The 576,716-nt window shown below is 45.0% G+C and overlaps 4 protein-coding genes and 1 pseudogene across 21 annotated transcripts; 2 read left to right on the forward strand and 3 right to left on the reverse strand.

Annotated features, from left to right (window-relative positions):
- Positions 1–29,113: 29,113 nt before the first annotated feature.
- trappc2 (trafficking protein particle complex subunit 2) lies at positions 29,114–44,016 on the reverse strand. Its single transcript, XM_070893912.1, has 5 exons — positions 43,855–44,016; positions 39,303–39,409; positions 32,584–32,732; positions 30,093–30,174; positions 29,114–29,515 (listed from the first exon to the last, which is right to left on the reverse strand). The coding sequence occupies exons 2-5, from the start codon at positions 39,393–39,395 to the stop codon at positions 29,417–29,419; spliced, it is 423 nt and encodes a 140-aa protein (XP_070750013.1). The 5' UTR covers positions 39,396–39,409; positions 43,855–44,016; the 3' UTR covers positions 29,114–29,416.
- On the forward strand, positions 43,968–177,113 carry ofd1 (OFD1 centriole and centriolar satellite protein). 12 transcript variants are annotated; one of them, XM_070893896.1, is made up of 24 exons: positions 43,968–44,102; positions 47,785–47,899; positions 49,203–49,418; positions 53,833–53,901; positions 54,009–54,039; positions 54,163–54,270; positions 57,078–57,214; positions 61,387–61,560; positions 66,329–66,435; positions 81,324–81,443; positions 86,792–86,865; positions 92,337–92,428; positions 98,618–98,807; positions 109,204–109,334; positions 116,531–116,642; positions 118,758–119,375; positions 120,980–121,093; positions 128,251–128,395; positions 130,707–130,819; positions 143,999–144,115; positions 151,847–152,001; positions 153,177–153,323; positions 155,313–155,380; positions 157,505–157,943. In XM_070893896.1, exons 2-24 carry the CDS (start codon positions 47,804–47,806, stop codon positions 157,572–157,574), a joined length of 3,204 nt encoding a protein of 1,067 aa, XP_070749997.1. In that variant the 5' UTR covers positions 43,968–44,102; positions 47,785–47,803; the 3' UTR covers positions 157,575–157,943. The 12 variants fall into 12 exon arrangements, with proteins under 12 accessions (XP_070749997.1, XP_070750001.1, XP_070750004.1 ...); XM_070893900.1 differs by lacking the exons at positions 43,968–44,102; positions 157,505–157,943 and adding exons at positions 44,119–44,255; positions 176,944–177,113; XM_070893903.1 differs by lacking the exon at positions 43,968–44,102 and adding an exon at positions 44,119–44,255 and having other exon boundaries at positions 118,914–119,375.
- Positions 157,744–380,163, reverse strand: gpm6bb (glycoprotein M6Bb). Of its 5 annotated transcripts, none has more exons than XM_070893910.1 (7): positions 379,976–380,163; positions 190,133–190,319; positions 183,664–183,820; positions 178,502–178,673; positions 169,151–169,224; positions 168,887–168,952; positions 157,744–159,530 (listed from the first exon to the last, which is right to left on the reverse strand). In XM_070893910.1, the coding sequence occupies exons 1-7, from the start codon at positions 379,977–379,979 to the stop codon at positions 159,378–159,380; spliced, it is 813 nt and encodes a 270-aa protein (XP_070750011.1). In that variant the 5' UTR covers positions 379,980–380,163; the 3' UTR covers positions 157,744–159,377. The 5 variants fall into 5 exon arrangements, with proteins under 5 accessions (XP_070750011.1, XP_070750009.1, XP_070750008.1 ...); XM_070893908.1 differs by lacking the exon at positions 379,976–380,163 and adding an exon at positions 236,800–236,979; XM_070893907.1 differs by lacking the exon at positions 379,976–380,163 and adding an exon at positions 201,113–201,197.
- Positions 380,164–427,778: 47,615 nt separating this feature from the next.
- On the reverse strand, positions 427,779–456,259 carry gemin8 (gem (nuclear organelle) associated protein 8). Of its 3 annotated transcripts, none has more exons than XM_070893044.1 (3): positions 456,202–456,259; positions 446,591–447,020; positions 427,779–428,114 (listed from the first exon to the last, which is right to left on the reverse strand). In XM_070893044.1, exons 1-3 carry the CDS (start codon positions 456,223–456,225, stop codon positions 427,858–427,860), a joined length of 711 nt encoding a protein of 236 aa, XP_070749145.1. In that variant the 5' UTR covers positions 456,226–456,259; the 3' UTR covers positions 427,779–427,857. The 3 variants fall into 3 exon arrangements, with proteins under 3 accessions (XP_070749145.1, XP_070749146.1, XP_070749147.1); XM_070893045.1 differs by lacking the exon at positions 456,202–456,259 and adding an exon at positions 452,200–452,419; XM_070893046.1 differs by lacking the exon at positions 456,202–456,259 and adding an exon at positions 451,361–451,476.
- LOC139275833 (ubiquitin-like FUBI-ribosomal protein eS30 fusion protein) lies at positions 454,469–455,004 on the forward strand (annotated as a pseudogene).
- Positions 456,260–576,716: the final 120,457 nt, after the last annotated feature.

The raw sequence follows: 576,716 nt of genomic DNA on the forward strand, positions 1-576,716 counted from the left end.
AAAAAGGGGAGGTGCAACGATACCTGCGTGTCATGGTTCATCAGTCACTGAAAGTGAGCATGCAGGTACAGCAGGCGGTAAAGAAGGCAAATGGTATGTTGGCCTTCATAGCTAGGGTATTTGAATATAGGAGCAGGGAGGTCTTACTGCAGTTGTACAGGTCCTTGGTGAGGCCTCACCTGGACTATTGTGTTCAGTTTTGGTCTCCTAGTCTGAGAAAGGACATTCTTGTTGAGAATGCAGCGAAGGTTCACCAGACTGATTCCAGGGATGGCTGGGCTGTCATATGAGGAGAGACTGGATCAACTGGGCCTTTATTCACTGGTGTTTAGAAGGATGAAAGGGGATCTCATAGAAACATATAAGATTCTGACGCGACTGGACAGGTTAGATGCGGGAAGAATGTTCTCGGTGTTGGGGAAGTCCCGAACCAGGCGACATAGTCTTAGGATAAGGGGTAGGCCATTTAGGACTGAGACGAGGAGAAACTTCTTCACTCAGAGTTGTTGACCTGTGGAATTCCCTGCTGTAGAGAGTTGTTGATGCCAGTTCATTGGATATATTCAAGAGGGAGTTAGATATAGCCCTTACCATCAAGGGGTATAGAGAGAAAGCAGGAAAGAGGTACTGAAGGAATGATCAGCCATGATCTTATTGAATGGCAGTGCAGGCTCGAAGGGCCGAATGGCCTACTCCTGCACCTATTTTATATGTTTCTAAACCCATGAACAATAAACAGTGGCGGATAGGTAAAGAGCACCCGGTCCAACCAATCCGCCCCACACAACTGCAATACCCCATGTATCGCAACACTTTACAATCCACCCTACCCGGAGTCATGCGATCTCCTCGGAGAGGCAACAAAAACAGATGATAACGCGGGCCAATAGGGGGAGAAATCTGGGAAAATTTCTCTGACCTAATACAAAATACATAACCAACATCGCTGTGGGGCTGGAGGAGGAAGAGGAGAGCTGGATGCACAGGTGTTGCTTGGCAGATTGGATTTGAGCTACAATTAGGGTTAGGGCTTTTAAAGGATCAGAACACTATATTGGATCACTAACCCCTCAGCGGGCATGGTCTAGGGTATGAATATAAGAAATAGGAACAGGAGTAGGCCTTATGGCCCCTCGAGCTTGCTCCGCCATTTAATATGATCATGGCTGATCCGATCATGGACTCAGGTCCACTTCCCTGCCCGCTCCCCTTAATCTTGTATCTGTTAAGAAACTGAATAAATTTAAGACAGAGATAGACAATGTCCTGGCTTCTGAGACAGCGAATTCCACAGATTTACAATCCACAGAGAAGAAATTCCTCCTCATCTCAGTTTTAAATGGGCGGCCCCTTATTCTAAGATTATGTCCCCTAGTTCTAGTCTCCCCCATCAGTGGAAACATCCTCTCTGTATTCACCTTGTCAAGCCCTCTCATAATCTTGTACGTTTCAATAAGATCACCTCTCATTCTTCTGAATTCCAATGAGTAGAGGTCCAAACTCCTCAACCTTTCCTCGTAAGTCAACCCTCCTCATCTCGAATCTTCTCTGAACTGGCTCCAAAGAAAGTGTATCCTTTCATAAATATGGAAACCAAAACTGCATGCAGTATTCCAGGTGTGACCTCACCAATACCCTGTATAACTGTAGCAAGACTTCACTGCTTTTATACTCCATCCCCTTTGCAATAAAAGCCAAGATTCCATTGGCCTTCCTGATCACTTGCTGTATCTCCATACTAACCTTTTGTGTTTCATGCACAAGTACCCCCAGGGCCTGCTGTACTGCAGCACTTTGCAATTATTATTATTTAAATAACTTGCTTTTTTAATTTATTTTCTGCCAAAGTGCATGATCTCACACTTTCCAACATTATACTCCATCTGCCAAATTTTTGCCCACTCACTTAGCCTGTCTATGTCCTTTTGCAGATTTTCTGTGTCCTCACACATTGCTTTTCCTCCCATCTTTGTATCGTCAGCAAATTTGGCTACGTTACACTCAGTCCCTTCTTCCAAGTTGTTATTATAGATTGTAAATACTTGTGGAGGAGAGAGTGCATGCATAATTGAGGGAAAGGCATAAGGACTCAAGAATTTTAGCCCAGTTTGCCATAATTTCCAAGACCTAACTTGCATTTATAAAGTAACTTTTTTATAATGTCAGCATAATGTCAACCAATTTATTCATGCAAACAGTAAGAGATAAATAATCAGAGTGGTGTGGGTTGAGGGACGAATATAGGCCAGGACCCACAAATTAACTACATAAGTGTCAATTGAGGAAACCATTTCTTCAAGTTGACTATTAAAATGTCACATTGATGACCAGTGTCTCATCGCCTAGGTTTTAGTCACACAAGAGGAAAACTCAATGCAGATTTTACTCAAGAAAATTCTAAGATGAAAAATAGATGATCCAGCAGCACAGTAACAGCCAGTAATTTCCCAATCTCAGAAATGCCACTGGAGGAAAGGTTTAGGTGCTTACCTAGTTTGAGAAATGATGGGCAGCAGATTATCTGTGGCAGTACATATAGGTAGTCAAAACCAAACTTAGGCTTCAAGTGAAGCAGGGTTAGAAGACACGGGAGAATTAGACTAGGGAGCAAAGATGTAATTAAGTCTTCATTTGGAAGGCATACATTCTGTTTTTATAATATAGGCATGTAGTGCAGGAGTCCCCTGTGTGCATCTCGCTCTCTAACCAGTATTCAGTTCTAAATACTGGTGAGGGTGATGGTTCCTCTGGGGGGTACGGCCAAAGCCAAGTCCATGGTTCCACTGGTGGCTCAGGTGTACAGGGTGTGGGAGGAGGAAGGTTGGGAAAGCAATAGTGATAGGGGATTCAATAGTTAGAAGAACTGATAGGTGTTTCTGCAGCCGCAGACATAATTCCAGGATGGTATTTTGCCTCCCTGGTGCCAGGGTCAAGGATGTCGCCAAGCGGCTGCAGGACATTGAGGGAAGAGGGTTTACATAGGGTTGGCACAGAAACAGGCCATTTGGCCCAACCAGTCAATGCCGGCGTTTATGCTCCACTCGAGACTGCTCCCGTCTTTCCTCATCTAAATCTATCAAGATAACCCTCTATTCCCTTCTCCCTCATATGCTTGTTTAGCCTCCCCTTAAATGCATCTATATTATTCGCTTCAACCACTCCCTGTGGTAGCAAGTTCCACATTCTTACCACTCTGCGTAAAGAGGATTCTTCTGAATTCCCTATTGGATTTCTTGGTGACTTTCTTATATTGTTATACTCTTCCCTACAAGTGGAAACATTCTCTCTCTAAAATTATGAAAAGTTTTAATAGAGTGGATAAAGACCTCTATTAGGTTACCCATCAGTCCTTTTTCAGGAGAGAAGAGACCCAGCGTGTTCATCCTTTCCTGATAGCTATACCCCCGCATTTCTGGTATCATCCTTGTAAATCTTCTGTGCACCTTCTCCAGTGCCTCTATATCCTTTTTATAATATGGCGACCAGAACTGTACGCAGCACTATAAGTGTGATACAGGTTTAGCATTACTTCCCTACTTTTCAATTCTACATCTCTAGAACAGGTAGGGTGAACAACCAGAAGTCTAGAAGTGAACATTCAGAAGTCATGGTCCATAGTGGTATCAACAACAAGTAGAAAGAGGGATGCTGCAAGCAGACTTTAAAGAGCTAGGAAAAAGATTAATAAGCAGGACCTCAAAGGTAGCAATCTCTGGATTGTCCCTGGTGCCACAAGCTAGTGAGTATAGAAATAGGAGGATAGAGCAGATGAATGCATAGCCAGGAAAGTTGCTGTAGGAGGAAGTGCTTTAGATTCCTAGTACATTAGGACCGGTTCTAGGGGAGGTGGAACCTGTACAGGCCGGAGGGGTTGCATCTCAACAGAGCCGGGACCAATATCCTTGGGAGTGGGGGAGCGGGGGTTAAAAGTAATTTGGCAGGGAGATAGGCACAAGGATGTAGCATTAGAAAGGAGAATCATGGTGCACAAAGGATTGGGAGAGACAGAAAGCACTAGATTAAGAAATGGTATGGTATTAGATGAGGTCGGACTAAGAATATAAAAAGGTCCGGATAGGTTTACAGTGCATGTGTGAAAACACACAAAATATGGCAAAATAAGGTTGGTGGAAACAGTGATCATAGTATCATAAGGTTTAGATTAGCTATGGAAAAATACAGGGAGCAATCTGGAGTAAAAATACTTAATTGGAGGAAGGCCAATTTCAATGGGTTGGAATGGATCTGGCGCGAGTAAATTGGAATCAAAGATTGGCGAGCAAAACTTTAAAAGGCAGACCATTGTTTGATTAAAGAAGAAATCGTTTCGGTAGTCATGGTACATGGTTGGTGGAATGGATGGACACGTGACAGATGAAATTTAACACAGAAAAGTGCAAAGTGATATATTTTGGTAGGAAGAATGAGGAGAGGCAATATAAACTAAAGGGTAGAATTCTAAAGGGGGTGCATGTATAGAGGGACCTGGGGTATATGTGCACATATTGTTGAAGGTGGCAGGGCAGGTTGAGAAAGCGATTTAAAGAAAAAGCATACAGGATAGAATCATAGACATTTATAGCATGGAAGGAGGCCATTTCGGCCCATCGTGTCCACACCGGCCGACAAAGAGCTATCCAGCCTAAATCCACTTTCGAGCTCTTGCTCCGTAGCCCTTTAGGTTATGGCACTTCAAGTGCACATCCAAGTACCCTTTAAATGTGGTGAGGGTTTCTGCCTCGAACACGCTTTCAGGCAGTGAGTTCCAGACCCCCACCACCCTCTGGGTGAACAAATTTCCACCCAAATTCCCTGTAAACCTCCTACCAATTACCTTAAATTTATGCCACCTGGTTGTTGACTCCTCTGCTAACGGAAATAGATCCTTTGTATCCACTCTATCTAGGTCCCTCATAATTTTATGCACCTCAATAAAGTCCACACTCAGCTTTCTCTGTTCCACCCAGCCTATCCCGTTTTTCCTCATAGCTAAAAATTCTCCAGTCCTCCAGCAACATCCTCATAAATCTCCTCTGTACCCTCTCTAATGTAATCACATCTTTCCTGTAACGTGGCGACCAGAACTGCACTCGGTACTCTAGCAGTGGCCTAACTAATGTTTTATATAGTTCAAGCATAACCTCACTGCTCTTGTATTCGATGCCTCAGCTAATAAAGGCTACCTTCAGGGATCTGTGGACATGATCCCTTTGATCCTCTATACTTCTCAGTGCCCTACCATTTAATGTGCATTCCCTTGCCTTGTTAGCCCTCCTCAAATGCATTACATCACACTTCTCCGTATTGAATTCCATTTGCCACTTCTGCCCACCTGACCAGTTCATTGATATCTTCCTGCAGTTTACAGTTTTCTTCTTCATTATCAAACACACAGCCGATTTTAGTATCATCTGCAAACTTTTTATCATACTCCCTACATTAAAGTCCAAATTATTGATATATACCACAAAAAGCAAGGGACCTAGTACTGAGCCCTATAGAACCCCACTGGAAACAGCCTTCCAGTCACAAAAACACTGATCACCCATCATCCTTTGCTTCTTGCTTCTGAGCCAATTTTGGATTCAACTTGCTATTTTGCCCTGGATTCCATGGGCTTTTACTTTTGTGACCTGTCTGCTATGTGGGACCTTATCAAAAGCTTTGCTAAAATCCATATACACTACATCATACGCACCACCCTCGTCAACCTTCCTTGTTACCTCCTCAAAAAATTCAATCAAGTTAGTTAGACATGACCTTCCCTTAACAAATTCATGTTGACCATCCTTGATTAATCCATATCTTTCTAAATGAAGATTTATCCTGTCCCTCAGAATCTTTTCCAAAAATTTTCCCACCACCGGGGTTAGGCTGACTGGTCTGTAATTACTCGGTCTATCCCTTTTTAAACAAAGGTACAATGTTAGCAGTCCTCCAGTCCTCCGGCACCACACTTGTAGCCAGACAGGATTGGAAAATGATGGTCAGAGCCTCTGCTATTTCCTCTTTTGCTTCTCTTAACAGCCTGGGATACATTTCATCTGGGCCTGGGGATGTATCCACTTTTAAAGCAGCTAAGCCCCTTAATACTTCCCTTCTCACTATATTTATTTCATCTAATATTTCACACTCCTTCCCGATTGCAAAGTCTGCATCACCCCTCTCTTTTGTGAAAACAGGCGCAAAGTATTCACTAAGAACCATGCCCACATCTTCTGCATCCACACACACATTACCTTTATGGTCTCTAATATGCCCTACTCTTTCTTTAGTTATCCTCTTGCTCTTAATGTATTAATAAAACATCTTTGGGTTTTCCTTGATTTTACTTGCCAAAATTCTTTCATGCTCTCTCTTTGCTTTCCTAATTCTTCTTCGGTAGTCCCTCAGAGTTGAGGATGACTTGCTTCCACAGTAATGAGTTCTCAGGTGACTGAGTCCAATATGGGACCTACAGTCTCAGTCACAGCTGGGGCAGACGGTTGTTGAAGGAATGGGTGGTTGGGGTGCTTGGGTTGTCGTGCGCTCCTTCCATTGTTTGCGCTTGGCTTCTGCATGCTCCCGCGAAGAGACTCGAGATGTTCGGCGCCTTCCCCAATGCTTTTCCATTGTTGAACGGTCTTGGGCCAGGGATTCCCAAGTGTTGGTGGGGATGTTCCATTTTTTTTAAGGAGGCTTTGAGGGTGTCCTTGAAGCGTTTCCTCTGCCCACCTGCGGCTCGCTTGCCATGTCGGAGTTCTGAGTAGAGCGCATGTTTTGGGAGTCTAGTATCGGGCATGCGAATGATGTGACACGTCCATCGGAGCTGATCGAGTGTGGTCAATGCTTTGATGCTGTGGATGTTGGCCTGAGCGAGACCACTGACGTTGGTGCGCCTATCCTGCCAATGGATTTGCAGGAACTTGCGGAGGCAGCGTTGGTGGTATTTCACCAGTACTTTGAGGTGCCTGCTGGAAATACTTGTAAGAGAAGGGCAAAATTCGTGGGAAACCCCCCCCCCCCCCTCAATGTTTGGACTCATTGGAAAGGAAATTTAATTTGGAACTATCTACTAGAAAGTTTGAAATCCTAAAATGCTCATGGAAGAAACTACGAATTTTAATCGAATTTAGGATTCTACAAGACAAATTAAGTCTGTGGGCAGGTCTAGAGAACTAAAGAAGCCAACTTGATTATTGAAACTGTCTGGGGCATTAAGACTAAAGTAAATTGTCTGGAAAATGGATACTCGAAAACCCTTCTCCACAAGAGACATTAACATTGCAACAATTAACTCAGAGATGGCCAGCCATCAACCTGAACCTGGAAAGCCATTTTCAGCCTATGCATAAAAACAAAAGGCCCACTCCAGCCTGCATGCAAAACCCAAGCACAAAGAACATTGCAATTACCAAGCTAATAATTCCATCAAGAAACAGATTTAGAAGATCAACCCACCCGAGACGTATTAACTTTTAATGAGCCCGCCAAAATATTACAAAGAATTCTCGGCCCCGCCAAAATTAAACAAAGAATTCTTGACTGATTGGGTGCAAAGATTAGGACAGCCCAAACCGTATAACTGGGCCCTGCTTTGACAAAGGGCATGCTGCTGCCTCAAGAGACACTGCTTGTGCTAGTGCTAGTGCCATACTACGCCTATGCCAGCAAGAAGGGAGAGAAACCAACACGACAGTTGTAAACTAACTTCTCCAGCCTCGACATCCTGAAATTGAAAAGGAAGGAAGAACATAACCATCGCAGCAGCAACCGACCACAGCCAACGTGGTACCACTAAAACCACCGCGATCGACCAACCTCAAAACAAAACTTCACAAGGAAAAAACCGAACAATTAAGACTTTCCACTCTACAATCTAGGCCTGACTACCAACAGGTGAAAACATTATCTAAAAGGACTTTGAAACCTATTTCTAACGAAAGAAAACGGGTACTTACCCCACAAATCCAAAACGCACCCTACCGCATCAGCGGACTCAACCCAACTGAAGATTGCGCAGTAAGAAGTCCTCTCCAACGTTCGGGGTATGGCAAGCAGAACCTACAGAATCCAACGAACCCCAAAATCGCAAACTATCGCTAATTGACCAGAAATGATTGGTAAGCATAGTCCCTGTCAGTCCTGGAGTCTAACCTAGCCAGTATTAGGTATTTGGGAGGTGTAATTTTCACTACAACCCCTTTGAATGTGTGATGTACTGTTCTTTATTCGTGTAATTATAAGTGTGACATTGTATTTTCTTATCCTTAATAAAATCAAAGTTCTTTTGCACCAAACCAGTGGTCTTTTGCACTTTATCACATCCCCCAAATAAATCCAGAGTCTAGAACCCAAGGGAGTGGAAGTGATTCGAACCGCTCAAGTAGTTCAGAGGTGAACCTGACCCCCGGACCACCCCTTACAAAATGGCAACCGCGGCAGGACTCTGGTATAAGGGGTGTGATGCAGAGAGTGCTGGTTTGGGAGAAAGAACCAAGATGGAAGAGAGGATTTCTTCCTACGTGTATAAGAAAGTCAATGTCACGAAAGAATGGGAGCTTGGTCTATTGCGCGCTGAGCGTCCGGGAAACGCTGCAGCCCAGTAGACAGCAAGCAAGGACCATAAAGAATCAGTAGAGAAGGCAATTTGGTTGGCAGAATTATGTGAATGCGCAGAGACCCACCAGGAAAGGGCTATGGCAGAAGAAAGGTTATGGGGAGAACTTTATAAGCTAAAACAGGGAAATACCCAACTAATGGAAAGGTTTAAAAACAGTCAGGGCTATTTTCAATGTCAGGGTACCAAGGCTAAAAATAATGAAAAGATACTGCGGGAGGAAAGCACTCGCCTCACCCTACAAGTAAAAGAGCTGGAGGAAAAATTAAGAGACGTGCAGGCAGCATATAAAGTAGCTAGCTCTAACGGGTTTGAGTCAGGAGACCACGGTCCCTGCCAGCAACAAATCAAAAGTTTAAACCTTGCTCTGTCCAAGGCAAAAGGCATGGTATGCCTAATAAACCCAGGTACGCCCCAGGTAAACCTGGAAGAGAAGGAAGAAACTGTCCAGCCACCACTTGTGGCACTGGTGACTACACCGGTGCAGCAGCAGGAGAGGCGAACGAGTTGCGCGGCAGACAGGGATAGCGAACCACCACCACCTGTGGCGCCGAGTTTCAGCTCGGCTTGGCAGCAGGGGGGACGGGTAGGCAGCCAGAACAGGGAGAGCAGAACCAGGGTCAATGTGCCCCATCCGGCAACAAATGTTTGGCCCGCCCACCGGCGCTGGAGGTCTGGGGCCCCTGAAAAGTCAATTTGTGGTTCCCTACACTGCCCAACAGCTTGGGGCTATGATAAGTCACCTGGGAAAGCTCACTCCAAAGGGAGACCCCCTCGGTTCACTTTATGGAAGTGGAACAGGCAGGGGATATTAATGGGTGCGATGATGCCGAGATAGCAAAGATGCTCCTCCTATCCCTGGACGGCAAGCTGTACCAGTCCCTCTCTACCGAGAGCAAAAGCGGACAGAGAACATTTGCCGCTGTCCAGGAAGACATTCTAGAAGCCATGGGCTGTAATGACAAGAGTCCATTCTCCAGACTAGAGAAAACAGTGCAGCTCACAGGGGAAACCCCACAGGCCTTCGCAGACAGATTGTGGCCTGTGTACCAGAGCACCTGTGCAAGGGACCTCGACCGAAATCACTTAAGCCGGGACGAGAGAACCCACTGGCTCCGAAGCCTGGTAGCAAACAGCTTACCCCAAATAAGAATCAAGGCTGAGGCCTGGTTTGACCCAAGAGACCCCCAGGCCACCGAACAGGGAGTGGTCAGGCAACTGACCCTAGCCTACCAGAACGGCCGGGGGACAGAAGAGCACCTACCTATGGGATGGATCCACGTCAGGCCTAGTCAGGATAAGAGGGAATGGTGCCATGAGGGGGGCAACCCCTCCGATACAAAACGTACCTGCTTTGGGTGTGGAAAGAGTGGGCACTGGAGAAAGGATTGTAGAAATCCATGGAAGAGTAGCGCAGGGAAGAGTTCTCCAGCCCCTGCCAAAAGACCGAGACCGAGAAGCCAGTCCCTCCCCAATCGTTTGATACCTTCCTAACTGCGCTCCGTACAATGCTAGATGGCCCTGGAAGGGTAGCCACCGCCACCGGTACCGAAACCCCATCTGCATCCTCCCAACCAAAACCATGACTAGGACAGGCACAGCCTGTCCACCTGTGTGCCCTCGAGTATGATGTGTGGGGGAGACCGACCGTTCAGATGGAAGTGGAAAAGGTGAAAGGGACTTAATCTGCTGGATACCGGTTCCTCAAGCACCCTTGTCTATGCAGCTAACCCCGCTGCCTCACCTCTGTCTAGCGGGGTCCCCAACAGCTTGGTGGGTTTCACAGGCACGGAGCAGACTGGCTCATTCTCCGTTCCGCTCTCCATTCATTTAGGTGCACTCCACACTAAGTGGACTTGTGTCCTGATGAAGTGGGAACAGGAAGGGAGAGGGATCCTGGGGGCTGACTTCATCCTAGGCCACGGGATCCTCGTGGATTTAAGAAGCCACTGTCTTTGGAGGTCAGTCTGCACGGGACAGGAGAGTGAGGTGATGGTTATCCCAAAAAAACGGGGTAAAGGGACTGTGTTCACCATGAAACCAAAGGAGGGTTACGCCCTTGAATCACTGGTCAGTAACACTCCGATAGAGTACCAAGAGAATGTGAGGGCAAATCTTGCAGCTTTTGCCACTCACAAACACGACTGTGGAAGATTAAACAGGGTCGAGGTTAGCATAGATAGAATCCCATTACCCGACCACAGAAACAGCATAACTTCCCCAGGGAGGCGGAGGCAGATATGGAAACAGTCTTGGGTTCTTTGGTTAAACAGGGGGTATTGAGACCAATAGCTATCCATGTGAACTCTCCATTGTGGCCGGTTAAGAAACCGGACAACTCCTGGAGAGCCACGGTGGACTATCGAGTACTCAACCGTAACATCCCCGCCTGTGCACCCACTGTTGCTGCTGTCGCCGACCTCATTGTAAGTATCCCAGCCTCCGCGACCACCTTCACGGTGTTGGATATTTCCAACGGGTTCTAGTCCATACCTTTAAGAAGGGAAGATCAGTACAAGTTTGCTTTTACCTTTAAAGGACAGCAATACACTTGGAACTGTCTCCCTCAGGGTTTCCACAACAGCCCCAGTATTTTCCACCAGTGTATGGCTAAAGAGTTTCAGCAGACCCCAGCAGCTAGTACAGTCTGTGGATGACCTGCTCCTGTTCACCGCTGAGTGGGAGGAGCATGGCCCACTGCAGGCTGAGCTGCTGGAGCTGCTGAAAGAAGAAGTGTTTAAAGTAAACCCCAAGAAGGCACAGATCGGCCTGAAGGAAGTAAAATTCCTGGGACTGGCTGTGCGCACTGGGGAACGGGCCATTGACAAAGCTAGAAGGGAAGCAGTGCAGAAGTTACCCACCCCCAACACAGTAACAGGAGTAAGATATTTTCTAGGGCTAGCCGGGTACTGCAGAGATTTCATTGAGGATTATGCAGCCACCGCAGCCCCTCTGCTCTGACTCCTACACAAGGAAGTGGAGTGGGAATGGGACAAAGGTTGCGAGACAGCATTTATCCAACTCAAGAAAGTCCTGCAGACCGCGCCAGCTCTAGGGGCCATCGATGGGGGTAAAGAGTTTTTCCTGGAGGTGGCAGCCAGTGGGGACAGCCTGAGTGCAGTACTGCTCCAAGAGTGGCACGGCCGGCTGAGACCAGTGGTCTACTCCTCCAGAATAGTCACGCACGTGGAGAAGGGATACTCCAAACGTGAGCGGCACCTCCTAGCCACTCACTGGGCTGTGAAAAGATCACTGATCTTCATAGGGGAGTCCCCTATCACACTCCTTACCCACCATACGCCGACCCAAATGCTCCTGGATGGAAGAATCAAGGATGGGACAGTGAGCAGTGCCTGCATTGCTCGCTAGATCCTGCTCCTCTCTCAAATGGACCCAAGGGTAAAGGGTCTCTGCAAGTCGAGGCTCACAGCCAACATGATTTCTCCAGGTACAGCCCACCGGTGTTCTGTAGAAGGGGTATGGGAAATTAACATAGGTTTTCGGGCTGGGTTACACCCCACAGGCTGAGAGATCTATGTGGACGGTTCAAGCACGGTATCTGCGGGTGAACAACTCACAGGCTGCGGAGTTTATGACCCCGAGGCAGGCATTGTCCTGGCGATTAAACATCCCAGTACTATGAGCGCCCAGCACGCTGAACTGTGCGGTGGTGTAGGTAGTCACATACCCCGAAGAATTCCCTACCCCATGCACGATTTGCTCGGACAGTGTGTTCACATGCAATTCATGTACAGAGTACCTGGCTATCTGGTCCAGTCGCGGATACACATCCACAGATGGAGACCCCTGGCAATTAAGCCCTTAATGGAAAAGATCATGAAAGCCATAGGGGAGGAAGGGAATATTCACATACATAAAGTGAAGGCACATTCCACCACTGAATCCCATAGTGAGGGAAACCAGCAGGCTGACATGTTGGCCAAGCAGGAGGCCCGCATGGGCAAGCTCTGGGATCCATACAACCCAGGACCTATTGCAGTGGTTAGGGGCAGGATTGGGACAACAGGTAGGGCAGGGGTAGCATTGCCCCCGGACCTGAAAACGGTTCAGACCCAAGACCCCATCTTCAAAACTGTCCTGAACGCGCTAGCAAAAGGGGAAAGGGTAGACGGTCCGTACGGCACCGCAGCGATTGCCATTAAAGAAGGCATGCTGTTCAGGGGGGGGAGCAATGAGTCGTGCAGCAACAACACCGGAGAGAATTCCTCCAGCTGGTCCACGAGGGTCCATGAGCAGGACACTCCCATAAGAACATAAGAATTAGGAACAGGACTAGGCCAGCTAGCCCCTCGAGCCTGCTCCGCCATTCAACAAGATCATGGCTGATCTGGCCGTGGACTCAGCTCCACTTACCCGCCCGCTCCCCATAACCCTTAATTCCCTTATTGGTTAAAAATCTATCTATCTGTGACTTGAATACATTCAATGAGCTAGTCTCAACTGCTTCCTTGGGCAGAGAATTCCACAGATTCACAACCCTCTGGGAGAAGAAATTCCTTCTCAACTCGGTTTTAAATTGGCTCCCCCGTATTTTGAGGCTGTGCCCCCTGGTTCTAGTCTCCTGGAGACCACCTGGCAAGGGGTGGAACAGGCAGCGTGGTGGCCGGGACTCAGGGAAGACATCCGCGAGTTCTGCGCCAGCTGTCTGGTGTGCGCTGCCAACAACCCTGACTCTCAGAAAAGGAAGGTGTCGATGGGACATATCAGGAGGGTAGAGGGACCCTGGCAGTCAATCCAGATCGACTACATCGGGCCCCTACCCACTGCCCAGGGAGGCTACAAATACTGCCTAGTATTGGTGGACGTATTCACCAAATGGGTGGAAGCCTTCCCTTGCCGAACAGCCACTGCCCTGGGAACAGCTAGGATCCTGGTCAGGGAGGTGTTCTCCCGATGGGGGCGACCACAGTACCTGGAGTCCGACCAAGGGAGTCACTTCACCGGGCAGGTGATGCAGGAGACCCTTAAGGTGCTCGGCATCAAAGGGAAATGGCATGTCGCCCACAACCCGCAGTCATCCGGGCCTGTGGAGCGTTTAAACCGTACGATCAAAGAAAGGCTTCGCAAAGAGACAGGGGACTCATCCCAGGGGTGGGTAGAGGTCCTACCACTGGTCCTCATGCGGATCCGGGTCAGCCAGTCAAAGAGCACCGGGTACTCCCCGTACGAGCTCATGACCGGCAGAGCCATGCGAATCCCCACCCATGTGTTAGCCCTGGTACTCACGGAAGGTCAGCTTAGGGAAGCGAGTCAGGACAGCTTTGTCAGGAATCTGTTTGAACACCTTAAACAGATTCACTGGCAGGTCGCTAACAACATGGAAAAACAGCATTCGAGCAACCGACTGCTGCTCGAACCCTACAAGCATCACGAATGGGAGATAGGGGACCAAGTCATGGTGAGGAAGAGTAGGGGTCTTTGAGGCACTGTACATGGGACCTTATCACATTTTCGACAAGGCAAGCCCCATGGTCTATGCCATTAAAATGCCCCGCCGTACAAAGTGGTTCCACATAAACCAATGCAAACTTTTCAATCCAGGGGCAGTAGCTAAATGTAAGGGACAGCCAAAAACAGTAAACTGTACTAAAGACAGGGACCCCCAGCCAGCAGCCCTCGACTGTGGAAATCCCACAGGGGATGTGGCACACCCACAGACTGTACCTAGAGGGGTGGTGGACTGTGTTACTGGAGGAGCTATCCCCCCAATCATTTGGGACTCGGACGCACCCCCAGCAGCCAGAGCCTTAAGGAGGACTCCCTGCACACCACGGCCAAAGATACCGCAGTCACCAGTGCCCCAATTTAAATGGTTCAGCCCCGAGAAAGGGACCAGTCGTGAAAGGTTACCTAAGATCGGGGACCAGCCTGCAAGCAGGGTCCCCCAGTCGGTAGCTTCGGGCAACGAGGGAACCCCAGAAAAGATGGTGGTGGACCAGTCACCAATTGGGAGTCCCCAGCCCGCAGCCCTCGACCAGGCAGAACCCCCAGGGGAAGAAACGAACCATGCAGCCACCCCCAAAGGAGCGGTGTGCTGCAGCACCAGAGGGAGCATTCCCCCGATAGTGTGGGACTCAGACCCATGTCCGGTCAGGACACTCCGGGTCCTGCAGTGCAGGCCGACTTACTACCGGCCCCGCTGGAAACCCAGAGGCCAGAGGAGAAAGGAGAAGGACAGGAATTAACATGGCCACCCGGAGACGGGTGGCAGATGTACAAATAGATGTGCTTTTATGTGTTTGGTAAGAATCTAGCGTAGTGTAGGATTATCTGTGTAATGATAGGAACATATGTAATAGTTATTGGGGAAAATGTGTAAAAGCCCATCCAAGGTTAAGAGAAAGAATCCACCTGTGCAGCTATTAAAAAAAAAGGCACAGGCCGGGTAACACCCGGGAGTAGGAAGAATCTACCGGTATAGCTATTAAGGAAGCACCAGTAAGATAAGAGTAAAACGGCTGTGAGACAAAAGTTAAAGGCAGACACCAGTTCCATAGGGAATAAATAGGACAGCCAGTCAATTAAAGACTGTATTGTATGTCTGAGAAGAAATGAGCCTAAATTGGAACTCGGTCATCTTTGTGAGCCAGAGAGCTTTTCTCAGGGCTGGACAATCTGCTTTTGTGTCCCGACAGGAAAGAGAACAACATGAGAAGGGCCCTGTTCCTGCTCGCCCTGATAAGGATGAGCAGCGGCGGCTGAGGAGACGTGGAAGAATCCCTCATTTATGGGTGCTCAGGAGAGGGAGCACCGATCGTGACTGTAGGGGGCGGCACACCGGGTGTGGAAGAGCTCGCCGTTTACGCCCACGAGGAAAGGTGGCCAGGGTGGCTGGGATCTAATTCTACTCGCTACTCCAGTCAGGAAGGGTTTACCTACGGGGAGGCCTCAGTTCCATGCACCCGGATACGGATCGTCGCTGCTCGAGTCAGTGTTACGCAGGGAAAACGTGTGTGTTTGACTTGCAAAGGAAAGATTCCCCTGGGAAGATGGTGGTGGCTCAGAAAGCTCAGCAAGGACACGTGGGACCAGGAATCGGACTAGGAAAGACTCGGTAATGATACGTACTGTACCATCACGGGGACACGGGGAGGAGTAAAAGTGTGTTGGGACAAGTGGTGGGAATCTGAACAGGGAATTTACATTTGCATGTGGGGATCAGAGAACATTTGCCCTGCAGGTATATCAATCGCCTTCGCTAGGCAATGGCAAGATGAGGGGGAAGGGATGGAGTGAGATTCTAGCCTACACGGGTGTGCGGTCCCACACTCCCCACTCGCAATTAACGCCACTGAACTAAGAGCACACATTAAGAAACCCCTGCCCACGACCCCACCAATACGCATAATAATAGAAAGGTGTCCTACCACCACCAAGGGATCAGGGAACGGATTAGTATTGGTACCGACTAAAAAGATATTATACCAGGGGGTACACTGTGTAGTTGCTTCAGTAATTTTAAACCTTACCGAGGTACACTTACCTGCATGGTGCCCGAAGGAAACAGCTGCTATACCAGGCCCTACTTAGAGAAATGTTCAAGAAATTTTATGAGTTAGACTTTGGGAATGCAGCCAAAGCAGATTTATACACCCTAAACGCTAGGGACACACCATGGGCACGGGGAGACCTAGAAGGGGCATCATAAATGACGTTTTTACTGCCTAGAATACAAGATCCTCTGCAATAAATAGCCTAGATGATATAGAACTGCAAACACAGATACACAGTCTAAAGAACCAATTGAGGAAAATCCTGAAACAAGGAAACACAGTTGTAGGCTCAGAGCTACAAGAGGACCAGGCTATCCTCTTTTAAATGACTGTCCATTTAAAAGAAATTGTGGCTGAGCTGGAGAAACATGTACAGACAGTGAATGCACTCATACGGGAGGATAGAAACGCTTCTGACCAGGCTGCACAGAACGAGGTGTGCGTATTGTATGGGGCATGGTTGTTGAGCGAGGGCCGCAACAACCCAAAGGATTTAAAACAAGGTTCAGTCCCCTCCTGGATCAGTAACAAGCACCTCGCAGCCCTCCACCTGTACAGTAATTCACTAAGCCCATGCCAACTCCGCCTAGCCTCTGAAGCCTACTATGTCCCAGTAGACTGTGGGAAATCAAACCACACCATTATGGGAATAGTACTAAGGATGGCGGACATGGGTGGGACAGCCCGACCCGCACCGGTATACCGGGTGGAAAACATTGGAGTTATTCAGGGAGGTGCACACATTCGTTTTGCAGCGGTCCCACCCTATTTCATAAAGTGGGAGCACGCTGTGACGGGTACTGACCTCTCCGGGTGCCGGAGCCAGGGTGCACACGTAATACTGTGTCCCCAGTACTTGAGTGCCCATTCTAAGTCACAGTGTGGGTTTAAAGCTGCTGGCACACAGCCTATTAACTGTACCATGGAGGTAATGGCACAAGACTATGTCCCTCCACAGGTAGCATACATAGGGGGTGGGACATATTGTGTCACCACCAGTGCGCCCCACTACCAACATGGACACTTCTGGTGTCCGGTGAGTGACAGCAGTTTTTGCTTCAAACCTGAGGCATCAGTTCAAGTGGCCCAGGAACAGATTGTCCCCATTCCTGAACCCTCCACTGTCCACCTCACTGTGAAGGAAAACATTACAAACCAGCAGGATTATGTTACACATTTTGGCTATGCAATTCCCCCTCTACCTGAACATCTTACCGCTCTGCTAACACCTGTAATAATCTCGCAAAAACATTTCTACACTCTAGAACAGAAAACAGTTGAGATAGGGAGAAAGATTCTCGAGATTACAATTCCGCCTTGGTGGGACATTTTCAGAAATATAGAAGTCCCAGTCTGAATCAGAATCACTTCCCACACATTCGTTATCTGTCAACTTGTGATTATTCTTTACTTATGGTGTCTCACTTGCCGAGTGAAATGCAGAGGCCGTCAGGTCAGGCACCAAAGGGTGCTGCACGCTCCCTGGCCAAACTTGGGAATCGCGCAGGGAGGGGTGACACCACACTACCATGTTTAATTTGTGTTTAATTTTACCTGCTGTGGAACGCAAATATCGAGTGTTATAAGAACATTACTTAAGATCGTGTTTGACTATGTACCTTTTATTTTTACTGTACTAAAAGTTGTGTTTGACTATATATCGTTATTTTACTGTGAAAACAGAGTAAAGGAGGGGCGTCGGACCCCTCTACGCTGTGAACGAATTGTAATGACTGTATTCGCCTGTAAACTGCATTGCATTTCAAAGGGGGATGCACGTTAAAATTTAGCTAGGTAAAATACAGGGGAAGTTGGTTCTCGGGGTCAGGAATTTTGCTTATCTTGCATGACACTCAAGTGTGTAGAGTGTCACAGGGGGGACTGTAAGAGAAGGGCAGAATACATGCAAAACCCCTCCCAGTGTTTGGACTCATTGGAAAGGAAATTTAATTTGGAACTATCTACCAGAAAGTTTGAAGTCCTAAAATGCTCATGGAAGAAACTACGAACTTTAATTGAATTTAGGATTCTACAAGACAAATTAAGTCTGTGGGCAGGTCAGAGAACTAAAGAAGCCAGTTTGATTATTGAAACTGTCTGGGGTATTGAGACTAAAGTAAATTGTCTGGAAAATGGATACCCTTCTCCACAAGAGACATTAAATTGCAACAATTAACTCAGAGATGGCCAGCCATCAACTTGAACCTGGAAAGTCATTTTCAGCCTATGCATAAAAACAAAAGGCCCACTCCAGCCTGCATGCAAAACCCAAGCACAAAGAACATTGCGATTACCAAACTAATATTTCCATCAAGAAACAGATTTAGAAGTTCAACCCACCCGAGACATATTAACTTTTAATGAGCCAGCCAAAATATTACAAAGAATTCTTGGGCCCGCCAAAATTAAACAAAGAATTCTGGACTGATTGGGCACAAAGATTAGGATAGCTCAAACAGTATAACTGGGCTCTGCTTTGACAAAGGGCATGCTGCTGCCTCAAGAGACACTGCTTGTGCTAGTGCTAGTGCCATACTATGCCTATGCCATCAAGAAGGGAGAGAAACCAACACGACAGTTGTAAACTAACTTCTCCAGCAACCGACCACAGCCAACGTGGTACCACTAAAACCACCGCGATCGACCAACCTCAAAACAAAACTTCACAAGGAAGAAACCGAACAATTAACAAGCAGTAACCATGTAGGATACATGACATCACTCTCCCCCAAACCTTTAGTGCAAATCGCCTTCATGCATTGACTGTGCTCTGGGCTTAACTCTATCTGGTTGACCCTTGGAGGGTCATTTCCATCTTGGGTGAGTAGTTGGTGTTGGTGGTTTCTGTTTGTGCGTCCATGACCACTCTATTCTCTTCCCCCCCCCCCCCCCACACATATAGATTATGCCAGTGGCTCATTACATTCAAGTCCAGAAAAAAAAATTGCATTTACATCATTACATTTTGGGTACAGTTGTGAGGCAAGTACATTTGAGTGGTGAGGTACATACTTGATATGTACTTGGAATCAATACTGGTGACATCACCGGTGCATGAGGATAAACTAGTACCAGAACTGTTGAATGGTGTCCAGGTAGTCTGGTGGCAGCGCGATGCCCAGTGCTGGCAGTGGGAACCCGGTTGGCTCAAGTTGCCTGCTCTCAGGGCCTTGGCCGTTGCTCCTAGCGTCGAGCAGGTTCACAGATGCTTGTGACCTCACTGTCATTTTCTTGCACCCCGGGTCGCTGCTGCTCCCTGAGGAGCAGTCATCTGGCAATGCACAGGGAACTGCTGACTCACTTGCCTGGGCGTTATTTGGTTTGCGATCCTGGCTGGTCCTGGTCCCATTTTGGAGAACCGTTGCGGGTGACCCTTCGTTCCCGGGTGTAGCCTTGGTGGCGATAGGGTCTGGGGGCTGCGTCTTAGCGCGGTTTGCTCTTTCAGGCTTGTGGCAGTTGGTGCCATCAGGTGCCTGAGAGGTGGAGCCAATCAGCGGCAGGGTATCAATACCAGTGCCGTTGCCCTCCTGAGATTGCTTGCTCTGCAGCTTGTATATATTGGCTGCTTGTGACCACATTCCGTGGTGCATAACTCTGGTCTCAGTGATGCAGGCTACTACATTGGGTAGCTCGCTGGACCTGTGTGCTTCCGATGGGTGTTTTCCCACTGCATTGACTGTATGCAGTTGAAATCCTACATCACACAACGTTTCATTACTCATGGTAAATAACCTGTAGCTCCGATCGCGATCGCGCGACTTTTCTTTGCTTATTGCATGTACACAACTCTGATCATCAATTACACATTTTACATCTAACTCACAGTTGCTATTACATTGAGACTTTTTGCATATTGCATGTACACAACTCTGATCATCGATTGCACATTTTACATCTAACTCACAGTTGCTCTTACATTGATTGAGAATGTGGAACTGTCCCTTTAAGTGTGGTGGGTTGGAGACCTCCTTTAAGAGAGCCTTGCTATCTTTACCCCAATCCTCTTCTCCGTTTGGTGCAAACGTGTTGCTCCATCAGCGCTGCACCTCATGGTCTGGCCGCCGCCATCTTTTTCTTCAGCGCATCACCTTGTGGTTCGGGCGCCATCTTTCCTCCATCCACGATGTTGACTGCAGTGATCCTCTTCTCCCCCAGGTTCTGCAGCTGAGGCTGGGAAGTCACCTTTGGCTCTGATTTTCTTTCCCCAGAGTCCTGCCACTGGAGCCTGGAAGGTGCGTTCGGGTCGTCTCAGCTGGATCATCGCCACACAGTCGTGCTGGGCGGTCTGTGCCTCGGGTGCTGTGCTGGTCTGCTCTCTGGTGCCGGGTCCACCCTCAGGTGAGAGATTGTTTTGCCTCTGAGCGCGGAGGACGTCGATCGCTGGAGGGATGAAATCTTCCCAACTCCAATGGATCTTCTCCATCCACCTTCTTCCGAGAAGCATTGGTCCATCACCTGCAACAATCCACAGAGGTAACTTGTGCACTGCGCCATCATGGAGTAACTTTACATCCGCACTACCAACGACTGGAATAAGTTTATCGGTGTCGGTGCACAGGTTTGCCTGAACCGGGACCAACTTGGGTCGTTCAGCTTGATTGTCCCATAGCCACTCAAAGGCTTCTTGATTCATTACTGACTGGCTCGCCCCCATGTCCACTTCCATGAAGATTGGAACGCCATTTATCTCGACTTCCATCCCCAACGGGGAACACTTGGTGGTGCAGGTAAACATGCCATATACCTCATCGTGGGGCTGAGCTGCCTCTCTGATTATCGTTTCATAATCCGCGCTGGATTCATGGCCATCTGCAGACTCTTCATCAACACAGTGAGTCATATTTCTTTTACACATTCGCTGGAGGTGCTCCTTTGTGCTGCAGCCTTTACACACATAGTCTTTAAAGCGGCACTGGTGAGCCCTGTGATTCCCTCTGCAACACCAGCATGGAGCTACTCGACTAGCCCCCCCCACTTGGCGGACTCTGAGTTAAGGGACTTGGGGGCCTGTTCTCTCTTCCCTGAGAAGGTTCACGTTCTACAGTCCAGCCTCTAGAAGGCACCATTCTGTGCACAGTACTTGCCAGGTTTGAGTCCTGAGGATGAGTCATCCGCCTAGAGCCGCAGGTCGAGGTCATGAATGCCTGGCTCACGGAGATGGCCTTCTGCAGGGTGATTGTGGTATCCGCAGACAGTAGCTTATGAAGAAGGCCATCATGGCCAATTCCAATGTCAAAGACGTCCCATAGCGCTTCGGTGAGGTGGTTGCCAAAATCACACGGTGCCGCCAGTCTCCTGAGGTCTGCAGCATATTTCGCAATTTCCTGGCCTTCGGGCCATCGGTGGGTGTAAACCGGTGTCTGGCTGTGAGGATGCTCTCTTTGGGCTTGAGTTGTTCTTGGATCAGCGTTACAAGCTCCTCGTCTTCGCTGGTGCCAGCATGTCCCTGATGAGGCCATAGACAGTGGGCCGACAACTCGTTAGCAAGATAGCTCTGCGCTTATCAGCTAGTGTGACCGGATTGTCGCCTGCCAGGTCGTTTGCTGTGAAGAAATGGTTGAGCCTCTCCACAAAGGCATCCCAATCATCACCATCGGTGAACTGCTGCAATGTACCAAGGGTAGCCATTTTGGCGTGAAGGTCCATAATTTCATCACCAATTGTTATTTCTTTAGATGCTCTGATAATGAATCCATGAGGTAATGTGTTGTACTTGAACTGTAGTGACCTTAGTCCTTTATTGATAACTCCAGAGTGAGGATCACACCTGGTGACCTGCCTTTTATACTAGGCCAGGCACATCTGTACAGGTAACCTACAAGTCTGCCACTGCGGTGCCCTCTGGTGGCACACCTTGTAATAGTACAAGCAGTAACCATGCAGGATACATGACAGAATCCACGCACATCGTGGTTGTTGGCTAATTGCTGGATCTCCTGCGCTTTTTCCACCCATCATCTGTTCTTTAGGTCGCGAGTTTCATGTTGAACCTCGGCCTCCAGATGTCTATATAGCTGCTTTCTTGCTCGAGTTTGTTGCTGTTTCCAGTTCCAGAATGCCTTGCGCTTGCAGCTTATCAGCTCCTGAATCTACTGGTCGTTCTCATCAAACCAGACTTGATGTTTCATTGTGGAATGACCAAATGTCTCTTCACGGGTGCTAATTATGGAGGCCTTGAAGGCAGATCAGGCACTGTGGACACTCTGCGTCTCCAGTTCACTGGAAGTTGTCAGGTTGGTTGTGAGGCATTGGCTGAATATGGCTTTCCTAGCAGGGTCTTTCAGTGCTCCAGCATTGATTTTCTTGCGGCAAGGGTTTTGGGGCTACATTGATGGAAATGACAGAGCGGATTAGGCGGTGGTGAGTCTAGCAGTCATCAGCTCCTGTCATGGCGCGTGTGATGTGGACGTCCTTGTGGTCGCTCGATTGGACGATGATGTAGTCTAGCAGATGCTTGGAGCAAGGGTGTTGCCATGAGTACTTGTACTTGTCTCTCTGACGGAACAAGGTGTTGGTTATGACAAGACCATGTTCTAAGCATTTCGTCAGGAGGATGGTACTGTTGGTGTAGGTTTTCCCTACCCCCTCTCTGCTGATCACAGCTCCCCAGAGGTCTGTGTCTTTACCAACTCTGGCGTTAAAGTCGCCGAGGAAGATCAGCTTGTCGGCGCTGGGACTCAGGACAGAGATTGTTCAAAGTTGGAGTAGAATTCCTCTTTGGTCTCGTCTGTAGCTTCCAGTGTTTGGGCGTACGTACTAATGACCGTAGCGCACTAGGTTGAGCCAAAGAATCATGAGGCATTCATTTATCCTGCAAGGGGGGTCTCTGAGATGCCCAAATAGCTCATTTTTTTATGGCGGTCTACCCCATGAAGAAGGTGTAACCACCACCTAATAATGGAGAACAGAGAAATGGCAGAGATGTTGAACAAATATTTTGTATTGGCCTTCACGATAGAAGACACTAAACACATCTCAATGGTGGATAATCAAGCGGCTATAGGTAGGGAGGAACTTGATACAATCACTAATGAAGTAGTACTAGGTAAAATAATGGGACTAAAGATGGACATGTCCCCTGGACCTGATGGCTTACATCCTAGGATCTTAAGAGATAGTTAATGCATTGGTTGTAATTTACCAAAATTCCCTGGATTCTGGGGCAGTTCCAGCACATTGGAAAACCGCAAATGTAACGCCCCTTTTTTAAAAAAAAAGGAGGTAGACATAAATCAGGAAAATCGTTGGGAAATTGCTGGAGTCCATTATTAAGGAAGCAGTAGCAGAACATTTGGAAAAGCATAATTCAATCAAGCAAAGTTAGCATGGTTTTATGAACAGGAAATCATTGAGAATTTTTTTTCCTGGTCTAAATTTGTCCATTTCCATATCTACCCTAAATCTAATTCAATTATGATCACTAGCACCAAAATGCTCTCCCACTGATAACCCTTCCACCTACCCACCTTCAGTCCCTAAAACTAAGTACAGAACTGTCCCCTCCCTTGTTGGGCTTGTTACATACTGGCTAAAAATGTTCTCCTGAATGCATTTTAGGAATTCCGCATTCTCTATACTTTAATTTTATACCAGCTATTATTAGGGTAGTTGAAATCCTTATTACTGCCCTATACTTCTTGCATCTCAGAAATTTGCCCACATCTTTACTCTTCTATCTCCCTGTGACTGTTTGGGGGTTTATAGTACACTCCCAGCAATGTGATCGCCCCTTTTTTGTTCTTCAATTCAACCCACATGGCCTCATTTGATGATCCTTCAAGCACATCATCCCTCCTCACAGCTGTAATTGTTTCTTTAATCAATACTGCAATCCCCCTCCTTTTTTACCCCACTCCATCCCATCTGAAAACACTGTAACCAGGAATGTTGAGCTGCCATACCTGCCCTTCTTTCAGTCCTGTCTCAGTAATAGCTATATCATATTCTGTGCTCTCAGCTCATCTGCCTTATTCGCCTATACTTCTTGCATTGAAATATATACCATTAAGCACTGCCAAACACCCTTGTTGTCTATTTTCTAGCCCTGAGAAACATAGAAAATAGGTGCAGGAGTAGGCCATTCGGTCCTTCGAGCCTGCACCACCATTCAATAAGATCATGGCTGATCATTCACCTCAGTACCCCTTTCCTGCTTTCTCTCCATACCGCTTGATCCCTTTAGCCATAAGGGCCATATCTAACTCCCTCTTGAATGCATCCAATGAACTGGCATCAACAACTCTCTGCGGCAGGGAATTCCGCAGGTTAACAATTCTCAGTGAATAAGTTTCTCATCATCTCAATCCTAAATGGCTTACCCCTTATCCTTAGACTATGTCCCCTGGTTCTGGATTTACCCAACATCAGGAACATTCTTACTGCATCTAACCTGTCCAGTCCCGTCAGAATTTTATATGTTTCTATGAGATCCACTCTCATCCTTCTAAACTCCAGTGAACAGGCCCAGTCGATCCAGTCTTTCTTCATGTCAGTCCTGCCATCGCGGGAATCAGTCTGGTGAACCTTCGCTGCACTCCCTCAATACAAGAACGTCCTTCCTCAGATTAGGAGACCAAAACTGAACACAATATTCCAGGTGAGGCCTCACTAAGGCCCTCTACAACTGTAGTAAGATCTCCCTGCTCTTATACTCAAATCCCCTAGCTATGAAGGCCAACATATCATTTGCTTTCTTCACCACCTGTTTTACCTGCATGCCAACTTTGAATGACTGATGTACCATGACACCCAGGTCTCGTTGCACCTCCCCCCTTTTCCTAATCTGCCACCATTCAGATAATATTCTGCCTTCGTGTTTTTGCCACCAAAACGGATAACATCACATTTATCCACATTATATGCATCTGCCATGCGTTTGCCCACTCACCTAACCTGTCCAAGTCACCCTGCAGCCTCTTAACGTCCTCCTCACAGCTCACACTGCCACCCAGCTTAGTGTCATCTGCAAACTTGGAGATATTACACTTAATTCCTTCATCTAAATTATTAATGTATATTGTAAATAGCTGGGGTCCCAGCACTGAGCCCTGCGGCACCCCCACTAGTCACTGCCTGCCATTCTGAAAAGGACCCGTTTATCCCGACTCCCTGCTTCCTGTCTGCCAACCAGTTCTCTATCCACGTCAGTACATTACCCCCAATACCATGTGCTTTAATTTTGCACACCATCTTGTGGTGGACCTTGTCAAAAGCCTTTTGAAAGTCCAAATACACCACATCCACTGGTTCTCCCCTGTCCACTCTACTGGTTACAAAAAATTCCAGAAGATTTGTCAAGCATGATTTCCCTTTCATAAATCCATGCTGACTTGGACCGATCCTGTCACTGCTTTCCAAATATGCTATTTCATCCTTAATAATTGATTCCAACATTTTCCCCATTACTGATGTCAGGCTAACCCGTCTATAATTACCCGTTTTCTCTCTCCCTCCTTTCTTAAAAAGTGGTGTTACATTAACTACCCTCCAGTCCATAGGAACTGATCCAGAATCGATAGACTGTTGGAAAATGATCACCACGCATCCGCTATTTCTTGGGCCACTTCCTTAAGTACTCTGGAATGCAGACTATCAGGCTCCGGGGATTTATTAGCCTTCAATCCCATCAATTTCCCTAGCACAATTTCTCGCCGAATAAGGATTTCCTTCAGTTCCTCCTTCTCACTAGACACTCGGACCCCTAGTATTTCCAGAAGGTTATTTGTGTCTTCCTTCGTGAAGACAGAACCAAAGTATTTGTTCAACTGGTCCGCCATTTCTTTATTCCCCATTATAAATTCACCTGAATCTGACTGCAAGGGACCTACGTTTGTCTTGATTAATCTTTTCTCTTCACATATCTATAGAAGCTTTTGCAGTCAGTTTTTATGTTCCCAGCAAGTTTCCTCTCATACTCTATTTTCCCCCTCCTAATTAAATCCTTTGTCCTCCTCTGAATTATAAATTTCTCCCAGTCCTCAGGTTTGCTGCTTTTTCTGGCCAATTTATATGCCTCTTCCTTGGATTTAACACTATTCTTATTCCCTGGTTAGCCACAGTTGAGCCACCTTCCGTGTTTTATTTTTACTCCAGACAGGGATGTACAATTGTTGAAGTTCATCCATGTGATCTTTAAATTTTTGCCATTGCCTATCCACCATCAACCCTTTAAGTATCACTCGCCAGTCTATTCTAGCCAATTCACGACTCAACCATTGAAGATACCTTTCCTTAAGTTCAGGACCCTAGTCTCTGAATTAAGTGTGTCACCCTCCATTTTAATAAAGAATTATACCATCTAATGGTCACTCTTCCCCAAGGGGCCTCGCCAACAAGATTGCTAATTAGTCCTTTCTCATTAAACATCACCTAGTCTAGGATGGCCAGCCCTCTAGTTGGTTCCTCGACATATTGGTCAAGAAAACCATCCTTAATACACTCCAGGAAATCCTCCTCCACCGCATTACTACCAGTTTGGTTAGCTCAATCAATATGTAGATTAAAGTCACCCATGATAACTGCTGTACCTTTATCGCACACATCCCTAATTTCTTGTTTGATGCTGTCCCCAACCTCACTACTACTGTTTGGTGGTCTGTACACAACTCCCACTAGCGCTTTCTGCCCTTTGGTATTCTGCAGCTCTAGCAATACAGATTCCACATCATCCAAGCTAATTTCTTTCCTTGCTATTGTGTTAATTTCCTCTTTAACCAGCAACGCCACCCCACCTCCTTTTCCTTTCTGTCTATCCTTCCTGAATGTTGAATACCCTTGGATGTTGAGTTCCTAGCCTTGGTCACCCTAGAGCTATGTCTCAGTGATGCCAATTATATCATATCCGTTAACTGTTATCTGCGCAGTTAATTCATCCACCTTATTACGAATACTCCTCGCATAGAGGCACAGAGCCTTCAGGCTTGTCTTTAACACTTTGCCCCTTTAGAATTTTGCTGTAATGTGGCCCTTTTTGTTTTTTGCCTTGGGTTTCTCTGCTCTCCACATTTACTTTTCTTCTTTCTATCTTTTGCTTCTGCCCCCATTCTACTTCCCTCTGTCTCCCTGCATAGGTTCCCATCCCCCTGCCATATTAGTTTAACCGCTCCCCAACAGCACTAGCCCCTAGAACATTATAGTTCCGGTCCTGCCTAGGTGCAGACCGTTCGGTTTGTACTGGTCCCACCTTCCCCAGAACCGGTTCCAATGTCCCAGGAATTTGAATCCCTCCCTTCTGCACCGCTCAAGCCACGTGTTCTTCTGAGCTATCCTGCGATTCCTACTGTGACTAGCACATGGCACTGATAGCAATCCTGAGATTACTACCTTTGAGGTCCTACTTTTTAAATTTAGCTCCTAGCTCCCTAAATTCATCTTGTAGGACCTCATCCCATTTTTTTACCTATATAGTTGGTACCTATATGCACCACGACAACTGGCTGTTCACCCTCCCCCTTCAAAATGTCCTGCAGCCGCTCCGAGACATTCTTGACCCTTGCACCAGGGAGGCAACATACCATCCTGGAGTCTCGACTGCAGCCGCTGAAACATCTATCTATTCCCCTTACAATAGAATCCCTTACTACTATAGATCTCCCACTCTTTTTTCCTGCCCTGTGCAGCAGAGCCACCCATGGTGCCATGAACTTGGCTGCTGCTGCTCCCCCTGATGAGTCATCCGCCTCAACAGTACCCAAAATGGTGTATCTGTTTTGTAGGGGGATGGCGGCAGAGGACCCCTGCACTACCTTCCTTACACTGCTCTTCCTGTTGGTCACCCATCCCCTATCTGGCTGTGTAACCTTTACCTGCGGTGTGACCAACTCACTAAATGTACTATCCACAACATTCTCAGCATCGCGGATGCTCGAAAGTAAATCCACCCGCAGCTCCAGTGCCGCAATGCGGTGTCAGGTGCTGCAGCCGGACACACTTCCTGCACATGCAGTCGTCAGGGACACTGGGAGCATCCCTGACTTCCCACATAGCACAGGAGAAGCATGACATGTCCGAGCTCTCCTGTCATGACTTAACCCTTAGATTAACTTAATTTGGCAACAATGCCAAAGGTTACCTATTGATAAAAGAAAAACTACTCACCAATCACTTACCCCCTTGGCTGTGACATAACCCTTCGATTTCTTTCTACTTTTTTGCACCAGCTGGTCTCTCCTCTGAACTCCCGACGCTGCTCTGCCAACGCTGGGTCTTTATAGGCCTCCACCGGACTCCCGCACCACCTCTCCTCCGAACTCCTGACGCTGCTCTGCGACACTGGGCCTTTATAGGCCTCCACTGGACTCCCGCACCACCTCTCCTCCAAACTCCTGATGCTGCTCTGCGACACTGGGCCTTTATAGGCCTCCCCCGGACTCCCGCACCACCTCTCCTCCGAACTCCTGACGCTGCTCTGCAACACTGGGCCTTTATAGGCCTCCACCGGACTCCCGCACCGCCTGTCCTCCGAACTCCTGACCCTGCTCTGCCAGACTCCCAATCCTGGGCTTCATAAATAGAGGCAGAATACAAAAGCAAGGAAGTTATGAACCACCTTTTTAAAACACTGGTTCAGGCTCAACTGGAGTATTGTGTCCAATTCTGGGCACCGCTTTTTAGGAAGGATGTGAAGGCCTTAGAAAGGATACAGAAAAGATTTACAAGAATGGTTCCAGGGATGAGGGACTTCAATTTTGTGGATAGACTCGAAAAGCTGGGGTTGTTCTTCAAGCAGAGAAGTTTGAGAGATTTGATAGAGGGTGTTCAAAATCATGAGGGGTCTAGACAGAGTAGAGAGAAAAACTGTTCCCATTGGTAAAAGGGTCAAGAACCAGAGGTCACAAAATATCTATCTATAACAATCTGGGAAGCAGAGGAAATGGTTGGAATATGAACATTTCTTTGCTGTAGAGGCTGAGGCATTCCACATCACTAACACACTCCAGAGACTACAACTACAGTGTGACAAGTTTATTAAGCAGTTTGATGTAAAATAGACACAAGAATATAATAGGAGTGCAAGATTTTTAATATAGATGTATACATAATTTTTCTTAAAGCTGATTAAAACGTGTGACTAATTACAAAGAAAATTGTGTTCAACAGGCACACATTTGCTGTAAAGTAATAGGACCGCAACAACTGTGATGATAAAGCCCAACATATGTATGCACAAGCTTAAAGCGATAGTAGAATTGTCAGAGTAAAATCACCAACCTCTGTGACAGACATTTTATAAACGGAATAAAGGTATTTCTGACATTCTGTAATCTTTAGTATATACACATGCAGTACAATTTATTATAAATGTTCAACTCAGTAGATGTTTCTTTCCCAAGAACTGAACTTTTCTGTCAAACGCTGTTGATCGAACGAGGGTGTTAGGTTCATAAAATGGATTCATGGCAAACTGGAGGGAAGAAATTTACATTAGTGTGGAAATGTTTAAACATTAAAAGCAAATATGTACAGCAATTATAAAGATTAACAGATCCAGGATCAGCACTGTTTGGCTATAGTCATTTAAGATAAATGTATTTTAGATCAAAAATGCGGACAGTTAGAGTCATGCAGAACTAAAATGTTGTCCATTTAGATTTCATGATACTTCATTAGCTATTACAAATATCATAAAATCTAGTTATCATACCAATTTGTTTGCTTTTTTGCCCAAGACCTGACAGGAGGTCCTCCCTGCCCACCCTCAAACATGAAGGGAGTCTTTTAGATCACTGCCTACATTCAATTAACACTAACTTTCCACACTGCATTCAGGATAGTCTCATTACAAGCACATTAAAATCAGATCTCAGTATTTATTGGTTAATCTAAAGCTATTTTTTATGAACATATGGTATAGGAAGAATATTAATTGTCAAGCTACGTAATCAGACACAAGTTAAAGTTCAACAGTATGACATCCTAATTTTCATCTGTCCCAGTGAGAAAACAAGATTGAACAGAATTAAATTGTAAAATTTGCTTACTTTAATGTACAAATCATAGACATCATTAAAGAAATTTTTTATTCCATCTTCTTGCCGAACATCATGCAACATAATGAATCTCATATGTGAAACGGAATTAAGGAACCATAACCATTAATTGAGGTGGAATAAATGTTTCCATCACATTCACTTTTACAGCACATGTACTTGTGTTTTTATTTCTTATGACTACATGAAATAGCTACAACTACAATGACAATTTTTAAGAACTATTGGTAAATTGTTACAAGTGACTCAAACCTCTAAGCAGGGTCTGCACAATTAGATGGAATCCAATGAGCTGACCCCATGTGTGTTTCATTTCACAGTTGCATATATTACGAAGATCCTTAAACACAAAGCGCTCAAAGAAAACACCTTGCGACCGGGTTTTCGCCGCAATATGACCCTCCGAGGCGAAAATCTGGCCGGCGGGATCGTCGGGCACCTTTTTGCGGCGGCGGTTCCACGTATCGCTAGGGAGAGGTGTGCCAATGTAAAACGACGTGCAACGCCACGGATTGCGTTACCGGCGTAATTTCAGCACTTTCCGCTACCCCCAGAATGCCAACAGGGTCAAACCTGCAGTGCAGCCCTGCCAGCAGTGGTAAGTGTGAAGTCCTGCAAAAAAGGTAAGTTAAAGTTTTTATTTTTAAATTACTTTTCAGCGATTTAGTAGGTAAGGGTTTTGTGAATGTTTCTTGCAATTTTTTTTTGCTGAAAAGGCTGAAATTTAAGCCTAAAAACGGTAGTGCAGCGAAAACGGTAATTTTGGCTTAAAACTAGCATTTTCGCCACCGAAATTCTAGCCCAATGTAAGGAACAACTGATAATATTTCCTCGTGCTTTGGAAGTTATGCCGACTATAGGGCTCAAACTTTACTTTCACAGTTATGGTTCTGCAGTATCCATTCCAGGCAGGCAACATGTTTAACATTTAAATATTTAGACAATGTAGGCAGGAGAATCTACAATGAACATTTAAACCAATTCTATGTTGGTTTAAGTGCCCAGGGGCTCCAAGGGACTCCCTATGGCACTTTTTACAAACCAGGTTTGACACTCCATATTCTGTGATGCCGAATCCACTTGTTAAGCCCAGTTCTTGTGGGGTTTAAGTTCACATACAAACTCAAACCATCTCAAATGGAGAACACTAGAAATATAAAAATAAAGGTTTTCAAATATTAGTCAAAATTACACGGATATGTTTTACTAGAGGAATATAGAGGAATGTACAGAATAGATATTAAAGAATAGGAGTTAGAAGAACAGACAAGAATGCTCAAGGAAGAGTTGAAACTTTTGTGTCACTACCAATTTGTATCTACAGTTGCAGTGCAAGAATATGAAAATCTTCCTTTGTGTACCTCTAATGTCCTCCATTGAGATAATTTTATTTGTATGTGAAATCATTGGGTCACACACCAACTTTTAATCTTTGTATTGTGTGTGCATTATTGTATTTCCAATTACCTAACACAAGAACAGATTAAAAAGAAAGTAAACCCACTGTGCTCAATATTATGCCTTTATCACAGAGAAACTGTGGCAACCCAACTTCCTAATTACTTAGACTGAAAGGAGAGGAGATTGGCTGCCATGTTTAAATTGAGACTAAACAGACAGATTGAACAGCTCATTTTTCTAATTGAGGGTTATGTGAAACAGGTTTTGGCAGACCCTACCTAGAAACTTACACCACAATAATATTGAATAGAGGAGTTTTATTATTCTCAATAGCCTTCTCAAGACCACCAGAACAATTTCTTCATGAAACTGTGCTTTTCAAAGCACTATTAAAGTCACATTAAATAGATATGACAATGTACTCTAGATATAGGGGGAAACAATACAGGTTGTGGTTTCTAAAATTGAAAACAGACACCGTGACTCACTCCTGGATTTTAAGCCATATAATTAAAATCCCAACTTAAATTTGATATAAACCTTCCAAATTCAAGGTGAATCTGTAATACTGCACTTCCTGGCATCCACTTTTCTGCAATTCTATAAGAGCCTCAATGGTAGAGTGTAACTAGTCTTGCGGCATATTGATAAAGTACTTGTGAGATACATGACAATCCAAGTGGATGGTGAACAGCTTCTACGTGGAACAGGAGAAATACTGGGTCCCCTACCTGGAGAATTAAGTCAAATTAACTGCCCAAGCCAGAGTAGGGAAAAACAGCAGCACTGCAGAACCTTATCACTGGAGTAGGGTAGGGTTAAAAAAAAAGCAACCCAGCTCAGGTTGTCTGTCCCTTTCTTCTCTCTCACCTCCAGTCAAAAATGTATTACTCTTTCATGCACAATTCTGTCCAACATCATGCAATATTTCAATTACATTCAATACATCTGTGCAAAGCATTAGTGCACAAAGTGCTATGTGAGCACAACGTAGAAAACTAGACACATAAAAAATGTTTTGTGTGTGAATTCTCTTCTACCTGGGGACCAAAGAGTTGGAGAAAGTTCACTTATAAAAAGGATATGTCCAGCTGTGACAAATGCAGAGACAAACCATTCATTGAACTTGTCAACAGTCTTCAGGTACATATTGTTGGATAACCACATGTTCTCATCTACCAGGTCAAGAGCAGCATGAGCTATGAATTGGTTGAGGTGCCTGTGATCATCCTGTTTTGTAGAAGAACATGTAATAATGTGCAATTAACCAAGAAACCATTTGGAAGAAGAATGCAGCTTTACTTTCTAATTACCACCCTGTAAAAGGGTTATTCCCTCATTTAACATTAAAGTAACCAAATCACAACTGCTAGTGCACTACTAAACAAAAGGGTTGAATGCAGGGGAGAAAGAGAAGATAGACAGAGCCTGAAGACATGGCCAAAGAAAAATGTCAGGAAACTTTTGAAGGAAATGTGGTGGTGGTGGGAGAGAATTGCAAATGACAGGTATAGTGATTGAAGGACTGACCAAGGGCTGGGGGAAAAAAATAGTTGCCAGGTGTCACAGAAGCAGGTGTGTAGATACATATGTTGGAGAAGATTACTCAGGGTCAAGCAAGAACACAGAGGAATTTGAGGACAAAGATCTTGATCTTGAATGTTGATTTTCTAGGACACGGGAAGCTAGTGCAGCATGGCAAGGACTTCGAGGAGAGGACATGGATTGCAAAGGTCTCAATAATTTGAAGTTTGCGAAGGGTAGAGACGGAATGACGGTATTGGAGAAACGTTACTTCTCGAGATAATGAAAGTGTGGATTAGAGCTTTAAGCAAGCAATGTTGGGAGAGGTATGGGCAGAGATGAAAACTCAATCTATTTGCCTACACCACATGTAGGGTAGAAATGTGACTCAGAGTCAAACAGGACATCACAGGTGCACACCTCCAGAGGCTTCATAGCAATACTGACATCACTGTGAAAATAATGTTGACACTCTGTCAATATAAAGATTACATTAGAATATTTCACTGCACCCTTTTCTCTGGGTTCCCCCGCCACCCCCCCCCACCCTTTCCCCTTAACTGGTGATGGGAAAGCTCTCTTTCTCTCTTCCCCCCACCCCCCTGACACACTCGTTCACTTCACTTCACTTCACTTCCCTTCCCCCCCCCCCCTCCCCCACACACCCACACCCACACATTCTCTCTGCGGAAGCAAATTGGAGCCTATAACCAGGGTAGGGATTATCATTAATTTCTTCATCTTTCCTTGCAATAAGTTGTTTACACAGGTCAGGAAAAAACAAACAACCTAAACAAAATCACTAGTGCAGTTTGAAAATTTATCCAGCCAACAAAGTTTGCATGGTGCACAGAATAAGAAGCTGATGCAGAGCTACAACATTTATTTTTTTATAGGACTATCTGTGCATCCAAGACACCTGAACTGTGGCTGGGAAAATCTAATCTCACACGTGTACAAACAGTTGATTAGTTGCCGTCCGTACCTCTCAGGCAGTGTCGCTGAAGAACAACATATCTGAAGGGCAGCGCTGCCACGCAGGTAAGAATGTGCTGTGACTACTACCTCCGGAGAGTTTTCCTGAGCATGCATCTCATCCCCTCCCCCACCTAATGATATCCAATGGACACACATTTCTCAGTGCCGAGCAGTAGACACGCTGATGTGATCTTGACTATAAAAGTGCACCATGATCTCTCCTGAGTTGCGAGTTTGAGATAGTCAGAAAAGAGATTAGAGATTGAGATTATGCGAGCAGAAACAACAACTTGCATGTAAATAACGCCTTTTACGTAATAAAACGTCCCAAAACGCTTCACAGGAGCGTTATCAAACAAAATTTGACACCGAGCAGAAGGGGATATTAGGGCAGGTGACCAGAAACTTAGTCAAAGAGGTAAGTTTTAAGGAGCCTGTTAAAAAGAGAGGTAGAAGGCGGAGAGGTTTAGGGAGGGAATTCCAGAGCTTAAGGCCTTGGCAGCTGAAGGCACAGCCACCAATGGTGGAGCGATTAAAATTGGGGATGCGCAAGAGGCCAAAATAGGAGGAGTGCAGAAATCTCGGAGGGTTGTAGGAGGCTACAGAGATAGGAGGGGTGAGGCCATGGAGGGATTTGAAAACAAGGATAAAAATTTTAAAAATTGAGGCATTGCTTAACCGGGAACCAATGTAGGTCAGCGAGCACAGGTATGATGGGTGAACGGGACTTAATACAAGTTAGGATAGGGGCAGCAGTGTTTTAGATGACCTTAAGTTTATGAAGGGTTTAAGATGGGAGGTAGGCCAGGAATGGAATAGTCAAGTCTAGAGGTAACAAAGACATGGATGAGGGTCTCAGCAGCAGATGAATTGAGGTGGGGGCGGATTCGGGTGATTACAGAGGTGGAATTAGGCGGTCTTAGTGATGGCGCAGATATTTGTTTGGAGCACATCTCAGGGTTAAATATGACACCAAGGTTGCGAACAGTCTGGTTCAGTCTCAGACAGTTGTCATGAAGTTGGTGGCTAGGAAAGGGAGTTTGTGGCGGGGATCAAAAACAATGATCTTCCCAATATTTAATTGGAGGAAATTTCTGCTCATTCAGTACTGGATATCAGACAAGCAGTCTAACAATTTAGAGACAGTGGCGGGGTCAAGAGAGGTGAAGAAGAAGTAGAGCTGGGTGTCATCAGCATATATGCAGAACCGGATATTATGTTTTTGGATGATACCACTAAGGGATATAGAAACATAGAAAGTAGGTGCAGAAATAGGCCATTAGACTCTTTGAGCTTGCACCGCCATTCAATAAGATCATGGCTGATCATTCACCTCAGTACCCCGTTCTGGCTTTCTCTCCATACCCCTTGATCCCTTTAGCCACAAGGGCCATATCTAACTCCCTCTTGAATATATCTAACGAACTGGCCTCAACAACTCTCTGCGGTAGAGAATTACACAGGTTAACAACTCTCTGAGTGAAGAGGTTTCTCCTCATCTCGGTCATAAATGGCTTACCCCTTATCCTTAGACTGTGACCCCTGGTTCTGGACTTCCCCAACATCGGGAACATTCTTCCTGCATCTAACCTGTCCAGTCCTGTCAGAATCTTATATGTTTCTATGAGATCCCCTCTCATTCTTCTAAACTCCAGTGAATACAGGCCCAGTCGATCCAGTCTCTCCTCATATGTCAGTCCTGCCATCCCGGGAATCAGTCTGGTGAACCTTCACTGCACTCTCTCAATAGCAAGAACGTCCTTCCTCAGATAGGAGACCAAAACTGAACACAATATTCCAGGTGAGACCTCACCAAGGCCTTGTACAACTGCGGTAAGATCTTCCTGCTCCTATACTCAAATCCCCTATGAAGGCCAACATGCTATTTGCCTTCTTCACCGCCTGCTGTACCTGCATGCCAACTTTCAATGACTGATGTACGATGACACCCAGGTCTCATTGCACCTCCCCTTTTCCTAATCTGCCGCCATTCAGATAATATTCTGCCTTCATGTTTTGCCACCAAAGTGGATAACCTCACATTTATCAACATTATACTGCATCTGCCATGCATTTGCCCACTCACCTAAACTGTCCAAGTCACCCTGCAGCCTCTTAGCATCCTCCTCACAGCTTACACTGCCACCTAGCTTGGAGGTCTGCAAACCTGGAGATATTACATTCAATTCCTTCATCTAAATCATTGATTATATTGTAAATAGCTGGGGTCCCAGCGAGCCCTGTGGCACCCCACTGGTCACTGCCTGCCATTCTGATAAGGACCCGTTTATCCCGACTCTCTGCTTCCTGTCTGCCAACCAATTCTCTATCCACGTCAATACATTACCCACAATACCATGTGCTTTAATTTTGCACACCAATCTCTTGTGTGGGACCTTGTCAAAAGCCTTTTGAAAGTCCAAATACACCACATCCACTGGTTCTCCCTTGTCCACTCTACTAGTTACATCCTCAAAAAATTCTAGAAGTCAAGCATGATTTCCCTTTCATAAATCCATGCCAACTTGGTCCGATCCTGTGACTGCTTTCCAAATGTGCTGCTATTTCATCTTTAATAATTGATTCCAACATTTTCCCCACTACTGATGTCAGGATAACCAGTCTATAATTCTCTGTTTTCTCTCTCCCTCCTTTTTTTAAAAAGTGGTGTTACATTAGCTACCCTCCAGTCCATAGGAATTGATCCAGAGTCGATAAAACTGTTGGAAAATGATCACCAATGCATCCACTATTTCTAGGGCCACTTCCTTAAGTACTCTGGGATGCAGACTATCAGGCCCTGGGGATTTATTGGTCGTTAATCCCATCAATTTCCCGACTAATAAGGATTTCCTACAGTTCCTCCTTGTGGCTAGACCCTTGGTCCCCTCATATTTCCGGCAGGTTATTTGTGTCTTTCTTCGTGAAGACAGAACCAAAGTATTTGTTCAATTGGCCTGCCATTTCTTTGTTTTCCATTATAAATTCACCTGATTCTGACTGCAAGGGACCTACATTTGTCTTCACTAATCTTTTTCTCTTCACATATCTATAGAAGCTTTTGCAGTCAGTTTTTATGTTCCCAGCAAGCTTCCTCTCATACTCTATTTCCCCCCGCCTAATTAAACCCTTTGTCCTCCTCTGCTGAATTCTAAATTTCTCCCAGTCCTCAGGTTTGCTGCTTTTTCTGGCCAATTTGTATGCCTCTTCCTTGGATTTAACACTACCCTTAATTTCCCTTGTTAGCCACGGTTGAGCCACCTTCCCAGTTTTACTTTTACTGCAGACAGGGATGTACAATTGTTGAAGTTCGCTCATGTGATCTTTAAATGTTTGCCTTTAAGTATCATTCGCCAGTCTATTCTAGCCAATTCACGTCTCATACCATCAAAGTTACCTTTCCTTAAGTTCAGGACCCTAGTCCCTGAATTAACCAGATCACTCTCCATCTTAATAAAGAATTCTACCATATTATGGTCACTCTTCCCCAAGGGCCCTCACACAAGATTGCTAATTAGTCCTTTCTCATTACACATCACCCAGTCTAGGATGGCCAGCCCTCTAGTTGGTTCCTCGACATACTGGTCTAGAAAACCATCCCTAATACACTCCAGGAAATCCTCCTTCACCGCATTACTACCAGTTTGGTTAGCCCAATCTATATGTAGATTAAAGTCGCCCATGATAACTGCTGTACCTTTATTGCACGCATGCCTAATTTCTTGTTTGATGCTGTCCCCAACCTCACTACTACTGTTTGGTGGTCTGTACACAACTCACTGCATTTTCTGCCCTTTGGTATTCCGCAGCTCGACCCAACAGATTCCACATCATCCAAACAGATGTCCTTCCTTACCATTGCGTTAATTTCCTCTTCAACCAGCAACGCTACCCCACCTCCTTTTCCTTTCTGCCTATCCTTCCTGAATGTTGAATATCCCTGGATGTTGAGTTCCCAGCCTTGGTTATCCTGGAGCCATGTCTCCGTAATCCCAATTATATCATATTCGTTAATAGCTGCCTGCGCAGTTAATTCGTCGACCTTATTACTAATACTCCTCGCATAGAGGCACAGCCTTCAGGCTTGTCTTTTTAAACACACTTTGTCCCTTTAGAATTTTGCTGTAATGTGGCCCTTTTTGATTTTTGCCTTAGGTTTTTCTGCCCTCCACTTTTACTTTTCTTCTTTATCTTTTGCTTCTGCCCCCATTTTACTTCCCTCTGTCTCCTGCATAGGTTCCCATCCCCCTGCCATATTGGTTTAACCTCTCCCCAGCAGCACTAGCAAACACTCCCCCTCGGATATTGGTTCTAGTCCCGCCCAGGTGCAGACCGTCTGGTTTGTACTGGTCCCACCTCCCCCAGAACCGGTTCCAATGTCCCAGGAATTTGAATCCCTTCCTCCTGCACCATTCATTCATCTTAACTATCCTGGTATTTCTACTCTGACTAGCACGTGGCACTGGTAGCAATCCTGAGATTACTACCTTTGAGGTCCTGCTTTTTAATTTAACTCTTAGCTGCCTAAATTCAGCTTGTAGGACCTCATCCCGTTTTATAACCTATATCGTTGGTACCGATGTGCACCACGACAACTGGCTGTTCACCCTCCCCCTCCAAAATGTCCTGCAGCCGCTCCGAGACATCCTTGACCTTTGCACCAGGGAGGCAACATACCCATCCTGGAGTATCGATTGCGCCGCTGAAACATCTTATCTATTCCCCTTACAATAGAATCCCCTACCACTATAGCATATTGATGAGAAATAGGAGGGGACCAAGGATAGATCCTCAGGGAACACCAGAGGTAGGAGTGGGAAGAGAAACAATTGCAGTTGATTCTGCTGCAGAATTCAGCAGAGTTGGTCGGCTTACATTATCATATGATGTAATGAAAGTCTCCTCTATCTGCTGGCTGCAAGGGTCCAATGTGAAATGAATTTGGGTAATCTCAATCCAGTTCTTGATGGAACAGATCTATAGTTCAGCACCTTTTGAAAATCTCGAGGAAGACACAGGATGACTAGTGTAGAAAATGGAAAAGTCACAATGGTGCATTAGGTGCTCTTCAGAGATTGGCAGCTGAGAGATTGTTGGGCAGAGTGGGAGGAATTTACTTTGCAACAGCCTGCGAGAACTCCTTAATTCGGATACTGGGTCTGTAATGGGAAGAGTTCCATCCCTCAACAAAAATTAAGAAAAAAATGTAAATGAAAATTTGTCAATTGTGAAGTTTGGGTGTGCCATGGCACTTAATGCACTGTTATTAAAATACTGTAATAAGTACTATATACTCACTTTGGGCTCCATTTTGCCTGCTGGAAGAAACTCCATTTCAAAAACAGGGTTGTCATGGTGACCAACTATAACAAAATAAAAACTACCAGACATATTTCTGATCTAACCTGTAAAAGTAGAGAAAATAATGTTCACATTAAAATTCATGAATCCACAAGAACTATCAAAACAGACTAAACTTTTTTTATTTTTATTCTGCAGCTCAAGTACACAAGGTGTGAAGCAAGCATTTCTAACATTTTATTAATTTCATGCCTTTCTTCTGTGAGAAGTGACTTTTTTTAAGTTACATTTTCTCTTCTCTTATTAGATTCCCCTCCACCATGCATGATTAATTCCTAGCTAAAAGTGAGCAATCTTTTTCAGGGCTCTGCAAATATTGCTCTAAAATAGTGGCTCGGATGAATTAAAGAGAATAATGATACAGATGCAATACATGGTATTGTACTGAAGTAACAGGCAAGAAAGGTCTAGGTTTGATTTTTGGCCTGCGACGGGCTAGCTGACCTCAGCTAGGGACCATTAAAATGAGCCAAGATTCCTCGTTCCTGACCACTGAGCAGATTTATACATGAAAAATGGTCATTTGAGCAAGGTATAAACAGATGTACAATAATGACCTATTTATTGACCAGCAGTCAAGTTGGATTCAGAAAGGGAAGGTCCTACCTGACCAACATCTTCAAGACTACCCTCGGCAAGCCTCAAGGCATGGGACACTTCGACTTTCAAAAGGCATTCAACAAAGTTCCACACAAAAGGCTATTAGTTAATTCAGTGATACGGATTCATGGTAAAGTCCAGGAATATACAAGAAACTGGGTAAAACAATTATTATTTATTAAAGAGGTTATGTCTGGATTGGGGCAATGTGAAAGCAGTACTGAACGGGGTACCCTGTGGCTTAATGTTGGGACCATTACTGCTTCTAATTTATGTAAGTGATGGTCAGAAACTCAATGTAAAGTGGTCAAATTTGCAGATTATACAAACTAGATGGGGCAGTGAAATCAGAAGAGGTCAATTAAAATTACAGAGCAAGCTGGATAAAATATGTAAGAAAAGTAACCATGAAGAAATTTAATGTAGATAAATACATAGGAAGAAGAAATAAATGACACAAACACAGTAAAACTCGAGATGTCCAACCAATGCACGGCAACAATCAACAAAGTTAATGGGATGTTGAATGACGTAGCCAAAGTAGTAGAATACAATTCAGGGGAAGTGATGACCATACTTCTGCGTCATCGCGCCAACCCTCTTCTCGATCTTCCCCGCTGCAATGCTCCACCTCAGACTCAACAAGCTCCCAGCTGGAGTAGAACTAAACTACAAAACCAGTGGGAGCCTGTTCAACCTTCGCCGTCTCCAGGCCAGATACAAAACCTTCCTAACCTCTGTCGTCGAACTACAGTACGCGACAATGCTTGCGTATGCGCACATTCAGAGACTGAACTCCAAGTCATAGTCAACATCTTCATTGAGGCGTACGAAAGCATAGGCCTTACACTAAACATCCGCACGACAAAGGTCCTCCACCAACCTGACCGCGCCCTCCTCCCAGTCATCAACATCCACGGCGCGGCCCTGGACAATGTGGACCATACCTTCGGAGCCTATTATCAGCAAGGGTAGACATCGACGACAAGGTTCAACACTACCTCCAGTACACCAATGCAGCCTTCGGCCGCCTGAGGAAAAGTGTTCGAAGATCAGGCCCTCAAATTTGCCACCAGGCTCATGGTCTTCAGGGCTGTAGTGATACCTGCTCTCCTGTATGGCTCAGAGACATGGACCATATACAGTAGACACCTCAAATCGCTGGAGAAAAACCACCAACGCTGTCTCCACAAATCCCCTGGGAGGACAGACACACCAACGTTAGCGTCCTCGATCAGGCCAACATCCTCAGCATCAAAGCACTGATGACACTCGACCAGTTCCGTTGGGCGGGCCACATTGTTCACATACCTGACACAAGACTCCCAAAGCAAGCGCTCTACTCGGAACTCCTACATGGCAAGCAAGCCCAAGGTGGGCAGAGGAAACGTTTCAAATACACCCTCAAAACCTCCTTGATAAAGTGCAACATCCTCAGCGACACTTGGGAGTCCCTGGCCAAAGACCGCCCTAAGTGGAGGAAGTGCATCCGGGAGGGCGCTGAGCACCTCGAGTCTCGTCGCCGAGAGCATGCAGAAACCAAACTCAGGCAGCGGAAGGAGCGTGCGGCAAACCAGTCTCACCCACCCTTTCCTTCAACGACTGTCTGTCCCACCTGTGACAGAGACTGTAATTCCCGTGTTAGACTGTTCAGTCACCCAAGAACTCACTTTTAGAGTGGAAGCAAATCTTCCTCGCTTTCAAGGGACTGCCTATGATGATGACCAAACTGCACAGTTCTCTGGTCAAACTTCCCCTTGAATACTGTGCTCAGCTCTTGTTGCTGAGACACAAGAAAGATGTTCAAGTGCAGAAAGGAACTATAAGGCTGATACTTAATATCAAAGGTCTGGAGGAACTTGGGTGTTCAGTTTGAAAAAAGCAGCATCCAAGAGGTGATCTAAGAGGTATGTAAAATATTTAAAGGGTAAGGAAAGAGTAAATCTAGATGATTATTTAAATTAAATTGCAACAGTAGGAAAAGGGGAGAGGCATTCAAAGTAATTAAAAAAAAATGTAAGACTGTTCAGGAAATTCTTCTTCGCACTAAAAGTGAACAATGTATGGAACAGACTTGAGGATCTTTCTGGATGAGCTGATCCGCCTTTCTCATCTCTAACCATCTTGTGGTGACTGCTGCCTTTAGGAGATGAGTAGTATGGGGGTGGGGGCAGTGGGGAATGAAAAGTAGAAAGAATAGAAAAGATAATGAAAGAGCACCAAAAATACCAGAAACAATTTTGAATGATGCACTCAACAAAACATTAACGCTTGTATTTCTGCAATTTTCTGTTTTTATTTCAGATTTACAAGATGTGTTTTAAAGTTGTGCAGCAGTAGCTACTTTTGCAGGAGTCTTTAAAAGGTTCGCAGCCAGTGCCACGGGGCTTTAGCAAAAGAATATATATTGGGATGTATATAATTAGGGCAACCGAGTTAGATAGATTAGAGATAGACAAACAGGTTAGAATGTCAGGGACTCTTTTAGTTACCATCATCATCATAGGCAGTCCTTCGTATCGAGGATGACTTGCTTCCACGCCAAAAAGGGATGAGTTCACAGGTGTTTCAATGAAGGACCCAATATTCCAGGTCCCGAACTACATGTTGAAGAGTGGAAGATGCCTGTGCGTGGATTTTTTTTTTCACACTTGTGTTGGTCGTTGCACACCGGCCACCACACGGGCTTGACAGAGCTAGGTCTTGGTCCAGTGGCAAGGATTAACCAAGATGACTGGAGATCAGCTCTGCTGCACGGACCTAGTGTGCACACATATCGCAGTGTGGGCTGGCCCGTCCTGCCCCAGGGCCCTCGCCTCTCCTGGGCCCCGATCACGTCGCTCCACGATCACTTGCCACTCCTTTGCCCCGATCTCGCAGCACCTGTCCACGCTCCAATAATCGACCTGGGTTATGGTGACGTCCACGCACAGGCATCTTCCACCCTTCAACATGTAGTTCGGGACCTGGAATATTAGGTCCTTCACTGAAACACCTGTGAACTCATCCTTTTGGCGTGGGAGCAAGTCATTCTCGATACGAAGGACTGCCTATGATGCTGATGGTAACTAAAAGAGTCCCTGACATTCTAACCTATTTATCTCTAACTCGGTTGGCCCTAATTATATACATCCCATTAAAAGGCGAGCAGTGTGGAGCTGGCATTCAGCGCGGCGGCCCCGACCTGTGAGGACCATCAGGGGGAGCTTTACTCTATATGTAACCCATGCTGTACTGGTTCTGGGTGTGCTTAATGGGGAAGTGTGTCCAGGGCAGATACAGCACGGGGTTAGATACAGAGTAAAACTCCATAAGTTACCAGCCTGTGCAGCAAATGTCGAAGATTCACTGCACACCTTCAAGAGGAGCTGGATCAAGAGTTCATGGAGGAGGCTGATATCACTGTGGACACAGTTAGGTGATGTACCTCTGGAGCTTGTTTTTGATCGTCTGCGGTCGTGGGTGTGTTCCGGGAGGAATTTCGCTGATATCTTTTTGCATTTGAATTGACACTTGTTTTTTTTTAAATGTTTTTTGCCTCCCATGAGATGACATGGCTGCTGGTGGATGGACATTGCTGGTCGGGGTATTAAGTTGCAACATTGGCCTATTTATTATGTGTCAATGAGAGGCGAAGGCCTCCCGAACTTTAGTTTGCCTGAAGTTTACAAATACGAATGATAGGAAGTAAAGCCACCCGGACGGTGAAGGCTGGTGCAGCGCCTGTCTCCAAACCCGAGTGCTTCCGATTAAAAAGCCGACCTCGGCCCGGTGAACGCGGTGAATCCGTGAGCCGGCTCCCCGCGCCTGTGTTGCTGAACCTGGCTCCCTTCCCCCGGGGAAGAGCCGGTGGCAGACAATGCGCGGCCTCCGCCCCGCAAACACTTACCGCGTCCCTCTCACTGCGGCGAGACCCGGGGCGGCGCACGGCTTGACAACCAGTCCGGAATGAGTCGACCGACTAACCGTCCGAATCGCAGCTCCCCACCCCCAAAAAAAAACAAACGGCCTGGAGACTGAGAGGAGGGAATCCGTCCCGTAAAGCAATTAACCAATCGCTAGCTAGCGTCTTTAGAAACGCGTCACCTGCTCGACCAATCCAGTGGGCGCTTCTGAGGGGTGCGGGCGGCCTTAACGGTTGGTTTGCGCGTGAGGTGATGCTGTCGCCAGCGCGCGCGTTGCGGCGTCGGGCGGTTGCTGTAGTGACGCTCGCGGGTTGTCGGGGGTGACGGTTGGCAGCGCCAGGGGCTGCGAGAGCCGGTGAGAGGCCGCCCGGTGTCTCGGGCTCAGGTGGGGACCCGCACTGGCGGCCGAGAGCAGCGCCAACAGCACCGCCTTCAAGGGGCTTCTGCAGCGAGGCCTTTAACTTTAGGATGCGCCCAACGTCAGGGGGAAAAAGGGGAGTGGGAGTGGTTTAAAGGAAAACATCTGCAGGGAAAGAGTGCGCGGGGGGAGGGTGGCTCACTGGACCGCTCGTTCACAGGACCGGCACAGGCAGGATGGGCCGAATGGCTACATCATTCCATCAGTTGCAGAGCCTGCTGTTCTCTTGTTTACAAGTTGTTACTGTCGAGGGAATGCTCCGAGGGAGACGGAGTGTAAACAAACCTATTTAAAGGCGCATGCTGAGTGAGATGTATCGAAACGGGCACAACCTTTAAATGAAATCAATGAACGGTTCACAGAGCTGCAGTTGTAGCGCCTGCTTTAATCTAGATCTGCATGTAGTGTGCAATGGCTGTAACTTCACTGTACCTGGGAGTAGGGAACCTGGTATGGATTCACTAAGGCTGTTTTAGTATTTACTGGAGCGCTATTAATGGTCATACAAGTGTCTTTATCTCTTGTATGACTATAAATTTACGATAGGCTCTGCCACTGATGAGGGTGCAGGGGTGCACAGTCGAGCAGAGGGTGCTGGCAGGGGTGTGTAGAGCTGGAGATGGTTGTAAAGGTAAGAAGGGTCGAGGTCATGGATGGATTTATTTATATTCATTCATGGCGTTCTGGCAAGGCCAGAATGTATTGGTCCATCCCTAATCATCATCATAGGCAGTCCTTTGAAATTGAGGAAGACTTGCTTCCACTCTAAAAGTGAGTTCTCAGATGACTACAGTCCAATACAGGAATTACAGTCACTGTCACAGGTAGGACAGACAGTCGTTGGAGGAAAGGGTGGGTGGGGAGTCTGGTCTGCCTGCGCTTGTTTTTTGCATTCTCTCGGTGACGAGACTCGAGGTGCTCAACACCCTCCCGGTTGCTCTTCCTCCACTTGGGGCAGTCTTTGGCCAAGGATTCCCAGGTGTCGGTGGGGATGTTACACTTTATCAAGGAGGCTTTGAGGGTGTCCTTGAAACGTTTCCTCTGCCCACCTGGGGCTCGCTTGCCATGTAGGAGTTCCGAGTAGAGCGCTTGTTTTGGGAGTCTTGTGTCGGGCATGCGGACAATGTGGCCCGCCCAACGCAACTGGTTGAGTGTGGTCAGTGCTTCGATGCTGGGGATGTTGGCCTGGTCGAGAACACTGACGTTGGTGCATCTATCCTCCCAGGGGATTTGCAGGATCTTGCGGAGACATCATTGGTGGTATTTCTCCAGCGGTTTGAGGTATCTGCTGTATATGGTCCAAGTCTCTGAGCCATACAGGAGGGCAGGTATCACTACAGTCCTGTAGACCATAAGCTTGGTGCCAGATTTGAGGGCCTGATCTTTGAACGCTCTCCTCTTCAGGCAGCCGAAGGCTGCGTGGCGCACTGGAGGTGGTGTTGAATCTCGTTGTCGATATCTGTCCTTGCTGATAATAGGCTCCCGAGGTATGGAAAGTGGTTCACATTGTCCAAGGCCACACTGTGGATTTTGATGACTGGGGGGCAGTGCTGTGTGGCGGGGTCAGGTTGGTGAAGGACCTTTGTCTTATGGGTGTTTAGTGTAAGGCCCATGCTTTGGTGTGCCTGGGTGAAGATGTTGACGATGGCTTGAAGTTCAGCCTCTGAATGTGTGCAGAAGCAAGCGTCATCCGCATTCTGTAGTTCGACGACAGAGGATGGGATGTTTTGGATCTAGCCTGGAGGTGACGAAGGTTCAATAGGTTCCTAGTGGTTCTATAGTTTATTTCCACTCCAGCTTGGAGCTTGTTGCGCGTGAGATGGAGCATTGCAGTGAGGAAGATCAAGAAGAGGGTTGGCACGATGACTCAGCCCTGCTTGACCCCGGTCCAGATGTGGATTGGGTCTATGGCAGATCCATTGGTCAGGATCACGGCTTGCATGTCGTCATGGAACAGGCGGAGGATGACAACAAACTTTTGTGGGCAGCCGAAACGGAGGAGGACGTTCCATAGTCTCTCGCTGTTAACAGTGTCAAAGGTCTTTGTGAGGTCAAAGAAGGCCATGTACAAGGGTCTGTGCTGTTCCCTGCATTTCTCCTTCAATTGTCGCGCTGTGAAGATCATGTCCGTTGTACCCCGTAGTGGACAGAATCCGCACTGTGACTCCGGGAGGAACTCCTCAGTCGAGGAGGTTTCTAGCAATGACTTTCCCAGTGGCCAACGGCACGGAGATTCCTCTGTAGTTGTCCCCTTTTTTTAAAGGTGGTCACGATTACGGCATCTCTGACATGTCCAGGCATGCACTCCTCCTTCCAGATGAGAGCGATGAGTTCATGCATTCGAGCCAATAGGGCCTCTCCGCCATACTTTAGTGCCTCAGCAGGAATTGCATCTGCTCCTGATTCATGGGATGTTGGCATCGCAGTCAAGGCCAGAATGTATTGCCCATCCCTAATTGCCCTTAACTGAGTGGCTTGTTAGGCCATTTCAGAGGGCAGTTAAGAGTCAACCACATTGCTGTAGGCCTGGTCTAGGCCAGACCAGGATGGCATATTCCCTTCCCTAAAGGACATTAGTGAACCAGATGGGTTTTTATGACAATCCAGTAGTTTCATGATTACCATTACTGATGCTAGCTTTTTTTAAATCACAGAATTACTAATTAACTGAATTTAAATTCCCCAGCTGCTGTACAGGGATTTGAACTCGTGTCTCTGGATCATTAGTCCACACCTGGGTTGCTAGTCCAGTAACATAACCACTTTGATACCATACTGAAGACAGGATAAGTGTTTTGAAATTGAATAGTGGACCACAAATGGAGATTGGCAAACATCAGATTGATGGATGAGCATGATCTTGAGTGGGTGATGATGGGGATAGCTGGGTCTGGATGATTAGGAGTTTATGTAAGGTGGGGCTTGATATGACTGAGGTGTTGATGAGGGTTTCAATGGCAGTTGGGGTGAGGAAGGAACAGAGAGAGAGACTGTTTCAGAGCTGGAAGTAGGAAATCTTGGCAATTAACTGGATGTGAGGTTTAAAGCTCGGCTCAGGATTGACTAGCATGCACAGATTGTATACTGTAGGATTCAACTTGAGCAAAAATCTGTCATAGGTGAGAGACCACATGGAGTCTGTGGTGGGGTCAAAGAAGATAGCTTCATTCTTGTCAATGTTGAGCTTCTGACCCACCCATAGTTTGATACTGGATCGGCAATCTGACAAAATCAAGTTGGGGGAAGTTTTGGGCTGGATTTTAACCAGGTGATAGGACACTTGTCAAATCTATAGTTTCATCCAGTTACTAAAACATATTTTTAACATTGTTTATTTACTTATGGTGTAAGTTTATTTGTAACTATTTTATCTTTGCAAAGTAATTGTAAAAAATATTTCAGACTTTCCTATCATACTACTTGATCTTGATGCCTACATTTTGTAAAACATTTGTATTATATATACAGTAAGTATCTTTGTTTTAATATGCTGCAGTGTATAAACGGAATCTAAAATGGCTTCTGGTACGAGTGAAGCTATTTCTTCAGAAGAGCTTCGGAGGAGACTTTACCAGACATTCAAAAATCGGGGTGTCTTAGATTCTTTAAAGGTATTTATTTATCTTGAACAAAAGGGTATCATTTATCTCAGCATCTGTCTGCAATAATAGTCCTATTTTTTTTTTTACAGCTAATTAAAAATCTTTAACATTTATGGCTAGACCATTTTGATATTCCGAGCCCATACTCTGTCATGTATGAATACTTCAATATTTAAGTGTTTGGTATAAAGTAAGAAATGTAGTACCTGGATATGAAGCAAAATAAAGTTTCCATATTTCTATAATTTTGTGGTCCTGTATAGATCACTTAACAAATGTCAAGTCAATTGAGTTGATAATTGGGTGTTAAACAGCTAATTCCTCACATTTGATTGCCTATTGCATTGCATTCATCGACAGAGTAAGGGCTAGAATTTCCTAACAACCCGCCAGCGCCCTATTGCCACCCAAAAGACTGCTAAGGTTCCCAAGATTATCGCCGGCGAAAACTTCCTCCTCAAAAAATAAAAAAATCCGCCCAGTGAAAAAAATGGGCATTGCATCCCGATTCTCGGCGAAAAAGTGGAATTTAGGGTCGATTGGCCAGTTCCTAAAGAAAATGGGCGACTAACTTAAAAAATTCACTAAAAATTTACCCTGAGGCTTAGGAGGAGAAAAACACTAAAAATATTTTTTCAAAAAACAGAACATAAAAAAAATCATAAAAACATTCTCGAGACCCTTTTAACCTAAATCACCACAACAGAATTTTAAAATAATGAGTAAAAAAAAAAATTACTAAACCTTTTTCTTGCAGAGCTTACTCACCTACTGCCCAGCTCTGCTGATTCTCATGGGTGTTTTTTCCATACTTGCCTACAGGTCACCGCTGAGCCAAATATTGCACCAGGGTGATCTGAGGACGGTGCAAGATGGCTGTCCGCTTCCCAGCGGTACCTCGAAACAGCTGGCATAACTCACCAACCCGGTTATCGCCACAATGGCCAATACCGCCCAGAAACCGGGCGGTAAGCCAATGCAATTTCTAGCCCTAAGTCTTAAATCCTGGTAGTTGACTTCTATAAGACATATATTTCTTTGAAACCCACTTTTATTCCACACATTTTCAACAGCAAAGCCAATTAATAATTATGCAGTATACATATTATACATTGGTTGTGTATATACTTTTTATAGTACATATTTGACAAGTTCCCATGAATGTTAATTTGTACATCATCCAGCATCAAATAACAATCTCAGATGAAACAAGTGAAAATTTTAGGGCTCTTACTAGATGAGCAAGTTTCTGCAAAAGTTTGTGTAATACTTTGTAGACATTTGCCTCACTTATAAATTTTATGTTGGCCAGTCTCAGCTTCGAAATCAGCTTGTTCATGAATTAACACATCCTGGTTTAAATGGACAATTACCTGCATATGGTCATCGTCATCAGTATGCTTCCACAGATGAGGATTCTCTGTTGATTATGGCTGCAAATAGCATTGTAGCAGACCACTTGCGTAGGATTGGATACGAGTACTCACTGTCTGTCTTCTATCCAGAATGTGGCTTGGAAAAGGAGAAGGTAAAGTAAAACTGTATTTTTGTCTTTTAAAAAATGTAAGATAACTACTGCAATGGGAAATAAACCTGGAGTTAAAGGAGCAAATTACCACACAGACTATAGTATAATTTGAAGTCCGAGCTAAACCATTAAACATTCAAATGTTTTTCGCAAAATGATTAGTCACAAGAAATGTGTTGTCATGTTGTACAAATGCTTTAACTAGAGTTTAAATCTGATCTTGGGCAAACTACTAACATGGTTTGAGTGAACCCAGATGTTTAAAAAAAAAATTAGGAGTCTATTTTTGAGCTAGATCCATCAATTAAATAACAGTCTAATAATAATCTTGTCTATTATTAAGTATGTAAAGAAAACTTTTCCTTCTTTCTACCGAAGAAGCCAGTGACTCATGCTAGGGTACAGTTCCAGCACCCTTAAGTGTTCCGAGTATCTGTTCTCCATGCGAGTCCAGACAGTTAGTGGTGGTAGGCTATTTGAACATGTGGGGAATCACAATGAAATTTCATTCTGCCTTGCTTGAAGTGTATATTACATGCATGTTTTCAGGAGGTGCTGCTGATGGCGATCACAAATAGGAACTCCAACTGTTTAATTTCCCCTCTTTTATCCAGAAATAGTCAGACCAATTGCTTTGACTGAGATATACTAACTCCGCACAATCCAAGGATCCAACCTATGACATTCTGCACAGCACTACACTATTCTGGTGCATTCATCTGCAGGGGTCTGCCCACACTGCGATATGTGTGCGCACGAGGTCCATGCAGCAGGGCAGGTCTCCAGTCGTCCTGGTTCAACCCTTGCCACTGGATAAAGGCCTAGCTTTGTCGAGCCTGTGTGGTGGCTGATGTGCGACGGTCACCACACGTTAAAAAAATCCACACACCAGCATCTTCCACCCCCTCAATTGGAGTTCAGGACTGGAACGTTGGGTCCTTCATTGAAACATCTGAATATGGTTACTACCTTTTATAAAGTAGAACTCAAACTGGTTTGTTGTTTGCCCCTCAGTTGGCCTCCATAAAATGGATCTCTTGTGGAAGCAAGTTATCCTCGTTTGAGGGACCGCCTATGATGATGATAATAGAGGAAATGACTAAGGAAAATGTTTTAAATCCATTTTATGGATTTTTTTTGCAACAAGCCATAAGTTGTGTGACTCATGCCTGGGCCATGAATTTAATTTATCTCCAATAACAATATTTTAAATATGGTGGTAAAAGAACTGTTGCAGAAAATAAGTTTGTTGAGGCCATTCTTGAGATTCTGAATTGCGTGGACACCAGGCTAAAACAAAGGACAAGGCAAATTGATGAATTATATGAACGATTGGTCCCAACTTTCAATTAACTAATCAATCAGTAAGTTATCCAGTAACCATAGAATAATAACTTATTGTTCCACTGTTGCAAATACCACACAATGGGCCCAAGTTTCCACATGATTTGCGCCTGATTTTTAGGAGCAACTGGTGGAGAACGGACTATCTTAGAAATCGCAATTCTCCACATTTTTTTTTTTCTGCAGTTCTAGTCAGTTAGAACAGTTCCACTTTGGAACAGAATTTTTTTCTTCAAAAGGGGGCGTGTCCGGCCACTGACGCCTGATTTCAAAGTTTCCACAGTGAAAACTTACTCCAAACTAACTTAGAATGGAGCAAGTGAAGATTTTTGTAGAACTGAAAAAACCTTTTGTCTACACATTAAGAAATCAGGCGCAGGTTACAAATTAGGCGTCCAGAACGAGGTGGGGGTGGAGGAAGGGAAGTCATTAAATTCTATAATAAATCCTTATTTATACTTCTACCAATATTATACAAATAAATCCAACCTGAATAAACATTTATAAGAAAAGAAAAGATTTAATAAACCATCCCTACCTGTGTGAAAGTGCTTCAGCCAGGGAGAATGCTGCAGGCGTTCATTCCCGCGGGGGGGGGGGGGGGGGAGGGGAGGGGAGGGAGGGAGAAAAGAGGAGAAAGCCGTTCGTTCCCGCGGTGGGGGGGGGGAGAAAGCCGTTCGTTCCCGCGTGGGGGGGGGGGGGGGGGGCGAGGAGAAAGCCGTTCGTTCCCGCGGGGGGGGGGGGGGGGAGAGGGGGAGAAAGGAGGCAGCCGTTCATTCCCGCGAGGGGGGAGGGGAAGGAGAAAGCTGTTCGTTCCCGCGGGGGGGGAAAGGGGAGGAGGCAGCCGTTTGTTGCGGGCGGGGAGGGGGAGGGAAACGGCTGCCTCAACTTTCTGAGGCTTCCTGCAGCCTTCTCACTGCTGCAAGAAGCCTCAGTGCTGATATGCTGATGGTAATGTGCTTTTATTAAAAAATTTTCAAAAATTAAACAACGACAAAGAACTACAAAAATGGCCGAGTGCCAATGTTTCCTTCACACTGCGCGTGCGCGAACGCTCCAACGCGCACGCGCAGCGTTGCCGGCAGGAAAAAAACTAATTTAAATGGTACCGCCCCCTCCCACTTACAAAAAATTGGCGCGATGGTAGGCTCCGACCCCCTGGGCACCGCACCAAACAGACAAGGAGCTTCACGGCGCTCCAGAATCGCGTGTTTTTATTCCGGTGCCGTTTTAGGCGTGAAAAACGGGCGCCCAGCTCGGAGGGGCGCCCGTTTTTTATCGTGTGGAAACTTGGGCCCAATGAGTAATTATTTTCTATTGAATCTTGAACTGTAATAAAATTTACAATGTTACACTCCAGTTATCTTGTAATCATGATGATTCTTTAGGTCTAACTGTATCGTATCATTAGTCTTTCCAAAACTCCCGATAAAAGAAAAAATTGGTTCTTTTCTTTCTTTCTAATTGCTTCAGGCTTTGTAAAGTAAATTGAATTTATCTGTAATTCCTCTATAAACGATCGTATCTCTCTCACCCTAATATTACCAAAAGGTCATCGACCTGAAACGTTAACTCTGTTTCTCTCTCCACAGATGCTGCCTGATCTGCTGAGTATTCCAGCATTTTCCATTTTTATTACTCTGATTAGTTTTGCTGCTGTTTGCTCAGTCATTTTTATTCAGTAACTAAAGGCTTCCATGCTCAACATTCTATATTAAATGAAATAACTGAGGATCATCATAATTCTCTCTTCAGGAAGAGGGTCCTGTTCATTTTATAAACTACATATTGTTTTTTTACAAAAGGCCTGAATTCTTACCTCCATGTAAGAATGAAAAACCAAATTATTTTCCAGGTTCTCCAGTCATTCCTTATTGACAGTACTGTGTGGCACTGGAATGCACAGGGAAGTGTTGCTCAGATGTTGTAACGGCTGTGGTTCGGCAATGCATGTGTATTTGTGCTTGTGATTAGGGGCTCAAAATTCACCACTATTTAGCTCCATTTTTTTTGGAGCTAACTTAATTTTGCTAGTTTTGCCAATGGTTTAATGCTGTCCTTAATAGTTAACAGCCATTTTTTTTAAAGTACTGTTTTTCTGACGTCACTTGGGGTCAAACCAACCCGTACCGCCATTTTTGCCCGGTTTTGCGAGTTTCGCCAATAAGAATTTTTTTAAGGATGGCGCTAGGGACCACTTTGTAAAACCTTGCCTTACCAAGACGGAGTCCGATCGAAATCGGTGTTACCGCGCCATCTTGATTTGTTGTATTGATCCGTATTTATTATGTTTTGATTGAATGTAGTGATGCAATATTATTTTTGGATTATTGCATTATAAAAGAAAGTTATTTTATTTTTTTAGGACTTAGTATTTATTGTGATAAAACACTCATGGTGCCATTTGGCGAGGTGTAGGGGCGGCCGGGGCAGGCCATTTGGCGAGGGCTAGGGGTGGCTGCGGCGGGCCATTTGTGAGCCATCGGCAGAGTCCGGCGGCTCAGACGGTGAGTTGACCATCAAACACTCCCAGGGCAGGTACAGCACGGGTTAGCTACAGAGTAAAACTCCCTCTACACAATTATATAAAAGCAGCCCTCAGCCCACATTTCTTTCCTCTGGGAACTGGAGAGAGACAGCTCGTTCCCTCCCATTGTGCCTCGCGTTACCCTGGAAACCCAAATGCTTGGGCATGCGCAGAGAACTGGCCTTAGTTTTTCAGCATTAACAGTTAGCTCCATCCTCAAATAAAGGTCTTTCTGCGCTCCGCCAAAATGAAAACTAATTATGGCGAAACGTAGGACTTTTTTTGACGTTATATTGGACTAAAAAAATGGCCGTTAATCTGAAATAACGGCAAAAAACGACAATGTGGAATTTTGGGCCCTAGATTTTTTATTTTGGCAAGGAGCAAAATGGTGCTGAAGGATGTGACTGAAACTACTTGTGCTTGGAAATAGGTGGAAAACTGTAATCATATGGAATTGCATAGAGTAAGATTTTGTTCATGAATTCTCCGAGAAGGAGCTCATCATCAATTTCACTTTTTAAAAAAAGCATTTTTTCGTAGGTATTTGCAGCAAGAGATCTCCTACAGATTATGAAGATCAACCCCAGATCAGACCTTTACAAATCTATTGTGAGTTTGTGTTTGATTATATTATAAATGAGTTTAATAGTTTGGCATTTTTCTCTTTCATATATTGGATGACATTCATGGTTCTTGTTTTATTTTTTCAACTGCAGATCTCAAATCTTCAAAAGGACCATCAAAAAGGTAATAGTGCAGTTTCAAATTCTGTAACAGTACATACATAATGAAATTGCAGTTCTTTCAAAAATGTTTCAAGAATACTTTTTTAATATGTATTTTTTTTTTAAATCATTTTTTTGTTGATAGGATTTCTTATTCAATTTCTGATGGAACTGACTGACTATCACTTAACTAGGGAGTTTCGGGATGCAGAAGCTCAGACCAGCTGTGTTCCACAGTACAAGGAATCTATTGGTAATGAGCAGGGGTGGGGATTCTATTTGAATAAGTAATTACCTTTGTAGTTTAAAACAAATCTTCCAACAGTGTATGCAACTTAATTGTACAGTTTGGGACCTAGAGCCTGTTCTGTAATTAGGCAATTTTTGTTGATATGAATGGAATTGAATCCTACAAGTTCTCACACGAAGTTTCACAGTTCTGTACTTGGATTGCTAATTCTAAAGAATGTCATGGAAAATGCAGTTATATCGAAACAAGAAAGCATTTTATTTCTAATTTTTATTGCTGCATTTTTACCTTCGATTAGGGCATTCAACTGGCCTGTTTGATCATAAGAACATAAGAAATAGGAGCAGGAGTGGGCCATCTGGCCCCTCGAGTCTACTCCGCCATTTAATAAGATCATGGCGGATCTGATCTTGGGCTCAGCTCCACTTCCTTGCCGGGTCCCTATAACCCTTCACTCTCTCAATATGTCTATCTCCACCTTAAATATGTTCAATGACACAGCCGCCACAGCTCTCTGAGAAGAAATTCCTCCTTATCTCAGTTCTAAATGGATGACCCCTTATTCTTAAACTGTGCCCCCTAGTTCTGGATTCCCCCACGTGTGGAAACATCCTCTCTGCATCTACCTTGTCAAGCCCCCTCAGTATCTTGTATGTTTCAATAAGATCACCTCTCATTTTTCTAAACTCCAATGAGTATAGATTCAACCTGCTCAACCTTTCTTCATAAGTCAACCCCCTCATCTCCAGAATCAACCTAGTGAACTTTTTATGAATTGCCTTCAATGCAAGTATATCCTTCCTTAAACAAGGAGACCAAAACTGTATGCAGTATTCAGGTGTGGCCTCACCAATACCCTCTACAGTTGTAGAAGGACTTCCCTGCTTTTATACTCCACTCCCCTTGCAATAAAGGCCAACATTCCATTTGCCTTCCTGATTACTTGCTGTACCTGCATACTAACTTTTTGTGTTTCATGCACAAAATCCCCCCAGGTTCCTCTGTACTGCAGCATTTTGTAGTTTCTCTCTCTTTAAATAATAGTTTGCTTTTTTATTTTTCCTGCCAAAATGGATAACCTCACACTTTCCCACATTATACTCCACCTGCCAAATGTTTGCCCACTCACTTAGCCTGTCTATATCCCTTTGCAGATTTTTCGTGTCCTCCTCACAACTTGCTTTCCCACCCATCTTTATATCATCAGCAAACTTGGCTACATTACACTCATCCAAGTCATTAAAATAGATCAGTGCAAAGCAAGGAAATCTGTCAGCGTGCTTCAGAGTTTCCAAATTAAGCTACTGAAAAATCCACTTAAATAAGCATTTCTGTTTGCCAGGACAGCAAAGTTCAACACTTCCTGACAGCTGGAGGTTGATGGACTCGAGGACAGATTCTCGGAGATTCTAACAGGAGCTGAAGAGGATGCTTGAGTTTTGCTAACATTCAGCCAGAGAAAGTTTTGAATCATCTTGGTCTTGTTATCAGGAAGGCAATTTGAAGTGTGGCAGCAACGTTTAGGTCAATGGAGGTGGCAGTGAAGCCATGCTGGATTTGCCATCTAAACACATGTAGAAACTGATCCCATGCATCCCTATAATGTCTCCAAGGGGTAGCATGTAGATGTGAATAAGAGGAGAGGGCCAAGGATGTGTCCTTGTGGTACAGATCATAGGAGAAAAGGATGGGAAGCCATTGGCAGCATTGTTCTCCCTACATTGAGCCATTGAAAATAAGAGCAAGGTGGTTATGCTTGAACTGTATAAAACAGTAGTTTAGGCCACAGCTAAAGTACCGTGTACAGTTCTGGTCATCACTTTACAGGAAAGATGTTACTACACCAGAGAGAGTACAGAGGTGATTTATGAGGATGTTGCCAGGATTGGAGCATTTTAGAAGTGAGGAAAGATTGGATAGGCTGGTATTGTTTTCTTTGGATGAGAGGAGGCTGAGTGGAGATTTAATTGAGGTGTATAAAATTATGACGGACCTAGATAGAGTGGATAGGAAGGATCTATTTCCTGTAGCAGAGAGGTCAATAACCAGGGGGCATAGATTTAAAGTTTAGTGGTAGAGGATGAGAGGGAAGTTGAGAACTTGCTTCATCCAGAGGGTGGTGGGGATCTGGAACTCACTGCCTGAAAGGGTGGTAGAGGCGGAAACTCTCTGCATTTAAAAAAGTACTTGGATATGCACATGATGTGTGTAACCTACAAGGCTATGGACCAAGAGCTGGAAAGTGGGATTAGGCTGGATAGCTCTTTTTCAATCGACACACACGATGGGCCTCCTTCTGTGCTGTGAACTTCTGATTCAATAATAAGAATGGAACCAGGAGAGAGCAGCAAGATTGGTAGCTATATCGAAGGCAGCTGAGAGGTTGAGAAAAGTTAAGGGGTTAAGGTCACAGCCACACAACATGTTTTTAACTTTTACCAGTGTGGTGTTGGTACTGTGGATGGGGGCAGAAGACAGATTGTAGGGGCCCTGCTTTGCTGGCATGTAAGCAGCTAGTGTGGATATTTCAGCTGCTGATTAATGTAAAGTGGTAAGCCATTTTGTTTCTATGCAGTGATTGGAGGCAGGACTGCTGTCAGAAATGTAAATGTGTCTGGAACCATTTTTGTGTTAGTTGTTGTCTCTGGCAGCACAAACTTACATATGTATTTATAATCTATGTTTCCTGCCAGTTTCAGAGCTGCAGTCAGTAGTAAACCGACAATGTAAATGTGCCATTTCCACTGTTCCCTTCTGATTTGTTCTTTCGCTGCTGTACTAAGTATTTAGCTCCTCATTTCCTTTCTTAGTTGATAAACTTCAAATGGTTGATGAAGAATATGCAGCACTTCATCCAGCAAATGTGCAAGAGGACTTTTGGGAAACAAAATTGCTTGTCTATCGCAAAAAAATAGAAGAACAGCTTCAGGCAGAGATGCTGCAAGAGGTAGTACACCATATTCTTTAGTCATCTTTATCACTAAATTGGTCATTAGATGTTACATAATTTAATAAATCTTTCTAAATTAGCTACAATATTTAATTTCCTGCATTTCTAACCACAAAAAGAACACAATGTGAAATTAAACTGTGCAGACTGAAGTAGTTTGCAAATTTTAAAAAATGTATTCCTTCAAGGGATGTGGGTGTCGCTGTCAAGGCCGGCATTTATTGCCCATCCCTAATTTCCCTTGAGAAGCTGCCTTGTTGAACTGCTGCAGTCCTTCAGTGGTGAAGGTACTCCCACAGTGCTGACTTTGTCGTAGCGATTTGGTACAACTGAGTGGCATGCTAGGCCATTTCAGAGTCAACCACATTGCTGTGGGTCTGGAGTCACATACAGGCCAGACCGGGTATGGACGGCAGATTTCCTTCCCTAGAGGACATTAGTGAACCAGTTGGGTTTTTCTGACAATCCAGTAGTTTCATGGTCACAATTACTGATACTAGCCCTTTTAATTCTAAATTTATTTAATTAACTGAATTTAAATTCCCCAAACTGCCGTGGTGGGATTTGAACTCTCGTATCTGGATTGTTCGTCCAGGTCTATGGATTACTAGCCCAGTAGCATAACCACTATGCTACTGAGATTGGTGCCCTAATTTACTGATGCTGCCCAATATCGCACAGTCCCAAAACCATCAGGCAGTATCCATTGTAAAACTAGATAATGTTGGAGTTACAACCTATTAGGACACTATAGTATACTTGCATTGAGTCTGACCTTGTACCTGTGTCGCCCATGTTGCCAGATTAGACATACGTCTCATGGCTCTCCAACTCACCCTATCCCGGAACCAGTGCGCTACAGTCATCAGTGCGTATGCCCCAACACTCGATACAACAGATGAGACCAAAGAAGGTTTTTACTCCAGCCTCAAAATCCGTGTCCCTATGGACGACAAACTGATCCTCCTCGGCAACTTCAATGCCAGGGTTGGCAAGGACACAGCCCTCTGGGGAGGGGTGATCGGCAGAGAGTGGGTAGGGAAAACCAACTCCAACGGTACCCTGCTCCTGACAAAATGCCTAGAACACAACCTTGTCATCACTAACACCTTGTTCCGCCTGAGGGACAAGTACAAGGCATCGTGGCAACACCCTCGCTCCAAACACTGGCACCTACTTGACTATGTCACCGTTCAAGCCAGGGATCGCAAAGATGTGCGTATCACCCGCGCCATGACAGGAGCTGACGACTGCTGGACGGACCACCGCCTAATCCGTTCCATCATCAACATCAATATAGCCCCAAAGCGGTGACGGCAGCAGAAGCCGTGCCGCAAAGCAATCAATGCCGGAGCACTCAAAGACCCAGCTAAGAGAGCCCTATACAGCTAGCGCCTCACTGCTAATCTGGCGACCCTTGATGACCCCAAGATGCAAAATGCCCACAGCGCTTGGTCTTCCCTTCAGGCCACCATAACCAGTGCCTGCGAAGAGACGCTCGCTCACTCAACCAGGAAACACCAGGACTGGTTTGATGAGAATGACCAGGAGATTCAAGAACTAATAAATCGCAATCGCAGGGCAGTTCTGAACCTAAAACAACAACCCAATTCGAGAGCAGCAAAGTAGCATTACAGACAGCTTAAGGCTGAGGTCCAACAAAAAACCTGCGACATAAAGAATAGATGGTGGGTGGAAAAAGCACAGGAGATTCAGCAGCTGGCCGACAGCCATGATGTGCGAGGATTTTTCACTCAAGGCCACTTACAGCCCAAGCACCCAAGGCCCCACCCCACTGCTGGCCAAGAACGGGGAGATGCTCATCAAGGACACCGAGGGAGTCCGGACCCGCTGGAAGGAGCACTTCGAAGAACTCCTTAACCGAGACTTTGCCTTTGACTCGACTGTCCTCGACTCCATCCCGCAGCATTCTACCCGTCACCATCTCAGCAAAACCCCAGCCGTGCACGAGGTAGAAAAGGCCATCCGCCAGTTCAAGAAGGCAACGGGAGCGGATGGAATCCCTGCTGAGGCACTAAAGTATGGTGGAGAGGCACTATTGGCATGAATGCATGACCTCATCGCTCTCATTTGGAAGGAGGAGAGCATGCCGGGAGATCACAGAGATGCAGTAATTGTGACCATCTTTAAAAAAGGGGACAAGTCCAACTAGGACAACTACAGAGGAATCTCCCTGTTATCAGTCACTAGGAAAGTCGTCGCTGGAATCCTCCTCAACCATCTTCTCCCTGTGGCTGAGGAGCTCCTCCCGGAGTCGCAGTGCGGATTTCATCCACTACAGAGTACAACGGACATGATCTTTACGGCGCGACAGCTGCAAGAAAAGTGCAGGGAACAGCACCAACCCTTGTACGTGGCCTTCTTTGACCTTACAAAGGCCTTTGACACTGTCAATCGCGAGGGACTATGGAGCGTCCTTCTCTGTTTCGGTTGCCCAAAAGTTTGTCACCATCCTCCGCCTGCTTCACGATGACAGGCAAGCCGTGATCCTGACCAATGGATCCATAACAGACCCAATCAACGTTCGGACCGGGGTCAAGCAGGGATACGGCATCACGCCATCCCTCTTCTCAATCTTCCTCTCTGCAATGCTCCACCTCGCACTCAACAAGCTCCCCGCTGGAGTGGAACTAAACTATAGAACCAGTGGGAACCTATTCAACCTTTGTCGTCCCCAGGCCAGATCTAAGACCATCCCAACCTCTGTCATCGAACTATGCTCATTCAGAGACTGAAATCCAAGTGATACACTGAGGCGTACGAAAGCATGGGCCTTATACTAAACATCAGTAAGACAAAGGTCCTCCACCAACCTGACCCCGCCACTTGGCATTGCCCCTCAGTCATCAAGATTCACGGCGCAGCCCTGGACAACGTGGACCACTTTCCATACCTCGGGAGCCTATTATCAGCAAGGTCAGACATCGATGACGAGGTTCAACACCGCCTCCAGTGCGCCAGCACAGCCTTCGGCCGCCTGAGGAAGAGAGTGTTCGAAGATCAGGCCCTCAAATTTGCCACCAAGCTCATGGTCTACAGGGCTATAGTGATACCCGCCCTCCTGTATGGCTCTGAGATGTGGACCATATACAGTAGACACCTCAAATCGCTGGAGAAATACCACCAACGATGTCTCTGCGAAATCCTGCAAATCCCCTGGGGAGACAGATGCACCAGTGTTAGCGTCCTCGATCAGGCCAACATCCCCAGCATTGAAGCACTGACCACACTCGACCAGCTTCGTTGGGCGGGCCACATTGTTCGCATGCCTAACTCGAGACTCCCAAAGCAAGCGCTCTACTCTGAACTCCTACACGGCAAGCGAGCCCCAGGTGGGCAGAGGAAACGTTTCAAGGACACCCTCAAAGCCTCCTTGATAAAATTCAACATCCCCACTGACACCTGGGAGTCCCTGGCCCTAAGTGGAGGAAGTGCATCCGGGAGGCCCCTGAGCTCCTTGAGTCTCATCGCCAAGAGCATGCAGAAAAAAAGCGCAGGCAGCAGAAGGAGTGCGTGGAAAACCAGTCCCATCCACCCTTTCCTTCAACGACTGTCTGTCCCACCTGTGACAGAGACTGTGGTTCCCGTATTGGACTGTGCAGTCACCTAAGAACTCAGTTTTAGAGTGGAAGCAAGTCTACCTCGATTTCAAGGGACTGCCTATGATGATGATGATGACCAGATCTGATACTAGTGGATGTAGTTTTTTGTACTGGTACCAATCTATCATGATCCTATATGCATTGAATTAAAGGTGTGTTGTCGTGAAAAGAATGTAGAGTAAATTTTCTTTGTTTATTTGTGAGTCATGTCTCTATGCATCACTGTGTCACTTGAATGTGACATCATTATACCTGAGGGTGTATAAGGGTGTATGTACAAATTGCGGGAGGAGACTGACTGGCATAAGCATCTAGAGGGCTTAAGCCTGATGGTTTGAGTGCGGTCAATAGAGGTTTGAAACCTATTCTCCTGGGTCCTTTTTATACAATACTGCCAGACTTTGTCTCCCAGTGATCCAAAGTGCCGTCCTCAAATCATAATACAGGTGGTTGTACTGTTTTTTTTAATTGGTTGCAGTGTTTGCTTTTTCTTAAAGATTCATCTTGATGTGTAAGAAACTCATACAGTTCTTTTGATCATGGCAGCTACAGCATTTTAAGGAACAGGAATTAGCCAGGGTTCGGATTCAGGAGAAAGAGCGGTCAAAGAAGGATATAGAAGAGGACAGAAGGAAGCTAGATAAAATACACCAGATGAAGTCTGAAACATTGATCACACGAGAGAAGAACGCTATTGAGAGACTTCGGAAACAGCAGGAGGTAGGTTTAGATACAACTAAAATGATAAATCACAGCTTTCTACAACTAAATATTAGGCATAACCTGAATGTAAATAATTAATAGATTTATTCAGGAAATGCCTCTAGGCAAAATAAGCTGACAGTAAAGGACGGGACAGATTTTGTATACTGTGTGCACATGTGGCAAAGGCCACATGGAGTGCCTCCAATGTCAAGTTGTCACAAAACAACTTGAAGGGAGGTTGAACCTCTTGTGTTTTTCTTTCAGATGCATCTATTTGTACTAACTGAAATGCAGCCATATTGCTGATTGGTCCCCTTGGAGGATAAGCCACACCCTGAAGTTCCTCTAGAATGTGTAACTGGAACCGCCCAGCGCATGTTCTGAGTGAATTTCCATTTTGTAATTCGATCCATTTTGACTTCAGAAGCCACAGAGGATAGATCTCCCCAAAAGTCACTAAGTTCGAGCCGAAGTCCCTTACTCCAGTGTAAGTGCATCCCTCTGCCAGCTGAAGACCCTTACCCCAGCAATCCCTCCGCCAAGCTGAAGACCCTTACCCAAGCGCAAGATCTTACCCCCGCCTCCCCATAGATGGGGCATTGTGTGCGGATTGTTAACCAGTTTATTGGGTATGAAGTGAATAGTGATAGTGTCGTGATTTCTGGATTTCATCCTGCCCAACGATGTCCCTAGAGCGTACCAGGAGGTAGGAAGAACGTGAGCCGTCTTCTCCGAGTTCCCCCTCTCCCCTCCGATCCACGCCATCCCTGCCCCATCACCTGCCACCTGTGTATCTCTCTTCTCTTCCCGCCCCCCCCCCCCCTCACTCCCCAGTCTCTCTCTCTCTCTCTCTCTCTCTTTCTCTCTCTCTCTCTTTCCCCGCCCAGGCTCTCTTGGCTCTCTTTTCCACCCCACCCCCCCTCACACTTTTTTTCTCTCTCACGCTCTCCTATCTATCTATCTATCTATCTATCTATCTATCTATCTATCTATCTATCTATCTATCTATCTATCTATCTATCTATCTATCTATCTATCTATCGCCCCCCCCCCCCCCAGCCGGTCCCTAGGCTCTCTTTCACGCCTGTCCCTAGGCTCTCGCTCCCCCACCCAATTTCTCGCTCCCTCTTTCTCCACCCTCTCACTCTCTCGCTCTCTCGCTCTCTCACTCTCTCGCTCTCTCACTCTCTCGCTCTCTCACTCACGCTCTCTCTCTCTCTCTCTCTCTCTCTCTCTCTCTCTCTCTCTCTCTCACACACACGTCTCTCTCTCTCTCTCTCTCTCGCTCTCTATCTATCTCTTTCGTTCCTCCCCCCCCCCCCCCCTGTGCCTAGGCGCTCTCTTTCACCCCTGTCCCTAGGCTCTCGCTCCCTTTTCCCGCTGCCCCCCCCCCCCCCCCCCGACTTGCGCATGCTCTCTCTTTCCGCCCCACCCCTCCCCCTCTCTCCAGGCCACCTGCTCTCCCCGGCACTGCGGGAGGCTCGGGGCCCTAGAAATAGTGGATGCATTGGTGATAATTTTCCAACGGTCTATTGACTCTGGATCAGTTCCTTTGGACTGGAGGGTTGCTAATGTAACACCACTTTTTAAAAAAAGAGGGAGAGAGAAAACTGGTAATTATAGACTGGTTAGCCTGACATCAGTAGTGGGGAAAATATTGGAATCAATCATTAAGGATGAAATAGCAGCGCATTTGGAAAGTGGTAATAGGATTGGTCCAAGTCTGCATGGATTTATGAAAGGGAAATCTTGCTTGACAAATCTTCTGGAATTTTTTGAGGATGTAACTAGCAGAGTGGACAAGGGAGAACCAGTGGATGTGGTGTATTTGGACTTTCAAAAGGCTTTTGACAAGGTCCCACACAAGAGATTGGTGTGCAAAATCAAAGCACATGGTATTGGGGGTAATGTACTGACGTGGATAGAGAACTGGTTGGCAGACAGGAAGCAGAGAGTCGGGATAAACGGGTCCTTTTCAGAATGGCAGGCAGTGACTAGTGGAGTGCTGCAGGGCTCAGTGCTGGGACCCCAGCTCTTTACAATATATATTAATGATTTGGATGATGGAATTGAGTGTAATATCTCCAAGTTTGCAGATGACACTAAACTGGATGGCGGTGTGAGCTGTGAGGAGGACGCTAAGAGTCTGCAGGGTGATTTGGACAGGTTAGGTGAGTGGACAAATGCATGGCAGATGCAGTATAATGTAGATAAATGTGAGGTTATCCACTTTGGGGGCAAAAACACGAAGGCAGAATATTATCTGAGTGGCAGCTGATTAGGAAAAGGGGAGATGCAGCGAGACCTGGGCGTCATGGTTCATCATCATTGAAAATTGGCATTCAGGTACAACAGGTGGTGAAGGAGGCAAATGGTATGTTGGCCTTCATAGCTAGGGGATTTGAGTATAGGAGCAGGGAAGTCTTACTGCAGTTGTATAGGGCCTTGGTGAGGCCCCACCTGGAATATTGTGTTCAGTTTTGGTCTTCTAATCTGAGGAAGGATGTTCTTGCTATTGAGGGAGTGCAGCGAAGGTTCACCAGACTGATTCCAGGGATGGCTGGACTGACATATGAGGAGAGACTGGATCAACTGGGCCTTTTATACACTGGAGTTGAGAAGGATGAGAGGGGATCTCATAGAAACAAATAAGATTCTGACGGGACTGGACAGGTTAGATGCAGGAAGAATGTTCCCGATGTTGGGAAATCAGGGGACATAGTCTTAGGATAAGAGGCAGGCCATTTAGGACTGAGATGAGGAGAAACTTCTTCACTCAGAGAGTTGTTAACCTGTGGAATTCCCTGCCGCAGAGAGTTGTTGATGCCAATTCATTGGGTACATTCAAGAGGGAGTTGGATATGGCCCTTACGGCTAAAGGGATCAAGGGGTATGGAGAGAAAGCAGGAAAGGGGTACTGAAGGAATGATCAGCCATGATCTTATTGAATGGTAGTGCAGACTTGAAGGGCCGAATGGCCTACTCCTGCACCTATTTTCTATGTGCAAATCCTTCTTCCAACCTTCATGAATATTTCAATTTTATAATTGTGTCATTTTTCTCTGGTAAACCTTCAAAAATGGCATGCATCTTGGTTTCACACTTTTTAAAATATAAAAGGTGTTGTATGCAAAAAAAATTAGTAAAAAACCAAAACACATAGCAATATTTTAAATACAAGCTAACGGTTGCTGGAGAAGCATGTAGTTTGTCTTCTCATTCTTCCACTTGTTGAGTTCTCAATTTCAGTCAGACAGTTTGGGGAGTCATTAAAGAAGAATCATGGGGTGAGATTTTCATCTTCACCACATGGGTGGTAATCTGGCAGAGAAGATCAGGCAGGGTCTATAAAGGGTGGACAAACCTCTCCAAATTACTGCCCTGGAGAGAGAGACAAAAATCTACTCCATGATTTTCCCCAGAGAATGAGGGAGACTATCTGATGAGTCGACTTGCTCAAAAGTATCACCACCAAGCAGCACCGCCGTTCGTTAGATTTTCCCTTGTTCAATTTCCTTGACCATTTTATATGGCAAGTTGTTGCAAGTGGGACATCGAAGCGCCACGGCACCCTCTATAAGGCATCTGGGTCCTGTGTGAACAGGGTAAGCAACTGTGCGACTCTTTAATCAATCAGATTGAAGAATTGTCGATGAAACGTGCAGAGTCTGAACCAGGAAGTGTCAGTTAGAATAGAGAATTCAATGTCAAATCAGGTACAGAAAACAAAATAGAGAGGGAAAGAAGATTAGATTAAAAGAGAGAGAAAAAAAAAGAGACAAAGATAAAATTTAAAAAAAATTTTAATTAAAAAAAAATTTCCAACAGCAATTAAAATCTGAAGAAATGAGACTCCACACTGGTAATAGTTCATTTTCAGTGCCAGAGAGTTTGATCGGCGGTAATTAAGACTTATCACGCCATTAAAAATGCGTACTTCGACTGAACTGGACAAGCCCCAATTTTCCGTGACGAGTTTAGTCCGTATCTTCGACGCAAGTACTGGAACTTCATGCCATTCAATACATTTGAACGGGGAGCCAGATGGCAAGATGTTTTTGCGCAGCTTACAGCGGAGCGACGCAACTTTTGGGTTTTCATGTTTAACTGTGCATCTGCGCTTGCCTGAAGTTGCTGTCTGATTTGTGAATATTCACCATTATTTTTACAGTAAATTCTGGCCCAATGTATATCAGTGGATCTCCTGTGACATTAGTCATGATCAGTCAAAGGATGCACTGCTTTTAAAGGTGCAAACATTATACATGTAACATACAATCTGCTGCTAATATGCAGCTGTGTGTATTGTGTTGATTTCCTTTATGGCGCAAGGTCTAATTGTTGCTTTTCCAGAAGTCATTTAAAGATTAATTGCTCCTAGGTTGGTAATTAAATCCATTAAAGGTCAGAAGGAACCAACAGGAAATGACTGGCATTCTTTTTAAAATAAAACATGAAATGCTACTTCTTGGGTCAATTGGGAGCTATTTTCTATTACTGGGGAACTTTTGCTGCAGATTAGAAATGGTTAGCATTGTTTCTCTTTTTATAAATGTGACCTAGAAATTTGCACATGTTTTGGATACATGTCAATATTTTTATAGCTAGATGTTTTAAATAGACTGGGTACAAAACATTGGGTAAAGTAATGTTATTGAAAACTGGGTAATCCATGAATGTGAAAGTAAGAATTGATCTAGAGTTCTGTATTTATTTTGTTTGTTACACCTAATGAGATTATCCTTTATCAGAGGTTATATTTTGAATATCTATTTTGTTACAGAACGAGGAAAAAGAAATCTATATGCAGAGACAAAGTTTATTGAAAGACATTGAAGCTGTGCGAAATAGAGAGGTTGAACTTAGACAACGAATTGAAGCCTATGAGCTGTAAGTAGAAATGGCAAATTAGCAAAAGAAATAAAGTCTTGAATTGACCTTTTTTAAACTACCCTCAGAATTGTTGATATTTGTGGTTTTCCATGCCAGTAATCCAAAAATTTCAAAATGACAAACTCTTAGATTGAAGCATTGGCTGGAATTTTCCCATTGGAGAGCGTGAGAGTTTTGGGGTGGGTCGGCAGTTAAAAGCGCAGAAATGGACAGTGCATTGGGATTCCGCTGACTTCCGCCTTTAACTTGGGTACATTTCGAGCTGCGCCACGAACCCACTCGGGAGAGGTGGGCGACCTCATTGAGATAGTTAACTGCCCACTTACAGACCCTTAACTGCCTTTTTAACTTCTGGTTTGGGCTTTAACTGTTTGTGCACGGATTCACGCACTTCAGGAACCTTGCCTGTGATGGGGAAGCTCAGTGGCCATTGTGTGAGTTCATTAAGTGACAGCTGGAAAAAGCACCTTGCACCTGCTTCCTTGCCAAAGGGCTGACACTATTTTGTGCAGGGAATTAGTTTTCAGGAGTTTGCAGGTCAGTTCTGCAACCTCGGAAGCCACTCTCATCACATTGCTAGTCACGCTCAATACATAGGAGGGTTGTGTTTCTGATCTCCACTTTACCTGCTATCTATTAGATCAGCATGGGTGCCGCTTATGCTGTCTCTATTTTGACCTCAAAATCAGACCAAGATGAGCCCCAGCAGCAGCAACAACAACAATAGTATCAGCAGCAACCACACCAGCAGCCTTCTCCTCACTGACCTGATGCTCCACAGGAGAGAGGGGATCAGCACAGGGGTGCATCATGCCAGAGGCGAAACCCCTAACACAGGGTATGCAAGCAGAGGATGAGCTTCCTGGACATGACTGAGCAGCAGTGCTTCAGGAGGCTCAGGCTATCGCGCCAGGTTACGGCAAACATTTGTAGCTTACAAGAAGACCTGCTGCCCAGGGGACATGGTGGCCACGCCTTTCCAGTGGCTGTGAAAGTCACCACTGCCCTCAACTTCTTAGCCTTGGGCTCCTTCCAGGGATCTGCAGCAGACATTTGCAGGATCTCGCATTCGGCCGACCACAGATGCATCACCCAGGTGACCGATGCCATGTTTCACAAGTCAGCCAATTAAAGTAACTTCGCCACTGATGAAGCCAGTGTTGCTGAGTGGATGTTTGACTTTGCGGCCCCAGGTTGGCTTCCCACAGGTGCGGGGAGTCATCGACTGCACACGTGTGGCCATCAAGGCACCCGCATATTACCCAGGAGTGTTTGTGAACTACAAGGGCTTCTTCTACCTCAATGTGAAGCTCGTATGCAACCATAAAAAGATCATCATTCATGTGTGTGCCAGATTCCCTGGCAGCTGTCATGACTTTTTCGTACTGCGCCAATTGACCCTTCCTCAGCTCTTGCACCTCCAAACAGACTTAATGGTTGGCTGCTTGGGGACAAGGGCTATCCACTGAAGATGTGGTTGATAACACGGTTGAGGAGTGCTATAATGACAGCCACACGTCCACCAGATAGAGCACATGAAGATGAAAATGCGCTTCAGATGCTATGATGGATCTGCAGGAGCCCTTCAGTACGCACCAGCCAGGGCCTCCAGAATCATCATCGTATGCTGCGTGCAGCAGCGAGAATTGGAGTTGCAGGAGGAGCAAGGCGTAGAGAGCACAACCTCTTCGGAGGAGGAGGAGGAGGAACCGGAGGTGGAGATGGCACCAGCAGCGGCGCACATTGCTGCCTAGTATGGCCTCCTAATTGTCCGATTTAACTTGCACCAGTGCACCATATGGCTCCCAGGTGCTGAACCAACTACCCCCCCACCCCAGGCAACACCACAAAGCAGTCCAATGACCAAGTCATTCCTGTCACCCAAACTTCCATTGCTCGAGATCAAGTAATATCTCACCATTCACTCCAAGTGATAAAGCCATTTCCCAACATCCCAGAAAGCAGGCAATAATGGACAAGATGGGAAAGTAGTGCAAAGATATAAATTGATGTGCTTCAGAAATATAAGTGAAATTTAACAATAACATTTTGTCAAACACACATGTGCATATCCTTGTGCATCTGCAATTGTGTCCTTTTTTGTCTCTGAGGTAAAACTCCTGTGGCTTCAGCAGAGGTAGAAGCAGGCTGCTAACTTCGCTGTTGGTGGATGTCCTCTGGGTTTTGGAGCTTGAGGGCCCCGCTAAAGACTGCTCCTCCTGCATCTGTGCAGGGGCAGACTTGGCCATAGTAATCTGAGACAGCATGTGGGGCTCTGACTGAGCGGAGGCAACGGGGGAGAAGTGTGAGTGCTTTGAGAAGAGCCCCCATTTTCATGTCCCCTATCACCATCACCCCTCCCATGGGCCCCCCGCACTTCCATGCTAGCAAGGTGCTGAAGAGCATCAGTGAGGCAATAAGGATCCAAGTCTATGTTGGTACACTCCTTGAGATGAGGTTAATGAGTGTTTGCAATCTGTTGTTCACAACAAGCATGTTCTCGTTGGACTGCCAGATTCGCTGCTCCATGCAGGTGGCCATCTTATCCGTGGAACAGCACGTCATTGCCATTGTCTGTGACATGTTGGTGATCATGTTGGAGATGAACTCTTTCATTTTCTGCACATTTGTACACATCACAGCTGCAAAAACTGCCAGAGCCTCACTCATTTGTTGCATCTCCTCCAAGATGATCCTCTTTCTCGATGGCCACCCAAGGTTCAGTATCTGCATGCAGCTGAGCAGAGCTTGGAGCATCCTGCACCCTCTGGCAAGGACTCTCCAATGCTGTCCCTGTCTCCACCATCTGCTCTTGCTCACTTGTGATATGAGAGACCAGGTGACAACATTACTCTGTCTCGCTGTACCCATCGAGGTGTGTGTATCTGCGCTGGTGCTGGGTGTGCATGGGTCTGTTGACGCTGCACCCTCAGAGTGGAGCTTCCTCTGGGGAGCCATCTTCCTCCTCTGGCTGGACAGTGTGGAGGGCAGTTGATGTGCCTGTGGGAAAGTAAAGAGATGAATTAGAAGTCTTATGATAATGTATAACGTTACCATTATGCACATGATGATATTTCACTGGCTGCTGATATCAAGTCACCATGAGTGACTGTTGTAGGCCATGTGGTTGTATGGTATTTTATGTCACTGCCAGCAGCTCTAACTTCAAGCACTTCCTGCTGGAATCAAGTTGGTGAATATTGGAGGGCCACCTCCGGTTCACTGCCTCTCCCTGTTCTGGGCTCCCTTCTCCTCCTGCAAGGAGGGAAAGAAGAGAACTTTGAGTGAGAGTGATGGAATGAGTGTCAGGAATGGATGGGCTACATCTCTAGAGGGTGACTGAGGGAGTGGCGTGACATTGTCAAATGGCCTCCTTCTATGGTGTTACTTCCTATGACTGTTAGGCTGAGGGTGAGTGTCAGTGGTGGTTAGTCAGATGGGGATATGCATAGGTGCATAGAGAGTGAGGGATGGGTGCACCTTGCAAGGCAGGTTGGTGTGAGGATTGGCATGCAGAAGTAGGCTTGGAAGGTAGAATGATGGTGTGGGATGACACTCACATCAGGATGTAGTTGAATGTGGCATTGCACTCACCTTTCCTGACCTCATGAGATCATAAAATCTTTTTCGGCACTAGATGCAGGACCGCCTTCCAACATCCCTGCTGCTGACCTCTGCAATCTCCAGCCATGCCCTCTTGGTGTCTCTGGCTGCGCCCATCTGCAGGGAACAAGACCTCCCTGCGTGCTCTTACTCCCTGGACCAGCACTTCCAGGGAGGCATCAGGGAATCTGGATGCAGCCTTCTGTTGGTATGACTCCATGATCCAGATAAATCTCTCTGGTATCCAGCAATTTTTTCCTCTACCAAACACCTTTATCTCTCCTTCAACAACCTTCAACAACCTTCAACTGGGATGTGTGCAAGGCTGCTTTAAATATCTCTGCTGAAAATGAATCATCGGTGCCATCAGCAGACAAGCTCCATTTAATTGGACCAGGAAGCCCGTATGACTTTCGATTGATGTAATTGAGTTAAACGCACAGTGCAGAAGGCACTGTTAAAGTTCGGGATGGTGGTCCGCATGCACCCACCCCGACGCTCGGGTAAAGATTTTGGCCATCAAATCTGATTGACTGAAAATCTGTCCCCCAGAATAGTTTCTGCTATCTGCTAATTGATATGGAGCAGTACTCAGTGGGATACAATAGAGATTATTGCCCACTAGTGTTAGATCTCTTAATTTTCAATGAAATGCGAACTCCGGTTGTAGTTTTAATGTAATTTTATTCTGGCAGCAGCAACAAGCTTCTGGCTTTAAGCCAGGCCTTTGTCCTTCTGAGACCACATGGCCAAAATGGCTGTACTTATACCTGGCTCTGTTTACAGAAAAGAACGCGCCTTCTTTGACCTTGTTGGCTCAATTGATATACTGTTACCCTTTAATTGGCTCGCTACCAAAGGTCCTAAAATGTCAAGTTGATTGATGACTTAAGGCAATGTGGTCTGTGTTTTCTCAAAACTGCAGCCAGGCTGCAGAGCTTGAATTCTCTATCAACTAGCATCACAAAGCGGAGATTAGTACAAAATGAATAAGATGCTCCAGTCCAAGAGTATTAAAACAAATATTGACAGTTTTTCTGGGCTCTTCAGTACTTTACTACTGAACATTGCTGTCATATAGGGCCCAAGTTTCCACATGATTTGCGCCTGATTTTTAGGAGCAACTGGTGGAGAACGGACTATCTTAGAAATCGCAATTCTCCACATTTTTTTTTTTCTGCAGTTCTAGTCAGGTGGAACAGTTCTACTTTGGAACAGAATTTTTTCTTCAAAAGGGGGCGTGTCTGGCCACTGACGCCTGATTTCAAAGTTTCCACAGTGAAACGTACTCCAAACTAAGTTAGAATGGAGGAAGTGAAGATTTTTGTAGAACTGAAAAAACCTGTTCTACACATTAAAAAATTAGGCGTCCAGAACGTCGTGGGGGGAAGGGAAGTCATTAAATTCTACAATAAATCCTTATTTATACTTCTACAAATATTATACAAATAAATCCAACCTGAATAAACATTTATAAGCAAAGAAAAGATTAAATAAACCATCTTCCTACCTGTGTGAAAGTGCTTCAGCCACGGAGAATGCTGCAGTCAGCCTCACAAGTTGAGGCACCCGTTCGTTCCCGCGGGGGGGGAGGAGGAGCCCGTTCGTTCCCACGGGGGGGGGGGGGGGAGAGGACGCGCCCGTTCGTTCCCGCGGGGGGGGAGGAGGAGCCCGTTCATTCCCGCGGGGGGGGGAGGAGGCGCCCGTTCGTTCCCACGGGGGGGGGGGGGGGGGAGGGGGGAGGAGGGAGAGAGAGAGGAGAGGACGCGCCCGTTCGTTCCCGCGGGGGGGGGGAGAGGAGGCGCCCGTTCGTTCCCGCGGGGGGGGGAGGAGGCGCCCGTTCGTTCCCGCGGGGGGGGGGGAGGAGGCGCCCGTTCGTTCCCACGGGGGGGGGGGGGGGGGGGGGGGAGGGGAGAGGAGAGGACGCGCCCGTTCGTTCCCGCGGGGGGGGGAGAGGAGGCGCCCGTTCGTTCCCGCGGGGGGGGGAGGAGGCGCCCGTTCGTTCCCGCGGGGGGGGGGAGGAGGCGCCCGTTCGTTCCCACGGGGGGGGGGGGGGGGGAGGAGGCGCCCGTTCGTTCGCGCGGGGGAGTGGAGGAGGCGCCCGTTCGTTCCCACGGGGGGGGGGAGGAGGCGCCCGTTCGTTCCCACGGGGGGTGGGGGGGGAGAGGACGCGCCCGTTCGTTCCCGCGGGGGGGGGAGGAGGCGCCCGTTCGTTCCCGCGGGGGGGGGAGGAGGCGCCCGTTCGTTCCCGCGGGGGAGTGGAGGAGGCGCCCGTTCGTTCCCACGGGGGGGGGAGGAGGCGCCCGTTCGTCCCCGCGGGGGAGTGGAGGAGGCGCCCGTTCGTTCCCACGGGGGGGGGGAGGAGGCGCCCGTTCGTTCCCACGGGGAGTGGAGGAGGCGCCCATTCGTTCCCACGGGGGGGGGAGGAGGCGCCCGTTCGTCCCCGCGGGGGAGTGGAGGAGGCGCCCGTTCGTTCCCACGGGGGGGGGGAGGAGGCGCCCGTTCGTTCCCGCGGGGGAGTGGAGGAGGCGCCCGTTCGTTCCCACGGGGGGGGGGAGGAGGCGCCCGTTCGTTCCCACGGGGAGTGGAGGAGGCGCCCATTCGTTCCCACGGGGGGGGGGAGGAGGCGCCCGTTCGTTCCCGCGGGGGAGTGGAGGAGGCGCCTGTTCGTTCCCACGGGGGGGGGGAGGAGGCGCCCGTTCGTTCCCGCGGGGGAGTGGAGGAGGCGCCCATTCGTTCCCGCGGGGGGGGGGAGGAGGCGCCCGTTCGTTCCCGCGGGGGAGTGGAGGAGGCGCCCATTCGTTCCCACGGGGGGGGGGAGGAGGCGCCCGTTCGTTCCCGCGGGGGAGTGGAGGAGGCGCCCATTCGTTCCCGCGGGGGGGGGGAGGAGGCGCCCGTTCGTTCCCGCGGGGGAGTGGAGGAGGCGCCTGTTCGTTCCCGCGGGGGAGTGGAGGAGGCGCCCGTTCGTTCCCGCGGGGGGGGAGGAGGCGCCCATTCGTTCCCGCGGGGGGGGGGAGGAGGCGCCCGTTCGTTCCCGCGGGGGAGTGGAGGAGGCGCCTGTTCGTTCCCGCGGGGGGGGGAGGAGGCGCCCGTTCGTTCCCGCGGGGGAGTGGAGGAGGCGCCCGTTCGTTCCCGAGGGGGAGGCGCCCATTCGTTCCCGCGGGGGAGGGGGAGGTGCCCATTCGTTCCCGCGGGGGGGGGGGGGGGGGGAAGGCGCCCGTTCGTTCCCGCGGGGGGGGGGGGGGGGGGAAGAGGAGGCGCCCGTTCGTTCCCGCTGGGGGGGGGAGGAGGCGCCCGTTCGTTCCCGCGGGGGAGGGGAGGAGGCGCCCGTTCGTTCCCACGGGGGGGGGGGGAGGCGCCCATTCGTTCCCGGGGGGGGGGGGGGAAGGGGGAAGGAGACAGTGAGAAGGCTGCAAGAAGCCTCAGTGCTGATGGCAATGTGCTTTTATTAAAAAATGTTCAAAAATTAAACAGCTACAAAGAACTACAAAAATGGCCGAGTGCCAATGTTTCCTTCACACTGCGCGTGCGCGAATGCTCCAACGCGCACGCGCAGTGTTGCCGGCAGGAAAAAAAACTAATTTAAATGGTACCCGCCCCCTCCCACTTACAAAATCGCCGCGAGTGTAGGCTCCACCCCCCTGGGCGCCGCGCCACACAGACAAGGAGCTGCAAAGCGCTCCAGAATCGCGCGTTTTCTTTCCAGCGCCGTTTTAGGCGCGAAAAACTGGGCGCCCGTTTTTTATCGTGTGGAAACTTGGGCCCATAATGTCAGTTTGAAGTATGACACATTTGTTGTCAATTCTGTAAATCTTTGGGCCAGTAATTCACGGATTATATTTCATAGTGTGTATTATTGTATACATTGTGATACATTGAATATTGTGTTAACATATTGCAGACTACAATTGCTTATCTTCATCATTTGATGCAATGTTGTTCCAATGAATGTTTATTTGGCTCTTCTGATTGTATGAATCGGACCTTCTGATTGTAACACACTCAGCTTTTCCATTTGAATTGTCTTTTCCCAGTTGAAATAATTCCACTTTCCTACTTGTTATGATATGAGCTGTGGTCTCGCCTAATGAGGTATGGCTTGAACTGGGTCAGCTGCACTGCATCAATATTTCTTCTCTAGAACTGCAACATTGTACTTTCTGTAGTGGTCCATCACATGGCCAGACAAATATATGACAACTTACCCAACTTGAAATTCATAAGTTTGAGTTGAATTCCCAAATTTTTAGTTGTGAGTTGAGTGCTTAACTGCTTCAGTGTTGCTACTTTTAAATCTTTTGCCAATTTCCAAGCAGGCATGCTGTGTGCATCTCTTTTTAAAAAAAAAAAGTTGTTAGCCGCCTACAGTTTGAATAGAGCTGTCAATGGTGATAAAACTGCTCGTAGGTACTCATTGCAACAAGATAGAATCATAGAATGGTTACAGCATGGAAGAAGGCCATTCAGCCTGTCGAATCCGTGCCAGCTCTCTGCAAGAGCACCTCAGCTAGTCCTGCTCGTCTGCCCTTTCCCCGTAGCCCTGCAGTGCTTTTTTTTTCAGGTACTTATCCAACTCCCTTTTGAAAGCCGTACTTAACTCTGTCTCCACCACCCTTTCGGACAGTCCATTCCAGATCTTAAGCACTTGTTGCATAAAAAAAAGCTATTTTGCCAATCATCTTAAATCTGTGTCATCTAGTTTTCGACCCATCTGCCAATGGGAACAGTTTCTCTCTATTTACTCTGGCCAGACCCCTCATGATTTTGAACACCTCTATCAAATCTTCTCTGCTCTAAGGAGAACAACCCCAGCTACTCCAGTCTATCCACATAACTGAAGTCTCTCATCCTTGGAATCATTCTTGTAAACTTTTTCTGCACCCTCTCTAAGGCCTTTACATTCTCCCTAAAGTGCGGTGCCCAGAAATTGGACACAATACTCCAGTTGAGGCCGAACCAGTGTTTTATAAAGGTTCATCACAATTGCCACGCTTTTGTACTCTACCTCTGTTCATAAGTTCAGGATCCCGTAAGCTTTTTTAACTGCTTTCTCAACCTGCCCTGCCACTTTCAATGATTTGTGCACATATAGAAACATAGAAACATAGAAAATAGGTGCAGGAGTAGGCCATTCGGCCCTTCGAGCCTGCACCGCATTCAATGAGTTCATGGTTGAACATGCAACTTCAGTACCCCATTCCTGCTTTCTCGCCATACCCCTTGATCCCCCTAGTAGTAAGGACTTCATCTAACTCCTTTTTGAATATATTTAGTGAATTGGCCTCAACAACTTTCTGTGGTAGAGAATTCCACAGGTTCACCACTCTCTGGGTGAAGAAGTTTCTCCTCATTTCGGTCCTAAATGGCTTACCCCTTATCCTTCGACTGTGACCCCTGGTTCTGGACTTCCCCAACATTGGGAACATTCTTCCTGCATCTAACCTGTCTAAACCCGTCAGAATGTTAAACGTTTCTATGAGATCCCCTCTCATTCTTCTGAACTCCCTAGATCTCTCTCTGTTCATGCACCCCTTTTAGGATTGTACCCTTTAGTTTATATTTCCTCTCCTCATTCTTTGTTCCAAAATGTATCACTTCACACTTTTCTGCGTTAAATTTCATCTGCCACATGTTCGTCCATTCCACCAGCCTGTCTATGTCCTCTTGAAATCTATCACAATCCTCCTCACTGTTGACTATACTTTCAAGTTTTGTGTCATCTGCAAATTTTGAAATTGTGTGCTGTACACCCACAGGTCATTAATACACATCAAGAAAAGCAGTGATCCTAGAACCCACCCCTACGAACACCATTGTATACCTTCCTTAATTCGAAAAAAAATCTTTCATCACTACTCTGTTTCCTGTCACTTAGCCAATTTCTTATCCATGCTGCCACTGTCCCTTTTATTCCATGGGCTGCAACTTTGCTGGCAAGCCTATTATGTGGCACTTTGTCGAACGTTTGGAAATCCAGTCATCTTGTGTATTGTCATTCTTGCTCTGCACACTGTTCTACTACAACAACAACTTGTATTTATATAGTGCCTTCAATGTAGTAAAACGTCCCACGTTCTAGCAAGATGGCTGTAGCAGCAGCTGACTATCATCGCAGAATAAGAAGTTGATGAACAGGCTTGTTCCTACTGTCTCTGGTCAACGCCATAGTTATACAAGTTTAGAATTTCATTGTTCTTGCGGCTTAGGTATTCAATTTGAGTACAAATTCTAGTGTGAATAATGTCTTTTAGTAGTGCATAAAGAATGCTGAATGACGCTTTATAAGGTCAGTCATTTTAATATTACGAAATTCAGTTTTAGGGTTCTAATAATAGAAATATAGCAATTGTGTACATTTTTCTCCGATAATTAGAAAGTCACATAGTGAGTTAAGATTGCTTCGTGCAATGTCATTTAAAAGTAGATGATAAATTTGCTAGAATTCTTTAAGGTTGTAACAAACAGGGTGGATAAAGGGGAACCGGTGGATGTGGTATATTTGGACTTCCAGAAGGCATATGAAAATAGTTTATTCTCTGGTTGGCAATCAGTAACCAGTGGGGTGCCGCAGGGATCAGTGCTGGGACCTCAATTATTTATAATCTATATTAACGACTTGGAGGAAGGGATCGAGTGTAACGTAGCCAAGTTTGCTGACGATACAAAGATGGGAGGAAAAGCAATGTGTGAGGAGGACCCAACAAATCTGCAAAAGGACATCGACAGGCTGAGTAAGTGGGCAAAAATTTGGCAGATGGAGTATAATGTTGGAAAGGTCATGCACTTTGGCAGAAAAAATCAAAGAGCAAGTTATTATTTAAATGGAGAAAGATTGCAAAGTGCTGCAGTACAGCGGGACCTGGGGGCATGAGACACAAAAGGTTAGTATGCAGGTACAGCAAGTGATCAGGAAGGCCAATGGAATCTTGGCCTTTATTGCAAATGGGATGGAGTATAAAAGCAGGGAAGTCTTGCTACAGTTGTACAGGGTATTGGTGAGGCCACACCTGGAATACTGCATGCAGTTTTGGTTTCCATATTTAAGAAAGGATATACTTGCTTTGGAGGCAGTTCAGAGAAGGTTCACTAGGTTGATTCCGGAGATGAGGGGGTTGACTTATGAGGAAAGGTTGAGTAGGTTGGGCCTCTACTCATTGGAATTCAGAAGAATGAGAGGTGATCTTATCGAAATGTATAAGATTATGAGGGGGCTTGACAAGGTGGATGTAGAGAGGATGTTTCCACTGATAGGGGAGACTAGAACTAGAGGGCATAATCTTAGAATAAGGGGCCACCCAGTTAAAACTGAGATGAGGAGAAATTTCTTCCCTGAGGGTTGTGGATCTGGAATTCGCTGCCTCAGAGAGCTGTGGAAGCTGGGACATTGAATAAATTTAAGACAGAAATAGACATTTTCTTAAACGATAAGAGAATAAGGGGTTATGTAGAGCGGGCAGGGAAGTGAACCTGAGTCAATGATTGGATCATCCATGACCTTATTAAATGGCGGAGCAGGCTCGAGGGGCCGTATGGCCTACTCCTGCTCCTATTTCTTATGTTCTTATAATATGTTTGAAACTTCATCGCAGCTACAATAAACAAATCTTGAGGATGCCAAGAATATTGGCCCAGATTTTGCGGTAGGAATATTAAGCAGTAAATCAGACAGAAACTTGCGCAGTTAAATGTGGAAATCAGGTAGTTGCTGTCCCAGTTGTCCTGCTTCTCCTTAAGCTTTGCTCTAACAGTATCTCGCTGAGAGATTCGGTATTGAAATGCATGAAGTGTGTGAATTTGTGGTATTTGCCCGCTAAACGCGCCATAAAAAGTTAAGGCTTGTCCTTTCAAGTGTAAGTGTTTTTTTAGTGGCGTGATAAGCCTTAATTATTGGCAAAGAAATCTAATTGTCACTGAAAATTTACTTCAGATTTGAATTATTGTTGGAGTTTTAAAAAAAAAGTTTTAAAAAATTTTTCTTTTTGTCTCTTTTATTTCTCTCTCTTAATTCCTTCCTTTCCCCTCTATTTCGCATTCTGCACTTGAGTTGGCATTGAATTAAATATTCTAACCTATGCTTTCTAGCTTAGACTGCATGTTTCAGAAAGGATTTTTCAATCTGATTGGTTAATAGGCTACGCCGTTGCTTGCCCTGTTAAAACATGCCCCAGTGCCTCTGTAGATGGTGCCACACTGTTTTGATTCCAATTACTGCAAGTCACAGTGCAAAAATCCAGTCTCTGGGAAAGTAATTGTAATGAATGGCGAGCGCCATTCATTTGTCACTGACCGCAAAACCATTGTGTTTAGCTGCTTATTTTACAGGAATGGTGTGGAAAGGTCATTTTTAATTTTATCGACATGGAAAAAATAAATTAGTGTGACTATGAAGTATTTCAATGTAAGAGTGCATTATAATTTTTTAAGTAATCAAATAAAATTTAGCGGATGTGCCCCATAATAATGCTTATCCTTGCCTCTTTCGCACAAATGACGGTAATTCTAATTACAGCAGGAAAATCAAAGTTGAAAAGTAAATGAGAATGTACATTGTCAACCAATAGGTGAATAATGTAGATAAATATATGATCTAATTTTTTTAACCAACTATAATTATAAGTTATTGCAATACAAAATGGCAAAGTGCAGATTCTCATGAGTCAATCCTTGCTTCTGCTGTATACCTCCTAGTGAGCAATTCAAGAGGAACCTTGACTGGCAACAGGTCTGCCTGCCTAGTTTTAGATAGAAATTTATATATGATGTTGACCGAACCTAAACCAGTGGGAACAATGTGAGCTAGAATCTGAGTACTCAGTGAGAAATGTCTATCTGCATGCTTTCTGAATAATAAATAAAGGGATAGTTAACGGCATCTGTTTGAATTGACTGCTGAACAAACCTTCTTTATGATTTCCATGTTAAGAGATCAGAAAAAGTCAGTATTATTGATAAAATTGGTTATTAAGAAACTATATTGCTGTTGTAATTTGTTAAACCTCATCTGTTATCTGATCTCTCCTCCTGACATCTTATTTTGTTTTAACATGCTTTTGGGCTAGCAGGGCTTACTGGAATTTTTCTATAATCTGTTGCCTGTAGAACAGTGAGAATGGTTAAAGTTAACTCATAGGGCCCAAGTTTCCACCCTCTGGAAAAACAGCGCATCTTGATAAGGTGCGCTGACTTTCTGGAAGAAAAAGGGCGCCGAAAACTTACCTTGTCTCTTTTCCGGTCTCCTCGGGACGTCTTCGTGCTCGGCGTGGCGCAGCACAAGGGGTCGGTGGCGGAGCCAGGTCCCGGCGCTGAAAACCGTGACAGGACCTCTGCAAATGCGCGCTAGAGTGTGCGCGCATGAGAAGTAGCTCCAGGCCCCCGAGGCTGTGTAGGAGGGGCCCGAAACACGCCGCCCCTAGCCCTAACCGAATGGGCTCCCAGGGCGGCGAAGATCAAACTCGGGCCTCCCTCATCTTCAGCTTCAGCTCCAGCTGCCCCCATCTCCCTCCCTCCCTCCCGTTCAAGTCCCGCTCCGGCTCTTCCGCACCCCTTCAAATCCCGCTCTGGCTTCCCCCCCCCCCCCCCCCACCCACCCATCCCTCTCCTCTCTCCTCTTCCCCCTCCTCTCCTCTACTCTCCTCTTCACCACCCCCCTCCTCTCCTCTCCCTCTCCCCCCCAACTCTCCCTCCCTCCTTCCCCTCCCCCTCCCTCTTCCCTTCCCTCCCTCCCTCCATCCCCTCTCTTCCCTCCCTCCATCCCCTCTCTTCCCTCCCTCCCTCAACCCCCTCTCTTCCCTCCCTCCCTCCCTCCCTCCACCCCCTCTCTTCCCTCCCTCCCTCCACCCCCTCTCTTCCCTCCCTCCTTCCTCCACCCCCTCTCTTCCCTCCCTCCCTCCACCCCCTCTCGTCCCTCCCTCCCTCCACCCCCTCTCGTCCCTCCCTCCCTCCCCCCTCCCCTCCCCCCCTCTCTCTTCCCTCCCCCCCCCCTCTCTCTTCCCTCCCCCCCTCCTCTCTCTTCCCTCCCCCCCCCTCTCTCTTCCCTCCCCCCCCTCTCTCTTCCCTCCCCCCTCTCTCTTCCCTCCCCCCCCCTTTCTCTTCCCTCCGCCCCCTCTCTCTCTTCCCTCCCCCCCCTCTCTCACTTCCCTCCCCCCCCTCTCTCTTCCCTCACCCCCCCTCTCTCTTCCCTCCCCCCCCCTCTCTCTTCCCTCACCCCCCCCCTCTCTCTTCCCTCACCCCCCCCCCCTTTCTCTTCCCTCACCCCCCCCCCTCTCTTCCCTCCCTCCCTCCCTCCCCCCACCCCTTGTTGTCAGAGACAGAGAGACTGGCGGGGGGGGGCCCGTCCCAGCACGCTGTTGGAGGACTCCCGGTGCTGCAGTCGGTGAGTAGAAACTTAATTTTTTATTTATTTATTTGTTTTTATTTTTTATTAATTTTTTTGAATCGATTTATTAATTTATTTATCATTTATTATTAATGATGGCTCTTTATTTGTAAAAGTGAAATGTTTAATGTTTGTAAACTCCCTCCGCCCCATCTCTCGTTCCCTATGCCTGATTTCTAAATGTAGGCAAAGTTTTTCTGAGCGTACAAAAATCTACACTTACTCCAAATTAAATTAGAATGGAGTAAGTTTTCGCTGCCTAAACTTGCAAAATAGGTGTAAGTGGCTGGACACGCCCCCTTTTGGGGAAAAAAATCTGTTCTAAAATGGAACTATTCTAACTCACTAGAACTGGAGCAAACTAAATGCAGAGAATTGCAATTTCTAAGATGCTCCATTCTAAACTAGCTGCTCCAAAAAAATAGGAGCAACTCAGGCCGAAACTTGAGCCCAGTGTTGAGACTGGCATGTGTATTATTTTCTGCCTATCAATGAAACCACCTTGCCTCTGCTTGGTATCTTGCTAGACACTAGATAGCCTATTCTAAATCTCACTTTGTGGAGAATCATGAGCATAGGACTTACTGTTTTACTACAGGAAATGTAATATGAGGCCTTTCACACTTCTGACTCTGACTTATGCAGATAATTTGTGATCAACTGTACAAATGTAACTCTTCTGCCAAGTGAATCATTCATACATAAGTGTGATGGACAGGAAGTGTGCACATATGCAAACAAATTTATAATATAGATAGATACGTGATATACTAAACTGTAATTTTCTTTTTTTTAAGTTAAAGGAATGATTGCACTGCAGAGTGAAAACCGCAGCTTCGCACTCCTGAGAGTGCATATTAATTGTGTTCATGTACAGATTTCATTAATGATTTTTCTGCCATCTCAGGACTCAGAATTTGCATGACCAAAAGAATAAAAGTTCAGAAGAGGATCTCCGGAGACGGGAGCTGACAGTGACAAATATTGAGGAGACTTACGAGCAAAAACTTAAGAATGAAGTGTGCAGGTAAGGCACGTATGATGCAAGAGTAAACAAAAGAACGTATGCTTTCAATGTGTCGCAACTGTGTTAACCAAAATTTCAAACTGTCTTATTATGGTGCTCTAAGCAAAATAGCTACAGTAAAAAAAATTGTACTAATGGCAGCCTTTCAATGCAGTGTACCATAAGGAGGTATTTTAAAAATTGCAGATTTCTAGTTGCCTCATTTTTGTGTGAATGAGGATGTTGTAGATTATTTTCTTTATGGTACAGCAATAAGTTTAAGTATATTAAATATTTTCACTGGCAAGTTTAAGCTTCACTTTCTGAAAATCGAATCTATTAATCAGAATAGTTCTTTAACAAAGGAAACATTTATCATAGGTGTTGCATCACACGTATTATTCTGTATTAGTAAAGAGGAATGCATATTCCATTTGCACTAAACCAGATGTAGCTTCCTCAGCAGCTCAGTCAGTAACGTGTATGGTGTGATACTGAGCAGTAGAGATCAAGAAGATCCCAGGTTCAATCTTTGGTCTTTACAATTGTGTGATTTCAGCTGAGATGGCAGACGATGCTATAATTAGCCTCGGGGTCCCTGATGTAAGGAGGGGAATATTGAGGCAAACTTCCTGTTCCTTATCACTAGTCGGTGGTTGGTACTGGAAAACATGCTGTGTCAACATTAGGAGCGGACAGGATTGGGCTAGGCTGTAGTACCTCTCCACAGTTGAATTGCAACTAGCATTCACTGTCAATGTTTGCACATAATGAGTAATCAATTGACAATATACTGGAAGGCTTGTTGGTACCTGTGGAACCGAATCACAGAAAAGTGAAGGAAGAGTTGCATTTACTGGGCCCAAGTTTCGGGCCGTGCCTAGAACGGCGCAGCCCCGACCTTGACGCCTGTTTTTTCGCGCCACAAAGTGCGCCTAAAAAAAACTTACCTATTCTCCAGCTCCCTGCAGGTCCTCTGGAGCTGGGCGCGGCGCAGCACTAGCTGTGGGGGGGCGGAGCCAGGTCCCTGCACTGAAAACAGTGCCAGGACCTCTGCACAAGCGCGCTACAGTGGGGGCGCATGTGCAGTAGCTCACGGCGCCCAAAACTGTGGGAGGGGCCCAAAGCACGCAGCTCCTAGCCCTGGCCGAATGGGCTCACTGGGGCTGCGTGATCAGGCTGCCTCCCACGCCCAGCTCCTGCTTCCTCCCGACCCGACTCGACCCCCCCCCCCCCCCCCAACCTTCAATTCTCTTCTCCCCCTCCACCGACCTCCGTTCCCGCCTCTTCCCGCCCCCCCCCCCCCCCTCCCCCCCTCCACCTCGACCCCCAGGACCAGATGCCACCTACCTGTCAATCCGGTAAATCCAAGGCCGAAGTCTTCGGCCCGGCCGGGCCCAGCCCGTTAAGCCTCCCTCTCCTTACTCTCTCTCTTTCTTTTTCTCTCTCTCTCTCTCTCTCTCTCTCTCTCTCTCTCTCTCTCTCTCTCTCTCTCTCTCTCTCTCCTCCCCCCCCTCCCCCCTTCTCCCCTTCTCCTTCTCCCCTTCTCCTTCTCCCCTCCCCCTTCTCTTTCTCCCCCTTCTCTTTCTCCCCCTCCCTTCTCTTCCCCTCCCCTCCCTTCTCTTTTCCCTCTCTCCCCTCCCTTCTCTTTTCCCTCTCTCCCCTCCCTTCTCTTTTCCCTCTCTCCCCTCCCTTCTCTTTTCCCTCTCTCCCTCCCTTCTCTTTTCCCTCTCTCCCCTCCCTTCTCTCTTCCCTCTCTCCCCTCCCTTCTCTCTTCCCTCTCTCCCCTCCCTTCTCTCTTCCCTCTCTCCCGTCCCTTCTCTTTTCCCTCTCTCCCCCTCCCTTCTCTTTTTCCCTCTCTCCCCTCCCTTCTCTTTTTCCCTCTCTCCCCTCCCTTCTCTTTTCCCTCTCTCCCCTCCCTTCTCTTTTTCCCTCTCTCCCCTCCCTTCTCTTTTTCCCTCTCTCCCCTCCCTTCTCTTTTTCCCTCTCTCCCCTCCCTTCTCTTTTTCCCTCTCTCCCCTCCCTTCTCTTTTTCCCTCTCTCCCCTCCCTTCTCTTTTTCCCTCTCTCCCCTCCCTTCTCTTTTTCCCTCTCTCCCCTCCCTTCTCTTTTTCCCTCTCTCCCCTCCCTTCTCTTTTCTCTTTTTCCCTCTCTCTCCTCTCCCTTCTCTTCTCTTTTTTCCCTCTCTCCTCTCCCTTCTCTTTTCTCTTTTTCCCTCTCTCCTCTCCCTTCTCTTTTCTCTTTTTCCCTCTCTCCTCTCCCTTCTCTTTTCTTTTCTCTTTTTCCCTCTCTCCCCTCCCTTCTCTCTTCCTCTCTCCCCTCCCTTCTCTCTTCCCTCTCTCCCCTCCCTTCTCTTTTTCCCTCTCTTCTCTTTTTCCCTCTCTCCCCTCCCTTCTCTTTTTCCCTCTCTCCCCTCCCTTCTCTTTTTTCCCTCTCTCCCCTCCCTTCTCTTTTTCCCTCTCTCCCCTCCCTTCTCTTTTTCCCCTCTCTCCCCTCCCTTCTCTTTTTTCCCTTTCTCCCCTCCCTTCTCTTTTCTCTTTTCCCTCTCTCCCCTCCCTTCTCTCTTCTCTTTTTCCCTCTCTCCCCTCCCTTCTCTTTTCTTTTTTCCCTCTCTCCCCTCCCTTCTCTCTTCTCTTTTTGCTCTCTCCCCTCCCTTCTCTTTTCTCTTTTTCCCTCTCTCCCCTCCCTTCTCTTTTCTCTTTTTCCCTCTCTCCCCTCCTTTCTCTCTTCTCTTTTTCCCTCTCTCCCCCCCTTCTCTTTTCTCTTTTTTCCCTCTCTCCCCTCCCTTCTCTCTTCCCTCTCTCCCCTCCCTTCTCTTTTTCCCTCTCTCCCCTCCCTTCTCTTTTTCCCTCTCTCCCTCCCTTCCTTCTCTTTTTCCCTCTCTCCCCTCCCTTCTCTTTTCTCTTTTTCCCTCTCTCCCCTCCCTTCTCTTTTCTCTTTTTCCCTCTCTCCCCTCCTTTCTCTCTTCTCTTTTCCCTCTCTCCCCTCCCTTCTCTTTTCTCTTTTTCCCTCTCTCCTCTCCCTTCTCTTTTCTCTTTTTCCCTCTCTCCCCTCCCTTCTCTCTTCCCTCTCTCCCCTCCTTTCTCTCTTCCCTCTCTCCCGTCCCTTCTCTTTTCCCTCTCTCCCCTCCCTTCTCTTTTTCCCTCTCTCCCCTCCCTTCTCTTTTTCCCTCTCTCCCCTCCCTTCTCTTTTTCCCTCTCTCCCCTCCCTTCTCTTTTTCCCTCTCTCCCCTCCCTTCTCTTTTTCCTTCTCTCCCCTCCCTTCTCTTTTTCCCTCTCTCCCCTCCCTTCTCTTTTTCCCTCTCTCCCCTCCCTTCTCTTTTTCCCTCTCTCCCTCCCTTCTCTTTTTCCCTCTCTCCCCTCCCTTCTCTTTTTCCCTCTCTCCCCTCCCTTCTCTTTTCTCTTTTTCCCTCTCTCCTCTCCCTTCTCTTCTCTTTTTCCCTCTCTCCTCTCCCTTCTCTTTTCTCTTTTTCCCTCTCTCCTCTCCCTTCTCTTTTCTCTTTTTCCCTCTCTCCTCTCCCTTCTCTTTTCTTTTCTCTTTATCCCTCTCTCCCCTCCCTTCTCTCTTCCCTCTCTCCCCTCCCTTCTCTTTTTCCCTCTCTCCCCTCCCTTCTCTTTTTCCCTCTCTCCCCTCCCTTCTCTTTTTCCCTCTCTCCCCTCCCTTCTCTTTTTCCCTCTCTCCCCTCCCTTCTCTTTTTCCCTCTCTCCCCTCCCTTCTCTTTTCTCTTTTTCCCTCTCTCCTCTCCCTTCTCTTCTCTTTTTCCCTCTCTCCTCTCCCTTCTCTTTTCTCTTTTTCCCTCTCTCCTCTCCCTTCTCTTTTCTCTTTTTCCCTCTCTCCTCTCCCTTCTCTTTCTTCCTTTCCTTTATCCCTCTCTCCCCTCCCTTCTCTCTTCCCTCTCTCCCCTCCCTTCTCTTTTTCCCTCTCTCCCCTCCCTTCTCTTTTTCCCTCTCTCCCCTTTCCCTCTCTCCCCTCCCTTCTCTTTTCTCTTATTCCCTCTCTCCCTCCCCTCGCTGTCAGAAATACAGAGAGTGTGAGAGACACACACACACAGACAGACAGAGCGGTAGAGACACATGGGGGGTGGGCCGTCCCAGCACGCTGTTGGAGGACTCCCGGCTGCAGTCGGTAAGTAGAAAATGTTTTATTTATTTATTTTTTTACATTTTATTTTTTATTAATTTTTTTGATTGATTTATTGATGTATTTATCATTTATTATTGTCGATGGCTCTTTATTTGTAAAACTGAAGTGTTTAATGTTTGTAATCTTCCCTTTAACCCCCCCCATTCCCTATGCCTGATCTGTAACCTACGCCTGATTTTCTAAGTGTAGGCAAGGTTTTTCTGAGCGTATAAAAATCTACACTTACTCCATTCTAAGTTAGTTTGGAGTATGATTTCACTGCCTAAACTTTCAAAATGGGTGTAAGTGGCCGGACACGCCCCCTTTTTGAAAAAAAAATCTGTTCCAAACTGAAACTGTTCTAACTGACTAGAACTGGAGAAACTAAATGCCGAGAATTGCAATTTCTAAGATACTCCATTCTAAACCTGTTGCTCCAAAAAAACAAGCAACTCAGGCCGAAACTTGGCCCACTATCACTATCATTGCTGTGAAAAATTGCTGCCAAATATATACATCTGCCTTCTTTACAAAGTCAAACTTGAAGGCAAGTGTGTTAATAGAGAAACATCAGAGCTTGCATCTTGGTTATATGCCTAATAAATCGCTTGTGAATTTTATTTTTGTTTTATTCTTCTTTCATATTTTCTTTTTGTAATTGGATTGAAAAAATGTGTGCTGCTTTTTGTATATTCCTTGTGTTTTCTGCATAGTATTTTGTAGATGCTAATGATTTTCATTTTCAACTTGTGTTTAAAATTCTAACCTAGCTTGTGTTTTAATGAATGTATTTTATTAGAAGAAACATCACAGTATAATTTTGTTCACCCAAAACTGCCACTGGCCAAATTCTACATAAGTGTGTAGGAGAGAGTTCATGGGCCAAATGTCTTTTCTAGTTTGAAGTTTTAAGACAAAGTTCACTCCTCTGCAGCTGTTGAGATAAATGGAAAATGTGCTTCTCAGTTTTTGAAAAAAGTCCCAGTGAGAAATTGTTGTTGCAGTAATGATCTGGCTCCAGCTAATCTGATCTTTGTGATACAGTAATTACAAATGTGCAAGTGACCTGTACTAGGAAATGTCACAACTGTACAAATGTTTATTTGTATTTTTGCATTATATTGATAGACTTGTCTAACTTGGAGGGTTTGATCCCTCCTCCCTAAAGTGAATGCAGGGACTTAAAGATGGATTTAATACTTATTCCTAACTGTTATTTAGTCCTAAGTAACAATGCTTTCTGTATAGGTATCAGCTGGAACTACAGGAAGACTATCGTAAAAGAACTGAGAAAGTGACAGCAAATGAGAAAAGAATTGAAGGTCTGGTTCATTATTTGGCAGCTTATTTATGTTTTACTGGGCAGGTGTTTAATGTAGAGCACTGTAGGAGTGCCCCTCCTGGTATATGATCAAGGGATTATTCTGATATTCATACCGGAAGAGCTGCTTTTATTATTTAAAAAATGTGATTGTGTAAATATGATTGTATATTTTGTGCTCAATGTATGTCCATAGTTCCATTTCATACTTCGCCTTATCTGGCGCTTCAACAAGATACTTTTTTTCTTCCTTTTCAAGTGTCCAGGATCGCAAGCTTCAACAATTCTTGGACACCAGGGCCCCTCCGGAACCTTCTTCCCCCTCACTTTCCTCTGACACATTCCTCCTTCTTCTAATCTCACTCCCTGCCATGTTTTCACTGTCCCCTCTGACCTTCTCCTCTGTGACCCCCAACGATCAGTCCTCAGCACAGGCCTGAGCTTTATCCCCTTGCATCCCTACCTGATGGATTTCAAGCTTGGCCTGATGTCGAGCTCGTTTTCCGTCGCCATCGTCTCTGTGCCCATTTCTTTGGCCAGGAGTCTCCCCCCGCCAGCCCCCCCAACCCTTCTCACACTTTCAGAATTCTCGATCTACCTGGACTCTCAATTTCTCTGCTTCCCTCACTCACTCCAACCTACTTCCCTCTGAACTTGCAGCACTCCGTGCTCACAGATCCAACCCCAACATTGTCATTAAACCTGATGACAAGGTGGTGCTGTTGTTTGGCACACCAACCTCTACCGTCTGGAGGCTGAAAGCCAACTCTCTGACACCTCCACCTCCCCCTCCCCCTGGACCATGACCCCACTACCGAACATCAAGCCATGTTCTCATATTGAACAACTTCTCCTTTGACTCCACTCCTTCCAAATACAAGGTGCAGCAATGGGAACCTGCATGGGCCCTAGCTATGCCTGCCATTTTGTGGGATATGTGGAACATTCTTTGTTCCAGTCCTACTCTGGTCCCCTCCCTCACCTCTTTTCCCGGTACATTGATGACTGTATTGGTGCAGTTTCCTGCTCTTGCCCAGAACTATAACATTTCATTCACTTTGCTTCCAATTTCCACCCTTCCCTCACCTCCACTTCTCTGACTCTTCCCTTCCCTTCGGCGACTTATCTGTCTCCAATTCTGGGAATAGGCTATCGACAAGCATCTACTATAAACCCATTGACTCCCACAGCCACAAGGACTACACTTCCTCCCACCCTGCTTCCTGTAAGGACTCTTCCATTCTCCCAATTTTTCCATCTATGCCGCATCTGTTCTGATGATGCTACCTTCCACACTAGTGCTTCCGATATGTTTTCCTTTATTCTCAACCGAGGATTCCCCTCTACCATGGTTGACATGGTCCTCGACCGTCTCCGTCCAATTTCCTGCACTTCTGCTCTCACCCACTCCCTCCCAGAACCACGATAGGATTCCCCTTGTCCTCACTTTTCGCCCCACCAACCTCCACATTCAATGGATCATCCTCCGCCATTTCCGCCACCTCCAGCGTGATCCCACCACCAAACGTATCTTCCCTTCCCTTCCCCTTTCAGCATTCCGAAGGGACCGCTCCCTCTGCGACACCCTGGTCCACTCCTCAATCACCCCCAACAGCCCCTCCCCTCCCCACGGCACCTTCCCGTGCAAGTGCAGGAGATGCAACACCTGCCCTTTTATCCTCCCTTCCCACCATCCAGGGCCCCAAACATTCCTTCCAGGTGATACAGCGATTTACTTGTACTTCTTGCAATTTAGTATACTGTATTCGCTGCTCACGATGTGATCTCCTTTACAATGGGGAGACCAAAAGCAGATTGGGTGTGACCGCTTTGGGGAACACCTCCGTTCAGTCCATAAGGGTAAACCCCGATCTTCCAGTCGCCTGTCACTTTAATTCACCACTCCACTCACACTCTGCCTCCTTCACTTTTCCAACGAAGCTTGAGGAACCGCACCTCATCTTTCGATTAGGCATTTTACAGCCTTCTGGACTCGACATCGAGTTCAACAATTTCAGACCAGAACTTCTGCCCCCATTTTTTTCAGGCAGCAGCTGTTTATGATTTGGCCATCCACAATTGCAACATTTAATCACTCCTGCGTTCCACCCTATCACAGACCGTCCCTTTTGTTTTTTCCTCCCCTCCCCCTTTCCCTGCCTCTGCACCTGTTTAAAATCTGTTACATCTCTAACTTTTCCAATTCTGATGAAGGTTCTCAGACCTGAACCGCTACCTGTTTCTCTCTCCACGGATGCTGTCTGGCCTGCTGAGTGTTTCCAGCATTTTCTGTGTATGTTGTATCTCTATTTCGTTGGACAATGTACAAAACAAAGCAAAATAAGCTTTTACTTGTACAACTATGACTCGATTTTTGAAAGCATTGACTGAACTGGCATGTTATTAATGCATAACCAAATGGAAATATCCAGCCCTTCCATCTTCTTTGGTCCTTTTTCATACCACATCGCTGAGCTATTATATTTGCATTTGTTTCAACTTCCTTTTAACTGCTTCAACAGAGCCTGCATCAGGAGCTGTAGGTTGTAACCTGTTCCATAAATTGATTGTATTTGCAAAAAAAGTTCTTTAAGTTTTAAATTTTGCTTTATGATCGCGACCGCTAATTCTTTTTTCTAGGTTTGTACAAAAAACTTCAATGCCCACTGTACTAATTTCTTAGTTGTTTTAAAATGTCAACTATTTTGCGAGCAGTCCAATCATTACTAATGAGAGCAAATTTTAGCTTCCTTAATCTCTCTTTGTAGAGTGATCCAAAACCTGGAATTGCCCTTGTTACTCTTCTGAGTAATTTCCACTGCATCTATATCATTTTGAGAGTACAGTGACCACATCGGAACGCAATGGAGGAATTTTAATACACAAGAATGGGTGGATGTGGGACGGGTGGGCAGTTTAAAAAAAATAAAAAATTTCAATCTCTAACCCGATGCCAACCTGCCCACTTCCGGTTTTAACGGAGGCGGTCGGGGGACAGGCGGGCCACCAATCTGCTCTCAGGAGGCGGTCGGTCACTGAAATCTTTTAAGGATGTTCCATGCTTCCATTTTTACAGATTTTTAACATTTTTATCCCATTTTGGCCAGGTTTCCTGGGGCTATAAGGTAAGTGGATTTATAGTACTGTTTGTGGCCTAGGAGGAGCAGAAGTGTTTCCTCCATGCCCAAAAGGGAAACCTCTTTCTCCACCGGCACCTCGCTCCATGATCGCCTACAACACCCCCCCCTTTTAGACATTGTAACATTTCATTTGCTATTGCAACTGCTGCCCTTCACAATGGGAACAGTTGTTTTTTTTCGTCTTATTAGATTCCTGCTCTTACATAGAAACATAGGAAATCGGTGCAGGAGTCGGCCAATCGGCCCTTCGAGCCTGCACCACCATTCAATATGATCATGGCTGATCATGCAACTTCAGTACACCATTCCTGCTTTCTCTCTATACCCCTTGATCCCTTTAGCCATAAAGGCCACATCTAACTCCCTTTTGAATATATCGTAACGAACTGGCCTCAACAACTTTCTGTGGTAGAGAATTCCACAGGTTCACAATTCTCTGAGTGAAGAAGTTTCTCCTCATCTCGGTCCTAAATGGCTTACCCCTTATCCTTAGTCTTCCTTCCCATCAGGAGGTTTCTAGGCTCCATAGGAATCACCTATCTTTTTCAGCCCTGGGTACTGACTTGAGATACATCTGAGGAATACTCAGCTGCTGCTAAATTTTCCTGTCATCCAGAAACAGAAAAGGTGACCATCTGTGCCACTTCTTTTTGAACTTCTTGTTGACATCACATTTGCTAAGCATTCACAGATAGGAGGAAGTACTTATTCACCCTCTGGTCTCACTTTCATAAAGTACATATGGACCATATACCCTTAAAACATTTTACTTTTTTATTTACAGATTTTCCTCTTTGCCAATTTATCTCTTCATTTTCCAATCCTTGTTTTTAAAGTGTTTTATTGAGAAGCTGTTCTATGCATGAACTTAACTTTTAGAAGATCCCTTTGTATCAAGTCTACAAATGCTCAGCAGATTTCAGTTATCCAGCAGGGTTATCCAAATATCCATATTCAATGCTAAGCCCTGATGGACATACTTTCAATAAATTGTCCTTGTGTAACAAGCTGTCTTAATAATGTAAGTAAGCCTTGAATGCTCGAAACACTGCACGGTTTTCAGATTGATAAGTTCTTTCACTTATGTTACTAGTTTAAGTAGATATAATAATACATGATGAACCTTTATAAAACACTGGTTCGGCCTCAACTGGAGTATTGTGTCCAATTCCGGACACCACACTTCAGGAAGGATGTGAAGACCTTGGAGAGGGTGCAGAAAAGATTTACGAGAATGGTTCGAGGGATGAAAGACTTCAGTTAAGTGGATAGACCGGAGAAGCTGTGGTTGTTCTCCTTAGAACAGAGAAGGTTGAGAGGAAATTTGATAGCGTTGCTCAAAATCATGAGGGGTCTAGACAGAGTAGATCGTGAGAAACTTTTGGCGGAAGGGTCGAGAACCAGAGGACGCAGATTTAAGATGATTGGCAAAAGAATCGAAGGTGGCATGAGGAGAAACATTTTTACGCAGCGAGTGGTTAGGATCTGGAATGCACTGTCTGAAAGGGTGATGGAGGCGGACTTGATCGGGGATTTCGAGAGGTAATTGGGTAAGTACCTGAAAGAAAAAAATTTGCAGGGCTATGGGGAAAGGGCAGGGAAGTGGGACCAGCTGAAGTGCTCGTGCAGAGAGCCGGCACGGGCTCGACTGGTCGAATAGTCTCCTTCTGTGCTGTAACCATTCTGTAACTATGATTCTATGTCCAGTATCTCAAGTTAGCAGGTAAACATATTGTACTTTCAATGAGAAATTGTCTGAAGAGTTTTCCTCTATTATTAATAATATAAAATGAATGAGAATGAGAGGGGACCTCATAGAAACATATAAAATTCTGACGGGGTTAGACAGGTTAGATGCAGGAAGAATGTTCCCAATGTTGGGGAAGTCCAGAACCAGGGGTCACAGTCTAAGGATAAGGGGTAAGCCATTTAGGACCGAGATGCGGAGGAACTTCTTCACCCAGAGAGTGGTGAACCTGTGGAATTCTCTACCACAGAAAGTTGTTGAGGCCAATTCACTAAATATATTCAAAAAGGAGTTAGATGAGGTCCTTACTGCTAGGGGGATCAAGGGGTATGGCGAGAAAGCAGGAATGGGGTACTGAAGTTGAATGTTCAGCCATGAACTCATTGAATGGCGGTGCAGGCTAGAAGGGCCGAATGGCCTACTCCTGCACCTATTTTCTATGTTTCTATGTTTCTATAACAAATATTGACTCCTCTATCGAGCTGATTAAGTACATTTTAAGCTGAAAAACTGAAAGTTTATATTATATATTAATGATTCTTGTTACCATTTAAGTTACCAAAGGACAATTTTTCCCTTTTATAGTCGAGGCAGTTCGATTACAAGAAGAGTCTGTTATCATCCATTCCAAAAGGGAGGAACACGAACACTTCCGTGCTCAAACTAAGAAGTTGGAGGTAAATTGTAGAAACAGTTTTAGGCTGTGGTGACCACAGATAACTTGTTCTGTGTTAGCAATTCCTGGTTATGTGGATAACGTATCTATGTCAGTCGTTAGACTACTGCCACTGAGTGGTTGAAAACCCTCCTTCAGCTAATTAAACAGTGTTTCTATAGAGATGCCTCCTCCGAAATGGACATCTAGACCAAGAGGCTGTGGAAGAAAAATTAAAGGAAATATATCTAGCTTTTTTGCAGGGAAATAATGTAAAAGGAATGTTAGAATAGGTAATACTGTGGTGGTAAAGTAAAAGTGAAGATAAATTAATAAAAATAGTACAAATGGGGAAAAGGGAAGGCAGCAAACAGAAGTGCTTATTTTTTTAAATTTCAAATCGTTTTTAAGTGTTTATTTTAATTGTATAAGGTTATTGTTACATTAACTTTTGAGCAAGGTTACTACTTTATTAAGGTTTATTTAGGAAAAATTGTGTATTAACTAAAAACTTAAAGGAGAAGGAAAGTCTCAGGGCTATACGTTTTGTTCAAAGTGCGATGTATTGAAAAATTATATGCTCAACTAAATGTAGGTTCAGTTTTCTGAAATGAATGGAGGTCCACTAGGTTGGATCTACCTTCAGTGTGATTTTACTAAGAGTGTCCTTCTGTCCTGTAGTGGCTCCATGGAGCCAAATAGTCCTGAGTTGACCCAGAGCCACCCAATCCTGAGAACACAGGCTACACCAATTTGGGTTGCAGAGTACTTAAGTGGCAGTATGGTTTCCTGGGATTTGGTGGCTCTGGATTGACTGTTAAGCCAGCCCAAAGTTGTGATCCTGTTGTTTTCAATGGAAGTGCAATGGGATGATAATTAAAGGTGACATCACAAATGACTTAGCAGGCTGGAGAAGCTGCAACACAGAGCTATATGCATGCTAAATAGCGAAAGCAGCATGCTATAAACAGAACTAAGCAATCCCACAACCAACGGATCAGATTAAAGCTCTGCAATCCTGCCATATCCAGTCATGAATGATGGTGGACCATTAAACAACTAACTGGAGGAAGAGGCTCCAAGAACATCTCCATCCTCAGTGATGGTGGAGTCCAGCACGTGAGTGCAAAAGACAAGTCTGAGCCAGAAGTGCCGAGTGGATGATCCATCTTGGCCTCCACCTGAGGTCCCCAGCATCACAGAAGCCAGTCTTCAGCCAATGTGATTCACTCCGCATGATATCAAGAAACTGCTGAGCGCACTGGATATGGCAAAGGCTATGGGCCCTGACAACATCCCGGCTGTTGTGCTGAAGACTTATGCTCCAGATCTAACCATGCCTCTAACCAAGCTGTTCCAGTACAGCTACAACACTGGCGTCTACCTGACAATTTGGAAAACTGACCAGGTATGTCCACAAAAATCAAGACAAATCCAATCTGGCCAATTATCACCCCATCAATCTACTCTAAGTCATCAGCAAAGCAGGAAGATGTTGTCGACAGTGCTATCAAGTGGCACCAATAACCTCAGTTTGAGTTCCACCAGGATCACTCTGCTCCAGACCTCATTACAGCCTTTGTCCAAACATGGACAAAAGAGTTGAATTCCAGAGGTGAGGTGAGAGTGACTGCCTTTGACATCAAGGCAACATTTGATCGAGTGTGGCATCAAGGAGCCCTAGTAAAACTGAAGTCAATGGGAATCGGGAGGAAAACGCTCCACTGGCTGGAGTCATACCTAGCTCAAAGGAAGATGGTTGTGGTGGTTGGAGGTCAATCATCACAGCCCCAGGACATCGCTGCAAGAGTTCCTCAAGGCTGTGCCCTAGGCCCAACCATCTTCAGCTGCTTCAATCATAAGGGTTACCTCTATCATAAGGTCAGAAGTGGAGACGTTCGTTGATGATTGCACAGTGTTCACTTCCATTCGCAACTCCTCAGATAATGAAGCAGTCTATGCCCGCATGCAGCAAGACCTGCACGACATTCAGGCTTGGGCTGATAAATGGCAAGTAACATTCACACCACACAAGTGTCAGGCAATGACGATCTCCAACAAGAGTGTCTAACCACTGTCCCTTGACATTCAGCGGCATCACCATCGCCAAATCCCCCACCATCAACATCCGGGGATTCACCATTGACCAGAAACTTAGCTGAACCAGCCACATAAATACTGTGGCTATAAGAGCATGTTAGAGGCTGGGTATTCTGCAGCAAGTGTCTCACCTCTTGACTCCCCAAAGCCTTTCCACCACCTACAAGGCACAAGTCAGGAGTGTGATTGAATATTCTCCACTTGCCTGGATGAGTGCAGCTCCAACAACACTCAAGAAGACCATCCAGGACAAAGCACTTGATTGGCACCCCATCCACCACCTTAAACATTCACTCCCTCCACCATGGGTGTACTGTGGCTGCAGTGTGTACTATCGACAAGATGCACTGCAATAACTAGCCAAGTTTTCTTTGACAGTACCTCCCAAACCCGCAACCTCTACCACCTAGAAGGTCGAGGGCAGCGGGCGCTTGGGAACACCACCACCTCCAAGCTCCCCTCCAAGTTACACACCATTCTGACTTGGAAATATATCGCCGTTCCTTCACCATTGCTGGGTCAAAAGGCTGGAACTCCCTCCTGAACAGCACTATGGGACTATCTTGACCCACGCAGACTGCAGTGGTTCAAGAAGGTGGCTCACCACCAACTTCTCGAGTGCAATTGCAGTATAAAATAGAGGCATGCTTTGAACAGAAAGTACTTCCCTAGACTTTCCTTCCCGATTTAAAATAATGACTATTCCAGGGCAGCCTAGGGGCTAATACTAGTAAGAACAATGAGAGTGGAGATGGACTTCTTATCAGTGAGATTCTTGGGAAATTTATGGCAGCAAAATTGAATACTTTATTTTGAAAGTCATGGATCATTGTAATCTGAAGATCAGAGTTGTAATGTGAACAGAATATGCATAAATATCATAAATCTAAATAACCTCTCTCATACATATTGGTAACTTAATCTCTGAACTAGATTGGTTTTATTATTGTCCCTCTCCGGGATCTATTATTGCATGCTGCTTTCTACTGCAACTCCTGTTTTTAATTTCTTTTTCCTCTGGTTGGGGAGTCTAGAACCAGGGGGTCACAGTCTTGGAATAAGGGGTCGGCCATTTAGGACTGAGATGTGGAAAGATTTTTTTCACTGAGGGTGGTGAATCTTTGGAATTCTCTACCCCAAAGGGCTGTGGATGCTCAATCACTGAGTATATTCAAGACAGAGATCGCTAAATTTTTGGATACTAAGGGAATCGAGGGATATGGGGATAGTGCGGGGAAGTGGAGTTGAGGTAGAAGATCAGTCATGATCTCATTGAATGGCGGAGCAGGCTTGAGCGGCTGAATGGCCGACTCCTGCTCCTATTTCTTATATTCTTAGTGTTTGAGGCATTGAGGTAGATTTCTATGTTTACTGCCTGGGCGGTAATCTGGTGGGATGGGTTGCCTAGCCTTTATCGAACTCACCTGATTTTCAATTCATTAATTCATTGTGTTCCAAGAACTGAACTTCTCTATAATTCCCAAAGAGCATTTATAGTGCTGGCATATTGACCTGGGGGCAAGATTGCAGCGCAGCAGTGGGAGTTTATTACAATGAAGATTTGGAACATTTCAACTCCATTGAATTGTTAGTGTAATTGCTCTATTGTTTAAAAAGATGGCAAAATAATGATAGATTTGGAGAACTAGGTTAAACTACTAGGATTAGTTAGCTGTGTACGGCATTAATAGGCTGTCCTAATGATCACAGATTTTTTTTGCACATGAGAAAATTTAAGAGCTTGTTAACTTGCTAATTAGTTGACCTAGGATGTTGGTCTTTATTGCAAGGGGGTTGGAGTACAAGAGTAAGAAAGTCTTGCTACGATTGTACAGGGCTTTGAGACCACACCTGGAGTACTTGGCAAGTATATCCTTTATTGAAGGAAGGATATACTTGCTTTAGAGATGGTACAATTACTCGATTCACTCGATTGATTCCTGGGATGAGAGGGTTGTCTTATGAATGAAAGAAAGACTTACTTGCATTTATATAGCACCTTTTATGACCATCGGATGTCTCAAAGTGCTTTACAGCCAATGAAGTACTTTTGGATTGAAATCACTGTTGTAATATGAAGAGAGATTGATTAGATTAGGCCTATACTCTCTGGAGTTCAGAAGAATGAGAGGTGATTTCATTGAAATATATAGGGCTGGATTTTAGGCTTTTCTGTTTTCGCCCCGAAAACAGGAGATGGGGTGGGAAAGTTACCGGCCGGGAATAGTTTGCGCTTTAGTTTGAAAGTTTGGGCATCTGGGCCATGCGTTAAGGGAGGTCATTGTACACCTCACGTGGCGCAAGGATGGGAATCTCCTGAGCTAAAGAGCTGGGCCGTGTGTGCTCTGAGAGAGGCCTGGAGGGGGTGGCCAAAAAAACTTTTAAAAACCCCCAGCAAAACATCCCTAAAACATTACCCATGCAACCACAACAGAAATCACACAAAAATTAAAATAAAAAAAACACTCACACTTTTACAGCATGTTACCTTCCTCACCGGCATGGTTGAACCGCTCTGATTTCCCAGGCAGTCATTGCGGGTGCGGCTGCGGACGGATCGGGCAAGAGTCAAAACTTGTGCCGGTGTCGTAACCAGGGGCGTTGCACACCCGGCGCAGCTCTTCCTGGCGGTCCTTCTCAGTGCCGCCACAAAACCCGACCGGAGGATCACGATGGGGCGCAGGAGACTTCACTGCTGCCTTTCACGCCACTCTGGGGCGAAACCTGGAGCGCAAAGGACTGAAAACTCCAGCCCATGAAATTCTGAGGTGGATTGACAAGGTAGATGCTGAGCAGTTGTTTCCCCTGACTGGACAATCTAGAACTCGGTGCCATTGTCTCAGGATAAGGGGTCAGCCATTCGAGACTGAAATGAGGAGGAACTTTTTTTCCAAGGAGTTGTGGATGTTGGATTGTTGAGTATATTCAAGGCAGTGATGGATAGATTTTTGGACCCTATGGAAATCAAAGGATATGGAGATCGGGCGGGAAAGTTGAGTTGAAGTCGACGATCAGCCATTATCTTATTGAATGGCGGAGCAGGTTCAAGGGGCCTACTCCTGTTCCTAATTCTTATGTTCTTATGACCTGATCCAACATATACAAATTTATTCTACCTGATTATTTTAAATAGAAGAGGTGCTGAATGAATGAGATGTTTATTTAAACAACACCGTTGCAGTTACAGGTAGAGCATCCAAAACCTTGGGACCGAGACCGTTCTGGATTTCGGGTATTTCCGGATTTCAGAACATCATTCCAACGTCCTGAATTCGGAAATGCCCAGGCCAAGGTTCGGTTATTTCCGAATTTCGGAAAGTCTTTCCGACGTCGGGGCTGAGGTAAGGGGGGGGGTTCTGGGCGGCAGACGAGCGGGGGAGAGGTCTGGGCGGCAGACGAGCGGGGCAGAGGTCTGGGCGGCGGGGGAGAGGTCTGGGCGGCAGACAAGCTGGGGAGAGGTCTGGGCGGCGGGGGAGAGGTCTGGGCGGCAGGCGAGCGGGGGAGAGGTGTCCTGGCAGAGGCGGAGAAGTCCGGCGACTGGTCCGGATTTCGCAACATTTTCCAGATTACGGACGACCCCGCCACAGATCAGCCCGGATTCCGGAACATTTCGGAACTCCAGATTTCGGATGCTCAACCTGTAGTGAATGCGAATCAAACATTTGGAGATTTCCTGTATGGAAATTGCTGTTTATAGTAAAATTGTATGCACATATATAAAAATTACATATTTAAATTTCACTAGAAATAGCAAACTACTACCGTGTTCATTTTACTAATTTGAGATGAGTTGCAACTTCGATGTTGCAGGTTTGTAAATGATCATAATGCATGCCAAGGATTTATTTGCTATACATTAATTATTTTGTACTGAAAGACATATTAAGCTTTAAAATTAAACATGTTTTTACTTGTATTTAGTTAGAAATTGTATACTCTTCTATGAGAATGTTTATCTAGTAAAATGGTTAATGAGATAAGTGGCTAAATTTTCTGTCCTTTACCAATGAATTGTTGGGAAATCTAACCCTTCAGTTCCAGTGTAACATGTAAACCTTATGAAAATTGATCCAGATAATATTTATATATCAAACTATTCCATTACTCACAGATGGAACTGAATGCAGCTAAAGCCCAAGTTTGTTTGTTAATGAAGCAGAATGAGTTGCTAAATGAAAAGTTAAAGGACGTAGCAGACTATGCATCTGTAAAGACAGAAAATGTAGAGCTTCGCACTGAGATCAAAGTGCTGAGGAAACAGCTGGATGAAGCTCGTTGTGAAAATCAGAAATTGTGTGAAAGTTAGTATGCTTTTTTTCTATGAAAAATAATACTGAAACATGTACAATAAAATACATTTATTGGCATTTAGGTGGCAAGCGTAATTTAAGCACTGGCTATTCCATTAGCGGTAGGAGGCATTAGAACTAATTTTCTGACTTTGTGCTCATAGTTCAGAGCCTCACCTACCAGAAGTGTATGTTGGAAATATGGGCACATCAAATTAATGATTAGGATATCATTTGTAACATGCCTAAAATTTCAATATACATTCCCAACAGGCAAGGGCTCCCCCAAACAGAGTTGGCATATTATTCCTATTTAGTAGCTTGGAGAAGAATGATCATCCAGTGCTATGATGCTCCAAAATGCTGTGTCATAGTGGACTAAGAGATAGATTTGTACTTGTGAATTTTTGGATCTGTTCTCTGTTTCACTGATGGACAGCAGCACTGAGCAGAGGTTACTGAGAATTGGAGAGAGCCATCATTAGTTATTTTGTCTGTGCAATGTTGCACAGAGCACTGTAGCTCTAAGTTCCAATTCAGACTATTAAGTCGAATTTGTTTGCTACATTGAGGCATGGTTTTAGTCACTAAATGAATTGGCACAGGGACCTGTTTTTTTTTTATCCCGAAGGAAAAGTCAAACTGAGTCTGATTTTGTTTTGCACCTGCGGCTGGCCTGTTTCACAGAGTAGCAGTGGCAGAAGACTGTAACTGCTACTGTCCACATTTGGGCCCCTATTTTCACCATCATTGGGCGCCGTTTTTTTGGCGGCCAGCGACTTTTTTTTGAGTGGGGGGGAGCATAATGGGTCAGTTTAAATTTTCACCAAAGAGTCGGCGTCGGCGCCAAAAATCAGCGGCAGAGTTTTTGGAGCCAGATATTTTGGCGCTGGTCTACGTAGAACAGTGATTCTGCGTCATTTCTGGCCATTCAGGCCATTTTCCCCATCACCAATTTTTTAAAAATCGGTGCACAGAGACCTTGGAGCCCATTTTTTTAAAAAGCCTCCCTTAAGTTAATGAAATCAGCACTGGCCCGCTGCAATCCCTGGCCGAAGGTCCTCCATGCCAGACTGAACAACAAACTCCAGGCGCATTGGAAAGGATCGCAGTTTAGAGAACCTGCCCCTGTTTCATTTAAACTTAATGTTATAATAAAATATGTAGTTTAAAAAAATAACAGCATTCACTAGATTAACTTTTATATATTTTAATGCCTTTTATTAAAATTTTTATATGAAGGCGTAACATTAGTTCTTGTAGTTTCAAGTTAATGAAATCGTTTTCTGACCTTTACCCGGTTTGGTTACAACACAAGGAGGCCATTTGGCCTGTCGAATCCATGACATAATCTAGAAAGATTTTCTAGTGCTGGATTAAAAAAATAATGTACAGGATTCTGGTTAAATGTAAAAAAAAATGTTTATTAAACATTTGTACAGTACAGTTGTACTTAGCTTAACTTAAGTTTTAACTAATAACTAATACATTTCTTATTAAACTTTTCAATGAAGAAACAAACAAGCCATCTCTCCTCCCCCTTAGCGCTGTGCGCCACTCCTGCCCCTGTTGCTGCCTCTACCCCTACCTGTGCCCTACCTGTACCTGTGCTGTGAAGTTGTTGCAGACTTCTGCTTCCTCGCACCGCCACCCCGCCCCCGACTCCAAGGTTTTTTCTGTTTTCTTTCCAACAGCGCATTTGTTGGTGGGTTGCGACAGGGACAGAGCTAGCAGACATCATTGTGGAAGGACCTGGTTCTTCTACGGACTCCTCTTCCGCCTGTGGATCAACCCCTGACTTTGGTCTGGGGGTTAGAATGTTGGTGGCAGCAATGACAGCCTGGGTGTGCCCTCTTATTGCTGCTACTACCTCTGACATCCCCTCCCTCATCTGTCCCAACAGTGTTGCCACCTCTAATGACAATCCCACACTTTCTCCCCTCACCTCACCCATTCCTCCAGCCAGTGTTGCTACTTCAAGTGTCAGTCCCGCAAATTCTACCCTCATCCCACCCAAGGTTACCAGGAGCGATCTCGTTAGCTGGATGCTCTCCCCCACTCATCCCCTCGAGCTGTTCGATGTTCCATGCATTCTGTATTTCAGGTTCAGCTCTCCCTCCCACCCTTCTCTGCCGTCTCGCAGGTGTGGCTTGCTGCAACACACTGGGACCTACAGTCTCAAACGGTACCCTTTGAAATGTCGCGTCGGTTGGTTCGCTCAGGAAAGGGCTTGCAATCCTTCTCCAATTCCAGTGTAACCATCTCAGAATCGGAGTCTTCCTGCAGCCCTTCATTCTCCTGATGTAGATGAACAATATCTGGACTGACGGCTTCTTGATCATGCTCTTCTGCTTCAGGAGCATTTTCTGTCTCTTCCTGATGCGCAACATCTGCAAAACATAATAGGGATGCTTGGTTAGTAACAGGGAAGGAAGCGGAAGCGTAGCCAGCCCTCGCAGTATTTAACATTTAGGGAACCCAGACTGCAATTTGCAGTCTCTCTTTTGGTAAACCGGACCCAGCTTCCACATTGGTGGTTGATGATCTTTTCCTGTGAGATTTAATCATATCAGCTATCCTCTGTCCACGGCTGTTAGTTGCAGCCTGCTTACAGGGAACAGCGCGAACCCTTATACATGGCCACCTTCGATCTTACAAAGACCTTTGACACTCAACCGCGAGAGTCTATAGAGCATCCTCCTCCGCTTCGGATACCCCCAAAAGAACATCGCCATCCTCTGCCTGCTACATGACGACATACAGGCCGTGATCCTTGCCAACGGATCCATCACAGACCCAATCCACGTCCGGACTGGGGTTAAGCATGGCTGCGTCATTGTCCCAACCCTCTTTTCAATCTTCCTCGCTGCCATGCACCACCTCACAGTCGATAAGCTCCCGCTGGAGTGGAACTAAGCTTCAGAACCGGTGGGAACCTGTTCAATCTTCGCCATCTCCAGGCCAGATCCAAGACAACCCAACCTCTGTCGTCGAGCTACAGTATGCGGACCACGCCTGTGTCTGCGCGCACAGAGGTTGAACTCTAGGACGTAGTCGACACATTTACTGAGGCGTACGAAAGCATGAGCCTTACGCTAAAAATCAGTGAGACAAAGGTCCTCCACCAGCGTGTCCTCGCCACACAGCACTGCCCCCCCAGTCACCAAGATCCATGGCGCAGCCCTGGACAACGTGGACCAATTCCCTTATCTCGGGAGCCTCCTAGCAACAAGAGCAGGCATTGACGACGAGATCCAACACCGCCTCCAGTGCGCCAGTGCAGCCTTCGGCCGCTTGAGGAAAAGAGTGTTTGAAGACCAGGCCCTCAAAATTGTCACCAAGCTCATGGTCTATAGGGCTGTAGTAATACCCGGCTTCCTGTATGGCTCAGAAACCTGGACCATGTACAGTAGACACCTCAAGTCGCTGGAGAAATACCACCAACGATGTCTCCAAGATCCTACAAATTCCCTGGGAGGACAGATACACCAATGTTAACGTCCTCGACCAGGCCAACATTCCCAGCATTGAAGCACTGACCACACTTGATCAGCTCCGCTGGGCAGGCCACATAGTTCGCACGCCAGCCACGAGACTCCCAAAGCAAGCGTTCTACGGCAAACGAGCCAAAGGTGGGCAGCGGAAACGTTACAAGGATACCCTCAAAGCCTCCCTGACACCTGGGAGTCCCTAGCCAAAGACCGCCCTAAGTGGAGGAAGTGCATCCGGGAGGGCGCTGAGCTCGTTGCCGAGGGCATGCAGAAATCGAGCGCAGACAGCAGAAAGAGCGGCCCTAAGTTTCCATATGATTTGCTCCTGATTTTTAGGAGCAACTGGTGTAGAACAGAGTATCTTAGAAATTGGAATTCTCGTCATTTAGTTTGCTCCAGTTCTAGTCAGTTAGAACAGTTTCACTTTGGAACAGAATTCTTTTTTCAAAAGGGGGCGTGTCCGGCCACTTACGCCTGTTTTCAAAGTTTCGTCAGTGAAAACTTACTCCAAACTAACTTAGAATTTTTGTACGCTCGAAAAAACCTTGTCGACACTTTAGAAAATCAGGCGTAGGTTACAAATCAGGCGTAGGGAATGGTGGTGGCGGGGGGGGGGCGGTTTAAAGGGAAGTTTACAAACATTAAACACTTCAGTTTTACAAATAAAGAGCCATCATAAATGATAAATACATCAATAAATCAACCAATAAATCAATCAAAAAAAATTAATAAGAAAGAATTTTTTTAAAAAATCAATAAATAAAACATTTTCTACTTAGCGACTGCAGCACTGGGAGCCCTCCAACAGCGTGCTGGGATGTCCCCCCCCCAGTGTGTCTCTGTCAGTGTCTCTATCTCTCTGTCTGTCAGTGTCTCTGTTTCTGACAGCGAGGGGGGGGGGGAGAGGGAGGGATGGGGGAGAAGGGGGAGGGGTGGGGGAGAAGGGGATAAGGGGGAGATTGGAGATGGGGGGGAAAAGGAGATGGGCGGGGAGGAAGGAGATTGAGGGGTGGGGGGGAAAGGGGGAGGGAGGCTGAACGGGCCGGGCTCGAGACTTCGGGCAGGGCCCGTCCCCAGCACCAGATTTACAGGTAGGTGGCATCAGGTCGGGTTGGGGGGAGCGCGGGTCGGGGGGGGTGGTGGGAGGTCGGTTCGGTTCGGTCGGGGAGAGGGAGGGAGAGGGAGGTCAGGTCGGGGGTCGGGAGGTCAGATCGGATCCAGTCCGGGGGGAGGGGCGGGAGTGGGGTCGGTGTCCGGTCCGGGAGCGGGAGTCAGGTCGGGTCCGGTCCGGAGGCGGGAAGCGGGAGTCGAGTTGAGTCGGGAGGAAGCAGGAGCTGGGCGTGGGAGGAGCCTTATGCACGCAGCCCCAGTGAGGCCATTCGGCCAGGGCTAGGGGCTGCGTGCTTCGGCCCCTCCCACACAGTTTGGGCGCCTGGAGCTACTGAACATGCGCGCCCACTGTAGCGCGCATGTGCAGAGGTCCCGGCACTGTTTTCAGCGCAGGGACCTGGCTCCGCCCCCTACAGCTCCTGCTACGCTGCACCGAGGGCCAGAGGATCTGCAGGGAGGTGGAGAATCTGGAGGGTTTTTTTAGGAGCACTTTGTGGCGCAAAAAACGGTGTCCAGGTCGGGACTGCGCCGTTCTAGGCGTGGCTCCAAACTTGGGCCCAGCGTGTGGCAAACCAGTCCCACCCATCCCTTCCCTCAACGACTATCTGTCCCACCTGTGACGGAGACTGTGGTTCTCATATTGGGCTGTACAGCCACCTAAGAACTCATGTTAAGAATGGAAGCAAGTCTTCCTCGGTTCCGATGGACTGCCTATGATGATGCTTGCAGAACCTCCTCCAGTTTTTGATCTTTCTTGGTTGATCTGTGACACCATCTTCCACAAAGATGAAAATAGAACTTTTTAAGAGAGGGTCTTTCTGGTGCATATACACACACACACACACACACACACATTAGTCACATTTACAGATGTTATTGCAGTGCATAAATATAAATATAAATTTAAATAAAAATATTACTTTCAGTCACTGCTTGTCCGAGGTCTTGCCACTTTTTGAGTTGTGCACCGCTTCTCTGGGTAATGGACAATGCATTAAACACTACTGCAACTTGGTCCCAAACTTTTGCAAGTACAGAGGGTTTAAATTTCTTTTGGCCCATTCTCCCTTTGTTTTCAAGCACATTGCATCTCTCAATTATGTCTACCAAGAGCTCAATTTCTACTGCGAGAAATCTCTTCGTCCTTACAGCTTCCCCTTCTCTGTCTCTGCCCCCTTCCCTTGCATCCATCTTTTGTTTGAAGTTAAATTAAAAAGTAGGACCTCAAAAGTAGTAATCTCGGGATTGCTACCAGTGCCACGTGCTAGTCAGAGTCGGAATCGCAGGATAGCGCAGATGAATACATGGCTTGAGCAGTGGTGCAGCAGGGAGGGATTCAAATTCTTGGGGCATTGGAACCGGTTCTGAGGGAGGTGGGATCAGTACAAACCGGACGGTCTGCACCTGGGCAGGTCCGGAACCAATGTCCTAGGGGGAGTGTTTGCTAGTGCTGTTGGGGAGGAGTTAAACTAATATTGCAGGGGGATGGGAACCTATGCAGGGAGACAGAGGGAGACAAAAATGAGGCAAAAGCAAAAGACAGAAAGGAGATGAGGAAAAGTGGAGGGCAGAGAAACCCAAGGCAAAGAACAAAAAGGGCCACTGTACAGCAAAATTCTAGAAGGACAAAGGGTGTTAAAAAAGCAAGCCTGAAGGCTTTGTGTCTTAATGCAAGGAGTATCCGCAATAAGGTGGATGAATTAACTGTGCAAATAGATGTTAACAAATATGATGTGATTGGGATTACGGAGACGTGGCTCCAGGATGATCAGGGCTGGGAACTGAACATCCAGGGGTATTCAACATTCAGGAAGGATAGAATAAAAGGAAAAGGAGGTGGGGTAGCATTGCTGGTTAAAGAGGAGATTAATGCAATAGTTAGGAAAGACATTAGCTTGGATGATGTGGAATCTATATCGGTAGAGCTGCAGAACACTAAAGGGCAAAAAACGTTAGTGGGAGTTGTGTACAGACCTCCAAACAGTAGTAGTGATGTTGGGGAGGGCATCAAACAGGAAATTAGGAGTGCATGCAATAAAGGTGCAGCAGTTATAATGGGTGACTTTAATATGCACATAGATTGGGTTAACCAAACTGGAAGCAATACGGTGGAGGAGGATTTCCTGGAGTGCATAAGGGATGGTTTTCTAGACCAATATGTCGAGGAACCAACTAGTGGGGAGGCCATCTTAGACTGGGTGTTGTGTAATGAGAGAGGATTAATTAGCAATCTCATTGTGCGAGGCCCCTTGGGGAAGAGTGACCATAATATGGTGGAATTCTGCATTAGGATGGAGAATGAAACAGTTAATTCAGAGACCATGGTCCAGAACTTAAAGAAGGGTAACTTTGAAGGTATGAGGCATGAATTGGCTAAGATAGATTGGCTAATGATACTTAAGGGGTTGACTGTGGATGGGCAATGGCAGACATTTAGAGACCGCATGGATGAATTACAACAATTGTACATTCCTGTCTGGCGTAAAAATAAAAAAGGGAAGGTGGCTCAATCGTGGCTATCAAGGGAAATCAGGGATAGTATTAAAGCCAAGGAAATGGCATACAAATTGGCCAGAAATAGCAGCGAACCTGGGGACTGGGAGAAATTTAGAACTCAGCAGAGGAGGACAAAGGGTTTGATTAGGGCAGGGAAAAAGGAGTACGAGAAGAAGCTTGCAGAGAACATTAAGGCGGATTGCAAAAGTTTCTATAGGTATGTAAAGAGAAAAAGGTTAGTAAAGACAAACGTAGGTCCCCTGCAGTCAGAATCAGGGGAAGTCATAACGGGGAACAAAGAAATGGCAGACCAATTGAACAAGTACTTTGGTTCAGTATTCACTAAGGAGGACACAAACAACCTTCCGGATATAAAAGGGGTCAGAGGGTCTATTAAGGAGGAGGAACTGAGGGAAATCTTTATTAGTTGGGAAATTGTGTTGGGGAAATTGATGGGATTGAAGGCCGATAAATCCCCAGGGCCTGATGGACTGCATCCCAGAGTACTTAAGGAGGTGGCCTTGGAAATAGTGGATGCATTGACAGTCATTTTCCAACATTCCATTGACTCTGGATCAGTTCCTATCGAGTGGAGGGTAGCCAATGTAACCCCACTTTTTAAAAAAGGAGGGAGAGAGAAAGCAGGGAATTATAGACCGGTCAGCCTGACCTCAGTAGTGGGTAAAATTATGGAATCAATTATTAAGGATGTCATAGCAGCGCATTTGGAAAATGGTGACATGATAGGTCCAAGTCAGCATGGATTTGTGAAAGGGAGATCATGCTTGACAAATCTTCTGGAATTTTTTGAGGATGTTTCCAATAAAGTGGACAAAGGAGTACCAGTTGATGTGGTATATTTGGACTTTCAGAAGGCTTTCGACAAGGTCCCACACAGGAGATTAATGTGCAAAGTTAAAGCACATGGGATTGGGGGTAGTGTGCTGACGTGGATTGAGAACTGGTTGTCAGACAGGAAGCAAAGAGTAGGAGTAAATGGATACTTTTCGGAATGGCAGGCAGTGACTAGTGGGGTACCGCAGGGTTCTGTGCTGGGGCCCCAGCTGTTTACATTGTACATTAATGATTTAGACGAGGGGATTAAATGTAGTATCTCCAAATTTGCGGATGACACTAAGTTGGGTGGCAGTGTGAGCTGTGAGGAGGATGCTATGAGGCTACAGAGTGACTTGGATAGGTTAGGTGAGTGGGCAAATGCGTGGCAGATGAAGTATAATGTGGATAAATGTGAGGTTATCCACTTTGGTGGTAAAAACAGAGAGACAGACTATTATCTGAATGGTGACAGATTAGGAAAAGGGAAGGTGCAACGAGACCTGGGTGTCATGATACATCAGTCATTGAAGGTTGGCATGCAGGTACAGCAGGCGGTTAAGAAAGCAAATGGCATGTTGGCCTTCATAGCGAGAGGATTTGAGTACAGGGGCAGGGAGGTGTTGCTACAGTTGTACAGGGCCTTGGTGAGGCCACACCTGGAGTATTGTGTACAGTTTTGGTCTCCTAACTTGAGGAAGGACATTCTTGCTATTGAGGGAGTGCAGCGAAGATTCACCAGACTGATTCCCGGGATGGTGGGACTGAAAGAAAGACTGGATCAACTGGGCTTGTATTCACTGGAGTTCAGAAGAGTGAGAGGGGACCTCATAGAAACGTTTAAAATTCTGACGGGTTTGGACAGGTTGGATGCAGGAAGAATGTTCCCAATGTTGGGGAAGTCCAGAACCAGGGGTCACAGTCTAAGGATAAGGGGTAAGCCATTTAGGACCGAGATAAGGAGAAACTTCTTCACCCAGAGAGTGGTGAACCTGTGGAATTCTCTACCACAGGAAGTAGTTGCGGCCAATTCACTAAATATATTCAAAAGGGAGTTAGATGAAGTCCTTACTACTCGGGGGATCAAGGGGTATGGCGTGAAAGCAGGAAGTGGGTACTGAAGTTTCATGTTCAGCCATGAACTCATTGAATGGCGGTGCAGGCTAGAAGGGCTGAATGGCCTGCTCCTGCACCTATTTTCTATGTTTCTATGTTTCTAAATTGTATTTTCTATCTGCAAATCCACCTCTGCCACCAGTGGGTTCTCACTGGTGATCGAGACCAGGCAGACCCGTCATGTGCAGAAAGTGATTTTATTTCCAGCGCACATGCAGTGAGTTTTTTTTCCGGTGCATGCACAGTGAGTGATTTTTTTTTCTTCCAGCGCATGTGCAGTGAGTTTTCAGTGCACACTAAGCTTCGCCCTCCCGAAATAGCCTCAGATAGCGCAACGTTAAAAATAACTTTTAGTTCGTGGAAAGTGATTTTGTTTTGACGCTTATGGCTGGGGGGTGAAACGTACGTTACCATATGTGGGTGCCAGAAATCTTTATTGTGGAAAATAGGGGCCTTGGAATGAGATTCATAGTAAACAGTATCTTGAAGAGAAAAAGACAATAGTGGAAAATGGGAAGAAAAAACTCGTAGTTCTACAGTGCCGTTCACAACTTCAGGAACTCCCAAAGTACTTCATTTTTTTTTTGATGTGTAGTCACTCGTTATGGAGATAAACGCAACAGCTAATTTGTTCGTAGCAAGATCCCACATACAGCAATTGAGATAAATAAACAATTAATCTGTTTTGGTGGTATTTGTTGAGGGATAAATGTTGGCCAGAGGAACTTTGCTGATCTTCTTTGATTACATTTACTGGTACCAACTTCTTCTTTCCAGATTTAAAAAAAAAAATCTGAATTCAAATTCTTAAACTGCCATGGATTTGAACTCGCATTCTCCAAGTTATTAGTCCAAGCCTTTGGATTACTAGTCCAGTAACACAACCACTACTCTTGTTTGTAGGATAAACACCAACATAGACTAGTTGGCCTTTTTCCATGTTGAAATTTTTTTGTAATTCTGTGTTTTGGCCATCTCCTAACCACCAGGTGGAAAGCATTGTGATGAGGGTTGTGAACAGGTCTGTTTTAGTTAGTGAGGGGTATGAACGTTGGATAATTAGAGGGGTAAAACAGTAAATTTTCTTTTTCTGCCTCCCTCTGCCAAAAAGTAATGTGCAAATTCAAAATTTGCTGTCACAAAGGCATTCCTCATGAATGATTCAAGAAGGTGATGTTATATCATCTATCACTTTTATTTTTATTTTCTCTTATGGCGAATGATCCTGTTTAGTACAGTGAGAATTGCGAATGCATAATAAATGTATTTTAAAAAAGCTCCATCCATAAAAATGTCAAAATAGAAGGCATTAATCAAATAGAATATTATGGAGTTAAAATTTCTACCGGTTGTCTTTTCAGTACTTAATCAACCCACCGCTGCTCATTTAGCTCTTCAAGCTGAATTGAAGAAAGCAGAATATTCCAGAAGGCTTGATCAGGATGAATATCAAAGCCATAAACAGATACTGGAACAACAGCTACAAAATGAGGTAAAGTGTTTATTATAACTGATGATTATAATGGTTGTCGCATCATTTCAACTAAAAATATTTTTCAACATTATTCTGGTTTGCGTCCCTTGTGGGCATAGATATGGCTTGCAGGGCCAATGCACGTGACATGATCACAGTCCCTGCTCAGAAATTGCTCTGTGGGAGGAAAGGCTTGGCACATATTGGCCTAGAAATTTGATCGCACTGCACCCTTTTTACAAGAGATAAGTGAGCACATAAGTATCCAATATGGTGGGCAGAAACACACACTCATTATGCGCCGGAAGTGTGCTGCCTGCCATATTGGATCGGGCTGCTCCATAAGTGTCCAGGGCGCATGCCAGAATTATTTAAAACAATTACTAAAATATACAAATTCAGGTCTTGCGCTTGCTGGCAGAACTTTTGTGATAGTGGGCTGGCCAAGTGTCTGACTCGCCACATGCTAAACTCGCCCAGCCACTTGTGCTGCGAACTGGCAGGAAGGACCCTTCATCAACACTATTTAAAGGGATCATCCACTTAGTTGCTGGTTTGTCATTTCAGGCTGCAGGTTAACTTGTGGATATATTTTGGTCTGTTATCCAGCTCTGGGAACTTCTGAAGAGGATTTTACTGGTGTTGCACTGTTTTTGGCTGCAAGGTAGACAGCAAAGAGCAGGAGCAGCTACAATAGAGGGACACTGCACAAGAGACCATACCCACAACGATTATTCAGGGAGCACTTCTCCTACATGAACCTTTTGGTGCCTACGGTTCACAAAGGATGCTGTCACTGAGCTTATGGTACCTGCTGCAGCCACATCTTGACCCTTAAACCAGGTCATGGGCAGACACTTTTGAGTTTTCTTTTTTTCCTCAGCTAACTGGGTACATAAAGCTTTAAATTTGCAGCTGACTTGCCATGTTTTTTGTGCCACTGACTTTTGTTTTGGGCAACATCTTTCCAGAAGTTGTAAAAGTATTTTACATATTTAGATGCTGTCTGCTGGTGTCCTTTGTGTCTGTTAACCTTCCTTTACCTGGTAATATCTTCTTTGTTAGTCACATATCAGCCATCTTAACGTCATATCCTGCCCATCGGAGCTATGATTTCTTGACCATATCTTGAACACTGTTGACTTGTAATTTCTCTTGCTCTTTACAATATTTTTTGTAGATGACCTAAGTTGTGCGGGTATAAGCGAGGGATGTTATGATAACTGTATGCTTATAGCTTTGTTTCAAATCTAGCATTGTTCTGACTGGACAGCCTGAGGCCAATTTTAACTTGGCTAAATCATCTTTAGAGAGGTGGAAATGACCTCAAAATGGGGTTGGCAGTCTTACTGTTATATTAACACCGATATTCTTGTCGCCACGATGTTTATAGGGGCCTACTGGGAGGCTACTGAGACACCCGCCTGTTTCAGGTGATGGCCCTTTTAATATATAAGTCGAGATGCTGTGATATACGTGAGTGTACTGGCAGTGAGTACTGTTTAGCCACAGTCAAGGACAGAATTACAATGTGTGCAAGATCAGCTGGGGAGGACCCTCATCCTACTCCTCCAAGGGACAGCTTTTACTGTGACACTGTACTGCCAGTTCTTTAAATTATATCTAAAATATGTTCTCACTGTTTTAGTTGAATGTCGCAAATCCATTTCAGAGTATTGGACGTTGAGTATAAGATCTTGAGCCTGTTGATCTTAAAGGCCATAAAGCTTAGTATTTCTGTATATTCTAACATCCTTAAAACATCTTGAAGTGTTGGTCATAATGTTTCATCTACATAGTCTAAGAAGATGAAGGATGTTATATATGTCACAACTTGCAGCAAATAAACAAGGGATAATTTGTATTCCACATCTATGCATTGGTGATCATTTTCCAACATTCTATTGACTCTGGATCAGTTCCTATGGACTGGAGGGTAGCTAATGTAACACCACTTTTTAAAAAAGGAGGGAGAGAGAAAACAGGGAATTATAGACCAGTTAGCCTGACATTCAGTGGTGGGAAAAATGTTGGAATCAATTATTAAAGATGAAATAGCAGCGCATTTGAAAAGCAGTGACAGGATCGGTCCAAGTCAGCATGGATTTATGAAAGGGAAATCATGCTTGATGAATCTTCTAGAATGTTTTGAGGATGTAACTAGTAGAGGGAAGAGCGAGGAGGAGGAGCAGCGTCGAGTCGGGAAGCCTATAAAGGCCCATCAGCAGCAATCGGAGAGCGGGAGAGCGAGGAGGAGGAGCAGCGTCGAATTGGGAGGCATATAAAGGCCCATCGGCAGCAGTCGGAGAGTGGGAGAGCGAGAAGGAGAAGCAGCGTTGAGTCGGGAGCCCTATAAAACCCCATTGGCAGCAGTCGGGAGAGCGAGGAGGAGGAGCAGCGTCGAGTCGGGAGGCCTATAAAGGCGTGCTTGTGCAGCTGCAGCAGGGCGAGAAGGCAAAAAAAAAGTAGAAAGAAATCGAAAGGTGACGTCACAGCCAAGGGGGTAAGTGATTGGTAAGTAGTTTTTCGTTCTCTTTATCAGTAAATAACCTTTTAGCCGTGTTGTTGCCAAAATAAGTGTATTTAAGGGTTAAGTCATGGCAGGAGAGCTTGGACACGTGTTATGCTCCTCCTGTACTATGCGGGAACTCGGACGCTTCCGGTGTCCCTGACGACTACGTGTGCGGGAAGTGTATCTGCCTGCAGATCCTGACAGACCGCATTGCGGCACTGGAGCTGCGGGTGGAATCACTCTGGAGCATCCACGATGCTGAGAATGACGTGAATAGCACGTTTTAGTGAGTTGGTCTCACCGCAGGTAAAGGGTACACAGCCAGATAGTAAATGGGTGACCAACAGGAAGAGCATTGCAAGGAAGGTAGTGCAGGGGTCCCCTGCGGTCATCCCCCTGCAAAACAGATGCACCGCTTTGGGTACTGTTGAGGGGGATGACTCATCAGTGGGGAGCAGCAGCAGCCAAGTTCATGGCACTGTGGATGGCTCTGCTGCACAGGAGGGCAGGAAAAAGGGTGAGAGAGCTATAGTGATGGGAGATTCGATTGTAAGGGGAATAGATAGGCGTTTCTGCGGCCGCAACCTAGACTCCAGGATGGTATGTTGCCTCCCTGGTGCAAGGGTCAAGGATGTTTCGGAGCGGGTGCAGGACATTCTGAAAAGGGAGGGTAAACAGCTAATTGTCGAGGTGCACATAGGTACCAACGATATAGGTAAAAAACGGGATGAGGTCCTACGAGACGAATTTAGGGAGCTAGGAGCTAAATTTAAAAAGTAGGACCTCAAAAGTAGTAATCTCAGGATTGCTACCAGTGCTATGTGCTAGTCAGAGTAGGAATCACAGGATAGCTCAGATAAATACGTGGCTTGGGGAGTAGTGCAGAACGGAGGGATTCAAATTCCTGGGGCATTGGAAACGTTCTGGGGGAGGTGGGACCAGTACAAACTGGACGGTCTGCACCTGAGCAGGACTGGAACCAATGTCCTTGGGGGAATGTTTGCTCGTGCTGTTGGGGAGGAGTTAAACTAATATGGCAGGGGGATGGGAACCTATGCAGGGAGGCAGGGGGAAATAAAAGGGAGACAGAGGCAAAAGATAGAAAGGAGAATAGTAAAAGTGGAGGGCAGAGAATCCCAAGGCAAAAAACAAAAAGGGCACATTACAGCAGAATTTTAAAGGGGCAAGGTGTATTAAAAAGACAAGCCTGAAGGCTCTGTGCCTCAATGAGAGGAGTATTCAGAATAAGGTGGACGAATTAACTGCGCAGATAGCAGTTAAAGGATATGATGTAATTGGCATCACGGAGACATGGCTCCAGGGTGACCAAGGCTGGGAACTCAACATCCAAGGGTATTCAACATTTAGGAAGGATAGACAGAGAGGAAAGGAGGCGGGGTGGCGTTGCTGGTTAAAGAGGAAATTAATGCAATAGTAAGGAAGGACATTGGCTTGGATGATGTGGAATTGGTATGGGTGGAGCTGCGGAATACCAAAGGGTAGAAAACGCTGGTGGGAGTTGTGTCCAGGCCACCAAACAGTAGTAGTGAGGTTGGGGACAGCATCAAACAAGAAATAAGGGATGGGTGCAATAAAGGTACAGAAGTTATCATGGGCGACTTTAATTTACATATAGATTGGGCTAACCAAACTGGTAGAGGAGGATTTCCTGAAGTGTATTAGGGATGGTTTTCTTGATCAGTATGTCGAGGAACCAACTAGAGAACTGGCCATCCTAGACTGGGTGATGTATAATGAGAAGGGACTAATTAACGATCTTGTTGTGAGAGGCCCCTTGGGGAAGAGTGACCATACTATGGTAGAATTCTTTATTAAGGTGGAGAGTGACGCAGTTAATTCAGAAACTAGGGTCCTAAACTTAAGGAAAGCTAACTTCGACGGCATGAGGCGTGAATTGGCTAGAATAGACTGGCAGAGGATACTTAAAGGGCTGACGGTGGATAGGCAATGGCAAACATTTATAGATCACATGGATGAACTTCAACAGTTGTACATTCCTGTCTGAAGTAAAAATAAAATGGGGAAGGTGGCTCAATCGTGGCTAACAAGGGAAATTAAGGGTAGTGTTAAATCCAAGGAAGAGGCATATAAATTGGCCAGAAAAAGCAGCAACCGGAGGACTGGGAGAAATTTAGAATTCAGCAGAGGAGGACGAAGGGTTTAATTAGGAGGGGGAAAATAGAGTACGAGAGGAAGCTTGCCGGGAACAGAAAAACTGACTGCAAAAGCTTCTATAGTTATGTGAAGAGAAAAAGATTAGTGAAGACAAATGTAGGTCTCTTGCAGTCGGACTCAGGTGAATTAATAATGGGGAACAAAGAAATGTCAGACCAATTGAACAAATACTTTGGTTCTGTCTTCACGAAGGAAGACACAAATGACCTTCCGGATGTACTAGCGGATCGAGGGTCTAGTGAGAAGGAGGAACTGAAGGATATCCTTATCAGACGGGAAATTGTGTTAGGGAAATTGATGGGATTGAAGGCTAATAAATCCCTGGGGCCTGACTGTCTGCATCCCAGGGTACTTAAGGGGATGGCCCTAGAAATAGTGGATGCATTGGTGATCATTTTCCAACAGTCTATCGACTCTGGATCAGTTCCTATGGACTGGAGGGTTGCTAATGTAACACCACTTTTTAAAAAAGGAGGGAGAGAGAAATCAATTATTAAGGATGAAATAGCAGCGCATTTGGAAAGCAGTGACAGGATCGGTCCAAGTCAGCATGGATTTGTGAACGGGAAATCATGTTGGCAAATCTTCTGGATTTTTTTTGAGGATGTAACTAGTAGTGTGGACAAGGGAGAACCAGTGGATGTGGTGTATTTGGACTTTCAAAAGGTCTTTGACAAGGTCCCACATAAGAGATTGGTGTGCACAATCAAAGCACGTGGTATTGGGGGTAATGTACTGGCATGGATAGAGAATAGGTTGGCAGACAGGAAGCAGAGAGTCGAGATAAACGGGTCCTTTTCAGAATGGCAGGCAGTGACTAGTGCGGTGCCACAGGATTCGGTGCTGGGACCCCAGATTTTTACAATATACATCAATGATTTAGATGAAGGAATTGAATGTAATATCTCCCAAGTTTGCAGATGACACGGAGCTGGATGGCAGTGTGAGCTGTGAGGAAGGTGCTACGAGGCTGCAGGGTAACTTGGACAGGTTAGGTGAGTGGGCAAGTGCATGCAGATGCAGTATAATGTGGATAAATGTGAGGTTATCCACTTTGGTGACAAAAACATGAAGACAGAATATTCTGTGAATAGCGACAGATTAGGAAAAGGGGAGGTGCAACGAGACCTGGTGTTATGGTACATTAGTCATTGAAGTTTGGCATGCAGGTACAGCAGGCGGTGAAGAAGGCAAATGGCATGTTGACCTTTATAGCTAGAGGATTTGAGTATAGGAGCAGGGAGGTCTTACTGCAGTTGTACAGAGCCTTGGTGAGGCCTCACTTGGAATATTGTGTTCAGTTTTGGTCTCCTAATCTGAGGAAGGACGTTCTTGAAGGTTCACCAGATTGATTCCCGGGATGGCAGGACTGACATATGAGGAGAAACTGGGTCAATATGGCTTGTATCCACTGGAGTTTAGAAAAATGAGAGAGGATCTCATAGAAACATATAAAATTCTGACGAGATTGGACAGGTTAGAGGCAGGAAGAATGTTCCCGTTGCTGGGGAGTTCCAGAACCAGGGGTCACAGTCTAAGAATAAGGGGTAAGCCATTTAGGACTGAGATGAGGAGAAACTTCTTCACTCAGAGAGTGATAAACCTGTGGAATTCTCTACTGCAGAAAGTTGTTGAGGCCAGTTTGTTAGATATATTCAAAAGGGAGTTGGATATGGCCCTTACGGCCAAAGGGATCAAGTGGTATGGAGAGAAAGCAGGAAAGTGATACTGAGGTTGAATGATCAGCTATGATCTTATTGAATGGCGGTGCAGGCTTGGAGGGCCGAATGGCCTGCTTCTGCACCTAATTTCTAGGTTTCTATGTTTCTATAAGTGATATTGCATTTAATTTTGGTTGTGGACAAAGTCAAGGTAGTTCTAGGTTATTGGCTAGATAATTCAGTTATCCCAGTTTTTAATTTAAGTACAGGTTGAACCTCCCTTATCCGGCATCCTCGGGACCTGGCCTGTCCCGAACGAGGGATTTTGCTGGATGAGGGGTGGTCACGTGTTTGGGTGGACTGCACCTTTAAGTGCTGTTCCTGGGGTAAGTATGTGTGTGCGTTGATTGGCTGGACCGACAGTCAATCAGTGTGCAGAGGACCCCGAAGAGTCGGTGGGGCCAGAAGTGTCGGCAGGCTCTGGTGGGCCCAGAAGAGTTGGCAAGCCCCAAGGGAGCGCTGTGGGGAGGAGCGGCCGGCTCGAGGACTGTGGCTGCAGGAGTTCCAGCAGGGTGACGAGGAGGAGGCAGCCGATTGAGGAGCAGATTATATTGGTGAGTAGGATTTCTGCGCATGCGCCAGCCGCCGGCCGGGAATGGTCCCGGATGAGGGATGGTGCCGGATAAGGGAGTCCCGGAAAAGAGAGGTTCAACCTGTACTGTAATTGATTTGGTGAAGAAAAGGGGGTAATGAGAACACAGGAAAGATGAGAGAGAGAGTTCACTGTAAGTTGTCGTCTCGTAAGCTTTTGCAATCACATTTTTGTTCAATCTCTCCTGCTACAGGTAGGCCGCTGTGCACAGGTGAGAAGCCAACTCATGGAATATGAGGATCAAAGCAGAAGACTGAACGGGCAAATTGATGACTTGAAACTTCAGCTGCGACAGACACAATTGGGTATGTTGCTTTGCAACAGCACGTGACATCATCTACTTCACAAATTCCACTTTGTACATTGATTAGCATTGGTAAATTGTCACTGGCTTTCCTGATTTTAGTAAAGCTAGTGATAACTGCTTAAATACTTCTAATGTGTTGGAGAGATTAATTAATGAAGCCTTTAAGGGACAAACAGAATATAATGTGGGGCAGAGTTCATGCGCTTCAAAATTTATGCTTTCTAATAAAATAACACAATTTATGAGATAATTATGGTTTTTAATGTAATTACTTTCTGTCTGAAGATTTGCTATGCAAGGATACAAGACGACCGAGTTCTGCATTTCAAATTAGTCAACAGCCTTTTTGTTGTTTTGTCTAGCTCCTATTTGGAATGGATAAGCCCAAACTGGAGAATTCTTGAATCCTTGTGTATCTAAAATTCTGTACTATTTAATCAATTTCTGGCTACTTTACATTTCACTCTGGATGTGAACAGGTTTGTAACAGGAATCAGTTTGCATACGGATCTGTAGGGTATTGGCCTGGATTTTGCTGTGAGCGGCGAAGGAATGGCTTTCGCTGTTCACCTCATGTACAGTTGCCCAGAGACCTATTGCAGGCATATCAGCGGAGATTTCTAGATTTCCAGTGGTGTCTGATCTAGTGCCACATAATCTCCGGGGAATCAGTAGCATCTATGAGCATTACAAGCAGCAGGGAGACTCTCCAACCAATCAGATTGAAGAATCCTCACTGAGGCACACAAACTGCAAAGCAGGAAGTAAGACGCAGGAGACATAAATTATATTTAAATCATTGCACAGGAAGCAAAATAAATGAAGATTCATAAATAAAAACTAAAACTAAAAATAAATAAATTATTTTTTAAAAAAATCTGCCACACTCATTTTTCTTCGGAGGGAATGAGACTTCCCACTTGTAAAATTAATTTTTCAGGGCCAGAGAGCTTGTTCAGCAGTAATTATCAATTATTACTCCGTTAAAAACTCAATTACTCCTGACTCATCTTTCTTTAGTGGGTAACTAGCCTAAGTTCTTGCCATTACAGTGATCTCCATACAGATTCCATCGGCGAAGACTGCAACAGAGCACCCTGTGGAGGAACAGGGATATCGCTGACAGCAACTCCCAGATTTCCGCATTTAACTGCGCATGTGCGGATGGCAGAAGTTGCTGTCTGTTTTATCCTATAATAACAGCGATCGCCGACAGCCTCACCGTTATTAGTACAGCAAAATCCGGCCCAATATTTCAGATGATGTAACAAATCACCATTCTCTAATATTTATGTAAAAAGCAGTGTGAATTTGTCAGTGACAGATATGGGGGATGTGGTATACATGGACTTTCAGAAAGTATTTGACAATGTGTATTACACAGGAGACTATTGAAGACTAGGGGGAAGGATAGCAAATTGGATTAGAAACATTTTAGAAGGGAGGAAACAGAGTAACAGTTATGAGCAGTTTCTCAAAGTGATTGTAAGTGAGTAGCTGTGCCCCACAGGGTTCTTTCTATTCTAGGCCTGCTTCTGTTCAATCTGGTTATTTGGATATAGAGCTAGAGGAAATTATGTCCAAATTTTCAGACAATACTATAATAGAAGGCATAGTAACTAATTCTGAGACCAAAGGAAGCTGCATGGGGATATTGATAAGATGGTGGAATGGGCAAATTCAGTGTCAATAAATGTGACTAGCACATTTTTTGAAAAAAGCAAGTAACAATTATACTTGGGGGAAGACTGAGTGATGTAGAGGAGTAGATAGATTTTAGGGGTTCAAGTTCACAAGACCTTAAAAGTAGCACTTCAAATGGATTTGGACTACTGCTCGTTTGGAGGATAAACACCAACACAGACTGGTTGGGCCAAACAGTCTATTTCTGTGCTGTAATTTCTATATAATTCTATGTTTGCAAAGAGTTGTAAAGCATTAATATTGCACCATGTGTAATATTTTTTAAATGCTTATAAAAGTGTTACCTACTGGTTCACATCCTTACACAGAGTTACCTAATAATTTGGTAGCTTTATGGTTGTACTTTTGTACTTTTGCTTCTCTTTCTTATTGTGCATTCTGCTTCCCTCTGTGTTTTCTGCACTTACAGCTTTAGAGAATGAAGTGTACCGCAATCCCAAACCCTCTCTGGTTGATCGGTCAGCCATTGACCTCACTGCTGACAGAATTGTACCTCCTGATATTTATGTAGATACTGGTTTACTTAGGAGTCGGATAGCATCTGAAGATCGCCTTTTTTATGCAGGCTGTGGTATAGGTGCAAACTACTGCAAGTACACTGGGACAGCAAGTTCTTCACCAGATTCAGACCAGGATTTTGTGGCAGGAGCCAAGGCTCGAATAAGGGAGCTGGAAAAGGAGTCTGAGAGCCTGGAGGAAGCCTACAGGAACTACCAAAACCGAGTTATTCAAACTGCCATTCAAAAGAGTTCAGAGACTCAAGCTTTTCCCCTGTTGCCAGTTAACGGTATTCTCAGTAAAGTTGCATGCAGCCAACAGCACAGAGTAACATTTGCAGACAGCGTCCTTGCTTCTCAGCAGCTAGAGCTCACTACAAAAGGCCAAATATATGAAGAAAGTCATCCACAAATAAATAAAATTGAAGATTACCAAACTCCCGCTGTATGTCAGTTTACATCAAGATACTGCTCTTCAACACATGTCAAACAGAAACTTGAAAATGATGTGTGCAGGATTACTTCAGAAGGTAGGATTTATTGTAAGTTTTAAAATGAAGGATTTGATCTGTAGTGTGTGAGATATACAAGCAGTCAGTGTTACCAAGAAACTTTAGTGGTACAAGTGCAATGTCCCGAATCCGGAATTCCAAAAACCGGACATTTCGGCGAGCAGTGAGGAGCGGAGGATCGGCGGGCGGCGAGGTCCAAAATCCGGCACCGATTCGGACCCGTGGATTCGGATTTCAGACTATTGATTTTCTTGTCTGAAATCCAGCAAAACCCAAAAACCAGCATGGATTCGGTCTGAGGATTCCAGATTTCAGACGCTGTACCTGTATTTGCATAACAAAATTTTCAGTTCATTTTTACAGGAAGTCTTAAGTATTGTGGTACAATTATAAATATTGTACAGAGAATTGAAGTGAGAATAATTAATCCAAGTGCTCTGATCTAATCAATCCACTTGATGAATTACTCTATATTCCACTCTTATTAATATGTTACTTCTCACCGACACATTAATGACTAATTATTTACATCTTTGTTGTACCTATGGTGTTGTATTTACTTCGCCAATAACATTGTAATTTTGTAATGGTAGATGGAAGTACAGCTTTCTGAGGATTTCTTCTCAAGACCTCTTCCTCTATAACTGAAAAATTAGCAGAGCAATTATAGTATATGCTGGAAGGATGATAGAAAAGGCATTTGTAAGGTGAAGAAACTAAATTGACACCAATTAATCTGATTTCACTTGGGACCCATACAGCTGGGGGAAGATAGAAGACTCTTTTTTTGGATTGGATTTGAGCACCAGCCCAAGAGGCACTGAGCCACCCACTCACCCAAATCTAGCAGTCTATCTTGTGCATCAGTCTATTTTGCACACTAATAATACTATTCTAGGAATGATGTTCAAGTTTCTCAGGAGTGGTTTATAAGATCATAACATGAAAAAGTTATGAATGAGGAAAGCCCATTCAGCCCATCAAGATTCATTCCTGTAATACCCTCACTCTCCCATCTTGGGATCTAATTGCATTTTGAATATCCGCAATGTTTATTTCTGGTACCCTGCCGAATAGATTCCTTGAAATATTTCTCAGGTCAAACTTCTTTACTTAAACACTAATGCCTATTTTAAATTTGCTTCTCGCTCCTTTAAATTAACTTTTTCTGGCCTCACTTCCCTGGCTTACTTTAAAATAACATTCTGATAATCTTTCAGAACTTTTACAGCCTGATTGAAATGTTTTGCACTAAGTATGGTGATCTGAAACATTTTTGTTTTGTGCAATAAATCTAAATCTGAAAATGGGTCATAAAGATTTTTAAAAGAATAGTCTATAAACAAGACTTCACTGTTAACAGACCCCATTATTCCAATTTGACCAATTAAGGTCATGTAAACAAAGCCCATGCTGACCAGTAGTAGAGCATGGTATTAATAGTAAAATCCAGCCCACAAGTTGTGCTTTCCTGTAGATGTTTATGACTGGACCACGGGTGTAACATATTAACTGATGTGAGGGATGTGTCATTGTTACCCTACTCTTTTTCAAACCTGTGTCATGGACACGAGCTTTTTATATAACCTAATTATAAGATCCTTTTCCTTTTTTTTTAACAGCACGGAAGAAGGACATTTGGCCCGTCAAGCCTGTGCCGGCTCTCTGCAAGAGCAGTTCAGCTAGTCTCACTCCCCCGCCCTTTCCCTGCAGCCTTCCAAATTTTTTTCTTTCAGGTGCTTATTGAACTCCCTTTTGAAAGCAGTGATTGAGTCAGCCTCCATCACCCTTTCAGGCAGTGCATTCCAGATCCTAACCACTCGCTGTGTAAAAAAGTTTTTTCTTCTGTCGCCTTTGGTTCCTTTGCCAATCACCTTAAATCTGTGTCCTCTGGTTCTCGACCCTTCTGCCAATGAGAACAGTTTCTCTCTATCGACTTGGCCAGACCCTTCATGATTTTGAACACCTCCATCAAATCTCCTCTCAATCTTCTCTGCTATAAGGAGAACCCCAACTTCTCCAGTATATCTGCGTAACTGAAATCCCTCATCCCTGGAATAATTCTTATAAATCTTTTCTGCGACCTCTCTAAGGCCTTCACATCTTCCTAAAGTGCGGTGCCCAGAATTGGACACACTATTCTAGTTGAGGCCAAACCAATGTTTTATACAGGTTCATCATAATTTCCACACTTTTGTACTCTATATCTCTTTCATGAACCCCCTAAGCTTTTTTAACCACTTTCTCTACCTGTCCCACCTTCAACAATTTGTGCACAGATACCCCTAGGTCTCTCTGTTCATGCACCCCATTTAGGATTGTACCCTTTAGTTTATATTTCCTCTCTTCATTCTTTCTGCCAAAATGTATCACTTCACACTTTTCTGCATTAAATTTCATCTACCACGTGTCTGCCCATTTTACCAGCCTGTCTATGTCATCCTGAAGTCTATCACTATCCTCCTCACTGTTGACTATACTTCCAAGCCATCTGCAAATTTTGAAATTGTGCCCTGTATACCCACATCCAAGTCATTAATATATATCAAGAATATATCATGATCTTATTGAAACATATAAGATTCTGAGGGGGCTTGACCGGGTAGATGCAGCGAGGATGTGGGGGAGTCTAGAACTAGGGGGCATAGTTTCAGAATAAGGGGTCACCCATTTTAAAATGGAGATGAGGAGGAATTTCATCTCAAAGGGTCGTGAATCTTTCTGCCCCAGAGAGCTGTGGAGGCTGGGTCATTGAATATATTTAAGGAGAATTATAAACTAATTTTGAACTATAGGGAGTCAAGGATTATGGGGAGCAGGCAGGAAAGTGGAGTTAAGGCCAAGATCAGATCATCCAAATGGCCGCCTCCTGTTCCTATTTCTTATGTTCTTAAGAAAAGCAGTGGTCCTATTACCAACCCTTGGGAAACACCACTGTATACCTTCCGGTCTGAAAAGCAACTATTCACCACTACTCTGTTTACTGTCACTTAGTCAATTTCTTATGCATGCTGCCACGGTCCCTTTTTTTCCATGGGCATCAACTTTGCTGGCAAGCCTATTATGTGTCACTTTGTCGAATGCCTTTTGGAAATCCATATACACCATGTCAACTGCTCTCATCGACCCTCTCTGTTACCTCATCAAAAATCTTCATCAAGTTGGTTAAACACAATATCCATGCTTGCTTTCCTTAATTAATCCAGACCTATCCAAGTGACTCTTAATTTTGTCCCTGATCATTATTTCTAAAAGCTTCCCCACTACTGAGGTAAAACTGACTGGCCTGTAGTTGCTGGGTTTATCTTCACACCCTTTTTTGAACAATAGTGTAATATTTTTAATTCTCCAATCCTCTGGTACCATCCCCGTATCTAAATAGGATGCGCTTATTTAGAAACATAGAAACATAGAAAATAGGTGCAGGAGTAGGCCATTCGGCTCTTCTAGCCTGCACCGCCATTCAATGAGTTCATGGCTGAACATGCAACTTCAGTACCCCATTCCTGCTTTCTCACCATACCCCTTGATTCCCCTAGTAGTAAGGACTTCATCTAACTCCTTTTTGAATATATTTAGTGAATTGGCCTCAACAACTTTCTGTGGTAGAGAATTCCACAGGTTCACCACTCTCTGGGTGAAGAAATTCCTCCTCATCTCGGTCCTAAATGGCTTCCCCCTTATCCTTAGACTGTGTCCCCTGGTTCTGGACTTCCCCAACATTGGGAACATTCTTCCTGCATCTAACCTGTCTAACCCCGTCAGAATTTTAAACGTTTCTATGAGGTCCCCTCTCATTCTTCTGAACTCCAGTGAATACAAGCCCAGTTGATCCAGTCTTTCTTGATAGGTCAGTCCCGCCATCCCGGGAATCAGTCTGGTGAACCTTCGCTGTACTCCCTCAATAGCAAGAATGTCCTTCCTCAGGTTAGGAGACCAAAACTGTACACAATACTCCAGGTGTGGCCTCACCAAGGCCCTGTACAATTGTAGCAACACCTCCCTGCCCTTGTACTCAAATCCCCTCGCTATGAAGGCCAACATGCCATTTGCTTTCTTAACCGCCTGCTGTACCTGCATGCCAACCTTTTGCACTGCCAAATGGCCGCCACTCTCCACCCTTTGTTTATGATTGGTCCCCTTGGAGGATAAGCCGCACCCTGAAGTTTCACTGGAATATGTAACTGGAAATGCCCATCCAAAGGTCTCACTGACTTTGCAAATTGTAGCTCGATCCACTTCGTCTTCATGAAGCGACAGGACAGAGCTCCCCAGAAGACAGCAAGAGCCAGCCAAAGTACCTTACCCCAGTCCAAGTGCATGCCTCCCCCAACCAAAGTGCCTTACCCCAGTGGAAGTGCATCCCTCCCCCAGCCAAAGTCCTTCCTTGGTGAGGCCACACCTGGAATACTGTGTACACTTTTGGTTTCCATATTTAAGAAAGAATATACTTGCTTTGGAGGCAGTTCAGAGAAGGTTCACTAGGTTGATTCTGGAGGTGAGGGGGTTGACTTATGAGGAAAGGTTGAGTAGGTTGGGTCTCTACTCACTGGAATTCAGAAGAATGAGAGGTGATATCAAAATGTATAAGATTATGAGGGAGTTTGACAGGGTGGATGCAGAGAGGATGTTTCCATTGATAGGGGAGACTAGAACGAGGGGGCATAATCTTAGAATAAGAGGCCGCCCATTTAAAACTGAGATGAGGATGAATTTCTTCTGAGGGTTGTAAATCTGTGGAATTCACTGCCTCAGAGAGCTGTGGAAGCTGGGTCATTGAATAAATTTAAGACAGAGACAGACAGTTTCTTAACCGATAAGGGAATAAGCAGTTATGGGGAACGGGCAGGGAAGTGGACCTGAGTCCATGATCGGATCAGCCATGATTGTATTGAATGGCGGAGCAGGCTTGAGGGGCCATATGGCCTACTCCTGCTCCTATTTCTTATGATCTTACACGAGCGCATAGATGGGGCATTGTTAACAGGATTATTGGGTATGGTGAATAGTGTCAGTGTTGTGACTTCTGGATTTCATCCACTTTTACAATGTCTCTTGTAGGGGGTTGGAAGAACGTGATCTGGCTTCCCTGAGTTCCCTCTCTTCCCCCCCGTCTCTTTCCCCCCCGCCCCCCGCTGTCCCCCGCTCCCCCAAGTGTCTCTGTCTCTCTCTCTTTCCCCCCTCCAGTCTCGCTCTCTCTCTCTCTCTCTCTCTCTCTCTCTCTCTCTCTCTCCCCCCACCCTGGCCTCTCGCTCTCCCCACCCCGGCCTCTCGCCCCACCCCAGTGCCTCTCTTCTCTCCTCCTCCCAACACCGCCGCCCCCCCCCCCCCCCAAAGTCTGTCTCTTTCTTCCACTCGGCTCTCGGCCGCCCCTCGCCGCTCGTGGGCCCTCTCGGCCCTCAGGCCGGTAGTCTCAGGCTTCTCAACATCATGTAGGGGGGAGCCGAGCTTGACAGATGCGCAAAAAAAGTGCAGTACAAATAGTTACTTCGATTGGAATATTATGGCCAGTACCGCCACGATTTCCACCTTCAATTCCCTCCGATGCATCCCATCCGCTCCTGGTGATTTATCTACTTTAAGTGCAGCCAGCCTTTCTCATACCTCGTCATCAATTTTTATCCTATTGAGTGTCACCACTACCTCCTGCTTCATTATGTCTATTGCAGCATCTTCTTCCTTGGTGAAGACAGTTGCAAAGTATTCGTTTAGTACCTCAGCCATACCCTCTGCCTCTGTGCATAGGTCTTTTTGGTCCCTAATTGGCCCCACCCCTTCTCTTACTACCCTTTTACTATTTAAATGCCTTTAGAAGACTTTTGGATTACATTTTATGTTGCCTGCCAATCTATTCTCATACCCTCTCTTTGCCCCTCTTATTTTCTTTTTCACTTCTCTAATCTTTCTACATATTGCCTTATTCTCAGATGTATTTCCAATCTGACATCTATCATACGTGCTGTTTTTCTGCTTCATCATATTCTTTATCTGTTTCGTCATCTCTCTTTCCCTCCCCCCCCCCCCCCCCAGCCCCTCTCTTTCCCCCCCCCCCCACAGCCTCTCTCTTTCCCTCCCTCCCCCCCCCATCCTCTCCCTTCCCCCCTCCCCAGCCTCTCCCTCCCTCCCCTCCCTCCCAAGCCTCTCCCTTCTTCCCCCCTCTCCCTTCTTTCCCTCCCTCCCCAGCCTCTCCCTTCTTCCCCTCCCTCCCCAGCCTCTCCCTTTCTCTCTTCCCCTCCCTCCCCAGCCTCTCCCTTTCTCTCTTCCCCTCCCTCCCCAGCCGCTCCCTCCCTCCCCAGCCTCTCCCTTCTTCCCCCCTCTCCCTTCTTCCTCTCCCTCCCCAGCCTCTCCCTTCTTCCCCTCCCTCCCCAGCCTCTCCCTTCTTCCCCTCTCTCCCCAGCCTCTCCCTTCTTCCCCTCCCTCCCCAGCCTCTCCCTTCTTCCCCTCCCTCCCCAGCCTCTCCCTTTCTCTCTTCCCCTCCCTCCCCAGCCTCTCCCTTTCTCTCTTCCCCTCCTTCCCCAGCCCTGCTCTCTCTCTCTCTCTCTTTCCTCCCCCCCCCCCCCCCTCCCCACAGCCTCGCTCTCAAGCCGAGGACCGCCGCTCTTGGGGCCCAGAACCGCCGCTCTCGGGCCCACACCGGCTTCTATTATTGTAACATCCCTTATTGTGACACTTCAGTATTCTGACTTAATATTCTGTTAACAGTTTAAATCTTCTGTTATTACCAGCCTCAAACTGTTAAACTCTAGCTCTATATTTTCCACTTTTAGGCCATTATTTAATTTTTCTTTACCACAGTAATGGTACAACATTCAAATACTACTTATTCAGGGATATTCACATAAAACTATTAATTGATTCGGTGTTATTTTTCATGTTTTGATTTTGTCATTTAATGCAATGATAGAAATTACTTTGCTTGCCACTTAGTCAAGATCATGAGCACATCTATTGCCAAATTTACCAATGTGGCCAACAAACTTTATTGGTTATAAATTGATCAATGCTTCTGTGAGCATGATATTAACAACTGTTAGAAGATAATTGTTAACTAGCAGATATATCTTAAAATTTTCTTTATGGCACATATTTGGCTTTAGGCTGTCTAGGTTCATGTATACATCATATAACAATTTACTTCTCAGTTCCATCCACCCCATAATACTCCACAATGCTAAATACATAGAAGTAAGCTAGTTGATAATTTTTCTTCTAAATAACAAAATTCAGAGTTGTTTACAAAAAGGCTGATGTGACTCACATGTTTATTTCACCAGTAACTTTTGGACAATTCACTTGTTCACTTTGATGCTAAGTTGTGCCCCATCTGGTGGCCTGCCTGAGAAATTACGGGTTTGAATGTTAAATTGAGCCTGAATTTAAAGTAGTAACTCTCTAGATGTAGGGGGGAAAAATAATGAGAAATATTTATTTAAAAGGTGTTATAGCATGAATATGGTATTTGTTCATGTAAAACATGGCATTAAATCGCTCCCCCACTATTGAGAAGGACTTAAGGCTCAAAAAACCCACCATCGCCACTTATTTGGGACTCAAACACCTCCTCTGCCACTGAACACCATCTCCACCCTAACCACACATTCATTAAATCCTGACCCTTGACCTCACTCCTACATTGAATTCACCAGTGATTACTCACATAAAGCAAGATTACGGTATGCAACTCTTTCCCCACCCCTCCCCATAGCGTTTTATTCTGGGTCTCAACCCCACCCGCCCACCATTCAAGCTTTTAAGGCTAATCATCCCACTCCTACTTAACGATTGGATTCCTATACATCCAAAAAAGCAACTTTTCTACCTTTAACCCCTATCCACTTAACCAGCCTTCTGCGCTCAATCCTCTCCTCCCTCCTCCTCCTGAGCAAGTTTTTGTCCCTCTACCACTCATACCCTGAAACTGAGCAAATTTTAGCAAAGCGCCCACCCCAAAGAGCAAGGTTTTGTTCCCCTCCCCTCCCCACCACTGGATTCATTTCCCATTCTAACTCGCCCACTGACCAATCTCATCCTGCCTGCCGTCACTGGCTGCAGCTGCCTCTCACAGGCTACTCCGTGATTCCATTTCCCATCCACAGTAGCCCTCCCTCTCCACTGGGCTATATTTATCCTCTCCCCATGGCTGGTTGTTCCATGACACCAATCACCCTACCCGCACAGATCTGATTTCCCCATTCCACATCACTTCCTCTGCCCTTCCCTCTGCTTCTCCCATCTTTCCTCTACCCCTTCCCTCACCTGCTCCCCTTGTCTCCTCTCCTCCTCTACAGTTTCCTCCACATAATTTCCATTATCCTCCACCCACCAACCCTTCTTGAAAAATTCAAATTGATCAAAACTACCTGTGTGCAATTCCAGAAGAGATCAACGAGAAATATTTTTTTAAAATTGCAGTGTTTTAAAACTTGGCTTTGCATTGAAGTGGAGCTCTGCTGTCCTTGTACAAATTTAAACTGGTGCGAGACGGCTTCCTGATGTGTTTAGCTTGAGAGGGCTCAGAGATCCGATTGAGACCAGACTCCTGAGTTATACTTTTGTGTCATTGGAACCCCAATACTGCTAGTTGACGTGATGGTATTACTGCATTCTTAAGAGCATAGGGCCACCAATAAAACTTAATTAGAATGACAGTAACATCCATACTTTGACTTCATGCTTGCAGGTTGGCTTACAAATCTTGACGGGATATTTTCCTTTTTTGGGAGAGAGGTCCCATTCTGAATTGAAAGGAGAGAAAAGTTTTATTTAGACAAAATTTTGAATATTTTAAGAATAAAATGTTAAATATATCAATAAATCGTGCAATATTTTAAGCTTTTTAGTAATAGTCATAAACTGCAGTATGTATGCTAATAAAAATAACTTTTTTTTTAAGGTGATGATGGCTCATTTCGGGTCTCTGTTCCCAGCGTACCAGAACATCAAACATCAATTACAACCAGTGAAATCCAATCCTGTGTTTGCCAAGTAGTCAATACTGCAAACTCACCTTTATCTGTCAACTGTGGTACCAATGAAAGGTAAAGATCCAGACCATTATGTTGATATCCCTGAGGTCTTTCTGTAAATTATACTATGGTATTAGACAAACAAATTACAATTCTGTTTTTTAAAAAACGATGAAATATTTAGGAAAATCAATTAGTCAGTACTGTACACTAAATCTGGCACTTCCACCAACCAATTCTCTTCAATATCTGTGATGTGCTGTTTATATAAATGTTTCTGTTAATAGTAATGAGGATGTGTTGAAAGCTTCATGCTTTCTAGTTTTGTTTAATTCCTCCTTCCACTCTTTTGGCAGCATTAAGAGGAAGGATGTGTGTAAGTGATCGTCTAATTGGTACTTTTTTTAAAAACTGCATATTCAGTAGAATATATCTTTATTTAAAAATTAAGAAAGGGAACACAATATTCATCTATTATATCAACAAGAGTGCTTTCTGTATTTGTGCCTGGTCCACTTTACTTAATTTGAGATTAGTATTGCATTGACACAAAGGAGAAAATCAAATTTATTGACCTGTGGTAATGAGTCTGATTTTGTCTTAAGCATTTGCGAAACTGTTCTGTGTGGCAGAGATGCATTGCTTGGGTAGAATTGACCTTATTTGGAGCAAATGGTTTGTGCTCGAGTATTTTAGTTTCTATTTTCTGTTCTATAATATTTTTACGGGTAGAAAAATATATATTTTTCCCCCTTCCTTGGGGCAAGCACCACTTGAGACTAAGAAACCAGTTGGGCGTCCTGCTCCTAGGCCTCCACTGATGCATTTCTTGAGCCAGTCAGTTGGAGTTGCAAGACCATGGGCAGGGGCTGATTGTCCCTTTGTTTCTATCCCCTCTTCCTAACTTAATTTTTAACTCCATACTTCTGCATAGAAGAGTGGTGAAGATTGGAACCTTTGCCTTGATGGAAATTAAAATTGTGCTTACTCCAGTTCATCCTTTTGTTTTCAAATGATTATTCTTCTAGTCCAATGTTATAGCCTAATTAGCTTACCAACATTTAAACTTGAAACCATTTATATTTCTATATGTATATCGTTTAGGTCTCCGTACAACTGATTTAATGTCCTCAATTTTTAGAAATCAAAGCACCTCAGTTTTTAACTGATCTGAATGTAAAACATTCAGTTTTCTGCAATTTTTCTTTGCTTGTCACATGCACTCACTTCAATTTGTGTTGCAGAGTTGTTGTGTTGCTTATGTATGATGAAATTGGGCTGATCATGCAATGTAAAGTACTGTATGCTTCGGGCAGCACAGCCCCATATTATTGGAAACAAGGTTCATCAAGGCTCCAGCTTTTATGTATATTGGGGGAGGGGAGGTGGGAGGGAGGCTGGAGTACCTGAAGAAACGTGCTAGGTGCTCACAGAAAGTTTAACTTTTACCACCTGGAAGCCCTCTCTGAAGAGGGGTTATCTGACATAGCAGCACCTTCCTTTGCTTTACCTCCAAAGGCCAGTCTTTGAAAGGGGTCCTTGTTTGCCAGGCCATTTTTGGCCACTAGAAAGTCCTGCAACTTTAAGGGCAGCCAGCAGCCCTTTCTCATTTACTGGTGTCCAATAATGCTGCTCCCCACACCCATGGCACTCCCAGCACCTCATATACTACAAAATTATTTCACTGAACTGACCTCATTTCAGGGCAAAGTGGGGTGCAGGTGCACAGAGCACCTGAGGAGCAGTAGTCCTCACAGCATAGCTCCAGGATTGTGCAGCTGGTGTCCCCTTCTCCCCGCCCCCCTCCACCTTATGTAAAGATAGTGCTCTTTTACATTTATGTATCCTGTGTAGTTGATTTTTAACACCTAGGGTATGAGTGATTGATTGATACTGAGAATAACTATTATTACAATAGAATGCATTGGTATATGAATAACTCTTATTTGCACCAATACACCTGTTCGACAACATTATCACTGTTTATATAGCTGTTCATTTGATTTGAATTTTTTTTTTACAATTCCATGTAATTTACCATATTCACCTAATTTGATATCTGCTTAATAATATGTCTGATACTATTTATATAGTAAATTTGGTCCACTGTGTCCCAGCACTCTGCTTAATGGGGATCTGTAGTTTTACTGACCTGAAATTTTATTCCATTCAAATGTTCTGTTTAAAATCCATAATTTGTAAAGGCAGTTTTTTCTGAATCGAACTAATGCTGCTAAAATGTATAGCTTTGGACATCATTTTATATTGGATAAGACAAAGTTAATTCTTTAATGTATTATATTTTGGTAAATATATTCCTGCTTTAATAGTAGTCAACATCTTATTTCACTTAACTCACTCTTTCTTTCTAATTTTTTTCCAGATCAGAAAATACTCCAATGGATAATCCTGTGTCTCGTCAGTCTTCAACAATTCAAAGGTTTGAAGATCTGATTGCTCAACCAGATGATCAACCAGATGATCATTGTGAAATTGGTAAGCTAAATATATGGCTACAGTAGTATGGACTCGTCCGTATAATTTTATAGATGAAATGAAAACTCCAAAGGCATAACTATAATGCAAAAACTGAAAATGCATATCTGATTAGTCAGCATTTGAAAGAGAAAAGACAGGTTAACATTTCAAGTTGAGACCCTTCAACAGAATTGGAATCGGAAGATAAGCGAGTCATTTAAATTGAACTAATCACAAGAGGGGCGAAAAGAACGACAAGTAAAAGCCAGGAGTACAGGAATTCAAACAACTTTATTGGTTTTTTTTAAAAAGAACTAGCTAATGCACATAATGGATTACATAGGATTACATAGGATATACGACACAGAAACAGGCCATTCGGCCCAACCAGTCCATGCCGGCGTTTATGCTCCACTCAAGCTCCTCCTGTCTTTCCTCATCTAAATCTATCCGCAGAACCCTCTATTCCCTTCTCCCTCATATGCTTGTCTAACCTCCCCTTAAACGCAACTATACTATTCGCTTCAACTCCTTGTGGTAGTGAGTTCCACATTCTCATCACTCTTTGAGTAAAGAAGTTTCTTCCGAATTCCCTATTGGATTTCTTGGTGACTATCTTATATTGATGGCCTCTAGTTATGCTCTTCCCCACAAGTGGAAACATTCTCTCTCTATCCACACTATCAAAACCTTTCATAATTCTAAAGACCTTTATTAGATCACCCCTGAGCCGCCTTTTTTTAAGAGAAACGAGACCCAGCCTGTTCATCTTTTCTTGATATGTATACCCTTGCGTTTCTGGTATCATCCTTGTAAATCTTAAGAACATAAGAAATAGGAGCAGGAGAAGGCTCCACGTCCCATCGAGCCTGCTCCGCCATTTAATAAGATCATGGCTGATCATTGTCCTCAACTCCACTTTCCTCCAATCTCCATATCATTGGATTCCCCTAGACTCCAGAAATCTATCTATCTCAGCCTTGAATATATTCAGAGACTCCGCATTCATAGCCCTCTAGGGCAGAGAATTCCAAAGATTCACAACCCTCTGAGTGAAGAAATTCCTACTCATCTCCGTCTTAAATGGGCTTCCCCTTATCCTGAGACTGTGACCCCTAGTTCTAGACACTTCAGCCAGGGGAAACAACCTCTCAGCATCTACCCTGTCAATCCCCTTCAGAATCTTGTATGTTTCAATGAGATCACTTCTCATTCTTCCAAACTCGAGAGTATAGGCCCATTCTACACAATTTCTCATCACGACAGCCCTCACATCCCAGGAATCAATCTAGCCGATTCCTCAACATATTGGTCTAGAAAACCATCCCTAATACACTCCAGGAAATCCTCCTCCACCGCATTGCTACCAGTTAGGTTAGCCCAATCAGTATGTAGATTAAAGTTGCCCATGATTACTGCTGTACCTCTATTGCACACATCCCTTATTTCTTGTTTGATGCTGTCCCCAACCTCACTACTACTATTTGGTAGCCTGTACACAACTCCCACTAGTGTTTTCTGCCCTTTGGTACTCCATAACTCCATCCATACCGATTCCACATCATCCAGGCTAATGTCTTTCCTTACAATTGCATTAATTTCCTCTTGAACCAGCAATGCCACCCCGCCTCCTTTTCCTTTCTGTCTATCCTTCCTAAATGTTGAATACTCTTGGATGTTGAGTTCCCAGCCTTGGTCACCCTGGAGCCATGTTTCCGTGATGTCAATCACATCGTATCCATTAACTACTATCTGCACAGTTAATACGTCCACCTTATTCCGAATACTCCTCGCATTGAGGCACAGAGCCTTCAGGCTTGCCTTTTTAACAAACTTTGACCCTTTAGAATTTTGCTGTAATGTGGCCCTTTTTGTTTTTTGCCTTGGGTTTCTCTGCCCTCCACTTTTACTCTTCTCTTTTCTATCTTTTGCTTCTGTGTCCATTTTGTTTCCCTCTGTCTCCCTGCACTGGTTCCCATCCCCCTGCCATATTAGTTTAACTCCTCCCAAACAGCACTGGCAAACACTCCCCCTAGGACATTGGTTCCAGTCCTGCCCAGGTGCAGACCGTCCGGTTTGTACTGGTTCCACCCGTTCCAATGCCCCAGGAATTTGAATCCCTCCCTGCTGCACCACTGCTCAAGTCACGTATTCATCTGAGCTATCCTGCGATTCCTACTCTGACTAGCACGTGGCACTGGTAGCAATCCTGAGATTATTGCTTTTGAGGTCCTACTTTTAAATTTAACTCTTAGCTCCCTAAATTCATCTCGTAGGACCTCATCCCATTTTTTACCTATATCGTTGGTACCTATGTGTACCACGACAACTGGTTGTTCACCCTCCCTTTTTAGAATGTCCTGCACCCGGTCCGAGACATCCTTGACCCTTGCACCAGGGAGGCAACATACCATCCTGGAGTCTCGGTTGCGGCCACAGAAATGCCTACCTATTCCCCTTACAATCGAATCCCCGATCACTATAGCTCTCCAACTCTTTTTCCTGCCCTCCTGTGCAGCAGAGGCACCCACGGTGCCATGGACTTGGCTGCTGCTGCTCTCCCCTGATGAGTCATCCCCCTCAACACTACCCAAAGCAGTGTATCTGTTTTGCAGGGGGATGACCGCAGGGGACCCCTGCACTACCTTCCTTGCACTGCTCTTCCTGTTGGTCTTCCATTCCCTGTCTGGCTGTGTACCCTTTTCCTGCGGTAAGACCAACTCACTAAACGTGCTATTCACGTCATTCTCAGCATCGTGCATGCTTCAGAGTGAATCCACCCGCAGCTCCAGTACCGCAATGCGGTCCGTCAGGAGCTGGAGGCAGATACACTTCCCGCACACGTAGGCATCAGGGACACCGGAGGCGTCCCTGATTTCCTACTTAGTACAGGAGGAATATAACGTGTCCAAACTGTCCTGCCATGACTTAACCCTTAGATAAACTTAATTTGACAACAGTCTATATGAAGATTAAAGTCCCCTACAATTATTGCATTACCTTTGTTAAAAGCTCCTACTATTTCTTTATTAGTATTCTGTCCAACGGTATAGCTACTGTTAAGGGGCCTATATACTACTCCCACCAGTGTTTTCTGCCAGTTATTATTCCTTATCTCCACCCATACTGATTCTACTTCCTGATCTTCCGAGCCAAGATCCTTTCTCTCTACTGTCCTTATGGCATCCTTTATTATCAGGGCTACCCTCCACCTCCTTTACCATTCCGCTTGCCTTTTCGAAACATCAAGCATCCTGGAACATTTAGTTCCTAACCTTGGTCACCTTGCAACCACATCTCTGTAATGGCTAGTAGATCAAACCAATTTATCTCTATTTGTGCCACTAGTTCATCTATCTTATTACGTATGCTCCGTGCATTCAGATAAAGAGCCTTTAATTTTTTTTTACCAGTATTCCCTGCTTTGACCTTATTCACTGCTACCATTAAACTCTCTGTGGCCAAAATTGCTGGCCTTACCGTGCGCGGACTGTCGCTGAGATCCGCCGACCTTTTTCGGGTTCCACCCTGTGCCAGTTTGCACTTGGGCTGGAGCAGGCGAGAGGGGAGAACCACCGGGAATCGCCCGTTGACTTCAGCGGACGGCCAAGTGGGGCAAGTGATCTCCCGTCCGCTGAGGTGCCAGATTTAGTGCGGGCGAGAGCCAGTGCCAGGACGGGGGAAGGACCGCTGTGTGGAGGCTGGTCTATCCCCGACAGTAAGTATGAAGACCTGCAAAAAAAGGTTAGTGAATATTTAAAAACTAAAACAAAAAAATTCTTACAGCGACTTACCTGCATAGGGTCCTCTGAAGGTGTTCCGTTTGTTTTTGCATTTATTTTTCTTTTCAGCTCTTAACCCTCTGTGGGCCCAACTCCATCCTCGGCGGCACTTGGGCGGCAAGAGCCTTTGCCGCCGAGATTGGGAGCTCCCGCCCACTGCTGCCTGTATTGACGCAAGTCCCTCTTTTGCTACCAGGCACCCTTTCAAGGACCTTTTTGCCGAAACTCCCACCCAAAGTACCATCCGGTATCTTGGCGGCCCTTGGCCTTCACCAATTTCGGCCTCATTGTCCTTTCCTGTCACACTCTGCTTACTTTTATCCAAATAACTACACTGCTCTATTGCATTGACCTTTCTCTTTAGGTATCTAAATTTCCCCTCACGTGACTCCCTTTCTCTCCCCCCCCCCCCCCCCCCCCGGTATTTTAGCTTAAACCCTTATCTACAGCCCCGGTTTTCGCCAGAATGCTAATCCCAGCCTGGTTTAAGTGGAGCCTGTCCCAAAGGCACAGCTCCCTCTTTCCTCATTATTGGTGCCAGTGCCCCATGAAATGAAATCCCATCCTCCCACACCAGTCTTTGAGCTATGCATTTAATACTCTGATCTGCTAGACCCTATGCCAATTTGCTCAGGTAGTAATCCAGAGATTATTACCCTTGAATTCTGCTTATTAATTTAGACCCTAGCTCCTCAAACTCCCTCAGCAGAACCTCATTCTTCGTTCTACCTATGTCATTGGTTCCTACATGTACCACAATAACTGGATCCTCCCCCTCCCATTCCAAGTTCTTCTCCAGCCACGACAAGATATCCTTAACCCTGGCACTGGGCAGGCAACACAACCTCCAGAACTCCCTGTCGCAGATGTAGAGAACAGTATCTACTCCCTTGACTATACTGTTCCCTACCACTATCACATTCTTTCCTTCTCTCCCCTCTTGGATGGCCCCCTGTACCATGGTGCCATGGTCAGTTTGCCCATCCTCCCTGCAGTTCTTTTCCTCATCCATACATGGAGCAAGTACCTCGTACCTGTTGGACAGGGTCAAGGGCTGAGGCTTCTGCATCCTGGGCCCCCATACCTTACTGACTCGCAGTCACACCCTCCTGTCCCTGACCATTGATTAACTCTCTGTAAAGTACTATTTAACCTTAAAGGTGAGACTTCCTGCTGGAGCAAAGTGTCAGGTAACTCTTTCCCCCCCCCCCCCCCGATGCATCACAATGTCTGCAGCTCGTACTCTAGCTCAACAACTCTGAGCCGATGTTCCTCGACTTGCAGACACTTGCTTCTCTGCACCCTCTCCAGTGCTTCTATATCCCTATATCTTTTTTATAATATGGCGACCAGAACTGTACGCAATACTCTTAAGTGTGGTCTAACCAAGGTTCGATACAAGTTTAGCATAACTTCCCTACTTTTCAATTCTATCCCTCTAGAAATAGCAGGCTCAAGGGGCCATATGGTCTACCCCTGCTCCTGTTTCTTATAAACAATAATGCTTGGTTTGTCTTTTTAATGGCCTTGAAACTTTTAGTGATTTGTGTATTTGTATTCCGAGATCCCTTTGTTCATCTACCCCACCTAGACTCGCACCCTCCAAGTAATAGTGACCTCCCTATTCTTCCTACCAAAATGTAATGCCTCACATTTATCTGCGTTGAACTTCATTTGCCAATTATATGCCCATTCTGCAAGTTTATTCATGTCCTCCTGTAATTTGTTGCAGCCCTCCTCAGTATTGACAACCCCCCAATTTGGTGTCATCCGCAAATTTAGAAATTGTGTTTTGTCCAAGCACTTTCAATTTCTGATTTTTATTCGCTAATGTATCACTGTAAATGTTAAACCTTACAATAATTGAATTAGATTTTTAAAATGGTTGGAATGGGGAGGAAAATACTGGGTGTTATACAAAGGTTATTTGTGATTTCTGTGGGGAAAAAAAGATAAAAGTGGAAGGAATCACAGTGGAATTGTGAGAACATGTTCGGGAAATCATGAGGTAAGTAAGGGCTGAATTTTGTATAATCACTCTTCTACCTGAAGGCTGAAGAGTGCAAGGAGAGGCATACAGTATTATTATTCTAGTTTCAGTCGTGCTCAACAGTGAAGAGGCCAAGGATGCAAAAGTCAAAATGAGAATAGGAAGGGGAATCATGCACTTTTAAAACAAATAAGGAGCCCATAGCCATCTGAAAAGGCAATCCACGTAGCCCCATTCCTCTGCTAGGTCTCCATACCCTTTAAAAATGTTATTTAAAAAATATCTATCCATTTCCTTTTAAAAAGTTTTCTAGATTCTGCTTCCAACAATATCTCTGGTATGCATTCCATTTACTAACAGCCCTGGTCAGTAAGTTATCGACTTACTAACCAATGAAAATAATTTTATTTTCTGGCAGCACAAAATAAAAATATATGAAAGAGAGAAGAGCAATGGTTCCAACGTAGCTCAGTTGGTAGCATACTTGCCTATGAGTCAGAAGGTTGTGGGTTCAAATCTTCACTCCAGAGACCCGGGTACAATATCCAGGTTAATACCCCAGTGCAATACTGAGGGAATGCTGCACTGTCTGAGGTTTCGTCTTTCAGAAGAGACGTTAAACCAAGGTCTGCTTTGCCTTCTCGGGTAAAAGATTCCATAGCACTATTCGAAGAAGAGCAAGGGAGTTCTCCCCGGTACCTGGCCAATATTTAGCCCTCCACCAACATCACTAAAACAAATTATTTAGTCATTATCCCATTGCTGTTTGCGGGAACGTGCATTACCATAGTGACCATACTTTACGGAGCAGGTTCGCAGGGCTGTGTGGTCTACTCCTATTTCTTATGAATATGATTTTTTTGCATCCTCCAGTTTAAAAAAAAAACCTACATAAAACACTACTCTCTGTTTTCCGTTATTTTAAACAACTCCGCATTATCCGCTTCACACACACATACCCAGTGTGAGTTCGGGAGGCTCCGAGAGTTCGGGAGGTTCGGTAGGGCAGGAGTCCGAGGAGCAGGAGGGCCGGAGGTAGGCGAGTAATTCACTTCTGACGAGGATCGGAGAGTCGGAGGAGCGGACAGTTCAAAAAGAACGGGAGTCGGAGGAGCGGAGGAGGTCGGGAGCAGCGAGGCCCATAAAAAGGAGCCCAGCAGTCGGAGGTAGTTGCGGAGGCAGAAGGTAGAAAGAAATCAAAGTGTGATGTCACAGCCAAGAGGGTAAGTGATTGGCTGGTGGATTGGTGAGTATTTAATCTTTTTCTTTTTCTTTTCTGATCAGTAAGAAACCTTTGGCGTTGTTATCAATTAGGTTAATTAAGGGTTAAGCCATGGCAGGAGAGCCCAGACCCATGTCATGCTCCTCCTGTGCTATGTGGGAAATCAGGGACGCTTCCAGTGTCCCTGACAACTACATTTGCAGGAAGTGTATCCAGCTGCAGCTCCTGACCGCATTGAGGCACTGGAACTGCGCATGGACTCACTCTGGAGCATCCGCGATGCTGAGGATGTCGTGAATAGCACGTTTAGTGAGTTGGTCACACCGCAGGTAAAAGTTACACAGCCAGATAGGGAATTGATGCCCATCAGGCAGAGTAGTGGAAGGAAGGTAGTGCAGGGGTCCTCTGCGGTCATCTCTCCCTCCAAAACAGATACACCACCTTGGGTACTGTTGGGGGAGATGGTTCATCAGGGGAAGGCAGCAGCAACCAAGTCCATGGCACCATGGGTGGCTCTGCTGCACAAGAGGGCAGGAAAAAGAGTGGGAGAGCTATAGTGATAGGGGATTCTATTGTAAAGGGAATAGATAGGTGCTTCTACGACCGCAAACGAGACTCCAGGATGGTATGTTACCTCCCCGATGCAAAGGTCAAGGATGTCTCGGAGCGGCTGCAATGCATTCTGGAGGGAGAGGGTGAACAGCCAGCTGTTGTGGTACATATCGGTACCAACGATATAGGTAAAGAACAGGATGAGGTCCTACAAGCTGAATTTAGGGAGCTAGGAGTTAAATTAAAAAAGCAGGACCTCAAAGGTAGTAATCCCAGGATTGCTACCAGTGCCATGTGCTAGTCAGAGTAGGAATTGCAGGATAGCTCAGATGAATACATGGCTTAAGGAATGGTGCAAGGGGGAGGGATTCAAATTCCTGGGACATTGGAACCGGTTCTGGGAGAGGTGGAACTAGTACAAACCGGACGGTCTGCATCTGGGCAGGACAGGAACCGACGTCCTCGGCGGAGTGTTTGCTAGTGCTGTTGGGGAGAATTTAAACTAAAAAGGTAGGGGGATGGGAATCTATGTAGGGAAGCAGAGGGATGTAAAAAGGAGGCAGAAGCAAAAGGTAGGAAGGAGAAAAGCAAGAGTGGAGGGCAGAGAAATCAAGGGCAAAACTCAAAAAGGGCCACATTACAACATAATTCTAAAAGGACAAAGAGTGTTAAAAAAACAAGCCTGAAGGCTCTGAGTCTCAATGCGAGGAGCATTTGTAATAAGGTGGATGAATTGACTGTGCAGATAATTGTTAACGGAGATGATGTAATTGGGATTACGGAGACATGGCTCCAAGGGAACCAAGGCTGGGAACTCAATATCCTGGGGTATTCAATATTCAGGAAGGACAGATAGGAAGGAAAAGGAGGTGGGGTAGCGTTACTGGTTAAAGAGGAGATTAACGCAATAGTAAGGAAGGACATTAGCATGGATGATGTGGAATCTATATGGGTAGAGCTGCGGAACACCAAATGGCAGAAAACGTTAGTGGGAGTTGTGTACAGACCACCAAACAGTAGTAGTGAGGTTGAGGATGGCATCAAACAGGAAATAAGGGTACAGCAGTTATCATGGGTGACTTTAATCTGCATATTGATTGGGCTAACCAAACTTGTAGCAATACTGTGGAGGAGGATTTCCTGGAGTGGAAAAGGGATGGTTTTCTAGACCAATGTGTCGAGGAACCAACTAGAGAGCAGGCCATCCTAGACTGGGTCTTGTGTAACGAGAGAGGATTAATTAGCAATCTGGTCATGCGGGGCCCCTTCGGGAAGAGTGACCATAATATGGTGGAATTCTTCATTAAGATGAAGAGTGACACAGTTAATTCAGGGTCCTGAACTTAAAGAAAGGAAACTTCGATGGTATGAGACGTGAATTGGCTAGGATAGACAAGAGAATGATACTTAAAGGGTTGATGGTGGATAGGCAATGGCAGACATTTAAATATCACATGGATGAACTACAACAATTGTACATCCCTATGTGGCGTATGAATAAAAAAGGGAAGGTGGCTCAACCGTGGCTAATAAGGGAAATTAGGGAAAGTGTTAAATCCAAGGAAGGCATATAAATTGGCCAGAAAAAGCAGCAAACCTGAGGACTGGGAGAAATTTAGAATTCAGCAGAGGAGGATAAAGGATTTAATTAGGAGGGGGAAAATGGAGTATGAGAGTAAGCTTGCAAGGAACATAAAAGCTTCTATAAATATGTGAAGAAAAAAAGATTAGTGAAGACTAATGTAGATCCCTTGCAGTCAGAATCAGGAGAATTCATAATGGGGAACATGGAAATGGCGGACCAATTGAACAAATACTTTGGTTCTGTCTTCACTAAGGAAGACACAAGTAACCTCTCAAATACTAAGGGACCGAGGGTCTAGTGAGAAGGGGGAACTGAGGAAAATCCTTATTCGTCAGGAAATGGTGTTGGGGAAATTGAAGGGACTTGAAGGCCAATAAATCCCAGGGCCTGATAGTCTGCATCCCAGAGTACTTAAGGAAGTGGCCCTAGAAATAGTAGATGCATTGGTGGTCATTCTCCAACATTCCATGGACTCTGGTTCAGTTCCTATGGATTGGAGGGTAGCTAATGTAACACCACTTTTTAAAAAAGGGAGAGAGAAAACAGGGAATTATAGAGACTGACATCGGTGGTGGGGAAAATGCTGGAATCAATTATTAAAGATGTAATAGATATCCTGAAGTTGCGGTCAGTTATTCCCTGCTCTGCCACAGATTGTGCTGTGGAACTCCCCCCATAGCCGGCAATCACTAAAATCACTTGAACTGATGAAAACTTGCCCTTTTCACTTTAATATCTCTGTTTTTAAAAAATCCATAAAAAATTGGCTCTTGTTCAATGAGGTGTTTTTAACAGGGGCCTGAGTAATAACTACTGTTGAACAGCCATTCTAGCTTTGAAAAACTAATTTTATATTTGTGGAATATCATATGATAATTGCTAGATTTTTTTAAATAACAAATATTTTTTAATTAAAAAAAAATGTTTGTTATTTCAGCATCTACCTTAACTCCATGCGTATGTCCCAATCTTTATTTCGCTCTCAAAAAAAACAATTTAAAAATGAATGTTAAAAGCTGCTTTGTATTTCCTGATTTACTGTCTGTGAGAATTCTTCAATGTGATTGGATGCTTAGATAGCTTGATGACATCAATGCTGCTGTACGCTGGAAATCGCCGATGGATAGTGCTACAATCAAATTAATGTCGAAAAAGCTAAAGTTTTCGCCACGGAGATTGCAAGATCTCTGTGGGCAGCTTTCTTCGAGGTCAGCGGAGATTGCCGTCGCTTGGCTGCTGACTGCAAATTCCAGGCTATTAACTTTAATACCATGGCCTAGAAATTGGTTCGTGTCAGCAGCTTGCACAAACTGGGAACAAGGAACAATCGTTGCTCTGGAACGGGCCTACCCAATATTGGGTCTCAGACCTTGTTTACATGAGGGTACTAATACCTGCTGAACATCCCAGGTAGCTCTCCAGCGAAGACTCTTTGAATTCTGGAGGCTGCATCGCTGGGTCAGGTAGTTCTTGGAAGGGGAGGCAGCACCTGGAAGAGGAGGTTAGTCAGCAACGGGGAGGGGGAGGCAGCTACAGGGGTAGGGAGGGAGGCAGGCAATTGGAAGGGGGGCTAGCAGCATCCCGTGGTCTTAATGTGGAGCCTCCTGGCTCCATATTCAGGTGGAGTTTAAGTTTTAAAAAAAAAACATAACCTTTCTGGTGGCCTGGCGCCGGTTGCATTCAGAGCAGCCCAATTTTGTAAAGGTGGCTTCAAACAGGCATTGGATTTCCTATTTTCATATGCAAAGAGCCTAACATCCGTTTTAGGCACAGGCTCTCAATGCCTCTTTTGATGCCTATACCAATATGGCGGGTGGTGCACATTCCTCAGAATGTATGCATGCACGCCGCTTTCCATATTAGATGCTTTTGTGCCCCTTTTATGGCTGTAAATAGGGTGGAGCCTCATCAATTTTCTACGCCCATGTGCTTTAAATTTATCAATAAGCCACTTGTATAGCTCCTTATCGAGCGCCGATTGAAAATCCATTGCATTTTGTTACTTCCTGAAAGAACTTGTAAATTTGCCAGACGTGAATTGTCTTTTACAAACTGGCTGTGCTTAATTTCACTGTCTTTTTAATTAAATACTAATTTTATCCAATGTTTTCAGTATTACTTTAGCTGTAGTTATCCTATCTAATTGCTGTATTCTTCTTGTACCCTCTCATTCCCAATACTACATTCTTCTGTGAAAACTGAGGCAAAATACCCATTTAGAACCTCTGCTATTCCCTTATCCTCTAAGAGGGTTTCCTTATTTATCTCTAGTTGGCCCTCTCCTATCTTTAACTATTCTTTTAGCCTTTGTGTCTTTATAAAATCTTTTATATTGTCTGCCAATTTTTCTTTATGCCCTTATGCTGCCTTAGTCTTTCTAATTTATTTTTTTGTTTCCCCACGGTATTGTTTATATTCGTTTGATTTTTTTTTGTATTATTAGCCCAAGGTTTGTCATATGCCTCTTTTTCTTCAGTCTAATTTTTAATTTTAGTTTCTCTAGTTAGCCAGGAAATTCCAGCTTTTGCTGCGCCACATTTACATCTAATGGGAATATATCAAGTCTGTACCTTAATCTTCTCAGGTTTGAATCAAGCACTCTTCTGGCCAATTTTTCTTTCCAGTTTATCTGGTTAAATTCTCCTCCTATCTAATTGAGATTAGCTTTTGTCCAGTCAAGTACCTTTACCTTTGATTGTTCCCTCTTTTTAATTTTTATATTAAATCTATATTCATATGCTTTCTGTGTCCTAGATGTTCCCCAATTATTATATTACCTACTTCCCTCACTTCATTACCTGCAACTAGATCCAGCACTGTCTCTTTCCTTGTTGGAATAAAAACATACTGAACCTGAAATCAGGAACTTGTGTGCGAGGAATAATGGGGTTAAGAATTCACTATCTTTGCACTATGTATTATAGTGCATTGAGCACCAATGTGCTGCACTGCCTTTGTAATTATCTCCAGTGAAAAGTTAGAAAATCTATGTTTGTCAGTTTGGGAATAGAAAACTAATCATTATCAGGAATTTATCTTAGAAGTTTGAACTCTTGTCCTCTCCCAACTTTCCTGGCGTTTGTCGAGGCCGGGAGTAATTATTCATTAGAATGCAAAATTTATAACAGTAGAGTTTGCTGATTTATCAGTATCTGTTCAGTGAGGAGTTATTTATTATATTGTAATAATTTTTGTAGTTGAATCTGTTTTTTTTAAAAAAAAAGGAGTAAACGGGGGCAGTTGAATCAGATGAGGAATATAAATAAAGCAAATGTTAAAAATATTTTTGTGTTATATTCTGCCCTTTCCCTGCCTCCCCTTTTTAGATCCCCAACTACTGCCTCCTGCTTTTGCACTTCCTGCTTTAACAAAGAGAGGAGCATGGTATGGGTTAGTGACTTATCAATAACTGTCACTGTTACTCAGTACTCATTTGACATAAACTGCTCCTGCTTGTTTTTCCTCCCCCTGAGATGGCAAGCTTTGCAGCTGTTCGTTATCTCAATCCAGCGGCTGACCAAGAATTGGCAATACTTGCTCAGTGAAGGTTGGGGAGACTGAATGTCTGAGAAGGCTGCGATTCAATCTTGCAACCCCCTGAGAATTTCGGCACTCTCTGAGGCTACAGGGGTAACTGCATTGTAGATTTATAATTTTATAGGAACAATAAATGCAAACACAGATGTGCCGCTATTGAAATAAAATTGCAGACATTTGCGAGTAATTAAAAGGGAAATGCATTGCTTCAGAGACTTCGAAGACAAATGTTCAGGGATATCTCTATTGGTTAAAGAGTTAACTAAGATTACAAAGGTTAAAATGCGTTTTCCAGTTTCCCAGACAGTTAATTTTTTTGAGCGAGGTTTTCTGGTCAGAGGCTTATCGAGGATAAAAATGCAAATCTTGTTTGAGAAAGCAATGGGAGATGCAGTTTTTAATGGGTAAGTGAAGAATCTGGCCAGAAAAGATAATGATTTGTTGATATTCTGAGAGTGCTGCTTTTACTATCCAGCTTTCCATTTCATTGTCAGAGTCAAACAAAAGACTCATTGTGTATTTCTTATAGTGCAAGAAGGCATTCCAACACTTAACAAGAATCTGTCCCAGTACTGGGAGGAAAATGTGAATAGAGGATCTGTTTCTTCACTAGACCAAGAAGCAATTTTATCTCCACCAGATACATGTGAGTTTCCGACCATCATGTGGTATGTCACATGAGAGTGTAGGCTGTTGTACTGACCTTTAGGAAAATGTTAGAAAATTACATTTTTTTTTAAATATAAGAATTGAGCTTTGTAGTTTGTGTTTGTAGTATTTTTGTCAATACTCAGAAGTACTTGGGATAGTACTATTATTCTTTTACTGCAAATATGCTATAAAGGGTGATGAATACTTATTTGTTCGACTTCCATGTACAAATCGAATTATTCAACTCCTCTCAAAATGGGAGAAATCATCACGAAAAATCATAGTCAATTCAGTGCTCAGCCTTCAGGGGAAGAATGGATGCAGGAGATCTGAAAAATGGGTGAGCAGGCCTTGGACAAGTTTGACCTCGAAATCCTTCTGCCTGTAATGTTCTAGCCAGCCTCATTTCATGTACTAGCGTGCTTATGCACATGTCATACCATAGTGCCATCAAGGTAAAGAACGCAAGAAAAGGTATTTAAATAAATACTAGGTGCAATTTCCCCAGCATTTGTGTTAGGATTGTCTGTTTTGCTTTTGAAGCCCATTTTGAATGGGCACAAGGGAAGCTCCATCGGCAATTGAGCTCTTAAAGAGGAATATGCTTTGGTTGTTTTTAGTTTCAATGTTTACAGTAACTTTTTAGTAATATTTTTGCAGATTTTTGCCAATGTTATGACTATTTAACTACTTTAATTACTATTTAACTTTTGGGAGATAATTTTTATTTACTCATTATGGTATCCTTGCTTTTAAATATTTCCCAACAAGTTCCCTCAGAGTGGACTGTAAGTGGGGCAATACAGGGTTACAGCTGGACAGGAACAGGTGGAAAATGAGGGCACATGATAAAGAATTCTTCCAATACCAACTTTCAAAGGAATTCAAGGGGCCACTGTCATGTATTCAACTATCATTGTAATCCATGTATGAGCTGACCCAAGTTGTATACCTTGAGAACACTGACCACAGAGGCGAACTTGTGGGAGACACTCCTAACCTGGACTTTCCGGTATAAAAGGGGAAGCTCTACCCACCGTCTGTCTCTTGAGGTCTTGGTAATAAAGGTAACTGGTCACAGAGTGATCTTTTCTCAAGTATGGGCCTCGTGCGCATTTATACTGTATAGTAAGGACATATTATTGGCGACGAGATACTGAGATTCAAACCACGCGAGCATGGCCACTAGCAGCACGGAAGAGAGGTACTGTGTTGGTGGTGATTGGGATGACTTTATTGAGAGACTACAGCAAAGTTTTGTCACTAAGGAATGATTGGGACAGGATTCGGCCGACAAATGCAGGGCTCATCTCCTGACGGTTTGTGGATCCAGAACGTACTCCCTGATGAAGGACCTTCTAGCGCCAGAGAAGCCGGCAGACAAGACGTTCGAAGAGCTCAGTAAGTTGATCGGGGAACACCTTAAACCGGCGAGCAACATGCACATGGCGAGACACTGGTTTTACATGCACCGGCGGCGAGAAGGGCAAAGCGTTCCAAACTTTGTGGCAGATCTCCGGCGACTGGCGAGCCTATGTAAGTTCCCAGATGCATACAGAGCGGAGATGCTGCGAGAATTTTTTATTGAGGGCAACGGGCACTCTGGGGTTTTCAGGAAACTGATTGAGACCAAAGACTTGACCTTGGAAGCAGTGACTATGATAGCCCAGACAATTATCTCTGGGGAGGAAGAGACCAGAATGATTTATGGCAAAAATCTTGGCTCAAATGCGGCAAACGACCAGGGAGTCAACATTGTTAACGCGGCACACAGTTCTCTAGGCAGACAAGGGCAATCGGACATGCCCCAGCATGCGGTCGAACCCAAAGGGGGAATTCAACATAGACAATGGCTAGCTGAACGGTGATTCATGCCATCGCAATGAACAATGCGGCCAGTAATGGGACCATCAACACCTGTTAATGGTGCACTTAAGAATAGTTACAGAGACAGTCAGAGACGATCGACTGGTAATGGACCTTTTGTTTCCAACAATGGGGCCTCTAGCTCATACTGGAGGTGTGGAGGCAAACACCCAGCCAGAGCTTGCAGGTATCGGCAATATACCTGCAGAAACTGCAACGTCAGTGGTCACTTGGCGCGTATGTGCAGGAAGCCTACAGCCAGGTTGATGTATGCGGAGGACGGGCCCGATATAAGCCCTACGAGGCCAAATACTGGGGGTAATCGCTGGAAGCTGAAGTTCAGCGAGTTCATGTGGAGTACTTATACAGTTCATATACCAGGATGCCACTGAAAATGATGAAAGTGCTCCTCAATGGCATCCCAGTATTAATGGAGCTGGACACTGGGGCCAGCCAGTCCCTGAAGAGTATCAAACAGTTCGAAAGGTTGTGGGTGTCCAAGGCCAGGAGGCCAAAATTATTGCCGATTGACGCACTGCTACGGACATATACAAAGGTGATCATTCCGTTGCTAGGCAGCGCCACGGTAGTCGTGACCCACAAAGATTCGGAGAACAGGTTGCCACTCTGGATTGTCCCAGGGGACGGTCCCGCACTACTGGGAGGAGTTGGCTTGCTGTCATGAACTGGAAATGGGGTGCTGTCAATGCAATTTCTTCTGTGGAGCGAGTATCATGCTCACAGGTCCTGGACAAATTTGATTCATTATTTCAAGCTGGCATCGGCACTTTCATGGGGGCCAAGGTAGTGATTCACATAAACCCAGACGCCAGGCCATTACACCACAAGGCCGGAGCGGTGTCGTACATGATGCGGGATGAGATAGAATGCGAATTGGACCGCATGCTGAGGGAAGGCATCATCTCGCCAGTCGAATTCAGTGACTGGGCAAGCCCGATCATGCCAGTGCTCAAGGCGGATGGGTCGGTCACGATATGTGGCGATTACAAGGCCACCATCAATCGGGTGTCACTCCAAGATCAGTACCCACTACCGAGATCGGAGGACCTCTTTGCGACGCTATCCGGTGGCAACCTTTTTTCAAAATTGGACCTGACCTCAGCTTGCATGACCCAGGAGCTGGCGAGTGAGTCAAAGAAGCTGACCACCATCACGACGCACAAGGGGTTGTTTGAGTATAACAGATGTCCGTTCGGGATTCGTTTGGCCGCCGCGATCTTTCAGCGACATATGGAAAGCCTCCTCAAGTTGATTCCAAGGACGGTGGTTTTTCAAGACGACATCCTCATCACGGGTCGCGATACTGAAGAACACCTCCACAACCTGGAGGAGGTACTACGCAGACTGGACCGGGTAGGGCTGCGACTGACAAAGGCGAAGTGCGTCTTCTTAGCTCCAGAGGTAGAATTCCTGGGAAGGAGGGTAGCAGCAGACGGGATCAGACTACTGCATCCAAAACCGAAGCGATCCAGAGAGCACCCAGACCCCTTAACACGATGGAGCTACGTTCGTTCCTGGGGCTCCTGAACTATTTTGGCAACTTTCTTCCCAAATTGAGCACGCTGTTAGAGCCGTTACACATGCTCCTACGCAAAGGTCGCGATTGGGTCTGGGGGGACAGCCAGGAAAGGGCTTTTGATAGAGCATGCAATTTGTTCTGCTCCAACAAACTGTTAACGTTATATGACTTGTTTTAACGTGTGATGCGTCGTCCTATGGGGTCAGGTGTGTGCTGCAGCATGTGAATGCCAATGGTCAGTTACAGCCGGTAGCTTATGCCTCCAGAAGTCTGTTCCGGGTAGAAAGGGGCTACGGGATGGTAGAAAAGGAAGTGCTAGCATGTGTATATGCAGTAAAAAAAAATGCACCAGTACCTGTTTGGCAGGAAATTTGAGCTGGAGACAGATCACAAACCCCTAACGTCCCTTTTGGCCGACAACAAGGCCATAAATGCGAATGCATCGGCCTGCTTACAGAGGTGGGCACTTAAGTTAGCCGCCTATGACTGCACAATTCGGCACAGACTGGGCACTGAAAACTGCCGATGCACTCAGCAGGCTACCACTAGCCACCACTGAGGGGGCAGTTGAGAATGATGCTGAGATGGTCATGGCTGTTGAAACTTTCGAAAGCGAAGGCTCACCTGTGACAGCCCGTTGGATTAAAGTCTGGGCAAATAAAGACCCGCTACTGTCTTTAGTTAAGAAATGTGTCCTGAATAGGGACTGGGTAGCCACGTACGGGGCATGCCCGGAGGAGGTTAAACCGTTTCATAGGCGCAAGGATGAACTCTCGATTCAGGCCAATTGCCTACAGTGGGGAAACCGAGTAGTCATGTCCCAGAAGGGCAGAGAGGTGTTTATCAGAGAACTTCACAATGAGCACCCGGGCATTGTCATGATGAAGGCAATTGCCAGGTCACACGTTTGGTGGCCAGGGATAGATGCAGACCTGGAACTTTGTGTTCGCAGGTGCAACACATATGCTCAGCTGGGCAAAGCACCCAGGGAAGGCCCGCCAAGCCTTGGTCACGCATCCATGTGGACTATGCAGGTCCTTTCATGGGAAAAATGTTTTTGGTTGTAGTAGATGTCTACTCCAAATGGATTGAATGTGCCATTTGAAATTCAAGCACATCCTCTGCCACGGTAGAAAGTCTACGGGCAATGTTCGCCACCCATGGTCTACCGGACGTCTTGGTCAGCGACAATGGCCCGTGCTTCACAAGCACTGAATTCCAGGACTTCATGGCAGGCAATGGAATCAACCATGTCAGAACGGCTCCGTTCAAAGCGGCCTCAAATGGCCAGGCGGAACGAGCAGTGCAGATAATCAAACAGGGGATGCTCAGAATCCAAGAGGGTTCCCTACAAAGCTGCTTATCACACCTCCTGTTGGCCAATAGATCCTGACCACACTTGCTCACAGGGGTTCCACCCGCAGAGCTGCTAATGAAAAGGATGCTCAAAACCAGGTTATCCCTTATATGCCCTACCATGGAAGAAATTTTTGAGAGCAGGTATCAATCACAATGTGACTACAATGACAGGAATGTGAGGGCACGATGTATTGATGTCAATGACCCTGTTTTTGTCCTTAAGTACGCTGCAGGGCCCAAATGGCTTGCAGGCACTGTGATTGCCAAAGAGGGGAATAGGACTTTGGTAGTTAAACTTACCAATGGACAAATCTGCCGCAAACACGTGGATCAAACTGAAAGGAGGTTCAGCAACCCCATAGAAGAAGCAGAGGAAGAACACGATGTAGAGTTCACTCCTCCACAGGTGACCGAACACCAGAACCAAGTGGAGGAGAGCCCAGTCACTGTGGGCAATCCGGACAGGCCTGAGGCACCGCAAACAGCAGACACTCAGGCCAGCGCCCAACAACCGGAGCCTCAACTTAGGCGCTCTACAAGGGAGTGTAAACCACCAGAGAGACTTAACCTGTGATCCCAATAAGACTTTTGGGGGGGAGGTGATGTCATGTATTCAACCAGCATTGTAGCCCATGTATAAGCTGACCTAAGTTGTATACCTTGAGAACACTGACCACAGGGGGCGAACTTGTGGGAGACACTCCTAACCTGGACTTTCTGGTATAAAAGGGAAAGCTCTACCCACCGTCTGTCTCTTGAGGTCTTGGTAGTAAAGATAACTGGTCACAAAGTGATCTTTTCTCAAGTATGGACCTCGTGTGCATTTATACTGTATAGTATGGACATATTAGCCACAAGCTGCAGAATCCCATGACAGATGGCATGTGAAGGTAAAGTTAATGATGGCCATTGGTTTGGATGCATCACAAATACAGTATTTTATGGTTGAGATGGAACAAGATGAAAGAAGGTATGCCAGGAAGATTGGTACGCATGTGAGCTGCACTGTCCACACCTACCATTATGCCACCAATCATTTTTGAAGGCATTCAGTCACCAAATGATAACTGAGCACAGCAGCCTCCATATGCTGTGGATTAACAGGGAGCCAGTTGCAAGGCTGCTGCAAGCCAACCCACAACTCAGCCATGGCATTATCCCCGGTAAGCAAAGTCACCATCATTATGACTTTTCTGCCCCTGGCTATTCTCAAGCTAGCACTGCTTTATCAACTAATGTGCTGGCCATATTTGATGAAACAGATGACTGACGCAGGCCCACCATGGCCAACACTTTCATCGTCTTTCCTACTGAATAACAACAGGAGCATGTCATGGCTGCCCAATTTCACTGCACTACCATAAGGATTTTTAAGAAAATACATGGTCATTGATAAGTATGTGGCCATTCGGCAAGCAGATTCCTGCATCTCTGCTATTACCATTAACTTCTCTTTACGCATGCACTGTGACTCACCCAGTGTATCTTTTCAGGCTCACTAACTGCATCCTTTGAAATATGTGCAACTATGTTAGCGCTTACAAACACTCTGGTTTAGGGTGCTGGAATTAATAATGGGCTGCTTTTCAGGTCTACAATGAATAAAAAAGAATGGTTAGAAAGCTGGCTTCCAGAGACACCCTCAAACAGGGCTTATTTTGCTGTGTATTGTATGTTAAGTTTGTGCAGTTGTATATATGCCTGTGTGGCAATGAGTATAAAGGGCGTCAAGATATAAAACAGGTTGGTACTAACCCATCGGCTTCACTATCCCTTGTTGCCTCCATGTGCATGGATGTTCAGAGTGGCCTCTACCAAAGGGGTCGAGGGTTTGTGATTCATCAACACTTCTCCGGTTCAGTTTTCCCTTGCACTATGTGCCATTTGTTGTGCAAGCAGAGAAGTATTCTTGAAATGTTGTAAATTGAAGGAGCACATACACAGTGACAGGCATGTGACCATCCTGAAGACGATCCTGGATGTTAGTAAGCAACTATGTGCCTTGGAGCTAGGTTGTGTTAAGCCCTCGAAGATTTAAGTATGTCAAGGCTTTCGGTTTGTAGCTTACACCCCACTGAAGCATACATATGCATGAAATTCTATGAAAGCTATAAGGTGATATGCAAGTTTGGCATGGATATGTAGTAAATGAAACAAGTTGACAGGCAACACTTAGTCGTGTAATGTTACACCAGTTCTCTGATGCATGGCACTTTTGGATTGTCTTACCTTGTCAGGTTTCTTCATGTATACCATCTTCTGGGGCATCTGTTACTGGATCCTACAGATACTGCACACAACTGGCCATCTCTGCCAAGGCACCACCACCTGTCAGGCATGGCACGCTGCTGTCATATGAATGATTTTAATAGATCTATCTGCTCAAACATCATGGAAAGATTGATACATAATATAGAGCAACTGCTTTAGTGGAGAGCAAGCCTGGCCACGCAGGTCTATTTGGAAGTAATCTGTCTTGTATTAATAGGTTGGTGCTGTCTAAAGCTGGAGATTGCAGCTACATTCCAGAACAAAAGGTTGCTAAAATTCCACCACAGCTTCTTGCAAAGAAAGCTTATTGATCGCTTGGCAGGGAATGTTCCTGTACTTGGTTTCTCCTCATAGCATGGATCATGCTCAATGTTGCAAAGACACCTGCTGGTCAAGGAAGATTTGGTTCTTGGCTCTATCACCTTTCTGTGTCAAATGATTCATCAAAATCATGTACAGGAAGGATCTTTGATGAATAATCAAAGCTGGCAAAAGGGCCAAACAAATTGTATCCAACGTGGGGTTTCTTTCCTTGACGTCAGCCTCTAATATGTTCACATATTTATTCCTTTGTTCCTTAGACAGAAAATGGTGACACCGCCCCCTCCCCCCCCCCCCCCGCCCAGAAATAAGTTGAGAAAATAAATTGGTCCATTTGAGTTGCTCCTAATAAGTTTTTTAATGACACAGGTAAATTTGGAAATGCAGAAGAGGGAAAAAGCAGAGAAGGAGAAGAAAATGCTTGGGAAGATCAGAGACGAAGGGATGAGGAAAAACGGTGTCTGGAAAGGCAGGAAGCAAGGGAAAGAGAACAGAGAGAACTGGAATGCCTGGAACATTCTTCAGTATGTGATGTTATTTTTGCATTTTACTGCTATCATTTTATCATTTGCCCATTACTGCACTATATATTATTCCTGTATTTTATGGGGGTGACCTATTACTGGAAAGCATTTCAGAGCAGCGCCAGAGAAACCAGTCTGATCTCTCTCTGATTCCGAAACCTGCTCCCACCCAAACCTGACAGATAAATAAAGACATTGAGAGACAACTGCAAGATGAGAACTTTAACATATATAGGACATTGCAGTTCCTATCCTAAGAAATGCTATGGGAGAATTTTCAAAATGCATTGAAAAGGTAGCTCATAATAGACTTATGACAAAGCTAATGGCTCAAAAAATGATGAGGAGAGCAGCCACATGAATAGAGAGGTGGTTGGACAGCAGAAACTGAAAGAAGGGGGTAAAAGGAAGTGGCTTGGTTTGGAAGGATGTGTGTGGTGTTTTACATGGGTCTGTGTTGGAGCCTCTTCTATTTACAATATACATAAATGAGCTGATCTTAGGAATTGGATATTTGTTTGAAAAGTACAAATATTACAGGGTATGTGGCACAAGCAGAAGTGAGATTAGATTAGGTACCCAGGAATTTTCCACCAACCTAATTTTAATGCTAATGTTAGCTCATGGGTTGCACCAACATTAATATAAAGTAGCTAGTAGCTCTTGGAGAAAAGCACCACCTCTGACGTGATGGGCTGAATGGGCTGTTCTGTAACATTCTATGATTCCATGCGATTCTGTAAACAGCCATTAGGAAGCATCCAGGCCTCTGTATCTTCTCTCTCCTCCTGATCCTAGCTTTCCTCCGAAGACTAGCTTAAGGTCTGTAACTTGTGCGGGGAACTGAAAGTGCAAGGCTGCATCCAATTACTTTAGTCGAGTTGTGATTATTACCCTGTTGTCTGGCACTAATAAATTAGTTAAAATCACTGTTGTGGTCTCTTGCCATAAATATTATACTATAAACATCTCTATCGATGGACATTTTAAAATGCTCATTACTTTTATTTATATGTGATTCATCTTTCATCATATTTGATATAACTAACAATATCTAAATGTTCCTAATATCAGAATGAGGCCCTTTCTTCATACGAATTCTGTCTTTTTAAGTATACTTTTCAATCTGGACCAATATGATCTCAGTAATGTTTTAAACTTTACACAAATTGAAGGAGGAAAAGCCAAAGATGAAGCCAAGTGGAGAAATCCTGAAGGAGCAAATTCCAGAAAGTGTAGAATTGCCAGCTTCGAGTACAGATCCACTGGAGAAATATATGAAAATAATTCAACAGCAGAAAGAAGACGAACAGCAGGACAAGGTGATTCTGAATGTTAGATTTATTAAAGAGAAATGAACGGCCAATTTGTGAAGCCAGTGTGGGGTTGAGGGTAGAGAGGCCTCCTTTCTTGAGTGGATAGCTTTTCAATTTCTTGCATGCAAAATTCAATTTTTATTCTTTTGCCTAAACCATTGTGATATTTCAACTTGATACCAGGCTCTTTCAGCTGTTTATGGTATTTTGATGATGGATGTTCATATTTTATTTTTTGTAATGTTTTGGGGTAGAAATCAGTAATTGTTTATAAAGTAACATTGCAAATAACATAACCTCGTGATTCAGACAGTTTTCTGAATTTATCTGCGCAAAATTTGAGTATTTTCTTGAAATGCTGCATTTGATATTTCAAATTGTTTCTGATGTCAGACAACATGCCTTGCCGCTAAATCTGGGTTAATCTGAAGTAGAAAACTTAAAATTGAGTAGATTTTCCAGTAATTTTTTTTTGTAGGAAAGTTCAAAAATTGTCATTCAATTGTCTAGGTAGTTGTATTAGTGATAGTCAGTGTTTGAAAAAGTTGGAGACATACAAACTTAATAGGAGAGAACTTTGGCAGAAACTTAGAGAAACAGCGGCAATGGCTGTTTTTAGCCTATTACTCTGTTTCTGCGGTAGTTTTGCCACTTGTCCGTCTGAGAGTCCCCGCAGAAATTCCAGATGAACGTTTATGTTGTCACATCGATGGTTGATGGTGACGTACATTTTAATAAATCCATATGCCAACTACTTCCTTTCATTTCATAAGCATTCCTTACATCATCTGTTTCAGATGGACAGCAAAGTCTGGAGGCACTTGTAATCTGCACAGTATGCCATATCGCACACAACAAGCTTTTACAAAGTCCTCAGTAGTTTTAAACATGAGTTAAGATGATGGGTTGAAAGCAGTGAACTGCTATTTTTCTTTTATCTAATGTAAATTATTTCAATCACTTTCATTTGCAAAGCACCTTTACATCGTTGTGGGGTACCAGGAGCCAAGATAGCACAGCAACGACAGGGGAAATGGGCAACATTCGATGCTGGATAAAATATGGGCAGCAGGGCTTTGGTTGAGCTGAAGTTTATGGAGAGTGGAGGATTGCCAGAAGAGCATTTTTAGCAATTTAGCCTGGAGGTGACTGTGGCATGGATGAGAGTTTCAATGGCAGATGAGGTAACGGCTGAGGTGAACAATATTACAGATTTGAAAGTGGCTCATGTTTGTGTTCGAGAGGATATAGGCTTTCAAAAAGGAAAGTGGCCCTTCAAAGCAGCACCTAGAGTGCCACTGTTATGGATTTTCTACTTGCTGAATTACTTGATATATTCTCTCCATCAAAAAGACTACTTAGTTCCACCTCCGTAACAGCACCTGCCCCGAACCTTACTTCAACCCATTTACTGCTGAAACCATCACCGTCATATTTGACTTCTGCACCACCCATAAATTTCAGCCCAACCAAAGCTCTGCTGCCCATATCATTTCTCGTACCAAGTCGTGCTTACCCATCATCCTTGCCCTCGTTGACCTATACAGGTTTCACAACCTATAGTCCCCCAATGCCTCAAATTTTTAATTCTTGTCCTTAACCTCCTCGTGCCCTACAACATCCTCACTGTTCCTCCAACTCTGACCTGTGGTGCGCCCCCCCCCCCACCGCTCCCCTTTCCTACGCCCCACCGTTGGCAGCTGTCGAGGCCCCACACTATGGAGATCCCTCCCCAAACCCCTCCTCTGTCTCCTTTAGGCTCTCCTTAAAATCCATCTCTTTGACCAAGCTTTTGGTCACTACCCACTCTCCCTCATAATATCTCCTCCTTTGTCTCATGTGCATTTTTATCTGATTGCACCTCTCTGAAGCACCTTTTTCTATGTTAAAGGTGCTTAATAAATGTGAGTTAATGAGGTGCAGAAATCTGTTTTGTTTTGTACTGTGACTGTTCTATAATTCAATAAAATGTAATAATTACTCTATTATTTTCAGAGCTCTAAAAAGGAAGTGGGAGAAGAGAGTTCTTTACTCCAAACATTGTCTCATGGAAAAGCTGGCAGGTAAGGGCAAAGCCAAACTTCAAAGATACACTTTACAGGGTGTTCGTGTTTTTAAAGATACAACACACAAGAAAAAAAGATCAATCTACCATATTTATAATGGCAAAACTAAAATTGAGCAACTTGTTTGCCAAAAAAAGTGTGTTGAATAAGTTAAACCCACCTTTTTTCAAAATCTTGCTGCCAACATAGAAAGTTGGCAAGTATTGTGATGATTATTGTGCCACAACTGGGTGATGCATGCATTTAAACTTGGTTAAAGCCTGTTGAAGTAAATTATTGCAGTGATGACTGAGTGCTCAGAGGAGTAGGAGGAGAGTCAACGCTGCAACATGCATCCCAGTGGTATATCTGTTGCTGAATGAACTTCACTGAAGGATATCATTCCCTTTAATTTGGAAGTGACAAAGTGTAGCAATTTGTGTTATAACTTTAGTTATTTATATTTAGACCCATATTTAAGATGTAAAGAAAGACTTGCATTTATATAGTGCCTTTCACGAACACCGGACGTCTCAAAACGCTTTACAGCTAATGAAATACATTTTGGAGTGTAGTCACTGTTGTAATGTGAGAAACACGGCAGCCAATTTTTGCACAACAAGCTCCCACAAACAGCAATGTGATAATGACCAGATAATCTGTTTTAGTGATGTTAATTTAGGGTTAAATATTGGCCAGGACACTGGGGAGAACACCCTTGCTCTTTTTCGAAATAGTGCCATGGGATCTTTTCCGTCCACCTGAGAGAGCAAACAGAGCCTCGATATAACGTCTCATCCAATAGATGCTACTTCTGACAGTGCAGCGCTTCCTCAGCACGGCACTGGAGTGTCAGCCTAGATTTATGTGCTCAAGTCCCTGGAGTAGAACTTGAACCACAACCTTCTGACTCGGGCAAGATTGCTACCAACTGAGCCACAGCTGACACTCAAGTGTTCAAGGCACCTTTTGTTGGTGAAACTACCCTGTTTATGGGATGGAGCAGGAAAGTGACAATGTTGCATGAAAATATTTCTCACTCTTTCACGCTTCTTTCAGTTCTTTTTAAAACCATGTAAAGTAGAGCTACATCCAGTTAAGTCTCATTTAATCCATCAGCAGTAAACAAGTGAGAGGTACAATGACTATCAGAAACCAAATGTTTTGTGCTCATGAGTGAGGATTGTCAGTGTAGTCCAATTGAAAAGTCTTCCCATGAAGAGCCCTGAAGTTACTCAAATGGTTATTTTGACAATCTATATTTAGCTTTTTGTTATTGAGATGTAGAACTTCCTAACAGAAATATGTCTATTAAATCCATGGCAATAGCTCTGTGGTACCTGCAGAATTTACCAGCATATAAAATGCACTAAATCTATTCATTTTAGTTTCCTCTCTTTCTCTTCCTTCCCCCAAATAAACTTCGCGATTATACAAGGATTTCCCCATTTATTTCTGTTTCACGTAGAATTCCTGGGCCAGAGGACAAGTAGGAAACTTGCTGCCAAACCTTTGTTGATTTCACTCGGTAACAGCTATTAGATGTGTGAGAGCAGTGTGGGATGAGACATGCTCACATTTTATCTGCTTTCTTGTGACACTGAGCCTGGCCTCTGATGAGATCAGGAACTTGCATTTCAGCTCCACCAGGTTAACTGTGCTTTAATGAGGACTGTGGCTGCCTAACTTGCTTACAGTGAAATTTCTTCTTTTACAGTCCCGCAGCTTCACATGAAGAATCCGATGAAATTTTCTGGTGAAATCACCAACAATATCTTTTTGACACAGACCCATCACAGAATGTTTTCCATTGTACACTTAATATTTATATAATTTCAATTAAAAAAATTTTTTTTAACATGTTCTGCCTAAAGACACATCTTTTACTTAAAAATTGCATTTTTAATAGTACTTACCTAGCTAGTAAATAGTGTTATTGCTACAATTTTAATGCAAACAGAGAGGCAAGATTGACATAGTTTCTTTAAATTCAACTTCATGCTTATTTGGATTACAAAGTCACCATCTTTCATGAGTGATACAACCCTTTAGATCTGAATCCACAACCATTTCCTAGTATATCCTGCTAGAACTACCTCGTCAGAGTTATGTTTATATGTATATTAACTTGTCATGTTTCAGTGATCCTGAAGAGGACAGCAGGAACATAAAACAAGAGGAAGAGAAAGGGCTAATTAAAAATGGCACATAGACAGTATGAGAAGGAAAGTGAAACAAACATAATTTCACCACCAGGAGGATGGTAAGCAATCACATAAAAATAGAGATAACAAAATAAAGAACAATAAAGAAACTTGTGACCACCCCAGAGTGTCGATCTATATCTTCAGCTGTGGTGATGCATGGACATAAATGTAAAATTCTAGCTGCAATGATTTATTAACCATTTTAAAAGAAACTACAGGAAGGTGCTGGCACTTACAGTAGAAAATAGTAACAGTTTACTTAGCGGTGTATAAAAGTAGTAAGTTACAGAAGATGATTCTAAACAGTACAATTTCATTGTGTAAAAATGTTTTGCCCAAGCAACAAAACGAACCAGTGTAACGTTCTGTTACATTAACAAAATCTAATTTTTAGTTCAAAGAAAGCATTTAAGACAAATACCCACATGCTTTGTTCTCCCAACAATATATTTAACTGTATTGCCTTAGAAACAAAGAACTTAACATGCTAGAAATGTACAATAAGAATACTTTAAACATCTTAACATTCTATAAGGAATAGCTTTTATTTAATTGTTAATGAATTAGCACATAACTACTAAAATGTAAAAGGAAATATCCACAGAAAACTGATGGAAACATAAACTTTGTTAATCTAGCTCCTTGTATGTAATGTGAAGTGCAATATATTGCTAGGTTAATGTTTGTTTTTTTTGAAAGAATGCTGTATACTAAAAATGTTAATTACAAAACAGAAAATGTAAAGAATGGATTTCACATAACTCCTATCAGAATGGCTGTTACTGGAATTCATCACGGGTAGCTGTCCAGGTTAACAGTGTGCAAAGATATTACTGCAGCACTTTTTTCCTAATAATTGAACTGTTAGATACTAGAATTTGAAAAAAAAATCTCAAAAACAAAATCTACAAGCAATAGCTTTTGCATATTTTAGTCTCATAAGTATGTTTAGTAAAGGAAGATTGTGACACCTAAAAATCAGCAATTTTGCTGTCTTTGAAAAACACTGCAGCAGAAATGAAGACCATCTCCAGAACTGTAAAATAAGGTTTTAGATTTGTTTATACACTTCTGCCTATCAAGGATGAGCTAGAACTACATAATGAGTGGTGATTACCATAGTAAGTATTCTAAAATTAAACTGCATGTAATTAATATGATAAAAGAATGGTTAACTTATTAGATTATATTTATTATTTGCATATTAGAACACTGAAAATACTCATTTCAGGTAGGATATATAAAAAAGCGGGTATAATTAAACTATCTAGAATGTTTGAGTTGATCATGAAATTATAAAATAAAAAAGGCCATGGTCTACGGTAATAAATCAGCAGATTACTGCATATGGAAAATGCAAGGGCTCCATTGCAAGACCATTATACATGTGGAAAGTAGCTGCTTAGATTCGGAAAGTTGGCTTTCTTCTGTTTCTGCTAACTTTGTGTTTTTTTCCCCCACTGTTGACCTGGTTTATAATGCACACTGCAGTTGTGCAGCAAATTTAGTCCATAAATGGGGGAAAAAATTTGGCCAAAAGACTAATGGCTATAAGAATGCTGTTTTTTTTTTCCAATTACAATTCAAGATAGAAAAATACTGCTAAATCGAGCACTCTTTTCCAGAGTCGTTTTATGAACTGAGCAATGATCTGTAATACACTGAAGATGTTCAGTTTTGTACTTAACACTTGCACATCTGCTTGTTAGTGGACGCACATCTGCACTGCACAGCAGTCTATAGATTTGTCACAGCTGCTAGGTTTTCTGTTGAATGGCTCTGCTGGTAAATGTTGGACTGTATTGTTCTTATGTGTAAGAATTCAGTTGTTCTTTTGATCGGGAGGCATGGATATCATGGAGTTCCTGCTCTTCCTTCGTTTTGAGATCCTGGTATATTTGCATTTTGCATGCGTCCTTCAGGTACGCCCAGTTTGCAGACAAAATCATGAGGAAATGGATCTGGAAGAGAAGGGTGAGGAGGATGGCTAGTGAGCATGTCAAGATGCATAGCATGCTGCTAGTCTGATTACTCTGAGCTCTGTTAATTAAGACAAGGTTACAATAAAGGGTAACACTAAGGATTGTGCCATTCTGGATAGTAAGATAACCCAGATGTTATTTGGGGGTCACACAAAGACACAGCTGCGAACATAATGAAAGCATTGTTATGAAAGCTAATTCATGAAGCAGTCTTTCATGGAAAACTGTCCATGTCCTCTACGCCTTGAAAACATTTGAAAATCATGAGCCTTTGGTCAAAGTTATCAACCACATCTTGTAAAACTACATTCAGCATTATCTTTAATTTTTATTTTGCAGATATAAATTTCTTAGTATGTGTATGCAACAGCCTAAACCTCTAGGAAGCTTAAAGATACTGTTTTCATGAATGTTAGTCCCAGTTATTGTAGGATTCCGTTTATCAAAAACGTGGATATAAAAGTGCCCGAAAGCAAAATAAAAGTATTTACATGCAGACTAAACAGTGTTGCATTTTCCTTTCATTTGAAAATTATAAATAACTGCAGTGCTACAGGGAGGATGTATTTGAATCCGCGTCAGTGACTGCAAGCTGGAGCCCAATAGTTACGTTGTACCATTGTTATAGTTACAAAAATTATCCCAGCTAATTAAGCTTTGACAAGAATATCTATGCCTCAGTCTCCTAAAATACTCCTAACGGAAAATTAACTAAGTTGGCTTAAAGAAAGTAATCACCACTGGATAGCGAGAAAACAGAAATTAATTTAACAAATTTCTATTACATTTTCTTTTACTTGTTATTTTTCTTTTCAGTGTTAATTAAATTTTCTCTTCTAATTATTATTCATGGTTGAGGCTGGTATGCAAAATTCTGTTTTCATATCTTTTCCCATTCTAAATCAGCTCTGCAAAAATACCTTATAAAGTAAAATTGAATAGGCAAAACTACATTGTTTTGATATTTATTTCATCAATCAAATACAAAAATAAAAAAGGATGACTTCAGGTTGTGAAATGGAGTAGTTTCTCTGCCCAGCAGTATAGGAAAACTGTCAAAAAGTGCGTTTAAATAGATCTGGCCATGGTCTACATTAATACAAGCTGTTCATTCATCACAGAATTCAATAAAGGGAAACTGACAGTGAGATTAAAAAAGACAAAAATTGAGAGGGACAGGCTGGAAGACCGACTGGCAGAGAAGAGAAAATAAAACTAAAAATTGTTGAGTGACTTCAAAGATAGTCTTCAGGAGTGATGGGGAATAAATGGCGATCAGAAAGAGAAATGGGCAGAGTTACACAAAAGTGTTCTAAAGTATTGACATGAGATTTGTAAAACTAGTGCTGTGAAAACTCAAACATTACTATAAATTCTGTTTCTACAACCAAAATATTAGATGTTCAAAAACAGACCAAATAAATTGGAATTCTAGTGTAATTATTACCTCAAAATCATTCGTATTCTTGTCTGGCCAAGAGCAACTGAAGGGGAAGTAAACCCTCCACCGTCCAAATAAAAATCCTAACTCACGACTGTACCTTCGAACAAGTTCTCCATCGGACTTGGCTACATAACTGGAAACTCTCATCTGGTTAGCAGAGTCTGTAGATTGAGTGACTGATCAACAAGTAGAACCTCTTGTGTAATATTTGTGTGAATAAAGTTCAGTTGGCTGACCACCACTGCCAAAGTGAACCAGGACTGATAACTCGTACCTTTGCTAATCTGCGTCGAGTCCAGTCCAACTAATCTAAATTACACTCACTCTAACATCTCAGACTGGTGAAAAAGCTTCATTGCTATGTAGCTAAAAATATAACCACTATCTGACCAAAGTATGTCTGATGAGAACCACCTTGTCCAGGTCTTAAGCAAGAAATTGAAGGGGTATTGGAAAAGACAGTGTTGGGAAGTGAGGACTAACTGTTCTTGGGGCAGAGAAAAGAGTAAATGAATTGGGCAAGCAATTATTAACAACCAAATGATGGTAAATCATAACTTGTCTCAGATTTACTTCAAAATATTAGTTAATATACATTTTCTCAATGTGAACTGCAAACATTGAGTCACATTCCCAATATTGTAGATTATATAGTTGATAATTTAACATGCTTTGCTGTATATCAAATTAAAGGTGTTGCTATGGGAACCAGCATGGGTCCTAGCTATGTCTGCCTTTACGTGGGATATGTGAAACATTCTTTGTTCCAGTCTTACTCGGGTCCCCTCTCTTATCACTTTTTCCAGTACATTGATGACTGTATCGGTGCCAATTCCTGCTCTCGCCCTGAACTTGAAAATTTAATTCACTTTGCATCCAGTTTCCATCGTTCCCTCACCTTCTCGGGGTCCATCTCCAACTCTTCCCTTCCCTTCCTCGACTTCTCCATCTCCATCTCTGGGAATAGGCTTTCGACCAGTATCCACTATAAGCCCATTGACTCCCACAGCTACCTGGACTACACTTCCTCCCACCCCGCATCCTGTAAAGACTCCATTCCATTCTCCCAGTTTCTCCGTCTCTGTCGCATCTGCTCTGCCAACGCCACCTTTCACACTAGTGCCCCTGACATGTCTTCCTTTTTCCTCAACAGAGGATTCCCCTCCGCCGTGGTTGACATGGCCCTCAACCATGTCTGTTCTATTTCCCGCACCTCTGCTCTCACCCCTTCTCCCTCTCAGAACCATAACAGGGTTCCCCTTGTCCTCCCCTTTCATCCCACCAGCCTCCACGTTCAACAGGTCATCCTCTGCCATTTCCGCCACCTCCAGCATGATCCCACCACCAATCCCATCTTCCCCTCCCCTCTCAGCATTCCGAAGGGACCATTTCCTCCGCAGTCACCCCCAACACCCTCCTCCCCTTCCCACGGCACCTTTCCGTGCAAGTGCAGGAGATGCAACACCTGCCCTTTCACCACCTCCGTTCCCACTATCCAGGGTCCCAAATACTCCTTCCAGGTGAAACAGCGATTTACTTGTACTTCTTTCAATTTAGTATACTGTATTCGCTGCTCACATTGGGGAGGCCAAATTAGATTAGGTGACCACTTTGCGGAGCACCTCCATTCAGTCCGCAAGTGTGACCCTGAGCTTCCGGTCGCACGTCACTTTAATTCTCCACTCCATTCCCACTCTGACCTCTCTGTCCTCGGTCTCCTACACTGTTCCAATGAAGCTCAACGTAAGCTCGAGGAACAGCACCTCATCTTTCATTTAGGCACTTTACAGCCTTCTGGACTCAACATCGAGTTCAAAAATTTCAGAGCGTAACCGTTGCCAATCTTATACTTTCAAAATAATATGTACAGGATTATCTTCCAGTAAAAGGCAAAGTAAAGGGCAAAGCTGTATAAATGTGAAGCAGAATATCCTTTCGAAGTAGCTTTTTTTGCCAAATGGATTTGAAAACTTTGCAATTCTAAGTACTAAAGGCTTTAGCATCAGGGGGGTAGATTTAGAGAGTCCCGGTCTGAATCCTAGTTTTGATTGTTATTCAAAATGAATTGTCCTCAATGGGCTAGTTAAGCTACAGCTTGCTGGGTTGTTGGAATTGTAGGAAAGCAAAAAAAAAACAAGGGCACAACCCATCTGTATCACCTGTGTCCCTTTTGTTGGCGGATGACTGTGCAGTAGAAGCTGTAAAGAAGTTTATTGGTCAGTTGTTTCCACCCTCCCAGCTGAAGAAGGTGGTGGGCTGGTGAATTCAAACTGGAGAGGGGATAAATAATAAAAGGGAACACCGTGTGATTCCTAAAAGCATAACTGCACTGAAGAATGATGAAAATCACGAAAAGGCAGCGATTTTGTAAAGAAAGCATGTTTATTTTGAGTATATGAAGAAAAAGATGACTGAAAGTCAATAAAGTGTCTATACATACAATTTCAAAATACTGTTAAGAAAATTAAATAATGCCGAAATGTGGGAATTTTTGTAACAAAAGATGACTAAAAACAAGCATAAAGCATGCAGTTTTGAGGTTAACAAATATTATAATGGCACATTTGAAGATTTAAAAAAAATGTCTGGCAAAGGCAAGTGTTAACACTTAATTAACAAGATACAATTAACTAACCCTTGGCTGCCAACACTGTAACTGGGGAAAAAATTCTGTTAGTATTTAATGCAGTCACTCTTTTAATCTCTTACTAAGCCTCAAACTCCAGCACCTCAGAGAAGAACCCTACTCATGGGGGTATTTGGGGGGAGGCAGAGGTGGGTAGGAGACAGCCTACATTCCAATCACTTCTTGAACCAAGCAACCTATTTCTCACCATCTCTTGTGTTCCAACAACCGAAGTATCATTGCCATGCGTAAGGTGCAAGATCTGGCTATTTAAGGAGTCGATTTCTCAGGACCAAGGCTGCTCTATTAGTATTCAATTGGTCATTTACCAAATTTAGGCAGATTTTTCTTATGGACAAGTACCTTTTTAAAAGCAATAAAGTTGCTCTAATGTTAAATATTTTATTGATAACTCGTTCTATAAAGAACTTACTGTACTCTTTCCCTTTTAGAACGTCTAAATGTAATTCTTAAAGCTGTTCTGTCACAGAACATAAAGCACCTCCCCAGGTAATTTTGTTTTAAAAAGGAAGTTAATAATCAGTTCTTATAATGTTAGTCATTGTTATATATTTCCATAACATGGAACCTTTTGAAGATAATCCACAAAAATGAACAAGTTAGGAAACTTAGTTGGGTGCAAAATGTCAATCGGTGCAAGCTTTTAAACAGAAATTTGCTTTTACAATTTATGCATATTCATGGCTCCCTACGTGCCCTTGACTGTCTCCCATGAATCTTTCAAAACAGTAGAAAAAGTAGCACAGAGCTGCATGTATATGCCATTTGTGGATGGATATTGCAATGCTCCATTAATGTTACAAACATTATAAGAGCTACTTTAACCATGGCACAAATATACTTGGTTTTCAGTACCAGCAACATTTAAATTAGGCTCATTACTTTCAGCCTGATTTAAAGATTTATACGGAGAGTGCATTGTGTCCTAAACCAGAATTTATAGTTGTTTGAAACCCCCAAAAAATTAAAAGTACATTTAGAAAAACGTATGCTTTGTAACAACTGGAATTTATATATTTGTATTTATAGAGGCAATTTGCTGAGCGGCCTTTGTGCTACTTTTATTGAGTTGGGCACTCTTGATAAAGTCAAATATGGGAGAGAGCATGATTTTAACTAGTTATGGTATTATAGTCTGACCAGGCAATTTGATTTGTTTGAAATTATCAGCCACCTGAATTTCAAAAGCAGCCCAAATGTTTACAGTGTATGCTCAACTTGGTAGTCTTGTAGCAAACACACTAATTGCTACAATTCAGACAAACCTCACTATAACAAACTTGCAGCATTAGCCAAAGTAGATCTCAGTGAGCTCTGAGCAGCGAGCTCTGCTAACTGAAGTGGAGTTAGAGCCAGACTGTGGAAAAGGTTTGATATAACTGGATTTGTTCCAGTAAGGCTTGTAGTGTTTAACAGATAGGAATTGACTTTTGGACTTTCTTTTTGGTTTTATTACCAATAGTTGTGAAATCTTCTCTTTGCAACAAAACATCTGTGCACATTAACTATTCTGTGCTGATTACAACAAGTAATCAATCGATAACTGAAATGAGCACTTACCTGCAACCGCATAATGTGTGAGCAAATGAATAATTTGGGACCAGCCAATAATATCTAATCTTTTCCTATCAACTGTGTTACACTGATACTTCAACAGGTCACCTGCCAAGTTATGCAATGTTATTGTCATGTAACAGTGTCTTGACTGGCTCAGTGCAGGCTGGTAATGAATAGTAATTCAGTACATTCTACGCAATGTTGTCTAGCTCATATGGCTTACAATTGGCCTTTATTAAAAATGAACCATTAATGCAATAGTTTTAAACCTTACTTTTGAATTTCTCTCTCAGCCTGATGCTCTGAATGTTTGGAAGTTCTAAAGTCTTCCTAAACTACGATGGTGGTTTCTTTTAGTCTGCATCATGACAGGCTTTGACGTGAGCGTTTTTATTAGCTTTCACCTCTTTGAAATGTAACTGTATTACCATTGATATAGAATTGCATGGAACTATCATCTGATAGTTGGTTCTGATTTTATTGTTTTTATTCTTCGTATTTTATGTTTGTTCTCATGTGGGAGATCTTTAGTATTGGCCTGATGAAAGGTCATTGACCTGAAACATTAATGCTGTTTCTTTCTCCAAAGATGCTGCCTGAGTATTTCCAGCATTTTGTTTTTATTTACGATTTCCAGCAACCGCAGTATTTTGCTTTTGTATTAGTTAGTATTGGCCTGTTGGTTATACAACAGGCAGTTAATTTATTAAATAAGATAGAAAAGCAATTAGTGACCTCTTCGTTCACATCTGAGGTTAGTATTGATGGTAGACTTATTGCTGGATCTCGGGACAGTAGTTAGGGCCAGGAATCAGAACAGCCATTTGTTTTGTTTCTTATACTCAATATAATTCAGCCATTGGTGACATTTTCTGTATTGACCCCGTATTAGGAAACAAAAATAGCCAGACCGTACATCTTAATGGTGGTCATGTTAGTTCAAATAAGATACTAAAAAGAGTGCTTTAAGTGTGTCGATACTATATGATGCTTTCTTGTGCTATTTACAAATTATTCATTTGCAAAATGCAGATTAATAAGTTCTGTTTTAGTCCATGGTGCCAGTGGTAGTTCAAGCTACTCAGTGCGGCTCGTAGAGCTCTGTATACTGCTTCTATAGCAACTTAGAATTTTGTGCAGCAGTCTTCTCGACTCTTAAACTTCAAAACAGCAAAGTTATATGTGGTAGCCATCATGTAGATGAGCTGGTAGAAGGAAACAGAACAAAGTGATAAGACAGTGTTCACCAACACAGGCAGGCACAACACTGCAAATCCACATAAACTCCTCACAATACAGTTTGACAACAAAATAAAATCCATTCACATTGGCAGAAATAACTACAAACAAAATTGTGCCTTTCAATTAATATAACTTAAAATGTTTTTAAACAGTATAGTGCAAGCCCCAAGCACAAAAAAGAGCGCTTACTGCATTCATCAACAGCTATAAATGAAAGTCAAACTAATTAGTTTAATGGGTCACAGTGACAGTACTGCAAGCACAGCCATCTAATTGTTCTTATAGTCCTGATGAGAGTCCCGCAGTTAAAAATTCTCAACGTGTATATAGAATAGTTTTCCCAATTAAATGAATTTGGTACAGAAATGCTGGATTAGCTACGGCCCTTAGAACAGTGGATCCTAGTTTCAAGACACCAAATTCAAATCTCATTCTCCACCGATATTCATTCTCCGACTTCTGCTGAAAAAGGGGAGTTTTGGCAGTGGGTCAGAATGTCTGGGAGAAAAAGGGCACGTGTAGAGAGTTACCCAGTGGTCCCTTTTCACAGTACTCAAAAGCACCCTCAACGGGGTCAAAAGAAGTGAGAGTAATACGGGTTGACCAGCTCAACCAAGTTGGAAAAGGAAAGGTATAAACAAAACTAGTAAAATCTACATATCAAGAGTGTTTAAGGTGGCTGTCAGTCCACAGTTAGAGCTTGGCAGAAAACTTAAACTGCAGTTTTCTCTTTTCTCAATGGATGTCACCCTTCCTTTTCCCCCTCCTCCCACACAGGATAATGATGAAATCATCACTCCTGCTCCACGAGATAGCCCCGATGCTGTAGTTGCTTATGTTTAGATTACCTCACCTCAGTGTGCCTTTAATTTTTGTTCACTGCATGAATATCAGGTACTTTTCCTTCTGCTCAGTGTTTGCTGTGAATGTATTGTTATTACAAAGTGTCATTTTACAAAATGATCAGATGAGGCTGACCGGCCCAAATTAATTTTTATACTGCTATAGTTGTGAAGAAAGTTAGGGATCATTTTCCTTATTTTATGGTGTTGAAAAATAGATCAATACGTTGTAGTAAACTGCCCAGTTTAGATCCAACTATCAAATTCTGATCGAAACCACTGAACTTAGAACTTAAAAAAAAAATTGTTTTCTGGTGCAGCCACTCTTTTTTCATTTTAGCAACATTTCTTAAAAATAACTTGCACTCTTGTCACATTTCTTCATCTTCCTGCTTCCCACCACTATTTTCTATGTTGTGTACTCAACTAAATTATGGACTCATCAGGGGTCATTTTAATTTCCAAAATGGGTGTGTTGGAAACCCTTCAGCTAAAGGGAGGCAAGAAAGTACCTTTACAGCAATTCTTGTGGGCCAGAAGGAGCAGGAGTGCTTCCCTTCAGCCCCTCAAGCAAATCTATTTCCCATTCCATGTGATCAGACCTTCCTGCCATCTCTCCACGGCCCCCTCTTGACCCACGATCTCTCCCACCTTTCTGTTCCCTGGCTGCAACCAGATGCTATAGGCCTTTCCTGCCTGACAGCCAGCAAGCCTCTCAATCTGGCTGGCAGGGAAACAGAATCCAAAAATGTAAATTGGGTCCGGTCATTAAATTAAGCAGGTCCTTCAGAAAACCCGTACTTCCAGGTTTCCTGGCTACTCCCTCGCCGCTACCTCGTAAATATCAGAGATGATACAGAATATGTGAGATGGTTGGAAGTGTGTGAATGAGAATGAGTGGGAAAGTATGCAAGAGAAAGATTGTGACTGAGAGAGTGTATGAGGATGAATTTGGGCTTCTCTCAGTCCGAGGAGATTCCTGGTGTATGAGAGGAAGTTTGTGAACCTGTAGTATGTGAGATATGGATTGTGAATATGTGAGAGGTGGCTTGCAAATGTGAAAGTACTCAAGGAAGACTGAATATGAGAGAGTATACGTGAGGATTGTAAAAATGCGTGAGTATGTGTGATAATGCACCATTTTGCTTGCACACTTCTCAATTTTCTATAGATGCACACCCAACCCCCTAGAATAACCACTTGTTCCTTCCGAAGGGCAGTTCTTGCAGAGGTGTCCCAAACGGCTTGAGCTGGCCCTGTATATCAGTTTGAGGATTGTTTTAGGGACAATCCCAAATAGTTAGCAATCTATTTTCCCCTCCAAAAAGCATACTACTTGCCTTTCCTAGTGTTTCCTTGACTGAGTATTCTGCATCGGTCCTTAATAAAACATAGTTTACTGAATGAAAATAAAAAAGCCATTACTGCAAGCAAGGGACCTGTGCAGTGACCATTGCATCAAGCATTTCCAGACTAAAATGGAAAATCATAAGGGGAAAGGATGACTTGTAGGAGTCCCTGATTTGGAAAAGGATTAACCAGACTTTAAAACAGGAACTAATTTGTGAGAGTGCTAAGTGTAATTAGATTGCACACCACTCACCAATGCAATGACAGTAGCACCAGCTCCAGCACAAGCTACGATGAACAGATGATAGGACAAATCAAACTGGAGAAAAAAAGAAATAAAGTTAACCACATTTTCAGCTACTTTTTGGGCTATCATGAACATCTTCGATTTTTCAAAATGATTTTAAGAGCAATATTTAAATTGGCAAATGAGTTGCTAATATTATTTAAGCATATTTTTCCTGCAATGTCTCACACATACAGAAAAAATATGCTTTGTATTCTCAAGTTAGGTTACCTCGGATGTGTTGCAGATAGTGGTTAAGGTTGAGCCACAGGCTTTCCCAGGTGAGGCATTCCAGGGTATAATACCTGACAAAGCAAACAAAACAAAAGTCAAGTCATTAGTATCTTGTCATTTGAAATCCAATGATTTTCACATTGCCTAATACACTGTTTTCTTGTACATTGAAAGATGGGAAAATAAACTTTAAAAAAATCTTGAATAGTGAACATTGGGTTGCTTTGCTATGTAGTTAAAAGTATAACATACATTTTGTGTGATATATATATATATATATATAATCCCGATCCTGCCTTGTTTTATCAGATAGTAAATTCAGTAGAAGGTATGTAGAAACTTCAGCATAATTTTTCTGACTAATTTACAAAGCACCTCAATTCTGAATCAAGATGTTCTTTAAGCTGCAATGACCCTGAATTTGCAGTCAGCTGGCATCGAAAAACACTGGCCACAAAGATGTAGTGACCTCTGTGGCATGAATTTTTAGCTATGACAAATCATGCGAATCCCAAGCGTCCAACCTGGTTAAGCAACCAATCACATTGAAGAATTCTTACAGACAGCAAACCAGGAAGTAAAATGCACATTTTAATTTATTTTTATAAATTTTATAGAGAGAGAAATAAAGATTTGGATATACACATGATTAAGGTAGAAGCTGAAACATTATTTTAATATTTTAAAATTCTTAACATTAATGGACCAATTTGACATTCCAGAAATATAAAATTTGTTTTTCAGGGCCAGAACGGTTGTTCAGCAGACAATATGCCGTTAAAAGCCCAGTTGCACCTCTTTTAACAAGGCTTTAAGTTTTAGGGAATTTTTAATAGCGATATTCTGTTGTCCTTATGTGATTTCAACTGATTGATGGCTCTGGGGAGTTCCACAGTATAATCTGTGACAGAGTAGTGAATGACTGACTGCAACTTCAGGATTTCCACATTGTGAAGTTGCGGTCAGTTTCAGAAGGGTAATGACGGCGAGCGCTAACCGTTTTGCCGTTATTATCACCGTAAAATATGGGCCATTATGTTAGCATAAATTCTACTTGGCTAAAGAGGCGCAATGAAAGATCCAAATCAGGTTTCCCCAAGGTTGATTCAAATTGCTGAGATTTGCAGAAGCGTTGTAATCAGTCACATAAGATGGGTTGTTGTACTCTATAGAAACTGGGTAAGTAATTGTATAATTTACAGTTCAAGGTGGATTAGCAAAAAATTTGAATTTTGAACTGCTATGTAAACAGACCATTTCAAAGGTTATGGTTTTAGTCTGAGAGGAGAACTTGGACATTGAAACAATTGCAGGAAACCACTGTTAGCATCCATACAATGTCCAATGTCAAAAAGAAACCTTCAAAATCCTGAGGGAGAGTTGAAGTAGTTCTGTTGCCAGCCCATGAATGCTCATACTGTTCCCACAGAAGAGCGAGGTTCCAGACTGAATGGGCTAGCCCTTCCATTTTCAGCAGAGATCAGTTAGAAAGAACCAGAAGGCAAGGCTGCCTTATTGGTGGCATTAGATCTGTTGTCATGCTGATCAGTGGCCAGGTTAAAACAACACTCAATAGCAGGGTCATGTCCAGAATGGGCATAGATGTTTCTATTATCTCTCGGGGCATCAACACCAACAGCCCCCTCTAATACTTGCATGGATGCCAAAACGCATGCAGGCTGAGGCTACCTATGCAGTAGGAGTAACACAGTACTACGTGCAGTAGGTCCACCTCGGACACAGCTTCGGTACAAAGGGCCTCTGGTGCAGCCTAACCTGCCTGCATCACTCTGTTCCTTTATATGTTGGGATTTTTGTAAGAGAAGGTGCCCATGAAGTGACCCATTGTGGACCACGGAGTTGTTGATTTAAAAAAAACATAACAACAAGACACTTGCCACAAAAGCTCCAGAAAGGCAGTACAGAAATGGCCTATAAAGGTGTTCTCTGAATTTCTTTACTGGGAGCTTTAATTGAGCTTCCATGTACCATGCTTTGTCCTAAGTAAAGCTGGATGACCATTTTGTATGAGTATTATATAAAAAGAAAGTCATGCATTTATTATAGCATCTTTCATAACTCATGGTCTCCCAAAGCACTTTTAAGCAAATGAAGTAGTTTTTGAAGTGTAGTCACTGTTCTAATGTAGGAAATATGGCAGCCAATTTGCATTCAGCAAGGTCCCACAAACCGTAATGATATAATGAACAGCTAATGTGTTTTTAGTGATGTTGGTTGAATGATAAATATTGGACAGGACACCGGGGAAAACTCCCCTGCTTTTCTTTGAAATAGTGCCATGGGATCTTTTATGACCACCTGCAATAAAGTGACAGCCTGGATTGTGTGCTCAAGTCTCTGCAACTTGAACTCACAACCTTCTAACTCAGAGGCAAGAGTAGTACCACTGAACCAAGGAACACCTTAATGTGATACATGCACAAACCGCCAGAGATTGTATGCACATCAAAATGGATATCACTGCAACTTCATCTAAATATTACCATGACATTCCCCCCCCCCCCCCCCCACTTTTTCAGGACGTGCTTCCTGCCCCCAATAAATTCAGTGCCACAAATACTTGTGAAAGGGAAATCATGTTTAACTAATTTACTGGAATTCTTTGAGGCTATAACGAGCATGATGGATGTGGTGTATTTAGATTTCCAAAAGGCATTCGATAAGGTGCCACACAAAAGGTTACTGCAGAAGATAAAGGTACGCGGAGTCAGAGGAAATGTATTAGCATGGATCGAGAATTGGCTGGCTAACAGAAAGCAGAGAGTCGGGATAAATGGGTCCTTTCCAGGTTGGAAATCGGGTTAGTGGTGTGCCACAGGGATTGGTGCTGGGACCACAACTGTTTACAATATACATAGATGACCTTGAAGAGGGGACAGAGTATACTGTGCCAAAATTTGCAGATAACACAAAGGTTAGTGGGAAAGCGGGTTGTGTAGAGGACACAGAGGCTGCACAGAGATTTAGATAGGTTAAGCGAATGGGCTAAGGTTTGGCAGATGGAATACAATGTCGGAAAATGTGAGGTCATCTACCTTGGGGAATAAAAACAGTAAAAGGGAATATTATTTGAATGGGGAGAAATTACAACATGTTGCGGTGCAGAGGGACCTGGGGGTCCTTGTGCATGAAACCCAAAAAGTTAGTTTGCAGGTGCAGCAGGTAATCAGGAAGGTGAATGGAATGTTGGCCTTCATTGCGAGAGGGATGGAGTACAAAAGCAGGGAGGTCCTGCTGCAACTGTATAGGTATTGGTGAGGCCGCACCTGGAGTACTGCGTGCAGTTTTGGTCACCTTACTTAAGGAAGGATATACTAGCTTTGGAGGGGGTACAGAGACGATTCACTAGACTGATTCCGGAGATGAGGGGGTTACCTTATGATGATAGATTGAGTAGACTGGGTCTTTACTCCTTGGAGTTCAGAAGGATGAGGGGTGATCTTATAGAAACATTTAAAATAATGAAAGGGATAGACAAGGTAGAGGCAGAGAGGTTGTTTCCACTGGTCGGGGAGACTAGAACTAGGGGGCACAGCCTCAAAATAAGGGGGGAGCCAATTTAAAACCGAGTTGAGAAGGAATTTCTTCTCCCAGAGGGTTGTGAATCTGTGGAATTCTCTGCCCAAGGAAGCAGTTGAGGCTAGCTCATTGATTGTATTCAAATCACAGATAGATAGATTTTTAACCAATAAGGAAATTAAGGGTTACGGGGAGCGGGCGGGGAAGTGGAGCTGAGTCCACGGCCAGATCAGCTGTGATCTTGTTGAATGGCGGAGCAGGCTCGAGGGGCTAGATGGCCTACCCCTGTTCCTAATTCTTATGTTCTTATGTTCTATGTATGTGATATACAGAATGGGCGGGATCCAGCCTGATTGATCACCCCATTCTCTGCTCCAAGTAAATGACTTTTACAGTCAGTCACAACATCCGAAAATAAGTCTATTCAAATAAAATGAGTGACTGGTTTATGATATCTAAACCTTGGGCCAAGAAAAATATTTCAGGTTTGCTCATTGGATTTGTGCAGTTTTTGTACTCCTGTTTGTAATTAATCTATTTGCCATCTCTGATCCTAACATTTCCCAAACCGCTTTAAAAGCAGATGATAAAGTAATCCAGATCTTGTTCAGATCAGTACGCAATGTATAAATATATAATGAATCTATCTATTAATTTTAGCAAATGCTGCAGTGGATTATTAATTTTCAGAAAAACTGCCTTGTTATTCTGTTGGAGAACCAGATTCTTTCAAAACTATGGGCCCAAGTTTCGAGCCGCGCCTAGAACGGCGCAGTCCCGACCAGGACGCCCGTTTTTCACGCCACAAAGTGCGCCTAAAAAAACCCTCCGTATTCTCCACCTCCCTGCAGGTCCTTTGGCCCTCGGCGCAGCACAGCAGGAGCTGTAGGGGGCGGAGCCAGGTCCCTGCGCTGAAAACAGTGCCGGGACCTCTGCACATGCGCGCTACAGTGGGCGCACAAGTGCAGTAGCTCCAGGCGCCCGAAACTGTGGGAGGGGCTGAAGCACGCAGCCCCTAGCCCTGGCCGAATGGCCTCACTGGGGCTGCGTGAATAAGGCCCCTCCCACGGCCAGCTCCTGCTTCCTCCCGACTCAACTCGACTCCCGCTTCCCGCCTCCGGACCGGACCAAACACCGACCTGACTCCTGCTCCTCCTCCCCCCTTCCCCCCCCCCCCCCCCCCCCCGACTGGATCCGACCTGACCTCCCTCCCTCCCCCTGACCCGAACCGAACCGACCGACCTCCCACCACCCCCCTGACCCGACCCAACACCACCTACCTGTAAATCTGGTGCTGGGGACGGGCCCTGCCCGAAGTCTCGGGCCCGGCCCGTTCAGCCTCCCTCCACCTTCTCCTTTTCCCCCTCCTCCCCCCCCCCCATCTCCTTTCCCCCCCCTCCCCCTTCTCCCCATCCCTCCCCCTTCTCCCCCATCCCTCCCCCTGCTCCGCCCCTCTCTCCCTCTACCCCCCTCCCCCTCCTTCCCCTCCCCTCGCTGTCAGAAACACAGACACTGACAGACAGAGAATGAGAGACACACACACAGATAGAGACACTGACAAAGACACACTGAGGCGGGGGGGCTCCCGGTGCTGCAGTCGGTAAGTAGAAAATGTTGTATTTATTGATTTAAAAAAAAAAAAATTATTTCTTATTAATTTTTTTTTATTGATTTATTGATGTATTTATCATTTATTATTGATGATGACTCTTTATTTGTAAAACTGAAGTGTTTAATGTTTGTAAACTTCCCTTTAAACCCCCCCCACCATTCCCTATGCCTGATTTGTAACCTACGCCTGATTTTCTAAAGTGTAGACAAGGTTTTTTTCGAGCGTACAAAAATCTTCACTTACTCCATTCTAAGTTAATTTGGAGTAAGTTTTCACTGCCGAAACTTTGAAAACAGGCGTAAGTGGCCGGACACGCCCCCTTTTGAAAAAAAAAAATTCTGTTCCAAAGTGAAACTGTTCTAACTGACTAGAACTGGAGTAAACTAAATGACAAGAATTCTGATTTCTAAGATACTCCGTTCTACACCAGTTGCTCCTAAAAATCAGGAGCAAATCATGTGGAAACTTGGGGCCTATTAAACTCACTTAAAGCATTCTGACTGGAATCCAGGGGCTAGCGGGCAAAGCATAAAATAAAGCCCTGCTATTCAAAGGGAGTATCACAACAGCTGAACAATGATGCATTATTCTTAGAGACTGTTAACCAGTGATGCAAAAATAGAAGCAGTGTATTGTGAATCCAGATTTTGACATTGGGCAGCCCCTAAGGGCTGTTCTACTTGAATTCCTTCAGTTTCAATGTACAGTACTCACTGCATGTTTTATGTGAAAAATGTATTATTGTTCTGTCCTTCAAGGCATATGGAATTTTATTTTTAAAATTGATTGTTAATGCAACTGGAAATGGAAGTCTGGTATATAATAAGCAAAATTGCAGCTGCTTTCAATCCGAGGCTGTGACCTAATGCAGAAAAAAAATCCCCTGAATAATAATGATTGCTGGTTTGGAAATGTGTTATCTCCAGTGAGGCATTAAAATCTACTTGAGAAGAAATACTGATTTCTTATAGCTTAGAAACATAGAAAATAGGTGCAGGAACAGGCCATTTGGCCCTTCGAGTCTGCACCAGCATTCAATAAGATCATGACTGATCATTCACCTCAGTACCCCTTTCCTGCTTTCTCTCCATACCCCTTTGATCCCTTTAACCGTAAGGGCCATATCTAACACCCTCTTGAATATATCCAATGAACTGGCATCAACAACTCTCTGCGGTAGGGAATTCCACAGGTTCACCACTCTGAGTGAAGAAGTTTCTCCTCATCTCAGTCTTAAATGGCTTACCCCTTATCCTCAGACTGTGACCCCTGGTTCTGAACTTCCCCAACATCGGGAACATTCTTCCTGCATCTAACCTAACATATCAGAATCTTATATGTTTCTATGAGATCCCCTCTCATCCTTCTAAACTCCAGTGAATAAAGGCCCAGTCGATCCAGTCTCTCCTCATATGTCAGTCTAGCCATCCCGGGAATCAGTCTGGTGAACCTTCACTGCACGCACTCTATAGCAAGAATGTCCTTCCTCAGATTAGGAGTTCATCTACACCACATTCACTGTATTTACGTCATCTGGAATTTCTGTCAACTCAAAAATCTCTTGCCTGTTTTGTAAAGCACAATCCTCCTTTCTGAAATCCATGTTGGTTGATTCTAATTATTTTGTCTTCATCAGTTAATGATTCCATCTTAGATTCAAGATTCCAAAATTTCCCCTGCCACAGATGTTAAGCTAGCCGGTGAGTGATTCCTGGGTTAGTTCTATCTCCCCTTTTGCAAATGGGTACTACATTGACTGCTCCCCAGTTTGGCACACATCCACTCTCAATAGAACATTGAGGTATCATTTCTAGGGCTTCCGCCATTTCTTTCCTCATTTCCCGCCATTTCTTTCCTCATTTCCCGCAGGATCTTTGCATATATCCTTTCGCATCCCAACCAATGCTCCCCCTTTTTTGGGTGCTGTGTGAAAAGGTTGGTAGCAACATTTTGTCCTCCGTTAGTTAACTAACTTCTCTAATACTTCCCTTTTATTTATTGTAATATTTCTCATCTCAGTTTTAACCAATTCGGGATTAATGTCCTCCCCAATATCCTCTTTTGGAAACAGTGAAGTAAGGTACCTGTTAAGTTACTCTGCCAAGTTCCACTTATCCTCTACTAACTCTATCCTTATCTCTCAGGGGTCTCACCTCACATTTAATAATTGTTTCTATTGGTATGTTAATAGAATATTTTACCCTTCTGTTTAATAGTTTTTGTGATTCTCTTCTCATACTCCCTCTTTGCTTTTCTTATCCCTTTCTTAACCTCTTTCCTTATTTTCTCATTTATTCTCTTATTTTTATCATACCTATCGGACCCTTATGTCTTTTTTTTCATTTTAATTTGTTTCTAACCTCCTTATTTATCGACATTCTGAAACATTAAGTTGTCTTTTTTTAATGCTATATATTTATGCTGCAACTTTACAATGTCCTTTTTTAAAAAAAAAACATTGATCTACAATCCTGTGTACCCATTTCTCTTTCCACCTCACCTCACTCCTCATTTTCTAAAATCTGCCCTAGTCCAAATAGGTGCCATAGCTTTTGTACTAACTTTTTGTCTTTCTATTTGGACCTTAAATTTATCATAGTCACTATTCCCAAAGTATTCATCCACATTTACCTCCTAGGATTTTGCCCAGCACAAGATCATCTTTATAATGACCGACTGATTCACTGTCTACCAACCCAAAGGATCAGATTGTGGCTGGTAGGTATAACTGCAGTGCTGGCCCAAGTCATGACCCATGATATGATGTGTGTATCGATATTGAATTAAAACTTTATCAATAGTAAGGTACAGCAGGTTTCCAGTCTATTCCCTCCGACGTGGAAGTTGTTTGTATGATAGACAGTTGCAGTGTAGAATGAAAATAGTAGTGCATTTATTTAGCTCTGGTCTTTGTTTATTACTGACTAATATAATAAGCAGCACTTCAATGCACATTGCATTGTGGCACATTGTGTTGTCTATGTCTGTTACATTGGAGTTAATGTACTCAATGACACACCATTGCCTTGCAGGAGGGGTCTCAAATGTGCTAATCCAGGCCATTTTAGATTTAGTGGGATTTACACAAGCTGATGCCAATATGAATGCAGCATGGAAATGGTAGAATAACAAGGGCATGAATGCACTGCCTGAAAGAGTGGAGATTCAATAGTAACTTTCAAAGGGGAACTGGATATATACTGGAAAGGGAAAAAAAATTGCAGGTCTATGAGGAAAGAGCAGGGGAGTGGGACTAATTGGATAGCTCATTCAAAGTGCTAGCATTACCACCAAGCTCATGGTCTACAAGGCTGTAGTAATACCCACCCTCCTGTATGGATCTGAGGCATGGACGATGTATAGAAGGCACCTCAAGTCGCTGGAAATATATCACCAATGATGTCTCCGCAAGATCCTGCAAATCCCCTGGGAGGACAGGCACACCAACTACAGTGTCCTCGTCCAGGCTAACATCCCCAGTATTGAAGCATTGACCACACTCTTATCAGCTTCGCTGGGCAGGCCACATAGTTCGCATGCCAGATACGAGACTCCCTAAGCAAATGCTTTATGCACAGATCCTTCATGGTAAACGAGCCAAAGGTGGGCAGCGGAAACATTACAAGGAGGACACCCTCAAAGCCTCCCTGGTAAAGTGTGACATCACCACTGACACCTGGGAGACCCTGGCCGAAGACCGCCCTAGGTGGAGAAAGTGCATCCAGGAGGCGTTGAGCATGAAGAGGTCAAGCGGAAGGAGCACGCGGCAAACCAGTCCCACCCACCCCTTCCCTTGACGAATGTCTGTCCCACCTGTGACAGCGTCTGTGGCGCTCGTATCAGACTGTTCAGCCACCAAAGAACTCACTTTAGGAGTGGAAGCAAGTCTTCCTCAATTCTGAGGGACTGCCTATGATGATGATGATGATGATGATGACTGGGCTGAATGGCCGCCTCCTGTGCTGTATGAATCTATGAATTTGGGCGTCGGTCAGCAAGCAGATGCAGCCATGATTTTGCAAATCCACTTTAATTAAATACTTGTAGTTATATAGTGCCTTTCACAATCAGATGTCCCAAGGTGCTTTACAGAGGTACTTTTTTTTTTAAAGTATAGTAACTGTTGTCAAGGCTAGACATTTACCAACGACACTCCTAACACATGATGGTGAACAACAAATCAGATGTTACATTACCGTACTGTCTGACGTCCACACAGATCTCTTCAATCACCATTGTCAGGTTCACTGGCGGGGAGCTGATGGTCTGACAGGCCGACCACATGTTGTAATAAATAAAGACTGGGACAGCAGAAAAGCCAAAAACTCCCAGCCATGCTATTCCCAACAGGTAGGTCAGAAAGACAAACTGGCGAGAAATTAAAACAATATATACGTAAGTAAACATATATTCGTAAAACAAAGAGTATGCAAAATCTATGACGTGTATTGATTATACAGTGGACAGATCTCTCAAATGTTGCTTTGGGTCAGTGATTTGTAAGTTTTTTCTGTTGGGAACCTGCTACAAATACTGGCACACTCTGGCAAACCCCCTACAAATACTGATACTCCGACAGACCCCCTACAAATACTGGCACACTCCAGCAGAACCCCCTACAAATACTGGCACATTCCTGGGATATATTGCACACCCTGACACATTCCATGAGATATGTTGCAATACGGTCTAGGAATCCCCTGCAAATCCTGACACATTTCCAGGGACTTCTGCAAATACTGAAACATTCCTGGATGTCCCCTGTCCTAATTTCTGAAAGAGAGTGTCAGCTAAGCAAAACCATGCAATCACTGCAGAAAATGCACATGTGTTAGTATGTTAACGACATTCAAGAAGCTCGTCACCATCTAGGACAAAGCAACCAGCTTGATTGGCACAGCATCCACCACCTCCAACATTCACTCCCTTCACCACCGGCGTACCATGGCTGCAGTGTGTACCATCTACAAAATGCACTGTAGCAACTCGCCAAGGCTTCTTCGGCAGCACCTCCCAAATCTGCGACCTCTACCACCTAGAAGGACCAAGGCAGCAGGCGCATGGGAACACCACCATCTCCCCGTTCCCCTCCAAGTTACACACATCCTGACTTGGAAATATATCGTCCATCATGCATCGTCGCTAGGTCAAAATCTTGGAACTGCCTTCCCAACAGCATTGTGGGAGTTCCTTCACCACACTGACTGCAACGGTTTATGAAGGCGGCTCACCAGCATCTTCTCGAGGGCAATTAGGGATGGGCAATAAATGCTGGCCTTGCCTGCGACGCCCACATCCCATGAACAAATAAATAAAAACAATTACAGAAACATGTTGACAAATGGACGAAAATCTGCTGACTGACTTTGCAGATATCTGGCATCTCCTGATTGATTACAAGAGCTTGCTACTTTGAGGTATGTATTTATCCTGCATGCTCAAAATTATGCCTTTGAAGGTATTCCAGTTGTTCTCTAACTGAAATGCTGTTGCATAGCCGACCCAATCAATTTAATGAAGTTACTCCCTTTAACCCGTTTCAAAGTTAAATATCCAGATCGGTCTTTGTTTTTCCTAATCCCAGATCATGTTGAACTTCATTTTGTAGTCACTGTCTCCCCTCTCCCCCAGGAATGCTGCAACCTCCATCTTTTGTAATACCAGGTTGAGATGAGCACTAGCTCTAGTGGTTTCTCTGATGCACCAGGTCATGAATAGATCATGCCTTAACAGTTACTAGCTTTAACTCTAGACAATTTTAGTTTTCCCAATTTGTATTAGCCTCTTTTGATATTGGCCTCTTCAGTGTAGTAAGCCAGCACTGTGCTGGTAGAACACAGGTTCCTACTGTCTCATCTAAGTTATTGTCTTGTCTGTTCTAATTAATGTCAAAAATCACATGGTACTAATCACAAAGATCAGATGGTAACAACAGCATCCAGATCAATGTTCTCAAAAAGCCCAGCTATACCCAAATTTCCCCAGGGTCCATTAATGTACCAAAAGGAGGCCAAACCACCCGAGAAAAATTGCCACAGCACTGATGCACGGCAGAATGGGAACTGAAAGGTGAGTTGGAGCGGCAAACCACAGGGAGGACAAAGTGTATGTGTGCAACAAAGTGGGTACCCAATCTGCGTCTGGTCTCTCCAATGGAGATGCACTATAAGTGGTGAATACAGTATACTAGATTGGAGGAAGTATGTGTAAGTATACATAAATTGCTGTCTCACATGGAAGGAATATTCAAATGATGGAATGGGAAAAGGTGTTATATCTTCCAAAGGTGCAAGGGAAAGTGCCAGGGCCTATTTATCATTCCATGAACACAAAAAGTTAGTTTATATGCATTAAATGTACTGAATATCTTACATTAGCTTTAGATTAGCTGCCAGTGGTATAATACTTTCAGTAATATCACTTTCATAACACAGTAATTTGAAACTTGGAGTCTGTATAACTACTGTGTGTGTGCTTGTGTGGGCCAATGAACCTTAATTTATGTTTCTCCTGATATACAGCAGCCTGAGACTCCACGTTCCTTGAAATAGAATCACTTTCACTATAGAATTACTTTAAAAATGGGCACTCAGTAACTTGCACTCCATGCATCCACTTCACGTGTATGGTCTCCTGAATGGTGTTGACTCAATTAGCAGGCATCCGATGCATGAGGGCACTCAGCAATATCAAAACAAATCACAGCTACTGCCAAAGCATAGGGCTATCAATTTCAAAGAGTGATTTTGCTTCAGCTAATTGTTTTTGGGAAAGACTATTTACGAGTATATTACTTTATTTGTTTTATTGCTGGCTCCTTTAACTGCCAATACATAGATATTCCATTTCTGTCTGTAGAGGTCCAGTGATGCCAGCAGGACTTTTTTCCTGGGGGTGTGTTTGGATACGAGCTTGCTAATAGAAATGTCACAATAAGGTTCAAATTGATAGATTATTACTTCCATTAATCTAGCAATTTAAATGAAACAAATGAAAAGAAAAAAAGTCTTGTCAGACAAAAACTCTAAAGCACAGAGTCACAAGTCGCAATAATGTCCTTGCTATTCACTGCTATTTCACTGGTGAACGTTTAGAAGCGCAAGCCGCAATAATTGGTTTTCACTGGTTGAATTGCGGAACTGTCTAGTTCTGGAGCAACATCCGTTGTTCCTGTGTTCTATCAAATGATCGAAGGCATGTTCTTTTGAAAGAAGGAGTAGTCCAATTTTTTTAAATCCTAGAAGTTGTGGAGGGGGGGGGGGGGGGGGTGGGGTGTGAGAGTGAGAGTTTGAACAGCCTACTTGCCCACGCCCCATTTAGAAGCCCTCACCATGCACTCCGTGGTTCCTATCTCTTTGCTCTAAAAATTGAGTTAAATATACAGATCCTGATGGGCAGCAGTAATGATGGTAGAGCAGTCCTGGTGCATTCTGCCACTAACTTCACTGGAATTCGCACTCATTTAATTATTGAATGATAGACCAGAAGTGCAGCACCCATGTAGCACACGAATAAATCACTGGGAGTGATTAAAATTGTTACTGTAGGATTTAAAAAACCTACAGATGACAGAAAACTCCTGGAGACAGCAGGCAAGTGGTATGTTTACTCTTCCAACTTTTGGCAGAATGTTCGACCGCAGTGATTTCTTACCAAGGGAATCCTTTGTGATTTCTCAAGATTTCATTATGATTTCAAACTTCATACACTGGTGATTCGCAAGGAAGACCTCAAGCAAGTGGTGACTGAAGGAGACAAGCTTAGAATTTTTCAGATTCCAATTTGCAGATCCTCCTGGATAAGATATACCAGAGGAGAGACCAGCTGTTGGGCTTGCAGGGGAAGAAAGTCACCTGAATGAGTCATTAGAACAACATGAAGGAAGCTGGCCATGGTGCTGAGTACCACCGCTCTCACCCCTAGTAGTGTGTTTAAGTGCACAAAAAGTTTAAAAGACCTGACTAGAGGAACCAAGGTAAGAGAGCTTTGACATTACCATTTTTATTTTCAGGATGGACTCCTCCATTGATCACCCTCACTTCTTAAATGTGACAATAAATCTTCATTCACAACGCAACATGGTTCAATGGCTAACGCTTCATTATTGGATTTCCCTTCACAAATCCTCCTTGCATGCTGCTCCTCACATCTTTAACCTCTTGTGTTACAGGGTCCATCCAGCATTTGTCCAGACTTGTTACATTAGTTGTTTGCTGCCACCTGGAAGATTCCCTTCAGATGCTTCCCTTCACATACTGCTGTTAGGAGTGTTCCAGGGGAAACTAGCACGTAATGCCCGGAAGAGGTGGGCTAAAGTACCCTCACTCTTCTTTTCTCCTTCCCTCGCCTCTTCCATCAAAAAGGTAAATAGGAAAACGTTTCCATGCTGTTCACCAGAATGCTTTACCATACATGGGAGTTTCCCAGTTTGAAAAGCAGCTCAGCAGATCTCCAATGCAAAAACAATCCCAAAATTTGCAGGCAAACCTAAGAAATAGGCAACAGTTTTCCAGTGAATTTGCCCTTTTAAATAGATCACTTCCACCAAATGGGTCAGCTCATGAGAAGGCTACGCCTCATTTATCCATCTGTAAGTTACACTGATAGAAATGATGCCTAATGGGAGCATATTTAACACAAAATGTGCCTCCTTACATCATACATATCATTTGCATATGCACACTAGTGAAAGGTCCAAAGGAGGTTTAATATTGGAACTTTGGAAATGGTGCTTCCTATCAAGACGGCAAGATTTGGCAAAAAGAAAAATTGGCAGAACATTGGTGAAAATGGGTCCCACCCAGAAATCTAACCCTTGAGATTTTGTTGGGCTGGAAAAACACTTTTCTCACAAAAAACAACACTTGCATGCTTGCAAACTCTTTAGTACTGGCTTCAGTTATTCCGCACTGGGTGTGAAGCTGAAGCAGACTGACACTGGTTCCCGGAACTAGTCTCACAATTCTTCCTGTATTTTGGGGATATCACACCCTAAATTACAGCTCATCAGTGCGGACAATGTAGAACCACCTATTGGAGATTAAAACCACAGTCCATCTCAAATGGTAGCTCATATACAATAAAATAACACTTAAAAAAAAATCCCGGTTCTTAATTTGAGCAGTTTTTGAACTAAGCTCCATCATGTTGCAATACTAGATATGCATTACAAGTGTGAGAAGTACCATTCAAATGTAAACACTGGTTCAAAATGACCAACCAGTAAAGCGAAGTACCACGCTTAATGCTTAACATTCATTTACTGTAATGTCATAGCTCTGTTTATCTGGCAGACACAGACTACCAGCACTGGTTGTACACAGCTCTGAAATCATGCACTGTAGTCTGATCTTCATACCATTCCACTGATGCAGCGTCCACATACAGTTGTTTTGAACTCGCCATGAATTTCCTTAACAGAGCTAGTGGTGTAAAACCCTTCTGCCAGGAGGATTATTCCATACAGGAAGAAGAATGAAGCAACTCCATAGATGACATACTGCATCATCTGGATTCTGAGGAGAGAAAAAAACAAGTTCATTTTATATATTATGGTGCAGCCCTCTCAAAGCTGCATGCAAAGATTGGGCAAAATGGAATACGGGGTTCCACCTCACACTGCAATCTTCAACTGATGGGGGAAAGTAGAGTTAAAAAGAAAATAAATTGGCAAAACTACAGGAACATTTGGTAAGTGATTCAGCAGAGTGATACCAGGAAGCTTACATCATAAATGTTAGAAGATACTCTCCATTGGCGGAAAGACCATGAGGTTAAGCTGTGGGTTACTAAGATGCAAATGGTTAGTGCATTGGTCTTAAACTCCTTTTATTAGGCACTCGTTTACAATAAATGGGTTAACTCTGCTAAAACAGCAGAGAGATAAGCTTTGAAACAATATGCAAAACATTCATACAGTAGTGTCTCACTGTGGGATTTCAGGGTTGAATATTTTCTGCTTCATTGCTCATTATCCTCCCTACACTGTAGAAGACAGTTCAAATCATCAACAGGAGAACATCACAAGATACTGAGCGATTGTATATTTGGTAGTAATGATTCTCCTTACTCTGCCAGGTTACATAACTCCACCTCGCATCTGAAACAGCAGCAGATTCACAGCATACTCTTATGCACGAGGGTACATCACATTTTTTGAGAAATAGCCAAAAGACGAAGAAAAAGTAAAATTCAATGAACCCACCCATAGAACATGGAGGTGATGGTTTGGCTTAGGATTGAATTGTTTAAAGGTATAACATCTTATGATTTTTCACAACAGGTCACCTTTGATTGATTTTCAAAACCATCCTTTTCTCTTTGTGTTATGTATGTAAACCTGTAATTACCATGTCTGACCACCAGAGGGCTTATCCCCTGGAGTCCCAAGGGATCCCACAAGCCCTTGGAGCACCTGTATATAAGGAGGCCTCACAGGCTGGAGAGGCACTCTGCGATCTGTAATAAAGGACTACGGTCACACTTGCTTTTAGCTTACAGTATCTAGTCTGACTCCTTATCCAACATAACAACTAGTGTTGAGATACAGATGATGAACCTCAATGCAACAATGCAGAGAACTGTGGGCATCCTGGAGAAATTTTCAGAAGGTGATGATTGGGAAACCTTCGAAGGGCGACTTGACCAATACTTCGTGGCCAACGAAGGTGAGAGTGGTACCTTATATGATGAGAGAGAGGGTGGAGATCGAGCTGGACAGGCTACAACAAGAGGGCATCATTTCGCCGCTCGAATTCAATGAGTGGGCCAGTCTGATTGTTTCAGTCCTCAAGGGAGATGGCACCATCACAATCTGTGGTGATTACAAAGTAACTATCGATCGTTTCTCACTGCAGGATCAATACCCGCTACCAAAGGCAGATGACCTATTTGCAACACTGGCGGGAGGGAAAACGTTGACAAAGCTGGACGTGACCTCGGCTTACATGACGCAAGAGCTGGAGGAATCTTCAAAAGGTTTCACCTGCATCAACATACACAAAGGTCTTTTCGTTTTGCAACAGATGCCCGTTTGGGATTTGATCGGCCGCGGCGATATTCCACGTGAACATGGAAAGCTTGCTGATGTCGGTCCCACGCACCGTGGTCTTCCAGGACGACATCTTGGTTCAGGTCGGGACACCGTCGAGCACCTGCAGAACCTGGAGGAGGTTCTTAGTCGGCTTAATCGTGTGGGGCTCAGGCTAAAATGCCCAAAGTGCATTTTCCTGGTGCCTGGAGTAGAGTTCCTGGGGAGAAGAATCACGGCGGATGGCATCAGGCACACCGATTCGAAGACGAAGGCAATCAAAAATGCACCAAGATCACAGAACATGACGGAGCTGCGGTCATTTCTAGGACTCCTGAACCATTTTGGTAACTTCGTACCAGGTCTTAGTACATTGTTAGAAACCCTGCACTCTTTACCCCATACCTATTCATCTCCTTTACACAGTAAACGCCAAGAAAATGCCTTTGAGAAAGCTAGGAAGCTGTTATGTTCAAACAAATTACTTGCGTTATACAATCCATGTAAACATTTGATACTAGCATGTGATGCGTCGTTGTACGGGGTCGGGTGTGTATTGCAACAATCTAATGAGTTTGGGAAATTGCAACCGGTTGCTTATGCATCCAGAAGTTTGTCTAAGGCCGACAGGGCCTACAGTATGATCGGAAAAAAAGCTTTAGCGTGTGTTTACGGGGTAAAGAAAATGCATCAATATCTGTTCGGGCTCAAATTTTAATTGGAAACCGACCATAAGCCGCTTCTATCCCTCTTTTCTGAAAGTAAGGGGATAAATACGAATGCATCGGCCCGCATCCAGAGATGGACGCTCACGTTCGCATACAACTACGCCATCCGCTACCGGCCAGGCACACAAAACTGTGCCGATGCTCTCAGTAGGCTACCATTGCCCATCACCGGAATGGAGATGGCACAGCCTGCAGATTTAGTTATCGTAATGAAAGCATTCGAGAGTGAGCAATCACCTGTTACCGTCCGACAGATTAGAACCTGGACTAGCCAGGATTCCTTACTGTCCTTAGGAAAAAACTGTGTGCTCCACGGGAGTTGGTCTAGTGTCCCATTAAAGATGCAGGAAGAAATAAAGCCGTACCAGCAGCGCAAAGATGAAATGTAAATACAGGCAGACTGCCTCCTATTGGATAATCGGGTAGTTGTGCCAAAAAAGGGCAGGACACTTTCATGAGTGATCTCCAAAATACCCACCCAGGCATTGTAATGATGAAAGCGATAGCCAGATCCCACGTGTGGTGGCCCGGTATCGATGCAGACTTAAGAGTCCTGTGTGCACAAATGTAATACATGTTCCCAGTTAAGCAATGCACTGCGGGAGGCGCCACTAAGTTTATGGTCTTGGCCCTCCAAACCGTGGTCTAGGGTTCATGTCGACTATGCAGGCTCATTCTTGGGAAAAATGATTTTAGTGGTTGTAGATGCGTGCTTCAAGTGGATTGAATGTGTGATAATGTTGGCAAACACGTCTGCTGCCACTATTGAAAGCTCACAGGCCATGTTTGCCATGCATGACCTGCCTGATGTCCTTGTAAGTGACAATGGGCCGTGCTTTACCAGTGCCGAATTCAAGGAATTCACGACCCGCAATGGGGTCAAAGATGTCATGTCTGCCCCGTTTAAGTCAGCGTCCAATGGTCAGGCAGAACGAGTTCAAACAATCAAGCAGAGCTTGAAAAGGGTAACTGAAGGCTCACTGCAGACTCGCTTATCCCGAGTCCTGCTTAGTTACCGCACAAGACCCCACTCGCTCACCGGGGTCCTTCCCGCTGAACTGCTCATGAAAAGGGCACTTAAGACAAGGCTTTCGTTAATCAACCCTGATCTACACAAACAGGTAGAGAGCAGGCGGCTTCAACAGAATACATATCATGATCGCGCGAATGTGTCACGCGAAATTGAAGTAAATGATCCTGTATTTGTGTTAAACTATGGACAAGGTCCTAAGTGGATTGCTGGCACTATTTTGGCCAAAGAGGGGCGTAGGGTGTTCGTGGTCAAACTCGCAAATGGACTCACCTGCAGAAAACACTTGGACCAAACCAAACTCAGATTTACGGACTATCCAGAACAACCCACAATAGATTCTACCTTTTTCGACCCTCCAACACACACACAGGTACCAACCGACCCAGCGGTTGACCAAGAAGCAGAACCCATTACCCCTAGCAGCCCAGCAAGGCCAGCTGCGCAGCAGCCCAGCGAAGGCCCAACAAACGACCAACACCAGCATTTGCACTGAGACAATCAACCAGGGAAAGGAAGGCCCCAGATCAACTCACATTGTAAATAGTTACATTATTGCCCTTGGGAGCACCTGTATATAAGGAGGCCTCACAGGCTGGAAAGGCACTCTGCGATCTGTAATAAAGGACTACGGTCACACCTTACTTTGAGCTTGCAGTATCTAGTCTGACTCTTTATCCAAGACATAACATTTTGCAGATCACTTTTGTACAACAACTACTTGCTTTTACATAGCACCTTTAACATAGTAAAAGATCCCATGGCGCTTCACAGGAGTGTAATCAGACAAAAATTGAGACCGAGCTAGAGAAAGAGACATTAGGGTAGGTGACCAAACACTTGTTCAAAGAGGTAGGGTTGAACTGTTATCTCTGCGCTTCTGCAAGCCATCACATGGCTACCAGGGACAATCTGCAGAATTCACAACGTGCAAACTGGAAAAAATTAAATAACAAGAGATTACTCAAAATCTCAGAGAGGTTTTTGGAAAGAAATGTATTCGAGCTGCCTGCCTTGAAGTCATTGGCCCTCAATTTTTGTTTTTCTTCCCTTCAAAAAAGAACAGATATTTACTAAGGAAAATGTTACCAGGCACAGGGGTGGTGGGGCTACAACTGTTTTTAAAATAGCTCCATTTTCCACTTTGTCCTTTCTATCGAAGTGGAAGTTTTCAGCCGTCTCACCATCGCATGTTCAAATAATTGCAGCAGTCCCAACCACTTGCAGAAGGAGCAATGTTCCACAAAGAAGCCCGATGATTTGCAAAGGACTTCTGAGCAACAACACTTCAGTAATATTGCAGGCCGGATCCTACTTAAGATCGAGTGTTTTGCTGAGCGCACAACTTCTATAACAATTACAACTTCAACAAACTACACTGCAACCCAAATTACATCTCAAAGTAGATCTTTACATTAAAATAAATCTCTTCAAAACTGGTTGGGGACCTACAGTGCATCAAGTTTATACCAAACGCATTCCTCATGTTAAGCTCTACTGCTTCTACAAGCAGCTGTTTAGAAATCTGCAACAAATGACGTTAGTGAGGTCAGTCATTCCATTTCCAGATTCCAATACACAAGGAGCTGCTGTAAAGCAGACGCAAGGGGATAGAAATACGCCGGCACCTGGTTCTGGGAGTGAAAGCGAACGCAAGGTGCGCCCGAACTAAAAGGACTGAGGCCTGCTCCAAGTTGGGCCTCATCTGGACCAATGCTGAGTCAAATTTTGAGCTGCCTGCCTTGGCATCATTGGCCCTCAAGTAAGTGGGGGATGGGGGGATGGGGGGGTGGGGGGGTGGTGAGGAGAACAGGAGAGGGGCTGATCGCAGGCTGGCAACAGCCCTCAGGAGGGCTGAGGTGCTGGGAGGAGCTGCGCATGGTTACCCTGAATTTCCTCAGGAATTGAGCCAGGCCTCCGCCAGAACTTGAGTGGGAGTCCAGCAAAATCCACCGGAAAACAGTGGCGACCCAGTTTTGCTCCTTTGGAGATTTTCCATTTGGCCTTATAAGGAGTGGAAATTCTGTCGGAGGTAATTCAGGCACGGGGACTCCCTATGCCAGGAATTCCCGCTGCCCCAGCTCAGTCAGGACCTGATGTAGAACTGGAGGCAAATCACCAAGGCACATGAGCTTTACCAGTCTCGAGATGGTCCAGTGTGGATCAACAGAGGGGGTGGGTGAAAGGAGGGGAGCAGTCCAGGGAGTCGCATGGCCTGGACTTCAGAAGAAATTGTAAGTTTATTTTTAAATGGGATCTTCCCTTGCTCAGGGTGCTGAGGGAGGGTAGGATGGACCATTCCCAATGCTACCGAAGCCCATTCTTAATGCTCCAACCTCAACTGCTGACGTGCCAGGGCTCCAAAAATCCATGCTACTTCTGGAACATTCCTGCTGCAACTTTGGCAGTGGTCTGTCGGAAAAGCCGCCGATTAGACCGGAGTTCAAATACGATGATATGAAGAGTCCTGATCTTACTGTGCAGTTTCCAGGATGGCCTTGTGGGCAGTGATGGGGTGCTCCTATTTAAGGATGTGCCCCCACTCCCCACAGATTTCCTGGATCCAGATATCTAATTACAACTGATACATCTTGCATACCTTCTTGTCGTGTATTCTCAGCTTTAAAACAGGTAAGGGATTAAAATTAAATGCACAAGTAAGGCAATATATGTATAAAAAAGGCTACTCGTGTATGGTTTTCACAGATTAATGAACAGTAATTGGAGTTTGATCACCAAAGGATCAGGAAGAATTCCAGAATGCCATTTAATAAAAATGGAATGTGACTTATGCAGTGGCTGTAAATCAGCTGCCCCCATGTTTCCCCCTACATGGTGTAAATACTGACTCGCTGCGGGCAACTCCACGGGAGATCTGCTAGTATAATCAGAATAAACAATGGCTCAGGCTGCGTTGCCAGGCAACGTTTATATTCGGCGTGGAACACAGCAGGAAGCCACCACGCTGAGTAATCCCAAGTCTGTGCTTTTAGGATAAAGGCAGCTATGGGACTGTGCAGGGTAAAGTTTACACACTTACACGTCAATCAGCAAGACATGGTCGCTTGGGTTGTTGGAGAAGTACAGCTGTACAATCTTCTCCACCTTCGTTAGAGCCACATGGCCACAGCCGCAGAACAGTGCCACGCCAGAGAAACATAAAATGGTTGCCAGCAGCGACGCATATGGAACCCCTCCAAGGCACTTAATACAGCACTCGAAGCAACCTGAGGGGAGAAGAAAGCAAAACGGTAAATGGGGAGCTCCTCCATAAACAGAAACACTTCTCCAATTAAAATCGTTCTTATGTTTCTCTACGGATCTGCTAGTTACCCAAATGCAACCACAAATGCTACGTACACATTTATTCAGAGTTGAATTTTATCACTGAATGCACCTCTGTTTTTAAGATAAATCACACTGGAGTAAAAATTCCTCTGGTCATTATGAGTAGTGACATCATAAGTGAGGTTATGAAGAAGGCTCTTTCTACTTCTGGCCAAATTGTAACAGTGTTCCAAACAAGGTTTAAAAGTATATAAAAGCAGGCGTAGGCCATTCAGCCCCTTGAGCCTGCTTCGCTATTCAATTGGATCATGGCTGATCTGTACCTCAACTCCTTTTACCCACCTGAGCTCTATATCCCTTGAAACCCTGATCTAACAAAAATCTATCGATCTTTGCTCAGGAACAGAGGAACTCTGTGGTGGTCACTTCATGATCTGGCATTCCCAGCAAGGAGCAATGCCTGTGATTTTCTATCCACAAATTTTAATAGATATAAAATCACGGGCTGTGTCTCCACGATTTCCTGAGATGTGCTGCCTGTGATATCTACTGCCCACTGGGAATGCTGGATTGCAAACCATCCCTATAGCGACCAGATGAATTCTTGCCCAGTTGGTGCTGAAGTGCTCTGCTGTATAAATTGGCTGGCTGCACTGAGGAGCCAGGATCCCAACTCATGGATGTACTCCTGGCCCTGACAGAGTCAGGCTAATTAGTATTGTTTTCAGTGGGCTGCCGGCAGGATTCCTGCTACCAGGATCTGGACCACAAAGATCAGAATCCAAAGAATTTTGAGAAGGATTTGAATGGGGCCTCAGGGGCTTCCAGATTACTCATTGGGACTGGGGGACCTGGCATCCATTCTGGCCTGGAAGCACATGTCCTTCCAGCTAAGAATGATGCATGGCACAGGGAGATCTAGAAAAGAGACAGTGGAGGTCTCATTCAAAATTAAAGTCGTTTTTCACCATTTGAGAAAATGTTTTAGCGAGTTCCTTAGGACTGGCCAGATTTGAAGTGACAAGATAAGGCAGAGCCAAGGTAAATATCCTAACATGCTCCTGCAGTACGGACCGCATTTATTACACACTTTTGACATAACAACATTAAGTAGGAGCAAAGCCAAGTCCAAACAACAGCCGAAAATGTGGACTGACAGTTAATGATGTTTCAGCGAGTACTTGTTTATATCTGAAACATTTCTAAAAGCAAGAAATGCTGCCAATGCACAATTATCCAGTCACCACCTGACCACTTAAATTCGCATCAACTTACTGCCCAATTTCCGCAATCTCTTGCTTTTATTTCTGATTTCAAGAATTCACAGTCTGTTGATTCTCAATAATTGTTTGATTTTAATACGAGTTATCCAACATGACCTGCCACCTAACTATTTGTGAATTCTCACATCTCGACCATAGTCAAAGACCAGAAGACAAAGCATGGTGTCCTTAGTTTTATACATCTGAATGGCAGCAGATTAGCAAAAGGGGAGGTGCAACGAGACCTGGGTGTCATGGTTCATCAGTCATTGAAGGTTGGCATGCAGGTACAGCAGGCGGTGAAGAAGGCAAATGGTATGTTGGCCTTCATAGCTAGGGGATTTGAGTATAGGAGCATTGAGGTCTTACTGCAGTTGTACAGGGCCTTAGTGAGGCCTCACCTGGAATATTGTGTTCAGTTTTGGTCTCCTAATCTGAGGATGGACGTTCTTGCTATTGAGGGAGTGCAGCGAAGGTTCACAGACTAATTCCAGGGATGGCTGGACTGTCATATGAGGAGAGACTGGATCAACTGGGCCTTTATTCACTGGAGTTTAGAAGGATGAGAGGGGATCTCATAGAAACGTATAAGATTCTGATGGGACTGGGCAGGTTAGATGTGGGAAGAATGTTCCCGATGTTGGGGAAATCCAGAACCAGGGGACATAATCTTAGGATAAGGGGTAGGCCATTTAGGACTGAGATGAGGAGAAACTTCTTCACTCAGAGAGTTGTTAACCTCTGGAATTGCCTGCCACAGAGAGTTGTTGATGCCAGTTCACTGGATCTATTCAAGAGGGAGTTAGATATGGCCCTTATGACTAAGGGGATCAAGAGGTATGGAGGGAAAGCAGGAAAGGGGTACTGAGGGAATGATCAGCCATGATCTTATTGAATGGCGGTGCAGGCTCGAAGGGCCGATTGGCCTGCTCCTGCACCTATTTTCTATGTTTACATCAGGGGCCTGAAGTCCCCGATAAATACCTGCAGATATTCCTCATCTCCATTAGATTATCTGGTCTGAATATCAGACTTGTTAACCAGTATGTGCATCGATCAGGTAAAATCTATGTCAGCACTAGATTAACAGAGTTATTGTTGTGGTTCAGTTTACGGTCAGGAGCAGCAGGTGATGCAGGATGTGGTGGTGAGATTAGACATCGTTAGAAACGGTTGAAGGTTTTAAGTACTGTATGTTCATTGTTCCTCAGTAATGTGATGTTTGTTCCAGACAGGGAAAACAAGAGTAGCTGAAAAATGGGGTCAGTGAGCCAAAGAGAAAACAGCACATGTGTTGTGCAACAATAGACATACTGTGAAGGATGCGGGATCACCACACCATTTCAGTTTAGTGATCTGTACTGTGGTAACTGGAAATGAATTCACCTCATTCGCTTCTCAGATAGGAGCCAAAAACCCAGCACAGCATTAATTACAACAATTATTTTTTGGAATCCATACTAATTGTCACAAAAATACAGAACCCATTTACACTATGTGAGAAGATTCCAAGGATCTCAAAAATACAGTTAAACTGATGAGCCAACGTGTATAAGTTACTCCCAACATCTGTAACCTAATACCATTTGCAATCAATTGCCAACATCTGTAATCTAGTCCCAGAATCTGTAATCTACTCCCAGAATCTGTAATCTAAAAGAAGGAAAGACTTGGATTTATATAGCGCCTTTCACAATCACCGTATGTCTTAAAGCGCTTTACAACCAATGAAGTACTTTTTCAAGTGTAGTTACCGTTGTAACGTAAGAAATGCGGCAGCCAATTTGCACACAGTAAGCTCCCACAAATAGCAATGTGATAGTGACCAGATAAACTGTTTTAGTGATGTTGATTGAGGGATAAATATTGGTCAGGACATCAGGGATAACTCCCCTGCTCTTCTCCGAAATAGTGCCATGGGATCTTTTACATCCACTTGAGAGGGCAGATAGGGCTTCAGTTTAACGTCTCATCCGAAAGACAACAACTCCGACAGTGCAGAACTCCCTCAGCACTGCACTGGAGTGTCAGCCTGGATTGTTTTGCTCAAGTCTCTGGCGTGGGGCTTGAACCCACAACCTTCTGACTCAGCCACAGCTGAATCTACTCCCATTCATAACCAACTCCCAACATCTGTAATCTACTACCATTTGCAATCTACTCCCCAAATTTGTAATAAACTCCCAACATCTGTAATCCAGTCCCAGAATCTCTAATCTATTCCCAAAATCTGTAATCCACTCTAATGCAATAATCTGCATATTTCAAAAGCTGAATGGTCTCTGTTTCTCTAGAGACTGAAATAGAACATCCTCCTCACCCCACCAACGATTTAACCTTGACTCACTTCCACATGATAGCATCACACATTCCTTTTCTAGGTTATGCCTGGAAGCTGTTAATATAACCAATAGCAATAAAAATGACTGATTCTCTTCTCACATGTCTCCCTACAAAACTATTTACTAACTGTAATGGAAGACAATAGTGCTACAACTGACAGCCTTGTCCGACGGCAATAAAGGAAATCAATACCAACTCATGACTGGAGTACTACTTTCGAACGGCTTGACAGCCTCTCTAATTGCTAATATTGGTAAGTACAATGTAAAAACCAATGAGTGTGTGTTAATTATCACATCCACACTATAGCAGTTTTTTTAACTTCAACAAAAAATATCAAATTCAACAATTTCAGATTCATTATAGATTAACATAAGCAAGAAAATATAATGAATTTCTAACTGGCAACTAGAAAGGTAAAAGCAAATTTTCTGAAACACATTTAGGCTGCCGCTCCAGTGCAGTATTGAGGGAGTGCTGCACGGTCGGAGGTGCCGTCATTCAGATGAGACATTAAACCGAGGCTCCGTCTGCTCTCTCAGATAGACACAAGAGATCCCACAGCACTATTCAAGGAAGAGCATGAGGGTTCTCCCCAGCCAGCATACTTAGAGTAAAAATATTTAATTGGAGGAAGGCAAATTTTAGTGGGTTGAGAATGGATATGGCCTTGGTAAATTGGAATCAAAGATTGGCAGGCAAAATTGTAATCGAACAATGGGCTGCCATTAAAAAGGAAATGGTTCAGGTACAGTCAAGGTACATTCCCACGAGGGGGAAAGGTAGGGCAACCAAAGCCAGAGCTCCCTGGATGATGAAAGAGATAGAGAGTAAGATGAAGCAGAAAAAGGGGTTGCATGATAAATGTCAGGTTGAAAATACAAATGAGAATCGGGCTGAATATTGAAAGTTCAGAGGGGAAGTGAACAAGGAAAGAAGAGGGGCAAAGTGATTATGAGAACAGATTGGCAGCTAACATAAAAGGGAATCCAAAAGTCTTCTATAGGCATATAAATATTAAACGGGTAGTACGAGGAGGGGTGGGGCCGATTAAGAGACCTGCGCATGGAGGCAGAGGGCAAGGCTGAGGTACTAAATGAATACTTTGCATCAGACTTTACCAAGGAAGAAGATACTGCCAAAGTCATTGTGAAAGAGGAGGTAGTTGAGATATTGGATGGGAAAAAAATTGATAAGGAGGAGGTACTAGAAAGACTGGCTGTACTTAAAGTAGATAAGTCACCAGGGATGCATCCTAGGATGCTGAGGGAAATAAAGATGGAAATTGCAGAGGTACTGGCCATAATCTTCCAATCCTCCCTAGATGCGGGGCTGATGCCAGAGGACTGGAGCACTGCAAATCTTGCACCCTTGTTCAAAAAAGGGTGTAAGGATAAACCCAGCAACAAAGGCCAATCAGTTTAACCTCAGTGGTGGGGAAGCTTTTAGAAACGATAATCTGTGACAAAATTAACAGTCACTTGGACAAGTGTGGATTAATTAAGGAATTCCAGCGTGGATTTGTTAAAGGCAAATCATGTTTAACTAACTTGATTGAGTTTTTTGATGAGGTAAGAGAGGGTTGATGAGGGCAATGTGGTTGAGGTGGTGTACATGGACTTCCAAAAGGCGTTTGATAAAGTGCCACATAATAGCTTGCCAGCAAAGTTGAAGCCCATGGAATAAAAGGGACAGTGGAAGCATGGATACAAAATTGGCTGAGCAACAGGATACGGAGAGTAGTGATGAATGGTTGTTTTTTTGGACTGGAGGAATATATACAGTAGTGTTCCTCAGGGATCGAGACTAGGACCACTGCTTTTCTTAATATATATTAATGACTCAGACTTGGGTGTACAGGACGCAATTTCAAAATTTGCAGATGAAGCAAAACTTGGAAATATAGTGAGCAGTGAGGAAGATAGTGATAGACTTCAAGAGGACATAGACAGGCTGGTGGAATGGGCAAACATGTGGCAGATGAAATTTAACACAGAAAAGTGCGAAGTGAGAGGAAATATAAACTACAGGGTACAATCCTAAAGGGGGTGCAGGAACAGAGAGACCTGGGGGTATATGTGCACAAATCATTGAATGTGGCAGGGCAGGTTGAGAAAGTGTTTAAAAAAGCTTATGGAATCCTGGGCTTCATAAATAGAGGCATAAAGTACAAAAGCAAGGAAGTTATGATGAACCTTTATAAAACACTGGTATGGCCTCAACTGGAGTATTGTGTCCAATTTATGGCACCGCACTTTAGGAAGGATGTGAAGACCTTAGAGAGGGTGCAATAAAGATTTACAAGAATGGTTCCAGGGACGAGGGTCTTGAGTTACGTGGAGAAGTTGGGATTGTTCTCCTTAGAGCAGAGAAGGTTGAGAGGAGATTTGATAAGAGATATTCAAAATCATGAGGGGTCTAGACAAAGTAGATAGAGAGAAACAGTTCCCATTGGAGGAAGGATCGAGAACCAGAGGACACAGATTTAAGGTGATTGCCAGAAGAACCAAAGGCGACATGAGGAAAAATGTTTTAATCCAGTGAGTGGTTATGATCTGGAATGCACTGCCTGAAAGGGTGGTGGAGGCAGATTGAATCACGGCTTTCAAAAGGAAATTGGGTACCTGAAAGAAAAACATTTGCAGGGCTGCGGGGAAAGGGCAGGGGAGTGGGACTAGCTCATGTGTTCTTGCAAACAGCCGGCACGGGTTTGACGGGCCGAATGGCCTCCTTCTGTGCTGTAACCATTCCATGATTCTAAAATGTATCCCTCAACCAACACCTAAAAAACAGTTTATCTGGTCATTTATTTTGTTGCTATTTGTGGGATCTTGCTGTGCATAAATTGGCTGCCACATTGCCTGCCTTACAACAGTGACTGCACTTTGGGATGTTGTGAAGTTATGAAAGGCTGTAGTGTTGGGTTGTGTGAGAAATTATTTGGGTATTCTCAATCCAACAACAACAACAACTTGTATTCATCCAGTTCCCAGTAGGAATGGACAGGGGGGTGGGGTGGCAGGGAGGGGTGCAAGTTCTTTCTTTTTATGGTAATGCTGCACACTGGACACTCTACAGATTGTGTAGCTAGTTGTCATTTTACCATTAATGCAAAATAAATTACAACTGTATTTGGAATACAAATTTCTCAGCTGCCCATAATGTTATAGTCTCTGTGCCATATAAATTTTATTTTGAAGAAAATAATTGCCCCCCCCCCATCCATCCATTCCTACTGGGAACTGGATAAATACAAGTTGTTGTTGTTGGGTTGAGAATACCCAAAATAATTTCTTACACAACCCAACATTACAGGGGAAACGTTCATTCCATCAGCCTAGACTGGATTTAAACCCAGGACCTAAAGTTAAAAAGTCAATGTCTAGCATCAATCAGTCGCTCAAATCTGTAGTCTTATCAAAGAGTGCTTCATCTCAGCAGTTTTCCCGATGGCTCAGTGGGAACATGGAATGTTGAGCTATAGCAACATCAAAGGTCTCGGCTTCAAGCTTCAGTGTTCTGTGTTCCGTGAGACTGTGTTCTTGTCTGGGCCAACAGTGAGGGCAATATAACTGGCCTCTGTGTCCCCGGGCTGATGAGGAGAAAAGGAATCACCACAGTCGACTGTGTCGTGGTGCTGAGCAATAACGTGTTAGCACTTCATTCCTCCGAGCATGGGTAGATGCAGCATTGATCCCACTGCACTCGGTTCCTGAATAAAGCCGTGTCCAGTGTGGAGGCATGCAGCAGAGGCAACCATATTGATCAGCTTGGAGAGAGGGGGGAAAAACATCAGAGCGAAGATTTGTGACTGGTGACTGGGCATCACAGGCAACTCTTAGCAGTTGCTTGGGAGCAGGTTGTGTACCTCCATCCTGGTCACAAGTGTCGGGGCCAAAGGGGATAAACATTAAAAAAATTGGAGGGAAACTTGCTAAAGATACCTCCATAAAAATAAAATATTGATTGTCATTTTGGGGCCTCTGCTGGAAAGTATGGGTGCGGATATTAGACGAGGAATGGGAAAAATAATTTGCAAATCGAACCTGAAAAATAGCACCTGAAAGGTGTCAAAATCAGTGAAATGCTGGGGAATGGCTGTGACCTAATGTAAATAACTATAAAATGTCTGAACTATTTTAATAGCGTTCTGGGGTCATGTATCGAACGTGTGCTGTTGGGACGGAGCCTTCCTCTGTGCCTACCACAGAGTTTGGATGGGCACTACCCAGGGTTTTCCGAGTGCTGACTTGGGAATTTGTGGGCAGTGCCCAAATTGGCCGAGGCCCCCCCCCCCCCTCCCGGCCGGGATTGCAAAGGCGGAAAATGACTCCTCACATATAACCCACACAAGAATATTCTGTGACACCATGACACAGTTCAGTGTGAACTGCCATCACCCCGCAGTGCTTTGCAAACTTTTTTTTTTGTTTGTCTATCAAACACTTTTCCAACAAAGACAGTGGCCCCTTTAAATCCTTTGGGGGAACAGATGTACAAGATTCCATGAACAATTGTCCCGTGGTTGGAGGATTCCTGTGGACACAATTGACCGTAACAATGAGGTTACCGCACTATGAAGGGAGAGGGAGTTGAAAGCAGACTTGAAGGGAAACTTTGGCATTGGATTTTTCTTGTTCCCATGGCCTTCTGATCCCTCGCAATAATCCAGGCGCCAGAACTGAACAAATCCCCAGCTCCTTCCAAGGAATACAGGATCGTACATTTTTAATGTGTCACTGTTTTAAACACTGGGAAACAAAGAACTGAAAATGAGGTTCTACAGTCACTTGGAGCTTTAAGTGGCACATACACCATCAAAATGGGGCAATTTGAAGGGCAGCTTAAACCACATAGTCTGACTACTCGTCATTTAAGGATTATCTATCGAGCTGGTTTACAACTTCTCGACTATGGATTGGAACATTAAGTACATGGTCTAGCTAGGGTGCCTTTTAAGTCATAAGTAGTCAAACCTATCCAGTATATCAATTTAAAACAAATTAAGTTTGAATCAGTGCATTAACGCAGTGCAGAACAATTCTTGGGGGGGGGGGGGGGGAAAGCATGCGATCCAGGATAACAAAGACCTGACCTTGGGGGAATTTTCTCTGCCCTCCTAAATGCGCAAGGAGAGCAGTGTCCATATGGGATTGCATTACTGCCTGTAAAACCCTATGAACAGAACAATATTGCAAATAAGGTTCTTGATAGGACACACCAGAAATGGAAATTCTGACAGAAACATTCCCATACATTAAAGCTACAGTAAATAGGTGATAAATAAATTGTATCAAATGATTAAGAGGCAGAATGTGACAATGTCTGTTGAGGTACAATTTTGCCAACATAGGATGCTGCAGGATTAAAAAACCAATAGTCACACAGCCGTATTTTCACTCATCAAAGTTTTATGACACTGGTTTTATAAACTGGTTTTACAATTTATTTCCTTTAGATTGAGTTGTGAAGCTAGAACTTCAGCCCAGCTCCCTGAGAAACCAACACAAATCTATCTTGGGTCATCATGACCCCTCAATTTTCCTTTCTTTAGACTAGCTAGGGGGGGGTTTACAAGACCACGGTTACTCAATCCCGAGTTCAGGGATAACATGTGGGATTTATTGCAGTCCTTCGAAAGAGTTCATTACATTGACAAATCAAAGGGAGCTATATAGGGATATCGCGTTACCACTCCAATGTGCATGGGATTATGCCTGAGATTTCCTCTCAGAGTAAGTTCCCAATCTTTGTTCTGCCATTGGGAGAGCGGGCAGGAGGTGGGTTTCATGTTCAAGAAGAACTGAGAGAGAGCATGGGACATAAACTAGATAAGGATGTATGTCCAGGGCTAAGGCATGGGGGAAACCGAAACCTTGGGAGAAGTTTGGCTCGGTGTGCTAGGGGAAGGGAGGGATACCGTAGCTGGCGTATGATCTCAATCTTAGTGACAAAGCGATCCCGGAGCACCGCGCGCCAAGTGGATGCATTGCCAGTCCCCGCGAAAGTGAGTTAAATGTGGAGGTTAATTCAGCCCCGGTTGCTTCTGCATTCCTCTCAGTTGCCAACGTACGACTAGCATTGGCAGAGGTCATGGCAGCTGCGTTTGACGTGACCCACAGAGACTTCAAGAAAGGGGGAGAAAGTAAAACCAATACAAATTTCTCACAAGGCAGATACAAAATTATTAAAAGGAGCTGCGGCATATGCTTTTATTCCATCAGCGAGGAAGATCTAGCCAGTCGTATTCTAAACTGATGATTATTTTTTTTTAAATCTCAGATATTTGGGCATGGCGAGGGGGGGGGGCGGCAGGGGGAGTGGTAGTGGAGAATAGAATCATAAAATTGCACAGTACAGAAGGAAGCCTTTCGGCCCACTGTGCCTGTGCCTGCAGCTCTCTGAAAGAGCAATCCAATTAGTCCCATTTTCCTGCTCTTTTCCCAGAGCCTTGCACATTTTTGCCCCTCCAGTATGAATCCAATTCCCTTTTAAAAATCACTACTGAATCTGTTTCCATCACCCTTTCAGGCAGTACATTCCAGATCACAACAACTGCGTAAAAAAAATGTCTCATCTCACGATCATCCATACATCGATCATTCAAAATGATTATCCCATAAACACAAGTGCCACTTGTGGTGAGACAGTGGTATACCCTCACTTTGGATCTGTTGAAGGGTTTACACCTGAAACGCTAACTTGTTTTTTCTGACTGACCCATTGTGTTTCTCCAGTATTTGCTGTTCTTATTGCGGAAGTCCATCAGTTGCCATTGTTTTTCATCTTACTGGTACTGGCTCATTTATACCCTCAGTATTCCTTCCCCTCCCTCCCTTCTCTATCCGTCCCCCAATAAAACTCCCAACACCTCACTTCATGAGCTGCAGGGCCCCAAACTCAGATAAAAAAGCTAAGCTAAAATTTGCCATGTTCATTGAAAATTTGCCACCAAAAATTCAAAACAAGAGCACAAGTTCTGGGCAAACGGAACTTCATTTCCGTCAAAGTCGATAAACAACAAGGAATAATGGGCTATTGATGGCCGAAGGATATTTAGAAGTAAATGTACAAGCTGAATTTGAAATATCTACATTCTGAAGGAAAATTCAATTCGGGCTTCATACGTAACCGTGCTTTTACAGCGTTCAGGGAACTCTCATAAGCCGCCTTCCAACGCATCTCAAACATTTCCATACATTCAGCTTTCAATGGCCATTTTGTTCGGAAGTGTCACTGTGCTCTTTTGTAAAGTGCTGCAGATTGAAAACATTTTTTTGCCTCCCAGCCTGCGAAGAAGTGTTCCCATGGAAACGCGGTTACTAACGAGCCAGTGATTCGCCTGGGTCTGGCCACACAGCGGAGCATTTGTTGGCTACGAGCTTAATGCCTTCACAGGAGGAGGATGGGCAACGAGAAACAAAAAGAAACCCCAACAAGGGTCATGATTATTCTTGTGGCAGTGAGTGCTATTTAAATACAGAGATACAGTCTGGAGTATCCTGAGAGAGAAAGTAAGACAGAGCGAGGGCAGGGCGGAGACTCAAAACACTTTTTACCCCTGGCACAAACTTGCAATCAGAATTCCTAGGACGGCGAAGGATATTTGATGAAGTGGGCGATTCAGAGGCACCAAAGGGAGCGCACAATCTTTTTTAGTCCTGATCATTCCTATGATCCACCAGATTAAGGATAACGTCTCCTGGCAGTAATAGCCAAGACGGCCTTCATTCCAGCAATAGTCTGTTCATTTTCTCGTTTGAACGGCTAATATGTCAGCCCTGGCAAAATAGATTAAAGATGATGCAGAAGAAGCTATGTGCACACCATTATTCTTTCTACACTGCAAAGGAGGATTAATTTAGGTGCAAGGCTGGGAAGGAGGTTGATATTTTCCACAGCTTCCCATGACCATTTCGGTTTCATTTGTCATGGTTTAAAAATTATTTTCTTTCCTGCCCCTCTGCTAATGTCCCCAACCTGCACGCCACAACTTAGACAAATAGGCTAAAATCTGGTATCCAGAAAATACTGCCAGAAAATAAGAAAACCCTCCCTAAACCTCTCTGCCTCTCTTTCCTCCTTTCAGACGCTGCTTAAATCCTAACTATTTGACCAAGCTTTTTGTCCACCCGGCCTAATAAATACTTATGTGGTTCGGTGTCAAATTTTGTGTGATAAATCGCTCCTGTGAAGTGCCTTGGGAGGTTTTACTACATTAAAGGTGCTATATAAACGTAAGTTGTTGATGTAGCCAGGCGTTATCCGAGGGTCACACTGTAACCAACCACGAGGAACTGCATAAAAACTGCCCACAGTGACTTGTATGGGAAAGTATCTGGGCTCCAATTCCTGCTACCTCCATTGATATCATGAACTCAATGTATGAAGAGCCAAGCCTTTCCATTTCATGAGACAGTCTACTAGAATACTGACAGGCTATGTCAGCACACTGCCTTTCTCCCTATCCTTGTAGAAACAACAGGTAAATGGTGCTCAGAAGACCTTTCAGGGACATGCCCGACATGGACATAGAAATTCGCCATTTACCACACATTGCAATCGATGAGGGAGAATTTGTCCCCAAAGAGATGCCCCCATTAAAAACAAGAATGGAAAATTATGTTTTTATTTAAATGCTGCAGGTGGACATATATTGAATTGTTTGAGGAGGTAACCAAGAGGATCGATGAGGGTAGTGTGTACGATGTAGTATATATGGACTTTAGCAAGGCTTTTGATAAGGTCCCACATGGTAGACTGGTCATGAAGGTTAAAGTCCATGGGATACAGGGCAAAGTGGCAAGTTGGATCCGAAATTGGCTCGGAGGTAGGAAGCAAAGGGTAATGATTGATGAATGTTTTTGTGACTGGAAAGATGTTTCCAGTGGGGTTCCGCAGGTTTCAGTACTGCGTCCCTTGCTTTTTGTGGTATATATCAATGATTTAGATTTGAATATAGGGAGTATGATTAAGAAGTTTGCAGATGACACTAAAATTGGCTGTCTGGTTGATAATGAAGAGGAAAGTCATGGGCAGAGAAGTGTGAGGTGATGCACTTTGGGAGGGCTAATAAGGGAAGGGTATACACATTAAGCGGTAGGCCACTTAATAGTGTAAATGAACAAAGGGACCTTGGAGTGCTTGTCCACAGATCCCTGAAAGAAGCAGGCCAGGTGGATAACGTGGTTAAGAAGGCATATGGAATGCTTGCCTTTATTGGCCGAGGCATAGAATATAAGAGCAGGGAGGTTATGCTTAAATTGTATAATACTTTGGTTAGGCCACAGCTGGAGTACTGCATGCAGTTCTGGTCGCCGTATTATAGGAAGGACATGATTGCACTCGAGAGGATGCAAAGGAGATTTACTAAGATGCTGCCTGGAATGGAGAATCTTAGTTATGAGGACAGATTGGATAAGCTGGGATTGTTCTCATTGGAACAGAGGAGGTTGAGAGGAGACCTCATTGAGGTATACAAAATATTAAGGGGCCTGGACATAGTAAGGGTCTATTTTCCATAGTTTTAAGGTGGTTGGTGGAAGGTTTAGAAGGGATTTGAGGGGGGGCTTCTTTACGCAGAGTTTGTGGGGATCAAGAACTTGCTGCCTGGAAGAGTGGTGGATGTAGAAACCCTCACCACTTTTAAGAGATGGTTGGATGGGCACTTAAAGTGCAGTAACCTGCAGGGTTACGGACCTAGAGCTGGTAATTGGGATTAAACTGGATGACCCTCTGTTGAACAGAGCAGATATAATGGTAAGTACTGCAGGGAATAGAATAAGGCCAGGGTGATATCCTGGACTAGTTTCAATCGCCTGGATGGGTTGGAGAAGAATTTTCCCAGATTTTTTTCTCTCTAAATTGGCCTGGGTTTTTATCTGGTTTTTGTCTCTCCCAGGAGATCACATGGCTCTGGTTGGGGTGGAGTGTAGAATGTTCCAGTATAAGGGGTGTCGCAGTTGTGTGAGGTGGACTGGTTGGGCTGGGTGCTCTTTGCCTTTCCGTCATTGTTCATAGGTTTATATGTAACCTTTAGGGCTGCTGACCAAGGGCCGTGAGGCTCTTTGTCGGCCAGCGCGGACACGATGGGCCGAAATGGCCTCCTTCTGCGCTGTAAATTTCTATGTTTCTATATTTCTGCTTCCTCCCGATCTAAGAATGGCCGGTTTGTCGACTATAAGAGGACTGATTTGAACGTGTGGGCCTCCACCGGGAGTGAGCCCAGGCTGTGGCCCCACCGGGAGTCAGGTCTGACTGACCTGCCGCCAGGAGGTGTGTCTGTTTGGGGCTGCTAGTGGGGATCGGGCCAGGTCAGGGCTCTCAAGAGAAATTCGGTCAGGTTAGGCCTGCAAGCAAGGGGTTGAACCAAGGTGGCCAATTTAAATCAGGTCTGTGAACAACAGTCAAAATTGAAGACATTCATTCGTTCCATCAGTCTTGCTAACCTGTTTAGTCGTAAGTGCCTTTTTGTTAAACTTTGCCCACAGAGGGAGACATTGCATTTGATTGCTTCTAACCATTTCAAGCTGCAATATTTAACAGCAAGTTAAATTACATAAAGTCTAAGCTCTTAATTATGTAGTGTCTCACGCAAACATCGGGTCTACCTAAGGCTGAACAAAGGCCGTGTGGAGAGATATTACAGCCAGAGAGCAGTGTGTTCTTGGCACTCAATACTTGATCCAGCCTTGGCTTCAGAGGAGCAGTGTATTGAACTGAATTGCCACATAATCCAAAATGTTACAAAAGAGAAATATCTATACACTCACTGTTCTCTCTCAGTCATCCCTGTGATATCGCCACACAAAGAATTCCACACAAATTACTGGTCCCAGCAGTTTGGAAGCATAAAACAGATGAATAAGGCACAAACAGAAGAAACCAGTAAGAGTGCAGCATCTTCCTCTATAACATTTAGGATGCAAACAAGTTGTAAAAGGGGTCTTACATTACCACCTTTCCAGTACCCATGACAACCTTTTATCCCACCTCACACCGAGAGTGTCACATGTGGCGAGTGGGTCTGAAGCAGCAATACAAGTTTAAAATGTTATTTTGTGCGTATGTTAACACGACCGCCGTGATTTGTCAGTTAAATATCAAGAACCTAGTATTACAGGATCTTCACCACATCAGTTTTTTTACTCTCAGTAAAGAAAATTGTGTTTGTAATCCAGTGCTATCTATTTTCAGTGACTTTGAGAACAACAGCACCAAATCAATGTTACATCATTATGAAATGAAAAAACTTGCATTTATATAGCGCCTTTCACGACCTCATGACATCCCAAAACACATTACAGCCATTTAAGTATTTCTGAAGTGTAGTCACTGCTGTTAAGTAGGAAACCAATTTGCACACAGCAAGGTCCCACAAACAGCATGAAATAGTGACCAGATAATCTGTATTAGTGATGTTGGTTGAGAGCCAGGACAACGAGGAAAGCTCCCCTGCTCTTCTTCAAAATAGTGCCATGGGACCAATTACGCCCATCAGAAAGACGGCACCTCCAACAGTGCAACACTTCCTCAGTAATGCACTGGGAATGTCAGCCTAAATCATGTGCTCAACAATGTTTCCTGTAAGCTGCGCTTTGTTCTGCGGTGCCCGTTTCTTTTAATGGGCAATCCCTTTAAATTTCTGTGCATGGGCGGTATTTACACTGTAAGCGCCGATGAGAAGCCTGCGCAGGATCTTTCAGATTCCTGCGCAGCTGCACGTGCACACACCTTAGCAGGAACACTGGTGGTCAATTCTCTGGAGTGGGACTTGAACCCACAGCGTTCTGACTCATAGGCTACCACAGAGCCACAGCAAACATGTTTCAGCAAAAGTGGGTGTGTAAAATTTTCATATCACATCCCCTTAAACGGAAAAACAACCAGCAATACAGTGATAGATGTTGTCCTTCCAAACAGGGCCGTATCTGGAATGGGTGATTTGAGCTGTATCATAGGGTGAACTGCTTGTTATTGCTGGTCGTTTACATTTGGTGCTAATCATTCTTTCATGCATGGTGGAATGTAGTCACTGGGGTGCACCTCAGCCTACATCCAAATGCTGAACCTGTGCACAACCAGTCAGATAGAACTCAAATATGCACTGTCTCAGCTGCAGGAGGACACCCTACAGATTGTAAGAAGATGCAGGCACGAGGGACATTTTGGTAGCTTTGTGCCATCCGAGCCAGGTAAATGTTCTCTGTTCGCTTGTCCTTCCATCTCACTCATTCAGTAACATGCTGGCACCTCTGCCCAGCAGCAATACGGGACGATACCGGCCTTGTTACTGTGGACACAACTTCGTCCCACGTACTCCATGCTAACATATATTCCCTTTCTCTTTGTCCAAGATGATGAATCTCCCAAATGAGAGGAAAGCTGGCACCTCACACGAGCACATCAAGCACTTCAGACCCTTCTCGCACCAGACCAGGTCACTTGGTGAGGCACCAGAACAAGGTTGGAGGAACAAGTGAAGTAGCAGCAAAGGAGCAGCAACAGAAAGAAGGGCTAGGGCCAGACATACATCTGCTGAGAGGACCAGAAACAGTTAGCACAGGCCCACAAGTACAGGCTTAAAGTGACGGTCCTGTTAGTCACTGATTGATGCAACATTCTCCTCCTCTACAAAGGCTGTGGCCCAACCATTGTGGTCTTCGAACAGACACGTTTCCTCTCTCAATAACAAAATTATGCTGAATACAGCATTTTAGATAGCTACTGGAGGCCATACCCCACCGAATTTGCCCATGCAGCAACATCTTGATTTCACCGTGCCAATTGTATGTGCCACCACAATCTGGTGGAGCCCAGCTTTATTTCCTGCCGCCTTCTGTTCCGCGATTCCCAAGTGGTGTTGGTAGCCAGGGTTCCGGGGGTAGACCTGGTCCCCTAGCAGCCATCAATCCAGTCTGCCTGCTCCTTGAGATAGTGCTGGCGCTGTGCGCTGACACAAAATGAAGACACTGTGGTGGCTGCCAGGGTATCACACATTCACTTGCGTCGTTCTGCTCCTGTATCCCAGAAACTGCTTGTCCATCAATGAAATGACAGCTTTTCCTAACCGTTCATGGCATGGGTGTTGGTCGTTAGGGGCTGGGATGGCTATGTGTGCTCCTCCAATGAGGCCCTTCACCTTAGGGGAATGTACCACTTGGTAAAAGTGCTTGGACCTGTTGTGCTGCTGCCTCCTTTCAATGGGAACAGTGACACAAGCGATCATCTGTAGACAAGGCTTCTGACACCTACTTGAAGCATCGAGGGACCAAAGCCTGATTAATGTGGGCCATGTCAGCGATGGTGGTTGAAAGGATTCAGTCACACAAGAGGTTTATGTCAAACCTGTGCTCGAGCTCGGCAGATGACACAACATGGTCACAGCCTCCCTTGCGGAGCAGATGATGGGAGAAGGCGGGTCGCATCAGTCCTGCCCAAGTAGATATGCCCGGGTCTGAAAGTGTAAGTGGCTCTTAGGCGCAAATGCCCGAAATCCTTTCCAACTCCAAATGTATACCAGCCACTGCAAGGCCCAATGGAATGTCCACGCTGAGCTACGTGGTTAGAGCTCAGACTGCTGGCAGCAACAATGCTGTAGCTACAGGTCTGCGCAAAGGATGTCCCCTGTCTCAAAAATACAGCAGCAGGCAGCAGAAAAAAAACAATGGGAAACCAGTAAGGCAGAAACAGCAGTCTGAACAGTCAAATATCTAAGTTGGAATTTGCTGTCAATCTATTGAAGAATCCAGGTACTGAAGCACACAGCATGGAAAACCAGAGCCCCCATTTTAACCAACAAGCAGGAACTACACGGCCCATGGAAATTCGCCCCCCCCCACCGTTATTATTAAGAGTATTATTGCAAATGTTCTTCTTCAGATGTTTGGTACTTGATCATAAACAGATGCAAATTCTCCTGTGGTTGTGGCTGGTGAAGCCTTTTAGTTCCCTTCTGCCTTTTGCTATTATTTCACGTTTATTTCAGACAGCTATTCAGTCACCACTTCCCCCAACTCTACTGCTCATTCCCACGTTATAAACATCGTCACACAGCTCAGATTTATTTCGCAAGACCCTTGTTTCCATTTCTCATCGCATGTTTTGAATTTTATTTTCCACAGCTGTGTTTGAAAAGGACGCTTTAACCAATTCTAATCTGGCAAATATGCTCAATGCCTTTAGATTTTTACTCAAATACTATCTTTCACTGTGAATTCTCAGCATGCTTTTAAATACAAATTATGCACAATTGTGCAGTACTGGGTGAGGCAGAGGCATACAAATAGGCCACTGTGAAGTCAATAACATGGGTGATTTGCCATCAATACATAGCTAACAGCTCCCTTCATTGATTCCATGGCATTGTTTATCAATGGGTTATGCACAAAGACACGGGAATTTATTTTACGACTTCCCACTTGCAGCACAAGGTCAGAAAACTCCACCCTGTAGTGCATTGGTAAGTTACACACTACGCAGGTCTCGATCAGCCTAGATATGTCAACGGCACACAAAGATCAGGGGCTATCTGACTATGCAGGTGGCTTTACAAACCAAGTGATAATATTGCATCTTTCTCCAGTTCCTCAGTGAATTAACACTCTGACCTTTCAAGCCTGGTTCTGATCCATGAGATAAAAGTGGCCTTTTGGTTGGTTGGCTGTAAGGGTCCTGGGTGAAAGGAGGGCGTGTAGTCTCAACTCAATTTCCACTTGACATAAATCAGCACTAAATTGGTCATGTTAGAGAGGCCATAAGGCTTATTGATACGGAAAACTGGTAAACTGACATCAGGACATGCACTTTGTGAGATTGAAGTATGTTGATACATTGAGTACAGAACCTGTTATTCTATGTCAAACCTCTGACAATTGTTATTAAATGCAGCTAGTAACAAACTAGAACAGTCTGCAAAGCTTTGAACCATGTGGTTTGTATTGATCAGCCATTTTAGTGCGCAGCCTGCAGCTGTCAATCATTCAATCATTCCCAGGACAGAGAAAGCAGCTAATGTTCCCTGCTTCAGAGACCTGACATTTCGCACCCCCAACACCAGTCCGAACCCCTCCCTCCCCATCCCTATCCACAGGTTTCCTACCCCACACAAACTGGAGCGGTTCAAGGAGAAGGCCCATCGCCACTTGCTCAAGGGCAACTAGTAGGGTTGCCAACTCTCCAGGATTGTCCTGGAGTCTCCAGGAATTGAAGATTAATCTCTAGGACACTTGCAAGCAACCCGGGAGCAAAATCATTGGGTTGCTAACAAAATTAATGTTTTTTTTTTCATTTTCTTTGTACACTTTCAGTTATTAGTTACAAAAATATTGGCGACGGAAGAAAAAAGACTGTTTTATGAACAGTCAAGATTAATCCAATTGGGTAACAAATTCCTTTTCCAATTGGCGTGGGAAGGTGGTGTGCCTGGAGGATGGACCAATGGCGAGAGTGAGGGGGCAGGGTGGTTTGAGGTCAGAGATCATGTGAAGAAACCTCCAGGAATAGACCCAACCTGAGTTGGCATCCCCAGCAACTAGGGATGGACAATAATTGCTGGCCTTGCCAGCAGCACGGGCCTCCTTCTGTGCTGTACTATTTTATGATTCCACGACACCCACTGCTCCGAGAATGAATTAAAAAACATTCCATGTGACTCCTGAGTTCTGCTTTGAACTCAGTTCTGCAGTCTAACTCACTCAGACTTGCACATGTCTAAGCTCTGGTAAAGTGGTGTGGCAATTCTCGGAAGATTACTGTTTGATGCTGGCCTCTTTTTGACTAACTGTAAAATGTACCACTGAAATAATATGCAGAATGTATGATTAGCAGAACATAATTACAGAGAGCCAAGTAGCAATTGAGTACTTCAAATATTAGTACTGGTCAAGAAAATGACTGACAGTAAACACTTTAATGTGTTATATTTATTCCAACCCAATAATAACTTTGCAAATTCCAACCCTCGTATTAAATTCATGTTGGCCAAAAAAGAAGAGAGAGACAGTGAGCACAGGGGTGATGGGTGAGCAGGACTTGCTGCGAGTTTGGACACGGGCTTCCAAGTCATTGACAGCATGACAGTCAAGTCAAATCCTTACCTCACCCGTTGTCCACACAGGTAAACCTTTTTTTAAAGCAGCCTGCGCACTAATCGGGAGGTCCTGCGGAGACCGCGCACCAATCGGGAGGTCCCGCAGAGACCGCTCACCAATTAGGAGGTCCCGCAGAGACCGCTCACCAATTAGGAGGTCCCGCAGAGACCGCGCACCAATCGGGAGGTCCCGCAGAGACCGCTCACCAATTAGGAGGTCCCGCAGAGACCGCTCACCAATTAGGAGGTCCCGCAGAGACCGCGCACCAATCGGGAGGTCCCGCAAAGACCGCTCACCAATCGGGAGGTCCCCTGGAGACTGCGCACCAATTGGGAGGTCCCGCAGAGACCGCTCACCAATCGGGAGGTCCCCTGGAGACTGCGCACCAATCGGGAGGTCCCCTGGAGACTGCGCACCAATCGGGAGGTCCCGCAGAGACCGCTCACCAATCGGGAGGTCCCCTGGAGACTGCGCACCAATCGGGAGGTCCCGCAGAGACCGCTCACCAATCGGGAGGTCCCCTGGAGACTGTGCACCAATCGGGAGGTCCCCTGGAGACTGCGCACCAATCGGGAGGTCCCCTGGAGACTGCGCACCAATCGGGAGGTCCCGCAGAGACCGCTCACCAATCGGGAGGTCCCCTGGAGACTGCGCACCAATCGGGAGGTCCCGCAGAGACCGCTCACCAATCGGGAGGTCCCCTGGAGACTGCGCACCAATCGGGAGGTCCCGCAGAGACCGCTCACCAATCGGGAGGTCCCCTGGAGACTGTGCACCAATCGGGAGGTCCCCTGGAGACTGCGCACCAATCGGGAGGTCCCGCAGAGACCGCTCACCAATCGGGAGGTCCTGCAGAGACCGCTCACCAATTAGGAGGTCCTGCGGAGACCGCGCACCAATCGGGAGGTCCCCTGGAGACTGTGCACCAATCGGGAGGTCCCGTCGAGACCGCTCACCAGCTGCTGCTGCTGGAGAAGATAATGCGCATGTGTGGCCATTGCAGAAAATTTAAAGGAATCGCGCACCAAAAAAAAAATGAGGGAAACATTGGTCAGGAGTAAGAACCCTCCCTAACCAATAGGTGCTGAGGTCAGCTGTTGTGCGCAGGGTACCGATTGACACCCCAGTGAGACCAGCAAACTCAGCACACAGTGTGGAGACTGAACTGGCTTAGTTGGGCTTGGTACCGCATCATTCAGTCTACTCGTCCACACAGCCATTAGGGGAAATGAATGTCTCAATGTTTGATGTGATGATGCCCATTGAAACGAGGTCACTGCTTGCCAGTACTACCGACTCTTCACACTAATGAAGCAAAGGCCTTTGAACCAACTCACTTCACATACATCAACGCCATGCGGAGAAAAAAAATCAGTCTTTTCAAACATGTAAACTGAAGTGTTGCTAAAGATTTCTTGAAGGTCAACTTTATGTAGCCGCAACCTTTAATCTTATTTGTTCTATTTTATAAAAGCTGAAAAATATTTGAGGAAGTGATAGACAGATAGGACTTGTTATATTTTATTACAGACAGTGCAGCCAACAAGACAGGCACTGTTCTACTGCGCGAACACAGTTCTCACGTGCAGGAAGGATCGCCAAGCTGAAGAGTTTGCCGGCAGCCACTTATCTCCCAGATTAAACCCCAAGTCCAGCAGCTGGTTATTACAGAACCTGTGAAGGAATGTTACTGCAAAGCAAAACACTGCGGATGCTGAAAATCTCAACTAAAAACAGAAAATGCTGGCAATACTCAGCATCTGTGGAGAGAGAATGACCTTTCGTCAGAACTTACTGAGTTGATAGAAATTCCCTTATCTTATATGGAACATACACATAAACATAGAGCGTAAAGCACAGAAACAGAGCTATGCCGACATTTAAGCTCCATACAAGTCTCCTCCCATCCCTCTTCACCGAACCTTATCAGCACAGCCTTCTATCCCTTTCTCCTTCATGCACTCATCTCATTATCATAGGCAGTCCCTCAGAATCGAGGAAGACTTGCTTCCACTCTTAGAATGGCTGAACAGTCCAATACGAGAGCCACAGTTCCTGCCACAGGTGGGACAGACAGTCGTTGAGGGTAAGGGTGGATGGGACTGGTTTGCTGCATATTCCTTCCGCTGTCTGTGCTTGTTTTCTGCATGCACTCGGTGATGAGACTCGAGGTGCTCAGCGCCCTCCCAGATGTACTTCCTCTACTCAGGGCGGTTTTTGGCCAGGAACTCCCAGATGTTGGTGGGTATGCCGCACTTTATCAGGGAGGCTTTGAGGGTGTCCTTGTAACGTTTCCTCTGCCCAACTTTGGCTCGTTTGCCATGAAGGAGTTCCGAGTAGAGTGCTTGCTTTGGGAGTCTCGTGTCTGGCATGCGGGCAACGTGGCATGCCCAGTGGAGCTGAACAAGTGTGGTCAGTGCTTCAATGCTGGGGATGTTGGCCTTGTCAAGGACACTAATGTTGGTGCATCTGTCCTCCCAGAGGATTTGTAGGATCTTGCGGAGGCATCATTGATGGTATTTCTCCAGTGACTTGAGGTGTCTACTGTACATGGTCCATGCCTCTGAGCCATAAAGGAGGGTGGGTATTACTACAGCCCTGTAGACCATGAGCTTAGTGGTAGATTTGAGGGCCTGGTCTTCGAACACTCTTTGGCTCAGGCGGCCGAAGGCTGCACTGGCGGACTGGAGGCGGTGTTGGATCGCCTCATCAATGTCTGCTTTTGTTGATAAGAGGCTCCCGAGGTATGGGAAATGGTTCACGCTGTCCAGGGCCGTGGATCTTGATGACTGGAGGGCAGTGCTGTGCGGAGAGGATAGGCTGGTGGAAGACCTTTGTCTTACAGATGTTTAGCATAAGGTCCATGCTTTTGTATCCCTCAGTAAATACGTCGACTATGTCCTGGAGTTCAGCCTCTGAATGTGCGCAGACACAGGCGTCGTCCGCGTACTGTAGCTCGACGGACAGAGTTTGGGTGATCTTGGACCTGGCCTGGAGGCGGAAAAGGTTAAACAGCTTCCCACTGGTTCCACTCCAGCAAGGAGCTTGTTGACTGTGAGATGGAGCATGGCAGCAAGGAAGATTGAGAAGAGGTTTGGAGCGATGACGCAGCCCTGTTTGACACCGGTCCGGATGTGGATGGGGTCTGTAATGGATCCGTTGGTAAGAATCACGGCCTGCATGTCGTCATGGAGCAGGCGAAGGATGTTGACGAACTTTTGGGGGCATCCGAAACGGAGGAGGACGCTCCATAGACCCTCGTAGTTGACAGTATCAAAGGCCTTTGTAAGGTCGAAGGAGGCCATGTCTAAGGGCTGGCGCTGTTTCCTGCATTTTTCCTGCAGCTGTCGCGCTGCAAAGATCATGTCCGTTGTGCCCCGTAGGGGACGAAATCCACACTGTGACTCCGGGAGGAGCTCCTCGGCCACGGGAAGAAGACGGTTGAGGAGGATTCTGGCAATAACTTTCCCAGTGGCTGATAGCAGGGAGATTCCTCTGTAGTTGCCGCAGTCAGACTTGTCCCCTTTTTTAAAGATAGTCACGATCACTGAGATCTCCCAGCATGCTCTCCTCGCTCCAGATGAGACAGATGAGGTCATGCATCCGCGCGAACAGTGCCTCTCCACCATACTTTAGCGCCTCAGCAGGGATTCCATCCGCTTCCGTAGCCTTGTTGTTCTTGAGCTGTCTTATGGCTTTTCCTACCTCGTGCAATATTGGGGTCTCACTGAGGTGGTGGCGGGTCGAATGCTGTAGGATGGAGTCGAGAACACTCAAGTCAAAGGCAGAGTCTCGACTGAGGAGATCTTTGAAATGCTCCTTCCAGCGGGCCCTGACTGCCTCAGTGTCCTTGATGAGTGTTTCCCCGTTCTTGGCCAGCAGCGAGGTGGGGCCGTAGGAGTTTGGACCGTAGGTGGCCTTGACTGCGATGAAGAACCCTCGCACATCATGGCTGTCAACCAGTTGTTGTATCTCCTGTGCTTTCTCCATCCACCATCTGTTCTTTAAGTCCCGGGTTTTTTGTTGGACCTGAGCCTTGAGCCGCCTGTAATGTTGCTTTCCTGCTCCCGATTTATGTTGTTGCTTAAGGCTCAGAAATGCTCTGTGCTTGCGATCTATTAGTTCGTGGATCTCCTACATAGACATAGAAAATAGGTGCAGGAGTAGGCCATTCGGCCCTTCTAGCCTGCAGCGCCATTCAATGAGTTCATGGCTGAACATGCAACTTCAGTACCCCATTCCTGCTTTCTGATCCTTCTCATCAAACCAGTCCTGGTGTTTTCTAGTTGAGTGACCAAGTGTCTCTTCGCAAGTACTGTTTATGGAGGCCTAGAGGGCAGACCTAGTGCTGTGACTCTGAATCTCAGGGTCTCCAAGGCATGCCAGGTTAGCTGTGAGGTGCTGACTGTATAGGGCTCTCTTAGCTGGGTCTTTAAGTGCCCCAGCATTTACTTTTTTGCGGCACTGCTTCTGCTGTCCCCTCCGCTTTGGGGCTATGTTAATATCGATGATGGATCACAGAAACATAGAAACATAGAAAATAGGTGCAGGAGTAGGTCATTCGGCCCTTCGAGCCTGCACCACCATTCAATAAGATCATGGCTGATCATTCCCTCAGTACCCCTTTCCTGCTTTCTCTCCATACCCCTTGATCGCCCTAGCCGTAAGGACCATATCTAACTCCCTCTTGAATATATCCAATGAACTGGCATCAACAACTCTCTGCGGCAGGTTAACAACTCTCGGAATGAAGAAATTTCTCCTCATCTCAGTCCTAAATGGCCTACCCCTTATCCTAAGACTGTGTCCCCTGGTTCTGGACATCCCCAACATCGGGAACATTCTTCCTGCATCTAACTTGTCCAGTTCCGTCAGAATCTTATATGTTTCTATGAGATCCCCTCTCATCCTTCTACCCAGTGTATAAAGGCCCAGTTGATCCAGTCTCTCCTCATATGTCAGTCAGCCATCCCAGGAGTCAGTCTGGTGAACCTTCGTTGCACTCCCTCAATAGCAAGAACGTCCTTCCTCAGATTAGGAGACCAAAATTGAACACAATATTCCAGGTGAGGCCTCACCAAGGCTCTGTACAACTGCAGTAAGACCTCCCTGCTCCTATACTCAAATCCCCTAGCTATGAAGGCCAACATACCATTTGCCTTCTTCACCGCCTGTTGTACCTGCGTGCCAACTTTCAATGATCAGATTAGGCGGTGGTCTATCCAGCAGTCGTCAGCTCCTGTCATTGCACGGGTGAAGCGCACATCCTTGCAATCCCTGGCTCGGACGATGACATAGTCGAGCAGGTGCCAGTGTTTGGAGCGAGGGTGTTGCCACAGTACCTTGTATTTGTCCCTCTGGTGGAACAGGGTGTTGGTGATGAGAAATTGACATTCTAGACATTTTGTCAGGAGTAGGGTATCACTGGAGTTGGCTTTCCCTACCCCCTCTCTGCCAATCACGCCTCCCCAAAGGGCTGTGTCTTTGCTGACCCTGGCGTTGAAGTCACCTAGGAGGATCAGTTTGTCGCCCACGGGGACACGGGACAGGGATGTTTCGAGGTTGGAATAAAAACCCTGTTTGGTCTCATCTGTTGCATCAAGTGTTGGGACGTATGCACTGATGACTGTGGCGCATTGGTTCCGGGATAGCGTGAGTCGAAGAGTCATGAGGCATTCGTTAACCCCGCAGGGGGAGTCTTTGAGGTGGTCGACCAGCTCATTTTTGATGGCGAAGCCGACTCCGTGAAGGCGGCATTCTTCTTCTGGTTTCCCTTTCCAGAAAAAGGTGTAACCTCCACCTTGTTCCTTGAGCTGGCCTTCCCCTGCCTGCCAGATCTCGCTTAGAGCGGCGATGTTGATGTCAAAGCGTCTAAGTTCCCGGGCAGCTATGGCGGTGCGGCGTTCTGGCCTGTCGCTGTTGGAATTGTCCATGAGGGTCCTGACGTTCCAGGTCCCGAACTTCATGTTAACGAAGTGGAAGATGCCTGTGCATGAGTTCTTTTAACATGGGGTGGCCGTTGCACATCGGCCACCACACGGGCTTAGTTGAGCATGGTCTTGGTCCAGTGGCAAGGGGATCCAAGATGACTGGAGACCAGGCACTGCTTTATGAGCCTAACTGCCTACGGCGAGATGTTGGCCGCAAGATTGGCGCCGAGTAACGCCCTTGATGGTAGGTGGCCCGAGGCTTGGTTGGGGGCAGGCATTAGGAAGGTCAGTTTTCTGCTGGACTTCCGAGTGGGAGGTCAGGAAGGAGTGGGAGAGTGGAAGAGTCATAGCCGTGATGCTCACCTGTAGAAGAGGCCAGGTCACCAGTGGGGAAGGAGAGGTCCAGCCGTTGGCGAGGAGAGGCCCTTAAATGCATCTACCTTCCACATTCTAACCATTCTGTGGGTAACGAAGTTTCTCCTGATTTCCTCATTTTATTTATTGATGAATATCTTAGATTTATGTTCCCTAGTTATGGTCTCCCCCACAAGTGGAAACATCTTCTTTATGTCAACCTTGTCAAACCCCAGCCTGTTCCACCTTTCCTGGTAAGTATACCCTCTCAGCTCTGGTATCATCCTTGTGAATTTTTTTGCACCTTCTCCAGTGCTTCTGAATCCTTTTTATAATATGGAGACCAAATAGTAGTTGGCTGCCATTTAAATCTCTGAAGTACGGGTGAACTTTAATTTAACAATATAAGATAATCTCATGTATCTGACATGGGCACTAATTACAATTAGCAGGGTTAATAATGATATTTACTGCTTTATATCAGCAAAATGACAGGCTTATATTTTCACTATATGCGTAATCCTTGTGGAGTGAAAATGTACATCACGAACAAATAGAGAGACACATTATTATCAAATTAAAAACTGAATGATGAGCAAAGCTCAATCAGTGATAACTAGGTCATTTAATATAATGGATCAGTATGCATATACACCTGACTACACCAATGAAGCTTTTTAATCTTCAGTAATTTCAGTTCATTACTACAAAGTGTAAGATTCAGTTGTTAAGATACACATGAAAATTGGATTGTATTTGAATGTTGATACAGAAATCCTTATGGCATCTGATTAAGAACATAAGTATGGGAAGTCCATCCTTAACCTTCTTCCTTTCACAGGTCAAGTTTCCTCACCATGGATCTATCCCGTTTATTTGCTCTCCTGAGAGAGGTGAAATGAAGCAGATAAAACAGCCAAGGGCTCTGAAGTCTCTCCACATTTCCCCAGGTATAATCTCACAAAGCTCCAAAGTATCTGGCCATTATCATGTCCTACACCATTCAAACCTGGCCAGTTGTATTCCCCTGTACACTTGAGCATCTCGATTCTTGTAACCTTCAATCCTGTCCGTACCCAGATGTTGGAGTCAATCAACAATGCATCAACTACTGTTGCTGGGAGTTGACACCAGGGCCTACATTGTCCGAGTGCGCGCTGGCAGTGATGAACCTCGTCTGTTGCCAGCAAACTCCGAGCTCGCCACAATTCTCCAACGTGTGGTGTCTGTGGCCGAACTTCCTCAGTGCAGGTGCATACTCGGAAAATGTCCCTGGAAAGACTGTCAGAAAAACACTCTGCTCATCTCAAGTCTCGCACACAGCCTACTTCTGAAATCACAGTCTGAGTCAAATAACTTGCTTACATCTACACCATCCTCGTATCTCGTTATTTAAAGATTTCATTCTGCTATCTCCAATGAAAACAAATTTAGATCTCGGAGCCTCTCTACCAAAGGGAAAAATAATTGTGTCTGCCTTTTAAGGATCTTTATGCTTTCTCCTTTTCAGTGTTACCATTTACCTCCCCCCACTTTATAGTACAGGTTGAACCTCTCTGGTCCGGAAACATCCGTGGTTTGGCATTAGTTTGCGGGGAAAAAAACACAATTTTATGACTCGTGATTTTTCTCCAAAATTGCTCGCAGCAGTGTCTAGACTAACATCCATCTGCTAACTGGGAGTTTCCGATATTGTGCAGAACAAGTTAAAGGTGCAGTTGGACGCTTTTGGTGGTAACTCTAGATGTCGAATCAGTTGGACAGGTTGGTGATTTTGGGGGAATTCTGCCGGTTGTACTGCAACTGTTCAGCCAGCAGGCCACTCCGCCCCTATGTACAGCGGAACCTAGCGAGAGGGGAGGAGAGCGGAAGACAGAGAGCTTGAACCGGGGATCTGCGCTCAGCGACCACGGTCTCTCCCTTCTCAGCAAACGAGGACCTGGGGTCAGCGGCAGCTACCGCCGTCATTGTGCAGATGGTCGGGAGGGGAAACAGGACTGGGCCAGAACCACCAGTTTTGTCAGCTCGATCTTACCTTGCATTTTTCCTTTGGAAAAAATCCTGGTGGTTATTTAGGGCAAATCCTGAGGTGGCAGCGGCCCTCTGGTTGAGAAACCCGGAGCCAGATAATGGGTACCAGGAGCTGCTATTAACTCACATAGTGAACTCTACAAATTTACCAGAGAGTGCTTTGCCATCACCTTCCTGGTTCGGAAAATTCTCTGGTTCGGCATCGGTCAGGTCAGGTCCCGAGTGTTATGCATGTAAACATTATAGCTGTGTAAGACAGGGCATACCTGTTGGAGGTCCAAGGGTCACCTGCACACCTCAATATAAAAGGTTGTCTGCCATGCTGCTTTGGCACTCTGGAGCTTTATTAAAGAGACTAAGGTCACATCAGTTCAAGCTTACAGTACTCAGTCTTGTGGAGTTATTCTAAACATAGCAATTGGCGACGAGTAACAGATCATGAACTTTCATGCGGCTATGGCTGCTGTTGGTATTCTTGAATGATTTGTAGAGGGTGATGATTGGGAAGCCTTCGTTGAACATCTCGACCAGTAATTCGTGGCCAATGAGCTAGATGTGGACGATAAAGCGATCAAGCACGGGGCGATTCTCCTCACCCTTTGTGGGTCTACAACCTACAGCCTCATCAAGCATCTGCTAGTACCAACGAAACCAATGGAAAAGACGTATGCAGAGTTGTGTACACTGGTTCAGGAACAACTCAAGCCGAAGGAGAACATCTTAATGGCCAGGTATTCCAAGGGCCAGGATGTGGTGAGTTATGTCGCCGACCTAAGATGCCTTGCGGGACCTTGCGATTTTGCTGGATATTTGGGGGAAATACTGCAGGACTTTTACGTGCTTATAATCGGCCATGAGTTCACTCTTCGCAAGCTGTTGTCTGCTGAATCCCCAGACCTGAACAAGGCCATCACGATAGCCCAGGCTTTCATGTCCACGAACGATAATACTAAACTGATATCTTCTCAGCATCGAAGCTCACTGGCAAGTACTGTGCATAAAATAATGCCATTAGCAGGCAGAACTGTACATGGCAGGGCCTCCACATCGGCAGTTGCAAGACCTAGGATGACTCAGAGTCCGCTGTGAGGCGTGAATGCACCATGTTGGCTCTGCGGGGGTAATCATAGAGCCCATCAATGTCGATTCAAGCACTACGTCTGCAAAGGCTGCGAAACAATGGGGCACCTCCAGCGAATGTGCAAACGTGCTGCGACTCACCACGTGGCAGAGTCATCAGAAGATGGTCAATCTGAAGCAGATCACGCTGAACAAGTAAGAGAGGCAACTCAACCTGAGGCCGAGGAAGAAGTGTATGGGGTACACACCTTCACCACCAAGAGCCCTCCTATAATGCTGAAAGTCAAATTAAATGGCATTCCAGTTTCCATGGAGTTGGACACGGGGGCGAGTCAGTCAATTATGAGCCAGAAGGCTTTTGAGAAGCTGTGGAGCAACAAGGCACAAAAGCCCAAACTGAGCCCGATTTATACAAAGCTGCGCACTTACACCAAAGAGCTCATACTAAGCATTGGCAGAGCGGCAGTGAAGATATCGTACGATAGAGCTGTGCATGACTTATCACTGTGGATTGTACCAGGTGATGGGCCAACGCTGTTCGGCAGAAACTGGCTAGGAAAGATTCGGTGGAACTGGGATGACATCAAAGCACTATATTCGGTGAAGGACGCTTTGTGCGCTCAAGTGCTGAGCAAATTTCCGTCGCTATTTGAACCAGGCATCGGCAACTTCACAGGCGCCAAGGTGCAGATTCATCTAGTCCCTTATGCACGGCCTGTTCATCACAAGGCTCGAGCAGTTCCATATATGATGAGGGAGAAAGTCAAGATCGAACTGGACAGACTTCAACAAGAGGGAATCATATCGCCAGTTGAGTTCAGCGAGTGGGCCAGCCCGATTGTTCCGGTGTTGAAAAGCGATGGCACAGTCAGAATCTGCGGAGACTACAAGGTAACAATCAACTGAGTCTCGTTACAAGACCAGTATCCACTACCCAAGGTGAATGACCTGTTTGCAACGTTAGCAGGGGGAAAAGTCATTCACCAAATTGGATCTAACCTCCACCTACATGACACAGGAGCTGGCTGAATCTTCGAAAAGATTGACGTGCATCAACACGCACAAAGGACTGTTCATATACCACAGATGCCGTTTTAGGATTCGCTCGGCTGCTGCCTTTTTCCAGAGGAACATGGAGAGTCTGCTGAAATCGGTCCCGGTCACCGTTGTGTTTGAAGACGACATCCTGATCACCGGTCATGACACCTGCACAACCTGGAAGAGGTTCTAAGTCGACTAGACAGAGTGGGACTCACGCTGAAATGCTCCAAGTGTGTTTTCCTGGCGTCAGAGGTTGAATTTTGGAGGAGAAAGATTGCGGCAGACGGCATCAGACCCACGGACTCAAAGACGGAGTCCATCAAGAATGCATCCAGACGTGACGGAGCTGTGTTCGGTCCTGGGACTCCTCAACTATTTTGGTAACTTTCTACCCGGGTTGAGCACTTTTCTGGAACCATTGCACATGTTGCTACGTAAGCGTGACAAATGGTTTTGGGGTAAATCTAAAAAGAGAGCCTCTGAGAAGGCCAGAAACCTGCTATGTTCTAACAAGTTACTTGTATTGTATGACCCATGTAAACGTTTAGTGCTGGCTTATGATGCATCTTCGTACGGGGTCGGGTGCAAACCAATGTAGCAGGCAAACTGCAACCGGTTGCATATGCATCTAGAAGTCTATCTAAGGCTGAAAGAGTCTACAGTACGGTCGAGAAAGAGGCGTTAGCATGCGTATAGAGAGTTAAGAAAATGCACCAATACCTATTTGGACTCCGGTTCGAGCTTGAAACCGACCACAAACCGCTTATTACGCTGTTTTCAGAAAGCAAAGGTATAAACACCAATGCTTCGTCCTGCATCCAAAGATGGGCACTAACGTTGGTGCTTATAACTATGTTATCCGCCACAGATCGGGCACGGAGAACTGTGCTGATGCCCTCAGTCGGCTACCATTGCCCACCACCGGGGTGGAAATGGCGCAACTCGCAGACTTGCTTCTGATCATGGATATTTTTGAGAGCGAGGAGTCACCCGTAACGGCCCTCCAGATCAAGACCTGGACTAGCCAGGACCCTGTGCTATCACTAGTAAAAAGTTGCGTCCTCAATGGGAGCTGGTCAGCTGTTCCCGGGGAAATGCAAGATGAAATTAAGCTGTTTCACCGACATAAAGATGCAATGTCCATCCAGTCGGATTGTCTCTTATGGTAATCGCGTGGTTTTGCCAAAAAAAGGCAGGGAAACGTTTATACGCAACCTATACAGTATCCACCCAGGCATAGTTATGATGAAGGCTATCGCCAGGTCGCATGTTTGGTGGCCCGGCATTGACTCAGATTTGGAGTCATGCGTACACGAATGTAACACTTGCTCACAGTTGAGTAATGCACTAAGGGAGGCTCCACTGAGTCTGTGGTCATGGCCCTCCAAACCGTGGTCCAGGATCCACGTAGATTTCGCTGGCCCCCTTCTAGGAAAGATGTTCTTAGTAGTAGTGGCTTAGTAGTAGCTTACTCTAAATGGATTCAATGTGTAATCATGTCATCCTGAACGTCCACTGGCACCATTGAAAGCCTCTGGGCCATGTTTGCCACCCATGGCTTGCCCGACGTCCTTGTCAGTGACAATGGACCGTGTTTCACCAGCTCGGAATTCAACGAGTGTATGACCTGCAATGGCATTAATCATGTCACGTCTGCCCCGTTTAAGCCTGCATCCAATGGGAAGTTGGAGGAACGGGAAGTCCAAACTATCAAGCAGAGCTTGAAACGCGTGACGGACAGTTCCCTGCAGACCTGTTTATCTTGGGTTCTGCTCAGTTACCGGATGCGACCCCATTCGCTTACCGGGGTTCCCCCGGCGGAATTGTTAATGAAGAAAGCACTCAAAATCAGGCTCTCTTTAGTCAACCCGGATCTTAATTATCACGTGGAAACCCGGCGTCACCGGCAAAACATGTACCACGATCGCGCGGCTGTATCACGTGACATTGATGTAAACGACCCTGTGTTTGTCCTTAATTACAATCATGGTCCCAAATGGGTTGCTGGCACTGTCTTGGCCAAGGAGGGGAATAGAGTGTTTATTGTCAAACTATGTAATGGACAAACGTGCAGAAAGCATTTGGATCAGACCAAACTGCGATTCACTGACAACCAGGAACAACCTGAAGAGGACATCACCATCATCGATCCAGCAACACACACCCAACCAGCAATTGACCTCACCGTCAATCAAGAGGATGAACCCACCATTCCCAACAGTCCTGTCAGACCAGCCGCGCTGCAGTGCAGCAATGACCCGACCAACTCACCCATGCTAGACTTTGAACTCAGACATACACCCAGGGAGCGAAGGGCCCCGGACCGCCTCAACTTGTGAATAACTTGTATCAAAGACTTTGGGGGAGGAGTGATGTTATGTATGTAAACCTTATAACTGTGTAAGACTTGCCACCAGAGGGTGCACCTGTTGGAATCCCAAGGATCACCTGCACACTTCATGCAAGCGAGTATAAAAGGTTGTCTGCGATGCTGCTTTGGCACTCTGGAGTTTTATTAAAGAGACTAAGGTCACATCAGCTCAAGCTTACAGTACTCAGTCTTGTGGAGTTATTCTAAACATAACACCGAGGGTGCCGGACCACAGAGACCCAACCTGTATTAATAATCATATATTCTATACCATTTCCTTTTATGAACAGTAATACACCAAGCTACTTTGTTTGCATATTCTTCTGCTCTTATTTTTAACATCGCAGATAGAAGAAAGCAGTGCCACAGCTAGCATCACATGGACAGCCAGAAGCAGAGAATCTGCTCCATCAATTCAGCAGACACATTACCCACGGTCATGATTAACACAATTACTATAGTTTGAATAAAAGATTTTCATGGCTAACCTATAAATATGATTGATTATTCATAGAATCTCCTGGTAATAAACTGTAAATTCCTTCTCTATAAACCTGCTGCAATGACAAGCAATCGTTAATCCTTGATTGTGAATGATTTTGCACAATCAACAGAGCTGACATCTGCACTAGGACATAAAAACAGGTCAATTGCTGACTAAAACCATCCAAGGAAGTTTACAGCCCGCATTATAAACTGGCCGATATCCTGGAGAGCTTTCAAAGCTGCAATCTCACCTCAGAATTCGGATAACAGTTACAAACCACTCGGGTGTTGCCAGGTTTATATAAGCTCATTAAATCACGGTTTTGTCATTTGCACATTATTCTCACCGCATTAATAAATAAAGACTTGTGATACTGGAAAAGTCCACAATGGAAAGTGGTGAGATCAGCAGTATACCTGGTTGGTGAGTAAGCCCTTTGTATCGTGCACTGCTCACTTATTACAGTAAGACTTTGCTTGCTTGTGTAACAAATTCTACAAACTAATAACCATCAACATCCTGGGGGTCACCATTGACCAGAAACTTCACTGGACCAGAAACATAAACACTGTGGCAACAGAGCAGATCAGAGACTGGGTATTCTGCGGCGAGTGTCTCACCTCCAAACTCCCCAAAGCCTTTCCACCGTCTATAAGGCACAAGCCAGGAGTGGAATGGAATACTCTCCATTTGCCTGGATGAGTGCAGCTCCAACAACACTCAAGAAGCTCGACACCATTCAGGATAAAGCAGCCCACTTGATTGGCACCCCATCCATTACCTTTAACATTCACACCCTCCACCACTGGCGTAATGTGGCTGCAGTGTGCACCATCTACAAGATGCACTGCAACAACTCACCAAGCCTTCTTCGGCAGCACCACCCAAACCCACAACCTCTACCACCTAGAAGGACAAGGGCAGCAGGCGCTTGGGAACACCACCACTTCCAAGTTCCCCACCATCCTGACTTGGATGCATATCGCCGTTCCTTCATCGTCGCTGGGTCAAAATCCTGGAACTCTCTCCCTAACAGCACTGTGAGAGTACCTTCACCACACGGACTGCAGCGGTTCAAGATGGCAGCTCACCACCATCTTCTCATGGGCAATTAGGGATGGGCAATAAATGCGCACATCCCATGAACGAATTAAAAAAAAAATAACTTCCACGGTTCAGCTATGAATTTGTCAGCATGGTGATGCTGAGTATCAGGATCACGGGTGGGAGGAACGTAGCATCGGTCTGCGCTGCACTCATTGCAGAGTCTAAGCCACTCTGAGCAGAGGTTCCAGCCTCTCCCTGAACGGGGAGAGGTACAGTTGGATGGTACCTAACATGTTGTGAGGGTTTGCTGGGAGTGATTGGGGTGGGGAGTGGGGGGGGGGGGAACCAATGACAGTCTGAGCACATGCAGCCGATCTGTCTTCTGGTTACCAGAAGTTTGAAGACCAGGTAGATGCATAGGACAAAGGAACAACTTTTATTGAAAGAAGTTACTGAGCCAATAAGCAATAAATGACCTGTAGTTTAAAGATACATCAATCATACAACCATGATTTTTAAACAGGTTGCAATTCAACCTCAATGCATCATCTGTATAAACTCACCAAGAGCCAGGTTTCAGTAGTCCCGACAACAAGCTTGTTACTGCTCCCCAAAGCCCATCTGTCAATCATTATGACATTATCGTGCAATAAACAAACAGCAGTTAGCCCCAGGGGTCTGCTCAGCAATGAAACTAGACTGCACATCAAGAGCCCCAACAGAACATTTAATCCTCCAGAGAAATAAAAAAAACTCCTTGCAACTAACTCTGTTGGCTCATCATTTTGCTGCATTATTACATCTAACCAATTGTTATTAAGTTGCAAATGTCTGAAAATGTTAATATGGGGTAAGACTGCTTTGTGGTGCTTTCCACAGAATAAAGTGCTTATAAAATGTCGACTCCCGCTAACTCTCACACCCAGCAATTCCCCAACTTGCTTCTATTAGTACCCAGAATATATGCGGTAGGTTCAGTTGCAGCCGCACATCACACCAAACAGTACCTCAAAACTGAACTGTTTCAATCGACTGGTCTATTCCTCATAATTCAAAGTATGTTTTGTGGTTAAAAAAAATTGAATTAGGCAACATAAATAACATGCAAATTTAGTGCTAAAAACATCTGAGTTAACAGATAATTTGAAATAAGCAACTGTGAATGAAGAGCAGTAGACTGCAACCAGGACTGAAGATGTGAATTACAATAATGTAGAGGTGAAGTTGCTACATCAGTGTGTTCAAATCCCTCCCTATCTTGCGCATCTCTGACTTCCTTCGCCCCACCACTGGCGCCCGCCCGTGCCTTCAGCTGTCGAGGTTGATTTGCTATGTGAAAGGCACTATATAAATGCAAGTTATTGCTGTAGTGAATTCTAGTGTGACTTTACGAGATGAGTTATAATTTTATTCAATGTGTAATGCCACTGGAGGCGCATTATGGAGATCGTGAATTAAAATTTGTGGTTTTAAGGGATCATTTGCAGGGCTATGGGGAAATAGCAGGGGAGTGGAACTAATTTGGCTAGCTCTTTAACAGAGCCTCTTTTGGCCTCCTTATGTGCTGTAAGATTCTGATAGAAGCTTCGCAGATTTAAAGGGTCTGAATTTACCAGCCATTTTGGACAATCACATATTCGTGTGACAATCCTTTCCCAAGTTCCTTTTTACTGTAAATATCCAAGGAATGCTTCTCTATTCCCAGTTGAACAATCCAGCTTTGCAATATGATAGACAGGATAATCAGTTCCAGATGCCACTATAATTGTCTATGAAGACTAAATCTTTTTGCGGGAGAGGGCTGGAAGGATTATTCTCCAGACATAATCACAGTTTATTTGTAATTTAGAAGGTTTATTTACGTGCAAACTGAGAATCCTATCATACAGGAACCAAACTATCTTTGCCACTGGAAAAGCAACTTAACAAATGTGCACAGCAAGACTGATCTTCATTTGAACGGTATCTGCTTAAAACAACAGCTACCAGTAGCCTGCCATCTGGAAATTTCCACAAGCCTGAAAAAAATCTGGATAAGATGGCTGGCAAGCATGTTAAGCTTCATTCAGAATACTATTTATTCAACTGCGCTTGTCAAAACTGTCCACGCAAATTAAATAAATCCTGAATGTTTCTCGATTAGCAATAAACTATAAGCTAGGTTTTACTGAAAAAGATGTGGTAACTTTACTATTTGGCCTGTATACTTGGACAAGGTTAACTATTCAATTCCAAAAATCATTAGCAATATTTAAATGGACAATAATATAAGTGACCAGTAAACTGATATCATCCAACCAGTAACATGACTGAACACAGTCAGGACCTGATTACTCACTCTTCTTCTGAAGATTTCTTACATTTATATTTTAAAAAATTAAACCACTGACATGCATTTTTCATTTTTAAAACCTTGAGTAACTACCCTTTGTCTATATTGCACTTTTAACATGCCAATATATGGATTTTTTCAATTCAATTTCCATAAATTGTTCACAATACTTCCCTTCTTCATATCTAACAAAGATATGATCTAGAAATTCCAGATTAATGCAAGAGAAGTCAGCTGAATGACATTCTAGTAAACTATGATTCTTTGAAGATCATACTTCTGTCAGATTATTAAAACATTACAACAATTCATAATTAAACTATAGCACCCAAGATTGCACATGCACTGAACGGGGTAAATATGTGAATGCGAAATATTTGTTATTAGTGTAGCACATGAATCAGACTCACAAGTACAGTGAAAGCTGCCTGTAACAACCTCCTCTGGGACTGCTGCTCTTTCAAGGCAAAGGTATCTTAATATGATAACTGAACGCTAAATCATTAACATGGGGCTAGAACCTCCACATTTTTTGCCTGCTTAATGCCCACTTAACACCTATTTTACTGCTGAAATGACGTATAAAGATCAGATATTGCCCATTTTGGCACAAAATGGAAACTGACAGGCTTTTTTAGGAGACTTATTGGCGAGCGTTATTTTCTCAATGGGCTTAACGCTGAGAAAAAATATTACCACCCGCCCACTTTTTTGGGACAGATTCAGCAGTGTGGGCGATTTCAATACCCATATTATCGCCCAGCATTACTTTCCTCACGGACCTAACGGCGAGATTCAATAATAATGCCTGCCGACTGTTTTTTGTCGTAAAGAACATATTTACCCAAACTAGCGGCCATGGAGATCGCCCACCGTCAATTTCACCACCTCGCACACATATCGCCCAAAATATCGCTCGCTCAAAAAAACGCCCACAAACAGTGGAACTAGCTGGGGCGGACGCCAGCAGTGTGGCTGGCATTTGTTAAATCCCACTCTTACATGAGGAGCTGATATCGGAAAGATTTGCCTGAAAGAGCACTGATGTGAGTGACAACGCTGACACACTGCTGTGTGTGTGCAGCTCAGGCATCAAAGGTGCCCATCACCTTGGTGCCAGTTAAAGTTTACGTTGATTGATGTAAAGTTGTATTTAACCCTTTCATGGTAAGGAATCACCAGTGTGTAATGGTCCAGCTATCTGAGACAATGTGCAACAAGGTTATTTTCAATAACATAAGTTTAATACCAACATTGGTCTGAAATCATAAGTGACACAGCCAATAACACCCAATCCCCGCCCACATCCCACTTTTTCCACCATAGACATAAATCATATGGTCAGCTTGTCCAGTAACAAGGAATACAAAGGCAAAGCAGGAGCATGGTCCCCAGCCCCCATACATTGCAACAAATTGCATACACCCAGATGGAGATATAACACAGCCATCACCTGCACACATGCACCTCACTTTCCTTCACCCTTTCTTCTCCCCACCTCTATCTCTTCCCCTCCTCGCTCCATGGCGCCTGGCCGAGGAGCTCCTCAGGCGGTGCCTCATTGGGGGGGATGAAGGCAGATGCACTGGATGCCTGGGAGCGGGGGGTGCCGAGGGGGCAACATTCTCTGATGCAAAAGCAGGATCTTGGTTCTTACTCTCATCTTTCATTTGCAGTGGTGGTGCGGAACCTAGGGGTGGAGTGCCACGCTCGGGGACCACTGGGAGCCCTCTGCCACCAGCTCCAGGGCCTCCCATGTTCTATCTTATTTGTTGGATAAAAACTTGGTGCCAACTATGTTCTTGGTGCTTAGTAGGCTTTTTGCTACTGGTGAATCTCCGTTGTGCCTCCCACAACAGCCAGACAAGCACACACCACAGCCACACACGCTTTTAGTTCCTCTGAGCTCCCTCTCTCTCTGTCTCCTCTTCTGCGCATGTCATGATGACCCTTGACCTCCTGAATCACGGGAATCGAGCGTTGCCATGCCATTGCTAAGGGCTGCCACACTTTACAGCAGAAGATCAGAAAAATTTAACGCTACTGCCCATTTGGTATCGCTCATGGTAACGGCCATTTTCAAAAATGTAAACTAGATGTTTTGAAAATGGGCGAGAAGCCAGCGATCTGAAAACCCTTTTTTATCTACCACGCAATAAGCTCAAAAGTGCAGGTTCTAGCCCAGAGTGTTGGAAACATCATTATGGGGTGACTCTAGCCAGCTACGCTTTCTGGGCAGGTAGAGAGATTCTGTTACCTAAAGATAAAACATGTTTCTTCCTCTTAACGCCTCACAGAATCCATCCCCAGGGAAGCCAGACTTCACCCTCCGAGCAAGAAGAGTATGAATTGAAGATGAAACGTTACAGCAAATTGCTTCCATATTTTACCGACTTTACGCAAGGCTGTTCAATTAAAAAGTAACAGCTGTAAAGGTGACTCTACTTACAGAGTACTGAAGCACTGCTAGTCAGTTCAGAGGGGTGCAAAAGAAATTACTACCAGTTCATCCAAAACGATTCATCCACCGGCCTTGATTGAATCATCAAACATTTCAAAGGGAAATAAACCACGGATGAAAATCCCTATTTAGATACAGTTGATTAGACATGGCAATGCACGTGAAGAATCAAAACCCACTGTCGTCTTCAGCTGAGACCGGGATACAACTGGGTGACAACACACAGGCACAATCCATGTCCATTTTAAATTCTGCCATCCTGTCCTTAATATTATATTTCATTATTAGTTCCTATGTGCACTTTTATAACAGAAACTGCACACATAACCTTGCCAAACTGCAATAATGCCTTTCCCCCAGTGGTGGTGCTGCAGCATCTCTACTGGCAGGAGGGTGTAATTACAGTATGACAGGTTTACATTGCAATTTCCATTATAAATATGGACATGGGAATTTATAATGTGAAATAGACGACAGGAAGTGCAGACAGGCATACGCCTTTAAATACATTAAATATAGATGTAATTTTAATAGGAAAGAACACATCTTTATAAGATTTCTCAAAGAATTCGATCACTTGGTCTTTGAGTACAAATTACATATGCAAGCACAACCTGCATACATTAAAATGTCAACAAATAAAGGATTTGAATAAAGAATAAAGAAATTAAATGTTCTTACTACGCAAGAAATAAATAGTTAAATCCATTTCTATGCAAATCTGATACATAGGCAGATGAAGTCCACACTTGTTCTTTATTAAGTCAATCATTCATTCATGTTACAGTACATGCCAGCCTGGTTAGTTCATATCTAGTGATTGAGCTGATAACAAAACATAACATAACAAAAATCCACTATACAGTCAAATTCTCTTTTCACTGTAAGTAATCCACCTTGGGACCAGTTATACTCTTGGAGTTATTTGAAGCAGCAAGTCGATCTACTCTGATAACAGAAACCCATCCTTTCATGCAGTCAATTGTTTAGTCAGTGCTGTGACTGAGCAGATAATGTGGTCAAAGCACCTGTGAGCCCAGCTGGGGTCTGTCAACCAAGGAGTTCCCTTCATCGATTTAGGTTTATGTGCTTCTCATTACCCTTGGATCAGCGGGTAGCACTCTCGCCATGGAGTCAGAAGGTTGTGGGTTCATAAGAACATAAGAAATAGGAGCTGGTGTAGGCCATTTGACCCTTCAAGCCTGCTCTGCCATTCATCAAGATCATGGCTGATCGTCTACCTCAACTCCACCTTCCCACACTATCCACATACCCCTTAATTCCCTTAGTTCCCCCAAATTTATCGACCTCTGTCTTGAATATACTCAACAACTGAGCATCCTTCCTTAGGTAGGGAGACCAGAACTGTAAACAGTACTCCAGGTGTGGCTTCACCAATGTCCTGTATAATTGTAGTAAGACATCTTATACTCTAATCCCTTTGTAACAATAGCTAACATAATTTGCTTTCCTAATTGCTTGCTGTATCTGCATGGTAATTTTCTGTGATTGATGTTCAAGGACATCCAGGTCCCTCTGAATGCAAACATTTCCCAGTCTCTCACCATCCAAAAAATATTCTGCGTTTTTGTTTTAGCTACCAAAGTGGATAACTTCACACTTCCCCACATTGTATTCCATTTGCCATGTTCTTGCGCACTCAGTCAACCTGTCTATATCTCTTTGCAGCCTCTTTGCATCCTCTTCAAAGCTTATTTTCCCACTTAACTTTGTATTGTCAGCAATGTTGGATACGTTACACTCAGTACCTTCGTCTAAGTCATTAATATAGATTGTAATTTGAAAAAAAATCTTCTAATACTCCTATGAAGTGTCTTGGGACATTTCACTACTTTAAAGTCGCTATATAAATATAAGTTGTTGATGTTGTTCTTGTAAATAGCTGAGGCCCAAGCACTGATCCTTGCGGTACCCCACTAGTTACAGCCTGCCAACCTGAAAAAGTCCCATTTATTCTTACTCTCTGTTTTCTGTCCATTAACTAATCATCAATCCATGCTAATGTATTACCCCCAATAGCATGAGTCGTAATTTTGTGTAATAACCTCGTGTGGCACTTTATCGAATGCTTTCTGAATTTCAAATGCACTACATCCACTGGTTTCCCCCTTATCCATCCTACTAGTTGCATCTTCGAAAAATTCCCAACAGATTTGTTAAACATGATTTCCTTTTCATTAAACCATGCTGACTCTGCATAATCATATTATGATTTTCTAAATGCCGTGTTACCACGTCCTAATAATAGATTCTAGCATTTTGCCTGCTACTGATATCAGGCTAACTGGCCCATAATTCCCTGTTTTTTCTCTTCCTCCTTTCTTAAATAGTGGGGTTATGTTTGCTGCCTTCCAATCCTTGGGGGCTGTTCTAGAATCTAGGGAATGCTGAAAGATTAATACAGTGCATCCACTATCTTTGCAACGACCTCGTTTAAAACCCTAGGATGCAGGTTGTCAGGTCTAGGGGATTTGTCGCCCCTTAGTCCCATCAATTTTGCAGACTTTGCGACTGGGTTTTTGCTATGATTTCACCTTCCGTGGCGAAAACCCAGTCGGCGGGATCCTCGGGTACCTCTTTACGGCGGCGCTGCCACGTACTGCTGGGGAGAGGTACGCCGACGTGAAACCACGTGCAACGTCGCAGATTGCATTTGGGTCGCACTTTCGGCACTCACTGGACCCATATGCCATGCCCAGAATACCGACAGGGTTAAACCCGTCAATGTAGACTTGCTAGTAGCGGTAAAGTTTTTATTGTTTAATTATTTTAAAGCGATTTAGTAGGTAAGGGTTTTTTGAATGTTTTGTGAATGTTTTTGCAATTTTATTTTGTTTCTTCCCCCCTCCCATAAGAACATAAGAATTAGGAGCAGGAGTAGGCCATCTAGCCCCTCGAGCCTGCTCTGCCATTCAACAAGATCATGGCTGATCTGGCCGTGGACTCAAGTCCACTTACCCGCCCGCTCCCCGTAACCCTTAATTCCCTTATTGGTTAAAAATCTATCTGTGATTTGAATACATTAAAGGCTTCTCTCGCAGTGCTACTGGTCCTGGACCAAAGTTGCCGAAACTTGTGGTTTGCACCGCGATTCCTCGTGCAACGATGACTTTTTCGATGTGGCACAGACATAAAGGCTGAAAGTTAGGCCTAAAAACGGTAGCGCAGCGAAATCAGTAATTTTGGCGTAAAACTACGTTTTTGCCGAAAACCAAAAATCTAACCCAATGTCTTTACATACACTGATTTATTTGTTCCTCATTTTCTCTACACCCTTGGTTCCCCATTATTTCAGGAATGTTCTTTTGTGTCCTCTACTGTGAAGACAGATAAAAAGTATTTGTTTAATGTCTGCTATTTCTTTATTGCCCATTATAATTTCACCTATCTCCGTCTCTAATGGGCCCATGTTCACTTTCACTAATTTCTTCCTATTTACATACCCATAGAAACGTTTACAATCTATTTTTATGTCTCTTGCTAATTTACTCTCATATTCTCTTTTCTCTTTCCTTATCAATTTCTTGGTCCTCCTTTGCTGAATTCTAAAATCCTCAGGCCTATTACTCTTTTTAGCAACATTATAAACCTCTTCATTTGATCTAGCCCCACTCCAAAGACTCGAGCATATAATCTAGACTGGCACTTCAGTGCAGTGCTGAGAGAGTGCTGTACTCTCGGGGGTGCCATCTTTCAGATGAGACATTAAATCCTTCTGCCCTCTCAGCTGACGTAAAAGACCACATGCCCTATTCGAAGAAGAGCAGGGGAATTCTCCAAGTGTCCTGGCCAATATTTATCTCTCAAACGGATAATATGGTCATTTATTTCATTGCTGTGTGCAAATTGGCTGCCGAGTTTCTTTACATTACAACAGTGACAACATTTAATAAAGAAGCAACAAGGAATGTGAATTTTTCTAATTGGAATTGTTCTCTGCTCTTTGAGATTGCTCTATTATATCTAATCATGAAGCAGTTCACCAGAAATTCAATTATGCAGAGATTTCAGTACTGCTGTACATGGTTATAAAGCGCTTTGGGACATCCTCAGGTCGTGAAAGGGGCTATATAAATGCAGTCCATTCTTTCCTACAGCTTAAGGTGTCCTGCATGATGCGCAAAGCCTGTAGATTATAAAAGATTGCATTGAGTTCAGGTCGGTATCAACTTAAACTCGATGTGTGCCCTCATAGGGTTAACAGGTTTCATTAGAAAGATCACGTTCAAGCAGATCAAATCTGATAAAACGATACTGCCAATCTACTTCCCATAAAGATCGAGGAAGAGGACAGCTTCACTGTTTGGATTGTCTCACAAACTGCCTGTACCTCTCTGAATTCCCCCCCAGAGAAGACATTCTCCCCCATGGTTAATCTGATGCATTCATTGGGTTTTACTAGCCGTGCTGAATGAGTATTTTGTTTGCACTGGTCTAGTCCAAATCCCCAGAGTCATAGTTGCCTTTAAACCCAGCAACGAGAGGTGCGAGCTATAATCTGAGCCAAGGCTGGAATTAATTAGAAAGATGAAAAGGAAAAAAAAAATCCACAAATGCTGCAAATCTAAAGTGAAAGCAGAAAATTCTGGAAATACACAGCAGGTTGAACACAGCTGAAACACTAATCGTTCTTTCGCCTTCATGTGTTAATTGAGCTTTTTTTCTGTTTCGATGCTGGAATAAATAAATGTGCATGGTTTGCACGACATTGTCACAGGGAGCTCTAGCTATTGTGAACAATGTGGAAATGATTTTTTTTTCCCTTTCAAATGATATTTTGTCGGTGGGATTTTAGAAGAAAAACTGATGCAATCTGAATCTTTAAATAGATTTACATTTCTTACATTAAGAAAGTCATCTGATTTAACCTCATGAGCTTGCAAACAAATGATAAGCATTTGTTCGGTGGCTGAGTGGGTATTTCCCTTATGATGCTAAGACATTATTAAATCAGCAGTAGATTTCAGTCTGCCCATGGCTATTTGATCCATTTGAATCTCCGCCTGAGAAAGCTCGTTTTTCTATCCCCTGTCTGCATTTGTGACCACAAAGAGATCAAACAGGACTCGACTGTGCCATACTGCTGTGCTGCAGCATTCTGGGAAACAGGACTGGCTTTATGAAGAACGCTCCTTGTTACTGAAAAGGAAAGTAGCACCCCTCGTCCACCGACTGTGTACCGCAGTACTGACATCTCGGCACAATTCATTTCTGGTGAACTGCTTCATGACTAGATATAATAGAGCAATCTCACAGACCCATTCCAACTAGCAACGTTCACATTCCTTGTTTCTCTATGTAGCAAATGATGGGGAGTTTGAGGTGGGAAGCATTTCAAACACTGTTTAGCCAAAGGTACACATACATATTTACACTCTCGCTATAATCCCAATGATTTGCTATCTAAACTAAACCTTTCAACAGTCCCTACTTAAACAAGCAACTGGCTACCATTATTCATAATATTCTTTTTGCAAAAAAACCCCAAGACAAATAATTAAAACAAATAATAATGTAATGAATAAAACCTTTTCTGGTTTAGGGAACCTGCCTTCATAGCTTTTGATCTTGAACCCAATTTGCGGTTAAAGGAAAAGTATGTTGTTTGGAAGAGAAATGAACACCACAAATAAGAATGCTGTTTATAGCCTCTAAATATGGCTTTACATAGCACTTGGCTTTAGTGTTCAACTCTGCAGTTAATTAAACTGTTGTGCAATAACAGCTTAAATTATTATGCATTATCGGTTTCAAGACGTTATCAAGTTGATTTTCCTCTGCCCCATCGCCCGCGCCAGTTGCCGGGTAACCGCAGTGCTCCATAGAGCACAGCACCTGGCAAGGCCTCAGGTTGCCTGAATTTGCTGTCTTAGGGTAATCAGCATGGCCCATGGGCACCCCTAAGCACAGGCCCATCCCTGGCAGATGCTGTGAACTGGAGGCAATATCAGGAGTGAGCCCTCCCACCTCGCTTCCCAAGCACCACTGGACCTACAAATATTGGATTGTAATAGTGGTAAGATTTCAATTTCCTGAAGGCCTGTGTCCAATGCTATTTTGAGCTGCACTTTGCATCATGAGACTATTAGATTGCATGGGTCCCCAATGTCGCAAGATTCCAATCTACCCTCTCACTAGATTTCCCGGATTCAGACACGTACTTTCCCTAGTGACCACATGCCCCTGGCCATGAAGCAAACTTTCCCAATAGACCGGCAGCAGGAAGCCGGTCACTCAGAATCAGAAATGGTCAGATTCAATCCAATTCAGGCACTAAAACACAAAGTGCCATAGAAACCTGGTTTCAGGAATTAAAAACAGGACTCCTAGCCATAAGTCCTGAGTTATATACAGTGCTTAGGAACACCCCAGGTAATCTGGATCCAGGCACAAACTGAAGAAGCATCCTTGGGTGAAGGCTTGAAAACAACTTTGAATTCTGCCTCATTAATCAGAGCATAGCACACAACATACAGGGACTGACCTATGTGAGGCACAGTAACTTACAATAATATAGTGGAAAAAGCGATTTCAAAAATACAATAAGGTAAAGTTTACACAAGCTATCTGTCCCTTCCACCTATCACACTTTGAAGTAAAGTTAACCATGAAGTATTTTCAGCCTGTCATGGAGACTTTACTAAACCTTGTTCTGCTGGCTCAGGTGAAATAGCCGATCAGAATGACAGATGCTCAAATTTACATGAATATATAGATAAACGTCACCATTTCTAGCTATTTCTAGGTTTATAGGGTAAAGAGACCAAAAATAACATGCTGCATAACTCTCTGGGGGAGAGGCCTGTTCATTTGCATTGCCCATAATTAATTGAACATGGAAATCTCAAGTTTAAAGAAGGCAGACCAAGACACCAAGGACTATATAGAGCTGTAAGCAAGCTGTAACAGCCATTGAATGGTGGAGTTATTTGCAGTAATTCAGGCAATTGTAAAGTGTATTTGTACAAAAACATCTGCTGCTTAACCCAACAGGATAACTGGTTTCAAACCCACTAGGGGCTGAATTATGCTTTACAGTACATTAAATTAAAACAGAAAGACTCTCCAAATGTGCATTTTGACGATGATGAACACTATACTGACACCCTCCATTTAGAAAAGACTTATTCCGACAATGGAATCCCATTACTGTCTGGTAATGTATTAAATCACTGATAGTAGCTTTTGCTGAGAGATGGAAGTCTGGACTAGATTTATTGAGTCTGTTGAAATGTTGAATTTTATCTCATTGATTACCTACAACACCCTCACACTGCTAAAATGGCTCTTCCTATCCACCATGATGTCTATCGAACATGTGTCGGCAGCCAGCACAATAACACCACAGATCAACATTTCTAACCAGTTGAACTTTAAATAACATTAAAATAATTTCATCCCTATAAAAATGAAGCCACTGTGAAATAGCAGCACTAACATTCAGAGTCAGCTGCAGCACACAGGCAGTATTTAACACCCCCTCGCTATCAAGTTGGTTAAAACCTATTCAGTCCAGGCGGTAACAGAACCCATAAATCGCTGCAATCTCAGCCCTTGTGGTACAGTACCTTTGCTCTCTTGGCTCGATTCACGGCTTTCCTCGGGGGTTGCAGTTTCCAAGGCTGGCTTCATTCTATACACAAAGACAAATTCAGAGACAACGCTTTCTAGTGCCTCTTTGTTTTCTGTCCCTTTTCTTCTTCACCTTTAACTTGCACGGCAGCAGTGATTGAGCTGCTCAGTGCTGCTTTTGTAAAACACTGTCCTTTCCACAGATGCAGAGGTCTTGTCAGATCCGATTTTACTCAACTTACTGGTCCATGAAGATCCCTGCCTGCGACTGGTCACACATACGTCACGGAGGATTCCAGTTATAAAACAGCTCTTCTGAATTAAAATTCTGCTCAAGTTCCTGTCCAATTACAGTTTAAAAGTACATTTCTTCATCCACTGCCTGTTCTCTGAAATGCTCTGAATGAAATGACAATGAATCGCATCACTGAAGGATGGATTGATTACATTATAAGAGTGTTTGTGTGCTACAATGAAAGGGACCCCGTCCACTCACAGCAGTCACCAAGTAAACCCCGCTATGTGCTGTCTCTGTAGAGAATGCATGTCACCACACAATAAGAGGACCACTTTTCCCAAAGGCCATCATTAAGCCGTGCTCTGCATTTTAATTTACTCCATGTGTCCTTTGCTCCCCTCTGCATTTCCACACAGACCACAGCCTTAATTACTACTATCTGCTGGGTTTTGGTGACAAATAAATGTTACCTTTCACTATACACAAAGTTACTGTAAATATATTTGCCCTTTCACTTTTTTTTTGCTCTCAGGATGAAATAGAGCTTCAGTTGTTTATGAATACAATACTTTCTTCACTGAAATATGAAGATAACAGATCATTGAAGATGTATTAAAAGGTTATAACACAAAAGATTCATAACAAAACTTTAGTCTTATTTAATATAATATATACAGGTCCTACTAGAATATATTTCTGCTGGAAGTCCTGGTGCCCAGGAGTTTGAAGAGTTCAGCAGAACGTGTGAACTGACTGAACAGTTTGGAAACTGTTAGCAGCTTCAAGATTGTTAGCATATCTTTGGCATCCCGAGAGTCCATCCTTAGACTCCTCCGAGTTCTTGGGGGGGAATTTTAACCTAACCCGCCGGGTGGGAAGACCATGGGATTGGAAGGAAAGTGCAGTTGAGGTCGATGATCAGCCATGATCTTATTGAATGAACAGAGCAAGCTCGAGGAGCCAAATAGCCTACTCCTGCTCCTATTTCTTATGTTCCTAATGCCGGTTTTACACCCTGCCCGAAATTACTCTCCGTTAACTTCAATAGAGAGTAAAATCAGGCGAGTTTGTAAAACCAGCATTGCAACATTGATGGGCGGGTTAGATAAAATTGCCCCCGTAACCTCTACACTGTCCATTGGTGAAATTATTTGTAAACATTGGATCAGTTCCTACCTGTACATCAATGACCCCAGCACCAGTTTCTATATGTACAATGGGCCCAGGCACCAGTTTCTATATGTACAATGACCCCAGGCACCAGTTTCTATATGTACAATGGGCCCAGGCACCAGTTTCTATATGTACAATGACCCCAGCACCAGTTTCTATATGTACACCAATGATACTCAGCGTTACTCTTGACTCCACAATTGTTGTTGCTCTGTCCAACTGTCTGTCTGATATTGTTATTGATAAGGCAGAGCTCTCTTAGATTCAGTGCTGGCAAGATCAAAGTCATTCCATTTGGTCATATTCCCACTAGAAACTTTGCATCTTAATGATGCTGTCCCCCATTCCCAGTTCTTGCTCAGGTTCAACCTGAAAGGGTATAGTCTCAGTATCCTGTTTCACCCTGAGCTGAGCTTCAAACCCCACATCTGTCTTTTTCTTCCTTCATTATATTGTCCAAATTCATCCCTACCTCAGCCCCACTGCCACTCAAACTCATGTCGCCTGGAGGATTGACTTCTCCAATGCTCTCAAACTCCATCCTGCACCAATTTCAACCCATGCAGAACTGCACTACCCGCCTACTATCCCATACTAACCTCTACCCACCTGTCATCCTTGCTCTTTGTCTATTTCCACCGTCTCGCCTTTTCCAATCACATTAATTTCAAAATTGTTGCCTTCGCTTACAAATCCCTACACCCCAACTCAAACCCACAGCTTTTCTGACTCTGGCTGTGTACGTCCCCTCCCCTCCTCACTGCTTCCCCATTATTGGTGAAGTTTTGGCAATCTCAGCCCTGCACTTAGGAATTTTTTCCCTAAACCACTGAACTTTTTACATTCGGCATCTTCAAAAGCCTAAAGAACCTCTTTCTTCAGCCTCACCTTCGCTCTCCTTCTCCAGATCTTCTCCCAACCTCCAGCTCCACATCCAATCCATTTTGAAGTGTCTATGGATGGTTCACGTTAAAAGATGGTGCATCAACAAAATAGATAGAAATATTGAAACATAGAAAATAGGTGCAGGAATAGGCCATTCGGCCCTTCAAGCCTGCACCACCATTCAATAAGATCATGGCTGATCATTCCCTCAGTATCCCTTTCCTGCTTTCTCTCCATACCCCTTGATCCCCAAAGCTGTAAGGGCCTTATCTAACTCACTCTTGAATATATCCAATGAACTGGCATCAACAACTCTCTGCGGCAGGAATTCCACAGGTTAACAACTCTCTGAGTGAAGATTTTTCTCCTCATCTCAGGCCTAAATGGCCTACCCCTTATCCTAAGACTGTGACCCCTGGTTCTGGACTTCCCCAACATTGAGAACATTCTACCCGCATCTAATCTGTCCCGTCCCGTCAGAATCTTATATGTTTCTATGAGATCCCCTCTCATCCTTCTAAACGCCAGTGAATAAAGGCCAAGTTGATCCAGTCTCTCCTCATATGTCAGTGCTGCCATCCCGGGAATCAGTCTGGTGAACCTTTGCTGCACTCCCTCAATAGCAAGAACATCCTTCCTCAGATTAGGAGACCAAAACTGAACACAATATTCCAGGTGAGGCCTCATCAAGGCCCTGTACAACTGCAGTAAGACCTCCCTGCTCCGATACTGAAATCACCTAGCTATGAAGGCCAACATACCATTTGCCTTCTTCACTGCCTGCTGTACCTGTATGCCAACTTTCAATGACTGATGAACCATGACACCCAGGTCTCGTTGCACCTCCCCTTTTCCTAATCTGCCGCCATTCAGATAATATTCTGTCTTCGCATTTTTGCCCCCAAAGTGGATAACCTCACATTTATCCACATTATACTGTATCTGCTATGCATTTGCCCACTCACCTAACCTATCCAAGTCACCCTGCAGCCTCCTAGTGTCCCCCTCACAGCTCACACCGCCACCCAGTTTAGTGTCATCTGCAAACTTGGAAATATTACACTCAATTCCTTCATCCAAATCATTGATGTATATTGTAAAGAGCTGGGGTCCCAGCACTGAGCCCTGCGGCACTCCACTAGTCACTGCCTGCCATTCCGAAGAGGATCCATTTATCCCGACTCTCTGCTTCCTGTCTGCCAACCAGTTCCCAATCCACGTCAGTATATTACCCCCAACACCATGTACTTTGATTTTGCACACCAATCTCTTGTGTGGGACCTTGTCAAAAGCCTTTTGAAAGACCAAATACACCACATTCACTGGTTCTCCTTTGTCCACTCTACTAGTTACATCCTCAAAAAATTCCAGAAGATTTGTCAAGCATGATTTCCCCTTCATAAATCCGTGCTGACTTGGACCGATCCTGTCACTGCTTTCCAAATGCGCTGCTATTTCATCCTTAATAATTGATTCCAACATTTTCCCCACTACTGATGTCAGGCTAACCGGTCTATAATTACCTGCTTTCTCTCTCCCTCCATTTTTAAAAAGTGGTGTTATATTAGCTACTCTCCAGTCCTTAGGAACTGATCCAGAGTCGATAGACTGTTGGAAAATGATCACCAATGCATCCACTATTTCGAGGGCCACTTCCTTAAGCACTCTGGGATGCAGCCTATCAGGCCCCAGGGATTTATCGGCCTTCAATCCCATCAATTTCCTTAACACAATTTCCCACCTAATAAGGATATCCTTCAGTTCCTCCTTCTCACTAGACCCTCGGTCCCCTCGTATTTCCAGAAGGTTATTTGTGTCTTCCTTCGTGAAGACAGAACCAAAGTATTTGTTCAATTGGTCTGCCATTTCTTTGTTCCCCATTATAATTTCATCTGAATCAGACTGCAAGGGACCTACGTTTGTCTTCACTAATCTTTTTCCCTTCACATATCTATAGAAGCTTTTGCAGTCAGTTTTTATGTTCCCGGCAAGCTTCTTCTCGTACTCTATTTTCCCCCTCTTAATTAAATCCTTTGTCCTCCTCCGCTGAATTCTAAATATCTCCCAGTCCTCAGGTTTGTTGCTTTTTCTGGCCAATTTATATGTCTCTTCCTTGGATTTAACACTATCCTTAATTTCCCTTGTTAGCCACGGTTGATCCACCTTCCCCATTTTGTTTTTACAGCAGACAGGGATGTACAATTGCTGAAGTTCATCCATGTGATCTTTAAATGTTTGCCATTGCCTCTGCACCCTCAACTCTTTAAGTATCACTCGCCAGTCTATTCGAGCCAATTCACACCTCAAACCATCGAAGTTACCTTTCCTTAAGTTCAGGATCCTAGTCTCTGAATTAACTGTGTCACTCTCCATCTTAATAAAGAATTCTACCATATTATAGTCACTCTTCCCCAAGGGGCCTCGCACAACAAGATTGCTAATTAGTCCTTTCTCATTATACATCACCCAGTCTAGGATGGCGAGCTCCCTAGTTGGTTCCTCGACATATTGGTCTAGAAAACCATCCCTAATACACTCCAGAAAATCCTCCTCCACTGTATTGCTACCAGTTTGGCTAGCCCAATCAATATGTAGATTAAAATCACCCATGATAACTGCTGTACCTTTACTGCATGCATCCCTAATTTCTTGTTTGATGCTGTCCCCAACCTTACTACCACTGTTTGGTGGTCTGTACACAACTCCCACTAGCGTTTTCTGCCCCTTGGTATTCCATAGCTCCACCCATACCGATTCCACATCATCCAAGCTAATTTCCTTTCTTACTCTTGCATTCATTTCCTCTTGAACCAGCAATGCCACCCTGCCTCCTTTTCCTTTCTGTCTATCCTTCCTAAATGTTGAGTTCCCAGCCTTGGTCATCCTGGAGCCATGTCTGCGTGATGCCAATTACATCATAATTAATAGCGCAGATAGAAATTAATAGGCTTGATCTAACAGCCAAGGTTGGGAACTAAATATTCCAGGATAATTAACTTTTAGAAGAGATAGGCAAAATGGAAAAGGAGGAGGGGAAGCCCTGATATTTTAGAATGAGATAAAGATAGTAGAGACAAAGGATATTAGCTCTGAAAATCAAGAAGTAGAATCCATTTGGGTGGAGCTAAGCAACATCAAGGGGCAGAAAACATTGGTGGGAGTTTGTTTATAGGCCCCCTAAACAGCACTAGTAATGTAGGGCACAGTATAAATCAGGAAATTAGAGGTGTATGTAACAAAGAAAATACAATAATCGTGGTGGACTTTAATCTACATATAGACTGGGGACACCAAATTTGCAGTAATAGTGTAGAGGTTGAATTAATAGAATGTATATGTAGTGTATGTTCGCACCTTTAGTAATGACTCCACGAGGCAGGGTATGATACTTAAACTGTGTAGACCTGTAATCCTTTATTTGCAGCTCCTGAGTGAGGACAACTAGCTGTAAGTTCCTTTTTATACTGGGTTACATAGAAACATAGAAACATAGAAAATAGGTGCAGGAGTAGGCCATTCGGCCCTTCTAGCCTGCACCGCCATTCAATGAGTTCATGGCTGAACATGCAACTTCAGTATCCCATTCCTGCTTTCTCACCATACCCCTTGATTCCTCTAGTAGTAAGGACTTCATCTAACTCCTTTTTGAATATATTTAGTGAATTGGCCTCAACAACTTTATGTGGTAGAGAATTCCACAGGTTCACCACTCTCTGGGTGAAGAAATTCTTCCTCATCTCGGTCCTAAATGGCTTACCCCTTATCCTTAGACTATGTCCCCTGGTTCTGGACTTCCCCAACATTGGGAACATTCTTCCTGCATCTAACCTGTCTAACCCCGTCAGAATTTTAAACGTTTCTATGAGGTCCCCTCTCATTCTTCTGAACTCCAGTGAATACAAGCCCAGTTGATCCAGTCTTTCTTGATAGGTCAGTCCCGCCATCCCGGGAATCAGTCTGGTGAACCTTCGCTGCACTCCCTCAATAGCAAGAATGTCCTTCCTCAGGTTAGGAGACCAAAACTGTACACAATACTCCAGGTGTGGCCTCACCAAGGCCCTGTACAACTGTAGCAACATCTTCCTGCCCCTGTACTCAAATCCCCTCGCTATGAAGGCCAACATGCCATTTGCTTTCTTAACCGCCTGCTGTACTTGCATGCCAACCTTCAATGACTGATGTACCATGACACCCAGGTCTCGTTGCACCTCCCCTTTTCCTAATCTGTCACCATTCAGATAATAGTCTGTCTCTCTGTTTTTACCACCAAAGTGGATAACCTCACATTTATCCACATTATACTTAATCTGCCATGCATTTGCCCACTCACCTAACCTATCCAAGTCGCTCTGCAGCCTCATAGCATCCTCCTCGCAGCTCACACTGCCACCCAACTTAGTGTCACCCGCAAATTTAGAGATACTACATTTAATCCCCTCGTCTAAATCATTAATATACAGTGTAAACAGCTGGGGCCCCAGCACAGAACCTTGCGGTACCCCACTAGTCACTGCCTGCCATTCTGAAAAGTCCCCATTTACTCCTACTCTTTGCTTCCTGTCTGACAACCAGTTCTCAATCCATGTCAGCACACTACCCCCAATCCCATGTGCTTTAACTTTGCACATTAATCTCTTGTGTGGGACCTTGTCGAAAGCCTTCTGAAAGTTCAAATATACCACATCAACTGGTTCTCCCTTGTCCACTCTACTGGAAACATCCTCAAAAAATTCCAGAAGATTTGTCAAGCATGATTTCCCCTTCACAAATCCATGCTGACTTGGACCTATCATATCACCTCTTTCCAAATGCACTGCTATGACATCCTTAATAATTGATTCCATCATTTTACCCACTACCGATGTCAGGCTGACCGGTCTATAATTCCCTGTTATCTCTCTCCCTCCTTTTTTAAAAAGTGTGGTTACATTGGCTACCCTCCACTCCATAGGAACTGATCCAGAGTCAATGGAATGTTGGAAAATGACTGTCAATGCATCCACTATTTCCAAGGCCATCTCCTTAAGTACTCTGGGATGCAGTCCATCAGGCCCTGGGGATTTATCTGCCTTCAATCCCATCAATTTCCCCAACACAATTTCCTGACTAATAAAGATTTCCCTCAGTTCCTCCTCCTTACTAGACCCTCCGACTACTTTTATATCTGGAAGGTTGTTTGTGTCCTCCTCAGTGAATACCGAACCAAAGTACTTGTTCAATTGGTCCGCCATTTCTTTGTTCCCCGTTATGACTTCCCCTGATTCTGACTGCAGGGGACCTACGTTTGTCTTTACTAACCTTTTTCTCTTTACATATCTATAGAAACTTTTGCAATCCGTCTTAATGTTCCCTGCAAGCTTCTTCTCGTACTCCATTTTCCCTGCCCTAATCAAACCCTTTGTCCTCCTCTGCTGAGTTCTAAATTTCTCCCAGTCCCCGGGTTCGCTGCTATTTCTGGCCAATTTGTATGCCACTTTCTTGGCTTTAATGCTATCCCTGATTTCCCTTGATAGCCACGGTTGAGCCACCTTCCCTTTTTTATTTTTACGCCAGACAGGAATGTACAATTGTTGTAGTTCATCCATGTGGTCTCTAAATGTCTGCCATTGCCCATCCACAGTCAACCCCTTCAGTATCATTCGCCAATTTATCCTAGCCAATTCACGCCTCATACCTTCAAAGTTACCTTTCTTTAAGTTCTGGACCATGGTCTCTGAATTAACTGTTTCATTCTCCATCCTAATGCAGAATTCCACCATATTATGGTCACTCTTCCCCAAGGGGTCTCGCACAACGAGATTGCTAATTAATCCTCTCTCATGCAGGTGCAGGTAACCCTTAGGTCTCCAGCAGCAGCACCCTTTGGTGTACACGCAAGTTGTCTACAGTGTAAGGGTACATTCAGTGTGGCATAACAGTGTTACAGACATCACACAGTAAACAGGCATGCATACACAACAATACTCCCCCCTAAGCATTTTTCATATCCTTATTGTCATGACCAGCGAAGGTGATCAGCGGTGGGCTATGGGAACAATACTCCCCTTAATCATTTTTCATATCCTTATTGTCATGACCGGGAAGGTGATCAGTGCTGGGCTATGGGAGGTTGTGGTGAGGGTTGTGTGGGTGCCAGGTGTGACCCGTGTGCTTGAGGCTGGCCTCGTACGTTTCCCCTCCCTCACACACAGACCAAGTGGGTGTCACTGCTGTGGGATCCCTCGGGGTGGGGGGGGGGGGTAGCCACGGCAGCAGTGGGTGGTGTGTATACACTGTGATATGGGTAGTTGTGGGGTGGTGGGCAGAGCTACAAGATTGAGTGGGCTCCTTGTCCACCAATTGGGATGAGGGTCAGGTCATCCCAGGGTTTGCCAGGGAAGTTGGAGGGTATTGGCCTCATGCTCCTGGTGTTGGCCCTGGTGGCCAGGGTTGTAGGGTTGGTCTGGTGCAGGTTGCCATTGGTGGTGGCTGGGCTGCCCATTGACCACTGTCCATGTAGTGAGTCTGCTCCCACTGCCTGTGTGTGTGTCCTGCAAGGGGCATCACATTCGTTCCAAAGGTCCAGGCTACATGGTCAGGTAGCCTGCTGGACCTGGGGGTCTCCCACAGAGGGATTCCATTGGCATCAGCATGGTCCCTGTAGGACCCAATGTCCTTTGGCAGTGTCCTACCGATATACATGACACCTTGGCTCTGATCACACATAGTCGAGCCTGCATTATACATTCTAGTATTTGCATCACTTTTGAGTGTCCTGGTTTCAACAGACATGGTTACATTAGGCATTTCACAATCGCTATCATTATTGTTAACCATAATAAACTTGTTCTTAACCTTACTGACACCTGCATTCATCTCATTAGTCACATTAGTTAAACACAATTCATTGTCACATTGCATACATTTTCATACTTGCACCCTTTAATCGCATCTTTAGCTTTAAGGTCCGTGTACTCAAATCGTTAAAACTTCCCCTTTAAATTTCTTTGGTTACCGGTCTCCTTTAAGGAAGCCTTCAAATCCGATTGGCCACTCGGTGTCACGTGATGCTCCTCCAATGCTCCTCGTGGCATGGCCGCGGCCATTTTGATTACAAGTTTTGCAGCCATTTCCTGGCTTTCCTCCAGGTGGGCTGTGGTGGTCTTTTCTTCCACAGCGCCACTTCGCCTGATGTGGACCGGGTTCATCCAATTCCTGCCTAGCAGCATGGGACTGTAGCCGGCTATGATCCACAGGGGGAGTTTGTTCAACACGCCACTCTGGGAGACCTGGACGTCTACGCTGCCAACGATTTGGATTTTACCTTTGGTATAGGTGAGCAGCTTCGCCTGGACAGGAGACAGTTTTGGTCGAGTGGCGGGATTCATCCAAATTTTCTCAAAGGTCATTGGCTCATCACAGACTGGCTCGCCCTTGTGTCACTCTCCATGGAGACTGGGACCCCATCAATGTCCACTTCCATCGTCCATGGCGAACTTTCGGTGGAGCAAGTAAAGATTCCATACTCTTCTTCCAGGGTTTGAGCAACTTCCTCTTCATCTGTGTCGGAGCCCGGTTGATCAGCCAGCTCATCAGAGACGCAGTGAGTAAAGCGTTTTCTGCCCATTCTCCAAAGGTGCCCTTTCTCTTTGCAGCCTTTGCATGTATAGTCTTTTTAGCGGCACTGGTGGGCCCTGTGGTTTCCTCCACAGCACCAGCATGGGACCATCTGGTTTGCCCCATGTGGCGGACTCAGGGTTGCGGGACTCGGGGCAGCATTTCTGCCTTTAGAAGTATCCATGTGGTGCACTGCGCTCGCCGGTTTAGAGTCCTGGGTCAGTATTTGCCTGGAGTCGCCGGCCGAAACCATGTAGGCCTGGCTCACTTGAATTGCTTTCTGCAGGGTGGCCGTGATGTCAGCTGAGAACAATTTGTGTAGGAGGCCATCGTGGTCGATTCCGATGACAAATATGTCCCTTAGTGCTTCATTAAGGTGGTCACCAAACTCACACAGAGCAGCTAGTCTTCTTAAGTGTGCAGCATACTTGGCAATTTCTTGGCCCTCAGGTCGCCGATAAGTGTAGAACCGGTGCCTGGCTGTGAGGATGTTTTCTTTCGGTTTTAGTTGTTCCTGTAAGATTGTTACAAGTTGCTTATAGCTCTTGGTGGTTGTCTTCTCCGGGGATAGTAAGTCCCTGACGAGACAATAGATGGTGGGCCCACAGTTGCTAAGCAGGATGGCCCTGCGTTTGTTCGATAGTGTAGCCGGTGTGTCCCCGTCCATGTCGTTGGCTATAAAGAAATGTTCCAATCTTTCCACAAAAGCATCCCAATCTTCCCCCTATGTAAATTGCTAGAAGTTGCTGAGGTTAGACATGTTGAGCGTGTAGTTCGTGACCTCGTATTCCCGTCGCCAGTTGTGGTGTATGTAGGCACCTTTAGTAATGACTCCACGAGGCAGGGTATGATACTTAAAAACTGTGTAGACCTGTAGCCCTTTACTTGCAGCTCCTGAGTGACGACAACAAGCTGTGAGTCCCTTTTTATACTGGGTTACCTGCAGTGTGCAGGTAACCCTTAGGTCTCCAGCAGCAGCACCCTCTGGTGTACAGGTAAGGTGTGTACAGTATAAGGGTACATTCAGTGTGGCATAACAGTGTTACAGACATCATACAGTAAACAGGCATGCATACACAACAGTATACAAGATGGTTTTCTAGATCAGTATGTTGAGGAACCAACTAGGGAACAGGCTATTTTAGTTCTAGTATTGTGGAATGATAAAGGGTTAATTAATAACTTTGTAATAAAGGGGCCTTCAGGGAAGAGTGACCATAATATGATAGAATTTGATATTAAGTTTGAAAGTGATTTAGTTAAATCCAAAACTAGGATCTTAAATCTAAACAAAGCAAACTACATAAATATGAGGGGCGAGTTGGCTAAGGTACATTGGGAAACGACATTAAAAGGTAGGATGTGGATGAGCAATGGCTAGCATTTAAAGGATTAATATATAATTCACATCAAACATACATTCTTTTAAGGCACAAAATCCACACAGGAAAAGTGGTCCAACCGTGGTTAACAAGAGAAGTTAAAGATAGTATTAAATCAAAGGAAGTGGCTTATAATGTTACCAAAATGAGCAGTAAGCCTGAGGATCAGGAGGATTTTAGAATTCAGCAAAGGAGGAGCAAGAAATTGATAAAGAAAGGGGAAAATAGAAAATGAGAGTAAACTAGTAAGAGACATAAAAACAGAATGTAAAAACTTCTATAGGTATGTAAAAAGGAAAAGATTGGCGAAAGTAAATGTGGGTCCCTTAAAGGCTGAGACAGGAGAAATTATAATGGGCAATAAGGAAAGGGCAGAGAAATTAAACAAATGCTTTTTGTCTGTCTTCACAGAAGAAGATCAAAATACCTTCCGGAAATAGTGGAGAACCCAGGGTCTAGCGAGAATGAGGAACTGAAAGAAATTAGTATTAGTAAAAAGTAGTATTGGAGAAATTAATGCGACTGAAGAAATTAATGGGATTGAAAGCCGATAAATCTCCTGGACCTGATGGCCTACATCCTAAGGTTTTGAAAGTGGTGGCTATAGAGATAGTGAATGCATTGGTTGTCATCTTCCAAAATTCCATAGATTCTAGAATGGTTCCCGTGGATTGGAAGGTAGCAAATATAACCCTGCTATTTAGGAAAGGAAAGAGAGAGAAAATGGGGAACTACAGACCAGTTAGCCTGACATTAGTAGTTGGGAAAATGCTAGAATCTATTATTAAGGATGTGGTAACAGGGCACTTGGAAAAGAATAATAAGACTGGGCAGAGTCAACACGGATTTATGAAAGGGAAATCATATTTTACAAATCTGTTAGAGTTTTTTGATGTTGTAACTAGCAGAATAGATGAGGGGGAACCAGTGGATGTGGTGTATTTGGATTTTCAGAAGGCATTCGATAAGGTTCCACATAAAAGGTTATTGCACAGGATAAGGGCTCATGGGATTGGGGGGAATATACTAGCATGGATTGAGTATTGATTAACGGACAGAAAACAGAGAGTAGGAATAAACGGATCATTTTCGGGTTGGCAGGCTGTAACTAGTGGGGTACCGCAAGGATCAGTGCTTGGGCCCCAGCTATTCACAATCTATATCAATGATTTGGATGAGGCGACCAAATGTAATATAGGTGCAACGTCTAAAATCCGGAACCCTCTGGACCGAAGCTGTTTCAGTTTCTGGGGTTTTCCAGATTTTCGATTTGTTTTCTAACGTCACGAATCCAGAAATACCCGAGCCCAGGTTCGGATATTTCTGGATTTCGGAATGTCAGAAAGGTGGTGGGGGGGGATTCCTGTCGAAGAGCTGTTCGGGCCACCCGGCCCCACCAAGGAGGACGTCGTCGGATGGGCCCCGCCAAGGATGTTATCGGGCGGGGCCCCTCAGGGGAGTTGTTCGGGCGGGCCTCGCCATGGAGGTCTTCGGGCAGGCCAGCGAGGAGGCCCCGAGATAAGGGCAGCAGCGGCGAGGTGAGCTATGGTGAGGCCCCGAGTTCGGCAGGGTTGTCGGGTCCGCATTCCGGAACATTTTATGGATTCCGGAACTCCAGATTCTCGATGCTGCACCTGTATATCCAAGTTTGCTGATGATATAAAGCTAGGTAGGAATGTAAGTTGTGAGGACGATGCAAAGAGGCTTCAAGGGGATATAGACAGGCTAAATGAGTGGGCAAGAACATGGCAAATGGAATATAATGTGGAGAAATGTGAAGTTATCCACCTTGGAAGTAAAAACAGAAAAGCAAAGTATTTTTTAAATGATGAGAGATTGGGAAATGTTGGTGTTCAGTGGGACCTGGGTGTCCTTGTACACGAATCACTGAAAGTTAACATGCAGGTACAGCAAGCAATTAAGAAAGCAAATGGTATGTTGGCCTTTATTACAAGAGTATTTGAGTATAAGAGTAAAGACATCTTACTGCAATTATATAGGGCCCTGGTGAGACCACACCTGGAGTATTGTGTACAGTCTTGGTCTCCTTGCCTAAGGAAGGATATACTTGCCATAGAGGGAGTGCTACAAAGGTTCACCAGACTGATTCCTGGGATGGGGGGATTGTCCTATGAGGAGAGATTGAGTAGACTAGACCTATATTCTCTCGAGTTTGAAAGAATGAGAGATAATCGCATTGAAACATACAAAATTCTTACAGGGCTTGACAATTAGGTGCAGGAAGAATGTTTCCCCTGGCTGGGGAGTCTAGAACCAGGGGTCACAGTCTCAGAATAAGGGGTCAGCCATTTAGGATTGAGATGAGGAGAAATTTCTTCACTCAGAGGGTGGTGAATCTTTGGAATTCTCTACCCTAGAGGGTAGTGGAGGCTCAGTCACTGAGTATATTCAAGACAGGGATCGATAGATTTTTGGATATTAAGAGAATCAAGGGATATGAGGATAGTGCAGTTGAGGTAGAAGATCAGCCATGATCTTATTGAATGGCGGAGCAGGCTCAGGGGCCGAATTGGCTGCCCCCTACTCCTATTTCTTATGTTCTTATGTAAGGGCAAGTCATTGTTGTTGTTGCTGTAGTAGTAACACTGGAGCTTGTTGTAGGAACATTAGAGCTGATAATTTGGTCCTTGTGCAGTGCCACCAGGATCAGCAGGTCTCAGGCCCTCTGTGCACCTACGTCCCACTGAGCTGTCATCACCAGATAATGTGAGGTCAGCTCATTTAAATATTTTTGCGGCGCTTCTACAACAAGCACATGACTTACTGGGCATTCCCCTCGGGGTCAGAACGTCGGACGCCAGCAGCTACTAAAGGGTTGCTGCATGTATTTCCAGGGGTGGAAATTCATCTTGGCCGGTAGCACAAAACGGGCGATATCGCATGTTCCATTTATTATACACCCTGCCCGATATTCAGTTCTATTGGAAGCTCAGGAGAATGATGACAATATACTCGCATCTTATGGTGGCTTGGGCTGCTGACGGTGCCACTCTGGGTGCCTGCTGCTGGCCTGGTAAGGATTCAGGACTATGCTTGGCAGGTGTGAGACAACCATCTAATGGATATCCTCCTTGGGGAGGGGGGAGGGGAGGGAGACAGCACTCTACCCAAGATGGCTTCAGGTAGCCTGCCTGAAAATAGACGCCCGTCAAGTCTCTTTGCTAGAGTTAGTATGCCAATACCTGATCCAGATAGTTCTACTGTACTTCACACGCTGTTACCGACTGACAAGTCAGCCGGCCTCACAAAAAGAACCTGGAGGAGTAGCTCTGTCCTCTGGGACTGGGATTCTTGCCACTCCACTCTGGAAAATCCTGCAAGTCAACACCCCAATAAGCAGGGTTATCCTAGTTCGACAGGCAACTGAAAGCTTGCCAGTCCCCTGTACTGGTAAGCTTTATGGTCTTTTCTGGTTACAGTCCAGCAGTACCTCAGACATAGTTTCTCCGTGGCTTGAATTGGAGACTCTTAAACATGGGTGAGTTTCTAACGTGTGTCAGATCACAAAACAAAATGTCTTCTGACACATAGCAGGGTTCTACCCATTGTATTTTACAATTCTCTACAAAGTTAAAAGTGAAGTGCTCTGCATATGTAACATTGTCATAGTTAATGTGGACTGGTGAAGTATTCAATCCATTCCATTGCAGAATTCCTAGTCTCAGCTGGCTTGATGCAGTGAGATCTCCTCACAAGGCAAGGGGAACATGATGGAAATGTATCTCTGAACTATTCTACTGCACCTCTGCAAATTTGAGGCAACCCCATGATTTGCATAGACATTGTCAAAATCTACACAAAGCATTTCTATGCCAATCATGTTTTTCCTGTATACTATATACTGTTTATGAACTTTGTGTTCCCAGTCACTAATTAAATTAATGAGAGGCCATGCGCAGCTCTCACACGAACTTCCTATAAACATTCCTGGTGGGCAAGGCTCCCATCAGAAGCACCACATCAGAACATTATCCTTATATCTCCAATACACTATAAAGACTAACAAAGTACAACAGAAAAACTGTAATATTACAGTTCCAACTCAGGAATGACCTTCAATCCTACTGTCTTCATCATCATCATCATAGGCAGTCCCTCGAATGAGGATGACTTGCTTCCACAAGAGTTCACAGATGTTTCAATGAAGAAGCCGTGTTCCAGTCCTGAACTCCAACTGAGGTTGCACATTAGCCACCACATGGGCTAGGCCTTTATCCAGTGGCAAGGGTTGAACCAGGATGACTGGAGACCTGCTCTGCTGCACGGACCTAGAGCGCACACATATCGTAGTGTGGGCAGGCCCGTGCTGCCCCTGGGCCCTCGGCTCTTCTGGGCCCCGTACCTTCATTTGCTGCACCTTCGCCCACGATGTTCCAGGGCCCGACACTCCAGCTCTATTTATAGCCCCTCACAGTAATACTTCCCACCCACACTGTGCTACCCGCAGTAACACATCTCACCAGTCAGTGTCCTCCATGGCCAACCCCCACCCGACCTGTCCCCAAAGGTCCTTTCCACCCATGAGTCACTTGTGTATCCAGTAAAACTCCCAAGTCAGCATCATGTGTCACCACAGTCATGTGGAGCAATATAATTGTCTCCAGTCTTCACTGAACAACAACAACAACTTGCATTTATATAGTGCCTTTAACGGAGTAAAATGTCCTAAGGCACTTCGCAGAAGTGTTATCAAACAAAATTTCCACATAAGAAAAAAGTAGGGTAGATGGCCAAAATCTTGGACAAAGGTAGATTTTAAGGGGCGTCTTAAAGGAAGAGAGAGAGATAGAGAGGCATAGAGGGTTAGGAAAGGAATTCCAGGGTTTAGACCTAGGCAGCTGAAGTCACGGTTGCCAATAGTGGTGCGATTAAAATCAGGGATGCTCAAGAGGCCAGAATTGGAGGAGTGACGATATCCAGGAGGGTTATATGGCTGGAGGTGTTTACAGAAATAGGGACGGGTGAGGCCATGGAGGGATTTGAAAACAAGGATGAGATTTTTTTAATTGAGGCGTTGCTCAAGCGGGAGCCAATGTAGGTCAGCGAGCATGGGGGTGATGGATGAATGGAACTTAGTGCGAGTTAGTACATGGGCTGCTGAGTTTTGGATCATCTCAAGTTTACGTAGGGTAGAATGTGGGAGGCCAGCCAGGAGTGCATTGGAATAGTCAAGACTAGAGATAACAAAGGCCTGGATGAGGGTTTCATCAGCAGGGCTGAGGCAGAGATGGAGTTTGGTGATGTTACAGAGATGGAAGTAGGCAGTATTAGTGATGGAGCAGATATGTGGTCAATAGCTCAATTCATGTTCAAATACGACATTAAGGTTGTGAACAGTCTGATTCAGCCTCAGACAGTTGCCAAGGAGAGGGATGGAGTCGGTGGCTACGGAACGGAGTTTGTAGCAGGGACCAAAGACAATGGTTTCCCATATTTTGTTGGAGGAAACTTCTGCTCATCCAGTACTGGATGTAAGACGAGCAGTTTGACAATTTAGAGGCAGCGCAGGCGTCAAGAGAGGTGGTGGTGGGGTAGAGCTGGGTGGGGTAGAGCATACTTGTGGAACCTGACACTTGATTTTCGGATGATGTCACTAAGGAACAGCATGTAGATGAGAAATAAGAGAGGGAAAGATCCTTGGAGGGCTCCACAGGTAACGGTACAGGAGTGGGAGGAGACGCCATTGCAGGAGATTCTCTGGTTTCGACTGGATAGACAAGAGTGGAACCAGGTGCGTGCAGTCCCACCCAGATGGATGACGGAGGAGAGGCGTTGGAGGAGGATGATGTGGTCAACTGTGTCAAAGGCTGCAGACAGGTCGCTACATAAACACGCACAAACAAGCTCCTCCCAGTAACCTCAGTCACTACTCTCAAAGCAAATTTTCATGAAGATGAAAGATTGAACATAAAGTGCAGTGCTTATTCAGACTATGCAGCATTGCATTGTATAATGTGTGCCTCTCTGCACTTTGCATTGAAATGAATCTTCATTCTTTGTGCTGAAGCTCATTCCCAAGATAGAAAACAACATGCATAACTTTTTAAAAAAAATCTCAATTCCTTTCCAATTCTGTCCTCATTCGCCTGAAGTAAATGGGACCGAAATTGCCCCCCCTCCTTAAAGCCCATTACCGCCTCTAAGAGGCAGTAATGGAGCATTTAGGCCTCACTAATTGGGGGCAGACGGATAGGCCGATCTGTCCTAAATTGCCCCCAGGCCGGGAGCGACGGGAATGGGTTTCCGCGCCACCCGTGCTGCTGCCCCATCGGGAACACGCCGACCGCCTTCCGACTGGCGGCGACTCCTTTCCACCCTGCACGGGAAATTGCCCCACGGGAGGGGAGCGGAGCGGCTGCCATTCGGTGCCACCGACAGGTTTCCTCTGCGGGAAGCTGTGTGTGCCTGGGCGAGCGCACTGCCATGGACACCATTTTATTTTATTAGTCGACCGACTCCAAGGTCGGCCCGACAATGGTAGCCACGGGCTCGGCTCGGCCAGGCCGGCAACAGGCAGCCCAGCACCCCCTCTTGGGTACCGGGCCGCTGGCCCAGCTGAAACCTTCCCAGCCTAACTAAACACCATGCAGAGCTCGCAGTGGCCCTTCCCTTTGACTGACGGGCAGGGATGTTGTGACGCGTCAGTGCGACATCATGCCGTGCTGACATCATCAGCGCAGCACTGATGATGTCGGAGCGGCGGCTGACCCGACCCAACAGTACTTCCGCCCCGCAGCCGACCCGACATCCGCCCCAACCAAAAAAAATCTGAATATTGATCTATTCTCCGCCCCATGGATTGGGGCGGAGAAAAGTCTTCTAAACCGGTGAGTGCGCCTACTCTTAGTTGGGGGGTGCAATTTCATCCCCAATGACTTATGCTGAGGTAATTTTTCACAAATGCCAGACAATCTCTGGTTCTTCACCTAAGTGAGCAGACACGGTGACAATCGGATTTGCTGCCGCAGCCCAACTGTTGAGGCGATAGTCAGGTGGCCAGCCAGGAGTGGATAAAGGACAAAGTCCCTGTAATGTTTTGGGATCTTTTCTGTCCTCTGATCTTAACTATTTCAGCTTCTGTATTTAAGATGACTCAACAGTGAGTTCCTAGCTCCACACAGCCTTGAGAGTATCTTCACTGGCCTTTATACTTAGGCAATCTTTGGTACCTTGCCGAAGATAATAAACAGAAAACGTTCCTTTCAAAATTTTCTTTGGCTACTAGATCCATCCTTGTCCCTCCATGGGATCGTGCTCAAGTATTTGAAAAGTGGCAGAGGGTCACAAAATCAGACCTTGTTTCAAATTATCAAGTGAATTTATTGAACAATAGATGAATAAGTAAATAAATAATGGTAACAAGGTATATTCGCAGTAAATGCGTAGGATTTTTCCAATAGTTTGCTACATTTTATAACCATGTGTATATATATATATATATATATAGATATATATAAAATCTCATCCATGGGCCTGAGCCAGGAGCTGCAGACAACACTTCACAGTAATTTCTGTTACTACAGTATCTGGGGGGATATTTTGTGTGTCCCTTCCCAGCTCTCTGTATCTTCTTATGCATTGCCTTCATTGTCAGCTTATTTGTGCCACTATTTTGGCTCTTAATATTCGATTTTTTTTCCAATCATCCTTTTGAATTGACCTCTCTCTTTGTGTCTCTAATACTGAATAGGTATGATCCATTTCCACTTAAATATAAAGTGAAGGTGTATAATACTGCCTAATATGAGCCTTAACTTTTTAACCACAAATGACGGCCTGGGTGTTGCTGGTAATGTTTAATATTGACACTACCTTCACCACTGTGACAATCTGAAATCTTCCACTTTGTCAAAGTGACTCATACTTGTTCTGACCTGGAGTAAAATACTCCTTTCTGATAGAATATTCCACATTACTGAACTCGAACAAGGCCTTAATCAAGCAACAATCCACTTTTCTCAGAAATCTTCACCAGTATTTGTTGCTTCGATTTTTGGAGGAATATACTGAATCTCGGGTCAGCGCTAAACATGGCCAAGTAGTGTGTTAGTGCCAGCTTGTACTCACAACTACTTCATGTTAAAAATGATCAAAAAGAGGGAAGAATGGCCCGAGAAAGTACAGAACCCAATGTGCCCTCTATTGGGTTCTGTACCCATGCAAACTTAATGATTGATGGCCTGAAATATAAGATGGGACAGAAATAAAGGGCTGAAAATGGAACAACTATAAAATAAAATATCCAGTCTCTTCTCCCTCCACCCCTCCAAAAAAGAAGAATTTTTCAATAATTTAAAATGTTTCCTATTACTATTTCCTGTACTCTTTGAAACTGAGAATCACTGTTCTGTTAAAAAAAAATTACTAACCGACAGCTCAAAAATAAGGATGAATAATTCACAGCAAAAAGATTTATTTGGTGCAGGTAGAATCAAATTTATACAATGGGGTGATTTTCACCTTCACCAGCTGGGTGATAACTTGGCACCCTGTAGAATTCGCCCAACATTCATTCCATTCAATTCAACAGGATGGAAGGTGGGTGGGTTCTGCAATGGGCAGACGATCCACTCTGCCAGGTCACCACCCAGGTAATGAAAGTGAAGCACTGACCACACTCGATCAGCTCCGATGGACAGGCCACATTGTCCGCATGCCCGACACCAGACTCCCAAAGCAAGCGCTCTACTCGGAGCTTCAACACGACAAGCGAATCCCAGGTGGGCAGAGGAAACGTTTCAAGGACACCCTCAAAGCCTCCTTGATAAAGTGCAACAACCCCACCGACATCTGGGAATCCCTGGCCCACGACCGCCCAAAGTGGAGGAAGAGCATCCGGGAAGGCGCTGAGCACCTTGAGTCTCATCGCCGGGAACACGCAGAAACCAAGCATAGACAGAAGAAGGAGTGTGTGTCAACTCAGGCTCCTCACCCACCCTTTTCTTCAACCATTGTCTGCCCCACCTGTGACAGAGACTGTAGGCCCGCATTGGACTCCTCAGTCACCTGAGAACTCACTTTTAGAGTGAAAGTAAGGCATCCTCGACTCCGAGGGATTGCCTATGATGATCATAGAAACATAGAAACATAGAAAATAGGTGCAGGAATAGGCCATTCGGCCCTTCGAGCCTGCACCGCCATTCAATGAGTTCATGGATGAACATGCAACTTCAGTACCCCATTCCTGCTTTCTCACCATACCCCTTGATCCCCCTAGTAGTAAGGACTACATCTAACTCCTTTTTGAATATATTTAGTGAATTGGCCTCAACAACTTTCTGTGGTAGAGAATTCCACAGGTTCACCACTCTCTGGGTGAAGAAGTTTCTCCTCATCTCGGTCCAAAATGGTTTACCCCTGGTTCTGGACTTCCCCAACATTGGGAACCTTCTTCCTGCATCTAACCTGTCTAAACCCGTCAGAATTTTAAACGTTTCTATGAGATCCCCTCTCATTCTTCTGAATTCCAGTGAATACAAGCCCAGTTGATCCAGTCTTTCTTGATATGTCAGTCCCGCCATCGCGGGAATCAGTCTGGTGAACCTTCGCTGCACTCCCTCAATAGCAAGAATGTCCTTCCTCAAGTTAGGAGACCAAAACTGTACACAATACTTCCGGTGTGGCCTCACCAAGGCCATGTACAACTGTAGTAACACCTCCCTGCCCCTGTACTCAAATCCCCTCGCTATGAAGGCCAACATACCATTTGCTTTCTTAACCGCCTGCTGTACCTGCATGCCAACCTTCAATGACTGATGTACCATGACACCCAGATCTCGTTGCACCTCCCCTTTTCCTAATCTGTCACCATTCAGATAATAGTCTGTCTCTGTTTTTACCACCAAAGTGGATAATCTCACATTTATCCATATTATACTTCATCTGCCATGCATTTGCCCACTCACCTATCCTATCCTGCATTTGCCCACTCACCTAACCTATCCTGCATTTGCCCACTCACCTAACCTATCCTGCATTTGCCCACTCACCTAACCTATCCTGCATTTGCCCACTCACCTAACCTATCCTGCATTTGCCCACTCACCTAACCTATCCTGCATTTTCCCACTCACCTATCCTATCCTGCATTTGCCCACTCACCTAACCTATCCTGCATTTGCCCACTCACCTAACCTATCCTGCATTTTCCCACTCACCTATCCTATCCTGCATTTGCCCACTCACCTAACCTATCCTGCATTTGCCCACTCACCTAACCTATCCTGCATTTGCCCATTCACCTAACCTATCCTGCATTTGCCCACTCACCTAACCTATCCTGCATTTGCCCACTCACCTAACCTATCCTGCATTTGCCCACTCACCTAACCTAGCCTGCATTTGCCCACTCACCTATCCTATCCTGCATTTGCCCACTCACCTAACCTATCCTGCATTTGCCCACTCACCTAACCTATCCTGCATTTGCCCACTCACCTAACCTATCCTGCATTTGCCCACTCACCTAACCTATCCTGCATTTGCCCACTCACCTAACCTATCCTGCATTTGCCCACTCACCTAACCTATGATGATGAATCACCCCCCAATAGCTCTTTCGCCTTCGGATTCCAACAAGAGGTTCAGCTACTTAAACCCGGAATCATTTTTTAAAATTCGTTCATAGGCTGTGGGTGTCGCTGGCAAGGCCAGCATTTATTGCCCATCCCTAATTGCCCTTGATAAGATGGTGGTTACGCGTATTCTTGAACCGCTGCAGTCGTGTGGTGAAGGTACTCCACAGTGCTGTTAGGGAGGGAGTGCCAAGATTTTGACCCAGTGAAAATCCCCACTTCTGACCTTATGATTGAGGGAAGGTCATTAATGAAGCAGCTGAAGATGGTTGGACCTAGAACACTGCCCTGAGCAACTCCTACTGTCCCGGGGCCGTGCTGATTGACCTCCAACCACCACAACCAATTCACTCTTGTCGATAGATGATTGCAATTAAAGTAGCCTTGCAACCACTTTAAAGTCTTGTTTCCTTGAAACTTGAGCTCGAGAATTGGTTAAACATGGGATTTCAACAATGCACTACGTCTGACTGCATTCTGCTTAAATGCGCATCCACAACAAAGTGCAAGCTGAAAATAAAAAGCTGGTTAAAATCTTTAATAAAGTGCAAGTACGAACAGGACACCTCATGGCAATTGATGTAGGGAGCACAATATTTAGACAACTAGTGGACCCACTTCTCATGCACTGTCCAATTGTGTGTGTCCTGCCAGCCAGTTTAAAAGCAGTTGAGGCAGAAGTCTGAAAGCACATTGCTTGCCTGCCTACGTGGTCAGATAATGGTTCATGCCAATGTAAAGGAGGAAGGGAGAAGTGAAAATAGAGGACATAAGACTCATTGTAATAGGTATATGTAGGCCCCCTTATAAGAAACAAAGATGGCAACATGAAGTTTCCTTTCATAGAATCATAGGGCCCGAGTTTGCTCAACTTACCGCCGGCTGCCGCCGAGTTTTCTCGGTGGTCTTGATGGTTTTTGGGCGCTCTACCCTCCGAGCGAGTTTGGTCAGGTCCTCACGCCGGCGGGGAGAGAACATCATTGGATACCGTCCGCTGGCATGTGACGCCCACAAGAGTCCTCCTGCCCACTGAGTCCCCAGATTGGTCATAGAAATTTGTAGCACAGAAGGAGGCCATTCAGCCCATCATGCCTGTGCTGACTCTTTGAACGAGCTATCTAATATAGCCCCACACCCCAGCTTTTTCCCCATATTCCTGTAAATTAATTCTCTTCAAGTACATGTCCAATTGTCTTTTAAAGTTCCTATGGAATCAGATTCCACCACTCTGTCAGCTAGTGTGTTCCCGATCTTAACAACCCTCTGTGTGAAGACATTTCCCCTCATTTCACCCCTAGTTCTTTTACCAATTATTTTAAATCTATGACCTTTGGTTACTGACCCACTTGCCAGACAAAATTGTTTCTCCCTACTTGCTCTACCAAAATTCCTTGTCATTTTGAATATCTCTATTAGGTCTCCCCTTAACCTTCTCCACTCTAAGGAGAACAATCCCAGCTTCTCCAATCTCTCCACATACCTGAATTCCCTCATCCCTGGTATTGTCCTGGTAAACCACCTCTGCACCCTCTCCAGGGCCTTGACATCCTTCCTAAAGTGTGGTGCCCAGAATTGTGCACAATACTCCAGCTGAGGCCTAACCAGTGATTTGCAAAGGCTTAGCATAACTTCCTTGTGTTTGTATTCAATGCCCCTATTTATAAAGCCCAGTATCCCATACAGGTTCTTAACCACTTTCTCAAGTTGCTCTGCCACCTTAAAAGATTTGTGAATATGCACCCCTAGGACCCTCTGTTCTTGCACCCCTCAAAATATTACCATTTGGATTATACAACCTCGCCATGTTGTTTCTCCCAAAGTACATCACTTCATACTTATCCACATTAAATTGTATCTGCCATGTGTCTGCCCATTTCACCAGTTTGTCAATGTCCTCTTGAAGTCTGCTACCCTCCTGCTCACTATTTATTAAGATGCTAAGTTTTGTATCGTCCACAAATTTCTAAACTGTACTCCCTATACCCAAGTCCAGGTCATTAATATATATATAAAACAAGAAAAGCAATGGTTCTAATACCGACCCCTGGCGATCCCACTGCATACTTCTCTCCAGTCAGAAAAACATCCGTTCACTATGACTCTCTGCCTCCTATCTATTTTCTAAAAGTAAACTGATGAATGCTATAATATTTATTATTCCTGACATGGAGTGCAATTTGGCTTAATCAGATTCAGCAGTGAAAGTAACATCCTTAGTGCTGTGCCTCAGCAATTTTGAAAGCGTTTTTAAATGAGTGGTTTCATCCAGAAGTATTTGCCTCACGTACAGGAACTGTGCGAGAGGCAGCAATGCTGAACAACAGCAGAAACAGGACGCCACGGGAATCACAAACACATGTGCCATTAGTTTTAAACACTTATCGGTTTCAGCGCTCTTTTATGATTTTGCTGCAAGCATTATTCCGTGCTGCAGCACCAGAGCTGCTCTTCCAGTGGATGCTGCCCATGAGAAACTGCTCGTCGTGGGGCAGCTTGCCGGCCCTGGGTCTTCACGGGTGAATAGTCTCTTCAGATCTATTCAGCCCCGCTCTGAATAGATAATGGCAGACAGCAGCGGAGACTCGCCACAGAGAGTCTCTCCCATTGTGTTCTCCTTCATCATCATTCATATCTGAGCTGTGACATGGGAACAAAAAAGGAAAACTTTCTGGGGTAACTGCAGTTCAAACTCCGAGAACGCAGCTTGCATAGGCATTGATTTGTGCTTATTTTATTTGATTCAATTTCTTCAGAACAGAGCAAACGGCACAAGGAGGTAGTAATCTGGCATCGACGTTGCAAATGTAAAGTGGAGGAAGAGGCAACTTAAGAATCCTAACTAAACCCAAGATGCAAAGCCTGTGTACAAAGAATGACATCCCTCCTATCCATACAATCAAGACCAGTGCAGGCAGACAAAACCTCCCCTGAACATATCACAGTTTCTTTGCAAGATTTCACAGCATTTTGAATCTCACAAGTTTGCAGATGAGAATTGCTTTCAGCAACCCTCACCACTTGGCAGTGTCTGTCCACTTAGACAGTTTATTTATGTTAAAATAACAGAATTCAACATCAGGAGAGTTACTTGAGAAACTATTTTTCAAATGTACATTAAGTAACACAAAATGCAAGTTACCTTATATTACAAAAAAAACCCATGAACTGCCTGTAAAATGGGCTTCACAGAACTTAACTGGCACATCAATTAAATCAATGTATTGAAACACAGCGTATTTGCAATGATGAAATGGATTTTCACACTTAACTAATGACTACTCAATGAGTGCAGTCAATAAATCTAAGGGCAGGTATTAGCTTCAGACGAATAAACGATTTAATTATCCATGACAAAATGGTCTGGTTTTATATGTCAAGCTATCAATAAAGACAATAAGGACAATAAAGGAGACATAAATGACTATTGTAGGGTATGTGGATTGTGTCATACTGCTAATTATCATCCTATATACTCATTATGCCACTGATTTCACTCAGCTTTAACTGGTGACACTGAACTCGTAGCTTGAAAATGAGTGTGCAAAACAGGATTCTCTGCCAAACTGATAGTACAAATAAATAGTTGGGAATTTGGTTAAAGTTAAACACACCACACTTTCCTTATTTAACTTTTCTGAATTTCTCAGAATAACCCCAAGTAGAAAACATCAGGCTTTAATTATTGACTTCCATCAGCATCACCAATGAGCACAGCAGGAAGAGTCAAGGGTTAAGTCACTAGATAAACAGATTCAGCAACTGGCCACCAATGACCCAAACCTCCGCAAATCTCAGTGAAGAGAGAAATTAAATTGTGAGAAGTTTCCGTGCCTTTAGTCTGTACCCCGGGCTTTCCCTGTCTGGGCACATTAGACATCTATTCAAACAGGTCTGGCTGCCAGTGCCTATGAGCCTTGTTCCAATTTGTGCAAGGATGGGGGAGGAGGCTGCATTGGATCATTCAGCACTTCTTCACACAAAGGGTAGTGGAAATCTGCAACTTCCTTACCCAGGAAGCTGTTGAGGCTAGGTCAACTGAAAATCTCAAAACTGGGATTGATAGATTTTTGTTAGGTAAGGGTATTAAGGGTTACAGAACCAAGGTAGGCAAATGGAGTTAAGATGCAGATCAGCTGTGATCTAATTGAATGGTGAAACAGGCTCGAGGGGATGACTGGTCGACTCCTGTTCCTATGTTCCTAATGAGGCCAGCTCCAGCGATGCTGCTTCCATACCTCGGTGATTTCCGCTTGATGCCAAAGCTGCCTTTTCTTGGGCTTTTCGTGGATGCGCGCACAATCTGCAGAGCGAGATGGGCCAGGTGAATATCAGCGACGCCACCCGTGACTGTCAGCGATCCGACAGGCCAGTGCAAAGATCACACAAATCTTCAAACTGGAACTTGGTGAAGGCAAAGTCTGACAAACATACTGTGCAAACCACAACTTTCCAAACTCACAAGATAAAGGAAATAAAACTCCAGCCAGCAAACTAGTCTGATGTGGTTGGCACTGCTGGAAATATTTTTCTTAAAAATATAGGGAGCGTGGCGATCTCACTGCTGACGACAAGGGAACATGAGTGAGATGAAACCATCCAGGGCGTGTCCTGGCATGGGAAGGGAGGAAGTCATGGTCAGTGAAACTTAGCCCAAGGCATTCTTTGCTTTATAGAAAACTCAACAGCATTTGGTGATAAACAAGTCTTTATTTAATGGTTTTAAAACATTGCTCAGAATTCTTAAACAAAACACATTCGTAAAATAGTTATTAGATCTGTCTTAAAAGTAGTGGGGAAAATGTTGGAATCAATCATTAAGGATGAAATAGCAGCGCATTTGGAAAGCAGTGACAGAATCGGACCAAGTCAGCATGGATTTATGAAAGGGAAATCATGCTTGACAAATCTTCTGGAATTTTTTGAGGATGTAACTAGCAGAGTGGACAATGGAGAACCAGTGGATGTGGTGTATTTGGACTTTCAAAAGGCTTTTGACAAGGTCCCGCACAAGAGATTGGTGTGCAAAATCAAAGCACATGGTATTGGGGCTAATGTACTGATGTGGATAGAGAACTGGTTGGCAGACAGGAAGCAGAGAGTCGGGATAAACGGGTCCTTTTCAGAATAGCAGGCAGTGACTAGTGGAGTGCCGCAGGGCTCAGTGCTGGGACCCCAGCTCTTTACAATATACATTAATGATTTAGATGAAGGAATTGAGTGTAATATCTCCAAGTTTGCAGATGACACGAAACTGGGTGGCGGTGTGAGCTGTGAGGAGGACGCTAAGAGGCTGCAGGGTGACTTGGACAGGTTAGGTGAGTGGGTAAATGCATGGCAGATGCAGTATAATGTGGATAAATGTGAGGTTATCCATTTTGGGGGCAAAAACATGAAGGCAGAATATTATCTGAATGGTGGCAGATTAGGAAAAAGGGAGGTGCAACGAGACCTGGGTGTCATGGTACATCAGTCGTTGAAAGGAGCTACAGCGGGCGGTGAAGAAGGCAAATGGTATGTTGGCCTTCATAGCTAGAGGATTTGAGTATAGGAGCAGGGGGGTCTTACTGCAGTTGTACAGGGCCTTAGTGAGGCCTCATCTGGAATATTGTGTTCAGTTTTGGTCTCCTAATCTGAGGAAGGACGTTCTTGCTTTTGAGGGAGTGCAGCGAAGGTTCACCAGACTGATTCCAGGGATGGCAGGACTGTCATATGAGGAGAGACTGGATCAACTGGGCCTTTATTCACTGGAGTTTAGAAAGATGAGAGAGGATCTCATAGAAACGTATAAGATTCTGACGGGACTGGGCAGGTTAGATGCGGGAAGAATGTTCCTGATGTTGGGGAAGTCCAGAACCAGGGGACATAGTCTTAGGATAAGGGGTAGGCCATTTAGGACTGAGATGAGGAGAAACTTCTTCACTCAGAGAGTTGTTAACCTATGGAATTCCCTCCCGCAGAGAGTTGTTGATGCCAGTTCATTGGATATATTCAAGAGGGAGTTAGATATGGCCCTTACGGCTAAGGGGATCAAGGGGTATGGAGAGAAAGCAGGAAAGGGGTGCTGAGGGAATGATCAGCCATGATCTTATTGAATGGCAGTGCAGGCTCGAAGGGCTGAATGGCCTACTCCTGCACCTATTTTCTATGTTTCTATGTTAAAAGAATACAACTGATACAAAATCAAATCCAGTTAAGGAGAGTTTGTAGCCAGAAAAATGAGCAATGTTTTGCCCTCAGTGCCTTTAAGTGAGACATTTATTCACGGAAGAATAGCTGCTGATATTAATGGCCCCTTATATATATCCTAGTGAGTGAGCTGTGGAACCAGGGGAATGTTTGGATATGAGTGCATGTCAAAAAAGGAAAGATAAATTCACGTGTGAAAGGGAGAAGAATGTGAGAGAAAATGCTGCATTAAAAGTCAATTCAGTATTCTTTCAAATGGCTTACAAATACTTAATAATTGACTCAAAAGATCCATCGTAACTAATGCTGGGTTTTCAGCAATTCCCTCTTCTCCTCTTCCCCCCCCCCCAAAAGGGAGTCAGTAATTTGTACAGAGGGGAAAATCCCCTTCTATTGTCACCCCATTTCCTGGTCCTTCTGGATGAAGCATCTTCTCTGCCGATGGTCAACAGATGACCTGCCCTCTGAACAGGAGGCTAAAAGTACACAAGACTGACTTGAGGATGACTTTCTCTCCCTCCATATGAGGAAATGTCTGTCCTCTATTCTCTATCTCCCCACTATGATAAGGCTGAGACTGGGTACTCAAGGATGAAACCATTGTCCAGTAGGTAAAACCAATCATATTCACTGTGGCCTCCCAGACTTATATCTAGAACAGTTCAGTGCAGGCAACTCACCTGAATCAAAATGGCACCAATGTCCTTGCGGAGAGAGTAAACAGAACAGAGCAGAGCGAGAGGATTTAAACTAATATGGAGATGAGGGTGGGGAAAGGCTCAAGACTCAACAGGGAGAGCAGGATGAATAAAGCTGTTGGGAAAGAAGCAGAAGGCTTTGCTGAACTAAATAGCAACAAATATTACTAGCGGTGAGAGGGAAAGAACGGCTTTGATGTAGTAAGAGATAAAAACAATGTTGTCGAAAGTGCAAGGGATAGCAAATAGTTGAATGAGAAAAGCAGGAAAAGGAATAACGGTCAATGTTACAAAGAATGGAGTCAGGGCTGAGTGGTATGTAAGGAATGCACAAAGCATTCAAAACAAAATTGGAGAGTTGAAGCATTAATAACTACGGAGATATAGTAACTGTAATGGAAGAGTGACTTCAGATTAGATAGGTCTCTTTACGTAATATTCCTGATTATAACATTTTCATCAGATCTAAAAAAGGAAAAGGGGGTGGAGTAACAGTATTAATACAGAATTCTATCACAGTGTTTGACCATAATGACATCCTGGGGGTAATTTAGACATTGGATCAGTTGAGGTGCCATGGCTCTGTGGTAGCACTCTCATCTCTGAGTCAGAGGTTTGTAGGTTCAAATCCCACACCAGAGAGTTGAGCACACAAATCTAGGCTGATATTCCACTGCAGTACTGAGGGAGTGCGGCTTTCGGATGAGACATTAAACTGAGTCTGCTTTCTCAGGTGGATGTAAAGGATCACATGGCACTTTTTCAAAATGGGCAGGGGAATTCTCCCCGGTCTCCTGGCCAATGTTTACCTCTGAAACAATATCACTAAAACAGATTATCTGATCATTATCATTTTACTGTTTGTGGGACCTTGCTGTGCGCAAATTGGCTGCCACATTTCCCTTCATTAGTCAACAGTGACTACACTTCAAAAGTACTTAATTGGCTGTAAAGCATTAGAGTCTGTGATTGGAGCACGGTTAGAGATGGTGATTGGTGAACGGTTAGAGACGGTGATTGGTGCACGGTTAGAGACGGTTGGTGAACAGTTAGAGACTGTGATTGGTGTACGGTTAGAGACGATGATTGGTGCACGGTTAGAGACGGTGATTGGTGCACGGTTAGAGACTGTGATTGGTGCACGGTTAGAGACAGTGATTGGTGCACGGTTAGAGATGGCAACTATTGATGGGAGATATCTCAGGAAGAAGCTGTCTGTGCTGAAGTATGTTTTGTGTAGATTTGAATAGAAAGTGTACTCCTTCTTTGTGGTGTGCGTGTTTGCCATACATTAATTAAGTCTGGGTTGTCATAACACTCTTGTTTTGACCTGCTCTGGCCGCCCGCCCTGTTGATGTGTGTTCAGTTGAGGGTCCAACTTCAGTTCCACGTGGGAAATGGGCAAGAGTACCACTGTCATGGGGGACATGGGGTGTCTGTATTTGAGGCATGCACGTTAAAGAGGGTGAGCAGTTCTCCTGTTATTCAATCCTTTCTTAGGGTGGAGTAACCTGCAATGATCAGTGCCAGGGCGAAGGAGGGACACTTGTCAATCTGTGGACCGACCCTCTTGTTGAGCAGGAGGCTGCCATTGGTATGAGTTTTATCTCAGATGATCAGAAACTAAAATATTATGTTAGGGTTTTAATTCATAATTAAAAAGATAAACTCTGGCACCACAGACTGACATATTTGATCCTGCAGAAATGTAATCCCTCAATGAGCTGTGGCAGTAAAATTGTTAGTACCGATAACACAACAATCTGCCAAACTTTGTAATAAAAAGAAATCAAGATAAATTTTTCAGTTTACAAGCCAACAGTACTATGTAATTTGAAAATATAGCAAAATGGATTGGCTGATGTAAATATTTTATCCCAACAGAGAGAACATGAATAATTCTCACTTGGCCCAGAGGGATGCTGCACATACTTATCAACGGGAGCATATTATTCTGAAGGGAAATCTTCCTAATGTTTCCTGCGTTTTGCTGTTATTTTATTGCTCATGGCTTCTGTGTAACACGCTTACAATTTATTTATGGTCGGTAACAAAGACCCCATGACTGTTCATTTTTATTGCTGTAATAATCACAAGATGCAAGGAACATTTCAATAAAGTGTTCAAAAAGGTATTGTTTTTACTATCTTCTTACAGCAACCCAATCTATGCCCAGTATTAATATTTTCTAAGTAATGATCTTCAGATCAGAAAATTATCTCCAAATTTCCTGCTGTATGGTTCAATTTGGTGCAATTTGACTACAATTATCCTCTGCATCATTACATCTCCATAAGTCCCAGAGAATAACCTAGATGTGTCTCTGGGTGAGTCACATAAGCACTGTGCAATTACTTATATAATGTATTCCAATTATAATCCTTAATGTGCTTTGCTGCCATGTGTACTTGGCCAAAAGCACACAAATCTGGGACCCAATTCTAATTAGCATTGAGCATCCTAAATATAGGCAATTCTCAATAAATGGACTTAACAGTTCCCTAGAATTGCAAATGGTTCGATTCGCAGTGCAGCTGCAGAAAGTAGTCAGGGGCGGAGGTTGATTGTTTTTCGTATCTTTACACTCTTTCCCCTGGAGAATAGTGCGAAATAGTTGAAGGATTTTCGGGCAGATTAACATTCTGACTGGCTGCGAGGCAGACGCTCCTTCCATGGCTGGAACTTTGTACAAGCCATTAGGGTGGTTAGTCCTGTACACTGGAAGGTTTTATGGGCTCCCCCATATGGTGAGGGGGATCAACCACACCCACTGAACCAGAGAATCCCGCTGGATGTCAATTCACAATCAAGAACTGGAGCTCCAATCTCCACTCGCCGGGACTGTCTTTTTTGTAAATGTATTTGTTTATGGGATGTGGGCATTGCTGGCAAGGCCGGCATTTATTGCCCATCCCTAATTACTCCCACAGTAGCTTTGTCATAGCGGTTTGTTACAACAGAGTGGTTTGCTAGGGCAGATAAGAGTCAACCACATTGCTGTCGGTCTGGAGTCACATGTAGGCTAGACTGGGTAAGGGCAGCAAATTTCCTTCCCTAAAGGACATTAGTGAACCAGATGGGTTTTTACGACAATCCGGTAGTTTCCTGGTCACCATTGCTGATACTAGCTTTTTAAAAAAATTCCAGATTTATTTAATGAATTGAATTTAAATTCCTCAGCTGCCATGGTGGGATATGAACTCACGTCTCCAGATTATTCGTCCAGGCCTCTGGATTGCTAGTCCAGTAACATAACCACTACACTACCGTACCCGAGAGCAGGGTTCATACCCTGCACCTTCTGACTCAGGAGTGAGAATGTTATCGCTAAGCTAAAGGCTCACAGTGGAGCAAGTGGACATACTGTAGGTAATGGGACCAATAATGCTGTCTTGCCACTGCAGCAAATTGTGCACTGGCCAGGCCTGGATGCTGAGGCTAACCTCGCTCAATAACACGCATGAGCATTGTTTTAAGGTCCTCTAGCATATTGCGCTTGAAGAGCGCTGAGGTCATGGGGTGGAATTTCGAGCAGCGTTCATTCATAAAGGGGTGTCAGTGCATTGCAGAGACCATGGGGGAGAAAATCGTGGCATCCAGCATAGTACCAGCAGCAAACCAGCATTTGGAGGACAAAGTCATTCAACAGCAGATTAGCCAGTTAAGATGGGCATCCCTATTAGGTCAGGACCACCCAAAAAATGTTAATTGATTGTCGGGATGTGGCCATCGCTGGCAAGGCTGTAATTTATTGACGAACCATTGTTGCCCCTGAGAAGGTGATGTGGACCTCCATTTTAGTGGTTTGATACAACTGAGTGGATTGCACAGTTGCATCTCAGACATGTAGGATTGCATTTTCAGCCCTTAAGTGGAAATGATGATAGACCACTGTATTGCATGGCTGGAGAAGCAAACCGGCAGCTGGGTGGTACAGTAGGTTAGTAAACTGTTCTTCCAGCTCTGGAAACAGAATTTGAATCCAATTCAAACAATTGGAAAGAAGTGCCTCCTTTCAATTGTGTAAGATCCCAAGTGAAATTAATTTGGCCAAACTCAACACAGTTCCTATCAGCCTGGAGCCACAGCTCAAAAAACTGCTTAGAATTCTGCATTACATTGGCAAATCATTTCAGGAGGCCACAAACATGACTGGTGGGAAAAAGTGTAGTATAGGATGCTTATTAGAGGTGGCAGTTAAAGCACACTGTAGGGCCTGAACCTTTATTCTCTACCCAATCAATGCCAGAAAGGCTTGCTGTTCATACTGGTGCAGCTAGAAGTTATATTGCCCATCTCCATTATTTTTCCTTGGCTCAGTGGTGGCGCTCACGTCTCTGAATCAGGTGGTTAAGGGTTCATGTCTCCCTCTAGTGCCTTGAGCATGCAATCTCGGCTGACACTCCAGCGCAGTACTGAAGTAATGCTACACTGTCAGATGAGACGTTAAACCTGCTCTCTCAGATGGATGTAAAAGATCCCATGGCACTCTTTAGATAAGAGCAGGGGAGTTCTCCTGCCAATAAAACTGATGATCTGGTCATTTATCTCATTGCTGTTTGTGGGACCTTGCTGTGAGCAAATTAGCTGTTGTATTCAGCTACATCACAACATGACTGTACTTTGAAAATATTCACTCTAGGATGTCCCGAGGACGTGAAAGGCACTAAATAGATCTCCTTATTCTTTGAATGGACTATTGGATGTTAAGAATGTACAAAGAAGGAGCAACATGAAAAGATGACATGTTTCCTTTGTTAGCCAGGTGAGAAGAGTATTCGAGAATCAGCGTTTATGTTCAATAATTGTCCTCAATAAACCTAAAAGCATGGCTTTTTTCACATCTGGTAAACTCGCTGCCATAATTTTAGTTCAATAATTCTACAGAGATTACGCTGAGCAGCCCATAGATTTAAGACAGGTGCACCCTTTCCCAAAGTAAGGATCAGGAAGATTGTGTTAGTTCACTAAAGGGGAATTTAGGGGAAATCCCACATCCTGTACTGCTACTTAGTGACTCTCGCAACATTGAACATTGTAATCTATGGACCTGTGAATGTGCTCACAGGTTTGTGGAGCAGGCGGTGTTCACCAGTACGCTCACGGCCTTCCGTGAGAGGTGGGCATCAGAGGGACTGGAGTGCATCATCAACCCCGGCAACCAACTTTTAATTTGATTGGTTAAAGTTCCATTTAAAGTATTATTTGTTCATTTGTGTGTTCTGGTGTCCCTTTAATAAGGGGAGAACTCAGCTTTATCTTTTTATTTAAAATAGTTGTAGAGTTGTTGCATTGTGAGTGTTGCTATGAATTCTTAAGCAAAGAACCCATGAAGCAAATACATTACAAACATCAAGGGCTGGAGCCTGGATTAATACACTGTTCAACTGAGTATGTTTCATAAATTACTTATTACATTGGTTTTGCATGCACAATTTAATCTTTGCAACAGCGAACTGAATCATAAGTAAATGGTGATCTAACATCAGTTGAGCCTTAAGTGGAGTCGAGCTACAAAATTATGGTTAACCAAGCAATGTGTCGACTCAGTGGTGTTTACTCCAGCTTGCTACAAGTATTCATTTTTACAGGAAAAGCTGCTGTTGTTATGACTCATTTTGAGTTTTATTGAGCAGTGAAATCCAACTCATTATCTTTTATTTCATTACTTATGATCACGCAAATCCCACAGAGCTCAAATGTGCCATCTGGCCAAAGCCATCTGATTAATCCAAGCTGCCAACTCTAAAATCAAATCAGAATCGAAGCCCTGTGGTGCTGGTCTGGAAGTCACACTGCTGAGCATATATTTAGGTCCCCTATGTACAGGCTGATTCACATAGAATTAAATAGAATTTACAGCACAGAAACAGGCCATTTGGCCCAACTCATCAATGCTGGTGTTTATGCTCCACATCAACTGGCAGTAAATAAGAAATGTCCCATATTTCTGGATTGTAAGCCAGAAAGTTTGCTTGTGAACATCTTGAAGTGTTGGCATTTTTGCTGAGGACTGACATTATTTATGGGCTGTGGGGAAAGTGCCCTATAATTTGCTGGAGATGTAAACAAAATGGAGTTTTAGCTTAAAGCCTGTCCAATCAGCATGGAGTTCAGCCATTGTACTAAATGCTGGGAAGTGGCTAGAAAGCAAGATCCTCAGAGACTTAACGCAGCTTCCAAGTTAGTTAAATCTAAGGCTTTTAGGCAATTGTGCCATACAAATCTTCTCAGCTAAGCCACGAAGGCTTGTGTGTATATAAATGAGACATTCCTTGCTAATTTTGATTTATCATTTGGAAAAACTCAGCCTCCAGGAAAACACGGAGTGAAACACCAAATTGTCAAAATCCAGCAGGACATCTTGACGGTTCAGCTGGTAAAAGACACAATGTCTCAAAATCCTTGAGAATTCAGGCTTCACCAACTCAAAAATATCTCCAGAACATTGGGATATTTGTTAAAGAGGTTCTGACTCCAAATGGAACCCTTCCCTTTTGATATATGCATCACTCATACTGCCGAAGGGAATGTAAGAGCTTAAGTTAAGTATAAAAATAAAGAGAGGCAGCACATCCCAAAAGCAGATGCCTTTAGACTCTCTTGTATTCTACTGAGTCTCTCTTTGCATCTTTTTTCTTCTTCTTTCTGAGACTCTCTTAGCTTATTTTGTTATTCAGAAGGAGGCTCTTTTGTATTATCTGATCTCCTGTAAGTAACAACAACTTGTGTTTATATAGCGCCTTTAATGGTAGTAAAGGTGACACAAAGATTAATGGGAAAGCGGGTTGTGTAGAGGACACAGAGAGGCTGCAAAGAGATTTAGATAGGTTAAGCGAATGGGCTAAGGTTTGGCAGATGGAATACAATGTCGGAAAGCGTGAGGTCATCCACCTTGGGGTAAAAAAACAGTAAAAGGGAATATTATTTGAATGGGGAGAAATTACAACATGCTGCGGTGCAGAGGGACCTGGGGGTCCTTGTGCATGAATCCCAAAAAGTTAGTTTGCAGGTGCAGCAGGTAACATAGAAACATAGAAAATAGGTGCAGGAGCAGGCCATTCAGCCCTTCTAGCCTGCACCGCCATTCAATGAGTTCATGGCTGAACATGAAACTTCAGTACCCCCTTCCTGCTTTCTCGCCATAACCCTTGATCCCCCGAGTAGTAAGGACTTCATCTAACTCCCTTTTGAATATATTTAGTGAATTGGCCTCAACTACTTTCTGTGGTAGAGAATTCCACAGGTTCACCACTCTCTGGGTGAAGAAGTTTCTCCTCATCTCGGTCCTAAATGGCTTACCCCTTATCCTCAGACTGTGACCCCTGGTTCTGGACTTCCCCAACATTGGGAACATTCTTTCTGCATCTAACCTGTCTAAACCCGTCAGAATTTTAAACGTTTCTATGAGGTCCCCTCTCATTCTTCTGAACTCCAGTGAATACAAGCCCAGTTGATCCAATCTTTCTTGATAGGTCAGTCCCGCCATCCCGGGAATCAGTCTGGTGAACCTTCGCTGCACTCCCTCAATAGCAAGAATGTCCTTCCTCAAGTTAGGAGACCAAAACTGTACACAATACTCCAGGTGTGGCCTCACCAAGGCCCTGTACAACTGTAGCAACACCTCCCTGCCCCTGTATTCAAATCCCCTCGCTATGAAGGCCAACATGCCATTTGCTTTCTTAACCGCCTGCTGTACCTGCATGCTAACCTTCAATGACTGATGTACCATGACACCCAGGTCTCGTTGCACCTTCCCTTTTCCTAATCTGTCACCATTCAGATAATAGTCTGTCTCTCTGTTTTTACCACCAAAGTGGATAACCTCACATTTATCCACATTATACTTCATCTGCCATGCATTTGCCCACTCACCTAACCTATCCAAGTCACTCTGCAGCCTAATAGCATCCTCCTCGCAGCTCACACTGCCACCCAACTTAGTATCATCCTCAAATTTGGAGATACTGCATTTAATCCCCTCGTCTAAATCATTAATGTACAATGTAAACAGCTGGGGCCCCAGTACAGAACCTTGCGGCACTCCACTAGTCACTGCCTGCCATTCTGAAAAGTACCCGTTTACTCCTACTCTTTGCTTCCTGTCTGACAACCAGTTCTCAATCCACGTCAGCACACTACCCCCAATCCCATGTGCTTTAACTTTGCACATTAATCTCTTGTATGGGACCTTGTCGAAAGCCTTCTGAAAGTCCAAATATACCACATCAACTGGTTCTCCTTTGTCCACTTTACTGGAAACATCCTCAAAAAATTCCAGAAGATTTGTCAAGCATGATTTCCCTTTCACAAATCCATGCTGACTTGGACCTATCATGTCACCATTTTCCAGATGCACTGCTATGACATCCTTAATAATTGATTCCATCATTTTACCCACTACTGAGGTCAGGCTGACCGGTCTATAATTCCCTGTTTTCTCTCTCCCTCCTTTTTTAAAAAGTGTGGTTACATTGGCTACCCTCCACTCCATAGGAACTGATCCAGAGTCAATGGAATGTTGAAAAATGACTGTCAATGCATCCGCTATTTCCAAGGCCACCTCCTTAAGTACTCTAGGATGCAGTCCATCAGGCCCTGGGGATTTATCGGCCTTCAATCCCATCAATTTCCCCAACACAATTTCCCGACTAATAAAGATTTCCCTCAGTTCCCCCTCCTTACTAGACCCTCTGACCCCTTTTATATCCGGAAGGTTGTTTGTATCCTCCTTAGTGAATACCGAACCAAAGTACTTGTTCAATTGGTCTGCCATTTCTTTGTTCCCCGTTATGACTTCCCCTGATTCTGACTGCAGGGGACCTACGTTTGTCTTCACCAACCTTTTTCTCTTTACATACCTATAGAAACTTTTGCAATCCGCCTTAATGTTCCCTGCAAGCTTCTTCTCGTACTCCATTTTCCCTGCCCTAATCAAACCCTTTGTCCTCCTCTGCTGAGTTCAAAATTTCTCCCAGTCCCCAGGTTCGCTGCTATTTCTGGCCAATTTGTATGCCACTTCCTTGGCTTTAACACTATCCCTGATTTCCCTAGATAGCCACGGTTGAGCCACCTTCCCTTTTTTATTTTTACGCCAGACAGGAATGTACAATTGTTGTAATTCATCCATGCGGTAATCAGGAAGGCGAATGGAATGTTGGCCTTCATTGCGAGAGGGATGGAGTACAAAAGCAGGGAGGTCCTTCTGCAACTGTATAGGGTATTGGTGAGGCCGCACCTGGAGTACTGCGTGCAGTTTTGGTCACCTTACTTAAGGAAGGATATACTAGCTTTGGAGGGGGTACAGAGACGATTCACGAGGCTGATTCCGGAGATGATGGGGTTACCTTATGATGATAGATTGAGTAGACTGGGTCTTTACTCGTTGGAGTTCAGAAGGATGAGGGGGGATCTTATAGAAACATTTAAAATAATGAAAGGGATAGACAAGATAGAGGCAGAGAGGTTGTTTCCACTGGTCGGGGAGACTAGAACTAGGGGGCACAACCTCAAAATACGGCGGAGCCAATTTAAAACCGAGTTGAGAAGGAATTTCTTCTCCCAGAGGGTTGTGAATCTGTGGAATTCTCTGCCCAAGGAAGCATTTGAGGCTAGCTCATTGAATGTATTCAAGTCACAGATAGAGAGATTTTTAACCAATAAGGGAATTAAGGGTTACAGGGAGCGGGCGGGTAAGTGGAGCTGAGTCCACGGCCAGATCAGCCATGATCTTGTTGAATGGCGGAGCAGGCTCGAGTGGCTAGATGGCCTACTCCTGTTCCTAATTCTTATGTTCTTATGTTCTTATGTTAAAACGTCCTAAGGCGCTTCACAGGAGTGTTATAAGACAATAATTCGACACCGAGCTACACAAGGAGAAATTGGGGCAGACAGTTGTTAGGGAGAGGGATGGAATCAGTGGCTAGGGAATGGAGTTTGTGGCGAGGACCGAAATCAATGGCTTCAGTCTTCCCAATATTTAATTGGAGAAAATTCCTGCTCATCTAGTAAAGGATGTCGGACAAGCAGTCTGACAATTTAGAGACCGTGGAGGGGTCGAAAGAAGTGGTGGTGAGGTAGGGCTAGCTGGGTGCCGTCAATGTACATGTGGAAACTGACGCGTTTTCAGAGGATGTCGCCAAGGGGCAGCATGTAGATAAGAAATAGGAGGGGGGCCAATGATAGATCCTTGGGGGACACCAGAAGTAACGATGTAGGAGTGGAAGAGGAGCCATTGCAGATGATTTTCTGGTTAGATAGATAAGAATGGAACCAGGCAAGTGCAGTCCCACCCAGCTGGGTGACGGTAGAGATGCGCTGGAGGAGGATGAAATGGTTAACCGTGTCAAAGGCTTGAGCAGAGCGAGGAGGGGTAGTTTACCTTTGTCACAGCCACAAAGGATGTTTGCAAGGATGGAGGGGTCAAGGGTTGATCTTTTAAGGAGAGGGGTGATGATGGCAAATTTGAGGGCAAGTAGGACAGTACCTGAGGAGTGAGAACCGATAACAATGTCAGCTAACATGGGAGCCAGAAAAGGAAATTGGGTGGTCAGCCAATAGGGTTGAGGGGGCAGGAAGTGGGTCTCGGGGACAAGATGAGCATGGAGAGGTCATGAGGGGAGATTGGAGAGAAACTGGAGAAAGATGCGAGTTCAGGGCAGGGGGAACCTTAGAGGAAGTTTGACCCGGTGGGCTAGGGGAAGGAAGGAAGTGGCAGAGGCAGCTGAACAGATAGTCTCAATCTTGGAGACAAAGAAGTCCATGAGCTCCTCACACTAGTTGTGGGAGGTGAGGGTGGAGGAGCCAGCGGAGAAAGGTTTAAGAAGATGGCTAGCAGTAGAGATTAGAAGCCGGGGTTTATCTTTGCTTTCCAGAATGATTCTGGAACAGAGGGCAATTTTGTCAGATAAGAGAAGGACCCGATAATGCTTTATGTGGTCCAGCCAGATCTGGCAGTGAATGGTTAAACCAGTTGTCTGCTACATCCATTTACATCTGCGTCCCTTGGACTTAAGGGAGCAGAGATGAGGGCCTAACCAGAGGGAACGGCCAGGGTGAGAAATGCTGATTGTTTTAATGGGGAGTAGGGCATTAAAGGTGGTGATGAGGATGTGGTTGAACAGATCGGTTGCTGCAGAAATGTCATGGAGAATAGAGAGCCAAAGGCTGGACAATTGGGAACTCATAAGTGCAGTTGTAAGAGAGTTGGGAGTTTTTTCCAGGGGTGGTCACAGAAGGAGGTAGGGAGGTGGTGAAGGGGGATGTGGGTGAAGAGCGATACGAGGAAGTGGTCAGAGATGGAAAGATCTGTGATTGACACTATGGGAGTAGCAAGGCCACGAGAGACGGCAAGATCGAGGGGGTGGCTGTGAATATGGGTTGGGGAGTTTACATGGAGGGAGAGATTAAGGGAGGATAGGAGGTTAGCGAACTCAGAGGAGAGCATGATGAATTGAGATGGAGGTTGAAATCACAGAAGATGAGATGTCGCTCGGTGCAGAGGCTGAGGGAGGAAAATAGTGAAGAAATATCGGTAAAATTATTATAGTACTTGGGCGGGCGATAGAGAACGAGAATCTTCAATGAGAGGTGAGAGGGGTGAAATAGGGTGAGATGCTCAAAGGAGAAGAAATGCCAAAGGAGTAGGGGGATAGATCAAGGTGTGATTTGCTGAAGAGAGCCAGACCACCACTGCGGCAGTCTGGGCTGGGCAAGTGGTGGAAAGTACTGACCCTGTGGATGGGCTGACCCTGTCGATGGGCCGTGTCAATCTAATAATCCACAATAAACTCATGGATGGCAAGATCCTTGTTCGCAAATGAGCGGAGATTCTGCAGGAAGACGCGGAGAAGATTGCTGATGACTTACCCACTGCCAGCATCCATGGGTTCAGCCCATCCACAGGCTCGGCCCATCCACGGGGTCGGCCCATCCACGGGCTCGGCCCATCCACAGGGTTAGCGCTGGGATGGGTGAGTTGGACGCAGAGGTGATTGGCAAGTTTAACCCCCCAGGGTTAAGTGGGCGGGAAGGTCTGTGAGAGAGTAGGATAGGATAGTTGGGGTTGCTGCTCATGAGGAAGCAGCGACAAGTGCCATGGTGGGCCTTTTGGAGGATGCCAAAAAGAGGCACAGAGGGAAGCTGTAGACTTATCTAAGAGGGAGCCAAGCCTGGGACAGCAGCAGGAGGGTAAGAAGGTCGAAGAGTAATGGTGGATTGGGGAAGGGATTTGCGAGGGCAGAGTATCCGAGAGAGGAGAGATGAAAGGAAGCATAATGACAGGAGAGCGCGGTCAGAGAGGGATAGAGAGAAAAGGAAAAGGAGGGAGAAAAGGTGGAAATAGAAGTGAATGGCTTGGGTAACTATTACTCAACAGATGTAAAATGGGTAATTTTACAAGGACAAAATATATCATGGCAGAGAGTAAGATTGTAAAGCAGAGATAAATGTGTCATTTAATTCTACAAGTATCTGAGATCAATGAAGGTGAGAGACGAGCCAGCTAGCTCAGATATTGTCGCTTGTGTATAAGGAGATCTAAGGTGAACAGATAACCCCACTACTGAAGGGACTCTGGAAGCCACTGACTGTGACCCAGGGAAGGAAGGATATCAACTCAGTCACTCTCCTCACAACGACACAGTTGTACAAGCTCTGAAACATTGCTAATCTCCCTCATAGAATTGGAGATATTTGATAGACTGGCTATCGAATGTTGTTAACTTGTCAATTATCTAGCGATTTAAGCCTAAAATAACCTCACCAATTGTAATAATGTCAGACTCTGAATGCTGCTATAATTAATACTCTGCGTCCATCAATGCTGATTTACATTGATACACTGAATTGTCTGTACAAGCTCAGTTACTCATTTTGTTAAGTAACTCCATTCATTCATTGTTGCTATTTGAATTGCTAGGTAACTCGAACTACATCTACTAATTGCTTGTATACTGAATGTTTAACTTTAACCTGCAAGTTTGCAGTCAATAAAGAGTTGTCCGTACATGTCCTGTTCTTTGACTTCTTTCTTGATGATTCGGCAAGAAAGTGTTAATTTAATCACTTAGTAGCTAGTGGGAATCCTGATTGAGGGGCAGTGAACTCAAATTCGATCTGAGCTGGTTAAATGTAGGACGGTTCAGCGAGCAAAACTTAGGCATCACTCACTCCCAGAGCTAAGCTGGGCAGTAACACTCCAGACGGTTCATTAATGAGGAGTTAGGCGAAGGTGTTAAAGATTTGTCTGGTTCTTTGACATAGAACATGACCCCCTTTGTAAGGATACCAAAACCCAGTGTTCTTGCAGAGCGCTGCGAACTTATGAAGTTGGCTCAACTGCTGACTGTGCATTCTGCTTACCCCCAACTGCGGGTGACGAAGATGGATATCATCACAAAAGAAATAATGCTGGCGGTTCCAGATATCCCACTGAAGCCATAAATCATCAGTATGATTACGGTACGCACATTTTAGAAAAAGTCATAGATGCCAGTTGCAACATCAGGAGAAGTGAATGGCGTAGCTGCTATGAGTCTGGATCAAGACTTTGAGAGCTTTTGGCAATGAAAAAGAGAAAACAAATTGCCAATTAGAGCTGACAGTTATCTTTTCAGACTTTTATTTTGTAGATGTTCAACTAGGGTAGACGGGTCACATTTACAGCAAGCTGGAGAAAGAGGGTAGTTGGAGAGAATCCTTGCCAAAGCTTTAGGCCTGGAAGTTCCATACTCCTTGCACTTTCTTTATGTGTTATTATACCAAGGTTATGAGATCATTTATACACAGAATGCAGCAAGGGCTGTTGTTAGGATTTTAATAGAGCGTAGCGATTTGCACAAGTCTTCATGCAGCCTCATCGCACGGCATCTGAGTCATTTCAAAAATAGACATTTTTAGCATCTTGCTTAATTGTTCCAAGATTGCATCGGTTCGAAATGTATGCAGTTGCCTTAAAGCATGAACGTATTGTGCAGATATAAAGCAGCCAGTGGGTCTTTCAGTTGTGAAACAAAAGCTGCTGTGTTAAATGCTATAATTCTATCCTCATTTGGAGTGGAAAGGCAAATTAACCAATAATGTACCAAGCGGAAAAAGGAAGAAGAAATAAAGCTTGCTGTTTTGAAGGCCATCTAGGTTGGTTGTGGGAATGCTGCCTTCGCTCTGCAATCTGCTTGGGGAGAATTTCTTGTTCTCCACCAAACCTAACACGGTGATTTATTTGCAGGCCCTCACTTTGCACGCGGCCGTGTCCCCTCTCACCACAACGAGAAGTCATTAATAACTATTAGCTCGAGCTGCAGTGAACGATACTTAAATCATTGGCCTCAATTCAAGTCCAGACTTGACCTATGAAAGTAAATAAGATAACAAATGGAAAGCAGATGTTTGCTCTCTCTCAGCGTGACCAAGAAATATGGAGTGCTCGGTCACTGATGTTTCTGCATTTACAATAAGGGTTTTTCACACGTATCGAAGATACTGAGATTTTCATTACAACTCCAAAATGTCAGCAGGGAGTATATTTTGGTTTGCGTGTAAATTTTGACAAAAATTATTTTATTTCATCATCATCATAAACCTCCCCATCTCAGTAAATTAATGACACAATGCAAAATATAGCCCAGGAAAAAAAATCAAAAATAGTTCAACTTACAACTCCAAAAAGCCCATTATAAACAACTGACTATATTAACCTAACTTTTTATTGAAAATATTATGTAATTTCATAGTTCTAAACATTACAATATAGCCGCTCCATGGAGTAGATTCCCCTTAACCACTCTCTTATATGACAAAAGTCAATGAAATATTAATAGAAGCTGTGGTCAAAATATAATTGCACTTCAATATTCAAGTAAATAAAGCATGATGGACAATCTCCCCTTCAAAAAGTACCTTAGTGTGGCATTTATTGGACCCAGTGGGAGTGATTTTAGCCTAGGGTGATTATGTAAAGCAGGAGATATCGAATCAGCCACCCGTATGACAACTGGGAGAGATGGACAATGGACTGGTTTGATATCGTCCATTTTAAACTATCGCCCAAAGACAAAATTACGCCATGTGTGTTATTAGACTATGAAAACTGCATTTTATAAAGGAAAAAACAAACTCAGGAGACAAGGCTAGTAGCTTCAAGCCATTCTCTCTTGGTTTGTCAATGTGTAAAAACTGTTAACATTCTGATTGCCGAGTGCTGTGAAGAATTTGTTTTAAATTCAAAGGAAAAGGCATCCTTTTAATCCAGGGACTTCCTCATACTATTCAGCTTCTATTTACCGCACCTCAGTAAGTGAAGGAGGTGATCAGAGCGCTAAAGAATAATCTTACATAGATACCATAATCGATTGTGTGTTTACAGGAACTTGCAGTTCAGACTGTATGAACCATGCAGGTTGTCTTTTTAAACAGACAACTCAGTTTGTAATTAGTATACATTTGATTATTGCACTGCATAATATATCGGTAATCTTTCTGCTTCTGTATGTTGCTTTATGTGTGAATAAATGTATGGTTCAGTAGTGTGCTATATTTTCACCGTCAATGTGATGGGCATCCCACATCTTCTCCGGTAAGTGACTAGATCCAGGTTAACTGGGCTACAATAATCCATACAGCAGAATACATTGTCACAGGGTTTGGTTCATAGGAGACTGTTCATTTGCAGAATTGTTGGCACGCTGTAAACACAAGGAAATGTGCGGTGGGGGAGAGCCTCAACTGTAGCAAGCTGGTCTTTAACAACTGTTAGAAATAACAAACATCGTGGCCCCCCAACCTGTGAGAGAACACCTCTGCAGGTCGGGCTATAAAAAGAGCTGGAGCATACCACTACAACTTCCAGCGTGAGCTGCTCCAAGCGTGCGACGATTTTGCGGTGGCCCACTGGGTGGTCATCAAAACCCAGGTGGGCAGGTACAGCGGAGGAGCGGCGAGAGATCGTGGCGGAGGAGCGGCGCGAAATCGTGGCGGAGGAGCGGCGAGAGATCGTGGCGGAGGAGCGGCGCGAGATCGTGGCGGAGGAGCGGCGAGAGATCGTGGCGGAGGAGCGGCGAGAGATCGTGGCGGAGGAGCGGCGCGAGATCGTGGCGGAGGAGCGGTGAGAGATCGTGGCGGAGATGCGGTGAATGTTTGTGGTGGAGGAGTGGAGAGAGATCGTGGCGGAGGTGCAGCGAATGTTTGTGGCGGAGGAGCGGTGAGAGATCATGTTGGAGGTGCGGCAAATGAAGGTACGGGGCCAAGAAGAGCACAGGGCCCAGCGGCAGCATGGGCCTGCCCACACTGCTATATGTGCACGCACTAGATCTCCTGTCGTCCTGGTTACCCTTGTCACTAGATAAAGGCCTGTCAAGCCCGTGTGGTGGTTGGTGTGCAACGGTCACCACCCGTTAAAAAAATCCACGCACAGGCATCTTCCACCCCTTCAATTGGAGCTCAGGACTGGAATATCGGGTCCTTCATTGAAACATCTGTGAACTCATGTGGAAGCAAGTCATCATCGTTCAAGGGACCGCCTATGATGATGATGTTAGAAATATCAGCATTCATCACTGATTCACAAACACGGTTTCTTGGGCAATTCCCATTCCAATTCTGAGGAGGTATCCCAGCTAAGAACATTAACATATTTTTCTCTTTGTAATATTATTTACAGCATTTTCTGTTTTTTTTAAATGCCTTTTCTTTTGATTTACTAGAATTGTCACTGTTTATTCTTCATCTGCAAACCTATTACAGCACAAATAGGCACCTCGTCTTTTAATGAAACCAACGCATGCCTTACCTCAGTTTACTATTGTATCATCTGTGAACAGATCTCAATGTACTCACCTTCATTTCCAGGTTATTCTTTAAATTTTCTCAAATCAGTTGTCATTGGCTCCTCCTCTCACAATAACCTGCAACTTACCACAACATAACATCAACTATTTTTCTAAGGAGCCAAATTCTCCAAGGCACACTTAATTTTGAGGTACTGGAAAACCACAGATTAAATAAAACCACTAATATAACTTCTGAAGGACTCTGTACTATGCAACAAACAAGTCAAAATAAACCTTTTCACGGTAGGCAGTGCAAACAGTATTTTTAATTTATATTTCATATTGTCCTGTGGTTGGCAACCAGAATTCTGAGCAAGCCACTAAAACTGTGCAATGAACAATTTTAGCCAAGAGTCAACAGCTGCTAGTGGTGTTACAGTGTGGTACATTTTGTTTGCATACAGTATGTAGCATCTTTGTTTGAAAAATAAGTTCATCCAATGTGGAGCCGAGCCAGACAGAGCAGCAGGTTTGATCCAGTAGCCTATGCTGAGTTAGCTGATGTTAGTTGGTATGAGTCTTATGGTCGGACTTGTGGCTCAGGGCTGGAAGGGAAAACAGAAAACCAGCTTTGGTTTCTGCTCTTGCTCGTGATTTCTATCCAGTGACTCCTGCTGGAATGTGCGCATGTGCGGTCATTGGGTAAAACATGGTCGAGTTCAGTTACGATGCACTTCACGGTCAAACACAATACTGGATGGTAAACACAGAAACATAGAAAATAGGTGCAGGAGTAGGCCATTCGGCCCTTCGAGCCTGCACCGCCATTCAATAAGTTCATGGCTGAACATGCAACTTCAATACCCCATTCCTGCTTTCTCGCCATACCCCTTGATCCCCCTAGTAGTAAGGACTACATCTAACTCCTTTTTGAATATATTTAGTGAATTGGCCTCAACAACTTTCTGTGGTAGAGAATGCCACAGGTTCACCACTCTCTGGGTGAAGAAGTTTCTCCTCATCTCGGTCCTAAATGGCTTACCCCTTATCCTAAGGTAGACGTTTACAAACTTAGAAATGGCCACTAGTGTGAGGTACTGGAGGGTGCCCAAAACAGGTGAAACTGTACTCCAGTATGGTGGCAGTGTCTTCTGCAGCAAAGGGGAGAACATTGGTTAAAAAATGAATTAAAAGGCTCAAAATCCTACTGCATATTACAAGCAAACGCAAATGATGTGATTTATTTTGCAGATACAGACTACAGAATGATTCTCGCACACAACACGTAACATAATGGTGTTAGCTGTGACTAAATAAGTAGCACTCTCACCTCTGAGTCAGAAGGTTGTGGGTTGAAGTCCCACTCCAGAGACTTGAGCGCAAAATCTAGGCTGACACTCCAGTGCAGTACTGATGGAATACTGCACATCCGGAGGTGCAGGCTTTTGAATGAGACATTAAATCGAGGCCATGTCTGCCTGACAAAAGATCACATGGCAATATTTTAAAGAACAGCAGGAGAGTTCTCCCCGGTGTCCTGGACAATATTTATCTCTCACTCGCCATATCTAAAACTGATGATTTGGTCATTAGCACACTGCCGTTTGAGGGATCTTACTGTGTGCAGATTGGCTGCGCATTTCCCACCTTAAAACAGTGACTGCCCTTTTTTTATAAAGTGCTTCATTATTTGTAAAGCGCTTTGATGTGCCCCGAGATCGAGAAAAGCATTATATAAATGCAAGTCTTTGTTTCTTATAACACAACACTAACAAGACAAAATACAAACATGTGTGAGCTTTGCGCTTTCCCAAGTGGTAATCCATATATTTAATTAGGAGCTGTAATTCCTGAGACAGACAGGCAGATGTACAGAGATTTATCTCATCATCAGAACTTGTTTGTCTACAGCTATTCTGTGGCACACTTTTACTTAAAGCCGAGATGCTGCTGCTACATAGAACCCAGAGCTCAGAATCACTTTAGTGTTGGTCCATTTATTGCAGGATATAAGCCAATAAATACATTCTTTAAAGAATCTGTGTTCCATTTAGCTCCAGTATCCTTCATTTTCAATCCAACAGAATAAAGAGTTTTCATAAAACCATTTAATGTAATTCCATATGGTCCTTGTTTATTAGATGAAAAGACGATTAAAGTCTTTAAATAATAAAAGGACTATTCTTTTTAAAGGAAACTGCAAGCAACAGCTAATAATACTTTACAGCGATATCCTTACGCAGTACCCAACGGCAAACTCGTGATATCATTCAGAATCATACAACACGCTGCAGCACAGAAATACACCATATTCCCCATTAGTTGATGCCAGTGTTTCCTCCACATGAGCCATATCTGCTAAATCCCACTCCCCTGCATGCTCCCATTAATATTACTCTTTTTTTTAAACAATTACCTGATTCTCTTTTAAAAGTACCCATGGTTTCTGTTTCCAAGCTATTTGTGGCACAGAATTTCACATTCTAACCCTTTAAAGGATTTTTTTTCCAACCTCCCCTTTAATTCTTTTTGCGATTGTCATAAATTTGTGCTCTCGTGCTGCAGTCTGCTGAATGCAAACAATCTCTCATTATTTATCTCATTATAATCCTTCAAAATAATCCTTTATAAAAAGTCACCCCTTATCTTACAACAATAACAACCTGCATTTGTATAGCACCTTTTAATGTAGAAAAACATCCCAAGACGCTTCACAGAGGTGCAGATTTTAAAAAGTGGACACCAAGCCAAATAAGGAGATATTAGGAGGGGATGATCAAAAACGCTTGGTTAAAGGTGAGTTTTAAGAAGGTTTCATAAATGAGGAGAGAGAAGTGAGGTTGGCAGAGGTACTGAGGGAAGGAATTCCAAAGCATGCAGCCCAGGTGGTTTAGGCTGCCAAAGCTGGGGTGACAGGAGGGAATGCAAAGGAGGTCAGAGTCAGAGGAATGGAGAGTTTGGGAGTGGGGTTGTAGGGCTGGAGGAGGTGTTCGAAATAGAGGGGCAACTACCACAAGGGATTTGAACACTAGGATTTTAAATTGGAGGCACTGGGAGACCAGAAGCTAGCAAACAGCGGGATAAAATACAGGCAACAATGGATGAGCTGAGATTTCTGGAGATGGAGGATGGATGGTCAGTGAGTAGAGCATTGGAATGGTTGAATCTTAAAAAAAAATACAATTCATTCAACATCCACATACAACTGCCATTGGCAGAAGTGCCATTGTGTGTAGAAGTATTTCCTAATTTCACTCCTGAAAGGCCTGGCTCTAATTTTTAGACTATGCCCCTTAGTCCTAGACTCCCCAACCAGCAGAAATAGTTTCTGACAAAGGGTCATCGACCCGAAACGTTAACTCTGCTTGCTCTCCACAGATGCTGCCTGGCCTGCTGAGATTTCCAGCATTTTCTGTTTTTATTCCAGATTTTGCTTTGATCTGCAGTATTTTGCTTTTAGAAATAGTTTCTCTCGATCTATCCAATCAGTTCCCCATAATATCTCGAAAACTTCAATCAAATCACCCCTTAAACTTCTACATTCCAGGGAATACAACCCTAATTTGTGTAATCTCTCCTCGCAATTTAACCCTTGAAGTCTAGGTATCATTCTGGTAAACCTATGCTGCACTCCCTTCACAGTCAATCTAGCCTTCATAAGGTGTGGTGCCCAGAATTGCTCACAGTACTCCAGGTGCTCATACAAAAAGGCAGATACTATATGGGGACAACTACAGTAACATCATTTGCAAGACTATTATGTCTGGACATCTGATTAATGTTGCTCTCCCAGTTTCCAATTGACATTGCAGTTTGTATTGATCAGGGAAAAAGAGGTCATTCGTTTCTTCGTCATTTTGGTTGTAGATACCTTGAAGTCAATTTTTCTCATTTAAGACCGTTTTTTTTTTAGCCATCGAGATGTACTGGATACACTTTGGGCACTAACTGCTTATGCCAGTCAAAGCAAATAATGCTGGCTACTCAACACATGAGTGAGTTTTAGCAGCTGGAACACAGGTGATTTACTGGGTGCAAGCCACCAATCACCAATATCTGTTCTACTTTGACCATATGCTTGAAGTTCAAGGGGGAAATTGCCCCCTTCTTTAAGGCCCGTTACCGCCTCTAATGCGGTGGTAAGGCCTTTCCGCCCGGGGCAGACGACGGGGCCGACACATATGGAATTGCCCCAGAGCTGAGGGCGGCAGGAACGGGTTTCCGCCATGCCCAGTGTTTCCACCCCGCCAGGCGTGCTGACCCCTTGCCACCCAGCGGCGACCCCATACCGTCCCGCGGGGGAAATTGGTCAGTGCACCCGACAGCTTCTCAAGGCGGGAAGCTGCCAGTGGCTAGCCCTTAAATGGAAAGGCGCACTGCCACAGTCACCATTTTGTTTTAATTGTCGGCCGACTCCTGAGTCAGCCCGACAATGGTAGCCACAGGTTCGGCCAGGCCACCCACAGGCAGCCCGGCATCCCATCTTGAGTGCTGGGCTGCTGGCCCAGCCAAACCCCTCCCGGCTAGCCCAGTGGGCTCCACGTCGGCCTCGCAGCGTCCCTCCCCTTTAAGTGAAGGACAGGGATGTTGCAACACGTCATCACCACCCCGCTAACCCGCCCTCGCTAACCCGCCTCGACACCGCCTCAAACAGCGGCGCAAAGTGCTGGGAGGCGGTGTCAGAGTTCAGAGCTCAATTTTCCGGCTCTTCCCTCTGACTCATGCTGGGTGGTAAATTTCCGGTTAATTCAGAGTGCCCTCCCACATTTGCCACTAAGGGCAATTTTGTTGCTTTAGTTGCTTAGTGGAAATAACAAACATAAAATCTTGAGTGCTTTTGCATGTTACAAGGCTTATGTAATTATTAGTCAGAGCAAACAATAGACTTTTCAGAGATGAATTACTTTGGTTTACTCTGTTAATTTACTATTGCTGTCACTGTCAATAATGTTAAATGTAGTAGTTTCCTTTTTCCATTTCTATTTCATGTTCCCTACTGAGATTTTAAGAAATAATGACATGTTGTTAAAAATGAATTAAGCTACATCAACAAGCAATTGTGGGATTTTGTTGGATTTAATCCTAATGTGACATTTTTTCTCTTCAGTCACATCCTAAAAGATGATGCCATTCCTACATTCATGCTCAATACAAAGATCTGTATGTTATGTAAGGTTTATTTTTTTTAATTCTATCTTTCCTTTTTCAGTTTTCCCTAGTTCCCTTCATTCCACCCCATCCCCCACAAATATAGCCCACTACACTGACGTGCTCAGTCAAGAGGTTGCATAGGATCTTGTCAGATGGTTTAGTTGATAGCACTCTCACGTGAACCAGGAAGTTCCGGATTTCAAGCCGCACACCAGGCCATGAGCACATAATCTAGGCTGAGGCTTTAGTGCCGACGTGAAGGAGTGCTGCATCGTCAGAAACGGCGGTGCAGGCTCGAAGGGCCGAATGACCTACTCCTGCACCTATTTTCTATGTTTCTAAGCAATGTTCCCACGAAGCTGCAGCAGTCTGGAGGTCCCGAGCAGGCTGCTCACTGGCTTTTAGAGGGAAGAAACTGTGCATGCGCGAAAATTTGAATGGGCTGTGTAGCCAGTTAAAGAGACTGCGCACTGAAAAGAATTCGAGGGAATTTTGGTCAGAAGGTCTGTCTTTCACTGCGGCGTTAAATTGAGGCACTGTCTGCTTGCTCAGGAGGAAGTAAAAGATTCCATGGACCTACTTGAAGAGCAGCAGGGTGTTTTCCAATGCCCTGGCCAACATTCCTCCCTCAGCCAACACCATCAAATAGATTATTATAGTCATTCAATTATTTATTGTTTGTGGGACCTTGCTGTGTAAATATCAGCCGTTGTGTTTGCTTATGGAATAACAGTCATTACACCTCGGCTCCTCCGGCCAGGCCCCCGGCCCCCACGCAGTCCAGCCTGCCTCTCAATCTTTCTGGTTCCGGGTATGAAACAGAGCTTTCCTATTCAATTCCGGCCCTGCGGTTAAATTCGGCGGGGCCCACGGGAAACCCGTTCTCCCAGGTTTCCCCACCGCTTCAGAGCCCTCCACTCTCTGGCAAGATGCAAGTGAGATTCTTCCCACTCTCCCAAAGTCAGCCAGGCGCCCCAATGCGCTGATAATGGTGTGAGTGCCCACTCAAAAGATTTAAAGTTGTCTGACCCCAGGGGCATTGACAGTGGGTGGGCAAAATTAAAAGCCATTTCACCCGGCCAGCCCATGTTGGTGTTTATCCTCCACATGAGAATGGTCCTAATCCTATGTACCCATTCTGTTCCTCTTTATTCCCCTTTGCTTCAACCACCTAGCTAATCGATTCTTCAATGCAAGACATTTAACGTTCCGCTCTGCCCCAAATCTCATTCCCACCCAGTGCCTCCTGAGGAATATATTCAAAAGGACACATAGCAAATAAAAAGAAACTTTAACATGAAATCTAGAAGGAAGGAAACCTGGATGGAAAGATTAAAAAAGTAAAGATAAAAGAACCGGAGTTGAGATTCTCACACTTCAAAGAATGGTAATTGATATATTATTTAAAACACACATCCTTATTCTTTTCATAAGCTTCCTGCTGCAGTAATGATGGTAGTCAGTGGAATTCCCAAGCTGGATAAGCAATTCTAATGCCAACAAAGAGAATTTTTTGTGGGCTGTGTATCGGTTTGAAGCTAGAATTGGTAATGACCACTGTGTCTCTTAATAACATACAAGCCATCCAACATATACCAGTTGGATTATTGGATTTATTATTAAAACTCATAATATTTAATGTTTTAACAATAAAGAATACTAGTTTTTGAAAAGCTTGGGCTAGATTTTCGCCGACTTTGCGATTGGGTTTTCGCCGATTTGACCCTCCACCGCGAAAAGCCGGTCGGCGGGATCCTCGGGCATCTTTTTGCTGCGGCGCTTCCAGGTACCGACTTGAAACGACATGCAACGCCGCGGATTGCGTTACCGTCGTACCTTCGGCACTCTACGCCACGCCCAGAATACCGACAGGTCAAATCTGCGGTGCAGCCCTGCCAGCAGTGGTATGTATGAAGACCTGCAAAATAGGTAAGTTAAGGTTTTTATTTTTAAATTATTTTTCAAAAATTTAGTAGGTAAGTTGAATGTTTTTTGAATGTTTTTTGCAATTTTTTTTTGTTTTTCCCCCTTCCAAGGCCTCTCTCGCAGCGCTACGGGTCCCGGAATAAACTTTCCAAAACTCGCGTTTTGTGCCGCGAATCCTTGTGCAACGCTGATTTTACTGACGTGCCGTACGTAAAGGCCGAAATTTAGGCCTAAAAACGATAGCGCAACGAAAACGGTAATTTTGGCATAAAACTACCGTTTTCGCTGAAAACCAAAAATCTAGCCCAAGGATTTAATAAATATTTATTAACATAAAAATGTTACTGCATCACGTAAAAGTGCATGTGCAGGAACTGCATTTAGCAAATTTGTGAAAGCAGTCAGTGAGAACGTAACTGTACTAATCAGAGTCAGAAGCAAAAGATAGAAAGGAGAATAGTAAAAGTGGAGGGCAGAGAAACCCAAGGCAAAAAACAAAAAGGGCCACATTACAGCAAAATTCTAAAGGGGCAAAGTGTGTTAAAAAGACAAACCTGAAGGCTCTCTGCCTCCATGCGAGGAGTATTCGGAATAAGGTGGACAAATTAACTGCGCAGACAGCAGTTAACGGATACGATATAATTGGCATCACGGAGACATGGCTCCAGGGTGACCAAGGCTGGGAACTCAACATCCAGGGGTATTCAACATTTAGGAAGGATAGGCAGAGAGGAAAAGGAGGCGGGGTGGCGTTGCTGGTTAAAGAGGAAATTAATGCAATAGTAAGGAGGGACATTAGCCTGGATGATGTGGAATCGGTATGGGTGGAGCTGCGGAATACCAAAGGGCAGAAAACGCTAGTGGGAATTGTGTACAGACCACCAAACAGTAGTAGTGAGGTTGGGGACAGCATCAAACAAGAAATAAGGGATGCGTGCAATAAAGGTACAGTAGTTATCATGGGCGACTTTAATCTACATATAGATTGGGCTAACCAAACTGGTAGCAATGAGGTGGAGGAGGATTTTCTGGAGTGTATTAGGGATGGTTTTCTGGACCAATATGTCGAGGAACCAACTAGGGAGCTCGCCATCCTAGACTGGGTGATGTGTAATGAGAAGGAACTAATTAGCAATCTTGTTGTGCGAGGCCCCTTGGGGAAAAGTGACCATAATATGGTAGAATTCTTTATTAAGGTGGAAAGTGACACAGTTAATTTGGAAACTAGGGTCCTGAACTTAAGGAAAGGTAACTTCGACGGTATGAGGCGTGAATTGGCTGGAATAGACTGGCAAAGGACACTTAAAGGGTTGGCGGTGAATAAGCAATGGCAAACATTTAAAGATCACATGGATGAACTTCAGCAATTGTACATCCCTGTCTGGAGTAAAAATAAAACTGGGAAGGTGGTTAAATCGTGGCTAACAAGGGAAATTAAGAATAGTGTTAAAACCAAGGAAGAGGCATATAAATTGGCTATAAAAAGTAACAAACCTGAGGACTGGGAGAAATTTAGAATTCAACAGAGGAGGTCGAAGGGCTTAATTAAGAGGGGGAAATTAGAGAATGAGGGGAAGCTTGCTGGGAACATAAAAACTGACTGCAAAAGCTTCTATAAATCTGTTAAGAGAAAAAGATTAGTGAAGACAAATGTTGGTCCCTTGCAGTCGGATTCAGGTGAATTTATAATGGAGAACAAAGAAATGGCAGACCAATTGAACAAATACTTCGGTTCTGTCTTCACGAAAGAAGACACAAATAACCTTCCGAATGTACTGGGGACAGTGGGTCTAGTGAGAAGGAGGAACTGAAGGATATCCTTATTAGGCGGAAATTGTGTTAGGGAAATTGATGGGATTGAAGGCCGATAAATCCCCGGGGACTGATAGTCTGCATCCGAGAGTACTTAAGGAATTGGCCCTAGAAATAGTGGATGCATTGGTGATCATTTTCCAACAGTCTATCGACTCTGGATCAGTTCCTGTGGACTGGAGGGTAGCTAACGTAACACCACTTTTTAAATAAGGAGGGAGAGAGAAAACGGGTAATTATAGACCGGTTAGCCTGACATCAGTAGTGGGCAAAATGTTGGAATCAATCATTAAGGATGAAATAGCAGCGCATTTGGAGAGCAGCGATGGGATTGGTCCAAGTCAGCATGGATTTATGAAAGGGAAATCATGCTTGACGAATCTTCTGGAATTTTTTGAGGATGTAACTAGTAGAGTGGACAAGGGAGAACTAGTGGATGTGGCCTATTTGGACTTTCGAAAGGCTTTTGACAAGGTCCCGCACAAGAGATTGGTGTGCAAAATCAAAGCGTATGGTACTGGGGCTAATGTACTGATGTGGATAGAGAGCTGGTTGGCAGACAGGAAGCAGAGAGTCGGGATAAACGGGTCCTTTTCAGAATGGCAGGCAGTGACTAGTGGAGTGCTGCAGGGCTCAGTGCTGGGACCCCAGCTCTTTACAATATACATTAATGGTTTAGATGAAGGAATTGAGTGTAATATCTCCAAGTTTGTAGATGACACTAAACTGGGTGGCGGTGTGAGTTGTGAGCGGGATGCTAAGAGGCTGCAGGGTGACTTGGACAGGTTAGGTGAGTGGGCAAATGCATGGCAGATGCAGTATAATGTGGATAAATGTGAGGTTATCCATTTTGGGGGCAAAAACACGAAGGCAGAATATTATCTGAATGCCGGAATATTAGGAAAAGGGGAGGTGCAACGAGACCCGAGTGTCATGGTTCATCAGTCATTAAAGGTGGCATGCAGGTACAGCAGGTAGTGAAGAAGGCAAATGGTATGTTGACCTTCATAGCTAGGGGATTTGAGTATAGGAGCAGGGAGGTCTTATTGCAGTTGTACAGGGCCTTAATGAGGTCTCACCTGGAATATTATGTTCAGTTTTGGTCTCCTAATCTGAGGAAGGACGTTCTTGCTATTGAGGGAGTGCAGCAGAGGTTCACCAGACTAATTCCAGGGCTGGCTGGACTGTCATATGAGGAGAGACTGGATCAACTGGGCCTTTATTCACTGGAGTTTAGAAGGATGAGACGGGATCTCATAGAAACGTATAAGATTCTGACGGGACTGGACAGGTTAGATGCGGGAAGAATGTTACCGATGTTGGGGAAGTCCAGAACCAGGGACATTGACTTAGGATAAGGGGTAGGCCATTTAGAAACAAAGAAAATAGGTGCAGGAGCAGGCCATTCAGCCTTCTAGCCTGCACCGCCATTCAATGAGTTCATGGCTGAACATGAAACTTCAGTACCCCCTTCCTGCTTTCTCGCCATACCCTTTGATCCCCCTTTTGAATATATTTAGTGAATTGGCCCCAACCGCTTTCTGTGGCAGAGAATTCCACAGGTTCACCACTCTCTGGGTGAAGAAGTCTCTCCTCATCTCGGTCCTAAATGGCTTACCCCTTATCCTTAGACTGTGACCCCTGCTTCTGGACTTCCCCAACATTGGGAACATTCTTCCTGCATCCAACCTGTCTAAACCCGTCAGAATTTTAAACGTTTCTATGAGGTCCCCTCTCATTCTTCTGAACTCCAGTGAATACAAGCCCAGTTGATCCAGTCTTTCTTGATAGGTCAGTCCCACCATCCCGGGAATCAGTCTGGTGAATCTTCGCTGCACTCCCTCAATAGCAAGAATGTCCTTCCTCAAGTTAGGAGACCAAAATTGTACACAATACTCCAGGTGTGGCCTCACCAAGGCCCTGTACAACTGTAGCAACACCTCCCTGCCCCTGTACTCAAATCCCCGCGCTATGAAGGCCAACATGCCATTTGCTTTCTTAACCGCCTGCTGTACCTGCATGCCAACCTTCAATGACTGATGTACCATGACACCCAGCTCTCGTTGCACCTTCCCTTTTCCGAATCTGTCACCATTCAGATAATAGTCTGTCTCTCTGTTTTTACCACCAAAGTGGATAACCTCACATTTATCCACATTATACTTCATCTGCCATGCATTTGCCCACTCACCTAACCTATCCAAGTCACTCTGCAGCCTCATAGCATCCTCCTCGCAGCTCACACTGCCACCCAACTTAGTGTCATCCGCAAATTTGGAGATACTACATTTAATCCCCTCGTCTAAATCATTAATGTACAATGTAAACAGCTTGGGCCCCAGCACAGAACCTTGCGGTACCCCACTAGTCGCTGCCTGCCATTCTGAAAAGTACCCATTTACTCCTACTCTTTGCTTCCTGTCTGACAGCCAGTTCTCAATCCACGTCAGCACACTACCCCCAATCCCATGTGCTTTAACTTTGCACATTAATCTCTTGTGTGGAACCTTGTCGAAAGCCTTCTGAAAGTCCAAATATACCACATCAACTGGTTCTCCTTTGTCCACTTTACTGGAAACATCCTCAAAAAATTCCAGAAGATTAGTCAAGCATGATTTCCCCTTCACAAATCCATGCTGACTTGGACCTATCATGTCACCATTTTCCAAATGCGCTGCTATGACATCCTTAATAATTGATTCCATCACCACTACTGAGGTCAGGCTGACCGGTCTATAATTCCCTGTTTTCTCTCTCCCTCCTTTTTTAAAAAGTGGGGTTACATTGGCTACCCTCCACTCCATAGGAACTGATCCAGAGTCAATGGAATGTTGGAAAATGACTGTCAATGCATCCGCTATTTCCAAGGCCACCTCCTTAAGTACTCTGGGATGCAGTCCATCAGGCCCTGGGGATTTATCGGCCTTCAATCCCATCAATTTCCCCAACATAATTTCCCGACTAATAAAGATTTCCCTCAGTTCCTCCTCCCTACTAGACCCTCTGACCCCTTTTATATCCGGAAGGTTGTTTGTGTCCTCCTTAGTGAATACTGAACCAAAGTACTTGTTCAATTGGTCTGCCATTTCTTTGTTCCCCGTTATGACTTCCCCTGATTCTGACTGCAGGGGACCTACGTTTGTCTTTATTAACCTTTTTCTCTTTACATACCTATAGAAACTTTTGCAATCCGCCTTAATGTTCCCTGCAAGCTTCTTCTCGTACTCCATTTTCCCTGCCCTAATCAAACCCTTTGTCCTTCTCTGCTGAGTTCTAAATTTCTCCCAGTCCCCAGGTTCGCTGCTATTTCTGGCCAATTTGTATGCCACTTCCTTGGCTTTAATACTATCCCTGAATTCCCTAGATAGCCACGGTTGAGCCACCTTCCCTTTTTTATTTTTATGCCAGACAGGAATGTACAATTGTTGTAATTCATCCATGCGGTCTCTAAATGTCTGCCATTGCCCATCCACAGTCAACCCCTTAAGTATCATTCGCCAATCTATCCTAGCCAATTCACGCCTCATACCTTCAAAGTTATCCTTCTTTAAGTTCTGGATCATGGTCTCTGAATTAACTGTTTCATTCTCCATCCTAATGCAGAATTCCACCATATTATGGTCACTCTTCCCCAAGGGGCCTTTCACAATGAGATTGCTAATTAGTCCTCTCTCATTACACAACACCCAATCTAAGATGGCCTCCCCCCTAGTTGGTTCCTCGACATATTGGTCTAGAAAACCATCCCTTATGAACTCCAGGAAATCCTCCTCCACCGTATTGCTTCCAGTTTGGCTAGCCCAATCTATGTGCATATTAAAGTCACCCATTATAACTGCTGCACCTTTATTGCATGCACCCCTAATTTCCTGTTTGATGCCCTCCCCAACATCACTACTAATGTTTGGAAGTCTGTACACAACTCCCACTAACGTTTTTTGCCCTTTGGTGTTCTGCAGCTCTACCCATATGGATTCCACATCATCCAAGCTAATGTCTTTCCTAACTATTGCATTAATCTCCTCTTTAACCAGCAATGCTACCCCACCTCCTTTTCCTTTTATTCTATCCTTCCTGAATGTTGAATACCCCTGGATGTTGAGTTCCCAGCCCTGATCATCCTGGAGCCACATCTCCGTAATCCCAATCACATCATATTTGTTAACATCTATTTGCACAGTTAATTCATCCACCTTATTGTGGTACTCCTTGCATTAAGACACAAAGCCTTCAGACTTGTTTTTTTAACACCCTTTGTCCTTTTAGAATTCTGCCGCACAGTGGCCCTTCCTGTTCCCCGCCCCGGGCCTCTCCGCCCTCCATCCCACCCCCATCTCCCCTCCGTCTCCTGCCTCTGCCTCCCTTTTGTCTCCCTCTGTCTCCCTGCATTGGTTCCCATCCCCCTGCCATATTAGTTTAACTCCTCCCCAACAGCACTAGCAAACACTCCCCCTCGGACATTGGTTCCGGTCCTACCCAGGTGCAGACCGTCCGGTTTGTACTGGTCCCACCTCCCCCAGAACCGGTTCCAATGCCCCAGGAATTTGAATCCCTCCCTGCTGCACCACTGCTCAAGCCACGTATTCATCTGCGCTATCCTGCGATTCCTACTCTGACTAGCACGTGGCACTGGTAGCAATCCCGAGATTACTACTTTTGAGGTCCTACTTTTTAATTTAGCTTCTAGCTCCTTAAATTCGTTTCGTAGGACCTCATCCCTTTTTTTACCTATGTCGTTGGTACCAATGTGCACCACGACAACTGGCTGTTCTCCCTCCCATTTCAGAATGTCCTGCATCCGCTCCGAGACATCCTTGACCCTTGCACCAGGGAGGCAACATACCATCCTGGAGTCTCGGTTGCGGCCGCAGAAACGCCTATCTATTCCCCTCACCATTGAATCCCCTATCACTATCACACTCCCACTCTTTTTCTTGCCCTCCTGTGCAGCAGAGCCAGCCACGGTGCCGTGAACTTGGCTGCTGCTGCCCTCCCCTGATGAGTCATCCCCCCAACAGTACTCAAAACGGTGTATCTGTTTTGCAGGGGGATGACCACAGGGGACCCCTGCACTACCTTCCTTGCACTGCTCTTCCTGCTGGTCTTCCATTCCCTAGCTGGCTGTGGACCCTTTTCCTGCGGTAAGACCAACTCACTACACGTGATACTCACGTCGTTCTCAGCATCGTGGACGCTCCAGAGTGAATTCACCCTCAGCTCCAATTCCGCAACGCGGTCTGTCAGGAGCTCGAGGCGGATACACTTCTCACACACGTAGTCGTCAGGGACACCAGAAGTGTCCCCGAGTTCCCACATGGTACAGGAGGAGCATATCACGTGACCGAGCTCTCCTGCCATGCCTTAACCCTTAGATACCCTTAAATTGGTAATAACAATGTTACAGTTCAATTACTGATATAAAAAAATAAAAAGAAAAGCTACTCACCAATCACCAGCCAATCACTTACCCCATTGGCTGTGACGTCACCTTTTGATTCCTTTATACTTCTATTTTGCTTTCTCTCCCGTTGTAGCTGCACAAGTACGCCTTTATAGGCCGCTCCGACACTGCTCCCACCTCTCCCCAACTGCCGCTGGTACTCGAGCTCCCGCTGGGCCTTTATAGACCGCTCCGACACTGCTCCCGCCTCTCCCCAACTGCCGCTGGTACTCGCGCTCCCGCTGGGCCTTTTATAGGCCGCTCCGACGCTGCTCCCGCCTCTCCCCAACTGCTGCTGGTACCCGAGTTCCCGCTGAGCCTTTTATAGGCCGCTCCGACGCTGCTACCGCCTCTCCCCAACTGCCGCTGGTACTCGAGCTCCCGCTGGGCCTTTTATAGGCCGCTCCGACGCTGCTCCCGCCTCTCCCCAACTGCCGCTGGTCCTCGAGCTCCAGCTGGGCCTTTTATAGGCCGCTCCGACGCTGCTCCCGCCTCTCTCCAACTGCCGCTGGTACTCGAGCTCCCGCTGGGCCTTTTATAGGCTGCTCCGACGCTGCTCCCGCCTCTCCCCAACTGCCGCTGGTACTCGAGCTCCCGCTGGGCCTTTTATAAGCCGCTCCGACGCTGCTCCCGCCTCTCCCCAACTGCCACTGGTACTCGAGCTGCCGCTGGGCCTTTTATAGGCCGCTCCGACGCTGCTCCCGCCTCTCCCCAACTGCCGCAGTTAGGACTGAGATGAGGAGAAACTTTTTCACTCAGAGAGTTGTTAACCTGTGGAATTCCCTACCGCAGAGAGTTGTTGATGCCAGTTCATTGGATATATTCAAGAGGGAGTTAGATATGGCCCTTATGGCTAAGGGGATCAAGGTGTATGGAGAGAAAGCAGGAATGGGGTACTGAGGGAATGATCATCCATGATCTCATTGAATGGTGGTGCAGGCTCGAAGGGCCAAATGGCCTACTCCTGCACCTATTTTCTATGTTTCTATGTTTTTTGTAATAACAGTCTCGAACAAATTAAATCGGTTCCAACACCCACTCGCAAAACTTTACTCTCATTAATTGCGAGTCAAATGTTTTTTTAAGTGGAGAAAGGAGCCTGGGTAAAGCAGCTACACATTTTATAGTTCAATTATCCACCACTTAATCAAGTCTTTTTGACATGGAGAAAATGCACCAAATCAGTTGGGTTCTTACATTCTGTTTTTCAATGATCAGTTGTGTGGTTAATTTGAAACAAACTGAGGCATGGACTGTAGCACTTTTGAAGGGAAAAGAGAATAAATATTTGAAGCAGAGGAAAATACAGGGCTATCGAGAGACGAGATATGGGAATTCGTCTAGACTACTCTAGCAAAGACTCGATATCGAAACAATAGGCTGAGGCTTGTAAGCTTCTATGGAACTACTGTTCATGTTTATGTTCATTTGTTTCCCCAAAGCTTTTATAGGCAAATTATATTCAACAGTCGATGTGCAAACTGAAAGGGCTAGGTATTTATTTGGAATTTTCTGCTGATTGTAGTATTAAAGTTAATCAGAATACAGGCTATCATACAAGAGGAGTCATCCGTATTCAATCAATTGTGTTAAATTATAGATTAAGAAAGACCTGAATACAGGTATACAATATATGGGGTGGCGCGAGGGTTAGCAGAATGACACAGCTGGATAAATGACTGCTGTATAACTGCAATACCTAACCGCATGTGGATGATATATATTGAAATATTCGAGAAATATTTCTTGAAACCAGTGGCTGAAGATCCCAAACGCATTTTATAGTGAAAAATGGCACAATGAAATGAAAGCCCTGGCAAATAATAACAGTCATCCACAAGGAGCATAATCAATTATGAATCAACTTTCCCATTCACCCACATCCCACCAAAAGGCTCTTTATATTAATGTTGAATTCTCTGGGGTCTCCATGGATTGATGATTTCACGAAAGCATGAATATGGATCACAGCTCGGAGAACATCTGGGAACACTGTAGCTCTGAACGCAATGTTGCTTTCTTGTCTCACAAAGATTACTGATATTACTAAACAGCTACTTGAAGCAAAAACTTCCCCATTTTACAAACAAGAGGATGGATTCCTGTGGAGGTTCAATCTGACAAGGGCATCTGCAGATATTTTGATACCGAGGCAGCTCTAACGCAAATTATTTTGTTTGCAGTCAAAATTTACAAATTAACAAATGCAGTGGCAGCCTTGACTGCCTTTGACTTCTCCTTAAAACTGGAGCTTCCGATCGCCTATCTCAAAACAATAAGGTCACTCGGGTCCTGCTGGTTTCATTAATTGTCACTGTCACTGCATAAAATGATATATTCAGTTATTTAACAAAAAAAATGATGAATGACCAGCCAGTTGAAAAGTCGTACACAATAGGGCATTTTAGAAAACTTGTCACTCATCAGCACATTAGGTCAGTGACGGACTTTCAGTAAGCATCTCGTAGCAACCAAGAGTGTTAACCGGTAACATACTGCAGCGTAGCCATAAAGAAACCTTTTAAAGCCGTTGCATATCTCTGTAATATATTGTGAGGCTTTATGCCAGTCACTGAAAACTGCCCAGCATGTAGTGTATGAGAACAAAGTCGCTTCCAAATAAATCAGAATATTTCACGTTCAGAACAAGGAAGAGTTTTGGCAGCATTTGTTCTAAAAATCTACCAATAACTACAATTCCTCTATATGAATGTGCTGTATACACCAGCTTAAACAACTTCCCTTACGCAATGCAGAACGGTGTATGGTGACAGACGTAGAAAGCTAGACTTTCCACTTTGCTGGCCATCGCCCCAAAAACAGCGATGTTCCAGTGATGTACGACGTCTCAGCCTTACTGATCGCTGGAACATCGGCCATTTTTTTTTTTTGAGCGATTTTCCACTCGGCGATAAGCCAGCGATGTGAAATGGGCGATCCGAAATGTCGGCGATGTGACGTTCGCCCACCGAATGGCCAGCGACGTGGAAGACAAAAGCTTCCCTAGCAACGGGCTTCTATGCCTGTGCGGGGTTTTTTTTCGGCCGACTGTCTTTTCCCACGTTTCGGGAGGTCAGGGGCCATCCACACATGCGCAGAAGGCACAGGGAGGGGCAGAGAGAGAGAGGATAGAGAGAGGAGGAAGGCAGAGACAGAGAGGAGAGAGGAGAGATCATTGTTCATTGTATGTTAAATTGTTTAAAATGTTCGTTCATAGTTGGGGGGTGGGAGGGTGTATGAAAAGAATTCTGTTTGCAATAAATTTTGTTAATTATTTTAACAATTGTTGTGCATTCTCTGATAAGGTTAGTTAACTTAGGCATTTTGAATAATTTAACATCTTTATTCTCTTGTAATAACATTACTTAAGTTAAGCAAATGCTGCACTACAAAGGCCAGGCCAATGCAGTCAAGGCTAAAACATAACTCAACGCAAATGCAACTTTTGTATAAACGTAATTGTTAATCTAAATGTAAATGTGACGATCCCCAATGTAAGTTCATGCAAAGCGTTCCTTTATCAGCTGCTGACACAACAGCTTTGTGGCCGCGTAACTCCCTCGGGGCACTGTTCTTCTGGGGGGGCGGGGGGGGGGTGATGGTAGGATCATGGGTACATCGCCAAGCTGGTTCTCCCAGAGGTCCTCACCAGCCTCCTCTTCCTCCTTCTCCTCCTCTTGCTCTTCGTCGGCTGGCTCTTCCGTCTCTCCTCCTTCTGGACCTGCAGCCCCATCAGGCATTTGCTGTCCTCTACTTATTGCTCGGTTATGTAGCATGCAACACACCACAATAAACTCAGCGACCTGGTCAGGGTGGTACTATAGGCTGCCACCAGAGTGGTCCAGGCATCTGAAGCGCTGCTTTAGGACTCCAATTGTCTTCTCGATGATGTCCCATGTCGCAATGTGGCTTTCATTGTAATGTTTCTCTGCTTCAATGATGGGGTCATCAGCCAGCTGGCAAGGCCATATCCCTTATCCCCCAGCATCAAACCGTGACCTTCTGGCTGATTGACAAACAGGTCAGGGATAGCACTCTCATGTAGGATTTGCACATCATGGATGCTGCCAGGAAATGTAGCATTAACTGTCAGAATGAGTTGGCTGTGGTCAACAACAAGCTGCAAATTTAGGGGGTGGAATTCCTTTCTGTTATGAAACACCTCCGCGTTCTGTAAAGGCGCTTTCAGGGCAATGTGCGTGCAGTCTTTTGCAGTCTATTGCTCCCTGCACTTTGGGGAAGTTTGCTATTCTGGAGAAATCCAAAGCCCTCCCGGTCTTTGCCTCCCTGGTCATAGGGAAGCTTATAAAGTTCATTCTGTGAGCATAAAAGGCTTCACTCACCTGCCAATGCAGCAGTGTGTGACGTGCTGAGAGATACAGCAGATGTCGCCAGCTGAAGCCTGAAAGGATCCCTATGCGTCGAAGGCTAGTGCTACAGTAACCTTTACCTCAATGGACAGTGCGGTTCTGATGGTGCTGGAAGACTGCAAATCCCGCTTGATAAGCTCACAAATCTCGATGACTTCCATCTGGAAGCGCAGCCTCCTAAATCACATTTTTTCAGACAAGTTGAGGCAAGATTGCTTTTCCAAGTATCTTCTTTGGCTGTATGCTCGATTCCTCTGTCTCCTCTGCCTCTGTATCTATCTACGCATTACTCTTTGATTGATCCTTTTAGAAACCAGTGTGTGAGCAGTTACGAGTAATGGCACAGAAAGCATAGGCCCCATCACTAGCAATAATTTTTTTCACTTGTTATAAATGCACTTTTCAGTTAAAAAATGCCTAAGCTACAATTGTACAATGAAATATAAATATAAATCTGAGTCGATCTATCTGTAAAATAGTCTTAAATAACTAACAAATATATCAGTTGCAGTTTTTTTGCTGCCACCTCCCTTCCTCCGAAATTCAAAATGGCGTCCATAGTACCCATTTCGATGAGGAAGGCCCGGGAAAAGCAACTATTATCCAGTGATGTTCTCGGCAAGCGATCAGCCTGGCGAAGTGCCGGCGATGTGCCGAAAGTTGGGGGCTTAATTTTCTGCCGTTGTTTCTGGCCTAGTTTCCACTTTTTGGTTAAAATGGGCAATAGAGGTCTGTTTTGGGTGATATATGGGCGATGTGAAGTGGAAAGTCTAGCCCATAGCATATTCCACCACGCAATACAATATAGTGAGTGGTTTAATGTGCAAACATTCCTATGGGGATCATTGGCAAAAATCCATAATATACTGTATTTTTTTCACATATAATGCATACCCACATGAAACACAGCCTCTCCCTGTGCAATAGTTTGCATGCCAGTTGGGCTGATATATAACATGGAAATGGCATTTAGGCCAATTTAAGAATGTCTATCTTCATAAAAGTTTCTACATCTAACATGTACCTACATTTAAGGCCCATTTCTCAAGGTGCAATTATGCAAAAAATGAGATCAGCAATATCACCATGAGTAATGCATAACCTTTTATAAATATCTTTTTATTTCCAAATAGTTAAAAATTAAAATATCAATAACCAAACTTATTGGTAACTAATCCTTGCTGGAGAGTACTCTATATTTGCTTTTTCCAATGGCTGCAGTCTGACCCCATTTGCCTAAAGAAAAAAAAAATTGCATTTATATTACGCCTTTCACGACTTTAGTACATCCCAAAGCACTGTGCAGCCAATGAGGCACACAGCAAGCATCAAAATACAAGTATCACAATGGCACAGCTCACAAGTACCTGAGTAAAGGTGACCTGAAAGTACCGGTCTAAATTAAAAGTTATATTAAATGAATTGTGTCACTCTAGTTTATTTTGAATATATTGCTCCATTTGTTGCTTTGTGCCCTAAATATACCCTGTTGATTTCGCACACTTCACTACAGAGCCCACAAGATCTCTTACACTTGATCCTCCTTCCCAATCCCCAAAGTGAACAAGACCCTCACAAAGAGTAAATCCTGAAAAATTTGGTACTAACCCCCAGGAACATCTCTTATTCCAATATCAGATGGGGTTTCAATACTTCCTGTTTTTTTAATGAATTCCCAGCTGCTTACTGTTTCCCCGTGAAATCCTTGGAGCAGCACATTCTGGTGAAAGTTCCGAGATGTGCCATGCTCACACCTGCGCTGTTGACCCTGCCAAAGTTTGCGGCATTGGGGGAGTTCCAATGTTTGGCAGGCTAGAGACGCCCTCTCCCACCACCCCTAGAAGTAATATTCCATTTTAAATAAAAATTCCTGGCCAGATCTTTGGAAAGGAATGTGTACCAGACCCTGATCCAGTGCTAGGCTCCCAGGCTTGCCCCAGATCCAACCCTTTGTCAGCTGGTACACCTGATCTCACCAGATGTACCTCTGCCTTAGTGCAGAAACTCCAATGCTCAGAGCCCCCACCTCTTTTGTCGATGGCCTCATGAGGAGCATGTAGAAGCTGCAGCCCGAAACGACCATGCAGGAATCTTGGGCAGAAGGCCACGATCTGGATATGCTGGGTCCCAGCCTAGTTTCCAGCTGGTCCGGCAGACTTCTGCCAAAGTTAGAGCAGGAGTCTGCTGGAAAAGCCATGGTTTTCAGGGCTGTGGACTTTGTGTAAATGTCAATGGCGTTGAACATGGATTTTCGTTTTTCACGGGCACTATGAACAACAACATTTAAACAGCAGAGCAAAGTTAAGTTGCACATATTGAGTTACCCACTGGTCTTTCATCTGTGAATGAGCTTGAAATGCAGTCCAGAATGAAAGGATGAAAATTTCCCCTGTGTTTTGACTGTAAAGAACCAATGTGCAATGAGCTTGGACATCTCAAGTCCAGTTCCAAATGGGCATGGATCCATAGCACCAAAATGCCCCTATAATTGACAGTCCTATTAAAGTTTTACAGGATGGCTGATGTGGGAAATGGAAAATGTCAGTCTGCAAAAGAGGTTGAAGATATAGGGGTAAATTTGAAGTATTTAAAATTTCCAATCTGCAACACATTATCAGTCACAAATGTTATTAATGCTAACCCAAATTTAGCTAAACAAAATGCTCATCAACCTGAAACGTTAACTCTTCCTCTCTACAAATGCTGCCTGACCTGCTGAGTATTTCCAGCATTTTCTGTTTTTATATTATTTCCACATTTATTTAATTTATTTCTATCCATCTATCTTTGTGTGAATGATAGATGAGTGGGACTTAATATTCGAGACGGGATGATTTGGAAGCTATATAGTATGGAGTGCGGCAGATAGAAGAGCAGAGTGTTGGAGAAATTAAGCCCAGAGGTGACAGAGGTTTCAGTGCCGGTGGGCTGTTAGTCACAACACGGCAGAGATGGAAACTGGTGGTCTTGGTGATGGGCTGAATGAGGGATTTGAAGCTCAGCTCAGAATTGGAGACCAAAGTTGCGTACTGTCGGATTTAGTGCAAACAAGCAGTCAGGGAGACGGCTGCAATTAGTGGCCTGGGCGATAGATTTTATGGCAAGAACTGAACATGAATGAATTCATTCTCACCAATGTTTAGTTGCATAATGTCCCAGCTCATCAATGACAGGCAGTTAAACAGCACAGCAGCAGTCATGCCGCCGAGGGTGGTAGTGTGAAGATAAAGCTGGGTGGTCATCGGAGTACATGTGGACCCAATGCTTACAAATGATGTCTCCTAGCTACAACATGCAAATGAAGTTTAGAAGGAGCCAAGGATGGAGTACATGGGGGAGAGGGGTGTAGAAAAGGCAGCCATGGGAGTACAGGAAGTGGTGCCATTGCAGGACATGTGCTCACTGTGGTGGGGCAGATATGAATGGATCCCAGTGGAAAAGGATGTATTGGTTGACTATCAACAGTGCAGGGGGTTCGAGAACAAATATCATGCTGTGGTCACAGTAACATAGGATGTTGTTGAAAATCTACTAGTGTGGTCTCGGTGCTGGGAGCAGATTGGAAAGATTTGAATAGGGACTATGGACGGAACTTTCAACTTTGCCAGGGGTCCATTTGCCTCCAAGTCAGAAGGGCTGTCTGTTCTAGCCCCACTCCAGAGATTTGAGCACAGAATCTAGGTTGATATTTCAGCGCTGAGGGAGCACTGCACTGTTGGAGGCAGCAACTGTTGGAGGTGACACTGAAGGTCGCTTCTGTTCTTTCAGGTGGATGTAGATCCCATGGTACTACCTGTATTCGAAGAAAAGCATTGGAACAGCAGAATGGCCCTCGAGCCTCTTCCACCATTCAATTAGATCATGGTTGCTATGTACTGTAACTCCATTTACCTGTCTTTTCTCCATATCCCTTGATAGCCTTACCTAATAAAAAGTCTGTCAATATCAGTCTTTAAATTTTCTATTGATCCAGCATCCATGGCCTATTGGGGTAGAAAATTCCAGATTTCCATTAGCCTTTGTTTGAAAAACGAATTCCTGATTTTACTCCTGAACGGCCTAGGTCTAATTTTAAGATTGAGCCCTCTTGTTCTGAATTTTCCCATCACAGGAAATAACTTCTCTGTATTTAGTCTATCGACTCCTTTTAGCATTTTAAACAGCTCAATTAAATCATCCCTCAAACTTCTAAACCCAAGGGAATATGAGCTAAGTTTATGCAACCTGTCCTCATAATTTAACCCTTTAAACTCCAGTTTAATTCTACGCTGTACCCCCTCCATGGCCAATATATATTTCCTAAGGTGCAGTAACCAAAACTGAATGCTGTAATCAAGATGAGCCTGACCAAGGCTCTGTACAACTGAAGCACAACTTCCTTCCCTTTGTTTTCCAAGCCTTTGAGATAAAGGTCAACATATCATTAGACCTTTTGATTATTTTTTGTAGCTGTGTACTAGCTTTTAGTGACGCGCACCTGGATGCCCAAATCCCTTTGCTCCTTCACAGTTCCTAATCTTTTGTCATTAAGGAAATATTCCGGTGTTTTTCTTCTCCTTCCAAACAGTGAACTCCCTCTGCTGCAGCTTTGCCCACTCACTTAATCTGTCTGTTCCTTTGTAACTTCCTGCTCCCAGCTACACAATTTATTGTGCTTCCAACATGTATCCCTCAACCAAAAAGAGATTATTTCATTGCTGTTCATGTGATCTTGCTATGTACAATTTGGCTACTACATTTTGTTCCATTACAACAGTGAGTGCACTCCAAAAATTGTACTTAATTGGCTGTGAAGTGCTTTTGGACATCTTGAGGTCATGAAATACACTACATCAATGCAAGTTCGTTCTTTCTCCTTTCCGTATGTCAGTACAAAGAATAGCATCTATTGTGGAGTCTAGTTCTAAGGCAAACTGTGTCCCAGAAACAGTGACCAAAAACCAAAGCAGATTAAAAAGTATCACACAAGCTCCACCCAGCTCAGACAGCAGTCCTGTGGGTTGGCTTTGCCTCCCTTCTGTAGAGTCTGTTGCTGCAGCTTCCCCTGGTATCTGTTATGTTTAGATGTAATCAGGGACCTTCACAAACCACCCAAACCAGGCGATCATACTGATTAACTGCTAACTTCTACTTTATTAGTCTTTCCCAAATAAATCTGTCAGCTGTGACTCAGTGGGTAGCACCCTCGCCTCTGAGTCAGAAGGTTGTGGGTTCAAATCCCATTCCAGGAACTTGAGCACATAAATCCAGGCTAACACTTCAGTGCAGTGCTGAGGGAGTGCTGCACTGTCAAAGGTGCTGTCTTAAATCAAGGCCCCAGCTGCTCTCTCAGGTGAATGTAAAAGATCCCATGGCACTATTTCTAAGAAGAGCAGGGGAGTTATCCCAGTGTCCTGGCCAATATTTATCCCTCAATCAACATAGCAAAAAAGATAGATTATCTGGTCATTATTACTTTGCTGTTTGTGGGAGCTTGCTGTGCGCTAATTGGCTGCTGTGTTTCTAACATGACAACAGTGTCTACATTTCAAAAAGTACTTCATTGGCTGCAAAGTGTTTTGAGACGTCCGGTGGTCATGAAAGGCGTCATATAAATTCAAGTCTTTCTTTTTAAGTAAACCTTCTGTTGATGCACCTGTCCATCTGGGAATCATTATACTGCAACTCTTGGAATACAGAACACCAGAGGCTGCAGTTCATGTCTTCCCACATGAGGTTTGCTAAACCTACTAGAATATATTGTATGCATATATCAGAGGCAATAAATGCAAAAGTCTATATCTGTACTCTGGGACACTTGTCTATTTATCTATCTACTTCTACCTCCCTTATTAAAAATATCAACTTATCCCTATTGTAATTCAGTGAGCAGTCAACGTAGAAAGCTCAAATTAAATATTTGTTTCTTTTTCGATAAAAAACTCTTTCTTTTTCTTACTCTTAATGTAAGAAGTGACAGAAAGAAACGCTGACTACACCGGCCGAGTGAGAGTCCTCTGGCTCCACAGAAACTCTCCCAGCAGTGGCGTCTCCACAAACCTCAGCTCCATGGTTCTGCTCCCTATATTTTGCCTTTAAAGAAATAAATAAAAGTCGGCAGTGAGCTCCCAGTCCACTCAACTTCAGACTCTTTGCTATATCTGACCCAAACCATAACTCGCCTTCCCTTTAAGAACAGCTGTGCAGTGAAGTCCCAGCTATGCTCTTATTGTTATTGAAGAGAGAGAGGGGCAGAGGACGCTGTTCAAAAAAGGGTGCCAGAGGGGAAATGGAGAGACACATCCTGTTGTGAGGCGAGAGAGAGAAGATGCCCTGTTATTAGGTAATGGAGAGACAGAGCCTGTTGGGAGGAGGTGAGAGAGACAGAGCCTGTTGGGAGGAGGTGAGAGAGACAGAGCCTGTTGGGAGGAAGTGAGAGAGACAGAGCCTTTTGGGAGGAGGTGAGAGAGACAGAGCCTGTTGGGAGGAAGTGAGAGACACAGAGCCTGTTGGGAGGAGGTGAGAGACACAGAGCCTGTTGGGAGGAGGTGAGAGACACAGAGCCTGTTGGGAGGAGGTGAGAGAGACAGAGCCTGTTGGGAGGTGGTGAAAGAGACAGAGCCTGTTGGGAGGAAGTGAGAGAGACAGAGCCTGTTGGGAGGAGGTGAGAGACACAGAGCCTGTTGGGAGGAGGTGAGAGAGACAGAGCCTGTTGGGAGGAGGTGAGAGACACAGAGCCTGTTGGGAGGAGGTGAGAGAGTCAGAGCCTGTTGGGAGGAAGTGAGAGACACAGAGCCTGTTGGGAGGAGGTGAGAGACACAGAGCCTGTTGGGAGGAGGTGAGAGACACAGAGCCTGTTGGGAGGAGGTGAGAGAGACAGAGGCTGTTGGGAGATGAGAGAAAAGGATCCTGGGGCGAAGAGAAAGGGCCCCTTTTTGGGAGCAGGGTGGGAGATTCTGTTGGGTGAGAGACTGAAGCTCTGTTTCTGTGGGAGAGAGAGAGACACCTTGTTGAGGGGGTGATAAACAGAGAGGTCATGTTGTGGAGGATGAGGAGTACATTTATATGTTTTACTTTCCCCCACCTCATATCCACCATTAAAGGGGAAAGAGAGAGAGCTGGAGGTTATTCAGTGAACGTAAGAGAGGTAGAGAAAGACATAGAGTGTGGGGAACAGAGATCCCATTGAGTGAAATGAGAGAAACCATGTTCAGGGGCAGAGCGGAGAGGAGGGTGAAGGGAGCAGAAAGAAAGAGACTCTGTTATTCATTAAAATACTGGCCTCTTTAAAACCTATCTGCACATTCGGGTTCAGTTTAATAATAAGCTGAAAGCTACAATCAAAATGAAGCATTTTAATAAAACTTTAAAAACTAATTTAGTGAAAGAGCACATATAATCCTGGTCGGTTACAAATATGGGAACTGTCATGTATGTACTGTTGGGATCACTCGCCACCAGATGGCGTCACTGTTGGAGGCCATTGGGCTGCACGCACGTGTGTGCAGTCCAAGTATAAAAGGCCAGCCATTTTGTATATTAGTCACTTTGGGCCTGAATAAAACAGAGCCAAGGTTATATCTCTTGGAGTTAAACAGTACTCAGTCTAACAGTTATTGCATACACAACATTTGGCGACGAGGCAACAAGAACCTTTGCATGCAAAAATGAGCACAATTGGATTGTTGGAGCGATTCTTGGAAGGAGAAGATTGGGCAGACTTTGTGAGCCATTTGAGCCAGTTCTTCGTGGCCAACAAAATGGAGGAGGTCGGCGACGCAGATTGGCGCCGGGCAGTGTTCCTCACGGTTTGCGATCCAAACATTTATGGTCTGATAAAGAATCGACTCCTGCCTGTAAGTCCAACAGAGAAGACGTATGAAGAATTGTGTACACTGGTACAGGACCACCTTAAGCCAGACGAAGGCATCATCATCTCAAGATACAGAATTTACACACACGTTCGCTCAGAGGGTCAGAATGCGGCGGAATTCGTTGCCGACCTGAGACATCTAGTGGGACCGTGTAATTTCGGGACTGTGTTGGCAGACATGCTGCGGGACTTCTTTGTAATCGGCATCAACCACGAGGTGATCCTACATAAACTACTGCCGGTGGAGACGTTGGACTTGAACAGGGCCATCACGATCGCTCAGTCATGCATGACGATGGATAGAAGTCTAAAGCAGATATCAGTGAAAAATCTAAACTTGGCAAGTACTGTAAATATGATTGATTCGGCGTTTGGCAGAGTGTCATATGGCAGGGCCTACCCAACGGCGTACGCGAAATCTGTGGCTGCCCAAAGTACGCCAGCGGGAATGCATACGGTTTCTCCGTGTTGGCGTTGTGGGGGAAATCATCGGCACAAGCAGTGACGATTTAAGCAATATAGTTGCTAAGGCTGTCTGAGAGTGGGGCATCTCCAGAGCAAGATGAGCAAGCGAGCTGCGACACACCACGTGGAGGATGATGGTCAGACTAGCACGGATCCGGATACACAATCCGAGATATTAGAGGAGGAAGTGTATGGACTGCACTCGTTCCTAACTAAGAGCAAACCGATAACGATCAACATGAAATTTAATGGGGTGCCGGTATCGATGGAACTGGACATGAGGGCGAGTCAATCGATAATGACCCAGAGGGCATTCGACAAGCTGTGGGATATGAAGGCTGTGAGGCCCAGGCTGAGTCCAGTCAATGCCATGTTGCGCACATACCCCAAAGAATTCATAACGGTGATTGGCAGTGCCACAATTAAAGTGTCGTATGACGGTGCGGTTCATGAGTTACTGCTATGGATTGTCCCAGGCAATGGCCCAATGCTGTTTGGCAGGAACTGGCTTGAAAAAAATCAGATGCGATTGGAAGGACATCAAGGCGCTGTCATCGTAGGAAGATACATATGCCCAAGTACTGAGCAAGTTCCCCTCGCTGTTCAAACCAGGCATTGGCAACTTCACGGTATTGTGTTCCTAACACAGATGAGATTGCACACAGGGAGGTTAAAGTAACAGTGACCTCAGTCTTTAATAAGACATTCCAGAGTGAGGAACAGGCCTTAGGGGCCGGCTTATATACAGTGCTCCCAAGGAACGCTGGGATCCCTTGGGACTTCAGGGGATGCACTCCCTGGTGGCAGAACATGGGAGTGCATGGTTTACAGATACACAACATCACTCTCCCCCAAAGTCAAAGTGAAAACTATTTACAAGATGAGGTGTCGGGAGCTTTTCTTTCCCTGGTGGACCGCCAGGTACAATTGTCTGTTCTGGTGTGTTGGCTGTGCCTTCGCTGGGCTGGCGTGTTGTTGGCCCTGCAGGGCTGCTGGGTGAGCCTGGCTTTGCTGGGCTGTTGGGTGTGATGGGTTCGATTTCCTGGTCCAGGGTGGTGTCGTTGATCCTTTGGCTCGATAAAGGTGGTGTCTGCTGTGGGTTGTTCAGGACAGTCTGTGAACCACAGCCTCGTTTGGTCCAGGTGCTTTCTGCAAATTGTCCATTGTCTAGTTTGACTACAAACACCCTACTCCCTTCTTTAGCTATCACCGTGCCCGCGATCCACTTGGGACCATGTCCATAGTTTAGCACATACACAGGGTCATTCAGATCAATTTCCCGTGACACAGTGACGCGACCATCATTTACATTTTGTTGCTGCCACCTGCTCTCTACCTGATCATGCAGGTTGGGATGAACCAGCGAGAGTCTGGTTTTAAGTGTCCTTTTCATGAGTAGCTCAGCTGGGGGCACCCCTGTGAGCGAGTGGGGTCTCGTGCGGTAGCTGAGCAGTACTCGGGACAGGCGGGTTTGGAGTGAGCCTTCTGTGACTCGTTTGAGGCTCTATTTAATTGTTTGTACTGCCCACTCTGCCTACCCATTGGAGGCTGGTTTAAACGGGGCCGAGGTGACATGTTTGATCCAATTGCGGGTCATGAATTCTTTAAATTCGGCACTGGTGGAACATGGCCCGTTGTCACTGACCAGTATGTCAGACAGGGCGTGGGTGGCAAACATGGCCCTCAGGCTTTCAATGGTGGCGGTGGCGGTGCTTCCCGACATTATTTCACATTCAATCCATTTTGAAAAAGCATCCGCCACCACCAGGAACATTAGACATGGAACCTCGACCATGGTCTGGAGGGCCAGGACCACAAACTTAGTGGTGCCTCTCTGGGCACGTTGCTCAACTGAGCACACACGCTGCATTGCCGTACACAGGACTCTAAGTCAGAATCGATACCGGGCCACCACACGTGGGATCTGGCTATCGCTTTCATCATTACTATACCCGGGTGTGTGCTGTGGAGATCCGAGATGAACGTCTCCCTGCCCTTTTTGGGTAGCATTACGCGGTTACCCCACAACAGGCAGTCTGCCTGAATGGACAGCTCGTCCTTTCGCCGCTGGAATGGCTTGATTTGCTCTTGCATTTCAACGGGGATGCTGGCCCAGCTCCCATGCAGTACACAGTTTTTTACTAGGGACAGCAGAGGATCTTGGCTGGTCCAAGTCCTAATCTGGTGGGCCGTGACAGGTGATTTATCATTTTCAAACGCTTCCATGAACATCAATAAGTCTGCAGGCTGCGCCACCATCAACAAGTTTATAGGCTGCGCCATTTCCACCCCTGTGGTGGGCATGTGTAGCCGACTGAGAACATCCGCACAGTTCTCGGTGCCTGGCCTGTGGCGGATGGTATAGTTATACGCTGATAGCGCGAGTGCCCACCTTTGTATGCGGGCTGAGGCATTAGTATTTATCCCCTTGTTTTCAGCGAACAGGGATGTGAGGGGCTTGTGATCGGTTTCCAGCTCAAATTTGAGGCCAAACAGGTACTGATGCATTTTCTGTACCCCGAATACACACGCTAATGCCTCTTTCTCAAACATGCTGTCGGCCCTCTCGGCCTTAGACAAGCTCCTGGAAGCATAGACGACAGGTTGCAACTTCCCCGCAATGTTAGCGTGTTGTAATACACACCCGACTTTGTACTACGACGCATCACATGCTAGCACAAGTCTTTTACAAGCAGCTTATTGGAGCATAAAACGTTTCTGGCTTTCTCAAAAGCAATTACTTGTTTTTTTCCCCATACCCAGTTCTCACCTTTACACAATAACACATGTAGGGGATCTAATAGGGTGCTTAACCCTGGTAGGAAGTTACCAAAATAGTTGGGGAGTCCCAAGAATGACCGCAGCTCCGTGACGTTCTGTGGCCTGGTCCTTATAGCCTCTGTCTTGGAATCTGTAGGCCGAATGCCGTACGCCAAAAACTCCACTTCTGTTGCCATGAAGACGCATTTCGACCTCTTCAGCCGCAGCCCTATGTGATCCAGTCGCTGGAGGACCTCCTCCAGGTTTTGTAGGTGCTCGACGGTGTCCCGACCCGTGACCAATATGTTGTCCTGAAAAACCATCGTGCGTGGTACCGACTTGAGTAGGCTCTCCATGTTTCTCTGGAAGATCGCTGCAGCCGACCGAATTCCAAACGGGCATCTGTTGTAGATGAACAGTCCCTTGTGCGTGTTGATGCACGTGAGGCCCTTCGAAGACTCCTCCAGCTCCTGCGTCATGTAGGCCGAAGTCAGGTCGAGCTTGGTGAACGTCTTGCCTCCTGCCAGCATCACAAACAAATCATCTGCCTTAGGTCGCGGGTATTGGTCTTGTTGCGAGAACCGATTAATAGTTACTTTATAATCGCCGCAAATCCTGACCATGCCATCACTTTTGAGTACTGGAAACATCGGGCTGGCCCACTCGCTGAATTTCACTGGGGAGATGATGCCCTCGCGTTGCAGCCTGTCCAGCTCGATTTCCACTCTCTCTCTCATCATGTGAGGTACCGCTCATGCCTTGTGGTGAATAGGTCGTGCCTCTGGAACCAAGTGGATCCACACCTTCACCCTGGAAATGTTTCCAATGCCTGCTCAAAAAGGGAAGGAAATGTGTTAAGAACCTGGGTACATGAGGCCTCATCGACAAGTGATAGCGCTTGGATGTCATCCCAGTTCCAGCAGATTTTGCCCAGCCAGCTCCTTCCAAGCAGTGTGGAGCCATCGCCCAGGACAATCCAGAGTGGCAGTTCATGCAGCGTGCCCTCTTAGGTGACCTTGACCATGGCGCTGCCCAGGACAGTGATAAACTCTTCGGTGTACATTCTCAGTTTCATGTGGATGGGGCTCAGGGCTGGTCTGAGTGCTTTGTTGCAACACAGTCTCTCAAACATCTTTTTACTCATGATGATTTGGCTAGCGCCAGTGTCCAGTTCCATGGCTACGGGTAAGCCATTCAATTTTACGGTTGGCATTAGAGGTGGACATTTCGTCGAAATTTCGTCGCATCTGCCTTCTCTCTGACGCTCAAAATTGCTTTGATCCACCATGGACCGATCTTCCTCTGCCACGTCGTGGTTAGCAGGTTTTGCAGAGCTTGCAGCTCATTTGCAAGCTCGTTGGAGGTGCCCCATTGTTCCACAGCGCTTGCAAACATACCCTTTGAAGCGGCATGAATAGGCTGAATGGAAGCATCCACAACGCCAACAAGGAAGTCTGAGTCATCTGGGTCACCTGAGGCCTGCCGGCAGTTGCAGACTCGTGATTTCTGCCCTGACCATTTCTGCTCACAAACACAGTTCCAGTTAATTTATGAACATTGCTAGCGCTTGTGTGCTGAGAGATTTGTTTGGTGTTATCACTGGTAGACATAAATGCCTGTGCTATCACAATAGCCTTACTGAGGGTCGGTGTCTCTACAGTCAAAAGTTTTCATAGGATGGTCTCGTGGCCAATGCTAAGTACAAAAAAGTCTACGAGCATTTGCTCCAGGTAGCCATCAAACTCACATTACCCTGCAAGTCGCCTTAGCTCGGCGACGTAGCTCGCCACTTCCTGACTTTCAGATCGCTGGCACGTGTAGAACCGGATACCTCGCCATCAGCACGTTCTCCCTCGGGTTAAGATGCTCCCAAACCAGTGTACACAGCTCCTCATAAGACTTATCTGTGGGTTTCACCGGAGCCAGAAGATTCTTCATGAGGCTGTGGGTCGGTGCCCCGCAGACAGTGAGGAGGACCACTCTCCTTTTTGCAGCGCTTCCTTTTCCGTCCAGCTCATTGGCTACAAAGTACTGGTCTAGCTGTTTGACATAGGCTTCCCAGTCCTCACCCTCCAAGTACTTCTCCAGGATGCCCCCAGTTTGCTGCATCTTTGCGTTGGATTTGTATTCTCATCGCCAGTTATTGTGTTCCTAACACAGATGAGACTGCACACAGGGAGGTTAAAGTAACAGTGACCTCAGTCTTTATTAAGACACTCCAGAGTGAGGAACAGGCTTTAGGGGTCGGTTTATATACAGTGCTCCCAAGGGATGCTGGTATCCTTTGGGACTTCAGGGGATGTGCTCCCTGGTGGCAGAACATGGGACTGCATGCTTTACAGATACACAACACATGGGAGCCAAGGTGCAGATCCACGTGGACTCGGATGCAAGACCCGTCCATCATAAAGTTCAGGCAGTTCCTTATATGATGAGGGGGAAGGTCAAAATCAAACTGGACAGACTCCAGCATGAAGGGATCATATCCCCCGTTGAATTTAATGAATGGGCCAGCCCCATTGTTCCTGTGCTGAAATGTGATGGCACAGTCAGAATCTGTAGAGACTGCAAGGCTATGATCAACAGGGTTTCGAAACAGGATCAGTACCCGTTACCAAAGGCTGATGACTTGTTTGCAATGTTAGCTGGGGGGAAGTCGTTCACCAAACTGGACTTGACGTTGGCCTACATGACATAGGAGCTGGTCGAGACATTGAAAAGACTTACGTGCATTAACACGCATAAAGGACTGTTTATTTATAACAGGTGCCCTTTTGGAATTCACTCGGCTGCAGCAATATTTCAGAGGAACATGGAGAATCTACTGACATCCGTTCCCAGAACTGTCGTGTTCCAAGATGTCTTCCTGATCACAGGTAGTGACTCCGAGGAACATCTGAACAACCTGGAAGAGGTTCTACATTGTCTGGACAAAGTGGAACTCAGACTGAAATGCTCGAAGTGCGTCTTCATGGCACCAAAGGTTGAATTCCTCGGGAGGAAAATTGCTGCTGACGGCATCAAGCCCACGGACGCGAAAACCAAGGCCATCAAGAATGCACCCAAGCCGCAGAATGTGATGGAGCTGCGTTCGTTCCTGGGTCTACTCAACTACTTCGGTAACTTCCTACCTAAATTGAGCACCTTATTAGAACCACTGCACATGCTGCTAAGAAAAGGCGACAACTGGGTGTGGGGTGCGTCTCAAAACAGAACTTTTGAAAAAGCCACTAATCTGCTTTGCTGTAACAAGCTGCTGGTACATTATGACCCATGTAAACGTTTAGTATTGGCCTGTGATGTTTCGTCATATGGAATTGGTTGCGTACTCCAACAAGCTAATGAGTCGGGTAAACTTCAACCAGTCGCGTATGCTTCAAAAAGTTTATCTAAAGCAGAAAGAGCCTACAGCATGGTAGAGAAAGAAGCACTAGCCTGTGTGTATGGGGTTAAAAGGATGCATCAGTACTTATTTGGTCTTCGGTTTGAACTGGAGGCAGACCATCAGCCGCTCATTTCACTGTTCTCTGAAAATAAAGGTATCAATACCAATGCTTCATCCCACATCCAGAGGTGGTCGCTGACATTATCCGCTTATGATTATGTCATTCGCCATAGACCTGGCACCGAGAATTGTGCTGATGCTTTGAGCCGTCTGCCGTTGCCCACACTGGAGGTGGAAACGCCACAACCGGTGTTAGTTATGGATGCTTTTGAGAGTGAAGGAACCCCGGTCACGGCTCAACAATTTAAGACCCGATTTTATCGGTGGTGAAGAGTTGCATCTTCAAAGGTGATTGGTCTGCCATACCCAAGCAAATGTGCAAGGAGACCAAACTTTACATTCGTCACAAAGATGAACTGTCTATTCAGTCGGATTGTATACTGTGGGGCAATCATGTTGTTATGCCCAAGAAAGGGAGAGAGAAATTTGTACGTGAGCTATGTCGCACACACCCCGGCATTGTAATGATGAAGGCCATCGCCAGGTCTCATGTATGGTGGCCGGAAATTGACTCTGAGCTGGAATCATGTGTGCATCAGTGCAACACTTGCATGCAGCTCAGCAAAGCACCAGCAAAATCGCCGCTGAGTCTGTGGTCGTGGCCATCTAAACCATGGTTCAGGATCCACATCGACTTTGCAGGTCCCTTCCTGGGGAAGATGTTTTTAATTGTGGTGGATGCATATTTGAAGTGGATAGAGTGTATAATCATGTCATCCAGCAAATCCACAGCTACCATTGAGAATCTCAGTGTCATGTTCGCGACACATGGTCTGCCTGACATCGTTGTTAGCGACAACGGATCGTGTTTCACCAGTCAGGAGTATCAAGAGTTCATGAAACTCAATGGTATCAAACATGTAAGGTCAGTGCCATTCAAACCTGCATCCAATGTGCAAGCAGAATGTGCTGTCCAAATCATAAAGCAGAGTACGCAGTGAGTAACCCAAGGGTCACTGCAGACGCGCCTGTCATGCATACTGCTTAGTTACAGGACAAGACCACACACGTTTACTGGGATCTCGCATGTTGAACTAATGATGAAGAGAAGTCTTAAGACCAAGCAATATTTTGTACACCCTGACTTGAATAATCATGTTGAATATAGAAGTTAAAGTCAGCAAGGGTATCATGATCGCGTAGCTGTGTCAATGATTCTGTAAATTATCCTGTGTATGTTCTGAATTATGGTCAGGGTCCCAAGTGGATCACTGGTACGGTCATGGCCAAGGAGGGCAACAGAGTATTTATTGTCAAGCTCAAAAATGGGCAAACATGCAGGACACATATAAGCTGCGGCACACAGACAAACCGAAACAGTCGGAGGAAGAGACAATCGACCAACCAACCTACCCCCAGTCATCAGAGGACTCAGTGGTCATCAGTGAATTGGGTCTTTCAATCACTGACATGTTCAATGAAAATGGACTTTCAATCCCTGACATGGCCATTGCCACTCCCACCAGGTCAGCCACCAAGCCACCAGTCACTACAGACTCTGAACACTCACCCAAGGCTGGAGTTGAACTGAGATGGTCAACCTAGGAACGTAAAACGCCAGACCATCTCAATTTGTAAAAGACTGCGTTAGTATCTCAGAGGGGGGTATTGTCATGTATGTACTTTTGGGATCACTAGCCACTAGATGGCGTCACTGTTGGAGTGTGTGCAGCCCAAGTATAAAAGGCCAGCCATTTTGTATATTAGTCACTTTGGGCCTTAATAAAGCAGAGCCAAGGTTATACCTCTTGGAGTAAAACAGTACTCAGTCTAACAGTTATTGCATGCACAACAGGTACAATCAGGGTATTGAAGGAAGGAATGTTGAAGGATAGAGATTTGGTTCAAAGGGGAGGGTAACAGTGACAGAGATCGTGTTGGGGTGGAAGGAGAGAGAGAGGGAGAGACAATTGCCGAGGGTGCCTTGACATTTATCCTTACCACAAAGCCACCACAGGGTAAAGCTTGCTCTGGTTGCTCATTGTATGTAGTAAAATTGTAAACATGTTCTACAAGCATAGGTTTTATAATGGTGCTACACATAGCGACCAGAAGAACTCTTACCCAAAGGAGTTCCTGTTATTTAGCACACAAATGTAAATACAAACATTCAAATAACATTTAAAAATAAGAAATCAATGACTTCCATGGTTTGGGAGTAGGGTGAATATTTAGAAGTTAGTATGCAGGGCTTCTTTCATTAAAATATTTAATTTTACAAGCTCATTATTAGGTCCTCTGATGTAAGGCTACTGGGCCTTGACTGCATTTTGTGCAGGGTATTTGTGTATGACTGTAATTACTCATTGATCCTTTAGAAAGTAGGGTGTTTCAGTATTCACGGCAATCAAGTGGCATTTTCTGTCTTTCAAATGATCGACAAATGGGACCTTTTACAGTACTGAGCGTGCATAATTATCTTTTAAAAGCCGACATATTGGGAAAAGCGACAAAACAACTCTCTACAACCAGAGATGTTGGAAAATGTTCTATTTTCAGAGCTCAGTGATTGATCATGGCAGCATACAAGGCACAGGATTGTTGTACTTTAACAAAACCTTGTGTTATGAAGATTCTCAACAGGCTTTAATTCATGCACTAATAAAACCACTAAAATATATGCCAATGAATCACATAGTGACTAAGGCCTGAAAGGTCGAAGGTTGGGGAGGGCAGGGAACTGCCTGCTGGGTGATCTGCAATTAGGAGCAGAACCCTGATCCAAAATAGTTCCACATCCATTAAATTTCAACCTGAATTCCGGTCCGGTCCGGGCTTGTGGGGGGGGGGGGGGCGTGGGAGGGGTGCAAGCAGGCGAGTCTTCCAGCCACTGCCCCACATCTTGGGGTGCGTCTGAGGAAGTTCCTGGGCTATCCCATGAAGTCCACCCATTCCATCCTCAGCAAGCCCAACAGAACCCTCGTGAGCAGAGAGCTGGCATAAGTTCCATTGAAGTCTCAGCAAGCCTTAAACAAAGATTGTCCAGAAAAGGATTGTCTTAGGTCGTCTTGTCAAACGGTTCACACACCCGAAACATCAACCTGTCTGTTCTCTACACACATGCTGCCTGAGCTGCTGAGTGTTGCTAGCAGTTTCTCTTTTCATTCAGGAGATGCGATTTTGGTTTGTATAGACTTTGGAGTGTGTCCAGCTCTGGTCCTCACATCTCGTGATGGACATTGAGGCTTTAGAGACAAAGGAGGTCAACAAGCATGATATTTAAACTTTGATCTCTTAGTTACAAGGATAGGCTCTGTTATGTATGTAAACATTACTAATGTGTAAGACTTGCCACCAGGGGGCGCACCTGTGGGAGACCCAAGGGTCGCCTGCACACCCTTGGCATGCAGGTACAAAAATCAGTCAACCATGCTGCCTCCTCACTCTGAAGTTACATTAAAGAGACCAAGGTCACAACAGTTTGAGTTTACAATATACAGTCTTATGGAGTTATTCTGAACATAACAATTGGCGACGAGTAGCAGATCATGAACTTTCACGCGGTTATGGCTGCCGTTGGTATTCTTGAGAGATTTGTTGAGGGTGATGATTGGGAAGCCTTCGTTGAGCGTCTTGACCAATGTACTTCATGGCCAACGAGCTGTAAAAGGAAGAAATCGCATCAAGCGCAGGGCAATTCTCCTCACCGTTTGCGGGTCCACGATATGTGGCCTCATCAAAAATCTGCTAGCGCCGACGAAACCAACAGGCAAGACATATGAAGAGTTGTGCACGCTGGTTTGGGAACACCTCAAGCCGAAGGAGAGTGTCTTGATGGCCAGGTATCGCTTTTATACGCATCATCGCTCCGAGGGCCAGGACGTGGCGAGCTATGTCGCCGATTTAAGATGCCTTGCGGGACTGTGCGTATTTGCTGGATTTTTGGGGAAGTGTTGTGGGACCTTTTCGTGCTTGGAATCGGCCACGAGGTCATTCTTCGCAAACTGCTGTCTGCCATCGCGATAGCCCAGACTTTCATGTCCATGAACGATAACACTAAACAGATATCATTGCAGCATCGAAGCTCACCGGCAAGTACTGTGCAGAAAATTATGCCTTCAGCAGACACTGTACGTGGCAGGGCCTACACGCCTGCAGAGGCCAGACCTAGGATGACTCAGAGTCCGCCATAGGGCGTGAATGAGAATTCATTAACACCATGTTGGCACTGCAGGGGTAATCATCGAGCCCATCAATGTCGATTCAAGCACTGCGTGTGCAAGGGCTGTGGAACAATGGGGCACCTCCAGTGAATGTGCAGACGTGCTGCGACTCACCACGTGGCAGAGTCAGCAGAAGATGACCAATCCGGCACAGATCACGCTAAACGAGTAAGAGAGGCAACTCAACCGGAGGCTGAAGAGGAAGTGTATGGGATACACATCTTCACCACCAAAAGCCCTCCGATAATGTTAAAAGTCAAATTAAATGGCATTCCAGTTTCCATGGAATTGGACATGGGGGCGAGTCAGTCAATTATGAGCCAGAAGGCTTTTGAGAAACTGTGGGGCAACAAGGCACAAAGGCCAAAACTAAGCCCGATCCACACCAAGCTGTGCACTTACACCAAAGAGCTCATACCAGTCATTGGCAGTGCAGTAGTGAAGGTATTGTACGATGGAGCTGTGCATGATTTACCACTATAGATTGTACCAGGTGATGGCCCAACGCTGTTTGGCAGAAGCTGGCTAGGAAAGATCCGATGGAACTGGGACGACATCAAAGCACTGTCTTTGGTGGATGACGCCTCGTGCGCCCAAGTGCTAAACAAATTGCCGTTGTTATTCGAGCCAGGCATCGGCAACTTCACAGGTGCCAAAGTGCAGATCCATCTAGCCCCTGATGCACGACCCGTTCATCACAAGGCCCGGGCGGTTCCATACATGATGCGAGAGAAAGTCGAGGTCGAGCTGAACAGACTTCAATGAGAGGAGATAATATCGGCAGTCGAGTTCAACGAGTGGGCCAGTCCAATTGTTCCGGTGTTGAAGAGCGATGGGACGGTCAGAATCTGCGGGGACTACAAGGTAACGATCAACCGAGTCTCGTTACAGGACCAGTACCCACTACCCAAAGCGGATGACCTGTTCGCAACGCTAGCAGGGGGGGGAAGTCGTTCACCAAGCTAGATCTAACCTCTGCTTACATGACACAGGAGCTGGCTGGACCTTTGAAAAAATTGATGTGCATCAATACGCACAGAGGACTGTTCATATACCACAGATGCCCCTTTGGGATTCGCTCGGCTGCGGCCATCTTCCAGAGGAACATGGAGAGTCTGCTGAAATCGGTTCCGCGCACCATGGTGTTCCAAGATGACATCTTGATCACTGGTCGCAACACCACCGAACACTTGCACAACATGGAAGAGGTTCTCAAGTGCCTTGACAGAGTGGGACTCAGGCTGAAATGCTCCAAGTGTGTTTTCCTGGCGCCAGAAATCAAATTTCTGGGGAGAAAGATTGCGGCGGACGGCATCAGACCCACGGACTCCAAGACGGAGGCCATCAAGAATGCACCCAGACCACAGAATGTGACGGAGCTGCGTTCGTTCCTGGGACTCCTCAACTATTTTGGTAAATTTCTACCGGGGTTGAGCACTTTGCTGGAACCATTGCATTTATTGCTACGCAAGGGTGAGGACTGGGTTTGGGGTAAACATAGAAACATAGAAAATAGGTGCAGGAGTAGGCCATTTGGCCCTTCGCGCCTGCACCGCCATTCAGTAAGATCATGGCTGATCTTTTATCTCAGTACTCCTTTCCTGCTTTCTCTCCATACCCCTTGATCCCTTTAGCCGTAAGGGCCATGTCTAATCCCTCTTGAATATATCCAATGAACTGGCATCTACAACTCTCTGCGGTAGGGAATTCCACAGGTTAACAACTCTCTGAGTGAAGAAGCTTCTCCTCATCTCAGTCCTAAATGGCTTATCCCTTATTCTTAGATTGTGTCCCCTGGTTCTGGACTTTCCCAACATCGGGAACATTCTTCCTGCATCCAACCAATCCAGTCCCGTCAGAATTTTATATGTTTCTATGAGATCCCCTCTCATCCTTCTAAACTGCAGTGAATACAGGCCCAGTCGATCCAGTCTCTCCTCATATGTCAGTCCTACCATCCCAGGAATCAGTCTGGTGAACCTTTGCTGCACTCCCTCAATAGCAAGAATGTCCTTCCTCAGATTAGGAGACCTTAACTGAACACAATATTCCAGGTGAGGCCTCACCAAGGCCCTGTGCAACTGCAGTAAGACCTCCCTGCTCCTATACTCAAATCCCCTAGCTATGAAGGCCAACATACTATTTGCCTTCTTCACCGCCTGCTGTACCTGCATGCCAACTTTCAATGACTGATGTACCATGACACCCAGGTCTCATTGCACCTCCCCTTTTCCCAATCTGCCACCATTCAGATAATATTCTGCCTTCGTGTTTTTGCCCCCAAAGTGGATAACTTCACATTTATCCACATTATACTGCACCTGCCATGCATTTGCCCACTCACTTAACCTGTCCAAGTCACCCTGCAGCCTCTTAGTATCCTCCTCACAGCTCACACTGCCACCCAGCTTAGTGTCATCTGCAAACTTGGAGATATTACACTCAATTCCTTCATCTAAATCATTAATGTATATTGTAAATAGCTGGGGTCACAGCACTGAGCCCTGCGGCACCCCACTAGTCACTGCCTGCCATTCTGAAAAGGACCAGTTTATCCCGACTCTCTGCTTCTTATCTGCCAACCAGTTCTCTATCCACGTCAGTACATTATCCCCAATACCATGTGCTTTAATTTTGCACACCAATCTCTTGTGTGGGACCTTGTCAAAAGCCTTTTGAAAGTCCAAATACACCACATCCACTGGTTCTCCCTTGCCCACTCTACTAGTTACATCCTCAAAAAATTCTAGAAGATTTGTCAAGCATGATTTCCCTTTCATAAATCCATGCTGACTTGGACCAATCCTGTCACTGCTTTCCAAATGCGCTGCTATTTCATCTTTAATAATTGATTCCAACATTTTCCCCATTACTGATATCAGGCTAACCGGTCTATAATTACCCATTTTCTCTCTCCCTCTTTTTTTTACAAAATCGTGTTACATTAGCTATCCTCCAGTCCATAGGAACTGATCCAGAGTCGATAGACTGTTGCAAAATGATCACCAATGCATCCAATATTTCTAGGGCCAATTCCTTAAGTACTCTGGGATGCAGACTATCAGGCCCCGGGGATTTATTGGCCTTCAATCTCATTAATTTCCCTAACACAATTTTCCGCCTAATAAGGATTTCTTTCAGTTCCTCCTTCTCACTAGACCCTCGGTCCCCTAGTACCTCCGGAAGGTTATTTGTGTCTTCCTTCGTGAAGACAGAACCAAAGTATTTGTTCAGCTGATCTGCCATTTCTTTGTTCCCCATTATAAATGCATCTGAATCTGACTGCAAGGGACCTATGTTTGTGAATCTGAAGAGACAGCCTTTAACAAGGCCAGAAACCTGCTATGTTCTAACAAGTTACTTGTATTGTATGACCCATGTAAACGTTTAGTACTAGCTTGTAATGCATCTTCGTACAGGGTCAGTTGTGTGTTACAGCAAGCCAATGTGTCAGGCAAACAGCAACCTGTTGTACATGCGTCCAGAAGCTTATCTAAGGCTGAAAGAGCCTTCAGTATGGTTGAAAAAGAAGCATATACGGGGTTAAGAAAATGCACCAATACCTATTTGTACTCCAGTTCGAGCTCACAAGCCGCTCATTTCGCTGTTTTCAGAAAGCAAAAGTATTAACACCAATGCTTTGTCCCACATCCAAAGATGGGCACTAACGTTATCTGCATATGACTGTGTAATCTGCCACAGACCAGGCACTGAGAACTGTGTTGATGCCCTCAGTCGGCTACCATTGCCCACCACTGGGGTGAAAATGGCGCAACCCACAGACTTGCTTCTTGTAATCGAAGCTTTTGAGAGCGAGAGGCCACCCAGCACGGCTCGCCAGATCAGGTACCTGGACTAGCCAGGACCCGGTGCTATCACTAGTAAAAAGCTGTGTCCTCAATGGGAGCTGGTCGGCTGTTCCCGGGGAAATGCAAGGTGAAATTAAGCCGTTCCACCGACGCAAGGATGAAATATCCATCCAGTTGGACTGTCTCCCATGCGGGAATTGTGTAGTATTACCAAAAAAAGGCAGGGAAACGTTTATACGCAACCTTCACAGTACCCACCCAGGCATAGTCATGATGAAGGCTATCGCCAGGTCGCACGTTTGGTGGCCCGGCATTGACTCGGAATTGGACACCAATGTAATACTTGCTCACAGTTGAGCAATGCACCAAGGGAGGTCCCACTGAGTCTGTGGTCATGGCCCACCAAACCGTGGTCCAGGGTCCACGTCCATCTAGGAAAGATGTTCCTCGTAGCAGTGGACACTTACTCTAAATGGATTGAATGTATAATAATGTCATCATGTATGTCCACTGCCACCATTGAAAGCCTTCGGGCCATGTTCGCACGGTTTGCCCGACATCCTTGTTAGTGACAATGGACCATGTTTCACCAGCTCGCAATTCAGCGAGTTCATGACCCGCAATGGCATCAAGCATGTCAGGTCTGCCCCGGTTAAGCCCGCATCCAATGGTCAAGCGGAACGGGCAGTCCAAACCATCAAGCAGAGCTTGAAATGCGTGGCGGATGGTTCCCTGCAGATCCGGTTATCTCGGATTCTGCTCAGCTACCGGATGTGACCCCACTTGCTTACCGGGGCTCCCCCTGCAGAATTGCTAATGAAGAGAGCACTCAAAACCAGGCTCTCCTTAGTCTACCCGGATCTCAATGATCATGTAGAAACCCAACGTCACCGGCATAACATGTACCACGATCGCAAGGCTATATCGTGTGACATTGAGGTTAATGATCCTGTGTTTGTGCTTAATTACGGTCATGGTCCCAAATGGGTTGCTGGCACTGTTTGCCAAGGAGGGGAATAGAGTGTTTGTTGTCAAACTTTTGAATGGACAAACGTGTAGAAAGCACTTGGATCAGACCAAACTGTGATTCACTGACAACCAAAAACAGATTGAAGATGACATTACCATCAATGATCCATCCACACACAACCAGCAATCGACCTCGCGATCAACCACGAGGATGAACCCACCATGCCCGACAGTCCGATCAGACCAGCCACACTGCAGTGCAGCAATGATCCGACCGACTCACCCATGCCAGGACTTCAACTCAGGTGATCAACCCGGGAACGCAGAGCCCCGGATCGCCTCAACTTGTAAATAACTTGTATCTAAGACTTTGGGTGGGGGGAATGATGTTATGTATGTAAATATTACCAATGTGTAAGACTTGCCACCAGGGGGCACACCTGTGGGAGACCCAAGGGTCACCTGCACACCCTGGGCAAGCAGGTATAAAAGGCAGTCTACCATGCTGCTTCCTCACTCTGGAGTTACATTAAAGAGACCAAGGTCACAACAGTTTGAGCTTACAATATACAGTCTTGTGGAGTTATTCTAAACATAACAGGCTCAACGTCTGGAGAAATATAGGCTCTTGGAGGGTGACTTAGCTTCTTAAAATAATAAAAAGATTGGATGTAGTAGATTTGGATAAAATAATTGAAACGGGTTGTGATGGTGAAGGACATGGCTGTATAAACGCAAAAGCACAGATTTGATGTCATAAGCAATTCCTTCGTCCGCGCATTGTCGGCCCTTGGTGAATGTGGGCGAATGTGGTCATTTAGGAGAGAATTGACAGGCCCCTGGGCGGTGGGGGAGAGACAATTGGGCCTATCAGGGTGTGTGAGGTATTTAAGTTCACCTAATGATGTGTCTTGAATAAATATGGTCTCCTGGAACCAGTGGATGAGGGAGGAATTTCTGTTAATAAAAATAAAAGGTATATTTACTGCTAACTTAATCAAATCTGAAGTTACACTGCTGTTAATCTGTCAGCTATCTATCTAAAGAGTAGGCTGTTACTTTGAACTCTTGTACTGATAGCTGGATTACATGTGCTACCTCTATAAGTTGTTCCTAATACTGGCTGCAGTTTTTTTCTCTTTATTTGCCTCTCCCTGTTAGTTAACAGTGGTCAGGAAGGCGATGCCCCATATTAGGATAAACGTTATGGGCCGGATATTCCTTTTCTCGCCCTTTTTTTTAGATCTGTGCTCTATGTGTCAACCTGACTCGGTGGTAGCACTGTCACCTCTGACAGTGAGAGGGAGGGGAGAAGGGGGGAAGGGAGGGAGGGGAGAAGGGGGGGAGGGAGGGAGGGGAGAAGGAGGGGAGGGAGGGAGGGAGGGGAGAAGGGGGGGAGAAGGGGGGGAGGAAGGGGGGGAGGGAGGGAGGGGAGTGGGGGGGAGAAGGGGGGGAGGGAGGGAGGGGAGAAGGGGGGGAGGGAGAGAGGGGAGAAGAGGGGGGAGAAGGGGGGAGGGAGGGAGGGGAGAAGGGGGGAGGGAGGGGAGTAAGGGGGAGGGAGGGAGGGGAGAAGGGGAGAAGGGGGGAGGGAGGGGAGAAGGGGAGGAGGGAGAGAGAGGAGAAGAGGGGGGAGAAGGGGGGGAGGGAGGGAGGGGAGTAGGGGGGAAGGGAGGGAGGGGAGAAGGGGGGAGGGAGGGGAGGGAGAGAGGGAGAGGGAGAGGGAGGGGAGAAGGGGGAGAGGGAGGGGGGGAGGGGAGAAGGGAGGGGGGGAGGGGAGAAGGGAGGGGAGAAGGGAGGGGGAGGAGGGAGGGAGGAAAGAGGGGGGAAGGGGAGGAGAAAGGGAGGGGGAGAAGGGAGGGAGGAGGGAGGGAGGGAGGGGGAGGAAAAAGGGAGGGAGAGAGGAGAGGGAGGCTGAACGGGCCCGGCCCAGCCGGGCCCAAGACTTCGGGCTGGGCCCGCCCCCAGCACCGGAGTTAAAGGTAGGTGGCCGGGGGTTGGGTCGGGTCCCGGGGTGGGGGGTCAGGTCCGGGAGCAGAGCGGGAGTCGGGTTGAGTCCGGGGCGGGGGGGGGGAGTCGAGTCGGGTCCGGGGGGGGAAGTGGGGGACGGGTCCAGGGAGGGGGGGAGTCGAGTCCGGTCCGGGGGGGGGGGGAACTCAAGTCGGGTCCGGGGGGGGGGGGGAAGCGTCAGGTCTGGGGGGAATCAGAGCGGGAGCTGGGTGGGGGGGTGGGGGAGGTGTTTGAGAGAGCCAGCTGAAGGGAGGAAGCAGGAGCTGGACGTGGGAGGTGCAGCCTTACTCACACAGCCCCAGTGAGGCCATTCGGCCAGGGCTAGGGGCTGCGTGCTTCGGGCCCCTCCCACACTGTAGCGCGCATGTGCAGAGGTCCCGGCACTGATTTCAGCGCAGGGACCTGACCCCCCCCCCCCCCACAGCTCGTGCTGCGCCGCGCCCAGCTCCAGAGGACCTGTAGGGAGCCGGAGAATCTGTAAGTACTTTTTAGACGCACTTTCTGGCCCGAAAAACGGGCGTCCAGGTCGGGGCTGCGCCGTTCTAGGCGCGACCCGAAACTTGGGCCTATTATAACAGTGACTACTTAATTATTTTGTTGGCTGTCAAATGCTTTGGGATGTCCGGAGGTTATGGAAGGCGCTATATAAATACAAGTTCTTTCTTTCTCCTTCTTGTCTTGGATTTCTGACCAACATTTATCCTTTGAGTCTATATATGAAGATTGATCACCTGCAACCATGAAGAGATGCTCGCCAGCAGTGGTCTAAATAGGGGCCATCAGGTATAGGATATTTAGAATGCAAGCCAAAAGCCTGTCTTTCATATCAGAACAGTGCATGAGAATATGTTATCAAGCTCTCCCTTCAAAGGCAGCGATTCCTGCATAGTGACTGTCCAAAGCACTCTTTCCGTGACTGCAACACTATCAAGAAGTACAACAAATCTCTCCACCATACTATGTGAACTAGTTGAAGATTCCAAGTTGGACAAGCTAGCTTCCATCAGGATGGGAACAGAGAAGGCACAACCTGAGGCACTTAGAGACTTTCCACCGTGATTTACAATTACTCAGATTTCAGCCCTGACTGAATGCAGCCTCCCTTGAAAAGATGCACTGGTGCTTTTAACAGTGGCCAGGACTCCCACTGGAGATTGTATCATTCGGGTGGATGGGCCACCGGCAGACAAGTCAGTTAGGCGGGAAACCCAGAAGCCTTCTCTAAATGAGGCCAGGCAATTAAAATCGTACAGATTCGTCTTTCGCATTTGTGGACACTCTGTTCCCGTCACCCACTTAAAATCGGGGGCCCTGTGTTTATAAGTGTGTGAACATGGTGGTAGACAATGTCTATCATGTATTGACCTGCATAGTCAGCAGCGCACCTACTTACCATGAATATAAGCTTCCTTCATTGTTGGCACCGTCGTCCTCTAGTACGAGGGACAAACTATTGTGTGTGTGTGTGTGTGTGTGTTTTGAATGTGTTTAGTCCACAGGATTGCTCCCCCGGTGTAAGTGCCAGGGAGTGTATCAACATTTATCAACTAACACAACCAAATCACATGACCGAAGTTATTTATCTGATTTGCTGTTTGTGGGATTTTGCGGTGTGTAAATTGGCTGACATGTTTGCCTACAAAAACAACAGTGACTACATTTCAAAAGTAATTCCCCAGCTGTGGAGCGCTTTTGGACATATAGTTTGGGATGCGATTGTGCAAGGCACTATGCAAGTACAAGTCATTCCTTCTGTCTTTCTTATTAGCAGTTTTGAGGTATATTACTCAAACTTTTCCACAGAGTGAACAGCTGCAACTAATTCGTTACAGAGCTTCACAACCTGAAATTGCCATGAAGAATGTCATGAATTCTTGATACAAATTGAGGGTGATGAGAGGAAGTGACTCACCAAGTTAGGCAAAGGTCCACAATGGAGCTTTTACATAATCCAAATAACCTATTGCTTCTTACAGGTTCCAAAATCAGGGCGTTAGCAGTTTCACTCTGCACATCTTCGAAGTGCTTCACGCAAGAAAGATATTTACTCAAAACAGTTTCATGAAAATATCTTAGAGTATTATTAAAGGAGAAGATGGGGCCGAAATTCAGCCCCGCCAGAAAACTGACGCACTTACGATTTTTTTTAGTGTTTTTACCGCTGTCTCGGAAGAGGTCGACTTTTGACCGATATTCGGGTATTTGTCCATTTTTCCCGAGCCCACCGGAAGTTGGCTATAATGGGGGCGGAAATGCAGCGGTAAGTGCTGGTGAGAGGTGGAAGTGGGGGCGGGACCGAGTCTCCTCCGCTATCACTCAGGCGGTGCGGTGGTGACATCAGTGTGTGACCACGTCTCTCCCCTCATTTAAAGGGGAGAGAAGCGGCGAATTTTTAGGTTCAGCGAAGAGGGGGCGCCAAGCTGCCTGTTGGCAGCCCGGCCGAACCCGGGGCCATAATTGTCCGGCCGATCGGGAAGTCGGCCGGAAAAAAAAAAATGGCGGCTGTGGCAGTGCGCCCTCCTTTTGAAGGGCTGCCACGCTGCTGTGACTCACACAGTGAAAGGAAGGTGCAACAACAGAAAAAGCTGTCGAGGACACTGCGCGGCAGCACGTGGATTTTTTTTAGGTAAACTTTGCGTGGAGTGGGATGGAGGCGTGGGAGATAGGCAGCGCGCGCTTTGATGACGCACTTGGGGCGGTCGGCGGCAGCGGGGTGGAACTGGGGACCATCAGAAAAATCCCAGAGGTGAATTTGGGTCATGGCGGCCAATCGATTCCGCCGCATGGCCGCCGCAAAATAGCGGTAATGGGCCTTGTCCCTGAATTTCGGCTCCGATGAGTTTAGGGGTAAATAGCCACTCTCAATATTTACCAGTTTATTGTTAAATAAGTACATATTTTTAAAGAAAGACTTGCATTTATATGATGCCTTTCGCAACCTCAGGATATCCCAAAGCGCTTTACAGCCAATTAAATACTTTTGAACTGTTGTCACTGTTGTAATATAGGAAACACAGCAGGCAATTTGCACACAGCAAGCTCCCACAAACAGCAGTGTGATAATGACCTGATGATCTGTTTTAGTGGTGTTGGTTGAGCAACAAATATTGGCCAGGACACCAGGGAGAACTCTCCTGTTCTTCTTGGAAATGGAGGACAGATGGGCCCTCAGTTTAATGTCTCATCCGGAAGACGGCAGCACTCTGACAGAGCAGCACTCCCTCAGTACCGCACTGAAGTGTCAGCCTAGATTATATTCTCAAATCTCCGGAGTAGGACTCGAACGCAGAACCTTCTGTCTCAGAGGAGAGAGTGCTACCACTGAGGGGGGCTCGACAAGGTGGATGCAGAGAGGATATTTCCACTCATAGGGGAAACTAAAACTAGGGGACTTAGTCTTAGAATAAGGGGCCCCCCATTTAAAACTGAGATGCGGAGGAATTTCTTCTCTCAGAGGGTTGTAAATCTATGGAATTCTCTGCCCCAGAGAGCTGTGGAGGCTGGGTCATTGAATATATTTAAGGTGGAGATAGTCAGATTTTTGAGCGATAAGGGAGTAAAGGGTTATGGGGGCGGGCAGGGAAGTGGAGCTGAGTCCCTGATCAGATCAGCCATGATCTTATTGAATGGCGGAGCAGGTTCGAGGGGCCAAATGGCCTATTCCTGCTCCTATTTCTTATGTTCTTTTGTTCTTATGCTGACACCTTCCAAAACAGATGTTTTAACCAAGTTTTCCCATTGGAGGAATCATTTTAAGGTCTATCTCACCACTCTCTCAGAGTGCAATAGAACAGCAGCATGGAGCTACAAAGAATGACAAATGTTCATATTTAGAGAGAAAATAAAATGAGAAACACAGACTAAAATAAGAGCAGAAATAAACAACACCCGCATTGTAGTAATATCTAGTATCTCCAAGAATGTTCTTGGATGGGAAGGAAAAGAATTATTGCACCAGGTTCTTGTCTGCCTACAATGTCAATTAAATTAATCTCAGAAATCTGCTAACTCTGCACCTCAAAGACAACATTTTTCTCAAGAAAGAAATGTATGTAGTAATGCAGGGTGACCAATATTTTGCCAGTCAGTGACACAAGCGAGCAGGATACAGTATTATAATGGGGCTGAAATTCCGGCCTCACCGGGTCTGTAGGAAGTGTGGACAGACCCGGCGGGGCCTCGCACAAGCCAGTTTTCGGGGGTTCGATGCGCATGCGCCGAAAACCGGCTTTTCCGATCCGTCAAGATTTCTCTTGACAGATCCTCCACATCCCCGCAGGAAGGACATTTGCGCGGGTGAGATTGGGCTATTTGCCCATCTCTTGCCCAGCGAATGTCCTTCCAACTCTTAGGCCTGGTGAAAGCAGGCGCATAGTCTACTTTTACCAGCGTCAGAGTTTTAAAATATTTAAAAATTAAATTTAAAAACACATTTTTATGTTAAAAACCCTGTTCATTAAGGTAAGTTTATTTTAAACCATACTAAAACACACAAAAACATTTCAAAAACGATTTTTTTTTCTCTAAAATATTTAATTAACTTTAATTTCAATTAATTTTAAATGTGTGAGGTGTTTTATTTATTTATTATGTTGTGTTTTTTGTTTTAGGGGTTTATTCTCATAGATAATAATGGGAACTTGTAAATACAGGGAAACGGAGTTCCCATTATTATCAATGAGAATACTGCAGAGTGATTGGTGGTCCAGGCCCATGCGACTCCAGCTTTTCCGTATATACGGGGAAGTCCTCTCCCTGTATGCTACGCATCGAATGAAGGCCTCCGACCGGAATCAAAGGTGTCTCCAGGACCACCAGGTACTTTCGCAAAAAATTCTCAGGTCAGAGGCGTACGTCCGAAGGAAGCCCCCGACTGGAATTTTAGCCCCATTGTATCTAAGCTCCTTCATTCCCTTAGAAAGCCAAATGACAACTCGAACTTTCTTCCTTTTTCCATTGAGCCTTATTTATTTATTTTGACTAATTATATCATGAGTCACTGGAAAACACGCAGGACTTGACTAACCCAGCATTTATACAAAATCAAATGTCTCTATCAATGGCTTCAATAATTAATTAAACTAATTAGTGGACGGGGGGGGGGGGGGGGGGAGGGAGGATTCAGATGAGCGAAAATTTAAACTGTCAAAGAATAAGGAGAAGGCAATAGAGCAGGGTAGCACAGGGGGAAATGAAAACCAGAGCGTGCCAGGAAGGGACAGAATGTATAAACGTAAAAGTGAATCAGAAAGTGGGGTCAAAGATGGAAAAAAATGGTGAAAAAACAAATTTAAAAGCTCTTTATCTGATTACACGTAACATTCGTAACAAAATAGATAAGTTGACGGCACAAATAGATACAAGACGTGGTTGTAATATGACCAAGGCTGAGAACTAAATATTCAGGAGTATTTGACAATTCGGAAGAACAGACAGAAAAGAAAAGGAGGTGGGGTAGCACTGTTAATAAAGGATAAGATCAGTGCGTTAGTGAGAAACGACGCCTGTGTCTGCGCACATACAGAGGCTGGACGCCAGGACATAGTCAACGTATTTACTGAGGTGTACGAAAGCATGGGCCTTACACTAAACATCCATAAGGCAAAAGGTCCTCCACCAGCCTGTCCTCATCGTACAGCACTGTCCCCCAGTCATCAAGATCCACGGCGCGGCCCTGGACACCTTGGACCACTTCCCATATCTCGGGAGCCTCCTATCAACAAGAGCAGGCATCGACGACGAGATCCAACACCAGTGTGCCAGTGCAGCCTTTGGCTGCCTGAGGAAAAGAGTTTTTGAAGACTAGGCCCTCAAAACTGCCACCAAGTTCATGGTCTACAGGCTGTAGTAATACCTACCCTCCTGTATGGCTCAGAGCCATGGACCATGTACAGCAGACACCAAGTTGCTGGAGAAATATCACCAACGATGTCTCCGCAAGATCCTACAAATACCCTGGGAGGACAGGCGCACAAACATCAGCGTCCTCATCCAGGCTAACATCTCCAGCATTGAAGCACTGACTACACTCAATCAGCTCTGCTGGGCAGGCCACATAGTTCGCATGCCAGACACGAGACTCCCAAAACAAGTGATTAACTCGGAACTCCTACACGGCAAATGAGCCAAAGGTGGGCAGCGGAAATGCTAAGAGGACACCCTCAAAGCCTCCCTGATAAAGTGCGACATTCCCACTGACACCTGGGAGTCCCTGGCCCAGGACTGCCCTAAGTGGAGAAGTGCATCCGAGGGGACGCTGAGCACCACGAGTCTCAATGCCGAGAGTATGCAGAAATCAAGTGCAGGCAGCGGAAAGAGCATGCAGCAAACCTGTCCCACCCACCCCTTCCCTCACCCGTGACAGAGTCTGTGGCTCTCGTATTGGACTGTTCAGCCACCAAAGGACTCACTTCAGGAGTGGAAGCAAGTCTTCCTCGATTCCGAGGGACTGTCTATGATGATGATGAGTGAGAAACGATATTGGCTCAGAAGATCAAGATATTGAATCAGTTTGGGTTGGAGATAAGGAATAACAAGGAGTAAAAGTCATGGTGGGCACAGTCTATAGGCTCCCTAACAGTAGCTACACTGTTGGACAAGTATAAATCAAGAAACAATGGAGGTTTGTTATAAAGGAACGGCAATAATCATGGGCGATTTTAACCTTCATATTGATTGGACAAAGCAAATTGGCCAGGGTAGCCTTGAGGAAGAACTTATAGCGTATATCCGGGATAATTTCCTTGAACAGTACGTTGCGGAACCAACCAGGGAGCAGGCTATCTTAGATCTGGTCCTGTGTAATGAGGCAAGATTAATAAATGATCTCGTAGTAAAGGATCCTCTAGGAATGAGTGACCATAACATAGTTGAATTTCAAATTCAATTGGTGGGTGAGAAAGTTAGTTCTCAAACCAGTGTCCTAAGCTTAAATAAAGGAGACTACAAAGGTATGAGGGCAGAGTTGGCTAAAGTGGACTGGGAAAATAGATTAAAGTATGGGACGGTTGATGACATTTAAGGAGATATTTCATAACTCTCAACAAAAATATATTCCAATGAGAAGGAAAGGCTGTAAGAGAAGGGATAACCACCCGTGGCTAACTAAGGAAATAAAGGGTGGTATCAAATTGAAAACAAGGGCACTCAATGTGGCCAAGACTAGTGGGAGGCCAGAGGATTGGGAAACTTTTAAAAGTCAGCAAAAATGACAAAAAAAAATAATAACGAGGGAAGATAGATTATGAAAGGAGAGAGACAGAAAGCAGGAAACTATAGACCAGTTAGCCTAACATCTGTCATTGGGAAAATGCTGGAGTCCATTATTAAGGAAGCAGTTGCGGGACATTTGGAAAAGCATAATTCAATCAAGCAGAGTCAGCATGGTTTTATGAAAGGGAAATTATGTTTGACAAATTTGCTGGAGTTCTTTGAGGATGTAATGAGCAGAGTGGATAAGGGGAAACCAGTGGATGTGTTGCATTTGGATTACCAGAAGTATTCAATAAGGTGCCACATAAAAGGTTACTGCACAAGATAAAAGTTCACGGGGTTGGGGGTAATATATGGATAGAGGATTAGCTAACTAACAGTAACTAGTGGGGTGCCGCAGGGATCAGTGCTGGGACCCCAACTATTTACAATCTATATTAATGACTTGGAAGAAGGGACTGAGTGTAATGTAGCCAAGTTTGCTGATGATACCAAAATGGGTGGGAAAGCAAATTGTGAGGACACAAAGGAATCTGCAAAGGGGTATAGACAGTCTAAGTGAGTGGGCAAAAATTTGGTAGATGGAGTATAATGTGGGAAAATGTGAGGGTACCCACTTTGGCAGAAAAAATAGAAAAACAAATTATAATTTAAATGGAGAAAAATTGCAAAGTGTTGCAGTAGAGAGGGACCTTGGGGTCCTTGTGCATGAAACACAAAAAGTGAGTATGCAGGTACAGCAAGTAATCAGGAAGGCAAATGGAATGGTGGCCTTTATTGCAAGGAGGATAGAGTATAAAAGCAGGGAAGTCCTGCTACAACTGTACAGGGTATTGGTGAAGCTAGAATACTGCGCACAGCTTTGGTCTCCGTATTTAAGGAAGGATATACTTGCATTAGAGGCTGTTCAGAGAAGGTTCACAAGGTTGATTCCGATGAGGGGGTTGACTTTTGAAGATAGGTTGAGTAGGTTGGGCTTATATACACATTGAAGTTCAGAAGAATGAGAGGTGATCTTATCGAAACATATAAGATAATGAGGGGGCTCGACAATGTGGATGCAGAGAGGATATTTCCACTCATAGAGGAAACTAAAACTAGGGGACATAGTCTCAGAATAAGGGGTCGCCCATTTAAAACTGAGATGAGGAGGAATTTCTTCACTCAGAGGGGTGTAAATCTATGGAATTCTCTGCCCCAGAGAGCTGTGAAGGCTGGGTCATTGAATATATTTAAGGCGGAGATAGACAGATTTTTAAGCGATAAGGGAGTAAAGGGTTATGGGGAGCGGGCAGGGAAGTGGAGCTGAGTCCATGATCAGATCAGCCATGATCTTATTAAATAGCGGTGCAGGCTCGAGGGGCCAAATGGCCTACTCCTGCTCCTATTTCTTATGTTCTTAATAATCAAACATTTCAAATCCAAATATTATCGCACTTCCTGGTTAAACATACATTTCACCAGCTTGCACATTAGTGTTCTATCATACGGATACGAGGGTAGGGCGGGAACATGGGAGTCAATGTACAAGTTCAGCCATGATGCCTACTCCTATTTCTTATGTTCTTATACTGAGTCAACATAACTTGTTTGGATGGCACATTTCAGGTTGTGTACACGATATGTGAAGAGATTCATGAAAGGCTGAAAATGTACCTCATTTGTAGTTAAATAACACAATGGGGGTGAGCTTGAAAGGGGCGATAGCAAGTTGACCGCCTGTTTTATACCAGGCCCAAGTTTCTTCAGGAGTGGCTTAAATATTAAAATTAACCATCAGAAATTGTTCAATTGGCACTCCCAGTGCAAAAGGCTCCACGCCAGGAGCAAAGCCTCACTGAGTTTCCCCGAATTCTCCAAATTAGAGGGAAAAGTTCCAGAGCAAAGGGAGAAAGAACCATTTCTGTTCTTAAAAATGTAATACCAGATAAACAGCAACTGGTTTAGCTCATTACAATCTTACTTTTTTTTCAAGAATTCCTCAGCAACAGATGGATTCTCAGTCTGTTTGGCTGCAGATCGGGATTTAATCCCCAGTTTTTATTTGGAATTGCTTTTAGTTGCAAAATGTCTTTCCTCGAATTGCAGCAAATGATGTGCAACTGCAAAAAAAAATAGTTTTAAACTTTGAAAAATGAAAATAGTTTTTAACTTTTAGTGAAAGAAAACTCTCTATTGGAATCAAGGGATTCAAACCCTGGTCTTGATAGCCGTAGAGTTGCTATCCATTATTTGTCATTGGGATTCTTTTAAAACTACACAAGGAAAGCCCAGAAGGGGTGGCGAGCAGACCAACAAGTGTCTGTGTGGGAGAAGAGCAGGGCAGGGGTGGGCACAGATTAACTGGCAGAGCAGTCAGAGGGGGCATTGAGATACTTCAGGGGAGCAGTGAGAACAGGAGTGAGCAGTGATACTCCTGCAAAAAGTGGGGAAGAGCAGAAATATAGCTCAGGAGAGAAATGAGAGCAGAAGCGATTACAGTGAGGAGAGGAACAGGAGCAGATGCTGGGAGATGCTACTGGAGTGGGTGAAGACCAAGAGGCCCAGCCAGGCTAGCCTTGGCACCACAGGAAAGCTGACAGTGGAAGTTGCCTGAGGGCCACAAAATGCAGCAGCAAACATATCAAGATTTCTATGAACGGAATGAAATAACTGATTCTTAAGCAGCTTTTCTCTTCAGGATCAGAGAGGCTCATTAGATATAAAAAAATGGGACAGTTGAGAGCTCGGCGTCAGCAGAATTCATTGCAAGTATATTTTAATACTTTGGAACATACTCACTAATTAATTTAAAGATATGGCGACAAAAGCAAAAAAAACTCTGGTGAACTAATTTACTTCTCTTATTGGTAAACAACACTCCTATTGCAATTAAATTATGAATCACTTTCGGTAAAAATTGGAGCATAATTGTTTAGCCCACTGAGGTCAGTCAATACCCCTCACAGATTAATAAATCTAGTGTCTTCAATCATACTAAGCAATTAACTTCCGCCTCTGTATTAACCAAATCCACAAATAAATTTTGAAAAAGCACATTCCAGTTTAGCTTCAGGAGACACTGACAGATTGCTGACCTTTTTTCCCCGTAAGACCTGCAGTTTCAGACTTCCCCCCCCTTCACAGAACAGAATGGAGTGGTAGAACTTCCAAATTGGGCAAACAGTTTTGACTGTGATAACAGATTTTGGTAAAAACCTAATCGGGACCAAGTGGAGCAACTGAGAGTAATACTCGTGTCTCGTGAGATGTGCGAGGATTGACAGGTTTGTCTGTGGCAGCATATTTCTTGGATTGCAGGGCGTTCAAAGAACCTTTTGAATTAACATCAAGAATGCAGTAACTTCAAAGTGAGCTGCTTGTTAGCTGTAACCGGACTGTAGTTTTGTCCGTTCTGCATTCCACTGAATTATCAGCCAGCCCTGCATCTGATGACATTTTGTTCTGGCAAACGCTTTACTGAATAAAAAAAAAAGTTTCTATTATACATTTGCAGCTGTCCAAATATTTCAGAACTTCAGAAAAATCATACACAGAATTACAAAAAGATTATACATCGCAACAAACAGGCCCTCATAGGAACGAAAGACGAAGAATTTGTCCCTTTGCAGGAGTGTTCAATGCTTGGATGCCGTGTGCCATTTAGGAAGCCAGGTGGGCCACACACACACAAGGATAGATTGCACATCTTAAATTAACGGGCGAGAAACTGTGTGGATTGCACACACAGACTAAGTGAGCGGGAAATACTATGGCAGATGGAGTTTAATGTGGGGAAGTATGCGTTCATCCACTTTAGATCCAAGAACGACAAATCGGAATAATTTCTTAATGGCGAGAGACTGGAAGCTGTGGAACAGCAAAGGGATTTGAGTGTCCAGGTACACAAATCACTAAAAACTAGTGCACAAGTGCAAAATATGCTGAAATGTTGGACTTTATCTCAAGTTGATTGGAATTCAAAAGTGAGGAAGTGATGCTTCACTTGTACAGAGCCTTAGTATGGTGTTCAGGTTTGGCCACTGCAGCTTAGGATATATTGGCCTTGGATGGAGGTTGGGTGCAGATGCACCAGAATCTGATACCAGGACTTAAAGGGTTAAACGACAAAGGTTGCATAAACTTGGTTTGTATTCCCTAGAGTTTAGAATGTTTAAGGGTGATCTAATCGCGGTATTTAAAAGAACAAAGGGATTTGATAGGGTAGAAACAGAGAAACTTTTTCTTCAAATGGGAATCCAGAACTAGGGGGCATAATCTTAAAATTAGAGCTAGGCCATTTAGGGGTGAAAACGGGGAGCACTTTCTCCACACAAACGGTACTGGGAATCTAGAAGTCTCTCCCCCAAAAGGCTATGGATGCTGGGTCAATTGAAATTTTCAGGACTAAGATTGATAGATTTTTGTCAGATAATAGTATTAAGGGATATTGGGCAAAGATGGGTAAATGGAGTTGAGGTACAGATAAGCTGTGATCTAATTGAATGGTGGAACAGGTACGAGGGGCTGAATGGCGCTGAATGGCCTACTCCTGTTCCTATTTTCCTACCGTTCTGACCTGAATTCTCATTGCACAATCTCTGCACCACGAGCACAAATTCATAAAACATGCCCTATCAATAATTCCAACAGGAAACACCAACTGCCACTACTAAATTCAGAACAAATTCTCTGTAAAGGAAACCCCAAAGCTAAATTACACATGGACTCAGAATATATTCCATTAGTAAGGAACAGATCGTTCCAAACTGCCAAACCTGTGAAATCCAGACAAGGCAAGCGCTACCGAATAGTAAACAAGGGCAAATAAATGTGTCTCTTTCACTGGATTCTGTGGGCCACATCACAAACTGCAGTTTGCTCAATCTAGCTTCAGAATATTGTGAAATGAGTGATATATAATTGAAGCTGCATGATTCATTTTGCCCCCACACCATTTAAGTAGAGGCTCGAGCCACCCTCCTTTTCAAATATCTTCTTCTAAAATATCATCGGGGATGAGAACTTGGATATCGGCTGCACTGCAGAAACCTAAGAATGCACAGTTTATGTTCTCACACCACTGACCTCTGCCCTTTGCCCCAAGGGCTGGCCCTGTGATTAGCCAGAACCCAAGGGTCAAGGACGGAAGTCAGTGTCACATGTACATAAACCATGCCTTCCTGACATTGATCTTGTTCCATAAACATGAAATGCACATAAGATATTTGTGCAAGCAAGAATTTTAAAAAAAACTTGGACTTCTTTAGCACCCACCCACATATTTGGAAAAAAATGTTTTTGCAACAATTATGGTTCAAAGCAGCAGTGATTAATTTGGCTATTTAGCTGACACAGATAGAAGAGTCTGTGGAGTTACCAACACAATCGGCAGTGATATTGCTGGTAGCGGTTAGTGTAAAATCTGGGATTGATCTACTGGGACAGTGGTGCCAGAACAGGAGCAGGAGTCAGTTGTAGCACTGCTAAGTTACGCTACATTTCCCTTCCAGCACCAACACCAACATTAGCTCCAACTTCAGTTGCAATGCTGTCACCTACAGAGGCTCCAAGACCTGCCTAAAGAAGGGTGTTTCATCAGGACCTCTGGAGATAGCAGCATCCCGCCAGCAATATAGGCAATGCTGAAAAAGGGAAAGTCAGTCATCTTTTCAGTGCGGTTAGCCCAGCTACATAGGCCAATGATGCAGTGCTTTCCTTGCTGACCTGAATGTACTTTACCCAGTTAATGACAACAACAACTTGCATTTATATAGCGCTTTTAATGCAGTGAAACGTCCCAAGATGTTTCACAGGAGTATTACGAGATAAAAAGGTTACACCGAGCCTCATAAGTAGAAATTAGCGCAGGTGACCAAAAGCTTGTTCAAATAGGTAGGTTTTAAGGAGCATCTTGAGGGAGGAAAGAGAGGTAGAGAGGTGGAGAGGTTTAGACAGGGAATGCCAGAGCTTGGGAACCTAGGCAACAGAAGGCACAGCAACCGATGGTTGAGCGATTATAATCAGGGATGCTCAAAAGGACAGAATTAAAGGAGCACAGACATCTTGGGGGATTGTGGGGCTGGAGGAGATTACAGAGATAGGGAGGGGTGAGGCCATGGAGGGATTTGAAAATAAGGATTAGAATTTTGAAATCGAGGCGTTGCTTAACCGGAAACCAATGTAGATCAGCGAGCACAGCGGTGGGAGATCGTGGCAAAGGTGTGACGAGTGTTTTGTGGTGGAGGAGCGGTGAGAGATCGTGGCGAAGGTGCGGCGAATATTTGTGGCGGAAGAGTGGCGAGAGATCGTGGCGGAGGTGTGGCAAATGAGCCGAGGGCCCAAGGGCAGCACGGACCTAGTGCCCACACTGCGATATGTGTGCGCACTAGGTCCATGCAGCAGAGCAGGTCTCCAGTCGTCCTGGTTAACCCTTGCCACTGGGTAAAGGCTTAGCTCTGTTAAGCCCGTGTGGTGGCTGATGTGCAATGGTCACCACATGTTAAAAAAAATCCATGCACAGACATCTTCCATCCCTGAAGTTCAGGATTGGCATATCGGGTCCTTTATTGAAACATCTGTGAACTCGTGTGGAAGCAAGTCATCCTCGTTCAAGGCACCACCTATGATAATGATGATGATGATAATGGGTGAGCGGGACTTGGTGCAAGTTAGGACACGGGCAGCGTGGTTTTGAATCACCTCTAGTTTACATAGTGTAGAACGTTGAAGGCCAGCCAGGAGTGCATTGGAATAGTCAAGTCTAGAGGTAATAAAGGCATGGATGAGGGCTCCAGCAGCAAATGAGCTGAGGCAAGGGCAGATACGGGCGATGTTACGGAGGTGGAAATAGGCGGTCTTAGTTATGCTGCGGATATGTGGTCAAAAGCTCATTTCGGGGTCAAATATGACACCAAGGTTACGAACAGTGTGGTTCAGCCTCAGACTGAAGTTGGGGAGAGGGATGGAGTCAATGATACAACAGACAGGAAATAAACTCCTCAATCACAATCCCGACAGACAAGCTCGCACGTGCAAAGTTGTCTGTGATACCCTGGCACTAGAAGCCTCACAATATATTATGGAACTGTAGCTTCAAAATCTCTGCAGTGAATGAATCTATTGAACCTTACCGGGAAAAGGGCTGCAATCAACGCTAACTACAGGTTCTGGGAGGTGGCAGCATGCAATTTAAGTTTATTTTGTGCGTACATGATAATTGCAAGGCTCGAATGAAGAGTTATGTCATGCAAGTGCAATATGAAAACCCTAATTTGCATGTGTAAAAGACTTTCTCCATTACGCAAGTACCACCTCCCAACATTAAATATGCCTTCCATGTTCTAATTTACAGAAAAAGCCCATCAAACTCACCCAAGATCATTAAATGTCGTGCACTTTGAAGTTTTGGGCGTTTCGCCTTTGTGTAGGAACTTAGCTGTAGGCTGTTAATTCTGGTGGCCAACCTCCAATTGTTTTGTGAAAGCTGCCTACAATCTGCTCGGTAAAAGCCTATCTATATCTGTGTTTGTGAGTGCCTGTACATACAATATGGTGAACTTTACCGTAACCCAGTGTTAAAATATTACAGAGCCAGTCACATCATTGCATACACCTTCAGGTCCTATGTCAAAAAACAGAACACAGACAAAGCTGCTTAATCCTGTCACATCACACTGCTTTCATCTTCAAGTAACGCTGCAAAAATTTCACTTCAAAGAAACACAGCGCACGGTAATGATAAGAATAATGAATACTGATTATAAATGTAGTTAATTTAAAAAAGGAGCTGTAGGCTTCAATTAGCACAACAACCTAATAATGAGCCAAATTCTGTTGTGGCATGGCACCTATTGCCATCTGCCATTAGTTAAACTCGACCTTGCATGTTTAGGCTTTTACATTTTTTTGTGCGGCCAATTGCTGAAAGTGCAAGCTGATAATGTCGCAGCGAGGGGAAACAGGACATCTGGGACCAGAGTGCACCGGACAAGCAACTGTGTATAGGTATCTCCTTAACCAATCAGATTCAAGGATTGAGAAATAAACAGCTCAGGGACTAAGAAGGAGGGTGAATTGGAGCGAGTTAATTCCACATCAAATCAGATACAGAAAGAGAAAGAAAGAAAGAGAGGGAAAGAAAGATTGAATTAAGAGAGAAAAACACAGAAAAGTTAAAAAAAAATTATTTTAAATTTGACATTTTTAAAATCTCCAATACTTGAAGGAATGAGACTCCACCCTTGTAATAGTTAATTTTCAGTGCCAGAGAGATTGATTGGCAGCAATTAATATTTCACACGTCATTAAAAAGGTACGTACGCTTGATATGACCAAGATGTAACTGCCTTGGGGAGTTTAGTTCGTATCTACCGTGCAAATACAGCAACTTCACGCCATTCAGTGCATTTCAATGGTGAGCCAGAGTGAGTGAGATGTCATTTTCACAAATCTAACGGCAGAGCGGTGAACACGGACAGGAACGTTTAGATATTTGTGTTTAACTGTGCATCTGTCCCTCACCTGAAGTTGCTGTACCATTTACGCATAAATAATGGTGAGCAGTTGCCATTTTGCACATGAACGGTCACAGCTGGCAACAGCTGCATGCTCCTGTCCACCTGCAGCCTGACCCAGTTGCCCAAGAAGCTTGTAACAGAGTAATGAAAATGACAAACTCTTCATCGTATCTGCCACTATGCCGTATTTAGAGGATCGTTCCACGATTATGCTACCTTATATCGAATTTTAAAGATTGGCTCAACACGAAGATGCGATTTTCCTATTAGGAATAGCAGTGTAACATTGATAGTCCAGAACTTCCAGTTGTGTGGCACAATGTTGGTTTAACACCATACTCTGTTCTGCAACAACATGACTTAGCTGCTCAAAGAAAGAACATGTGGGTGGGGCAGGGGGAGGTGTCACATATTTAACATATTACTCAAGAGCACAGCAAGCTTCTTGCAGAGCTGGACAACTCGGTTCTGCAAGCAGGAATGGCCACCAGAACATGAGACCACAACAAACTTAATGTGCTTCAGATGTGAGGTGCAATGGAAGCATGGTTCTCCGATAGAGTTCAACATGCCCCTCGAGATGGCTGGAACCACAAGCCGTGGTGGCATTGAACCAGACTGCTCGCCCAAGCAAGACGGAAATCTCCCCAGCCCCACATTAGTGGCACCAACGAGCTTTGTGTCCCTGGGAAGAAAAGACACGGCAGAATGAAATCCACCATAACATTTTTTCTCAAATTTTGGCGAGGCCAAAATCGTCCTTCTCCACCGAGTCCATTCTCTGTTGCGGTTTGACACAACTGAGTGACTTACTGGGCCACTTCAGAGAGCAGTTAAGTGGTAACCGCATTGCTGTGGGACTGACATAAAATCACATGGGACAGGTTTCATGTAGGGCAGATTCCTTAGAACACTAGTGAGCCAGTTGGGTTTTTAATCCATCAACTTCATGGTCACGTTTACTGATACCAGTTAATTTTTTTATTTCCAGATATTTAAAAACTGAATTCAAATTCTCAAACTGCTGTGGTGAGGCATAGAGTACAAAAGAAAGGAAATTATGAACCACCTTTATAATACACTGGTTCGGCCTCAACTGGAGTATTATGTCCAATTCTGGGCAACGCAGCATGGAAAGGATGTGAAGGCCTTAGAGAGGGTGCAGAAAAGATTTACAAGAATGGTTCCAGGGATGAGGGACTTCTGTTACATGGGTTGTTCTCCTTAGATCAGAAAAGTTTGAGAGGAGATTTGATAGAGGTGTTCAAAATTATGAGGGGTCTAGACAGGGTATTGGCGGAAGGGTCGAGAACCAGTGGACACAGATTTAAGGTGATTGTCAGAAGAACCAAAGGTGACATGAGGGAAAACTTTATTTAAAAACAGAACGAGTGGTTCGGATTTGGAATGCACTGCCTTAAAGGGTGGTGGAGGCAGATTCAATCACTGCTTTCAAAAGGGAGTTGGATAAGTATCTGAAGGAAAAAAAATGCAGGGTTAAGGGGAAAGGGCAGGGGAGTGGGACTAGCTGAAGTGCTCTTGCAGAGAGCCAGCACGGGCTCGACAGCCGACTGGCCTCCTTCTGAGCTGTTACCATTCTATGATTCTATAATTCATTGTCTCTGGATTCCAGTAACATATTACTACTTGACTGTGCTGCTATATTTTACAACATCATTATATGAACCCAGTGAATTTTCAATGATGTGTTTTAATGCTTCTTATTAAAGGTTTTAGTTGAAGGCCTCTGCCTCTCCCAAAAGCCTGGTTGTGAACTTGCTATTGTCTACCCCTAGGTGTAACTTTCATAGCTGAATGCAGATTGTGCAGACTGAACATGTGCCGTGCATCTGGTTTGAGAGGATGCATCAATACTCTTTGGTCAGCTGAACTGCTGAAATGTTCTTCTTTAGCTTCTAGCAGTTTTCTTACTCAGTTTTAGCTTGAGTTAAATCATTTGTGATTGCAATACAATACTACAGGGTCAAATAAAGAGATAAAAGCACTGGCTTGTCAGTTCAACTGTAATATTCAGCACATGCACCACTGTGAATAGCTGTATCGTAATGCAAATGTAACAGTGGCAACTATCATGATTCATTTTTTACAATATTCTGGCAAGAATTTTAATTATAATAATTATACCCAGAGAAAGTGCCTCTCTCAAAATTTCCTGGATTTTACGAGTCAAATATGTCACCATCCAAGTCAAGCTGGGAGCAGAACGCTTATCAGCTGAATGCAAGTCATTCATATTTAGAAAGGCTTTTGAATTTTAATAGGTTTAAGGAAGTTGAACTACCTAAATAAAATGCCTTTCACAGATGAATGGATTGTGCTACTATCTGTGAAATCCCGTCATCGTCATGAAGCATGGAGAGTGGTAGGATTAGGAGCTCTGCTTGAACTCTGTGTACATTATCCATAGCACACCCCTTTATTTATTAAATCAAAACCAAATGCTAGGAGTGAAGTACAAAGAGCTCGGTCAGTCTTTAACCTACAGGAGGTTGCTTGGTTTGTTGTAACTCCCCTTGTCTGCCATTTTGTATGTTCTTTGTGGATAACAATCCTGAGTGGAGAGATCTTTTGGTCGTGGGTCGCTGTGACCCAAATAAATATGATCCAAAAAAGCTGCAAATTCATTAATCTCCTGCTTCATGTTTCAGTCAAATATGGGCATTAAATATAATATTAAGATATCCTCATTAAAAATATAAAACAGGCATTCTTTTCTCATTATTTTTACACTATCTGATTTAAATTTTCCTTCCAAAATCAGTTTTCAATACAAATTTTGAAATACAAACCTCCAACCTTGCCTTCCTTATCTTCTTTAGCTACCTCATCAACCCCTCTTGCAGATTACTAGCTGACCTCTTGCAGGTTTCTGGATTATCTTAGCTTCTTGCACCTTTCCTCATTCCCTCTCATCCAGTTGCGTGTCATTCCTCCTTTGTGAACAAGCACACTTATTATTACAGAATGAGATGCATGCAGTGAAAAAGAAACCGACAGTAAAGACGACTCCCACACTCCTGAATATCACAAGTGTCCGACCTCACTGACCTATTTAAAGATGCCATTAAGTGAAGGCACACTGAGGGAAGAACAAAAGCATCTGAAGTCACATCAACTCACACTATTGTCAGACATCTTAGGATTTTGTGTCGAAGTATTAGAGAGCCCTGGGAATAACTCACCTGCACTACGAACCGGGTAGTTTTGTGCAAGATGGGGAGGTGGGTGTAGGAGAAAGGGGAACTAGGTGAGATTAAATTTCTCCCTTCAATTTTCTTCCTTTCGCTTCTTCTCCTTAAGGCAGCTGAGGTTTGTTGTGCCACATTTCCAAACGGACTAGTAGCACTCCACTACCTCATGGATGCATTCTGGTCAACATATGTCAGGGGGTTTTACTGCCCATCTTGTCCATCACATCTCAATCATGACCTCATCCTGCACGCACCCAGACAGCGACAATCTCGGCTGATTTCCTCCCCAGCCCACTTGGCACTAAGACTAATCGTGTCGCCTCCAGAGGTGCCTTATTTGAGATCAGTTAACTAAGCACTTACCAGGAATCAAATCTGGGCTTTTCCTGGTCTGTACAGTTCAGTTCACAACGTGCAGCTGATTTAAGTACTGAACTATCAGATACAATATCAGATGCGTGGTATTTAGGCAAGTTTGGATTCTCACTGTTTTACCTCTCATTACTCAAGTGGAGAAGGTGCTAGCAATCAGTTGGTTGATTATGGTTGGTTGGAGAGGACAAGTTTGCAGAGCACGATGCCTTGACATACACTTCTGGCAAACTGGCAGCACTGGACAGCACAGAATCTCTGCTGTGTGGACTGAAGCAGTTTTTTTCCCGAATGCACCATCTCTTTCAAAGCTTACTGAATACAGACAAAGCTAATATCTGTTGATGGTAATTCACGTGACTCTATCTAACAAAATAATAAAGTATTTAAAAATTGATTGCTTAAAATCTAAAATGTTATTTTCACCAGAAATAAATTGCTGGCATATTAACTTAGTGGTAACCTTGTGGTTATGGTACTAGACGAGCAATCTAGAGGTTGTGAATTCCACCGTGGCAAATTGTAAAATTGAATTCAATAAGATGTGGTAAATTGTGGGCTGGCACTAGAAAACAGAAAGACCATGAAAGCTGCTGGATTGTTGTGAATATCCAACTTATTCACGAATCTCCCTCAGAGAAGGGACCTGCCACCCATACCTGGCCTGGCCTACATGTGACTCCAATCCCACAGTGTGAGGTTGACTCCCACACACTCAGGACAATGAGGGGTTGGATAATAAACTCGACTTGCTGGCATCGTCCACATCCCGTGAGCAACACTCAACTCCATTTGCCATACCCGTCACAAAATGAGCAATTATCCAACAAATAAACGTTAGGAGATTAAAAGGAATCACATTACTCCAAATATAACTAAAACATTAGCTTGCTGTAATAGTAATTGTGGTGGGTGTGACATTACAAGCACCATTACAAAGGGGAGTGTGACAGGTGTGCAACTGCATGGAGAGGTTTCTGGTGCTTTATCTAAATGTCCTTAATAACTGAAATCTTGTACCAGTGAAATTAATTGTGAACTATGTACAGTCCCCACCGCTTACCATTGGTGTTAATACGATTTGCTCGCTATAAGTGGTGGACGGTAAAACTGGAATTTCTAAACTTAAATAAAGGAGACACATACACGTGGGTTTAGTGGGTGTGTCCCAAAAGTACATAAATTGTCATACATCTTCCTTTACAATGTTTCATACAATATAATCGTAACACAGATTTTGAGCTGAATAACATGTTACATGTTACAGATTTAGTTATAACCACCATTATATTTGGCGGGTGATATTTCAGACAAGGTCACTACGGTATCAAATGGCAACATGAATTCAAATTTATCCAGCAGTGCAATACTGTGAACCAAACAACTTCTCTCCTGCATAATATCGCACCATATGTAAACTCATTACAGTACATGTCTTGTCTCAATGACTTCCTGTATATTTATATTACCATTCGGGGAAATGTGATTTACTGATATTTACACCAGAATGCCAGAGTCACAGATTTAGCTTTAGCCAAGTAACTGACTACTGCTGTTTTGAGTACTCTAAATAATGACTTGCATTGAGAAAAAAGAAAAAAAGGAAAGGAACTTTCATTTATATAGCAACTTTCAGGATGTCCCAAAGCAATTCACAGCTAATAAAGTACTTTTGAAGTGTAGTCACTGTTGTCATCATCATCATCATAGGCAGTCCCTTGGAATCGAGAAAGACTTGCTTCCACTTAACATGAGTTCTTAGGTGGCTGAACAGTCCAATACGAGAACCACAGTCTCTGTCACAGGTGGGACAAATAGTCGTCGAGGGAAGGGGTGGGACTGGTTTGTCGCTCGCTCTTTCCGCTGCCTGTGCTTGTTTTCTGTATGCTCTCGGCGATGAGACTCGAGGAGCTCAGCGCCCTCCCAGATGCACTTCCTCTACTTAGGGTGAACTGTTGTAATGTGTTACTGACTAGCACAGTGTACTGTTGTTTATTTAGTTCTGGTCTCAGAATAGGAATTTCCATGCCACTATTTTCACTCCATGTATGCTAAAGTAAGTCCAATTAAAAATACCATGTAGTACTGCTCCCATTGGGTGGGAGGTTGGTAGAACAAATGGTTGAGGCTCAATTTACTGCTAACCAAGCAGTGATAGGCAGCTCACCTATCAGAGGCACCGGAAATTACAATGGCTGAATCGAGCCAACTGCAAAGAATAAAGAGGGAAGGGGAGGCGATCTTGAGGGAGGGCCGTGGAGGGGAGCATTTTTTTGCAGGTCCAGCAGAAATATTCCAGACCCCACAAAAACCATTTACAAATTTTTTTTAAAATAATTTTTTTAAACTTTTTTTGAATGGCTTGCAGCGGTTCATTTAGGAACTGCTAGTTAGGCCGCTCAATGCCAAGTAGCAGCGAGGGAAACGCACGTGGGACAAAATTAAGTCACAGGAACTTGATCTGTGCGGGCTACACACCAAAAAGTCAGCAGTGGGAACAGGGCAGTAAGTGCAGCGCCATGATTTTCTTGGCATTCCCGCTCTATTCCCACCTGGTGGTGAGGACAAGAACTGGCCTGGCCCCGATGTACCAGTACCATAACCAGGCAGTAGAAACATAAGAATATCCCAAAGTCCTTTACAGCCAATTAAGCACTTTTTGAAGTCACTGTTGTAATGTAGGATTATGGCGTTCATCAAAATGTTGAGTAAAGTTGACTGCTAATCACTGAAGTTGCATAATCTTTATTAACACAGTGTCATGGAAATCTTTTTCTTAACACTGTATTAACAGGATAAGAATATAAGAAATAGGAGCAGGAGTAGGCCATTTGGCCCCTCGAGCCTGCTCCGCCATTTAATAAGATCATGGCTGATCTGATCTCAGGCTCAGCTCCACTTCCCTGCCCGCTCCCCATAACCCTTTACTCCCTTATCGCTCAAAAATGTGTCCATCTCCACCTTAAATATATTCAATGACCCAGCCTCCAGAGTTCTCTGGGGTAGAGAATTCCACAGATTTATGCCCCTCTGAGAGAAGAAATTCCTCCTCATCTCAGTTCTAAATGGGCAACCCCTTATTCTTAAACTATGGCCCTTTGTTCTAGATTCCCCCACGAGTGGAAACATCCTCTCTGATTTTACCTTGTCGAGGCCCTTTAGTATCTTATATGTTTCAATAAGATCACCTCACATTCGTCTAAACTCCAATGAATATAGGCCCAACCTGCTCAATCTTTCTTCATAAGTCAACCCCTTCATCTCAGGAATTAACCTTGTGAACCTTCTCTGAACTGCCTCCAAGGCAAGTATAACCCTTCTTAAATATGGAGACCAAAACCGTATGCAGTACGTCAGTTGTGGCCTCATCAATACCCTGTACAGTTGTAGCAGGACTTCTCTGCTTTTATACTCTATCCCCCTTGCAATAAAGGTAACATTCCATTTGACTTCCTGATTACTTGCTGTACCTACACACTAACTTTTTGTGTTTCATGCACAAGGACCCCCAGGTCCTTCTGTACTGCAGCATTTTGTAATTTCTCTCTATTTAAATAAGAATTGGCTTTTTTATTTTTCCTGCCAAAGTGGATGACCTCACACTTTCCCACATTATACTCCATCTGCCAAATGTTTTCCCACTCACAGCCTGTGTTTATACCGTTGTAGATTTTGTGTCCTCCTCACAATTTGCTTTCCCACCCATCTTCGAATTATCAGCAAACTTGGCTATATTACACTCAGTTATGACAAGCAGGTGTATGACTGGGGCACGGGCAGGTCATTCAAAACTCTTGATAGAAACCTAGTAGTTTTAAGCTCTAGAACAACTGTATAATAGAATACAAAGCCCGGCACCTGATGCTCATCTGTCAAGGTCAGTGAAAGTTACTGTGTCATTTGTAGCAACTTACAGCATAGCAGGTTGGCAATGATGCAGTTACAGAGATGATGTAACGATTCCGGGGACAAGTAAAAAAATGCTTGATGTCTGATAGTTGAACTCGCTTTCACCTCTAGCCATGAAACGCCTCTTAGTAACAACCCTTTTTGTCTCTTTCAGATTTCGGACGAGACATTAAACTGAGGTTCCTTCTGCCTGTTCAGGTGCACTTTCAGACAAAAAAAGGCGATATTAGGACAAGTCGCTAGAAACTTGGTCAAGGATGTACTGTTTAAGGAACATCTTAAAAGGAGGAGAGAGTTGGAAAGGTGGCTGAAAGCACGGCTGCCAATGGTAGGGTGAAGGGAGGAGGGGATGCACAAAAGGGTTAGAGTTGCTCGGGAGTTTGTAGAGATGGAGGAGGTTACAGAAATAGGGAGGGGCGAGGCCATGGGGCGATTACAAAACAAGGATGAGAATTCTAAAATCGAGGCACTGATTGGCCAGGAGCCAACGTATGTCAGTGAATACAGGGGTGATGGGTGAACGGGACTTGGTGCAGGTTAGGATATGGATATATGAAGGTAACAAAAGCAGCAGCTAAGTTGAGGCAGGGGTGCAGACAGACAATGTTACAGAGGTGGAACTAGGCAATCTTTATGAGGGAGAGGATATGAAGGCTGAAGCTCAGCTTAGAGTCAAGTAGGATGCCAAGTGGTTCATCCGGAAATAGTCGCCAGGGAGGGGGATGGAATCGGTGGCTAGGGAACATAGTTTGTGGCAGTGACTGAAGACAATGGCTTTGGTCTTCCCAATGTTTAATTGAAGGAAATTTCTGCTCATCCATTACTGGATGTCCAACAACATAGGAGGCGTCGAGAGAGGTGGTATAGACCTTGTTGTCGTCAGCATACATGTGGAACTTGATGTCATGTCTTTGAATGATGTTGTCGAGAGGGAGTATGTAGATGAAAAATAGGAGGGATCAAGGATAGACCCTTGGGGGATTCCAGAGGTAACATATTGGAAAGAGAAGCCATTGCAATAGATTCTCTGGCTACAACTGGATAGGTAAAAGTGGAACCAGGCAAGCTCAATGCCACTGAGCTGGATAACGGAAGAGATGCGTTGGAGGAGAATGGTGTGGTTAACCATGTCATAGGCTATAGACAGGCCGAGAAGGACAAGGCGGGATAGTGGCCCCTGGACACAGTCACCGAGGATGCAATTTGTGAAACTGATGAGGCTGTTTCAGTGCTGTAGCAGGGTCGTAAACCTGATTGGAGATGTTCAAGCATGGAGTTGTGGAAAAGAAGGGCATGGATTTGGGTGGTGACAACATGTTTAAAAACTTTGGAGAGGAAAGTGATGTTTGAGATGGGGTGCTAGTTTTCAAGGGCAGACATGTTAAGGATGGGTTTTTTGAGGAGGTGGATGATGATAGCAAATTTGAAAGGGAGGGGACAGTACCAAAGGAGAGAGAACTGTTTACAATATCAGCTAACATAGGGGCCAGGAAGTGAAGTTGAGTGGTCAGCAGTTTGGTGGTAATAGGCTCTACTATGTACAATAGTACTATGATCAGTTACATATAATCTTTCCTCTCTTCTTCCTAAATTGCAAATACACTGATCTACACGCTTGTCCACCTCCCTGCATCTTGTAAATTTTGTATCCTCTTTCACAGTAAAGGAAGAAGTCAAATGCCAGCAGTACAAGGGAACCTGAAAATAAGTCAAGGGGAGGAACCTATTGGATTTAATACAAGTTTTTTTTAAATGGTAATGGAGAAAATAATGGGACTTAAGATAGACAAATCTCTGGACCTGATGGTTTCCACCCCAGGGCATTAAAAAAAACTAGGTGAAGAAATTAGAGATGCATTAATCATAATTATCCAAAGTTCTCTACATTCAGCCTCTGGATTGGAAAATTGCAAATGTCGCTCCAGGGAAGGAGGGAGAACTCAGGAACTAAAGACCTGTGACTTTAACATCAGTTGTAGGGAAATTCCTGCAATCTATCATCGAGGAGAGAGTGTCTGACAAGTTGGACAAGTATGAGCTGATCGAAGAAAGTCAGTGTGAATTTGTGGAAGACATGTCTGACTTAATCTAGTTGCATTTTTTGATGAGCTCATGAACATGATGAATAAGGGAGAGTCTATCAATGTTTTCCATATGGACTTCCAGTAGGCATTTCATAAGGTTCCGCACAAAAGATTATTACAAAAATAAAAGCATACGAAATTGGCCGTAACCTTGTGACATGGGTTGGTAATTGGATGGGGGGTAGGAGAGAGTTGGGGAAAAGGGTTCATTCTCTGATTGGTGGGAGGTGACAGTGGTATTCTCCAACCATCTGTACTGTGTTTTCAGCTTTTCACCATATATATCAATGACTTGGATGAAGGAATAAACAGTTGTAAACCAAGATTGCAGATGACACTAAGTTAGGAGGCAGAGTAGGTTATGTAGTTGGGAGCAGAAAGTTACAAAGGGACATAGACAGATTCAGTGAGTGGGCAAAACTGTGGCAGATGGAGTTCAAAGTGGAGAAGCATGAGGTCATTTAGTTTGGATCTAAAAAAAACAAACTGGGTTATTTTCTTAATGGTGAGAGACTAGGAACTGTTGAAAAGCAAAGGAATGAGGTGTCTATGTACACAAACCATTAGAGCCTCATGCACAGGTACAAAAAGTAATCAAAAAGGCTAATGGAATGTTGCCCTTTATCTTAATACAAAGGTGAGGAGGTGATGCTTCAGTTGTACAGAGCCTTGGTCAGAGCCCCATCTGGAGTTCTACGTTCAGTTTTGGGAATGATATATTGGCCTTGGAGGAGGGAGGGGTGGGGGACGCAGATTCAGCAGAATGATACCGGGGCTTAAAGAGTTAAATTATGTGGACAAGTTGCATAGATTTGGTTTGTAGTCCCTTACGGTTAGAAAGTTGAGGGGTGATCTAAACGGTGTCTTTAAAATGATAAAGGGATTTGATAGACTAGATACAGAGAAACTATTTCCTCTGGTAGGGGAATCCAGAACAAGGAGGTACAATCTTAAAATTAGAGCTAGGCCATCTTGAAGTGAAATCAAGAAGCACTTTTCCACACAAAGGTAAAGGAAATCTGTAACTCTCTTTCCCAAGAGAGTATGGATGCTGGGTCAAAAGCAAAATACAACAGATGCTGGAGCTTGAAATAAAAACAGAAATCTCAGCGGGTCAGGCAGCATCTGTGAAGAGAAAAACAGAGTTAACATCTCAGGTCAATTGATGCTGGGTGTTGGGTCAATTGAAATGTTCAAGTCTGAGATTGATAGATTTTTGTTAGGTAAGGGTATCAAAGGATATGGAGCAAAGGCAAGTACATGGAATTGAGGTACAGATCCATAATCTTATTGACCGGTTCGAGGGGCTGAATGGCTTACTCCTGTTCCTGTTTTCCTATCTTCACAATGTTGAAATTGAGAATCAGTGCACATTCTCCTACTCTAAATTCTCTCTCAGCACTTCAAAACTCGCCTCCCTCAATACCGTCCTCCTACAATCTTCAGATTTTTAAAACCCAGGCTTGGGGTAACCTAATGGTGTCAGCTGTGGCTCAGTGGGTAACACACTCGCCTCTAAGTCAGAAGGTTGTGGGTTCAAGTCCCACTCCAGGAACTTGAGCACACAAATGTAGCCTGACACTCCAGTGCAGTGCTGAGGGAGTGCTGCATTGTCAAAGGTGGCGTCTTTCGGATGAGACGTTAAACCGAGGCCCCGTCTGCCCTCTCAGGTGGATGTAAAAGATCCCATGGCACTACCTCGAAGAGCAAGGGAATTATCCCTGGTGTCCGGATCAATATTTATCCCTCAATCAACATAACAAAAACAGATTATCTGGTCATTATCACATTGCTGTTTGTGGGAGATGCTGTGCGCAAATTGGCTGCCGCGTTTCCCACACTGCAACAGTACTTCATTGACTATAAGGCACTTTGAGGCATCCGATAATTGTGAAGGGTGCTATATAAATGCAAGTCTTTCTTTTCTTTTTAATCACTGCTACTTGATTTATCTCATCTTCTCTTTAAGTGGTAAATGTAATAAATAGGTGCTCCCAGCACAGAGCTTTGCATGAAGGTAGTGCATATTGAAAATTCGGGTGCAGAAGTCGTGCTCCTGATATGCTGCCGACATGAAATTCAGTCCGGAGCAGAGAGAGCTTTACTGGCATGGTACATCTGTCCTGCGAGTGCTTAATGCAAACACTGGATGCTCAAAGTGGAAATATTTTCCATTCCTCATCGCTGATAGACTCTCCTTAATGAGCACTAAAATTCACCATAAAAGTCCAATTGTCTGAAAGGATGCCTCAAACCTAAAACACCAATTTTCTGCTGCCAAATTAAGTTTACAGAAAGTGACAACTGCTGCCTGATCAGCAGCAAAAGAATCCACTTTCTTCCTTGTGTGCACCCAGTCACTGATGTTTCCTAATATAAAGTTATGCTTAGCCATATTCATAGACTGTCAAATGTGCTATTTTAATAAGGGTTCACAACGAAAATGCATGAAAAGATCCAAGATAAAGGTGTTCCAAGAGAAATTAGCTAATTTGAATGTGATGAAAGGCAGCCCAGCCCAGAAAAATTGGTTGGAAAGAGATGGAGGATCAGACAGATTAAGAGAGCTAAAGAGATATACGAAAGATGTCAGGCAGTCAACATAAAGGGAAAAAAGAACGGCTTTCATAGGCACACAGAAGTAAAAGGATAGGCAAAGAAAACGTGAGACTGAGGAGATAAAAAGGGCCACCTTATATTTGGGAGTGAGGAAATGGCAGAGATGCTTAGTATGGATTTAGGGAGGAGTTTCCCTCTGCTGCAGCACCACCAGATTTTCCTTGGTCGTATTGGTAGTTTCTCACCTGAGAGCAGGAATTCCACTGGAAGCCCACCGTGCATATGGAATAAACCCACCCTAACCCAGGAAAATAGAGGAGAATCCCAATTACTCAGTCTTTATAAAGGTGAAAGTGGGATGTAGATGTAAATGAGAAGGATGTAAAAGAGCCATTACACAAGACCGTAAGAATTAGGAGCAGGAGTAGACCATACGGCCCTTCAAGCCTGCTCCGCCATTCACTAACATCATGGCTGATCTTCGACCTCAACTCTACTTTCCTGCCCTATCCCCATATTCCTTAATTCCTCTGCAGTCCAAAAATTTATCTATCTCAGCCTTGAATATACTCAATGACTGGGCATCCATAGCACTTTGGGGCAAAAAATTCCAAAGATTCACAACCCTCTGAGTGAAGAAATTCCTCCTCATCTCAGTCTTAAAAGGCCTGTCCCTTATCCTGAGACTATGTCCTCCGAGTTCTCGACTCTCCAGCCAGGGGAAACAATCTCATCATCTACCCTGTCAGTCCCCTTCAGAATATTATATATTTCAATGAGATCATCTCTTTCTTCTAAACTCCAGAGAGTATAGGCCCAATTTACTCAATCTCTTCTTAAAGGACAACCCTCTCATCCTAGGGATCAATCTAATGAACCTTTGTTGCACTGCCTCTAAGGCAAGTATATCCTTCCTTAGAGACCAAAATTGTGCACAGTACTGCAGATGTGGTCTCTCCAGAGTCTTGTCCAATTGAAGCAAGACTTCCTTACTCTTGTTCTCCAACCCCCTTTGCAATGAAGGCCAACATGCCATTGGTCTTCCTAATTGCTTGCTGTACCTGCATGCTAACTCTGTGTTTCATGTACCAGGTCCCCCACGTTTCTCTGAACACCAACATTTAATAGTTTTTCACCATTTAAAAAATATTCTGTTTTTCTATTCTTCCTATCAAAGTGAATAACTTTGGTATAATTACTGAAGATAAATATTCAGAAAGAAACTATGAAAAAATATAATGTGACTAACATTAGAAAAAGTCACCAAGTCCAGATGGCTCAGGGTACTAAAGGTTAAGAGTTAGCAGAGGCATTCATTTTAATTTTCCCAAACATCTTTGGATGCAGGAAACATGCCAAAATACAATTATTATACGATTCTTAAAGGAAGGAGAAAGAGATAAGCCAAGAAATTATAGGCCATAATAACTTTAACTTGTTGTGGGTAAACTGGAATCTATAATGCAGAATGCCGATGTTGATCATTTCGGCATAGTCAGTATGCAGTTGTAAAGGGCATGTCTTGTTTGATTTATTGAGTTTTTTGAGGAAATCAAAGGTAATCAAATTTTGATGTAAAGGAATGCAGTGACTGTTGTATATAGGGATTTTCAAATTAAAACAAGACTTGCATCTTTCATAACCTCAGGATGTCCCAAAGTGTTGTACAGCCAATTAAGTACTTTTAAAATGTAGCCATGTTTGTAGGAAACAAGATAGCCAATTTGTGCACAGCATTGAAATAAATGACAAGATCATCTGTTTTAGGTGTTGGTTGAGGGATAAATATTGACCAGGACAACAGGTGACCTCCAATGCTCTTCTTTGATTAGTGCGTAGAATCTTTTACGCCAACGTGAGAGGGAAGGTCAGTTTAAAATCTCATCCAAAAGTTGGTACCTTTGACAATGCAGAACTCCCTCAGCCTAGTTTCTGTGCTCAAGTGTCAGGAATGCGGCTTGAACCCACAACCTTCTGACTCAGAGGTGAGAGTGTACCACTGAGCCAAGACTGAAACCTATGTTAGGTGTCTTTGATAAAAAAAGGACTTCGATAAGATGTCACATAAAATAATCAAACAAAAGTGAACACACATGGTATTAAAAGGATTGTAGCTGCGGGATGGTTATGGTACAAGCGTAGGTTTAAATGATGATCTGGAGTTGTTATGATCTGGAATGCGCTGCATGAAAGGGTGGTGGAAATAGATTCAATAGTAACTTTCAAAAGGGAACTGGATGCATACTTGAAAAGGAAAACATTACAGGGCTATGAGGAAAGAGTTGGGGCGCGAGATTAATTAGATGGCTCTTTCAAAGAACCGGCACAGGCACGATGGACTGGGTGGCTTGTGATGTATGAGTCGATGAAATGGATGTTTTTCACATTGGCTGGATGTGTCCGTACTGGATCTTCTTTTGCTTTCCAAATTAGGGGCATGGCAAATCATGAGTAAAAACGCCAAAGATTGCAGGAAGACATAGGTAGATCAGCAGAAATATGGCAGATAAAATTCAATGCAGAGGAATGTGAAGCCGTAAAAAGAATAGTGAAATGAAGCATACGTTAAAGGGTAAAATCCTGAACAGAATGGAGGAACAGAGTGATTTAGGAGTGCAGGTACAAAGATCTTTCAACGGTGGGTGTGCAGGTAGAAAAGGCCATAAAATGACAAATGGGATTCTAGGTTTTATACAAAATATAAAATCAAGAAAGTAATGTTGACCTTTTACAAGATATTGGGTGGGCCCCAATTGGAGTACTGCAGGCAGTTCTGGGTACCCCATAATGGCGAGGATATTAGAACCAAGGAAAGGATACAGTTAAGAGTCAATTAATCCAGGAATAAGAAGTTATAGTTACAAAGAAAAGCTAGGATATTTTTCATGGTGACAGAGAATATTAATACAAGGGTTTTCAAAATGACAAAAGGTAAATAATGGAAGATTATTTCCACTGATTGGCAAATCAGTGACAAGGGGGCATACCATAGAAGGAATAGGGAAACTAGAAGAAAGGTTTTCATACTTGGAGTTTTTGGAATATTGATTGCTTTTTCACCAGTAGCTGTTGAGGCCGACACTGCACCGCATTTAAAAAGGAATTAGAGTAGATAACTCCAGTTGAAGAGCTAGCACTAGCACAGGCACGATAGGTACATTGCCTCCTTCTGTGCTATAACTGTTGTGAGTCATGCTGGCTGCGGTGCCCACCATTAAAACCACTCGCCTGTGGAGATTTTGCAGTTTTTTTTAACCTCAGTAGGGAAAGTAAAGCCAAAAAAAAAACACAGGAAGAAAATGTGTTGATCCAGATCTATCAGCTTATAAAATATGTCATAAACTGGAGAGGTAGACAACAAAAGCACAAGGCCACAAACAACTACAACAACTTGTATTTATATAGCGCCTTTAAAGTAGTAAAACGTCACTGGAGTGTTAGAAGACAAAAACGTTAAAAATTAAATGGTTTCTTTGTGCGAGGTACAAACCACATACAGACTCTACCCTCCAACAATGCATACTGAAAACCACAACTTTCCAGCCAATCGATTTACAGCAATTTGATCACAAGTGAATGGTTTGATGTGTGGTAGTTTGATTGTTGTGAATTAAGGTCTGAATTAGAAGTAGATTCATTCCGACAACAGAAATACTCGACAAGAGTTGAAGAGCTAGCTATGTTCTCTTCACTCAACAGCTTTAAAGCTTCATTACCTTATTTTTGTTGTTGTTTGTTTTACTTTTTTGTTTGAAAGAAAGATTTAGATTTATATAGTGCTTTTCACGACCACCGAACGTCTCAAAGCGGCATACAGCCAATAAAGTACTTTTTGCAGTGACGTCGCTGTTGTAATGTAGGAAATGCGGCAGCCAATTTGTGCACAAGCAAGCTCCCACAAACAGCAATATGATAATGACCAGATAAGCTGTTTTTGTTATGCTGATTGAGGGATAATTATTGACCAGGACACTGGGGATAACTCCCCTGCTCATCTTTGATATAGTACCATGGGATTTGTTACGTCCACCTGAGAGAGCAGACAGGTAAGGGTATTAGGGGATAGGGAACCAAGGCGGGTAGATGGAGCTAAGATACAGGTTAGCCATGATCGAACTGAATTGCGGAGCAGACTCAAGGGTCTGAATGGCCGACTCCAGTTCCTATGTTCCCATATTCTCTATCCTACAAGTTGTCTTTCTCCCCAGCACACTAATAAAGAGCAGGCAGTAGGTGGATGCAATATTACTTCAACATTTGAGAGTCGGACACATATTCAGTCTGTCTCCCCCTCACCCCCCCACCCCCCCCAACCACTCCAGAATGACCAGAACGATTGGAGCTCATGATTCAGGAAACCACTGTCTTTGTTAATATCACTATTAATGGGTTACAAGCCAAAAACAGCAGAAATCTGGATTACACCCTCTGCTCAATTTGTACAAAATAATGATGTTTATTCTGATCTCCTGACCTGCTGTACACATGACACAACTGTCAAGCTGAACAAGCAGCATAGGAAGGAAAACGAACTATGGTATTAACATTTTGCTGATTTTCCATTCTAATGTAACAAAAAACAGATTTTCAATTTTTTATTTTGGCCCTGAACTAAAACCAGTTAATATACCCATGTTCTGCACAGGAAGTCAAACAATATAAGCTCCAATTTTAACCGAACCCACCTGGTGGGAATAGGGTGGGTTCGGCTTCGGATGCCCGTTTACGCCCCGTTACATTCCCCATTGACGTCCAACCCGAACCTGCTCCATTCCCGCCGGGCAAGTTCAGTTAAAATCAGGCTTTAATAAAACTATAGTTAAAATCAGAAACTTTTGCTGGAGTACTTTGTACAAGATCATTGAGATGAAATTCGAATTGGACGGGGACATAAAATGGGCAGTCCGTTACACATTCTGCCCAATATTCTGTTCCGTTGTCTTCAATGGAACTGAAGATCGGGTGGAGCGTATAACTGGCGGCAGATACAACACCGCCCATTTTGCATCCCTGCCCAAGTCGAATTTCACCCGCCATAAGCCTATTAAATCCCTTAATTCTTCCCTGCCCCAGTCTGGTGGTCTCGCCACACCAGGTACTTCCTACAGTCCAGAAGGATGGCAGGCAACCTGTTCGCCGACCAATGCCACTCTAAGTATGAGGGAGGGCTTCCCCTCCAACTTTTGCTCTCTTCCCCTCCCTCAGACAGGGAGAGACGGGGTGTCGGTCCTCGGCCTGGCCCTCCCTACCATGACGTGCCTGAACTCAGAAGTTCAACCAAGGGGTGGGGGGTGGGGGGGAAATAGTCGATCTTGGCAAGACATTCAGTCATTGTACAGACAGAAATAAAATAGTGAGACCATGCAGCTGCAACATGTAGGTGAAGATGTTCACGAGGTTCCTCATATGAAGCATTTCCACACCCAGCCTTCCTTCAGTGAAAGGGGGAAACTGAATAAAACCACAGGTCAATGTCAACCGAGGCCACCTCCTAAGGTCAAGTTCCAGATAGTGGCAGAGGTTTGGTAACAGTTCGATTGCCTCTTGCCCAACTGCTCGATGGGGGGAGAAATATGAGAGGTACAGAGGGAGGAAGCCTACAGAGAATGAAATTAAACGCTATTGTTGTAGTTGGAAATAATCCCAATCAATCTCATAAAGCAGCCAAAAGAATGCATCACATGCCATGCGGGGGTGGGTGGGGGGGGGGGCGTGGGGAAGAGCTGAGTATAAAAGCTACAAAGTAGAAGACAAGGAAAGCTCATGCAGCTTTCTATATTACCAACATTACCAAATACAGTCTGGGAATACTGACACACACAATCGATGTGCCTGCACCCCTGCAAACATCTGTCACTACGGAAACAAAAACTCCTTTTATTAAAAATAACAGCCATGTTCTTAGAATTTGGTCATAAATCTGTGGCCAGACTCTTCACCTAATCAATCCTGATTGACCCAACATACGTGTATAAAACATGAAGCCTGTGGGAAATTCAGGTCTCATCAAATTTACCTGCTGTACAATTATTTAGAGGCTTCAAATCATAAATGCAGGCTTGGACTTTCTCTTCTGCATTAACTGCGACCAATCGAGCAATACAAATCTATAAATACACCCTCAGCCTCCCCCTTCCCCACAAATGGATTAATTTTCCATCACATCTGCCAGTGTTCCATGAACAGCCAAAAACAATGTAAAACTAAGTTATTTGACATTGGTTTGGACCCATTCCTAGTGACTTTTCAGAGTTTATAGATTGCTTATGTTTCCACACACTTAAAACTGGAACATTTACCAGAGAAAATAAACTATCGCTGAAACAGGTCAATGGCTTAAAATTCAGTGCCATCAGGTTCAAAACAAAAAAAAATGGAAAATTAACATTATGGAAGGAAGGAAAAAGAAACAATGCACGAGTCAGAAAACAGGAACAAAAATACACAACGGGGATTGCCTCATGAAATAAGCTTCTGACCCACGTTACCCTGCTTAAACTTATTTTTAGTGTGCAATTGTTTTACGGTTTCTCATATATCGTACACTGCACATACTATAGGGCTGAAATTCCTTGTGCAACTCTGGCAGTAGGGCTGGATTTTAGGCCTGGATCTGGATACGCTTGGTAGGAATTTCCATGGGGCTTCACAGAAACTTAATCAGCACCTTACAAGTCCACTGATGTAGGAAAGGTGAAACCAATGTCAGGACTCCCATGCCCTGGTTCTCAACTGAACCTGGCGTAACATTAATTAAGATAAGACCGGGTGTACCAAAGGGCATATGTGGACCCCACCTGGAGGACCAGGCCAGGACCTCTGAAGCTGGAACAAGGTGGGCACCTAGTGACACAGCCTCCATCCCATTTAACTGGGTAACCTGCCATGGACCTAACAAACTTTGGCAGGGTCAATGCCAGAGGTCGCAGTGAGCACATATTGGCATTTACATTGAGATGTGCCTCCTCCACCTGCAATTTTTAGCCCCCACATATCTTAAACTGCATTATGTGTGGAACATCACTTATCTTTATCCCTCCAATCTTCTCTCCTTTTCTCTGATAGGTGCTGATTCTTACTCCACAGGCACAGTCGGCCCTCTTGTGCCTCACCCAAGCTGGCTATTCTTCATGTGTGACCTTAGATAAAGAATTGGCAGGCCTCTCAACTGCAGAAGGAATCAAAGTTAATCCCAATCCTAACCCACCCAACGTCCACACACAGAGGCCCACACCCACACACTCCGCAGGGTTCAGTGATCATTAGGAGCAGGGTTGTTCCCGTCCCTGCTCCATGGAGATGGAGGCCAATTAGAAGTGCTAACACTACTGTCGCGGCTGAGGATCAGCTCACTCAGATAAAATCGGATTGGCCTTGGGATCTCCCATATCTGGATGATTCCGCACCACATCAGCCACTGAAGCAGAGGAAGAGCGGCAGCATTGTTAATCAATTTCTAGACGAGAACTTTGTGGCGAGCATGAACATAAAAATAAATTATAATTGGAGCCCTCAGATTGGTTGTAAGTGCACTCAACAATATTCAATCACAACTTTATCTGAGGTTGTTGATGAGTGCAAGCGCACTTTTCACATACAGCGCAAGACACGCTGGACCACGGGTAGGGCATATTATGTAGTTATCAACACTCAAAAGGTTAAAAGCTATGGTCAACTACGACAATGCTTGCACTGCCAATGTGTTGTTACCGCTGGCTGTTACACTTGCGGATTCATACACAGAACGGGCAGGGGAATGAGAATGACTCATTTATGAGTCGCACTAAGCATTACCATGTTAAATATTTTTAAATGGACATTTTGCTCAGAATAGCAAATGGAGCAGACAGATGTTATGGATCATAACAAAATCCACTACAGTTCAAGTGACAGGATCAGAGACAAGCTTCTCACAAACTTAACCAAGTGAAGAAAAAAATACAGCTGGAGGGGGAGAAAAGAGTTATGTTACGTTAAAGTAAAGAACTGCCGCTGCTAAAGATGATAAGAAACATAGATGTTTGCGAAAGAAGGTTAGAAGCAGGTACAAATACATTCTAGGTATAAAGGATGTATTTCTCCAGATTGTTCATGCATACAAGCACATTCAAGCAACAAGATCATTTAAATGTTTGTAGTGAGGATATTAATATTGCAACATGTCCATGTAGTATAATATCCACCAGTTATTTCACTAAATAGTAACCGAAAGGTACTTTGAATTAACATTCAGGTATACAAGACTAATGTGATTTAAAAGACTTTTTGTGCAATAGGTTAACTGAAAAGTTTTATCGAACTACCCGCACTAACCGACTGCCATTGTACAAAGAGCTGTCTGTTAGAAACAGAATGACCTCTTAAGGGTTGTGCCAGGCTCTATCCTTTTACACTAGACCACAGTTGCCTTGAAAGAATCAAAATCTTTCCAGCAAAGATTTTATTTTCGCTTAAAGTCAGATACAGTTAAATTGTTTCCAGGACGACCGAGCTCAAGCCACCCGGATTAGAATACAAGTTGCAGTTTGGTAAGATTAGTTAAGAAAATTTTTCCTGTTACCAGGACCATTAGAGGGACATTGCACTGCACACCAGAGCTATTCATCCACATCAACAAAACACCCTTTCAATAGAACTCCATTTCTAAAAGCTTGAGACACTGCTTCCACATACAAATGAGCTTTATTTAAGGCTTTCATTAACTTCCTGCTGATTGCCACAAAAACTTTTGTTTTCTTTTATGAATCGGGGAGTGCAAAGTGTAATTGAACAAAAGCAACTTGACAACTAACATTTTCCCTACAATCTAGCCAAATAAAAATGAAGCAGTTCTTGTAGTCGGTGAGTGCTAGTGGAGGGGAAGGTGGGGAGGTGGGGGCGGGGGGGAGGAGGAGGAGGAGGGAGGAGGGAAAGGAGTCTGGGTTGAATTTTTCATAAGTCCTAACCAATTTATTTTACCAGTTTCTTCATAGGACAATTCAGCATCAAGTACAAATAAACTGATCCCAGGCACTTGTAAGAAAAATGATTTTTTTGCACTATGCCAATCATCTCCTGTCCTTAAATGCTCATGTTGACACGTCTGAGGAGCTGTTTAACCCTTTGGAGGGCAGCTGTAATAGGCCTTAAGCAAAAAAAAAGTTCACAGGTTATTGAATGAATATTATGAAGTACAAAAATCAGTTCATTTATGGGATTCTCACTGTATAATATTCGCTGTGAGAAATGCAAACTTCCTTTTCACAAATTCAATGTTGAAAATAACTTTTATATAAATCTCAGGACCAAGCTTCTATTTCACATACTAAAGCATTCAATACTTTATAAATCACTCCAATTTCATCATTGTCATTAAACTTCAAGCTTTTTTGGGAAAGCTCCATTAAACAGGCAACCAGGGCTCCTCCCATGACTAAGGTAGGTCAGCGTAAGGAGTGAAGATAAAACTTAAGGTGGTTAAGGCAATGGTTGGCTGAACCTCAAAAATATGAAGCTGCCGAGTTAAAACCTAGTCTGTGCTGAGTTAGCTGATCTCTGTCAGTGCCAGCAAGAATCCTACATTTGGTCTCAGCACGCCGGGAAGGGAAGAACTGGTCACGGTTCCTGCAACTGATCGCTATCCAACAGCAAGATGTCAGATGAAGACAGGACTGAGAAGTGCCCTGCACCCAAGGGATGAAGTGCCTTCAGAAACATTTTTCGCTCGAGTTATGCTGGCTTCCCAATGCAACTCTGGTAGAATGGAGCGGGAAATTCTTCAGGAGCCATTTCGCCAGCTCCCTGCTACTACTTCTGGCATTTTCCCCCGGAGGTGACAACAGGCATATAATAATTCAGCCCCCACGTTATATCAAACACAAATGATGGGAGCATGTCGTCCAAAATATTTCCACCTCATTTGTGCCTTAGCAACCCTGGCACAAGAAATGCAGGTGCATTCTTGGCATCCAGTGTTGCTATAGCAAAGGGAGATTTGATTTCTAAAGTCTCCCAAAGAGAGCTGAATTGCCCAGCCCAACGATTTTAATAGTTTCTTTTAAGATCCTCCCACGCCCTCTCCCGCCCCCCCCCCTCCCCCACTCTGTAGCTACCCTAGATGCCCAGAGACAAAAGTAGCACTCCCGGCAAAAGCAGGGAAACCTGCCTCAACACTGTAAAATTGCTTGGCAATTGATAACTGATCGGGACCAGAGCTCCCGAAGATGCCTTGAGATTCTGCCCTCGTGTTTAACTAAGCCACGAGTAGAGGCCAGTTTGATGAAGAACTGGAAGGAAGGCTATCGTTTATAGAGTCATACCTTCAGGAGAGGAGCTGGGGAACTAAAAAAGTTAGAGTCAACTTGTTAAAGCTCCTAGGAATCGGTTTAGAGATTAAAGAGGAACTACATTCATAGATTCATAGAATGATGCAGCACGGAAGGAGGCCATCTGGCCCATTGTGCCTGTTGAAGCTCTTTGAATGAGCTATCCAATTAGTCCCACTCCCCTGCTCTTTCCCCACAGCTCTGCACATTTTTCCTTTCCAAGTCTATATTCCAACTTTCTTCTGAAAGTTACTATTGAATCTGCTTCCACCACCCTGTCAGACACTGCATTCCAGATCATAACAACTCGCTGCAAAAAAATTTCTCCTCATCTTCCCTTGGTTCTTTTGTCAATTATCTTAAGAACGTAAGAACGTATGAAATAGAAGCAAGAGTAGGTCATTTAGCCCCTCGAGCCTGCTCCGCCATTCAATAAGATCATGGCTGATCTGATCATGGACTCAGCTCCACTTCCCTGCCCGCTCCCCATAATCCTTTACTCCCTTATCGCTCAAAAATCTGTCTATCTCTGTCTTAAATATATTCAATGACCCAGCCTCCACTGCTCTCTGGGGCAGAGAATTCCATAGATTTACAACCCTCAGAGAAGAAATTTCTCCTTATCTCAGTTTTATATGGGCGGCCCTTATTCTAAGATTATGTCCCCTAGTTTTAGTTTCCCCTATGAGTGGAAATATCCTCTCTGCATCCACCTTGTCGAGCCCCCTCATTATCTTGTAAGCTTCAATAAGATCACCTCTCATTCTTCTGAACTCCAAAGTGTATAGGCCCAACCTACTCAACCTATCCTCATAAGTCAACCCCCTCATCTTCGGAATCAACCTCGTGGACCTTCTCTGAACAGCCTCCAATGCAAGTATATCCTTCCTTAAATACGGAGACCAAAACTGTGCGCAGTACTCTAGGTGTTGCCTCACCAATACCCTGTACAGTTGTAGCAGGACTTCTCTGCTTTTATACTCTACCCCCCTTGCAATAAAGGCCAACATTCCATTTGCCTACCTGATTACTTGCTGTACCTGCATACTAACTTTTTGTGGTTAATGCACACCCTCAGGTTCCTCTGTTCCTCAGCACTTTGCAATCTTAAATTTTTGTGTCCTCTGGTTACTGACCCCGCCTGCCAGTGGAAATATTTTTGCCCCATCTACTTTATCAAAACCTGTCATAATTTTGAACAACTCTGTTAAATCTCCCCTTAACCTACTCTGCTCTAAGGAGAACACCCTCAACTTCTCCAGTATCTCCAGATAACTTAAGTCCCTTATCACTGGTACCATTCAGATAAATCTCCACTGCATCCTCTCTGAAGCCTTGAACGTTTGGTGCCCAGAACTGGACACAATACTCCAGCTGAGGCTTAACAGTGATTTATGAAGGATTAGCAAACTTCCTTGCTTTGTACTCTAGGCCTCTATTTATAAAGTCAAGGATCCTGTATGCTTTTTTGTGAAATAGCTTTATCAACTGTCCTGCTACCTTCAATTCTTTTGAAGTTCTATCATTCGTAAATGTTATGAATTGAAAGAAGTTGAGAAGTAGCAATATTGTATCACATTATTTGACGATGAGACTGTTGTGACACAGAAACTGATGTTGCCCTGTGTAATAGTAATTCCACTATTAAGAGTAGGTCAGCTACGTTGCTAGTTCCTAATTGCTGGTCCATAAATTAACAGTTTTTAGAATAAGTATAATGAAAAATAAAATGTTGGCAATTTGCTTTAAAATGGTTATAAATTGCATCATGTTGATCAATATACTACATTTTAGACAAGCACATTACAGATGTATAAATATAGAATTTTTGTGCTGACATATCTATTTTCCTAGAACATAACCGGTAACAAGTGTGGGCCAACAATGCACTATAATTTTTAAACAAAGATTTTATTCAATCCACATTGAACATCTGAAGAAGTTTGTAGGTGGTACAACAAGACTTTCTGTGTTTTGTAGTTTGGTTTGGAATTATCACATGCTTTTCCTTCACGAGAACATTCTCTGACAGAACAAACAATTGCTCCACCTCCTGTGACAGAGAAACTCTGTGTAAACACACTTCCAATAACCAGCATCTTTGTAGGACTCTCATAGCTGCCTTGATGAGTGTGATCTGGTGCATGAATATAGCAAAGGTGCAGTGAGCTGCAAAGACTTGGAAAGGGAGCATTTGCAGGAAATATGGAAAGAAGAAATAACTCGCATTTAAATAGCGCCTTTCAATGCCTCAGGACATTCCTAACGTTTTACAGCCAATTAAGTACTTTTGATGTGTAGTCATAATTGTAATGTAAGAAACAGAGCAGCAAATTTGTACACAGCAGGCTCCCACCAACAGTAACCTGATAATGACTAGATAATCTGTTTTTGCTGGTTTTTGAGGGATAAATATTGGTCAGGACATCGGGGAGAACTCCTCTGCTCGTCTTCAAAATAATGTAATGGAATCTTTTACATCCACCTGAGAGGGTGGAGTACTAGATTCCGTGCACAAGTTTCTGGAAATCTGTGAAGAAATCCACAGGGATGGACCACCATCCATTGCAGTTCTGCTCCTGGGGATGTTGGTGCTGGTTCCAGAACCTGTCGGCTGCACGTCAAGATGGGGGTGGTTTGGCAGGAGAAAAGTGCAAGAAGAAATAATAAATAAACAAGTTGCCTTTGCTCTGTTGTTGTTGACGATGAGGAAAGGACAACTTTGAGGCATATCCGGCCTTAAATCCTGCCATGCCCCTCCAGCTATTGAAGGTCAATCATCCCAGCCCCAAGACATCACTGAATAAGTTCTTCAGGGCAGTGTCCTAGGCCCAACTATCTTCAGCTGCTTCATCAATGACCATCCCTCCATCATAAGATCAGAAGTGGGGATGTTCGCTGATATTGCACAGTGTTCAGTTCCATTCGCAACTCCTCAGAAAATGAAGCAGTCCATGTCCACATGCAGCAAGACGTGAATGACATTCAGACTTAGGTTGATAAATGGCAAGTAATATTCACGCCACAAAAGTTCCAGGCAATGACCAACAAGCAAGAGTCTAACCACCTACCCTTGATATTCAACGGCATTACAATTGCTGAATCCCCCACCATCAACATCTTGGGAGTCACCATTGACCAGAAACTTAACTGGACCATAAGTACTGTGGCAACAAGAGCAGATCAGAGGCTGGGTATTCTGCGGCAAGTGTCTCATTTCCTGACTCGCCAAAGCCTCTCCACCATCTATAAGGCACAAGTCAGGAGTGTGATGGAATACTCTCCACTTGCCTGGATGAGTGCAGCTCCAACAACACTCAAGAAGCTCGACACCATCCCGCTTGATTGGCACCTCATCCACCACCAACATTCACTTTCTTCACCACGGCGCACCGTGGCTGCAGTGTGTACCATCTATACGATGCACTGTAGCAACTCGCCAGGCCTTCTCCGGCAGCACCTCCCAAACCCGCGACCTCTATCACCTAGAAGGACAAAAGCAGTAGGCGCATGGGAGCATCATCACCTGCAAGTTCCCCTCCAAGTTGTGCACCATCCTGACTTGGAAATATATTGCCATTCCTTTATCGTCACTGAGTCAAAATCCTGGAACTCCCTCCCTAACAGCACTGTGGGAGTACCTTCACCACAAGGACTACAGCGGTTCAAGAAGGCGGCTCACCACCACCTTCTCAAGGGCAATTCGCGACGGGTAATAAATGCTGACCTTACCAGCGACGCCCACATCCTGGAACTAATTTTTAAAAAGTCCCTTCTGGTCTTAATTCCCTGCTTTGTACCTCCAAGGCCCAGGCGTCACCTACTATCTCACTAACCTCATCATTTCCTCCCAGCCCCGACTCACATCTCATTCTAGCCCCAAGTCCAGCCCTGATACTGTGCCTCAGCTTTCAATGTTCAATTTCTCTCTGTGCCATGCATATTGCAGCAATGCCTAAATGCCCCAGAGGCAACAATGACTGAACACCATCCAGTCCAGGGTCGAGGTTTAACCCATTTTGATAACTCCTGTCCTATCCTCCCATTCAAAAAAAATTCGCCATTATATCACTAATTTGGCCCCATCATCATACTCTGCACAGAATTAAATAGTAACGAGCAGCAGAGGGTCAGAGATAAAATCCCAATCCATATAAATCCTGGAGCTGTGCCACAGGAGATCCACTTGTCAGATATAAAAGAGCTCTTCACTTTGTTTTACACCAAGCTCTCTCTTTTTCACGCAAATTCCTTCCTCCTTCTCCATAATGTATATTCCTCAGACTGAGAATTGTTATTAAATAGATGGTAACACTTAAAATTGCCTAAAATTCCAAATTAATAAGAAAGCTTGTTGTACTGCTCCTTAGCAGGCAATAAGCATCTTCCAATTACATCCAATGCTCTTGAGGGATAATCTACTTGGCTATCAATAGTAACTGGGCTTCATGAGCTTCTTAGCAGTCATAAAAATAAACACAGAAGCATAGTGGTCACAGCACGGAAGGAGGCCATTCAGCCTGTTGAATTCCAGATCCTAACCACTCGCTTCATAAAAATGTTTTCCCTCAAGTTGCCTTTGGTTCTTCTGCCAATCACCTTAAATCTATGTCCTCTGGTTCTCAACCCTTCCACCAATGGGAACAGTTTCTCTCTATCTACTCAGTCTAGGCTCCTCATGATTTTGAACACCTTTATCAGATCTTTCAACCATCTCTGCTCTAAGGAGAACAACCCCAGCTTCTCCAGTCTATCCACGTAACTGAAGTTGCTCATCCTTTGGAACCATTCTTCTAAATCTTTTTTGCACCCTCTCTAAGACCTTCACATCCTTTCTAAAGTGAGGTGCCCAGAATTGGACACAAAACTCCAGTTGAGGCTGAGCTGCTGTTTTAAAAAGTTCATCATAACTTCCTTGCTTTTGTGCTCTATGCCTCTATTCGTGAAGCCCAGGATTCCAAATGCTTTTTTAAAACCTCTTTCTCAACCTGCCCTGCCACCTTCAACGATTTGTGCACATATACCCCCAGGTCTCTCTGTTCCTGCACCCCCTTTCGAATAGCAGGCTATCGGCAACAACCAAAGAACAAAGTGATGATACTTCCAGTTGATCAATTAGAATGAAAAAATTCTTAATACATTTTTAAATGGTAGTACATCACCGATTGTGCTGTACATGAATAGAATTTCATAGAGTATGTTACAATACAGTACAGTGCACCAACACTCTGTTGCAATTCGTAATCTTGGAATGCCATGCTTGGTGTAATATGGGGAGATAACTCAAACCACATTTTCCCAGGACTATATAGGTAACATATGTTATGTACAACTACCCTAGTCATTCGCTGCTCTACACACTGGGACTGGTTGTTCAACTGCAAATATTTGGCTAATTAAAGTTTTCTGATGTGTACTATTCCCCAAGTGAACTCTCTTACATAGAGGAAACTAGCTCACTGGAGGTCCCAGTGAAGGAATCGCTCCACTGGTATAACCGATGAAACAATATGGCTATTCACATATGATGGTTCTTCTCAAGTGCATCCTATAGGGCAAAAAAATACTTGCACATTTTGCATGGGTGTCACATATTCAAAGTACACATTAAAAAGATTGGAGCAAAATGTGTGCCATAGAAGATATCATTACAGTATCTTAATCCTAATAGACTTATGAGACCGTGCATGTGTGTGTATGTCTGTTTTGTTGCAGGTCAAAAAGTCTGACATTTCTATTCATCATTCTAAACCTTTCCCAGTAGTTTCCCACCGATTACAAATCTGCAGAAGGGACTGGGCCATTGACTGTTGAATAATGGAGGATTTAAAAGGGATTTTTACTTCCTTTGCCACAAATGTCTCCCCAATGTCAAACAGTTCAATCCACATATGTGCAACCCCAGTATATACAAATTGTTACCAAACTTTAACACGCTCCTCACATACTCACATGGGCCCCAGCTAAGTACTTTGATTAGCCAGTCTAGTTTGAGGTCATTCTTTTCATCCTGGTCGATCTAGTGCAGAAAACATAACTCCAAAATGCAACAGCTGGGCTATAGTTACCCAATAATCTCCCACATTAGTAAGCTTCAGTTTTCTCAAGAAAAAATACATTTTGCAACTAGAATGGATTTTACAGAAATGTTACTGTCAAGAAGTGCAAACAAATTCATAACAATAAAAGATTCCCAGAAGAGCTTTTTAAAATAATCGGCACTTTACTGCCAATTTTGCTTTCCCTTTTAACCACCCCCTTGTCCAGAAGCTGCGGGATGGCCGAACAGGTACCAGGTGTCCTCTGGTGCCTCGCCCAAGTGCCCATTATTCACGTGTAAGCACCGCCAGATTATTCTACCATGAGAGCATCACAGCCTCGCATGATGTCCAGATACACACAGCACTGGATAGCAATAAAATACTGGAATGATGGCCGATTTCGCTCAGCACGGTGCAGAGGACCCCAAAGCCAGCTCCAGTGTGTCTACCTTAACCGACCAACTAACTCAGCAGAGAAACCAGAGAGCTTTGTATCTATAGCTTTCTGTGATAGGAGAGACCTGGGGTTAGTTAAAATACAACTTTTTTCTTGCGCAAAACCCATTGATTTTTTTCAGAGCCTCATATTGATATTGATCTAATTTTTATATCTTATAAGGACAATAAAAGTCCTGTGTATTTTCTTGGGGGAATTGGGAATATAGCCGTGCAAATAAGCTACCATTCCATCCTGCACATTATATATTTTTGTGAACGCACGAGTAGTAAAATAAAGTAAGGAAATAAACTACAAGTCAAAAGTGTCAAAGATGTCAAAAGTGTCGAGGGCCTCGAGTAGATATCATGCATGCTTTAGTTAGATCAAGATTAGCATGGTGGAGTCCTTCTGGTAGACCAGCAGCCAGTAAGTAGATGTGCAGCATCCTCAACTGCTCTGCAGCTGCAGGTGGGGCGGTTAATGAGTCCCCATGTGTGATCACCTTCTGCACACCTCACATCTAAAAGCTGACACCAGAGATGGTGTGGCAGCTCGAAGCCGGGCCGTCTCCCATCAGGCTGGAGGATGAGGAAGGAATGTTGTCACTGATTACTACCTATTTGTCCACTGACCCTTGAAGTCCCCAATCTCCCCACTCTACATGCATTCTGCAATTGACCTACTCAAATACTGCCAGCTTTCTTTCTGGCTTTTCCTTCCCACCAACGCCATGGGAAGATTTCTGTGCTAAAGCTACAGCTTCTTTATGGCTGCACAGCAGAGATTCAAAATTCAGCGATGTGGGGAATTGATCCCATTGTGCCACGGCACAGTGCTGGGAGGCTCCATTTTGTGCCACTATTTAACTAGGCCTCTTTGGTCAGAATCATGTGTAAAATGCAAATGACAATTTGTGCCTGTTGGAGTTCCAATATACCAGAACCTATGTTGAAAAGCTCGATAAGGCCAAATATTTTGGCTCAACAATCATCGCATCTTTTATTTCTTTTGTTTCCTTTTTTTTGTCATAATAATGCACTACTTGGAAATAGTCTTAATCCCTACGGTTTAAGATAAACAAAGTTCCACTGTATTGAAAAATACAGCTGGACAAGTAGACAAAAAAGGTTTCTTAAAGTTGACCTTCAGCTAATATTGTGCCAGGACGCTACACGTATCCAGTTTTAACCCATACAGCTGCATTTCCCCTCCCCGTTGCCAAGACATCTGCTTCATCTTTCAATGTACTTGGGAAAAAAATGACAGTAATGAATCGCAAATTTTATTATTTTAACCAAGACTGTGAAAAGGTGGACATTCCAGTCAATATTAGGAAATACTTATAGACTGGTTACTCCTCGTTACACTTCATTACAAGAAGCACAATAGGTTTTAGAACCAAGGAAGCTTACAGCACAACGTATCGCACTGCCCTGTGCTCTCTGGGACAGATTACCTAATGGGCATTTGATTTAATTTCTCTATTACGGGAACAACTACACAGTGGACTAAGTTCTGTTATTGTTATTAGAAATGGGTTTAGGGCTACTGTTATTAGTGATCTGGTGATCAATGATATAACACCATCATTATACATCTGTGGCACATGCAATATTCATGCTACTTGATGACTATTTAGATGTGGAGGCACTGCCATTACAGAAGTGCTATAGCACCAGGAATGGACCAACATTCTGCTAAAAACATTATTGTTTATATTGTCAGCCGTGGCTCATTTGGTAGCACACTTGCCTTTGGATCAGAAGGTGGTGGGTTCAAGTCCCACTCCAGAGACTTGAGCACATAATTAAGGTTGGCACTCCAGTGGAGTGCTGCACTGTTGGAGGTGCTGTCTTTTGGATGAGACGTACACCAAGACCCCACCTGCTCTCAGGTGGATGTAAAAGGTCCCATGGCATTATTTCGAAGAAGAGCAGGGGAGTTATCCCTGGTGTCCTGGCCAATATTCATTCCTCAATCAACATAACAAAAACAGATTATCTGGTCGTTAAGAGATCAATCGCCAGATTGAGATTCGCATTTCTTGCAATAAATGCCATTCTCTCAGGACAGATGTTTTTAATGCCTTATGCTATTGGAAACAGCAGTGTAGTGCCTCTACTATGACATTAGCAAGGTTATCTTAACACCAATGCTGGGACAAGGCCTTATGGGGGAAGTGAAGCAGAACGCTGTTAGTTGCTGCACTGAGTACAGGAGCACCAATGGGTTTGAGACCCCATTTGCCAACCGGCTGAACTCAGCCGCAACCCCAGAAAGCCAAATGAGCAGTCACCACCAGGTTACCTTTGTACACCTCCCAGAAAACACTCAGATGTGCACCACTGTGGGAAGCACAAGAAATCAGTGAGAAAGACCAGGGGGTTGAAATTGAGGAAGAAGAATAAAAAGATTAGTCTCTTATGGAAGCTAGCATACCCTCATAAAAAGTTAGTCAATGCTGTTGGTGATGCCTGGATGCTATATAAAGAAAGATTTACATTTATATAGTGTCTTTCACGATGACCAGACATCTCAAAGCATTTTACAGTCAATAAAATACTTTTGGAGTGTGGTTACTGTTGTAATGTGAGAAATGTGACAGCCAATTTGCGCACAGCAAGCTCCCACAAACAGCAATCTGATAACGACCAGATAATCTGTTTTTGTTATGTTGATTGAGGAATGAATATTGGCCAGGACACCAGGGATAACTCCCCTGCTCTTCTTCGAAATAATGCCATGGGACCTTTTACATCCACCTGAGAGCAGGTGGGGTCTTGGTGTACGTCTCATCCAAAAGACAGCACCTCCAACAGTGCAGCACTCCACTGGAGTGCCAACCTTAATTATGTGCTCAAGTCCCTGGAGTGGGACTTGAACCCACCACCTTCTGATCCAAAGGCAAGTGTGCTACCAAATGAGCCACGGCTGACAATATAAACAATAATGTTTTTATTCCTTGGCCCCCACCCACCGCCAGAAGCACACTATAGAGGGAATTGTCACCAATGGGGAAGGAATCATTTGTTATCACCAGCAAATGTTTGGTTCCAGTTGAGAGAAATAAGTAACATATGATTTTATTCAACTTAACATTTCATCAGCCATTGCACTCCAAAAGAAAGCATTATGATGTGCTGCACTGCACCGGAATGATAAGTCCTATGTTAAAAATCTACGTCGTTATTAAAATACTCAAACTTACAACCTCTTTCAGGTCCTTGTTGACTCCATGAAGTAGACAGATGTTCTTCACCTCAGAAACATTGTGTCGTATAAGCTCTACAAACATTTCCCTCCATATTCTTTCTGTTGCCTGTGACAACTGCTTTTCACACATTTATCTTTAAACAAAGAAGTACAAAGAAACTGGAGCGACTTTGCTGTCAAAGTAAAAACGATCCTCAATAAACAAAACATTGCACGTTAAAGAATTTGCACCGTGATCGACTAAAAGACTTACCAATTTTGTCAAACGGAGGTTTTATCAAGAAATCAACTTTTAAAATCTAAAACAATGCCGTTAAAAACAGTAAGAAAATTGTTGCCACTCTCCACCAGCTTTAGTCATCTTTTGGAGAAAGCCATCTCAGCCCTAGATTGCAAGAAAGTACACATTTGCCTGCAGGGGCCACAGTCCGGCTACACAAAAGGGCCGAGCACTCTGAAATTCATAGTCTATGCCAGATAAAACAGAGATGTCACCAGCAATTGAAAATAGTCATATATAAGTTCAGTTTCTTTAAAGAGTATTTGCACTTTCAGCCCACAGCTCAAGATTTTCACAGTAATGTTTACAGTTTAAAAAAATAATAGTGTACTAAGGGAACAAAAACAGTTTTGTCTATTTCTAGTAGTTAATATATCTGCTTAATGGTTTTAAGTCAAACAAGGCAACTGAACATTTCTTCCATTGAAGCTCAATTAACTAACAATAAAACCCAAACTAATTTTATTGTGATGGTGTGAAATGTTACTGCAGTCCTTGAGCTACCACATACTTTTCTGACTTAAGTTGCAAACTAGGCATTGTTCTTTGTTCAGTTGGCCACAAACCATGGCTTCGGCATGTGACCCTGTCCTTCATCATTGCACTAAGTGCATGACCAAAAACATTATTTAAAGGCGTTTCCATCGGCTTAGGTTTAGCTGCCAGCAATAGTACTAGTTAGCAAATGCGTTAAAAAAACAATTCCACAAAAATTTTTCAAAACTACAAATGAACGAATGAATGATCGTGCAGGACTTGGATGGAACAAATGAAAAGCCAGAATAATGCTGATGCTGTTATATGAACAATGGCAGGCCATTAGGCACTCAACCTGATGACAGCTCCTTGGCTTTACAGTAACGTTTCTATTGTAATTCCTGCAATGGCTTCATTATATCTGAAATAGATATACAGCAAATAGCCGAGTTTATGATAATCGAGTTTATCATTATGTAAACCTGCTTAATACAACTAGCATTTTTATCTTAATAACACAATTCTGGTCTGTTGAGCTACACATCACACATAGATCTTCCAACCCACAAAAACCACAGATAAAAAGAACCACTGGATAAACACCACACACAGTTGTCAGCTGCAAAGACAAGGAATTAGGCGATCAATATAGATAGGCCTTCGTGAAAAATTGTCAAGGCCAGTTTCTAAGCATTTAGCCAAATTTCAATGTAGAAAATTCCGCTGTCAATACAAGACTTCCTAAAAGTTAGTGGAAAGCCCAGGTAATGCAATATTTTTCAAATACACGGCAACAAGCAATTGGTCATTCTTATAGCATAAGAATCATATTCACGGGCAGTGTGCGGAAGGTGGATACAGCCCTACAGGGAAGGTTGAAAATTAAGCCACCACAGGCTTCTCTCGTGCACCTCCTAACAGCTAGCTCCAGAGTGGCACTGATCATCTAGCCGGCCAGACACCCAACCAGTGATGACTACAACGGAGGAATGGAAAATCAAGCATTAGAAAAATGAGCGCAAGATATAAATTTGGCCCCAAATGACAGCTGCATATCCTGTATTCGTAGCACAAGTGATGATGTTACCCCTATGAAATACTATTGGTATCTCACGGAGATTACATCATAATTGAAAGCAGACGGCACTGTAAGGAACCAAAAGGCTTGATGGTGACCTGCCTACAATCTACGTATCAACTTGGGTCCAACTTAACATTAAAATGTAGATCTTACACCATTTTATAGAACAACCACACTACCAGGTTAGCAAAACAGTCTCAGCTTCAAACCAATGCTGTATCTTCGGGATGCACGTCAGTTCCCTAGGCTTGAACCGACTCTGAAGCAAATCAGTGCAAACTTTCTCTGGGCAATCCCATTCCTCTTCAAGCCTGACTCTGGATTTGGACTGCATGTTCACTGTTTTGCACTGATACTACAGCTACAGTGTGGATGCACTCTCAGTCAATTATGTAACATAGTACAAGCTGAATTTGGAATGAGGTGCTGTGAGGTGTGGTCTACATCCCACTTGAAGTACTGGCTCAAACTAACGACCAACTAGGCTGCAAGTGAATTATCATGTCAGTCCACTATGTGGTATCCCACAGCCCTCGATTATGTATTTATCAAACCTTTGGTTATATACACATATTCCCTCATTTACTGATCCCACTCATTAAGCCAGCCACAAACAACTTCGATTGACTGGCCCTCTGGCTGGAATGTGACCTGATTGTGCTTTCGGTCAATAAATCTGAAAGGAGGACTGATTTGCAGCGTGTTGATCGGTCAAGGTGCTACGGCACAGAGAGGGAAGTGCTGTGTTCACCACTGCACAAGTTCCCACTCCTCCAGTTCCTGATCTTGGCTGGGCCGTTCAGAGGGAAATGTTTCGCTACAGAAAATAAGAGGACAGAGATCAAAGGACAGGCCTCCTAGCAGCTGTTTACACAACAGAGTCACTAACATGAGACCTTCTTCTGAGTTAACGGAGCACAAATGCAGAAACACATCAATAAATTCTTCATTTGATCATGTTTCTCCCCATCACCACCACAATAGGCAGAATATCTGTTCTTTGAAATCCATGATGCTCTTTTGTTCATTACCAACCCACACTGCATGTTCTACATCAAAATCATAATCTCACTCCCCGATGTGTCAGTAAGTTTACTCAACGTATAGCCGAGCCATCCAGACAAGGAAGGTCCCGGCTTCAATTCCCAATGTTCGCTGAATCAGCTGGAGTGGCAACATGCAACAATTGGTCTTAGTGTACCTGGGCTATGGTGTGGAAAATCAGTCAGTGTTCTCACAGCTGGAAGTGCACGTGTGGGCATTAGGGAAGGGATGGATTCAGCTTAGCTGTGATGCCACATGTGGTTGAATAGTTAGCTGACACATCCGGTCAGGTTCATACTTAGGAAATTAAAGAATCATCAAACTTTACAGGACAGAAATGAGGCATTTCAGCCCATCATGCCTGTGCCAGCTCTCTGAAAGAGCTATCCGCTTAGCCCCATTCCTCCCTTTATATTTTTTCTTTTGCCAAATAATTATATCCACTTCCCTTTTAAAAGCGATTCTGCTTCTAGCACTGTTCCTGGTAGGACATTCCACATCCTAACAACCCTCGCATAATGTTTTCCTTCTAACCTCTCCCCTCATTCTCTTGGTGATGATCTTGAATTTATATGCCTACGAGTTACTGGCTCGCCGACCAATTGAAACAGATTTTCCCTATTTACCTTTCGAAAACCCTCATAATTGTAAAATTTTTTATTGGGTCTCTTAATGGAGCTGTTGAAAAGAATGGTCCCTTGCTCAGGCGCTGGAGGGTTCCCAGCACCAAGTGGAATTATAGCTCAGCAAAAGAGTCAACATCTCGGGAGAGAAGAGGACAGGGACAGTCAGCAGAACAAATGGGAAAGAAAAAAACTTACTGAAATCTGACATTATCTAAAATAATGTTATTCTTTTAACATCTGCCACTTATGAAATCCAATCTGACATCAATCTCTCACACTTTACTAAATAGATTTAATAGAGGTGTTCAAAATTATGACGGGTTTCGGTGGTGTAAATAAGGAAAAATGGTTTCCACTGGCAGGAGAGTCGGCAACCAGAGGACACGGATTTAAAATCATTGGCAAAAGGAATTGAGGGGAGACGGAGAATTTTTTTTTTCATAGCGAGTTATTATGATCTGGAATGCACTGCCTGATAGGGTGCTGGAAGCAGATTCAATAGTAACTTTCAAAAGGGAATTGGATATATACTTGAAAAGGAAAACATTACAGGGCCATGGGGAAAGAGCAGGAGAGCGGGACCAATTGGATCGCTCTTTCAAAGAGCTAGCAAAGGCACGATGGGCCGAATGGCCCCCTCCTGTGCTGTAACGGTCTATGAAATCAAGCCTATTAAGAAACTGGTGATGGCCTGGAGCAAAGAAATCAATCTCTGCCTCCTCTTTCCCCCTTTCAAATTCCTATTTTAGAGAAATACCCATACCTCATTAAAGTTACACACCACCAATAATGTTTCAGAAGTTTAAGTCAAATTCGACAGCTACTTCCATACCCCAGGGTATTTGCTTCATGCCAATCCATTCCCTCCCACCCTCCAAACAGACTGCACATCATCAATTTTGAGGAACTCTTACAGCTGAGCATTAAATACATTATCAGGAAAGCAACAGTATCAATCAATCATAAACCGAACCCACTGACAGCACTGCGCTGGCAATATTGTACTGCTGCAAGGGGCAGTTTAAGGGGCTGGTGGCCACAGTGAGGCCCCTAAAATCATTGCAGCTTAACTGAAAAAAAACTGAACACAGAACAGCGGGCAAGGGAATCATATGGTTTCTGTCAAGTAAGTAATAAATTCATTAGTACACCCCCAAAAAATCCAGAGAGCCAGCCTACAAATATGTTCATACAAAGCCACTTGATAATTCAAACATCAGTCGTGCATTCAGGCAGATTTCTGTTGCTCTGAATGAAATTTTTATTAAAATCAGCACACAGTAAGTATAAAATCCAAGATTATCTTGCCAGACACAACTCTATCAAACCATATCTTGCTCTGTCACAACTGTTACAGATCAGCACTCTGCTTCGCGTGATTAAAAACACTAAAAAAATACTTTTGCTTTTAGATTTTCAATGAGTTTGGTCAAAAGCATGTCAAAGTATTTTTTTCAACTCCCTGATCTGGAACCTGGCCCTGTGAATTGAGTTGAGTTTGATAAAAGACCCTTTAAATTCAAAATAATTTTCAAAAGCACTTTGTGCAGACAAATCAGCCAGTAAATTTATTCCAGTCCGCCTGACTCATTTATCCCACGTTATAATACAGGCAGAGTCAGCTAGAAATACTTTCAGCCCTTGCATGAATCCAGCCAGGATTTGAGTGGAAATTGAACTGTGTGCTGGGCTGTGCAGTGCTCTCTGCCCCCGGTCTATTCCACAGTCCCAGATGTTACTTCACACTCAGCACCATCCCCAGGGAGAGGCAAACTTTTCAAATAAACGAAAACTTCGGCTGCACAAAGACCGGGATGGGGTGGTAGCAACATAAAATTACATTACAATCACGTTATGATTTTTTTGCAACTTAAAAAAAATCCCGGGTAACGGTCTCTCACAACCGTTTTATTTGCAACAAAAGCAGCTTTGCTTTTCCAGCTCAGATTTTTTGACAAGCTGAGAGAGGGGAAGCTTCCTGACTGCAAACTTCAGCGCTTTTGCGCACACACACACAAAGCGGGGAGAAGCAATCTGTGAAAGTGGCCCCCCTGTCTGTGCGTGTGCACTTACCCATCTTGGTGAGCTTGCAAAGGCGAGGTTGGCGGAAGGTGGTGTCCCGGCTCCTGCTCCTTCTGCTTGCTGCTTGCTGAGCTTCTTCTCCTCCTCCTCTCTCCCTCTCTGCCGGGGCTGCGTGTCTGAGCTCGGGGAACTCACACAGAAAGAAAGACCGGCTGACGTCAGGCGCCCCGCTGAAGAGAAGGATTAAACAAAGTCAACAAGAGCCCAGCCAACTATTGAAGGGGAGGGAGGGGGTGGGGGGGGTATTACCAGGGAAACTAACCCAAACGTGAATGAACAAAATATTTTTCCGAGAAATAAAAATTCCACTCAGGGTGCCCAGCATAGCAAGGGGCAAGGACTGCTGTCAAATGCTAGATGCCACTCAAGAGAGTTGCACTAAACATAGATAATGATTTTTTAAAAAGACTCTAAACCTTTTGGGATGTTTAGCAATAAATAAGCTGTGCTATTGGAGATTAGTCTCTATGTAGCCAGTTTTAGATGCTTAAAATGGGATTTATGATGCAAATATATATTACAGTTTTGCCTCAAAGACTTCTACCCACCCCCAGCCTTACGGTTTCAGGAATGCTGGCAAAATTGGACATAAAACTGCAGACAACAAAAGCCCAAAGGTTGCATGGTTTCTACTAAATGAATGTTTAATACATTTAAAATATATTTACACACATTCCTGTCTACAAAAACTTACTTCCTGTTGCTATGTTTTTGTCATACTTTTTTATCAACTTTTTAATTATAGATTTCTATGTCTATCTTTATAGTATAAACTTATGACACTATAATTACACTCTCCCACCAGTGGTGACACGGCAAAACCTCGGATTTGCGTCTCCCAGTTCCTCACACTGTACTGCAGAAAACGTCTATGCTCCATCAAACTCTACGACCCAGAAATTCGTCTTGGGCGGGTGCACAAAACGGGCGGTATAGGATTGGCCGCCCATTATATGCAGCGCCTGATATTCAGCTCCATTGACTGCAACGGATCTGAGTATCAGGCACTGCATATAACAGGCGGCCAGTCCGATACTGCCCATTTCCTGCACCCTCTCGAGATGAATTTCTAGCCCATACCTATACTTCTCTGCTTCCCATTAATACTTTCTAGAATCATAAAACTACAGAAGTTTACAACACAGGAGAAGACCACTTGATACATTTTTTCTCTGCAGGCTCTTTGCTCGAGTAATCTAAAACTAATCCCACGGTCCCGCACTCTCCTCATAGACCTGCATTTTTCTCTGCTTCAAATATATATCCAATTTTCCCTTAAAAGATGCAATGGTCTCTGCCTCAACCATCTTTGTGGCAATGTATTCTATGCTCCAATAACCTGCCGAAGGAAGACATTTCTCTTAACCTCTCTCCTCATTCTCTTGGTGACAATTTTAAATTGATGACCCCCCATCATTCCTCAATCGCAGGAAACAACCCTTCTCTATTGATTCTATCAAAACTCTATTTAATTTTAAAAATCTTTGCTTAATCTCCTCTTAGCCTTCTCTCCTTTAGTGGAAATATTCCTGGTATCTTAAGTCTCTACTCATAACTATTGTTTCCATCCCTGGTATCATTCTGGTGAATCAACAACAACAACTTGCATTTATACACCGCCTTTAACATAATAAAATGTTCCAAGGCGCGTCACAGGAGTGTAATCAGACAAAAACCTACATCGAGCCTTGTAGGAGACATTAGGACAGTGATCATAAGCTTGGTCAAAGAGGTAGTCAATTTAAATATGGCTTAACTATTGTTTGGTACGAATTTATCATTACTTCTTTCCTCAAAAACCCAAAATGCTATTGTGCTTTTTGTTACAGATTTATCTACATGCACTGATACTTTCAGACAATTATGTATTTGAACCCATAGTGGCTCTGTTCATCCAGCATCTTTCCTTGACTGTATATTCCCATTTCTTGTTTTCCCTCCCAAAATATATTACATCACACATACACATAAAACTGCATCTTCCACCAGTCTGCCCATTCCACTAACCTGCCTACATCTTCCTGAAGTCTTTTACAGCCATCCTCACCGGTTGCCACGCCCCCTACTTTTGTGTCAACAGAAAATTTTGAGTTTGTACTCTTTATATCCAAGTCCAAATCACCCATAAATACCAAGAGTAAAAGCGGACCCAGCACCAGCCCCTGGGGTACACCACTTCCAACCTTTTCCAATCGCAGCAATGGCCATTTTCCCTCGTTCTTTGTATCCTTTCAGTCAACCAACTTTTTATACACACTACTACATTTCCTCTTGTACCATACGCCTGAACTTTTCTAACAAGTCTCTTGTGAAACATCAAATCAAACGCCTTCTAAAATTCTATATGCATCACATCTTATGCATTCACTTTATCTGCTCAATCACCTCTTCAAAAAATTCAGTTCAGCAAACAGGATTTCCCTTTATCCATGCTGGCTGTCCTTGATTAACACATGCATTCTAAGTATTCTAAGAGTTTGCCCACAACTGATGTTAGATTAACTCGTTTATAGTTTTCTGGTTTATCATTCTCTTCTTTCTTGAACAAAGGTGTTGCATTGGCTACTCTTCAGGAAGTTTGATAAATTGTGGTCAGAGCCACAGACTCTAATTAAACATTGGGAAAACTGAAGCCATTGTCTTCGGTCCCCAACACAAGCTCCGTTCCATCCCTCTCCCCGGCCACTTTCTCATGCTGAACCAGTCTGTTTGCAATTTTGGTGCCCTATTTGACCCTGAGTTGAGTTTCCGACCCCATATCCTCTCATTCACTGAGACTGTCTCCGCCCCTGTCCATCTGCTGCTGAAACCCTCATTCATGCTCGACTTGTCCAATGTTCTGCTAGTCGGCCTCCTGTCTTCCACCCTCCATAAACTTAAGATCATCCAAAACTCTGCTGCCTGTGTCTTAACTCATAACAAGTCTCATTCACCCGTACGTTGGCTACCAGCCCAGCAACGCCTCGATTGTAAAATTCTCATCTTTGTGTTCAAATCCCTCCATAGCCTTGACCCTCCCTATCTCTGTAACCTCCTCCATTCCTACAACTCTCCGAGAATTTTGCATTCTTCCACCTCGAGCCTCTTGTGCATTCCCCACTTCCTTCGCCCCACCATTGGCGGCCGTATTTCAGTCATCTAGGCTCTAACCTCTGGAATTCCCTCTCTAAACCTCGCCATCGCTCTCTCCTCCTTTAAGATGCTCCTGAGACCATACCTCTTTCACCAAGCTTTGGTCACCTGTCCTAATGTCTCATTCTTTGGCTCATTGTTAACTTTTGTCTGATTACGCTTCTGTGAAATGCTTTGGGACATTTTACTATGCTAAAGACGCTATATCCTATATAAAGACGCAAGTTGTTGTTGAGTGGTCCTAAACTCTTTGATTATTATTATTTCTTTATATGCTTATAAAAGTTTCTTACCATGCCCTTTTACATTATATGCAAGTTTGTTTTCAAATTCTCTTAAAGCCCTTTTAATCATCCCGTTTTTACTTGAAGGTTTCAGTCTCTCCCAACAGCTTGGCTTCAATTTCATATCTTTGCCCAGAGCAGTGACTCTGTTAGCTGAAGCAGGGTTTGCAGTCTGAGCATGTATTGTGTGTACAAATTCCAGAATACATGAGTAGCATTTAAACTAGCCAAATGCTTGAATGCTTCACACTCAGTCACAATCATAATTGCTCAAGGAAAATTTCATATGATGAAGTGCTAAAAAGCAAGGGTAAAGTTGAAATTGCACAAGACCCTAGTTAGACTACTATTGAGGTATGGATACCCCATTATACAAAGGATATAAAGGAAATGGAATAGATGCAGCATAGATTGACTGAGAAGAATTATGAAGAGAGACAGGAAATTAGAGTTTTTTTCACTACAGCAAAGAAGGTTAAAGGGTGATCAGATTGAGGTATTGAAGATTATGAAGGGTTATGATAAAATAAATTGTGATAGATTGTTTCCACTAGTCAGTGAGATGGTAACAAGAGCACACCAATTTAAGATTATTACAAAAGAAATTAAAGAGGGGGTTAGAAAAAAATATTTTACATAGAAGATACTTAGAATGTGCTAACAAAAATCATTGTTGAAGTAGAATTCATGAATAATTTTAAAATGAATTAATTAGTTGCTTGAAAATGAAGAATATTGAAGAGTATGGGAAGCACGCGGAGATTGGGATTAGATTAGGTGGCTCATGTAATGAAAACACTAGTCTATATGAAGTGCTGTAACATTCATTCATTCCATACTATGGTTGATATGATCAATACTTGAAGTCTTCTGGGTAGGGTAATGGCACCAAAAACCTGAGACACATTGCAGAATCAATCCAATGGGGTAATGTAAGTTTTTTTAAATTATGGATGGACAAGCTAGATGGGCCCAGATGATCTCCCTTAGCTGTATCTATCTTGTGTTGCCTTTTTGGTCTCCATTTTATGTTATTTTATTTTTTCCTCCTATAAGTTGTTTCTGGTTCATGGGCCATTCTCTAGCCAAGAAGCCAGATAGGTGTTCAGAAATCCTACTTGTGCTGGCTACAAACTAATTTCGAATGGGAATGATTCACCCTATTGCAAAAGCTGTATTTGAAGATCTACTATTAATGAAACATTGCCCCAAATATCATTGTGCTCCAATATACGATGCCAATGTTTTCTGATATTGTTATGACATCTCTATTCCGTGCTCATGTTCCACCCGAAAACTCACTTGACAACCCAGGCAGAATCTGGCCCATGTGAAACCAGTATAGGTATCCTACTAACTCCTGGTGTTACTGTGCAATGTATATATTAGTGTGGTAATGATAACTTTTCATGTTGCCCTATCTATGCTTTTCCATAATTTTTCACGCTGATGACCCTGCCTTTGCCTTCCTGTGTCTGTATACTCTGGTTCTTATGGTACACAGCAAGTAATGGAGAAAAACTACTAATATCTGGTAGAGTATTATACTCCTCTAGGTTTCTGCTGTAAACTGGGAATTTATAGCTAAAGCAGAAAACTGTGTTGGAGATGGAGGAGCTGGCATTCAGTTATCCATCATCTGAGATGCCCCAGCAGCTGTACAAATGGTGTGATACATGTACTAGTATCAACATTTCTAATGTGCATTGTTCCTCAGTGGTACCTGCTGGAATTACTCCAGTCCACATAATAGAAGAATAAATAAGGCTCAAGTGTCAGATAAGCAGCACAGGGAAACTGCAGTCTGTGTTATTGCAGTTCTGTTAAAAAGGCTTCTCACTGATTGATCGACCGGACATGTGACAAATAACAAGGACAGAAGTGAAGTATATCAATAATTGTGTTTCTTCAGTCAGTTTATTACATAACACTATTTCAAGACAACATTTTTGACTGGCTAAATGCGATGAATTCAAACTTAATCAAAGGGCAGATTGAAAATACTCCCAGCAGACATTCTAAAACATGTACAGGAGTGTCAACCATTCATCCCCTCTGCAACTACTTGAGCTAGACAGTAATCTTTGAAAGCAGGACTGACACATTAACATCGCCCATAAAAACTATGGGGTTAGACTTTCCCGAGAGCCCCTCAATGCTCGATTGCCCGCCCAGAAAAAAACGTTAATGTTTGGTCAGTAACGCTGGTGAAAATGTCCACTTTTAAGTTAAAACTAATTAAAACTAATTGCCTGGCGAGAAAATGGATCTTGCACCATTATTCTCGGCAGTTTTCTTGGCAACTGGGGGAAACTAAGTAAAACGGGCAGTTTAAAAAAAATTGAGTCTGAGGCTGTGGTTGGGCCTAGGGAGGGGGGAAAACTTAAAAAAAAATTTCACTTAAAAAAGAAGTTAGGAAACATTCCCAAGACACTTTTACACCTAATCGGCATTTAGATCATTTTAAAAATAAATAAAGAACGTTTAACTTACCTTTCTTTGCAGAGTACTCACCTACCGCCCTGTTTAAATAGCTTTTACAGGATGGTTCTGGACGGGCCTCCGTCGAGAAAACTTACGCCGTGGAAATTTTCTCGGCGGTGCATATCAGCGGTTTGGTCCCAGCGGGCGTTTTCAGATTTGGGCGCTACTATTGAAAAACAAAAGGGGAAACTTTCACCGGGCGGAAAAACAGCTGTACCGCCGAGAAAATCGCCGAGAACCCGCCGAAAATGAAACGAAAGTTTAGCCCATAAACTTGTATTTACTTGGAAATTGAGGCTAGCTAACTTGTACTACGGGAGTAGAGATTCTGTTTGATTACCTTCTGGGATCAGGGATTATTGATGCAGAACCTTCCCTCATAAGATTAAATGAGTGACGTAGTGTGTAAGATAGAATATATTGTACATAGCCTTGTGAAAAATATGGGGCTGATGGGCCAAATGGCCTTATCTTCTTTCATGGTTTCTTACACTTATCCATTGTCACTTAAAGAAGAAAGACAGTCTTGTATTTTATAGCACCATTCATGACAGCAGGATGTTCCAAAGCGGATATTTCACACCCAAAGCAGTAGTTTTGGACTGTAATCACTGTTATAACGCAGCAGCCAATTTGTGTACAGCAAGGTCCCACAAAAAGCAATGTGATCATCTGTTGAGGGATAAATATTGGCCAGATCATCAGTGAGAACTCTCTGTTCTTCTTTGAATAGTGCCGTGGTATCTTTTTCATCCACCTAAGAGGGCAGATGGGACCTCAGATTAATGTCTCATGTAGAAGACAGTGCAGAACTCCTTCTCAATACTGGAATGTTAGCCTCGATTTTGTGCTCAGGCTATGGAGTGAGGCTTGAACCCAAGATCTGCTGACGCAGAAGTCGGCGTGCTACCCACTGAGTCACTGCTGATACCTTAATGTTAGTAAAGAAATAGTACACAAATGCTGAATACTGGCACCTGTAATAATATTGCACCATTATAAAAGTAACGGGAAGTAGCAATAATTATTGACTTGCTGTTGAGAATGACAATGAAAAATAGATACTCAAGATGGAGGAGAATTACTGAACGTATCATCTTACATAGTGGAACTCAAAACCAGGCAAAATATTCGGCACTACTGTCCAAAATCATAGTCACCAATTATTATAAAATAACACTAATCAAATTATAAATTGAGACACAGTTGCTTGCAGCATACAAAGAAATACTGTCAAAGTCTTTCACAATGGTCTCAAATATGATTGGTTCAAAATGTCTGCACCATCCAGGATGGTATCATGCAATATTCTTGATAGTGACTTGGTTATTTGGATTAGTGTCTGGTAATTAAAGACTGAAGTAGAAGTGTATTTTTTGTTATTCATTCATGGGATCTGTGTGTCACTGGCGAGGGCAGCATTTATTGCCCATCCCTAATTGCCCTTGAGAAGGTGGTGGTGAGCCGCCTTCTTGAACCGCTGCAGTCTGTGTGGTGAAGATACTCTGACAGTGCTGTTTGGGAGGGAGTTCCAAGATTTTGACCCAGTGACGATGAAGGAACAGCAATATACTTCCAAGTGAGGATGGTGTGTGACTTGGAGGGGAATGTGGTGTTCCCATGTGCCTGCTGCCCTTGTCCTTTAGGTGGTAGAGGTCACGGGTTTGGCAGGTACTGCCAAAGAAGCCTTGGCAAGTTGCTGCAGTGCATTTTGTAGATGGTACACACTGCAGCCATGGTACGCCGGTGGTGGAAGGAGTGAATGTTTAAGTAGTGGATGGGGTGCCAATCAAGCGGGTTGCTTTGTCCTGGATGGTGTTGAGCTTCTTGAGTGTTGTTGGAGCTGCACTCATCCAGGCAAGTGGAGAGTATTCCATCACACTCCTGACTTGTGCCTTGTAGATGGTGGAAAGGCTTTGGGGAGTCAGGAGGTGAGACACTCACCGCAGAATACCCAGCCCCTGACCTGCTCTTGTTGCCACAGTATTTATGTGACTGGTCCAGTTAAATTTATGTTTAATGGTGACCCCCCAGGATGTAGATTGTGGGGGATTCGGCGATGTTAATGCTGTTGAATGTGAAGGGGCAGTAATTAAACTCTCGCTTGTTGGAGATTGTCATTGCCTGGCACTTGTGTGGCGCGAATGTTACTTGCCACTTATCAACCCAAGTTTCAATGTCGCCCAGGTCTTGCTGCATGTGGGCATGGACTTCTTCATTATATGAGGAGTTTCGAATGGTACTGAACACTGTGCAGTCATCAGCGAATATCCTCACCTCTGACCTTATGATGGAGGGAAGGAAGGTCATTGATGAAGCAGCTGACGATGGTTGGGCCGAGGACACTGCCCTGAGGAACTCCTGCAGTGATGACCTGGGGCTGGGATGATTGACCTCCAACAATCACAACCATCTTCCTTTGTGCTAGGTATGACTCCAGCCAGTGGAGAGTTTTTCTCCCTGATTCCCATTATTACCCAAAATGTCCCATTATCCTGCAGGCTCATGGAATTAAATTAGTTGAGGAATACATAGAATTACATAAAATATGCAGCACAGAAATAGGCCATTTGGCCCAACTAGTCTGTGCTGATGTTTATACTCCACATGAGTCTCCTCCCATACCAGCTGCCCTATCTCAGCCTTTCATCATATCTCTCAATTCTATTTCCATCTAGTTTCCTTTGAAAGCATCTAAGCTATTTGCCTCAAACACATCCTGTGGTGGTGAATTCTACATTCTAGCCACTCTCTGAGTGAATACATTTCTTCTTATTTCCTTATTGGATTTATTGGTAACTATCTTGTATTTATGGCCCCTAGTTTTGGATTTCTGCACAAGTTGAAACATTCTCTCCACATCTACCCCTTCCAACCCATTCATAATTTTAATCCCCCTTTTCAGATCACCTCTACATCTTCTCCTTTCTAAAGCTAAAAGCTCCAACCTGTTCAATCTTTCCCTATAGCTCTAATCTCTCAGTTCTGATACCAATCTGGTAAATATTTTTTGCACTTTCTCCCATGATTCTATGTCTTTTTTATAGTATGGAAACCAGAACTGTGCACTCTACACAAATTGCGGCCTGACCAGGGTCCTATACAATTTTAGCATAACTTCACTACTTTTGAAATCTATACCCCTAGAAATAAATCCCAGTGCTTTGTTAGTATTTTTAAGTGCTTTGCTGACCTGCGATGCTGTTTTTAATGATTTGTTCTCCTGTATCCTTAGATCCCTTTGCTCTTTTACCTCATTCAGTTTCTCATTTTCTACGGTGCAGGTGATGTTTCTGTTTTTCCTACCAAAGTGCATCACCTCACATTTATTTATGTTAAAGTTCAGTTGCCACTTAACTGTCCAGTCTGTAGGTTTTCGAATGTCTTCTTGTCTTATGTTGCATTCTTCCTCAGTGTTAGCTATATCCCCCAGTTTGGTATCATCTGCAAATTTTGATATTGAGTTACTTGTTCGTAAGTCCAAATATTAATGTAAATTAGGAATAACAGTGGTCCCAGCATTAATCCTTATGAATAACGCTTTCTACCTTCCTCGAATCTGAATGACTACCCTTTTCCCCTATTCTCTGCTTTCTTTTTTTTAGCCAATTTTAGAAACATAGAAACATAGAAATTAGGTGCAGGAGCAGACCATTCGGCCCTTCGAGCCTGCACCACCATGCAATAAGATCATAGCTGATCATTCAACCTCAGTACCCTTTTCTTGCTTTCTCTCCATACCCCTTTGGCCGTAAGGCCCATATCTAACTCCCTTTTGAATATATTGAATGAACTAGCATCAACAACTTTCTGCAGTAGAGAATTCCACAGGTTAACCACTCTCTGAGTGAAGAGGTTTCTCCTCATCTCGGTCCTAAATGGCTTACCCCTTACTCTTAGACTGTGACCCCTGGTTCTGGAACTCCCCAGCAATGGGAACATTCTTCCTGCCTCTAACCTGTCCAATCCCGTCAGAATTTTATATGTTTTTATGAGATCCCCTCTCATTCTTCTAAATTCCAGTGGATATAAGCCCAGTTGATCCAGTCTCTCCTCATATGTCAGTCTTGCCATCCCGGGAATCAGTCTGGTGAACCTTCGCTGTACTCCCTCAATAACAAGAACGTCCTTCCTCAGATTAGGAGACCAAAACTGAACACAATATTCTAGGTGTGGCCTCACCAAGGCTCTGTACAACTGCAGTAAGACCTCCCTGCTCCTATACTCAAATCCTCTAGCTATGAAGGCCAACATACCATTTGCCTTCTTCACCACCTGCTGTACCTGCATGCCAACCTTCAATGACTGATGTACCACGACACCCAGGTCTCATTGCACCTCCCCTTTTCCTAATCTGTCACCATTCAGATAATATTCTGTCTTCCTGTTTTTGCCCCCAAAGTGGATAACCTCACATTTATCCACATTATGCTGCATCTGCCATGCATTTGCCCACTCACCTAACCTGTCCAAGTCACCCTGCAGCCTCTTAGCATTCTCCTCACAGCTCACACCGCCATCTGCAAACTTGGAGATATTACATTCATAGAAACATAGAAACATAAAAAATAGGTGCAGGAGTAGGCCATTCCGCCCTTCGAGCCTGCACCACCTTTCAATAAGATCATGGCTGATCCGTCACCTCAGTACCCCTTTCCTGCTTTCTCTCCATACCCCTTGATCCCTTTAGCCGTAAGGGCCATATCTAACTCCCTCTTGAATATATCCAATGAACTGGCATCAACACCTCTCTGTGGTAGGGAATTCCACAGGTTAACAACTCTTTGAGTGAAGAAGTTTCTCCTTATCTTAGTCCTAAATGGCTTACCCCTTATCCTTAGACTGTGGCCTCTGGTTCTGGACTTCACCATCATCGGAAACATTCTTCCCGCATCTAATCTGTCCAGTCCCGTCAGAATTTTATATGTTTCTATGAGATCCCCTCTCATCCTTCTAAACTCCAGTAAATAAGGCCAATTCCTTCATCTAAATCATTGATGTATATTGTAAATAGCTGGGGTCCCAGCACTGAACCCTGCGGCACCCCACTGGTCACTGCCTGCAATTCTGAAAAGGACTTGTTTATTCTGACTTGTTTCTATCCATTCAGCTATTTGTCCCCTAACTCCACATGCCCTAACCTTTGTCATGGGCTTACCTTGGGGTACGTTATCAAAGGCCTTTTTAAAATCCAAGTATATGACATCTACTACATTACCTTCATCTACTCTTTCTGTTACCTCGTCAGAAAATTCTATCAGGTTAGTTAAGCATGATGTAGCCATTTGGAATCTATGCTGATTATTTTTAGTTATATTTTCCGCCTCTAGATAATTTTCTATCATTTCTTTTAGTGTAGATTTCAATATTTATCCTACCACTGATGTTAAGTTGACTGGTCTATAGTTCCCAGGTTTTGTTTTATCTCTCTTTTTGGATGTAGGACCAACATACATGAAAAATTAATCAGTTCTGTCAAGGGAAAATGCCCTTGGTTGAAGTATTAGTGTGACGTTAGTGTAGAGTTGCGTAGTTTAGAATCAATATTATGATTCTAGTACTAATAATTTAATCTCTCCATTAAAAGTAACTGAATCCTGTATGTTTATGAGAAAACTAAAATCAACGGAGGAATACTCTTCTTGCTTCACTAAAGCACAGTTATTGATTTGGGTAGGCTGGGGACAGCAGCTTTACATTCCAATCCAGCTTTACTACGACCGTGTTTCCATGGCAGCACATAGTGCAGGACAGAAATAATAGGCATCATGACTAACTTTGACCCTGGAGCATCTCTAAAGTTGACAGGACTGACTGGATAAAGCATGAGCTATGTTATTCAAATTTAAATTGTAATTGAAACAGAGAAAGTAATATAACAAAATGCCACTCAGAAGTGCAAAGCAAAGCATAATTTTTATATTAAAAGCAAATCAAAAGTTAAGCAACTGATCCTGACAGTTCATTTGATAAATGCACCGCTTAGTGTGGAATTGAACCATATAGACCAGGAAGACTCCATATTTGATTCCCAATCTTTGCTGAGTTAGCTGATCTCGGTTCGTAAGACAAGATATTTCTGCTGAGGAAGGCCATTTAACCAGTTCATTCAGCCAAAAATACCCTGAAGTCCCCTATTGCAGTATCCAATTCCTTCTTAAACAATTCCAGCCTTTTCCTTTCTCCACTGTTCTGTGTGGCAGTCCTTCCCATGTCTCGGTCACTTTTTACATCAGTCCTAGATTTGCCTTTTCTGACTATGAACCTGTCCTACTCTTGCAAATTAACAAAATAATTTTCTGGATTTACCTTTCCCATACCATTTATTATCCTGTATACCTCTATAGGATCATGTCTCAGATACCTCCTTTCAAGGTCATTAGTCTTTCCAAATAACTGAGACCTATAACACTAAGGATCAGCCTCCTGGCACTTCTCAGTACTGGACACAGTACTTACAATGTGATCTGACCAGAGCAGCATATGGTTTGAGCATGACTTTCTCTGACTTAAACTCTACTTTATTGGCTATATTCAATTAGCTTCGCTGAGTGATGAATGCTAAATTTACCAAGATTCTTAGGTTTCTTTCAAATTTATTCATAGCTATTTTAACAACATTCATGCATTCCCTTGTGCAGTACTTTACATTTGCCTGTATTTGTTCACCTGCCATTGTTCTGGCCATTTACATCTTTTGTCCAACTCGCTCTGAATTTCTGAGCTGCCGTTTCTCTGAATTTGCTATTATCTGCAAATTTGACCAATTTGCTTTAAGTTTTGAATCCAAGTCATTGATAGAAATTAGAAACATCATTCCCAATACTGATCCCTGTGGTAGCCCACTTAATATTTCCCCCATCCCAACATAACTATATGAACGACTTGGAAGAAGGGACTGAGTGTAACGTAGCCGAGTTTCCTGACGATACAAAGATGGGAGGAAAAGCAATGTATGAGGAGGACACAAAAAATCTGCAAAAGGACATAGACAGGCTAAGTGAGTGGTCAAAAATTTGACAGATGGAGTAAAATGTTGGAAATTGTGAGGTCATGCAGATTGGCAGAAAAAAATCAAAGAGCAAGTTTGATTTAAATGGAGAAAGATTGCAAAGTGCCGCAGTACAGAGAGACCTGGGTGTACTTGTGGATAAAACAAAAGGATACTATGCAGGTACAGCAAGTGGTCAGGAAGGCCAATGGTATCATGGCCTTTATTGCAAAGGGAATGGAGTACAAAAGCAGGGAAGTCTTGCTCCAGCTATGCAAGGTATTGGTGAGGCCACACCTGGAATACTGCGTGCAATTTTGGTTTCCCTATTTCCGAAAGGATATACTTGCTTTGGAGGCAGTTCAGAAAAAGTTCACTAGGTTGATTCCGGGGATGAGGGGGTTGAATTATGAGGAAAGGTTGAGTAGGTTTGGCGCTACTCATTGGAATTCAGAAGAAACATAGAAACATGGAAAATAGGTGCAGGAGTAGGCCATTTTGCCCTTCGAGCCTGCACCACCATTCAATAAGATCATGGCTGATCATTCACCTCAGTACCCCTTTCCTGCTTTCTCCTCATACCCCTTGATCACGTTAGCCGTAAGGGCCATATCTAACTCCCTCTTGAATATATTCAATGAACTGGCATCAACAACTCTCTGCGGCAAAAAATTCCACAGGTTAACAACTCTTTGAGTGAAGAAGTTTCTCCTCATCTCAGTTCTAAATGGCTTACCCCTTATCCTTAGACTGCCTCTCCTGGTTCTGGACTTCCCCAATATCGGGAACATTCTTCCTGCATCTAACCTGTCCAGTCCCGTCAGAATTTTAGATGTTTCTATGAGATCCTCTCTCATCCTTCTAAACTGCAGTGAATACACATCCAGTCGATCCAATCTCTCCTCATATGTCAGTCCTGCCATCCCGGGAATCAGTCTGGTGAACCTTCGCTGCACTCCCTCAATAGCAAGAACGTCCTTCCTCAGATTAGGAGACCAAAACTGAACACAATATTCCAGGTGAGGCCTCACCAAAACTCTGTACAACTGCAGTAAGACCTCCTTGCTCCTATACTCAAAACCCCTAGCTATGAAGGCCAACATACCATTTGCCTTCTTCACCGCCTGCTGTACCTACATGCCAACTTTCAATGACTGATGTACCATGGCACCCAGGTCTTGTTGCACCTCCCCTTTTCCTAATCTGCCACCATTCAGATAATATTCTGCCTTCGTGTTTTTGCCCCCAAAGTGGATAACCTCACATTTATCCACATTATACTGCATCTGCCATGCATTTGCCCACCCACCTAACCTGTCCAAGTCACCCTGCAGCCTCTTAGCATCCTCCTCACAGCTCACACTGCCACCCAGCTTAGTGTCATCTGCAAACTTGGAAACATTACACTCAATTCCTTCATCTAAATCATTAATGTATATTGTAAAGAGCTGGGGTCCCAGAACTGAGCCCTGCGGCACCCCATTAGTCATCGCCTGCCATTCTGAAAAGGACCCATTTATCCTGACTCTCTGCTTCCTGTCTGCAAACCAGTTCTCTATCCACATCAGTACATTACCCCCAATACCATGTGCTTTAATTTTGCACACCAATCTCTTGTGTGGGACCTTGTCAAAAGCTTTTTGAAAGTCCAAATATATCACATCCACTGGTTCTCCCATGTCCACTCTACTAGTTATATCCTCAAAAAGTCTAGAAGATTTGTCAAGCATAATTTCTCTTTCATAAATCCATGCTGACTTGGTCCGATCCTGTGACTGCTTTCGCAATGCACTGCTATTTCATCTTTAATAATTGATTCCAACATTTTCCCCACTACTGATGTCAGGCTAACCGGTCTATAATTACCCGCTTTCACTCTCCCTCCTTTTTTAAAAACTGGTGTTACATTAGCTATCCTCCAGTCCATAGGAACTATCCAGAGTTGATAGACTGTTGGAAAATGATCACCAATGCATCCACTATTTCTAGGGCCACTTCCTTAAGTACTCTGGGATGCAGACTATCATGCCCCGGGGATTTATCGGCCTTCAATCCCATCAATTTCCCTAACACAATTTCCCACCTAATGAGGATTTCTTTCAGTTCCTCCTTCTCACTAGACCTTCGGTCCCCTAGTACTTCTGAAGGTTATTAGTGTCTTCCTTAGTGAAGACAGAACCAAAGTATTTTTTCAACTGGTCTGCCATTTCTTTGTTCCCCATTATAAATTCACCTGAATCTGACTGCAAGGGACCTACGTTTGTCTTCACTAATCTTTTTCTCTTCACATATCTATAGAAGCTTTTGCAGTCAGTTTTTATGTTCCCAGAAAGCTTCCTCTCATACTCTATTTTCCCCCTCCTAATTAAACCCTTTGTCCTCCTCTGCTGAATTCTAAATTTCTCCCAGTCCTCAGTTTTGCTGCTTTTTCTGGCCAATTTATATGCCTCTTCCTTGGATTTAACACTATCCTTAATTTCCCTTGTTAGCCACGGTTGAGCCACCTTTCCTGTTTTATTTTTACTCCAGACAGGGATGTACAATTGTTGAAGTTCACCCATGTGATCTTGAAATGTTTGCCATTGCCTATCCACCATCAACCCTTTAAGTATCATTCGCCAGTCTATTCTAGCCAATTCACGTCTCATACCATCAAAGTTACCTTTCCTTAAGTTCAGGACCCTAGTCTCTGAATTAACTGTGTCACTCTACATCTTAATAAAGAATTCTACCATATTATGGTCACTCTTCCCCAAGAACAAGATTGCTAATTAGTCCTTTCTCATTACACATCACCCAGTCTAGGATGGCCAGCCCTCTAGTTGGTTCCTCGACATATTGGTCTAGAAAACCATCCCTAATACACTCCAGGAAATCCTCCTCCACTGTATTGCTACCAGTTTGGTTAGCCCAATCTATATGTAGATTAAAGTCGCCCATGATAACTGCTGTACCTTTATTGCATGCATCCCTAATTTCTTGTTTGATGCTGTCCCCAATCTCACTACTACTGTTTGGTGGTCTGTACACAACTCCCACTAGCGATTTTTGCCCTTTGGTATTCCGCAGCTCCACCCATACAGATTCCACATCATCCAAGCTAATGTCCTTCCTTATTATTGCGTTAATTTCCTCTTTAACCAGCAACACCACCCCACCTCCTATTCCTTTCCATCTATCCTTCCTGAATGTTGAATACCCCTGGATGTTGAGTTCCCAGCATTGGTCACCCTGGAGCCATGTCTCCGTGATGTCAATTATATCATATTCGTTAATTACTGCCTGCGCAGTTAATTCATCCACCTTATTACTAATACTCCTCGCATTGAGGCACAGAGCCTTCAGGCTTGTCTTTTTATTACACTTTGCCCCTTTAAGGGGTAAGCCATTTAGGACCAAGATGAGGAGAAACTTCTTCACCCAGAGAATGGTAAAACTGTGGAATTTTCTACCACAGAAAGTTGTTGAGGCCAATTCACTAAATATATTCAAAAAGGAGTTAGATGTAGTCCTTACTACAAGGGGGATCAAGGGGTATGGCGAGAAAGCAGGAAAGGGGTACTGAAGTTGCATGTTCAGCCATGAACTCATCGAATGGCGGTGCAGGCTCGAAGGGCCGAATGGCCTACTCCTGCACCTATTTTCTATGTTTCTATGTATCTATGTTTAGAATTTTGCTGTAATGTGGCCCTTTTTGATTTTTGCCTTGGGTTTCTCGGCCCTCGACTTTTACTTTTCTTCTTTCTATCTTTTACTTCTGTCCCCATTCTACTTCCCTCTGTCTCCCTGCATAGGTTCCTATCCCCCTGTCATATTAGTTTAACCCCTCCCCAACAGCACTAGCAAACACTCCCCCTTGGACATTGGTTCCGGTCTTGTCCAGGTACAGACCGTCCGGTTTGTACTGGTCCCACCTCCCCAAGAACCGGTTCCAATGACCCAGGAATTTGAATCCCTCCCTTCTGCACCACTCCTCAAACCACGTATTCATCTGAGCTATCCTGCGATTCCTACTCTGACTAGCACGTGGCACTGGTAGCAATCCTGAGATTACTACCTTTGAGGTCCTACTTTTTAATTTAACTCTTAGTTCACTAAATTCAGCTTGTAGGCCCTCATCCAATGAGAGGTGATCTTATCGAAACGTATAAGATTATGAGGGGGTTTAACAAATTGGATCTGAGAGGATGTTTCCACTGATGGGGGAGTCTAGAACGAGAGGGCATGATAGAATAAGGGGCCGCCCATTTATAACAGAGATGAGGAGAAATTTCTTCTCTCAGAGGGTTGTAAATCTGTGGAATTTGCTGCCTTAGAGAGCTGTGGAAACTGGGACATTGAATAAATTTAAGACAGAAATAGACAGTTTCTTAAACGATAAGTGGATAAGGGTTATGGGGAATGGACGGAGAAGTGGAGCTGAGTCCATGATCAGATCAGCCATGATCTTATTGAATGGCAGAGCAGGCTCGAGAGGCTGTATGGCCTACTCCTGTTCCTATTTCTTATGTTCTTATGTGTAACTCCTCAAACACCTATCTGTAGTTGTCTATCATTCAGCCAATTTCCTATCCATTTCAAATTTTAGCCTTTCATGTGAAACTTCGTAAAATGCTTTTTCGAAGTTCAGGTCTACCAAATCATAGTCCATTTGGGATAAAATCTAGGCTGACACTCCAATGTAGTGCCGAAGGAATGCTGCACTGCCGTCTTTTGGATGAGATGTTAACCCGAAGCCCCGCCTGGTCTCTGAGGTGGTCGTAAAAGATCCCATTGCAATATTTCGAAGAAGAGCAGGGCAGTTATCCTTGGTGTCCTGCCCAATATTTATCCCTCAATCAACATTACAAAAGAAAAACTTTGCTTTTGTGGGAGCTTGCTGTGTGCAAATTAGCTGCTGCATTTCCTACATTACAACAGTGACTACACTCCAAAAGTACTTCATTGGTTGTAAAGCACTTTGGGACATCCTGAGGTCGTGAATCGTGCTATATAAATGCAAGTCTTTCTTTCATTTTATTGTCAAAGTCAAGGAAGTTGATAAGGCATGATTTCTCCTTCTGAATCCGTGTTGTTTATTAAGTTTATTATTGTACAAACACTCCTCAAATTTACCCCTCATAATTGATTACATTACTTTATATGGGATTGAAGTGAGACTAATGATCCTGTAGTTGCCTGTGTCTGTTTTGTAGCTCCTTTTGAATATAGACGCCATGCTAGCCAGTTTCCAATTTGCTAAAACATCGCCATTGTCCACTGAGTCCCTCGTAAAAATCGTTAATTCCTCACAAATATTAATATATATTATTATTTTTGTGCTCTTTCAGCAGATCTAGGAATTTCATCAGTTATATCAAAGTCATTAATTCTGCATAGGTTATTTCTGCTTGAGATTGAATGTTGATTGTTTCATCCTTTGTGTGGCAAGGTGGAACTGCAGTGACCCAAGGTTAATGACACTAGGTAGCCAGTCATGCTGTTGTCATTATTCAGTGGGAGAGGAGATGAAAGTATTGGCCATTCTGACTTATAAATCAGTCATCAGTTTGATACATGTGTGACTAGCACATTGGCTGAAACAGTAGATGATCCCTATGCTATCAGGGAAGGAACTTGTAATGATTCAAGAGTCTGGTTACTGTAAACTCACAGTTGCAACCTGATCCATCTTTATTTCAGCCCAAGAGTGCCAACGTGACAAAGAAATCCAGCTTATATATAGGTGCTACATGCATACAGCCCGATGACCTCCGAGTATTAATACATAACAACATCCTCCTTTTAAAGTCTTAACCACAGTCTTTTTACAAATTAAGGTGGTCTGGGGCTTTCCTCTCACAAACTGATCGTCTCAGTTCAACTTTGGCTCTGGGTGAGCATTCTGAGTCCATTGAGACTGAGGACTGAGTAGCCGATCTGATGGGAGTGGTCATGACCACATCAGAGACTGAAAGTTCAGAGTCAGTAATGTCAGCAGAGTCCTCTGATGAGTGAACAATGGTTGGTTTATCACTGACTGCATCTTCCTCATTTGGTTCCAATTCATCCGTGTGCCGCAGTTTAACCTGGTCAAGGTGTTTCCTGCATGTTTGCCCATTCTTGAGCATGACAACTAACACTCTGTTACCCTCCTTGACTGTAACAGTGCCGGCCATCCACTTTGGAGCTTGACCATAGTTCAGTACATAAACAGGATCGTTGACCAAGATGTCACGTGGCACGGCAACACGATCATGACACCATTGCTGACTTTGATGTCTGTTTTCAACACGATCATTCAAATCAGGATGAACAAGAGAAAGCCTGGTTTTGAAATTTCTCTTCATCAGTAGTTCAGCAGGAGGAACCCCAGTAAGCATATGAGGTCTTGACCTGTAACTGAGCAATATACATGACAACCGTCTCTGCAGTGAGCCCTGAGTTGCACGTTTCATACTTTGCTTGATCGTTTGAACGACACGCTCTGCTTGACCATTAGGAGCTGATCTCACATGTCTGATGCCATTGAGTTTCATGAACTCCTGGAACTCAAGACTTGTGAAGCAAGATCTGTTGTCGTTCACAACAATGTCAGGCAAACCATGAGTAGCAAACATGATATGAAGGCTCTCAATGGTAGCTGTAGACGTGTTGGATGACATAATAACACACTCTATCCACTTAGAATATGCACCTACTACGACAAAAAACATCTTTCCTAGGAACGGGCAAGCAAAATCAATGTAGATCCTCGACCATGGTTTGGATGGCCACGACCAAAGACTCAACGGAGATTCTGCTGGTACTTTACTTAGCTGCATGCAAGTATTGCACTGATGCACGCATGATTCCAGATCAGAGTCAATTCCAGGCCACCATACATGAGACCTAGCAATGGACTTCATCATGACAATACCAGGATGAGTGCAATGAAGTTCACGTACAAATTTTTCTCTACCTTTCTTAGGCATGATTACACGATTACCCCACAGTAAACAGTCTGACTGAATGGACAGCTCATCCTTGTGACGGTTGTAATGTTTGGTCTCCTCACACATCTCCATAGATATGGCAGACCAATCACCACTGAGCACACACTGTTTCACAACCAATAAAATAGGGTCATGGCTGGTCCAGATCCTAACTTGTTGAGCAGTGACAGGGGTTCCTTCACTCTCAAAAGCATTCATTACTAACAGTAGATCTGCAGGTTGAGGCGTCTCCATCTCAGTTGTGGATAAGGGTAGACGACTCAGTGCATCGGCACAATTCTCAGTACCGGGTCTATGACGTAATCATAGGCAGACAATGTCAGCGCCCACCTTTGAATGCTGGACGATGCATTGGTATTAATACCTTTGTTTTCTGCAAACAATGAAATGAGTGACTTGTGATCTGTGTCTAGTTCAAAACGAAGACCAAACAGATACTGGTGCATTTTTTTACCCCATACACACAGGCCAAAGCTTCTTTCTCTACCATACTGTAAGCTCTTTCCGCTTTAGACAGACTTCTAGAAGCATACACAACAGGTTGTAGCTTGCCCGATTCATTTGCTTGTTGGAGTACGCAGCCAACCCCATATGATGAAGCATCACAGGCCAATATAAGATGCTTACACAGATCATAATGAACAAGCAACATGTTTGAACATAGCAGATTCTTGGTTTTCTCAAAAGCTCTATCTTGAGACGCACCCCAGACCCAGTTGTCACCTTTTCTTAGTAACACATGCAGTGGCTATAGTAAAGTGCTCAATCTGGGTAAGAAATTACCAAAGTAGTTGAGTAGCTCAAGGAATGAATGTAGCTCCGTCACATTCTGAGGCCTGGGTGCATTTTTGATGGCCTCGGTTTTTGAATCAGTGGGCCTGATGCCATCAGCTGCAATCTTCCTCCCGAGGAATTCAACTTCAGGTGCCATGAATACACACTTCGAGTGTTTCAGCCCGAGTTCCACTTTGTCCAGACGCTGTAGGACTTCTTCAAGATTGTTCAGATGTTCAGCAGTGTCGCAACCTGTGACCAGAATGTCATTTTGAAACACGACAGTTCTAGGAACGGACTTCAGTAAACTCTCCATATTCTTGTAAAATATGGCTGCAGCCGAACGAATCCCAAAAGGACACATGTTGTAGATGAACAGTCCTTTATGGGTGTTGATGCAGGTGAGTTTCTTCGAAGTGTCATATAGGCCGATGTCAGATCCAGTTTCATGAACGACTTTCCACCAGCTAGCATGGCGAACAGGTCATCAGCCCTCGGTAACGGATACTGATCCTGTTTCAAAAATTGGTTAATCATAACCTTGTCGTCTCCACGAATCCTGACAGTGCCCTCATTCTTCAACACAGGAACAATGGGACTAGCCCACTCATTAAACTCGACTGGTGATATGATCCCTTCACGTTGGAGTCTGTCAAGCTCAATTTCAACCTTCTCCCTCATCATGTACAGAACAGAACGAGCTTTGTGATAGGCAGGCCTTGCATTGGAGTCCAGGTGAATCTGTACCTTGGTTCCTGTAAAATTACCAATGCCCGGTTCAAACAAAGAAGGAAACTTTTTCAATACTTGAACACACGAAGTATCAGCCACCGAGGACAACATCTTGACATCATTCCAGTTCAGCTTGATTTTCTTGAGCCAATTCCTGCCGAACAGCATTGGACCATTACCTGGGATGATCCATAATGGTAGCTCGTGAACCACACCATCATATAACACCTCGATTGCTGCACTGCCGAGCACCGGTATGAGTTCCTTAGTGTAAGTACACAACCTGGCATTGACTGGACTCAGCTTTGGTTTTGCAGCCTTAGTGTTCCACAGCTTGTTGAATGTCCTTTGGCTCATTATCGACTGGTTCGCATACGTGTCCAGCTCCATTGATACAGGCACGCCATTCAGCTTCACATTAACGACTATCAGCTGGCTCTTTCCCAAAAACGAATATAGACAATACACTTCCTCCTCAGGTTGCGTATCCGGGCCATCACTGAACTGGTGCTCATCAACCACGTGGTGAGCCACACCACGCTTGCTCCATTGTGGACACATCCTGTGAAGATGTCCCACTTTCGAACATCCATTGCATGAGTATTGTCTAAACCGACACTGATGAAGCCGATGATTGCCTCCACAATGCCAACAGGGTGAAATCTGGTTCGAACCAGTTGCCGGGCTCTGAGCAGCGGCAGGTTTCGCGTAAGCAGCTCTGCCCGAAGATGATGCCATCTTGTTTGCAGTACTTGCCATGGTACTCCGACTCGTCGATGATATCCGCCTCAAATTATCATCCGTCGTCATGCATGCCTGGGCAGTCGCGATGGCCTTTTTCAAATCCAGCATCTCTGCAGCCAACAGCTTCCTGAGGATCGCATCATGGCTGATGCCTATCATGAAGACATCACGCAGCATATCTTCCAGCATGTTTCCGAACTTACACGGCTCAGCAAGACGTCGCAGGTCGGCGACAAATCCCGACACATCCTGGCCCTCAGCACGAACATGCGTGTAGAAACGGTAGTGTGATATGATGATCCCCTCTGTTGGCTTCAGATGGTTACCCACCAATGTACACAATTCCTCGTACCCTTTTTCCGCCGGACGTACAGGCGAGAGAAGATTCTTCATGAGGCCGTAAATTTTCGGACCACAAATGGTGAGGAGAACTGCCCTGCGCTTAAGTGCATAGGCCTTTGCTCCATGCCGTTGGCCACAAAATACTGATCCAGGCGGTCGACAAAATCCACCCAATCCTTGCCCTCCATGAATCTCTCCAGGATTCCAATAGTGCCCATTGTGCATGCGAAGGTTCTTGAATTACCTCGTCACCAATTGTAATGACTCAAGAGTCTGATTACTGTAAACTCACTCGGGTGCAACCTGATCCATCTTTATTTCAACCCAAGAGTGCCAGCATGACAAAGACACCCAGCTTATATACAGGTGACCAAGCACACATGCCACATGCATACAGCCCGATGACCTCCGACCGCGGCGCCCTCTGGTGTCTGGTGACCCCCAAGTATTAATACATAATAGAACTAGAGGCAAAAAAGTTGAGGGAAGAGGTAACATTGAACACCACTGGCAGTGCCATTCAAATGTCGGAGGTTGCCTGCAAATATCCTTATAGCAGATTATAGAGCTTGGCAGCAGGCTCCATGCTGACCAAGAGCCTGTGGACTCAGTTCTCCAAGGCCTTTGAGAAGCAGGTGTGGCAGGGCCTGCAAATATGTTTGGTGGCATAATTGTGGTGCATGCAGTCCATGGGGCAATCAGTCGATATATGGCAATGCATTGTGTGTGATATCAGTAGGTTGTGTGGTAATGCAGCTTGCATGACCCGAGTGGATGGTGTTGCTACTGTGTGTGTGTGTGAGATGTGATTTGCCAGTGTACTAATAGTACAGTGAGAACGGGTGGATGGTGTGGTAATTCAATGTGTGTGATGTGAGTTGACAATGTACTAATACAATATGGGCCACCCCGACCTGCGAGAGAACACCACCGCAGGTCAGGCTATAAAAGAGCTGGAGCATGCCACTACAACATCCAGCACAAGCTGCTCCAAGTGTGCGACGACTTCGAGGTGGGTGACTGGATGATGTCATCAAAACCCAGGTCGCTGTTTGGAGCGTGGGCAGGAACATCGGCGGGACCCAGGTACAGCAGAGGAGCGGGAAGGTCGGGGCAGATGAGCGCGAGAGATCATGGTGGAGGTGTGGCGAATGTTTGATGCAGAGAAGCGGCGAGAGATCGAGACAGAAATGTGGCAAATGATCGGGGCGGAGGAGCAGTGAGAGATCGTGGCTGAGATTCGACGAGTGATCGTGACAGATGTGCGGTGAATGTTTGGAGTAGAGGTATGGTGAGAGATCGTGGCGGAGGTGCCGCGAATGATTGGTGTGGAAGTGCGGCAAGAGATTGTGGCAGAGGTGCGGCGAATGTTTATGGCGGAGGAGCGGCGAGAGATTGTGGCGGAGGTGCGGCAATGAGGGTACGGGGCCCAGAAGAGGAGAGGGCCCAGGGGCAGCACGGGTCAGCCCACACTGCGATATGTGTGCGCACTAGGTCCGTGCAGCAGAGCAGGTCTCCAGTCGTCCTTGTTAACCCTTCCCACTGGATAAAGGCCTAGCTCTGTCAAGCCCATGTGGTGGCTGATGTACAACGGTCACCACAGGTTAAAAAAATCCACGCACAGACATCTTCCACCCCTGGAGTTCACGACTGGAATAACGGATCCTTCATTGAAATATCTGCAAACTCATCCCTTTTGGTGGGGAAGCAAGTCATCTTCGTTCGAGGGACCACCTATGATGAATACAATATCTACACCTGAATGGTTGGTGTGGTAATCCAATGTCCGTGAGAGATGTGTTAATACAGTGTGCATGCTTTGAGTGGATGGCGTGGTGTGTTGATTTCCAAGGCATTCTTTTTTTCAAAACCAGCTCCTGTCATTCATTTTAAATTGACTTGCTAACTGCGGCAAAACTCGGTAGAATACAGTTATGCAGCACTCTGCAGCTCTTTGAACTCCTGTGAAAGTTTTCATTGTAAGAACTCCCTTTTTATGTCTCCTCTCCTTTTCATCTCTGTTCAGCTGAAATCCTTTCGGGGCTTCAAGTACAGTTGGCTTTCTTGTGAATTGGCAGACACCATTTGTCTAGCTTAGGTTGCGCAGAAACTATAATTGTCAGGAGAAAGAAAAATAAATCTTCAGAACAATTTTTAAAAAGATAGATGAAAAAATATTTCATAAACAAGAACCAATAAAGAAGTCATACTGAAAATATACTGTAAAACTGGAAAATAATAAAGACTAAAAAGCTTCTGACCCTTTAAGAGCTCCATTGCTTATGAAGCTCCATTTGGGCCCACCTCAGGTGGATGGAGGGAGTGCTCAGCCCAGTCCTGTCAGACAGAACATTGGGCTGAATATTGCGGCCTCTCCGAGTGCAAACGATGTGCGCATGCACCTGAAGAGGCCTCGCAAATCTTTTGACATATCGCATGCATCCCTGGGAGAAGGACATTTGCGGGGCAGAAATTGGGATATTTGCTCAACTCTTGCCTAGCAAATGTCCTTCAAACTCTTATGCCTGGTAAAAGCACGTGTATAGCCTATTTTTACCAGTGTAAGGGTTTTAAAACATAGAAAATTTAAATGTAATCACTAATTTTTATATTAAAATCCCTGTCTATTAAGGTAAGTTTAGCTAACCCTATTAAAACACATTAAAAAAAATTTAAAAAATATTTTTTTCTCTAAAATATTTAATTGCATTCAATTTCAATTAATTTTAAATATGTGAGATGTTTTTTAAAATTTATTGTGTTGTCTTGTTTTTGGGGGGTATTCTCATTGATAGCAATGGGAGCTCGGAGCTTCCATTATTTTCAATGAGAATACTAGATGTTCATTGGTGGTCCAGGCCCATGTGAATCCAGGATACGAATACGTACCTGGAAGACATGTTTCCAAACGCTGCACGGCGAAACGAGGCCTCCGACTGCTATCCTAAATTCCTCCGGCACCACCAGATATTTTCGTTAAAAAAATTCCGGTCAGATGCGTTCGCCCGAAGGAAGCCTCCAACCGCAATTTTCACCCCGTTGTCTTCATTTACAGCAATTATAAGATTTCAACAAGGCTTTGGTTTCTTTTTGGCAAGACCATTTTAATCCAACCTCAACATTCTGCGGGAAAATTGTCTTTGGCACTAAATTGGCACAGATGCAGCAAATGGTTGTTGGCATCAGCCCAAGCTTCTGGTGTGCCAGCTCTTGTTCCATTCGAACGCCACGAGCTTTACAAAATCTCTCCTCTCATGCTAACCCTACAGTGGACAGTTACCAAGATATGTAGGCATACATTTTTTTTAGCATCGTGACACAGAGCTTTGTGTGATGAGGGGAGCAAACTGGGAATTCAGGTGAAAACAGAACTGAATTGAATTGAAATGAATGGATAGAAAGTTGTGCAGGCAGTGAACTGGCCATGCTGAGCACTGCACCCAGATCCCCAACATGTAACTGTCATGTATCTCACACTACTGTACATAACTGTATCTTACCATGCTATACATGACTGTAACTAGAGATGACATGTAACCACAAGCTTACCTTACCACCAGGGGTGCACTCGCAGGAGACGCTGGATACCTGTTCTACACAGGTATATAAAGACAGGTCTCAGGCAAGTGTGGCATTCGAGAGCTGTGTAATAAAGGTGCAGGTCCTGAGTGACCTTGACTTCAGCATGTGCCTCGTGTGAGTCTGTACTGCAGGGACAGGACTTTACAGTGGCGACGAGTTACGGGATTACAGAATCCACAGAATGGCGACCAACAGCTCAGAAGAAAAATACAATTGGGAGGACTTTACAGAAAGGCTCCAGCAAAGCTTTGTAACCCAGACTGGTTAGGCGACGATAAGGCAGACAAGAGAAGAGCCCATCTCTTGACCAGCTGTGGCTTGAAAACATACGCCTTAATGAAGGACCTGCTGGCACCCGAGAAACCAGCAAGCAAGAGTTTGAAGAGTTGAGCATACTGGTAAGAGACCACCTGAAGCCAGCGAGCAGCCTACACATGGCCAGACACAGGTTCTACAACTACAGATGCTGTGTGGGCCAGAGCTTACCCGACTTCGTGGCGGAACTTCGGAGGTTGGCTAGCTTATATGAGTTCTCCGATGAACTAAGGAGAGAAGTACTGAGAGACTTTTTTTATTGAAGGAATAGGCCATGCAGGCATATTCCGAAAGCTCATAGAGACCAAGAACTTGACCCTCGAGGCAGCAGCAATGATCGCACAGACATTCTTGGCAGGAGAAGAAGAAACGAGGTTGATCTATACTGCGGGTACGACAACTAACGAAACATCGGAACATCGGGGTTCACAGCGTGAAACAAGCCGCTACCCCCACACACAGACAAAGGCAGGAGAGCAAGCCCTCAACAGCAGGCAGTGGCGCCAGAAACCATCAAGGGCCACATGAACGGCCGTTCACACCTCATCAATCCACAATGCGAGCAATCAAATATAAACTGAGAGATGCTCAAGAGAGATCAGCCAGACGCAGCTCACACTTTGGAAACAATGGAAGTGGTCTGTGCTGGAGTTGTGGGGGAAGGCACTCATCGAGGGGGGTGTTGATTTCAGCATGCCATTTTCAGAAACTGCAACTATACAGGGCATCTGGCCGGCATGTGCAGAAAACGGCAGCTCGGCTGGTATTCGAATTGGAAGGGTCGGAAAGCGGACCAGAAGACGGTGGGGACAGTACCTGGGACACCGAGGTACAGCGGGTCAACACGATCAATGGCCACTGCTCTTACAACAAGATGCCTCCAATAATGATGAGGGTCCTACTCAATGGGATACCCGTCAACATGGAGCTGGATATGGGAGCGAGTCAATCTCTCATGAGCGCTCAACAATTTGAACAACTGTGGCCGCACAAAAGCGACGGACCAAAACTCACAAGGGTCGACACCAAACTAAGGACCTATACCCAAGAAATCGTCCCAGTCCTTGGCAGCGCCATGCTCTCAGTCACACACAAAGGGACAGTGAACTGACTTCCCCTGTGGATTGTCCCCGGAGATCGCCCAGCACTGCTGGGGAGAAGCTGGCTGGCAAAACTAAATTGGAAATGGGATGATGTTCACGCCATCAACAGTTCTAAGTTGATTTGAACATCTCTTTCAACCAGGTGTGGGCACCTTCAAAGGGGCTAAAGTCAAAATCTATATCACACGGGATGCTAGACTGGTCCATCACAAGGCTAGAGCTGTGCCCTATGTGATGAGGGAAAAGATTGAACATGAACTGGACAGGCTTCTGCGGGAAGGCATTATCTCACCCATGGAATTTAGCGACTGGTCAAGTCCCATCGTCCCAGTCATGAATCCTGATGGATCCGTATGAATCTGTGGGGATTACAAATCTACCATAAACAGAGTCTCCCGACAGGACCAATACCCGCTGCCCAGAGCGGAGGACCTATTTGCCACATTGGCTGGAGGAAAACTTTTCTCAAAACTAGATCTCACATCTGCATATATGACGCAAGAACTGACCGAAGAGTCTAAGCTACTCACTACCATCAACACACATCGAGGCCTTTTCATGTACAATCGATGCCCATTCGGCATCAGGTCGGCAGCTGCTATATTCCAGCGCAACATGGAGAGTCTGCTCAAGTCCATCCCAGGGACGGTTGTATTTCAAGATGACATACTTATCACGGGCAGGGACACCGACTCCCATCTCCACAACTTGGAGGAAGTACTAAAGCGGTTGGATCGGGTAGGCCTAAGAATTAAGAAATCCAAGTGCCTATTTCTTGCGCCCGAGGTTGAATTTTTGGGCAGAAGGATTGCCGCTGATGGAATCCGCCCAACAGAGTCCAAAACCAAAGCAATTTGCCTGGCACCCAGACACCGGAATGTCTCGGAACTGTGCGCCTTTCTCGGGCTACTCAATTACTTTGGGAACTTTATGCAGAACTTAAGCACGCTGCTGGAGCCTCTCCACGTGCTACTCAGAAAGGGGTGCGATTGGTTTTGGGGGGACGCCCAGGAACGCGCCTTCAATAAGGCACGCAACCTTCTATGTTCCAACAGTGTTTTAGCTTTCTTTGATCCAGGTAAAAAGCTAGTTCTTACATGAGATGTGTCAGCGTATGGGGTCGGGTGCGTTTTGCAACATGTCAATGATGCGGGTAAATTACAACCCATAGCTTATGCCTCCAGGTCACTTTCGCGGGCGGAGCGCAGGTACGGAATGGTGGAGAAGGAGGCACTCGCATGCGTGTACGGTGTCAAAAAGATGCACCAATACCTTTTCGGGGCCAAGTTTGCGCTAGAAACTGACCACAAGCCCCTCACGTCCCTACTATCCGAGAGCAAGGCGCACATTCAACGGTGGGCACTCATGCTGGCGACTTACAACTACACCATAAGGCACAGACCAGGTACAGACAACTGTGCCGACGCGCTTAGCAGGCTACCCTTGGCGACCATGGAAGGGACTGACGAACAGGACTGTGAGATAGTCATGGCAATCAATGCCTTTGAGTCCACAGGTTCGCCCATGACGGCTCGCCAAATCAGAGCCTGGACGACCAGCGACCCCACTTTATCCTTAGTAAAAAGATGTGTCTTAACTGGTGACTGGGCAGAGGCTCGCGATGCCTACCCCGAGGAGATCAAACCTTTCCATAGGTGCATGCATGAGCTGTCACTACAAGCAGACTGCCTGATGTGGGGCAGCCGAGTAGTTATGCCTCTGCGAGGCAAAGAGGCATTTGTCTGGGAGCTCCACCGCGAGCACCCGGGGATCGTTCTCATGAAGGCCATAGCCAGATCCCACGTCTGGTGGCCTGGCATTGACGTGGACTTGGAGCTCTGCGTCCGACGGTGCACCATTTGTGCCCAACTCAGTAATGCCCCTAGGGAGGTCCCCTTGAGACCCTGGCCCTGGCCCACCAAACCTTGGTCGCAGACGCACATAGACTATGTGGGCCCATTCATGGGCAAAATGTTCCTCGTAGTTGTAGATGCATTTTCAAAGTGGATCGAATGCACCATTTTAAACTCGAGCACCACCTCTACCACTGTGGAGAGCCTTGAAACTATGTTTGCAACACACGGAATTCCTGACATATTGGTCAGTGATAATGGTCCGTGCTTCACCAGCGCAGAATTCCAAGATTTCATAAGTGACCACGGCATAAATCACGTTAAGACGGCTCCATTCAAGCCGACCTCCAACGGCCAGGCGGAGCGAGCAGTGCAAATCATTAAACAAGGCATGCTCAAAATCCAAGGTCCCACGCTGCAGGGCCGCCTGTCGTGACTGCTGCTGGCATACAGATCTCGTCCGTATTCATTGACTGGAGTTCCCCCCGCGCAACTGTTGATGAAAAGGACTTTAAAACCAAGGCTCTCATTAATTCTCCCAAACATGCATGAAATCGTTGAGGCAAAGCGCCGGAAGCTAACTGAGTACCATGACCGAAATTCAAGGGGGAGGTGGAATGAGATAGGGGACAAAATGTTTGCGCTAAACTATGGCAGGGGTCCCAAATGGCTTGCAGGGACAGTATCAGGAAAGGAAGGAAACAGGCTATTGGGTGTACAAATGGACAATGGCCAAACCTGCCGGAGGCATGTAGACCAAGTAAAAAGTAGATTCACCAACAACACTGCTGAACCAGAGGCAGACTACAATGTGGAACTCACACCACACCTGGTGGACAGACAGAGGGAACAACCTGAGGAAAGGGCAATCCCAACAGACAGCCCAGGCGAGATACCAACAATCACATTGAACGAAACAGACAGCCCAGGCGAGATACCAGCAATCACACCGAAAGAAAAACAGGCACCAAGGCAAACAACTGAACCACAACTAAGATGCTCCACGCGAGAGCGTAGACCATCTGAGAGACTGAACCTATAAAGACAATAATACCTTGGGGGAGGGTGATGTCATGTATCTCACACTACTGTATATAACTGTATCTTACCATGCTATACATGATTGTAACTAGATATGACCTGTAACCACAAGCTTACCTTACCACCAGGGGTGCACTCGCAGGAGACACAGGTATATAAAGACAGGTCTCAGGCAAGTGTGGCATTCGAGAGCTGTGTAATAAAGGTGCAGGTCCTGAGTGACCTTGACTCCAGCATGTGCCTCGTGTGAGTCTGTACTGCAGGGACTGGATTTTATAGTAACCACTGTGTGAAATTCTGCACTGTAACTGCTATATCATGGCATTTGCCCTATAGTGCTGTAGGAAATGCTGGAAAACATTCTGTAACAGCATCAAAATTATCTTGAAGTAAGCTTTTCTTTCAGTCATGTATTCTGTATTAACAATGAGTCCAAATTCTGCAGGGTAATCTTATCACGTTTATAGATCTGTTGCTATTGGAATTTATTCTAAAGTTATTGCTGGGAAAATGAATTAAACCTGACCTTTGTTGTGCAAAGTGCAGCGATCTCGTGCTGTCAAAAGTTTCATTACAAAATTTGGACTCTGGCAAAGACTCAGCTTTATTCTGCTGAATAAAAAGGAAAAGCTGCAAATTGTTGAAGATTGGAAATATAAACAGAAAATACTGGAAATACAGGCCACAACATCTGGAAAGAAAAAAGGGTACACCCCTGGAGAATCTGAACGTGCCTTTTGTCTTTCCAGATGCTGACTGACCTGCTGTATTTCCAATGTTTTCTTTTTATCTTGCATTTTTTTCTTTTGTTGTAATTCAGTGTTTAACTGCTTTTGGCAAGCCATAAAACTTTTCCTCTCCCTTATTAAGTTGAATTTATTTAATTGTTGTCTTTCTCTCCTTGTTAGGTTCTTCCCTTTCCCGTGAGATACACTATATCATAGGCAGTCCCTTGAAATCGAGGAAGACTTGCTTCCACTCTAAAAATGAGTTCTTAGATGACTGAACAGTCCAATACGGGAATTACAGTCTCTGTCACAGGTGGGACAGACAGCCGTTGGAGGAAAGGGTGGGGAGACTGGTTTGCTGCACGCTCCTTCCGCTGCCTGCGTTGTTTTCTGCATGCTCTTGGCGATGAGTCTCGAGGTGCTCAGCGCCCTCCCGGATGTTCTTCCTCCACTTAGGGCTGTCTTTGGCCAGGGACTCCCAGGTGTTGGTGTGGATGTTGCATTTTATCTAGGAGACTTTGAGGGATTCCTTGAAATGTTTTCTCTGCCCACCTGGGGCTCGCTTGCCATCTAGGAGTTCTGAGTAGAGCGCTTGCTTTGGGAGTCTTGTGTCAGGCATGTGAATAATGTGGCCCGCCCAACGGAGCTGGTCGAGTGTGATCAGTGCTTCGATGCTGGGGATGTTGGCCTGATCGAGGACGCTAACGTTGGTGCGCCTGTTCTCCCAGGGGATTTGCAGGATCTTGCGGAGACATCGTTGGTGAACACCATAGGCTCCTCGTTGATTCCCTCAAATTAATCAATAAAAGGTTGCGGCATTCCTCGGATTGCATATTGAGATCACTACAACTCCACATCATTATAAAATGGCAGGTAAATAAAACCTAATTATTCACTTTTGACAAGTAGTCCACCTAATTTAGAAGGATGGGGCCTTCATCTAATTAAAATCAAACCTGGCTTGCCAAGGATCATCACTGCTCAAAGATGTTTCCACTAATGGATTCCTTTTGTCCCTGAACTGCCACTGCAGCAAGTACCGTATATACTCGCGTATCATGCAACTTTTGAAGACCTAAATTGTAACCTAAATTTGGGAGGTTGCATGATACGCGAGATACAAAATTTGCGGGTGTGAAGTGCTGGCCAAGATTAGGCTGTTAGGCTGTTAAGCAGACCGTATCCACGCTGAATCTCGGCAGGTATCTCCTGGGCTGGATTGCAGCCTCTATTGTCACTTGTACTGTATCTTTGCTGTGGTCTAGAGATCGCCACCCACAACTCCCTCTGAAGTTTGCTGCATTATTAGAGGCTTTAACAATCAAATCTCCATCTATCTCAGCCCATGCTTCTTTTACCCACAAACACAGTAGAGGCAAATCCGGAGCCTTCATATTCCCTCCCTTCGTAAATGATTTCTCTCCTTCCATCATCCAGTCATTCCATTTCTTTCTTATATTGTCTTTAAATGGATTATTAATGGATACGTCAAGTGGCTGAACGACGCTAGTCAAGCCAGCTGGAATGATTGCTGTATCGGTGTTCGATTCGCGAACAGCTTTCACAACAGAATCCACTCGATGTTTCATGATTCGGTTGTTAAGGTCTGTATTCGATCGTTGTTATGTGTTAGGGTACTTGTTACGTGTTGGGTACTTGTTAAACTTGTTTGAAAGCCTAGCCTAGTGGCATCTGGTATCTCAAAAAAGTGACTCGCATGATACATGAGATATATGATAAAATCATGTTTTGGGGACGAAGATTTAGGGGTCGCATGATACGTGAGATCGTAGGATACGCGAGTATATACGGTAATTCAAATTATATCAGTTTTATTTAAGAATAATACCTTTTAAAAAAATCTTACGTTATGCTAGTTTGGACATCAAAGGCAAACATATAATTATCCCGTGTTCTTTAATTCCCACGTTGCTGATTGCAAATTTTAAAAAGGGACTTCTGTATGTTATTTATGGAAATAGTACGATGGCTGTTTTTACTTAAACATTCTGGAATTAGATTAACTTTTGGGAACATGGATTATAAATGGCAAGATGGATAGTTCACTTGCTGCCAGGCAATTCCCAGAATTAACGTCCAACCAACTTTAAGGAGCTACGTGAGGTGATTCACTTTTTGAATTTTCCGGCTCTCTGCCAGAATTTTTAAAAAATTCGTTCATGAGATGTGGGCGTCGCTGGCAAGGTCAGCATTTATTGCCCATCCCTAATTGCCCTTGAGAACGTAACATAAGAATATAAGAAATAGGAGCAGGAGTAGGCCATTTGGCCCCTCGAGCCTGCTCTGCCATTCAATAAGATCATGGCTGATCTGATCTTGGCCTCAACTTTACTTCCCTACCTGCTTCCCATAACCCTTGACTCCCTCATCGTTCAAAAATCTGTTATCTCCACCTTCAATATATTCAATGACCCAGCCTCCACAGCTCTCTGGGGTAGAGAATTCCAAAGATTCATGACCTTTTGAGAGAAGAAATTCCTCCTCATGGCGTTTTAAATGGGTGACCCCTTATTCTGAAACAATGCCCCCTAGTTCTAGATTCACCCACGAGGGGAAACATCCTCTCTGTAGTTACCGTGTCGAGCCCCTTCAAAATCTTATATGTTTCAATAAAATCACCTCTCATTCTTCTAAACTCCAATGAGTATAGACCCAACCTGCTCAACCGTTCTTCAAAAGTCAACCCCTTCATCTCAGGAATCAACCTCGGGAACCTTCTCGAACTGTCTCCAATGCAAGTATATCCCTCAGATAAGGAGACCAAAACTGTACGCAGTACTCCAGGTGTGGTCTCATCAATACCCTGTACAGTTGTAGCAGGATTTCCCTTGCAATAAAGGCCAACATTCCATTTGCCTTCCTGATTACTTGCTGTACCTGCATACTAACTTTTTGTGTTTCATATACAAGGACCCCCAGGTCCCTCTGTACCTCAGCATTTTGTAATCTCTCCCCATTTAAATAATAATTTGCTTTTTTATTTTTCCTACCAAAGTGGATAATCTCAGATTTTCCCACATTATAATCCATCTGCCACCTTACTGCCAATTCACTTAGCCTATCTATATCCCTTTGCAGATTCTTTGTGTCCTCCTCACAACTTGCTTTCCCACCTTTCTTTGTATCATCAGCAAATTTGGCTACATTACACTCAACACCTTCATTCAAGTCATTGATATAGATTGTAAATAGTTGAGACCCCAGCACTGATCCCTGTGACATCCCACTAGTTACAGTTTGCCAACATGAAAATTATCCATTTATCCCGACTCTCTGTTATCTGTTAGTTAGACAATCTTCTATCCATGCTAATATATTACCCCCAACCCTGTGAGCTTTTATCTTGTGGGACGTGCTTATTTGTACTGGAAAAATTGGCAACATGCTCTAACCTTTGTTTCTGATTGGTCCCCTTGGAGGATAAGCCACATCCTGAAGTCTCAATGGAATATGTCAATGGAACCGCCTATCCCAAGGTCTCACTGACTTTGCAAATTGTAACTCGATCCACTTTGACTTCCTGAAGCGACAGAGGACAGAGCTCCCCAGAAGACAGCAAGGGCCAGCCAAAGTGCCTTACCCCAGTCCAAGTACATCCCTCCCCCAGCCGAAGTGCCTTACCCCAGTCCAAGTACATCCCTCCCCAAGCCGCAGTGCCTTACCCCAGTCCAAGTACATCCCTCCCCCAGCCGAAGTGCCTTATCCCAGCGCAAGTGCATCCTCCCCCCTGCCCCCCCCCCCCCCACCCACCCATCATAGATGGGACATTGTGTACAGATTGTTCACAGGTTTATTGGGTATGGTGAATAGTGACAGTCGTGACTTCTGGATATCATCCAGTCCAATGATGTCCCTTGTAGGGGGTTGGAAGAACGTGATCCGTCTGCCCACCACCCATGTCTTTCGCTCCCCCCCCAGCCTCTCTCTCCCCCTAGCCTTTCTCTCTCCCCACAGCCTCTCTCTCTCTCCTCCAGCCTCTCTTTCTCTCACACCAGTATCTCTCTCTCCACCCCCTCCCAGCCTCTCTCGCTCCTCTCCAGCCTCTAAATCTCCCCCCTAGCCTCTAAATCTCCCCCAGTCTCTCTCTCCCTTCCAGCTTCTCTCTCTCTCTCATCCGTCTCTCTCTCTCTCTCTCCACCCCAGTCTTTCTCTCCCCACCCCCCAGCCTCTCTCTCTCTCTCCAGCCTCTTTCTGCGCCCCCCCAGCCAATCTCTGCCCCCAGCCTCTCTCTCTCTCACTCCAATCTCTCTCTCTCTCCCCCCTAGCCTCTCTCTCTCTCACCCCAATCTCTCTCTCTCTGACCCTCAGCCTCTTTCTCTCCCCCCCCCCCCCAGCCTCTCTCTCTCCCACCCAGCCTCTCTCTCTCTACCCCCAGTCTCTCTCTCTCTCCTCCCCAGCCTCTCTCTCTCTCTCCTCCCCAGCCTCTCCCTGCCGCCCCAGCCTTTCTCTCTGTGCCCCCAGCCTCTCGCTCTCCCCGCCCAGCCTCTCTCTCCCCTCCCCAACCACTCTCTCTTCCCCACAACCTCTCTCTGCCCCCCCAGCCTCTCTCTGCCCCCCCAGCCACTCTCTCCCTCCCCCCCAGCCTCTCTCTGCCCCCCAGTCTCTCTCTCTGCCACCAGCCTCTCTCTCCCCCTCCCAGCCTCTCTCTCCCCCCCCCAGCCTCTCTCTCACTCTTGGGCCCACACCAGCCACTCTCGGCCTCCCCACGCCGGATGCTCTCGGTCCCATGCCTGCCGGGGGGAGAGAGTCGGAGCCTCAGGCCCTGATTCTCGGTACCACGTGCATGGAATTATTCGTGCCGGGAGGGGGGGGGGGGGGGGGGGGGCGGAGCATGACAGGGGCTGTCTGTCAAAAAAGTGCAGTATGGGTGGGGGGGTGGGGGGCGCTTGACAGACATCTGTCTGTCAAAAAAAGTGCTGTACAAATAGTTACATCGCATCTTGTGCAGTAACCTGTTTTGTGGCACCTTATCAAATGCCTTCTGGAAATTCAAATACACGACATCTATGGGTTCATCCTCAAAGAACTCCCGCCAATTTGTCAAACATGATTTCTCTTTCATAAAACCATGCCGACTCTGCTTGACTGTATTATGATTTTCTAAATGTCCCGCTACTAATCCCTGAATAATGGACTCCAGCATTTTCCCAATGACAGATGTTAGGCTAACTAATCTATAGTTTCCTGCTTTCGGTCTCCCTCCTTTCTTAAATAGAGGTGTTACATTTGCGGTTTTCCAATCCAGTGAGACCTCTCCAGAATCCAGGAAATTTTGGTAGATTACAACCAATGCATCCACTATCTCTGCAGCCACCTCTTTTAAGACCCTAGGATGCAGGCCATCAGGTCCAGGGGTCTTGTCCACCTTTAGTCCCATTAGTTTGCCTAGTATTTTTTCTCCAGTGATAGTGATTGTTTTAAGATCCCCCTCCCAATAGTCCCTTGATTATCAATTATTCGAATGTTTTTCGTGTCTTCTACCGTGAAAACCGATACAAAATATTTGTTCAAAGTCTCCGCCATTTCCCTGCTTCCCAGTATTAATTCTCCAGTTTCATGCTCTAAGGGACCAATGTTTACTTTAGCTACTCTCTTCTTTTTTATATCATCATCATAAGCAGTCCCTCGAAATTGAGGAAGACTTGCTTCCCCTCTAAAAGTGAGTTCTCAGGTGACTGAACAGTCCAATACGGGAATTACAGTCTCTGTCACAGGTGGGACAGACAGCGGTTGAAGGAAGGGGTGGGTGGGGAGTCTGGTTTGCCGCACGCTCCTTCCGCTGTCTGCGCTTGATCTCTGCATGCTCTCGGCGACGAGACTCGAGGCGCTCAACACCCTCCTGGATGCTCTTCCTCCACTTAGGGCGGTCTTTGGCCAGGGATTCCCAGGTCCAACACCGCCTCCAGTCTGCCAGCGCAGACTTTGGTCGCCTGAGGAAGAGAGTGTTTGAAGACCAGGAACTCAAATCTGGCACCAAGCTTATGGTCGACAGGGCAGTGATACCCGCCCTCCTATATGGCTCAGAGACATGGACTATATACAGTAGACACCTCAAAGCGCTGGAGAAGTACCACCAGCGCTGCTTCTGCAAGATCCTGCAAATCCACTGGGAGGATATGTGCACCAACATCAGTGTTCTCGCTCAGGCCAACAACCCCAGCATCGAAGCACTGACCACACTCAACCAGCTCTACTGGGCAGGCCACATCGTCCACATGCCCGACATGAAACTCCCAAAGCAAGCGTTCTACTCGGAACTCCTACACGGCAGGCGAGCCCCGGGTGGGCAGAGGAAACGTTTCAAGGACATCCTCAAAGCCTCCTTGAAAAAGTGCAACATCCTTTTTATACACCTGTAGAAACTGTCTGTTTTTATATTTCTTGCTAGTTTACTCTCATAAACTATCTTCTCTCTCTTTATTATTTTTTTAGTTGTCCTTTGCTGGTTTGTAAGCATTTTCCCAATCCTCTGGCCTTGGTGGTGAGCTGCCTCCTTGAACTGCTGAAGTCCGTGTGGTGATGGTACTCCCTCAGAGCTGTTAGGGAGGGAGTTCCAGGATTTTGACCCAGTAACGATGATGAACGGCGCTATACTTCCAAATCAGGATGGTGTTGACTTGGAGCACGTGGAGGTGGTGGTATTCCCATGCACCTGCTGCCCTTGTCCTTCTAGGTGGTAGAGGTGGTGGTTTGGGAGATGTTGTCAAAGAAGCCTTGGCGAGTTGCTGCAGTGCATCTTGTAGATGGTACACACTGCAGCCACGGTACGTCGGTGATGGAGGGAGTGAATGTTTAAGATGATGGATGGGGTGCCAATCAAATGGGCTGCTTTGTCTTGGAGGGGGTTGAGCTTCTTGAGTGTTGTTGGAGCTGCACTCATCCAGGCAAATGGAGAGTATTCCATCATACTCTTGACTTGTGCTTTGGGAATCTATGTAGGGAGACAGAGGGAAGTAAAATGGGGGCAGATGCAAAAGGTAGAAAGGAGATAAGGAAAAGTGGAGAGCAGAGAAATCAAGGGCAAAAATCAAAAAGGGCCACATTACAACATAATTCTAAAAGGACAAAGAGTGTTAAAAAAACAAGCCTGAAGGCTCTGTGTCTCAATGCGAGGAGCATTCGTAATAAGGTGAATGAATTAACTGCGCAGATAGCTGTTAACGGATATGATATAATTGGGATTACGGAGACATGGCTCCAGGGTGACCAAGGCTGGGAACTCAACATCCAGGGGTATACAATATTCAGGAAGGATAGGCAGAGAGGAAAAGGAGCTGGGGTAGCGTTACTGGTTAAAGAGGAGATTAATGCAATAGAAAGGAAGGACATTAGCTTGGATGATGTGGAATCTGTATGGGTAAAGCTGCGGAACACCAAAGGGAAGAAAATGCTCGTGGGAGTTGTGTACAGACCACCAAACAGTAGTAGTGAGGTTGGGGATGGCATCAAACAGGAAATTAGGGATGCGTGCAGTAAAGATCCAGCAGTGATCATGGGTGACTTTAATCTACATATAGATTGGGCTAACCAAACTGGTAGCAATACAGTGGAGAAGGATTTCCTGGAGTGTATAAGGGATAGATTTCTAGACCAATATGTCAAGGAACCAACTAGATAGCTGGCCATCCTAGACTGGGTGTTGTGTAATGAGAGAGTTGTGTAAGGATAAGGGGTAAGCCATCTAGGGCTGAGATGAGGAGAAACTTCTTCACCCAGAGAGTTGTTAACCTGTGGAATTCCCTACCGTAGAGAGTTGTAGATGCCAGTTCATTGGATATATTCAAGAGGAAGTTAGATATGGCCCTTACGGCAAAAGGGATCAAGGAGTATGGAGAGAAAGCAGGAAAGGGGTACTGAGGTGAATGATCAGCCATGATCTTATTGATCATGTCCCAGGGGGAGTGTTTGCTAGTGCTGTTGGGGAGGAGTTAAACTAATGTGGCAGGGGGATGGGAACCAATGCAGGGAGACAGAGGGAAACAAAATGGAGACAGAAGCAAAAGACAGAAAGGAGATGAGTAAAAGTGGAGGGCAGAGAAACCCAAGGCAAAAAACAAAAAGAGCCACTGTACAGCAAAATTCTAAAGGGTCAAAGTGTAATAAAAAGGCAAGCATGAAAGCTCGGTGCCTCATTGCAAGGAGTATTCAGAACCCAGGAGAGGGCTCTGAGTTAGTTAGAGTGGGTGAGAGCTCAGATGAACAGGACCCTAAGAAAGAATGCAAAATGCAGGAGGCAACAGAGCAGAGTAGCACTGTGGTAAGTGTAAGCCACAAGGTGATAGGAAGGGTCAATATGTATGAATATAAAGGGGCTGCAGCAGGGGTCAAAACTAATAATCATGGTTTAAAAACTAGTATTAAAACACTCTACCTAAATGCACGCAGCATTCGAAATAAAGTAAATGAGTTGACAGCACAAATCATCACAAATGGGTATGATTTGGTGGCCATTACAGAAACATGGTTGCAGGGTGGCCAAGACAGGGAATTAAACATACAGGGGTATCTGACAATTCGGAAAGAAAGACAAGAAGGGAAAGGAGGTGGGGTAGCTCTGTTAATAAAGGATGATATCAGGGCAGTTGTGAGAGATGATATTGGCTCGAATGAACAAAATGTTGAATCATTGTGGGTGGAGATTAGAGATAGTAAGGGGAAAAAGTCACTGGTGGGCGTAGTTTACAGGCCCCCAAATAATAACTTCACGGTGGGGCGGGCAATAATCAAGGGAATAATGGAGGCATGTGAAAAAGGAATGGCAGTAATCATGGGGGATTTTAACCTACATATCGATTGGTCAAACCAAATCGCACGGGGTAGCCTTAAGGAGGAATTCATAGAATGCATACGGGATTGTTTCTTAGAACAGTATGTTACAGAACCTACAAGGGAGCAAGCTCTCTTAGATCTGGTCCTGTGTAATGAGACAGGAATAATAAACGATCTCCTAGTAAAAGATCCTCTCGGAATGAGTGATCACAGTATGGTTGAATTTGTAATAGAGATTGAGGGTGAGAAAGTAGTGTCTCAAATGAGCGTACTATGCTTAAACAAAGGGGACTACAGTGGGATGAGGGCAGAGTTGGCTAAAGTAGACTGGAAACACAGACTAAACGGTGGCACAATTGAGGAACTGTGGAGGACTTTTAAGGAGCTCTTTCATAGTGCTCAACAAAAATATATTCCAGTGAAAAAGGGCAGTAAGAGAAGGAATAACCAGCCGTGGATAACCAAGGAAATAAAGGAGAGTATCAAATTAAAAACCAATGCGTATAAGATGGCCAAGGTTAGTGGGAAACTAGCAGATTGGGAAAATTTTAAACGGCAGCAAAGAATGACTAAGAAAGCAATAAAGAAAAGAAAGATAGATTACGAAAGTAAACTTGCGCAAAACATAAAAACAGATAGTAAAAGCTTTTACCGATATATAAAATGGAAAAGAGTGACTAAAGTAAATGTTGGTCCCTTAGAAGATGAGAAGGGGGATTTAATAATGGGAAATGTGGAAATGGCTGAGACCTTAAACAATTATTTTGCTTCGGTCTTCACAGTGGAAGACACAAAAACCATGCCAAAAATTGCTGGTCACGGGAATGTGGGAAGGGAGGACCTTGAGATAATCACTATCACTAGGGGGGTAGTGCTGGACAGGCTAATGGGACTCAAGGTAGACAAGTCCCCTGGTCCTGATGAAATGCATCCTAGGGTATTAAAAGAGATGGCAGAAGTTATAGCAGATGCATTCGTTATAATCTACCAAAATTCTCTGGACTCTGGGGAGGTACCAGCGGATTGGAAAGCAGCTAATGTAACGCCTCTGTTTAAAAAAGGGGGCAGACAAAAGGCAGGTAACTATAGGCCGGTTAGTTTAACATCTGTAGTGGGGAAAATGCTTGAAGCTATGATTAAGGAAGAAATAGCGGGACATCTAGTTAGGAATAGTGCAATCAAGCAGATGCAACATGGATTCATGAAGGGGAAATCACGTTTAACTAATTCACTGGAATTCTTTGAGGATATAATGAGCATGGTGGATAGAGGTGTACCGATGGATGTGGTGTATTTAGATTTCCAAAAGGCATTCGATAAGGTGCCACACAAAAGGTTACTGCAGAAGATAAAGGTACGCGGAGTCAGAGGAAATGTATTAGCATGGATAGAGAATTGGCTAGCTAATAGAAAGCAGAGAGTCGGAATAAATGGGTCCTTTTCAGGTTGGAAATCGGTGGTTAGTGGTGTGCCACAGGAATCGGTGCTGGAACCACAACTGTTCACAATATACATAGATGACCTAGAAGAGGGGACAGAGTGTAGTGTAATAAAATTTGCAGATGACACAAAGATTAGTGGGAAAGCGGGTTATGTAGAGGACACAGAGAGGCTGCAAAGAGATTTAGATAGGTTAAGCGAATGGGCTAAGGTTTGGCAGATGGAATACAATGTTGGAAAATGTAAGGTCATCCACCTTGGAAAAAAAAACAGTAAAAGGGAATATTATTTGAATGGGGAGAAATTACAACATGCTGCGGTGCAGAGGGACCTGGGGGTCCTTGTGCATGAATCCCAAAAAGTTAGTTTGCAGGTGCAACAGGTAATCAGGAAGGCGAATGGAATGTTGGCCTTCATTGCGAGAGGGATTGAGTACAAAAGTAGGGAGGTCCTGCTGCAACTGTATGGGGTATTGGTGAGGCCGCACCTGGAGTACTGCGTGCAGTTTTGGTCACCTTTCTTAAGGAAGGATATATTAGCTTTGGAGGGGGTACAGAGACGATTCACTAGGCTGATTCTGGAGATGAGGGGGTTACCTTATGATGATAGATTGAGTAGACTGGGTCTTTACTCATTGGAGTTCAGAAGGATAAGGGGTGATTTTATAGAAACATTTAAAATAATGAAAGGGATAGACAAGATAGAGGCAGAGAGTTTGTTTCCACTGGTCGGGGAGACTAGAACTAGGGGGCACAGCCTCAAAATACGGGGAGCCAATTTAAAACTGAGTTGAGAAGGAATTTCTTCTCCCAGATGGTTGTGAATCTGTGGAATTCTCTGCCCAAGGAAGCAGTTGAGGTGAGCTCATTGAATGTATTCAAATCACAGATTGATAGATTTTTAACCAATATGGGAATTAAGGGTTACGGGGAGCGGGCGGGTAAGTGGAGCTCAGTCCATGGCCAGATCAGCCATGATCTTGTTAAATGACGGAGCAGGCTCGAGGGGCTAGATGGCCTACTCCTGTTACTAATTCTTATATTCTTATGAATGGTGGTGCAGGCTCGAAGGGCCAAATGGCCTACTCCTGCACCTATTTTCTATGTTTCTATGTAATTAATTAGCAATCTTGCTCTGCGAGGCCCCTTGGGGAAGAGTGACCACAATATGGTAGAATTCTTCATTAAGATGGAGAATGACACAGTTAATTCAGAGACTAAGGTCCTGAACTTAAAGACAGGTAACTTCGATGGTATGAGACGTGAATTGGCTAGGATAGACTGGCGAATGATACTTAAAGGGTTGATGGTGGATAGGCAATGGCAGACAGTTAAAGATCACATGGATGAACTTCAACAGTTGTACATCCCTGTCTGCCGTAAAAATAAAACGAGAAAGGTGGCTCAACCGTGGCTAACAAGGAAAATTAGGGATAGTGTTAAATGCAAGGAAGAGGCATATAAATTGGCCAGAAAAAGCAGCAAACCGGAGAACTAGGAGAAATTTAGAATTTAGCGGAGGAGGACAAAGGGTTTAATTAGGAGGGGGAAAATAAAGTATGAGAGTAAGCTTGCAGGGAACATAAAAACTGACTGCAAAAGCTACTATAGATATGTGAAAAGAAAAAGATTAGTGAAGACAAAGGTAGGTCCCTTGCAGTCAGAATTAGGTGAATTTATAATGGAGAACAAAGAAATGGCAGACCAATTGAACAAATACTTTTGTTCTGTCTTCACTAAGGAAGACACTAATAACCTTCGGAAGTACTAGGGGACCGAAGGTCTAGTGAGAAGGAGGAACTGAAAGAAATCCTCATTAGGTGGGAAATTGTGTTTGGGAAATTGATGGGATTGAAGACCGATAAATTCCCAGGGCCTGATAGTCTGCATCCCAAAGTACTTAAGGAAGTGGCCCTAGAAATAGTGGTTGCATTGGTGGTCATTTTCCAACATTCTATAGACTCTGGATCAGTTCCTATGGATTGGAGGGTAGCTAATCTAACCCCACTTTTTAAAAAAGGAGGGAGAGAGAAAACAGGGAATTATAGACCGGTTAGCCTGACATCGGTATTGGGGAAAATGTTGGAATCAATTATTAAAGATGTAATAGCAGTGCGTTTGGACAGCAGTGACAGGATCAGTCCAAGTCAGCATGGATTTATGAAAGGGAAATCATGCTTGACAAATCTTCTGGAATATTTTGAGGATGTAACTAGTAGAGTGGACAAGGGAGAACCAGTGGATGTGGTGTATTTGGACTTTCGAAAGACTTTTGACAAAGTCCCACACAAGAGATTAGTGTGGAAAATTAAAGCACATGGTATTGGGGGTAATGTATTGACGTGGATAGAGAACTGGTTGGCAGACAGGAAGCAAAGAGTAGGAATAAACGGTTCCTTTTCAGAATGGCAGGCAGTGACTAGTGGGGCACCGCAAGGTTCAGTGCTGGGACCCCAGCTATTTACAATATACATCAATGATTTAGACAAAGGAATTGAATGTAATATCTCCAAGTTTGCAGATGACACTAAGCTGGGTGGCAGTGTGAGCTGTGAGGAGGATGCTAATAGGCTGCGGGATGACTTGGACAGGTTAGGTGAGTGGGCAAATGCATGGCAGATGCAGTATAATGTAGATAAATGTGAGGTTATCCACTTTGGTGGCAAAAACACTAAGGCAGAATATTATCTGAATGGTGAGAGATTAGGAAAAGAGGAGGTGCAACGAGAGCTGGGTGTCATGGTACATCAGTCATTGAAAGTTGGCATGCAGGTACAGCAGGCGGTGAAGAAGGCAAATGGCATGTTGGCCTTCATAGTGAGAGGATTTGAGAATAGGAGCAGAGAGGTCTTACTGCAGTTGTACAGGGCCTTGGTGAGGCCACACCTTGAATATTGTTACAATTTTGGTCTCCTAATCTGAGGAAAGACATTCTTGTTATTGAGGGAGTGCAGCGAAGGTTCACCAGACTGATTCCCTGGATGGCAGGATTGACATATTAAGAAAGACTGGATCGACTAGGCTTATATTCACTGGAATTTGGAAGAATGAGAGATCTCATAGAAACATATAAAATTCTGACAGGATTGGACAGGTTAGATGCAGGAAGAATGTTCCCGATGTTGGGGAAGTCCAGAACTAAGGGTCACAATCTAAGGATAAGGGGTAAGCCATTTAGGAATGAGATGAGGAGAAACTTCTTCACTCAGAGAATTGTGAACCTGTGGAATTCTCTACCACAGAAAGTTGTTGAGGCCAGTTCATTAGATTTATTCAAAAGGGAGTTAGATGTGGCTCTTACAGCTAAAGGGATCAAGGGGTATGGAGAGAAAGCAGGAATGGGGTACTGAGGTTGCATGATCAGCCATGATCATATTGAATGGCGGTGCAGACTCGAAGGGTCGAATGGCCTACTCCTGCACCTATTTTCTATGTTTTTATGTATATTTCTCGATGGTGGAAAGTCTTTGGGGAGTCAGGAGGTAAGACACAAGCCACAGACCACAGAATATCCAGCCTCTGACCTACTCTTGTTGCCACAGTATTTATATGGTTGGAGCAGTTAAGTATCGAGTCAATGGTGACCTCAAGGATATTAATGGTGGGGGAATTCGGCAATAGTAATGGTGTTGAATGTCAAGGGGCAGTGGTTAGACTCTCGCTTGTTGGAGATTGCCATTGCCTGGTACTTATGTGGCGCGAATGTTACTTGCCACTTATCAGGTCTTGCTGCATTCGGGCATGGACTGCTCCATTATCTGAGGAGTTGCGAACGGCACTGAATACTGTGCAGTCATCAGCGAACATCCTCACATTTGACCTTCTGATCAAGAGAACATCATTGTCGGAGCAGCGAAAGATGGTTGGCCCTCAGACACTGCCCTGAGGAACTCCTGCAGTGATGTCCTGGTGTTGTGATGATTGACCTCCAACCACAACAATCTTTCTTTGTGCTAGGTTTCACTCCAGCCAGTGGAGAATTTTCCCCGATTCCCATTGGCTTCAGATTTACTAGGGCTCCTTGATGCCACACTCGGTCAAATGCTGTCTTAATGTCAAGGGCAATCACTCTCATCTTACCTCTGGAATTCAGCTCTGTTGTCCATGTTTAGACCAAGGCTGTAATGAGATTTGGAGCCGAGTGGTCCTGGTGAAACCCAAACTGGGCATGTGAGCAGGTTATTGGTAAGTGCTGCTTGATAGCACTGTTGACGACACCTTACATCACTTTGCTGATAAATGAGAGTAGACTGATGGGGCAGTAATTAGCTGGATTGGATTTGTCCTGCTTTTTGTGGACAGGACAAACCTGGGTAGTTTTCCATTGTCGGATAGATGCCAGTGTTGCAGCTATACTGGAACAGCTTGGCTAGAGGCGCGTCTAGTTTTGGAGCACAAGTCTTCAGCACAACAGCCGGGATGTTTTCGGGGCCTGTAGCCTTTGCTGTATCTAGTGTGCTCAGCCGTTTCTTGATATCACGTAGCCAGACCGGGTAAGGATGGCAGATTTCCTTCCCTAAAGGACATTAGTGAATCAGATGGGTTTTTAACGACAATCCGGTAGTTTCATGGTCACCCTGACTGATACTAGTTTTTTATTCCAGATTTATTTAATTAACTGAACTTGACTCTTTCGAGGCTCTCTGTAATGTTGGACAACCAAGGGGCCAGAACCACATCCTACTGTGCAGAGGTGCAGTTTGTGATAAAAGAATGCTGCATCATTAAAAATATTACTTTTCAAATAAAATGCACAATTAATATCTACTCTGTTAACATTTTTAACAGAGGTTAAACTGTTGAAGAAAGGGCGCATTGCAATGTGGAAGTGGATGGGTGGTATGCATCGCTGGTGGTCGTGAGGTAATAACATGAAGAGTTCTCAACCCTTTCTTGAAATTATTCAACTGATGGGTTTGATGGCGTCTTCCTGGGAATTCCTCCTGTACACCAAAACTGAGAGTTATCAGGTGAACAATTCTCACACCGAAAGTTGAGAATAGGCACTGTCGACACTAAGGTAAAGCAACTCCATGTACCAATATGAAATATTATAGTCAATCTTATTCTTTAAGCACTCCAAGTGTGAAAAGATTTTGTTGTGCTGCAATCCAATGCAGAACAAATTGTGCCCAAACATTTCCATGGCAATGAAACAAACTGCTTAAGAGTGCATGTTCATTCATCTCGCAGTCTGTGCCTTCCAACTTTGCAGAATAGTGCTAGTCAGTGACCACTTATTCACAATTAAAATCTTAGATCACTTGTATTATAATGGTGGAATTGCAGGTCAATGTTCTTGTCCAGTAATTTTTTTAATATAAATGTTCCTTTTCCCTTGCTTTTCTCCAGCAGCATTCCCTGCCCAAGGGTTGCAAGGAAATCTTTCAGACCATAGCTACCGCTATTCACATGAAGGTGTGAAATATGCCCGCAGTTAACATCTCAGCTTTCCCTCAGCCTGCCTGTGGATAAGCACTGCACTTTCCCTCAATATCCTCGCCAAATACAGGAACGTGAGACATGAGCGTGAAGCAGATGATTTACCTGAACCCACTCTACCAATCTTACTAAACCATATCAAGGCCACTCATTTACAGTAAGTGAAGTCAAATTAAATTAATAGTAATTTTAAGCCGCTGTCCCCACATTGTCACCAAGATCATCATAGGCAGTCCCTCGAAGAGACTGCCTCCATAACCCTGCATATTTTTGACCCCATTTCTCTTGTTACTACAAGACTTGACTTTTCAAATATTTTCCTCGTTAGCTACCACACATGTACCCTCCACAAGCTGTAATTCATCCAAAATTCCATTGAGGTTCTTACTCAAAGTCTGCACTATTACCCAATCATTGCCAGCCACCTTTAGCTCCTCATACCCCTATGAATCAACTTCAATTTATCTTCCCATTCAAATACCTCTGTAGCCTTACCCAAACCTATCCTGGTGACATCTATTTGCCTCATGTCCCTACTTGCTCCCTTCACCCATCACTGGTCTACTCCTTGTTCTTTGTACATAAATCACCTTTGGGGAGACAATCTTTTCATAATTTTGCTCCTGCCCATTACAGCTACTTCCCAATATCCTTTGGCCTTGCCTCCTTCCTTCTGTTCAAAAGTGTACAAAGTACTTTTCAATGCTGTTTTTGGCTCTGTACCTTGAATATATTCCACCTTCCCATTTCAATTAACTGGTCTGTAAAGCACTCGAAACAGTGGAAAAGGTGCAGAGAAGATGAATTACCCCAAATGTAAGGGAATGAGCCAAGACTAGAGAAGCTCCAGTTCCACAAGCCTGGTGAGGTGAGCAAGTGGATCACATTGTTCCTCTGCATGTCCAGTTATTGATCTGTGTCACATTGCTGTGGTAATGTGCAAATAAATGAGGCTTCCATGGTAAAGCATCGCTTCATTCTTCATTGGTAATTTTAAAAGTTTCCATGTTTATTAAAACATGTAAACAAATTTAAAGTAAAAATGCTAAAATTCAAAATAAAGTTTAAAAAACTAACACTAGTCAGCAATGTCAGTAAGTCTTTATAAGATAAGGGAACGCAATCAAAGCTTCAGCGGAATTACAGGCCAGTACTTTGGCTGCTTCTTATCACACTTTCTATCAAACGAGAGTTGCATTGCTGTTTCCATTCCTTGGATTTTAGCAGCATCATCTCCGTATAGTTTCTTCATTTCAACCATTCTCCTTTCACCAGGTCTTTCTGCAGGTGGCTGAACTGTTCTCCCCGAAGCATTGTGAAAATCACGGTCAGCCGGTACATACATAGCCTGCTGCTCGTCGTCATACTGCTGCTGTCGCTCTGCGAACATACAAGGGTGCCCCAGTGAGCATTATGTAGAATAAATGTAAATGTTGATTTCTAAACTTCACAGATAGAGAGAGAAATGAATGAGCATATTGGTCCAGCTGGCCCTGTGTCAAAATGTTCACATATGAAGTCTACAGGCATCCGCTGAGTGGTACAATGTTGCACTACATTGTCCTCAGTGGAAATAGTAGGCAAGCCTCCTCGAACTAGAGCTCCTCTATGGACCAGTTGGGCTGAATGGCCTATTTCTGTGCTGTATATTATGTCATTTTATGTAATTCTAGTGATGGAGAATAGAAACTGCAAAAAAACTGCTACATTTCAATTTACTCTACAAGTCCAATTACAATTATGATTTTTCTTTTAAGTCAAGTCAATACACCTCATACTTTTATCTTTTAAAAAAAAACAAAGCAAACAAGCATTAGATCTTGGAATGGTAGATGTTTTCATCACTTTATCACACACACATGCCAGGGCTGTAGAATATTCAAACTGAAATTATAGATAAAAGTACAATTTTGGCCCATATTTTGATTGAAATAGATTAAAGTACTCAGTGTTTTAACTGTAAAGCACTGAATATGTCATCTACAGTGAGAAAATGATACCGGGTACAATATGGTACAATGCCTTTATGATTGCATCTCCAAATTAGGAAAAACAGTTCAACTTATTTAGTATTTTTATTTAGCTGGTGCTGGTCTGGGACTGGATGTTAAAGCACCACTTACAGCAGGGTCTAGGAGTATCGGTCTGGAGGCAGGGGATTCACAACTATTATAATTTGCATTTCAATTAATCAAAAATGCCTTTATATGCTGTTAAGATAAATTGAGCCGTTTAATATATTACAAATTTGTAAAAATAAATAAATCTGGGCAACAAGCCAGCCCATTAGTAAGTGATAACCCTCTGGGAAATCATGCTCCTCACGAATTACATAGGAACATAGGAATTAGAAACATAGAAACATAGAAAATAGGTGCAGGAGCAGGCCATTCGGCCCTTCTAGCCTGTACCGCCATTCAATGAGTTCATGGCTGAACATGAAACTTCAGTATCCCCTTCCTGCTTTCTCGCCATAACCCTTGATCCCCCGAGTAGTAAGGACTTCATCTAACTCCCTTTTGAATATATTTAGTGAATTGGCCTCAACTACTTTCTGTGGTAGAGAATTCCACAGGTTCACCACTCTCTGGGTGAAGAAGTTTCTCCTCATCTCGGTCCTAAATGGCTTACCCCTTATCCTCAGACTGTGACCCCTGGTTCTGGACTTCCCCAACATTGGGAACATTCTTCCTGCATCTAACCTGTCTAAATCCGTCAGAATTTTAAACATTTCCATGAGGTCCCCTCTCATTCTTCTGAACTCCAGTGAATACAAGCCCAGTTGAACCAGTCTTTCTTGATAGGTCAGTCCCACCATCCCAGGAATCAGTCTGGTGAATCTTCGCTGCACTCCCTCAATAGCAAGAATGTCCTTCCTCAAGTTAGGAGACCAAAACTGTACACAATACTCCAGGTGTGGCCTCACCAAGGCCCTGTACAACTGTAGCAACACCTCCCTGCCCCTGTATTCAAATCCCCTCGCTATGAAGGCCAACATGCCATTTGCTTTCTTAACCGCCTGCTGTACCTGCATGCTAACCTTCAATGACTGATGTACCATGACACCCAGGTCTCGTTGCACCTTCCCTTTTCCTAATCTGTCACCATTCAGATAATAGTCTGTCTCTCTGTTTTTACCACCAAAGTGGATAACCTCACATTTATCCACATTATACTTCATCTGCCATGCATTTGCCCACTCACCTAACCTATCCAAGTCACTCTGCAGCCTCATAGCATCCTCCTCGCAGCTCACACTGCCACCCAACTTAGTGTCATCCGCAAATTTGGAGATACTGTATTTAATCTCCTCGTCTAAATCATTAATGTACAATGTAAACAGCTGGGGCCCCAGCACAGAACCTTGCGGCACCCCACTAGTCACTGCCTGCCATTCTGAAAAGTACCCGTTTACTCCTACTCTTTGCTTCCTGTCTGACAACCAGTTCTCAATCCACGTCAGCACACTACCCCCAATCCCATGTGCTTAAACTTTGCACATTAATCTCTTGTGTGGGACCTTGTCGAAAGCCTTCTGAAAGTCCAAATATACCACATCAACTGGTTCTCCTTTGTCCACTTTACTGGAAACATCCTCAAAAAATTCCAGAAGATTTGTCAAGCATGATTTCCCTTTCACAAATCCATGCTGAGACAGGAAAAAAAAAGTCTGTCTAGTTCACCTTCCACCATCCTGGTAGTCACAGCACTCGCCGCACAGCACTGCCCCCCAGTCATCAAGATCCATGGCACGATTCTGGACACCGTGGACTAAGTCCCATATCTCGGGAGCCTCCTTATCAACAAGAGTAGGCATCGACGACGAGATCCAACACCGCCTCCAGTGTAGCCTTCGGCCGCCTGAGGAAAAGAGTATTTGAAGACCAGGCCCTCAAAACTGCCACCAAGTTCATGGTCGACAGGGCTGTAGTAATACCCGCCCTCCTGTATGGCTCAGAGACATGGACCATGTAGAGTAGACACCTCAATTCGCTGGGAAAATATCACCAACGATGTCTCCGCAAAATCCTACAAATCCCCTGGGAGGATGACGCACCAACATTAGCGCCCTCGTCCAGGCCAACATCCCCAGCATTGAAGCACTGACCACACTCGATCAGCTCCACTGGGCAGGCCACAAAGTTCGCATGCCAGACACGAGACTCCCAAAGCCAGTGCTCTACTCGGAGCTCCTTCACGGCAAACGAGCCAAAGGTGAGCAGCGGAAACATTACAAGGACACCCTCAAAGCCTCCCTGATAAAGTGTGACATCCCCACTGACACCTGGGATTCCCTGGCCAAAGACCGCCCTAAGTGGAGGAAGTGCACCCGGGAAGGTGTCGAGCACCTCGAGTCTCATCGGCGAGAGCACGCAGAAATCAAGTGCAGCAGCGGAAAGAGCGTGCGGCAAACCAGTCCCACCCACCCCTTCCTTCAACTTCTATCTGTCCCACCTGTGACAGGGTCTGTGGCTCTCGTATTGGACTGTTCAGCCACCAAAGAACTCACATCAGGAGTGGAAGCAAGTCTTCCTCGATTCCGAGGGACTGCCTATGATAATATGATGAGTCACATGACACAACCATTGGTCTCTCCTAGTTCGATGTCGGTATTATTCACACTCTCAGCAACATTTAAAATGCTTCATTCGTACAGAAAATCCACAAAATAACGATTCAAGAAAGAAACTTACACAAACACGAATTCACTCAAATAGATTAAAAACACTTCTCACTGCTACACCTGCCTTTCTATAAGATTCGAAATCATTCTGACCAGCTACTTGAATGATTTAGCATATAGCTACTGATGTGTTATAACTTTTAGTATACTTAAATTACCAAAAAATCATCACCTCAAACAGTTTCCACCAGCCTGTTATATAACTAAACATGTTAATAACTGGTGAGGACAAGGTTTGAAAGGATAAAATCTCTAATTTCACTCCTGAATTTAAAAAAACAATTATCCTTCCCTCTCCTTCCATTAAGCTTTACTGCATTCCTAGTGACAACACTGGAATGATAAGTGCCAGTGTGCCAGACATACACAAGTGACTGACCATTTTCATAATCAGGTTTCCTTATACCAGCTTCATTAAAAAGGAACTGTAATCCCCAATGTTTTCCACTAAGTGGGACTTCTTGGACTGCGGCTGCAGAGATTTAAGCAGCTTTACACTGGGGCTGTTGCTGGCTGCATAAACACCCCGCTGACACCAATGCAAGAGTAGCTATGTCCTGCCCAAGCAATAAATGCATTGATATTAACTCAGTTTTCATGGCGAGAGAAGCCCAGAGAAAGCTGATTCAAGTACAATGCTCGAGTGGTAGCATCGTGCATTCCCTTTGAATCAGTGTTGTATCAGTCACTTTTATTTTGCCACTGACACAGCTGTCTGCTTCATAGATCAGAATGCAAGCAATAAGATTAGACTTAAACCAGCTGACATTGCAATGTCAGTTGTTAACTCCAATCTGTCATCATTTTCAACAAGTACACTAACAAACCAGGCTTAGAATAGCTAATTGATAATTATGCTATCAATCTGAATTTTCCATCTATTAATCTCACAATAATCCATTAATAAATTTATCTACAAGTAATACAATAGTTTTTTTAATGTGGGTGAGATGTTATTCAAATGGTAGCAATTGAACAGAAACCAGAGAAACCTGATAACCACTGGTCACCATCAAATAAGAAACAATTGAACCTCTGAAGTGCCTTGGGATGTTTCCCTAGATTATGAGGTGCCATTGTTCTTAATCTGATGTTGCAGTCTGAGGTCTCAAGTTTGAGCCATGATGTGCTCATTTTAGCTGAGGTTTCAGTGTAGAAGGCACACAAGAATTTACTTATCTCCAATCTTGGAAGGGAGGGGACAGCGAGAGAAAGAGAGCAATGGTACTAACCAAAGATTGCTATTCTGCTTAGAAAATATGCACAGGGCCAGCATCTCACTTGGTCGCGATGCCCCCACAGTTGGGTCACATGCATCCATGTAAAGTTAAAGGTATCAGCTTTGGTTCAGTGGGAGACTCTTGCCTCGGAGTCAGAAGGTTGTGGGTTTAAGTCCCACCCCAGAGACTGGAGCACATAATCGAGATTCCCCCCATTCAGTGCAGTACTGAGTAGTATAGTTCCTACCCTAAATATAAGGTTCAAATTTTTAGTAGTGTTATGAAGAGAATGCCATACATTCTTAATTTCTGGTATGCGATCATGAAACGTTTGAAGGCTGGAGCAATTCATTGGCGGTGAACAGATGGCACGTCTAAGCCTCAAAGATAAATACACAGGGATGAAGCTAATCAAGGGTCAAGTTGCTGCAAAGAGCATTTTAATTCTTCAAAGCATATGACAACATTTTATCACACATCTGTATAGACTCAAAGTTCATATTTTCACAGTACTTGAACTTAACAGTTAAAAGTACTTATGTATCAACTTGAACTTTTTTCCCCGTAGATTTCCCCCATTCAGTGATTCTGAATTTTTTCTCTCCCTCCCGCCCTCCTGCCCCGCCACCATAAGGCATTGCCTCATGCAGGCCTATAGTGCCAAGACCATTGGCAGGCCCCGGTACTTCATCCTAGTGATTACTCTTCATGCTCATGCTCACACTGTTTGTGCCAGTAGACTATGTGACAAAGAGGGGGTGTCATAGCCAAGTCTTTACCAGCTGTAAGTACATGCCCACTTTCCAGAAGAGAATGTGAAGTCAACCGTAGCGTCCCACCACCATTGTAGCTGATATCAGCTAGCTCAGCAAGGACCAAGGCCCATTTTTCATTTGCTTACCACCACGAGGCCAAAGATGGGAATGAAAGTCTCCTCTGCTTGTTGACTGTAAGGATGTTATGTAAAATATGTTTAGACAGTCTCAACTCAGTTCCTAGTGGGTGCAGTCATACAGCACAACTTCTCTTAATTCACCATCAAGTGGAAATGTCATCTGGAGGCGACAGGATGGTTGATGTGAAGAATGGAAAAATATGGCATTTCTGCAATATTGGGTGCTCTTCCAAGGTTACAGCTAATGTACACTATTGGAATAAAGAGGAGCTTTACTCTGCATTTAAGATAGCTAGATCTGACTTGGAACTGTTTAAACACCCCGTGTCTGACATTCAAAAAGTGTTGCATTTCCCACTACTAGCATCCTTCTCTTGAGGAAAAAGATAAAAACTGTGACAGACAATTACACCCTTTGAGGAAGGTGGATCTAATGAGCCCAAGTGTGTTAAATTAACAATAATGACAGTCATTAACCTATCCATACTTCAGCAATTGCCATTTTAACTACATATGTCAACTCAACTACTTCACATAGTACAGCTCAAGCCAGTTGATATCAGCACTCAAATGTTTTTTCCAACATTTCTGTCTAAATAAGGAGGGAATCACTGCTGGAAGACAAAAGCCTTTCTTTTAGATCTTGGCATTCACAGTAGGCATCAACTCCCATTACCAGCATGACCCTTTCTTCTAAGACCGGGATTTGAATCCAGCCCAAGAGTGATGGGGTGCAAGTCTTTTCTGTTTGCTGACTGCAAGAGTCCCAAGTGAAATAACTTTGAATAGTCAGTCTGAGCGGTCATTAGTGCAAAACAGAAAGCTGCCTTTAATTCGGCGTTATCTGCCAGCGTCACCCAGTTAAGTACAAGCTTAAACTGGTGCTGGAGGTGGGAAAACAAGGGTTGCTCCTCTGAGATCAGGATTAAGGAATATCGTTAGTGCTGGAGCCAGAGTAGAGGAAGCTTTGTCCCCACATCTGGATCAACACGTGATCTGTTGATGCTGGAGACTGGCTGCCAAAAGTGTAAAAGTATCCCATTCCCAACACTGACATTTATCTCACTGAGGGGAACAAAAGTAAATGTATACAGCAGGTCATGCAATACTTCTATTTTTGTATTTTACTGGAGTATAATGGGGGTTGTTTATATGTGGTTAACAATGGTTCTCGTCTTACATATTCTCTTTTTACAAGATGTTGAAGGCTAAACTAGATTTTTTGTTAAATTTTATCCAGGTTTATCTAGTTTAATCTATAGAGATGGCATGTTAATAATCCACACTACTGATCTGCATTCAGATCAGACAAGGGAACTTTATTCCCCAATACAACCCTTCCTCTGCTTCTGAGGATTACAAATTATTACCGTGTTTCCACATCGACTCAGAGCTAATGGGGTCAATGACCCCTACAAAAAAAGGTAGATCCCAGTTTTTATTCCTGATCTGTGCTGAATTAAGAGATTTCAGCTGGGGCAGAGGTAGGAGAGCCACAGGTGGCCTCAGCACCCACAGGTTACAGCATGGTGGGAAAGTTAGCCAGGATTCCCAATCCCACTGGAAATGTATGTGTGCACATTTTAACGACGATGCTTCCGTAGTCGAATAGCCCAACACTCAACATCAAGGCTCCTTTATAAATAGCGGCCACTTGAGCGAGGTACTGGAAGGACTCTGGCAGATACGGAATCCCAGATCAGCAAGGAGACAATGTCTTCAAAGGGGTGGGGTGGCGAAAGAAAAAATACACGTGATGGATTTTCATTTAAAAAAACATTGCCAGCACAGATGGAGTCATATGCCATCAAGGACCAGACTCGGGTTTAATGGCCACCAGCAGCCAGAGATTTGCAAGAAGTTACGAGGCTGAGATACAACCAACTTTTAACTGTCTTGTTTCTTTTGAGAGAGCAACAATAACGAACAAAGTAGAGAAAATCAGATACCGCATTAGTGTATCAACAGGTCTATAGAAAGAGGTGGAAAATTACAACACAAACCAATGTACCTGTACCACAAATGGACAGTTGGTAAACTGACAACTGCTGCCCATATTTACCCCAAGCAGGAAAACAATCACAGCACTGACTGCTTCTTTGTATTAGTAAAATATTTTTCATGTTACATAATATTAAATACTAACCACGTTTAAAACCTCCTGCACTGGGGAGATGACAAAAGGACAATTTTTCGAGTTCAGATAGCAATGGGTTGGGGAATTAGAAATACCCTTATGTTAACAAAAGGAGGCAATTTATTTTAGAGGTTCTGCAAATTACATTTTAAGAAATCGGCAAACTCGAACATTAAAATAAGCTCAGATAATTCTGTTTCCCTTCCTGACTTCACACAGCTGTCAATACCAACTACATACACTTATTTTCCCAGATATTAATACTACAATATGTAGTATAATTTTTATCAACACAGAATTGAATGGGTTTAGATTTGGCATTTCCATAAATCTTAGTCTCCATTCCACTCCCCCTCTTCACCTGCACGCTCAGTCTTTTGGGAATGGAGTTTTTTTTAGCCTTTCTTAGCCTTAAATAATTGAAATGCAATCAGTCACAGCTCCAACACATTTCATACTTTCTTACAGCACTGTGAAACCCTGTAATTTAACAACATACAATCTGGAAGATTAATGCAAAGTCAAACTGCAGCAAGTCTGGCCATGGTTAACATTTCTCCACCAATAATATTACTTGTTGCTATGTATACGTGTATTTTTAGATTACATTGCTATAAAAAAAAGTCACTTTCCTCAGTATAATGTAACCCAGATGGTCATTTACTTAAAAAAATGTTAACAGATGTCAGAAAAGAACAATTTTATAATGGTGTAGGAGCAGAGGTAATTTGGAGATTTTACCCCTTGTAGTCCCCAAGTTCACGAGTTGTTTTTACTGGGATTGTGTTTTTAAGCAACTAATAAGAATATAATATGTGCAGGACCCTGAATTTCCCCTCTTCCTTCTATTTGTTGATTATATTTTTAGACCTGCATCTGGAAGTGGACACAATCCAGGTTGTAACTATCTCAGGAATCCACAGACTTTTCCAATGTTTCCTTCTCTCCCAGAAAGCTATTTCCCTTCTCCAGGTAGGCCCGGAGAGATTAGGAATTGACTACCTGGAGATTGAGGGATAAAAAAAAAGCTCCATTCTATGCTGATACATTCTCAGAATGAACAAAAAGTGGAATCCTGTTGTTCAGTTACAATTTTAAATACTCCCAAGTGACACCCATTGACAGGCAACTGTACTACAAAATGAAAAAAAAAATCACCTTTCTAGTTGTTGGAAAATGCTGCCCTCTTGTGTAGGAAATTGGATAAGGACAGGGTTTCATACTTCCAATAAAGTTCTACTTTGGTCAACAGTTCAAAGCTTAAATTCCAGAAAAAGAAATTATATCCTGACAAAGAGCCACAAGTTTTAATATAGAATATACACTAACATAGTCAATGAGATTACAACTAGCACAAGGAATTTGGAAACCGTCCCATCATCATGACTTTTGATATGGCTTTGAGTTCAATCATTTTCTTGAAATCCAGATGGTCCCCTTTCTTTTTCGGCTTTTCCCATCTCATCTCCATTCTTCAGTCCTTCTCTGCCCCATTCTTCCCTTTTCACCCCCCCCCTCATGCCTGCCACTCATTCCCCCCCCCTCTCAGATTTGTCAGCAGCAGCAATGTTCTGCAATTCCTAAGAATTTTATAGAATTTACAGCACAGAAACAGGCCATTCAGCCCAGCTGGTCTATGCCAGTATTTATGTTCCACAAAAGCCACCTCCCACCCTACTTCATCAGCAAATTCTTCTATTCCTTTTTCCCTCATGTGCTTATCTAGCTTTCCCTTAAATGCATCAATGCTATTTGCCTCAACTGTTCCTTGTGGTAAGCAAGTTCCACATTCTAAACACTCTGGGTAAAGAACCCTCCCCTAACAACAGCTGGCTTCTTCCTTGCTGCAGAGACCACTGGCATGGTGCGGGTTTGTGCAGCAGTGCTCCCAGCTTGTTCTGCACCCGCATTACTGTTTAAAAGTTAAAATGAATTAACTGATAATATAATTAAAAATATATTAAGCCAATCAGAGTGGAATAAAGACTACCTATTTAATTGCACCTCCATCTTACACATCAAGATTGAACAAGGGCAAGGGAGTAAAGGTATACAATTCTCTGAAAGCAGAGCTATGATGCTCAGCAGACTGAAGTTAAACATTATATGAAACTGCCAATATTGTCTTCCTTTTTAGGCATTTTATGTGTCAATTTTCCATTTAACAATGTCCTTGATCAGCCTTCAGTAGCTTCATTAGTGTTACTTTACAGTCAACAGATAGGAGGCAAGCAAGAGCACTCCCAGATAACTGGCACTCAAATTTCCATTCTCTCCCTTACGGACGGTGCTTGGTATTGCACAGTGGGATGGTTGAAATTGTGATCTTGCTATATGGTACTAACTTTGTGCCGCAGTGTGATGGAGCTCAAACACACTGCTGGATAACCAATTTACTTTGACAGCAAATGTGCACTTTTTAGTATTCAGGACGAAGTTGTCACTAGCAACATCACCTAAAAGCTATGCTGCCATGCAGTGCTCTGGGGCTCCCGTGCAGCCAGCTCACTGGCTTTTAAATGAAAAAACTGCTCATGTGCGGAATTTTGAATGGGTCGCGTATCCCGTTAAAGGGGCCACGCGGCCCCAAAAAAGATTAAAGGGACCATTGGTCACTAGACTCACTGAGTGCATGAGATTCTATGTCAACACTGCACATGGCCTCTGTATTGTTCTTGTGTTCATACTCTTATTTACCTTTAATGGAGGAAAAGTCTTAAACACTTTGAATGGAAGCACTTACTGACAGATAGATCCTCCATTGGCACCTTTTTTATTTACTGTGTGCTTTGATTGAACACTCTGTTTGAAGGGCTCCTCCATAGAGCTCAGAATGCATTCATTGTCTTTGTGAGTGGCTGGCTCTAAATCAGTCGGCGCAGTGTATCCGCTACTCTGTGCTGACAAGAGTGCATTTGGTCTTATTCCAAACTGGTCAGGAATATAGACCATTTGCTGAACATGGTAAAATGTGACTAGGGATCAAGTAAAAACAGCCGTAACCAAGTCTGGAAATGGAGCAAATACGAGCATTAAAAAACAATTCATTTTCAACTTAAGGGGCCCAAGTTTCCACAGGATAAAAAACGGGCGCCCCGCCGAGCTGGGTGCCCGTTTCTCGCGCCGAAAACGGCGCCTAAAAAAAAAACCTCTCAATTCTGGAGCGTTCTGCAGCTCCTTGTCTGCCTGGCGCGGCGCCCAGGGGGGCGGAGCCTATACTTGCGCCGATTTTGTAAGGGGGATGGGGCGGGTACTATTTAAATTAGTTTTTTTTCCTGCCGGCAACGCTGCGCGTGCGCGTTGGAGCGTTCGCGCATGCTCAGTGTGAAAAAAACATTGGCACTCGGCCATTTTTGTAGTTCTTTGTAGCTGTTTAATTTTTGAACATTTTTTTAATAAAAGCACATTAGCACTTGCAGCCTTCTCACTGTCTCCTTCCCCCCTCCCCCGCGGGAACGAAGCGGCTGTTCCCTCCCCCCCCCCTCCCCTCCCCTCCGCGGGAACGAAGCGGCTGTTCCCTCCTCCCCCCCCCCCCCGCGGGAACGAAGCGGCTGTTCCCTTCTCCCCCCCCCCCCCGCGGGAACGAAGCGGCTGTTCCCTTCACCCCCCCCCCCCCCCCGCGGGAACGAAGCGGCTGTTCCCTTCTCCCCCCCCCCCCCCCGCGGGAACGAAGCGGCTGTTCCCTTCACCCCCCCCCGCGGGAACGAAGCGGCTGTTCCCTTCTCCCCCCTCCCCTCCGCGGGAACGAAGCGGCTGTTCCCTCCCCCCCCCTCCCCTCCGCGGGAACGAAGCGGCTGTTCCCTTCTCCCCCCTCCCCTCCGCGGGAACGAAGCGGCTGTTCCCTTCTCCCCCCTCCCCTCCGCGGGAACGAAGCGGCTGTTCCCTTCTCCCCCCCCCCCCCGCGGGAACGAAGCGGCTGTTCCCTCCTCCCCCCCCCCCCCGCGGGAACGAAGCGGCTGTTCCCTCCTCCCCCCCCCCCCCGCGGGAACGAAGCGGCTGTTCCCTTCTCCCCCCCCCCCCCGCGGGAACGAAGCGGCTGTTCCCTCCTCCCCCCCCCCCCCGCGGGAACGAAGCGGCTGTTCCCTTCTCCCCCCTCCCCCCCGCGGGAACGAAGCGGCTGTTCCCTCCCCCCCCCCTCCCCTCCGCGGGAACGAAGCGGCTGTTCCCTTCTCCCCCCCCTCCCCTCCGCGGGAACGAAGCGGCTGTTCCCTCCCCCCCCCCTCCCCTCCGCGGGAACGAAGCGGCTGTTCCCTCCCCCCCCCCTCCCCTCCGCGGGAACGAAGCGGCTGTTCCCTTCACCCCCCTCCCCTCCGCGGGAACGAAGCGGCTGTTCCCTCCCCCCCCCTCCCCTCCACGGGAACGAAGCGGCTGTTCCCTTCACCCCCCTCCCCTCCGCGGGAACGAAGCGGCTGTTCCCTTCACCCCCCCCCCCCCGCGGGAACGAAGCGGCTGTTCCCTCCCCCCCCCCTCCCCTCCACGGGAACGAAGCGGCTGTTCCCTTCACCCCCCTCCCCTCCGCGGGAACGAAGCGGCTGTTCCCTTCACCCCCCCCCCCCCGCGGGAACGAAGCGGCTGTTCCCTCCCCCCCCCCTCCCCTCCACGGGAACGAAGCGGCTGTTCCCTTCACCCCCCTCCCCTCCGCGGGAACGAAGCGGCTGTTCCCTTCACCCCCCCCCCCCCGCGGGAACGAAGCGGCTGTTCCCTCCCCCCCCCCTCCCCTCCACGGGAACGAAGCGGCTGTTCCCTTCACCCCCCTCCCCTCCGCGGGAACGAAGCGGCTGTTCCCTTCACCCCCCCCCCCCCCGCGGGAACGAAGCGGCTGTTCCCTTCACCCCCCCCCCCCCCCCCTCCGCGGGAACGAAGCGGCTGTTCCCTTCTCCCCCCTCCCCTCCGCGGGAACGAAGCGGCTGTTCCCTTCTCCCCCCTCCCCACCCCTCCGCGGGAACGAAGCGGCTGTTCCCTTCTCCCCCCTCCCCACCCCTCCGCGGGAACGAAGCGGCTGTTCCCTTCTCCCCCCTCCCCACCCCTCCGCGGGAACGAAGCGGCTGTTCCCTTCTCCCCCCTCCCCTCCGCGGGAACGAAGCGGCTGTTCCCTTCTCCCCCCTCCCCACCCCTCCGCGGGAACGAAGCGGCTGTTCCCTTCTCCCCCCTCCCCTCCGCGGGAACGAAGCGGCTGTTCCCGTCACCCCCCCCCTCCCCTCCCCTCCGCGGGAACGAAGCGGCTGTTCCCTTCACCCCCTCCCCTCCGCGGGAACGAAGCGGCTGTTCCCTCCTCCCCCCCCCCCCCCGCGGGAACGAAGCGGCTGTTCCCTTCACCCCCCTCCCCTCCGCGGGAACGAAGCGGCTGTTCCCTCCCCCCCCCCTCCCCTCCGCGGGAACGAAGCGGCTGTTCCCTTCACCCCCCCCCCCCCCCGCGGGAACGAAGCGGCTGTTCCCTTCTCCCCCCTCCCCTCCGCGGGAACGAAGCGGCTGTTCCCTTCACCCCCCTCCCCTCCGCGGGAACGAAGCGGCTGTTCCCTTCTTCCCCCCTCCCCTCCGCGGGAACGAAGCGGCTGTTCCCTCCCCCCCCCCCCCCCCCCGCGGGAACGAAGCGGCTGTTCCCTTCTCCCCCCTCCCCTCCGCGGGAACGAAGCGGCTGTTCCCTTCACCCCCCTCCCCTCCGCGGGAACGAAGCGGCTGTTCCCTTCTTCCCCCTCCCCTCCGCGGGAACGAAGCGGCTGTTCCCTCCCCCCCCCCCCCCCCTCCGCGGGAACGAAGCGGCTGTTCCCTCCCCCCCCCTCCCCTCCGCGGGAACGAAGCGGCTGTTCCCTCCCCCCCCCTCCCCTCCGCGGGAACGAAGCGGCTGTTCCCTCCCCCCCCTCCCCTCCGCGGGAACGAAGCGGCTGTTCCCTTCACCCCCCTCCCCTCCGCGGGAACGAAGCGGCTGTTCCCTTCTCCCCCCTCCCCTCCGCGGGAACGAAGCGGCTGTTCCCTTCTCCCCCCCCCCCCCGCGGGAACGAAGCGGCTGTTCCCTTCACCCCCCTCCCCTCCGCGGGAACGAAGCGGCTGTTCCCTTCTCCCCCCCCCCCCCCCGCGGGAACGAACGCCTGCAGCATTCTCCCTGCCTGAAGCACTTTCACACAGGTAGGAAGATGGTTTATTTAATCTTTTCTTTGCTTATAAATGTTTATTCAGGTTGGATTTATTTGTATAATATTTGTATAATTATAAATAAGGATTTATTGTAGAATTTAATGAGTTCCCTTCCCCCCCCACCTCGTTCCGGACGCCTAATTTGTAACCTGCGCCTGATTTTTTAATGTGTAGAACAGGTTTTTTCAGTTCTACAAAAATCTTCACTTGCTCCATTCTACTTTAGTTTGGAGTACGTTTTCACTGTGGAAACTTTCAAATCAGGCGTCAGTGGCCGGACACGCCCCCTTTTGAAGAAAAAATTCTGTTCCAAAGTAGAACTGTTCTACCTGACTAGAACTGCAGAAAAAAAAATGTGGAGAATTGCGATTTCTAAGATAGTCCGTTCTCCACCAGTTGCTCCTAAAAATCAGGCGCAAATCATGTGGAAACTTGGGCCCAAGGAGTCAATTGAGAAATGATTTAGCTAGAAATGCGATGCTGTGCTGAAATGTGACGGATGACGGTAGAGCTGTGCGTTTGTAATTAGTTTCTGCACAGCCGTTTCTTGTTCTTTTCTCTACAGAATAATTAGTTTGCTTTCAAGCCCTGTGTTACAATTAGGACTGTATTCTCAGTCAATACTCACTTCGGTTTGGAAATACAGCAATAAAGCACACTGTATTTTAAAACATTAACCGTATTGATAATTATGTATGGATTATTTATCTAAACTTAGAAATAAATTTGCTAACATTTCTCAATTATAGTATTTAAATAGTAATCCTTTGTGAGGTAATCATTTTTAAATCTTCCAAAAAATCATATTTAGAGGAATGGACTGCAGGAAAGAATCATAAATTCGACATTCAGGTAAAAACTCTCCAGAATTGATGATATGTTGTAACTCAATGGTGTCTGCACTCAGCACTCTTGGGCCAGTTGATGCCTCTCAGTACTCCACAGACAGGTGTGAAAACAGACCAATAGCTATGACCATCCTGTCACTTGATGATTTAGAAAAAAAAGAAAGTTAAGTTTAAGTTTAAATGTAATATTTAATCACAATTACTTAGACACTAATGAAGCTTTAAGAATACAATTTTGGTAAGATTTTCCTGCAGTATCCTTTTTAATTGAACATGGATTGGCCAATTCCTCTTTGTTAGTAAATCCAATTGTTATACATTAGCTGAATGTTCAATACTTAGTGGTTATTTTAAATATCACAATCTTTAAATTAAGATAATACATCTGAAGTATTAGATATTCATTCAAGGCATCATTTAAGGTAGCAACTCCCCTTGTGTCTCTAATTCCACTATTATGTCTAACTGCTTCCAACACTATTTTAGGAATAAATCTAAAGTTCTGCTCTTACTATATTTGATTTTCAAACGACTGTTTTGAAATGTTTCTACAGCTTGAAAGGGGTTTTACAGAAATAATAACATTTGTTCTGATTTCCAGCGTACAATGTGGCGCATTATAGTGAATGTGCTGGATCAAAAGTAGCGCACAAACCTTTAAGATGAACACCTTAAATGGGGCTGGTTGGCACAATGGCCTAGGTGTAATGTCTTTTTACCTCAGAACATGAGCTTGAAATCAATCCAGACTTAAGAGATGAAGGTTTCCTCTGCTATGCCCTATGTGAAATGAGCTTGCATCGTCTCAACCCAGTTCCTAATTACCATGAATCTGCAATACCAAACTATCCCAGATTCAGTACCAGTTAGCTATTTCACTCAAACACCAAAAGAATTGTAAGAGCTCATCTAAAGTAGAGCATTAAGGCACATTCTTACAACTGAGTCTGGTTAAGAATTGTCACTAGATTTTTTGCACATCATAAAGGAGGTGTGTCACTTTTAACTTGATTCTAGGGGCTATGGTTATATGGGCAGCGTATACCCTCTGGTAACTCACCTAACTGGTCATTCGATGTCGGTTGGTGAAGTGCACATATACACATGTACTTCATTCCTCTCCTTGTTCCGTATCATTTCTCCTACTTTATCCTTTGTGTGCTCACATTATCTCATTTAGATTTTTTGAATCAAGTTATAAAAGTTAGCTTTATTAGTGATGAAGCAGAAGTTAATTTTTGTTTTATTTCTCTCTGCTTCAACCATTCCTATAAACCTATTGTGCTAACCTTGAGCTAAGTGAGTCAGTCTCATGCTAATACAAGGTTGCGTTTACCCATGCTCCTTAGCGAGAGTAAAATTGCTCTATAATTATATGTTAAAAAGCAATCGCACTTTTGTTAGATAGTATGGGTTATAAGTTCAGCCTCTATGACTATGGGCCCAATTTTGGCCATGACTTGCTCCAATTTTTTTTGGAGTAAGTTGGTTTTTCTGGGGTAAGTTAAAAAAACGCCATTTTCCCCAATCAACTTGCTCCAGAGTAACTCAGTTAGGTACGATTTTTTTTAGTTCAGGTTTTTTTTTCCAAAAGGGGGCGTTCCCAGCCACTTACGCCAGTTTTGGCCATTTAGGCAATTCTGGCCAGCTAAAAGTTACTCCAAATCCATTTAGGTCAGCGTAGGTGGCCAGCTCTGAAAAATCTTGCCGGCAGTTAAGAAATCGCCGCAGGTAAGTAAGTAAGGACCTGCACCCAAGCACCAAACATTGCACATAAAAGTTGAAATAACTCAAAAATAAAGAACTCAGGTAAACAATGGAATAACAAATAAATAATAGTAGTAAATCCTACCTTGAATTGAACTCGGCCGGGGAAGACAGCAGGCCGGCCTGTACTGGAGGCCATTCGGCCTGGGAAATGAGCGGCCGGAAAAGACGCATCGGGAGGCTGAAGGGAAGGGGGCAGGGGGGAGAGGCTGGGCTGGGCTGGGCAGAAACGCGACAAAGTATCGGAAGGCTGAAGAGAAGGGTGGGGGGTGGAGGGAGGGGCTGGCTGGGCTAAGCAGAAACGTGGCAAAGTATCGGGAGGCTGAAGAGGGGACGGTTCAATTCTCTGATACAAAACAGAAGACTCGCTGGAGCTGATAAACAGTATGCTGCAATGTTGCTTTTTGATTCTGTCTCGGGGTGAGGGGGGGGGGAGACTGCGCAGCGATTGTTGTTGTGTTTATTGATTTTCCTAACTTCTCCACGAACAAGCGAGACATGAATTGGGTTTGTGATGGATCCGTTGGTAAGGATCACCGCTTGCATGTCGTCGTGGAGCAGGTGGAGTATGGTGACGTACTTTTGGGGGCATCCGAAACAGAAGAGGACGCTCCATAGACCCTCGCAGTTGACAGTGTCGAAGGCCTTTGTAAGGTCCAAGAAGGCCACATATAAGGGCTGGTGCTGTTCCCTGCATTTTTCCTGCAGCTGTCGCGCTGCAAAGATCATGTCTCTGCAAGATCCTGCAAATCCCCTGGGAGGACAGACGCACAAACATTAGCGTCCTCGCCCAGGCCAACATCCCCAGTATTGAAGCACTGACCACACTTGATCAGCTTTGCTGAGCAGGCCACATAGTCTGCATGCCAGACACGAGACTCCCAAAGCAAGCGCTCTACTTGGAACTCGTCCATGGCAAACGAGCCAAAGGCGGGCAGAGGAAACGTTACAAGGATACCCTCATAGCCTCCCTGATAAAGTGCGACATCCCCACTGACACCTGGGAGTCCTTGGCCATAGACTGCCCTAAGTGGAGGAAGTGCATTCGGGAGGGCGCTGAGCCCCTCGAGTATCGTCGCTGAGAGCATGCAGAAATCAAGCGCAGGCAGTGGAAGGAGCGTGCAGCAAACCAGGTTCCCTGCCCACCCTTTCCCTCAACGACTATCTGTCCGACCTGTGACAGGGACTGTGGTTCTCATATTGGACTGTACAGCCACCTAAGAACTCATGCTAAGAGTGGAAGCAAGTCTTCCTCGATTCCGAGGGACTGCCCATGATGACCAACGGCAGCCCGATTCTACTGCGCATGCGTGGTCAGTTGAAACTGCAGCTCTCAACTCACCCGACCTGATTCTACTGCGCATGTCCAGCGTCCCGGCACTGTTTCCAGCGCAGGACGCTGGCTCCGCCCACAGACCCAGTCGCCACGCCACGCCAACAGCTAGGAGACCCGGGACAGCGGCCAAAATCGGCATGAAGATTTTTGGTGCACATCCACACGTGGAAAACCGGCGCACCTCTGGTAAGTACGCCAGAAATCTCTAGTGGCCAAAATTGAGCCCTATGAAACTGAGTGATGGAGTAATACTTTAGCGAACAAAGGCATTGCACTATGAACAAAGGCTCACAATTTCCAATACAATGAGCTCCTATAGGGACTGTGGACAGGTCAGTATTATTCAACCAGTAACAAAGGGAGAGGGAGAGGAAAAAGGTGTGAACTTTGTAAACTGTTCTCCTGCTCAAGGATAGCACCATCAGAGGGCTGTAACAGGTTACTGGTCTACCTTGACAATTATTAATAGTGCAGTGACATCTGGACCAATTGAACAAAGAATACTTAAAATGAGGCAAAAATTAATGCAATCACTTACTGGACCTCTGCTGTCATGTACAAGTCCAACTTTAAGTATTCTGCGTAGAGGATGTGGTGGTCCTGAGCATCAACACTCTGTGCCACAGATTGGAAATATGGCACCTTTGATTGCCACTCTATATATTTTTTGATTTGAGTCACAAAGAGAGGCAGGAAGAATTTCTGGTGTTTTCTTGCACAGGAAGCAAGGCGGGGGGGGGGGGGGGGAAAGAAAGAGTGCTGGGGAGAGGAAGAAACAGGGGAAGGACATGGGGATATATTCCAAAAAAATACAATTCTACACATTCTGACACTTACTTAACTCCTCTCGGTGCTTTTCTGTCTGTTCGAAATACTGGCGCAATTCTTGTGTTATTTCCACATTGCTGACATCACATTCTATTTCACTCTCCGAATCAGTTTCCCCTTCTGTGTCAGAATTCAAATCAGTGTCACCTTTCAAATCTCCCTCCTTGTTCTTCGAGCTGCGTGGGCACTGCCCTTGTCTGCGCTCATCTGGCCGAGCACGTCTTGAAGAATAGCACGATGAACTATTATGCCAGTCAGCAAAGCGGCCTGCTGCAGGTTCTGCGTTATACCAGGGAGAATACTCAACTGACTCGACTGCCTTGCGATAAGCCCGTCTATGTTTCTGCAGCCATCCCATAGCTTGCTGATAATGTCGCCAAAATCTGGAGTACATTTTATGGTTGTACCAAATGTCTGACGTTTGACTCATTCCGTCACCCTGTTAAATGAAAATACAAACACAAAATTATTTTTTCCCCCTTTTCCTTCTCCAATTTTTCCCCTTCTTTCCCAACGACACTAACTTGTGCAGCTATACATTTCCATAGGTACCATGCCCAAGCGACGAGTCTGCAGGTGTAAGCCTAGACAGAGAGCATATGCAATAAAACCAGAAAATGCTAGAAACACTCAGGTGGTCAGGTAGCATCTATGGAGATTTCCAATGTCAGCAGTATTTTGCTTTTGTTTTAGTGAATGTATCCAGCCTGCTTCACAGCTGCCTGGATTTAGAACAAACTAACATAGCATAAACCGGTGATCAAATCTGGCCTTGACTGGCTTTATGTGAATGTAAACCCTTTACCACTGCGTCACCAGGCGAAAAATGGGAGTAACAAGCTGCCATTGCAGCTTTTTTGATATGATAAGCAAAATTGGCTTTATTCCCATAGTCGTGTGGATGAATCCTGGGATGTGGGTGTCGCTGGTGGGAGTGGAGAAGACAAAACTAAAAAAAGAATGGGTGACCATTTAGAAACATAGAAAATAGAAGCAGGAGTAGGCCATTCGGGCCTGCACCGCCATTCAATATGTTCATGGCTGATCCTCTATCTCAACACCATATTCCCGCTTTCTCTCCATATCTCTTGATGCCTTTTGTGTCTAGAAATCTATCTCCTTCTTAAATATATTCAGTGACTTGGCCTCCACAGCCTTCTGTGATAGAGAATTCGACAGGTTCACCACCCTCTTGTGCTACGGGGAGTGGGTGGGTAAGTGGAGCTGAGTCCATGGCCAGATCAGCCATGATCTTGTTGAATGGCGAAGCAGGCTCGAGGGGCTAGATGGCCTACTCCTGTTCCTAATTCTTATGTTCTTATGTTCTCCGACTAAAGACATTTCCCTACATCTCAGTCCTCCTAAATTTCCTACCCTGTATCCTGAGACTGTGACCCCTTGTTCTAGACTTCCCAGCCAGGGGAAACATCTTCCCCGCCCAACCCCTATTGTCTGTCCAACCCCTATTGCACTAGCTTAATATTGTTCATGTTTGTGTTTAGACAGCTATTTAGTGGTTGTTTTCATTAAAGATGGCATACACTTTGCAATGCATCACAGATTTCAGATATGGTATTGCTAAATAGAAACAGAAAATGATAAATGCACAGGTCAGTCAGTATTTTAAAAGGGAAACATATATTTGGGTGGGAACTGAATGCCAGCCCACCTTTTGTGTATTTTCAATTTATGTTTCAGGTCACAAGATATCTACGGATGAGCAAGGCCTTTTAGCCCATTGTAACCAGAAACGCCCAATTTCCAGCGTTTTCCACATAAGTGAGAGAACTGAGTATCACACAAATCTTCAGATTTGGTGCTGAATATAATCAATGAGTCATCAAGAAAAACAGTTCAGATAATTATTGCCAACTTTTATCTTTTATTTTCCTCTGGCTTTTAATTAATTTAGAAAAGAAATCCACCTAATCTGGTGAATGGAATGACATATCTAAAAGGCCTTCGATAAGGTACTTCATAGCAGACTCATGACTAAGGTCAGAGCACGTGCAGTCAGGAGGCAAGTAGCAGAATGGAGAGCAAGCTGGCTGCAGACTACAATACAGAGAGTAGGGGTTAAGGGTAGCTACTCAGACTGGCAAAAAGTGGGAAATGGTATTCCACAGGGATCGGTGCTGGGACCACTGTTATTCACAATTCACATTAATGATTTGGACTCGGGAACTGGAAGTACAATTTCAAAATTTGCGTGTTAATACAAAGGAAGAATGCGACAAAATATAAGCCGACATTAATAAACTTGTAGAATGGGCTTGTAATTGGCACATGAATTTCAATATAGATAAGTGTGAGGTGCTGTATTTTGGTAGAAAGAACAAGGGCTCAATTTTTCTCTTTGCTGATTTTTGGCGCCCAGGAGGATTAACGAGTGCTTTTTTTTTGCGCCGGAAAAAAAGTTGGAACTTTCAGCACGATACCCAAAGTTAAATCTGTGAGTGGAGCTTCAAGTCTGCGCCAAAAGCTGAGGTTACCAGGGTAATGAGAGAGACACTGAGGGCTGAAGCTCTCCCTGCAAGTTGAAGCTCCCTGCAGCAGCAAGGGAGGGGGAGGGGAATTGCAGCAGAACCTGGGGCGGGGGGGGTATTCGGTCCTGGGTTGCAGCGGAACTGGGAGGGTTGGTGGGGGGGGAGCCATACGGCCCAGGATTGCAGCGTGGGGATGTGGGGGGGGGGAGGGAAAAGAGGGGCATTCGGCCTGGGATTGCAGCGGGATCTGGAGGCCAACACCAAAACAAGTAATCTTTAATGTAGAGATGAAAAAAGAACGTACTTTAACATGATCATTATAAACTATGAGCAAGACTAAACTGCAAAGAAACAGCTCGGATACAGACCTCAGCGCCCATTTTCTTAACTTAACATAGGGTTTTTCTGATCGCACAGCCTCTGTGCGGTCTTTAAAAATCACTGTTGGGGAAAATCGCTTAATTGGCCAAAAACAGCGCAGGAATCAGTTTTCACCCAGACCTGCGCCAAAAAATCTGGCGTACAAAAAAAGAGAAATTTGCAAAATCAACGTTGCTCAAACAAAATCAGTGGATGCCAAAAAAACGGCGCCCACTGTTAGCAAAAATCGAGCCCAATGGAAGCCACATACTGCTTGGATAATAATAGTCTGAATGGGGTAGAGGAACAAAGGGATCTAGCAGTACAGATACACAAATCACTAAAAGTAGCGTCGCAGGCCAATAAGGCCATAAAAAAGCAGTGGTGGGGTTCATTTCTAGAGGGAGAGAAGTGAAAAGCAGAGAAGTTATGTTAAACTTGTATTGAACCTTGGTTAGACAACACTTTGAGTACTGTGCACAGTTCTGGTCTCCATGGAGGTATTGGAAAAGATGCAAAAATTATTCACAAGAATGATGCCAGAACTGAGAGGATATACTTATCAGGAAAGGTTGAACAGATGCGGCTCTTTTCTCTAGAAAAGAGAAGGCTGAGGGGGTGTCCTGATATGGATAATGAAAGAGTTTGATAGGATAGATGTAAAGAAAATGTTTCCACTTGTTTGGGGGGGGGGGGGGGGGTGAAGACACCAAAACCAGGTGGTCATAGATACAAGACAGTCACTAATAAATTCAATAGGGAATTCAGGAGAAACTTCTTTACCCAAAAATTGGCAAGAATGTGGAACACACCACCGTAAGCAGTAGTTGAGGCAAACAGCATAGATGCATTTAACGGGAAGCTAGAAAAGCACCTGAGGGAGAAAGTAATAGAAGAGTATGCTGATAGGGTTAGTGATGTAGGGTGGGAGGAGGCTCGTATGGGGCATAAGCACCAGCATAGACCAGTTGGGCTGAATGGCCCGTTTCTGTGCTGTACACTACATGTATTGGGAGAATATACTGAGAAGCATTACCGAGTCTGATAATGTGAAGGACTTGAATTGCTATCCATTAAACCTTGGTGATCTTATCATGTGAACTGTTATCCCTCACACCTCTAGACTCAGTAATTCTTAGCTAATGTCCACAAAGCCATTAGCAGGAACTATTCTGTCTAATTTTAAGAGCAACCTTATTGTAAATGAGGCCACGATAGCTTCTTCAGTTCTGTGATGAACACGGAGATCAAAGATTTTCTAAAGGAATTAACACCACTGCATGCAAGAAAAGTTTTTCTAATGTTGTTCACCAGGGACAATAGAATACACTAATTAAACATCTTGAAATGGAACAGCATCATTGGGATTGGGAGATTTAATAAAAATGAAAGATTCTCAGACGTTTGAGCTTCCTTGGAGAATGTTTTTTGTTAAAGAATGAATGTCAGTTTGGAATTGAATGACACAGTGAGTGAGCACATCAGAGACCTGGCTTAGAGACATGCATGGGCCCAAATTTCCCCAGGAGTTGCTGTGTTTTTTTTTGGAGCAACTTGATTTTGCTGGAGTATCTTTTTAGTTGCAATTCTGGCCATTTAATTTGCGCCAGTGTAAGTGAGTTAGTTAGGGTTTTTTTTAAGTTTCGTTTTTTTTCCCAAAAGGGGGCGTGCCCGGGCCACTTACGCCTGTTTTGGTCATTTAAGCGAGTTTGGCCAGCAAATAGTTGCTCCAAACTAACTTAGGCCAGCGAATGTTGCCACTTCTGTCCACACAGAAAAACCTTTACTAGAGTTCAGGAATCGGCGCAAGTAACTACATTTAAAGCACCATCAAGCACCAAACAAAGCACAAAAAGTAATAAGCATTCAATAAAAAATAAAGAACTGAAGTAAATAATTAAATTAACAAATAAAGAACTGAAGTAAATCCTACCTTCAACTAAACTCGGCAGCGGCTGGCCTTTCGGGAGTCCCTTCAGCCTGGGATAGGGGAGAACACGGCTGCCGCCCCACCGACTTTCAACCTTTTTCGGGTGGGAATTTTTTCCCCTTTTGCCCATTTTTCGGGTTTTTGGTTGCGCTTTAAAAACGGCAGCCTGAAACATGGCAGAGGCATGGGGCTTCGGCTCCCTCGCGTGAGGGACCGCAGAAGACTCCATTTAGCCCTGAAAGGAGTTCGGAGATCGGCCGACAGGCCCGAGTTCAGCCTGGGGTCTTAGGTCGTAGGCAGAAAGGTATTTTGTCATCTCCAGTACAACACGCACACCGCTGTTCTCAAGACCAACCCGGGCGGGCCAGTACAGGCGGACGGACGGGGGGGTGGGTGCACGAGTGTGCTGGAGCCCGGGCTCGGCTCACACCGTTCTGAAGTCCCGATTCAGAGAGCAAGCAAGCGCCAGAGGGACAAGCGACATCGGAGCGAGAGAGAGAGAGAGAGAGAGATAGAAAGGCCAGAAGCAGTGGTGGGCAGCCGGAGGATAAAAGCAGGCAGCAGCGATGAGGACTGACTTGGGCGCACGCTCAGAGGTCGGCAAGCGTGCTAGAGCCAGGCGGGCCACGTGTGGAAGGACACTGAAGTCCAGCGCAACACACGGCACTGCAGAGACTCTTTGGCAAACCGTCACCCAACCAAACGAACGCAAAGCCAGCCCAGCATGGCAAACGACGTCGCTACACGACAAGCTATCCTTGGTCCAAACCACTAGACTGCAGCCAAAGACGACCAACCTCTCCCCCTCTCTCTCGCCCCGATCAAAACTCAGTTGCACCAACCTGTTTCTTACAGCCCTCAGCGGCCGGCCTGTGCGGCAGGCCATTCGACCTGGGATAGGGGCGGGAGGCGTTCTGCAGGCATCATCATCACAATCATGGGAAGGAGCTACTGCGCATGCGCGACCGCTCTACTGCGCATGTGCGCAGCTGCCGGCATTGTTTTCGGTGCAGGACTGTAGCTCCGCCCCTCCACTCCATGAGGAGCGCCGTGCCAGGACCCGGGACACACAGCAGAGCGGCCAGAATCGCGAGTAAGTTTTATGGCGCCGTTTTCAGCGCACAAAGTCGGCGCATCTTGGGAGAGTGCGCCGAAAAAAGGGGTTGGGGAAATTTGGGCCGATGGGCTATATACAATAGGCACCTCAAAGCATCGGAGAAGTACCACCAACACTGCCTCTGCAAAATCCTGCAAATTCATTGGCAGGATAGGCACACCAACGTCAGTGTTCTCGCTCAGGCCAACATCCGCAGCATCGAGGCATTGACCACACTCGATCAGCTTCGAAGGGTGGGCCACATTGTCCACATGCCCGATACTAGACTCCCGAAACAAACACTCTACTCCGAGCTACATTACCCAGGAGGGCAAAGAAAATGCTTCAAGGACTTCAAAGCCTCCTTGAAAAAATGCAACATCCTCACCAACTCGTGGGAATCCCTGGCCCAAGACCGCTCAAAGTAGAGAAGTAGTGAAGGCGCCGAGCACTTCGAGTCTCTTTGCCGGAAGCACGTGGAAGCCAAGAACAAACAACGGAAGGAGTGTACGACAAATCAAGCACTCCACCCACCCGTCCCTCCAACCACCATCTGCCCCACCTGTGACAGAGACAGTCACTTTAAAACTCATTTTAGTATGGAAGCAAGTTATCCTCGACTCCGGGGGACTGCCGAAGAAGAAAAAGGGTTAGAATCCTGCCAGACCTTTTTTTGCCAGCAGGGCTGCTATGCGAAGTGAGTTTGGGGCAGTCTTAACCCAATATTTTGCTGAGTATAGGTGACCATACGACCATAGTTTCAACCTATCTACAATCCTGTAGGGATTGTACAGCTTATTTAGCATATAAGGATGGCTTACATGGAAAAGGAAAAAGGAAATCACTGGTACATTGGAGAGTGCCCTTTTGAGTTGGTGTTGGCCGTGAAATACAATTTGGGGATACATAGAAACATAGAAAATAGGTACAGGAGTAGGCCATTCGGCCCTTCGAGATCATGCAACTTTAGTACCCCATTCCTGCTTTTTCTCCATACCCCTTGATCCCTTTAGCCGTAAGGGCCACATCATACCCCCTTTTGAATACATCTAACGAACTGGCCTCAACAACTTTCAGCGGTAGAGAATTCCACAGGTTCACAATTCTCTGAGTGAAGAAGTTTCTCCTCATCTCAGTTCTAAATGGCTTACCCCCTATCCTAAGACTATGACCCTTGGTTCTGGACTTCCCCAACATCGGGAACATTTTCCTGCATCTAACCTGTCCAATCCCGTCAGAATTTTATACGTTTCTATGAGATCGCCTCTCATTCTTCTAAATTCCAGTGAATATAAGCCTAGTTGATCCAGTCTTTCTTCATATGTCAGTCCTGCCATCCCGGGAATCAGCCTGGTGAACCTTCGCTGCACTCCCTCAATAGCAAGAATGTCCTTTCTCAGATTAGGAGACCAAAACGGTATACAATATTCAAGGTGTTGCCTCACCAAGGCCCTGTACAACTGTAGTAATACTTACCTGCTCCTATACTCAAATCCTCTCGCTATGAAGGCCAACATGCCATTTGCCTTCTTCACCGTTTGCATGCCAACTTTCAATGACTGATGTACCATGACACCCAGGTCTCGTTGCACCTCCCCTTTTCCTAATCTGTCACCATTCAGATAATATTCTGCCTTCCTGTTTTTGCCACCAAAGTGGATAACCTCACATTTATCTACATTATACTGCATCTGCCATGCATTTTCCCACTCATCTAACCTGTCCAAGTCACCCTGCAGCCTCTTAGCATCCTCCTCACAGCTCACACTGTCACCCAGCTTAGTGTCATCTGCAAACCTGGAGATATTACATTCAATTCCTTTGTCTAAATCATTAATGTATATTGTAAATAGCTGGGGTCCCAGCACTGAACCTTGCGGTACCCCACTAGTCACTGCCTGCCATTCTGAAAAGGACCCATTTATTCCTACTCTTTGCTTCCTGTCTGCCAACCAGTTCTCTATCCATGTCAATTCATTACCGCCTATACCATGTGCTTTAATTTTGCACACGTCGTGGGCTGGTTGTTGCTGTCGAGTCGGGCCGACCTTAGGAACCACCATGCAGCTGTTTCTACGCAGACAAAATACCCACACACTTGATGTGACTGGGGAAGAGACAGTTGGGGGACTTAAGGCCCATGTTGAATCCCTGGAAGGAGTCTCTGCTGTTGACCAAGTGATCCTTTTGGCTGGCACTCCCTTAGATGATGATGCCATCATTGACCAATGTGGTATCATTGAGCACTGCACTCTAGAAGTAGTTGCTCGATTGTTGGGTGGTAAGGTGCATGGATCCCTTGCTCGAGCTGGAAAAGTAAAAGGTCAGACTCCAAAGGTGGCAAAGCAAGAGAAGAGGAAAAAGACGACTGGGGTGCAAAGAGGTGCATGCAGTACAATCGGAGTTTTGTAAATGTTGTGCCATACTTTGGCAAGAGGAAGGGGCCAAATTCAAACTCATAAGTTTGTTTTGATTCGATAATGTATCGGGATCTGCGTTTCAGTTTTGTTTGCCTCTTACACAGGTGTGGTTGGCTTTACTGGAATTATTTCAGAAATCAAGTGATTGGCTTGCATGATATTAGTCATTTAAAATCTGTAATGTGGCTCATAAAAATACTTCCTAATAGCCAGGGAGGTATGAGTACCAGATTCCCAATAGCCGGGGAGGTATGAGTACCAGATTCCCAATAGCCAGGGAGGTATGAGTACCAGATTCCCAATAGTTGGGGAGGTATGAGTACCAGATTCCCAATAGCCGGGGAGTTATGACTACCAGATTCCCAATAGCCGGGGAGGTATGAGTACCAGATTCCCAATAGCCGGGGAGGTATGAGTACCAGATTCCCAATAGCCGGGGAGGTATGAGTACCAGATCCCCCAATAGCCGGGGAGGTATGAGTACCAGATTCCCAATAGCCGGGGAGGTATGAGTACCAGATTTCCAATAGCCGGGGAGGTATGAGTACCAGATTCCCAATAGCCGGGGAGGTATGAGTACCAGATTCCCAATAGCCAGGGAGGTATGAGTACCAGATTCCCAATAGCTGGGGAAGTATGAGTACCAGATTCCCAATAGCCAGGGAGGTATGAGTACCAGATTCCCAATAGCCGGGGAATTATGACTACCAGATTTCCAATAGCCGGGGAGGTATGAGTACCAGATTCCCCAATAGCTGGGGAGGTATGAGTACCAGATTCCCAATAGCTGGGGAGGTATGAGTACCAGATTCCCAATAGCCAGGGAATTATGACTACCAGATTCCCAATAGCCAGGGAATTATGACTACCAGATTCCCAATAGCCGGGGAGGTATGACTACCAGATTCCCAATAGCTGGGGAGGGGGATTTCCAGAATCCCACTACCCACTGTGTAAAAGAGTGCTTCCTGATTAAATCAGAGTAACACCAAAGACTGTGCCCCGTGTTCTGGATTGCCCCACCAGAGCAAAGTTTCTCGATCGAATCCTGCTATCGTGTTAACCACCCTGAATGGCGGAGGATAAACCAACAGCCCCTGGAGCAGCTGTAGATTCTAAGGATCGGGCAAGGACCTTTACTGATAAACTGCAGGTGGTGTGCGGGCTGCGCCTCCCCCATTGCGTGAGTCGGTGAGGGACGCGATGCCCACACTGCTGGAGGGGGAGAGCCTTCCTGGCCGGCTGGTCATCTTAACGCCAGCAAGACCGAGAAAGTGAGCGTTCGATCACGCACACTGAACCGCTCGGCACAACGCGGCGAACATTACCTGCCAAGCACTCCCCGCCTCCATCCTCACCCGGGCCTCCGGCCGACGTCTGAGATTTACGCATGCGTAAACCGCACGGTCGCGCCGTCGCCGGAAGGTGCGCGCGCAGTCGTTGAGTGATGTGCCAGGGCGGCCATTTTAGTAAAGGAGGTCACATTTTACGGTTGCACCCAACAGCAAAAAACATTCCAAACACTGCAACTCAACCTTAACTCTAAATATGGAAGGTTACTTTCAGCAGGATTTCATTTCATTGAAGTTGAATTGTGTAGTAAACAGACTCTCGTTGACACAGTACACCTTGCACTAATTATAGGGTTAAATTTGAATCTAGAACTCATGAATGTTTTTTCTTCTTAAAGCAGAAAATGTACTTCCCATACAGGTAAGTTACAAGCCACGCTCATATTTTAAATGACCCAAAAACATGATAACTGTAATGAAATTAAAAATGCAGTTGGTTAATCATGGAAGGGTTTGTCGCATTTTGGAATTTACTGGGTTGTGAGGCTGACTCACAGATCTGTGGTTGTATTTCCCATATCTCGGGAACCTCTTATCAACAAAGGCAGACATTGATAGGAAAAGAGTGTTTGAAGACCAGGCCCTCAAATCTACCACTAAGCTCATGGTCTACAGGGCTGTATTAATACCCGCCCTCCTGTATGGATCTAAGGCATAGACGATATATAGAAGGCACCTCAAGTCGCTGGAGATATATCACCAACAATGTCTCCGCAAGATCCTGCAAATCCCCTGGGAGGACAGTCGGACCACCATCAGTGTCCTCGACCAGGCTAACATCCCCAGTATTGAAGCACTGACCACACTTGATCAGCTTCGCTGGGCAGGCCACATAGTTCGAATGCCAGATACAAGACTCCCTAAGCAAATGCTTTATGCGGAGCTCCTTCATGGTAAACGAGCCAAAGGAGGACAGCGGAAACGCTATAAGGACACCCTCAAAGCCTCCCTGGTAAAGTGCGACATCGCCACTGACACCTGGGAGACCCTGGCCGATGACTGCCCGAGGTGGAGAAAGTACATCCAGGACGGCATCGAGTTCTTTGAGTCCCAACGCAAAGAGCATGAAGAGGCAAAGCGCAGGCAGCGGAAAGAGTGCACGGCAAACCAGCCCCACCGACCCCTTCCCTTGATGAATGTCTGTCCCACCTGTAACCGGCTCTGTGGCTCTCGTATCGGACTGTTCAGCCATCAAAGAACTCACTTTGGGAGTGGAAGCAAGTCTTCCTCGATTCCGAGGGACTGCCTATGATGATGATGATGGTTGTATCTAGAGCCAGCTTGAACACCGCTTGATCAGCCTGGTTATGGGGTTTCTGTGTGAACCTCTTTGTGTCCCTGGTCTGTCCCAATTTTCTAATGGTTTGATGGGCAAAGACATCAATACCTGGTCTGTACCAAGTCACCGATGGTTTAGCTGTAAAGTTATTGACCCTTGGTTTGTGCTGAGGTTGAGGCGAAGGAGCGGCGAGAGATTGTGGAGCGATGTGATCGGGGCCCAGGAGAGGAGAGGGCCCAGGGGCAGCACGGGCCAGCCCACACTGCAATATGTGTGTGCACTAGGTCCGTGCAGCAGAGCTGGTTTCCAGTTGTCTTGGTTAATCCTTGACACTGGACCAAGACCTAGCTCTGTCAAGCTCTGGAAGATGCCTATGCATGGATTTTTGTTAACGTGTGGTGGTCGTTGCACACCAGCCACCACACGTTAACAAAAATCCATGTACAGGCATCTTCCACCCTTCAACAGCAAAGCATGATTAAAAAAGTTGTTATGTATGTATGTAAACCTGACCAATATGTAAGACTTGCCACTAGGGGGCACACCTGTGGGAGACCCAAGGGTCACCTGTGCATCCTGGGCCAAGCAGGTATAAAAGGTGATTCACCATGCTGCTTCTCCACTCTAGAGTCTGAATAAAGAGACCAAGGTCACAACAGTTTGAGCTTGTCATATAGTCCTGTGGATTTATTATGAACATAACAAATTGGCGACGAGTAATGGATCACAAACTTTCTCGCAGCAATGGCTGCCGTTGGTATTCTTGAGAGATTTGTTGAGGGTGATGATTGGGAAGCCTTCGTTGAGCATTGACTTTGTGGCCAACGAATTGGACATGACTGAAACAGAGATTATGCGCAGGGCGATTCTCCTCACCGTACGTGGGTCATCGGTATATGGCCTCTATAAAAATTTGTTGGCACTGGCCAAACTAATGGACAAATCTTACACAGAGCTGTGTATGCTGGCTAAGGAACATCTCAAGTCAAAGGAGAGCATCCTGATGGCCAGGTGCCGCTTTTATACGCACCATTGCTCCAAGTTTTGTCGCCGACCTAAGACGCCTTGCGGAGCAGTGCGACTTTGCAGGATCCTTGGGGAAATGTTGCGGGACTTTTTTGTGCTTGGAATTGGCCACGAGGTCATCCTTCGCAAACTGCTGTCTGCCAAATCCCTAGATCTGAGCAAGGCCATCACAATAGCCCAAGCCTTCATATCCAGGAGCGATAACACGAAACAGATATCTTCACAGAGTCGAAGCTCACCACCAAGCAGCGTGCACAAAATAATGTTTTCAGCAGGCAGAATGGCACAGGGCAGGGTCAACACAATTGCACAGGCCAGACCTAGGCCTAGAGTGACTCAGAGTCTGCCGTGGGGCGTGAATGCGTATCCATTTGCACGATGTTGGTGCTGTGGGGGTAGCCATAGAGCCCATCAATGTCGATTCAAGCCCTATGTGTGCAAGGGATGTGGAACAATGGGGCACCTCCAGCGAATGTGCAAACGATCTCTGACTCACCATGTGGCAGAGTCAGGAGAGGACAACCGATCCAGCGAGGATCACGATGAACAAGCAGGAGAGGTAACTGAACCTGAGGATGAAGAGGAAGTATATGGGATACACACCTTCACTACCAAAAGCCCTCCGATAATGTTAAAAGTTGAACTTAATGGCACTCCAGTCTCCATGGATTTAGACACGGGGGCGAGTCAATCAGTTATGAGCCAGAAGGCATTCGAGAGGCTGTGGAGCGACAAAGCACAGTGACCCAAGCTGATCCCGATTCAGGCAAAGCTGCACATCTACACCAAGGAACTGATATTGGCAGTGTGGACATAAGAGTATCCCATGAGGGAGCAGTGCATGATTTACCACTGTGGATTGTTTCAGGTGATGGGCCAACGCTGCTTGGTAGGAGGTAGATGGGGAAGATTCGATGGAACTGGGAAGACCTCTGCACACCTTCTCCGGTGAATGAGGTCTCCCCTTTTCAAAGGCGGAGCAAACCCCCACTTTCAGCTGAACCAGGCATCGAAGTGCAGATCCATTTGCAGATCCCCAAGACACAGGTCGCTCATCACAACCACAAGGATGTAAAGTTCAACCGAGCAGCGGTACAGGCCCGGTACCCACCACCCGAAGCCGACGACCTCTTTGCAGCGATGGAAGAGGCTCCAGGTCGACCATGTGGAGTGGGACTCCGGCTGAATCGATCCGAATGCATCTTCCCGATGCCAGAGGCAAAATACCTGGGGAGGAAGATCAAAGCAGTCGCATCACGGACACCGTCGAGAGGGCACCCAGACCACGAGACAAGAAGGCGTCGAGACCACGGAACAAGACAGTGTCCAGACCACGGGACGAGAGTGCTTCCAGAGCACGGGAGGTTGCCGCAACAGAACGGAGGAATGTGTTGCCCAGCAAGGAAGACGACTGGGTTTGGGGCAAAGGTAAAGGGGCAGCCGCTGTGAAGGTCAGGAACCCACAATGCTCCAATAAATTGTATGCACTATGTAACCCTTGTGAGCGGGTTTTTGCGGCCAATGATGTAACATTATATGGGGTTGGGGGTAAACTACAACAAGCCAAAGTAGCGGGCGAACACCAACCGGTCGTAGATGTATCTGGCAAAGTATTTGTAACAAGTGATGGGAGCAGCAGCGGGAGCGGGCGGACCTGTGAGGGAAGCGGCGGCAGCGGAGCGCATCAATAAAGCTCGAAGCTCGAGGCCCAGTCTGAGCTAGTCGGGAGCAGCAGGAGGAGCGGGCGGACCTGTGAGGGAAGCAGTGGCAGCAGGGTCAAAAGTAAGAGAGAAGTAAAAATAATCGAAGTGTGACGTCACAGCCAAGAGGGTAAGTGATTGACTGGTTGAGTGATGAGTAGTTTTCTTTTTCTTTATCTTTTTTCTTGTTCTTAGCAGTAAGAAACCTTTGGCATTGTTGCCAAATTAATTAATTTAAGGGCTAAGTCATGGCAGGAGAGCCCAGACCCGTGTCATGCTCCTCCTGTGCTACGTGGGAACTCAGGGACAACTACATGTGCAGGAAGTGTATCCAGCTGCAGCTCCTGACAGACCGCATTGCGGCACTGGAGCTGTGCATTGATTCACTCTGGAGCATCCGCGATGCTGAGGATGTCGTGAATAGCATGTTTAATGAGTTGGTCACACCGCAGGTAAAGGCTACTCAGGCAGATAGGGAATGGGTGACCATCAGGAAGAGCAGTGGAAGGAAGGTAGTGCAGAGGTTCTCTGCGGTCACCTCCCTGCAAAACAGATACAATGTTTTGGGTACTGTTGGAGGAGATGATTCATCAGGGGAAGGCAGCAGCAACCAAGTTCATGGCACCATGGGTGGCTCTGCTGCACAGGAGGGAAGGAAAAAGAGTGGTAAAGTATAGTGATAGGGGATTCTATTATAAGGGGAACAGATGGGCATTTCTGCGGCCACAAATGAGATGTCAGGATGATATGTTGCCTCCCTGGGGCAAGGGTCAAGGATGTCTCAGAGAGGCTGCAACGCATTCTGGAGGGGGAGGGTGAACAGCCAGCTGTCATGGTACATATAGGTACCAACGATATAGGTAAAACACGGGCTGAGGTCCTACAAGCTGAGTTTAGGGAACTAGGAGTTAAAGTAAAAAGTAGGACATCAAAGGTAGTAATCTCAAGATTGCTACCAGTACCACGTGCTATTCAGAGTAGGAATGGCAGGATAGCTAAGATGAATATGTGGCTTGAGCAGTGGTGCAGGAGGGAGAGATTCAAATTCCTGGGACATTGGAACCGGTTCTGGGGGAGGTGGGACCAGTACAAACCAGACGGTCTGCACCTGGGCAGGACCGGAACATTCAGGAAGGATAGACAGAAAAGAAACGGAGGTGGGGTAGCATTGCTGGTTAAAGAGGAAATTAACGCAATAGTAAGGAAGGACATTAGCTTGGATGATGTGGAATCTGCATGGGTAGAGCTGCAGAATACTAAAGGGCAGAAAATGCTAGTGGGAGTTGTGTACAGACCACCAAACAGTAGTAGTGAGGTTGGGGACAGCATCAAACAAGAAATGAGAGATGCGTGCAATAAAGGTACAGCAGTTATCATGGGCGACTTTAATCTCCATATTGATTGGGCTAACCAAACTGGTAGCAATGCGGTAGAGGAGGATTTCTTGGAGTGTATTAGGGATGGTTTTCTAGACCAATATGTCGAGGAACCAACTAGAGGGCTGGCCATCCTAGACTGGGTGATGTGTAATGAGAAAGGACTAATTAGCAATCTTGTTGTGCGAGGCCCCTTGAGGAAGAATGACCATAATATAGTAGAATTCTTTATTAAGATGGAGAGTGACACAGTTAATTCAGAGACTAGGGTCCTGAACTCAAGGAAAGGTAACTTCGATGGTATGAGACGTGAATTGGCTAGAATAGACTGGCGAATTATACTTAAAGGGTTGAAGGATAGGCAATGGCAAACATTTCAAGATCACATGGGTGAACTTCAACAATTGTACATCCCTGTCTGGAGTAAAAATAAAACAGGAAAGGTGGCTCAACCGTGGCTAACAAGGGAAATTAAGGATAGTGTTAAATCCAAGGAAGAGGCATATAAATTGTCCAGAAAAAGCAGCAAACCTGAGCACTGGGAGAAATTTAGAATTCAGCAGAGGAGGACAAAGGATTTAATTAGGAGGGGAAAAATCGAGTATGAGAGGAAGCTTGCTGGGAACATAAAAACTGACTGCAAAAGCTTCAATAGATATGTGAAGAGAAAAAGATTAGTGAAGACAAATGTAGGTCCATTGCAGTCAGAATCAGGTGAATTTATAATGGGGAACAAAGAAATGGCAGACCAATTGAACAAATACTTTGGTTCTGTCTTCATGAAGGAAGACACATATAACCTTCCGGAAATACTAGGGGACCAACGGTCTAGCAAGAAGGAGGAACTGAAAGAAATCCTTATTAGTCAGGAAATTGTATTAGGGAAATTAATGGGATTGAAGGCTGATAAATCCCCAGGGCCTGATAGTCTGCATTCCAGGGTACTTAAAGAAGTGGCCTTAGAAATAGTGGATGCATTGGTGATCATTTTCCAACATTCTAATGACTCTGGATCAGTTCCTATGAACTGGAGGGTAGCTAATGTAACACCACTTTTTAAAAAAGGACGGAGATAGAAAACAGGGAATTATCAACCGGTTAGCCTGACATCAGTAGTGGGGAAAATATTGGCATCAATTATTAAAGATGAAATAGCAGTGCATTTGGAAAGCAGTGACAGGATCGGTCCAAGTCAGCATGGATTTATGAAAGGGAAATCATGCTTGACAAATCTTCTAGAATTTTTTGAGGATGTAACTAGTACAGTGGACAAGGGAGAACCAGTGGATGTGATGTATTTGGACTTTCAAAAGGCTTTTGACAAGGTCCCACACAAGAGATTGGTGTGCAAAATTAAAGCACATGATATTGGGGGTAATGTATTGATGTGGATAGAGAACTGGTTGGCAGACAGGAAGCAAAGAGTAGGGATAAACAGGTCCTTCTCAGAATGGTAGGCAGTGACTAGTGGGGTGCTGCAGGGCGCAGTGCTGGGACCCCAGCTATTTACAATATACATCAATGATTTAGATGAAGGAATTGAGTGTAATATCTCCAAGTTTGCAGATGACATTAAGCTGGGTGGCGGTGTGAGCTGTGAGGAAGATGCTAAGAGGCTGCAGGGTGACATGGACAGGTTAGGTGAGTGGGCAAATGCATGGCAGATGCAGTATAACGTGGATAAATGTGAGGTTATCCACTTTGGTGGCAAAAAAATGAAGGCAGAATATTATCTGAATGGCGGCAGATTAGGAAAAGGGGAGGTGCAACGAGACCTGTGTGTCATGGTACATCAGTCATTGAAAGTTGGCATGCAGGTACAGCAGGCAGTGAAGGCGGCAAATAGCATGTTGGCCTTCATAGCTATGGGATTTGAGTATAGGAGCAAGGAGGTCTTAATGCAGTTGTACAGGGCCTTGGTGAGGCCTCACCTGGAATATTGTGTTCAGTTTTGGTCTCCTAATCTGAGGAAGGAGTGCAGCGAAGGTTCACCAGACTGATTCCTGGGATGGCAGGACTGACATATGAGGAGAGATTGGATCGACTGGGCTTGTATTCACTGGAGTTTAAACGAATGAGAGGAGATCTCATAGAAACATATAAAATTCTGACGGGACTGGACAGGTTAGATGCAGGAAGAATGTTGCCGATGTTGGGCAAGTCCAGAACCAGGGCTCACAGTCTAAGGATAAGGGGTAAGCCATTTTTAGGACCGAGATGAGGAGAAACTTCTTCACTCAGAGAATTGTCAACCTGTGGCATTCTCTACCGCAGAGAGTTATTGATGCTAGTTTGTTAGATATATTCAAGAGGGAGTTAGATATGGTCCTGACGGCTAAAGGGATCAAGGAGTATGGAGAGAAAGCAGCAAAGGGGTCCTGAGGTGAATGATCAGCCATGATCTTATTGAATGGTGGTGCAGGCTCGAAGGGCTGAATGGCCTACTCCCACACCAATTTTCGATGTTTCTATGTTTCACACGGGATCGCGTGTGTTGTACAGCAAGCCACAGTAGCGGGCGAACCCCAACCAGTTGTATATGTATCTAACGAAGCAGTCCTAGCAAGTGAGATGTTACCGCACAGGGTTGGGAGTGTTGTGCAGCAAGCAAAAGTAGCGGGCGAGACCCAAACGATTGAACATGTATCCAATAAGTTAAACAAAGCAGCAGCCAGTATTCACGGGACTAAAGAGACGTACCAAAGAGTGTCTCAAAATGTGCTCGAGTCAGACAAGCTGCCCATCCCACAGGCTTGGGAGAGTAGAGGCGTTGTTTTGAGAAGGCCTAACACTGTCTGTGCACGGTAACATGTTCCGCCACGGGCCAGGCACTGAGAAGGGCACTAATGCCCTCAGTTGGCTACCGTTGCCCACCACCGGGGTGGAAACGGCGCAGCCTGCAGATCCACTCGCGGTCGTGGAAGTGTTTGAAAGCGAGGGGTCAACCGTAACGGCCGCCCAGCTTAGGACCTAGGCCAGCCAGGATCCCACATTACTGCCTGCCAAAGGTGAACTGTTAGACAGGATGTGGCAACCTATCCGCCGCAGAGACAAAAGACCCATCCCTACGTTGCAAAGTAAGGCAGGGCGGCTACACACAGTCGGTGGTCCGGGGCCCCCATACTACGGCCCAGAGTCCACGGAGACCACTAGGCCTCCTGCCACTACCAAAAGTCTCAAGGCCATTGCGGCCATCCTGGGCTTGCCAGACCTCAGGGTCAGCGACAATAGCCCGGAGCAGGCAGCCCAACTCACTAAACTTAGTGCCACTAGTGTCACGGTAGACTCCCTACCGACCCGGCTATCCTGGGTGCTAGTAGGCAGTCACCAGACAGAATCACTCAGAACCGAGCCTTCCGTATGCCATCAGCAGACAATGCACCATAATTGCACGGCCTCTCCACGCGACATAAGAATAAGTGATGTAGACCATGATTAGGGCCCCAGTTGGGCCGCTAGCACTGCATTAGCCAAGGGGGGAAATGGAGTGTATGTGAGGAAAATGGAGTGTTTATTTGTGAAACCATGTACCGGGCTAACGAGCAAAGCATTTGGACAAGACCAAACTGCGAACTACAGATAACCAGGAACCACCGTGAAAGGACTTGGCCCCCAGCGACCCACTAACATGATCAACCTCGCCATCGACCACGAGGATGAACCCACCATGTCAGGACTTCAATCCAGGTGATCGACCCGGGGGACACGGGGCGCCAGATCATCTCAACTTACAAATAACTTGCACATAAGACTTTGGGGGGGAGTGATGTTATGTATGCATGTAAACCTTACCAAAATGTAAGACTTGTCACTAGGGGGCACACCTGTGGGAGACCTAAGGGTCACCTGTGCACCCTGAGGCAAGAAGATATAAAAGGTGATTCACCATGCTGCTTCCCCACTCTGGAGTCTGAATAAAGAGACCAAGGTCACAACAGTTTGAGCTTGCGATATAGTCCTGTGGATTTATTCTGAACATAACAAAAATGATTAAGAAAGGGAAGATAGACTATGAAAGTAAACTAGCACAAAATATAAAAACAGATAGCAAGAGTTTCTATCGGTATATAAAAAAGAAAAGAGTGGCTAAAGTAAATGTTGGTTCTTTAGAGGACGAGACCAGGGAATTAGTAATGGGGAACATGGAGATGGCAGAAACTCTGAACAAATATTTTGTATCAGTCTTTGTGGTAGAGGACACTAACAAATATCCCAACATTGGATAGTCAAGGGCTATTGGGGGAGGAACTTAACACAATCACAATCACTAAGGGAGTGGTACTCAGTAAGATAATGGGACTAAAGGCAGATAAATCCCCTGGACCTGATGGCTTGCATCCTAGGGTCTTAAGAGAAGTAGTGGCAGGGATAGTGGATGCATTGGTTCTAATTTACCAAAATTCCCTGGATTTTGGGGAGATCCCAGCAGATTGGAAAACTGCAAATGCAACATTTCTATTTAAAAAAGGAAGCAGACAAAAAGCAGGAAACAATAGACCAGTTAACCTAACACCTGTGGTTGGGAAAATGTTGGAGTCCATTATTAAAGAAGCAGTAGCAGGATATTTGGAGAAACATAATTCAGTCAGGCAGAGTCAGCATGGATTTATGAAAGGGAAGTCATGTTTGACAAATTTGCTGGAATTCTTTGAGGATGTAACGAACAGGGTGAATAAAGGGGAACCAGTGGATGTGGTGTATTTGGACTTCCAGAAGGCATTTGACAAGATCCCACATAAAAGGTTAGAAACATAGAAACATAGAAAATAGGTGCAGGAGTAGGCCATTCGGCCCTTCTAGCCTGCACCGCCATTCAATGAGTTCATGGCTGAACATGCAACTTCAGTACCCCATTCCTGCTTTCTCACCATACCCCTTGATTCCCCTAGTAGTAAGGACTTCATCTAACTCCTTTTTGAATATATTTAGTGAATTGGCCTCAACAACTTTCTGTGGTAGAGAATTCCACAGGTTCACCACTCTCTGGGTGAAGAAATTCCTCCTCATCTCAGTCCTAAATGGCTTCCCCCTTATCCTTAGACTGTGTCCCCTGGTTCTGGACTTCCCCAACATTGGGAACATTCTTCCTGCATTTAACCTGTCTAACCCCGTCAGAATTTTAAACGTTTCTATGAGGTCCCCTCTCATTCTTCTGAACTCCAGTGAATACAAGCCCAGTTGATCCAGTCTTTCTTGATAGGTCAGTCCCGCCATCCCGGGAATCAGTCTGGTGAACCTTCGCTGCACTCCCTCAATAGCAAGAATGTCCTTCCTCAGGTTAGGAGACCAAAACTGTACACAATACTCCAGGTGTGGCCTCACCAAGGCCCTGTACAATTGTAGCAACACCTCCCTGCCCTTGTACTCAAATCCCCTCGCTATGAAGGCCAACATGCCATTTGCTTTCTTAACCGCCTGCTGTACCTGCATGCCAACCTTCAATGACTGATGTACCATGACACCCAGGTCTCGTTGCACCTCTCCTTTTCCTGATCTGTCACCATTCAGATAATAGTCTGTCTCTCTGTTTTTACCACCAAAGTGGATAACCTCACATTTATCCACATTATACTTCATCTGCCATGCATTTTCCCACTCACCTAACCTATCCAAGTCGCTCTGCAGCCTCATAGAATCCTCCTTGCAGCTCACACTGCCACCCAACTTAGTGTCATCCGCAAATTTGGAGATACTACATTTAATCCCCTCGTCTAAATCATTAATGTACAGTGTAAACAGCTGGGGCCCCAGCACAGAACCTTGCGGTACCCCACTAGTCACTGCCTGCCATTCTGAAAAGTCCCCATTTACTCCTACTCTTTGCTTCCTGTCTGACAACCAGTTCTCAATCCATGTCAGCACACTACCCCCAATCCCATGTGCTTTAACTTTGCACATTAATCTCTTGTGTGGGACCTTGTCGAAAGCCTTCTGAAAGTCCAAATATACCACATCAACTGGTTCTCCCTTGTCCACTCTACTGGAAACATCCTCAAAAAATTCCAGAAGATTTGTCAAGCATGATTTCCCTTTCACAAATCCATGCTGACTTGGACCTATCATATTACCTCTTTCCAAATGCACTGCGATGACATCCTTAATAATTGATTCCATCATTTTACCCACTACCGATGTCAGGCTGACCGGTCTGTAATTCCCTGTTTTCTCTCTCCCTCCTTTTTTAAAAAGTGGGGTTACATTGGCTACCCTCCACTCCATAGGAACTGATCCAGAGTCAATGGAATGTTGGAAAATGACTGTCAATGCATCCACTATTTCCAAGGCCACCTCCTTAAGTACTCTGGGATGCAGTCCATCAGGCCCTGGGGATTTATCGGCCTTCAATCCCATCAATTTCCCCAACACAATTTCCCGACTAATAAGGATTTCCCTCAGTTCCCCCTCCTTACTAGACCCTCCGACCCCTTTTATATCCGGAAGGTTGTTTGTGTCCTCCTCAGTGAATACCGAACCAAAGTACTTGTTCAATTGGTCCGCCATTTCTTTGTTCCCCGTTATGACTTCCCCTGATTCTGACTGCAGGGGACCTACGTTTGTCTTTACTAACCTTTTTCTCTTTACATATCTATAGAAACTTTTGCAATCCGTCTTAATGTTCCCTGCAAGCTTCTTCTCGTACTCCATTTTCCCTGCCCTAATCAAACCCTTTGTCCTCCTCTGCTGAGTTCTAAATTTCTCCCAGTCCCCGGGTTCTCTGCTATTTCTGGCCAATTTGTATGCCACTTCCTTGGCTTTAATGCTATCCCTGATTTCCCTTGATAGCCACGGTTGAGCCACCTTCCCTTTTTTATTTTTACGACAGACAGGAATGTACAATTGTTGTAGTTCATCCATGCGGTCTCTAAATGTCTGCCATTGCCCATCCACAGGTTACTGCACAAGATAAAAGTTCATGGGATTGGGGGTAATATATTAGCATGGATAGAGGATTGGCTAACTAACAGAAAACAGAGAGTCGGAATAAATGGTTCATTCTCGGTGTTGTGTTTGTATGCCTGTTTACCATGTGATGTCTGTAACACTGTTATGCCACACTGAATGTACACATGCCACAATGCCTGTACACCAGAGGGTGCTGCTGCTGGAGACCTAAGGGCTACCTGCACACTGCAGGTAACCCAGTATAAAAAGGAACTCACAGCTTGTTGTCCTCACTCAGGAGCTGCAAATAAAGGACTACAGGTTTACACAGTTTAAGTATCACACCCTGCCTCGTTGAGTCATTACTAAAGGTGCCTACATACACTATAACTGGTGACGGGAATACGATGTCACGAGCCACAAGCTCAGCATGTCGAATCTCAGCATCTTTCAGCAATTTACCGATGGGGAAGATTGGGGCGCTTTTTTAGAAAGATTGGAACACTCAAGGAGACTGGCTGCACCGTGTGACTTTGGCGACCACCTAAATGAAGCACTAAGGGACTCGAAACCGACGAGAGCAGTGCACCGCATCGATATTTCTAAGGGCAGAAACGCTGCTCCGAGTCCCGCAACCCTGAGTCTGCCACATGGGGCAAACTGGATGGCCCCATACTGGTGCTGTGGAGGAAACCACAGGGCCCACCAGTGCCACTACAAAGACTATGCATGCAAAGAGAAACGGCACCTTCAAAGGATGTGCAGAAAAAGCTTTACTCACCGAGTTGGCTGATCACTGGGGCTCTGACACAGATGAAGTTGAAGTTGCTCAACTCCTGGAAGAAGAGTATGGAACCCATACCTGCTCCACCGAAAGTTCTCTGTGGATGATGGAAGTAGACATCGACAGGGTCCCAGTTTCTATGGAGATCAACACAGGGGTGAGCCAGTCTGTGATGAGCCAAATGGCCTTTGAAAAAATTTGGCAAAGCTGCTCACCTATACCAAAGGTAAAATCCAAATCTTTGGCAGCCTAGGCAACCAGATCTTCCAGGGTGGCGTATTGAACAAACTCCCCCTGTGATTGTAGCCGGCGACGGTCCCACGCTGCTGGGCAGGAATTGGATGAACCCGGTCCACATCAGGTAAAGTGGCCCTGTGGAAGAAAAGACCACCACAGCCCACCTGCAGGAAAGCCAGGAAATGGCTGCAGCAGCTGCAGCACAAGGAGAAACACTTGTAATCAAAATGGCCGCGGCCACACCACTGAGCATGGAGGAGCATCACATGACACCGAGCGGCCAATCGGATTTGAAGGCTCCCTTAAAGGAGACCGGTAACCAAAGAAATTTAAAGGGACAGTTTCAACGATTTGAGTACACGGACTTTAAAGCTAAAGATGCAATTAAAGGGTGCAAGTATGAAAATGTATGCAACGTAACAATGAATTGTGATGCTGTTTTAACTAATGTGACTAATGAGATGAATGCAGGTGTCAGTAAGGTTAAGAACAAGTTTATTATGCTTAACAATAATGATAAAGAATGTGAAATGCCTAATGTAACCATGACTGTTGAAACCAGGACACCCAAAAGTGATGCAAATGCTAGAATGTATAATGCAGGCTCGACTATGTGTGATCAGAGCCAAGGTGTCAGGTAGGACACTGCCAAAGGACATTGGGTCCTACAGGGACCATGCTAATGCCAATGGAATCCCCCTGTGGGAGACCCCCAGGTCCAGCAGGCTACCTGACCATGTAGCCTGGACCTTTGGAACGAATGTGATGCCCCTTGCAGGACACACACAGCCAGTGGGAGCAGACCCACTACAGGGTCAATGGGCAGCCCAGCCACCACCAATGGCAACCTGCACCAGACCAGCCCTACAATCCCATGCCACCAGGGCCAACACCAGGAGCATGAGGCCAATACCCTCCAGCTTCCCTTGCAAACCCTGGGATGACCTGACCTTCATCCCAATTGATGGACAAGGAGCCCACCCAGTCTTGTGGCCCTGCCCACGACCCCCACAACTACCCACATCACAGTACATACACAACACCCACTGCTGCCATGGCTAACCCTCCCCGAGGGATCCCACAACAGTGACACCCACCTGGTCTGTGTGTGAGGGAGGGGAAACGTACAAGGCCAGCCTCAAACACAGGGGTCACACCTGGCAACCACACAACCCTCACCACAACCTCCCATAGCCCACCACTGATCACTTCTCCTGGTCATGACAATAAGGATATGAAAAATGCTTAGGTGGGAGTATTGTTGTGTATATATGCCTGTTTACTGTGTGATGTCTGTAACACTGTTATGCCACTCTGAATGTACCCTTGCACTGTACACACTTTACCTGTACACCAGAGGGTGCTGCTGCTGGAGACCTAAGGGCTACCTGCACACTGCAGGTAACCCAGTATAAAAAGGAACTCACAGCTTGTTGCCCTCACCCAGGAGCTGCAAATAAAGGACTACAGGTCTGCACAGTTTAAGTATTATACCTGTCTCGTGGAGTCATTACTAAAGGTGCCTACATACACTACACTCTGGTTGGCAACATACACTACACTCTGGTTGGCAATCAATAACTAGTGGGGTGCCACAGGGATCAATGCTGGGATCCCAACTATTTACAATCTATATTAATGACTTGGAAGAAGGGACCGAGTGTAATGTCGCCAAGTTTGCTGACAATACAAAGATGGGAGAAAAAGCAATGTGTGAGGAGGACACAAACAATCTGCAAAAGGGCATAGACAGGCTAAGTAAGTGGGCAAAAATTTGGCAGATGGAGTATAATGTTGGAAAGTGAGGTTATGCACTTTGGCAGAAAAAAATCAAAGAGCTAGTTATGATTTAAATGGAGAAAAATTGCAAAGTGCTGCAGTATAGCGGGACCTGGGCGTACTTCTGCATGAAACACAAAAGGTTAGTATGCAGGTACAGCAAGTGATGGGGAAGGCCAATGGAATCTTGGCCTTTATTGCAAAGGGGATCGAGTATAAAAGCAAGCAAGTCATGCTACAGTTATACAGGGTATTAGTGAAGCCACACCTAGAATACTGTGTTCAGTTTTGGTTTCCATATTTAAGAAAGGATATACTTGCTTTGGAGGCAGTTCAGAGAAAGTTCACTTGGTTGATTCCGGAGATGAGGGAGGTTGACTTATGAGGAAAGGTTGAGTAGGTTGGGCCTCTATTCATTGGAATTCAGAAGAATGAGAGGTGATCTTATCGAAACGTATAAGATTATGAGGGGGCTTGACAAGGTGGATGCAGAGAGGATGTTTCTACTGATGGAGGAGACTAGAACTAGAGGGCATGATCTTAGAATAAGGGGCCGACCATTTAAAACAGAGATGAGGAGAAATTTCTTCTCTCAGAGGATTTTAAATCTGTGGAATTCGCTGCCATAGAGAGCTGTGGAAGCTGGGACATTGAATAAATTTAAGACAGAAATAGACAGTTTCTTAAATGATAAGGGGTTATGGGGAGCGGGAGGGAAAGTGGAGCTAAGTCGATGATCAGATCAACCATGATCTTATTGAATGGCGGAGCAGGCTCGAGGGGCCGTATGGCCTACTCGTGTTCCTAAATCTTATGTTCTTATGATACGAGGAATGATGATGATGTTTCTGGAATGTCTTATAAAGTGCAACCACTCATATAGAGGCATTATAGAAAACATAGAAAACATAGAAAATAGGTGCAGGAGTAGGCCATTCGGCCCTTCTAGCCTGCACCGCCATTCAATGAGTTCATGGCTGAACATGCAACTTCAGTACCCCATTCCTGCTTTCTCACCATACCCCTTGATTCCCCTAGTAGTAAGGACTTCATCTAACTCCTTTTTGAATATATTTAGTGAATTGGCCTCAACAACTTTCTGTGGTAGAGAATTCCACAGGTTCACCACTCTCTGGGTGAAGAAATTCCTCCTCATCTCAGTCCTAAATGGCTTCCCCCTTATCCTTAGACTGTGTCCCCTGGTTCTGGACTTCCCCAACATTGGGAACATTCTTCCTGCATTTAACCTGTCTAACCCCGTCAGAATTTTAAACGTTTCTATGAGGTCCCCTCTCATTCTTCTGAACTCCAGTGAATACAAGCCCAGTTGATCCAGTCTTTCTTGATAGGTCAGTCCCGCCATCCCGGGAATCAGTCTGGTGAACCTTCGCTGCACTCCCTCAATAGCAAGAATGTCCTTCCTCAGGTTAGGAGACCAAAACTGTACACAATACTCCAGGTGTGGCCTCACCAAGGCCCTGTACAATTGTAGCAACACCTCCCTGCCCTTGTACTCAAATCACCTCGCTATGAAGGCCAACATGCCATTTGCTTTCTTAACCGCCTGCTGTACCTGCATGCCAACCTTCAATGACTGATGTACCATGACACCCAGGTCTCGTTGCACCTCTCCTTTTCCTGATCTGTCACCATTCAGATAATAGTCTGTCTCTCTGTTTTTACCACCAAAGTGGATAACCTCACATTTATCCACATTATACTTCATCTGCCATGCATTTTCCCACTCACCTAACCTATCCAAGTCGCTCTGCAGCCTCATAGAATCCTCCTTGCAGCTCACACTGCCACCCAACTTAGTGTCATCCGCAAATTTGGAGATACTACATTTAATCCCCTCGTCTAAATCATTAATGTACAGTGTAAACAGCTGGGGCCCCAGCACAGAACCTTGCGGTACCCCACTAGTCACTGCCTGCCATTCTGAAAAGTCCCCATTTACTCCTACTCTTTGCTTCCTGTCTGACAACCAGTTCTCAATCCATGTCAGCACACTACCCCCAATCCCATGTGCTTTAACTTTGCACATTAATCTCTTGTGTGGGACCTTGTCGAAAGCCTTCTGAAAGTCCAAATATACCACATCAACTGGTTCTCCCTTGTCCACTCTACTGGAAACATCCTCAAAAAATTCCAGAAGATTTGTCAAGCATGATTTCCCTTTCACAAATCCATGCTGACTTGGACCGATCATATTACCTCTTTCCAAATGCACTGCGATGACATCCTTAATAATTGATTCCATCATTTTACCCACTACCGATGTCAGGCTGACCGGTCTGTAATTCCCTGTTTTCTCTCTCCCTCCTTTTTTAAAAAGTGGGGTTACATTGGCTACCCTCCACTCCATAGGAACTGATCCAGAGTCAATGGAATGTTGGAAAATGACTGTCAATGCATCCACTATTTCCAAGGCCACCTCCTTAAGTACTCTGGGATGCAGTCCATCAGGCCCTGGGGATTTATCGGCCTTCAATCCCATCAATTTCCCCAACACAATTTCCCGACTAATAAGGATTTCCCTCAGTTCCTCCTCCTTACTAGACCCTCCGACCCCTTTTATATCCGGAAGGTTGTTTGTGTCCTCCTCAGTGAATACCGAACCAAAGTACTTGTTCAATTGGTCCGCCATTTCTTTGTTCCCCGTTATGACTTCCCCTGATTCTGACTGCAGGGGACCTACGTTTGTCTTTACTAACCTTTTTCTCTTTACATATCTATAGAAACTTTTGCAATCCGTCTTAATGTTCCCTGCAAGCTTCTTCTCGTACTCCATTTTCCCTGCCCTAATCAAACCCTTTGTCCTCCTCTGCTGAGTTCTAAATTTCTCCCAGTCCCCGGGTTCTCTGCTATTTCTGGCCAATTTGTATGCCACTTCCTTGGCTTTAATGCTATCCCTGATTTCCCTTGATAGCCACGGTTGAGCCACCTTCCCTTTTTTATTTTTACGACAGACAGGAATGTACAATTGTTGTAGTTCATCCATGCGGTCTCTAAATGTCTGCCATTGCCCATCCACAGGTTACTGCACAAGATAAAAGTTCATGGGATTGGGGGTAATATATTAGCATGGATAGAGGATTGGCTAACTAACAGAAAACAGAGAGTCGGAATAAATGGTTCATTCTCGGTGTTGTGTTTGTATGCCTGTTTACCATGTGATGTCTGTAACACTGTTATGCCACACTGAATGTACACATGCCACAATGCCTGTACACCAGAGGGTGCTGCTGCTGGAGACCTAAGGGCTACCTGCACACTGCAGGTAACCCAGTATAAAAAGGAACTCACAGCTTGTTGTCCTCACTCAGGAGCTGCAAATAAAGGACTACAGGTTTACACAGTTTAAGTATCACACCCTGCCTCGTTGAGTCATTACTAAAGGTGCCTACATACACTATAACTGGTGACGGGAATACGATGTCACGAGCCACAAGCTCAGCATGTCGAATCTCAGCATCTTTCAGCAATTTACCGATGGGGAAGATTGGGGCGCTTTTTTAGAAAGATTGGAACACTCAAGGAGACTGGCTGCACCGTGTGACTTTGGCGACCACCTAAATGAAGCACTAAGGGACTCGAAACCGACGAGAGCAGTGCACCGCATCGATATTTCTAAGGGCAGAAACGCTGCTCCGAGTCCCGCAACCCTGAGTCTGCCACATGGGGCAAACTGGATGGCCCCATACTGGTGCTGTGGAGGAAACCACAGGGCCCACCAGTGCCACTACAAAGACTATGCATGCAAAGAGAAACGGCACCTTCAAAGGATGTGCAGAAAAAGCTTTACTCACCGAGTTGGCTGATCACTGGGGCTCTGACACAGATGAAGTTGAAGTTGCTCAACTCCTGGAAGAAGAGTATGGAACCCATACCTGCTCCACCGAAAGTTCTCTGTGGATGATGGAAGTAGACATCGACAGGGTCCCAGTTTCTATGGAGATCAACACAGGGGTGAGCCAGTCTGTGATGAGCCAAATGGCCTTTGAAAAAATTTGGCAAAGCTGCTCACCTATACCAAAGGTAAAATCCAAATCTTTGGCAGCCTAGGCAACCAGATCTTCCAGGGTGGCGTATTGAACAAACTCCCCCTGTGATTGTAGCCGGCGACGGTCCCACGCTGCTGGGCAGGAATTGGATGAACCCGGTCCACATCAGGTAAAGTGGCCCTGTGGAAGAAAAGACCACCACAGCCCACCTGCAGGAAAGCCAGGAAATGGCTGCAGCAGCTGCAGCACAAGGAGAAACACTTGTAATCAAAATGGCCGCGGCCACACCACTGAGCATGGAGGAGCATCACATGACACCGAGCGGCCAATCGGATTTGAAGGCTCCCTTAAAGGAGACCGGTAACCAAAGAAATTTAAAGGGACAGTTTCAACGATTTGAGTACACGGACTTTAAAGCTAAAGATGCAATTAAAGGGTGCAAGTATGAAAATGTATGCAACGTAACAATGAATTGTGATGCTGTTTTAACTAATGTGACTAATGAGATGAATGCAGGTGTCAGTAAGGTTAAGAACAAGTTTATTATGCTTAACAATAATGATAAAGAATGTGAAATGCCTAATGTAACCATGACTGTTGAAACCAGGACACCCAAAAGTGATGCAAATGCTAGAATGTATAATGCAGGCTCGACTATGTGTGATCAGAGCCAAGGTGTCAGGTAGGACACTGCCAAAGGACATTGGGTCCTACAGGGACCATGCTAATGCCAATGGAATCCCCCTGTGGGAGACCCCCAGGTCCAGCAGGCTACCTGACCATGTAGCCTGGACCTTTGGAACGAATGTGATGCCCCTTGCAGGACACACACAGCCAGTGGGAGCAGACCCACTACAGGGTCAATGGGCAGCCCAGCCACCACCAATGGCAACCTGCACCAGACCAGCCCTACAATCCCATGCCACCAGGGCCAACACCAGGAGCATGAGGCCAATACCCTCCAGCTTCCCTTGCAAACCCTGGGATGACCTGACCTTCATCCCAATTGATGGACAAGGAGCCCACCCAGTCTTGTGGCCCTGCCCACGACCCCCACAACTACCCACATCACAGTACATACACAACACCCACTGCTGCCATGGCTAACCCTCCCCGAGGGATCCCACAACAGTGACACCCACCTGGTCTGTGTGTGAGGGAGGGGAAACGTACAAGGCCAGCCTCAAACACAGGGGTCACACCTGGCAACCACACAACCCTCACCACAACCTCCCATAGCCCACCACTGATCACTTCTCCTGGTCATGACAATAAGGATATGAAAAATGCTTAGGTGGGAGTATTGTTGTGTATATATGCCTGTTTACTGTGTGATGTCTGTAACACTGTTATGCCACTCTGAATGTACCCTTGCACTGTACACACTTTACCTGTACACCAGAGGGTGCTGCTGCTGGAGACCTAAGGGCTACCTGCACACTGCAGGTAACCCAGTATAAAAAGGAACTCACAGCTTGTTGCCCTCACCCAGGAGCTGCAAATAAAGGACTACAGGTCTGCACAGTTTAAGTATTATACCTGTCTCGTGGAGTCATTACTAAAGGTGCCTACATACACTACACTCTGGTTGGCAACATACACTACACTCTGGTTGGCAATCAATAACTAGTGGGGTGCCACAGGGATCAATGCTGGGATCCCAACTATTTACAATCTATATTAATGACTTGGAAGAAGGGACCGAGTGTAATGTCGCCAAGTTTGCTGACAATACAAAGATGGGAGAAAAAGCAATGTGTGAGGAGGACACAAACAATCTGCAAAAGGGCATAGACAGGCTAAGTAAGTGGGCAAAAATTTGGCAGATGGAGTATAATGTTGGAAAGTGAGGTTATGCACTTTGACAGAAAAAAATCAAAGAGCTAGTTATGATTTAAATGGAGAAAAATTGCAAAGTGCTGCAGTATAGCGGGACCTGGGCGTACTTCTGCATGAAACACAAAAGGTTAGTATGCAGGTACAGCAAGTGATGGGGAAGGCCAATGGAATCTTGGCCTTTATTGCAAAGGGGATCGAGTATAAAAGCAAGCAAGTCATGCTACAGTTATACAGGGTATTAGTGAAGCCACACCTAGAATACTGTGTTCAGTTTTGGTTTCCATATTTAAGAAAGGATATACTTGCTTTGGAGGCAGTTCAGAGAAAGTTCACTTGGTTGATTCCGGAGATGAGGGAGGTTGACTTATGAGGAAAGGTTGAGTAGGTTGGGCCTCTATTCATTGGAATTCAGAAGAATGAGAGGTGATCTTATCGAAACGTATAAGATTATGAGGGGGCTTGACAAGGTGGATGCAGAGAGGATGTTTCTACTGATGGAGGAGACTAGAACTAGAGGGCATGATCTTAGAATAAGGGGCCGACCATTTAAAACAGAGATGAGGAGAAATTTCTTCTCTCAGAGGATTTTAAATCTGTGGAATTCGCTGCCATAGAGAGCTGTGGAAGCTGGGACATTGAATAAATTTAAGACAGAAATAGACAGTTTCTTAAATGATAAGGGGTTATGGGGAGCGGGAGGGAAAGTGGAGCTAAGTCGATGATCAGATCAACCATGATCTTATTGAATGGCGGAGCAGGCTCGAGGGGCCGTATGGCCTACTCGTGTTCCTAAATCTTATGTTCTTATGATACGAGGAATGATGATGATGTTTCTGGAATGTCTTATAAAGTGCAACCACTCATATAGAGGCATTATAGAAAACATAGAAAACATAGAAAATAGGTGCAGGAGTAGGCCATTCGGCCCTTCTAGCCTGCACCGCCATTCAATGAGTTCATGGCTGAACATGCAACTTCAGTACCCCATTCCTGCTTTCTCACCATACCCCTTGATTCCCCTAGTAGTAAGGACTTCATCTAACTCCTTTTTGAATATATTTAGTGAATTGGCCTCAACAACTTTCTGTGGTAGAGAATTCCACAGGATCACCACTCTCTGGGTGAAGAAATTCCTCCTCATCTCGGTCCTAAATGGCTTCCCCCTTATCCTTAGACTGTGTCCCCTGGTTCTGGACTTCCCCAACATTGGGAACATTCTTCCTGCATCTAACCTGTCTAACCCCGTCAGAATTTTAAACGTTTCTATGAGGTCCCCTCTCATTCTTCTGAACTCCAGTGAATACAAGCCCAGTTGATCCAGTCTTTCTTGATAGGTCAGTCCCGCCATCCCGGGAATCAGTCTGGTGAACCTTCGCTGCACTCCCTCAATAGCAAGAATGTCCTTCCTCAGGTTAGGAGACCAAAACTGTACACAATACTCCAGGTGTGGCCTCACCAAGGCCCTGTACAATTGTAGCAACACCTCCCTGCCCCTGTACTCAAATCCCCTCGCTATGAAGGCCAACATGCCATTTGCTTTCTTAACCGCCTGCTGTACCTGCATGCCAACCTTCAATGACTGATGTACCATGACACCCAGGTCTCTTTGCACCTGCCCTTTTCCTAATCTGTCACCATTCAGATAATAGTCTGTCTCTCTGTTTTTACCACCAAAGTGGATAACCTCACATTTATCCACATTATACTTCATCTGCCATGCATTTTCCCACTCACCTAACCTATCCAAGTCGCTCTGCAGCCTCATAGAATCCTCCTTGCAGCTCACACTGCCACCCAACTTAGTGTCATCTGCAAATTTGGAGATACTACATTTAATCCCCTCGTCTGAATCATTAATGTACAGTGTAAACAGCTGGGGCCCCAGCACAGAACCTTGCGGTACCCCACTAGTCACTGCCTGCCATTCTGAAAAGTCCCCATTTACTCCTACTCTTTGCTTCCTGTCTGACAACCAGTTCTCAATCCATGTCAGCACACTACCCCCAATCCCATGTGCTTTAACTTTGCACATTAATCTCTTGTGTGGGACCTTGTCGAAAGCCTTCTGAAAGTCCAAATATACCACATCAACTGGTTCTCCCTTGTCCACTCTACTGGAAACATCCTCAAAAAATTCCAGAAGATTTGTCAAGCATGATTTCCCTTTCACAAATCCATGCTGACTTGGACCGATCATATTACCTCTTTCCAAATGCACTGCTATGACATCCTTAATAATTGATTCCATCATTTTACCCACTACCGATGTCAGGCTGACCGGTCTGTAATTCCCTGTTTTCTCTCTCCCTCCTTTTTTAAAAAGTGGGGTTACATTGGCTACCCTCCACTCCATAGGAACTGATCCAGAGTCAATGGAATGTTGGAAAATGACTGTCAATGCATCCACTATTTCCAAGGCCACCTCCTTAAGTACTCTGGGATGCAGTCCATCAGGCCCTGGGGATTTATCGGCCTTCAATCCCATCAATTTCCCCAAAACAATTTCCCGACTAATAAGGATTTCCCTCAGTTCCTCCTCCTTACTAGACCCTCCGACCCCTTTTATATCCGGAAGGTTGTTTGTGTCCTCCTCAGTGAATACCGAACCAAAGTACTTGTTCAATTGGTCCGCCATTTCTTTGTTCCCCGTTATGACTTCCCCTGATTCTGACTGCAGGGGACCTACGTTTGTCTTTACTAACCTTTTTCTCTTTACATATCTATAGAAACTTTTGCAATCCGTCTTAATGTTCCCTGCAAGCTTCTTCTCGTACTCCATTTTCCCTGCCCTAATCAAACCCTTTGTCCTCCTCTGCTGAGTTCTAAATTTCTCCCAGTCCCCGGGTTCTCTGCTATTTCTGGCCAATTTGTATGCCACTTCCTTGGCTTTAATGCTATCCCTGATTTCCCTTGATAGCCACGGTTGAGCCACCTTCCCTTTTTTATTTTTACGACAGACAGGAATGTACAATTGTTGTAGTTCATCCATGCGGTCTCTAAATGTCTGCCATTGCCCATCCACAGTCAACCCCTTCAGTATCATTCGCCAATCTATCCTAGCCAATTCACGCCTCATACCTTCAAAGTTAGCCTTCTTTAAGTTCTGGACCATGGTCTCTGAATTAACTGTTTCATTCTCCATCCTAATGCAGAATTCCACCATATTATGGTCACTCTTCCCCAAGGGGCCTCGCACAACGAGATTGCTAATTAATCCTCTCTCATTACACAACACCCAGTCTAAGATGGCCTCCCCCCTAGTTGGTTCCTCGACATATTGGTCTAAAAAACCATCCCTTATGCACTCCAGGAAATCCTCCTCTACCGTATTGCTTCCAGTTTGGTTAACCCAATCTATGTGCATATTAAAGTCACCCATTATAACTGCTGCACCTTTATTGCACGCACCCCTAATTTCATGTTTGATGCCCTCCCCAACATCACTACTACTGTTTGGAGGTCTGTACACAACTCCCACTAGCGTTTTTTGCCCTTTGGTGTTCTGCAGCTCTACCCATATAGATTCCACATCATCCAAGCTAATGTCCTTCCGAACTATTGCCTTAATTTGCTCCTTAACCAGCAATGCTACCCCACCTCCTTTTCCTTTTATTCTATCTTTCCTGAATGTTGAATACCCCTGGATGTTGAGTTCCCAGCCCTGATCATCCTGGAGCCACGTCTCCGTAATCCCAATCACATCATATTTGTTAACATCTATTTGCACAGTTAATTCATCCACTTTATTGCGGATACTCCTTGCATTAAGACACAAAGCCTTCAGGCTTGTTCTTTTAACACCCTTTGTCCTTTTAGAATTTTGCTGTACAGTGGCCCTTTTTGTTCTTTGCCTTGGGTTTCTCTGCCCTCCACTTTTCCTCATCTCCTTTCTGTCTTTTGCTTTTGCCTCCTTTTTGTTTCCCTCTGTCTCCCTGCATTGGTTCCCATCCCCCTGCCATATCAGTTTAAATCCTCCCCAACAGCACTAGCAAACACTCCCCCTAGGACATTGGTTCCGGTCCTGCCCAGGTGCAGACCGTCCGGTTTGTACTGGTCCCACCTCCCCCAGAACCGGTTCCAATGCCCCAGGAATTTGAATCCCTCCCTGTTGCACCACTGCTCAAGCCACGTATTCATCTGCACTATCCTGCGATTCCTACTCTGATTATCACGTGGCACTGGTAGCAATCCCCAGATTACTACTTTTGAGGTCCTACTTTTTAATTTAGCTCCTAGCTCCTTAAATTCGTTTCGTAGGACCTCATCCCTTTTTTTACCTATGTCGTTGGTACCAATGTGCACCACGACAACTGGCTGTTCTCCCTCCCTTTTTAGAATGTCCTGCACCCGCTCCGAGACATCCTTGACCCTTGCACCAGGGAGGCAACATACCATCCTGGAGTCTCGGTTGCGGCCGCAGAAACGCCTATCTATTGCCCTCACCATTGAATCCCCTATCACTATTGCTCTCCCACTCTTTTTCCTGCCCTCCTGTGCAGCAGAGCCAGCCATGGTGCCATGAACTTGGCTGCTGCTGCCCTCCCCTGATAAGCTTGCAATATGAATTGGAAAGTGAGTCTATTGAGCAAGAAGAAGGAATTTGCATTTATATGGTGCCTTTCATGTCCTCAAGATGTTCTAAAGCGCTTTACAGCTAAGAAATTACTTTGGAAGTATAGTCACTATTATGCAAGCAAATAGGAGTAGACACTGAATTGCCTCTGCTTCGAATTGCTTTTTTCGTTTCATAATAGGCAATTTGTACTTTGTAATGTTGAGTAGAGACTGTAACCTTTTGCCAAACAAGATGATGCTATTGTAATAAGTAAGCTTTGGATTCTTGTTGGGCTTTGAGATACTGGATGATCACCGTGGTTGCAAAGGGGATTTATATTTTCACTTCTGTTGGTGGTCGTGTTCAATAGCAGTTTTGTAATACAGATGCCTATTTCCACCTGCCTTTATATTCTAATTGTATCAACAAGTTCCTCTTCAATTGTGTTTCTGCCTACCTCCGCTTACTTTGATTCTACTTTCTGATCTTGTAAAGCATCTTGGGGGTTTTGTTACATGAATGGCGATATCTAAACACAAGTTGTCAAAAAGGCAGTCAGAAGAGGGAAATGGAAATGAGTGCTGCTTTAGAAGTCAAACACAACAGGCAAGCTAGATAAGCACATGAGGGAGAAAGGAATAGAAGGATATGCTGACAGGGTGAGATGAGGTCAGTTAGGAAGAGGCTTGTGTGGAACATAAACACCAGGATAGGCCCGTTGGGCCCTGCCCCTCTCCTGTGGCTATGTACATGCCCGGGTGTCCCTGCAGTGGGACTCTCGCTAGCAGGATCCTGCTTGAAATATGTAGATCGAACCCCAATTATGTTACTTAACAAATAATCCAAGAAATGTGTTCTAATATGAATATTTTAACACCTTGTGGAATGATTGTATTTGATTTTTTTTAAATATTGTGCTGATTCAGTTCTTTGTTGTGTCTTATTGCTTCTGTCAATTTAACCTGTGAACAAATCTAACCAAGTAGTTTTTGCCTTATGTGCATTCAGCGTTTGAGCATCATGTGATACTTTCTGCCTTTTGGGAGATACAGAAAAACATGATGGGCATCCTGTGTGATCTCCAGTGCACTATATACTGCAATTAGGGGTAATTGTTAATCCTTGGGCTATTCTCCCTTCACAATACTATGAGATTATGAATCATAGGGGACTCATTATCTTTGGAAACTGCCTTTTTGCCATGAACACATATGTATTGGGAAATAGCCTAAACTGTAACACAGATTTTACACAGCTAATGCCAAGCTAAATTATTCCAGGGTTTAACTGCTTTTACACTGGCATGAAGTCTGCTGTGGGAATTGTAGGCTGGTTATAGATCTAAATCTGAAAGCAATGTCTCTCACAAATCAGAGGAAAATAGGGCAGCTCTGTAACAAAAAACAGAAAATGCTGGAACTACACAGCAGCTGTTAGCATATATATGGAAGAAAAGATAGGTTAAAGTTTCAGATGTAATTTTTTGTCAGAACTGAAAGTTAACCAAGCACTTTGATGGGGTTGGAAACCATTCTTTCGTTTTCAGATGCTGACAGACCTGTTGTATATTTCCAGCATTTTTCAGTTTTCTATTTCATTGTAGTGTATAATAGATTTTTGTTATGACAACCAATCAACTACTGTCAGAACACAGCTCTTGTAACTGTGTGTTGCGTCTTTGTGATGGTAGATACAAACTGCTTGTAGTTTACATTTTATATCAATCAAATGAATTGAAAACCAAATGTGTCTCTGACTTTGTTATGTTGTAGATGTAAAGAATTTCATCACCATGGGAAATGTTTTCCCTCATTTTCTCACTTATTTTTTATTCATTCATTGGATGTGACCAGAATTTATTGCCCATCCCTAATTGCCCTTGAGAAGGTGGTGGTGAGCTGCCTTCTTGAACCGCTGCAGTCCATAAACTGAAGGTTTTCCTAGAAATTTGATGCACTTGAGTAACTTGCTAGGTCATTTCAGAGGGCAGTTAAGAGTCAACCACATTGCTGTGGGTCTGGAGTCACATGCAGGCCAGACCGGGTAAAGCAGCAGATTGCTTTCCCTAAAGGACATTAGTGAAGCAGATAGGTTTTTATGACAATCTGGTAGTTTCATGGTCACCATTATTGATACTAGCTTTTTATTCCAGATTTATTTAATTAACTGAATTTAAATTTCACAGTTGCCGTGCTGTGTACTTATGTCTCCGGATCATTAATCCAGGTTTTTGGATTACCAGTACTGTTCACTCTCCTGAAGGTGTTAACTCATGGTGAGGCAGCATTACCAATGCTCACAATTTACTTGTAAGTCTCTCAATTCTCAGACTTTTGTTTTAATACACTTACCTCACTTGGGAAATTTAAGCATCTGGAAAGCTATATTTAAATTTATCAAAGTGTGAGCATTTAAAAAACCTCTGCAAATCATGCAACTCGTAAATAAATCATGTGTGTTGAAAAGCTGCTGATGTATGGTTTAACAGGTACTGGTGGCCAGAGTGGCCATTTTTCTTGTTGACAGGCTATTTGACTGCAGAAGGCGACACCCAATGCCACAATGTGCACTTTCTAGCTAGCATTATTGGACAGTGAGTGGGCTGGAATCTTACCTGATTGTTATTCTTAGTTCAACAACTCTCTGGTCACATCTAATCACCATTCTAGCTGAGATCTGCTATCATGTGATGAATGATAATGTATTTTTGCAATAGGCTGGTAACAGGGTTTTGTGACTAAAATACATATGCACACATACACATACATAGCAGACCCGATTCGTAGTAAATCTCTTTAGAGGCAGCTAACTAGAAAGTGCTGAACGAACCTTCACACAAGCTGCCATTCTCAACTGCTTTGATGTCGTTCTTGCTTCGCACAATGTTTTTCCGACTTAATTTCAAGAGTAATTATCTGAGTAATTCAATAGTAATTATTTTGTAGACAGCTGCTTTTATCGGATGCAAAAAAACTTCAGACAAATGTATTATTATTTTTTTTTGGTTCATCCCTGATTCTGTCGTATGTAATCTCTGCCTGGCTTGGAAACTGAATGAAGGTGAGATGCTATCAAGTAAAACTGTATCATGATTTATCAGTAGGTGGCAGCATTGGACAAGAATGTGAAGATATCAGTGCATCTCATGTCAATTGTTTATCAGGAAAACCAGTCTGGTTAAGTGATCAAAAATGCAGGAGTCAAACATTAATCTCTGGTTTATATATGTTCATACTGCTTTCAAGCTTATATCTATGGGATTGAGCTTCATACAAAAATGCAACAATGAATAGTTTATGCACCTAGAGCAGATATTGTCACTTTTTCCTGTGGGCTTTTCCTTGGACAGACTGGTTGGGGCAACACGGTTATTTATTTAACATTATTTATTGTAATTGCTTATATAAAATAAAAGAGTAAATATTTGGAATTTTATTCTGTTTCAAAATAGTTTTTTTGGAGGGGAAAGTGGAAGTAATGGCTTATCTGAGGCAACTATTGATGTTTGTAATTACCCCATTTATAGATGGGGAACAGAAAAGGTTTAAAGTCAGGAAGCAATTAAGAGACAGGCTAATGAAAGCCAGTGTATTTGACACAGAAATGTCAGAGAGCTGTGGCCAATTTTACTTCTGAGCCTCCATCTCCATGACAGTGTGTACTGGAAAAGTAACTACAGAGGAGAAAAACAGCTTTTCAGGACTGCTCCAATAGAGTTTGCGTGGGAACTTGCCGGAAAGCATGAGGGTATAATTGGGCTGGATGTTTCTGTCTTTCTTTGTAATTTCGACTTTGAGCCATCAAGCTGCCCACGCTTTTCCCACTTCTCTCTCTTTAACTCTCTAATTGTTACCAGGTAATAACAGAATGTCATTGTTTGATGCTTCAGATGTCGGCCTACATTTTCTCCTGATTTCTGCTCATTTTGTAGAAGAATTAAATCAAAAGCAAAATACTGCAGATGCTGAAAATCTGAAATAAAAACCCCCAGAAAATGCTGGCAATCCTCAGCTGGTTGGGCAGCATCTGTGGAGGGAAAAAGGTAGGGCTGACTTCTCCAGTCGATGGCCTTTTGGTCAGAAGCAAATGGCATGTTGGCCTTCATAGCGAGGGGATTTGAGTACGGGGCAGGGAGGTGTTGCTACAGTTGTACAGGGCCTTGGTGAGGCCACACCTGGAGTATTGTGTACAGTTTTGGTCTCCTAACTTGAGGAAGGACATTCTTGCTATTGAGGGAGTGCAGCGAAGATTCACCAGACTGATTCCCGGGATGGTGGGACTAACCTATCAAGAAAGACTGGATCAACTGGGCTTGTATTCACTGGAGTTCAGAAGAATGAGAGGGGACCTCATAGAAACGTTTAAAATTGACGGGTTTAGACAGGTTAGATGCAGGAAGAATGTTCCCAATGTTGGGGAAGTCCAGAACCAGGGGTCACAGTCTAAGGATAAGGGATAAGCCATTTAGGACCGAGATGAGGAGAAACTTCTTCACCCAGAGAGTGGTGAACCTGTGGAATTCTCTACCACAGAAAGTAGTTGAGGCCAATTCACTAAATATATTCAAAAGGGAGTTAGATGAAGTCCTTACTACTCGGGGGATCAAGGGGTATGGCAACAAAGCAGGAAGCGGGTACTGAAGTTTCATGTTCAGCCATGAACTCATTGAATGGCGGTGCAGGCTAGAAGGGCTGAATGGCCTGCTCCTGCACCTATTTTCTATGTTTCTATGTTTCTAAGCAGTTCTGACAAAGGTTAAGAAAGAAAGACTTGCATTTATATAGCGCCTTTCATGACTACTGGATGTCCCAAAGCGCTTTACAGCCAATTAAGTACTTTGTTCTTGAAGTGTAGTCACTGTTGTAATGTAGGAAACATGGCAGCCAATTTGCACTCAGCAAGCTCCCACGTACAGCAATGTGATAATAACCAGATAGTCTGTTTTTGTTCTATTGTTTGAGGGATAAATATTGGCCAGGCCACCAGGGATAACTCCCCTACTCTTCTTCGAAATAGCCCCATAGGATCTTTTATGTCCACCTGGTTTAACGTCCGACCCGAAAGACGGCACCTCCGACAGTCATCATCATCATCATCATAGGCAGTCCCTCGAAATTGAGGAAGACTTGCTTCCACTTTAAAAGTAAGTTCTCAGGTGGCTGTACAGTCCAATACGAGAATTACAGTCTCTGTCACAGGTGGGGCAGACATTGGGTGTGGGAAAGGGTGGGTGGGGAGCCTGGTTTTCCGCACACTCCTTCCGCTGTCTGTGCTTGTTTTCTGCATGCTCTCGGCGATGAGACTCGAGGTGCTCAGCGCCCTCCCAGAAGTTCTTCCTCCACTTTGGGCGAGGATTCCCAGGTGTCGGTGGGGATGTTACACTTCATTAAGGAGGCTTTGAGGGTGTCCTTGAAGCGTTTCCTCTGCCCACCTGGGGCTTGCTTGGCGTGTAGGAGTTCCGAGGAGGGCACTTGCTTTGGGAGTCTCATGTCGGGCATGCAGAAGATGTGGCCCGTCTCTCCGACAGTACAGTATTCCCTCAGTACTGCACGGAAATGTCAGCCTAAATTTTTGTGCTCAAGTCTCAGAAGTGGGACTTGAACCCACGATCTTCTGAAAGAATCTGAAAAGTTAAACCTACCTTCCTCTCTCCACAGCTGCTGCCTGACCTGCTGAGTGATTCCAGCATTTTCCAGGTTGTGGAAGAATTGAGGTACGCGAGCAAAGACAATGCGGTGGGGAGCCCGAGCACTGCCTCCCTGCCTGTGAAGAAACCTACTTATAAATTTCCTCCAGCATCTATGCAAAGTCCCAGGTGACTGATGCCCATTTAATTATAATCACCCGCTCATGCTTGCCGCTCCATTTCCTTACACTAATTCTTAAGACCCATCTCTAAAAAAAATACCAGCATAAAACTGATATTTCTGGTTTCTAGGCAGTAAAAGACAGGGGAAGGAGTGTTTAAAAGAACCTTTTTTAGACTTTTAACTTGCTGAAGCTTTGTTGCAGCAGAATCGCTCCTTTTTCCTCTCTCCATCTCACTAAAAGTTGCAGCATTACAGATGGTGCAGTTCATTTTAACTGTTTCTACCTTTATTTGTAAAAAAACTGGACAAAGTGGTCTTTCCATTGATGATTCCTCTGTACCTGTGCTTTGAAGATGAAGAATTGCAGGGTAAGGAGGAAGCCCAGCTCATAGTGCTGCCTGCATTGTGATTGATCAGATAATGGAGGTTCTGAAGGCATGCTTTAGTTGACTATCAGATCTGTGGAAATGCTAATTTATTCTAGCCAGGGTGTCTTGGATCATTTTTGTTTCCTGCAAAAAAAAAAAGAGGTTGAAGAACTTGTAGAAAGGTAACAGGGTGAGCAGGCAACTGAAGTCCAATTTCAGGAATCTGCAGCCAGCTACTAGACATCTGTGCATGCAACTCCTGAGACACACTTTCACCTAAATAAAATCCATGCCCGCTGCAAAATCAGTCCGGCCATCAGATCCCCTTTGGCTACTCCAAGTGATTCATTTTTTGGCCATCTAGCTCCCCAAAACTACCAAGACTCCCATTTGGATAATATTCTGCTATTCTTTCTTGCAGACATTCCTCCACCTTGCCCAAATCACTCTGCACATATCCCCTCTGAAATAAAAATAATTAAAGAAAACAAATCTATGTGCCTTCACACTGTTTGTTACCAATTTGTTTCACATTGGTGCCCACAATTGGGTACTCCTTCAATCCTGAACTCTTACCTCCTCGGTGCTCCTTCAAGAGGTTGAGAGGTGGTTGGTTGACATGGTTGAGCAGAATTCTTAGGGGATTCAGGTGATGATTCTTTTTTTTGGCTGTTTTCCCCATTAAGAAGAAAGTAGAGCATGTGAAATCACTCTGCTGTCATTTGCTGTCATTGAAGAATGCAACCCAGGTGTGAGAAACAATCTGGGGGACACTCCAAACATTTTTCAACTGCCCTTTTTTTGTTTTTTTGTTTTTTTTTTGACTTTTTTTGGGGGGGTTTTTTTGTGATTTTTTTTGGGCAATAAAATCATAAATTTTACAAGTGCCCCCTATAAAAGAGGAGGGGGACACTAAAAACACCGGCAATTAAAACAAATTAAACTTTAAAACATAAAATCAAATTAAAATTTGGTTGCCGGGGGTGATGATGCACTCCAGTCCCTCCGGCGCCAACCTCTCGCGGAAGGCCGCGAGCGTACCGATGGACACCGCGTGCTCCATCTCCAAGGACAACCTGGCGCGGATGTACGCGTGGAAGAGAGGCAGGCAGTCAGGCTGAACGACCCCCTCGACCGCTCGCTGCCTGGATCGGCTGATGGCACCCTTGGCTGTGCCCAGTAGCAGTCCTACGAGGAGGCCCTCGGACCTACCCGCTCCCCTCCACACAGGGTGCCCAAAGATCAGGAGTGTGGGACTGAAGTGCAGCCAGAATTTCAGGAGCAGCCCCTTTAAATATTGGAACAGGGGGTGTGAGAAACAATGCTGAATCAGGTGAGAGCAGGTGCAGGAAAAGAGTACATACATCTCAATTAATTCTTTCAGTGTTTGCCTTCAAGTTCCTGCATGAGTGACAGACCAGTTACAGGAGGAGAAAGGAACTATTGGTGCCTTGTAAATATTTCTGGTGTTCAAAACAGGATAGGCAAGGATGGTGAAACTTGCTCATAACATTGGTTTAAGCCTTCTCTTACCTTGAATAACCTGATGAGGTTAGTTAACATTTTGAGGTATCGATCGGCTCTGCTTGCGTTGCTGGAGGTGGCACTCACTGCCGAGGTCATCTCCTTCCGTTGCATCTGCACCGTATCCCTCTGTCAAAAATATGGATCCCTTTTAGCCAGATTTCTGACACGAACACCTAAAATGAAAAATCTGTAAATTTGGGGACTCGATGCGCTGATAAATCACCAGCCTCATACACCGCAGTGATTGAAATTATTACTGCCAGAAAATAGCTGCCCTACTCCTTTAAGCTGCTGCAACTATTTTAACACTGCTGCAACAACTCTGCATTTACTCCCCTCCTTATGTATAGGTGGACTCCCTGTAGAGGGTGCTAATAGCTCTGTGTAGCATGCTCTGAATATTTAATGAAGATCCACTGAGGAAAGTTGGACTGGGTTTTAGTAGGATTATACTAGCAGATGGAATTGCAATCTGCTGCACTTAAGGTGGTGATTTGTTGCAGAAGTAAACCAGCCTGTAATTTTTAAGCCAGAAAAGATACACTGATGCTGGTTTCAGAGATGTGTATATTGTGTACAACAACAACAACTTGCATTTATATAGCCCCTTTAATGTAGTAAAATGTCCCAAGGCACCTCACAGGAACGTAATCGAACAAAGGTTGACACTGTCATGTATTCTACATGGCTACTGTTGGTACTATCTCAAGGTGTGCCACCAGAGGGCACAACAGTGGGAGACTTGTAGGTTACCTGTACAGGTATAAAAGGCAGGCTACCAGGTGTGATCCTTACTTTGGAGTTAACTAATAAAGGACTAAGGTCACTACAGTTCAAGTACAACACACTGCCTCGTGGAGTCATTGTTAGACACAACAACTGGCGACGAGATTACGAACTTTCACGCGGAAATGGCTACCCTTGGTACGTTGCAGCAGTTCGCCGATGGTGATGATTGGGACGCCTTTCTGGAGAGGCTAGAACACTTTTTTACAGCAAACAACCTGGCAGGAGATGACCTGGCCACACTGGCTGATAAACGGCGTGCTATCCTGCTAACCAGTTGTGGGCCCAACATCTATGGCTTCGTCAGGGACTTGCTGGCACCAGCGAAGACAACGACCAAGTCGTACAAGGAGCTCGTAACCCTGATCCAGGAGCAACTCAAGCCCAAGGAGAGCATCCTCACAGCCAGACATTGGTTCTATACTCACCGATGGCCCGAAGGTCAGGAAGTCGTGAAGTATGCCACAGACCTCAGGAGGCTGGCGGCACCGTACAAGTTCGCCACCCACCTCAACGAAGCGCTGAAGGACATTTTGTCATTGGAATTGGCCATGAGGGCCTTCTTCACAAGCTACTGTCGGCGGATACCACAGTTACACTGTAGAAGGCCATCTCTGTGTGCCAGTCATTCATGACCACAACCTGCAGTTCTAGGCAGATGTTTCAACCTCAGGACTCAAACCCGGCAGGTACTGTGCACAGAGTGGCGCCATTCAGGGGCTGGACTGTAGAGCGCGAATCATCTCAGGCAAGAGAGAACAGGCCCCCGAGTCCCTTAACTCAGAATCCGCCGAAGGGGGCTAATCGAGTAGCACCATGCTGGCGTTGCAGAGGGAATTACAGGGCTCACAGTGCCATTTTAAAGACTATGCTTGCAAAGGCTGCAGCACAAAGGGCCACCTCCAGCGAATGTGTCAGAGAAATAGGACTCACTGTATCGATGAGGAGTTCGCAGATGGCCATGAATCCAGCGTGGATTATGAATTGTTAGACAGAGAGGCAGCCCAGTCCCACGGGGAGGTACACAGCACGTTTACCTGCACCACTGAGTGCTCCCCGCTGAAGATGGAAGTCGAGATAGAGGGAAGTCCAGTCTTCATGGAAGTGACACGGGGGCGAGCCAGTCAGTGATGAATCAAGGAGCCTTTGAGAGGCTATGGGACAATCCGGCTGAACGACCCGAGTTGGCCCCGGTTCAGGCAAAGTTGTGCACCTACACCAATGAAATCATCCCAGTCGTTGGTAGTGTGAATGTAAAAGTACTCCATGATGGCGCGATGCACGTTACCTCTGTGGATTGTTGCAGGTGATGGACCAACGCTGCTCGACAGAAGGTGGATGGAGAAGATTCATTGGAAGTGGGAAGACTTCATTCCTCCAGCGATCGAAGACCTCTGCGGCGCAGAGACAAAGCAAGCCCTCACCTGAGAGTGGACCCGACACGGGAGAGCAGACCAGCACGGCACCCGAGAGACATGACTGCGTGGAGATGATCCAGCTGAAATGACCCGAACGCACCTTCCAGGCTCCAGTGGCAGGACTCTGGAGGAAGAAAATCGGATCCAGAGGTGACTTCCCAACTGCGGAGGCAGAACCTGGGGAGAAGAGGATCACCGGAGTCGACATCATGGACGAAGGAAAGATGGCGCCCGAATCATGAGGTGATGTGCTGAAGACAAAGATGGCTGTGGCCAGACCACGAGGTGCAGCACTGATGGAGCAACACATGGCACCAAATGGAGAAGCGGATTGGGGTAAAGCAAGCAAGGCTCTCTTAAAGGAGGCCTGCAACCCACTACAATTAAAGGGACGTTCCACACATTTAAGCAATGTAACAGTAATTGTAATTTAGAGACAAAAAGTGCAACGAATTATGTAAAGTGTGTAACTGGTCATGTAAAATGTGTAACTGATAATCGGAATTGTATACATGCAACCAGCGAGGATAAATCGCGCGATCATGATCGCACCCACAGAGTGTCTATCATAAGTAAGGAAAAGCTGTGTGATGCTAGATTCCCACTGCACGCAACCAATGCAGCGGGCAGACACCCGTCGGGTGCACACGGGTCCAGCGAGCTACGTAATGCGGCAGCCTGCGTCCTGGGTTCCAGAGTCATGCACCATGAAGTGTGGCCACATGCAGCCAACACACGCGAGCTGCAGAGCAAGCGACCTCAGCAGGGCAACCGTAACGGTATCGATACCATGCTCTGGGTCGGCTCCATCTCTCAGGCATCCAATGGCACTAACTGCCACGAGCCTGAACGAGCAGACTGCACCAAGGCCATACCCCTTGTAAGGGATGATCCCGGGGGTCAGGTTCACCTCTGACCTACTTGAGCGGTTCGAATCGCTCCCTCTCCCTTGGGTTCGAGACTCTGGATTTATTTCAGGGTGTGATAAAGTGCAAAGGACAACTGGTTTGGTGCAAAAGAACTTTGATTTTATTACAGACAAGAAAATATAATGACAAACTTATAATCACTCTAATAAAGAACAAAACATTACACATTCAAAGGAGTTACAGTAAAATTACACCTCCCACCTCCCAATACCTAATTCTAGCTAGGTTAGACTCCAGGGCAGGCAGGGACTATGCTTAACAATCCTTTCCGGTGAGTTAGCGGTAGTTCGCGATTTCAGGGTTCATTGAATTCTGTAGGTTCTGCTTGCCGTATCCTGAACGTCGGAGAAGACTTCTTACTGTGCAATCTTCAGTTGGGTTAAGTCCGCTGATGCGGTAAGGTGCATTTTGGATCTATGGGGTAAGTATCCGGTTTCCTTCATTAGAAATAGGTTCAAAGTCTCTTTAGGTAATGTTTTCACCTGTTGGTAGTCAGGACTTAGATTGTAGAGTGGAAACTTTTGATTCTTCGGTTTCTTTCTGTTGGAGTTTTGTTTCGAGTTTGGTCGATCGCGGTGGTTTTTCGTTGGTACCACGTTGGCTGTGGACAGTTGCTGCCGCGATGGTGATGTTCTTCCTTCCTTCAGGACTTCAAGGCTGGAGAAGTTAGTTTTCAACTGTCACATTGGTCTCTCTCTCTTCTTGATGGCATAGTCATAGTATAGCACGAGCAATATGGCATACACACTATGGCATACCCTTTGTTGAAACAGGGGGGCCAGTTATACAGTTTGAGTTATCCTAATCTTCTTGCCAAATCAGTGCAGAATTCTTTGTTTAAATTTGGTGGGCTTGACATTTCTTGTAATATTTTGGCGGGCTCGTTAAAATTAATATGTCCTGGGTATGTTGCTTCTTCTAAATTTGTTTCCTGATGGAAATATTAACTTGGTAATTGCAATGTCCTTTTGTGCTTGATTTTTTGCATACAGGCTGCAGTGGGCCCTTTGTTCTTATTCATGTTGAAGATGGCTTTTCTCAGTTTGGTTTGATGGCTGGCCATCTCTGAGTTATTGTTGTAATGTAAATGTCTCTTGTGGAGAAGGGTTTTCGAATGTCCATTCCTCCAGACAATTTAACTTAGTCCCAACACCCAGACAGTTCCAATAATCAAGTGGGCTTCTTTTGTTCCTTAGGCCCACCTACAGACTTGAATTTGTCTTGTAAAAGTCCAAAAATTGATTAAAGTTTGTAGTTTCTTCCATAAGCACTTTAGGATTCCAAACTTTCCGGTAGATAGTCTCAAATTAAATTTCCTTTCGAATGAGCCCAAACACTGGGGGGGTTCTCCGTGAATTTTGCATCCTTCAGTCCCCCCTGTTGACACTCCACACTCTTGAGTATCAAACAAGGTAAGCAAAATTCCTGATCCCGAGAATCAACCTTCCCTGCATTTATACTAGCTAAACATTAACGTGCATCCCCCGTTGAAATGCAATACAATTTACAGGCGAATACAATCACTACTATTCGGTTACAGCAGAGGGGTTACGATGCCCCTCCTTTACTTGGTTTTCACAGTAAAATAATGGTATACAGTCAAACACAACTTTAAGTTCAGTAAAATAAAGGTACATAGTCAAACACATTTTGTGTTTAGTAAAAATAAAGGCATATAGTCAAACACATTTTAAGTAACACTCTTGCAACACTCGATATTTTGCGGTTTACAGCAGGTAAAATCAAACACAAATTAAACATTAGTATGGTGTCAGTCCTCCCTGCGCGATTCCCAAGTTCGGCCAAGGAGCGTACAGCACCCTTTGGTGCCTGACCTGATGGCCTCTGCGTTTCACTCGGCAAGTGAGACACCATAAGTAAAGAATAATTGCGAGTTGACAGATAACTAAAGTGTGGGAAGCGATTCGGATCCAGACTGGGACTTCGATATTTCTGAAAATGTCCCACCAATGCGGAATTGTGATCTCAAGAATCTTTTTCCCTATCTCAATTGTTTTCTGTTCTAGAGCGGAGAAGTGTTTTTGTGAGATAATTACAGCTTTTAGCAGGGCGGTAAGATGTTCGGGTAGAGGGGGAATTACATAGCCAAAATGTACAACATAATCCTGCAGGTTTGTCATGTTTTCCTTCACAGTGAGGTGGACAGTGGAGGGTTCAGGAATGGGGAAAATCTGTTCCTGGGCCACTTGAACTGATGCCTCAGGTTTGAAGCAAAAACTGCTGTCACTCACCGGACACCAGAAGTGTCCATGTTGGTAGTGGGGCGCACTGGTGGTGACACAGTATGTCCCACCCCCTATGTATGCTACCTGTGGAGGGACATAGTCTTGTTCCATTACTTCCATGGTGCAGTTAATAGGCTGTGCGCCAGCAGCTTTAAACCCACACTGTGACTTTGAATGGGCACTCAAGTACTGGGGACACAGTATTACGTGTGCACCCCGGCTCCGGCACCGGGAGAGGTCAGTAACTGTCACAGCGTGCTCCCACTTTATGACTGTTGTGTATGCATGCCTGTTTACTGTGTGATGTCTGCACACACTGCAGGTAACCCAATATAAAAAGGAACACACAGTTTGTTGTTGGCATTCAGGAGCTGCAAATAAAGGACTGCAGGTCTGCACAGTTTAAGTACCATACCCTGCTTCGTGGAGTCATTACTAAAGGTGTCTACATATACCACAACTGGTGACGGGAATACGAGGTCACGAACCACACACTCAGCATGTCGAATCTCAGCATCTTTCAGCAATTTACCAATGGGGAAGATTGGGGCGCTTTTGTAGAAAGATTGGAACACTTAAGGAGACTGGCTGCACCGTGCGACTTTGGTGACCACCTAAATGAAGCACTAAGGGACTCGAAACTGACGAGAGCAGTGCACCGCATTGATACTTCTAAGAGCAGAAACGCTGCCCCGAGTCCTGCAACCCTGAGTCCGCCACATGGGGCAAACCGGCTAGCCCCGTGCTGGCGCTGTAGAGGAAACCACAGGGCCCACAAGTGCTGCTACAAAGACTATGCATGCAAAGAGAAAAGGCACCTTCAAAGGATGTGCAGAAAAAGCTTTATTTACCGTGTCTCTGATGAGTTGGCTGATCACCGGGGCTCCGACACAGAGGAAGGTGAAGTTGCTCAACTCCTGGAAGAAGAGTATGGAACTCATACCCGCTCCACCGAAAGTTCTCCGTGGGCGATGAAAGTAGACGTCGACAGGGTCCCAGTTTCTATGGAGAGCGACACAGGGGTGAGCCAGTCTGTGGTGAGCCAAGCGACCTTTGAAGAACTTTGGATGAATCCTGCCAATCGACCACAACGGCAGCCTGTCCAAGCGAAGCTGCTCCCAGGCCTCCGGGCCCCGGCAATCGACCTCGAACATGGATCCATCGCAGAATCCGGAGATTCCACTGTCCAGCTCAACTGCCCACAGCACCCCGGCAAAATCTCCGAGACCGAGGACCAAAACTCCACTTTCCGGGTGGGGGCAGCACTCCAAGAGGTGAACATCGAGGAAAGAAATGGATTCCCAACATCCAGGATCAAACCTGTGGAAGAAAAGAGCACCACAGCCTACCTGCAGCAAGACCAGAAAATGGCTGCAGCACCACAAGCAGCAGAACCTGTAATCAAAATGGCCTCCACCATGCCATGAGTGAACTTCGAGGAGCATCATGTGACATTGAGCTGCCAATCGGATTTGAAGGCTCCCTTAAAGGAGACCGGTAACCAAAAAATTTTAAAGGGGAAGTTTCAACTATTTGAGTACACGGACTTTAAAGCTAAAGATGCAATTAAAGGGTGCAAGTATGAAAATGTATGCAATGTAACAATGAATTGTGATGCTGGTTTAACTAATGTGACTAATGATATGAATGCAGGTGTCAGTAAGGTTAAGAACAAGTTTATTATGCTTAACAGTAATGATAGAGATTGTGAAATGCCTAATGTAACCATGTCTGTTGAAACCAGGACACCCAAAAGTGATGCAAATGCAAGAATGTATAATGCAGGCTCGACTATGTGTGATCAGAGCCAAGGTGTCATGTATACCGGTAGGTCACTGCCAAAGGACATTGGGTTCTACAGGGACCATGCTGATGCCAATGGAATCCCCCTGTGGGAGACCCCCAGGTCCAGCAGGCTACCTGACCATGTAGCCTGGACCTTTGGAATGAATGTGATGCCCCTTGCAGGACACACACACAGGCAGTGGGAGCAGACCCACTACAGGGACAGTGATCAATGGGCAGCCCAGCCACCACCAATGGCAACCTGCACCAGATCAGCCCGACAACCCCTGGCCACCAGGGCCAATACCAGGAGCATGAGGCCAATACCCTGAGATGACCTGACCCTCATCCCAATTGGTGGACAAGGAGCCCACCCAGTCTTGTGGCCCTGCCCACCACCCCACAACAACAGTAGACAAGGAGCCCACCCAGTCTTGTGGCTCTGCCCACAACTACTCACATCACACCACCCACTGCTGCCGTGGCTACCCCCTCGAGGGATCCCACAACAGTAACACACACATGGTCTGTGTGTGAGGGAGGGGAAACGTACGAAGCCAGCCTCAAGCACAGGGGTCACACCTGGCAACCACACAACCCTCACCACAACCTCCCATAGCCCACCGCTGATCACCTCCCCTGGGCATGATAATAAGGATATGAAAAATGCTTAGGGGGGAGTGTTGTTGTGTATGCATGCCTGATTACTGTGTGATGTATGTAACACTGTTATGCAACACTAAATGTACCCTTACACTATAAACACCTGTACACCAGAGGGTGCTGCTGCTGGAGACCTAAGGGTTACCTGCACACTGCTTGTTGTTGGCACTCAGGAGCTACAAATAAAGGACTGCAGGTCTGCACAATTTAAGTATCATACCCTGCCTCGTGGAGTCGTTACTAAAGGTGCCTACATATACCACAATGACATAGGGTGGGATCGCTGCAAAACGAATGTGTGCACCTCCCTGAATAACGCCAATGTTCTCCACCCGGAATACCGGTGCGGGTCGGGCTGTCCCACCCATGACCGGCGTCCTTAGTACTATTCCCATAATGGTGTGGTTAGATTTCCCACAGTCTACTGGGACAGGGTAGGCTTCAGAGGCTAGGCAGAGCTGACACGGGCTTAGTGAATTGCTGTACGGGTGGAGGGCTGCGAGGTGCTTGTTACTGATCCAAGAGGGGACTAAACCTTGTTTTAAATCCTCCAGGTTGTTGCGGCCCTCGCCCAACAACCATACCCGATACAGTACGCACACGTCGTTCTGTGCAGCCTGGTCCAAAACATTTCTATCCTCCCGTATGAGTGCATTCACTGTCTGTGCATGTTTTTCCAGCTCAGCCACAATTTCTTTTAAATGGACAGTCATAGCCTGGTCCTCGTGTAGTTCTGATCCTACTACTGTGTTCTCTTGTTTCAGGATTTTCCTCAATTGGTTCTTTAAACCGTTTATCTGTGTTTGCAGTGCTATGTCATCTAGGCTATTTATTACAGAGGATCCTGTATTGTAGGCAGTGAAAACGTTGTTTATGATTCCCCTTCTAGGTCTCCCCGAGCCCATGGTGTCCCTAGCATTTAGGGTGTATAGGCCTGCTTTGTCTACATTTCCAAAGTCTAACTCATAACATTTCTTGAACATGTCTCTTAAGCAGGGCCTGGTATAGCAGATCTGTTTCCTTCGGACACCATGCAGGTAGGTGTACCTCGGTCAGGTTTAAAATTACTGAAGCTACTGCATAGTGTACCCCCTGGTATAACACCTTTTTGGTCGGTACCAATACTAATCCGTTCCCAGGTCCCTTGGTGGTGGTAGGACACCTTTCTATTACTGTGCATATTGGTGGGGTTGTGGGCAGGGGTTTCTTAATGTGTGCTCTTAGTTCGATGGCGTTAATTGGGAGTGGGGAGTGTGGGACCGCGCACCCGTGTAGGCTAAAATCCCACCCCATCCCTTCCCCTTCATCTTGCCATTGCCTGGCGAAGGCGATCGATATGCCTGCGGGACAAATATTCTCTGATCCCACATGAAAACGTAAATTCCTTGTTCAGATTCCCACCATTTGTCCCAACACACTTTTACTCCTCCCCGTGTCCCGGTGATGGTGCGGTACGTATCATTACCGAGTCTTTCCCAGTCAAATTCCTGGTCCCAGGCATCCTTGCTGAGTTTTCTGAGCCACCACCATTTTCCCAGGGGAATGTTTCCTTTGCAAGTCTAACATACACGTTTTCCCTCTGTAACACTGACTCGGGCAGTGATGATCCGTATCCGGGGGCATGGAACTGAGGCCTCCCCCTAGGCAAAACCTTCCTGGCTGGAGTAGCGGGTAGAATTAGATCCCAGCTACCCTGGCCATCTTCCCTCATTGGCATAAACGGCAAGTTCTTCCACGCCTGGGGTGCCACCCCCAGCGGTTACGATCGGTGCTCTTTCTCCTGAACACCTGTAAATGAGGGATTCTTCCACATCTCCCCGGTTGCCGCTGCTCATCCTATCAGTGTGAGCAGGAACAGGATCCTTCTCATGTTGTTCTCTTTCCTGTAGGGGCACATAAGACAGATTGTCCAGCCCTGAGAAAGCACTCTGGCTTGACAAAGATGACCGAGTTCCAGTATGGGCTCTCTTCCTTTCAGACATAGTATAGTCTTTAATTGACTGGCTGTCTTGTTCAGTTCCTTGTGGACTGATGTCTGCTTCTAACTTTTATCTCACAGCCGTTTTTGCTGGTTATCTCACTGGTGCTTCCCTTAATAGTTATACCGGTAGATTCGTTTTACTTCCGGGTGTTACCCGGCCTGTGCCTCTTTTAATAGCTGCACAGGTAGATTCTTTCTTTACCCCAGTTAACTAATACATATATATTTATCATTACCACAGATAATCTTACACTATTCTAAATTATTCACTAAACATTCTTAAATTCACATTGTACATCTGCCACCTGTCTCCGGGTGACCAGGTTAATTCCTGCCTTCTTTCTTTATTCTTTTTCCTCTGGGTGTCCAGCGGGGCCGGTAGTAAGTCGGCCTGCACCGCAGGACCCGGAGTGTCCTGACCGGACATGGGTCTGCATCCCACACTATTGGGGGAACGCTCCCTCCGGTGCTGCAGCACACCGCCCCTTTGGGGGTGGCTGCCTGGTTCGTTTCATCCCCTGGGGGTTCTGCTCGGTCGAGGGCTACGGGCTGGGGACTCCCACTTCGTGGCTGGTCCACCGCTATCTCTTCTGAGGGTCCCTCGTTGCCCGTGGCTACCGGCTGGGTGTCCCTGTTCGCGGGCTGGTCTCTGAACTTAGGTGGCCTTTCGCAGCTGGTCCCTTTCCCGGGGCTGAACCATTCAAATTGGAGCTCTGGTGACCACGGTGTCTTTGGCCGTGGTGTGCAGGGTGTCCTTCTTAAGGATCCGGCTGCTGGGGGTGCGTCCGAGTCCCAAATGATTGGGGGGATAGCTCCTCCAGTAACACAGTCCACCGCCCCTCTAGGTGCAGTCTGTGGGTCTGCCACGTCTCCTGTGGGATTTCCACAGTCGGGGGCTGTTGGCTGGGGGTCCCTGTCTTTAGTACGGTTTACAGTTTTTGGCTGTCCCTTATGTTTAGCTGCTGCCCCCGGGTTGAAAGTTTGCACTGATTTATGTGGAACCACTTTGTACGTTGGGGCATTTTTATGGCATGGACCATGGGGCTTGCCTTGTCGACAATGTGGTATGGTCCCATGTACAGTGCCTCAAAGACCCCTACTCTGGCGTAGTTCCTTACCATGACCTGGTCCCCTATCTCCCACTCATGGTGTTTGTGGGGCTATAGCAGCAGTCGGTTGCTCCGATGCTGTTTTCCCATGTTGTTAGCAGCCTGCCAGTGAATCTGTTTAAGGTGTTCAAACAGATTCCTTACAAAGCTGTCCCGGTTTGCTTCCCTAAGCTGACCTTCCGTGAGTCCCGGGGCTAACACATGGGTAGGGGTTCGCATGGCTCTGCCGGTCATGAGCTCGTACGGGGAGTACCCCGTGCTCTTTGACTGGTTGGCCCGAATCCCCATGAGGACCAGTGGTAGGACCTCTACCCACGCCTTGGATGAGTCGCCTGTCTCTTTGCGCAGCCTTTCTTTGATGGTGCGGTTTAAACGCTCCACAGGCCCAGATGACTGCGGGTTGTGGGCGACATGCCATTTTCCTTTGATGCCGAGCACCTTAAGGGTCTCCTGCATCACCTGCCCAGACTCCACGTATTGTGGTCGTCCCCATCGGGAGAACACTTCTCTGACCAGGATCCTGGCTGTTCCCAGGGCAATGGCTGTTCGGCATGGGAAGGCTTCCACCCATTTGGTGAATACGTCCACCAATACTAGGCAGCACTTGTAGCCTACCTGGGCAGTGGGTAGGGGCCCGATATAATCGATACGGATCGACTGCCAGGGTCCCTCTACCCTCCTGATATGTCCCATCGACACCTCTCTTTTCTGGGGGTCGGGGTTGTTGACCCCGCACACCAGACAGCTAGCACAGAACTCACGGACGTCTTCTTGAGTCCTGGCCACCACCTTGCCTGTTCCACCTGTTGCCAAGTGGTCTCAGGTCCGAGGTGTCCTGCTCCTGGACCCTCATGGACCAGCTGGAGGAATTCTCTCCGGTGTTGTTGCGGTACTACCCATTGCTCCCCCCTGAACAGCATGCCTTCTTTAATGGCAATTGCTGCGGTGCCGTACGGGCCGTCTACCCTTTCCCCTTTAGCTAGTATGTTCAGGACAGTTTTGAGGATGGGGTGTTGGGTCTGAACCATTTTTAGGTCCGGGGGCAAAGCTATCCTTGCCTTCCCTGCCGTCCCATCCTGTCCCTGACTGCTGCGATGGGTCCTGGGTTGTACGGATCCCAGAGCTTGCCCGTGCAGGCCCCCTGCTTGGCCAACATGTCAGCCTGCTGGTTTCCCTCGCTACAGGGTTCAGTGGTGGAATGTGCCTTCACCTTATGTATATAGATATTCCCTTCCTCCCCTACGGCTTTCATGATGTTTTCCAGTAGGGGCTTAATTGCCAGGTACTCCGTACACGAATTGCATGTGAACATACTGTCCGAGCAAATCGTGTATGGGATAGGGAATTCTTCGGGGTGTGTGACTACGTACACCACCGCAGACAGTTCAGCATGCTGGGCGCTCATAGTACTGGGGAGTTTAATCGCCAGGGCAATACCTGCCTCAGGGTCATAAACTCCGCAGCCTGTGAGTCGTTCACCCACAGATACTGTGCGAACCGTCCACATAGATCTTGTCATGTATTCAACTGTCATTGTAACCCATGTATAAGCTGACCTAAGTTGTATACCTTGAGAACACTGACCACAGGTGGCGAACTTGTGGGAGACACTCCTAACCTGGACTTTCTGGTATAAAAGGGGAAGCTCCACCCACCATCTGCCTCTTGAGGTCTTGGCAATAAAGGTAACTAGTCACAGAGTGATCTTTTCTCAAGTATGGGCCTCGTGTGCATTTATACTGTATAGTAAGGACATATTAGATCTCTCGGCCCGTGGGGTGTAACCCAAGCCTGAAAGCCTATGTTAATTTCCCATACCCCTTCTACGGAACACCGGTGGGCTGTTCCTGGATAAATCATGTTGGCTGCGAGTCATGGCTCGCAGAGACCCTTTACCCTTAGGTCCATTTGAGAGAGGAGCAGGGTCCAGCGAGCAATGCGGGCACTGCTCACTGTCCCGTCCTTGATTCTCCTGTCCAGGAGCATTTGGGTGGGCGTATGGTGGGTAAGGAGTGTGATAGGGGACCCCCCTGTGAAGATCAATGATCTTATCACAGCCCAGTGAGTGGCTAGGAGGTGCCGCTCACAGTTGGAGTATCCCTTCTCCACATCCGTGAGCATCCTGGAGGAGTAGACCACCGGTCTCAGCCAGCTGTGCTGCTCTTGGAGCAGTACTGCACTCAGGCTGTCCCCACTGGCTGCTATCTCCAGGAAAAACTCTTTACCCCCATCGATGGCCCCTAGAGCTGGCGCGGTCTGCAGGACTTTCTTGAGTTGGATAAATGCTGCCTCGCAACCTTTGTCCCATTCCCATTCCACTCCCTTGTGTAGGAGTCAGAGCAGAGAGGCTGCAGTGGCTGCATAATCCTCAATGAAATTTCTGCAGTACCCGGTTAGCCCTAGAAAATATCTTACTCCTGTTACTGTGTTGGGGGCGGGTAACTTCTGCACTGCTTCCCTTCTAGCTTTGTCAATGGCTCTTTCCCCAGCGCGCACAGCCAGTCCCAGGAATTTTACATCCTTCAGGCCAATCTGTGCCTTCTTGGGGTTTACTTTAAACACTTCTTCTTTCAGCAGCTCCAGCAGCTCAGCCAGCAGTGGGCCATGCTCCTCCCACTCATCGGTGAACAGGAGCAGGTCATCCACATACTGTACTAGCTGCTGGGGTCTGCTGAAGCTCTTTAGCCATACACTGATGGAAAATACTGGGGCTGTTGTGGAAGCCCTGAGGGAGACAGTTCCAAGTGTATTGCTGTCCTTTAAAGGTAAAAGCAAACTTGTACTGATCTTCCCTTCTTAAAGGTATGGACCAGAACCCGTTGGAAATATCCAGCACCGTGAAGGTGGTCGCAGAGGAGTGGGATACTTCCAATGAGGTCAGCGACAGCAGCAACGGTGGGTGCACAGGCGGGGATGTTATGGTTGAGTACTTGATAGTCCACCGTGGCTCTCCAGGAGTTGTCCGGTTTCTTAACCGGCCACAATGGAGAGTTCACATGGATAGCTATTGGTCTCAATACCCCCTGTTTAACTAGGGATCCCAAGGCTGTTTCCATGTCTGCCTCCGCCTCCCTGGGGAAGTTGTACTGTTTCTGTGGTCGGGTCATGGGGTCCCCATCTATGCTAACCTCGACTCCATTCATTCTTCCACAGTTGTGCTTGTGAGCGGCAAAAGCTGCAAGGTTTTTCCTCACATATTCTTGGTATTCTGTCGGAGTGCTACTGACCAGTGATTCAAGGTCGTAACCCTCCTTTGGCTTCATGGTGCACACCGTCCCTTTACCCTGTTTTCCTGTGATAACCATCACCTCACTCTCCTGTCCCGTACAGACTGACCCCCAAAGACAGTGGTTTCTTAAATCCACTAGGATCCTGTGGCCTAGGATGAAGTCAGCCCCCAGGATCCCTCTCCCTTCCTGCTCCCATTTCATCAGGACACAAGTTTACTTAATGTGGAGTGCACCTAAATGAATGGAGAGTGGAACGGAGAATGAGCCAGTCTGTTCAGTGCCTGTGAAACCCACCAAGCTGTAGGGGACCCCGTTAGACAGAGGTGAGGCGGCGGGGTTAGCTGCATAGGCAAGGGTGTTTGAGGCACCGGTGTCCAGCAGGTAAGTCCACTTCCATCTGTACGGTCGGTCTCCCCCACACATCATACTCGAGGGAACACAGGTGGACAGGCTGTGCCTGTCCTAGTCACAGTTTTGGTTGGGAGGAGGCAGATAGGATCTCGGTACCGGTGGCGGTGGCTACCTTCCCAGGGCCATCTAACATGGTTCGGAGTGCGGGAAGGTATCGAATGAGTGGGGAGGGACTGGCTTATTGTTCTCGGCCCTTTTGGCCGGGACTGGAGAATTCTTTCCTGCGCTATTCTTACAAGGATTTCTACAATCTTTCCTCCAGTGCCCACTTTTTCCTCACCCGAAGCAGGTACGTTTTGTATCGGAGGGATTGCCCCCGTCGTGGTGCCATTCCCTCTTAACCTGGCTAGGTCGGATTTCGTGGACCCTTCCCTTTTGTGGGAACTCTTCCGTCCCTCTGCCGTTCTGGTAAGCTAGGGTCAGTTGCCTGACCACTCCCTGTTCGGTGGCTTGGGGATCTCTTGGGTTGAACCAGGCCTCAGCCTTGGTTCTTATTCGGGGTAAACTGTTAGCTACTAGGCTTTGGAGCCAGTGTGCTAACTCATCCGGACTTATGTTATCTCGGTCGATGTCTCTACTACAGGCACTCTGGTACACAGGCCACCGTCGGTCTGCGAAAGCCTGTGGGGTTTCCCCTGCGAGCTCCACTGTTTTCTCTACTCTGGAGAAGGAACTCTCGTCATTGCAGCCCATGGCTTCTAAAATGTCTTTCTGGATGGCAGCAAGTGTTCTCCGTCCCCTTTTGCTCTCAGTAGAGAGGGACTGGTACAGCTTGCTGTCCAGGGATAGGAGGAGCATCTTTGCCATTTCTGCATCATCGCACCCATTAATATCCCCTGCCTGTTCCACCTCCATAAAGTGAACCGAGGGGGTCTCCCTTTGGCTTTCCCAGGTGGCTTATCATAGCCCTAAGCTGTTAGGGAGTGTGGGGGACCACAAACTGACTTTCCAGGGGCCCTGGACCCCCGGCACTGGTGGGCGCGCCAAACTTCTGTTGCTGGATCAGACACATTGGCCCTGGTTCTGGCTCTCCCTGTTCTGGCTCGCCTACCCCTCCTCCCTGTTGCCAGGCCGAGCTGAAACTTGGTGCCACAGGGGGTGGCGGTTCGCTATCCCTGTCTGCCTCACAGCTCATTCGTCCCTCCTGCTGCTGCACCAGTGTAGTCACCGGTGCCACAGGTGGTGGCTGAGCAGTTTCTTCCCTCTCTTCCAGGTTTACCTGGGGCGTACCCGGGCTTATTAGGCATACCATGCCTTTTGCCTTGGACAGAGCAAGGTTTAAACTTTTGATTTGTTGCTGGCAGGGACCGTGGTCTCCCGATTCAAACCCAAGAGTGCTAGCTACTTTATACGCTGCCTGTACATCTTTTAATTTTTCCTGGAGTTCTTTGACTTGTAGGGTGAGGCGAGTGCTTTCTTCCCGCAGTGACTTTTCATTACTTTTGGCCTCGGTAACCTGACATTGAAAATAGTCCTGACTGTTTTTAAACCTTTCCATTATCTGGGTCCTTTTCTGTTTTAGCTTGTGGAGTTCTCCCCATAACCTTTCTTCTGCCATAGCCCTTTCCTGATAGTTCTCTGCGCATTCCCATTACTCTGCCTGTAGTGACTCATTGGTTTTATCTAGGAGTTGGATCTTTCGCTGTAGACAGACCAACCAAATTGCATTCTCTACTGCTTCTTTGTGATCCTTGCTTGCTGTCCACTCCTGCAGCATCAGCTGGACGCTCAGCGCGCAATAGACGAAGCACCCATTCTTTAGTGACATTCACTTTCTTATACACATAGGAGGAAATCCTCTCTTTCATCTTGGTTCTTTGCCCCAAACCAGCACTCTCCGCATCACACTCCTTGTACCAGAGTCCTGCCATTTTGTAAGGGGTGGTCCCGGGGGTCAGGTTCGCTTCTGACCTCCTTGAGCGGTTCGAATCGCTCCCACACCCTTGGGTTCTAGACACTGGATTTATTTGGGGGGTGTGATAAAGTGCAAAGGACAACTGGTTTGGTGCAAAAGAACTTTGATTTTATTACAGACAAGAAAATGCAATGTCAAACTTATAATTATTCTAATAAAGAACTAAACATTACACATTCAAAGGGGGTTACAGTAAAAATTACACCTCTCACCTCCCAATACCTAATCCTAGCTAGGTTAGACTCCAGGGCAGGCAGGGACTATGCTTACCTATCCTTTCTGGTCAGTTAGCGGTAGTTCACGATTTCGGGGTTCGTTGAATTCTGTAGGTTCTGCTTGCTGTACCCCGAACATCGGAGTAGACTTCTTACTGCGCAATCTTCAGTTGAGTTGAGTCTGCTGATGCGGTAAGGTGCATTTTGGATCTATGGGGTAAGTACCCGGTGTCCTTCGTTAGAAATAGGTTCAAAGTCTCTTTAGGTAATGTTTTCACCTGTTGGTAGAGTGGAAACCTTTGATTCTTCGGTTTCTTTCTGTTGGAGTTTTGTTTCGAGGTTGGTCGATCGCGGTGGTTTTTCATTGGTACCACGTTGGCTGTGGTCGGTTGCTGCCACGATGGTGATGTTCTTCCTTCCTTCAGGACTTCAGGACTTCAAGGCTGGAGAAGTTAGTTTTCAACTGTCGTGTTGGTCTCTCTCTCTTCTTGATGGCATAGTCATAGTATAGCATGAGCAATATGGCATACACACTATGGCATACCCTTTGTTGAAACAGGGGGCCAGTTATACAGTTTGAGTTGTCCTAATCTTCGCGCCAAATCAGTCCAAAATTCTTTGTTTAAATTTGGTGGGCTTGACATTCGTTGTAATATTTTGGCGGGCTCGTTAAAGTTAATATGTCTTGGGTGTGTTACTTCTTCTAAATTTGTTTCCTGATGGAAATATTAGCTTGGTAATTGCAATGTCCTTTTGTGCTTGGTTTTTCGCATACAGGCTTTAGTGGACCCTTTGTTCTTATTCATGTTGAAGATGGCTTTTCTCAGTTTGGTTTGATGGCTGGCCATCTCTGAGTTATTGTTGTAATGTAAATGTCTCTTGTGGAGAAGGGTTTTCGAATATCCATTCCTCCAGACAATTTACCTTAGTCCCAACACCCAGACAGTTCCAATAATCAAGTGGGCTTCTTTTGTTCCTTAGGCCCGCCCACAGACTTGAATTTGTCTTGTAAAAGTCCAAAATTCGATTAATGTTCGTAGTTTCTTCCTTAAGCACTTTAGGATTCCAAACTTTCCGGTAGATAGTCTCAAATTAAATTTCCTTTCAAATGAGCCCAAACACTGGGGGGGTTCTTCGTGAATTTTGAACTCTTCACCCTAGACGTAGGATCACCCACCACTGTTCCCCCTGAGGGAACAAACATCAGCCAGAATTCCGAGCCAAACAACGCTCAGGCCAGCGAGTCAGCAGTTCCTTGTGCACTGCTAGACGACAGCTCCTCAGGGAGCAGCAGGACGTAAGGAAAGGACAGGGCAGTCACAGACACCTATAAACCTGCCCAACGCTAAGGACGACGACAACAGCCCCGAGAGCAGGCTACATGAGCCAACCGGGTTCCCACTGCCAGCACTGGGCACTGAACCGCCACCAGACGGCAGGGACATAACCCAGCAGTTCTGGAACTAGTTTGTCCTCATGTCCCGGTCACCGCATCGACAAGGCATCTAACGTTCTTGGTGCACCTCGGAACACTAAAAACAAACAAACAAAAAATCCCCACAAAACCCACTTACCTGAACTTGAAGGTACATGAATGTCAGGAGCTCCCGACACATCAGTGTGGAAGGGTTGGGGGGGGGCGGGTATGGGGGGTGGGGGCGGGGAGAGAATGGAGTGTTTAGGAACACACACACACACACACACACACACACACACACACACACACACACACACACACACAAACAGCAACAACCAGCATGCTACTGCACTAACAACCCACCCAAGTTTGAGCTGGCCCACCAGAGGTCAACCAGACAAAACCCACATAGAGCTAAGCCCAGAGCACAGTCAATGCAGAGGCGATTTGCACTGAGGGTTCAGGGGGGAGTGATGTCATGTATTCTACATGGCTACTGTTGGTACGATCTCAAGGTGTGCCACCAAAGGGCACAGTAGTGGGACACTTGTAGGTTACCTGTACAGGTGTGCCTGACCTAGTATAAAAGGCAGGCCACCAGGTGTGATCCTCACTCTGGAGTTAACTAATAAAGGACTAAAGTCACTACAGTTCAAGTACAATACATTGCCTCGCGGAGTCATTGTTAGAGCATCTAAAGACACAACAGACACCAAGCCACATAAGGAGATATTAGGACAGTTGACCAACAGCTTGGAAAAAAAAGTAGATTTTAAGGAGTGCCTTAAAGGAGGAGAGAGAGATAGAGAGATGGAAAGGTTTAGGAAAGGAATTACAGAGCTTACAGCCTAGGCAGCTGAAGGCATGGCCATCACGGGTGGAGCAATTAAAATCCGGGGTGTGCAAAAGGCCAGAATTGGAGGAGCGCGGAGATCTTGAAGGCTTGTAGGGCTGGTGGAAGCTGGAGATAGGGAGGGCCAAGGCCACAGAGGGATTTGAAAACAAGGATGAGAATTTTAAAATGAAGGTGTTGCCGGAACCAGGAGCCAATAGAGGTCAGTGATCACAGGGCTGCTGGATGAACAGGACTTGGTGCGAGTTGGGATATGGGCAGCAAAGTTTTGGATGAGCTCAAGTTTATGCAGGGTGGAAGATGGGAGGCCAACCAGGAGAGCATTGGAATAGTGGTATAGAGGTAACTCTTGGTGTGGGTTTCAGCATCAGATGAGCTGAGGCAGGGGAGCTGAGATGGGATGGAGTTGGGCGATGTTACGGAAGTGGAAGTAGGTGGTCTTGGTGATAGAGCGGATATGTGGTTGGAAGCTCATCTTGGGGTCAAATACAGCACCAACATTGCGAATGGTCTGGTTCAGACTCAGACAGTTGCCAGGGAGCGGGATAGAGTCGGTGTCTAGGGAATGGAGTTTGGGGCGGGGACCGAAGACAATATTTCCCAATATTTAGTTGGAGGAAATTTATGCTCATAAAGTACTGGACGTTGGACTAGCAGTGAGGGGTCAAGAAAGGTGGCGGTGAGGTAAATTTGGGTGTCGTCAGCGTAAATGTGGAACCTGAGCTTGTGCTTTTGGATAATGTCACAGAGGGGCAGCATGAAGATGAGAAATAGGAGGGGGCCAAGGATAGATCCTTCGGGGACTCCAGAGGTAATGGTGTAGGAGCAGGAAGAGAAGCCATTGCAGGTGATTCTCTGGCTATGACTGGATAGATAGGAATGGAACCAGGTGAGGGTAGTCCCACCCTGCTGGACGATGGAGGAGAGGAGTTGGAGGAGGATGGTGTGGTCAAACATGTCAAAGGCTGCAGACATGTCGAGAAGCATGAAGAGGGATAATTTACCATGGTCACAATCACATGGGATGTAATTTGTGATTTTGGTAAGGGACGTTTTGGTACTGTGGCAGGAGCGGAAACCCAATTTGAGGGATTCAAACATAGAATTGCGGGAAAGATGGACATAGATTTGGGATGCAACAACACGTTCAAGCATCTTGGAGAGGAAAGGGACATTGGAGATGTGGCGATAGTTTGCATGGGTGGAGAGGTCGAGGATTTTTTTTTGAGGAATGGGGTGATGTCGGCAAATTTGAAGGGGAGGGGAACAGTACCTGAGGAGAGGGAACCATTCACAATATCAGCTAACATAGGGGCCAGGAAGACAAGTTGGGTAGTCAGCAGTTTGATGGGAATAGGGTTGCAGAAGCAGAAGGTAGGTTTCATGAACAAGTTGAGCTTGGAATGGACAAGATGGAAGATAGGAGAGAATTAGAGAAAGAGTTCAGGGCTAGGGCAGGGGGAACCTTAGGAGAAGTTTGGCCCAGTGGGCTCGGGGAAGAGAGGGAAGTAGCAGTGCCTTTGTGACAAATAAGTCATTGAGCTCCTTGCACTTGTTATTGGAGGTGAGGTTGGAGGAGGCAAAGGAAAAGAGTTTAAGAAGATGGTTTGTAGTGGAAAAGAGAAGTTGGGGGGTAATCGTGGCATTCCAAGATGATCCTGGAATAGTGAGCAGTTTTGGCAGAGGAGAGAGCAGGACCCGATAGTGCTTTATGTGGTTCAGCCAGATCTGGCCCTGAATGATTAAACCAGTTGTCTGCCATATCCATTCAAGTCTGCGTCCCTTGGGCTTAAGGGAGCGGAGATGGGGGCAATGATCAGTGTGAGTGAGAGTAACAGTGTTAATGGGGACTAGGGCATCAAAGGTGGAAATGAGGGTGTGATTGAGCAGATTATTACCTGTAGAAATGTTGTGGTGAATGGAGGGCCAAAAGGCTAGACAGTTGGGAATTTGAAAGTGCAGTTGTAAGCGACTTGGGGGAGAATTTTTCCAGGGGTGGACACAGAAGGAAGTAGAGTTGGGACAGGTAGGGGGATGTGGGTGGAGAGGGATAGAAGAAAGTGACAGAGATGGCCTTATCTGTGATTGACACGATGGGAATAGTGAGGCCACGTGAGATGGCAAGATCAAACGGGTAGCTGAGAATATGGGGAAGGGAGTTTAAATGGAACCATTTAGGAAGGATAGGTGGTCAGTGAACTCAGAGGAGAGAGAGCATGATGAGTCGTAAACATATAAGTCAGCAATGCTGTCTTATTATGTAATGGAAGCATTTATTTAATTTATGTTGGTTTGGTTTACTAAATGCAGAATAAACCTGCCTAATTATGTGCAGTCAGTCAGTCATAAGCGGCCCCTCGTATCGAGGATGATTTGCTTCCACGCCAAAAAGAGATGAGTTCACAGGTGTTTCAATGAAGGACATAATATTCCAGGTCCCGAACTACATCCTGAAGGGTGGAAGATGCCTGTGTGTGGATTTTTTTAATGTGTGGTGGCTGTAGCACACAGCTACCACACGGGCTTGACAGAGCTAGGTCTTGGTCCAGTGGCAAGGATTAACCAAGACGACTGGAGACCAGCTCTGCTGCATGGACCTAGTGCACAGACATATTGCATTGTGGGTTGGCCCGTGCTGCCCCTGGGTCCTATCCTCTTCTGGGCCCCGAACTCACGCCTCTCCTGGGCCCCGATCACGTCGCTGCATGAGCACTCGTCGCTCCTGCACCCCAACTTTGCCGCTCCTGCTGTACCTGCCTAGGCTCCAATCACTGACCTGGACCTTGGTGACACCCAATTCAGTCGCACTCTTCACAGCCGTCACCCTCCTGAACCGGCTCGCGCTGTACCTTGAAGTGGTATGCTCCACGCTGCTCCTCATTTGAAGGCCCCGACCTGCTGATGGTCTTTGTAGGTTGGGCCGCCACGCCGAATGCCGGGTCGGGCTCCACCCTGCTCCTCCTTTGAATTATGTGCATTGCTGAAGTAGCTTCTGTTATGTCTCAAATGAGGCAATATAACTGAGTACTGTAGACGTAAGTGTGACCTTAGTCTCTTTATGCCAACTCCAGAGTGCTGTTACAGCATGGGAGGTCTGCTTATATACAGTGCTCCCAAGGGATGCTGGGATCCCTTGGGACTCCAACAGATACTCCCTCTGGTGGCAGTAAAATGCTGGTATGTAGTGTTGCATACATAACATCACTCCCTCCCAAAGTCAATTGTACACTTATTTACAGGGTGAGACGATCTGGGGCTTTCCGCTCCCTAGTCGATCGTCTCGGTACAAACACAGGTGCAGGTGAGTTGGTTGGGCCTTCGCTGGGCTGCTGGGCAGCTGCCCTTGCTGGGCTGCTGGGGATGATGAGTTCGGCTTCGTGGTCAACAGTGACGTCGGTTGCCACTTGTGTGTGTGTCGGAGGGTCGAAGTTGGTGGTGTCCTCTTCAAGTTGCTCGTGGCAGTCTGTGAATCGCAGTTTGGTTTGGTCCAAATGCTTTCTGCGAGTTAGTCCATTTGCGAGTTTGACCTGAAACACTCGACTCCCTTCTTTGACTATGACAGTGCCAACAAGCCATTTGGGACCATGTCCATAGTTGAGTACCAATACATTGACTTCAATGTCGCATGACAGATTTGCGTGACCATGGTACATGCTTTGTTGATGCCGCCTGCCCTCATGATCCTGGAGATCAGGGTGGACTAGAGAGAGCCTTGTTTTGAGCGCCCTTTTCATGAGCAGCTCGGCTGGGGGAATCCCAGTGAGCGAGTGGGTTCTGGTGCGGTAGCTGAACAGGACTCTGGACAAGCAGATCTGCAGGGAACCTTCCGACATGCGTTTCAAGCTTTGCTTGATGGTTTGGACTGCCCGTTCTGCCTGTCCGTTGGACGCAGGCTTGAACGGAGCAGATGTGACGTGCTTGATCCCATTGCGGGTCATGAATTCCTTGAATTCAGCGCTGGTGAAACACGGCCCGTTGTCGCTGACAAGGATATCAGGCAGGCCGTGCGTGGCAAACATGGCTCGTAGGTTTTCGATGGTGGCAGTGGACGTGCTTACAGACATTATTACACACTCAATCCATTTTGAATAAGCATCCACAACAACCAGGAATATTTTGGCCAGGAACGGGCCAGCGAAGTCAACGTGGATCCTAGACCACGGTTTGGAGGGCCATGACAACAAACTTAGCGTTGCCTCCCTGGGTGCATTGCTCAGTTGACAGCAAGTGTTACATTGGCGCACGCAAGACTCCAAATCTGAGTCTATGCCAGGCCACCACACATGGGATCTGGCTATAGCTTTCATCATTACTATGCCTGGGTGGGGGCTGTGTACGTCACGTATGAACGTTTCCCTGCCTTTCTTGGGCAAAACCACGCGATTACCCCACAAAAGACAGTCTGCCTGTATGGACATTTCGTCTTTAAGCTGTTGGAATGGCTTGATCTCTTCCTGCATCTCCGCTGGGACACTGGACCAACTCCCATGGAGGACACAGTTTTTTACAAGGGACAGTAAAGGATCCTGGCTGGTCCAGGTCCTGATCTGGTGGGCTGTAACGGTGACTTTTTGTTTTCAAATGCATCCATCATTAAGAGCAAGTCTGCAGGCTGTGCCATTTCCACCCCGGTGGTGGACAATGGTAGCCGACTGAGGGCGTCAGCGCAGATCTCTGTGCCTGGTCTGTGGCGAATTACATAGTTATATGCAGACAGCGTGAGCGCCCATCTTTGGATGTGAGCAGAGGCATTGGTGTTGATACCTTTGCTCTCTGAGAATAGCGATATGAGCGACTTGTGGTCGGTTTCTAACTCAAACTTCAGCCCAAACAGATACTGATGCATTTTCTTTTATCCCGTATACACATGGCAGAGCTTTTTCAATCATGCTGTAGGCCCTTTCGGCCTTGGACAAGCTCCTGGACGCATAAGCGACCGGTTGCAATGTTCCTGATTCGTTAGCTTGTTGTAACACACACCCGACCCTGTATGAAGACGCATCGCAAGCTAGCACTAAACGTTTACATGGATCATACAAGACAAGCAGTTTGTTGGAACGTAACAGATTTCTGGTATTCCTAAAAGCAGTCTCTTGTGATATCCCCCATACCCAGTCATCTCCCTTGTGTAGCAACGCATGTAGGGGTTCTAGCAAGGTGCTTAACCCGGGTAGGAAATTACCAAAATAATTGAGTCCCAGGAACGACCGCAGCTCCATCACGTTCTGTGGTCTCGGCGCGTTCTTGATGGCCTCCGTCTTGGCGTCGGTGGGTCTGATGTTGTCTGTCGCGATTCTTCTCCCCAAGAACTCGACCTCTGGCACCAGGAAAACACACTTCGAGCGTTTCAACCTAAGTCCCACGCGATCTAACCGACTTAGAACCTCTTCCAGGTTCTTCAAGTGTTCAATGGTGTCCCGACTTGTGATCAATATGTCGTCCTGGAAAACCACGGTGCGAGGAACTGACTTTAGCAGACTCTCCATGTTCCTTTGAAAAATCGCCGTGGCCGATCGAATCCCAAATGGGCATCTATTGTAGATGAACAGACCTTTGTGCGTATTGATGCAGGTGAGGCCTTTCGAAGATTCCGCCAGCTCCTGCGTCATGTAGGCCGAGGTCAGGTCCAACTTGGTGAACGGCTTCCCTCCTGCCAGCGTCGCAAATATATTGTCTGCCTTGGGTAGCGGGTACTGGTCCTGCAACGAAAAACGGTTAATCGTTACTTTATAGTCCCCACAAATTCTGACCATGCTGTCGCCCTTCAGAATCGGAACAATTGGACTGGCCCACTCGTTGAACTCAACCGGCACAATGATGCCCTCTCATTGCAGCCTGTCCAGTTAGCTCTCCAATTTCTCTCGCATCATATATAGCACTGCCCATGCCTTGTGATGGTTGGGTCGTGTACCGGGAATCAAGTGGACCTGCACCTTCGCCCCCCGAGAAGCTTCTGATGCCTGGCTCAAACAACGGAAACCTGGGCACATGAGGTGTCGTCGATGGACGAAAGTGCTCGGATGTCGTCCCAGTTCCAGTGGATTTTTCCCAGCCAGCTTCTGCCAAACAGTGTAGGGCCATCTCCTGGTACAATCCATAGTGGGAGTTCGTACACTGCTCCATCATAGGAGACTTTTACTGCTGCGCTGCCAATTACAGGGATCAGCTCTTTAGTGTAAGTTCTCAGCTTGGTATGAATAGGGCTCAGCTTGGGCCTTTGTGCCTTGTTGTACCACAGCCTCTCGAAGGCCTTTTTGCTCATGATGGACTGACTCGTACCTGTGTCCAGTTCCATGGATACTGAAATTCCGTTCAGTTCGACCTTTAACATGGACATTTCGTGGTGAAGGTGTGTACTCCGTACACTACTGCCTCCTCGATTTGAGTCTCTAGTTCAGTTTGATCCGCCATGGATCGGTCTTCCTCTGCAACGTGGTGATTGGCAGGGTTTGCAGCTCGTCTGCACATTCGGTGGTGTCCCATTGTTCCACAGCCTTTGCACGCATAGTGTTGGAAATGGCATTAATGGGCTTGATGATCACCTCCGCAGCGCCAACAAGGTGTCAATTGCCTTGCATTAACATTTGATGGCGGACTCTGAGTTATCTGAGGTTATGTAGCTGCAGGCGTGTACATTCTGCCATATGCACTCCTGCTTGAAAATTATGTTACTTTCGGTACAGTACTTGCCGAACATCTTTATGCTGCAAAATTTGTTTGGTGTTATCTCTGGTGGACATAAATGCCTGGGCTATCGTTATGGCTTTGCTCAGGTTCGGTGTTTCAACAGTCAATAGTTTATGAAGGATGATCTCATGGCCAATGCCAATCACAAAGAAGTCTCTTAGCATTTGTTTCAGGAATCCATCTTCTGTAAGGCGCCGTAGTCGGCAACAGCTCACCATTTCCTGGCCTTCAGACCGTTGACATGTTTAAAATCGATACCTTGCCATCAGAACGCTCTCCTTCAGATTTAGGTGCTCCTAGACCAGCGTACACAATTCTTCATATGATTTTGTTGTTGGTTCCACCGAAGCAAGAAAATTCTTCATGAGGCCATAGGTTGTTGCCCCGCAGACGGTGAGGAGGATCGCCCTTCGCTTAGCAGCGTTCACACTTCCTTCCAGCTTGTTGGCCACGAAGTATTGGTCGAGTCATTCCACGAAAGCCTCCCAATCGTCCCCTTCTGAGAATTTCTCCAGGATGCCAACAGTTCTCTGCATTTTCGCGTGATGGTTCGTTATCTCGTCGCCAGTTGTTATGTCTCAAATAAGGCAATGTAATTGAGTACTGTAGATGTGAGTCAGTGTGACCTTAGTCTCTTTATTCCAACTCCAGAGTGCCGGTACAGCCTGGGAGGTCTGCTTATATACAGTGCTCCCAAGGGATGCTGGGATCCCTTCGGACTCCAACAGATACGCCCTCTGGTGGCGGTAGAATGCTGATTAAATAATGTTGCATACATAACAGCTTCCAGCTTGATAGTGCTGATTGATAACCTGCCCTTCCGTGTCTCAATAAACTAATTTTGTTCAACTGTGTGCAGCACTTCATTAGCAGACCTTTTAACTCACCTTCATTTAGAGGGTGACATCTTCTTTTCTGAACAAAGGTTTGCATTTTGTATGTGCTTAAACGTATTTTATTACTCTGTTTACTGATACATTTTGTATTTAAACAGAATAAATAATGTGATTGTGACAGCCAAAAATGCTTCTGGGAATCTAAACAAGCCTGTGAATCCCCAATAAATTTGGCTGCAAGCAATTGCCACAAACAATTGGATAAGTCTTTTTCATAAAATGTTCCTTCAGTTGGAATTACTGCACTAGAATTAGGTGAAGGAAAAAGGGTCAGGATCTGGCTTGGAAGAGTTGGATATGGAGGCTAAATGACCTCCTTTTGCATGTGATCAATTTTATGAATTCACATTTGGGTTAAGAGCAATATTTCCCTGGTGTACCCTAGCCTGATGGGAGATCATATTCTGTATGTAAGCTAAATATTCTGCTTTTGCCTTCCTGGTGCAGAGTGTCACATGCTGGGAACGCATATCAAAAAGCAAGTGCAGGGGAAAGCAGCCCATTACACAGTTTCCCTGACGCTCTGTCCATTAGAATTAATGAATGGAAAATTGTGCAGACTACACAATGGATGTACTATCCTTCACAACCCATATTGTAATATGCTGTCCGGGCATGCACAGCAGGGCACCGGGAGTTCAAAAGAAAATTACCCCTTAATTCTGTTTTACTGCATAGGTCAAGGTAGTTGCTAACGTTCAGTAACAGAGCAGTCCTTTTTTTGGTATTATTTACGCAGGCCTACCAACTTGCCATTATATTGCAGGAGTCTCAGATGAGAGATCACAATCTCCTGCCTCTACCACAGGATCCCAATCTGAAGCATGTAGGCACTGGAGTCTAATTATATTATTTTCTGCTATTTATGAGTAAGGAATACAAAATCAGACAACTTGTCACACAGACTTCCAATTAGTGCTTATGAAGGGAGGCTAAGAAAGATGATTGACATTCCTTTGGAGACCAACTGACTGTTTTTTACCTTTTGTGCTACATGTTCTTCCCTTATCGTGACCTCGTCTTCAGCCACCTCCACCCTACTCTCTGGAGCTCCCTCCCTAAACTCCTTTGCCTCTGTACTTCTCTTCACCTTTAAAAATCTTCTCAAACCCATCTTTGCTTTCAGTCACCACTCCTAATTCTCGATGATTTGATTTCTGTAAAGCACCCTGGGATGTTTTCTGTATTAAAGATTCCATGTAAATGCTAGATGCTGATATTGTTTTGAGTTTTACTATATTTTTGTGGAGTAAGGGCATCAGGGGACGTAGGCAAAGCGAGTAAATGGAGTTGAGGTGCAGATCAGTCTTGTTCTAATTGAATGGCGGAGGAGGTTTGAGGAGCTGAACGGCCTACTCCAGTTCCTATTTTTTCATTTAATATATTTCTGCATTTGCAATTAATTTTTTTTGTGATGCTGTTTCTTGTCAGGGAAATGTAAGGCTGGATTGTTGCGGTAATTGGGCTTTCCAGTATCCAGTGACATCATTTATGAAAATTCTAGGTCCAAATAGTTTTAATAGATGGCTTTCACTACATCAGAAAGTATTGCGATAGCCCTGCTCTATTTCACACTCTGACAACAAAGAAGGGAAAGAAGAAACGCTTACCAATGCCACAGCTAGAATTATTACCCCCGATAATTGTCAAATGTAATGAATAAACTGTATTATGCCTAGCTCAGTGGTATTTGGTGATTACTATGTTAAGGCACTCTACTGCATCATTGGTCTCCTTTATACATAAACTATATAACAACAACAGTAAAGTTATAGGATAAAAAAATTTAAATTACAAAAAACATTTCATGTGAAACAAAATGTGAATTATTAATTATCCTTTGCCATTAGAGTATCTGCTTCTTGTTTTGCAGTTAGCAGCTGTTAAGAGGTTTCACTATGCAGTACATCACTTTATATCTGACCTAATCCTGACATGTGACCATTCAGTTGGCTGCCTGCTTAATTTGCTTGTGTTGGAACACAAGATCACTTGTCGGAACTGTCGCATAACTTATGGCACCTCATAGCTCTGTTGCACTTGCACTGAATCTGCAATTACATTGCTGGTGATCTTGGCCACAAGCAGTGCTTTGTAATAAATGAAAGCAAGATATTGGCAGTGGTAGTGGGAACACCACTCTGTATTGCAGACAATGCTTTGCAATCAGGCCTATGTTCAGCAGCCAAACTAAATAATTGAATAGAGCAGGACTGGTCGGTAACACATCTTGGACAATAAAATGAATTGAAGCTTGAGCACAAAAATATAAGCTCCACGGCAACATACCTTTTGCATTCACAGTAGTAATCCTGCTGTTTTTGTGCCTAGCGGGATAAAATGTGTTACTAAACAAACATAATTTGGGAAATTGTAAAAGACAGTAACAATTAAAAATATATACATACTTCTTAATCTTAAAGGATGAAAGCACAAGATATTATACAACATTTTAATCAGTGCATAATGTTGAATATTAATCAACAGTGCACCATTTTGTGCTTCCCAATTTTCCCTCCTACTGGAGACACAGACTCATGTCGGTGTACCTGATTCAGTCCTCACCTGACAACCAGATATCAGCACTTTCAACATGAGTCACAGGATAGCAATCCGGATTGTCCGATGTAGTGCTCCTTTACAAAAGCAAAATACTGTGGATGCTGGAAATTGGAAATAAAAACAGAAAATGCTGGCAATATTCAGCAGGTCCGGCAGCATCTGTGGTGAGAGAAATATAGTTAACGTTTCAGGTTGTTGATCTTTCGTCAGAACTGGTAAAAATTAGAGATGTAACAGGTTTTAGATACCCTAGCACTTCCCTTTGCTCTTTCCTCCCCTCCCCCTTTTCCTGCCTCTGTACTTGCTTCAAATCTGTTACATCTTTTCACTTTTTCCAGTTCTGATTCAGGTCATCGATCTGAAACGTTAAGACTGTTTCTCTCTCCACAGATGCTGCCTGACCTGCTGAGTAGAACATAAGAAGTAAGAGCAGAAGTAGGCCATTTGGCCCCTCGAGCCTGCTCCCTGCCTACTCCCCATAACCCTTTACTCCCTTATTGCTCAAAAATCTGTCTATCTCCGCCTTAAATATATTAAATGCCCCAGGCTCTCTGGGGCAGAGAATTCCACAGATTTACAACCTGCTGAGAGAAGAAATTCCTCCTCATCTCAGTTTTAAATGGGCGGCCCCTTATTCTGAGACTATGTCCCCAATTTTAGTTTCCCCTATGAGTGGAAATATCCTCTCTGCATCCACCTTGTCGAGCCCCCTCATTATCTTATATGTTTCAATAAGATCACCTCTCATTCTTTTGAACGCCAATGAGTATAGGCTAAACCTACTCAACCTATCTTCATAAGTCAACCCCCTCATCTCCAGAATCAACCTAGTGAACCTTCTCTGAGCAGCTTCCAATGCAAGTATATCCTTCCTTAAATAAGGAGACCAAAACTGTACGCAGTACTCTAGGTGTGGCCTCATCAATACCCTGTACAGTTGTAGCAGGACTTCTCTGCTTTTATACTCTATCCCCCTTACAATAAAGGCCAACATTCCATTTGCCTTCCTGATTACTTGCTGTACCTGCATACTAACTTTTTGTGTTTCATGCACAAAGACCCTTTGTACTGCAGCACTTTGCAATTTTTCTCCATTTAAATTATAATTTGCCTTTCTATTTTTCTGCCAAAGTGGATAACCTCACATTTTCCCACATTATACTCCATCTGCCAAATTTTTGCCCACTCACTTAGCCTGTTTATATCCCTTTGCAGATCTTTTGTGTCCTCCTCACAATTTGCTTTCCCACCCATCTTTGTATCATCAGCAAACTTGGCTACATTACACTTGGTCCCTTCATCCAAGTCATAAATGTAGATTATAAATAGTTGAGGCCCCAGCACCGATCCCTGCGGCACCCCACTAGTTACTGTTTGCCAACCGGAAAATGACCCATTTATCCCGACTCTCTGTTTTCTGTTTTTACCTGAGTATTTCCAGCGTTCTCTGTTTTTATATCGCCTTGTAGTTATTGTTTTGGGACGTCTCTGATCCTGAGCACTTGGTCGGTGTCATCTAGCATAGGCCCTCCTCTGATTGGGAACATAGTGATATTATAATAATAAGGATACAAGCACACTCTGAGAGACAAGATTTTAACCAGAAATTTGCTAGGGCAAGCTTTCACCTAGTTTGAGAAAGCTAGGATGCAGGAAGATAGTTAGAAGTTTATTAAGCACGATGACCCACATTTCAGTCCATGAAGATAAGTTATACTTATTGAATGAGTTAAAAGAGTCCAATCACAACTGTTGTTCTGTATGCTCACTTGCTGCTCATGAAATAAAGCAGCTTAATGATTCATCAAGAATTTTGTCACTGTTTAGCCAAATGTTTTCTCAGACCACCTTCGAAAGGATTGGAGAACCGCACATGAAAGCAGATGCAGAAGAGATGCTGGTTTAGATCATCTCGAGGTCCTGTTGTCAAGATCCTTGGGTTACACTATTGCATAGTTTAGATATTGGACAGACAGGCATGCCCTGAAACCTAAGATACTCAGAACAGTTACAGTAAGCAACATTACTGTACCTTGTTATGTCTGTAATGCACTTATGAATGACTCCACGAGACAATTGTTGTACTCAAACTGTAGTCACCTTGGTCCTTTATTCGTAACTCCAGAGTGAGGCACAAGCATGGTGGGCAGCCTTTTATACTGGGCCCTGCACACCTATGTAGGTGACCCTCAGGTCTCCCACCACAATGCCCTCTGGTGGACGGCCTCTGCCACAGGGGCGGGAAACCCCAGTCTCCACCAGTTGCACCCTCTAATGGTGCCAGCATAGTATGTACACAGTGTAAACCTTATTGATAGTACATCAGGTAACAAGTCTCCATCTTATGCAACTACACAGTGATTACACAGAGAGTATATCTGTAGTCTGCATATATAAATCACTCTCCCCCAAATCCTTTGTGCCGATTACCTTTGCACTATGTGCTCTGGCTTAGCTCTCCCAGACCTAAGTGCCAATAGCCCTTGCACCTTGGCTGTGCTTTGGCTTGGCTCTCTCCCTGTTAACCCCCAATTCCTTTTGCCACAATGTTGGGTAGTGGTTACCAGTTTGGATGGTTTGAAGATGCAGTGGAGGTTCCAGTGGATTCTGAGTGTGATCCATGTGTGTGTCCATGGCTACATACATCCATTTCCCCCCCTCCCCCGCCACAACGAGATCGTGAAGCAGGATCAGACACAGTGCAAGTACAAAGAAAGGAAATTACAGTTTGTATCATGACACCTTGGGTCAGTGACTTACATTCGTTACGTTTTACGGTCGTGCGCCAGGATTGGGTAGATTGCATTCATGGTTCAGTCATGGTAAGTACTGAGGTAGCAGTACAGGTATGCGAGGACGCAGGTTCCAGAGCAACCGGATGGGGTCCTAGTCGTCTGATGGCGGTGCTGCGCCCCCTGCTAACGGGTAGGCTTGGTTCGCTCACCTAGGCAGGACTCAGGGCCTTTGCCGTTGCGTAGTAGTGGGCAGAGCCATAGATGTGTGTGGCCTCCCTGTCCTCCTTTGAGGGCTGCAGAATCTTCTGCCTGCTCTCTAATGTTGTTGGGAACCTGGCTGTTTCAGGTCCCATTTGGGGAACTCATTGGTTCTGACCTTTCGCTCCCGGACATGGCCGAGGTAGCGACTGGGTCTGGGGGCTGCGCCGTCTCGACCCAGGTGGTGGGCAACGGCGGCCGACTGTGCGTATTGGTACCCTTTTCGTTTCCAGGTCTGTGGCGAATAGTGCCATTAGGTGCTTGCAGCATGGGATAGACCTGGGGCAGGGTATCAGGATCAGTGCCTTCACCCTCCTGAGGTCACTGGCCTATAACTTGTGGGGACACCTGGGGCAGGGCATCAGGATCAGCACCTTTACCCTCCCAAATTTGTTCGCTTGCTACTTTTGGGGAGACTCTATTCCCGACATCTCGCAACAACATTTTGTTCTTTACATTAGGACTGGTACCGACATCTCGCAACAACATTTTGTTCACAATCTTAATCGGTTCGTTACATTGATTGCCATGCATACAATGTCTCTTTAAGTTCAGTTGGTTGCAGGTCTCCTTTAAGAGAACCCTGCTGGCTTTACCCCAATCAAATCCTTTGTTAGAACCACGTGTTGGTCCCTCAGCGTTGCACCTCATGGTATTGCCACAGCCATCTTTTATTTCAGCCACACTGTACCCTGCTGCAGCAGGGATGCCACCTTGCTGCTGTCCTCGAGGTCGACTGCCTTGATCCTTCTCTCCCGCGATTCTGCCACAAAAGCTGGAAGAGTGCCTGTGAATTCGATCTTCCTTCCCAGGAATCTTGCCACTGGAGCCGGAAAGGTACTTTTAGGTCATTCCAGTTGGATCATTGCCACGCAGTCATGATGGACGGGTCTGTGCCTCAGGTGCTGCGCTGGTCTGTTCTCTGGTGGCTGGCCCAAGCGAAGGTGAGGTTTTGCTCTGCCTCTGAGCACGGGGGACATCGATTGCTGGAGTGAAAAGGTCTTCCCATTTCCACTGAATCTTCCCCATCCACCTTCTTCCGAGTAGCGTTGGACCATCACCTGCAACAATCCACAGAAGTAACTTGTGCACCACGCCATTATGGATTACACTTATATCCGCACTACCAAGGACTGGGATCAGCTCCTTGGTGTAAGTGCACAACTTTTCCTGTACTGGAACCAGCTCAGGTTGTTTTTCGTTCCATAGCCTCTCAAAGGGATCCTGGCTCATCACTGACTGGCTCGCTCCCGTGTCCATGTCCACGAAGACTGGAACGCCGTTTATCTTGACTTCGATCTTCACTGGAGGACAATCGGTGGTGCAGGTATACACTCCATGCACTTTTTCTTGGGGCTGAGCTGCGTCTCTGGCCAAATCATCATACTCCCCGCTGGATTCAAAGTCATCTACCGACTCCTCTGCTTGACAGTGAGTTGTATTTCTTTTACACATATGCTGGAGATGGCCCTTCGTGTTACAGGCTTTGCATATGTACTCAGCAAACCAACACTGGTGAGCCCTATGGTTTCCTCCGCAACGTCAGCATGGTGCTACCTCGATTAGCATCCCTCGGCGGACTCTGAGTTCTGGAACCCTGAGTTCTGTTCTCTCTGCCCTGGGCAGAGCCACATTCTACAGTCTTGCCTGTGAAAGGCACCATTCTGTGTACAGTACTTGCTGGGTTTGAGTCTACAGGGTGAATAATTTGCTTGGTGCTGTAGTTTGAGGTCACGAATCTCTGACTGATGCTGATGGCCTTCTGCAGGTTGACTGTGGTGTCGGCTGATAATGGCTTGTGAAGGAGGCCCTCGTGGCCAATTTCCATAACGAAGATATCTCACAATGCTTCGTTGAGGTGCGTGCCAAAATCACATGGTGCCGCAAGTCTCCTGAGGTCGGCAGCATATTTTGCAATCTCCTGGCCCTCAGGTCTGTGGTGAGTGTAGAATATGTGCCTGGCCATGAGGATGCTCTTGCTTGCTTTGAGTTGGTTGCGAATTAGTTCAGTCAGCTCATCGTATCCTTGGCCTTCATGGGTACCAGCAAGTCCCTGACGAGGCAGTAGACCTCGGGCCCACAGCTGGTCAGCAGTATAGCCTTGCGCTTCTTCGCCGATGCGTCAGTCTCCCCTGCCAGGAAATATAGCTCGAGCCTTTCCAATCATCACCCTCTGCGAAGTCTTTTCATGTGCCAAGGGTAGCCATAATCGCGTGAAAGTCCGTATTCTCGTCGCCAGTTGTTATGTCTGTAATGTACTTATGAATGACTCCACGAGGCAATGTGTTGTACTCAAACTGTAGTGACCTTGGTCCTTTATTTGTAACTCTAGAGTGAGGCACAAGCATGGTGGGCAGCTTTTTATACTGGGCCCTGCACTCCTATGCAGGTGACCCTCAGGTCTCCCACCGCAGTGCCGTTTGGTGGATGGCCTCTGCCACAGGAGCAGGAAGCCCCGGTCTCCACCAGTTGCACCCTCTAGTGGTGCTAGCATAGTATGTAAACCTTATTGATAGTGCATCAGGTAACAAATCTCCATCTTATGCAACTATACAGTGACTACACAGAGAGTATATCTATAGTCTGCATATATAACATACCTGAGAGAATATCTAAGGCAAGAGTCGAATTTGTAACACCAACCAAATTCCAGCAGCCACACATAACATTTGCAAAGCACTTTTACTTAATATGAAACCAAGGTTGTAGCTGAGCAAAGTTCTAACCTGTTGGCACTCTGAAGGGAACTGCAGAATCACTGAGCTTCTGCTATCATAAAAGTCCTCTATTTTGGGGATTTATTTTTGTGCTTCCCTGCACTTTGTCTTCATCCTTATCAGTTAGATCAATCAGAAAAGGACCGCTAGAGTGGTCAGATGGTACCAAAGACATACAATCTGGATCTGCCACTATGCCACCGATTGCATTTACAGGACCAGGCACAGCTACCTGGCCGTAACTTAAGATCATTGCTTGCAGAGGCTAGATTTTTGGCAAGGAGGAAGCTACAGAGTTCTGCCACTTGCTTTAGGAAGATGGGCAGATAACGTCTTCTGCAGCTTATTACAGATGACTGTGGCCCTCCACTTTTATGTCTCTAGGCTAGCGTGGGGATACCAGCAATATCAGCTAATTTGTCACACTTAGATATTTCCAACAGATACCCAAAACTCGAATTAGAAGAGCCATCTCCTTTCTCACTGACCAACACCGACAGCATGATAGGCCTACCTAATTCTACTAAACTGATCATTTTCCTAAAGTATAGGGGATGATTGATGGCACCCATGCGGCCGTCCTGGCCTCTAGCCATATACAATGGATTACATGAACAGAAATGAGTTTATCTCCATCAGTGTACAGCTAGCTGGTGAGGGGTGTCTAATGCACTCCATCATGCAGATCAATGACCACTTCCCAGGCAGCAACCACAACATTTTCAATTTAAGACAAATAACTTTGAAGTTGAAAATGTGTTTAACGATATGGTGAGAAAACAGATAGGCTGGGCTTGTTCATCTGAATGATCATTTGCTGTGCCTAAAAATTCTTGGACTGGGTTTTAATCCACAATCTGGTATTATGGCAGAGAACGGGACAACATTAGGTAGCCAGGTTTACCGTTGCCTCCCCTACCCGAGCTCCATTTCCGGCCACTACCCCTGGGAGTACTGTCGCTGGCTGTCCCTTCCCTGCCCAATGCATGTAAATGCTGGACGGGGGGAATGCCTGGCTTCTCGGCTTATTTTTTTCCTGCTTGCCCTACTTACTGCTGCTTTTTGAGAAGGCCTGGTGAAAGGTGGCAGTGGGCCCAGGGTAGCAGTAGTAACAATTTGAATTATATAGATTTGGGCAAGGTGGACTAGCAGCGGCCTCCAATTCATCCCCCATACACTTATCTTTGTAAGCCTCCTTCTCAGCCAATGACTACAAAGCTGGAGACTGTCTTTATATTAAAGACCTTTCTGCCCCATTAAGCTCGCCATCTTTTCTACTGCTGCAGTAGTGGTCCTACTGCACCACGACCTCATTTCCCTCTTCGGCACTGGCACGCTCCTTCTCGGTGTTGGGAATGCTTATAAATGATCCCCCAACCCAGAAAAATGGGTTAGGATCCAGTACTGCCATTACTCCATCCCAAACAGGAGGACACATTCTCTCAATCCTTCTTAGATAGAGGAGTGGTGCCAGAGGACTGGAGGATTGCAAATGTTACACCTTTGTTCAAAAAAGGGGAGGAGGATAAACCCGGCAACTACAGGCCAATCAGTGGTGGGGAAGCTTTTAGAAACGATAATCAGGGAGAAAATTAACAGGCACTTGGACAAGCAGGGACTAATAAAAGAGAGCCAGCATGGATTTGTTACGGGTAAATTGTGTTTGACTAACTTGATTGAGTTTTTTGGTGAGGTAACCAAGACGATGGAAGAAGGCAGTACAGTTGACTTTCAAAAGGCATTTGATAAAGTGTCACATATTAGGCCTGTTAGCAGAATTGAAGCCCATGGCATAAAAAGGGCCAGCAGCAGCATGGATACAAAATTGGCTAAGGGATAGAAAACAGTTGTGGTGAATGGCTGTTCCTTCGGACTGGAGGGAGATATAGAGTGGAGGTCCCCAAGGTTCAGTACTAGGACCACTGCTGTTTTTGGTATACATTAATGACTTGGACTTGGGGATACAGGGCACAAATTAAAAATTTGCAGATACCACCTTGGAAATGTAGTAAACTTTGAGGAAAATAGTAATAGACTTCAAGAGGACATAGACAGGCTGGCGGAATGGGCAAACACGTGACAGATGAAATTCAACGCAGAAAAGTGTGAAGTGATAGATTTTGGTAGGAAGAATGAGGTGAGACAATACACACTAAATGGGACAATTTTAAAGGGGGTCAAGAAGAGAAAGACATGTGGATGTTTGTGCACAAATCTTTGAAGGTGATAGGGCAGGTTAACAAAGCAGTTAATAAAGTTTATGGGATCCTGGACTTTATAAAAAGTGGCGTAGAGTACAAAAGCCAGGAAGTTATGCCAAACTTATATAAAACACTAGTTCGGCCCAGCTGGAGTATTGTGTCCAATTCTGGGCATCACATTTTAAAAAGGGCATGAAGGCTTTGGAGAGGGTAGAGAAGAAACTTACTAGAATGGTTCCAGGGATGAGGGATTACAGTTATGTTCTCCGTGGAGCTGTGAAGGCTAAAAGGAGATTTGATAGAAGTGTTTAAAATCCTAAATGGTTTAGATACAGTAAATAAGGAGAAACTGTTTCTAGTAACTGAAGGGTAACCAGAGGACACAGATTTAAGGTAATTGGCAAAAAGAACCAGAGGCGACATGAGGAAAAACTTTTTTATGCAATGAGTGGTTTGGTTTTGGAATGCACTGCCTGATAGGGTGGTGGATACGGATTCAATAGTAGCCTTCAAAAGGGAATTGGATAAATACTTGAAGGAGAAAATATTGCAGGAATATGAGGAAAGAGCGGGAGAGTGGAAAAACTGGATGCTCTTTGAAAGAACCGGTGCAAACTCGATGGGCAGTATGGCCTCCTTCTGTGCTGTACTATTCTATGATTCTATGAATCCCAACCATATATTCTTAGATGGTAGACAATTTTATCACTGACTGGGGCATTGTACTATGCAAGTTTCTGATGGGGCCTTCAATTGTTCATTTATTAAAAATCAAGCAATTCCTTAATGTCAGTTGGACTAGTAGCAGTGGAGGAGGACCAATCATCTCCTCACTCGACAGTCATGGGTTTGAGCCCAAGGCCTGAATGTCATTTGAGGCTATCTGCCAATATTGGGTGTGAGATCTTGCTAGGGTCTCTAGAGAGAGCAACTTGATCTTGGGAAGAATGAAAGGTTGATATTGTTGCCTTAATTCAAAGTAAATGCACCGCTTGTAATAGTTTAACAATGACATGCTTTACAAAACAAAGAATGCAGGAACAATTATTTACATAAAAATTCATCCATCAGACAGTTCCCTAACTGTCACAAATGACGTAGGCATCTCCATGGAGACTGTGTCAGACCCAATGCATTGCCAGGTCATGGGAAATCTCACATGTTTGCAAACAGGAGGTTATGGGATAAACCAAGTTGTTCTGCCTGGAGCTGATGCCCTAGTGCCTTCAGCCTCTCATGTTGCATTGAGTTCATTCATCACTCTGCAGGCCAGCTGGAACATTGCTACTCTGCTTTTGTTATTTTTGGAGGGTGATAGTTGCTACAATGCGGTAATACCATCACCAGTCATCTCCAGAATGGTAAGGACTGGTTGCTACATATCTATTACATGCAGGGGTGATCTAATTGAGGTGTTTAAGATGATTAAAGGATTTAATAGGGTAGATAAAGAGAAACTATTTCCTCTGATGGGGAGCCCAGAACAAGGGGGGATAAAATTGGAGCTAGGCTGTTTAGGAAGCACTTCTTTACACAAAGGGTAGTGGAAATCTGGAATTCTCTCCCCCAAAACGTTGTTGAGGTTAGGTGAATTCAAAATTTCAAAATTGAGGTTGATCGATTTTTGTTAGGTCAGAGATACATGGGCTAAACTTTCGCCTTCAATTTTGGTGGTTTTCTCGGCGGTATAGCTGTTTCTCGACGAAAAACCACCCAGTGAAAGTATCCTCTTTATTTTTTAAAGAATTCTGCCCACATTTTGAAAAGACCGCCAGGAAGCAAACCGCCCACGTGCACCGCCGAGAAAACCGCCAGGATCTAAGTTTGGCCTCAACGGGGGCCCATATGCACCGCTGAGGAACCACCCACGAAAAGCTGCCTGAAACAGAGCGGAAGGTGAGTACCCTGCAAAGAAAGGTAAGTTAAAGGTTTTTATAATTATTTTTTAAAATTCTAAAACGGCTATTACCTTAAAAAGTGTTTTGAGAATGTTTTATAACTTTTTATTTTTTGTTTTAAGTGAAAAAATTTTTTTCCGCAGCCTCGGAGTAAATCTAAATTTTTTGTTAAGAACTTTCAGTTGCAACTGCCCAGAAACCGCCGAGAATCTTGGTGTAAGAACCAATTTCTCGCCCGGTGGTTTTAATTATCTAATTAGTGGAAACTTTCGCTGGCGTTGACTGATGAAGCTTAATGGTATTTTCTGGGCGGGGGCAATCGGGCAGTGAGGGCCTTGGGGAAAGTCTACCCCATGGAAACAGCAGGTAAAAGGAGATTAGGTACAGATCAACCATGATCCAATTGAATGGCGGGCGGCACAGGCTCGAGGGGTTGAATGACCTACTCCCGTTCCTATGTTTCTATTATACATGCACATAGACAGAATAGCTGTCTATCTATCTAATCTTTTTACAATCACTCACTGCTGCACATAGTACAGATTGTAAAATGCAATTGCTATGGGACACTGATTGGCACAAATGGATTTCAGGGGCTGGAATCTTTCGCTTCAGCACTCCTGACGCATGATTGGAGCACATATTGAAAATTTGCGCAAACTAGTCTATTTTCTGATTTTCCTTTCATTAAAATGAATGGTTGGAACATTATGGCTGGGGATGTGGAATTTCCCGATATGTGCTCCTGGTGCCAGGACCATTGGAGTGGAAAATTGCAGCCGGTCAGTCAGTATCACAGAGCTTTATAAGTTTTGCAGCTTCCTGTTATTCATAGTGCGGCATGTGAGCTCTTGGAGCAAATATGCCCACTAGGAGTTGCCACTGAAAATGTTATTGGTGTGAGGGGGCGGAGGCATAATGCGAGATGATTGGTAATCGAAAGTGAAGCAATGTTTAATGGATTTAGCTAGTAGATATATTTTGTACAAGCTAAATCTATTGTTTGGGCAAAATGAGAGACCTATTATATCAGTTTTCACATGACTTGTCACTCTGTCTGCTCCTTGGGCTTTTTCTGTGCTGATAATACCAACAGAATCCCAGCATTTTTAAGTAGGAATGACCTGATTCTCAGATATGGAGATGAAATCACAAAGGTCAGGACTTCACTGTAATTGGTTACACTGACGCTATAAAATTGCCTATACGCTCTGTCTGTCATTTCACCTTTCACAGATTTAAGATGTGTGGGGGAAATGTTGGCTCAGAATTAATGGTCTGAAATTTTCACTTTGAGTCATGACAGCTTCTGTCATAAGCTTTGTCATTTAACGTTAATACCATGGAAACAGCTTGCTATTAAGTACTGCTAACTGTAACTCTTAAAGGTAATGTGGTAAAAAAAATGTTTTCCAAAATGTAGAAATAAATCTATTAACCTAAAATAATTTCCAGTTTTGTTTGGCTAAAATAAAAAAAGAATTTGCATTTATACGGCACATTTCACAATCTCAGGATGTCCCAAAGTGTTTCATAGTCAATGTAGTACTTATGAAGTGTCATCATCATAGGCAGTCCCTCGAAATGAGGATGACTTGCTTCCATGCCAAAAAAGGATGAGTTTACAGGTGTTTCAATGAAGGACCTAATATTCCAGGTCCTGAACTACATCCTGAAGGATAGAAAATGTCTGTGCATGGATTTTTTAACGTGTGGTGACCGTTGCACACCAGCCACCATGCGGGCTTGACAGAGCTAGGTCTTGGTCCAGTGGCAAGGGTTATCCAAGTCGACTGGAGACCTGCTCTGCTGTACTGACATTTTTCATGTGAGATAAGAACAAAATCTTTGGAAGAAATATGGAGTTTAGAGTCAGACAATGCTGTTGTTTATCTTTAGTCTTCATCTCTGTCTGATACAGGATGATGTTGTTGAGTAGAGGTTAGCAGTCTTGGTGATGGACAGGATGCAGGGTTCGAAGCTTAGTTTATTGCTTAACCAAGCACTGAGGTTGCGCACTATCAAGTCCAGCCTGAGGAACCAATAAGGGAGGGGGATGGATTGGGGACAGGGATATGGCGTTTTTGGTCGGATAGAAACACAATGGCTTTGGTCTTACAAATGTTAAATTGGAGAACATTTTGGCTCATCCATGATTTCATGTTGAACCAGCAATTGTCAATGCAGTGGTTGCCAAGGAGAGGATAGACGCACCAACATCAGTGTTCTCGATCACGCCAACATCCACCGCATCGAAGCACTGACCACACTCGACCAGCTCCGTTGGGCGGGCCACATTGTCCACATGCCCGACACGAGACTCCCAAAGCAAGCGCTCTACTCAGAATTCCTACACGGCAGGTGATCCCCAGCTGGACAGAGGAAATATTTCAAGGACACCCTCAAAGCCTCTTTAATAAAGTGCAACAACCCCACCGACACCTGGGAATCCCTGGCAAAAAACCGCCCTAAGTGGAGGAAGAGCATCCGGGAGGGCACTGAGCACCTTGAGTCTCGTCATCGAAAGCATGGAGAAAACAAACGCAGGCAGCGGAAGGATCGTGCGGCAAATGAGACTCCCCACCCACCAGTTCCTTCAACGTCTGTCTGTCCCACCTGTGACAGAGACTGTAATTCCCATATTGGACTGTTCAGTCACCTAAGAACTCACTTTTAGAGTGGAAGCAAGTCTTCCTTGATTTCAAGGGACTGCCTATGATGATGCCATGGAGTTGAGGGTGGTGGTGGAGTTATAGAATTGGGTGTCATCAGCATATATGTGGCAACTTATCTTATGCCTATGGACAATGTGGACCATAAACCATTCAAGTTGTTCTCTTTCAGTTCATGATTATTGTCAACTCAGCCGTTGAATTGCATTAGTCTTTGTCATCAGTCTCAAGTCCTACCATTCTTTAAATAACATTCAAGTACTTTTTTATTTTATTTTGTTACTGACAGTTATGTTTTCCATTACTGAACACATTTAGAAACAATATGCTATTAAATTCTAATTAGGAACATTAAGATAAAGAGATCAGGATCAATAAGTAAACAAAGCAAAAAACATGTTCAAATTATATGAATATTAATGCTGCAGTTAATTTTGGATCTGTGCGCAAACTCAGTCATTACTGTAAAATAATAATTAATGAGGCAGATGCATGCTTGGCCGATTTTCCAAATGTGAGCCTTGCCTGCTGGGAATACATATTGGGCGACTGGGGGTGTGTTTTATATGATTTTCTGTCTATTAAAATTAAAATAAATGGCCAGAAAATCATGGGGAGTGTGCCCACGATTCCTGATATGCAATCTCATGAGGTGCCCAGGAGCTCACACTTGGAAAATCATCCCTAATATATTTTATCTGAATGAACTATTTCCACTCCACCTGGAAGTCTCTTTTATTATTTTGCCGATACTATTATGGTCATTGCTATTCTGAGCTGTCCTCCTTTGTAACTCCTGAGCTCCAAAAATGCTGTTCTACATGCTTTCCCTGCATCATTGTGCTGAAATATCATTAAACTTCTCTAACTGAACTCGGAACACCTTTCCTTACACAATCTTTCCTCCTTTTTAAAGCTGTCACCTTATCAAATCTTATTGATTTATCTTGTCCTCACTCCTACTTCTTCCACCCTTGGTGGTCTCCATGTGTTATGAGCTTTGGCCCATCACCTAGATTTCTGAATGTAAAAAGGGGCTTCGCTGCAGTAGCAAATAAATGTGCACTTTTCATTAGCCATTGCAATCTTGCACATAGAGCTTTGGCTGTGAATTTGCACAGATACTTGGACATGTGTGGGTGTCTCCAACTCATTTTGATAATTGTCTCAGAAAGAAAAGAAAAATCCACTGACTTCCCATATGTAGCAATGTTAAGTGTGGGTAATTCTCACCTTCATCGCCTGGTGGTGGGAATGCTGTGGGGGCTGGTGTGGGAGGTGGAGGTGGGAAGAAATCCACTCCATCAGTTTACGGCCGAGGTGGTGAAGGTGAATATTACACCCAGGAAGTCGAGTGCTTTAAGGTGAAATAAAGTTCATAAGATAGTGAATAGTCACTAGTAGAAAAATAAATCTGTGCCACGTTTCTTTCCTGTGATTTGACAGATGCTTTCAAAATATCCATTCAGTTATTCCATTGTGGTTGAACCTGACAGGCAAAATATGATGGCAGTGGAAGATATGAATCGGAATGGCCGAATCTGGTGGTGAAGGTATAATCTAAATACAGAGTCCTACCACATATTATATATATATATATAATATTTAAATAAAAATATGCCACAAAAATAATGACATGATATAATCCAGCTATTATTCTAATCACATTATATTTAAACCAGTAGTTAGATTGATAATGATGGAGTGTACTTTGTTCAAACCTAAACATTGTTTCGTGCTGGCAAAAGGGAGTTGACTTCTTTGATTGGGATGGTGTTTTGGTTTTGTGATATACACTGAATACATAATGAAGCTACTAGCAACAATAATATATCCTTCTGAAAGATTTAAGGCTCAGTCACTACAAATCATGCAACACACAGTTCCATTATAGTTGCATGTCATTTAAAAATAGGATTATAAATAATCAATGATTCACATCTGTTACCTATGCTTATTACAGCAACACAGTTAGAAATTAAAAAGGTTAGAAATTCAATTTCAGTGACATCTCTTTTAGCCAGCGGTTATGGAAAGAGTTGGCTAGGGACAACCATAAAAACTGTGAAAGAAATATTTGTAACAACAAATACTTTTGTTGCTATTTTTAATTTTTATTTTGTGTATGTCTTTGTACTCATCAAGGTAAAGGATGACAGCAGAAGGAATTAATTATGTTTCCACTTTTTACGGACACCTCTTGGTTTGATAAAGCACAGGTGAAAGGCATTGCTGAGCTTCTACATTATCGTGACAACAGAGCTAGAAAGGATTCCCTCCTGACTATACCAGTGTGATATCTCCATTTCCCATGCTATCTATTCTTAGTAGCTTTGTGAGTAGACTGCTGAATTTGTGCCACTCTTGCTGTATGGAAGGACAGTCCTGTGCTGTGGAGCCAATTTAACTGGGAACTGGATCAGAAACTGCGCAACTTTAGCACCTTTACATATTTAGCAGGAAGCAACAGTCCACAAGGATATCAACAATGAAAAACAAACTATGCTGGTTACACCTTAGTATCTAAAATGTATTCACCTAGAATTTCCTTGGGTATTCTCTGGGAGGAGATTGGCAGAACCCATGGAGAAATGGTGTAAATGGCTAAAAACGGCAATTCACGGCGCTTCTCCAGGGATTTCACTGAAGTTGTAGAAGGAGACCGGAGAACCCAGTGGAAATTCAGGGTCACTGTTATTTACATCAAACAGACATGAAAAGATCCTGACCAGGATAGCAGTTTACTTCACCCACAACTTGAAATTCTTTTCAATTCTGTAAGAATTTATGGAGGCGAAATTGCTCTGCGCCCACTTGGGGCGCACAATTCGAATTAAATGAAAATTTAGTGCCCGGCAAGATGAACAGCTAAATGACCCGGAATTGGGGTCTTTGAAACAAAAGTACCTGCGGGGCGGTATCGGAGACTTAATTCACCTCCGCGGGGCGGTAGCGGGACGATAGAGGGGCGGAAGCGCAATGCGGTGCGGCACTGATGCGTCACAGCGTCCCTCCCCTTTTAAAGCGGATGGCCGCTGTGAATTCTGCAGCCGCTTTCCAGGCGTACACTGGATCACCAGGGAGGGCTTCGGCCAGGCCAGTGGCCCGGCATCCAAGATGGGGTGCCGAGCTGCATGTTGGCGGCCCGGCCGAATGGACGGGGCATCCCAGTGACCCACAGCTGTTGGTGGCATTGCCCCACCCCAATCTCGCTCCCATGGGGCAATTTCCCCTGCGGTGCGCAAAGGGGTCGACGTGAGGCGATAAGGGGTCGGCGCACATGGCGATGACATCATCACGGTGCGCACCGACACTCTGGGCGAAATCTATGGAGCACAGTGCAAAGCTGTTTTCATTACCGCCATCCCGGGGCAATTCTGGCCGGGCCTTTCGAAAAGGGCCAATTTCAGCTCCTTTAGCGCCAACGGGGTGATAAGGACTTTTCGCTCGGGGGCAGGCGGCGGAAACGACCCGGCCAGAATTGCCCTGGGATGGTCCCTATATCTGTTTAGGAACCATCTACATAAATTTCAGCTGCCACACAAAGATCCCTCTAATATCTCTGTAGTAGTACTCAGAAAAGATTGTAATAAGACTGTTATATATGTGGACTTGTATTTATTCTGTACAGCCACCAGAGGGCTCATTCCCCAGAGTCCCAAGGGATTCCATAATCCCTTGGGAGCACAGGTATTTAAGAAGGCTTCACAGGTTGGAGAGGCACTCTGGAGACCTGTAATAAAAGACTAAGGTCACACTTTACTTTGAGCTCACAGTGTTCAGTCTGACTCTTTCTCCACAAACAAAGGCTATGAAAGCTAGATTCGAAAAGTGCAGCAAAACATTGGACTGAGGGAGATGAATAATTCTTACAGTTTTGATGTTGTGAGAAAGATTAGAAAAGAGCTGAGAAACCAAAAGTGGTGTGGAGGGGTTTGGAAGATCAAGAGAATGTCTATAAGTATATAAAACAGAGACAGTAAATGGAGAGCGGAAGGATTAACAGTACTGAAACAATCTTGTTGGATTTATCATAGGCTATGATCGATGGCAGATGCACTACCTCAGATAATCCAAGATCTACCACCCATTTCACAGTATGCTTTTAATGGATTTTGAAGCTGAAGCATCTATGAGCTGCAGCCAGAATTTTTATTTTTCGAGTTATTCAGCTAACAGGATGAAACACCTCTCAATCTGTGCTGCAAGCTTATTGTCTCTGTCAGTCAACGCCAGAACCGCGTCAACCAGCAACATGCTCTTCGCATTCTCTTTCAACTAATTCTCAGAAGGCTTTACCTTGGTACTGACCCTCACCATGTGTAAAAGAAAACTGTTTCAATGTAGGGTCCCAGTGCCATACGACAAAATCAGTTTTGTGTTGTTTATCTTTTCACACTTTAAGATATGAGTTCATTCTATATTCATAATTGGGTATGTTTTATGATTTAAAACCAGAAAACGCTAGAAATACTCAGCAGATCAGGCAGCATCCATGGAGAGAGAAACAAAGTTATCATCATCATAGGCAGTCCCTCGAAATCGAGGAAGACTTGCTTCCACTCTAAAAATGAGTCCTTAAGGGGCTGAACAGTCCAATACGAGAAGCACAGACCCTGTCACAGGTGGAACAGATAGTCGTTGAGGGAAGGGGTGGGTGGGACTGGTTTACCGCATGCTCTTTCCGCTGCCTGCGCTTGATTTCTGCATGCCCTCGGCGATGAGACTCGAGGTGCTCAGCGCCCTCCCGGATGCGCTTCCTCCACTTAGGGTGATCTTTGGCCAGGGACTCCCAGGTGTTGGTGGGGATGCTGCACTTTATCAGGGAGGCTTTGAGGGTGTCCTTGTAATGTTTCCTCTGCCCACCTTTGGCTCGTTTGCCGTGAAGGAGTTCCGAGTGGAGCACTTGCTTTCATCATCATAGGCAGTCCCTCGAAACGAGGATGACTTGCTTCCACACCAAAAAGGAATGAGTTCATAGGTGTTTCAATGAAGGACCTAATATTCCAGACCCCGAACTACATCTTGGAGGTTGGAATATGCCTGTGCTTGGATTTTTTTTAAGTGTGGTGTCCGTTGCACACCAGACATCACACGAGCTTGACAGAGCTAGGTCTTGGTCCAGTGGCAAGGGTTACCCAAGACGACTGGAGACTTGTTCTGCTGCACGGACCGAGCGCGCACACATATAGCAGTTTGGGCTGGTCCATGCTGCCCCTGGGCTCTTGCCTCTTCTGGGCCCCAGACTCACGCCTCTCCTGGGCCCCGGTCACTTCCTTCTACAAACTCTTGCCGCTTCTTCGCCTTCCTGCTGTGCCTGCCCGCACTGCAATCAGCGACCTGACATCCCAGCTGTCGCCCTCCTGCAGTGGTATGCAGCCGCACGCTGCTCTCTCTGATGGCCCCAGCCTGCTGATGGTCTTGCAGGCTAGGACTGTGCTGATTTCCGGGCTGGGCCGCCGCACGCTGTTCCCTCTAATGCAGCCTTTCAATCATTTGCTTTGGGAACCTCATGTCTGGCATGCGAACGATGTGGCCTGCCCAGCAGAGTTGATCAAGTGTGGTCAGTGCTTCAATGCTGGGGATGTTGGCCTGGTCGAGGATGCTAATGTTGGTGCATCTATCCTCCCAGGGGATTTGTAGGATCTTGCGGAGACATCGTTGGTGGTATTTCTCCAGCGACTTGAGGTGTCTACTGTACATGGTCCATGTCTCTGAGCCATACAGGAGGGCAGGTATTACTACAGCCCTGTAGACCATGAGCTTGATGGTGGATTTGAGGGTCTGGTCTTCAAACACTCTTTTCCTCAGGCGGCCGAAGGCTGCGCTGGCGCACTGGAGCCAGTGTTGAATCTTGTCGTCAATGTCTGCTCTTGTTGATAAGAGCTTCCCGAGGTATGAGAAATGGTCCACATTGTCCAGGGCCGCACCGTGGATCTTGATGACTGGCGGGGAGGCGAGGATAGACTGGTTGAGGACCATTGTCTTACGGATGTTTAGTGTAAGGCCCATGCTTTTGTATACCTCAGTAAATACGTTGACTATGACTTGGAGTTCAGCCTTTGTATGTGCGCAGACGCAGGCGTCGTCTGCGTATTGTAGCTCGACGATAGAGGTTGGGGTGGTCTTGGACCTGGCCTGGAGTCGACGAAGATTGAACAGGTTCCCACTGGTTCTGTAGTTTAGTTCCACTCCAGCGGGGAGCTTGTTGACTGTGAGGAGGAGCATGGCAGCAAAGAAGATTGAGAAGAGGGTTAGGGTGATGACATAGCCCTGTTTGACCCCGGTCCGGACATGGATTGGGTCTGAAATGGATTCATCGGTAAGGATCACGGCCTGCATGTTGTCATGGAGCAGGCGGAGGATGGTGACGAACTTTTGGGGGCTCCATAGGCCCTCGCGGTTGACAGTGTCAAAAGCCTTTGTAAGGTTATAAACAAAGTTAACGTTTCAGGTCCATGACCTTTCGTCAGAACTGGAAAAAGTTAGAGTTGTAACAGGGTTTAAGCAAGTACAGAGGTGGGGAAAGGGGATGTTATGTATGTAAATTTTATAACAGTTAAGACTTGCCACCAGGGGAGCACCTGTTGGAGACCCAAGGGTCACTTGTACACCTCATGCAAGCAAGTATAAAAGGTTGTCTGTCCTGCTGATTCTTCACTCTGAAGTTTGATTAAAGAGACTGAGGTCACATCAGTTTGAGCTTACAGCATACAGTCTTGTGGAGTTATTCTGAACACAACAGGGGGGTGGGGAGGAAAGAACAAGAGGGAAAGATCTGTGATAGGGTGGAAGGCAGGAGAGATTAAATGACAAAAGGGATGATGGTGCAAGGCAAAAGGGAGTGGTCATGGGGCAAGTAAAGAAACAAAAGATGGGTCTAGAGGAGCTAAAAATTACAAAGACAGAATCAACACCAGCACCTGCTGTCTGGAAAAAATGGGATCTGTGGTTATGATCTGAAATTGTTGAATTCAATGTTGAGTCCGGAAGACTGGGAAGAGTCTAATCGAAACATGAGGTGCTGTTCCTCGAGCTTCATGCATCGCCGTTTGGTCTCCCCAATGTAGAGGAGACCGCATCGTAAGCAGTGAATACAGTATACTAAATTGAAAGAAGTATAAGTAAATCGTTGTTTCACCTGGAAGGAGTGTTTGGAGACCTGGACAGTGGGAAGGGAGAAGGTGAAAGGTCAGGTGTTACATTTCCTGAGCTTGCACAGGAAGGTGCTGTGGGATGGGGAGGGAGGGTTGGGGTGATTGAAGAGTGGACCAGGGTATCACAGAGGCATGGTTCCTTCAGAATATTGAAAGGAAAATATGTTTTGGTGATGGCGTCATGCTGGAGGTGGTGGAAATAGCCGAGGATGATCTGTTGAATGTTCAGACTGTTGGGGTGGAAGGTGAGGACAAGTTCGGGGAGAGAGGGGAAGGGGTGAGAGCAGAAGTGTGGGAAATAGGACGGAGATGGTTGTGGGCCCTGTCAACCATGCAGGATGGGAATCCTCAATTGAGGAGAAAGGAAGACATAGCAGAAGCACTGGTATGGAAGGTGGCATCATCAGAACAGATGTGACCGAGATGGGGAAACTGGGAGAATGGAATGGAGTCCTTACAGGAAGCGAGGTGAGAAGAACCGTAATCAAGTGGCACCGATACAGTCATCAGTGTATCGGAAAAATAGGTGAGGGAGGGGACCTGAGTAGGACTTGAACAAAGAATGTTCCATGTATTCCACGGAAAGGCAGGCATAACTTGGAACCATGCAGGTTCTCATAGGAACACCTTTTACTTTGAGGAAGTGATTGTAGTCAAAAGAGAAGTTGTTTAATTAAGAACAAGTTCAGCCAGGCAGAGGGGGTTGGTGGTGAATGGGAACTGGTTGTTCCTTCATTCACGAAATAAGCAGAGGTCTGTCAGGCCATCCTGGTGGGGGCTGGAGATGTAAAGGAACTGGATGTCCATAGAAACATAGAAAATAGGTACAGGAGTAGGCCATTCGGCCCTTCGAGCCTGCACCACCATTCAATATGATCATGATTGATCATGCAACTTTAGTACCCCATTCCTGCTTTCCCTCCATACCCCTTGATCCCTTAAGCCGTAAGGGCCACATCTAACTCCCTTTTGAATATATCGAACAAACTGGCCTCAACAACTTTCTGTGGTAGAGAATTCCACAGGTTCACAATTCTCTGAGTGAAGAAGTTTCTCCTCATCTCGGTCCTAAATGGCTTACCCCTTATCCTTAAACTGTGACCCCTGGTTCTGGACTTCCCCAACATCGGGAACATTCTTCCTGCATCTAACCTGTCCAATCCCGTCAGAATTTTATATGTTTCTAAAAGATCCCCTCTCATTCTTCTAAATTCCAGTGAATATAAGCCTAGTCGATCCAGTTTTTCTTCATATGTCAGTCCTGCCATCCCGGGAATCAGTCTGGTGAATCTTCGTTGCACTCCCTCAATAACAAGAATGTCCTTCCTAAGACTAGGAGACCAAAACTGTACACAATATTCAAGGTGTGGCCTCACCAAGGCCCTGAAAACTGCAGTAACACCTCCCTGCTCCTATACTCAAATCCTCTTGCTATGAAGGCCAACATGCCATTTGCCTTCTTCACCACCTGCTGTACCTGCATGCTAACTTTCAATGATTGATGTACCATGACACCCAGGTCCCCTTTTCCTAATCTGTCACCATTCAGATAATATTCTGCCTTCCTGTTTTTGCCACAAAAGTGGATAACCTCACATTTATCCACATTATACTGCATCTGCCATGCATTTGCCCGTTCATCTAACCTGTCCAAGTCACCCAGCAGCCTCTTAGCATCCTCCTCAGAGATCACAATGCCACCCAGTTTAGCGTCATCTGTAAACTTGGAGATATTACATTCAATTCCTTCATCTAAATCATTAATCTATATTGTAAATAGCTGGGGTTCCATCACTAAACCTTGCGGTACCCCATTAGTCACTGCCTGCCATTCTGAAAAGAACCCGTTTATTCCTATTCTTTGCTTCCTGTCTGCCAACCAGTTCTCTATCCACGTCAATATATTATCCCCAATACCATGTGCTTTAATTTTGCACACTAATCTCTTGTTTGGGACCTTGTCAAAAGCCTTTTGAAAGTCCAAATACACACATCCACTGGTTCTCCCTTGTCCACTCTACTAGTTACATCCTCAAAAAATTCTAGAAAATTTGCCGAGCATGATTTCCCTTTCATAAATCCAAACTGACTTGAATCAATCCTGTCACTGCTTTCCAAATGCGCTGCTATTACATCTTTAATAATTGATTCCAACATTTTCCCCACTACTGATGTCAGGCTAACCGGTCTATAATTCCCTGTTTTCTCTCTCCCTCCCTTTTTAAAAAGTGGGATTACATTTGCTACCCTCCAATCCACAGGAACTGATCCAGAGTCTATAGAATGTTGGAAAATGATCAAATGGTTAAAAGGAGATGGTTAGGGGGGTTCATGTAGGCACAGGGACTACGTAAATTGTGTGCTGGGACATCATTAACATGGGTCAAACTTCCGTCATAACCTTTGTCATTTACGATTAATACCATGTAGACAGGCTGTTATAAAGCACGGCTAACAGCAGCTCATAAAAGTAATGTGGTAAAATGGTTTTATTACCAAAATTTAAAAATAAATTTATTAACCTAAGATAATTCCTAATTTTTTTAGCCAAACTATAGAAAGAAAGAACTTACATTTGTATATCGCCTTTCACGACCTCAGGATGTCCCAAACCGTTTCACAGCATACTTGTGAAGTGTAGTCACTGTTGCAATGCACGGGACGGGGCAGCAAATTTGGGCACAGCAAGGTCACACAAAAAGCAATGACCATAAATGTTCGTTGAGGGACAATTGTTAATCGGGGTACTGAGAAATGTCCCTTGCTCTTCTTCGAATAGTGCCATGGAATCGTTTACGTACACCTGAGAGGGCAGATGGGATCTTGGTTTAATGTCTCATCTGAAAAACGGCACCTCCAACAGTACTCCCTCAGTACTGTACTCGAGTATTACCCTAGATTTGTGCTCAAGTCCTGGAGTGGAGCTTAATCTAAAACCTTCTGACTCATGAGTGCTGCTATGGAGCCAAGGCTGACACTTCTAAGCTGTTCCTTTGCCCATTGTTTTTCCTCTCGGTAATTTAAAAAAACCTTGGGGTGGAAATTCGGTCGCTTCTCTGTTGCGGCGTTAATCCAGGCGGAGCGGTAAATTTTGCGTCGGCAAATGGTTTGCGTCTGCCGCCGCAACATTCATCAGCTGGGCCCTGGGTTTGGAGTGGAGTACTAAGGGAGGCGTTGCACACCTCTTTTAGAGCGCTTGGGCCGCTCAGCAAGTGAAAATCCCGAAAAAAACAGCCAGTCTCGGAGCACCCTAAGAGAGGCCTCGGGGAAAAAGATTAATCTGAAAAAAAAACACCAAAAGCATTCCCAATACGTTACTTATGCCACCACAACATAAATCGCAAAAAAGCAAAACAATCACACTTACCTCAGGTCGACATTACTTCACTCACTGCGGCCACTAGAGCTCGGAATGTCAGCTTCCATAGGCGTTCCCACTAGGGCACGCTATGTGATGTTACGGATTGGGCGCGAAGCAAATATCGATACAGTGTCACAACCATGGGTGTTGCACACCGGCTCGCCTCTTCCGGGCGGTAATGCTCCGCTTCACCTTGAAACCGGCACCGGATGTCCCGGCGGGGTGCTAGAAGCTGGCCGACTGCCCGGAAGTGCTTACCGTTGCCATTGCTGCTCCTCCGGGGTGCTAACGGGTGGCAGAAGACCGAAAATCCAGCCCATTGAATTTTGAAGCTGTTTATAATTATTTGACATGATTATCACCTATTTTGTGTTGACCATTAGAAAATGTAAACATTCTAATTGCTAAGAGCTATCAGATACAGAGAGACACACATGTAGAGTATCATTCCTCATTTACTTTGCATTTTTTTTTTCAAGTTCAATTTTGAAAGCTCTAGTTATCAATGTTGATAGTTAGAACATAAGTAATAGTAGTAGGAGTAGACAATTTGGCCCCTCGAGCCTGCTCTTCCATTCAATAAGATCATGGCTGATCTGATCTTGGCCTCGATTCCACTTCCCTCCCCGCTCCCCATAACCCTTGACTCCCTTATCGTACAAAAATCTGTCTATCTCCACCTTAAATATATTCAATGACCCAGCCTTCACAGCTCTCTGGGGTAGAGAATTCCAAAGATTCATGACCTTCTGAGAAAAGAAATTCCTTCGCATTTCCGTTTTAAATGTGCGACCCCTTATTCTGAAACTATGGCCCCTAGTTCTAGATTCCCCCATGAGGGAAAACATCCTCTCTGCAACTATCCTGTCAAGCCCCCTCAGAATCTTATACGTTTCAATAAGATCACCTTTAAGTTTTCTAACTCCAATGAGTATAGGCCCAACCTGCTCAACCTTTCTTCATATGACAACCCCTTCATCTCCGGAATCAACCTCATGAACCTTCACAAATTGCCTCTAATGCAAATATATCCCCAGTACTCCAGGTGTGGTCTCACCAATACCCTGTACAGTTGTAGTAGGACTTCCCTACTTTTATATCCCATCCCCCTTGCAATAAAGGCCAACATTCCATTTGCCTTCCTAATTACTTGCTAACGTTTTGTATTTTATGTACAAGGACCTCAAGATCCCTCTGTACCACTGCATTATGTAATCTCTCCACATTTAAATAATAATTTGCTTTTTTATTTTTCCGACCAAAGTGGATAACCTCACATTTTCCTACATTACACTCCAATTGCCAAAGTTTTGCCCACTTTCTTAGCCTATCGATTTCCCTTTGTTTTCAATTTGATACCATCCTTTACTTCCTTCGTTAGCCATGGATGGTTCATCCTTCTCTTAGAGTCTTTCTTTCTCACTTGAGGAGAACATGTTGGACACCACGGGTGGGGAGTGAGTCATGGCTCTAGCGAGTGGCAATTCTGGAGGAGACATCATGCCTCTTCACACCTTACCCTCTTTTTCCCCTTCTCGTGTCTATTTCACCCGACACTTTCTACATGACAAACTGGAGCTGCTTTCAGCAGCTACTCATCTCATCTCTCCCTTCATACTAAAACCTAACCTTTGTCTTGGACGAATTGCTCTCTGAGAGCTCTGGCAGGTATGAGCACTGGCACTTGATGCTGCTCCTGCACTTTCTCCTCCACTTCTGGTTGTCCAGTTGGTGATAAGGGCTGGTCCCTTAGTATAGTAAAGCATGCAGCACGGAACTACAAATCTCGAAACACTGTCAATGTTGTACTGCCAAGCTCCTCCGGAATGGTCCAGGCAGCAGAACGGTTACTTGAGCATATCATCTGTCTGCTCTGGTAGCATCATGGTTCTCATTGTAAGCCAGCTGTACGTCTGTGCCTGGGTTCCTGAGAGGAGACATGAGCCATGCCATGAGGCGAAACCTATTGTCGACAAGTCGTCAGCCTGTGACCTGACAGCCTGGTTGGAATAAAGGCGGCATGGAGGACTGGCGCAAGATGAATGAATCATGATTGTTGCCAGGAAACCGGGAGCAGACGTGCATAATGCGCTGCCTGTGCCTGGGGAGATCAATTTCACGAAACGCTCCATCAACCTCAGGAGGACTCATATTTAAATATTATAATGAGCTTGCTAAATCATTCGGGTACACATTGTGCTAGCCTATGGAGCAGCCCAATCCAATATGGTGGGCGGCGCTGACTGTCGTGCACACACTACCCATCATATTGAATGGACCCTTAGGCGCTTTTTTAATGCCGATCAAATTTCTAACCATGCTTTTAAATGTTATTTGATTTTATAACAGCCTTCAAAAATAGTAGGTTTTACATGAAGTCCATATTAATTTTGTTATTAGATTTAAAAGCCCATGTTTCATTTTTAGGATGTGATCTGTAAATAGATTGGATGAATGAAAGGATGAGCTATAAGCATTATCTTGGTGTCTGAACACAGTAGATGAACTGTAAATGCTGCCACAACTCCCCTCGGGGTAAGATGCAGATGCACCAGAATCACTGGCTGCAGTCATTCGTCAGGGCTGGCAGATAAATGCAAGTCTTGTTTACAATCAGTGAAGAATCTATCCTCCTGTTTAAATGAGTTCAGTCAGACCACGTTGTCCTTTACATGTCCTGTGTGAATAAAATATTATCGCCGTTGGAGAAGTTTGAAAGCGCTTTAAGTTTCACAATTTGTTTTAATGCTGTTGAATTTTGTACTCGTTGTGGCATTTTGGTTAGGTGGATGTATGACGTATTCGGCAACCCATCACCATGTTTAGAAGTCTCCAAACTACCGAGAACTGAAAATAAGTAGTTTCTGTTTGCTTAAGGTTGTTAGTGCTGGAAAATGAAACATTTTCTTACTTTGGGCATCCAATGTCAGCATCAAGGACTCCCAGGCCAGGTGTAAGCATGATTCGATGTAAGGGAGGAAATTGTGATGCTCTGTTGCTGGTTGGATGTAATGTTTTCTTAATTTATGCCTGCAGAGTAAAGCTCCCTCTATTCTGTCTCAACAGCGCATCTTTGTCCTAACTCAGAAGAACAACCGTAGTAAATTGACAGTTCTTTACATTGTCCATTTTGAGGCTTTTCTGAGTAAGATTGCCAACTAGCGCCAAATTAAAGACCGTTTCCTGCTGTATGCCCGTGTATAGTGGACTAAATGTACTGGTCACAGCACCGAAGTGGCAGGACTGAATGACAGTGATCATTGGGCTCAATTAAGTTTTGAGACACGTCAAATTTTTGCTCCGTCAATTTATAGATGTTACAATCCCTGCCATTAGCTCCGGGAGTGACACTGAGAGAAGAGAATGACCGGTTCTGTTGCAATAGCCACTGGACTTGAAGAGAGGCAGGACTGAGGAGTAAGGCTAGGTTGTGCTGATTTTTGTCAGCAAGCACTGACGCTGACCAAGCCCACAAAACACTGAGGGGACGCAATTGCGTAGCGCCCCGTTTGGCGGCGGTAGCAGTCGCGACGCGGGAGTTCCTATGCTAGGCACGGAAGTTCCACCCCGCAACCTATATTCAGCTTACCACCCCCCGAGAGCAAGTGGAGCGTAAAATATCACGCTCCGCTTGCTCAGTGGGACACGAGCGGGGCGGAAGGACTCCGGGAAGGGTGCAGTGCGATGTGGTGAGATGCGTAGCGCTGCAGCGTAGACAGGGCTCTTCCCTTCATTAAAGGGGAGGGCCAATTTACTGACTCTGCGTGCAGGAAACAGGTTCATACCTGGACCACCAAGGAGCAGGCTGCCGTGGCAGCAGCTCGGCACACAAGTGGAGTGCTGAGCTGCAAGATCGTGGCACAGACCTCGCCATCAAGGAGGAAGAAGGTAAGCCTGCCATTTAAAAAAAAAATTCCCCACCTCCCCTTTAATTTTCACCCCGCGAGTGGCCTACAGCCGGGTACGCACCACCTGAAGCTGTCACAGGCATCACCTAGCGGGTACCGCTGGCGGGAGTTGGTAGCGGTGCCGCGCACAGACGTAAAGTCATTTGCGCCTTGTTAGTGTACCCAGAGGCGCTAACGGAGGCGCAAGTGCCCCAAATTTCTCCCCCCAAGTATCAGAGTGAAACACTAATTGTTAAAATGTATGTAGACATTACCTAACTATTGAACTCAAGCCTCATAACACTCCATCCACTTTTGCTTCTCCTTCTAATGATCCCATTATTAATGGCACTAAAATAGTTAATCTAAACTAACATCAATACTCCTCTATCAAACTGATGCCTACCTTCACCCAGGATCCCAAACCTCTGATTTGTTTTTTCCCCTCCTTGTATTTCATTCTTCTAAATTAATTTTCGCCCAGCCAATTGTTGGATCCATACGAAGCAGCAATGCACACATTGCGGTGGTGAATGATGAAGCAGCTCCGCGGATCACGAGAACCTGATCATTTCAATAGGTCTGACTCTATGATATTCTTGAACAACAAAGGTGGATATTGCACTCTTGTGCACTTAAAACACAGATGGTTGTCATGTATCAATCTGGATCAGAAGAATGAGCAGGTACGGATTCCCAGATCAATGAAAAGTGAGCCAAGACTGTTGATCAGTCCTCTCTCTCTGCGACTGCAGAGGTTGCTTTGAAGTGACTGTCCCATGGCCAGCTGGATACCTGGCACTTTAAGGGATGAGCTGACCGATATTCAAGCTGTTCCATTGCAGCTGGTGTGATCATGGAAACCGTTATTAAGCGACGCAGCAACGGGCTTTGTGATACCATCACAGAAATACTCAAAAATGTTGCAGATTTGTTTGGAATTAATGACTCAAAAGGAGGTGACACTTTCAATTACCATTCCGACTTCACAAACTTGTGTCCTGCCTCTTTATATGCCTTCTTCCTATGGATAAGTGACACATGGAAATCACTAGCAGAGACAGAATTGAAACAGCTGCTGGACAAGCAGAGTTAAAGTTACCATTCGAGGAAAGGAGAGGCTCCCCCATCAGTGAAAATGTGACAGAATATACAAGTGTGGAACCTATGGCTGCTATGTCTGCTTTGTGTGAGATGCTATGCAAGCCTGAGACTGTAGAAGCTGGAAAGAAATGACGCCCTCAGTTATACCACATCCTGCTAATTCATCTCAGTTCAGCATCAATGTCAGTCTGCCGAAAGATTTTGTTCCCAATTGTGGATCGAAGCAGAGAAAAAACTCAGCTCACCTCAAACATCCAAAGGCAGAGATGTCTGCTTTTACTTTGTGGAAACATTAATGACCATGTAAGTCAGGCATGGAATGAAGAAATGATAACTTTCACAAATTTAGAGGGGAGACGGGAATCATATAATACATCCATCAAGTATCATAATGCTGTTATTCTGGCAGCAATGGCAAAGGATGTATATATATGCTGGCCCTCATCTGATTGACATTGTACAGCAGCGTGTGCCTCTCATTCTTACGAGGCAGGAAAGTCACTGTGGCTGCCATCTTTGGATAATGTATAAAGTATCTAGTGATCTCACATCTGAAACTCATAGATGTGCTAGTGAGTAGCTTGCTTACATATCTCCTCTTGGTTGCTTGATCGCACTTCATGAAGCCTGGATAATTTTGCAATTGAATTTACATGATTGAAAAATATCCTACAAAACTGCTGGTTACAATGAATGCTGTGGTGGAAATCCTGCTGAACCACAATGATCTTCTAAAACTTGAGGTACTGATATCCTTATCTACGATCTTGCATTACTTGAAAACAAATTCTATTAGGCCCCGTTTGAAAAATATCAGGAGTCAACCTATCTTGTAGGTTGCATCTGATTAAAATAAGAGCCATATTGTGCTCTGGAATTTAACTTACAAAGTTGACGGGTCGACACCAGATAGAAAGGTTTCAGCCGTGGCTCAATGGGTATCACACTCTGCTCTGAATCAGCAGGTTGTGGGTTCAAGCCTCACCCCAGAGACTTGAGCACAAAATAGGCTGACACTCCAGTGCAGTACTGCAGTGTCGGAGGTGAGGTCTTTTAGATGAGACATTAAACTGAGGCCCCATTTGTCCTCTCGTGTGGAGGTAAAAGATGCAATGACATTATTTAGGAGAAGAGCAGGGGAGTTCCTCCGGTGTCCTCAACCAACATCACTAGAAAACAGATTATCTGGTCATTGTCACATTTCTGTTTGTGGGAACTAGCTGTGCACAATTGGCTGTCACTTCTCCTACAGTATAACAGTGACTACACTTCAAAAGTACTTCATTGGCTTTAAGGTGCTTCAGGACGTCTTGAGGTTGTGAAACGCATCTTATAAATGCAAGTTTTTCTTTACATCAGTTAGCTTCTCATGTTCAGTGTCACCGGTCACTCCTGTAAGTGTAGTTTGATTAACCTATGCTCTGGTATGTGCCTTTATTACCCAATATCTAGGAGGCAACACAAGGCTGTCCAAAAGCAATCTCTAGAGCTGCAGCCGGCAGCATTCTTTTTTATGCAATTTCTTCACTAAGGCCCTCGTATGATCTGTGATAATAATAGCATACAGATAATAATAGAGAATGCTCCTGAGAAACCTCCCTCCGGGTCAGGGGTGAAAATGCCCTGGTGGTCTCTCGCTGTCAAAGCAGTGAGAAGCAAGTCCAGGTTTGTGGAGGGAAAATGCCAAAAAATAAATTCACTGCAAATATCTTTGCCAGCTGCAGAAATTGCTATGGAAACTTTTCACACATTTCAGGCTCACAAACCTGTCACACCGGCCTGTCTCAGCTGATTCTGGCAACAGAATTTGCAGTCTAACTTACCCCGAATACTTTGCGAGTGTAAAAGCAGAAAACACAGAGTTCGTTGTCACTGATCCTCATTATAATTTATTTAAATGAGGTCACTCGGGACTTGGCGAGCAGATCACAGAAAGGGCCAAAATACGTGAGGAAATTTAGCAAGATTTATTTTCTGGCTGCAGACTGGCATAAATGGCTTCAGCCTCATTCTACTGCCAAAAAAAGAGGTTATTTACTCCAATTATATGCTTAAATGATGCCTAAAATGGTGTGGAAATTCACTCCCAATGTTTGTAACGTGGCAAACACAGTCAAATTTAAATAATTCACAAATCTTCCAACTTGGAGGACTGGGAAATGTTGAAATTATAGCATTACATTTGGGAAATAAATTAAATTAAAATTTATGCTCCACTAGAGGTTGCAGTTATTCCAGTAGCTGTGAAGAGTAAGAAAGCGGCAATGAGGGAATAAAACAGCTGGTGGTCCGAAACGGCGATGAGTGATAGTTGAAGGGCTTGGTAGGGCATCAGTACATGTAGAGTAAAGAAGGAAGATTTATATTCAAACCAAAAGAGGAAGGGATGAAAAGAGAGAGAGACGTTAATGGGCTTTTGGTTATGGGGAATGAGGTGATGCTAATTTTAATGGTGCCACGCAGTTACTAAAAATGACAAAAAAAAGGAGCAGTGAGGTCCCAGAGTTTTTGTCATTGTTGACTGGGCACAGAGGAAGTGGAAAGGCAGCCATATTGAACTGGTGAAGGTGAAAGATTTTAAACTAAATTCTACTTTCTTATTAAAAATCGAGAACATCCGTTCAACTGCCTCTACTACTTTCCTCCTGTCCCCTCGCCCACTGGGCCTTACTTCTGCTCCAATTTCCCCCTGTCCTAACCTTGAATTTGCATATTTCTCTAGTTATTTATCCTATCATCTCATGCCCTTTCAAAGCTCATCTTGTCAATGAGACTGGCCTCTTGCTCTCTTGACCCTGTTTCTACTAAATTGCTGATCACCCGTCCTGGCTCTCATGTTGATATTGTTAACAGTTCTCTCTCCTCAGGTATTGTTGCCTTCTCTTTCAAATCTGTCATCATCAACCCTCTCCTCAAAAAAACAATTCTTGACCTCTCCACCCACAAACTATCACCCCATCTCCTACCTCCCTTTCCTCTCCAGATCCGTGCCCTCCTTTCCCAGAACTCCTTGTTTGAATTCCTCCAATCAGGTTTCCGCCCCTACCACAGTACCAAAACGGATCTTACCAAATGACATCCTAATTGACAGCAACAAAGGTAAACTATCCCTCTGCATTCTTCTCAACCTGTCTGCAGCCTTTGACATGGTTGACCACAACATTTTTGATCCAATGCCTCTCTACTGTTGTCCAGCTAGGTGGGACTGCACTTGCCTGGTTCCATTCTAACCGTAGCCAGAGAAACACCTGCAATGGCTTCTCATCCTGCTCCTGCACCATCATCTCTGGTGTCCCCCAAGGATCTATCCTTGGCCACCCCCTATTTCTCATCTACATACTGCCCCATGGTGACATCTTCTAGCGACACAGCATGAGTTTTCACATGTTCGCTGGTGATACCTAGATCTGTCTCTCTTCTACCCCTCTCAAACCCTTCAACGTCTCTATACTGTCAGATTGCTTGTCCGACATCCAGCTCTGGATGAGTAGAAATTTCCTCCAATTAAATATCGGGAAGACCGAAGCCATTGTCTTTGGTTCACACTACAAACTCTGTTCCCTTGCTACCGATTCGATCCCTCTCCCTGGCAACTGTGTGAGGCTAACCAAGTCTGTTCGCTCGCAACCTTGGTGTGATATTTGATCACGAGTTGAGCTTCCTACCTCATATCCATTTCATCACTAAGACCACCCATTTCCACATCCATAACATTGCCCGTCTCCACCTTTGCCTCAGCTTATCTTTTGCCAAAACCCTCATCCATGCCTTTGTTACCTCTCAACTTGACTATTCCAATGCACTCCTGGCCGACCTCTCTAGATCTACCCTCTATAAACTTGAGGTCATCCAAAACTCTGCTGCCCATGTCCTAACTTGCACCAAGTCCCGCTCACCCATCTCCCCTGTGCTCACTGACCTACATTGGCTCCCAGTTAAGCAATGCCTTGATTTTAAAATTCTTATCCTTGTTTTCAAATCCCTCCATGGCCTCACCCCTCCTTAGCTCTGTAATCTCCTCCAGCCCTATAATCCCCTGAGATCTCAGTGTACTGTCTATTCTGACCTTTTGAACATCCCCGATTTTAATTGCTCCACCATTGGCGGCTACCTTGCCTAGGTCCTAAGCTCTGGAATTTCCTCCCTAAATCTCATCGCCTTTCCACTTCTCTTTCCTTCTTTAAGATGATAAGGGGATAAGGGGTTATGGGGAGCATACAGGGAAGTGGAGCTGAGTCCATGATCAGATCAGCCATGATATTGAATGGCGGAGCAGGCTCGAGGGGCCGTATGGCCTACTCTTGTTCCTATTTTTTATGTTCTTATGTTCTTATGTTCTTATGCTTCTTAACACCTACCTCTTTGACCAAGCTTCTGATCATCTGTCCTCACATCTCCTTATATGGCTTAGTGTTAAATTCTGTTTTTTTTCATAACGCTCCTGTGAAGTGCTTTGTGACACTTTATTATGTTAAAGGCGCTATATAAATATAAGTTGTTGTATGCAGTGCTGTCAATGTGTATGCGGTGAACATTTAGGGTTAAGGTGAGTGAGGAAATGCAGATGGGGGTAGTCTTTGTGGAGGAACAGAGTGAATAATGAAGCTGAGAGTTTTGGGAATCCCTAAGTGTGGAAGGAGTGGGCATGGTCCTTATGGGATATGGGAATAGTGGAATGGGCAGCTTGAGGTCTAGGAGTATTAGAAGTGGTTTCTTGAATGTGTAAATACTGGGGGAGGATTTTTGAGATTTATGTGTAGAGGAGGAGAGTCCTAGGATGTGGAAGTATTGAATGTGGGGCTTCCTAGATTTGGGTGAAGTGAAAGTAGAGTACCTGGGATTGGGAGCAGTGTGGGTGTGCAGGGGGACTGGGGTGTCAGGGGTGGGCTGTAACATGGAACTTTGAGAAGGGAGGTTGAATGGTGTTAGAAAACTGGTGAGAGTTATATTTGGATTTGGGAGCATTGAGGAACAGAGACAAAGCTGAGCGGTACTGGGTTGTGGAAACTGGGATATGGCAGTATTATGGGGTAGAATTCAGCAGTGTTGTGGGGACTGGGGTTTGGCAGTACTGATGGTTTGGAGCATGATAGCATTGAGGGAGCGGGGTGCCCAGGACAATGTGGTACTACCTTCCACTGGGAGATTTTGGTTCCAAAGGCAGCCTCCCACCCTGCTTCTGGTCGTGAAGCCTCCCTTGATTTGCCTGGGGTCCAAGAACTGCCACTCGTAAGAAGTCTGGGGCCATGAGTTGGGAATTAGCTGTAAGTTATTTAAACCGCCTGTTGTGATTTTTACTGTGTTTGCCTTCTGTAAGCTGTAAAATACAACAAAAGTGCAATAAGTCTTTAATTAACTTATAGTTGGTTCCGGGCACCGAACTTCTTAAGAAAGGAACGTTTCTTAGATGGCAGCTGGGGTGGGGGGCTGGGGGAGCTTTTCTTCAGCCAGTTTTTCTCAGCAACTGAAATTTCTATTGTCCAAAATAAGAGTTTGAACAAAGTTTTAAAACTTCCATATTTCACAATAACGTGATTACATTTATCATGAAATTGATTTTTGTATCTTTTGATGATTTCATTAAAACTTTTATTTGAAGCCCTCAACCTTTTGCAGAAGCCTGTGCTTCGACTTCATACTTTTGCCCAAGACTGTGACTCTAATCTGAATTTGGATTGTGCAGCCCAAGTATGTACAGGGTACATCATTTCCTAAGATCTATCAGTGTTGTTCAGTTAGCTGTACTGATGAAATATTTTTCTTCAGTTGTTGGTAAATTCTACTCAGTTTTTTTTCGAAAATGATTCGAAGAAAAGCCAGAGACATAGGGCTGGACTTTCAGTTGGAGGCCTCTTAGGCTGCTAATGGCACGGTAGGGTAAATTCTGCGGCGGGAAATGGTTTGTGTCAGCAGCCACAAAATTCAGCAGCTGGGCCCTGAGTGAAGAATGGAGTGCTAAAGGAGGGTGTTTTACACCTCTCTTAGGGCGCTAGGCCGGGTGGGCAACTGAAAATCCCATTGCTGACGAGCCGGCTTCGGAATATCCTGAGAGAGGCCTCCCTGCAAAACAGAAAATCGGCACATAAAGCACAGAAAACATTCCCAACATATTACTGACCCTAAGTAATGATAAATCACAAAACCAAAAAAAAAGCAATCACACTTACCTCATGCAGTCATCCCTTCCCTCACCACCGCTGGAATAGCTCTGCCCACCAGCTTTCTCTGGCGGTGTCACTGCGGGGTGCTGCGGGTGCCGCTCCAACCAAATATCATACCGCTGTCGAAACTGTGGGCGTGCCGCTCCTCGGCGGCAAGCGGTTGAGCCTTTATGTGCCCCCAAAAAAGCCAGTGGCATTGGGAGGAAACAAGGCAGGGAGTGGGGATTGCCGGGCCAGGAGTCCACATCCCGAGTCTGTGGAGCAAGAACGCTGAATGAGACCAGATAAATCAGATTTGCCAAATGGTGAAAGTAGGGCCCACTTGGGGCTCCAGGCTTGGGACTAGACTGTCAATTAGTTTTGCATCGCTACCACCCACTTAACGTCAATTTTAACGCTGAGATGCGGTATAATGCTCATATATCGCCCATTTAGGAAAAATATGGAAACTTATGCCCATTTATCGCTCACTTATCACCCAGTAAATGTCAGAAAGATGGAAACTAATGCCCATAATGTCGCCGAGCGTTACTTTTGGCATCTCGTCCACATATTGCCGAAAATATTGCTCGCCGAAACAAATGCTGAGAAAAAGTTGCTCTCACCTGAACTTAATCCAGCGGTGTGGACGCCATTTTGTAAATCGGAGGACTTTTCAAATAAAAGGCCGCTTCAACTTCTGTGGAATTTTGATCTGGAGTTATTTTAAGATGATTTGAACATCTGAACAAACATTTTATCATACTGTGGACGATTTGAATTTATTTTATTTGTTTCAGTAAGTAAATTTATTGTTTGTGAACAATAGGTATAATACTGATAGTTATTGTAATGGGGCCTGTAATTCCTCAGCCTGTCTTGATGACTATGCACATGCTGCAGACTAGAGATGGCAGAAGATATATTGAAGAGCATTGTGTGCCCAGTCAAAGAGGTGGCAGACTGAGGCGGAGGAGGACGAGAACTTACACCCGACGCACTTACAGGGAGAAGCGGTCTTACCTGAGAAAATGCACAACAATGTTATGTTAAATAAAATTAATTTAATATGTGTATAAAATCATACTGATAACTGTACAAAACACACCACCCCACCCCATCCCACAACAAGTTGAGAACATTTATGTCATCTATGACATTTTTAACATTTCCAACAAGACTTCAAACACAGGGAACACAAATGCAAAAAAACAAGGTATCCCCCCTCCCCCTCCCCCATTCCCCCAAACCTCTCAACATTTATTCAATAGCAACAACAACAACAGTACTCTCACAACTACAAATCCTGCAGCCATGCACCTCACTTTCCTTTCGCCCGCTTCTCCCCACCTCTACCCCTTCCGCTCCCCCTCCCAACTCCAAGCCGCCTTGCCGCACTGCTCCTCAGGTGCTGCTTTATTGGGGATGATGTCAGCAGATCCTCTGGTTGGCTAGATGCTGGAGAGGACGGTCCCGAGGAGGGAACGTCCTCCGAGCCAGAAGCAAGAGCTTCCTCCCAGCTCGCATGTGTCGTTGGCAATGGGGGTGCGGCACCTTGGGGTTCAGTGCCGCATTCCAGGAACACTCGTAGCCCTGTGGCACCAGTGTTCCTGGCTATCAACTCCAGGGCCACCACCATCTGTGGCTCGTACTCTGTCATGGTCGTGGATATGGTGGCCAGCTTTTGGGATATGCCCCCCATTGTCTGGAGGATCTGCTGACCTATGTCAACACTCCTCCTGGAGAAATGAACCATGTCCCCGCTTAGATCTGCCGCTCATGGAGCAGTCCTGCTGCATCGAACCAACCTCCGTGGGGTCGGCGCCGGCATGGAGACACTTGGGGTGCCCGATGGCAAAGTGCTTGGGCCTGTTAACGAACCTGTGAAGGAGGACATGGCCACAGGAGCACTAAATTTCATCGGTGTAGTTGACATGATGGAGCTTGTTGCTGCAGGCTCCTCAAAATCCTCACTGTCGTCAATGGAGAGGACAACCTGCAGCTCAACGGACGATATTCGGGGCTCCTCACCACCAGAAGCACGATCCACTGCCGACACTGCCGCCTAATCTGTACATTGGCTCGGTGCTGTTGTCTGTGACTGCACTCTTGGCTGAGCTACAAAACATAAATGAGGTAATTAGAGGAAAGAGGGTGCTAGGGTCACAGAGTGATTCAAATGCTACACACAGCATATGCACGAGAACAGCACTACCACTTTCAAAATAATCACAGACATCACATTTAATGAACATAACCAAATTCTGCATTACAAACATTGAAACATAGAAAATAGGTGCAGGAGTAGGCCATTCGGCCCTTTGAGCCTGCACCACCATTCAATAAGATCATGGCTGATCATTCCCTCAGTACCCCTTTCCTGCTTTCTCTCCATACTCCTTGATACTTTTAGCCGCAAGGGCCATATCTAACTCCCTCTTGAATATATCCAATGAACTGGCATCAACAACTCTCTGTGGTAGGGAATTCCACAGGTTAACAACTCTCTGAGTGAAGAAGTTTCTCCTCATCTTCGTCCTAAATGGCTTACCCCTTATCCTTAGACTATGTCCCCTGATTCTGGACTTCCCAACATTGGGAACATTCTTCCTGCATCTAACCTGTCCCGTCCCGTCAGCATCTTATATGTTTCTATGAAATCCCCTCTCATCCTTCTAAACTCCAGTGAATACAGGCCCAGTTGATCCAGTCTCTCCTCATATGTCAGTCCTGCCATCCCGGGAATAAGTCTGGTGAACCTTCGCTGCACTCCCTCAAAAGCAAGAACGTCCTTCCTCAGATTAGGAGACCAAAACTGAACAAAATATTCTAGGTGAAGCCTCACTAAGGCCCTGTACAACTGCAGTAAGACCTCCCTGCTCCTATATTCAAATCCCCTACCCATGAAGGCCAACATACCATTTGCCTTCTTCACCGCCTGCTGTACCTACATGCCAACTTTCAATGACTGATGTACCATAACACCCAGGTCTCGTTGTACCTCCCCTTTTCCTAATCTTCCATTCAGATAATATTCTGCCTTCGTGTTTTTGCCACCAAAGTGAATAACCTAACATTTATCCACATTATGGGGCCAAGTTAAGAGCCGCGCCTAGAACGGCGCAGTCCCGACCTGGACACCCGTTTTTTGCGCCATAAAGTGCGCCTAAAAAAAACTTTCAGATTCTCCAGCTCCCTGCTGGTCCTCTGGCCCTTGGAGCAGCGCAGCAGGAGCTGTAGGGGGCGGAGCCAGGTCCCTGCGCTGAAAACAGTGCCGGGACCTCTGCACATGCGCGCTACAGTGGGCGCGCATGTTCAGTAGCTCCAGGCGCCCAAAACTATGTGGGAGGGGCCGAAGCACGCAGCCCCTAGCCCTGGCCGAATGGCCTCACTGGGGCTGTGTGCATAAGGCTCCTCCCACGGCCAGCTCCTGTTTCCTCCCGACCCGACTCGACTCCCGCTTCCCGCCCCTGGAACAGACCCGACACCGACCCGACCCCCCGACCCCGACACCGACCCGACTCCCGCTTCCCCCCCCCCCCCACCGCCCCTGGACTGGACCCGACCCCGACCCCGACACCGACCCGACTCCCGCTTCCCCCCCCCCCCACCCCTGGACCGGACCCGACACCGATCCCGACCCGACCCAACACCACCTACCTGTAAACCTGGTGCTGGGGACGGGCCCTGTCCGAAGTCTTGGGCCCTGCCCGAAGTCTCGGGCCCGGCCGGGCCCGGCCCGTTCAGCCTCCCTCCCCCTTCTCCTTCCCTCCCCCGTCTCCTCCCCCCCCCATCTCCTTCCCCCCATCTCCTTTCCCCCCATCTCCTTTCCCCCCATCTCCTTTCCCCCCCATCTCCTTTCCCCCCTCTCCTTTCCCCCCATCTCCTTTCCCCCATATCCTTTCCCCCCTCTCCTTTCCCCCCATCTCCTTTCTCCCATCTCCTTTCCCCCCCTCTCCTTTCCCCCTCTCCTTTCCCCCTTCTCCTTTCCCCCCCTTTTTCTTCCCCCTTCTTCTTTCCCCCCTTCTCCTCCTCCCCCCTTCCCCCTTCTCCTCCTCCCCTTCCCCCTTCTCCTCCTTCCCCCCTTCCCCCTTCTCCCCCTTCCCTCCCTCCCTCCCCTCCCTCTGCTCCCCCCCTCTCTCCCTCTACCCCCCTCCTCCCCCTCCCCTCGCTGTCAGAAACACAGACACTGACAGACAGAGAATGAGAGACACAGACAGACAGACAGACAGAGAGATAGAGACACTGACAGAGACACACTGGGGTGGGGGGGGGGGGCATCCCAGCACGCTGTTGGAGGGCTCCTGGTGCTGCAGTCGGTAAGTAGAAAATGTTTTATTTATTGATTTAAAAAAAAATTATTTCTTATTAATTTTTTTGGATTGATTTATTGGTTGATTTATTGATGTTTTTATCATTTATTATTGATGATGGCTTTTTATTTGTAAAACTGAAGTGTTTAATGTTTGTAAACTTCCCTTTAAACCTCCCCCCCCATTCCCTACGCCTGATTTGTAACCTACGCCTGATTTTCTAAAGTGTAGACAAGGTTTTTTCGAGCGTACAAAAATCTTCACTTACTCCATTCTAAGTTAGTTTGGAGTAAGTTTTCACTGCCGAAACTTTGAAAATGGGCGTAAGTGGCCGGACACATCCCCTTTTGAAAAAAAAATTCTGTTCCAAAGTGAAACTGTTCTAACTGACTAGAACTGGAGCAAACTAAATGGCGAGAATTCCGATTTCTAAGATACTCCGTTCTACACCAGTTGCTCCTAAAAATCAGGAGCAAATCATGGCGAAACTTGGGGCCTATATTGCATCTGCCACACGTTTGCCCACTCACCTAACCTGTCCAAGTCACCCTGCAGCCTTTTAGCGTCCTCCTCACAGCTCACACTGCCACCCAGCTTAGTGTCATCTGCAAACTTGGAGATATTACACTCAATTCCCTCATCCAAATCATTAATGTATATTGTAAAGAGCTGGGGTCCAAGCACTGAGCCCTGCCGCACCCCACTAGTCACTGCCTGCCATTCTGAAAAGGACCCGTTTATCCCGACTCTCTGCTTCCTGTCTGCCAACCAGTTCTCTATCCACATCAGTACATTACCCCCAATACCATGTGCATTAATTTTGCACACCAATCTCTTGTGTGGGACCTTGTCAAAAGCCTTTTGAAAGTCCAAATCCACTGGTTCTCCCTGTCCACTCTACCAGTTACATCCTCAAAAAATTCTAGAAGATTTGTCAAGCAGGATTTCTCTTTCATAAATCCATGCTGACTTTGACCGATCCGTTACTGCTTTTCAAATGTGCTGCTATTTCATCTTTAATAATTGATTCCAACATCTTCCCCACTACTGATGTCAGGCTAACCGGTTTATAATTACCCGTTTTCTCTCTCCCTCCTTTCTTAAAAAGTGGCGTTACATTAGCTACCCTCCAGTCCATAGGAACCGATCCAGAGTCGATCGACTGTTAGAAAATGATCACCAATGCATTCATTATTTCTAGGGCTACTTCCTTAAGTACCCTGGGATGCAGACTATCAGACCCCGGGGATTTATCGGCCTTCAATCCCATCAATTTCCCTAACACAATTTCCTGCATAATAAGGATTTCCTTCAGTTCCTCCTTCTCACTAGACGCTCGGTCCCCTAGTATTTCCGGAAGGTTATTTGTGTCTTCCTTTGTGAAGACAGAACCAAAGTATTTGTTTAACTGGTCTGCCATTTCTTTGTTCCCCATTATAAATTCACCTGAATCTGACTGCAACAGATCTACGTTTGTTTTCACTAATCTTTTTCTCTTCACATATCCATAGAAACATTTGCAGTCAGTTTTTATGTTGCTAGCAAGCTTCCTCTCATACTCTATTTTCCCCTTCCTAATTAAACCCTTTGTCCTTCTCTGCTGTATTACAAAATTCTCCCAGTCCTCAGGTTTGCTGATTTTTCTGGCCAATGCATATGCCTCTTCCTTGGATTTAACACTATCCTTAATTTCCCTTGTTAGCCACGGTTGAGCCACCTTCCCTATTTTATTTTTACTCCAGACAGGGATGTACAATTGTTGAAGTTCATCCATGTGATCTTTAAATGTTTGCCATTGCCTATCCACCATCAACCCTTTAAGTATCACTCGCCAATCAATTCTAGCCAATTCATGTCTCATACCATCGAAGTTACCTTTCCTTAAGTTCAGGACCCTAGTCTCTGAATTAACTGTGTCACTCTCCATCTTAAGAAAGAATTCTACCATATTATGCTCACTCTTCCCCGAGGGGCCTCGCACAACAAGATTGCTAATTAGTTCTTTCTCATTACACATCACCCAGTCTAGGATGGCCAGCCCTCTAGTTGGTTCCTTGACATATTGGTCTAGAAAACCAGCCCTAATACACTCCAGGGAATCCTCCTCCGCCACATTGCTACCAGTTTAGTTAGCCCAATCAATATGTAGATTAAAGTTGCCCATGATAACTGCTGTACCTTTATTGCACACATCCCTAATTTCTTGTTTGATGCTGTCCCCAACCTCACTACGACTGTTTGCTGGTCTGTACACAACTCCCACTAGCGTTTTCTGCCCTTTGGTATTGTGTAGCTCCACCCATACCAATTCCACATCATCCAAGCTAATGTCCTTCCTTACTATTGCATTAATTTCCTCTTTAACCAGCAACACCATCCCACCTCCTTTTCCTTTCTGTCTATCCTTCCTAAATGTTGAATACCTCTGGATGTTGAGTTCCCAGCATTGATCACCCTGGAGCCATGTCTCCGTGATGCCAATTACATCATACCCATTAACTGCTATCTGCGCAGTTAATTTGTGTACCTTATTGCGAATACTCCTCGCATTGAGGCACAGAGCCTTCAGGTTTGTCTTTTTAACACTCTTTGCCCCTTTACAATTTGGCTGTAATGTGGCCCTTTTTGCTTTTTGCCTTGTGTTTCTCTGCCCTTCACTTTTACTTTTCTTCTTTCTATCTTTTGCTTCTGCCCCCATTCTACTTCCCTCTGATTTTCATGAGCCCATCATTAATTAGATAACACTTTCATCAATCGTCTATCATATATTGTATGGATATGAGTGGGTGTGGCATCTATTGACTTTACATCCTGCAATGGTGTATACTTTACTCATGTGGCATCACATCAGGTTCTGCTGCTGCATGCATGACCGACCGGGGGTGGCTCCCCACTAGTGCCAGCGTCCGCTCCTCAAGGTCGGTCAGCTCACACATCACTGGTGGGCCGCCACCTGTTTGCCGCTGCTCGGCCCTATTCTTCGAAAGCTTCTTCTGCAAAAGTAACACCAGCACGACATGGCATAAGATCATTGTGTAAGATCATTGCTAGGTTCTGTCACAGATTTTGATACAACATATATCCGACAGATGTTATAATTATTATTATTATCATTATTAACCTAAAGACGAACACCGTAAACATAGGCTTTGAATAAAACATTCCCGGTCTAACTGCTATACATCAGATCTGAATTTATTTATTCATAACACTTACAATTCTAATTATATAAATATATAAGTAAATGTAATAATCTGACAAAGCTGACAAGGTCGTTCCAGCGCTTGCGGCACTGGTTGCCCTCACGCACCTCGTGTATCACCGACGAGACCACCTCAGCGATTTCGGCCCAAATCTTCTGATAAACCTTCAGGGTGGGCTTCCCACGCCCACCCGGGTCAATTTTCCCCAACTTGACTTCACCTCCTGCAGGACGGCAGCATTTGCCTCGTCGGAGAATCTCCTAGCTCGCCTTCATCCTCCCAACTCAACTTCCTCTCTAACTTCACTGTTGTCATCAGCCTCCTCCCCTTCACATCGTGCAGTCTTTCCTTCTCCATGCCTTCCATGTTGTTATTTTTTTTTGCCAATATTTCTGTGTCACTAAACTAAATTTTGCTCTAATTTATTCTTACTCCTCACAAAAATCTTTACTACCTCCTACAACAGACAAACAAATGACAAAGAACCAGACAAGAAACTCACACATGCTTTCTGTTCCTCTCTGCTCTCTCTCTCTCTCTCCTCTTCTGCGCATGTATTGATGACCTCATACCTCCTGAAATGCGGGAAAAGACTGTTGCTTTGGCGTTGCTATGGACGCGACATTTTACGGCAGAAAAAAAAAATTACCACTAATGCCCATTTCACATCTCTCCCGCTATTGCCCATTTTATAAAATGGAAACTAGGGGTTTTGAAAAGGGGCAATAATCTGGTGATCACAAAACCCATAATAAATGCCAACACTGGAAATAACGCCCATTTTTGGGCGATCTGCACTATCATGGATTCAACTATCATTGTAACCCATGTATAAGCTGACCTAAGTTGTACACCTTGAGAACATTGACCACAAGGGGGTGAACTTGTGGGAGACACTCCTAACCTGGACTTTCAGGTATAAAAGGGGAAGATCCACCCACCTTCATCACTTGAGGACTTGGTAATAAAGGTAACTGGTCACAGAGTGACCTTCTCTCAAGTATGGGCCTCGTGTGCATTTATACTGTATAGTAAGGACATATCATTGGCGACGAGAGACTGGGATTTAAACCACGCGAGCATGGCCACTAGCAGCACAGAAGAGAGGTACTGTGTTGGTGATGATTGGGACGACTTTATTGAGAGACGACAGCAATGTTTTGTCGCTAAGGAATGGTTGGGACAGAATTCGGCTGACAAATTCAGAATTCATCTCCTGACGGTTTGTGGATCCAGAACATACTCACTGATGAAGGACCTTCTAGCGCCAGAGAAGCCGACGGAAAAGACGTTCGAAGAACTCAGTAAGTTGTTCGGGGAACACCTTAAACCGGCGAGCAACATGCACATGGCGAGACACCGGTTTTACACGCATCAGCGGCGAGAAAGGCAAAGCGTTCCTGATTTCGTGGTAGATCTCCGGTGACAGGCGATCCTATGTAAGTTCACAGATGCATGCAGAGTGGAGATGCTGTGAGAGTTTTTTATTGAGGGCATCGGGCACGCTGGGGTTTTCAGGAAACTGATTGAGACCAAAGACTTGACCTTGGAAGTGGCGGCTCTGATAGCCCAGACATTTATCTCAGGGGAGGAAGAGACCAGAATGATGTATGACAAAAATCGTGGCTCAAATGCGGCAAACGACCAGGGAGTCAACATTATTAACGCGGCACACAGTTCTCTAGGCAGACAAGGGCAATCGGACATGCCCCAGCATGTAGTCGAACCCAAAGGGGGAATTCAACAGAGACAATGGCTAGCTGAATGACGATTCATGCCATCGCAATGGACAATGCGGCCAGTAATGGGGCCATCAACACCTGTCAATGGTGCGCTTAAGGGCAGTTACAGAGACAGTCAGAGACGATCGACTGGTAATGGACCTTTTATTTCCAGCAATGGGGCCTCCAGCTAATGCTGGAGGTGTGGAGGCAAACACCCAGCCAGAGCTTGCAGGTATCAGCAATATACCTGCAGAAACTGCAATGTCAGCGGTCACTTGGCGCATATGTGCAGGAAGCCTGCAGCCAGGTTGATGTACGAGGAGGACAGGCCCAATGTAAGCCCTACGAGGCCAAATGAATACTGGGGAAAATCGCTGGAAGCTGAAATTCAGCGAGTTCATCTGGAGCAAATATACAGTTCATATACCAGGACGCCACCGATAATGATGAAAGTGCTCCTCAATGGCATCCCAGTATTAATGGAGCTAGACACGGGGCCAGCCAATTCCTGATGAGTATCAAACAGTTCGAAAGGTTGTGGGTGTCCAAGGCCAGGAGGCCAAAATTATTGCCGATTGATGCACAGCTACGGACATATACAAAGGAGATCATTCCGGTGCTAGGCAGCGCCACAGTAGTCGTGACCCACAAAGATTCGGAGAACAGGTTGCCATTCTGGATTGTCCCGGGGGACGGTCCCACACTACTGGGGAGGAGTTGGCTTGCTGTCATGAACTGGAAATGGGGCGATGTCAATGCAATTTCCTCTGTGGAGCGAGTATCATGCTCACAGGTCCTGGACAAATTTGACTCATTATTTCAACCCGGCATCAGCACTTTCATGGGGGCCAAGGTAGTGATTCACATAAACCCGGACGCCAGGCCAGTACACCACAAGGCCAGAGCGGTGCCGTACGTGATGCAGGAAAAGATAGAATGCGAAATGGACCGCCTGCTGAGAGAAGGCATCATCTCGCCAGTCGAATTTAGTGACTGGGCGAGCCGGATCATGCCAGTGCTCAAGGCGGATGGGTCGTTCAGGATATGTGGTGATTACAAGGCCACCATCAGTCGGGTGTCACTCCAAGACCAGTACCCGCTACCGAGAGCGGAGGACCTCTTTGCGACGCTATCCGGTGGCAAACTGTTTTCAAAATTGGACCTGACCTCAGCTTACATGACCCAGGAGCTGGTGAGTGAGTCGAAGAAGCTGATCACCATCACGACACACAAGGGGTTGTTTGAGTATAACAGATGTTCGTTCGGGATTTGTTCGGCCACCGCGATCTTTCAGCGAAATTTGGAAAGCCTCCTCAAGTTGATTCCAAGGACGGTGGTTTTTCAAGACGACATCCTCATCACGGGTCGCGGTTATTGTGTTCCTAACACAGATGAGGCTGCACACAGGGAGGTTAAATTAACAGTGACCACAGTCTTTAACAAGACACTCCAGAGTGTGGAACAGGCCTTAGGGGCCAGCTTATCTACAGTGCTCCCAAGGGATGCTGGAATGAGCTCTGTGGTGGCAGAACATGGGAGTGCATGCTTTTCAGATACACAACATCACTCCCCCGCCAAAGTCAGAGTGAAAACTATTTACAAGCTAAGGCGGTCAGGAGCCTTTCTTTCCCTGGTGGACCGCCTCGGTACAAATGTCTGTTCTGGTGTGTTGGCTGTGCCCTCGCTGGGCTGGCGTGTTGTTGGCACTGCAGGGCTGCTAGGTGAGCCTGGCCTTGCTGGGCTGTTGGGCGTGATGGGTTCGATTTCCTGGTCCGGCGTGGTGTTGATGATCCTTTGGGTGTGAGTTGTGGGCTCGAAAAAGGTGGTGTCTGCTGTGAGTTGTTCAGGGCAGTCTGTGAACCACAGCCTCGTTTGGTCCAGGTGCTTTCTGCAAATTTGTCCATTGTCTAGTTTGACTACAAACATCCTATTCCCTTCTTTAGCTATCACCGTGTCCGCGATCCACTTGGGACCATGTCCATAGTTTAGCACATACACAGGGTCATTCAGATCAATTTCCCGTGACACAGTGGCGCGACCATCGTTTACATTTTGTTGTTGCCGCCTGCTCTCTACCTGATCATGCAGGTTGGGGTGAACCAGCGAGAGTCTGGTTTTAAGTGTCCTTTTCATGAGTAGTTCAGCTGGGGGCACCCCTGTAAGTGAGTGGGGTCTCGTGCGGTAGCTGAGCAGTACTTGGGACAGGCGGGTTTGGAGTGAGCCTTCTGTGACTCGTTTAAGGCTCTGTTTGATGGTTTGTACTGCCCGCTCTGCCTGCCCATTGGAGGCTGGTTTAAACGGGGCCGAGGTGACATGTTTGATCCCATTGCGGGTCATGAATTCTTTAAATTCGGCGCTGGTGAAACATGGCCCGTTGTCACTGACCAGTATGTCAGGCAGGACGTGGGTGGCAAACATGGCCCGCAGGCTTTCAATGGTGGTGGTGGCGGTGCTTCCCGACATTATTTCACATTCAATCCATTTTGAAAAAGCATCCACCACCACCAGGAACATTTTGCCGAGAAACGGGCCAGCATAGTCGACATGGATCCGCGACCATGGTCTGGATGGCCAGGACCACAAACTTAGTGGTGCCTCTCGGGGCGCGTTGCTCAACTGAGCACATATGCTGCATTGCCGTACACAGGACTCTTAAGTCAGAGTCGATACCGGGCCACCACACGTGGGATCTGGCTATTGCTTTCATCATTACTATACCCGGGTGTGTGCTGTGGAAATCCGAGATGAACGTCTCCCTGCCCTTTTTCAGTAGCATGACGCGATTACCCCACAATAGGCAGTCTGCCTGAATGGACAGCTCGACCTTTCGCCGCTGGAACGGCTTGATTAGCTATTGCATTTCAACGGGGATGCTGGGCCAGCTCCCATGCAGTACACAGTTTTTTACTAGGGACAGCAAAGGATCTTAGCTGGTCCAAATCCTAATCTGGCGGGCCGTGACAGGTGATTTATCATTTTCAAACGCTTCCATGACCATCAACAAGTCTGCAGGCTGTGCCACCATCAATAAGTTTGCAGGCTGCGCCATTTCCACCCCCGTGGTGGGCAATGGTAGCCGACTGAGAGTATCAGCACAGTTCTCGGTGCCTGGCCTGTGGCGGATGGTATAGTTACATGCTGATCGCGCGAGTGCCCACCTTTGTATGCGGGATGAGGCATTAGTATTTATCCCCTTGTTTTCAGAGAACAGGGATGTGAGGGGCTTGTGATCGGTTTCCAGCTCAAATTTGAGGCCAAACAGGTACTGATGCATTTTATTTACCCCGAAAACACACGCTGATGCCTCTTTCTCAATCATGCTGTAGGCACTCTCGGCCTCAGTCAAGCTCCTGGAAGCACAGGCGACAGGCTGCAACTTCCCTGCAACGTTAGCTTGTTGTAATACACACCCGACTCCGTACGACGACGCGTCACATGCTAGCACAAGTTTTTTACACGGGTTATACAATACAAGCAGCTTGTTGGAGCATAAAATGTTTCTGGCTTTCTCAAAAGCAATTACTTATTTTTTTCACCATACCCAGTTCTCACCTTTGCGCAATAACACAGGTAGGGGCTCTAAGAGGGTGCTTAACCCCGGTAGGAAGTTACCAAAATAGTTGAGGAGTCCCAGGAACGACCGCAGCTCCATGACATTCTGTGGCCTGGGCACGTTCCTGATAGCCTCTGTCTTGGCGTCTGTGGGCCGAATGCCGTCCGCCGTGATCTTTCTCCCTAAAAACTCCACTTCTGTTGCCATGAAGACACATTTCGACCACTTCAGCCACAGCCCTATGCGATCCCGTCACTGGAGGACCTCCTCCAGGTTTTGTAGGTGCTCGGCGGTGTCCCGACCCGTGCCCAATATGTCGTCCTGAAAGATCACCGTGTGTGGTACTGACTTGAGTAGGCTCTCCATGTTTCTCTGGAAGATCGCTGCAGCCGACCGAATTCCAAACGGGCATCTGTTGTAGATGAACAGTCCCTTGTGCATGTTGATGCAGGTGAGGCCCTTCGAAGACTCCTCCAGCTCCTGCGTCATGTAGGCCGAAGTCAGGTCGAGCTTGGTGAACGTCTTGCCTCCTGCCAGCGTCACAAATAGGTCGTCTGACTTAGTTAGCGGGCATTGTTCCTGTAGCGAGAAACGATTAATAGTTACTTTACAATCGCTGCAAATCCTGACCGTGCCATCACTTTTGAGTACTGGAACAATCGGGCTGGCCCACTCGCTGAATTCCACTGAGGAGATGATGTCCTTGCATTGCAGCCAGTCCAGCTCGATTTCCACTCTCTCCCTCATCATGTGAGGTACCGCTCGCGCCTTGTGGTGAATGGGTCGTGCCTCTGGAACCAAGTGGATCCGCACCTTCGCCTCGGAAAAGTTTCCAATGCCTAGCTCAAAAAGGGAAGGAAATTTGTTAAGAACCTGGGTACATGAGGCCTCATCGATATGTGATAGCGCTCGGATGTCATCCCAGTTCCAGCTGATTTTGCCCAGCCAGCTCCTTCCAAGCAGTGTGGAGCCATCGTCCGGGACAATCCAGAGTGGTAGTTCGTGCACCGTGCCCTCATAGGTGACCTTGACCATGGCGCTGCCCAGGACAGTGATAAGCTCTTTGGTGTACGTTCTCAGTTTCGTGTGGATGGGGCTCAGGGCTGGTCTGAATGCCTTATTGCACCACAGTCTCTCAAAAATCTTTTTACTCATGATGGATTGGCTAGCTCCACTGACCAGTTCCATGGCTACGGGTAAGCCATTCTATTTTACATTCAGCATTATCAGTGGACATTTCGTTGAAAATGTGTGCACCCCGTGTACTTCAGCATCTGCCTCCTCTCTCTGAGGCTCGAAATTGCTTTGATCTACCATGGACTGAGCTTCCTCTGCCACGTGGTGGTTAGCAGGTTTTGCAGAGCTTGCAGCTTGTTTGCAACTCGTTGGAGGTGCCCCATTGTTCCACAGCTCTTGCAAACATACCCTTTGAAGTGGCATGCATAGGCTGAATGGAAGCCTCCATAACGCGAACAAGGTGTGAACTGTCTTGCATTCATCCTTTGTTGGGGACTCTGAGTCATCTGGGTCACCTGAGGCCTGCTGGCAGTTTCAGACTCGTGGGTTCTGCCCTGTACATTGCTGCTCGCAAACACAGTTCCAGTTAATTTATGAACATTGCTAGCACTTGTGTGCTGAGAGATTTGTTTGGTGTTATCACTGGTGGACATAAACGCCTGTGCTATCGCAATTGCCTTACTGAGGGTCGGTGTCTCTACAGTCAAAAGTTTTCATAGCATGGTCTCGTAGCCAATGCCCAGTACAAAAAAGTCTCTGAGCATTTGCTCCAGGTAGCCATCAAACTCACATTGTCCTGCAAGTCGCCTTAGCTCGTGATGTAGCTCGCCACTTCCTGACCTTCAGATCACTGGCACGTGTAGAACCGATACCTTGCCATCAGCATGATTTCCCTCGGGTTAAGATGCTCCCGAACGAGTGTGCACAGCTCCTCATACGACTTATCTGTGGGTTTCACCGCAGCCAGAAGATTCTTCATGAGGCTGTAGGTCGGTGCCCCGCAGACTGTGAGGAGGACCGCTCTCCTTTTTGCAGCTGTTCCTTCTCCGTCCAGCTTGTTGGCTACAAACTACTGGTCTAGCCGCTCGACATAGGCTTCCCAGTCCTCACCCTCCGGGAACTTCTCCAGGATGCCCACAGTTTGCTGCATCTTTGCATTGGATTCGTATTCTCGTCGCCAGTTATTGTGTTCCGAACACAGATGAGGCTGCACACAGGGAGGTTAAAGTAACAGTGACTGCAGTCTTTAATAAGACACTCCAGAGTGAGGAACTGGCCTTAGGGGTCGGCTTATATCCAGTGCTCCCAAGGGATGCTGGGATCCCTTGGGACTTCAGGGGATACGCTCCCTGGTGGCGGAACATGGGAGTGCATGCTTTTCAGATACACAACAGCGATACTGAAGAACACCTCCACAACCTGGAGGAGATGCTACGCAGACTGGACCGGGTAGGGCTGCGAGTGAAAAAGGCGAAGTGCATCTTCTTAGCTCCAGAGGTAGAATTCCTGGGGAGGAGGGTAGCAGCAGACAGGATCAGACCCACTGCGTCCAAAATGGAAGCGATCCAGAGAGCACTCAGACTCCGTAATACGACGGAGCTGCCTTCGTTCCTGGGGCTCCTGAACTATTTTGGAAACTTTCTTTCCAAATTGAGCATGCTGTTAGAGCCGCTACACATGCTCCGACACAAAGGTCACGAGTGGGTCTGGGGGGACAGCCAGGAAAGGGCTTTTGATCGAGCATGCAAATTGTTATGCTCCAACAAACTGTTAACGTTATATGACCGTGTAAAATTAAAAAAGGGAAGGTGGCTGAACTGTGGCTATCAAGGGAAGTCAGGGATAGTATTAAATCCAGGAAGTGGCATACAAATTGGCCAGAAATAGCAGTGAACCTGGGGACTGGGAGAAATTTAGAACTCAGCAGAGAAGGACAAAGGGTTTGATTAGGGCAGGGAAAATAGAGTACGAGAGGAAGCTTGCAGGGAACATTAAGACAGACTGCAAAAGTTTCTATAGATATGTAAAGAGAAAAAGGTTAGTAAAGACAAACGTAGGTCCCCTGCAGTCAGAATCAGGGGAAGTCATAACGGGGAACAAAGAAATAGCAGACCAATTGAACAAGTACTTTGGTTCGGTATTCACTGAGGAGGACACAAATAACCTTCCGGATATAAAAGGGGTCAAAGGGTCTAGTAAGAAGGAGGAACTGAGGGAAATCCTTATTAGTCGGGAAATTGTGTTGGGGAAATTGATGGGATTGAAGGCTCATAAATCCCCAGGGCCTAATGGACTGCATGTCAGAGTACTTAAGGAGGTGGCCTTGGAAATAGCGGATGCATTGACAGTCATTTTCCAACATTCCATAGACTCTGGATCAGTTCCTATGGAGTGGTGGGTAGCCAATGTAACCCCACTTTTTAAAAAAGGAGGGAGAGAGAAAACAGAGAATTATAGACCGGTCAGCCTGGAATCAATTATTAAGGATGTCATAGCAGCGCATTTGGAAAGAGGTGACATGATAGGTCCAAGTCAGCATGGATTTGTGAAAGGGAAATCATGCTTGACAAATCTTCTGGAATTTTTTGAGTATGTTTCCAGTAGAGTGGACGAGGGAGAACCAGTTGATGTGGTATATTTGGACTACAGAAGGCTTTCGATACGGTCCCACACAAGAGATTAATGTGCAAAGTTAAAGCACATGGGATTGGGGGTAGTGTGCTGACGTGGATTGAGAACTGGTTGGCAGACAGGAAGCAAAGAGTAGGAGTAAATGGGGACTTTTCAGAATGGCAGGCAGTGACTAGTGGGGTACTGCAAGGTTCTGTGCTGGGGCCCCAGCTGTTTACATTGTACATTAATGATTTATATGAGGGGATTAAATGTAGTATCTCCAAATTTGCGGATGACACTAAGTTGGGTGGCAGTGTGAGCTGCGAGGAGGATGCTAAGAGGCTGTAGAGTGACTTGGATAGGTTAGGTGAGTGGGCAAATGCATGGCAGATGAAGTATAATGTGGATAAATGTGAGGTTATCCACTTTGGTGGTAAAAACAGAGAGACAGACTATTATCTGAATGGTGACAGATTAGGAAAAGGGGAGGTGCAACGAGACCTGGGTGCCATGGTACATCAGTTATTGAAGGTTGGCATGCAGGTACAGCAGGCGGTTAAGAAGGCAAATGGCATGTTGGCCTTCATAGCGAGGAGATTTGAGTACAGGGGCTGGGAGGTGTTACTACAGTTGTACAGGGCCTTGGTGAGGCCACACCTGGAGTATTGTGTACAGTTTTGGTCTCCTAACTTGAGGAAGGACATTCTTGCTATTGAGGGAGGGCAGCGAAGGTTCACCAGACTGATTCCCGGGATGGCGGGACTGACATATCAAGAAAGACTGGATCAACTGGGCTTGTATTCACTGGTGTTCAGAAGAATGAGAGGGGATCTCATAGAAACGTTTAAAATTCTGATGGGTTTCGACAGGTTAGATGCAGGAAGAATGTTCCCAATGTTGGGGAAGTCTAGAACCAGGGGTCACAGTCTAAGGATAAGGGCTAAGCCATTTAGGACTGAGATGAGGAGAAACTTCTTCACCCAGAGAGTGGTGAACCTGTGGAATTCTCTACCACATAAAGTTGTTGAGGCCAATTCACTAAATATATTCAAAATGGAGCTAGATGTTGTTGTAGGCATTAGGCACCTGCTGAATATATAAAACACTAGGCATTAGGCTGAATATATCTAAACTCATATAAGTTTAAAACGGCCACATATAAAATGGCTGCTCAAGCATGATGGGAACCTCGTTCGTCAAGTAATGAACTGGGACTGACCGAGCAATGACCGAGCAATGACCCTGTGAGGCCCACTACCAGGAAAGCCTTGGATACAATGAACCAGTGATTTCACACAGCTGAAGTCCAAGGAAGAGAGATAAGGGGAGAATCTGCCTCACATAACAAGGTCATTAATCAGCCCGAGCTGGCAAAACCCGAACATGCAGTTCCTGAGATATCAGGGAAATTCTATTGGGTTAAAGAAACCTATATGTAATCTATAATCGTTATGATTGGATTGTGTCCAGCCAAAGTGGGCTGAGTAACTGTAAAGACCTATTGTAAAACATATAAATATCGATGAGTTTCTTTGTTCTGCGGAGAAAAGCCTGGATCCAGTTCTGAGGCTTCCACCCCGCATGCGAAAATAAAGGCCGCATTGGTGTTGGAACCGACTCTGAGTGTTGAGTGATTCTTCTGATAAACACTAACACTAACAGTGGCGTCACGAACAGGATTTCGGGGTCGCTGGATTCCCTTGGAAAAACCCGGGTGAGTATAAAAAACAATTTTTAATTATAAAGGGTGCGGAAGGTGGATGCTGGTTGATCGACACGAGGGGATGGTCCAATATCTCAAACACCTAGCCTGAGCCTGAATTAAGAGGACTTTAGTCCCACGTGACGGCCAGGAATTAAGTAGGTGCCGGGAACACACTTGGACCGTGGGATCGTGATACTGAAAGACATCTTCCGGACCCAGTAGTGTAATTTGAGATATACCCCAGGGTAGAACCAAGCGGTCTACAGCGGCTAACGGAATCCAAACCTGTGACGTTACGGATACGTAGAGCGCTGCGGGAATTGCTTAAACGCGTTTTAAGAATTGTATAAGTTTGTGTAACAGCAGAACTTGTGACCTGACAGCAGCCCACAGACGGTCTGCTACAAGTTGTGCGAGGTAAAAGGCAAACCTCTGAGAGTAGATTCCTAACGGTTCTAGTCCTACCCAGGAATGGCCATGAAAGCAAGTAAACTCGAGTGGGGATCAGAAGGGTCCATTACCCGCCATCTGGCGGAAAAGCAAAAGAAACTAATCGAGAAAATGATTAGAGCAGGGTGGGATACTCAGGACCCGCCAGCAGCCCAACGGGAATGGTGGGAGAAGGAACGGAAAGTCAAAAAGAATAAAAAGGCTGTGGTCTTGATACTGCGAGCCCATGTAAATTAACATAGGAAGTTAATCAATAAAAGAAACTGATGGTGATTGTCTTAAGTGAAGTATGGAAGAGGAATAGAGCTGGCCAAAACAATTAATAGGAAAGAAGAGAGACTTTTGTGAACATCTGTTTTAAATGAGAAGTGCCTGTGTGATTTTTGACTGCGGAATGAATTTTTTATGTTTTCATGTTCCGAAAGCCTGGTTGGAAGAGGAATGCAAGTGTCTGTTTATTTTAGAAACAGAGTGAATGTCTTTTTTAACCCTTTGTAGTGTTGTCCTGTATGTGGGAAGTTTTAAGACATTTAAGTTAGAAACGCAGGTGTGGATTTATTCGGATGATAAGTTACGGAGCTAGTAAATGTACAAAGGATAGGTTTGTTGAGCAAAAGATTTATTTGACACGCTCACTGACTTGCCGAAAGAAAACATGCAATGATTGATTATATAAATATTGAAATTACAAAGTTTGAATTGGGATTTTGAGATATTCAGAGAAGGCACAGAAAATACTGAGGTGGATTCAAAAAAAAAATTATTAAATTAAATCTGATCAGGTCAATCTTCTGGGCGAGTGGCGAGCTATCTGCGAAGGTGTAAAAGGGACTTTTGGAAAATGTTAAAAACAGCAAGCTTTAGTAACGACTTTGAAACTGGAGCATTTTGAGATAACGAAAAGCAGCCCTCAAACCCTCAAAGCTGGACTCCATTCCAGTTATGGAGAAAAAGAAAAAGATAAAGACGCCACTTTGAAAGTAAACAAATGATTTTAAATTAACAACTTTATGGAGTTACGAACCCTCAATGTAACGGACTAAATAAGTGCTGAAAACAAAATGTGTTTGTGATGGAAAAAGACATAACTTACTAAATACTAGTTGATGTTTACTGTGAAAAAGATATTGGTTTAATTAGAAAAAAGAAAAAAATTTGGAAGAGGTAAAAAACACTCAACATTGATAATGATTTTAAATTATGAGAAAGTTTCAATGCAGTTTGAAAAGATTTCCAAAATGGACAGTGTTTATCAAGAAAAGTCCCGAACAGTCTAAACAAGCAGGAGGGTTTTGAAGATAACGAGGAGAAAGAGAGAAATTAAAAAAAAACAAAATTGAATTTTAGTAAACAATATTGCTATTAAAAATGTGTGGTCTCGTTTTATATCAATTAAAAAAAAAGATTTCTTTGGCAAGTACTTGAATTAGAAGTTAAGAAAACATTGGAGTTTTAACGGATTCCTAATTTCTAAGCAAGTTTGAAGGCACAAAGACTTTTTTTTTCAGATGATTACGTGAAGTCACGTAATGACATCAGGTCTTCTTACAAACCTGGAAAGGAGTTAACCCTTTCCATTGACAGCCGTTTGATACTGAACATTATTAGTTTGGATTTCTTAATAGAAAAAAAAAGACTCACCTAACAGAGGAAACAAAAATAAAAACAGAACTAGCTTATGTAATAATACTTGCCTGATACAATAAAGAAATAGATACTCAATAAAACAAATTGAAGAGTTAAAAGCTAAAATAAACAGGCTGGAAGAGATAACGGGACTAGACGGATAGTGCAGTGCGCAGCCATAGCACCATCACCTATGGCAATAGAGCCAATGTACCCCACGGTGGGTAGGTGTGGTCCACAAAACCCAACCTAACGGTAAAGCAGACAACGATGTTCGGAGGAATAGCTTTGGCCTTGGTCATAATAGGAGTTTGGGTAATATTTAAGTGGGTAAAGACACGGGCGCACGCCCCACAGATTCAACTCGAAATGGTTCAATTATAACCTTGTGCTTCTGATTTCGCAGGGTGACAGGGATACTCGTAGAGCAAAACCTAACCCCTGGTGATGACCAGGCCGTCTGTTTAAAATTACAGATAATACCTACCAGAATGGGAATACGAACGGCACTCCTCGTAATATGGATAGCCCTGCGACAGGCATGTACCCTGGACGACACCGACGGATTGCAGCGCACTCAGGAAATAAACAACTACATGAACTATGGAGTCTTGTTTAATTTAACGGATGGAATGTGCATCCTAGCAGCCAAGGACTGGAGCAAGGACAGGACTTATTTTAATGCATGGTTACAAGTGAATCCTAATAAGAATCCTAATAAGAATAAGAGTACGTATACAGTGCTCCACGGGTATAAGGAGCAGCTGCATTAAACGGAGGGATGTCAAAGGGCCCGGTGAATGTACTTTCGGCATAATTTGCGCGCCTCCGGGACAGTCCCAGCAATCAGTCATCCGCAAAAAGGGAGTGGGGCTGAGTGGGTACTACGAGGAGGTGGGGGCGGCTGCAATATCATTGTATGTATGCTTCTCACCCCCTCCGACACCGCGCCCCATAAGAACCACTACATTGCCCGAGGAACTGCCTTGTCTCATAACTACTAAGGGACCAGAAAATGGGATTGTAATGTACAATGAAGGGGAATTATTGTATGATAATGTTAAACATGAAATTGTGCCTGTCCTGATCAATATTTCAGGCATCCAGATGCCGGAATACTGTACAGAACAGTCAAGGAAAATGTACAATGTATTAAGTAAAGTTGTAATGCAGCAGGCTGCCGATGCAATGGGTGCCAGTAGATTCCGAGGACAGGGGTCAACCCCCAGGATAAAGAGGGAAATAGTTAATGACATTGCTACCGTTTTCAATACAGGGACCTCCGTAGTAAACTCGATAGACATACAAGGGTTAAATGAGAGGGTGGAACAGCTTAGAGGGGTGATGAAGGGGTTAAACGAGAGGCTGGAACAGCTTAGAGGGGTGATGAAGGAGTTATTAGAGAGGGTGGAGCAAAACCAGGAAGACCAAGCCAACCGAGGAAAGGAGGGTGCCGAAATCCAGTTGGATGGCATCTCAGTCCTGGAAGCTCACGCCAAAACCATCAATCACCTCATTGATGGAGAAAAAGAAGATACAGGAAAGCAAAGACAGGGGCAACTCTGTCACGCTTATGGTCTGTGGATGGTAGGACAGATCCGCCACAATCTCGACCAGATCCAATGAGGGGAAGTACCCGATTGGACAGACAGTTCACATCTGGCTCAGTTGGCTAACCAGAGGGGGACACTGGATAATTATACTCTGAAGGGACTGACCCGAGTATACCCAGCAATTCCAGATTGCCAGATGGATAGGAATACTGGGATAGGGATCGTCCTGATGATCCCTATAGCCACGCCGGACTCAGGGCCGTTCCCCCTATACCAACTAGAGAATATCGGAGTAATCCGGGAAAATGTCTCCATACGTTACTATCTGACCACCACCTCCACCGTTCATCGAAACAACATACTTACCGGGATTTCCCTAACAGAATGCAAGAAAAGGGAGGAGATCACAGTATGCCCTCACCCGGTAGGCCGAGGTGAGCTAGACGAGTGCGGGTTTAACTGAACCGACGGGTGTGTACTAGAAATAGTGGCCACACACATGCACTTCGCGAGGGCAGGCTACGGAGGGAAGGAAAGATACTGCGTCTCTACCACAGAGCGTTCATACCGGTATAATGACCTGCAGTGCCCAATACCACAGCTGAACTTTTGCTTTACGCCACTACGACTTGTCACGATCGGGCAAGCGCATATCACCCAGGTTATTACGAGAGTTGAGGCTCAGAGTGGGTCAATCCATAAAGCTCTACCACCAACTGCAAACTAAAATCAAAGTACTGGAAGAAGATATCAATGTAGACTTACAAAGTCAGAGTTGGTGGAGAAAGGTCTGGGACTGAGGAATAAATGTGAACATCCATCCTTGGATTCGAATAATTTCACACATACTGGTGGGGGTACAATTGATCTTAGCAATAACATGGGGCATAATGGCCTGCCAGGCATACAGGCACCAAGCACGACGAAGAGGGACCCATGACCGGTCCCCAAATACTAAACAAGCCTGTCTAATAAAGGGGCAGGAGGATTTGGCCTTTGTCAATTTGATTTAAGCAACCGGGACTCCTGAAACCGCGTGACTGGCCAGCACGTTGACGCAGGGAGTACCGGACCGTGCACAGAATCTAATAAAAGTAGGGCGGTCGGTTAAAGGGGAACTAGGACTAGTCCCTTTACCGAAAGAAGGAAATTGTTGTAGGCATTAGGCACCTGCTGAATATATAAAACACTAGGCATTAGGCACCTGCTGAATATATCTAAACTCATATAAGTTTAAAATGGCCACATATAAAATGGCTGCCCAAGCATGATGGGAACCCCGTTAGTCAAGTAATGAACTGGGACTGACCGAGCAATGACCGAGCAATGACCCTGTGAGGCCCACTACCAGGAATGCCTTGGATACAATGAACCAGTGATTTCACACAGCCGAAGTCCAAGGAAGAGAGATAAGGGGAGAATCTGCCTCACATAACGAGGTCATTAATCAGCCCGAGCTGACAAAACCCGAACATGCTGTTCCTGAGGTATCAGAGAAATTCTATTGGGTTAAAGAAATCTATATGTAATCTATAATCGTTATGATTGGATTGTGTCCAGCTGAAGTGGGCTGAGTAACTGTAAAGAACTATTGTAAAACATATAAATATCGATGAGTTTCTTTGTTCGGCGGAGAGAAGCCGGATCCAGTCCTGTGACTTCCTCCCCACTGGCGTCAATAAAGGCCGCACTGGCGTTGGAACCGACTCTGAGTGTTGAGTGATTCTTCTGATAAACACTAACACTAACAGATGTAGTCCTTACTACTAGGGGGATCAAGAGGTATGGCGAGAAAGCAGGAATGGGGTACTGAAGTTGCATGTTCAGCCATGAACTCATTGAATGGCGGTGCAGGCTCGAAGGGCCGAATGGTCTACTCCTGCGCATATTTTCTATGTTTCTATGACCCATGTAAGAAACTTGTTCTAACGTGCGATGCATCGTCCTATGGGGTCAGGTGTGTGTTGCAGCATGTGAATGCCAATGGTCAGTTACAGTTGGTAGCTTATGCCTTCAGAAGTCTGTCCCAGGCAGAAAGGGGCTACGGGATGGTAGAAAAGGAAGCGCTAGAATGTGTATATGCAGTAAAAAAAATGTACCAGTACCTGTTTTGCAGGAAATTTGAGCTGGAGCTAGATCACAATCCCCGAAAGTCCCTTTTGGCCAACAACAAGGCCATAAATGCGAATGCATCGGCCCGCATACAGAGGTGGGCATTTACGTTAGCCGCCTATGACTACATAATTTGGCACAGATCGGGCACTGAAAACTGCGCCGATGCACTCAGCAGGCTGCCACTAGCCACCACTGAGGGGGCAACTGAGCATGATGC

This window comes from Pristiophorus japonicus, chromosome 11 (assembly GCF_044704955.1).
Source record: "Pristiophorus japonicus isolate sPriJap1 chromosome 11, sPriJap1.hap1, whole genome shotgun sequence".
In the NCBI taxonomy this organism is placed as follows: Eukaryota; Metazoa; Chordata; class Chondrichthyes; family Pristiophoridae; genus Pristiophorus; species Pristiophorus japonicus.

Bases quoted from the DNA above. Each gene is read 5' to 3' on its own strand.
- ofd1 (XM_070893896.1), top strand. From the start codon at position 47,804: ATGGCTTCTGGTACGAGTGAAGCTATTTCTTCAGAAGAGCTTCGGAGG. The intron at 92,429-98,617 runs GTAAATTGTAGA...CATTACTCACAG, and splicing joins CTCAAACTAAGAAGTTGGAG to ATGGAACTGAATGCAGCTAA. The intron at 121,094-128,250 runs GTGCTTATTGAA...TTTTTTTTTAAG, and splicing joins TCCAAATTTTTTTCTTTCAG to GTGATGATGGCTCATTTCGG.
- trappc2 (XM_070893912.1), bottom strand. From the start codon at position 39,395: ATGTCTGGTAGTTTTTATTTTGTTATAGTTGGTCACCATGACAACCCT. The intron at 32,733-39,302 runs GTGAGTATATAG...TCTACAAAACAG, and splicing joins CAGGCAAAATGGAGCCCAAA to GATGATCACAGGCACCTCAA. The intron at 29,516-30,092 runs GTAAGCAAATTT...TCTTCCCTCCAG, and splicing joins TCTATGATTTGTACATTAAA to TTTGCCATGAATCCATTTTA.
- gemin8 (XM_070893044.1), bottom strand. From the start codon at position 456,225: ATGGAGGCGGGGAGTGCTTGGCAG. The intron at 447,021-456,201 runs GTAATGTTCGCC...TTCATTTAACAG, and splicing joins AGGCGGGGAGTGCTTGGCAG to GGTGACGGAATGAGTCAAAC. The intron at 428,115-446,590 runs GTAAGTGTCAGA...GTATGTTCGCAG, and splicing joins AAAGCACCGAGAGGAGTTAA to AGCGACAGCAGCAGTATGAC.
- gpm6bb (XM_070893907.1), bottom strand. From the start codon at position 201,182: ATGGAAATGTTTGAGATGCGTTGGAAGGCGGCTTATGAGAGTTCCCTG. The intron at 190,320-201,112 runs GTATGAAGCCCG...TTCTCCCCTCAG, and splicing joins CGCTGTAAAAGCACGGTTAC to GTTGCTTCGAGTGCTGTATT. The intron at 178,674-183,663 runs GTATGAAGATCA...ATTTCTCGCCAG, and splicing joins GACGCTGCATCAGTGGAATG to TTTGTCTTTCTGACCTACCT.